At 43.2% G+C, this 576,716-nt stretch overlaps 7 protein-coding genes and 1 long non-coding RNA gene across 22 annotated transcripts; 5 read left to right on the top strand and 3 right to left on the bottom strand.

The window, feature by feature from the left end:
• The first annotated feature begins 104,782 nt into the window (after positions 1 to 104,782).
• On the top strand, positions 104,783 to 298,378 carry GRIN3A (glutamate ionotropic receptor NMDA type subunit 3A). The gene is made up of 9 exons (XM_061632874.1): positions 104,783 to 105,594; positions 195,043 to 195,647; positions 199,404 to 200,451; positions 253,832 to 253,977; positions 255,646 to 255,761; positions 268,358 to 268,509; positions 291,032 to 291,196; positions 292,898 to 292,971; positions 296,896 to 298,378. Exons 1-9 carry the CDS (start codon positions 104,848 to 104,850, stop codon positions 297,230 to 297,232), a joined length of 3,390 nt encoding a protein of 1,129 aa, XP_061488858.1. The 5' UTR covers positions 104,783 to 104,847; the 3' UTR covers positions 297,233 to 298,378.
• A 5,011-nt stretch (positions 298,379 to 303,389) lies between these two features.
• On the bottom strand, positions 303,390 to 334,017 carry RNF20 (ring finger protein 20). 5 transcript variants are annotated; one of them, XM_061632807.1, is made up of 20 exons: positions 333,915 to 334,017; positions 331,723 to 331,893; positions 330,728 to 330,895; positions 330,340 to 330,487; positions 329,427 to 329,609; positions 328,007 to 328,125; positions 324,833 to 324,979; positions 322,515 to 322,592; positions 322,280 to 322,399; positions 319,479 to 319,658; positions 317,483 to 317,618; positions 316,244 to 316,365; positions 314,680 to 315,074; positions 313,945 to 314,062; positions 313,238 to 313,387; positions 310,419 to 310,631; positions 310,150 to 310,275; positions 308,041 to 308,181; positions 305,250 to 305,351; positions 303,390 to 304,813 (listed from the first exon to the last, which is right to left on the bottom strand). In XM_061632807.1, exons 2-20 carry the CDS (start codon positions 331,849 to 331,851, stop codon positions 304,637 to 304,639), a joined length of 2,952 nt encoding a protein of 983 aa, XP_061488791.1. In that variant the 5' UTR covers positions 331,852 to 331,893; positions 333,915 to 334,017; the 3' UTR covers positions 303,390 to 304,636. The 5 variants fall into 5 exon arrangements, with proteins under 5 accessions (XP_061488791.1, XP_061488801.1, XP_061488809.1 ...); XM_061632817.1 differs by having other exon boundaries at positions 333,885 to 334,015; XM_061632825.1 differs by lacking the exon at positions 333,915 to 334,017 and adding an exon at positions 333,824 to 333,909.
• Positions 334,018 to 347,590: 13,573 nt separating this feature from the next.
• PGAP4 (post-GPI attachment to proteins GalNAc transferase 4) lies at positions 347,591 to 354,587 on the top strand. Its single transcript, XM_061632856.1, has 2 exons — positions 347,591 to 347,863; positions 351,389 to 354,587. The coding sequence occupies exon 2, from the start codon at positions 351,488 to 351,490 to the stop codon at positions 352,673 to 352,675; it is 1,188 nt and encodes a 395-aa protein (XP_061488840.1). The 5' UTR covers positions 347,591 to 347,863; positions 351,389 to 351,487; the 3' UTR covers positions 352,676 to 354,587.
• Positions 354,588 to 369,788: 15,201 nt separating this feature from the next.
• On the top strand, positions 369,789 to 386,520 carry ALDOB (aldolase, fructose-bisphosphate B). The gene is made up of 9 exons (XM_061632767.1): positions 369,789 to 369,898; positions 378,581 to 378,697; positions 379,503 to 379,714; positions 380,569 to 380,623; positions 381,385 to 381,545; positions 381,694 to 381,777; positions 383,287 to 383,461; positions 383,939 to 384,138; positions 385,966 to 386,520. Exons 2-9 carry the CDS (start codon positions 378,586 to 378,588, stop codon positions 386,059 to 386,061), a joined length of 1,095 nt encoding a protein of 364 aa, XP_061488751.1. The 5' UTR covers positions 369,789 to 369,898; positions 378,581 to 378,585; the 3' UTR covers positions 386,062 to 386,520.
• Positions 373,866 to 401,328, bottom strand: LOC133387621 (uncharacterized). Its single transcript, XR_009763523.1, has 3 exons — positions 400,994 to 401,328; positions 389,220 to 389,356; positions 373,866 to 375,213 (listed from the first exon to the last, which is right to left on the bottom strand). It is a non-coding gene; the product is annotated as an uncharacterized LOC133387621 (long non-coding RNA).
• Positions 400,977 to 404,939, top strand: MRPL50 (mitochondrial ribosomal protein L50). The gene is made up of 2 exons (XM_061632783.1): positions 400,977 to 401,144; positions 404,141 to 404,939. The coding sequence occupies exons 1-2, from the start codon at positions 401,056 to 401,058 to the stop codon at positions 404,520 to 404,522; spliced, it is 471 nt and encodes a 156-aa protein (XP_061488767.1). The 5' UTR covers positions 400,977 to 401,055; the 3' UTR covers positions 404,523 to 404,939.
• Positions 404,940 to 409,593: 4,654 nt separating this feature from the next.
• On the top strand, positions 409,594 to 421,345 carry BAAT (bile acid-CoA:amino acid N-acyltransferase). 7 transcript variants are annotated; one of them, XM_061632653.1, is made up of 4 exons: positions 409,594 to 409,683; positions 413,030 to 413,518; positions 415,774 to 415,976; positions 418,119 to 419,967. In XM_061632653.1, exons 2-4 carry the CDS (start codon positions 413,059 to 413,061, stop codon positions 418,713 to 418,715), a joined length of 1,260 nt encoding a protein of 419 aa, XP_061488637.1. In that variant the 5' UTR covers positions 409,594 to 409,683; positions 413,030 to 413,058; the 3' UTR covers positions 418,716 to 419,967. The 7 variants fall into 7 exon arrangements, with proteins under 7 accessions (XP_061488637.1, XP_061488685.1, XP_061488657.1 ...); XM_061632701.1 differs by having other exon boundaries at positions 409,669 to 409,683; positions 413,040 to 413,518; XM_061632673.1 differs by lacking the exon at positions 409,594 to 409,683 and adding an exon at positions 409,692 to 409,848.
• On the bottom strand, positions 420,016 to 575,709 carry PLPPR1 (phospholipid phosphatase related 1). 5 transcript variants are annotated; one of them, XM_061632725.1, is made up of 9 exons: positions 575,325 to 575,709; positions 521,758 to 521,857; positions 494,683 to 494,791; positions 451,137 to 451,325; positions 437,900 to 438,032; positions 431,607 to 431,857; positions 426,472 to 426,648; positions 424,772 to 424,903; positions 420,018 to 422,658 (listed from the first exon to the last, which is right to left on the bottom strand). In XM_061632725.1, the coding sequence occupies exons 3-9, from the start codon at positions 494,743 to 494,745 to the stop codon at positions 422,626 to 422,628; spliced, it is 978 nt and encodes a 325-aa protein (XP_061488709.1). In that variant the 5' UTR covers positions 494,746 to 494,791; positions 521,758 to 521,857; positions 575,325 to 575,709; the 3' UTR covers positions 420,018 to 422,625. The 5 variants fall into 5 exon arrangements, with proteins under 5 accessions (XP_061488738.1, XP_061488709.1, XP_061488699.1 ...); XM_061632715.1 differs by lacking the exon at positions 521,758 to 521,857; XM_061632736.1 differs by lacking the exons at positions 521,758 to 521,857; positions 575,325 to 575,709 and adding an exon at positions 499,783 to 499,815.
• Positions 575,710 to 576,716: the final 1,007 nt, after the last annotated feature.

Genomic DNA, 576,716 nt, shown 5'->3' with positions numbered 1-576,716 from the left:
ACATGGGCTAGCCAGCTATATTTGTGTCCAATGTGGATTTTCTAAAAGACATTATCAAAAGATCACCTCCACACACCTTTCTTGCCATGACACCAAAAATATTACCCCTATAGTAAGATCCCCTTTGGGCATCTTTTCTTTTTAGATTATAAGCCTGTGGGCAGGAGCTATCTTGTGAAAGGGAAGAGGTACCAGAGCTCATATTGCACATATACATTGGCTAATGGAATGGACCAAGGAATTTCAGAAGGAAATCACCCTGTGCATTATAAATTGCAGCAAAGCCTTTGATTCTGTAGATCATGAAAAACTATGGAATGCTTGAAAAGAAATGGGGGTGCCACAGCATCTGATTGTCCTGATGCACTACCTATACTCTGCACAAGAGGCTACTGTAAGGATAGAATATGGAGAAACCGATTGGTTCCCCTTCGGAAATGGTGTGAGACAGGGGTGTATTTTATCATCCTGTTTGTTTAATCTATATGCAGAACATATCATATGGAAAGTGGGATTGGACCAAGATGAAGGAAGTGTGAAAAGTGGAGAGAGAAATGTCAATAATTTAAGATATGCAGACGATACCATACTACTAGCAGAAACCAGTAATGAATTGAAAACAATGCCGTTGAAAGTTAAAGGGGAAAGCACAAAAGCAGGACTACAGCTGAACATCAAGACAACTAAAATAATGACAAGAGAAGATTTATGTAACTTTAAAGTTGACAATGAGGACATTGAACTTGTCAAGGATTATCAGTGCCTTGGCACAGTCATTAACCAAAATGGAGACAATAGTAAAAAAAACAGAAGAAGGCTAGGACTGGTGAGGGCAGCTATGAGAGAACTAGAAAAGGTCTTCAAATGCAAATGTATCACTGAAGACTAAAGTCAGGATCATTCAGACCATGGTATTCCCAATCTGTATGTATGGATGTGAAGGTTGGACAGTGAAAAAAGTGGGTAAGAGAAAAATCAATTCATTTGAAATGTGGTGTTGGAGAAGAGCTTTGCAGATATCATGGACCACAAAAAAGACAAATAATTGGGTGTTAGAACAAATTAAAGCAGAACTTTCACTAGAAGCTACAACAATGAAACTGAGGTTATAACGTTCCTGCATTTTTGCAAGGGGCGAGTTTGCCGCCACCCTACTTCTGGGAAGACTCGGGAAGGTTCGAGAAAAATTTGTAATTGGTCAGGTAGTGCACCTTGACCAATTGGGAAAGGGTTTGAGCAGCTATATATAGCCTGCTCCTCCCTAACAACGCGCCTTTTTTGCCTTGCGGCACGCTTGCAATTTGTCTCCCTCCTTGGCTTGCTTCTTCTCCTTGGCTTTCTCATTCCTGCTTCGCTTTCTCCATTTGGACGCAGCTCGACTGTTGCAGTGATGGTGCTGGTTTGTGGCGGTTTCCCGCCTTCCTCGCCTCGTGTTCCGCTCCCATTTGCCACCTCCGGAGTGTTAGGGAGTGTGCGTGGGGGGAGGAGGGTTCGTCTTTCTCCCCCATCCCCACGCATCTGCTCTGCAGAGGGGAATTGTCTCGCGGTATAATAGCAGGCAGGCGTTTAAAACGTGCCGTTTGCTTGTTTTCCTGTGAGTTATAGAGAGTGGGGGGGCGGTTTCCTCTCCCTTTTCAGCGGGTGGATAGTTTCATAGTATAACACGCAGGCGTTTTAAACATGCCGCTTGCTTTGTTTCTCCTTTTGCCTGCCGGCTTAGGAGAATTGTTGAGAGTTGAGGTGGTGGTTTTCTTTCCTTTTCATTCCCGCACGTCAGCTGTTTAGTGGGTGCATAGCACGCCTGTATTTACTTGCACGCAGGCGTTTGGTTTGTTCCCTGCCTTCGCCCCTGCTTTCGATGCTTTTGAAGCTATTGCCTGAAGGGAGTGTAGGTAGAGCTATGCATCTTTGAGCGGCCTCACCAGCCTGCTATAGAGCGGAAGCAGTAGCCTCCTGCCTTGCCTGAGCTTTACTTTCTAAGTACTTAATAGGATTATCTTCCTGCAGATGGGTAGGTTATGCAATTGGCTTTAGAGGGGTGCCCTCAGCCTGCTCTAGAGCGGCATCTGTAGCCTTGTGCCTTGTGTGCACTTTAATTGTATATGTAAATAATTCGATTACGTCATGCAGACTTGGCATGCATATTGCATTTAGTCGCCACAGCAGTACAATATAGGGGGTTAAGTGGTGCTGGTCCTTGGGTACCTTGTTTGTTTGTTTGTTTGTTTGTTTTTGCAGCGCGCCTGCAGCCCTATGCTCATATTTCTCTATTACCCCCCTTCCTTTTTTCTCCCAGGCTGAGTTCAAGTTAATTTTTTATGTGCAACTTCATTCATTAGGGGTTTGGGGTATTTCATTGTGGGGTACAATTAATTGATTTCTCCCCTGGGCATATTTTGCCAATATAAATAAATATATGAATATATAAATAAATAATTTATTGGTTGATTGATTTGATTGATCAATTAATTAATTAAGAGCCATTTATATGGTTTGTGTTTCATTTGGATTAGCTTGAACTCAATACAGTTATATTTGGTTGTTTTGCAATCACTTCATTGTTGTTCCTTGGTGAGTTCAAGGTTTGCCTTATAATGCTGTTTTAGATTATTTAGCTTCTTAATTCTGCTCTATGTATCATACAAAATAATAAATAAAATAACAATAAAATGATATGCCTATGCAATATCATCTTTGGAGGGCATAATAGATGTTTTAATCTGGGTAAATAAAAATCCTGCATCCTAGAATTCCTATGTGGCTTTAAGAAGGGCCATAAGATAGAGCCTGCTGGATCAGGCCGGTGGCCCATCTAGTCCAGCATCCTGTTCTCACAGTGGAAAAACTGCATAGGTTGTTTGGGTATACGCTTCTTGACCAGGCCGACACGTCTCTGGGATTGTACAGGTGCTGCTGGCCAGATGTGAGAGTAATTGAACACTGGCCCATTTGTCATATCCAATTAATTTTTTTTTTAGAGCCAGAGCTGTCCTGGCAACCGGTGACTGGTTTAAACCATTGTGCACAATGCACTCTCTCAGACAGTAATGCCTTTTTTGATGATACTTCAAGTTCACATTTAGAGGATTTTGTATTGCCATCCTAAAAAGGTGGATCCTATGCATCATGTCTTTGGTCCTATGCTTAGACTCCTTTTATTGTAGGAGTTGCTTGGTCACCTGTACTTACCTTTTAGGTCATTTCCTCTGACAGAACATTAATTCAGTGCCTTTGTGAGAACACAGAAGTGGTGTGCTCACGTTTTCTATTTCAGTGGTGTCTCAGATAGGAGGTGTGTGGATATCCCCTGTGGCCTACTTTTTGAAGGACCTCAGCAGCCGTTCTTTGTTTGGGAGAAGCGGACTTGTCCTGGAGGATGCACTGCAGGTAAGCTTTGATGCAGTTGGTGGCTGGAATTTTGGTGTTAATTTCAGGTCCTTTGGTGGGCTGAGAAATGGCTGGCTTCCATGAGGGGCATGGGGTTTTCCCTGGATTTTATTTTCTTGGGCTATTTTTCCAATAGTGCTTGTGGTACATGTGTGGCCTTCTGCCCTTCAGAACTAAATGGTACGTTTTCAGTCCAGCCTGGCTATTGGTTCTTTGGTAAATTCCCAGACCCCTAGCTCTATTTGTGCCAGGTGCCTTGTGCATCTGTTTGCTCTGCAATGTACATTCTTATATTTTGCTCATGGCTCTGCATGTTCCGGGTTTGCAGACTGATGCGACTGTGCCATCTTGGTATCCCCCACTTCGGCCGTGGCCGATATCAGTTTTACACCTTCATAGTTCATCTCCAAAAAGGGGCAGGGTGTTATCATAAGGAATATATCCGCCCACCTTTCTGCCTGGCCTTTAATTTCCATGCCAAGCGCATTCTGAAACCCACTTCATGAAATTCAAAGGTGATTATGGCACTCCACCCTAAGGCCACCTGGTTCTATGTGGCCATTTACCCCTTATGTACTCATGATGCTCCTGCCTTCCATCAGCACTTTGTGTTTCCCTCTTTACGAGGGAAAGTTATTCCTGGAAGTGGCCTTAATGGTTTGTAGGGAGCCTTTTGCCCTGGTAATATATTAGCCTTTAAGGCAAGTCACGTCATGTGGAGCCCTGCGCTTACATTTCTGTGATGTTTTCAGTGCATATACTCACTACGGACCAGGGGGGTAGTAGCTGGGTGTTGTAGCTGAGGTGCTACCCATGGCCCACCTGGTGTCTGGTTTTGCTCTAAAGGAGCTTTCTTTCTGTCAGGTCAGCGGGCCAACGCTATCTTTTTATATGCATCAATGGCTATGCATTGGCTCAATTTTAATTTTGGTATATTCCCAGGGCCATAAGGGCCCGTGGGTGTGATACCCGAGGGGAAGGGTTATATTTCTTCCATACAGGAGTGGCTGTTGCCGCTGCCCTCATAGACCTGCTTTCTGGCAGCTTTCTGGTCATACAAGCCGGCGTTACCTGTTCATACATCTGGATGGATTCGCACTAACGTATTTCTTTTCAAAGTGGACCAGCAGCGACCATCGCCCTCGTGGGCATGTGTCCAGATAGTATTCAGGCTATACGAGCCAGCGTTACCTCCTTTCCTGTGGAGCTTTTGGAATTAGAGGTGGGGGCCGCCATAGCTTCTGCTCTTGCTCCCAGCACTCAAGAGACCGTATCAGCGTGCCTTTGGAAAATTCCAGTCATTTCGAGCCCACAATGCTCTGCCTTTTGTTTGGCCAATTCATATATCTCATTTGCTGCAGTTTATGTTATATTTAAAAGGGCAAAATACTTCTTTTTCCACCATCACAGGACACCTCTCTGCGCTGGCCTTTATTTCTAAGGCATGAGGATTGCAGGATCATTCTGTAGATCTTAGGGTCAGAATGGTCCTTCAGGGTTGGTCGCGTTCCGCCCACAGGCCCGCTGACCGAAGGAGGCCAATCACGCCCGATGTTCTCCTTCAGATCCTGCCTTTATTTAGGTCTATGTGCTCATCACTGTATGAGTCGCACCTGTTCGCCGCAGTAACTCTGACGATGTTCTATGGTGTTCTTCGCCCTAGTGAAGTATTGGCTTCCTCGAAGCGTGATGTGTCCTACCGAGCCTTCTGCTTTGGCGATTGCACATTAGGTGCTGATATAGTTAGGCTTTCCCTAAGAGTCTCTAAGACTGATCAAAAGGGCCGTGGCAGTATTATTTCATTGAATGTTTGCCAGGTTCCTGAATTATGCCCAGTTGCTGCAGTGCGTCTATTTCTGTGTATCAGGCCAGCAGGCCAGCGTTACCTCTTTATACATGCGGATGGTTCTGCCCTGACTCAATTTCAATTTTGGGCCGTTGTTCAGCGGGCCTTGTTGGCCAGTGGTCGCGATGCTGGAGTCTATGAGCTGCATTCCTTTCGGATTGGGTTGGCTACGGGCGCTGCCCTCGTGGGCATGAGCATTGAGGATATTCAGGCGATAGGAAGGTGGCGTTCTTCCGCTTTTAAGTCTTATATCAGGTATTAATTCTAATGTGTTGTTCTTTCTTTTCTTAGGTGTGCTGAGCCTTCCAGTGCCTGCGAGGGTCGTCCTATGTGGCCACTCAATTTTATTTTGGGCCCATTGGAGGGCCTTCTCTACTCTTGCCGGGGACACAGCTGCAGCTTTCTGCTAGAGCAACGGTGGGCTGGGAGGCTCAGAGGGGCATGCTTTGGGATGCGCTCATGCCTTTGGTGTGTCGTATTATGTCATTAACTAACCAGCCCCATGTGCTGGTGGTTCATTTGGGTGAAAAAGACTTGGTGCAGCAGCCAGGTATGGATCTGCTGCTCAAGATCACACGGGATTTCAATGCACTCATCCAGTCATACCCGGACCTTGTTATAGTGTGGTCTGATATGCTGGTGAGGCGTGTTTGGAGGGGTGCACAGCACCCTAACAGAATCGATAGATCCAGAAAGTGGGTGAATAAGAAGGTTAGGAATTTGGTTTTGTCATTAGGTGGGGCTTACATCCCGCATGACAGGATCCGTTTTCATTCTCCGCATTTGTTTCGGGATGATGGTGTCCATCTCTCGGAGAGTGGGTGTGATTTATTATTGGAGGATTATAGGTTGGGTTTGGGGGCTCTGTTTTCTTTGGGTTGAGGGGACCAAGCTTCAGCTGATCCCCTCTTGTGGCGTCGAATTTGGGCAGGTGAGGTAATTCGGGTTAAAATTGAGGTGGATGAGGCATTTTGGTAAAGGGCACCCCCTGGTGAAACATCAAGGCGTAATGTCTGGTGTGGATCTGGGGAGTGTCCACGTGGGACCGGCTTGCGCATCATGGTGAACGTCTGTACGGCGGGGCCAGGATGCAGAGGTTGGAACCACATACCTGACTCCAATTGCAAGGAGGGATAAGTTTTCCCACATCCTTGACTGGGGAGTTGCAGTACGATGTGACTGACTTGCCTCCTGGTTTGGAGGGTCTATACCCTCATAGATAGGTTGAGCCTCACCTGCCCGAAGTATTTGATATTCATTAATTGGCTGATTTGAATTTGATTGATTATGTGTTATATTTTAATAAATATAACATTTCACCATATATGTGTCACGAGTCTTCTTTGGTGTGGTAGCAATCATACTTTGGACACATAATGAGAATACATAATTCAGGAGAAAAGACAATAATGCTGGGAAAAACAGAAGGGAGGTAGAAAAGGAGGAAGGCCAAACAAGAGATGGATTGATTCCATCAAGGAAGCCGCAGACCTGAACTTACAAGATCTGAACAGGGTGGTTCATGACAGATGCTACTGGAGGTCACTGATTCATAGGGTCACCATAAGTTGAAATCAACTTGAAGGCACATAAAACAACCATGCTGGGAGCCTTTTTAGCTGAAAAGCGGGGTATAATTGCTCTAAATAATAATAATAAACAACTACTTCTGTATCCATATGTTATTTATGAAAATATGTATATTTTATATAATTAATTTATTATCTGATTTATATCCTGCCCTTCCTCCCAGCAGGAGCCCAGGGCGGCAAACAGAAATGCTAAAAACACTTTAAAACATCGTAAAAAGACCTTAAAATACATTAAAACAAAACAACGTTAAAAACATTTTTTAAAAAAAGCTTTAAAAACATCTTTTCAAAAAAGGGTTAAAAACATATTATTAAAGTAAACATATATCATCAACCTATATAAACATCACCAACCCATATAAAATATCAAGACAGTGCATAACAATATACATAATAAAACACCATTAAAACCATACAAAAATAATAGTTAAAATGGTGGGCTAATTTAAAAAGTTTGAACAGGTGCATAGGCCGGTCAGCATAAAAAGCTCTTCAAGAGACACCTGAAAGCCAACAGCCAGGGTGCCTGCCAAATCTCTACAGAAGGGTATTCTACAACATGGGACCAGCGACATTAAATGCCCGTGTTCTAGCTGAAGCTCTGCAGGCCTCTGTAACACCGGACAACTAACAATGCTCCTGCAGATGATCTCAGTGTATGGGGAACAGAAGAGGAGTGCTGCAATGTTAGGGGAAACTCCATGCTTTATGCATTCCAGCTCACCAGAATCTTGAGCAGTTCCAGTCTAGTTTTTTACACAAAGCTTGGGAGCTCTAGAGACTAGGGGCAATTGCAAAGATAGATTTCTCATGCTTAATGTGTGTTAGAGTCTAGGCAGGAGAAAACCCCACCAGGAATCTATCTTTTCGACTGTCGCTTGGTGTTAGAGTTTGATCTCCGTAAACTGATTTGGTCGCCATCCTTCGTGTCAAGATTACATCTTTTTCTTTCAGCTCAGGCAGCAAAGTGTCTCGGGCCAGCCCCGGTCCCAAACGAAATTAATCCAGAATGCAAAAATCAATCACATAAATATGAAATAACATTACCTGTATCGATGTCAGCCATGAACATTCACACTGCCAGGCTTTTATTGTTAGGCTTAATGGCATTTAAAAAAAGGTGCTTGAATAAAAACTGACCACATTCACACCATATATTATTATTATTCCACATAAATACACATGGCTTCTTCCAGTGAATCCTAGGAATTGTAGTTTGTGAAGTGTGCTGAGAGCTGTTAGGAGACCCCTATTCCCCTCACAGAGCTAGAGCTGTCAGAGTGATTTAACAATCAGTCACTCTTCCCAGAAAAGTCTGGGAACTGTAGTTCTGCGAGAGGAAAAGGGGTCTCCTAACAACTGCGCTGTTCACAAACAACACTTCCCAGGATTTTGGGGGGAAGCCATGACTGGTTAAAGTGGAATAATAGTGGAATAAATGCATGGTGTGAATGTGGCTGAAGACTCCAGTGCTGTTTATTGGAAATGGTATTGTTTCATAGACAGATAAAGAATCCAATTTGGATTCAGTCTTTTTTTTTGCCAGGGCTACTGCAACTGCCATATCAGAGAACAAGTCTGCATGACCCACCAAGCCAAACAATGCTGTTCAGTCACATACAGGGATTCACTGGAACTTAAAATCCATATTTGCTGACTAACAGGAACTCCATACTCTATCTGGCAGGCCACAATGCACGGCTGATAGGCTGCATTTCATTAGCAGATTGGATTACAACATATGCAGGCTTGTCAGTCATAGAATTTTGAAAGAGGCAAGGAAACAAATTGCCTTCCAGTCCAACCCCTTGCAGAGAGACTGCTTTTTACACCTCATCCCCCAACAGATCACCTTAAACTTCTTAAGGTGATCCTTAAAGGGGATCCTTAAACTTCTATTGTATTGATAACCTCTCTGTTGGTTTGCTTGTTCACTGGGCTGATCCTACCATCAGGCAGAGTGAGGTACCTACCTGAGATAGTTCATTTTACCCTTTAGAAATGCCAGTGATTAAGCAGTATTATACAACCACGAGAGTGGCTGTATACAATAGCCAGTGTGGATTTTTCACATTCTGCAATGTTAAATTGAAAATACCCCCCATGCCATTCTGATGCTTCCCACAGGGGCGTCACTACCGGGGTGTGGGGGGTGCGGATCGCACCCGGGTGACACCATGAGGGGGGTGACACCCAGAGCTGCACCGCCCCACACTCCTGCTAGTGACGCCGCTGGCCCCTGGCACCTGGTCCGGTGCACACTGAAAGCAGGCGCCCGCTTGCTGGCGGTGAAGCCTGGACGGGCCTTCCACTGTCAGCCTGGAGCATGTGGTGTGCACGCGTGCACACACACGAGACCAGCCACCCCTGTCCATGCCCCTGGGAGGGCGCGTGCCAGAGGTCTGCACCCCCCCCGCACTCCCGCTAGTGACACCGCTGGCTTCCCATAAGCTCATTTCAAAATAAAACCTTACAAAACTTACAGTCCTGAACTCAGAAACACTTGCTTAACAACCCTCTCAATTTTCATGGCAATACACAAAACAGTCAGAGAGAATGGAGAGTTCAAAGTCTAAAAAGAGAGATCCTAAGCCCCAAATCGGATTCAAGAGGGGGCATGCACCACCCTAATAAAAACAGCTGGAAGAAGATTAATAAATAATTTTGGCTGTCATGAAAGGGCAGCAAATTGTTAATCATGTAACTTATTGATGTATTTTTTGCTTGCAGGGAGAGGCACTGGTGGGATTTTTCGCTCAGGTGCCATAATATCTTGGCCAGCCTTTAGTACTATGCATCTTGAGTGGCATGGAGAATTCTGTCCCAGGCAGCAAAGCATCATTTGCAGTCCACCACCATGTCATATGTTTTGGCTATCATGTTGAAAGTCCTGACTGTCAGGTCGGATGGGGGAGAAATTTGCTTCAGTTCAGCTTTGAAGCTGAAACTATCAAATTCACACTTTCTGAAATAATATGAGAACTGACACAGAGCCATCCTTTGAAATTCGCGCTTCTCAAAATTTTGTGATGCAGTTCTCCAACCAAACAATGTTCACAAAAATGCATATATTAAGGGGGAAATGTGCATACAAATAGATATATTGGTGAAAATAACATAAAATGCATTATATTAGGAGAAATTGCTTGCAAAAGATATGTACATAAGTCAAAACTACATACAAAAATGTGTTTAGGAGAAACTAAAATGCTAAAGTATGTAATCTTAAGAATTGGGACCCAAGTTTGCTTGTTTTCCTCTTCCCTCTTCATCCCTTTTTCCTTTCATGTTTTCTCTTTTAAATTATAAGCCTGTGGAGATGGACTGCCTTGTTTTTACTGGTTTTATGTAAACTACTTTGGGAGCCTTTTTGGCTGAAAAGGGGAATAAAAATGTTTCTTTTTAAAAGTATAAGATCAGGTGGACCCCTGTTGGCTCCTTGTGCCACCTGATCTTTTTTGAGCTGGAAGCTACAATTCCACCCTCCTTCAACAGGGATAATGCTACAGTCTACAGAGAGAAGCTCAGCAGTTTCCTCCTCAGCAAACTGAAGTAGATCTTGCAGCTATAATCCGTGGTTTAGACCTCCTGATGACATACAGCTACACATCTGACAGAATCCTACAGTTGTTAAGCTGATTTCTGTGAAAATCATCCGAAATAACTAAGGTAAACTCCTGATCCTGTGCATAAAAGACCCTGCTTCTGTACAAGGCCCAGTCATTATTAGAGGAGCTTGGGAAAGACAAACTCTGAGGCTCAGTTTGAAAAGTGACTTTGGTACACACACCAAAAAGTGGACTTTCAGTAAGACTTGCTACCTCTAAAATCTATCCTAATTAGCCAAAATTGGTGCTATTACTCTTATTAAGTAAGACTTGCTGTGGTATATATTTTCCAAACTGATTTATTATGTTACTCTTGGAACACATTAGTGTGGCAGTGACTTAAGGTCCACTTCCACAGAAAGCCTTTAACCTTCTGCAATAGTGACAGAAAGTTTGAAGTGCTCTCCAGGGGAGACTATAGCAGACTCAATGGATCTGTGCTCTGAGGAAACAGATGACGACGACAATGATGATGATGATTTATTAGATTTATATCCCACCCTTTCTCCCAGCAGGAGCCCAAGAGATGATGAAGGCAGATCACTTTTCACCCGTGACTGGGACCCTACTATATTGAAGCCTGGAGGAAATGCACTTAAAATGTAGAGACACCAGGGTACCTTATCAGATTCACATTATAAACGGTCCTGTTAAGATCATAAGAATCATTCTGTTGAATCAAGTCAAGTCTGTGGCCCTCTGGGCATTGTTAGACTGTAATCCCATCATTTCTGACCATTGGTAATGCTGGCCAGGGCTGATAGGAGTTGGAGCCCAACAACATTTAAAGGCCCGCAGGTTTTCCTCCCGGTCTATATAGTCTGGAACTATACTTCCAACCACAGTTTTATCAGCTAACTACAGAAGCTCAAAAGCAGGGATCAGACTCTTGTACTAAAGAAATATACTGCCTCTAACAATGGAGGTCCATCCTTCATTAAATTATCTTATCCATCTAAGCTAGGGACTGTTGCCACATCTTAAAGTATATGCATAGTATGAAGGGATGCTGTCCTGCTCCTCCTGCCTGCCAATCAACTTCATACTGAGTATCATTTATATACTTATTACCAGAGCTTGGAAAAGTTACTTTTTTGAACTACAACTCCCATCAGCCCAATCTAGTGGCCATGCTGGCTGGGGCTGATGGGAGTTGTAGTTCAAAAAAGTAATGTTTCCAAGCTCTGCTTATTACATGTATATCCCACGTTTTCTCCAAGGAGTTGAGGGTGCCATACATGGTTCTCCCCCACTTCCATTTTATTCTCACAACAACCCTGTGAGGTAGGTTAAGCAAAGAAACTTAAGCAAACAGCCTAAGGTCACACCAGCGAATTTCAGGGCTGAGTGGAGATTCAAACCCTGGCCGCCCGTATCCTAGTCTAACCATTACACCATACTGGCTATTTATTTACTTGAAGCATTTTCACCTCACTCCTCAACCACATCCACACCAAACATTTATTCCACATTAAACAGCCATGTCTGCTATTCCCCTGTTAGAGCTCTAATGGCCAGAGTGGTTTAACAGGCAGTTCCTCTTCCCAGAGAATTCTGGGAACTGGAGCTCTGTGATGGGAATAATGGTCTCAACTCTCAGCATCCCTCACAAACTACACTTCCCAGGATTCTTAGGGAGAAGCCATGGCTGTTTAATGTGGAATATATGTCTGGTGTGCATGTGCTCACAACTCCCAGAACAGCTTACAGAGAGGCTCATCCTGATGCTTGTCATAGACATTCAGATAGTAACGTTTTCCCTCTAATGCTCTATTTGATAACATCATTAATTTTTGGTATTGCTGGCAAAAGTCTACTGAAGGAAAAAGGAAAACGTCTACTGATGAAAAAAGGAAATAAGTAGGATGGGTAGAAAAGATGTTACCAGAATCTTATACTGCTGTTCCCATCCCTCCAATGGGGGTAGATTTATGTATTTTATTATTTCTTTTGTAAACCACATTGACTTTTATTTTATCAAGAAAAGCAGGGGAGGAATGACTATATTACCATGAATTTTGTTATTTAAAGTTGCAATCCTATACACACTTACCTAGGAATAAGCACTGACCTGAACGCTAGTTGCTTCTGTGTAGACACATACAGGTTTACATTGTAACACACCTAAGATATTTTGTTTTTTATTTTTCTTTCTCTGCTGTATTACTGTACCGTAGGGAACTGGAAACCTACGGCCATTCAGAAGTTGTTTCTTATTTATATTTTTAGACCACTGTTTATCCCAAAGGATCCCAGGGCACTAGATTGCAGAATCCCAGGAATTGTTGGACTACAGTTCCCATCATCCCCGACTATTGACCATGCTGGCTGGACCTGACAGGAGCTGGAATCTAATACCAGCTGGAGGGCTGCAGGTTAGCCACCCCTGCTGAACCTGCTAGAACAATTTCAAGAATCAGGTTGCAGTGCAACCAATCTTCTTCCCCTCCTCAATCCCTGACAAGTCTCTGACAATCTCATGAGAGGCAAAATGGCACCTCTTCCCAAGAACCCGGCTCTCATTTCTCTTCCATAAAGGGAGCAGCATCCTGTGCCACACTGCAGCAAGCTACATCATGTTCGTTACCATAGCAATTGAAGGCTCTCTGCTGGTGAGGGATGCAGCTGCCCGTTCCACTGTACCTATGACATGAACTTTTTATCAGCAAAGCAAAGAACTGGGAGAGAAAGAGTGGAAGAAGGTGAGCAGGGAAGTAGAGGAATCCATCCGAGCAATTATTTTGAAAGGAGGAAGGGTGGTGGTGATAAAAAGCATAAAAGGGTAGCAGAAAAATCATTTAGTCAGGGCCATCCCTGAAGTCCTGTATTCACTAATAGGCAAAAAATGCCTTGCAGTTTAAGAACATACCTATAGCCAACAGTTATTTCTATCAAACTTTAAAAAGGAGGGAAATTGGGCAGCTATAGTGAATGCACCATGGGAGCAGGAGACCTGACCTCCTCTCTGAGATATTGGACTGCCCTACAAATTTGGCAAAATGCAAACACAATTTGGGTTGGTCTTTCACAGTCCAATCCACTTCCTGTGTAGCTTGGCAGAATTTGGTAACATGTGCCTCTGAGCATATGGTGAGTGGTGGCAACACCTGCCATTTCCAAAGATGGAGAATTACATTTTTGTATGTTTGGTGGTATTGTTCTTACTTTGCTTCTTTCCTGTGTTACTACTGTTTCTACAGAGAATCTAACCTAGAAAAATTATATTTCTCTCATTATTCATTCTAGAAAACTGTGTCAAATTTATTTTTAATCATTTCAAAGCCTTTTTATTGGTCAATGTCATATGATGGTGAAGACAGCCTTTTGAGTTTCAAACTGGAGGTTATGCTCTATTTCTATTTTGAGTGCATTAACAGTTGGATCTGAAACTGCAGTTTGATGTAAAATCAGACTGATTACAATATGTTGCTACTTCAGCAATGACTCTAGCTGTTGGAAAAAAACAAACTTGGACTGCCCAAGATGCATGTTTTCAGCCTGCTTTGCTTAAACCACTCCACTTAAGGAAAGGTTGACATGGTCAATTAAAAACAGAGCACACCTAGAATTTTGCTAGAATATATTTCACCTCCCACTGTTTTTATCTTATGCAAACTGAAATACTCCTGATGTCCATTGGAAACTATTCTGCAGAATCGTCAGTGCCATTATTCCACAATTGTTTTTGGAGGGTTTTTTTTAGTGTTTCAAAGTGTTGCTGTACTTCACATATTCACAGAAACAGACACAAAACAAAATGATTTACTATGGGAACCTTCACTAGTTACAAAGTTACAAAGTAACTCAAACATATTTAAAGTGACTATCTGAACTATATCAACTGTCTTAATATTGTTGCTTCCTCCCTGCTAAAACAAGATCAGCACAGCACGTCTTCTTTCTGTTATTTGGGCTGATTGCAGGTGTTGCCACCACCATATGCTCAGAGGCATGTTACCAAATTCTTCCAAGCTACACAGGAAGTGGATTGGACTGTGAAAGACCAACCCAAATGGTGTTTGCATTTTTACAAATTTGTAGGGTAGTACAATATCCTAGAGAGGAGGTCAGGTCTCCTCCTCCCCAGGCTGATTTTTAATTAATTTCAACAAATTATGAGAACTCTGACAGAAAAAAAAGTCCAACAGGGGTCTGCTCTGTTTCTCTCTTTTTACATGTTGAACTCTCAATTCTCTCTGACTGTTTTGTATATTGCCATGAAAATTTAGAGGGTTGTTAAGCAACCGTTTCTGAGTTCAGGATTATAAGTTTTGTAAGGTTTTGTTTTCAATTGAGCTTATGGGAAGCATCAGAATGGCATGGAGGGGTATTTTCAATTGAACATTGCGGAATGTGAGAAATCCATGCTGGCTATAGTATATAGCAGCCTTTCCCAACCAGTGTGCCTCCAGATGTTGTTGGACCATATGATGGTCCTCTATTAGTATATATATGGTAAGTGCTGTTTGTATAGGAGATGCATGGTAAGTGGAGTGAAAGAGGAGGGGGAGTGAATGGGCAGTAGAATGCTAGATGATTGGCTGAATGTTTAAAATGGCTGAGGGTATAAAATGGAAGGATGACAGTGGAATCTGGGGGGGTGATGAAAGTGAGTGGGTTGTTTTGGTGGGTTTGAGAGAGTTGTTTGTCAGGAGAGCATGAAAGAAGGAGGGGGTGGAGTTCGGATTAGTATTAGATAAAACCATATGCTTATGTGCCTTATGAAGTAATCTTGTTATCTTGTTATCCTTGTTATCTGTGTTATTTAATAAATACTTAATTTGGTTTACCAAAGGCCTGATCCTTGGCTGGGGTTTCACAGACCAGAAGGGAGGGTGAGGTAAATAACCAAGGCTGAAGGGAAACAGTAGCAAATGGTGGCAGCGGGTGAAGGGAAGAATTAATACCACAAGTATTCAGAGCAAACCAGAATTATAAGCAGTCTGAGTAAATCAAAGGGATTGGGACAGCTTGAGCACTCAGTCACAGAGGTAACCTGATAGAGAGGCAGAGTCTCTGGAAATACTGGTTATAGGACGTGACTGGTGGTGCTGCCTAGCAGGGAGATCTGTTGAGATCTGTGCTAGAGAGGGGAGAGAAACCATAAAAAAGGACAGTCCGGACTGGTGGAGTCCCTGGTGGTGCCTAGAGACAGGCAGTAACCATGAGCAGGTAGGAACCTGACAGGGAGAGCCAGGGAAGGGCGTCACAGACCACAACTCCCATCTTCCTGACCATTGGCAATGCTGGCTGAGGCTGATGGGAGTTGTGGTCCAACAACATCTGGAGGCACACTGGTTGGGAAAGGCTGGTATATAGCCACTCTTGTGGCTGTATAATCAGAAGTGCACAGTGAAACAGAACAATGTGGTGGTAGGCTTAAAAGAAAGGAAGATGTAGATCAGGGATGTGAGACCTGCTGCCCTCCAGATGTTGCTTTTCCATCATCCCTGACCACTGACAATGCTGGCTGAGGCTGATGAGAGTTGGGGCCCCAACAACATATGGAGGACCACAGATTTTCCAGCCCAATGTAGAAGAAGCATCAGTACCTATGCATTACTTGGCCCTCTCTGGCCTAATCTGTCAAACAAACCAAAAAGCCGGCTTGCAGAGTTTGTGACCCAGTAAGCCAAACACTGGCCATCACTGATGCATTGTGGTTCCTAAGGCACTTGGCAACACCACTGTTCTTGTAGTTTAGGACAGAGAGCAAAGCCAGGAGGCTTATCAAGCTCCTGGTGGGCCACCATGCATACTGTGTTCAGTCTAGTGGGTCACAAGTTGTAGATGCCTGTCCAGAGGGAAAGGTCCTAGTCAGAGCTTAGAAGTAATTCATTAGAAGTAACAAATTACTTGTAATTCATTACTTTTTTGAGGAATGAGTGGATAATTCCTTTACATTTTGATTGTAATAAAACTAGGAGTAATTTTATTACTTTTGTGGAGTAATTGTAATGTTTCCAGCATTACCTTTGGGCATTATTTGGGGAGGAGCAGGGGAAGTCTTCTGCTCCTCTCTGATTTGTGGATGGAAATCATGTGCCTCAAACTGGGCTTCTGTGCAGTGTTGCTCTTCCCTCTTGCTCTGTGGGTGGGTATGAGGCAATGAGGGAGGAGGTGGAGAGTGAGACGGGGTGGGATGGAGAAAACAATTGTTTAAAAAATGGATGGTGGTGGTGAAGAATGGAGTGGAGGGCAAGAACATGGATAGAGGAGGAGAAGGAGGCAGCAGCAGAATGGAGATAAAGAACTGTGGAGGTGAAAGATAATGTGCACGTGTGTGTGTGTACACGCGTGCCCACTTGGCACACAAAGTGGCCTCCACCATCCTCTCTGGCTACTGTGTTGCATTTGCGGTATTTAACTTTTTTGCATCTCGGGAAAAAATGTTTGTTTGGGTGAGTGTCCCATAGTTGATGGCAGTGCAGGGTCCAGGAGGTGGTTTAATGAGATTATGCTTGCTCGCTGAGTGGGGGGAGGTTGCACTTGGTTTGACATGCAAAAAGCTGAGTTACTATCTTATAGATAAAAAGAATTATTCTACTACCTCTGTATGTATGTGTTTATTTTTAATGTTGTTTTAAGCTACTTAAATGTGCAGCAGCCAAGGCCAGCACCTTGTAGGCAGTTTGTTTTTTAAAAAAGTAACTGAAATGTAAGTGTAGCGATTACTTTTGAGAAAAAGTAATCAGTTATTTTCATAGCAATTGTAACAATAATTACTACTTTTATGGGTCATGTAAATGTAACTGTTATTTATTACTTTTTAAAAGTAATCTTCCAAGCTCTGGTCCTAGCAAAGAGCAGGGAGTTGCATCACTCCACTCCTTCAGATCCATCAGACCTAGGCTGAAGAGCATTTTACTAGAAACCTCTTTCCTCCACTTTTGTGAACATTTTATATAGGCATTGTGTCATGACACCAGAGTCCAGCAGCGATTTAGGCTCAGAGTCAGAGGCTGCAGAGTTTCCAGCTTTGGAGCCAGTCCAGGTTCAAAGCTCTGAGCTTGTTTCTAGAGATCAGGAGACTACCGAGCCTGAAACTGACAGAAAGGAACTAATCACACGTCAAACAGAGCAACCTCCCATATCGCATGTCCTTCACAGGCACCTTTTCTTGGGCCCGTGGACCCAAGCATCCCAGAGAAATTCACTGGTACAGCAGCCTGGGAGCACACCAGTCTATGGAACAGAGGAAGAGTGCCAGTCTGCAGGCCAGTAGGGAAGTTGTGAAAATAAAGAAACTTATATCCCACCATTCTTCCATCCTGGGACTCAAGGCTGGGTTACATAGGCCTCCCAAGTGGTCTCCCATTCAGGCCCTGACCAGCCCTGACCCTTTTTACCTAAAGCAGGCAGGGCTGTAGCACAGTGGCAGAGTGTCTGCTTTGAATGCAGAAGTTCCCAGCTTTGATCCCCAGTTTCTGCAGGTAGGGCAGAGAACACGCCCTGCCTGAATTCCTAGAGAGCTGCTGTGTAGACAATACTGTACCAGATGGACCTGACTTGTCCTATGTACCTATATCTCTTCCTACTTAGCTTTAGCAATGTGGCTATTTCACATACCCTCAGACTAGGGATGGGAGAGAAATTCGATTCAGTTCACATTTACCGCCAAATTGTCGTATTTGCATTTTCCTAAACAATATGAGAACCCTAACACACCCATCTTTTGAAATTTGCACATATCCAAATTTTGCAAGGCGGTTCTCCAACACAAAATGCTTTTTAAAAAAGGTATATTAGGGGAAAGGGTGCATAAAATTGAATATATTAGTGAAAATAAAATACAGTAATGCAAAAATGTGTAACAGTCAAAACTGCATACAAAAATGTGTTTATTAGGAGAAATTCACAGTAAAATGCTGGGAATTTTTCATAAGGATTTTTTTTATTGCAAATTGCTGCAGAAACAAATTTAAAATTGGAAAAATGAGAAATGGAAAAAAACGAAATTGACAGATCTTTCCATACCTACCTCAGACCATGCCCTGTGACTCAAAGGAGAATGGGATAATATCATGTATGAACTCCTTGTTGATAAACTGGGGGTAGAAATATGATAGAATTAATTATTAGTCAGGATGAACATATGCTTTTTTAAAAATGGTAGATGTGGGGTTTTTTTATTTTTGCAATGGTCAAACACTCTCACCTTGAAAACTGTTTTTGCTGTCAGAAAGGAAGAAAGCAAAAACAACCAGTCAAAGATGACACCAGAGAACACAAAAACACTTTTTACTGGGTGGCAAAACAGTTTCCATGTTGAGAAAAGGTGTGGGTTTTTTGTTTTGTTTTAGAAAAAGGCTTCCCTAGGAATGTTGGGTTCTGCAAGGTTCTTGCTCCCCCCTTCCCATTTTTCAAAGAATTATGTCGTTATCAGTAATGGGCCATGCATATCTCTAGTGCAGTTCCCTGATTTAGGTTAGAACAAGAAAAAAAGTAAGTTGGATTCATTGCTTTTTCTTTATCTGAAGTTGTTGACACTCATAAGAGTATTGAGGTTTAATTAATGTGATGCTCTTTGTTCAGCTTTTCACAACAAACCCTTGTATAGGGTTTTATAATTGAAGGCATATCTAAACTGCAGACCTAAAGTAGTTTAATAGTCACTTCCTGTCCACAGGGATCCCCTGGCATTGTAGCTCTGTGCAGAAGGCCAGTCAATTATCTGCATGCTCACATAAGAAGCTGCCTTATACGGAGTCAGCACCATCTAGCTCAGTATTGTCTACACAATAGACAGTGGCAGCAGCTCTCCAGGGTTTCAGGCACGGGATATTCCCAGCTCTAGCTGGAGATGTCCGGGGCTAACCCTTCTGCATGCAAGGCTGATGCTCTACCACTGAACTACATCCCTTCCCAAACCAGTTCTCTGCATTCTTTGTGGGAAGCCATGACAGTTTAACAGTTATAAATCCAATATTAACGTGTGGACAGTTACACTGTGGGGAACCTGTGGCCCTCCAGATCTTCTTGGACTCCAGTTCCCATCAGCCCCAACCACCATGGCCAAGGGCCAAAAATGATGGGAGTTGGAGTCCATTATCATCTGGAGAGCCACAGGTTCCCCATTCCTGCTATACATCATGTTTTATACATCCATGTGTATGCATGGAAATCAATTGTTTATGGCCATTTCCCTCTGCTTTTCTTACAGGAGAGCTCATTTAGAGCATGGATGCTTTATTAGTGTGCCACCATTTTGGTCCTGATTAGTTCTTAATCATATCATTTCACAAATCTCACATCAAACTCATCTCAGCAGACTATGGCTGCTGTATCCAGTGGAGAAAGACCACAAGCTGGGTGGGGATTTTGTATTCTCAGCTGCAGAACAGTTCGAGTTCTTGACATTCAATCACTGACATTGAGAACACCATTATATATAAATGCAATTCTCTGAAAGCCAGTTTATACAATCAAACTTTCCGTTACAGGCAGTCCCATTTCAAGCTAGGAAGAAAGGTAGTGCATATTTGAGCGGCCATATATATAGAAAAATAATATCTTTGAAAAGACTAGGCTGAAAACTTCTCTATGACATACTAGATTTCTATGGGTGAAATCCCACGGTGGATGTGCATGAGCAGAACAGACCTGCTTATGATGTGGGACTCAACCTTTCTTTCCTCCCCCCTGAAGCCTGTGTATTTTTTCAAAAATTCTGGTCTGTTTCTGAATCACTCTGTAGTTTCTTTGCTTTGATCTGTGTTTCAGGTTTTGAGCCGCTCTGGACAAAATGAAGCTATGTGGCTCCCATTCACTATAATAGGAAATCTAAAACTGGCTATAACCTTTCTCCTTTTTTGACCAAAGTGGAATAAATTTATAGGTGCAGGAGTCACTATAGAGTGGATTAAACTCGCCAAATTGAAGACAAATGGTTGCAGGGGCTTTTTGTGAAGTAAGTAAAAGGGATGCATTTTCCTCCACAATTTATTATGAGTGGGGGAGTGAGGGTTTGTCTCTTGCTATTTCTCACCTTAGTATAATTAAGATATAGCTGAGCAGTGTGTTTTCTTGATTGTACTTTTTTTTAAAAAAATTGCAGCTTCACACCAGCCTTTTCCATTCTAGTGGTTTATATCCTCTGATATGCCAAGGCCTTATGAGGTCTTAACCACACGAGGCTGTCTAGAACATTGCCAGTGGAGTTCTGAAGAGCTCTGCTTTTCTTTGGGGGGGGAAGGAGGGTACGGTTGGGTTTTCTGTTAAAGCAGATCAACACAGTATCTTTTAAAGGACCTAAATGACACAACTTTTTTGGAAAAAAATCTTGCATTGCTGCACTTTAACAAAAAAACAACCCAGCACTCTTCAGTGCTCTGCAGACAACATTTTGGACATACTCACTTCTTGCAAAGCCCATGGACCTAGAGAAACACAGACTTAGGGGGTAAATTGTTCCTGTATTTATTGAACTTTTATATCTTGCCCATCCTTCTGAAGGAGCCTAGGGTGGCACACACATCAATACAACAATTTTAAAAACGTTCTAAAAATAGTTACAATTAAAAGTACTTTTTCATCCAATGATCTCTGGGTTGCCAGGAACAGGCTCCTTCAGCCATCAAATGCCTCAATAAACAGGAATGTTTTCAAATTCCTCCTAAAAGTCAATAATGGGGGAGACAGACACACCTCTTCAGGGAGGGCATCCACACATGGGGAACTGTCACTGAAAAGGTCTTGTCATGGGTCAACACCAACCAGGCAGCCCCCAGTGGTGGCACCACCAATAATACCCTGCCTGCAGATCATAGGGTCCAAGATGGTTGATACTAGGGAAGGTGCTCCTTTAGGTACTTGGGTTCCCAGCTATTTAGGACCTTATATGCTAGTATTAATACCTTGAATTGGGCCTGGTACCTCACCGACAACAAGTGCAGCACTTTCAGGAGTAGTGACCAGTAGTGTAGTGGCAAATTCAGAAGTGCTGGGTCCCTTCCTGTTAGTCACAGCCACACACACACCCCATATTTTTGCTGGGTGAAGATCCTTGGTGATCCCTTCTCCCACAACAACAGACGTCTCTAGGACCCAATTAGCATGAAAAGGGAAAGTGTTAGCTACTGATAAAAGCCTTCTCAGTGGCCGACTCACCTCCTTTCACTCTGACCGGCTCCAATCGGCAGGAAAGGACAAGGAAGCATGTTAGAAAACTCTTCTCAGTGGCTAACACTCCTATTTCCTGCTAATCTGCTGGCAGGATACTGGAGACAGAGGGACCCTGCTAGGACCCTGCTCCCAAAAATGTAAGGTGTCTAAGACCCCTCATGACCCTGGATGACTACACCCCTGCTGGTGACACATGGTCCCATCAGGCTGCCCCACTTACCAATATGGAAAATCACAGAAACAGAGCAGCAGAGCCAAATAAGGCTTTATGAGAATCCTGATCCAACTGGGGGGGTATTAACATCATACTTAAACCTGGGAGGGGGAATGACTCCCAGATCACCCCAACTTGCCTCAATATTTGGCCCACACACAAGCCAATGCACACCCCAGGAGACAACAGGTTTATCTAGCACAACAGAATACTGTGGCTATAATAGCACCCCAACTGCCTTTAATGCACTGTTGGACTCAATTACACAGTGGCCACCAACAGAATGAAGGTTGTTTTCATGTTAATCAGATGCAGTTTTTTAAAGCCCAATAAAGTCTGTTTGCCATACTCTGGAATTTCTTCATTTCTACTTAATGCAAATTCATTACCCAAAGTTCAACTCATCAAAAGCAACCAAACAGGGCAGTTTATTGACCACATATACAAGCAGTTGTATCACAAATTCCAATTGGACTTCAGAAGTGTGATTGGATAGCTAGTGAATAATTTCTTAGCCTTAACATCTTACTCGTTTATAGAAGCTAGAAAGATATGAAAGGCAGAGGCATGACCCCATTTGTTGTTTTTACGATGGCTAATAAAGTTCAGGGCTCAGCAAACCTTGCTGACTCAAAATGGAGTGAATTCAGACATTGTGTCTGGCATTTGAGGACAGCTAAAATTTCAGTAATATGTATCTGCAACTTTATGGGAAAGATGCTTAATTAGACTTTGAATTAGAGCACAATAAAAGGCTTTGCCTAGAAATGACAGTGAACTTCCTCATGCAATTTACACATCATGTTCCCTTTGATATTTTGTAACATCCCACAGCAAACTTGCATGTCTCATTCCCGTCCATTACTGCTATGAAATATTACTCATGTTTTGGATTGGGGTATGGGTGGCAAACAGCTGCAGTTCCTATCCCAGTGGTGCAGCTAGGAATTTTAGATGCTGAACTTCATGATCTTACCAGGATGGGTGCCTTTACAACAACCACATGTATTACTTCTGTGATGAGGCACAGAGTTAGCATTTTTCTTCTCCCCAGCCCTCCATTTCTTCTATATTCCCGAAACCTTATTACAAACAAATGAAAAAACAATTTACCACCCTGATTTAACTCATCATTTCAGTGTGCTATTTCGTGTTTTAAACACATTATCACACCATATCTACAGGAATAAAACAGAGCTTATTTCTGATGCTCTGGTGCTAAACATATTTACTTTAGGGAAAACTTTTTTGCAAGTGGGAGGGAGGAAAAGAAAATATATTTTGAAAATAAAAATCATAAAATGAGTACTTGTGACATGCACGTTTCCAGCTGGCCACCCCCAACTATAAAAAGTTTTTTTAAAAATAAGAAAACATAGGAACATGCCTTATACCAAGTCAGGCCCAGGTGTGTTTTTGCAACAGGATGCCTCAGGACCATTACTTTTTTTTTGCAGACAGTCCTTTCCCAGAGTTCCTCTGTCTCTACAGACAATCAAGTCATGCAATTCCCCAGCATCGAGCTTTTCTGGTTGCCTTGAGAAAGACAGGGCTTGAATCCAGCAAGGTGAGCAGTCACTACAGCCAGTATGCAGTCAGCATGGATCTCCCTTGCACACTGATTGGCTCCTACTATTTGCTGTTGTGAAGAAATGAGAGTCAGGAAAACCTGAGAGATAGAGGTTTATATAGAGAGGACAGTGGACAACCAAGCCCAAGTACTTATTTTCTTATGGTCATTGCAAACTCAGGTTACTGGCCAGCAGCAAGCTTTAAGGAAGTATTGGGGCTTTCTTTTAAAAAAAAGTTGTGAAGGGTGTCAAGAATTCTTATCAGAAAGTCAACTCCCAAGCCCAGGGCAATTGATCCCAGCCAAGAACAACCTATGTCTCCCTTACCAGGGTAAAGTTAAACCAACACCAACCTTGTAAGATAGGCAGACTGCAACCACCCCTTAAACCTGCTTACCCACTCTGGACCAAGGGGGAAACCAAAGTACCAGAAATAGACCTGCCAAGAATTCCAACAGACAAGAGCCAAGAATGCACTCCTTATCTTGGAGCCTTAAGGCAGAACACCCAACTATACAGTAATCCGTGGCTAATTGACCAAGGTGCTAGAGTCAGAGCCAAATTCCTTCTGAAATGAACACACACTAGTAAATAGGATATAGCTTTATTAGAATAAAATATAAGTATAAAAGCACAGCAGCAAAATAATTCCTGAAACCAAACATCTCTAGGATTATGTAAAATACATAATGCAGACAGTTCAAGTCACAAGCAAAAATAACAAATCTGTCTAGCCTATTTCATACTTGCACAATATAGAAAGACAAGCAGAGTAACTTCATGGTTCCACATCTCCCCAGAGATGTATAGCCTGAAAAGCAGATGAAAGCTCAACATCACATAACACCAAGAAACACTGGGGAACAAAGATGCGTAGTATCTTAGTTCTACTTTTATGGGGGAAAGCCCAGCAACAGCCAGGAATTAATTAGCCAACCTGCTGCTGAAGTCCTCCAGAGCTTTTGTGCCTAACAGTCATGTGCTCCTCCAACAGTCCCAGGCCTGTGGTACCAGTCTCAGCTGACAAGCAGGTGTTCTTACTTGCTGCCTAATTAACTGAGTTCATCTGTGAGAACAGACAGTCTCATGGCCTCCCAGAGGCCCTAATTCAGGCAAGATGTTCCCCCCCACAATTCCTTGCCACAGAACCATTTTAGTTAACAGCCTTAACAAACCAGGTGTTCTTTACAAAGAGAAGTATGGAACAGTGGATGGGTCACTGCATACTGAAGATGCTGTTGTCTCTGAGCAAGTGCTTCCTTTCCTGTGACCCAGGGAGAAGTTTTCTTAAAAACAGGGGCTATTCAAGTAGTGTGTGTGAGAGTGAAAGAGATTTTGTTTAATGGGGACTTACTCCTAAGTAAATGTGCCTTGGATGGCAGGCTTACAACCCATTCCTATGCATGCTTACTCAGAAGAAAGTCCCACTGCATTCAGTGGGGCTTACTACCAGGTAAGTGTGTAACTCAATATTCATTCATTCATTCATTGGCGATCACTCGTGGCCGAGTAAGATTGTCTTCCAAGATAAAGTCTTTAACGGTGGGTCTGTAGGTGACTGCCCAAAATGGTTTCCGCCCTTCCAGGGGGACAGTGGACATGATCTTCACTGCATGACAGCTTCAAGAAAAATGCAGGGAGCAAAACCGACCTCTGTATATGGTGTTTATTGATCTGACTAAGGCCTTTGATACTGTAAATTGAACTGCTCTCTGGACCATCCTTCTGAAAATTGGATGCCCTGATAAATTTGTGAACATTTTGCGACTCCTCCATGACAACATGACAGCAACAATTTTGGATGGCTCTCAAAGTGATCCATTCAAAGTGGGATCAGGCGTCAAACAGGGATGTGTCATTGCTCCAACCTTATTTGTTATTTTTATTGCCATGATTCTACACCTTGTTGAGGGGAAATTTCCCACTGGCGTGGAAATCACATATCAAACAGATGGAAAGCTTTTTAGTCTCAGTAGGCTGAAAGCAAAAAGTAAGGTAATTACAACCTCTGTCATTGATTACAACCTCTGTCATAGAACTTCGATATGCCGATGACAATGTAGTCTCCACACATTCAGAGAAAGACCTTCAAACTATTCTAAATGGGGATGGGTGAGAATTTCGATTCAGTTAGCATTTCCAGCAGAATTTATCAAGTTTGCAATTTCCGAAACAATATGAGAACTGAAACACAGCCACCCTTCAATATTTGCATTTATTAGAATTTTGGGATGCACTTCGCCAACTAAGTAGGGGAAAGTGTGCATAAAAATGAATACGAGTGAAAATAACATCCAAAAGGCATGAAATGATGAGAAATGGCCTGCAAAAATATGTACCTTTGTCAAAACTGCCTATAAAAAATGTGTTTATTTGGAGAAATTCACACTAAAATGTGAATGAATTTTCATGAGGATTTAAAAAAAAAAAATTGCAGATCGCTGTAGAAATGTAGAGACCTGAATTTAACACTGGGAAAATGAGAAACGGTGAGAACCAAAAGAGACAGATCTTTTTTTGGGGGGGGGAGCTCCACTCCAAACCGGTAACTAGAAACTTTCTCAGATTGGTGCCTTACTCTTTTGGAGCAGAGAGAGAGAAAGTGTATTGCTAATGTAACCCCTATGGGTTATATTGGTTTGGTCCAGCGGGTGGAGAAACCTTATGGAAGGATTGTATTAAGGAGTTGAGTACAAACCGTGAGGAAGCTGAAGAGAAAAGGAGCTGTTAATGCCAGGGAGTAAGGACTAGGCCCTTGTCACCTTGAATTAGGGCTTTGAAGTTTGCAATTTGGAAATTTCCGAATTTTCTCTACTGGACTTTCTGCAAGCAACTTCTTCATTTATGTCTTGCTGAATGCATTGGACTTTGGAGATTATTATGTTAAGAAGATATATGATATATTCTGTTGGCATACATGGTGTTATGTTCCTTTCAGTTATTGTTTAAATATATATATATATATATAAAACAAACATTGTAATTGTGTTTGCAGTATTCGTTTCAACGAGCCCCATAGGACCCAAGAAAGAGGTACACTAACTTTCTCTTTTTTAAAAAAAAATAAAAAGGAGGGGATATGTGGTTTTGTTCCACCCCAAAGCCAGGAATTAAGGAGGAAAAGAGAGACAGAGAGAGAAATAAGTTGGGGTGGTGTGTGTGTGCAGTTCCATATAGCTTTGATGTGACTCTGGAAGTTCCTGTTGGGGAGGTGGAGTTATGTTACTGCAGGTCTTTCACCTGCTGATCTCAGGCTGGTAATGCTACATTCAGTGCACAATCAGGCACTGTATTTCAGATGGAGGGGATTGAAAGCAGGGGTGTAGTCATCCAGGGTCTTGGGGGGTCTTAGACCCCTTACTCTTTTGAGAGCAGGGTCCCTTTGTCTCCAGCATTCTACGAGCCAATAAACAGGAAAAGGGAGTGTATTGGTCACTGAGAAGACTCTTCTAATGTGCTTTATTGTCCTTTCCTGCTGATTGAAGCCATTCAGAGTGAAAGGAGGTGAGTCAGCCACTGAGAAGGCTCTTCTCTGTAGCTAACACTCCCCTTTGATGCTCATAGAAGGTTGTATACTCTTAGAAGGGGGTGTAGCTATGAGAGGGCATGGCTGTGACTGTCATAAAGGGACCCTGCAATTCTGAATTTGCCACTACACTACCAAAAGTTATTTAAGATTTATAGCAATTCTGTTGAGATGCTCATGCTGGGATAAATTCAAGATTTAAACAGTTATAAATCAAGCACTGATTCATTTGTTGTGGTTATTCATTAGTACTTCACAACAACTACAGCATTTTTTTCTCTTTCATTTTTGAGCAAAAAGGATATGAAATCCCCACTCAGCCATGAAGGTCATTTGATGCTCAACCTACCTCACAGGCTTGTTGTGAAGATATATAAGGAGATGTAAAATGGCTGCCAAGGGGGCCTTAGGCTGCAATCTAATACACACTTACCTGGGAGTAAGTCCCATTGAACCCAATGGAGCTTACTTCTGAGGACACATGTATTGGATTGCAGCCTTAGTGCTTTATCATAGGCATCAAACTTTGCTTCCTTTAACCAAAATGATGCACCTTTACAAAGGAAGGGACATGTTTTTGGCTCTACCTCCTACACCCACCTTAGTACACCTCCAGGCTTCAACTAATTTGGCATGATTATTGTGTGTTTTGATGCATGCATAAGTCCCAGTTGTATTCAAGTATGCTTACTCCCAGGTTGGTGTGAACCCTCCTCTGCTCCTTCCTCACAAGAAATCCTAGAATCCCTTCCCTGGGAGTGAGTCCCATTATACACAAAGAGACTTGCTTCTCTGAGTAGATATGTATACCATTGGATTTTTTAACATCCACCCACACTTACTGTATAGTAGAATCTGCAGAAAACAATTTATAAGGTGTACCTGTTCTCAAATGGAGATTACAAGGAGATAGAAGCCACTAGCTAAGTCCAGGGATGGGGGAAACAGCAGCTCTTTAGGACCACAGTGATTCCTGGTGTCCAAACAACTCAGTTGTCAATCGCAGAGACTGACAGCTTATTTTTACTTGAATAAAATACACTTTTATTGTACTGCCACCCTGGGCTTCTTCGGGAGGAAGGGCAGGATATCTATTCAGTAAATAAAATAATCTTAGAGGGGTGCACAATCTTAGAAGAAGATGTGGGTGTGAAGGGGCGGAGTGTGACTATTATGACATTTCTAAATTTGCCACTACGCTACTGGTCGGATCATTTGTCCATCTATCTCAGCAATGTCTACACTGAGTGGCAATGGCTCTCCAGGGTGACAGATGAAGGAGGGCATTCCCAGCCTTACCTAGAGATGCATTTCTGCTTGCCTGATGGAGTGATCTCCCCTCTCCTCCCCCCATGCTCCATTCTGTGGGTTCTCACAACCCTCCAGAGCTTGTGGGTCGTGTGGAGGGAGGAGGGGGGGATCTCATTGCAGTAGTAGAAATTCTAGTACAATGAGTCTTTGAATATGGCCCCATGTAATCATTTATTTACCTAAAGATAGTCATTTAACGTAGATGTAGAAAAGCTATGGACTTCGTGCCTAAGTAGTACGCTTGTATTTCTCATAGGTTTTGCAGTATAGCAGGTGGGGGGGAAATGAATGGGTGAGTGAATAAAGTACAATATTAGGTATCAATGGTTATAGTTAGAGTGGCAGGGTGAAAGAGAGGACAGGGCTTCTGTATCCTTAATAGCTGCCATGCGTAGAAGAGGGAATTTCCGCAGGTGTAGGTTGCAACTATTACAAGTTCAGAAGCCCTGTCTTCTCTTTCACCTAGCCACCCTAGATCCTCCACTTTCAACAGCTATCGTTGACTAGTGTGACAAGGCTAAAGTAGCTCATGAATATACAAGCTTACACTGTGCCAAGCTTAATTTGTCTAGTGTAGTACTGCCTACTGGCTGGCAGTTCTCCCAAGGTTTCAGATAGGGGTCTTCATCTTTCCGAGCCCTAATGCTTGAAACTGAACCTTGGCTCTAAAGTATGCAAAGCACATACTCTACCATTAACCTATAGCCTCTCTTTATCCACGGAAATGTGTGGGGTGGGCAAATATTTAACAGCTACATGGTTGTGTTATTACAAAGCAGAAATGGGGAGCCTATGGTCCTCCTGATACAGTTGGGCTACAGCTCCCATCATCCCTGACCATTACCTATGCTGGCTGGGGCTGATTGGAGTTGGAGTCCAACAACTTCTGGAGGGCCACGGGTTCCCTACTGCTGTTCTATAGGCAGCTTTGTCACCACAAAGTTAGGATCCTCTGCAGAGCTTTGCACACCTGACCAGTAACATGTGGATGGCAGGATAGGCTTGTCCTGCTCTCCTTGTCCACAAATGCCCCCAATCTCTGTTGCGCACTGCGTGTGTAGGTGAGACGTGGTATGAATCCAAGAGCCGTTTAGAACAGGAATAAGACAGGCCAGGCAAGTTTCATGTAAGAGTCTTTACTAGGCAAAGACATTAGAGACATCTTCCTCCATTGACAATTCTTCCCCCACACTCGAGTTCCTGCCAGTTCCCAGCTTATCACACACTCAGCTAGCCACACTGACCTTGATTGTCTGGAACTCTGTTCTCACAGTTTAACCCTTCTGCTTCAGGTTTCTCTCTCTCTGCTAAAAACCTTATCTGTAAGTCTCACAACCTGCGTCACTGACCAACAGCCCCCACCTGAGACTTGCAGACTTCAAAACATCATGTTACAATTATTACATTTCTACAACATTAACCTTCATTACAAATACATTTCAGTACATGGATTCTTACAGTTTCTATTTACAGTTTCAGTTCAGTTCAGTTTCTCTTTATTCTTTATTTACACAAGTTTCACAGATTCATGTTTGCTTTTATTTGATGATACAATTACATTTCATTCTTCAACACAATACTTCCACATTAGATCCATTGTTTCTTTATCTATGGGCCCCTCTTTTTCCCATTCCACTGGAATTTCATCTGTTTCATTATTCTGTTGTGTAACATTAAATGCAAATCTCTGAGGAGGTTGACCTTTCGTTGTTCTCTCTGATCTCCTGACATTATCTATTTCCATTTCTTCCTCACTTTCAACTTTAGTTGGACCAGCACTCGTACTTGGCATTTCTGTATCATGTGTTGTTATGTCTTCACCTCTCAGTCTTTTAACAGTACGCTTGCCACCATATATTAAATCTGTTAAAGCAGCTTTTAATGGAATTTGCTGCCCGAAAGGAACATCTGCAGCTTCCTGTTTGTTTTCACTCTCTAAGATCACTGTTTGGCTGTGTCTCCAAGGTTTATCTATCACCATTATGTTTCTGCTTAACACTACTTGTTGTTTCTCAGGTAACCAAACTCTGTAATATGAATTCTGAAATCCCAAAATGCGTCCTGCTTGAGCTCTTGAGTGTTTTGCAACATGTACCCAGCATTTTGCCCCAAAACGTTCTATGTGTTTCACCCTGGGTTTTCTCCCAGTCAGTTTCTCATAGGGAGACATGCCTATTGTTCTGTGCATTAGGCGGTTCTGAATATAAACAGTGTACAGTATACATTCACCCCAATAAGTGTTATTCATATCAGCATCTGCTAGCATTGCTCTCAATGAATCCTGCAATGACCGGTTCCTCCTCTCTGCCGTTCCGTTGGAGGATGGGCTGAAGGGAGCAGTGAGACTATGAATTATCCCCTTCTTTTCCAAATATGTTTGAAATGAATTACTGGTAAATTCTCCTCCTCTATCTGATCTGATATTTTTGATAACAGCCCCATGTTGTGTCTCTGTTTTCTGAATGAATGTCTTTAATTTCTCTTCTGCATCACTTTTCTTTTTCAATAAGAACACATGTGTAAATCTGGAAAAATCATCCACAATCACTAAATAAAACCTTGCTCCACCTTTGAGCACTGAAAAGGACCAGCTAAATCCACATGTATAAGCTGATAGGGTTCTGAAGTCGTGCTTTCACAGCTCTTATTTACTGGATTCACAGTCATTTTTGTTTTATAACATACCTCACACTCATCCACATGCTCACAGTGAGTTAACTTCAAATCTTGACTATATTTTGGGGTGTTTTGTATCTTTTGGAAATGTCCGTGTGCTAATTTTCTGTGCCATTCATGGACACAATTCTCATGTTTCTCTTTATTTACTGCTATCCAAGCACACATGTCTTTATCAATCTTGCATTCAACTATAAACATGTTGTTCTGTAATTTCCCTTGCATGCATATTTCACCATCTTTTCTCACAAAACATCTATCCCCTTCAAATGTAACTTTACAACCTATTTGAGCCAATTTTCTCACTGATAGAATGTTATATTTTAAACCAGAAATCAATAATACATCTGTTAAAATTCCCAAATTACCCATCTTCAGCGTTCCTCTTGCAGTCGCGTCCTGAGTCGATCCGTCAGCCAGATAAAGCTTCTCCTGCGTCGGCTTTGAAGTGTAAAATAAACTAGAGTCTGTGATTAGGCAATTAGACGCTCCACTGTCAAGAAGCCACTTAGAGTTAATCAGTTTATTGCTTTCCTTAGAAACAAAGTTCACGCTTTCAAAGTTTCTGTAATTCCTCTTCTTTAAACAATGTCTCTGTATATGCCCACGTGACCCGCAAAAATAACATGTTTTAGTCTCTTCCCTGCTTCTTTGATTCTGTTGTACAGACACAGTCTCAGCCTCTTTTAAGTCCATTTTCTTGTTTTCTTGTCTCCTACACCACTCTTGTTGAAGTTTCTGTTCCACAAAGTCCAATGATAGAGTCCCGTCAGGTTGACTTTCAAGACCAGCAACCAGCACGTCCCATTTTTGATCCAATGAAGATAACAGGAGATAAACCATCTGTAAGTCATTATGATGAACGCCTCGATCTTGCAGCTCTGCATTTAATCTACGAAATTCAGCCAAATGCTCTTCCATAGTCACATCATCTGTAAAACGCATCTGATAAAGCTTCCGTGCCAAACACAGCCTGCTTCCCGCAGTTTGTTGCACGTGTGCAGCTCTTAACTTTTCCCACATCTGATTAGCCGTCGGCTCATTACTCACCAGCAACAGTTGTGAATCTGATAGCCCCAGAGTAATAAAAGCCTTCGCTTTCTCGTCTTGCTTCAGCCACGCTGCTGAAGGAGCTGCCGGAGGGGGGTTTTCCACGACATCATTTAAATCCTCTTTAATCAGAACAGCTCTCATCCTCCACTTCCAGCTGGAGTAATTTACAGCATTCAGTCTCTCCATCGGCATCCCGGATAATAGATTTACAGCCATGTTGCTCACTCTTACTTGCCTCTCACTTGCGCTTTGTTTCTCTCTGCAACAACGCCACTTCACCAGCTCTCGAACCCGCTACAACGCCTCATAATCTGGGCCCATAACCCCTGTTGCGCACTGCGTGTGTAGGTGAGACGTGGTATGAATCCAAGAGCCGTTTAGAACAGGAATAAGACAGGCCGGGCAAGTTTCATGTAAGAGTCTTTACTAGGCAAAGACATTAGAGACATCTTCCTCCATTGACAATTCTTCCCCCACACTCGAGTTCCTGCCAGTTCCCAGCTTATCACACACTCAGCTAGCCACACTGACCTTGATTGTCTGGAACTCTGTTCTCACAGTTTAACCCTTCTGCTTCAGGTTTCTCTCTCTCTGCTAAAAACCTTATCTGTAAGTCTCACAACCTGCGTCACTGACCAACAATCTCGCCATGGCAGAATAAGCCCTCTGTATCCTATGACTACTAGAGCATACAAAGCAGAGTGGTGGTGCCAGCTGAAGCTGTGGAGACAGGAGATTATCAAAGTTGCCGGTCCCATCTAAGATATGCATGGATTGATCCAAATCTTAGAAAAAGTCTTCTGCATGGCTATGCTGAAGTTTGGCACGGTTAGTCGTAGTTCTGCTTAATATAGTTTTTTATACTATATGATCACCTGGATTCTGTTTGGAACTGGAAATAACTGGGGCCAGTTCATTCTGCTGTATTGAATTATAACTGTGAATACTACACATGGTGTTTTGTTTCTCCCTTAATCAATGGAACCCAATGAATCACAATGCTCTTAGGGGTTGCAGTTGATCTTAAACAGGTTCTTTCTGGAAATGGAGCACAACAACTTCCAATGCATATAGGACAACCTGGATGGGGCCATTGTGTCTGAGGTGTTGATGGGAGAAGAACAGTGGTGTCCAAGTCAGACTGAGTTGTGGTCGAATTGTGCTGCTCAATAAACCATTTTCATTTGGCCATCCCGTTCTTTTCCAGTGGTACTGAATGTCATGATTTGCTGCCCTGGGCTCCTGCTGTGAGGAAGGGTGGGATATAAATCCAATAATAAATAAACAAATGATGTTTCTGGCAGAAAAAGAGATGGAGACCTCTTCTCTAGACACCAGTGAGCCGGTGTGCCAGGTAAGATGTTTCATGTTGCCTGAGTGTGATCTTTAGATTTTCAACTCTTAGTGAAGTTGGTTCAGAAGCTCAAATCTTTCATGTAATGGGGAGCAGGGGAAGACGTTTGCACAAGGATGCTGTCTTCTAGCAATATCATGTGTAGGTCAGCTTGAAATGTTTGACTTCACTGTTATCTTGAATGCAATGCTTTTTGAGGAAGACCTATGGACATTCTAATGGCAGAGCAACATTGGCAAATACATCACTTAACATTGCAATAATTCCAAAGGATGTGCTTGCACATGTGAACCAGCTCTCATTTCCTAATGTGCTTGGGTTTATTTTGCCAAGACCCTGCAGTCTTATTGATGAATATTGTGTTTTAATGTCGATCTTCTGCTTCATTTATTAGAATGTGATCACATGTGTGGTAAACTTATGACTAGTAAGCTCTACCTGTGATAAGGTCTCCACTACTAATGCTGTAACCAAAGATGATCACTCTGTTGTTAAATCCATCTGTGACACAGTAGAGAAGAGTGGCAACTGTTACAGCTAATAATATGCAGCCCATTCTGACTAAAATGGAACCTCAGAGTAAGCTGATCATGAGTGCAGGTTCATTACATTGGCAGGCTATTGACATGGAATGCTGTTGTTACCCCTATATTAAGAGTTGCCTTGTTGAGATTCTGCCAAATAACATATCTATGCCAGTATAATCTATATATTGAATTGCAGAGTATACGTGTTAAGTGTATAGGGCTGGCCCTATCATTAGACAGATGAGATAGCGACCTGAGATGATAGATGCTGGGGAAGGGCAACAATGTTGGAGGTCTATGTGCCATGTGGCTTGCTCTGTGCCCACTAAGCTAGCCTACTGCCATTGGGTGCAGTGGTAGACATTGCCCCATCACAAGTATTGAAGCAAGATTCAGCTGTCAACCTGGTTAGAATGTATACACCGAGATGGGGGGGCACCATCTTTGCCTTGGGCAGCAATATGTCACAGTGTCCTGTACATGCAGATGGTCCCAGATTCTATTCCTGGTATTTCCATTTAAAGGGCTATCTTGTAGCCAGTCTGGGCAAGATCCTCACATAAAATGACATTTTGAATAAGTGAACCAATTATTGTGACTTGAAATGCATGAAAGTTGTCTTATACCAACCAACCGCTCTAACCAGCAGCAATGCCTCAGGGTCTCTGTAAGTTCACAGCCCCGGTGCATAAGATTCTCGTAACGCAAGATATTAGATCATATTCTGTTAAAACTAAACTATGATCCCCCCAAGACCTGATCAATGCATCATGGCTTTTGCTGTGCCCCGGTCCCTTCTCAGTACCTTCACTGATGATGTTGGAGAGGATCCATGTACTTCCACTCCAACATTCCTGTATCGATACATCCCATAAGAGGGGGAAAATGTCATTTAACCCACATGGCTCCTCTCTACTAACATTACCACACAGCAGAGGAAGTTAACCTGTGACCTCCAGATGTTGCTGGACTCCAGTGCTCATCAGCCCTAGCCACCATGGCCAATGATCAGGGATGATGGGAGTTGTAGTCCAACAACATTTGGAGGGCCACAGGTTCCCCACACCTGACATACAGTGTGGGTTGATATGGCTCCTAAACTGTTCCAGGGTATGAAATGGGCCCAGTGGGAGAAAATAGTTTGCTTTGATCTTTGATGACCCATGTCAATGTGTTCTGTACATTTACTGCTGTAAACCAAAAAATGAGGCAGAGGTAAACAAAACAAAAAAACTAAGCAGTTGTGGGTTCATCCCACCAGGTGAAATGTTCAGCTGTTGAGTGCACATACTGACATAATTTTTTCTTGTCTTGCCATTTTTCCCCTCTGTTAAACAAGAACAAAAAAATCACCTGCTGTTGATTAGCAAGATGAATTATTGAAACCTTTCACATCTTGAAGAGGCACAGTAAATTAATGTTTGCCCTTCATTCATTTTGCATACCCTATATATTTCTAAGCCACTAAGTAAACCTTAACAAAGGACAGTGAATGACATAAGCAAGTTTGGTGGCTGAGAAACTAAATTTAAGAAGCAGGAAACAGATGTTTCTGCCATTGCCAGCCTCTGCCAAGTCATTAGTCATCCCTACTGTTCCTTTAAATAGTTGCAGTAGTAAATGAATATGCCTGCCAAAGATTAGACAAGCTGGAAAAGAAGCTGCCAATCCTTAAGCAGCCAGTGGATAAAGCAATTTGGCATCTTTCAGAGGAACGGCAAGAGAAATAGTTTTCTTCAAATACCTAATCTGGCTGTGGTGCAGAGATGGTGGTTACCATGTCCAACTTTAAGGAATTGGTATAAGAAAGGAATGAAACATTGTAGCCACATACATTTTGTCTGTGCTGATTTTATCATTGTGTCCCACTCTAAGTCTGGAACAAAACTTCTCGAGTTTCCAATTTGAAATTAAAAATTATTTCCAAATTAAAATTTGCAGAAATTGACTAAATTTACCATAAACGTCATCACCCAGTGAAAATGGCTTAAAGACACCAGATGGGCTGCAGCTTTATTAACTCAAGGCTGATGTGCAGATTAGTAAACTGTTGTTGTTGTTTTTAATTTCAAAATTTACAAACTGCTTTATATTCAAGGAATACCCAAGCAGTGTATCAAAATAAAAGGTAAGCCATACAGCTTTATTTAAAACATTAACAATGAACAAAAACTTTAAAAACTGCAGGATAAAATAGACTGATTTGGGAAGGTTTGGGAGAAAAGGTCGTTTAACCGGCTGTTCCCATGGGATCACCATACTAATGTCCTACCTACCAGATCAGGCAAAGAGAGTCTTTACTGCTGCCTGCCTTGGTTGGGCAGCCCCATCTTGGCTCCAAGCACATAACTAGTTAAGTGATGATTCTTTGCTCTTGCTTGCCTTCAAGGTATCCTCAGGTGGTTTGCCAGTGCCCTTGTACACCCCCTGTTGGTTTTTCTGTAGGAGGGGAGGTCAACAAATTTAATCTTTCTATCAAAAGGATGCCTTCCTGTACCAGGTCCCTTTTTGAATAAATAAGCTTGTGTTTAGCAATCTTCCCTTCACCACTTTTTTAAAAGATCCCAAGCTTTTAAAAAAAATTGTTGGCGTTTCATCTTGTATTTTATCAACTTTTTTTTTGCAAAACTGCTCTGCTGAAGGACAGTGCAGACATTTTTAAGATAAGCGAATGCTTCTTACTTAGATTCCATCTGAGTGACCAGCTGGTTCTGTGTTACCAGAGAGAGCGGGGGAGAGAAGGTTGCTGCAACTGCTGCCCTGGAAGGGGCACGACTGCTCTGAAGAAGTTGCCATGATGCTTGTTGCTGTGTGTGTGTGCTACATTTAGTTTAAAGCAGCACAGCAGCAGAGTAACAGCGGATGTTGAAATGTGTGTGCGTTTACCTAAGAAAGCAGGCTTTTACCCTGCATCAGGATCACTGAGACTTGATACTTAGGGCTTATCCAAACGGAGCGGGATAATCCACGTTTTCCATATCTGGTTCATCATCTGACAGTCCTCACTTTGCCTGTTTGTTCGCTCTTTCCCAATAAAGAAACCCCGCTTTTTTTGCACCCACACACGCAGCAAGAGGACCCGTACTTCTTCTCGCTTTTTCCCAGCTCCGCCCATAACACCCCCCCTATCAGCCAATTGGTCCACAAAAATATGACGTCTGCTCCTCTCCCCCTTTGCAACAAAGCACAACAAGGCACATGCGCTTGAGCATATGAGCGCGAAAGTTTGAATTTCCTGATGGTTTGGTAGTAGTGGCTGTAATGGAGTTCCTTGTCGCTCACCACTATGGAGCAGAGCTGGCCAGGGGGGTGTCTCCAGGTGCCCCTGACCATCCAGGGGGATTGTGGGCAGTCCAAGGGATCAGCACTTGTAATCTCCGGGCGAATCCCCCCGTAACCCTTGGGCTCATTCACTGCAGGGTTCAGCCCTGGACTGTTATGCGGCTCGGCAGCAGGAATGCTGCCCCTGAGGGAAGCAAACAGTCCCCCCCACAGGTGGCCACTCTTGGCTCTGGCAGGGAATGTGGGCAAACAGCCCCGCATGCTGCTGTGTCAATCTGTGCTGAAGCAACCAGCACAGGCTTTGCGGTGTTCCCTCTGATAAAAGAAACAAGCAAACCACTTATATGCCAATAATTCCTGTGGGTTTTTTGCTTGTATTTGCCATATTTCGCACAAGACTGTATGATTTTCAGCTCAGCTGGGCTGCGGAGAACCTGCAGGCTGTGGTTGAAATTGACAAGACTCAAAGAGAGTAGCCTTGCAGGCAGGAAAGCAAAATTGACTAAGGGTGCCTGAGTGTCTGTAATCCAAGAGGAAAGCCTCTATTTCTCTTCTCTCCCCCTCTTCCTCGACTCTGGATGCCTGGAAGCAAAGACCAATACGTTCAAGAAGGGCATTTGATGTGGGGGGTGAGGGGTGGGAGGTGGAGGTTAGGCAAAGATAAATATTTTCTCCCTTGAAAAAGTTTACAAACAACCACAATTGCAGATCTCACCCTGAGCGGCTGCCCAGTTTGCAGGCTGGCTAAAAATTAACCGCTGTTGCTGCTTCTGCGCAAATGCGCTTTTTTGCATCTGCGCAGTAGAAGTTGCAGGGGCGCCATCCTCTGATAGGTTCCTTTTTCCCGGGCTTTCCTCGGACATTCGCACACATGCGCAACAGTGGAAATACGTCATTGACTGAGAATGAGGGAAGGGATATGGGGAACCGCCCAAGAACCGCCCATCAAACGCCCACAGCTGTAAAGTCCGCGGTATTGCATCCGAGCGCCTGAAGGTACAGTGGATGATTCCCGGTTTAAAAAAGCAAATCACATGATTTGCAGTATTGCAGGAGTGGATTTAACCGCGCAAAAATGCACAAAATCGTGCGGCGTCATATGGACGATTGAAAAATAATGAAAACACAAAGCGATCATGTCACACATTTTACAGTCGTCTGGATGAGCCCCAAGTAAAATAAGAAAAGCTACTTTATCTATAGGAATACATAGTAGATAGAAAGGCATACCTAGTTCTAACTAACTAAGTTGGAGGCTTAACGCCCAGGTGTGGGAATTACCCTCATGTCTAGGAGAGAGAGCAGAGACAAAGGGTGTCTCCTCTCTCCCAGCAGCAGGAGGAGGGGCAGGTAAGCTTCCCTAAAGACGTAACATTCTAGTAGCCGGAAGGAAGTCAGTCAGAGCATCACAGGTAAAGGTAATCAAGCCTATCCATCTGGAGGACCCTATCTCTCTTCTGGAACATAGACAAAAGAACAAAGCGGGAGTTGCTCTTGCCCCACTTCCAACAATACTCCTGCCCACTGGACAGGACCAATGCAAACAAGCAGGTCCCATCCCTCCCAATAGCTACCTTGTGGTCCACCCGCACACACACAAAAGAGCAAGAAAAAAGACCCCCACCCTCTGCTGCCAGGTGTAAGTGTAGCACATTTTCAGGAAGAAAGGGAAAGAACCATTGATTGCAAAGACCACAAATGGAACCTACAACAAAATTGTGCTGTACATTCTCATTCCTTAACAGGAATGGCCATATTCTAGGTTCCAGCCTGCCATACTTTTCTCTGGGTTGCTATAAGTAGAGACCTTATCCCAGTCTGCATCTGTGCTGCAGTTGCTTTTTAAGTTTTTTTTAAAAAAGATGTTTTTAAGATGTTTTGTTTTAATATGTTTTAAAGTCATTTGTTTTTGTTTTACAGTGCTTTCATTGTTTTTGTTTGCTACTCTGGGCTCCTTCTGGGAGGAAGGGTGGGTTATAAATTTAATAAATATAAGCTCAAGCTTGCCAATTCATGCTCTCTTTTCTCCCCTCCTCACCACTCCGGTTTTCTGTTTCTTTTTCCAGTTTGACACTCATCACTCTTGGTGACCAATGAGCATGGCTGTGCCTTCACTGGGCTGTTTTTTGGAGGGATTGACTCCTTTGGGATGTGTTTTTCACTGCCCCTGTTCTAGCTATACTTCTGTTAGCACAGGGGCACTGAGTTTATTAGAGGGAAACCATCATTTCAAAACTAATATTCCAGGCATATTCCCTCTATAGCTGGTGCACTATGACACAAAGCAGCAAACAAGTTTTATGCAAAATCATGCTGGAAGGGAAGAGGTGACTTTTCAAGAAGATTTTGGCCAGTGACTGCAGCCAATCAGTCCATCTCTTATCTCTCTCCCACTCCCCACCCCCATTCTATATTCATGATAAGACAACAGGGTGAGAGAGCAGCTTCCTGAGGATGTTTGTCCTAGAGTTTTATCAGTGACATCATCCATGTTTCTGTATAGAAAATTATTTTGCATGCATTTAGAAACTGTCAGTAGCTTTTGTTTATCAGACACCAGGGAGTTGGTATCTTCAACAGTGGTGGGTACTAAGGAGGCCATTTCTAGTACTGTTTCAAATGCAAAAAATGCAGTCATTGGCATGGTGGGTATGGGCAAAGGAGCTGTCCAAGGAAGTGTGGCAGCTACCACTGTTGTGATAACAAACAACATGAGTGCTGTTATGGGGTCCACTCTGGGCAAGAAAGTGGCAAGTAAAATTAGTGTCGTCTTGGGAAAATCAGAGGATTGGGTGTACCACTTTCTCCCAATAACAGTTAAAGAACTAGGGAGTACAGTAAAATGGTTCCACTTTTCTGTAGCCATGTAGTAGTTTAGATCATAGAGGAGCTTGATAATCTCTAGAGAACCCTTTCCAGGCCACATACCTTCATCCCAGGCCACACCCCTTACTGGCTCAGCTTCAAACTTTCCTTGAGTGTTTTTGCCTTGCTGGCATATATCCTTGAACTCTAATAATGCCTCTTCCTTGCTTGTGTGGATGGAGGATAGAGAGGGATGTGTGAGCATGTGTAGAAACTAGGCTACTGTTCAAAGGTAAAATTTGCATTCATTGCTTCGCCCACTTGTGCCTCTGGTCCCACCCACCACTGGCAGGTGAACCTCAGAAGGTTGCACAGAAGGAAATGTGGCTAAAAATGGTTCCACACCCCAGATCCTAGAGGCAGGCATATCAATGCAGACTTTCTGAAGCTCTTTCCTTAGATGAATGATCTCTTCTAGGCAACTGTGTTTCTCTGTAAATATGTTTCCTAACATTTGGAGTAGCATATCCAACAGATGAAAATCAATCCTCCTGAGTTTCTGCACAAATTAGACACTTATCCTGAAACAAGCTAAAAACTTGTATATAGGCCAAATTCTAGTGTTGATTTTCCCCCTCCCCCATTGGCTCTGTAAACCAAAGTAGCAGCCCAAAATATCGCTTCTTACTTGGATCAACATTATAAACAATGTCCAAAGGCATTAATCTATTGACTTGGCTATGATGGCTGTTTGCCTCAATTCACTGTGTACACCTACTATTTACAATTGCTGTACACTACCATTTCAAAAGATATCAAGTCTTGGTTTGTAATCTGGTTGGGTAAAGACTAATCCTTCTGACGTATCCTGTGTGATTTTGTGATAAATGAGATATATAGTTTGGGAACTATAGTATGTGTAGTGTTAATATGACACAGCAGAAAATGGATTAACCTGAATTAACTTAGAAGCAGAAAAGCAAAATTCCTCTGTGGATACTAAAAGTGCCTGAGAAGGCCAAAATGCTTAGTTGCTGTTTGATGCTCAAAATGCTAGCTTACCAATGTAACGGGACACCTTCCAAGAAGATAGGGACTGAGCGAAGAATATGCTGTGCCTGGGGGAGTTAAGAACACAGCGGAAGAACGCTCAAGGTTAGAAAGCCAGCTCAATACAGAGACAATGAAATTCACTGAGAAAGTGTTGCTAACAAGATGGGAGGGGCTGTGTGTAAGGAGAACTTGGGAGCCAATATATCAATGTATCTGTGTAGCTATGCCTGAGACGGGTTTTCAGACACAAGTCGGATACCTGATCTCTCTTTTGCAAAAGAAGTTAATAAAGGTGTTGTTTTATATCTGGTTTCTCATCTGGTGATTATTGGAGTTTCCTCCAGATGCAAAGGGCCTTTTGGCGTAACAATTTGACTTAGCTGTGATTGACCTGGATGCCCAAAGATGGGTGACTCAATTAATATATTTTAAAGTCTGTTTTTATGATGTTTTAGAGTGTTTTTAGTGCTTTTGTATGCTGCCCTGGGCTCCTACTGAGAGGAAGGGCAGGATATAAATCTAATAAATAAATAAAGTCTTTATTGGCCAGCTGGGTGGTGGTGTCCTTGAGGCATACAATAAAAATAGTACTCCACATTTTGCATGCCAAGTGTGTTCATCCACAAACTCCTATTAGAGCTAATAGCATGTAGAGATCACTTTGATAGCTGGAATGGAGTCCTGTACAAAGGCTATAACAATTTAGCTGCTTGGCTACCAAGCACTGGCAATAACTTGCTACCTTGAGGAGTTCAATCACCCTGTTCTTGGTTTTGGTTTGTATTGAATCCCACCCTTCAGTTTCTTGAGCTAATACTTTCCCAAACTCTCCCCTGAATTTTGATGTCAAATACTCAGTAGACGTACTGGGCTGCATCCAAAGAAGTCATTGCTGGAGTGCTACAATTTCTGCTTCTCCTCCCCCCATGCCCCTCCAAAATTGCTTGGGGGGTTCCCCCAATCCTCCAGAGCAGACATGGGGGGTTCAAGGGGCACTCAGGAGAGAGGTCTTTCCATTGCATGAACTCTTTGCATGAGCAGAATGACTTCTTTGATTAAATCCTCAGTAAAATATCACGTAAATACTTGTATATGTATATATATATATATATTAAAAACCTTGATACACATCAGTATTTGATGTCTCAAATTGTCAACTATGGGTCATCAGAGATCAAAAGATGTCAAGTTTGAATGGTCCCATATTTTGAAAGAGAAGTATGGCAGCAATTCAAAGACTGGGTTGGTTTTGTGTGTTTATGTGTGTGTTTTTGCGCAAAGGTCAAGATTTCAAACTCCAGTCAGCTCAGCCTCACAATGGCTTTGGAATATTTCTGGCCTGACATTAACAAAAAGCTTAGGGATAGGAAAGACCTCAAGTTCATCAGAGCATTGTGCTATAGCAAACAGGGATAATTACTCCTTCCCTTTCAGTTAAGCTTGCATTCTCTCTTGAGGGGTTTGACTCAAGTCGCTCCAGGGTGACGGAAAGAGCAAAGGAGCTGCTCTGTGCACCTGGGTGCCCTCTTGTCCAAAGTGCACATTCCCTGGACCAAAATGAAGAAAATGAACCAAAGTGCTCAGGAGGCACTTTCCCAGATTCAGCAAGCTATTGATCTGGTGGGTCGCCTTGCTATGAAATCTTGCCTCAAAAGCAAAATGTGTTTGTGGAGTGTGTTTAGATGAGGCAGCATGATTTCCCCAAACTCTCTGCACTATTCATGGGTGGTGGTAAACTTCAAAAGTCCATTTTGGCAAATTCCTCCAGTTTCCTAGGCACATAGGAAGCTGCCTTATACCAAGTCAGACCAATGTTGCCTATGTTGACTGGCAGTGGCTGTCCAAAATTTCAGGCAGGATTCTCTCCCAGCCCTACCTGGAGATGCTGGGGGCTGAGCCAGGTATCTCCATTGCTCCACCACTGAGCTATATCTCTTGGGGATGGGGGCTTACGACTTACCACCAGCAGCATGTAGAGCTTCTTCCTTTCTCCAGAAGGGTTTTGCTGCCACATCAAGTTGACAGCAGTGGTAGCGGCAGCTGGGTTGGCAGGCTCTCTGCCATGTTGTGTCCTCCATGATGCCCCAGAACTTATATTCTGGGACATGTGTGTGCTTGGTTGGGAGCGGGGCAGCAGGGGGAGATGGCAGCAGGGGGAGATGGCAGCAGTGATGAATATATGACAAAATTACTGTCTTATTTCTAGGGATGGGTGAGAAATTAGTCTGAGAAATCTCGGCTTGGCTCCAGTTTGCAAGCAGAACAGCTGAGGAGATGAAGCTCAAAAGATTTTCTCAAGGCAGCTCTTTAGCTCTCTTTGGATGTGTAATAATTCTTCTATATCGGCCTTCCCCAACCTGGTGCCCCCCCAGCTGTTGTTGGACTTGAACTCCTGTCAGCCCCAGCCAGCTGGAGGGCCACAGGTTGCCCACCCCTCTCCTACCTTATGTGCTTAGGAAGACTTGAGCAGCAATCCTAAAACTCAGCCTTTTGTCGTAATACTCAATTACTTGCCTGCCTTTCACCACAAAGTCCCAGGGTGGGTTATAGCAATTGAAAAATATCATATTAAAATCAGTTTAAAACAAATGTAATCAAAAGTTTAGGTGGCTCCTAATACACACACGTGCGCGCACACACACATATAAGACAAAGTTCAGGGTAAAGAGGTGTGTCTTCACCGTGTGATAGAAGCTACATAATGAAGGTGCCAGGCGCACCTCTGGGGAACAGAATGCCACAGCTGAAGGGCTGCCACCAAGAATTCCACACCCAACATTTCTGAGGGCAGTGAAGCTACCAAGAGGACCCCTCTGCTGATCTTTACACTCAGAAGGGTCTGTGGGAAAGGAAGCAGTCGTTTGAATGTTGTTATTGTTGTTATTATTGAGTGCCTGCCTCTGACTACTGTCATTGTTTTGTGACTTCTCTTTAACTTTTAAAGTGGCTCTTCATTAGCATGGCAATAGAACATTTCTGAATTACATAATATGTTTCTTTGTACATGAATCCTTGATCACCCCAGACTTGTTCTGTAGCCTGAGTATGCAAAGCAAGCTGTGGATCAAAAATGTCATGATGCCCAGGAGAAGCTAAACAATATGTGGACAAAATAGCACACACAAGAGCCAGGAAGGAGTGATGGAGAGAGCTTGGCAAAGCCAGAGGTACCTTCCTAGGGGCCAAATGCAGCTGTCCAGGCCTCTCTTTCTTTCTGGCCCTCAGTACTCTTCCCAACCAAGATCCCTTGCTGGCCCTTTAATACTCTCCTAGAGTGTTTTTGTCTGGCTGAAATGTGCCCTTCAGCTTTAATGGTGCCTCTTACTTGCCTGCATAAGGAAGAGTGCATGATTGCATGTCAAAACTGGCCTGCTGTACAAAGGTAAAATGTACATTCATTGCTCCATCCATTTTGCTGTGATGGCCCTTGGAAGCAGGGCCGGTGCTAAAGGGTGGCCAAATCAGGCCATGGCCGGGGACCTCTGGGGCCACAGGGGTCCCTGAGGGGTCCCTCGATAGAGTGGGGGTGGAGTAGCGCTCCCCTTCAGCAATTAGCAGCAAGGCTGCTGCTGCAGATCGCAGGCAGGGAGCTTGCAAGCCGCCCAAGCATTTGCTGGCTCCACCTACCTGTCTCTCGTGTCTTTTGTGGCTGCATGGGCTGTGCGCGCAGGGCTGCCATTAACCAAGATGGCGGCTGAGGTTTCCCTAAGGTGCTGATGCCCCTGACGCCATCTTGGTTGATGGCAGGGATGTGCACAAGTAGCAAAGACTTCAGCCCCTTAGGGAAACCTTGGCCGCCATCTTGGTTAATGGCAGCCCAGTGCACACAGCCGCAAAAGACAGGAGAGACAGGTAGGTGGTGCGCACATGTGTATATGTGTGTGTGTGTACATGTGTGGAGCCCAGGGCAAGCTGGTGCCTGGTGCCAGCCCTGCTTGGAAGGTTGCTCAGAAGAGAATGTGGCCCTCAAGTTGAGAAGGGTTCCCTAACTCTCTTTAACTCTCTTGGAAATTAATAACAATATTGTACAAGCAGGAAGGGAGATTAGCTAGTCATCTAATGTTCTTATGGGCGTGGAATTGTAGAACAGCTGTGTCCAAACCTTGATTTTTGTTTCTTGACAGCAAATGAAATCTCAAATACCAGATGTGTTGCACAAAGTCACTGAGCATCTGGGGGCACCTGCTCCAACCTGGTTTCTAGTATCCAGGGACTACCAGACAATATCCATTTTTCTTCATCAGCATCAAATATTGGTGCATAAGCACTTAGAATGGTTGCCTGCTGGTTTTTGGTGAGTTTTAATCGGAGAGTTGAGAGTTGTTCATTAATGCCAGTAGGAACTTCTGACAAGAGCTTCACAAGATCATTTTCAATAGCAAAGCTTACTCCATGTATTCATCGTTCTTCTTCAGGCAGTCCTTTCCAGAAGAAGCTGTAACCTCCTTTTTATTCCTTCAATTGTCCCTCTCCTGCTCTTCAAGTTTCTTGGAGTGCTGCTATGTCAATAGTAAAACGTCTCAACTCGCTCACAATGATGGCAGTCCTGCATTCAGGACGTTCACTATCTGTATTGCCCAGCAATGTCCATATATTCCATGTTCCAAAGTTCATTTGTCTTTTGTGACCACTATGTGGTGACCCCACTGGACGTGGTGATCCAGTCAGGGAGAGAGAAGAGGCAGACTATGTTTAGGGCACCTTTTCTAGCCCCCTCCCCATACGAGGTAAGCAGAGTGGATCCTGAATAGGACTGCTCAGTCATGGATACAGCTGCTGAACTACTCAACTGCCTCGGTCCTTGAGCCAGGACGACTGAGTCTGTATCCACCGCCCATTTGCCGGTCCATGACTAGGGGCTTCCGGATTTCACAGTCCTGCCCCCTTTGCCATTCGCCTATCACCATGGGACGTTTGGTTTGGTTTGGTTGGAAGACGCCTGTGCGTGAATTTGTTTTATGTGAGGAGATGGGTGCACGATCCAATGGCATGGATACCACGACAATTGGAAGTCTTTTATCTGCTGCAGCCTTCATCTGCCTTCACAGCCGTTGTAACATACACATTGTTATCCTCTGCCTGTTCTGCCGTTGAGGACTTTCTTGGATCGTTCTTTGTCTGGTTCCTCTCCCTTGACCTTACTGCCATGGGTGACCCTGCAGGGAGTACATGACTCCCGACGGCATCGCTCACAGAGTTCATTGGAACATGCAAGCCCACTCACCACTGCAAGGTGACGATCCAGTGAGGGGGTGTTTAATATGCATATAATAATGCATATAGGAGTAGGCCCAGGTGACCTCCGTGGCTAGGAGTGCCTTTTACCAGCTTTGGCTGATAAGACAGCTGCGGCCGTTTCTGGACCAGGATAGCCTGACCACTGTTGTCCATGCGCTGGTAACCTCCAGGCTGGATTACTGTAATGCGAGCATGTGGGGCTGCCCTTGAGGTTGGTCCAGAAGCTGCAGCTAGTGTAAAATGCAACTGTGAGACTGCTCACTGGGGCAGGGTATCGCCAACATGTCACCCCGCTGCTGAAAGAATTGCACTGGCTACCCATTTGCTACCGGGCCAAGTTCAAGGTTCTAGTTGTGGTGTACAAAGCCCTATACAGCTTGGGACCAGGATACCTGAAAGACAGTCTTACACCTTATATACCTGCGCTCTGCAGGTGAGGGCCTCCTGCAGATGCCATCTTATCAGGAGGTCCGTTCTGCACAACATCTAAAATGGACCTTTAGTGTGGTGGCACCTACCCTGTGGAATTCCCTTCCCTTAAATATTAGGCAGGTGCCATCTCTGTTATCTTTTCAGCACCTATTGAAGATTTTCCTCTTTCAACAAGCCTTTTAAGTTAAGACCTATCCCAGTCTACATCTGCGTTGGAATTGCTTTTAATGTGTTTTTTTAAAAACCCTTTTTCTTTTTCTGAACAATATGTTTTTAACCCTTTTATTTAAGATGTTTTTAAAGCTTTTTTAAAGAATGTTTTTAAAGTTGTTTTGTTTTAATGTATTTTAAGGTCTGTTTTTATGATGTTTTAAAGTGTTATACTGCTTTTGTTTGCCTCCCTGGACTCCTGCTGGGAGGAAGGGAGGGATATAAATTAAATAATAAATAAATAATAAAATAAACCTGGTGGCAGGGGGTTGCTCCTTGCTGAGATTAAGGAGCAAGACAGGAATTAGAAAAAAAAGCTATGCAGATAGGTTTGAAATTGAGATTTTCAGAAAATTTCTTCTCTAAACATAACGTAGCCCAGAACAACAGCCCTGAACAGCCAGGCTTTTAGGGATCAAACCAAAATCATCTCAAGCCCTTCTCAGGCATTCTTTCATCATACTAAGCAGATACACTGGGGGGGTGTTCACAGGAATTATTCCATAGGTCTACACATACATCATCATCATCATCATCATCAGTCTTGGCTTCCATGAGCTGAAGAGCCATTAACTGAAGAAGGAAGCCTCCTGTGCATGTGGAGGCTCCTCACACATTTCAGAACCATGGAAGATCAGAGTTCTAAAGCACATGGAGAGTCTCTCCAAGTACAGGCAGCGCCCTGCTTCAGATACATTGGAGGGCAATGTGAATGGTGGTATGGGTAGAGCTAGCACATTTCCCACACACACACACACACACACACACACACCCTAGTATGTTTATATAATTCAGTGAGAGAACACCTGATGAGTGCTTCAGAGACCAGATCTATCCACTCAGGTCACCTGCTGGTCATTTTTTTAATCATTAAAACTATTACTGTTTGGTAAATCTGTCCTCCACGAATTTGTCTTTTTCGTAAACCTGTCTAACCCAATGACTACTACAACATCTTGTGGTACTGAGTTTCAGATGTTCATTAGGTGTTATATGAAGAAGTCTACCTTCTCTCAGTTGTGAAATTACTTTCCAATGTCATTGGGTGACCCCTAAATCTAGTATTGTTTCATAATGCCTTTCACTTCTGTAGGGTTCGCAAACCTGAAAGCTTGAGTTATTAAAGATGAATCTTACACTCACCTACATCAGGGAAAGTCCTATTGAACTGAAAAAGGCTTACATCTTGGTAGATTTGTATAGGATTGCACTGTCAGTTATTGAAAGTAAATAGCCCAAAATTACATATTCAGGATTAAAATGACTGTTGCTGGTACAGGCTACAAGAACAGAATGCTGGATTAGATGGACTTTTGGTTTGATCAGTCAGGGTTCTTCTTATATTTTTATGCTATGTTCTCATGCACAATTAAGTGATCTGGTTAGTATTATGTCATGTCAATGATCCAATATTGTCCAATATCAAATATTGAAATCAACTATGAAAAAGCCAGTGGAGTGGAGAGAATATTAGACTGGGAGTTCCAGAGTTGAATCTCAGCCGAAGATCAAACTAGACATGATGATAGAGTTTTGTAGGGTGTGTGTGTGTGTTTAAAACTAAACAGTAGCCTCACACAGCTGCTATGAAGATCAGGAGGCAGTCACGAGTGAGGAAGCATTTTTCCCACACTGTTTTGACAATCTAAATTATCCCCTCAAAGCTGCAATTAGCTGTGCAGGAGAAAACATACATATCCTCCCTGTTTAACCTTCTGATCATTGTGAGTAACACCCAAGTCCTCTCCTGATGACCTTGTAAGAGGAAAAGCTACTTCCAGTAGCTGGAGCCTGGACTATTTAGACCTTCAAAGGTTGATGTCAGTATCTTGAACTGACCCCACAAACTGCTAGTGCAGTGATTGACGTTGAAGCACATCTCCTGGGTTTCCTAGTGGAAGTTATTTTGCATCACCCCACATGGCAAGCTTCCTCCACATGGTGAGCCATTCATGTGCAGTGTGGCTCAGGAAATTTTGTCAGCATCATCACAGAAAGGCCATTTATAGCAGTATGGACAAAAATTATCTGGGCCATGTGCAAGGTGCGATGCATGAATGGCTCACCACATTGGGCAAACGCCATGTGAAATCATTTAAAACAGCTTCTGTTGGGCAGAATATGGGCACCCACTCTGGTCCTGAACGTCTTGAGCCATTCAAACTGTGGCAGGTGTGCACATTCCAGTGGGACTTCCCTTGTTGGTAGCATTGGTCTTTATTACTTTGACACTAGAATTAAAAAGAAAAAAATTCAGCACATCTGTTGTGGCCCAGCTTTGATGTTGTAAGATTAATGGCTCTAATGTTACCCCCACAACACATGTCAAGGCAAAAATTTGGAGAGTTCAGTGTCTGCTGTAAATCCATTTACAGCTGCTTTTTTATCACGTAATGAATGCAAACATTATACAAGGCCAGGATAAAGTTATGACATCCTTGGAGGAATCTCTATCCTGTGCCTTATCACTGCAATCAATGCTTTATGACAGGTTAGTGTGATGGCTCTGCTGCTGTTTAGAAAAGTACTTTGCTCGATTAGGGGGTTGTTGCATGAAACAGAACCTTGCTTTTGGTAACCTTTCAGAAGACCACTGCTCACTGGAAACTACTAGTGGGAAATGAAGCAACTGTGTTGAGGCCCAACCAGATCCTTCTGTGTCCTTACATTAGCATAATGCTGGCCATATTTTACATGTGTGGCATTGCCTTTGTAACTCTTGCAATATGCTTTCAAAGAAGTAAACATCCTTATGAAAATTCTCCAGCATTTTTATCAAGCAATTTCTTGTCATATAATGCATTTTTGTATGTTATTTTCCCTCATATATTCATTTTTATGCACATTTTCCCCTAACATATGCATTTTTGTAAAACATTGTTTGGCTGAACCGCATTGCAAAATTCAAATAAGTGTGAATTTCAAAGGATGGCTGTCTTTCAATTCTCATATTATTGCAGAAAATGCAAATTTGATAGATTCGGCTAGAAATGCAAACTGAATCTAATTTTTTGTCCATCCCTATCTAAAGCCCCTTTCGTTGAGAGACTCAGGAACAAACACATATGAAACTGACATGGATCAAAAAGAGACTGATCAATTTGTCCCTGTTTAAGGTACTACATTTTTTTGAAATCGAAGTTCTGCTGCTGTTCACCATTCACTGTTTTGAAGCTGAGCCAGTTCCTGCTGGGTTTCAATTTTCATACTGAACATTGTTTCTTGGATGGGATAGGACTTTTTGTGGGAAAGGGAAGTGAACCAAGCCTTATTATTATTGTTATTATTGTTGTTATTAAAGTGTTTTCAAAATTGTTTCATTGTCAAGAGAATGAATCAGATGGGAAGACTTAGTTCCCAGGCCAAAGGTAAATAGGATACTGGCCTCTTTAGCAGAGTAAGCATTACTAAAATAATGTATGTAAAGCTCAGGAAAATCATTGTATAATGCTGTGATGAGGCAATGGCAATTACCTAACACCCAACAGCATGCATTACTATATTACAGGACAATCCTAGCCATGTCTATTTTATTGCCAGTATTTTATTGACTCAGAAGTGCTCTGACCTCTACAGCCCTCACTTGCTACCAGCATGAGACTTTACAGCTTTTGGCGTAGATGAGCTTTTTTATATATATGCAGTTGTTCTGTGTATGTTTTATTGTACTGTAAATTGCTTATAAATTGTAAATTAATCATCATAATAATTGCATATTTTATACGTATACACTCCAGGTTTCCTAAAGTAACCAGCTCATAAACAGATACATACAGCAACGCATTTAACGGTACAAAAAATTGTATTTATCAATATATTTATAAAATTATGCTGCAGAACTACAGTGCAGCATGGGAGTTGAGTCTGTTATACATATGATACACAATATATATTTTCTTTCATATCATTTTGCATATAGTTAGATTTAAAAAAAAAAATTAATGCACAATGGGCTCAGACAAAAGCCAGTGCTTGATACAATAGGCAAGCAAATCTCAACTGGGTCAGAACCACCAAATTCCATGTATAAATCTGTTTAAAACAGATTTCTCCTCCATCCCTAGTGCAGACTGATGTGATGTTTTCAGAGTGGCAAAGGCAGCTTTGCTGATCCTTATAGTTGATGGCTAGGTGGTACATTTTAGCAGTGAAGGCTGGTCCGCTAAGGCTACTAGGGCACAGCCCTCCCAATGTGAATGCCAGTTTCTCCATATGATTCACACTTAGCAGTCCAATTCCAAAATGCAATAAGATCAGTTCAACCATTACTAATCAACATTCCTGTGCTGCTTTGAAACATCATTTGAAAGTGGTTCCACTCACTTGACGCAAGCAGAAAGGCAAGACTGGAGTTTAAGCCAGGATTTGATCCCTTGCTTTTGTGACATTTTTGTAACACAAGTTATGACAGAAGCCCCTGAGCTCATAAAGATGATAATGAAACCGCTGTGGCTGCTGTTTAAATACTATGTCCGTTGTCAACCTGAGAAGGCACTTTTACCACTAGCTGACTGCTCCTGCACTTGTAATAAAACAACAACACAATGCTATATCCAGCAGTAGGGTTGCCAGGTCCATGGCCTGAGACTGATCCTGTATCTTTAGGAGAAGAGGTCAGCCAAGTGCAGGTGTTCTTTCAACACTGTAATGGGAAAAACCACAAGGTGAAATTCTCCCTTCACCCTGCACAACTTTTAAAGATACAGAAGACCTCTTGGAGGACGGGCCTGGCAACCAAGAGGTCTTCTGTATCTTTAAAAGTTGTGGAGAGAGGAGGGAGAATTCCACCTTGTGGTTTTTCCCATTACAGAGTTGCAAGAACACATGCACTTGGCTGACTTTCTCTTCTCCTAAAGATACAGGATCAGTCTCAGGCCAAGAACCTGGCAACCCTATCCAGCAGGTTTTCATTACTCTTTGATCTGAAATACCCTGAACAATTTATGATAATAAAATTATAGCCTGGCTTGCAAGCCATTATCTCTATGTTCAGTAAAGGAATCTATGATCTTGTATGGCTGAATCAGTCAGGTTAACATAAGTAAAAGCATTATTGGTGCTTCTTCTTCCTGCATTATTATTATTACCAGAAAAGGAATGGGGATGGAAAGGATGGAGTTGCATCATGGTCTGGCATGATATCTATTCCCTTTCCCCAAATAAGTTTTCAAGGATGACATATTGCAAAAGTATGTTGTTGAAGTGAGAGCTTTTCCCAGCAGTCTTTCCTCTTACAAGCAGCCTCCTCGTTTTTGGATCATTTACTCAATTAGATATGTAAATAAGCTGCAAAACCTGCAGTACACCTGTTCCTTCCAGCTGTCTACTAAATATGGACTCTTTTACCTGCAAAGTGCCCATTTGTTAAAAATCTGCAGAAAGAGAGATAATTTCCAATTAGTTTTTTGTAAATGCCATGTAAACAGCAGGAAATCATCCAGTGTATTTCATTATTCTTTTCCAAATGCAGGGACTGTGGATCAGAAGTTGTATTTGGAGTCATGTACAATTTAAGCTGGTCAGTTTTATATTCCTCCAGGCATTGGCTTTGATCCTGAAAACTGTGAATAGGAGAAGGCTTTTGGAAGGAGACTATCTCATCTCTCTCTCTCCCACCCCACCCCACCCCACCCCACCCCACCCCTTTGCAACCTCCTGTATCCCCAAAAACACTTATCCAGTGAATTGGGGCCAGACCAAAACACATTGTTGCCTGAGGCCTGTCAGAGATGGGGAGATTAAGATCTGGCCCACTGGTCAGAAAAGGTTCTCCACCCTTGTATAATGGCACAAAGAGGAGGTGGGGATCAAAAAGCCACCCACACCCCCCACAGATCATCTACAGGGTGACTCTGGCCCTCACCCTCAGATTTTTGTCCCCACATAAATCTTTTCTTCATATGCATAGGATGTAATGGAGTCATTAGGTGTCCTATGTGGGCAGGCTGATTTTTCCAAGAGTTTTTATGAGCGTTCTTTCCCCCACCCCATTTTATTTATTTATTTATCTAACATCAAAATGTACACTAAATAATAAGCTAAGACAAACCGATATACTTTACAATGAAGCCAATAATGTATAAAGTTGTACATTTTCTTGAGCTTTGTTCCAGTATATAACAAACTTACTCTGTTCTTCTATAAACACCTTATTTTGTTGACATATTCCTCTGACCTTACCATATTAGTTAATTTCACCATGTACACCATATCCCAAAGCTTCATTGTCCATTCAGGTAAGACTTCTTCCCATTTATTTATTTATTTTCTTAGAAGAGTTTGGGTAGTTTCATTCTTGAAGGAAGTGGCTGAAGAACTCTCAGAATAACTGTCTGTTATGTTTGCAAAATCATGGAGGATGGGTGAAGTGCCAGATGACTGGAGGAGGGCCTATCTAATGTTGTTCCTATCTTCAAAAAAGACAAAAAGGAGGAACCTGGGTATGACAGACCTGTCAGCCTGATATCAATCGCAAGGAAAATTCTGGAGCAGATTATAAAGGAGTCAATCCGTAAGCACCTTGAAAACAGTGCAGTGATTACTAGAAGCCAAGATGGAGTTATGAAGAACAAATCCTGCCAGACTAATCTTATTTCATTTTTTGATTGGGTAATCTCCCTGGTAGTCTGTGGGAATGCTGTGGACATAATATATCTCGACCTCAGCAAAGCTTTTAATAAAGTGCCCCATGATATTCTGATTAGCAAGCTAGCTAAATGTGGGCTGCATGGAACACTCAGTAGTATTTCTAAGAACTAATATAGCTGTGAAAATCAGGCCTCTGTTTAAAAGTTATGCTGTAAGTATATTTTGACTTATAATGGTGCATTTATAATCTAGAAAAAGACACACACCTTGAAAAAGTGCAGCTTAATTTGTATTGAAATTGTCCACACTGCTTCTTTCACAAGGTTAGTGTTTAGGTTGCTGTCTCTTTCCTCTTTTTGCTACTTTCTTGCCATAGAATATCCGGAGGAAGAGCTTTCTTGGCATGCTCAGCATACCTTCTGCACTGCACTACTCAGAGCAAGGCGGCAAGGAGCTCAAACTATATAATTAGGATCGTATGCTGATGGAGTTGGTCTCTAAAGCATCTCTTGTATGGCTTATCTGGGATAAGGCAGTCGAGTTGCTTGTACATGGATACAGAAAAAGATACTTGAAAAAAGGTGCCAGCTTCAGCCCTGTAGCCAGCCTTCCTTGTTAGATGGGGCAGCCAACATTTCTAGGTGGTGCATTTGGAGGAGGGAGGCACATAGTGCCAGCCAATCCCTCCCCCTGCCCCCTGCCCCCTGCCCCTCCCCCTGCCCCCTGCCCCCTGCCCCCTCCCCCAGTGGTGGAGAGGATGTGAGGACCAGGCCAGGGAAAGGGAGAGGCAGTGACCTTCTCCCTCACTCTTCCTCCACCTAGAGAGTGTGTTAACTTACATGAATGAAGTTTATTCTGTTGAATTGTCTCACCCTTTTCTGAGAGATCCCCAAGAATACCAGACTCAAAAGCTTGACTCTGCCTACAGCTACAGTCCCCTTTCACCTGTGGTCTGTCCGTGTTCTGATTTGCAAACTACCTAAATGTGGGCTGGATGGAACAGCTGTCAGGTGGATCCACAGCTGGCTAATGAATCGTACTCAAAGAGTGCTTATCAATTATTCCTTCTCAAATTGGGGGAATGTAATGAGCGGTGTACCGCAGGGTTCGGTCCTGGGCCCAGTGCTCTTCAACATTTTCATTAATGATTTGGATGAGGAGGTACAGGGAATGCTTACCAGATTTGCAGATGATATAAAATTGGGAGGGGTAGCTAATACTCTGGAAGACAAACGAAATTCAAAGTGATCTTGATAGGCTGGAGCATTGGGCTGAAGACAAAAGAATGAAATTAAACAGGGATAAGTGCAAAGTTCTTTACCTAGGAAAAAGAAACCAAATGCACAGTTATAAGATGGGGGATACTTGGCTCAGCAGTACGACATGTGAGAAGGATCTTGGAATTGTTGTTGATCACAAGCAGAATATGAGCCAACAGTGTGATATGGCTGCAAAAAGGCAAATGCTGTTTTAGGCTGCATTAACAGAAGTATAGTTTCGAAATCACATAAAGTACTAATTCCCCTCCATTGGGCACTAGTTAGGCCTCATCTTGAGTACTATGTCCAGTTCTGGATGCCGCACTTTAAGAAGGATGCAGACACACTGGAACAGGTTCAGAGGAGGGGAACAGGGATGATCAAGGGACCAGAAACAAAGCCCTTGAAGAAGAGATTAAAAGCACTGGGCATGTTTAGTTTTGAGAAGAGAAAACAAAGGAAATATGATAGCACTCTTCAAGTACTTGAAAGATCGTCACACACAAGAAGGCCAGGATCTCTTCTCAATCCTCCCAGAGTGCAGGACACAGAATAATGGGCTCAAGTTGCGGAAGCCAGATTTTGACTGCAAATCAGGAAAAGCTTTCTAACTGTTAAGCAGTACGACAATGGAACCAATTACCTAGGGAGGTAGTGGGCTCTCCACCACTGGAGGCCTTCAAGGGGTAGCTGGACAGCCACCTGTCAGGTATGCTTTAACTTGTATTCCTGCACCGAGCAGAGGATTTGATCCAATGGCATTATTGGCCTCTTCCAACTCTATGATTCTCTGCAGCAATGTTTTTGCCACTGCAGGAAGAGCAAAGACAAATGTTAAAAACACAGATTACTTTAAAGAATATGTTTGCTCTGTGTAATTGATGTTGTACCTGGATGCATCAATATCTGATTATGTTCTTTTTTGGTCATGTTTTGTTTTCAACATGCATGGCTGCAGAAGGCCCATCTGGTAGGTAGCTGCTTGTCTAGGCAGCTGGAACTAAGGATGGGAGAGAAATTCAGTTTGGTTAGGATTTTAATGCAAACCCACCTAATTTGCACTTTCTGAAACAAAACACAAACTGCAACACAGCCATCCTTCAAAGCTCGCCCTTCTCTGAATTTTTCAATGCAGTTCTGCAGCCACATAATGTGTACCAAAACATTATATTGGGAGGAAGTGTGGAAAAAATGTGTATATTACTGAAGCTAACAAATACATTGCATTATATTAGGGGAAACTGCTTGCAAACATCAGGCAACATTTCACATAAAAATGTGTATGTTAGGAGAAATTTGCACTAAATTGCTGGTAAATTTTCACATACTGATGCAGAAATGTGGAGAACTGAAGACAGTAAAAATGAGGAACTGAATTTGATAGATTTGTCCATCTGTACCTGGAATCTGGAATTACAAGTGAGGCAGCCCTTGCACCATGGTGTACATCTATAAGCAGCAACAGTTCAGACCTTGGACCACCTTGCAAGTGGTGGTGTTTGTAAAATGGCAAAATACTTTTCATGCAGGTTTCATTGGATTTGTGTGTATTTCCCTTTTTTTAAAAAAAACTGCATTGAACCAGGATGGATTTCAATCCCATCCTTTGTGGGACTGAGACAAGCCACTTTTCCCCCTGAAATTCATCCCTACCTTCCACAGGCTTTCCCCATGTTGTTTTCTTTGCAACAGCTCTTTGAGTTTAAGTTAGCCTAATAGAATGGATGGTGACTAGCCAAAGGCCAAACAGTGACTTGTATTGCCAAGTCAGGATTTGAACCCAGGTCTCTCCATCTGTGCCTGATACTCTGTCTAGCATAGCACACTATCTACCACACACTGGGTTTTAGAGCTCCTACAAGAGTCTACACACACACACACCCATACACACACATGTTAGTTTAAAAGGGTATCTGGCAGCTTTAATTCATCAGGACAGGACAGCTTCAGCCGAACAAGACTAAAGCTTTGCTTCTTCATAACTTACATTGCCTTGAGTGACACAGCATTTCCCTGCAAGTGCAGGAACTCTGCCTGAAACTGATTACCTTCAGGCTTTCTTTCCAAGACATAATTGTGTCTGTAGTAGCGATGCAAGCTTCTCTTACACGGTCCAGCCTGGATGACTCTCCAACTTACTCAAAAAAGACTGAAAGCGTACATTTCCCATTTTAGCATTTACGGTGTCAATCAATTGTTGGTGTTGGGGGAAAAAATAATCTCCGTTGTATCCATCAGGGAAGTGTGTAAAAGACCTCAGGTGGTATTCAATGCTAGTCTTACTCAGAATGGATCCATTGAAGTGAATGGGCATGCCTTGGGGTTGGGAGCCATGGATGTCATGCTAGCATACAAAGCGATATGGGCATGCGTGGGAAGCACAGCAATGCAGTGTGTGTGTTTGGGAGAAGTGTGTGCTCTGCTGTTCATTAGATGAGAGGGATTGGAGTTCAGTGGCAGAGCTCAGTAGACTGGGAAAGACTTTTCCTGGAAGCCTTGGGGAGCCACCGCCAATCAGTTGCTGTTCGTGGACTAGAAAGGCCAATGGATGACATGTGCCCAGCTGCTCTTTCTTCTTAGAGCAAAGTTCCTGTCTGTTTGGGCTGTGTAAGACCTAATCCCCTTTGTGCATCCACCTCCTTTCTTCTCCTACAAATTGGGTTGGAGCCAGACTTTGTCATGCTTAGTCTTCATGAAATCAATGGGACATGTTACTTGTAAGTTAAGCCCCATTGATTTGAATGGATCAAGCCCATAGTTTATTTGCTGTGTATCTCAGTGAGCATATTGGCCTATCCCAACCCTTGATTTTTTATTGAAGCATCTTATTACTTTATCATCATCACTACCACTATGGGTACTAAATGTTGCCCTAAAATTAATTGAAAAGGGCCCATAATAGGAAATTGGCAGCCAACATCCAGGGCTAATCTAAAGTGCAGAAATTAATGAGATCAAATCCCAGCCTTCTTTTCCAGTGTCAGGTCTTACCAGCCCTCTCATTCCTAATTGGGTCATATGGCATATGCTATCTTTCATTTTTACTTGAAAGACAAATTGATTGCTGTGTGTGTGCCTAAGCGAGCAAGCTGCCCTGCAGTCATGTCAAGCTGAATGATGAATAATCCAAGAAAGATTGTCTGCGTCTTTACATGCATATCTGATCAATATTTGAAATCATTGCTAGGAATGCCAATGTCCAGGTCACAAGCGAGTCAATCCCTAGAACCTATCTACATAGTAACTGGGATCTATAAATGGCTGCCTCATAAGCAAGAGTAGCCATGTAGAACGCAGACCTTTGTTTGACAAAGCAGACCCAAATGCACTGTAGGATTTTTCTTTTTAATCAAACCCATGTGAGGCAGTGGGGGTTCCGAATCACTGCCTGGTGCACATGGTAATGGGTGGATGAGGGCCAATAAATTGAGGTTACACCGATGCTATACAATTAAAGCACATGGCTTCCCCCAAAGAGTCCTGGGAACTGTAGTGTGTTAAAGGTGTTGGGAACTATAGCTGTATGAGGGGTAAACTACATTTCTCAGGATTCTTTGGGAGAAAGCCATGTGCTTTAAATGTATGATGTGGATGTGATCTAAGACTCTATCCTGACAAGATGGAGGTACTCTCAGTGGATGGCTTATCTCCCTAGCTGAGTGGTGGGTGTGCAAGCTGTTCTGGAGGGGCTGCACTCCCCCTACCATTGACGCTCGCAGATTCAAGGTGTTCTTTGATTCAGCATTATTGCTAGAGGCCCAACTGACCCCAGTGGCATGCTGCACCTTTTACTAGCTCAGACTGAACTGCAACCCTACTACAGTTATCCAGGTTTGGATAACCTCTTGCTTGGATGACTACAATGCCATTGTACATGCAGCTACCTTTGAAAAAAGGCCTAGAAATTTCAGTTGTCTGGAATAGGATTGAAAGATTGTTAACTGGGACGGGATGAGCTGATCATATTACACCAGTGCTTTGTTGTCTACACTGACCTCCAATCCACTCCCAGGCTCAATTCAAAGGAGGGCGGCCACTCACACATCACCAAAACAGAGGAAATGTGTCATCAAAATGGGATAAAAGAGGAAACTGAGGGCTCATCCAAACGGAGCAGGATAATCCACGTTTTCCATATCCAGTTTGTCATCTGACAGTCCTCACTTTGCCTGTTTGTTCGCTCTTTCCCAATAAAAAAAACCCCGCTTTTTTGCGCCCACACACGCAGCAAGAGGACCCGTACTTCTTCTCACGTTTACCCAGCTCCGCCCATAACACCCCCCTATCAGCCAATTGGTCCGCAAAAATATGATGTATGCTCCTCTCCCCCTTTGCAACAAAGCACAACAAGGTGCATGCGCTTGAACGTACGAGCGTGAAAATTTGGACTTCCTGATGGTTTGGTAGTAGTGGCTGTAATGGAGTTCCTTGTCGCTCACCACTCTGGAGCAGCGCAGGCCGGGGGGGTGTCTCCAGGTGCCCCTGACCATCCAGGGGGATTGTGGGCAGTCCAAGGGATCAGCGCTTGTAATCACCGGGCAAATCCCCCCGTAACCCTTGGGCTCATTCACTGCAGGGTTCAGCCCTGGACTGTTATGCGGCTCGGGGGCAGAAATCCTGCCCCTGAGGGAAGCAAACAGCCCCCCATGAGTGGCTGCTCTTGGCTCGGGCAGGGAATGTGGGCAAACAGCCCCGCGTGCTGCTGTGTCAATCTGCACTGAAGCGACCAGCACAGGCTTTGTGGTGTTCCCTCTGATAAAAGAAACATGCAAACCACTTATATGCCTATAATTCCGGTATTTTTGTTTGTTTGTATCTGTGATATTTTGCAAAACCGACTGTATGCTTTTCTACCTTTAAGCATATTAATGTTTCTGGAGATGCACATGATTGCAATTCCACTTATTTCTCCAGAACAGCAAGTAACGATGTGTCATGTCTAGGAAGGTAGACCACCAGTCTCTATGGTTGCGGGTGGCTGAGATGCTCTAGCAAACCACTTATATGCCAATAATTCCTGTGGGTTTTTTGCTTGTATTTGCCATATTTCGCACAAGACTGTATGATTTTCAGCTCAGCTGGGCTGCGGAGAACCTGCAGGCTGTGGTTGAAATTGACAAGACTCAAAGAGAGTAGCCTTGCAGGCAGGAAAGCGAAATTGACTAAGGGTGCATGAGTGTCTGTAATCCAAGAGGAAAGCCTCTATTTCTCTTCTCCCCCCCCTCTCCCTGGACTCTAGATGCCTGGAAGCAAAGACCAATACGTTCAAGAAGGGCATTTGATGTGGGGGGTGAGGGGTGGGAGGTGGAGGTTAGGCAAAGATAAATATTTTCTCCCTTGAAAAAATTTACAAACAACCACAATTGCAGATCTCACCCTGAGCGGCTGCCCAGTTTGCAGGCTGGCTAAAAATTAACCGCTGTTGCTGCTTCTGCGCAAATGCGCTTTTTTGCATCTGCGCAGTAGAAGGTGCAGGGGGGGCCATCCTCTGATAGGTTCCTTTTTCCCGGGCTTTCCCTGGACATTCACGCACATGCGCAACAGTGGAAATACGTGATTGACTGAGAATGAGGGAAGGGATATGGGGAACTGCCCAAGAACCGCCCATCAAATGCCCACAGCTGTAAAGTCCGCGGTATTGCATCCGAGCACCTGAAGGTACAGCGGATGATTCCCGGTTTTAAAAAGCAAATCACATGATTTGCGGTATTGCAGGAGCGGATTTAACCGCACAAAATCGCATGGCGTCATATGGACGACCGAAAAATAATGAAAACACAAAGCGATCATGTCACACATTTTACAGTCGTCTGGATGAGCTCTGATTAGCAGTAAGATTTGCATATTATATATGTGATGACCTGAGTGCCTGCTTAGTCTGTTATTCAAGTGCTAACTGTTATTAATAATGTCAGGACATCTCCTTCCATTCTAATGATTCTTTGTCTTTAAAATAAACTTTCCAACTGGCCACCCAAACTTAAAATTTCTAGAGGGATAGTTCTCTTAGCCTGCATACATAGGATACATCTAAAAGACACTTAATGCACATTGCTTCTCTCAAAGACTCCTGGGAAATGTAATCTACCCCTGACAGTGCTACAGTTGTGAGAACCCTTAACAAACTACAATTCCCAGGATTCTTTGAGGGAATGCCATGCGCTTTAAATGTGCTGTCAATGTGTAGTATGTATGCAGGCCTAGTTTGCTGCAGGAAAACTGACAAAAAGTCTTGTGGCATCTTAAAAACTCGCAGAGCAATCCTAACCATCTCAACTCAAATGCAAGCCCTAGGCCCCATCTGCACTATACATTTAGAGCAGAATCATATCACTTTATATGGCTTCCCCCAAAGAATCCTGGGAAGTGTAGTTTGTGAAGTGGGCTGACAGTTGTTAAGAGACTTCTATTCCCCTCAGTATCCTCAACAAACAACAGTTCTCATGATTCTTTGGGTGAAGTCATAACCATTTCAAGTGGTATGATATGGCTTTAAATGCATAGTGCAGATGGAGCTCTATGGAATTCAATGGGATTACTCCCAAGTAAATGGGTTCAGAATTGTGGCCTAAGTGTTTTTGTAAAAGATAAGTATACAAATCATATGAAAGAAATCCCCAGAATTACAAGAAAGGTACATCAAAACAAATGAGATATGAAATGAAGGTTGGTGTTAAGTATGATTATTTTGTTTCTCTTTATTGATTACTTTGTGTGCAGCATAGAGTTCCAAAGATACTGGTCACTGATCTCCAATATACATTCTTATTGCTGTTAAGAGTTCCATTAATTTGCATACCTTACTGGTATACGTGCAGCCCCTCTGCTCCCTCATTTATGTATTTAATACAATCAATCCAAGCTGAATAAAAATATATATTTTTAAACAAGCCTCTCTATGAACTGTTAGGGAACACATCAGAACTATTGATCATGCCCTGTGTTCCTGAAACAGTGGCTGCTTTCACACATGGGGCTGATTGCATTAGTTTAACGGATTAAAAAGGTAGAGCTTCTGTCCCGATTTCTAGAATCCTTTTCACACTACAGTACCTGTTGCATTAAGGAGCAGCAGCTTTTTCAGCTGATATACCGACATTTTGTGCAACTGTCTTTCACACGGCTTGTTTTCATCCCTCACCCATGCGCACTGTTCCCCACCGTGTAGGAGGTCTAAGATCTCGTCCCGTCACCATGCAAGCCCTCTCCCTTTAGGATCTGACTTTTTAAATTGTTTTAGTTGTATCAAGATGGATGTGTGGGGGAAATGCTGCTGCTATCTGTGCCAATGCTGGGATACCGGTACAGCATTCGTCAGGCAAACAAACAAACAAACCCTGCTTGACTAGGGGCGGGAACGCACTGCATGCTGGGATGCCTGTCATGTGAGTGACTGCAGCTAAGCAAAAAACTCCAGCTTTCTTCTGGGTTCTCAGCCTAGCTAACGTATTATGCCTGGTATCATTTGCACTAAACTTCTACTACATTCCACTAGAATTCTGGAGCTAGCTTGTGCGTCATGTGAAAGATCAAATATAATGCGCAAATTACCAGGTGAGAAATCGTCAGAAAAATGGAATAAAATGTAGTGTGAAAGCAGCCAGTATTTACCCCTAAACCACTTCATGTCCAGCTAAATGCACAGCTGCCTCTGCCTCTACCCATCTCATATTCCAGCTGGCACTGCCTTTCCCTGTCCTTCTGTCAAAATCTGACATGTGTCACATTGCCAAGGCTGGAGAGAGATTCCAAGGCATTAAGAACCTTTTTGGTTAAAATCTCTGGCTGCCTATTAAGTTGCTCAGTGACAAACCCATTCACAGTAATTAAGAGAGTTAAATTCACAGCACAATTAACTAGAAAAGCCACGATGGCAGATTATATTCATAATGTACCTTATTTTCATTATATCATTTATTCCAAATGTATTTTGAGAGTAATTCTTCTGCAAGGAATAACATTTTAGAAATCTAACATCCACTGTCATCATGAGATGGCATATAAGACATCTGTACAAATGTGATCTCATGTGGTGATGTCTCGCAGAATAGACTGAATAACGTCCCAGATGAATCCAAATTTAGGATCCATTAGGAGTTGTAGGTTGCCTTGGATGCCTTTCAGGCAGAATCCAATTAATCCATTTCAGAATTTATTTGGTTTTTTAAAAATATGAAAATAGGAAGAAATTCAGTAATAGGAAGGATAGCAAGTAATAAGTGAGGGTGCAAAGAAAAGTTGTTCTAACATGCTACTTCTAAATATAAATTAAATGCACATTACAACAACAACAAAACCCTAAAGGAAACTGCTTTATACCAGATTAGACTATTTGTCAATTTAGCCCAGGTGTACAGAAGCTGTGACCCTCAAGATGTGCCTGGACTACAACTCCCATTATCTCTAGCCATTGGCCATGCTGACTGGGGTGAACAGGAGTTGGAGTTAGGGATGTAAGAAGGCATCGTTTTCTGTTTCACCTGGTACTTGTTGCATGCAGCACTGTTTCTGTTGTGCTGCAATTTGTGTTCCTCTAAAAACCAAGTTATTCATCTTGCTGTCTTTCATGAAATTTCATTAACTTTCATCAGTGATGTTGTCATTACTGCAATGCGCTGCAATGCGCTCTACATGGGGCTGCCTTTGAAGACGGTTCAGAAACTGCAGCTTGTGCAAAATGCAGTGGCTAGATTGGTAACAGGGACCAGATGGTTCAAACATATAAAACTGATTCTGGCCCGCTTGCATTGGCTGCCTGTATGTTTCTGAGCTCAATTCAAGGTTCTGGTTTTAACCTATAAAGCTTTACACGGCTTAGGACCACAATATCTGATGGACCGCCTCTCACGACATGAACCCACCCGTACACTACGCTCAACATCCAAGGCCCTCTTCCAGGTGCCTCTGGGAGGCTGGCAACAAGGGAGAAGGCCTTCTCAGTGGTGGCCCCCAAATTATGGAATGATCTCGTTGATGAGGTGCACCCGGCGCCAACACTGTTATCTTTTCGGCACCAGGTCAAGACTTTCCTCTTCTCTCAGGCATTTTAGCATGTGTTTTTAAATTTTTTAAATTGTGTTTTTAAATTGGTTTTTGTGTTTTAAAATGTGTATATTTGTTTTTAATGCTTTTAATTGCTGTAAACCGCCCAAAGACTTCGGCTATGGGATGGTATATAAATGTAATAAATAAATAAATAAATTACATTATTACACCCTATTCATTTCAGTTGAAAGGAAACACAATGCAAATTCATTAGATATCATTTGCAGACTGAAAGCAACATTAACAGCAAATACCAGTCGCATCAGCTGGATGTGGGACAAATAAGCGAACAGTGGAGATTTCTGCTCCTGTTTCTATTTTCCCTGGAATTCTCTGGCATCTCTAGCTGGAGACCAGCAACATCTGAAGGTCCATGGGTTTCCTATCCCTGATCTACCCCAGCGTTACCCACTTTGATTAACCTGAGATTCCAGGGATCAAATCTGGGACTTTCTACATTCAAAACATGTGCTTTACTGCTGAGCTGCCTGCTCTCCTTTATAAAGGTATGATTTGCAGATATAATCTTGATTACTTTCCCCACTTTTCTTGTTATTTGTATGGTTCATAGTCTGTGCAATGTAGTTTTTAAGGCTGTAGTTATGAAACAATATTGAAGTGCTTAAAGCCCTGATTCTAAAATTTGGGTGGGAAGGGGAGAGGCACCCCTGTTGTTTTGCTTCCTCCAAAACATTACATCATTTTGCTGATGTGTTTTCTTGAGGTTCTGTGCAGAGGTAGTGCTTTCTCTGCAAAACAACTAATTCCTTCAGGGTGCTGCTGATATTGTTCTCTGAAAGAAAGCTAGCAAGAGACAGGGCTAAAACAAACTCCTCAGTGGTAATGAAATTGCTTCAAATGTGCCGAAAATATCAGATAAATGGTCGGCACGGCTCATGTTAATGAGCTCCACACTCTGCCTTTTCCTTTCATCTGTGACAACATTAAAGGTTTTACTAGCCATTAGGTTGCATTGTGAGAGTTGGGAAGGCAGACGAGATGAGCTACTCCAGGAGAAATTTAAAGCCGTCTAATGACTGTACAAGACATTCTAAAAGTTGCCTCTTCGGCAGCTAGGCAAATACTGACATTGGCACAATTAACAGCTCCAGGCTTTGAGGACCTAATATTTTCTCAAGGCAAGCAAATACCTAGATCTTACTGAAGGTTGTGTGTTGGGCCATGATTTCACTTGCCCTCCACCACAGTCATGGGGTTGAGTGATTGATATTGCATAAGCATGCTATCCATAAGGTGTTTAATTCTATTACTTCCTTCCATTGTCACACCGCTGTTCAGAATGTGAGGAAGGACACATTCCACAAAGTACCAATGTTGCTTGGCTTCTGCCCTCCCCCATACATATTTCCCCAAAGTTAATTCACATTATAAAATGTCAGCGAACATCCATGCATGATTGTTCATTTCTTTAAGCTATAGGGGTCTGGCTGGCCATGTTTTTAACATGTGAGCTATGTGGAGATATTTGCTCCCTGTCCTAGCATATGTGAACTGATGTGCAGTGGTGCAGGTGTGGGGAACCTTTGGCCCTCCAGATGTTGCTGAACTACAACTCTCATTAGCCCCAGTAAGCACGGCCAATGGCCTGTGAAGATGAGAGTGTGCATGGTTCCCGACACCTGCTGTAGTGGATAAAAGCATATGCTATATATTAGGAAGTCTCTGGATCAAAGCTCAGCTCAACCATGAGTGTAAAGTACCTGTGCTCTCTCACTCTGTCTAAGCCTCAACTCCTGAAATAAAGCTAATAATATTGGCTATTTTATACTGTTGTTGAAATGATGGAATGTCCACCAAGATTTAATAAGGACAGGCTTATGATACCCCTCTTCTCATATCAATGCTTACTTTCTAACGAGCACCACATTACAAATTGCTGAAGGCTCTTTGTCACATGTTGTATGCTGCAGTGGTAGGTCAGGGTAACTCAGTGAGTGGGGATACCAAAATTTAGCCTTCTCTGCTGTAGTACTCTGACTTAAGATGTCCCTTCCCAGGATCATCCAACCATCCACCTGGCACCATCCCTCATGCTCCTTGCTCATAATGCATTGGGATCCTTACCAAGTTGTGCAACTTTCTTTGTTGGATTGTTGGCATCTTTTTCCATGCCTGTAATTGCTTCTCCTTTTCCTGAGTCTGGAGGTCTCTCTACAGCCTACGCCACTTCCAACCTGGATGGAACCATCCCATCATCATCATCATCGTTCCCCGGCTTTGCATAGCTTATCTCAAGATGGGAATGGTGGAGAGAGCCCCGACCCAATATGACTCCCATGTAAGTGTTATGAGAAGCAGCGGTATCTGCTCATCACAGGTGCTGAATCTGCCTGGAAACCCAAACATTTGTACAGTGAACCGCAGGCGCAGAACAGGTCTTCAGACCATTGGTATGTTTTCCTAAGAGCAGAACCTAACAAGCTGGAGAGTTTCACAAGAGGGATGTGATACATTGCAAGAGAACATCAGAAGGACCAATCGGATTATCTGAATTTCAGCCACGTTAATTAGCTTGTAAAGGCTTCTGGATTTACAAGGTGATGTTGCTTTCATCTTTGATGTGTTGACTTTGCTCTTTGACAATTTCATTGGCTCCCTCCCTTTTCTTAGTGGGCAGAACAAGTATGGTATCCAATTAAAGGACACATCCAGCTACAATACAGGGTGGTCAGATCACCAGGCCCATGTTTTCTGGAGTGCTCATCAACTTGTGATGCCTCAACCACAGTGGGATACATTTAAGTCTGTCCTTAATTCTCCCATTAAAATCAAGGCCATGTCCTAAGTTTAGAAGACTTCAGTGTTGTGAAGATGAGGCAGCTCCAATGTACAGAAGTGCCAAACAATGCTATTTTTGAGTGAAAATATATTTTTAAATCATGCTTATGGTGCTTGATTCTGGAAATGGCATTTCCATCTCAAATTCTGAAAGTATTGCAAGAAACTAGGGATGGATATATCTGTCAGTTTGATTTCTCTCTGTTTCTCCTTTTTTCATTCATAACTTCAGTTCATCCCATTTTCACATCAGTTTGCTTTAAAAAAATTCCACATGAAAATTCATAACATTTTAACGCATATTTCTCCTAATATGCAATATTGTACATAACTTCCCTTATAAGCATTTTTGCAAGCAATTATTCCCAGTGTAATGCATTTTTGTACATGTCCATTAATAAATGCATTGTTTCACACTTTTCCCTAATGAAGGGAAATGGCTAATATTAGTCATTATCCACTGATAATGGAGAAGGGCATTGTACATTGATTTCAATGGGTCTACTCCAAGCATGCCTTACCTGTAGACACCCATACTGTCTTTATTTGCATTTTGTTGTTGAATAACTGCATCACAAAATCAATAGAAGTATGAATTTTGAAGGATAGCTGGGTTTCAGTTCATATTTATTATTATTATTTACATTTATATCCCATATTTTCTTCAAAGAGATCAAGGTGGCATACATAGCTCTTCCTCTCCTCATTTAATCCTCCAACATCCCTGTGAGGTAGATTAGGCCGAGAGGCAGTGACTGGCTCAAAGTCACCCAGTGAGCTTCATGGCTGAATGGAGATTTAAACCCTGATCTTCCAGGTCTTAGTATTGCAGAGATGGGGAATCTGTGTCCCTCCAGATGTTGCTGGACTACAACTACCATCATCCCAGATCACTGCCCATGCTGTCTGGGGCTGATGGGAGTTGGAGTCCAGTAACATCAGAAGGGCCACAGGATTTGCACATTTATCCCCATCCCTACAAGAAGCATCGGATTGGCCACTGAAAATTAAACTAGAGCTTTGACTAACTTCTTCCCTACATCTGATGTATAATTCATGGAAGGAAATGAGAGATTTACTCTGCTTAAGCATCAATTTGCCGGCAGGGAAGCTAATGCCCTGCAAGCAAAGATACTATTATTTCCAGAAATCAAAATCTGAGCAACAAGATGTATTTCTTTAGCAAGCCCTGATTGTTTGGGAGACAACTGATGTGTGCACTGTGTGATCTCATCTCCGCTGCAATATTAAGAGCTATTTTCTACCTCTTAATATTTCACGCTTGGTTTTAGTTTGTTTGTTTTCTTGCTCTCTACAACTGGAGGGGGGGGGAATACAACAAATGGAGAAGAGCAATGTCTCAATTTGTTCATCGTGACTTTCTGACCGTGAAGATAACTTTACAAAGCGAGCAAATTTTGTTTTCCTGGGGTCAGTGAGATCATTATAGATAATCTTGAGCTCATATGTTCCTTGGGGAGAGGGGGGAGCTGTTTTTCCCAGCCTGTGCCCACTCATATCATAATAACTGATCTGAATGCTGTGGAAGGAAGGAGATCACAGGGCTAATCAATACCTACAGCACAAGCCCATGGTGGTTTATTCAGAAGTAAATCCCATTAAGTTCAATGGGACTCCAAGGTATTTTTTTTGTACCTTGCTTTCCTTCCACAAATAAGGTATCAGGTGCCATTTGAACTGAGAAGCTTATTAAGGAACCATCCACTTGCCTTTCTGTTACCCTCAGTCCACATTAACTCCTCCCCTTTTGCTACCAGCCCTTCCCTGGCAGCCTTCCTCTTCAAGCTTGAGTTCCCAGGCGTTGTTGGACTACAGTTCCCATCATCCCTGGCCACTGGCTAAACTGGATGGGAATGATGGGAGTAGTAATCTAGCAATATCTGGGAACTCAAGGTTGAAGAACTCTAAAGGACAAACTTCCACACAAAGGAACTGATTAAGTGGCAGGATATAACATGCACAGAAGATTGCAGCTTTAACCATCTAAGTCTTTTGAGGTGAAAGAATTGTTCAGATCAGGCAGATACCAGATGCAGTGTGTGCATCACATGTTCTGCTATGTGTGTGGGAGAGAAGGGTGGTGTGCACCTTTACCTCCCCCACACAAATGTTGGGCAAGCATTTAAATCAGGCTGATGTTCTGCTTTCCCTTCCAAGAAAGAAAAGCTGCCCATGCTGTGTCAAGCCTAATTCCATTCCTACTCATCCCCCCCATTTTGTTTTGTTTTGAAATCAGCTAGTACTTAGATGAGCAGCCTGAACATTTTCGGCCTGCATGATTGGTCACACATTTGTACCTGGAGAAGGGGAGAAGGGTGCATCCCCTCAGATAAGCATCTGAACCAGACCTTAGCTACCTCAATCTTACCAGTCAGTGAAATGTGCCATCTCATGCGTTATGAAATGTTGTCCAATTCTCTCATTCCTTATTTCAAAACCACTCAGGATGGAATTCAGGAAAGCAATTCCTAAGAGATAATGCCTAGATGGTTTAGAAGCTCTCACTGCTTCTAGTCCATCATTAACAGAGATCTTGCTTGTTTTGAGCAAAGTCTTTTCACAGCTAAGACAAAAGTGATGAGTGAGAGAATGTAGTGGAATAGACACTGCTGTTCATAATTGGGGTGACTTGCATTTTAATGGGCTGTCTCTCACATCACAGGAGGAATGTCAGGAATGAAAGGATCGAGTCTAAGAGTTTCAAAGGAAACTGGTAGGCCTACCCTGAGAAGTTGTTCCAGTTGAACACCTTTAGCAATAGAAAATATATATAGCTGCAGGAATTGCTCTTACATAAGTCCCTGGGCCACTAAAAAAGAATTTAAGATGTTGTGTACGAGCTGGATTCAGGTATCACTTGATCCCTGCGACATAAAGTAATGACTATTATGTGTGTGTGTGAGTGTGCACACAGACACACACATATATATTCACATAATAGTTTTTATTGCTGCTGTTATTTCTTCCATACTGTAGTTTATTGTACTACAATTTGGATTCTATGGAATTCAAACTGCAATACACTAAAATATGATATACATATAAAAAAGAAGGAATAAAAATATAATTAAAAAACATAGCATCTAGCACAGCACATTGCAATTGTTACAATAGTCAGAAAAATCATCAAGGTGTTCGTCAAGACCCTCAGTGAATTTCAAGTGATCTATGAGAAAAAAAGTTGGGGAACTGCTGCTCTGGCTTTTGCTGCCTGAGATGGTCATTTCACTCTGTCTAATGGTAGGGCCAGTCCTGGAAGTACTATGAAATCTGTGGCCCTCCAGTTATGGCTGGATTACAATTTCTGTCATCCCTGACTTTCTGGCTGGAGCTGTTGGGGGTTGGAGACCAACAACATCAGGAGGACCACAGGTTCTCCAACCGTTGTTGGAACCAAGGAGAAGATTGGATCCACATGTTTCCTTTTACACATGGAGGGGGGCTTCCACTCATGGAAGACTGTCACTGGATCCATTGTTGTTCTCTTTGGATCAGTCCATGGAAACTTTCATGAAGACAACAATAATGAGCATTCTGCTGTATATCCCATAATAATCACAGCGATTACTCAGTCTGTTTCATCACCAGAGTCTGAAACTCATTTCCTTGTTAATTGAAGACCAATAAAAGTTTTGCTGAAGTAAAAATGTCAAGGTGGAGCTTCAAGAAGAGCAGGGCATTCTTGGTTGTGTTCATCCCCCTGAGGTTTTAGAAGGGACATACCTTGGCATCAGATATCTACAATCCAGAAGCAGATGGGTGAAGATTAATTTTCCATGGCAAAATAATTCATCATTAATGCATGATTATCAGGCACTTTAGAAGATGCTGCATCTCCTAACTGTGATCTCTATTTTTGCTGTTTTTAAATTCTCTTGTCGGGAACATCGCTCCTACAGAAATAATAATAATTCTTAAAGTGACCTTTCTGATTGAGTTCCAAAAGGCCTGAGTGACTCTGAGGTTGTTTCTGAAACCTAGATGACAGTTCTCAAATAATTTTTGGCAAAGGTAAGTATATTAAAGCTCATTGATTTCAATTAGAGTATTCAGCCCATTCTTGAGATGTAATTTGAGAGAATGTGCCATTGAAACAGCATGATGCACTTCAGAGTAAAGATGGACAAGATCAGGCTACACATCATATTTGTGGGAATCAATGGGATGTATTCATTTTATTTATTTATAAATTTTCGTACCCATGATATCGGCAAGGCCGGCCCCCTTGCCAGTGAATGCACAGGGTCGAGGGTTCTTGCTTTCTCCCTTCCTCCGTGTCTGCATAGAATCTTTGTATGTCAAAAGTTAGTTCACCTAAGCTCACAAATTCTCAACAGCAGTCGCCTAGTGCAGCTGAGAATAAAGGAGACCCCATTCAAGAATTCTTGAGTCTTGGGGGGTACCAGAAATTTTCTATTTGGGAGTCAGGCTTCAGACAGCAGAACATTATTTATAATATAGCCTATTTATTCATATCTTTCATGTTGTTGTTATGTGCCTTCAAGTCGATTACGAGTTATGGCGACCCTATGAATCAGTGACCTCTAAAAGAATCTGTCATGAACCACCCTGTTCAGATCTTGTAAGTTCAGGTCTGTGGCTTCCTTTATAGAATCAATCCATCTCTTGTTTGGCCTTCCTCTTTTTCTACTCCTTTCTGGTTTTCCCATCATTATTGTCTTTTCTAGTTAATCATGTCTTCTCATGATGTGTCCAAAGTATGACAACCTCAGTTTCATCATTTTGGCTTCTAGTGACAGTTCTGGTTTAATTTGTTCTAACACCCAATTATTTGTCTTTTTCGCAGTCCATGGTATGCACAAAGATCTCCTCCAACACCACATTTCAAACGCATTGGAAATCTTAAACGGTTCCGTAGCTGACCACTCTGCCGGTTCGTTCACTTACTGGTCCTCTTTCGGGGCAAGTGTAATCGATTATATAATTACATCTCAATCATTGTTACCTGATATTATCGATTTCAAAGTACTTTGTAGGTCAGAGAGCGATCATTTTCCTTTGCAATTAATCCTGCTGTATCCTCTGCCCAATGCACCCTCAATTTCCCACCAGGTGAAATTCAGACCACTAAAAAGAGTTTGCTGGTCTGAAAAAAAGAGGGATCAGCTAACGCATAGTCTTTGGAGCCATCCTATTAAATCTATTCGTCAGGGAATATTAAAAGATGCTCTAGACCCGATACTGGCTTTCCAAAATATTGCCTCTTTACTTAAACCAATACTGACACAGAAGGTGGAGGCAGTAAATAGGACCCAAATTTCTCCCAAATGGTTTGACTTGGAATGTAGATCAGCGAAAAGAAATCTTAGAGCTCAACTTCGGCTAACTCTTAAACAGGATACTGACAAAACCCAGACTTTCATATTTTGAACAATGAAGGCGGCTTATAAAAATCTGTTGAGCCAAAAGAAACTGGAATTTGCAGTTTCTTGTTGGCAGAAGTTAGCCAACGTGGTCTCTTTAAACCAAGAGCGTCTATTCTGGAATATAGCTAAGCAGGGGATGGGTTTGTTAAACCAGAAAAAACTACCCCAAATATCAATTATGACTTGGTATTCTCACTTTCACAATTTGTACTCCTCTATATCATCTTCCCAGATTAATACTCTCAATTTGGATATTGGAAATCTTCATCACTGGCCCCCAGTTTCTGCAGATGATATTACATCATTAATACAATCGTTGAAACTTGGGAAAGTGCCAGGGGAAGATTTTTTACCCCCTGAAACTTTTAAATATTTCTCAGATTGGTGGGCTCCTTTATTAGCATGGTTATTCACCAGAATTAACAACACTGGTGTTATCCCTGATGGATGGAGAACTAGCATCATCGTTCCAATTTATAAAAAAAACGATCCTGCTGACCCGTCCAATTATCGTCCCATCAGTTTAATAAATGTGATAGCCAAGATGTACGGTAAATTCCTTCTCCAGAAACTAGAACAGTGGGTGGAAAAAAACCAGCTCATATCCCCTGAACAGATTGGATTCAGGAAAGGGTCTTCAGCGATAGACCATTGTCTCACATTATATTTTCTGGCAAAAAAGAATATTATGGGCCCAGTAAAACATCTTTATGCAGCTTTCGTAGACCTGGCTGCAGCATTCGATTCAGTGGATAGAAATACCTTATGGTTCAAACTATTTAACATGGGAATTGACCGACGGCTATTATTTCTTATAAGAGCCTTATATAATGATACTAATGCTCAGGTCAGGATTGACCAACAGGGAAACATGACCCCCCCGATAGTGGCAGAGAGGGGTGTCAAGCAGGGTTGCCCATTAGCTCCCTTATTATTCAATCTGTTCATAAATAAAATAATTCTAAATCTTTCAGATCAGCAATACTTCCCTCCCTCTATTGGGCAAAGGAAGGTAGCTACATTATTCTATGCTGACAACGTGGTTTTGCTCTCTTTGGCCCCTATTGGCATGAGAAAGATGATAAAAAGCCTACATGCTCTTTGCAAAACAGAAAGATTGAATATAAATTATGGAAAAACAAAAATTATGGTTTTCGGCAAAAGACCCGTGATTCATCGCTGGTCTCTGGAAAATCACAATCTAGAACAGTGCCGAAACTTTAAGTATCTGGGGGTGACCTTCTCAGACACCCTCTCCTGGAAACACCACCTTTACTCCATAAAGCAACTAGCAATAAAAACTGTGGGGACAATCTTAAATTCTACCGATCCCCCGGGGGCAACCTGATTCTGCCAGCCTTAAAGATATTCGAGGCCAAAGTAATTTCGCATGTTATATATGGTGCACTGGTCTGGGGATGGGAAGCTGCATGTATTACAACCCTAGAGACCATCCAGACAAACTTTCTTAGGCGCCTATTATTTCTCCCTCCTGGAACTTCTGCAGCTATGCTTCGGGCAGAGATCGGTATCCCTCCGCTCAGCGCCCACATACACCTAGCTCTTCTGAGATTTGCGAGAACCTTTACCGCGATACAAGGTAAAGAATTACTAAAATGTTGTTTTTGCCACCCCTTCTCAAACAAAATTTGGGGCAGCAAAATAGAAGAATTATTGCACAGATACCACCTAACTCCTCAGCAATTTTATACTATAGGCTCAAATAAGACGCTTCGAGAAACGATTTTTAACCATTGTAAATATTTAGACAGACTTACTTTACTTAATTCTCATGCAGCCCCATGGTATTGGAGATTTAAAACGGACCCTATTTGTTCCCAATATCTTCTGCACCCGCTTCACATTAATTTAAGACATGCATTCACTGCACTTCGATTTTTCACTCTTCCTAATGCTGACAGACTGGGCTCAATAGCAAACGTTCCTAAGAATTTGAATGCGATTTAAATGTGAAGGAAGATCTCCCGCACATTTTGCTATATTGCCCAATATATTACAATCTTAGGCTTCACCTTTTGCAGGAATTGTTGGATGCAGATGGGTTGATTACGGATGAGGAAAAAATAGTCTTTTTAATGTCAGATCAAAATTTTCAAATAACATGTAAGGTAGCTCTATTTGCTTTAATAGCTCAGAAACTGAGAGTTAAATTTATCACAGAATCATCTTCCATAAATGCTACGAATATAATAAATGATAATATAAGAACATGATTATTGTTATTGTTATTTACTGACCTGCTGTTATAAACATTTTTAGCTTATTCCTTTTTTTTTTTGCACATATATATACATATACATATGTAAGTATATTCATTGTATTTTTGTATCGAATATTATATCTTTGTGTATATTGCGTTGGCCTATGGCCCTGCAATTAATAAACTATGCTATGCTATGCTACATTTCAAATGAAGTGATTTTTCTCTTAACCAGTTTTTTCACTGTCCAACTTTCACATCCATACATAGAGATCAGGAATACCATGGTCTGAATGATCCTGACTTTACTGCATTCTAGGTGGCCTTAGCCATCATTGCAGAAACAGAAAAACAGAAATATATATCAGCATGAAAGAAGATGCTGGATATCCTTTTAGCATCAAAGTAAAAGACTCTGAAGGTACATCTTAGTTAAAACAGGTTACAATAGATGAAGACCTGAGTTATTGCAGAGCCAAGTTACAAAGTACATGGAAATATATGTCATAATACATCACCCATCAGATGTCATAGATGGAATAGATGGATGGTTCTCCTGCATTTTTCAACACCCCACTCCAGCAGAGCTGAGGGGTCCTGAGTGCTATAAAACCTGGCCTTTTATATCCTTCCTTATCAAAGAGAAGACTTGTTCCCATGACCTTATCACTTACGCTGTCTACTAGAGGCAGCACTAGAGACCTTTCTGCCTTCTCCTAGAGAATGCTTAATGTAAACTACAAGTTGAATGTGGTGGTATTAACCATACCATATAAGGAACTTCCTCTTAAAAATGCCGGTTTGAGCATTGGCTGACTGCCCAGACCTCTTATCTCTATTTGTTCCAGCCGCTTTCATAGGAAAATTACAGCTTTTGTCGGGAGACAGAGGAAAAAGGTCGAAGCAGTTTTAAACTACTCATTTTCTTACTATCTGGCTCTTATGCATGAAGCAGACTTTATAGGCTATTTCAGCAAATCTTAAGCATATTCTAAGCAATATAAGCATATGTAAATGATTTCAGAATAATTTATGCATATTTTAAGCCATTACCTGGGCTAGCCCATTGCACCCGCATTTCATCATAAGGTCCCAGGGTAGGTTACAAAAATGTAATATATATTAGTCACTTTTCTACACACATGCACACTCAAAGTGACTTACAATTAATGAAAAATAAAAATAAAGTAAAAAATTAAAAATATATTAAAAGTTAAAAGCAAAAACAGTACATAAAGTGGGAAGGCTACACAACAGAAGCCCTCCAAAAGCCTTCCAAAGTTAAGAACCAAATGCCTGGGAGAATGTCATCATAAAAACAGATAAAACCATTACAGTTATAAAAAACAAGTAAAACCCTTCCAAATGGAACAAAACAGTATAAATTTAAGAAAACAGATGGGTCCCACAAAACAAAATACCTTAAATGTCAAAGGCAAGGGTAAAGAGATGCATCTTCAACATAAAGTGAAAGCTGTACAACGAAGATACAAGAGGGCATGGTGGCCACCAACTTGGATGGCTTTAAAACAGGATTAGACAAAATTCATGGAGGATAAGGCTATCAGTGTCCACTAGCCACGACTGCTATGTTCTACCTCCACTGCCAGAGGCAGTAGGATTCTGAATACCAGTTTCTAGAAACCACAAGGGTTTCTACGCAATTGCCCTCAAGTCCTGCTTGCAGGCTTCCCATAGGCATCTGGTTGGCCACTTTGAGAACAGGATGCCGGACTAGAGGAGATGCTGGATTAGAAGGGCTACTGGCCTGATCCAGGAGGCTGTTCTTATAACACCCACTGTGGGGAAGGAGTTCCACAATTTAGAGATGCTCATAGTGAACATATCCAGCTAAGTCATACTCAGAGGAGACCCACTGAAATAAATGGACGGGACTAATTTAAGTCAAGTAATGCCAGTGGGTCTACTCTGAGCATGCCATAGCTGGATACAACCAATAAACAATAAACATTAAAAGTGCTTCACTTTATGATTACAATTTTATCCTGACCTTCTGTCAAGGAGCTTGGGGTGGCATACATGATCTGTTTCCCCTTCCTCCCAAACAACAAACCTGCAAGGGAGCTTAGGCTGGGATGTTGATTTCTTATATTTATGATAGCCATCTGATCCTGCTATGTCTCTCCCTCCTTCCCATTTTTTCCTGTAGGTCAGGATAGAAGATAGTGCCTAGCCCAAGGTCACCTAGTAAACTGTGTGGCTGTGTGTGATTTGAACCCAAATCTCCCTGGTCAGAGTCATTATTGTTACATAGACTTGAAAAGGACCAGATAAATGACTCCAGAGGAGAGAAAATTGAGGGGGGTGTTGCATATCTAGAGGTTGTTTTCCAATTATGTTTATTAATGATGTTTTTATTCTTATCCTTCTCCAGCTTTTCTGATTCATGAAACAAACCTGGGTTTATACATTGTGTGGGTTAAGCTAATGAAGCCCTGCTGCATAGCTATTTCATTTCCACTTATTATCCTTAAGAGCCAAAAGTCATCATACAAAAATAAAGCAAAAGTCTTTGTCACTGAACAGCTCAAAAGTATGTGAACGTTTTGTTGGCCTGGCAACTTGCCAGTTTACAAAAAGAATGCATGGGTACAGGGTAATCCCAAATGTACACAAATGGGAAAAGGTATTCACCCTGTTTTCCGGAACCCATTTATTCCAAAGTTACTTCTGTTCATCACAGGTGGAAACCAGACCAGTTTTGCAGTGCATAAAACTCAGTGGAAATTCTTCTCTTTTCCCCCAGAACATCTAGATTTGGAAGCAAATCTCCAAACTACAGCCACGTTCACAAAAAAGATCGGTAAACTGCAATCCTAAATGGAGTGGGGTTGTGTGCAATGTGACAGATCTACCACTGTTTCGAAAGCCTTCCCAACTCACACAGTCCAGGGATCCATGTAGATCCTGTTGCTTTTGTAATCTCTCTCTCTCTCTCTCTCTCTCTCTCTCTCTCTCTCTCTCTCACACACACACACACACACACACACACACACACACCAAATGGGAGGCACTGGTTGTGCCAGCTCCAGGCTGCAGTACAGAGTGGGTTCAATCCTGTGGCCTCTTTAACAAACTAAGGCTCCTTGGATCCAGCAGTTCCAAAGCTACCTTCATCCTGCCTCCAGCCCCCCCCCCCAGAAACTCCCTGCTTTGGAGTCTGATATCAGCTACTGATAGTGAAAACAATGAAAGCAGTAGCTCTGCCCTCAGAGAGGTATTCAGGGACTTAGTGGGAACAAGATGTGCCCAGCCCACCCCCACCCCTGCTAGTAAAGCACTTCTTAGGAAGCAGAGAGGCACCTCCTTCCCTTCCTAATCCTCTTCGGAGAGCAGATCTAGGGATTAGGATTGCACTTTCTCATTTTTCCAGTCTTAAATTTGGTTCTCCGTATTTCTGCAGCAATTTGCTATTTTTTTAAAAAAATCCTCATGAAAATTATTTAGCAGTTAATGCAAATTTTTCCTAATAAAGCTATTTCTGTACACAATTTTGACTAACATACACATTTTTGCAAGCAGTTTCTCCTAATATAATACATTGTTTTCACTAATATATTCATTTTCATACACACATTCACCTAATATATTCATTTTTGTAAAAAATTGCTTGGTTGGAGAACCAATCACAAAAATTTTGAAGGATGGCTGTGTTTTGGGTCACTTATATCAGGATATGCAGATTTGATTGATTTGGCTTTAAATGCAAAGTCAGTTGAATTTCTTCCCCATTTCTAACTGCCAGGCTGCTATGCTCCTAATCCCATTTATAAGAAAGTAAATTCCCTTGAACACAGTGGGATACATGCACTGTTTGTTCACTTAGTTTTTATATTCCCCACATCTGCAATTCAAATGCAATGCCTACATTGGCAAGATAAATTCAATTTGAAATTGGTTTCTTCTTCCTCATTTGGTCACATGGGCCTTCTCAGTCAAGCAGGGATTATGTCGTGACTGGTATGACATCACAATACAATGAAGCCATTCAGATTTGGCTATGTGTTGTTGACATCACCAAGAGGCAATGAAGCTAATTCAGGAAGTACTTCCTCATTCATACTAGATGCACACTTTTTCCTGTTTTTAAACAATAACCAAAAAGTAAGAAGTAAAATTACCAAAGTGGTGAGGAGAAATGCTTGATGCAGCTGTAAAATGTTCACCAAAAGCTATCCCCTCTTTGGTCTCAACTGTACCATACTAACAACTCCCCAGGACAGGAGTAGTAATAGCCAGTCTGGTACCCTTCAGATTTGTTGGACTCCAACTCCTATCAACTCCTATCAGCCCCAGCCAATATGGCAAATGGCTGGGGATGGTGGGAGTTGTAGTCCAATAACCAGGGATGTAATTGACTGGGGTCCCAGGGGGGCTTAGGCACATTACATTTTTGGGAGCCAGGTCCCAGCAGGATCCTTATGTCTCCAGCATCCTATGTGCCAATCACATGAAAAGGGAATGTGCTAGCCACTGAGAAGAATCTCAGTGAGTGTCAATTGCAAGCAAGCCTTCTTTAGCTCCAACTTCAAAAAGCCAAGACAAGTTGCAGAGAGTGACAATTCTGTAATTGCAGAAGAAGGGACAGTGAATCCTGATGATAGCATCCTATATACATTATCAAGGGGTTTGTAACAGCAGGAGATAAACATGTGGACTGAATTCAGTAATTCATGCAATATCTCTGACAGTGAAAAAGAATAGTAATGGTGACAATGATAGAGAAGCAGAAAGCAGTATTCAAACCTGGCCAGATTATTCTATAATTTTAGAAGGCTGTATAATCTTAGAAGGGGGCATGGCTGTGAGGGTGTAGCTGTGACTATCATGAAGGGATCCTGCACTTTTGAATTTGCCGCTACACTACTGCCAATAACTTCTGGAGGGTGCCACATTGACACCCCCTGCTCTAGAAGAAATGTCAGCTTAGAGAGCTTCCTAGTGGATGCACGCTTTGCAGTCACCAGCATCTCACTACGTTTCTGCTAGCAAACCCAGACTGTGATCAAGAGAATTGGATCTGCTGTGTGTCAGGACAGCCACACAATGCAGGACTACGGTCACATTCACCCCATACATTTATTCCACTATTATTCCACTTTAAACAGTCATGGCTTCCCCCAAGAATCCTGAGAAGTGTAGTTTGTGAAGGGCGCTGAGAGTTGTTGGGAGGCCTCCATTCTCCTCAGAGAGCTACAATTCTTTAAGTGGTTTAACGATCAATTCCTCTTCCCAGGGAACTCTGGGAACTGCGAGGGAAACTGGGATCTCCTCACAGCTCTCAGCACCCTTCACAAACTACACGTCCCAGGATTCTTTGGGGAAAGCCATGACTGTTTAAAGTGGAATAATAGTGGCATAAATGTACAGTGTGATTTCAGCCTAGATGGAAAACTGTTCTGATTTAGTCTCAAGCAGCTTCTTTGTATCCATTCCAGCTCCAAATGTTGATGTGTGGTAACAACATTAAGTGGGAACCATTTTCAGTTGCCAGCCACCTTTTACCTTTCCCCCTTTGGAGTTGAGTCCCTTTGCAAATAGTTCTGCTATTTTAAACAAGGAATAAAGAAAAGGGAATGTCTTCTCTGCAAGGTGATGTGAATCATAACAAAACTAGAATTTATTTTGAGTCTTAAGGAAAATCAAGAGACCATCATCCAAATAAGGGGAAATAGTTCAACAAGCATATAATTGCCTTAGAATACTGTTAAGATTCATAAATAAAATGCATATCATACAAAGGTTTCATCGCCATTAGCAAAGCTGACAGGCTTAGGAATTTCAAGAAGCATTTTAACACACTAATATTGAGTTTTTGGTATGGCATTTTTCATATGCTATATTACTGGAAAGGGCATGATGGTTAATTCATTTAGTTGCAAAGTTAGCCTCAGACTTGATTGCTTAAGTTTACCATCTGGCATCCGAAGGACTATTCATGTAATTGAAATAAAGATCATGAATCTATCAAGCAACATGATATTCATTACCAAAAATGGCAACATTATAGTAATAAATAGCAGCATCTTTCAAATATGTTGATAGCACACAGTCCAATAACGACTGCTAAATACAGCATATTTCCACTTAAATTGGACACATTTAATGGTTCAATTGCATTTTGCTTGATGCCACGGACAGAACAATTCCCAGTTTGAAAACTAATTGTTATGGGGAACATATTTTGAATTGAGCACAGAAGATAGATCTGTCCCCATGAAATAGGCCTATCAATGGCCATTATCAATGACAAATGAGACCTGCAACGAAATGTTGCAGTGTGGAGAGCTCCTATTCAAGATTTCAGTCAGCCATGCTTCTTCCAGGACGCTCCATGCTATTTCCTCTACTCCCTTCGTTTTCTTCCACCCTCTCTGCAACAGTCAGAGGTGAGCACTAACTACACATGATGTGAACTACATAAATAGCAATCACAATGTGTGCTTTTTTAAAAATTAAATTCCAGGTACAGTGAGGATTATTGTTATCAGGATCACAGTGCATGGGAAGGGGAGATTTAAGCCTTCACTCCCCAGCTGCAATCTCCACCAAATCCTCTTCCCCCTGCCCCCACCCATGGCACAGTAATTAGCATTAAGAAAAGAAAAAACCTCTGAAAGTTGCTGCAGCCTTGATAACGATAATCCCAGTAAACACATTATGTGATTGCTAATCACATTATTTATTGTTAGGCCTTCAATCATCATTCTATGCCCAGCCCTCATTGAGTTATTCGAGGAGGGGAATCACCCACATTAGAGATTCCCCCCCAGAAAAAGATTATAATAATAAATAGCATCAGCAGTACAATTGTACACAATAATTGCTTTCAGGGAGGGACCCTAGGTACCAGAAAAAGCCTCTGTGGGCACATATGCACCTATGAGCATCAGTTGACGATCCTTGATCTACAGCAAACAAGTAGCAATTTATTTATTTATTTGTATGCCACTTAGTTACCAAAGTTTCTAAGTCATGTAGAGCCAGTGTGGTGTAGTGGCTAAGATGTTGGACTATGACCTGGGAGACCAGGGTTCGAATCCCCACACAGCCACAAAGCTCACTGGGTGACCTTGGGCCAGTCACTGCCTCTCAGCCTCAGAGGAAGGCAATGGTAAACCCCCTCTGAATACCACTTACCATGAAAACCCTATTCATAGGGTTGCTATAAATCGGGATCAACCAGGCAGTCCATTTCCATTTTTTTAAATAAAAATGATAAAAAACACATCATGGAAATTAATTAAATTTAAAATTAATCATAAACACAGAAAACTTCCTTTAAATGCCTGCATGAAAAAGAAAGGTCTTTGTCAGGCACTTGATGTTCAACAGGGAAGAGTTCCACAGAATCAGACCCACGATATCATTATTGTGGATATTCTGGTACAAGCCATGCATCTGAGCCATGGGGTACCACTAATAGAGACTCCCCTAAAGACCTCAGTGATCAGGCAGGGGTACAAAGTATCAGGTGGTCCTTAAAATATTCTGGACTCAAGTTATTAAGGACCTTGTAAGATAATACAAGGACCTTGAAATTACCCAGGTAACATACGGGCAGCCAGAGTTATGTGCTGGCAGTTGTCTGAATCATTTCCTATGAAGCATCTCAAAGCAATTTCACAACACAATAAAAACATATGACAATTGCATATTTAAAAACAATTAAAAATCATTACGTATATAAATGATGAACAGTCTGTGTCTGTGTTAGAATTGCATTTAATATGATTTCTTTAATATGTTTTTAACCCTTTTTTAAAGATGTTTTTAAAGCTTTTTTTAAAATGTTTTTAATGTCGTTTTGTTTTAATGTATTTTAAGGTCTTTTTATGATGTTTTAAAGTGTTTTTAGCATTTCTGTTTGCCGCCCTGGGCTCCTGATGGGAGGAAAGGCGGGATATAAATCAAATAATAAATAAATAATAAAAATATATAAAGGCATTCTCAATTCCAAAACAGATACCAATTTTATTCATTGTAAAAAGAAGATTCTTGGAACATTTCACATAAAGATCATAGGTCTAACTCCATTTCTAGTTAAAAACATTTTTAACCAGTAGGACAGCAGTGACCTAGAGACACTGATTGAGTTTCTGAAGAAGTCACTTTTGAAATATTGTAATTTTAGTAAGAAGTGGGTTTCTTTTTATCAGGTTTTATGAACCATAGGGTCATTATATAGTAGGAATTACATTAAGGGATACGGAACCAGTGATCATATGGTCTAGTTACTTTCAACTGACTGGAGAAAGGTCAGAGCTACATATCACTTACTTTAAAAGTATTCAATGTCTTCTGAAACATCAACAGAGTGGAAGTGAATGATTTTGTCCTTACATTAAGTCAAGGTTAAAATATAATCATTCTGGATATGCCTATCATATGCTGGGAAGGTCACCCATGGACGTAAAGTTGGACTGAAGCGGAATGAACAAATGCATGCATTCCTTAGCTGTAGGTCAGAGATGGTGAACCTGTGTGACCCTCCAGATGTTGTTGGATTCCATTTCCTATAATCCCTCATCATTGGCTGGGGCTGATGACAGCAGGAGTCTAGCAACATCTGGAGGGTACCACACTGGCTACCCCTGCCCTAGGCTTTCTGCTGCCCCCGTCTCTACTTTGCTGGGTCACCTTGCTTCTATCTGCTGTCTCATCTGCCCTCTTCCAGCACAACCTTGCCATCACCATTTCCTTTCTTTGTGTTCTACTTCATCCCCCTTTTCTAAGTGACCCAGATCATCTTCACCCAGGTTACTGCTGCTACTTCTACTCAGCACCAGCACGTGAGGGTCAGAGCAGCAGTGGCACCCTCTCCAGGGCTGGCAGCACTGCACTTGTCAGATTGGAAATAGGATAAGTTGAGGTGGCAGCAAGGCCAAGTAAGGTCCAGGTTGGCAGCAGTGGGGCTGCCACCAACCAAGAGATTCCCCAACCTTACCTTGCCCCATATCTATCTCAGCAAGCACAGCACTGCCAATGGGAGGGCACAATTGCTGCTCTGTCCTCCCCCCACAGGGCTAGGGTTGGGGGAGAAATTCTATTCAGTTTGCATTTAAAGGCGAACCTATGTCATTCATCCATTCATCATTTTATTAGTATGCTGCCTTTCCACAAATTGTGCTCAAGGCAGCCTGCAAGGTGAACAGAAATACATCTCTAATCAACAATTGCAAAAACAATTTCATAATAACAAAAATAATAAGCAATAACATAACAGCAAATATAACAGCAAACAAAAACAACTTTTCAATACTATGAATATTTGTACATTCAGAATCTATATGTAAACCGAAATATAGCCACCCTTTGAAAGTCACACTTCTCTGAATTTTTGCAACTTCGCCAGCCAAGTAATGCGTACATAAATCCGTATATTAGGGTAGTGTATTAGTGGAAAAATGCATTATATACTGTAAAATTGCTTTCAAAAATTTCACTAAAATGCTGATGAATTTTCATGAGGCCTTTTTCTAAAAAAATCACAAACTGATGTAGAACTAGTGGAGGAGGAGGAGGAGGTGCTGAGCATGTGTTAAGTTCTTTCCTTGAGTACTGATTCTGATTAAATTTGAATAAGAAATTACCTAATTCATGCTTCTCAAACCAATTTGCAAACCCAAACACAGCATTTCTCCAACATTTTGCTATGCAGTTCTCCAACTGATATGTACAAAAATGTATGTATTAGGGGAAAGTATACCTAAAATGCAGGTACTGAGAGAAATAACATTAAAATGTATTATATTAGGGGAAATTGCTTGCAAAAGTGGGTAAATTAGTCAAAACTGCACAAAAATGTGTTTGCTGGGAGAATTTAGCACTAAAATACTGACAAATTGTAATGAGGATTTTTTTTAAAAAAATCACAAACTGATGCAGAAATGTGGAGAACTGAATTTAAAATTAGAAAAATGAGAAACTGAGAGAACCGAAATGGACATATTTGCCCATTCATTAGAGGTGGAACTGCTGGACAAGAGTTAGCTCTGGTACGTCCCTCTTTAGAATTTTACCCCTGTATATATTTGAAATAAGCGTGTCTCCTGGGCTACAACCCTCTCCAAAACATTATAGAAATAGACAGAAGACTGTGCTGTGGATCTCCAGTTTAGATCAAAAATAATATGTAAACCTATTCTTCAGACCTCCACTGCACCCCCCCCCGAAAAAACAGTACTGCTATTTTGTTTTGACTGTTGGCTCCTTCGTTACGCCCTTTTGTGTTGTTTGTTTTATTGCTCACCATGGGCCTGTTATTACATTAATTTTTCTCCATGACATTTTGCAAAGCATTTGTTTTATCGTCCCACACCACAGCAACTTTGTTGCTTAACACTTCTCTCTGTGTGAGTGTTGTCAGCAGAGCTCAATGTCTGCTACTCCAGCAAAGCCATTATTATTTGAAAAACGTAGAGCAGCTTCACATGTTCCAGAAAAGCAGCACCAAAAAGTGGGGGGAGGGAAATCAGAGGAACTGAAAAGTGTGTTTCCTCTTACCCCACCTCTAGGGGTGCTTCCAGATGACCTGTTCATTGAGCTTTCACCCTGATATGTTTGCAGGGAGATTAGACAACGTTGGCGATTGAATGAGCATTCATTCTGGTTTGTTTTCAGGGAGGTCTGATGATGTTGCATCAGGGTAAGTGTCATCCCACACTTCCCCGTGCATTTTCCCATCACTTTCCCTCTCGCAAGTCCGATCTTTTCGAGAAACAGTTCTGTTGCACAAAATCTCCCAGTGAACTACAACTGCACAACCTTTATTTGCCAGGATGTGATTGAATCCCACCTGAAAATTGTGACAGTCGGGAAGCACTCCACATGGAGAAAGGAGACAGGCATTCTGACCAGGGCTGGCTCCAGGTTTGAATGGGACCTAGGCAACATGTGTGGGGAGCTTCCTATGACAGTGGGCCCCAGCAGACTTCCCTGGCAGCAGGGCTGGTCAACAGAAGGATCCTGCTTAAGGCCAGGGAACAAATCTGCTTTTAAAAACAAATGGACTTTTGCAGGTGAGAAAGTGATGGGGAAATGCGTTGAGAAGTTTGGTGTGAACAGTGACTAACAGGAAGAAAACTAACCCCTGCACAAGCAAATCAGGATGAACACTCATTGTCATATGACCTTCATGAAAACAAATCAGAACAAATGCTCGATAAAGAGGGGACATAGTCTAATCTCCATGTAAAGTTTGTGCCAGCAAATCAGGATGAATGTTCAATGAACAGCTCAGTTGGAGGAGCCCTAACCCTGGAGATACAAATGCATGGAGGAGTGAGAAACAGGGAAAGAGAAGGCAGGCCCTCTCCAGGTCTTGATGGAAGGCTATTTCCTTATGGGAATTGGGAGTACTTCCTAGGCTTTCTCCCTGGAATGAATTTCATATTATATAGCATTAGCTTCCTGCAAGGAATTCTGGGACTGAGTCCCTGGTTGGAAAAAGGCACTCTGCTGGGAGTGGGATGTGATGTTCCTATATTAATGTATATATGGTAAGTGTTGTTGTTTTAGAAGATACATGGTAAGTGGAGTGAAAGAGGGGGAGTGAATGGGCAGTAGAATGCGAGATGATTGGCTGAGTGTTTAAAATGGCTGAATGTATAAAAGGAAGAGTGAGAGTGGAATCTGGGGGGGAGAAGAGAAAGAGTGGATTGCTTGGTGGGGTTTAGAGAGTTGTTTACCAGGAGGGAGGTGGAGTTCGGATTAGTATTGAGTAAAACCATATGCTTATGTGCCTTAAGAAGAAATCTTGTTAATCTTGTTAGCTTTGTTATCTTTAATAAATACTTAATTTGGTTTACCAAAGGCCTGATCCTTGGCTGGAGTTTCACAGACCAGAAGGGAGGGTAAGGTAATGACCAAGGCTGAAGGGGAACTGTAACAAATGGTGGCAGCGTTGAAGAGAGTAACAATACCAGTATTCAGAGTCTCTGGGAATACTAGTATTGGGACGTTACTGGTGGTTGCCTAGCAGGGGGATCTGTTGAGATCTGTGCTAGAGCGGATAGGTAAACCATAAGAGAGTGTGGTCCAGACTGGTGGAGTCCCTGGTGGTGCCTAGAGACAGGCAGTAACCACGAGCAGGTAGGAACCTGACAGGGAGAGCCAGGGAAGGACGCATCACATGTGGTGGCAGGGGTGGGATACGAACAACAGAGAATCCAGATACGAATACTAGAGAATCCAGAACAGTGGTGTGGCAAACAGAAATAACAAAACAAGATTTCTTGTGAGAGTGACTGGCAAAGAGTGTGTGGCAAAGAGTGAGTGAACTCAAACACCATGGCTGAATACATAAAAATGAAAAGAGAGGAGCTGGTGGAGAAGTGCATAACATTCAATTTACCTCACGAGGGTAAAGGGGTAGATGAATTGAGGGTAGCACTTATAGGATTTGCTACTGCCCAGCAAAACCAACCTGTCAGGGAAGAGACCCCAGAAGGATATTTAAGCAATCCCGCTTATATAGAGTACTTGAGAGAGAAGTTAAGATGGGAGGCTGAGGAAAAAGACAAGCAGAGGGAGTTGGAAGCTGAGAGATTGAAGATGGAAGCTGAGAGATTGAAGATGGAAGCTGAGAGATTGAGAATGGAAGGTGCAGAGAAGGAAAAACAGAGGGAGTTGGAAATTGAGAGAATGAGATTGGGGTTTGAGGAGAGGGAGAAGCAATGAGCATTGGATGCTGAATTACAAGTAGAAAAGTAAATTTGATAGAGAGAAATTTCACTCTGAGGAGACAAGGAAAGACAGAGATGGAGCAAAAATAAAAATTACTCCAAAGGACTTTGCTGTCTATGAGCCTGGTCAAGATCCTCAAATTTACCTCAGCACCTTTGAAAAAGCAGCTCAGTTGTGGGGGCTACCTGAAGATAAATACATGCAGTATTTATCAAACCTGATTAAAGGGGAATTGGCTGAGGTATACCAATATTTCCCCTCAGACAGGCCCGTCACCTATGCTGAATTCAAAGAAGCAGTGTTTAAAAGATTCAGACTGGGGCCTGATTATTTTAGAAAGCTTTTCAGAAACTGCCAGATACAGACAGGGAGGTCTTTTGTGGAACTGGGAGCAAAGTTGATGGATATATTTGGAAAGTGGATGAGTAGTGCCAAAGCTCAGTCAGTGGAAGAGGTGAAAAGCCTCATGATACTGGATCAATTATACCATCAGTTACCACCAGAAATAAGGCTCCTGGTCAAAGACCGTTCCCCTACATCTGTGCAGGAGGCCGCAGAGATGGCGGATCACTTCACCTCCAATAGAACTGGCTGGGTGGGGAAAACATCAAGAGAGTTTAAACCCAGACCATATAGTGCTGGCAGAAGGGATGTGGTACCACAGCGAGTGAGTCCTCCATTAAAATCTGAAGGGCACAGGACACCCCAGAGTGGATCTGTGTACCCTAAAAGTGAGGAGAAATTATGCTACAAATGTGGTAGACCGGGGCACCTACGTTTTCAATGTGAGGTTGTCAACCCCATTAGTAATCCTGCTCAGACAAGGGCAGTGAAAACAGAGCCCAAGGCTTTAGAAGCAGCAAAAAAGGTTCAGTTTTGCCAGATAAACTGGACAGAAGTAACAGACCTTGATTCAAGTCTGAGAGAGGAAGTGAGTGTACAAGGGGCAACTTATTGGGCATTGCTTGACACTGGTGCCGCTCAGACGTTACTGAGGCCAGATTTAATAAAATCTGAAGAAATATTACCTCAGGAAACAGTGACTATCCAAGGAGTGAGGGGTCAACCAGAGAGTTTGCCTGTGGCCCTAGTGAAAATGGAATGGAGAGGCCGAAAGGGCCAATATAAAGTTGGTATTAATGCCCAGCAACAAGAACCAGTAATACTGGGAAGAGATGTTATGGGGGCACAGGGAAAAATATATGTAGTGACCAGACAGCAAATTGGCAGAGAAAAAGAAGCCATATTAAGGGGGGCTGAAACAAACAGGGTGGAATCTGTTAACCAGCCTCAGGTCACCATAGCAACCACTAGCAGGCCTGCTGAAGAAGACAAACTGTATCAAGTGGTCTCTGGGGAAGAAGCAGATCAATTCAGGGAACAGCTGCATAAAGATATAAGTCTGAAGCAGATAAAGGAACAAGCCCTGACCCAACAGATTCCTTTCACTGACAAACTGAGGAATCAAGTTGTGTGTGAGAATGGGATTTTATATAGACTGTGGATGCCTGCTGAGAGAAAGGATGAATGTGAACCAGTGAAGCAATTGATAGTACCTAGCAAATACAGAACCAGATTGCTAGAGGTAGCCCACGATGTCCCATGTGCAGGACATCTGGGAATAAAAAAGACCAAGAGGAGATTGGCTGCACATTATTATTGGCCAAATATCTCCAAGGATGTAAAACAACATTGTCTATCTTGTGGAATATGCCAAAAGGTGGGAAAGAGTGGAGTGAAGACCAAGGCACCCTTAAAGCCCCTTCCTATAATTGGACAACCCTTTTATAGAGTGGGAATAGATTTGGTGGGCCCTTTTTCCAAACCCACAAGGCATGGCAAGAAATATCTAGTGGTGGTGGTGGATTTTGCCACCAGGTACCCAGACGCAGAAGCACTGAGATCTGTAGAAGCCCCTGTAGTGGCAGAGGCTTTATTAAAAATCTTTATGAGGCTGGGTTTCCCTCATGAAGTGCTGACAGATCAAGGCAGTGTATTCATGGGAGAAGTGATGCAATGTATGTGGAAATGTTGTGGTCTAAAACATCTAAAGACCACTACTTACCATCCCGCCACTAATGGGCTAACTGAGAGATTCAATGGAGTTTTGAAGGGCATGATAAGAAGCTATGTTCAAGATCACCCACAAGACTGGGATGAACGTTTGGGATGCTTCTTATTTGCATACAGAGAAGTCCCTCAGGAGTCAACAGGCTTCTCACCCTTTGAACTAATGTTTACTAGAAAAGTGAGGGGACCTTTGGAACTGCTAAAAAATTCATGGGAAGGAACTCTGGGAGAGTACAAAACTTCTGTAGTAGATTTTGTATTGGAATTCCGCAATAAATTAACATCAATGATGGAAGTAGTGAAAGAGAATTTGAGTCATGCACAGGAGAAGCAAAGTTACTGGTATGACAGAACAGCCAGAGAACGTGTGTATGATGTGGGAGATATGGTTATGGCGTTCATACCCAGGAAACATGACAAATTACAGGCTAACTGGGAAGGACCATATACCATCAGAGAAAGGCTTGACACAGTGACATATGTAATCACCACAGACCAATTAAACAAAACCAAAGTGGTTCATGTAAATATGTTAAAGCCTTACCATACCAGGGATGCAACGGTGTTGCAAGTTACCTTATTCCCTGAGGGAAGTGGGCCTGAACTTCCAGATTTGGTACAGGAAAGCAAAGACAAAGGAGGGGTAGATCAAGTGGAATGGTCAGATGAGGTGAAGGAGGAAGTAAAAGAGGAGATTCTGAGAGTTTTGAAAACCTATAGGAATCTCTTTAGCAACAAACCTGGCCGAACCAGTATAGTTATACATTCCATTGATACTGGAGATCATGCCCCAATCAGATCTGTTCCGTACCGTGTGAATGGGAAAGTTTTGAATGAGATCAAAAAGGAGGTGGAAGAGATGCTGGAATTAGGAGTGATCAGGGAATCCATCAGTCCCTGGGCCTCAAGTATTGTCCTGGTTCCGAAAAAAGATGGAACGACAAGGTTTTGCATTGATTATCGGCTAATCAATAAAATTACTGTCCCAGATGCGTATCCTATGCCTAGGGTAGACGCAATGTTAGAGTTATTGGGGGCAGCAACCATTATCTCTACACTAGATCTCTGTAAAGGATTTTGGCAAATGGAACTAGACGAGCCATCCAGAGCCAAAACTGCCTTCAGTACACCAGATGGGTTATATGAGTTTGTGACCTTACCCATGGGACTAAGGAACTCACCAAGTTCATTTCAGAGGCTAATCAATACTGTGTTGCGAGGCATGTCAGATTTTGCAGTGGCCTATATCGATGACGTGGCCATTTTTAGCAAGTCGGTGCCTGAGCATGTCCAACACCTGACAACAGTATTGGAGGCCTTAAGAAAAGCAGGCCTCACAATAAAAGCTAAGAAATGCCAGTTTGGACTAAAGGAAGTAATCTATTTAGGACATAAGGTGGGGAGTGGGAAAATCACCCCCTTATGGAGCAAGGTGGAGGCAATACAAGCGTGGCCTATCCCCGTAACAAAAAAACAAGGGCATTTCTGGGTGTGGCTGGATTTTATAGGAAGTTTGTGAGAAATTTTGGGGAAATAGCAACCCCCTTGCATGAATTAACAAAGAAGAAGTGTTCTGAGCATGTGGTATGGATGGATGAATGTCAGAAGGCTTTTGATCTACTGAAGCAAGCCTTGTGCCAAGGACCCATATTAATAGCACCAGACTATGAGAAACCATTCATCGTGGCTACAGATGTGTCGGACCTCACGCTGGGAGTCGTCTTGCTGCAGGAGAGAGAAGGCACCAGACATCCAGTGGCGTACCTGAGTCGCAAGCTGACGCCGAGGGAGAAAAACTATTCGTCGGTCCAGAAAGAGTGCCTAGCGGTCGTGTGGGGACTGAACAAGTTGCACCCATACATGTGGGGACAAAGATTCACAGTGACTACGGATCATCGGGCCTTGTTATGGTTGCAGACTATGAAAAACCATAACACTATGCTGCAGAGGTGGTCCTGTGCCCTACAGGACTATCAAGTGGACTTCCAGTGCATAAAAGGCAAGGACAATGTACTGGCCGATGGACTTTCCAGGCAAGTGGCTGGGACTGCAGTGACGTGACCAGACAGAGGAACAAAGAAAGACATTTTCCCCATAGAGACTTTTATTTGTTAACGCGGCGTATAAATCCTGGAACAGGAATAATACTCTGCTGTTGTTTAAGGGGGGGGAAATGTGATGTTCCTATATTAATGTATATATGGTAAGTGTTGTTGTTTTAGAAGATACATGGTAAGTGGAGTGAAAGAGGGGGAGTGAATGGGCAGTAGAATGCGAGATGATTGGCTGAGTGTTTAAAATGGCTGAATGTATAAAAGGAAGAGTGAGAGTGGAATCTGGGGGGGAGAAGAGAAAGAGTGGATTGCTTGGTGGGGTTTGAGAGAGTTGTTTGCCAGGAGAGAGTGAAGAAGGAGGGGGTGGAGTTCAGATTAGTATTGAGTAAAACCATATGCTTATGTGCCTTAAGAAGAAATCTTGTTAATCTTGTTAGCTTTGCTATCTTTAATAAATACTTAATTTGGTTTACCAAAGGCCTGATCCTTGGCTGGAGTTTCACAGACCAGAAGGGAGGGTAAGGTAATGACCAAGGCTGAAGGGGAACTGTAACAAATGGTGGCAGCGGTGAAGAGAATAACAATACCAGTATTCAGAGTCTCTGGGAATACTAGTATTGGGACGTTACTGGTGGTTGCCTAGCAGGGGGATCTGTTGAGATCTGTGCTAGAGCGGATAGGTAAACCATAAGAGAGTGCGGTCCGGACTGGTGGAGTCCCTGGTGGTGCCTAGAGACAGGCAGTAACCACGAGCAGGTAGGAACCTGACAGGGAGAGCCAGGGAAGGACGCATCACATGGGACTTCAAGAGCACCTGTCATTGCTGCCTTTCCTTGCGCTGCCCTGAGATAAGTTCAGGGCCTTGGATCAGGGAATGTGGGAGGCAGAAGGGCTGGAGGGTGCTTTGTGAAAGCCTGATATGCTTATGGAGAGAAGTTGCACACAACAGTGCGAGAAGCAAGTGTACAGTTCACAGTGCAGAAGAGCATATAAGCATGTAGAGTACAGTGCCAGGGGATATGATCCCACTCCTCTATTCCATGCATTGATATCTCCATGTTCTAGAATTGTCATCTGCACTGGACTGTTGCTAGAAACTGAGAGGGAATTCAGTAGATTGATTTATTCCCCTTCTCCCTTTACGGTTTGTAGATCGTAGTCCTAATATGCTGATGATCTCTTACAAAGCCAGGATATTCTTCTTTTAATTAACTTGCAAAGGAGCTAAGTTCTTGCAAGGGGTGCTGGTCTGAGCTAACAGCTTAGCTCAGATTTACATTATTTATAGGAGTGTCAACATGCTAAGAATTTTTAATGAAGTTGTCATCTACCTTTTGATATGCAGCTCAATCCTGCACATAATGTTGCAGATACGGTATGGTGTGGTAAAAAAATGTTGCTTTTCCTTTTGGGTTCTGTCATATTCAGAATAGTTCCACTGAAATCAATGGACATTACTAACTTATTCATTGATTTCAATGGGTCTGCTTTATCCAACTTGAGTTTGATTCTATAAGTATAAATGTCAAAATATATAATATTTACTTGGAAGTAACTCTCACTGTGTCCAGTAGAGCAGACAAAATCAAATGTACATATCACCAAACATATAATAGGTGCCTTTTTGAAATAGGTAGTGAGGGACTAGGGTTGCCAGGTTCATGGCCTCAGACTGATCCTGTATCTTTAGGAGAAGAGAAAGTCAGCCAAGTGAGTGTGTTCTTGTAACACTGTAATGAGAAAAACCACAAGGTGGAATTCTCCCTTCCCCCTGCACAACTTTTAAAGATACAGAAGACCTCTTGGTTGTCAGGCCCGGTCTTCTGTATCTTTAAAAGTTGTGCAGGGGGAAAGGAGAATTCCACCTTGTGGTTTTTCTCATTACAGTGTTGCAAGAACACCTGCACTTGGCTGACTTTCTCTTCTCCTAAAGATACAGGATCAGTCTCAGGCCCTGAACCGGCGACCTTATGTGGGACAGAAATTTATATGATGAACAGAAACTGTTGCTTGCTGTTAGAAGGAAAGGCACGATTTATATTGTCTTTTTCATTCCCTAGTGCCATAACACTTTAAAAATAAAGTAGCTTCAAAGTATGAACAATGGTCTCAGCTGCACCAATTAAAATTAGCCTTTGCTCATCAAAATTGACCCTGAGCAACTAATCAAATTACAGCTTTATCAGATTAATATAGTGATTAAAGCCTGAAGGCTTGTTTGCTTCCCTTAGGCTGTGTGTATACAAAAATAGCTTCTTTAGTTTAGCCAACTTGAAAGGTGCTTTAACTCCCTTTCTAGTCTGGGATGATCATCCATTTCCAGCACACCTTCCTCAGAGAGCTCCACCTGGAGCCAACTCTGCTGAACTTCAGGTGGAGGGTGGGTTTGATTTTTGCTGTGCCAGCTCCAGGATTCTGGATCCAAAGCCTTCATCATTACCACCCCAAAACATCACGTCTGGGGTCTTGGCACAACCTACTCCTGGTAGTAACATCGTATATGGCTGCTTCTAGGATCAGACTATTTGTCCATCTAGCTCAGTATTGTCTACATAGACTGGCAGCAGCTCTCTGGGGTTTCAGGCAGGGGTCTCTCCCAGCCTGACCTGGAGATGCCAAGGATTGAACCTGGGACCTTTGTGTACATTGCAGATGCTGTGCCCACTGAGCTATGGTCCTTCCTTTTCCATCTGCTGGAGCGTAGCTGAAGCCATCACGACAGCACAGCACCCACACCAGTGGCACTCTACCAGTGAAGGCCAGCAAAAAGATGGATATGCACCATCCAGCAACACCAAGGGGATAGTATTGCTGCTTTAAAATCAAAACATCATAAATAAATATTAACTGCCATTCAGAATTAAGCATGTTCCTGTTGGCATAGTCTTCATTTCTTTTGCCTCAGTAACACTAAAGGGCGTCAAAGTAATCATTCCTGACTACTGGCCATGCGTGCTCAGGCTGATGGAAGTTTTCGTCCAACACATCTGGAGGGCACAATTTCTCTACTCTAGATTAAAATCTAATCTGCCTTCCAGCTTTCATCCCATTTTCAAGGACTCTAATAGTCCACCTCATTATCCCAAATTAGTTACGTAGTTAATTTTGGCTTTATGCACTTTCACTGCATGCACGTTTGCTCCAATAATCACCACCAAGTATGGAGAATCTGTCTTTTCTGAGCATTTGTGGGGATGCCTTTTAAGGCTGTTGCTAATGTGAGTTGCTAGAATGGCCATATCTCAAGGAATTCTCATCCCTCTCTAGGTCGGGGTGGATGTGAATGAAGTATAGTGTACTGTACATGCATATACATGTGACTATATGAAGCTACCTGATACTGAGTCAGTTTATTTATTTACAAACAAACAAAAATTAGAACACCCTCATCTATAAAATATCACGGCAATATACAACAAAGTATGCAAATAGAAAAAACAAGCAAACATTAAACAACATATTGGTTCATTTAAAATGTTGCCTTATATCAAGTCAGATTATTTTCCATCTAGCCCAGTATTGTCCATTCTAGTTGTTGGTGACAACTCTCTAAGGTCTGCTACCTGATCTTTTTAACTGGAGATGGTAAGGATTGAACCTGGGGCTTTCTGCACGCAATCCAAGGCATTGTACTACCTGTGGTAGACAGTATTTGCTGTGGACAACATTTGCTGCCTGAATGAATATTCAGGATTCTAAATTGAACAGGCAACCTTTTATGAGCAGAAAAAGCTCCCTACTCCAGAACGCTGTCCACCAAGTTGTGGAGGGATATAAGGAAGTGTGAAGTGACACCCCCCCGGGGGGGCAGGGCTTGCTATAGAAGGCGGTTCACATGAGTAAACAGAACACATGAACAAGGCTTAAATGTCATGGCATCTCACAAAGAACCATGGGAATTGTAGGTCAGTGGTAGTGCTAAGAACTCACTCTTAGCAATCCCTACCCATCACACAGAATTATTTGTTTGTTTTTCACTTATATATTACTTCCTATAAAACATCCCAAAGCAGTTTAGCAATGAAAACATCAACAAGAACACATATAAAAACTATTTCAAGTCCCACACAGACTGGGATAAAACAAAATTATTCTCTACTTTAAAGGCTTGTTGGGATAGGAAGATTTTCAATAGGCACTGAAAACATAATAGATACAGTACCTGTGTGATGTGTAATGGAAGGACGTTCCGAAAGGTAGGTGCCACTACACTAAAGGCCCAGTCCCTACATTATATGGACAAATCTTCCTGATGAGATGGTATTTGCAGGAGTCACTCTCCTCCAGAGCGCAGTGATCTATTTGGTATATAAACAGAGGTGTAGTCATCTGAGAGGTAGGAGAGGGGAGAACTTGAGCTGAAGAGGTGGCTCTCTCTCTCTCTCTCTCTATTGTGCAGTCTCCAGTTTTGTTTGGGCGAAAGGAGGGGTATAAATAAAATTTAATTAATAATAATTATAACAACAACAAAAACAACAAAGATCTTATTCTCAACCCACCAGCCAAAAGATGGGGGAAGGCGGAAGATGTGTAGTTTTGTTCCAGCCCAAAGCCAGGAGTAGTAAGAGAGGAGGAGGGAAAGAGAAAAAAATACATTCAGGAGTGTGTGTGTTTGTGTGTGTGTGTGTGTGAGTGAGTGTGTGCATGTGTGTGTGAGTGAGTGAGTGAGTGATGTTTTATCTTTAATGATGTTCTATTTAAATGTGTGTGTCATGCATGGTAAGGTGAAATGCAAATGATTATGAGACAGAGAGAGAGAGAGAGATGTTCAGCCAACACCAGAGGTTAGGATCAGGAATTCCCAAGCTTAAGTTTCCATGCTTAACTTTCCTCCTAAAATTTATAAGCTCTGCACAAATGCTGTTACTCTGAGTTTTACTATGACAACCAAGAAGGGAAACTCAGCAAAGGAAGTTCCTTCCTTAGTGCACTTGCCCATGTATGTGCACAAAAAATAGTAGATCTAGCTGAAAAGCAACACATGGAGATCTGCATTGATCGTTGCAATCCATCACCAAGGGAAAGTACTCCAAACAAAGTAAGAGACTGAAACTCATTTCATTGTATAATCTGAGAAGGTTGTATAATCTTAGACGGAGGTGTGGCTGTGCATTGGCATGGCTGTGAGTTGGCCTGGTGTGACTATCATGAAGGGACCCTGTACTTCTGAATTTGCCACTACACTACTGTATATAAGGTAGTGAGACAACCTTTTAAATATGCTTACATTGTATTTCCAGGGTTCCCATGGGAGAAAGAACGATAAATCCATGATATGGGTATGTCCTGAAACTATAGAAATATTCACTGGGCTTCTCTTAAGGCAGAACATCAAGCCCATCTGAAAACAGAAGTGCAAAGGAGAGTTGCAGAATTTGATCCTGTGACATACCTGATATATGGACAGAGGAGTATGAGTTAGTATGTGAGGCACTGTAACAATTTGTTTCGGATGGCTGCATTATATATGTCTTTCCAAACAAATGGCAATAAAAGCTTGAAAGGACCCCATGCAATCGTATATTTTGATTGTGCCACATATGTTCAGTCTAATGATTTGTTTTAGTTTCTCTTGTTCTCTTCCCTTATTACACAAACCCTGTTTTTCTCCTCCTTTGTAATACGTTAATTGGCATGGAAACAATGACGTTTCTTGCACAGCATAACCCAACTGATGCCCACGTGGGCAATTTGGGGATGATGAATATAATGGTTTGTACACTTTACTGGTGGTACTAAAGTGCCTTTGTGGTTACCTTTGCCAGGTTTCTCTCTGCCACCCAGCTTCATTTGTCCTAATGAGCGTAGCACATCAACAACAGAAAGGAACAATTGCTCTGTCGATGGATACAGGCCTAAGCGTTCTCAGTCAGGTCAAGTCAGAGTTCCCAGGCTAGCCTGTGAAATCCAGATCTAATCTGTTTGCTGGTTCAGATATGTACTGGCCTTTTCATGATTGCATCAGCAGTGTTGCTGGTCTCATAGGCAGACCTGGCTCAAACGGAAGCACTGTGGCACCTCTGTGTGATTCATCTACCACACACCAGCCATTTTCCTACTGGTGCTCCCCTGTGGCTGGTATTTTAGAGGCACTGCCATCTCAGTACAATTGTTTTACATCAAAGGTCACCAATATGGTGCCCATGAGCACACTAGTACCCTTGAGATCTTCCCCTGGTACTCGTGAAACCTCTGAGCCTACCCCTCATTACCTCCTTCGTCATGAAGTGGTGAGATTAGTTACCTTTTTCTCCTTTGAAAAGTACATAGAGCTGAAAGAGGAAGTTAGAAGGATTACACTGTTTCCCACTTCCTCTTTTAATTCTATGTGGTTTTCAAGGCCCAGATTAATTCTGCTGGATCCAACTTTTGCCCAGATGCCTTGGAAAAGCAAAGTGTGGCTATGTGCGTGCTTTCTTTCTGTCTCTTGGGTTGGGAGGTAGGCGGGGGACTGATCCGGAGAACAGTGCAGAAAAGTGGCCAAGGGAAGTGGCACCCACAAATCCAAATGCACTCGCAGGCCAATAAAGTTTGGCAATCCCTGCTTTACATCTTATTTATACTATTTTAATTGTGTTCTCTTTTTTTTTTTTGTCCTGGACAGGTAGGAAGGTATTTACTCATGTGTGCAGTATATTTCTGGTTGTGTGTGATAATAAAACTTTGAATTTGCACTCTGAGTCTGTGCTCCTCTGAGTAATCAGGGAAACTCCTGTCTTCAGGCTAGTAAAAGAATCTTGTGGGTGGCTGAAAGCAAGAAAGTCCCTGGGTGAGTCACCCTGCCTGTAAGAACAGGTAAGCTGTCCTGGGCAACAGATTGGTGCTATGACTCAGACACCTAAAATCATGCTACATTGTAAGCCACTTCGTAAAGGGGTTTGGCCTTGAAACGTGGGCTACATAGAGTGTATCTGAGTAAATTTGTGAAAAAAATAAACCTGGAGGTTGCATGCAGCCATAATAACTAGTAGGGTTTGAAACACTTCTCTTTCATGAATTAATCTAATCACCTTTCAAAGCAATCCAAGCTAGTGATCAACACCATATCATGTGGCAATAAATTTCATAAATTAATTGTATGTTGCATTTGTTTTACGTACATTTATTATTATTTTTACTGTTCATTTACATTTTGTAACTTCAGTATGGTATACCACCTTAAAAGGGCTTTTTCAGTAGTGCCCACCAAGGTTATGGAATGCCGACCTCAGACAAGCCCATTTGGTACCTACCTTAATGTCATTCGAGTGCTAGGAAAAGACCTTTTTTATTTTCCCAAAGCTTTTACAATCGTGTAATCTTTTTTAAAAACAAAACTGCATTATTGTGGTTTTGTCATTGTTGTTTTAGCTCTGCGGAATGTATCTCTTTCATTTTCTGTATTAATTGATGGTTGGTGTGATGTCTGACTCTCAAGATCCATGTTTTGGAAAGCTGGTTCTGTCATTATGTGTTTTATTTGCTTCTTTATTGAGTCTTGCTTTAATGGGAATGTGATTTTTAATCTGTTTTATTGTGTATGCTGCCCAGAGAACAGTTCTTATTGCCTGATTGATAAATGGAATGAATGAGTGAATGGATGAAAGATATATTGTAGAAAGGCATGGAGTAATATCAATAACAATAATCAGCACCCTCTATATATCAATGCCATGGATCATATTCAACATCACATAAGCAGACGGCAATCTCATGTTTCCCTTCTTTTCATGTTTCCTCCTGTATCCCCCCCCCCAAAAAAGCCTGTCCACTGTGGGCTGTTTCTGATGGAACTGCAGTGTGTGTGTGGGGGGGGCAAACAGCCCAAAATCAAGGGGAGGAACGTGGTGCCAGTCTATCCATTGCACAAAATACGATGGCGGGCTGAGGTTGCATCACTACAAGTGGAGAGTCATATTTTGAATACTCAGTGGAGGGAGCTCTGATGAGCTTCCAGGCACAATTAATAGTCATGCTTTTGGCCTTCTAAGTCCTAATCAGCTTCAACCCATGATATGTCAGGGAATGCCTTCTGTATGAAACAACCAGTGTGCTTAGATCATGGTAAAGGGCACTGCTCCAAGTTGTTATTACAGCATTGGTAGATCTTATTGGCCTGCAAATGGGTGGGGCCTTTTGCTGGTGGTGGCAGCTGGATTATGGAACTTCTTCCAAGAGCAATTCAGCAGACCTCCTTGGTTTATATATATTCGCCACATATTATGAATTGCAACATCCACCGAGCCTCCATTCTGTCCAGAGAAAACCTCCTCCACCATACTGAGGTGTCAAAGAGCAGAGAGCAATGGATTCCATTTGTGGTAGATTTCCATCCAGCATCTCCTAACTATCACCGATCAATCAAGGAGAGCTACCCATTGCTGGCAAACTCTGAACATCTTACCACAGCCATCAGCAGGCCTCCTGTTATAGCATTTCGCCAACCTCCTAATTTGCGCAGACTGTTGGTGAGAGCTGTGCTTAAGCCACCACCTATCACCAATCCAGGGTCTCATCCTTGTCACTCCAAACGCTGTATCACCTGTGTGTACCTCAAGGAGACAGCCACTTTTACAAGCACTAGGACAGGCAGGACATATTACATCAAACAGAACATCACCTTCAGGTCCTGCAATATAGTTTACATCATCAAGTGCAAAAGACCAGGATGTCATATCCAATACGTAGGAAAGACCACAACTGACCTACGCATGTGCTTCAGGAACCACAAGTCAGCAATTTTGACAAAAAAAGTGGAGCAACCAGTTGCAAAGCATTTTAACATCGAGGGTCACAGCCTGTTGGATTTTTCCATTACAGCGATAGAGATGCCAGCAGATCCAGCAGCACTGACCAAAAGGGAGGACTTTTGGATATACTCTCTGGACACATTGGCACCACATGGCCTGAACCTGGAGGACAGTACCACCACTACTTAGCTTCTGCAAATGAAGCCCCTCTGAGCATTCCATCCTCAAAGCTCTATAACTGCCACCTTGGTAACAGCGTTTGTATGTTAGCAGCTGATGAAGGCGGAAGCTGAAACATTTTGTTAATATAATAAAAACCTGTTTGGTTAATCACAATTACGTTCATATATATATATATATATATATATATATATATATATTCCATTAAGACCATATTGTTCCTGTGAGCATCATAGGAAAGGTGAATTTTATTCCAGATGTAAGGTATTTTATTGGAGCCTGCTGTTATTGTGGGATTTATAATTGTTACTGATGGTGTTTATGGTGTAAATTGATTTTATTACATTATATAGATTCAATTTTATGTTTTTTAATTGGGGTTCTGCTGCCCTGGGAGGTTTCTAAGCATATGGCAGGAATGCTTATATACTGAAATGAATAAATTTATGAATGAATGAATATGTCAAGAGTTTGTTCTGTATTCAGGGATCAGTTCCAATGTATAAGATGTAAAATATGAAGCAGGATTGGAAACAACAAGTGAGATCAAGCCAACTGCAAAAGTAATCAGGAAAACAATAACAGCAGCTGTGTAGGAGAATTCAATATATTCTGTTCCAAGGATTGTTTTCACAAACCTCAAACTAACAAATAAAACCAATATATCAACACCCCTATAACACACACATATTTACATAGAAGCAAACATAAATATATACTTACCTAAAAAATCATCCATGCTATTATGCCATTAGAAAACCTATGACCAAACAGCACACACACATCCACATTTACTAATATCTAAGATCTTCAAAAATGAGATGTGATATGCAAATGATTCTTTCAAAATAACTCTTAATATGGCAGATTTTCAAGATAACCTATAAGCATAAATCTTTTTTCCAAATAGTAATAACCATAATAGGAAGGCACATAATAGCAAGGCACATTTAAAGAGGAGTTACATTGCTTAATTTAAATTGGAGATATCCCTGCACCCTGGCCTTTTGTGGTGCCTCTCTTAGGCTAAAGGGGACTGCGATTTTATTAAAATTGGGGGAGAATCAGAGGGTTAGAGTTTGTACACTTCATTAGGTGGTCCATCTATATTTCCTCAAATAATTGGAGTACTGGAGTTAAGGCATATCCCACACAACCAGATCTCTGATCCAGTAAAGGAAATCCACATGTGGAAGCAGGCTTCTGTGCACTTATGAGGAACTAGAAGCATAAAATGCATCCAACTGTGCATATGAAAGTTGCAATTGTATGTCTGCACTGTAACGTTTACTGGGATGTGCATCCATATACTGATGGGAATGTGGATCAATGTGCATAAGAATTCAGAAATCAACTATCTGTATCACCATGTTGCTTTCACTGGGACATGCATCCAAATACCTGCCCAAATGTTGATGTGAACCCAGATCTGAATGCACATCTTGTTGAAAGCTATGCAATATGAATAAATATCTTCCATATTCAGATTAACGTCTGATTTGCATGGTTGTTCCTGATATGCACACAAGAGCCTTATTCTGTGCATGGATCTCTCTTTTTTGTCTAAATTGGGGTGCAAGTGTTTTACTTTAAACTTATACTATGCAGTGTCAAATAGCACATGATCACAAATGCATAAGTTAGGAACACTTTTAAAATTGAATAATAGGTGTGGATATGATTTTCATCAGGACTGCAGCACACAGGGAGAGGAGGTTTAACCCTTCTCTCCCCAGCCATGATACTAATGAAAATATCTCCTCCCCGCTCCCTCCCCATTTCTACGAGCTCACAAAAGAAAAGGTCTCATTGGCAGCAAGAGGCTTTCTTTTCCTAACAAGTGGGAAAGATCCACCAGGATCGTGACAGGGAGGAATGCATTCTGATTAAAATTGCCCCCCATGCCTACTATTATTTAAAAAAAAAAAAATCCTGGGATGCTTCTAAGTGACATGTTTACTTATCACATGTAGTTTGATCTACAGTCTTCAAGTTTTTGTTTTTTTAAAAAGGGGAATAGAATGTCATGGTACGATGTGTTTTAACTCCTTTTTAAAGTGACTTGCCTTTTTTAAAATAACGAACAAACAAAAAAGCAGGTCTCAATATATCTTATATTGAAATCTGTTTGTTTGTTTGTTTGTTTTTGACATCTCATCCTTCCAAAGGAGCCCAGGGCAGCCAGGGTCTGATATTAAGATAGATTTTTTAAGGAAAGGAAAGGGAAAAAATAGATGTGTGATATTATTGGCCTGCCATAAGACAATTTCTCTCTTTTTAAAGTCATTTTAGAATCTTAAATATTAGTGAGCATCCATCAGTCCGGATCGACTTGAAGGCAGTTCATTTCCATTTTTCTCCCTTTATTTCAGTTGACTATATTTTCAGTGGGGGGGACACACACATTTCTCACCTCCTGATTCCTCACAAGCTGACTGTGTAAAGTGACACTGCTGTTCAAAATCACGCTGCAAAGGTCCAGCTGTGGCATTAGGTTTACAGTGGCTTGTTCACACATGCAAATGTTCACTGCCAAGCAATTTGCCAGTAATGAGCATGCATGTGTGAACAGCCTCCTGCCGGTTTCCTCTGAATGCCAGTTGGTGGGAGAGGCAAAGATCAGAGGAAGGCCTGTTTGTGAGCTTCCCAACAGCATCTGTCTGGCCACTGATGGGAAAAGGATGGCTGGGTATGGTAGATTAGACCCCTGAACTGATCCAGCAGGCTCTTCTTATATTCTCATTTTCTCTCCCTCACGTAATACCAGAACCCAGGGCCATCCTACGAAGCAAAATGTTGGGAGATTCAAGAAAGACAGAGGAAGAATTTCTTCACACAGCTCATAGCTAAACTATGGAATTCACTAGCACGAAAGGGACAGCCACCACCTTGGGCAGTGTTAAAGGGGATATTCGACAAATATGGAGGACTAGGGGCTCTGGCCCTCCTCACTTCACTCGCCAACCCCACCTACCGTTGCCAACCCCCCTCCCCCCCTGTGGTTTGCCATAGCTCTTCCCTTTCCCCTCAGGTGTCACCAGAGTCTAGCGGTTTGTGCTCGTCTGCCTCATCTGTAAGCATCATGCTACGCATGAACACTTACAAAACTATAATATAGATAGACAGGGCTATCAGGGGCTGCTCATCTTGATACCTCCAGTATCAGACGCATACTGCCAAATACAATACTAACTATTGAGGATCATGAGGGAGAGAACTATTGGGCGCCTGTGCTTGCCATGGGCATTCGGCTGGCTGTTTGAGAACCAAACGCTGGACTAGATAAGCTTTTAGTCTGAACCAGTGGGGTTATTCTGACAGGGACTGTGACAGGTGCCGCATAATACTTATTCTGCCCTTGTAAGAAATTGTTCTCCTAGCGTGGCGGCACCTACTCTTTGGTGACATCAGGCAGGTGCCTTCACTGTATTCCTTTTGGTGCCTGCTTAAACAAAAAAAATTTCTTTACACAAGCCTTTCCAGACACATAGTGTAGATCGGTTTTAATTTTTTTTAGTTAGTGGCTGTTTTAATTGTTTTAAATATGTCTATAGTTGCTTATTTTTAACTGTTTTATTGATCATTTTAATGTTTAAACCGCTTAGAGAGCTTCACATTTAAGCAGTATATAAATTTTGTTTCAATAAAATAAAGAAAGAAATGTGTTGGGTAGGTGATTTTTTTCCCCCCAGCACTGCTTTTTCTTGGGGGAAACGGTTCACCTGTTGATTTTCTGTCTGCCACGCATGTAGACATTAAAGGTGAAGGGCCGGGGGAGGGGAGCCTGGGACCACCAGCTGGAGGGTACAATGTCTGTAGCCCAGTGGTCCCAGGTTCACTCCTCTGTTGAAATCCTGGACAGTCACTGCCAGTCCGTGTGGGAGATCCCCGGTGAGGTGGCCCAATGGTCTGACTCCGATTAAGACAGCTGCTTATGTCCCACTGCGTGAAATATTTCGAAAATGTGTGTCCCGCCCTCCCCCCGTCCTTCCTATATCATAAGATGAGACGGAATTTGTGGAGTGCCTTCTCTCTTCTCCTCATGGGAGACTAGCAGGCTGTGCGGATGGGGGCTGAAAGGGGAGAAAGAAAAGGCTTGTGACCTATGGCTCCCCTTACTGCAGAGAGGCGCCAAGGCGTTTGTAGCCAGCGCTGGAACTGCGGGTGCTTCCCAGCCGCCTGGTTGGCTGGACTACATCTCCCAGCATTCCTAGAGGGGAGTTTGTCCCGCTCAGGGCGCTACCTGCTCGCCTTCCTTAGCGAGTCCGTCCCTCCGTTCGGCGGGCTGTTAGCGCAGCCAAGCGACCGACTGGAGCCACTTCAGACGAGTGGAGCGAGCGGCAGGAGCGGCTGCTGCGTGCTTCAGCCTCCCGGCTTGGCAACTTTGGGCTCCTCTTCGCGAGCGCCTCCAAAGCGCCTTGGACGGGGGGAAAGCGAACGTAGGAAGGCGGGGAGGAAATCAGCCGCCGCAGCAGAGGAAAGTGGCCGGCGGGAGATGAGGCAGAGCGGGAGGCTGGGCTCTCACTGCCTGCTGTCCTTCGGGGCCATCCGGATTCCCCAGGAGGGCCCTCCTCGCAGCTGCAAGCCATGGGGCCAGAAGGGATCGCCCCCAAGGGCTGTGGCGATCCGCCTGGGATTGAATGGAGCTTAAGGCACCGCTTCTAAGCCCGGGGCCAGTTGGAGGGGGCGAGGAGTGCGATGGTGGCGAGCGGAGGGTCTTCTTCTCCTTGAGGCGGGGATCGGAAGCCTTTGCCTAGGGGAGACGGCTGCCGTCGGTGCTCTCCCCGCCCCGGCTGATGTCGACTTCGGGAGCCCCCAAGGCGCGCGGCGTGGCTGGCGAGCTCTCCCCCTTGTATGGCTGGCGGAGGGAGAGGGGCTGGGAGCGGACCGCCTAGCGTTGGAGGCGGCGGCGGAGGTGCCAAGCCGGCGGGGGAGAAGGGGCTTCTCCTCAGGCGCCGGGCATCGGGCTCTCCAGTGATGTGGAGACTCCTGAGCAGGGTCTGTCTCTTGCTCCTGCCGCCCTGCGCCCTGGTCCTGGCCAGGGCGCCCCTTTCCTCTTGCCACCCGCAGCCCTGCCAAATCCTTAAGCGGATCGGGCACGCGGTGAGGATCGGGGCGGCGCACCTGCAGCCCTGGGCTGCGACTGCCCCAGCCGGCGCTGCGGGCTGGGGGCCGCGCCATGCCGTCCCGCTCGGAGGGCTCCCTGCCCGAGAGGAGGTGGGGGCCGAACCCGACGCCACCCCGCCGACGCCGAGGACGGCGGAGTGGAAGGGCCCCGGGTCGCCCTGGCAGGGGCGGTGGAGGACGGGGACCGGCTTGAGGAGCAGGGCGCGCTCGGGCCCCGGGAGCCTGATCGGCGGCGAGAGTGGAGAGCGGGGAGACCCGCCGCTGCTGCCCAGGGAGGCGCTCCTGCTGGCGGTGGAGAACCTCAAGCGCGCCCAGGGGCTTCTGCCTTACAACCTTTCCCTGGAGGTCGTGATGGCCATCGAGGCGGGGCTGGGCGATCTACCTCTCTTCCCCCTCTCTTCGCCCAGCGCCTCCTGGAGCAACGACCCGGTGTCCTTCCTGCAGAGCATCTGCCACACCGTCGTGGTGCAAGGGGTCTCGGCCATCCTCGCCTTCCCGCAGAGCCGAAGCGAGCTGTTGGAGATGGACTTGGTCGCCACCGCGCTGCGTATCCCGGTGATCAGCATCGTGCTCAACGAGTTCCCGAGAAACAGCCCGGTAGGTGCGGGTGGAGGGGGGAGGAGGGAGGGATGCCTGGGGTCTCGCCTCTGTCAGTGTGCCGGGGAAAGTGGGGGAGGGGACTCGCCCGGAGCCACAGTACATACTGAAGAGCTTCAGGGAGGAAAAAGGAAAGGGGGGCGGTTCCAACGCAGGACGGGAGTTCAAGCGAGTTCTGCTTCGGGTTGCGTTCCTGGGTTGAGAAATCAGCACCGCAGACAGCGCGCCTCGTAACCGGAGTGCGGCCGTCGAAGAGCAAAGACGATCCCACTGCTTCCGCGGGCAAAAATAAATACATAATCAGAAAACCCTCTCCGGGCAAAGAGCTCCGGCTTGTGAGTGATCGTTTGCTATTCTGGGTTTCTTCTCTTCCTTCCCGGTTTTCTTCCCATTGAGAGAGTAGCTCCACTTGGCAAATCCGCTTGAGGCAGATGTTCCCCAACTGGTTCCGTAGAATGAGAGGCTGCCAAGGCATTTTCCATTTAATGCTCAGTGAACTTTTAATTCACTCATACTGTCGTGCCGAGAAACTTCACTTGTTCTCAGAAAATCCAGATGGATAGCCACCAAATCTAAACCTCTAAAATGCAGGGGCACAGAGATATCTGTTTTGTTTTAATTTTATGCTGAACATCTGGGCATGATAGACATCCTTCTGTGGTTCTGAAGCTCATGAAGCTGTTAAACAACTCAAGTTGGCTTCCCTGCCTATTCCACATCTTTCAGATCATTTAATGTGTTGGTAGATGAGAAGCAGTTTTGTTCCATCTTGTTCATGCAACCATATGCATCCTGTGGATAAGCAAACACCCACCTATGTAAAAAAAAACCCAGCTCACACACACACAAAGGTGGCTGAGGCAAACTTGTCATGTTTCAGATACTTAGCTATTACTTTTGTTTACTTTCATGCACTTTTTAATATTCAAGTTCAACAACTTCATGTTTTGTTTTTCCTTGCCCCCCCCATCCCTCCCCCTACTTTGTGTAACATCATGCTGGATGAAGAGTTCTGGAGAACTCAAAAGCTTGCCATATTATTATTATTATCATTGTCATTATTACATTTATATCTCACCTTTCCTCCAAGGAGCTCAAAGTGGCATACATGCTTATAACTTTCCCCATTTTATCTTCACAACAACCCTGTGAGGAAGGTAGCCAAAGGTCACCCAGTGAGCTTCATGCCTCAATGGGGATTTGAACTCTGGTCTCCAAGGTCCTGGGCCAGCACTTTAGCCACTATGCTCCAATGGGTGTTGTGGCATTTTGGTTGGTCCCAATAAGGGTATTGCCCAACCATGGATTTTGCAGAAATTCCCATTTCTTTGCTTCACATTTAGGGTCCAGACCAGAGATCAGTGACTTGTCCAATATATCTTGAGTCCATGGAAAAGAAGGGGATGCTGGCACCTTTTTATACTTTGTCAAAAAGCATTTTCATTTAGCTCACTACGTGTCATATTCTTACATCTAAAAAGGCAATTCAAAGTATGATGCCTATTTAAGTAAGCTCCATTTAATTCAGTCAGACACATTTCCAAAGTAAACATGTGTAAGATTTGGCTGCAAGTGCTTTACCTGGCCTAGGGCATAGTGTGAGAGAGGGGGGGGGAGGGTGTTCACTACAGCTTATGTTTGATTTAGAAAAGCTCTGCCCACCCATATGTTGATGTTTGTCTTTACTGTTCTTGAACAGTTCACACCTATTTTAATTTTATCATCAGTCTGAAAAATCTATAGCCATGGACCTAGGTGGTAGATGGTTTTAAATAAAGACATTATAAAATAAAAAATGCACTAAAGTGGGATTTGTACTGTTAACAAACCTGTAAAATGTGAGATCTACCAAGAGAAATGCAGCCCACTACTCATGTGGCATGGGCTGCCAGTTACTGACCCATCCCATTTGCAGACCCAGGTAGGCAGCTAAGCCCGGGATGACTTTACTGAGCCCCTACTAGGTTGCCATACATAGCTAGTGGCCTGCATCTGGCTTGATAGGTTATAAGTTAGGAAGGCCTGTTGCTCCTTGTGTACATGTCTTATCAGTATATCACTAATAAATATACTTTTGAACTGAACTGAATGGATTGTCAGACTGGATGTTGGATGGGGTGTCCTTTGACTAAGACTGGGCATGGGGATAAAGGATGTTCCCTCTAGGTTAGATTGGATAATGTCTCAGGATCTGGGGAGGATCTTGCACTCTAGAACAGGGGTGGAGAGCCTGTGGCTCTCCAGATGTTGCTACACTTCAGCTTCTGTCATCCCTGAATATTGTCCATGCTGGCTGGGATTGATGAGGGCTGGACTCCAACAACATTTGGAGGGCCACAGATTCCCCGTCCCTGCATTATACAAACAATGATCTGAGTTGCCCATTGACAGCTGGACCAGTGGAAAATGTTTGTTTATTTGTTAGGAATAGGGATGGAAGAATCTGTCGATTTCAGTTCTCTCCATTTCTTCCAGTCTGAAATGCAGTTCTCCAGGTTTCGGCAGCACTGAAAATTCATCCACATTTTAGTGCAAATCTCTCCTAATAAGCATATTTTTGTCTGCAGTTTTGACTAATGTGCAAACTTTTGCAAGCAATTTATGTTATTTTCACTCATGTATTCATATTTATACAAATTTTCCTGAAATACATGCATTTTTGTAAACATTGTTTGGTTGAAGAACTGCATTGCAAAATTTGAAAAAACACAAATTTTGAAGGATAGTTGCATTGTTTCAAAATGTGCAAATTTTATAAATTTAGCTTCAAATACAAACGGAATCAAATTTCTCCCCCACTCCCAGCTTCGGGTAGTTTTATTTCCGACTTTTCAACCATCAGATCATCAACATAGTTTAAAAATCAATTTTAATTTCCTCTTACACTTGCACCAATACCTACGGGGGCATAGTTCTAATGTAACCAGTCCCTTCCCAACATCTTAGAATTTTACACTTCTTTGCCACTTTGTAACCCATTAAAGAAAACCCACACAATTATCCTTTCAGCTCCAAAGGATGATTTCCAAACATAGTTGCTTTACTCCAAGATGATCAACAACGTTGAGCAGCTTCCTGGGAGTTGTTTTCTTTTATGACTGTAAAGCAATTTAATGTCCCAGAAGAGGAGTCAGTGGGATTGCTAACAATATAGCTGTGAAAATCAGGCCTCTGTTTAAAAGTTGTTAAGCTGTAAGTATATTTCGACTTATAACGGTGCATTTATAATCTAGAAAAAGACACACCTTGAAAAAGTGCAGCTTAATTTGCATTGAAATTGTCCACACTGCTTCTTTCACAAGGTTAGTGTTTAGGTTGCTGTCTCTTTCCTCTTTTTGCTACTTTCTTGCCATAGAACATCCGGAGGAAGAGCTTTCTTGGCATGCTCAGCATACCTTCTGCACTGCACTACTCAGAGCAAGGCGGCAAGGAGCTCAAACTATATAATTAGGATCATATGCTGATGGAGTTGGTCTCTAAAGCATCTCTTGTATGGCTTATCTGGGATAAGGCAGTCGAGTTGCTTCTTAATGGATACAAAAAAAGGTACTGAAAAATAGCTGCCAGCTTCAGCCCTGTAGCCAGCCTTCCTTGTTAGATGGGGCAGCTAACATTTCTAGGTGGGGCATTTGGAGGAGGGAGGCACAGTGTCAGCCAATTCCCCCCCCCATGGTGGAGAGGATGTGAGGGCTAGGCCAGGGGCAGGGAGAGGCAGTGACCTTCCCCCTCATCTTCCTCCGCTTAGCGAGTGTGTTAACTTACATGAATGAAGTTTAATCTGCTGAATTCTCTCACCCTTTTCTGAGAGATCCTCAGGAATACCAGACTCAAAAGCTTGACTTTGCCTACAGCTACAGTCCCCTTTCACCTGTGGTCTGTCCATGTTCTGATTTGCAAACTACCTAAATGTGGGCTGGATGGAACAACTATCAGTTGAATCCACAGCTGGCTAATGAATCGTACTCAAAGAGTGCTTATCAATGGTTCCTTCTCAAACTGGGGGAAGGTAATGAGTGGGGTACCACAGGGCTCAGTCTTGGGCCCAGTACCCCTCAACATTTTTATTAATGACTTGGATGGGGAGGTGCAGGGAATGCATATCAGATTTGCAGATGATATAAAATTGGGAGGGTTAGCTAATACACTGGAAGACAGAAACAAAATTCAAAATGATATTGATAAGACTGGAGCATTGGGCTAAAAAGAACAGAATGAAATTTAACAGGGATAAGTGCAAAGTTCTATACCTAGGAAAAAGAAACCAAATGCATAGTTATAAGATGGGGGATACTTGGCTCAACAATATTACATTGAAGAAGCATCCTGGAATTGTTGTTGATCACCAGCTGTATATGAGCCAACAGTGCGATGTGGCTGCAAAAAAAGGCAAATGCTATTTTAGGTTGCATTAACAGAAGCATACTTTCCAAATTGCATGCAATATTGGTTCCCATTTATTGGGCACTGGTTAGGCCTCATTTGAGTACTGTGTCCAGTTCTGGACATTGCACTTTAAGAAGGATGCAGACAAATTGGAACAGGTTCAAAGGAGGGGAACAAGGATGATCAGGGGACTGGAAACAAAGCCCTTGAAGAAGAGACTAAAAGAACTCGATGTGTTTAGCCTTGAAAAGAGAAGACTGAGGGGAAATATGATAGCACTCTTCAAGTACTTGAAAGGTTGTCCCACAGAGGAGGGTCGGGATCTCTTCTCGATCATCCCAGATGCAGGACATGGAATAATGGACTCAAGTTACAGACCCGGATTTCAGCTAAACATCAGGAAAACCTTCCTAACTGTCAGGGTGGTACAACAATGGAACCAGTTACATAGGGGGGTGGTAGGCTCTCCAACACTGGAGGCCTTCAAGAGGCAGCTAGATAGTCATCTGTTGGTATGCTTTAATTTGGATTCCTGCATTGAAGAGAGGGTGGACTTGATAGGCCCCTTCCAAGTCTACTATTCTATGGTTCTTCATTAATTGAACTTCTTTGGTAAAGACAGTGAGCTCCTGAGTTTGGCTGTGATGCTGCATCTCAGTTTTAGATTCCACCTGAAAAACAAACTTGTCCATACTACAAGTTTAGGGAAGGGCAAAGAGAAAATAAATACTATAGGGTGTGTTTGTTAACTTCTCCTTGAGAGTCCCTCCTTCTAGTCTTGTTCCTGGCCTTTAGATTTTCCTTCGTGTTGGACAATCAAGGGTGACTGTTTAATTGGCTGCTATATAAAGGGCAAACTAAGCAAGTGCAAATTAACTGTGGAGAGCAATTGGAATTTTTTAAACTGATTGTTGGGTTGATTTTTCTGTCCAGAAACACTGAAAAGGCCTCATGCAGAGCTGCACATATTGGGAAAATCAGAAATTAGGCCTGAGCTACAGTCTAGGTGGCCAGCCAGCCAGCTAGCTAACTGCAGTATACTCAGCAATATTTCTATTCCTTTAGGGCTGTTTTCATCCTTTGGTGTCAAGTAATCAAGAAAAAGAAGGGGAAAATAGCTACTATGATTGTGAGTATAGTGAGTGCCTTAAAAGAGTAAAGGGTAGCCATTTTTTCAGATCACTTTAAGTTATCTCTCTATTTCAACCTTTAGCAAGAAGCATCTAATCCTGTTCTACGCATTATAATAACTGCAGAATAAACTTTCTTCTTACTGCAGGCAAACAAATATGCTTCTTTATTGCTGGCTGGGTAGAGAACACAATTGAAACTGAAAAGCAGAAGGTCCAAGTGGTGGAGTCTAACTCTAGCCCATAACACACAGTTTTAATATTTAACCTTTCGCGAGTCATGTTGCTATACAGGCTGCTTGTTTCAGGATCACTTAAGTAATTTTAGGGTGATTGATAATGAAAAATCCACCCTCAGTCAGGGAAAGTCCTGATTGAGCAGACTGTGGGGGGCTCTTCCAGATGAGGCTTTTGTTGTGCACTTGCCCTGCCTTGTTCACTGAATTTTTCAGAGGTCCTATTCTTAAATTGCTCCTGCTCTTAAAACAAGCTATCACTCTTTAAATGGAGGTTTCACAAATTAAAAAAGATAATTTTCCCTGAAAAATCCTGGGGGGGGGCAAAGCACAGCTCTAGGGGGCAGCGACCCCATTCCCACCCCAGGCTACAGGTCTGGCCAGCTTCCTGGGCAAATGGGCTGATCCGAGGACACAAGCCAAACTGCTGAGCTAGGCCAGTGCCAGGGAAAGGAAGCAAGAACAGAACCATAATGTAAGTGGGTACCTTATTCAGCTGAGCCAGTGACCCTTTTTGCTGAGCACTGCCTACCCTGACTTGCTCCTGCTCTTTATGGCAGGGGCAGGAAACCTTTTTCAGCCTAAGGGCTACATTCCTTTCTGTGAAAACTTGCAAAGGCCACATGCAAGTGGTGGGTAGGGCCAGATCAAAAGTGGGTGGAGCAACAGACAGAAAGTAGGCTATTTCCATGCACGCTCACATACCCCTCCTCTATACTCCTCCAGACAAGCAAGAGGCATTGTCAGAGTTCAAGGACACATTCCAACTAGGAAAATATACTCATTGTGCAAATTTATTATTATTATTATTATTCCACCCTCCTTCCTCCCTAAAGAGCCCAGGATAGCAAACAACAAGTGATAAAACAAAAACAACACCTTAAAAACAATTCCAATATGGATACAGACTGCAATAAAGTTCTCTATCTAAAAGGCTTGGAGAAAGAGGAAGGTCTTCAGCAGGCACCAATAACATGGTGCCTGTCTAATATTTAAGGGAATTCCAAAGTGCAGGTTCCACAACAGTAAAGATCCTCTTCCAATGCTGTGTGGAATGGACCTCCTGATGAGATGACATCTGCAGGAGGCCCTCACCTGCAGAGCACATTGATCACCTGGGAATATAAGGAGTAAGGTCATCTTCCAGGTATCCTGGCCCCAACATGCATAGGGCTTTATACACCAAAACCAGCAACTAGAAGTAGGCCTAGTAAGGATGTAGCCTGGAGGGAGTTCTGAGGCTTGGTGGAGGCACATTTGACCTCCCAACTTTGTGGTTCCCCACTCCTGTTTTATGGTGTTGAGAAGAGATCTTTCCCAGCCTTACTATCAGAGGTGCTTTTCAACTACATGTATCAGGGAATAAGCCTAGGATAGGAATAGGAAATCTGCTGCTCTCCAGATGTTGTTGAATACAGCTCCCATCATCGCTGGCTGGAGCCAGGAACACATGAAGGGCCACAGGTTAGTCATCCCTGATTTAAGATTTATGCTGACTATTCTTGATGTTAGTAGAAATTAAAAGTTTGCGGGCACAATTCTGCCCAAGTTGACCTTTCATTCATTCTGCTCCTTAGTCATGGGCATAACACTGTGCAAGTTACAGTTTGGTACATATGAAAAAAGTTGATTTAGGGGGCAAAATACACCTCACTTGGAAATACATATAATGAAACTTTGATACATTAGAATGAAAAGCAGGCTGGAGAGGGTACTATTTTGCAGCAGCATGAAATGGGGGACCTTTTCCACCAGCTTCTCACAGCCACAATCTCACTAGTCCCCTTTTCATTCATTTTTTTAAAAAAACACTCTGGGGTCTTTGTTATACTCATTTACATGTAGTGTGTACTTTGCCCTTTAAAACATTTGAGTTCTGGCCCAGCCGAGCAAATCTGGAGCTGCTGAGATTGTATGGGTGTGCAGCCTTCTTGCTGAATCCATTCCCTAGTCCTGCTCCCACTTAATAATTTGAGAACATTTAAGGTTTAAATGATACACCATTTAAAAGAAGGCTAGGGGAACCCAGTCCCTACTGTTAGACTGGACTGGGAAATTTCCCATTCAATGCCCATATATGCATGGGATTCTTCACCAAGCTGGGGATGCGTGTGCAGAAACTTGTTTCCATGCCCTTATAGTCCCTGCTTGGAACATTGCATTATACTTCCCCTCCCCAGCCAATTTGTGGCTTACAAATTAGCTTTTTAAAAAATGTCAATAAAATAACAAAAATGTTGAAGGAGGTCACTGCATCATATTAAAAGGCCACCTGACCAGCACAAATAAATTGTAGCTCCCAAGAGTTCCACCTCAGCAGGTGACATTTCCAGATCTCTGCAGTCACTGGGGAGCCTTGCATCTCTTTCAGAAAGTTAACAATGGGATGCATTGCCCCACCTCTTCCAGAAGCTCATTTAGAAATGTCAGGACTGCTATAGGCCTTGCTCGTGCATGCTCTGGATCATCTGGTTTTGAGCAGGGCCCAGCTGAAGATATCAATAGACCAGAATGGCTCATATGCAAAAAGGGTTGCCCATGCAATGCAAGTACAATGCCACTACTGCCCTTTAGCAGGAGTGAATTTGCCACATCCCCCCCTTTTCTGGGAGAAGACACGAATTAGCTTCTCCCAGGGGGAGAGGATCTTGGGAATCTCATGGGCTAGAATGCCCAAAAGGAAAGGGGCAATCAGTCTGCTTGAAGCCTGTTTTGACCCCATCAACCTCTTTTCTTCTCTTTTGCAGCATCCCCCACCCACCCTCTGCAGTTGCATTTTCTGGGTGCTGAATAGGAATTTGAGGGGGAGACCCTGATTGGCTCTTGGGACTCCTCTTTTTCACCTACTCCACACTGTAGGGTTCTTTGATTTGTTCTTGATGAATGTACTAATCTGGTCTGTTTGGCATTTAGTGCGGGCAGGCAAGGGAATTTAAGAACTTAATTTGCCAGGCACCCTAAGGCATCATTGGAATAAGGGCACTCTTATTGATTGATTGATTGATTCCATTTATTCATTCATAAACATATTTGTATACCGCTATTTCTTTCAAAAAATATCCAAGTGGTACAAATAAAAACCATAAAATAAAAATCACTAAGAATCCAGTGAAAACAAAGGTCAACTACAGCAATGAGACATCTTCTTAACTCCCTGCATAAGCCTGGTGGAAAGTTTTCAGCAGGTGTTTAAAGGTTAAAACAGAAGGTGCCTGCTAAATCTCTGTTGGCAGAGCATTCCAGAGAACTGGGCCAAAAACAGTGAAGGCTTGATTTTGTGTCAATGTTAAATGAGCCTTGCCAGCTCAGGGAACAACCAGCGCTCTTGAGCCACCTTCCACAGCCTTCAACTTGAGGAACTCTTTCAGAATGCCCTTTAGACCTGGCATGTGCACCTTGGTAAACACTGGACAGCGGGGCCCAGGTGTGCATGTTGGGTTCATGTACCCAAGGCTCACTTAGCAGGGAGGGAGAACTTTCTCTCAGTCCTTGGCTGGTGAGCCACGGAATGCAGCTGTTCAATTACATAATTCGATTATTGTTTGGCAGATCTTCTATCGTTATATTTGAATAAATGTGACCTTTCCAACATTATCTCACAAGTCTTTTTCCAGGGTGTGTTGGCAAGCCCTGAAATGCTTCTTGCATTGGTAGAGTCCAGCCTTTCCCCAACCTGATGCCTTTCAGAATTTTTTTTGGGGGGTGGGGAACTACAATTCCCATTAGCCCCAGCCAGCACAGCCAAGGGTCAAGAATGATGGGACTTGTAGTCCAACAACATCTAGTGGGTATCAGGTTCAGGAAGGCTCAGTCAGCCAGGAGAAAGGAAGCTGAAAGTGGTGCAGCAAAGTTTGAACTTTAGCCCCACTCACCAGCTCTCTTGGCAGCACACTGATTTGAGCTGACATCCTCTTTCTTTGAGGCTGGCAGCTCCTGACAAGAACTTCGTAAGGTTGCTTGAAGGTGACAGGAGCAAAAGCCATCTTTGAAATATCATTGCTGAGAACAATGTAGATCCAGGGCTAGGCAGACTGGTAATGTAGACCTGTTACAGGTTATGCAGTGGGATAACATCTTTGTGACGTCCCCACCCTCCTATCTCTGCCTTCCTGCAGCATATGAGGGGGATGTCTGCCTTTGTACAATGTAAAAGCTACCCTTCAGCATGTACAGAGGTTATGCAACACCTCCCAACCTTTATGTGCAATGTTTTCACTCACAGCCTGGGCACTCCAAAGTATTCCATCCTTATCTCTGGGTGATCCTGGATACCCCAAACCCACTGTGATTATATTTATTGCTAGGTTATATGGGAGGCAAATCTTTCCTTCAAAGGATATCCTTATGGTATAAAGTGGCCACCAGTTTCAGAATGAAACATTGTTAATGTATTCACCAAGAGACTGGAGATTGTGTGTATTAGTTTCAGTACAATTTCTTATTACAGAGCTTGGAAGATTATTTTTAAAAAGAAATAAATTAGAGTTACTGCTACATGGCCCCAAAAAGGAATAAATTACCATAACAATGGTTCTGAAAGGAATCAATTACTTTACCATTACTCAAAAGTAATCACTACAATTACAATTAAGTTACTTTAATTTAAAAAAAACTAGAGTGGCTACAAGGTGCTGGCCTTGGCTGCTGCACATCTAAGTAGCCTAAGACAACATAAAAAATAAACACACACATACAGAGGTAGCGGAATCATTCTTTTTATCCATAAGATATCAGTGGTGATCTCTCCACTGGTAAGGGAGGCGGAGAGGGAGGCAAAGGCTACTGCTCAGATCTTTGCATGTCAAACCAAGTGTAACCTCCCCACACACACTCAGCCAGCAAGCATCATCTCTCTTGCTCAACCATCTCATGGACCCTGCCCTGCCACCAACTAAGGTACACCCACCCAAGAAAACATTTTTCCCTGAGATGCAAAAAAGTTAAAACGCTGCAAAAGTAGCCAGGAAGGGCGGTGGAGGCTGTTTCGTGCGCCAAGTGCAAACACTGTATTAACACACACACACATGTTGTCGTCTCTCACCTCCACAGTTCTTTATCTCCATTCTGCTGCTGCGTCCTTCTCTTCCTTCATCCACTTCCTTGCCCTCCAGCTCCTTTCTCCCTCCACTCTATTCTTCTCCACCGCTGTCCATTTTTTAAACAACTGTTTTCTCCATTCCACCCTCCATCTCACTCTCCACCTTTTCCCTCATCACCTCCTAAACACCTGCAGAGCATGAGGGAAGAGCGACACTGTGCAGAAGATCAGTTGAGGCATACAATTTTCATCCACAAATCAGAAGAGCAGGAGACTTCCCCTGCTCTCCCCCCCCCCCCAGTAATGCTCAAAAGTAATGCTTTGCTTTTGCTTTTGCTTTATTACGGTCAAAGACCAGCAGAAACCAATATACAATATAAAAATAATAACCACAAATAACAGTACAATATACATGTGCTACATAATCTCTGATTAAAACCAAATCTCATTGTTAAAATTAGTGTGTTAATTTTACAGACAATGACCAGTCAAGGAAAATACATAAAAACAGGGAAACAGTGTTGACAAATATATACAGATACAACATAAGGCTTATAAAAGGGGGGATGTCTTTACCAACTGCTTCCTTATGTCACATACTCTTGCACAAAATTTTGCAACTGCTAGCGTAATTTCCCTCCTACAGTCTGATAAGAGGAAGCAAGCAAGTTGCAGATCAGAATTAAAGGGTAAGGATTGCATCATGGGGAGGATATATAGCATACGAATATCTTTGTAAAATGGACAATGGAGAAGTACATGAGCGGAAGTTTCAATCCCCCCCAGCACACATGGACAGCAACGTTGAGGGTATGGTATTTTCAAATGTCTACCCTCCAAAATGGTTGAGGGTAGAGCATTTAGGCGTGCCAAAGTAAAAGCTCTTCGTAATCTATGGATGTCCAAATCATAAAGGTAGGTTTCTGGGGCAATGTTGTTGTTGTGATTTATAAAGAATCTGTAGTTTGCCATCCGAGCTCTATTGTTTTGTAAGGCGACATCTTTTACCCTATTTTGAATTACTTCTTTGGCTTTAATAGGGCCCAGCTCTATCAAAATTGTAGGGGAAAACCCATAATAATGTAGTTTTTCTTCAACTTGGGTCACCCACACGTGAGTCTGAGGATCTAAAAGAATTAACGAAGTTATTCCCGATGGATTGGCATTTAGTTTGATCCAGTAATTGAATACATTTATCCACATTCGGGCTTCAAGGGAGATAAGCCTGACTTCTAATCTAAGGATAGCATTGGGAATGCCACGAGGGGCGCCAAGGATAGAATGTACAAATTTTGATTGTATTGCCTCAAGAGGGCATATATCTTTATAGATACAGACTTGGGAGCCATATAACAGTTGGGCGACCACTTTGCCTTGGAGGACTTTAATAGCCGATGGTATGTAGGCACCTCCCTTCGTATAGAAGAATCTAAGTATAGCTGTAACCACTTTACGAGAGTTATCTACTAAATGGATAAAAGTAATCTGCGGTCCAGAGAGGAGGCTTGCAGCTTTTGCCATAGTTTGTTCTGTGGGATACTATCAAAAGCAGATTTGAAATCCACAAATGCTGCATATAGTGCTCCTCTTGGTCTACGGGTGTATTTCCTAATCAGGTAGTGCAAGATTAAACATTGATCAATCGTAGAGCGTCCCAATCTAAATCCCGCTTGTTCCTCAACAAGTATGTGTTCCCTATCTGCCCAGTCCCAAAGTTTCTATAAGAGATGCCTTGCATAAAGTTTACTTACTATACTCAGTAAGCTAATTGGGCGGTAGCTGGAAGGTACATCTTTTCGGCCCTTTTTGTAAATTGGGACAATGACTGCTAGTCCCCAATCTTTTGGGATCTGAGCTGTCTTATCGATGTATGTGAAAAGTGAAGCCAGTAAGGGGGCCCACCAATCTATATTTTCTTTAATTAATTCTGGGGGAATACCATCAAACCCAGGTGCTTTTCCTATTTTAAGGGATGTTATTAGTTTTTTAACTTCTGCTACCGAGACTGGTGGCCAAGTAGGAGTATCCGTTAAGGAGATGCCTATAGTTGCTGGAGGATCTAAATCCTTAGCATATGTTAGGTCCAAACCCAACACGCAAGCCGCCCTGTCAACCCCAACTCACTTACACCCGGGAAAAGTGCGGAGCTGAGTGCAAATGAACCCACTATCAGAGATCAAATAAAGACAAGACAATTCCTTTGCAAAGGGGACCCAATACAAGCCGAAGCAGGCCAGCATGGGAACCTCGTTTAATGGTGTCTTAGGGTTTATATAGGCTCACCCCGAAGTTTACAATATCGGGCTCACGTCATAAAATACAAAGGAAGCAATTGCTAGATATTATAGCCTCAAGGCATATAAAAGGAGGTAAAGGGGTACCGGGTAAAGGACAAAGATGGAAACACTGAGACTATCTTTCAGACTCTATGTCTGCATACTTCGCATGTCCTTGAGATAAGCACTATGCAGCAAACAGACAAAGGCAACTATTGAGGGGAGGCCCAGCTGCAACCGGGCGCCCCATAAACAGAGACAGACATGAAATCACTACGCTTGCATATCAAAAGGGTTTTACAAGTCAAGGTTTGTGGGGCAGCGGAACAACTTTTAACATTTCTATGCAAGGCACATTTGTAACAATAAGCAAGGTTATAGGCATAGATGTGATACAAGAAATGCATAGTAGGGAAGTTTCCAGCTTAAACCGGCTTTTATTATTCGAGCCGCTGGAATGTAGGTAAGGGTCAGGTCACCAGGAAATAAACCGACATTTTATATCAAAAGTCAAATAAAGGCCACTTTGGTTCTGTTTCCCATAGTGCTCAAGCTGGTTCAGGTAAAGCAAGTGAATTATAGTTCTACAGGTAACTGGGCTTTAAATCCAATCCTAACACATATAATGCACAGAAGTAAGATTCCCATAACTTAGATGGAACCATGCACGTCAGCCTTGAAGGCTCGTGGTGGAGACCGCTTTGTACCATTTGCCAGAATAGAATGGAATCATTGGTTTTAATTGCCTGTCTCAGCTGTTCCCAGGCTTTAGCTACCGACTCTTTTTTTTTCCTTTTAAGTAATTCCTTATATTGCTTTTTTCGAAAGCGTAAATAATTTGGGATTAGAATTGCTTCACTTTGCTTATAATGTCGATAGGATGCTGCCAGCAATTTCTTGGCTTTCACACACTCTAAGTCAAACCAAGATTTTGAGTTGATTGTTACACTACGGACAGTCAGGGGACAAGGTTTTCTTGATATAACCTGTGATAGTTCATGGGCCAAATTTTGCTAAGTCATTATTGCCTTAGTTGGTGATTCTGCGGTAATAATTTCCCTAGAAAGTTCAAGGACCTTTCCGGATCTGAGAAAGAGTGAAGTACATTCTGCTAATTTAACTGACCATCTCACTCTCCTATAATTAGTCTCAGGGGTAAGGTCAGTTTCAAACTTATCTGTTAGCTGTATAGAAGACGCCTTAGCATTAAGTTCCAGCACAATAGGGAAGTGATCACTTTCTTGGCGGGTTTCGACTTTTAAAGAGGTCAGGCTCTGCTGGAGATTCCGCAAGACCAGCACATAATCAACTGTGCTGGAACCACGTTCGGACCAGAAGGTGTGCTCTCCTGGGATGCCACCCTGTAGTGCTCCATTTAAAATAGAAAAATCAAGCTAGTTGAACTAAATGGAGGTCTCATCGATTTAACTTATTATCTTTGGAGTGCCAGGGAAAAGATTGAAGCCCAATTTCCTGTGATGGAGGAATCATATCATAATGGGCGTATAGAATGTCATCCAATGGTCCAATTCTAGCGTTAAAGTCTCCCGCCTTTACCACATGTGCCTTAGGGAACATATCATGAAGTTTAGTCAGATATTCTTCGAAAGAGGGCCACAAGCTGTTCATTTTAAAATGTGATTCCAAGGAGGGGGGGAAATAAACATTTATAATTAAAATACAATAAGAATTAAAATTAATAATAACAGCCAAGGCCCATTGATCAAACGGCTCTAGTTCTGTAATTGTAACTTTACATTTTGTAGTCACTAACAGGGCGAGACCCCCTTTAGGTCTCCCCTTGTGTTCCCCAATGGAGGCTTCAAGATTAGCTGAGGTATAACCATCCAGTTCGACTGGTTTCCGCGCCAAAGTCTCTTGTAAAAGAATTAGATCAAAAAGGGATAGATATTCTATAAATTCAGGATCTACTTTTTTTGATGCCCATCCCGCAACATTCCATGAAAGCAGTTTTACACAAGGATGTTGCATAGGTTCTCGGGCAAGGAGAGTCTTTGAAGTCTTTTCATGGTGGCGAGAGTTGAGCTGTACTGTCTCTTCTAATATGTCAAATGAATCTAGTCAGTCCAGTTCCTCTATTGCGTGTATGCCCTCTTGGTCCGAGGATAAGACACAACCATTAGATGTAATTCTGGGAAGATTATTTTGATCTTCCGCGCTCTGAGCTTGGATGTTGATTGGTTGGGCTCCAAGTTCATAAGGCTCTAAATATTGGAAGGCAAGCCACTCACTTGGGCTGTAATTATTATTTACAGCTCTAAAATTTGTTAAATTATCACCATTTGTTGGTTCAGGAAGATCAGGATATTTAGAGAGATTTGGTATCAGCATTTCTGCCCTTGAGGTGTTGTCCTTATTCTCCTTAAGAAGAGATGTATTGCCAGTTAAATTTTTGGAATCATTCAGATATTGTTGGCGATGGTTTTTCCTTAATACCGAACCCAGGGTATCAAGTTGTGTCATAATTTCGTTTCGTTCTTGGAAGGGTAAAGATCCAAAGCTGTCAATGAGTAACAGTTCCTCCGGCGTAAATGTCACCGGGCCAGTCCATGATTCAAATGTTATTGCCTTCTTGTCTAGGTCTGTGATCTTCCTCATAGTTTGAGGGTAAGTAGATTCCGGTATCTGTCAGGATGATGCTGGGGAGGAGTTCTCCGGAGACTCCAGATCTATCAAGTTTCCAAGAAAGAGAGGTTTAATCAGAGGAGTAAAAATTGGAGTCTTCTTAATCCACGGGAGACCTAGAGTTGACATAGGGGATATATCCTGGAAGTGCCTCCAGACTTTCATACCCCTTGTTTGAAAAATATGTTTTAATTGGTATACTCTGGCTGCTGTTTCCAAGGAGGCAAATGTTATGATGGCACGGGCTGAATGGTAATTGTAATAAAGGTATTCAATTTTCTGTATCGCTTTTGTTTTGAGAAAGGTAATGCCATAATCTCTTGCCAATTGTACAAAGTGCTCTATGCGATCAGGTTGTGATTGAAGGCCCTTGGGTTTGGGGTATCCAGAAAAAACAAGATTTAACCTTTGCAGCTGTAACTTCCGGTAAGAGAATATCTCTGGCCGGTGGTGAGATTCCGTCCATTTCAAATCCCTTTTAAGGGGAGTCGTAAGTCTGTTGTTGTTGTTAGGTTATCTTCTCATCCGAAGGTCCTGTGTGGTCTTTTGACTTTCAGGATGTAAGTAGATGGTAGACTGGGCCAACTTCAGTAGGGAATCTTTTGGAGGCAATAGGCCATCCTGTCGGACTTTGTTACATTTTACAGTGCGGGAACTCGAATGTTGTTTCTTTTCTTTTCATTTTAGAATTTTGAACAGTCTGTTAAAGTTCATCCCAATTGAATTTTTTTTCTTTACTAGATTTTTTATGTTTTGGGGTTTTTTTGTTGGTTTCTTTTCCACCTTAACACTGTTTTTATTTGTTCTTGTTTGTACCTTGCCCTCCAATGTTGTTGCTGATCGTTTGGACTGAGTTTTCTGGGTGACTTGAGACTCGCCCCTGAAGTTTGGAGGTGAACTTATGGGCGAGGGGGCTGATTCGGTGTCATTACAGGTGATTGGTAGAGACCTGGCTTGCCATGCTTGATGGACTTGGTGAGCAGAATTCTCATTAGGGTAGTTAACTGTTTGTTTTGATTGACGTACTACCAGGTCTACTATAATTTGGAGGATTGCCTTGGATTCTGAAAGGAATGTTTTAATATGAGTAATGACATCTGTCCAGCTAGAAAATAGCCTCTGAATCGTCTCATGTTGGTAGCAGAGCAATTTGACTGTATGGTGAAAATCAGTATCTTTATTGTTGTCATTGGCCTTACCCTTGTCCGTGTCAGTTTGCATAGCATAATCTAAAGGAGGAGTATCTGTTTCGACCTTCTTGCCGTTGAAGGAATAGCAAGGTTCCCCCCCCCATAAGGTTGTTGGGACCTATGATTTGGAATCTCTCTTTCACCTTCTCCTTCTGCGAATGCGATTTCTTCTGCTATACTACGCCTGCTCTCCTCGTATAGTAGCCGATTAAAGTTTTTAGGTTTACTCGGTAGACCAAGTGACCAGTCTAAAATGGAAGCAGTATCTTCAGCTGTAGTAGTAAGGTTCTGAGGGGTTTGTTGTTTAGGAGTCATAAATTCCGTGATTTTCTGCTGTCGTGAAGCCTTAACGGCAATGAAAACATCTTCAGTCGAAGGAATTAATCCCAAGCTCTTGTAGGTCTCCCTGGTATAAACCATTATTTAGTAGTTTTACTACTGTCCTAGCTGCTTCTCTCTTGTGGTTATTTTAGGAGGGGCAATTATGTTGTTAGTCTTTGGGTTGTTTAATTCTTCCCTGGCTTTAAGTTCAAATCAACATCGGTGTCGAGCCTTCTGTTGGAGATTTATTGTTTTGCTATCTCTTAGCTCAGCAACGACGTTTTAGGGCATAGTAGAACAGATAAGCAAGTAAAGCCTTCTTATTGTTGACAGCGAGGGTGGAACAGATAATTCCATACGGAACACGGGCAATATATGAATTTGTTCTAGGTTCTTTAAAACCATACCATAACAAAGGTAAGTAAAATAAAACTGTTAAAAGGTCACAGGCCAGGAGCTCAGAAAAAACAAACCTCCTCCTTCGCCATCTTGGATCCTCAAACTCTATATAATATATCACTAGCTAAACCTTTGTCCTCCTTAGACCAGCTTCCACCCTCTGCCCCAATTCCTCATCTAACTATCCAATCCCCAGAATAAAATCAATCTGACTTAACTGACACAACCTGTCCTATATTTAAAAAGAAATCCTTACTCAATCCCTCCTCCCAACCAGAGAATCCAACACCCAATCAGAAACATTCAAGCTAAACACTCACTCCCTAACAGTCCATTTACCCCTCCTCTCTCTACTTACCAAATAAGGATGTATATTAACAAATAAAGCTCAGCCAAATCTGGATAACATATTTACATTTGTGATGTCACAAACTTCCATGGAGATGCACTGAGAATGATTTTACTTAATTGGCTTCCTTGTGTCTATGGAGTGTGCAGAGCAGAGCAGAGGTGTCAATTGAACAAGGGCTAATGTGCTTGACTATTGGTGAGGATTCCTCAATAAGAAATCTATATGCCACAGGAAGAGGAAAAGAGGCATACATCACAATATTTCTAAAACTGTACTTGCACAAATTACTTCAGCAAAGTGGGGCACAATTCAAAAAAGTGTGTGTGTGTATTTGAAAGACTGCAGCCTGAACTGAATATTCCTCTTCTACTACTTAGAGCCAAACTTTTTAAATAGCAGGTTTATAGATGTAGCTCTTGTTGAGTGTACTAATTTTATTTTTGTTTGGAGAATTTATACACCACTTATATTTAAACAGATGTCTAAGTGGTTTACAACATAGGAGAAAACAACATAAATAAAAACAAAATTACCAGAGAATGTCCACATTCTAAAAAACATATTTAATAACTTGATTAGAGCATTCTCTTTAGCAGGAGTGGGGAACCTTTCTGGATCTATGGACCAAATTTGACAGGTGGGCAGGAGCAGCCACCTATCAATCACATGACATCATTATGATGTCACATGATTGCCAGGCAGGCAGGGGCTCTCATCTGCCAAAATCTCTTAAGCTTCCCTTAAATCTCCTCGATCGGGGACTTAAAGGGGGATCAGGAAGATTTGGAAAAGCCTCTTCCAAGTCTCCCCCCTGATCAAAGAAAATGAAAAAGGAAACATGGGGAGACTTGGAAAGGGCTTTAAGACAGCCCCTGCTCTTCTGTTTGAGCAAACAGGAGCTCAGGGGCTGTCTTAAAGCATTTGCAAAAGTGTTTTTGAAGTTGCTCACAGAACTTCACATGCACAAGCTCCTTCAAAGGGTGCTTTTAAACAGGGCTTCAATCCCTGCTCAACTAGTGAACGAACATTAAATCCTGCTGTTTTGGCTGTGCAATCTTGTTCCCAGCTGGGAACAGGATTGCATAGCCAAGTCAGGATTAAACTTTGTCTTCCTGCCCATCAGCTAACTCACGAGTGACATCAGCGGGTGGGCATGGCTTGAGAAAAATGGCCCTGAGGGCCAAATGGGACCCCGGGGAGCTATAATTGGCCCAGAGGCTGGAAGTTCCCCACCCCATTACATGTAAAACTCAACTACAAAAATACAAGGAAAATTCCACATTTTAAAACAGTAAACAGCTAAACACATTGTTCCAGAAGTATTGGGACATGAAATAATACAAATGAAAATCAACTAAAAAAGCATGAATTCCACATTTTTAAATTAGATGCCTGACAATTAGGCAAACTAAAATTAACTCAGTCTTCCCAACCACCATACGCCGATCGATCAAGCAAATAAAGCAATCCAATTAAATCTCCAGCCCCCTATACAACAATAAACATAACTTAATCTAACTACATCTAAAAATGCATTCAATTCAGTTCCACTCAAGCACACCTTTATATGATCAACAATCTCACATGAATCAAACACATCAACACTCTAAACTGATATACTCAAACTTACTATTCTAGCACAAATCATGCTCTCCACACTCTGCAAACATTCCCATAATTCAATCTCACATCTTCAATAACACAAGACTCAGACAAATGCTGGACAAAATCTAGACAAGTACTGACATACAAGCAACAACACCCTCCTAAATAAGACATTTATCTGAGATCCGTGAGCATCATCTGTGGAATCTCAAGCTCAAAAAATATGATGCAGGAACAAGATCTTCTATGTTAAAAAAAAGTTAAAGACAGACTTTCAAGGGGCCCAATTCAGATCAGGGCCATGGTGCTGTGTGAGGCTAGGATGGTTTTGTTGTTGCTACTGCTTTTCCCTTTTCCCCTGAACTGTTTTCCCCATTTAAGGTCACATAGACCTTAAATTTCAAGCACTGTTATACCACTTTATGGCTTCCCCAAAAAACATCCTGGGAACTATACTTTGTTAACAGTGCTGATTGTTGTTAGGAGACCTCTATTGCCCTCATAGAGCTACAATTCCCAGAGTTACTTGGGAAGAGAGATTGACTGTTACACTACTCGGGGAACTGTAGGTCTGTGAATGGGAATCAGGGTCTCCTAACAACTCTTGACACCCTTTACAAACTACAGTCTCCAGGATTCTTTTGAAGAAGACATGCCTGTTAAAGTAGCATCAGAGTGCTTTAAATGAGGGGTGGATGTGGCCTAAATCACCTTCCTTCAAAGCTGCTATTTGTCCCATGGATAACATAAAGGTACCCCTGAAGGTGAATAGCAACAGAGCAAACAGCAGTTCCAAGAGGGAGTATATGCAATTTAAACTGGGAAAATGTCATGAGGGAAAGGGTTAGCTTTGTCAATGCTATATTTAATTGTCTTGTCAATGCTACTAGCTCGTATTCTTATTATTTTATTATTAATCCATATCATCATTAACCATTAATTAGCTTATGCAATATATCACATTGCTTTAAGCTACTTTCTAAGTTAAGTTGCTTCAGTTTCAAATATTATTTTTATTTTATTTCCTTTCAGTTCTATACTGCCATTAAGATTTGCACATCAGTAAACCAATGTATTTGTTTCAGTTACAAGTCTGGCTTTTCATTGGTTATGCTATACTCCTTATTCCACTGGATGCTGTTGAGCAGATTGAACCATGATTGAAGGATCCAATGAAAGTTAATGCATTAGCCCAGATGTGACATGATGTAAATGGGCTTGGATTGGATCTCCTAATTAACGCTCCTAGCACTGCAGCCACAATCTTCCGTTCACTACAGCTGCTTTTAAATTAAAAAAAAATGCAGAGGATTCTAATCTTAGATCTTCCACATCAGATCTAATGCCAAAAGAGTAGCTGCAGTAGTTTGAGCAAAGAGATCTTCTTTAGATGGAGCTTTGGCCATCCCCACTAGGAAAAGCAGTATAAATTATACACAAGAGTATGTAGGTATGTTTAGCTTGCATCATTTTATACAGGTTGTAGAATTCAGTGCACAGCCATGGTGTTCATGTTTTATAACTGACCATCAAGCAATTATGGGAAATGACAGCCAAGTATTGTAACCCAATATAAATTCTTTCTAACTTTTGGCAATGAGAGAGAGAGAGAGAGAGAGAGAGAACATAATCACAAAGGTAAGAAAGCAGGTGTTGAGCCAGGCAGAGTGATGTAGATCTTAAAAAAAAAAAACATTCCAAACCCATGTAAACACACAAGGCATCAGGGTGATGCCAGAAGGGAACAATCTGATATAACTGCCTGATTTTCTTCTCGATGCACTCTCCATAAGATTTATTTGGTAATGCCTGCTGACAATAAATCCAAACATTGTTATTACCAAGGAAGGCTGCTTACTTCCTGATGTCCATTTGGAAAGAAAGAAATCATAACTCTGAACAAATGCTGCAATTTGAAGCAATCATTTCGTAAAGCCAGTCAGGAATTTCCTTGATAATAGTGCTCGTTGCTTTATAGATCTGACAGGTAATTACTCTGGGGAGAGAGGAGTTTGCAGCCAACGGCAAAGCAACAACCGAAGTCTCTTTAACTATACACAAACACACACATGCACAGTATTCCGTTTAATCTTTTTGATTGCCAAACCTCTGTTTCCCATGCACAGCAATTGTAGGCACAAGAGAGAAAAGCTACTTCAAATATGAAATGGAGAACAAAATGAAAGGCTGAGACCCAATTTGCAGATACTTGGCTTTAAACCACACTGAATGGAATAGGACTTGCATCTGAGAAAGAAGATAATCCAGGAAATCTGAAGCATAGAATTGGGCTGCACTTCCTAGGCTATCCTACCATCTATATCCAAGATGGGCAACCTGTGGCCCTCAGATATTGTTGGATTACAGTTCCCATCATCCCTCACCATTATATTTACACCAGCTTGTGACATGGGTTAGGCTGAGAGTGTTACAAATGGACCTTGTGCATCAGGATAATCAGATGCTGTGGCACCCCCATTTCTTTTCAAGCATTCCATAGTTTTTCATGATCTACACAATCAAAGGTTTTGCTGTAATCTATAAAGCACAGGGTGATTTTCTTCTGAAATCCCTTGGTCCATTCCGTTATCCAACATATGTTTGTGTTATGATCTTTAGTACCTCCTCCCTTTCCAAATCCAGCTTGGACATCTGGCACTTCTTGCTCCACATATGGTGAGGGCCTTTGTTGTAGAATCTTGAGCATTACTTTACTTGCATGGGATATTAAGGCAATAGTTTGATAATTACTGCAGTCCCTGGGATCCCCTTTCTTTGGAATTGGGATGTACATTGAATGCTTCCAGTCTGTAGGCCATTCTTTTCTTTTCCATATTTGTTGACAAATCTTTGTCAAAATTTGGACAGATACAGTCTCAGCAGCTTGTAGCAACTCTATTGGTATGCCATCTATTCCTGGTGATTTGTTTATTCCAAGTATTTTAAGAGCAGCTTTCACCTCACATTCTAAAATTTCTGGTTCTTCATCATATGGTTCCTCCATGAATGAATCTTTCATCCTTGCATCTTTTTTATAGAGTTCTTCAGTGTATTGCTTCCATCTTCCTTTTATTTTATCTCAGTCAGTCAGTGCATTTCCCTGTTGATTATTCAACATCACTACTCTTGGTTTAAATTTCCCTTTAATTTCTCTACTCTTTTGGAACAGGGCTCTTGTTCTACCTTTTTTGTTGTCCTCTTCTATTTCTATACAGTAATTGTTGTAATAGTTCTCTTTGTACCTACGGACTAGTCTCTGCATTTAGGGTTCTAATTGTGTTTCTATCTCCTTTTGCTTTTGCTTTCCTTCTCTCTTTAACCATTTGAAGAGTTTCTTCAGTCATCCATTGGGGTATTTCTCTCTTTTTAACTAGAGGTATTGTCTCTTTGCATTCTTCCCTGATAATGTCTCTGACTACAGACCTAGATGCCAAGCTCTCTGTTCTCTTGTATGCTGACAACATAGCTATGATTTCCATCACATTAATTGGAATGTGAAGGTTATTAAGAAGTTTAAGTAATTACTGTTCAAATGACCACCTATTTATCAATCATGCCGAAACAAAAGTGGTAGTTTTGGGGAGGAAGAAAAAAACCCATGTACGAACATTGGATGACAAACCCATTGAACAACAATGTAATTTCAGATACTTGGGACTGGGGTTTAACGCCCAACTTTCATGGAAGCCACATTTGTATTCAGTCAAGTGAAATCTTCCCATTCCATACAATCATTGATGTATTTTTTCTAAGTTCCAATGGGGGAACTTGGTTGTACCAGCAGCTAAGGTATTTCGGAAGAAGATAGTCCCACAACTGCTGTACAGCGCAGTGCTCTGGGGGTATACAGATGTCTCTTCTCTTCAAGGTAGTGCAGAATTCCTTCATGAGATCCCTGTTAGCTGCCCCTCAAAGCACACCTGCATTTCTATTAAGGGCAGAAACAGGGCTATATTCTACAGAATCCTGTGCTCATGCTGCACTTGCCTTGTATTGGCTGAAGTTGGCTTGTATGAATGATTTGCACCTACCAAAGAAATGCTTTCTAGAACAACTGCAAACTCCAACCCAAAGCTGCTGGGTAAATTCTGTTAAATCTACTGTGTCTGCTTATGGGATCAACACAGAAGTTTTACCTTCCTTCTCTTCCATTAGAGTTAAACAGCTGTTCAAAGAAGAATCCATCTTTATTCTAAATGGTGGGACCTCTACTCAGTAACCCAAATGTCATTTTCTATTTGGTACCCACTATATAAAACAACATTTGGCATGGAGCAATACTTCGCATTTCTGACAGTGGCACCTTTGAGAAAATCATTCACAGCTTTACGACTTCAGACTATGCCCTCTGCTGTTTTGGATGGGAAATTTTGTAACATTCCAACTCATCAACAAGTTTGTATCTGTGAATCTGGTGAAGTTGAGGACATTGTACATTATTTACTATGCTGCCCCCTATACAAGTCCCCAAGGCTTAAATTTCTTTCCTACATCCTTCGCTCCTTGTCAGATAGATCTTTCCTAGAGCAGATATGTATTCTGGTAGCAGGCAACAATACATTTATAACTACCCAGGTGGTAAAATTTGCTCTAGCTGCGGGGAAACTAAGAGCAAGACACCAAAAAAAAACCTTGTGGGTTGAGTAGGTTGTGCCCTGGCACCATTATGGCTATAATACGTATTGTTTAAGTTATGGGGTGGGTCAGTGTATTTTTCACTTGGGAGAGGAAATTTTCTTTGACATTTAGTGCTGTTGTCCCTTTACTGTATGCCGTTGAACTGTGTTAGTTGAAATATGACTTTTATTTTAATATGTTTTTTCCTTTTACATGTGATGAATTGTGGTAGCCTATGGCTTTGAGCAATAAAGATACGTTTCATTTCATTTCATCTCTGACTTCACTCCATAGTTCTTCTGGTTCTCTGTCAACTAAGTTCAAAGCCTCAAATCGGTTCCTTATTTGATCTTTTTATTCTTCGGGAATGTTATTTAAATTGTATTTTGGCATTATGATTGCTTTGTTGTTCTTCTGTAGCTTTACTCGGATTTTCAATACGACCAGTTCATGATCTGTACCACAGTTTGCTCCTGGTCTTGTTTTTGCAGAAAGTATGGAACTTCTCTGTCTTCTGCTACCAATTATATAATCAATTTGATTCCTATATTGACCATTTGGTGATGTCCACATGTACAGTCATCTTTTTGGTTGCTCAAAAAATGTGTTCACAAGAAAAAAATGACTGGCTTCACAGAATTCGATAAGTCTTTCTCCTGCTTCATTTCTATTTCCTAAGCTCCATTTCCCCACAATTCCTAGTTCTTCTCTGTTCCCTACTTTTGCATTCCAGTCCCCCATGATTAGGAGCCACATTTTCTGCTTCAAATACTGGTTCTTCAGTAAGATGGTCTTGATACACCAGGGGCTGCCAAAGGGGTGCCCGTGCCTGCAGAGGCCTTCCCTGGCATCCAAAAGGTCCCCTCCCCCCTGTAGAAATGAGACTTGAAAGAAACATTCTTTTGTAGACAATAGAATAGGCTGTAGTGTTTGCTTGGTTGTGGGGTGGTGGTGGTGGTGAGATGCTCATGACAGTTTCTCTGGTTTGCAAATGTGCCCACCAGCACCTGGAGAAGCAGTTGATTCAGTTTCCAGGCAACTGGAACCTCTAGACCCCATCTCAATATTTAGCTTTACCACTGGTGGTAAAGGGGAAGGATGGTGGTGCAAGTTCTGTAATCTTGCAAACTAGACTGTATCATGGCCCACTGTTACAGGCCCAACCCCTCCATGCAGTTCTCATACCACCATTGACAACTGGGGAGGAGCGTTTTGTCTGCATGAGGGGTGAGGGTTAAGTGTCACCAGCTTTCTTCTGGGAAATGGGTATTTTGTGGTGTCAGCAACAGTTTCTTCAGTTTCCAAATGTGCCTCAAGACCAAAAAGGTTAGAGACTCCTGCAGTAAGGCATTTTATTTGTTTAACACTATAGCATCTCTCCTCACCCCTACGCAAACACAAACTCTTGAGTCAAGCCCAACAATATTGGCAAATCAAGCAATTCCAATTTTTTATATATACATAAAAATTGTTTGCTGGAATGCAATCTTCCTAAAAAGAAACTAATTTGAAGACTTCTCTTCCCCTTTGGGGGGGCTGCAAAATTTTAGTTTGAAGCAACTTGGTAAAAATATTGGCAACAAAAAAGAACAAGTTGACTAATTCAGAGAAAATGAGAGCTCATGAACGACAGCCCTTTGGGTATCATCAGTGGGTGGCCAGTGTGACAGCTGGTAAAACAGCGTGTAGAGAAGCTCAGTAACTCTTGAGACAATTTGGGTGTATAAGGCTGCAATCTTGGCTGCACCTTGGGCTACCTTCAAGGTGCTGGTTCTGCTGTATAAATCCCTGGGGAGCTTGAAGCCAGCATACCTCTTTGATCACTGTGCTCTGCAGGCAAAGGCCTCCTGCAGATACCATCTTATCAGGAGGGTCCATTCTGCACAATATAGAAATCTAGCCTTTAGTGTTGTGGCACCAACTCTCTGGAATCCCCCCTGTTAAATATTAGACAGTCACCATCTCTGTTGTCTTTTCAGTGCCTGCTGAAGACGTCTCTCTTTCAACAAGTCTTTTAAGTAGAGATCTTTCCCATTCTGCATCTGTATTGGAATTATTTTTAAGATGGTTTCAGATGTTTTAATTGTTTTCTCACTTGTGTGTTTGCTGTCCGGGCTCCTTTGGGAGAAAGGGCAGGATATAAATTTAATAAAAATAAGCCTCAGAGAAAGTCCCATGGAACTCAGTAGGTTTTATTTCTGAATTGACATATATAGGATTACTCTGTTAGTTATATAACTGAACCGTGGGAAAAATATACATATGTGTCTTGTGTTTGAATTGTGGTGAGTAGCTTGAAGGGCTTCCACACAGGAGATCTATGGAAACTGGTAACGTGTTATTTTTAAGAAACTGGAATTCCTTGCTTGCCGCACTTGCTGATTAAATTTGTATATAAACATAGTGGACTAAATTTTATTAATCCACTGCTGTTTAGAATGTTGCTTGGGAAACGTCCAGTTATGCACTAGACATGTTTGGTTGCTATACATAATTGCTTAAGAATGTCTTGATGCAGAAATCTAGAGTCATTAGGGAATTTTGCTCATCTTCTGCTTTTGGAGCCTCCAATTTAGGGAGAATGTAGACATGCACAAAAACAAGAGCAATTTCATTCCACTGAATTAATGTTTTGCATCTACACCGAGAGTGGATGGGGACAAAGAAAAAATAATAATCCGGCAAGATGAATGTATTGCTCATTAAAGGTTCTGAAGATCTTAGAATAGGTTTATAGCTTTTTCCAGAGCTTGGAAAAGTTACTTTTTTGAACTACAACTCCCATCAGCCCAATCCAGTGGCCATGCTGGCTGGGGCTGATGGGAGTTGTAGTTTTAAAAAGTAACTTTTCCAAGCTCTGGCTTTTTCTGGATGTGGTTGCACTCTCTGCTGAGGGATCAAGTTCAAGTTCTGGGGAAGTGCTCCCAGATCCAGCATTGACCATAGATGGGAATGCCTTTCACCAGCTTTGGCTGCCAGGGCTGGTGCTAGGTATGACTGGGCCCTTGGGCACCAGCTTGTCCCAGGCCCGCAGCACTGAATGGCCAAACACCTCCGCCTGGTGTTTGGCCACTACTGAGCAATAGTGGCTGGCAGGGAGGGGCAGCACCACCCACCTAACCTCCCTGCAGCAGAGTCGCTGCTGCTCACTAGGTGGGTAAGGGGTATGATAGCAGGGAAGTCGGCATTCTGTGGGTGCACTGGCAATCTAGTACCAATCTGGTACTCCCATCAGTGCGTCCACACAGTGCCAATGTCTCTACTGCCTCACCCCTCCGCCTCCTGGTAAGTGGCAGTGACTTTGCTGCTGGAAGGTTAGATGTACAGCACCACTCCACCCCACCAGCCACTACTGCCATTGAGGCTTTCCTAGAGAAGACATTCTTGCTGTTAGTCGTTCATGCCCTCATCATTTCCACATCAGATAACCATAATGTACTCTACAACAGCCTGTCCTCAAGACAGCTTCAATTGGCTGAAACTGTAGCTGACAGGTTGTTAAGCAGAATATCGACAGATCACATAACCCACATTTTGATCCATCTTCATTGGTTGCTAATGTATGAAATATTTCAAACTCTGGACTATCAGTGTTCTATCTAATGTAATTGTTTTGTTGTTTTTGGAGTTTGCATGGATGGCTTTATTGCTTTTAGAGCTTGCGTCCGTGTGTTTTATTCTGTTTTTTTTATCTTATACACCACTTTGATGGCCATATGCTGTGAAGCGGCCCATAAATTTGTATCATCATTATCATAATTTGTTTCCAGACTCACGATCAAGGCAGGGGAAGTGGGGAACAGCAACACTGGGCAGGGCTCCTGCATGATAAAGAGCTGGCAGAGGCAGCAGCACTGTTGGCAGAGACCCAGGAGCTGCCCCATGTCAAGGGCCCACAAAACTCTGGTGTCAGCCCCGAGGAGGAAAAGGGGGGATAGTTGGGGAAAAGGTAAAGAAATGGGATAACAAGAGGAGAAGGGGATTACCAATCCTTTTACATAGGCTAGGGGTGGGGAAATTTTCAGTCCATGAGCTGCATTCCCTTCTGGGCAACCTTCCAAGGGCCACATGCCAGTGGTGGGCAGGGCCACAGCAAAGTGGGTGGAGAAACAAATACACATTTTACTTGTGTCCAGTAGGCTAGTTTCTGCACACACCCCTCGGTGCCCTCCATCCAGATGAGCAAGAGCCATGACACATTCCACCCATGCAAAAACACTCAGGGTGTGAAGCAGGACCAGTGAGGGGTATGGCTTGGGGAGAGTTCCAAGGGCCAGATAGAGAAACTTGGAGGGCCACAGTTAGCAGGTCGACAGCTCCCTACCTCTGACTTATGCTTTGTCTGAACAAGGCATGGAAGGATCTGTCAATTTTGATTCTCTCAGTTTCTCATTTTTCTAATCTTATATTCAGTTCTCTGCATTTCTGCAGCAATTTGCGATTTTTATTTAAATCCTCATGTAAATTCTTCAACATTTTAGGGTAAATTTCTCCTAATGATCCTTCTGATGCAGTTTTGACTCATGTACACTTTTTGCAAGCAATTCATCCTAACATGATGCATTTCTGTACATTATTTTCACCAATACATTCATTTTGTGCACACTTTCGCCTGCTGTATGCATTTTTGTAAACATGGACTGGTCGGCAAACTGCATTGCAAAATTCAGAGAAGTGAGAATTTCAAAGGATGGCTGTGTTTTGGTTCTCATATTGTTTTGGAAAGTGCAAATTTGGTCAATTTGGCTTTAAATGCAAACTGAATCAAGTTTCTCCCCCATCCCTAGTCTGAACGTAGGAGAAGGGGTGATGGTCCCAGACTGTAAAGGCAGACACCAGCCATGAGGTCATGAGCTTGTTGAAGGGGAGGGGAAGACTCATAGGAATAGAGATTGGAGGGGAGAAAGAGAAAGAGCACAACTCAGGGATGGGGGGGAGAGAGAGTACTTTGGTGTGCCAGCACACTTACAGATGAGTGTTGAAACGGGTGGTCCAGAGAGGGTGCAGGCACAAATAAGACGGATCAAAACTTAATAACAAAGCGAGTAGGTTGGTAGGTAAGTGGCTTTTCCTTTTCAGAAGGATCTATTACTATCTTTGTACAATGTTTTTCTTCTTTATGGCTCTAGGAAACCAAACAATAGTTGTACTGAGAAGCTTTGAATGAATTGGAACCCGGTGGAGGAGTATGGCATGTACACAACCCACATGCCTACTGAATAGAGGGTGAGAGCCACTCCCCTTGTCCATGTTAATAGGAAAGAGCCAGTGTTTTTGTGCTTTTGTGGCCTTTGTGACCAGTCCAGTTCACTTAGGGTGTAAGGGAAAGCAGAATGGCAGAAGAACCTGATTCCTTGGAAGCACCATATAAACCTGCCTAAATGCTCAGGTTATCATCAGTGGACCTGTTTTGTGGACCTCCACATCCGAGGTCTGGCTGATGGTTTCAAGAGGCAGGGCCTTTTCTGCTGTAGCACTGAACATGTTCCTTTCCAAAGTAGATAACACCTGGCTCCATTGCTGCTCCCCTCCTGGCAAGCAATAAGAACACACACTTATTTCAGTGTGCTTTCAGGTGGTGGTAATCTTAAATAAATTGATTGATTCTGTTGCTACCTGTTTTAATTCATGCTGCTGGGGTAAGCCAGTTTGTGCATATGTGTGTGTGCATTAAACAGCTGTCCTTTAGGTATGTATTAAACAGCTGTCTATATGTTACCCAGTTTGAGCTCAGAGGACACTCAGCAGGGAAAGCTTGTAAAGGCTTGTAAAATATTTTGCACAAAACCAAAATCATTCAGAAGAGTATACAAAGGGCTTCGAAGCTTCCATTTCAGAGACTACTTTGTATCTATGTAAACTTCATCTTCTGAGAACCAACACATATCATTGTAAACCCAAATATCTTTAAATCTGGAAAAACTAATATAGTGAGAATGAATTTTTCCATTTCCATCTTTTTAGAACTCCTGTTCCGACATATACAATGTGAACTCATTTTGCCACGTGCATGGTCTGGAAGGAGTCATCAGTGCCACTTACAGCATGTGGTTCTTTTTGGTGCAATATAAACATATCTGGAATATAATCATACTGCACTCTATTAGCATATGCCCTTTAACAAATCGTATGCACAACCGATCTGGACAAATGCAAATTCAGAAGCCACAGAGGAATTGATTTTACTTTACTAACGCTGTCAAAATGTGCACTTCAACTGGACACATTCTGAAGAAAATGTAGCACCAGGGCCCCAGTCCAGAATGTGTTTTAATTTGGATTGGGGGGGGGTGCATGCCAGCTTCCTGCCAAATCGTCATCATCATCACACACACCCCTACACCTGCTATTTGCCCCCAAAGGGCAAGAAACATTTTTGGGGGGCATGTTCTAGATCAAGGCCCCAAAGCTGCTTTTTCTTCAAAACAAAAGTGGCTCATCTAAGCATGCTTTTCAAACACTGTGACAAGTTTGGCTGATATTTGATAGTGGTCTACAGAAACATGCCTGTCTGTTTTGAATTCTGCTTTTCAGATTTTCCAGCACTAAGATAAGCCAATTTACATTTGAGATCCACGGGGGTGGGGGTGGAGAGAGCATTAAGACAACAGAGGGATACTAATTCCCATGGGTATATCCTGTTTTCATGGTCAAATTGCATACTCTAAAATACAACCAATTAACACTTGTCTTTTTTAAAAGAACAGATACTTAATTAAAGCTTTGCTGAAAGCTACCTTGTCAAAAATATTCTCTCTTTTCCCAGCAACTCGTTAATTATCTACATTTTGCATGAGAGCGTAGGCTTTCTCCCCTCTAAGTGTCATGCCTATCCTACTAAATATTTATGTCACACTTTTCCTAATTGCTCTATACTCTCAATAATTCTTGTTATAAAATTATAATTGTAATTATAAAAGTGATACCAATAACATTATTCCCATATTAGGATACAAGGATGAGGAACTGGCAAGGCCATGGCTGAGATGAGATTCAAAACTAAGGACATCCTAAATCACAGCCTAGAGAGCCAGTGCGGTGTAGCGGTGAAGGTGTTGGACTATGACCCAGGAGACCAGGGTTCGGATCCCCACATAGCCATGAAGCTCACTGGGTGACCTTGGGCCAGTCACTGCCTCTCAGCCTCATGAAAATCCTATTCATAGGGTCACCATAAGTCGGAATCAACTTGAAGGCAGTACATTTACATTTTTTAAATCACAGCCTGCTCTTTTACTTGTAGTTACGATGCTACTAAGGATGGGGGGAAATTGGTTCAGTTCTCATTTTAATGAGAACCTACCTAATTTCAATTTCCCAAAACAAATACATAAATTGGAAAGCAGCTATCCTCTGAAATTTGCACATCTCCAAATGTTTTGATGCAGTTCTCCAACCAAAGAAGTTGCACAAACGTGTCTACTATGAGAAAGTATGCATAAACAAGCATATTTTAGTGAAAATAACATTGAAAATGCATTATATTAAGAGAAAGTGCTTGCAAAAAAATTATATATTGGGCAAGATTACATACAAAAATATGTCTACTAAGACAAATGTGAACTAAAATGGTGACAAAAATTTGAAAGCCTCTTTTTTACAAAAAATGCAAATTGATGCAGAAATGTGGCATCAGTGTGGAAAAATGAGAACTGAAAGAAACTGAAACTGACACATTCCTATTTGCTGCACAGCATTTAAGACTCAATAGTATCGACAACAATCCTGTGATATTTATGAGGTGAGAGTCTGGGAATTAAGTGCTTTGTCTCAAACGCTGGTTCTAAAGAAGCGCAGCTGCTAGGAGGAAGGAAGCTACTTCTAAATGAACAGTAATTACACCTGACCTCTTTGAAAGGCCCATCAAGGAATGTTGTAAGGCACCTCTTAATTTGCGGGAATTCTAATGTTTTTAACAACTGAACAAAAAGGGGCAAAAAGGCACAATGTATTATGTCTCCAGGATAAGAGGCAGCACACCTCAGAGTACGAGTAACAGTGGAAGTAACTAGTACTAGTAACAATGTAAGAGGGCCTGTTGGCCACGGTAGGAGACAGGACGCTGCAACTATGCAGTGGTGGCTGGTGACGCCATGTCAGTGGGGCATTGGCTCTGGGTTTTAGTCCAAACTTTGGATAGCTCCTTGAAAGTTTGGACTAAAACCCGAAGTGGATTCCACTTCCCCACTGACTTGTAGCCTACAGCTGCCACTGGCCCTATAGTTTCATCTAGAAGACCTCTTCTTATGGTCTAATGACAAGATCTGGCTTATTGTGCCCTGTGTCTTGTAGTTCAGAACAGGCAGAAAAGAAACATTGCGTTGTTGTAGGCCAGGGGGTGGGCAAGATCCAGAAGAGGCCAACAATCCATGGGCAACACACCTCTCAGTTACCTGACATCATGTGACATCAGGTGCCGGAAATGTCAAAGAAAGAATCAGGAGCACACTTAGCTCCCAGTTCTTCTTTTGCAGCCATGGCTTGGATTCAAAAACAATTTAAGCTGCAACTGCAAATATTATTCTTTCACCACCTCGGCTTGAATTGAAGCCACAGCTCTAAAGATTCTTCCCTTGTACTCAAGCTGCAGCTGCAAAGGAAGACTCAAGAGCATAATCAGAGTGTGCTCCAGATTTTTCCTTTTCAAATTTGCACCTTTCCCTGCGGTGCTGCTTACAGAAGTAAGCTGGAAACACTCAAGAGCAACAGAGACATGATATGACATCAGATGATGGACAGTTGGGCACAGCTTGGACCAAATTGCCTTGTGGGGCTCAAGGGCTGGTGGTTCCCTACCGCTATTATAGACCTAAAATTTTCCAATGTGCCTCATACAAGCCTATAAAAAAAACAAAAATACAGACCAACAATAAGAAATGGCTTCCTTCTTCTATTGGAGCAAGGTAACAAAGAAACAAGTAACTGTCCCACACCACAAATTTCCACACCTCTTAACCAGAAATCCAGCAAACTGCTAATGGTTATGAGTCACGATGCCAGAAACCTAAGAAGGGAGTGTGTATGTAATTTTCTTGACCAGGGGTGTCACTTCCATGTACTGTTGATATTTTTGCCCCATCATTCCACAGTCTCATTTAGCATTACCTCTTGCCATCTTCGGGAATACCCTTAATGGGGGGGGGGACTAAAACAGGTGAAAATGACTAAACTACATTGGTTATAGCAATTAATGAAGAGAGACAGCCTCATGAGCCAGTGCCTTCGGTTTATAGCCATTTAAGTACGCACAGGACTGCACAGTAAGTTGCCTTTATTCTCTGTGTGACTGTCCTTGAAAACAGTCCTGACACTTCAGCTGGTACAGAATGCAGTTGCCCATGGACTGATGGATATGAGCAGGCAAAAATACAATATGTGCACCTGTACTGAACACCTGATTTATTTTTGGATGCAATTCAAGATGCTAGTTTTGACCATTAAGGCCCTACACTAGGGAACTTGTGCCCCCCCCGGATGTTATTGGACCAGCCAGGATAGCCAATGGTCAGGGATGGTGGGATTTGTAGCCCAACAACATCTGAAGACCCATAGATTCCCTACCCCTAACATATCCCTGGATCTGAGTATCTCAGGGGGCACCTTCTCTTGTATGATACTCTCCTTGCCATGCTTTTAAGTTCTGCCAAAAAGACCCACTGCAGGTTCGATCCTTTTGTGAGATAAGAATGTTTTCTACCAGGAGCAGAGCTTTTTCTATAATTTATTACTATTACTATTACTATTACATCCCACCCTTCCTCCCAGGTAGGGGCCCAGGGCGGCAAACCAAAACACTATAAAACATCATAAAAAACAGATTAAAATATATTAAAACAAAACATCTTTAAAAACATATTCAAACAGAACATCTTTAAAAACGTATTAAAACAAACCATCTTTAAAAACATCTTTTTAAAAAAAGACTTAAAAACATCTTAAAAAACAATTCCAACACAGAAGCAGACTGCGATAAGGTCTCTACTTAAAAGGCTTGTTGAAAGAGGGTCTTCAGCAGGAACTGAAAATATAAGAGATGGTGCCTGTCTAAGATTTAACAGGAGAGAATTTCAAAGGGTAGGTGCCATGACACTAAAGTTCCCCTTCCTATGTTGTGCGGAATGGAGTTCCCAATAAGATGGTATCTGCAGGAGGCCCTCACCTGCAGAGTGTAGTGATTGTCTGGATATATAAGGGGTAAGACAATCTTTCAGGTATCCTGGTCCCAAGCTGTATAGGCTTTGTACACCAAAAACAAAACCTTGAACTTAGCCCAGTACCTAATGGGCTGCCACTGCAATTCTTTCAGCAGTGAGGTGACATGTTGGTGACACCCTGCCTCAATGAGCAGTTGCACCACTGCATTTTGCACCAGCTGCAGCTTCCGGACCAACTTAAAGAGCAGCCCCACATACAGCACATTACAGTAATCCAGCCTGGAGTGCTCAGGCTATCCGGGTCCAGTGCTCAGGCTATCCGGGTCCAGAAACGGCTGCAGCTGTCTTACCAGCTGAAGCTGGTAAAAGGCACTCCTAGCCACGGAGGTCATCTGGGCCTCTAGTGACAAAAATGGATCCAGGACCACCCCCAGACTCTTTCAGAGGGAGTACGACCCCATCCAAAGCAGGCACCTGTCCAATTATCTGAACTCAGGAACCACCAACCCACAGTGCCTCCATATTGCTAGGATTCAGAGTCAGTTTGTTGGCCCTCATCCAGCCTACCACCAAGTCCAGGTACCGGTCCAGGACTTGCATGACCTCTCCTGATTCACATGTTACAGAGAAATAGAGCTGGGTATCATCAGCTTACTGCTGATTCCTTGCCACAAATCTCCTGATGACCTCTCCCAAGGGCTTCAAATAGATGCTAAACAGCATGGGGGACAAGATGATACCCTGTGGCACCCCACAGCACAACTGCCAGGGGGTCAAAAGACAATCATCCAATGCTATTCTCTGAAAATGACCCTGGACGTAGGATTGAAACTATTATAAAACAGTGCCTCCAATACCCATCTCACCAAGTCAGCTCAGAAGGATACCATAGTATCAAAAGCCACCAAGAGATTAAATAAGGGTGGCACTCCCCCTGTCCTTCTCCTGGTAAAGGTCATCGATCACGGTGACCAAGGCCGATTCAGTCCCACAACCAGGCCTGAACCCAGATTGGAATGGGTCAAGATAATCTGTTTCATTCAAGAGTACTTGCAATTGCTGCACCACAGCCCTCTCAATCACCTTCCCTAAAATGGTCCAGGACCTAGAATATGCCTCCTGGAAAAGCAAATTTGCTTTAGAATCATATAATGTTAGAATTGGGAATGACATTGAAGGTCATCTAGCCCAACCCTTTTGCTCAATGCAGGAATCCATTGAGAGCATCCTTGACAGATGGCTGTACAGTAGAGAAGCTGCACCTGCTGTAATCTCCTCTTCTACACAACTGTTGAAGGTGCCAGTGCCCTGTCCTCCTTTGCATCTCTGGCCACTCTACCATTCGCCCTCTGCTTTAATACCTCCAGGGATGGAGAGTCCACTACCACCTTCTGAGGCAGTCTGTTCTATGGGTGAACAGCTCTTGCCATTAGGCAGTTTCTACCAGTGTTTACCCAGTGTTTGCAATTTCCACCCATTCATTCTAGCCCTGGGTCACATCCACATCATACACTTAACAGCACATGTAGAGGACTTTAACAGTCCCAGTCAATCCTGGGAACTGTAGTTTACCCATTACAGAACTGCAATTCCCAGCACCCTTAACAAATTACAATTCCCAGGATTCTTTGGGAGAAAGCATGTGCTTTAAATGTGCAACAGATGTATGGTATGGATGCAACTCTGACCTCTTTTTGGAAATATATTAATAAATTTATTCCACCAACTTTCAAAACGCAGCTGAGATTGTTTTGCTACTGGTCTTATTCTATCCACTTTTTAATTAATTTTATAGTTTGACATAATGTTAAATGAATTTATTGTACATTTTTTGTATTTTTATCTCATACCCTGCCTCACAGGTATATACTGAAAGGCAAGATATAAACCAATGGTACTATGACTAACACTCAGAGGTTTACTAGTTAGTATGAAATTTGATCCAAGATATTATAAAATCATTATCTGGGGAAAGAGAAAGATAATTTGTTTTAGAGAATATTGTGCAATGCTAGGCTGGACATGGTATAATATACACAGATCTAATTATCACCTGGATTTCCAAGTGATAAAATGACTAATCAAAGTTGAATGAATGAAAATTGAATGAATGGAGCATACAGGGTTATGACTGAGACTCACCCAGCATTCAATAATCTAACAGAGATTCAGCAAAAACATTCCTAAAACAACTGAGAAAGCACACATCCAGATCCTATAAAAATCTGTACTTCAGAATAATTAAAAATATTTTCAAACTGTCTTATCACATCTTTGTTAAAAAGGACTTCTATTTGCTTTTATGCAATCATTATAAATATGACTTCAAAAGCATAGAATCAGAGAATAGTAGAGTTGGAAGGGCCATCGAATCCAACCCCTGCTCAGTGCAGGAATCCAATTTAAAGCATACCCGCAAGGTGGCTGTCCAGCTACCTCTTTAATATTTCTAGTGTTGGAGAGCCCAGACTCCCCTCAGGTAATTGGGTCCATGGTCGTATAGAAGGCCTTAACAGATTTTCCCAGGTTTCCTTCTGGACTGCTAAGGCACAGAGCTACACATAATTCCAGGTAATCTGCTGAAAACTCAGTTTCCAATCTTGTCAGACAGCAGCTACCTCTGGCTCAGGGAAGCTGTTTCAGTAACTGATACCATTTTTTAAGGCAAAAAAGCCAAGATGTCCTCATACAATCAGTATTGCATGATCTAGCTTGTCTACACCAGGCCTTGTTCACAAGCATAGCAGCAGCAATCTGGGATCCTGGCTAGCTACGGCAAGCCTCTGTTCTGGCACCCAAGTACTGAAAGTACGGCACAAAATATAACATGCTTATCTAGCAACATATGTCTCCCACAAGCCCCAATCCCTCAAGACTTCCATATCTGTACTTGACTCAAGTAAATTAAATCACATCCAGTGCTGAAAAGGTCCAAGAATTTCAATTTCACTGGCAGTATGTGGGAAAGGAGCGATGGTTGCTCTACCACCACTGATTAAGAGGCGAGTCACAAATGAGAATAAGGGGATAATGTTGGCTAGCTGTGCTGTCTGTCTCTGGAAAAAGGGAAATGCACAGAGCTTGCTATTCTTGGATCTCAATGGGCACCTTCTGCAGGCCCTGCTTTAAGCATGTGATAAAAACTCTGAAGTCACCCAGAGAAGGAAAGATATCATGGCACAGTGGAAAGTGCATTCGGGAGACCTGGGTTTAAATTCCTCTTCTCAGCTATGAGCTCTCAAAAACTCCTAGGCAGCCTTACTCAAATGTAAGACCCACTGAAAGACACCCAACTAAGTCATATACAGAGCAAACGCATTGAAATCAATGGACTTATACTTAATTCCATTGTTTCAATGGGTCTGCTCTGAGTATGACTAAAGTTGGATATCACCCACTGAGCTCAATGCAGCTTATCTTCAAATTCACAGCAAGCATGCATAGGATTTCGGCTTACAAGACATACAATCAGTCACACTTATTCTGTCAGCCATACCTACCTCACAGGGTTGTTGTGAGGATGGAAGTCAGCGCTGATGCCAGGCATGACTGGGCCTTTGGGCACCAGTCTGCCCCTGGCATGCAACTCCTGCCTGTTCCGCCTACCTCTCTCCTGTCTTCTGCCGCTGTGCGCATTGTGCGTGCAGGGCTGCCATCAACTAAGAAGGCGGTGGAGTCTTCTCTAAGGGACTGATGCCCCCACTGCCATCTTGATTGATGGCACACATGCACAGTACGCTACATGCGTGCACATGTCTGCCATCAACCAAGATGGCAGTAGGGGCATCAGCCCCTTAAAGAAACCTGCTGCAATCTTGGTTGATGGTAGCACTGCATGCACAGTGCATGGAGCAGCAAAACACAGGAGAGAAGTAGGTGGAGCGAGCGAATGGGTGGACGGCCTGGAAGCTCCCTCCCTATGATCCGTGGCAGGGACCCTTCCACGGATCACAACAGGGGAGTGCTACTCTCCCACCCTAACTAGGGGCCCTTCAGGGCCCCTCTGGGCCGCTGGGGCCCTCAGCCAGGGCCCAACCTGGCCGCCCTTTGGTGCTAGCCCTGATAGAAGTGTTGGAGAATCACATATGCCATCCTAAGATGTCTGGGAGGAAAGGCAGCACAAAATGAAATTAATAAATAAATACTTGCAGTTAAGATACAGTAATACAGAACTGGTAGTGATTCCCTGAGAAAATTCAATTACCCCTTATCCCATTTTTTTATTTCTTTGTTTTTCTGAATGTTAGGGGAAGGGCTGTGGCTCAGTGGCAGAGCACATGCTTTGCAAGCAGAATGTCCTGGGTTCAGTCCACAGCATCTCCAAGCACGGCTAGGGAAAACTCACAGTTGAAACTGTGGAGAGCTGCTGTCAGCCATTGTAAACAATTCTGAGCTAGATGGGCCAGCATAACTCAGTATAAGGTGCCTTCCTATGTTCCTGATTGGAAATACAGATAACGCTGGAACTGCCCACTGTCAAAACTAGGTAGAATAAACATAGCAGCATTATCTTCATTCTCTCTCTCTAGCTTTGAAATGGTTTGCCAGCTTCTGAAAGAAACTACACAACTCTATGTACGCTTGCTTGGGACCAAATACCTCTGATGTCAGTGAGGCTTCATTCCAAGTTGATGAGGCTGAAAATGTTATATTTGTTGCATTCCCACAAACTCTTCCAAGCAATCGCTGATAGATTGTTCACCTAATGGAAGATACACTTGACTTGGTTTTTATAGAGTTTCCATAATACCCTTCTTCAGGGTTTATGGAACTTTGTTGGAATAATATACACTCTGCAGGGTTCTGATGAAAATAACAACACCCAATGCTCACTGAAATTCCTTGGCTCTTTCCAAATGTGATCATTCAGAAGAAAACAGTGCGTTCCAAAGTCTGAATTTTAACGATAATTGTTTACTGTAAAGATGTATATTTGTTTGCTGGTCTATGACTGTAATAAAAGTTATCTATCTAGTGCGTTCCAATGGCAATTCGCTTTAAAATGCCCCCATTTCTGATCCAGATTTTGCAGCCAGAGGAGAAATATTACCAAGGATGGTTTGGAAGGCACAAGACATGTCCCTATTCCAGGTTTAGGGAACTTTTTTTATCCTGAGAGACACATTCCATTCTAGGCAACCTTCCAGGGGCCACATGCTAGTGGTGGGTGGGGCCTAGGGATGAGTGAGAATTTCAATTCAGTTTGCATTTCAAGCTGAATCTATCAAATTTGCACTTTCTGAAACCACATGAGCACCCAAACACAGCCATACTTCCAAATTCCAAATGTTTATAAAAATGCATATATTAGGGGAAGGTGTGCATAAAAATGAATATATGAGAGAAAATAACCTTCAAAATGCATTACATGACAAGAAAGAGCCCGAAAATGTTTACATTTGACAAAACTGTCTACAAAAATGTATTTATTAGGAGAAATTCTGGAGAATTTTCATGAGGATTTTTTTTAAAAATCACAAAGTGCTGCCGAAATGTGGAGAACTAAATTTGAGATGGGAAAAAAGAGTAACGGAGAGAACCAAAACTGACAGCTCTTTCCATTTCTAGTGGGGCCAGAAGCAAGATTTTGGGATAGTATCAAAGGGCAAAAACTGCCACTGAATTAGTTAATCCCTGGATTTTTACCACCGTGGGGACTTTTTGCCTTGGGCACTAAAGTAGCCACTTTGTCTTTTTGAATACCCCTGTCTCACACAACTGATGTTAACCAATCTTCCATTGCTTTGTCTTTGGAGTGAAAAACAACAACTGAAATGTAATATTTTTTATTAGGAACAATCACACCGTCACAAAGCAATGAGCAAGATTTCAAACTCTCAAAGGACCCATCTGTTCTGTTTAGTGCTAAAAGCAGGTCTGAATTACTGTTAGCATTGATACTTGCCGAGAAAGAAAGAGATGACACAGCTTCTCTGTAACCAAAGGGATGGGGGAACTTGTGGCCCTCCAGATGTTGTTGAGCTACAGCTCCCATCATTCCTGACCACTGAGTCTGTTAGCTTGCACTGATGCGAGATGGAATCAGATAAGACTGAAGCACCACAGGTCCCCCACCTCTGCTGTAACCCCCCCCCGTACCAGCTAAAATCAGTCTTTTGCCTAGCACGATGTAATCTAATGAAGGCTGCAGTCCTATGCACACTTGCCTGGCAGTAAGTACTGATGACCACTACTTCTGAGTAAATATGAATAGAATTGTGCTATTAGTCTACGTAACATCACCTTTTTACTTCTTTGCATAACACCCCCTGTACTCCATCTTAGGATTCTTAACCAACTGCAGATTTATTTATTTGTTCTATCTTTATCTCACTTATGAATCACTTCCCATAAAACATCCCAAAGCAATTTAAGAATAAAGAACATGAACAATAAAAGCAATTTCCAGTCCAGTACAGATGCAGACTAGGGATGGTAGTCAATAGGGTTGCCAGATTCAATCCGAGACTGATCCTGTATCTTTAGGAGAAGAGAAAGTCAGCCAAGTGCAGGTGTTCTTGCAAGACTGTAATGGGAAAAACCACCAGGTGGAATTCTCCCTCCCCCCTGCACAACTTTTAAAGATACAAAAGACCTCTTGGTTGCCAGGCCCGGCCTTCAAGAGATCTGTATCTTTAAAAGTTGTGCAGGGGGAAGGGAGAATTCCACCTTGTGGTTTTTCCCATTACAGGGTTGCAAGAACACCTGCACTTGACTGACTTTCTTTCCTCCTAAAGATATAGGATCAGTCTCAGGGATTGAACCTGGCAACCCTACTAGTCAATGTTAGTCCTACTCAAAGTAGACCCATAGAAGTTAATAGACATGCCTCACTTTCGTTCATCAATTTCAACTGGTCTGCTATAAGTAGGACTTAGGCTGCAATCCAATACACACTTACCTGGAAGTAAGTCCCATTGAACCCAGTGGAGCTTACTTCTGAGTAGACATGTATTGGATTGCAGCCTTAGCTGAATACAACCCTGGGATAAAAAAATCCACTTAGTAGGCTTTTTGGAAAAGGGCATTCTTTAACAGGTGCATAAAAAGATAATAATATATTGCCTGTCTGATATGTGAAGGGAGGGTGTTGCAAAGGGGTAGGTGCCACCACACTACAGGCCCAATTCCTAAACGGTATGGAATGGACCTTCTGATGACACGATATCTACAGGTGGTGGTAGATCAATTCAGATGGTCTGCCCCCCCCACACACACACACCAGAACTAATTGAATCCAATGAATTCGTGAATGCTTTTGAGGGTCTTCCACTGGATAGAGCAGGTGACCCTCTTGAAGTCCTTGTCATAGGAGCCCAGGAAACTGCCTCATATTGAGTCAGACCATTGGTCCACCTATCTCCGTACCACCTACACTGATTGGCAGTGGCTCTCCAGAGTTTCAAAATGGGGTTTCCTCCTAGTCCTACCTGGAGATGCTGGGAACTGAGCCTGTGAACCTTCTGCATGCAAAGAAGATGCTCTATCACTGAGCTATGGTCCTTCCCTGTCCCTCTGTTGAAGCATAGTTGAAGCCTTCACTGCAGCAGAGCACCCACACCAGTGGCACTCCTCTCTACCAGTGGAGGCCAGCAGAGAGGTGCCTGGGCTTGATCCTTGAACCTTCCTGCATGCAAAGCAAATGCCCTCCCACAGACCGACAATTCTCTCACTGTGGAACAGTGAGATGCATTCGGGCTTTTGATGTGATTGTTCTTGAGCACTCTCTCTAAAGCTAGCAAAATTTGGGCCTTTTTTTTTTTATCATGCCCTGAAATATGTTTTTATCTCTTGCCTCCCTGAATATCTCAGTCTTTTCTTCCCTAGCCTGAAGAAAAGTTCTAGGGAATACAAAAGCTTGCTGCTCAGCATGTGATCTGTTGGTCTAATAAAAAGTATTATGCTACTGTTGCTTTGGGGTTTTTTTCCACCTCTAAAGCTCCAAAATGTCCAGCTGAAGAAGCACTTTGTTTTATTCTGCACATAGCCCCTATAAAGCTTCCTCTGTGAACCTTTGACCTATCCAATCACCATTTCACAAATCACATCTCTCAAGTCTCAGCAACTAGCTGTTGGGTGCAGCCCTTTCGATTTTTCGAGGCTAGCAAGGTTGGCGAAGTTGTAGCAATTCCTTAAAACAGCAAGTGGGTGAGATGCCAAAATTAATTACTTTTTTTTTTAAGTTGTCGAAGAGAAGGCATCCACTCTGATGCTTGGCTTGTTTCATTTATCTGACATCGCATGACAAAACACCTCTGCAGCCAACTTGTATGAAATCATTACCTCTATTGATTCAGTAATGTGATGAAAAGGCCAAGCCAAACCACTGATGGGAGAGTATTCCTCCCAACCCCAGCCGTCTGATGCATTTTTCAAGCAAAGCTGTAGAAAGGATGGAGTGCGCTAATGTAGTATAATGTTGCAGTTGTGTGCAGAAATGACAGCACTTGCAAGGCTTTTTGTATGTCAGAGAGTGTAAGGGAATTGGATGTTTTAGACTATGCAAATCAAATGCTAGTATTTATTTATTTATTTAATTAATTAATTTTTATCCGCCCCACTAGCATAGCTCTCTGGGCGGTGTACAACAATATAATAAATACAATAGAATCACATGGAACAATACAAAAAATATAAATGCAAATCCATAATCTAAAACCAGTTAAAAATATTTAAGAAAAGCTAAAATGCCTGATAAAATAGGAAGGTTTTAACTTGGCGCCGAAAGGATAGCAATGTCGGCGCCAAGCACACTTCTTCGGGAAGACTATTCCACAATTTGGGGGCCACCACTGAGAAGGCCCTAGTTCTTGTTACCATCCTCCGAGCTTCTCTATGAGTCGGAACTCGGAGGAGGGCCTTCGATGTTGAACGTAGTGTACGAGCAGGTTCATATCGGTATTCATTCACTTGCAGCAAGCAAAAATAACTGAAATGGAATAGATTGTCCTCAGGAAGCTGATTTCTTCTATCCTGACAGTTGAATCCTATACTGTACATGTGTACTGAGAAGTACCTCCTGATGACAGGAATGCAGCCTCAGAGCATATTTATCTGAGACTTTTGTCTGTGGCTACTGCCCAGAGTGGGGAACCTTTTTCAAGTCGAGGGCCACATTCCTTTCTGGGCAACCTTCTGGGGGCCAAAGAACAGTGCTGGGCAGAGCCAGAGGCAAAAATGGACAGAGCAACGAATGCCCATTTTACCTTTGTAAAATAGACTAGCTTCTACAGACTCACAAGGGAAGCAAGAGGCATGATTACAGTTGGAAGACAATCCAGCCAGACAAAAACACTCAAGCAGGGCCAACAAGGGGTGTGGCCTGGAGAGAGTTCAAAGTAGGGTTGCCAGGTCAGAAGCATCCCAAACCCTGAGATTTCAGGGATGGGCCCTAATGATGCCATATGGGGCGTGCCCTAGTGATATCATTAAGGATGATACATTAAGCATCAATCACAGTTGCTTGGAGCATACCACTCAAACAAACAAAAAATTCTCTGATTGGAAATTAAGATAGAAATCTTAGCTAAAAGATGGAGCCAGGGTAGGGAACATTTAATCTAGCCTACTTGCTTCTGGCAAGAAGGGTTTAAATTCCCTCAGGCCAGGCCAGGCACCAGAAGGCCATTGTAGGAAGAAAGGAGCCTAGTGTTGTGGAGATGTTAGATGAGAGCACTCAGGAGTCAAGATGGATGCCCCTGAAGGCTGCAATTCTAAACACACTTACTAAGGGACAAAGCCCCATAGAACTCAACAGGACTTACTTCTGAGCAGATATTGCTGGTAAGGCTTGACAAGGGATTAGGGTTGCCAGGTTCAGGGCCTGAGAGTGATCCTGTATGTTTAAGAGAAGAGAAAGTCAACCAAGTGCAGGTGTTCTTGCAACCCTGTAATATGAAAAACCACAAGGTGGAATTCTCCTTTCCCCCTACCCAACCTCTAAGAGGTCTTCTGTATCTTTAAAAGTTGTGCAGGGGGAAGGGAGAATTTCATCTTGTGGTTTTTCCCATTACAGTGTTGCAAGAACACCTGCACTTGGCTGACTTTTTCTTCTCCTAAAGTTACAGGATCACTCTCAGGCCCTGAACCTGGCAACCCTACAAGGGATCCTCTGCAAAGGTATCGATATTCAAGCATGATTGGCAACCCCCTGCCTGGAATGCCCTGCCCCTATCTTTTAACATGGCTGCTTTACAGGGCCAGTTCTAAAGGGTGGCCAGGTTGGGCACTGGCCCAATGGCCCCTGGAGCTACAGGGAGCCCCTCAGCTGCCCCTCCGCTCCCCTTCTGTGATCTGTGGGCCCCCCATGTTCCCCCACATCTCCCCACTTACCTGTCTGCTGTCTTTTACCGTTGCCCTTAACAAAGATGGTGGCCGCGGTTTCCCTAAGGTACTGAAGCCCCTGCCGCCATCTTAGTTGATGGAAGATATGTACATGCATAGCATGCATGCATGCCATCAACAAAGATGGTGGCAGTGGCTTCATCCCCTTAGAGAAACTGTGGCCGCCATCTTGGTTAATGGCAATAGTAAAAGACAGGAGACAGCTAGGTGGGGGTGGGGTGAGCTGCGCACACACAAATGTGCACGCACACACATGCCAGTTCCCAGGGCAAGCTAATGCCCAATAGCCCCGGCATTCCTGGAGCCGGCCCTGCTGCTTTAACATGGCTCATGAAACCAACAAGGTGCATCATCAGTGGATTTAAGGGGGTTGAGCTGACCACATGGAACTACTGTTGTTGCGTCTATGGATGTAAGGATGTAATATCAGAGGTAAATGAAATGCAAACAGAAAAAGAAAAACAAAAGACAGTGATGATTTCCTAAATGCAATACCATACCAACCACAACAAGATTCCTATGAGTAAGGCAGAAAACTCAACATCCCACAACCAGTCAGGATTCCTAACCAAAACTAAAAAAATCCTGGCAGCCAGTCAGCCAAGGTCACAGAAATCCCCATATAGCACAACCTGACCCGAGTGCTGCAGTTAGTGCAGAATGCTGCAGCACGATTGCTAACAAGAGTGAGACCCTATCAGCACATAATACCTCTGCTCTGAAATCTGCACTGGTTGTCGATTTGCTACCAAGCCAAGTTCAAGGTGTGCTTTCCATATTACGGGTTCCACATAGTACTTGTTCTGCTCTTATCAGAAGTCGATCCTTTGGTGTGGCAGTACCTACACTTTGGAACTCCCTGCCTATTCACATTAGGCAAGCGCCTTCATTGTACTCATTTTGGGACCTGCTAAAATCATTTTTGTTAAGGCATGCGTACCCAAACACGTAGAAGCTATTATGTTTTAACTCATTGTTGGTTTTATTATTTTGAATGTTTTTAAATACTTCCTTTAACTGTTTTTGCCAATAATTTTATAGTTTTAATTCCTTCTATAAACCATTTTGAGGTTTTTTACAATAAAGCAGTATATAGGTGTTGTAAATAAAATACATAAATAAATTTCGGAGTCACTGGGGCCCTTGGGTCTCTTTCCTCTTTTCTACTGAATCAGGCCATTTGGTACCATCTAGCTCAGTACTGATGACATGGACTAGCATTGGCTCTCCAGGATTCCAGGCAATAGTCTCTTCCAGAGATTGCATTTTGGACCTTTGCATGCAAGGCATGTACCCTACCACTGAGCTACAGCCCTGTTTCAAACATTATATTTTAAAATTGTTCTTTTCAATTCACTAATGAATGCAAAGGGCAGATCCACACCATACATTTAATGCACATTTAACATACATTTGAAGCACATGAATCACACTACAGAATCATGGGAACTGTAGTTTGTTAAGGGTCATGGGACCTATAACTCTGATGGGGAAACTACACTTCCCAGGATTCTTTGGAGGAAGACATGTGTTTTAAATGTGAGTTGGATGTGTTTTAAATCTATTATGTGGATTTGCATTACTTCATAATCTTTGCCTGCTTATAAATCATTTTAATTAAATTTTAAAATGGAAACAAGCTACAAAGTTTACTGGGTGACCATGGACTATGCACCATCTCTCAGCCTAATCTGCCTCTCAGGATGAAAACAACAGAGGGGGACCATGACAACCCCAAGGAAGAAGGGCACACTTAAAATGTAGAGGAAATAATAATTTGTAAATAATAATTTACAACTATGGTGTGAAATCAGATACATATTAATACATAGCATGGAGAAATACTTATATAAACATGACTATCGAAGATGTTTATTATTTACACAACCTGTAAAGATATTTGTAGTGCAATCCTATGCATGTTTACTCAGAAGCAAGTCCCAGTGTATTCAATGGGGCTAACCAGGGCCAGCTCCAGGAATGCCGGGGCCCTGGGGCATCAGCCTGCCCCAGGCCCCTCTGCTCCCCTCCGCTCCCCTTCTGCGATCCGTGGCAGGAGCCGCACCATGGATTGCTGGACAGGAGCTTCCGAGCCACCCGCCATCCCCCCACTTCACCTACCTTTCTCTGCTGCTTTTTGCAGCTGCGCACTGTGCGCACAGGGTTGCCATCAATCAAGATGGCGGCCAAGGTTTCCGTAAGGTGCTGAAGCCTCTGCCGCCATCTTGGCTGATGGCAGCAAGCGTGCACATTGCTGCCATCAACCAAGATGGTGGCAGAGGCTTTAGCCCCTTATGGAATCCTCGGCCACCATCTTGATTGATGGCAACCCTGCGCGCACTGCAAAAAACAACAGAGAGAAAGGTAGGTGAAGCAGGGGGATGGTGGGCAGCTCGGGTGGATTGTGGAGGGGGACCAGAGGGCGCCTTAGGGACATTTGTAGCTCCGGGGTCCTCGGGTCAGTGCCTCACCTGGCCGCCCTTTGGAACCGGCCCTGGGGCTAACTCAGACAGGGAAGCATGCACAGGACTGGTATGCACAGGACTGGTATGCAGACCTGGTATGTATTACGGAGACCTGGCTGGATGAGGCCTCAGCTCCCACTCTTGAGGCCATGTGTCCGCCAGGTTTCCGCTATGCGCAGCAACCGAGGGTGGGAAGGCGGGGAGGGGGAGTGGCAGTCATCTATCGGGAGTCCTTGATGTTCACCAGGCCTCCACTCCCAAGGACCAAATTTGTTGATTGCATGTACTGGAGGTTGGGCCCGAAGGGCAGTCTGGGGATCCTGCTTGTGTACCGCCCGCCCCGCTGCAAGGCAGATTCCCTGACCGAGGTGCTGGAGGTGGTCTCGGATGTGCGAACGTTGACCCCAGAACTGTTAGTACTGGGGGATTTTAACGTACACGCTGAGACCACTCTCATTGGAGCCCCTCGGGATTTCCTGGAAACCATGGCTTCCTGGGAACTGCACCTTAGTAACACTGAGCCCACCCATGTAGCCGGTCATGCTCTCGACCTTGTATTTGTCCTGGGAGTGGCGGGGAGTGTTCTGAAGTTGGGGGCCATTTCTTTTACCCCCGTGTCATGGTCAGATCACTATCTGGTGAATTTTGACTTCTCGATGCCACACACCCTCCGCAGGGGTAAAGGACCTATTAGAATGGTCTGCCCCAGGCGCCTGATGGATCCGGATGGATTCCTGACTGCGCTGGGGGATTTGGAACCTGCTGAAGGTCGTCCAGTCGAAACCCTGGTGACAGAGTGGAACGAGGGAATCACCAGGGCATTAGACCGGGTGGCTCCGAAACGTCCTCTCCCCCTGAACAGAACTCAGACAGCACCGTGGTATACACCTCGGTTGCGAAGTCTGAGACAGGAGGTGAGACGACTAGAACGCCGGTGGCGGAAATCCCGCTCTGAAGATGCTCGAACACAGGTTAGAGCAGCAATAGCTGCCTACCATGTGGCAATAAAGGCAACAAAGAAAGATTTCTTTGCTGCCTCTATTGCATCAGCAGAGTGCTGTCCCAGGAAGCTGCTCCAAGTGGTCCGAAGCCTGGTCGGTCCAGTCGCTCAGGAACCCTTGGAGCATTCAAAGGCTTCCTGTGACAAATTGGCAAGGCACTTTGCCGATAAAGTCGAACACCTGAAGAACTCGATTCCGTACGCTGTGGATGCAGTAGAGGATCCAGAGTTAACCAGTTGCAATCCGGTTCAGTGGGATCGGTTCCGGCCTCTTCCTTCTGAGGATGTGGACAAGGTACTTTCAACGGTGAAGCCTACCACCTGTCTGACTGATCCTTGCCCATCATGGTTCCTTATGAACTGCAAGGAGAAATTGGGCGAAGGGATCAGGGCGGTGGTAAATGCATCCTTGAAGGAGGGTGTAATGCCACCGGCCCTCAAGGAGGCAATTATAAAACCCATTCTAAAAAAGTCCTCCTTGGATCCCCAAGTTTTGAACAACTTTCGCCCCATTTCAAATTTGCCATTTTTGGGCAAGATCATTGAGCGAGTGGTGGCTAACCAGTTGTCAGCACACTTGGATGAAACGGATTATTTAGATCCATACCAATCGGGTTTCAGGACTGGACATGGTACTGAAACAGCCTTGGTCGTTCTGGTAGATGATATGAGGAGGGCATTAGACAGGGAAGAATTCACCTTTCTTGTCCTCCTGGATCTCTCAGCGGCTTTTGATACCATCGACCACGGTATCCTGTTAGATCGGCTGGGGGGATTAGGAATAGGAGGCACTATTTTACAGTGGTTCCGTTCCTTTCTCTCTGACAGGCATCAACAGGTAGCATTGGGAGATGAGGTTTCAGACCCTTGGCCCCTCACTTGTGGAGTACCACAGGGTTCTATCCTCTCTCCCATGCCATTTAACATCTATGTAAAACCGCTGGGAGCTATCATCAGGGGTTTGGGGCTGCGGTGTCATCAATATGCTGATGACACGCAGCTCTATCTCTCCTTTAAATCTTCACCGGAGTTGGCTGTAGAGACCTTGTCCAAGTGCCTGGAATCCGTGAGTGGGTGGATGGGAAGAAACAGGCTGAAGCTCAATCCTGATAAGACCGAGGTGCTACTTGTGGGTGACAGGGGAAGGTTGGGTGTTGCTGACCTGAATCTTAATGGGGTAAAATTGCCCCTGAAGGATCAGGTCCGCAGCCTCGGGGTTGTTCTTGATTCCAAGCTGTCCATGGAGGCTCAGATTTCGGCAGTGAGCCAGGCAGCTTGGTATCAACTACACCTCATATGGAGGTTGCAACCCTACCTTCCTATTCATCAGCTCCCACTGGTGGTACATGCCCTGGTCACCTCTCGATTAGACTACTGCAATGCGCTCTACGTGGGGTTACCCTTGAAAATGGTCCGGAAACTACAACTGGTGCAGAATGCGGCGGCACGCCTGCTTACAAACAGCCGCCGCCATGATCACATCACGCCGGTGTTATTTCATCTACATTGGCTTCCAGTTGTTTTCCGGGCCCAATTCAAGGTGTTGGTCTTAACCTTTAAATCCCTATATGGTCTCGGCCCAGTTTACCTGAAGGAGCACCTCCAGTACCACCAACTAAGCCGCCCGACCAGATCAGCCACACAGGGCCTTCTCTCCGTCCCACCAACGAAAACAGCTAGGTTGCTGGGGACTAGAGAGAGGGCATTCTCAGTGGCGGCCCCCACTCTCTGGAACTCCCTCCCGTTCGATCTTCGCCATGTCCCTTCCCTAGATACATTTTGCCGAGCCTTAAAAACATGGCTCTTTGGACAGGCCTTTGGGGTCCCCGGGGTGGGCTAATTTCTTTATATTGTTTTAAAATTGTCTATTGATGGCCCTGTACTGCCACTTTTTAAAATGGTTATTGTTGACTGCATTGTATTTTATTATGTATTGTATTATTATGTATTGTTGAATTTAATGTTGTACGTCGCCTAGAGTGGTTTCGGCCAGATAGGCGACACAAAAATTAAATTTATTATTTATTATTATTATTAATTCAGTGATAAGGAACTTCACTCACCCAATACAAAATTCAGAATCTTGCCACTTGAAGTTGTTTTGAAACTGTTTTATACTTCTTTTATGGTTATTGGATTTTAAATGGATTTATTTCTTGTTGTAAGCTGCCTTAGTTTCCAATCCCACCTCACAGGGTTGTTGGAAATATTCCATATACACACACACTGGAGATGTAAAAATACATATACACCATGCAGTAGTTCATTGTCAAAATGAGTTGGCTATTGCAGAACATTTTTTAAAAAAATTAAGTATTAGTTTTTTGCCGAATAAAAGCAATGACACTTAAGTAAAAAAGGGGGGGATTGGAGAGGAAGATTTACAACACAATCCTTTTTTATGTTCACTCAAAAGTCCCATTGATTTTTAGCACAATCCTAACCATGTCTACTCAAAGATAAGTCCTGCTGAATTCAATGCGGTTAACTCCCAGGTATGTGGAATTAGCATTGCAGCTTTACTTCCAGAAAAGCTTCATATTGGGAAGGTTTTCAAAACATGTTATGAATAAGACAACTACCCTCTTCCACAGGCCAGTAAGATTTAAACTTGTTTGATTGCTTAATTAGAAAAGTATAACACTTCTTTTCAAAAATTATTTGAAAGATAAAAAGTTCCCCTGGTGTTGCTGCCAGTGGAGGCTAGTACATTAGGACGAATGGCGCACTGCCCCGCCAACCTCAGTATGCCTTCAGCCAGCTGCCGCACTCTTCTTAGCCCACATCCAGACCAAACATTTATTCCACTTTAAACAGTCATGGCTTCACCCAAAGAATCTTGGGAAGTGTAGTTTGTGAAGGGTGCTGAGAATTTCTAGGAGACTATTATTTCCCTCACAGAGCTCCAATTCCCAGAATTCTCTGGGAAGAGGGGCTGACTGTTAAACTACCCTGGCCACTGGAGCTGTGTTAGGGGAATAGGAGTCTTCTAATAACACTCAGCACTCTTCACAAATTATACTTCCCAGGATTCTTTGTGGGAAGCCATGCCTGTTTAATGTGGAATAAATGTCTGGTGCCGGGAGATGACTCTGCCTGTTACTGGCTCTGGTTCCACCTACCGTTGGTCTCCCTGCTTTCTGCCTTACCGGTCCCGATGAGGCCACCAGCCAGCTCTGGTTGCTGCCTGGACTCTCCATTGAAATGAGAATCTCACAAGTTTGAGGAATGACAATGACGGGTATAGAGTGTCAGGGATTGAGACAACCACTCTGCAGCAGCTGACAAGAAGGCATTCATCTGGCGACAGACTGGAAAGATTTGATCTGCAGCATGATGGCTAATTAACTTTCCTCTGAAAAGGTTTCTACCGCCAAAATCTGAATCGCTGCAGACAGCAGATGGAGGGGTGGGGATTACTGGTGGACCATTAGCCGCTGCTAGTGAGAAATGAATGGGGAAATGATGGTCTTCATTTGACTTCTGGAATCATATCGCAAGATTTAAAATGACAGGAAATCCAGAGCCGAACACCCTTTTATTGTCAGCCATAGCATCTTTACTGCTGATTCATCGTCAGCTTTCAGCCATATCCCCAATGTTTCTTTTTCAAATTGAGGAATGAAATGGGAAAGACATAACAGAAAGTGGAAAATATGCTGCCAGGGCATTTTTGTCAAGATTTCAGTATTTCCCTAATGGCAGTCTAAGTGACTCTCCAATTCCTTTTAGAAATACGATGGTTATATGATCGCACATAAACTCTGTGTTAATGAAGTTTTATAAAGGACTCTTATGGGGGACTAAAAAAAAACTAAAAAAAAAAAATCCCAGATTGCTCAGGTAGCATTTTAAAAGCTCAGCACAAAGGAAAGAAAACTACTACCAGATGTGGCACTTTCTGCCCAAAGATCACCAGAGAATACTTTAGCCATGTTGTTGATAACATCTATGGCACCACATTGTTGTAGTAAACAACAAAAACTGTGACCAATTTGCAACAAAGCATGACCCGTAGGATTGTTGTTATTAACATTAACATTATCATTACCATTATCATTATCATCATTACTACTACTACTATTACTAATACATTTATATCCCACCTTTCCTCCAAGGAGATTGTGGTGTACCTGACTCTCTTCCTCCCCACATTATCCTCACAACAACCCTGTGAGGTAGGTTAGGATGATAGTGACTGACTTAAAGCCACCCAGTGAGCTTCAAGCTGAGTGGGGATTTGAACTCTGGTCTCCCAGGCCCTCTACTACACCACACTGGTGATCAGAGACAAAAGAGGAAAAGGTGCTGGACTTTTTATACTTCCAGCAGGGGTAGTTTTGGTAAACATTGCTTTTCTCTCCTCTGCATGACAAGCTGCATGTAGGGTTATAAGCACCTGTTTTTTGTTTTTGCTTTCTGGTACTGTTCCCAAGTTGTTAACAGCAGCCTGACTTCAGAAATGCTGTGAATAGTATTGACACTGCCAGTCACAATGTAGTCAAGCTTAAGTTAGACGGACCAATTGTCTGATTCAGTTTAAGACAGCTTCCTCTGTTACTAACTGTAATAACATGGTTCCCATACAGTTAGCAGGTCTTACTTTAAATTATTGTAACATGTTTATGCAATAGTGTCTCTGCCAGCTTTCTTCCTGATCTGCCTTGTCCACTCATCTTCCAACCTCTCTTCCCTTATCTTTTGGAGAAGCTGGCTTTGGTGTTTTGTACCATGGGTGGAGAATCTTGTTCGGCCCAAGGGCCACATCCCTTTAGGGGAACCCGCCAGAGCCTGCATGTCAGTGATGGGCAAGACCAAAGGCAAAAGTGGGCAGGGCAACAAATGTGGCTCTTACCTTTGCACAGTGGGCTGCATTCTATCCATACAAAAACCAGATGTTTACACACACACACACATTCCATCCAGGCAAGCAAGCAAATTCAAGGACAAATTCTAGTTAGGCAAAAGCACTTGAGGAAGGCGCAGAGCAGGGCTGGTGAGGGAGTGTGGCCTGGGAAAAGTCCCAAAGGCCAGATAGGGAGGCCATGTTTGGCCCCTGGTACTGATGTTCCCTGCTCCTGTTTTATTACTTCAACAGCTCTTTTGATGGTTTGGGGTGGGCGGGTGGAATGAAGCCTCTAAAAGAGCATCTAATTGCTTTTAATTGACCAAAAACAGTCTGAATATGTGGTTGCTTGAGCAACAGACAAGGAGCTTTTTTTAATTCATTCATTCATTCCTCCCTCCAGATCAGCAAACCTTCCAACAAGTCTTTTAAGTAGAGACCTTATCCCAGTTTGCATCTTTATTGTAATTGTTTTTTAAGATGTTTTTAAGTTGTTTTGTTTTTAAGATGTTTTTAGTGCTCTATCGTGTGTTTGCTGGCCTGGGCTCCCTTTGGGAGGAACAGTGGCATATTATTATTATTGTTGTTGTTGTTGTTGTTGTTGTTATCATTATTATCATTATTATTATCATCATTATCATTATCATCATCATCATCATCAATTATTGTTGTTGTTGATGATGATGATGATGATAATAATAATAATGGCTGCAGAGAGAGAAACCTAAAAATAGCCCTCACCATTGTTTTAGACATATACTGAAACCTTATTTTTCTCCAGCAAGCCTACCCCGGGCCTATAATTCAGTGATCTTTGTTTGTTTTAAAAGTGTTGGTCTTATCTGTGTTTTATCAGTAATTACCTTACGTATATTTATTTTTCAGATAGTTTTGTGGATTTCAGTTGCGTTTTATCAATAATTTTATTATGTGCCCCACTTAGATAATTTTGTAATTTAGGCTGCAATCCTAACCCCACTTACCTGGGAGTAAGCCCAATTGGCTTCAGTGGGACTTACTTCTGAGTAGACATGGTTAGATTGTGCTCTTAGTCTTGATCCACATATTAATCCAGGATGACATCCATTTGTTATGGAATTGACAATGATTGAATTCCTCAATCATCCTTAGCCTAGACCAGCCTTTCCCAACCTTTGGGTCCCCAGATGTTGCTGGACTACAATTCCCATCATTCCTGACCATTGGCCTTGCTGGCTGGGGCTGATGGGAGTTGTAGTCCAACAACATCTGGGAACCCAAAGGTTGGGAAAGGCTGGCCTAGACCCTCTAATTCTGCAATGGCTAGAGACTCACAGTGCAATCTCAAACATGTCTACTCAGAAAAAAGTCCTATTGAATTCACTGGGGCTTACTCCAAGATAAGTAGGACTAGGATTGCAGCCTTAGTTTTTAGACATGGGAATCTGAGTGGCATGCCCAAAATCTGGGGGAAACTTGGAAATTCTAGCCATGTGGCAACCCTAACAGAGGTCAATTAGAGAGAAGGTCTTTCTTATCAAAGAGTGGAGGCTCTAGACTAGATGCATTTGAGTTTCAGCATCTCTGCCTGCTGCTAAAAAAAGGAGGGGTTGTGACATGATTAGCATTATCAACCCACCACAAAAAAAAAAGAAAAATAAAAACTGAACATTTTTTTTAACCCCTGGGTAAAAGCCAGAATTTAGCAATGTTTATTGTCACCGCACCAAGATTTACGGAACAAAACTCTTCTTCTGAAAATGAGCAGGTTCCTTGAGTGTGTCGGCACAGAGCACAGGAAAGCATCATTGCATTTCCATAATGCTCTCTTGTGAACTCTGATTAAAAATCTTGCTGTGGCTGTAAGTGTTGGAGCCAAAGCTGTCATTTATCCAATCATCTCCAGGGCCACTTTTTAAATCGGTATGAATTATTCACTTTGTGTTAGGGATTTACATGCTGGCTAAAGGAATTAATGTTGTGTTTGCATCCAATTACACCCAGAAGATCACCTTAGCGAGTGTAATCTCTCTCACAATATTTTTTACATCCTCACTCAGCTGTACCTTTTTTTTCAGGGTGCTAGTTTTGATGGTGGAGATATTAAGCCAGTCTAAATGAAGCCATAGCGAAAGATTTTCTTTTGTACTATAATACTTTGAAATAAATTACACTGATGGGCCATGATATATCACAGAAGGCTTGTTCACACGTTACACTGAACATAGGTACAAGCTATCTCTACACATGTGCAAGTGTTTGTGAAAAAGAGTGTACATTTGTTGATATGTAGAGCTCAACTACTTTGCACAAGGGACACACATGTAATTAATTGTATGAATGTACAGCTCAACAATTTAAGTACACATATACATGATGGTACACTCATGGAATGTAACTGATGAACACAGCTAGAGTAAAACATGCTTAAGCCTACTAGAATCAGTGAACTTACGATGTGGCTGAATCAATTTACAGTAAGTCCTAAACTGTTGTCCAGGACACACAAGTGGGCCATGCGAGAACTGCTAGTTGTACCAAAAGAAATAAATCAACCAATTAAAGACTTCGGTGCATTTAAAGTAACAGAGGAAGCTGATTTATACCAACACAGATCAATAGTCTATTTCATTCAGGATTGTCTACACTGATTGGCAGCATCACGCCAGGGTTTCAGGCAGGGTCTCTCCCAATCCTATCTGAAGCTGCTGGAGACTGAAACTGGGACCTCCTGCATGCAAGACAGATGCGCTACCACTAGGGTTGCCAGGTCCATGGCCTGAGACTGATCCTGTACCTTTAGGAGAAGAGAAAGTCAGTCAAGTGCAGGTGTTCATGCAACTCTGTAATGGGAAAAACCACAAGGTGGAATTCTCCCTTCCCCTGAACAACTTTTAAAGATACAGAAGACCTCTTGAGGCCGGGCCTGGCAACCAAGAAATCTTCTGTATCTTTAAAAGTTGGGCAGGGGGAAGGGAGAATTCCACCTTGTGGTTTTTCCCATTACAGTGTTGCAAGAACACCTGCACTTGGTTGACTTTCTCTTCTCCTAAAGATACAGGATCAGTCTCAGGTCAAGAACCTGGCAACCCTAACTACCACTGAGTTACAGTCCTTCCCCAAACTTCTTGCTTTGTCTCTGTGTGAGTCACAGCTCTGGCCTTGTCTCTTTACATTCAGTCTTGGCATCAGCAACTGGGTCAAAACCACAAAAGGAGGCATTGCTGTGGGCAGGAGGTTGCCCCTTTAGGGAACAGGGACACCCTCCTTTTTGTCCATACTTGTTCTCTGTGTGAGGAAAAGAAAGTTATCCTCTGTGAGAGACACAGAGGATCATTTTGTCTCCAACCTAGGGTGAGATCCTGGGGAGGAGGTAGGACAATCAAGCCCCTACAGAGCAGTGTGCGTGTATGTTTGTGGCTTGGTGAAGGTGCCTAGTGTGACAGACTAAGCACAGATGGAAGAGCCACCCAGTGAACCATTTTTGGGGGAGGGGTTGAATGATGTTTGCTGGGTATATTAAAAAAAATAGTAGCAAAATCTTAATGTACTGTATAGATATAATTTGACACTACAACACCATATGTTAACAGGGCTTTTCTTATGTTCTAATAAGATATTGCAATATGTATTTTCACTTTATTAATAACTCACATGGGGGCCACAGTCCAGCAGTGGGTGGGACCAGAACCCAAAGTGGGCACAATCATACATCTTTAATACACCGAGAGAGATGCACAATCACACAGAGACATACTTAACATATACACATTGAGAGGCACACATTACACATACATAAGAGCAAGGCTAGGAGCTGGGAGTGGAGGAAAGAAAGAGCATGGTTAAGTGGTTAGGGAAAGAAAGAGCATTTCTGTGCTGCATGATGGGAAATGAGGCCCCTTTCTCACTGTTCAGTGCCGCAACTCAGTAATGTGCTCATGGAAAAAGAGACCGCTCTCTTTCTCTATGGTCAGATCGCTAAGAAGGAAGGGAAGAGGACAAGAAGAAGCCAAGAGGCTGGTGGGCCAGTTGGGAATGCTTTGCAGTCCAGGTCAGGATGGCAGACCACCAGTTCCACTCCACTGCCTAAGAAGGTACCCATGTATGTAAGTAAGTAAGTAAAATTTAATTTTTGTGTCGCCTATCTGGCCGAAGCCACTCTAGGCGACGTACACCTTGAAGTTCGATAAAATACAATATAAATACAGAATAAAATATAATGCAGTCAACAATAGCAGCAATATAGAACAATGTAGGGCAATCAATAAACAATTTTAAATGATGGAAAAATTAGCCCACCCCGGAGATCCCGAAGGCCTGTCCAAAGAGCCAGGTTTTTAATGCTCGGCGGAATGTATCCAGGAAAGGGGCATGGCAAAGATCAAACGGGAGGGAGTTCCAGAGAGTGGGGGCCGCCACTGAGAATGCCCTCTCTCTAGTCCCCACCAACCTAGCTGTTTTCGTTGGTGGGACTGAGAGAAGGCCCTGCGTGGCTGATCTAGTCGGGCGGCTTAATTGGTGGTACTGGAGGTGCTCCTTCAGGTAAACAGGTATGCAGTGTCAAGGCCTGTTTCAGACAGAGACAAAAACTAAACTAAATTTGAAATTATGACCCAGGTGACAAGGCACTCTCAGAGAATGGACTGAAGTCTGAAAAACCACAATGATGTTTGACTTTCTTACCGGGCTGGCAGCAATCATTTTTATTTTGATCTTTGCAGTCTGGAAGCATTTTTGCAAAGGGAGCCAGCTTCTTAACCAAGTCCCTGTTTTCACAAATAGTTTATAAGAAGATCTAATGCTTAATGCAGTGTCCTTAACATCCTGAAAAATAAATACCATCATGTTGACAGTTATGGCTGACAATCATTTTTAGCACTCCAAATGCTTCATGTCTATAACCTCCGTGTGAGGAAGAACAAATTTCCAGAGGGCGATACAGACACCAGAGAGACAGTAAGTTCACCCAAGGGGTCATTTGTATGAAGTTACTAGCATAGAATCTCTCTATTTTATGTATTTAAAATATTTCTAGCCCACTCTTCATTGCCAAAGCAATCACAGAGTGGGATACCCCTCATCTTTGAGAACAAGGAGCACAAGTCTCCAATGTGGAAGGATGACATCATGGCTGGAGACAATGGCCTGGTTAGACATAACAATGTCTGGCTGCTAAACCATGGTTTGTGGTGTATCAGACTATGTGCCTGCATACACTCCCTCTCACTTCTCCTCTTCTCTCTTCAGGCACATGATTTCAGCATTTTTATCCTGTTTCCTTTAATCTTCCATTTCTTGCTGAATAATTCGGAATCTTCAGAATCTCAGCTTTCTTTTTAAATGTAGGTTTCTAGGCCTTATGGTGCAAACTATAAAATTAGTTCACTTGTCAACCCTGAACACAAGCTGTCTGTATAAATATACAACAGAAGAAGGTAGCAAGCATCCAAAAGCAAAAGAAAGAAAAAAAGGAGGGGGGAACCCCAAAATACTTGAAAAAATATTATTTATTATAACAAAAGCCCAACGCATTTCGGCCACTCAGTAGTTTGGCCTTCATCAGAGGATAAACAGGTCTAAAATATTCTTCTCTAGCAAATCTGCTCAAAATATACAAAATACACAGGTTGTACACTCATTGAATGTAACGTGCAAACACCCAGAAAGGGTTAAACATTTGTGGGTAATGCCTGGTGAAATGTTTTTTAAAAAAGAGAAGTCACTGGATAAGCCTTGCATAGCTCATTGCCCCTATCCATGATTAGTAGTGGAATAAATTATGCAAATGAAATATATGCAAATAGACTGATTTGCATCATTGATGCAGGGCATAGAATTTAGCTTCCAATGATACAGAATTTTTATTCCCTTTTGGGGGGGGGGAGTATATTTAGCCATGCCTGTGGGTGAACATAGCCTTTGCAGGAAAAGACATGAAAGGTTATACATTCCAGACAGAATTATTACCTTATAGTTAAACATTGCACTTTAAGAAGGATGCAGACAAAGTGGAACAGGTTCAGAGGAGGGCAACAAGGATCATCAGGGGACTGGAAACAAAGCCCTATGAGGAGAGACTGAAAGAAATGGGCATGTTTAGCCTTGAGAAAACTGACAGGTGATATGATAGCCCTTTTCAAGTTCTTAAAAGGTTGACACACAGAGGAGGGCCAGGATCTCTTCTTGATCACCTCAGAATGCAGGACACGGAAAAATGAGCTCAAGTTACAGAAAGCCAAATTTCAGCTGAACATCAGGAAAAACTTCCTAACTGGTACAACAATGGAACCAATGACCTAGAGCGGTGGTTGGTTCTCCAGCACTGGAGGCATTCAAAAGGCAGCTGGACAACCACCTGTTGGGCATGCCTTAAGTTGGATTCCTGCATTGAGCAGGGGTTGGACTCGATGGCCTTACAGGCTCCTTCCCACTCTACTATTCTATGATTCTATGACTTAGCAATAAATTTTATTTATTTATTTATTTATTTATTGCACTTGTATACCACCCCATAGCCAAAGCTCTCTGGGCGGTTTACAGCAATCAAAAACATTAAAACAAATATACAATTTAAAACACATATTTTAAAAAAACAATTTAAAACACAATTTTAAAATTTAAAACAATATAAAAACAATTTAAAACACATGCTAAAATGCCTGGGAGAAGAGGAAAGTCTTTAACTGATTTTATTGACAAAGTGAAACAATCCTTTCTGCCGCTGACCTATTCATTTATCATTGAAGCTGTCTTGTGGCTGAAGGTCAGAAACCTCAGGCCCATGGGCCAAAACCAGCCCTCCAGGCCACTCCAGCTGGCCCTTGGGACTCTCCCAAGCCATACCTCCTCCTCAGGCAAGAACCCCAGGCCACATCTGTCACTGGCCTTGCCCCACACCCTCCTTAAGTTATGCTGCCTGGCTGGAATGTGGCCCTGAACTGTGATGATGCCTCTTGCTTGCTTGGATGAAGGCTGGAGAGAGTGTAAGGGAGGGATGTTGAAACATTTGACTTTTGCATGGTTGGAATCAGTGCTTTTGTGGTTAAAAAAAGGAGAAAGAATGAGGTGCCGGTGCAGGTGTTGATAAAAGTGCTGTGGATGCCAGCACACAATGGTTGCCATGTGCAGAAGGAAGAAAACAGGTGCTAGTACTGTGTACCAGTGAGTACCATCACAAAAAAAGCACTGGCTGAAATGTAGCCGACTGTACAAAGGAAAGGGTCACATCCATTCTTTATTTCCCTTTTTTTTTTTTTTTTTGCTTCAGGCCCTGACACTTTCCCCTGCCCCCCCCCAGCATGTGCCCCCTAAAGGCTGCCCTTTCTGGAACATGGTCCTCAAGCTGAAAAAGGTCTTTCACTCTGATACAGAAGACACAAGTAACAAATGAGCCTCTACTAAAGTGCTATATTCATCACAGACCCTGAGACAAGAGCCCAGTTCATCCACACTGTGTAGTGCAATCCCCAGTGTGATGTCACAGCCCAATACCGTATATGGATGTGCATTGTAATGTGAGCAGGAATTAAAGGGATTCAGAAATGGTTGTATGGTGGAATCAGTTCTGGGGGAGACCAGCAGAGAAAGGAAGCTAAGGAGTATCTGACTAGTTTTAGTTTCATATATAGCACTTTGCTAAGTAAAGTTTGTTCTTTCTAATCCAGTCTCGGTTAGGGATGGGGAAGAAATTATATTCAGTGTGCATTCAAAGCCAAATCTATCAGACGCACACTTTCCAAAACAATATGAGAACCGAAACACAGCCGTTCTTCCAAATTCACTTTGAGCTAAGTAGGCGCAGGATTGCATCCTAAGAGTAGGATTAGAGAGACTAGGATTCAAATCCCCACTCAGCCCTACACATCACAAGGAGGCCATTTCACACATCCCTCACAGCCAACCCTACCTCACAGGGTTGTTGTGAAGATAAAATGACAAGGGGAGCTTTCTCAGCTCAAGAATCATGGGTACTGTCTTGACTCCCTTGGAGGAGAGATGGGCTAAATATAGCTAAACAGATTCATTAATTCAGCAGAAGAGTGGGTGGCACTGAACCTTCAGATGGAGAATCACATAGTCATGATACCTCCCTTTCATGCGGTCTTCCCCATCCCCCTTCCCATTTTTAAAGGGGGAAAGTTTGTTCTATGTCACATGTTCACATAGCTGAACGATGGAAAAGAGCTCTTCCAGCATCCCAAATTGGGCTGTGGCTCTGTGTCTTTGAAACAGGACAAGGATTGCTAGATTTGATCCAAGCTGGGGCTCCATTGCCTTCATATGTAATACATGAAGGCAGAATTTCAGCAGGTGCAGCTTCTTCTAACACTTGGAACCACACAAAGAACATCAGCCTGCTAACACAGCTTGCCATTCGTACAAAATGGGATTCAAGTGATGCCGCTAAACAAGCAAAATAATTGTGAGGTTTTGTTTATTTGTGTACACATCACGTTCTGCTTCTGAGAACATCTGTTTATACTGAGTCAGACCACTGGCCCATCTAGCTCAGGACTGGCTACACTGATTGGCAGGGTTCTCTCCAGGGGTTCAGGCAGGGACCTCTCCCAGTCCTACCTGGAGATGCCAGGGATTGAACTCGGGACTTTCTGCATGCAAGGCAGATGCACTGCCACTGAGCTACCGCCCTTCCCCTGTTGGAGCATCCCTGTTACAAACTAGTCTGTTCAGAAGAAAGATTTGCTTTTCTCCTAGCAAAATGTAAAGCTCTTTATAACTTGCAACAGCAAGCAGATGTTCAACAGCGTGTGCGTGTGTGTGAAACCGTTTCAGATTAAGCTTTCTTTGAGAAATGGGAGTACACCTGGTCCTGTGGCAACGTGTATCATCAGCAAGAAATAAAATATCGCCTCACTTTTGATGACAGCTTCCCACAGCAAGTCCTCCCATTAATTAAAAATTTCCTATCTCCCTCCTGATCTTTTCTAGTAAATGGAAAATCAAGACTTCTACGCTGTTAACATGCTTTTCTATCAGCCGTGCTATTCTGCTAGGAGTTTTCCTAGGGCTCCTCCAGACTGGTGGGGTTTTGGGGGGGAGGGTGTATTCTGTAGCATGTAATTGATGCCATAATAATGCATTAGTGGTGGATTTATACTGGACCATCACCACATCATTCCACTTTACTAGTTCTGTAATGCTACCCCCATGTTATTGGAAATTTAGAGTGAGGTGTCACCAATATGCAGATGACACCCAACTCTGACCGCATTCACACCATACATTTATTCCACTATTATTCCACTTTAAACAGTTATGGCTTCCCTCAAAGAATCCTGGGAAGTGTAGATTGTGAAGGGTGCTGAATGCTGCTAGGAGACCCCTATTTCTGTCACACAGCTACAATTTCCAGAGTTCTCTGGGAAGAGGGGACTGGCTATTAAACCACTCTGAAAATTGTGAGAATAGGAGTCTCCTAACAGCTCTCAGATGCCTTCACAAACTATACTTCCCAGGATTCTTTGGGGGAAGCCATGACTGTCTAAAGTGGAATAATAGCGGAATAAATATGTAGTGTGAATGTGACCTCTATCTCATTGTTCCATCTGAATCGGGAGAGGCGGTTGAAGTGTTAGACAGGTGCTTGCCGTTGGTGATGGGCTGGATGTAGACCAATAAAATGATGCTGAATCCTGAAAAGACAGAGGGATTACATGTCTTGAGTCCAGGAGGTGGGGAGATGGCTTGTCCTAGTCAGGGTTGTACTCCCCTCAGCAGGTCCGTAGCTTGGGAGGAGGCTTTAGTGGGTAGGAGTGCCTTTTTCTAGTTTGAGATGTTTCACCAACTATGATCCCTTTGAGAGAAAGATGACGTGGTCATGACAGTCCATGCCTTGGCAACTTCCAGACTGGATTACTGCAATGCACTCTTCATAGGACTGTCCTTGAAGACGACTTGGATACTTCATTTGGTCCAAAATGCAGCAGCCAGATTACTGGCTGCCATTTACAACTCATGTAACATTCAAGAGGCATTCAAGAGACAGCTGGACAGCCACCTGTTGAATATGCTTTAAGGTGGATTCCTGCAAGGAGCAGGGGGTTGGACTCAATGACCTTAAAAGCTCCTTCCAATTCTACTGTTCTGTGATCCTAGTATTGTATGAAGCCCTGTTTTAAAGCAGGTGCATTGGTTGACAGTTCGTTTCCAGGCCCAGTTCAAGGTGTTCACATTAGTGTTTAAAGCCCTCAACAATTTAGGCCCCATATCACTTCCGGGAAGGGTGATTCGCCTGTGCTGCCTCTGAGACAAGCTCTTGTCTTAGATGAAGTTTTTTCAGCTTTAATCAGTCAGAATGTTTTTTTTTTGACTGGTTAAGATTTTCTCCCGGTCAGGGAGAAACGTGAGATTAACCACAAAGCCTGTTTTTGTTGGGAGGACTGGATTTCATTAATTTATGAGAGAAAGTTCAGCCAGCGAATGCCGGACGGACTTCCATCAAAGCTCTTGCTGATTAAGCAACACGTTTATCTTTTCTTCAAAGAAAAACGAACAGGCAAGCATCCTTCTTTCCATTTTTTTTTTACTTGGTTTAAATTGTTGCACCAAAAAGAGATTTGTCAATGAATCAGCTATAAAGAACTGGGTGAGTTAAAAAATTTCTCTTTCACTCACCAAACTAAGGAGGAAAGAAATCGAAAAAAGCTTATCTTTGTTTTTATTGCAAAAAGCGGGCCTGGAAGTGCATTCTAAAGATATTAACGGAAGAGGGATTTTTATTTCGAGGAGGGAAAAAAAATAAACAAATTTGATTTATGAACTTTGGAGTATCATGTCTGGAACTATTTTTTTTTTTTTGGTCTATTTCATTTTGACGAATCTGCTTACTCACGACGCCACTAACTGTTTGAAGCTGGGAACTAAACTTGTTTTGTTTTCCTGAATATATAAGAGATAAGACAGGCTGTATTGATGTCTGCAAGCCTGAAACATTAACCCAATTGTGGCTGAAATAATTTTTTGTTTTTGTGGTTTTAAGAATGACAACCAGGAAAGTGACTGAGACCATGGAAGAAATTATGTTTCAGAAAATAATGAGTGAGATTGAGATAATGAAACAAACCCTGAGACAGGGCAGACAGGAGATGAAAATTGAACTTAGCAAAATGATGCAGGAGTTTAAAAAAATAGGGGATTCTGTGAAAGAGGATTTTGATGGGATTAGAGATGAGAAAAGAAAAATTAAAGGGAAGATACAAGCCATGGAGACTGGAACAAATGAGGAATTGGAAAAAGATCTGGAGTTTACGGATGTTAGAAATAAAGTTTACTGTTTGGAATTCAACGTTGTCTCTGAAGAAACTAATGAAGATATTAGTGATAAAGTTATCAACGTCTTGGATAATTTTCTTGACTGGAATGATGTGATGGAGCTTGACATAGAAAAAATCTATGGAATTAATTACAAATATGTGACAATGGAAAAACTCTTAAGAGATGAGCCAGTGCATTTTGTAAAAAAGAAGAGCAGAGAAGTGACTTTACAACAATATTTCAGCAACATATTTAGAATTGATGGCAAGGACATATTTGTGAAGGGGGAAATTCCCATCAGACTCTTGTTATATGACTATGGCTATGACAGCAAGATCATCATGAGATACTGATAATGGATGAGTGGATACTGAAACCACTGGATTTAACAGGACTATTGAAGATGGAAGATGGAATTAATATTGATAATGGAAGAATGGTTATGGAAATTATTGGACCTAATAGATTCGACGAGATGGATTAATCGATATGTTTATTTGGATTATGGCTATGACAACAAGATTATTATGGGATACTGATAATGGAAGAATGGCTACTGAAATTACTGGATTTAACAGGATTATTGAAGATGGAAGATGGAATTAATATAGATAATGGAAGAATGGCTATTGAAATTACTGGACCTAACAGATTTGAATCAAGATGGATTAAGCGACATGTTTATTTGGAGAAAAATTGAAAGGTATATCTCTCAAGGAATTGAAATCTCTTTTGGACTTTTTGTGGAAAGAATAAAGTAATGTTTATGAGATTTGATGATTAATTAAGATAACTACTGGAGGAAAGTGATTTTGTAATATAATTTTAGAGACAGGATTGTTATATATTGTAGACCTATGGTTGATCTGCGACAAATCGGAAGTCAACATTTTATTTTTTTTGTATAATTGTTTTTGGTTTGTGTTGTTTTTTTGTTTTTGAAAATTTGAATAAAAATTAATAAAAAAAAAAAAAATTTAGGCCCCATATATCTGAAAACTCCTTCTTTCCTACTGACATTCTAAGATCAGCAGAGGGGGCCCTCTTGATCATTCCTCCACCCTCAGAACCACAGGGGGTGACCTGGGAGATGACATTCTCTGTGGCAGCCCCTAAGTTGAATATGCTCCCCACAGAGGTGCATGTGGTGGCTTCATTACACAGCTTTTGTTGTGTACTGAAGATGCACCTCTTTACCCTGTCCTTTGACACTTGAGAGAGCTTTTAGGACCCATTCTAGTTGTGACTGTAATTTGTTTTAAACTGTTTTTAATTCTGTATTTTACATTGTTGTGACCCTCCCTGGGACCTTGTGGTGAAGGGCAGGTAATCAATATTCTTATTCTTATTGCTGCTACTACTACATTATTGCCACCTGGCAATAATTTGTAGTATAACAAGTTGCAAGATTTCATCAGGACTTTATGGGACATGCACTGATTAGAAATGAAGCCATATGACTGTCTCAAAACCTTTGCAGCCGCAAACAGTGATGAAAGCAGGATCACATATAACTTCCCCCAAACTATCAGGAGCACAAATCATCATGAATGCACAATTTAAAAGGCGTGTCTGGAGGGACCCTTAGAGAAAGAACTGTGTCTTCAGTCTGTCTCATCCAACTTTTTGCTAGATACAAAAGAATTTTTTTTATTCATTGATTGATTTATAGCCTGCCCTTTTGATAACACATCCCCGGGCAGCTCATGATGGAAATGATAAAATGTAACATCAAAACATCATATTCAAATCAATAGGTAAGAATGACAAAAACTGCAGTAAATGGCTAAGGGCTAATATATTTAACTACCAGATTCTAATGGTGCAATCCTATGCATTATTAAAAGGAAAAAAATACATTATAGTTCATGATATAGACCCAATGATATGACAAACATTGCACCAATTTTAAAAGAATGTCATTGCTTACCAGTTCATTTCTGGACTAAGGGTCTTCTGGGCAGGTATTTATTGGAAGGTCATCCATGTAAATTTTTGTAGTGTCCACCCAACCTCGTTGGCATCAGAATGGCAGCCTATATCCTCCCTTCCCATTTAATCTGGATTTACCCTTTCTGGAGGAATTCTGATATCAAAAAAGCCCCTTCCTGTTACCAATTACCCATTTGCAATATCTCAGTACAGTAGGGCCCCGCTTTATGGTGTTCCGCTTTAAGGCGTCCCACTGATGCGGCGCCTTTCATTTTCAATTTTAAAGAGTTTTTCTCCCCTTTTGCAACGTTTTGCACCATGTTCGCGTCATTTTCACACGACGCGGCCCATTAAAGTCAATGGGGTTCCACTTTACAGCGGAGGTCCGGAACGGAACCCGCCTTATAAGTGGGGCCCTACTGTAACCTATTTTCAAATTAAACTTCCATCTGGAAGAACCCTCAATTCAAGATGCTAGAATGGAAAACATTTCAGCCTAAGGGCCACATTCCCTCCTGTCAACCTTCTGAGGGCCACATGCCAATGGTGGCTGGGGCCAGCAACAAAAAGTGGGTGGAGCAATGGGCATCACTTTCTACAATAGGCTACAGTCCAACCACACAAAAGTCAGAGGTTTCTACACATGTCCACAGCTTTCCATCCTTCATCCAGGCAAACAAGAGGCATAATTATAGTTCAATAATATATTTCAGCCAGGGAAAATCACTCAAGGAGAGTGAAGAGGAGGGCTGATGCGGGGTGTGGCGTGGGAAGAAGGGAGATGGCCTGGGGTGAGTCCAAGGGTATGGACAAGCAGCCTAGTGCATCCATCTTAAATGAAATGTGCAAGTCAATCTGAGCTATCTAGGTGTCATAATAGGTATCCACTCAAAATGGCCATTTATAGGAAATATGTTCAAATGTGGCAAAGGCAGTGAGGTCCTCAGACCATTGCATAATAGACTGTGGGAATTTATCCTTCCAGGCTCAAAGTGTAAGCCTGTGAGCACACTAGTCCCTACAGCATCGTGTTTCCATTGGCCACACCTGGAAGGGCAACAGGTTGATCTGTCAATCAGTTGCAAAATCTCTTTGAAGCTGATTTTATTTTTTTAAAAAGGGCACTGGAGCTACTCCCTCCAGGTTTTATAGTAAAAAGGGGCAAGGTTTGACTAGTGTTGTGTGCCCCTGTTTTCAGAAGAGGGAGATGGAGATGCATTGGAACTGGCTGAACTTCTGAGGAACAGAACAACTGCTGTTTTGGAAATCACCCTGTGGCCACAGTAATATTGGCTCCTTCCCTTAGTGCTGAGATAACTAATGTGGTGACCTCCAGTTGTTGTACAACTCTCATCAGCCCTAGCCAGCATGATCAATGGTTGGGGATGATCGGAGCTGTAGTCCAGCAACATCTGGAGGGCACCACATTGGCTATCCCTGTCTTAGTGCCAATGTGGATAGTTCAGCTCAGCTCTCTCTTTGGCGGAAGACATAGTAGAGCTCCCAGAGATTAGAACTGACATAAATTCACAACAAGTTTTCATGAGCATTTTTTTTCTGCAAAGATGTATACTTCTCAGTCATCCATCAGTCATTGCAGACGATATGGAGCTAGATGGAGCAAGAGCCTGAATGGACCAAATCAGCTTTTTATGTTCCTAAGTAATGCTTCCCTTGATGTTCCTTAACTAATTTTAAAATGACCCAACTCTTGTCTCAATGAACAATAGTTCTCTCTGTATATATTTCATTTTCAAAGTCACCTTCAAGGAAATCATAATAATGCTTCGCTCTTATTAAAAGCTCCAGCTGTTTTTTTAAAAAAATACACGCTTTCATATACATTTTAGAAACAGCATTAGAAGTGGCCTGGGAGCAGGCTCTTCCACAAGCCTTGAGACAAAATCCATGCTGATTGATATGCTCTGCAATCCAACTTAATTCCACTGCTGAATATTTTACAGTCAGCAAGACTGATGGAAGAAATCCCTGTGTTTCAATGACTGGAAGCACACCAGATGTTCCTTAAGCAAATGCTGCACAAGAGGGTTAGGCCTCATAAGCATTCATGAAAAAGGGGCTCCTTTAATGCCGGCTGAACATAAAATATCTCATCCACTGACAGTGTTTATAGCTTACTTTATTGAGTAGTAAGTTCCCCTCCACCTCTCAACAGTGGCTGAAGCTAGTGTGAAAGTTGAACTTCAAACTCCCACACAGATGCAACTTTGCTGATCTTATCTAGTGAGCTCCCACATGAGGGGCCAGTAGAAGCCATTGCCCCTATCATATGAAACAGAAAAAGGATTACTGTGGGAATTACTGTTTTCATCCATACTGTAGGTTGGCACTTGATTTTATTACTGCCGGATCTAAATCCCAACCACTAAGTGTATGACTTCTGTTTTAGGACCTTCAGAAGAGTATTTGAATTGTATCATTGCATTATTGATCATTGTGACTATCTATCAACACAAATACATTTATATATATACATTTATATATATATGGATCTAATGAAAGAGAGAGAGAGAAAGCCGTCAGTCACTGTGATGAGAGACAGCTTCTTTTAAAATTAGTCAAGAAATATTCTACTAATGCAAAATGGTTGCCTGGATATCTTAATCAGAGAATTTCTCATCCCAGCCCCTCAAGTCTGTTGATTCAAGGAGATTTTCACAGTTTTGTTGCAGTCTGTGTGGGTATGGATTTTTAAAAAAATGCTCCTTAAGGGTGCAGTGCATCTAAGCATGTGAAAAATAGTCTCCCAGTCTGGTGGAAAAGAACTTTTATAAAGAAATCAATATGATATATTCAAGGCTCAAACTGCTGCTGGGAATTGCAAGATGCCCTCATTTTTAAAAGAAAATAAAAGAAACACAATTTAAAGAAAGAATGACTGGGTTGTACTCAGCTAAGTTAGTGAACCAAAGTTAGTCAGGTCTTTTCACTTCAGCGGGTCTACTCTTACAAGGACTAGCAATGAATATCTCCCAGTGCATGAAGTATAGAGTGTGCCCATTGGGAAGGTAGGGTGGAAGGCAGGGAGCCCAACAGTAGGTGGAGCTAGAGCCAATGATAGGCAGAGGCAACTACTTATAGTTTGTCCCCTTCCTCCTGCCTGCTGAGTTTTATAAGGACAACACTTAGTCTAAGGAGGAGAAACCTGATAGTCTGTGCCAGTATGAGTCAACAGTGTGACGTGGCTGCAAATGCTATTTTAGTGTCCATTAACAGAAGCATAGTTTCCAAATCACATGAAGGTTCCCCTCTATTGGGCACTGGTTAGGCCTCATCTTGAGTACTGTGTCCAGTTCTGGACACCACACATTAAGAAGGATGCAGACAAATGAACAGGTTCAGAGGAGGACCACGAGGATGATCAGGGGACTGGAAACAAAGACCTATGAGGAGAGACTGAAAGAACTGGGCATGTTTAGCTTTGAAAATAGAAGACTGAGGGGAGATATGATAACACTCTTCAAGTACATGAAAGTTTGTCACACAGAGGAGGGCCGGGATCTCTTCTTGATCATCCCAGAGTGCAGGACACCGAATAATGGGCTCAAGTTGCAGGAAGCCAGATTTCGACTGAACATCAGGAAAAACTTCCTAACTGTTAGAGCCATATGCCAATGGAACCAACTACCTAGAGAGGTAGTGGGCTCTCCAACACTGGAGACATTCAAGAGGCAGCTGGACAGCCATCTGTCAGGTATGCTTTAATTTGGATTCCTGCATTGGACTTGATGGCCTTATAGGCCCCTTCCAACTAGTATTGAGAGGTGTCCGGTTTTCACCCAGAGACTCTAGATTTTGGGGGTTCTCTCTGAGTCTCTAGGTGAGTCACCTTAATCTCCAGACTCTGAGCTTTAATTTTTTAAAAAAAGTTTCTAGGTGGTCCGGTTCATGAGATATACACCCCCCCAACTTCTATTAAATTAGCTTGTAGCTGGCTGCACTAACCCCACCTTTTCATGTTTGTAGCCAATAAGTGAAGTCAGGGTTGTGATTTGTTGACCTCCAGGCAGTGCCTAGACCCCATTACAATACCAGAAAATGGTTGTTTTTTCCTGTTTATCTGAAAATCTCATAAATTAAGTAAGTATATAACTTTTTGTTTTTTTCTCTCTTGTGTGCAGGAGTCAAACAAGTTTACATTTTCCTGGGCTGTTGAAGAGGGCACTGTTTTGAAAACCTTCTCAGTATGAAGCTTTAATCCAGTACTTGCTTTTCTGGGAGTAAAGCTGAAATGCTAATCTCAAATACCCAGAGTAAACCCCATTGAATTCAATAGGACTTACTTTTGAATAGACATGGTTAGGATTGTGCTGTAAATTAATGTTCTGCAATGACCAACTGGTTTTGACAATAAACTATTATATGGGGTGTATGGTGTATGTATTTTTACATCTGCAGTGTGTGTGTGTGTGTGTGTGTGTGTGTGTGTGTGTGTGTGTGTGTGTGTGTGTGTGTGTGTGTGTGTGTGTGTGTGTGTGTGTGAAGTCTTTCCAAAAACCCTGTAAAGTAGGGTTGGTGACTGGAAACCAAGGCAGCTCACAATAGGAAATAAATCCCTTTAAAATCCAATAACCATAAAAACAAGTATAAACAATTGCAAAGCAGCTTAAAGTGGCATGATTCTGAATATTGGGTTGGATGAATGAAGTTCCTTATCTCTTGATGTTGCAGTTCTCTGCATGCCTCCCTGTTTGAGTAAGCCCCATTGAATACACTGGGACTTGCTTCTGAGTAAACATGCATAGGATTGTACTATAAATATCTTTACAGGTTGTGTAAATAATAAACGTCTTTGATAGTCATGCTTATATAAATATTGCTTCATACTGTGTCCCAATAAGTATTTGATTTCACACTATGGTTGTACAGTATTATTTCCTCTACATTTTAAGTGTGCCCTTCTTCCTTGGGGTGGTCATGGTTCCCTTCTGTTGTTTTCATCCTGAGGGGCAGATAGGCTGAGAGATGGTGAGTAGCCCATGGGCACCCACTAAATTTTTCCATTTTGAAAAATTAATTAAAATGATTTACATGCAGGCAAAGTTTATTAAGTAGATCCACACAATACATTTAAAGCACATCCAACTCACATTTAAAGCATGTGACTTCCCCTAAAGAATCCTGGAAAGTGTAGTTTCCCCCTCACAGTTATAGTTCTCACCACCCTTAACAAACTACAGTTCCCATGATTCTGTGGTGGGATTCATGTGCTTCAAATGTGTGTTGAATGTGCATTAAATGAATGGTGTGGATCTGTGCTAGGTATGATGTGCATTCATTAGTGAATTGAAAAGAACAATTTTAAAAGATACTCTTTTAAACAGGGGCAGGGCTGCAGCTCAGTGGTAGGGCATATGCTTTGCATGCAAAGGTCCAAAATTCCATTTCTGGAAAAGACTATTGCCTGGAATCCTGGAGAGCCAATGCTAGTCCATGTCATCACTACTGAGCTAGATGGTACCAAATGGCCTGAATCAGTATAAGGCAGATTCCTTTGTTCCTAAAAGTGGGAAATTTGGATGCTAAAAGGTAGGGGCAGGGCATTCCAGGCATTGGGTTGCCAACCCTACTTGGATCTGGATATCTTTGCAGAGGATCCCTAGTCAAGCTTTATCAACAGCACAATCCAAACTATATCTCCTGAGAAGTAAATCCTGTTGAGTTCTATGCATCTTAGTCCCTTAGTAAGTGTGTTTAGAATTGCAGCCTTCAGGGGCATCCATCTTTACTCCTGAGTACTCCTATCTAACATCTCCACAACACTAGGGTCCTTTCTTGCTACAATGGCCTTCCGGTGACTGGCCTGGTGACTGAGGGCACTTAAACCCTTCTTGCCAAAAGCAAGTAGGCTAGATTAAATGTTCCCTACCCAGGCTCCATCTTTTAGCTAAGATTTCTATCTTAATTAATGTTTTTGTTTGAATTATATGCTCCAAGCAACTGTGGTTGATGCTTAATGTATCATGCTTAATGACATCACTTGGTCCTGCCCTATGACATAACTTGGGCCTGCCCCATGATATAATTAGGGGTTGCCCCTGAAATCTCAGGGTTTGAGATTCTTCTGACCTGGCAATGCTACTTCCAACGATTCTATGATTCTATGATCCCCTGGGATGGTTGTAAATAAGAGGGCAGGCAGGTTGGGGCTGGCTGGTAGCAGATTGAGGTTGGTGGAGCAGTGCTCCATTTGCCCAAATGGAGCAGCCTCCACTGCAAACATACTGTTATTATTTTTTCTGACCTAATATTTTGGCTAGATGCAGTGCAGAAGGATGCACTCACTAATATGCCTGGCCAGCTCCTTTGCGGTAGAAAAGGAGACAACAGAAGATCCCTTTGATGGTCCAAACCTTCTCATTTATATCTCATGAAACAACCTCCAGAAGAGAAATCTGTGGGGGAGGGGGAGGATGAGGCTCCTGCCAACCAACCATGTTCCATTGATGAGCAACAAGCAGCACTTCTCCAAGTTTATCCAGGACTGATCACACGTTATACGGCAGCAAATCCAGATTTGCGATAGAGTGTACGGTCAACTTGAAGCCTTGGCCAATGCTGGATCCCTGAGAATTGTGATTTAAACATGTTTGCAGACACTTATTAGTTGCAAATGTTGTTGGACTCCCAACTCCCATCAGCCCCGGCCAGCATGGCCAGTGGTTGGAGTCCAACAACATCTGGAGGGCCATCACTGTGTTCAGTGAAAACATCTTTAGCATACCTTTAAAATCCAGCAATGTGTGAAAGAGCTCTTTGCAGAACAAAAGTTTCCCATATTTACTGTATGTGAAGCAGCCCTGAGGTAGAGAAACAAGAGCACAAAAAGGGATAGGCAGGGCATAACATTTTGGGTGTTAATCTACTGCCTTTGCTATATGTTCCCGGTGCTCTTTTGTTCCAGCCCTCCTAAAGGGCTGGTCATTCAACTTTTCCTCCCATCAGCAATCTGTAGTGAATAAAGCCCTGTGCTCCTGCTGGGCGGGATATAAATCAAATAATGGATGGATGGATGGATAAAGGAGTATCACAATGCAATTCAGAAAGCCCTAGGGAATAAGAATTCCAGGTTTCAAAACTGTGATGAGATTATTCTCTTTCTACAGAGATTTCAGTGGCATTGAAAGTTTGTGGGCTGCTAAGATGCCAAACAGAATGCCTCAAGGTGTGGGAGACCTGAGTGCCCAGCAAGGTGTGTCCTAGCAATTAGCAGAGGGATGCAGTGCTGAATGATGCTTCTTTGCAAAGTGAATATGGATTGCCATCTGATGGTCCAGAGAAAGAGAATGCTAAAGCTATTTATGCACCCAGGGATATTGCACCCATTGTTTGCAAAGTATTACACAGGTAGAACTACTCAGCTGCTTATTGTTACAATCACAGAAAATAATTACATTTGTTGCAGGAAAAGGAAACTTGGTGCTGCCTGCATCACATCATGTGACTTAACACTCTCTCTACCTTGTAGACCCCAGCCAAGCCCCAGCAAACCCCAGACAGACTGTTAGGGCTGTTGGGGCCTGCTGGCAGCATCTAGTTTAATGATCAGGCAGCTCTGGGACAGTAGCAATCTATCAACACTGCATGTTACTATTCAGAGCAGTCATATCAGTTCATTGTAGGGTTGCCAGGTCCATGGCCGGAGACTGATCCTGTATCTTTAGGAGAAGAGGAGGTCGGCCAAGTGCAGGTGTTTTGCAACTCTGTAATGGGAAAAACCACAAGGTGGAATTCTCCCTCCCCCCTGCACAACATTTAAAGATATAGAAGAAGTCTTGGTTGCCAGGACCAGCCTCCAAGAGGTCCTCTGTATCTTTAAAAGTTGTGGATGGGGGAGGGAGTATTCCACCTTGTGGTTTTTTCCCATTACAGAGTTGCAAGACCACCTGCTCTTGGCTGACCTCTTCTCTTAAAGATACAGGATCAGTCTCAGGCCATGGACCTGGCAACTGTAGTTCATTGGTCATGGCTATCTTTTTTTTCTCTTGTTGTTGTTGAGAAACGATTACTATGTCCGATGCATCACAGGAACATACTGAGTCAGCTCATTGGTCCATAGCGTTCAGTATTGTCAACACCGAGTAGCAGCAGCTCTCCTGGGCTTCAGATGGGGGACACTCCCACCTGGGGATGCCAGGGATTGAAGCCGGGACCTTTAGCTTGCCAAGCAAATGCTCTACCACTGAGCTATGGCCCATCCATATTACTTTGCTGGTTCTTTAGGTATGACTGCTGTTTTGTTATTGTTGTATGGCATTATTGTTGTGCTGCGTCTTTTTATATTTGGAAACCACTGAGAAATCTGGGGTGAACAGCAGTATAGGGATGTTTTGGAAAGAAAAAAATGGAAAATGGACTGCCTTCAATCCCAACTTATGGTGATGCTATGAATAGGGTTTCCATGGTAAGCGGTATTCAGAGGGGGTTTTCCATTGCCTTCCTTTGAGGCTGAGAGGCAGTGACTGGCCCAAGGTCACCCAGTGAGCTTCATGGCTGTGTGGGGATTTGGACCCTGGTCTGCCAGGTCGTAGTCCAACACTCTAACCACTACAAGGACATTTTAAAAGAATCTTCAGCTGTCAGCAATCTGACTGTGTAGCACCATATCAAGAATTGTTGCAAGTGCTCTGACTCATTGGGAGAGCACCTGCTTTGCATGCAGAAGGCCCCCATATTCAATACCTGGCATCTACCTCCAGGTAGGGCTGATAACGTCCCTAGTCTGAACCCCTGGAGAGCCCCTGCCCATCAATCTTAGCCATATGGAAACAGATGGACCACTGGTCTGACACAGTGTAAGGCAGCTTCCCATGGTCCTATGTAGATGCATAGCGAATGGCCAATAGGTTGGGCTGTGTCCCAATGTCCAGGTATGCCTGAGACTTGTTAAGGCTTGGCAACGTGTGCAGGAGGAATCCTCAGAGCATGTTTGCAAAATGTCAGTCTTATTCAACTTGAAAATGATAAGACACAGATAGGTCATTATTAATCACATTTTACAGATGAAGCTTTTAGGAATATTGAATTACGATGGGCCTCCTAGTTATCAGCCGGTATCGTTCTGAACTGCTTTTGATTTGCTCATTCCAAATTATCAGGTTTTCACTCATAGTTCTGTAGGGGGGTTGCAGCAAGTTGCTCTCGCTCTCTGTTCTTAAACACTTGGGACTGCTCATTTCCTCCTCTTTGCAGTGGGTGAATACAGGCAGGCATTAACCAAATGCAATGAGGTAAGCCTGGCCATCTGTCAACAAAAGGGGGGGTGCCTAAGAAAATGGTTCCTTTCTAAAGACTTCTGGGTAAAATCTTGTCTCTGGGATGAGGTCTGTTCCCACCAAAAGGAATGATGTCATGCGAGTGAAGCACCTGTGTTATTACTAGTCAGTGAATGAGGCCTGCTAATTTGGAATCTCATTTCAGCTGTGGGAATGCAGGACCAACTTTGAAAGTTCCAGCTCTGAAGCCTTCTTATTGGCTTTTGGGATTCGCCATAGCTGCGATACTTTTTATTATTATTAAACTAACCTCATGCTTTGTTCTGGTGCCCCACACCTTTCCTGATACTTTGCAACACCTTGTGTGCTGTTGTGTTTGTTCCTTGTAGGGTCAACGCTTCAGTGCTCTATAGGGTATAGGGCTCAAGGGTTGCCAGGTCAGTAGCATCCCAAAGCCTGAGATTTTGGGGGAGGGCCCGAGTGATGTCACGGGACAGGTCCAAGTGACATCACAGGGTGGGTCCAAGTGATGTCATGGGGTGGGTCCAAGTGATGTCATTAAGCATGATACATTAAGCATCAATCACAGTTGCTTGGTGCATACAATTCATACAAAAAGATTTATCTGATTGGAAATTAAGATAGAAATCTTAGCTAAAAGATGGAGCCTGGGTAGGGAACATTTAGCCAATTCGCTTCTGGCAAAAAGAGTTTAAGTGCCCTCAGGCCAGGCCAGTCACCAGAAGGCCATTGTAGGAAGAAAGGAGCAGAGTGTTGTGGAGATGTTAGATGGGGGCACTCAAGAGTAAAGATGGATGCCCCCGAAGAACTGCAATTCTAAACACACTTACTAAGGGACTAGGCCCCATAGAACTCAATAAGACTTACTTCTCAGTAGATATGGTTTGGATTATGTTGTTGGTAAAGTTTGACTAGGGATCCTCTGCAAAGATATCCAGATCCAAGTAGGGTTGGCAACCCAATGCCTGGAATGCCCTGCTCCTGCCTTTTAGCATCCAAATTTCTTTACAGATTTCACCCTTCACTTCAGAAAGAGGTCTGAGTAATGAGTAAGAAGATTCTTACCCTTTTCTGTCTACCCTGTGGGCTGCTATAAACTCACTTCATCAGCCACCCCAATTCCAATGAATATAATTGACAGAAAGAAAGCACACATGATTTGATCTACCTTCATATGCAGCAGCTTGGGAACAACAACAGTTGCAGCCACACTGCCCAGTATGTGAACTGTCTTTTACCACTGTTGGACAAGAAACAAACAAGGTGCATCATCAGTGGGTTTAAGATGGTTGAACTGAGCCCATGGAACCACTGTTGTTGCTCCTATGGATGAAAGGGAGTAAGGATAAAGGTAAATGAAATGCAAATAGGAAAAACAAAGACAGTGATGATTTCTTAAATGCAATACCATACCAACCACAACAAGATTCCTACGTGTAAGGCAGAAAACTAAACATCCCACAACCAGTCAGGATTCCTAACCAAAAACCAAAAATATGAAAAAGGAAGAAATATTTGTATAAGCATGACTATCAAATATGTTTATTATTTATGCAACCTGTAAATGTATTTATAGTGCAATCCTATGTTTATTTATTCAGAAGCAAGTCCCAATGTATTCAGTGGGGCCTACTCAAACAGGAGCAGAACTGCAACCTCAAGTGATAAGCAACTTCATTCACCCAAGCCAAAATTCAGAATCATGCCACTTTATGCTGTTTTGCAACTGTTTATACTTGTTTTTATGGTTATTGGTTAAAAGGATTTATTTCTTATTGTGAGCTGCCTTGGTTTCCAGACTGCAACCCTACCTCACAGCGTTGTTGGAAAGATTCCCATACACACACACACACACACACACACACACACACACACACACACACACACTGGAGATGTAAATATATATACACACCATATAATAGTTTGTCAAAACCAGTTGATCATTGCAGAACATTAAAAAAAAATCGGTATTAGTTTCCTACATAATTAAAACAGTGATACCTAAGTAAGCCCTGCCTAATTGTTTTAAAGATAGGATTGAAGGGAGACAGAAAGATATACCACACAAACACAATTCTTTCCTATGTTCTCTCAAAAGTCCGATCAATTTACAACACAATCATAACCATGTCTACTCAAAAAGAAGTCCTATTGAATTCAGTGGGATTTACTCTAGGTATGTTTACTCTGGAAAAGCAAGTACTGGATTAAAGCTTCATATTGGGAAGTTTGCAAAACACTGCCCTCTTCAAAATTTAAACCTGTCTGACTCCTACACACAAGACAGAAAAAGACTGAAAGCTTACTTATTCAATCTGTGAGATGTTCAGAAAAGCAGGAAAAACTCAGGGGAAGCTGGTGGAAGGGGTGTCAGTGAAGGAGGAACCAGCAGGAAGCTCTGCATCCATTTGCCATTTAGGAGCTGCCAGGCTGGTGGAACGTCGGCTCAGCTGGGCATGAATGGGGGGGTGGGAAGCCAGCTCTCACAAATACCCCTACCAGAAAGCAAGTGTTCCCCATTGACTTCCATTATAATTATTTTCTTTGACCGACCTTTTTCTCAGTGTAACTTTGGCCTGGATTGGGATCAGCAGGAGTGCTCTGAATGGGAGTTGGATGTTGCATAAGTCCCCCCTCACCCCCTCCTCCAACATGCCCCAGAATGCCCCTTTTTCTGACCTTATGCCAGCTTCTGCTGGCACTTCTTCCACCTGGCTGGACTTTCCCAGCAGACCCCTGGCTCTGCCACAGCTGAGCTGGGGCAAGGGGCTTCTAGCAGAGCCTGGTGGAGCCAAGACCCTGCTGGCTCAGCCAGGGGTCTGCCACATCCAACTACCCTCAGCCCAGCATAAATATGAGTTGGATTGCACCATAAGACCCTAAGCATCCAGTAAACCCATTTGTTCTGTTTGCCAAGTCCTGTCCCTGAAAGAATGTGTAACTGGACACAAGTGAGACCTGACTGACAGTTTATTCATTGACTACAATATTGATTTATTGCAATATTTGATAATCCATACTTTCAGTCCCATGGGTCATCCAACTTCCAAGCAGAAAGATGGGAAGACTGCCTTGATTGTGGTTTGTTTGGCAGAGTTGTACAGTTTAACCATAATTAACAGAAACCATTTCATACCATGGTTTTGCCTCTTGTTTTGTGGTCAGTCATTAATTATGATTTAGGTACTCAGATACTAAGCCTAATGATGGTTAGTGAGGAAAACAAACCTTGTCAAACAAACTTAATGTCTGCTGAGAATCTGTACTCTGTAGTGTGGGTTCAGTAACACAGACAGTAGAAAATAGGCTGCAGTATATATAATTTTGAAGCCCCTTTGTATAGTATTCCCATTTCCCTTTGACATCATGCCATGCTTCAATGGAACCACCACTGTTCTAATTTTTATGACTTAAAATAGCCTGGACTAGATTCCATTTTTTCTGCTCCCTTTAAATGCCCTTTAACTGAGAACACTTGCACGTTTCCGAAGCCACATTATTTACCCTCATTTGTAACAAGAAATGGGAATAAATAATAGACTATTCTTTCCTAAAATGGCTGACTGTTCATATTATTTTTTACAGCCTCTCTGACCTTGTACAAACGCTTAAAATATTCATACGTATTAGGCTGGGGTGCTCGTATGTAGCTTTTCAAAATGCTCAGCAACCCTGCAGGGCATGATCACAATCTGCTCCAAAGAGAATCATTTTCAAGACATATCCAGACAAACCTTAAATTAATAAAAAGAGAGGGTGATTAACATTTTATTTATTTTATTAATCAACAGTGGATATCTGTTTATTTGTGGTGCCTGGCCGGTTGCCAAGATGCTTTTGCTGCAAGGATCTTATTAAGACTATCTAAATTGGCTTCTCTTCCAAAAGCTCCTGTCATGAATATTTCAGATGTTAACTCTGAAATCTAGCTTCCTTAAACGCGCACACACACAATCTCATATTCAGCTGCCATACAGGTGTATGTGTGGAACAGCTCCAAAAATAAGCAGATGCGAATGCTGCTATTCATCCATACACTTGTCTACACTGGGCCACGATCCCTTAGGCAAAGCCTTTGTGAAACCTCTTTCTTGTCTTAGAAATTGAGATGCACTGGCATGCCAACTGGAGCAAACAAGGAAAACACTGCAACTTCAAAAAGAGGTTTTTACAATGTGCGTGAAGTGGAAAGTTATGCTTTGAATGAATCTGGGACAAGACCCTACATCTGATGAGAACTCCTGCAGCACAGTCCATCAAATATCAAAGCATCCCAGCAGCCAAACAAATCCTTGGACTGAGAGAATATATCCATGCTTACATCTGTCACTTCAGAGACTCCACATAGTACAAAGGTTTGGTCTGTCATAAATGATTCCTTATAAATGTTTGCACTATGTTTCCATTATTTATTTCCACTTTCCTGTGGCACCTTCATGATGTTATATTATGGTTCCACTAGATGACCTGTTTATTTGAGCATTCATCCTAATTTGTTTGTACAAAATTTGCATGGAGGCTATACTATGTTAGTGTTAGGCTGAAGTTATATGACGTTGACTTATGTCACTACTATCCCACACTTTCCAGGGCATTTTCCGGGCTCATCCAGATGACTGCAAAATGTGTGACACGCCCGCTATGTGTGTTCATTATTTATTGGTCGTCCAAATGACGTCTCGCGCTGTTATGCATTTTCGCTGGTTAAATCTGCTCCTTGCAATACCGGCAAAAATGCGATTTGCTGTTTAAAATTGGGAATCATCTGCTGTGCCTTCAGGAGTTAGGATGCAATACCGCTGACTTTACAGCTGATGGGTGGTTCTTGGGCGTTTCCCCTTGCCCCTTCTCCTCATTCCAGCCAATCACGTATCTGCACTTTTGCACATGTGTGAGAATAAGCCCGGGAAAATTGAACTAATCATCGCAATGGTGGGGTGTTGGGGGAGTCTGCAACTACTGTGCAGATGCATGTAATTTTTTGCCAGCCTGCAAACTGGGCGGCCGCTCTGGGTGAGATCTGCAATGCACAGCAGGCGAGAAAGGGAGGATGGTTGGTTTCAGCCTGCCTCCAAAAGCTTTGTCAATTTCATTCTACTTGCTGGGGGTTTTGCTTCAAATCAGAAAAGCATACATTGGTTTAAGTGTAATATCGCAAATACAAACAAGAAAAGGGCTTCTGGTCAGTTTCAAGCCTGCTCCTGAAAGCTTTGTCAATTTCATTCTCAGTGGGAAGGAAAGGGAGGAGGGGGGTGACACGTTTCTTGCTTTTTTGGAGAAATAAGTGCAATTGCCAGCGTGCGTATCTCCTTAAATATCAATAAAGGCAGAAAAGCATACATTCATTTAAGCGTAATATCACAAATACAAACAAGGCAGGTGTGAAACCGACTAGCAGCCTTTCCTTCCGAGGCGAGAACTCCTTTACAGCCATATTGTGCTTCGTTGCAAAGGGGGAGAGGAGCATACGTCATTTTTTTGCTGACCAATTGGTTGATGGGGGAGGTTTTAGAGGTGGAGCTTGGAAAAAGCGAAAAGAATGTAGGGGTCTTACCGCTGCGGGTGCGGGTGCAAAAAAGTATTTTTTTTTAATTGGGAAAGAGTGAACTAAAAGGCAAAGTGGGGACTATCAGATGACAAACCAAATATGGAAACCGTGGATTATCCCGCTCCGTTTGGATAAGCCCTCCTTTTCTTACTACACAAAGGGAGGGGAGTAGGTTTGTTGCACAAAAACACCAACTGCACATCCTAAATTTGTCAGTATACAATTAAATTATACCTGCAAAATAGTGACAGTCTGGAACTGGCAATCACTCACTCCCTGAGTGGAGAGATGTTCCAGGGACTGTGCTCTGCCCTTATCTTTACATTTTACAGTTCCTTTTCCTATGTTCTCTATTTTAAAGAGAGTCATGATTTTATAATGGCCTTGTTTGATTGTAACCATCTTCTTGTTTGATTGTAAACGTGCTTCTGTAAGGCTGCACTCTAACCCCACTTACCGTGGAACAAGGCCCACTGAATTCAACAGGACTTAAACTTCTGAGTAGACATGGTTAGGACTGCACTGTTAATCGCTATATACCACACAGAGAATTTGGCTTATCAGGTGGCCCATAAATTGCATAAAGGAATAAATAAAATGAAGTGGAGGGATTCCATACATCACAGTATTATTATGGGATTTGGGGGCTGAGATAGAGGATTTCTATGAAACTCCTTTCCAGCGTCTGATTTGGGATCTGCAAAGGAAGAAACCTGCTCTAGTCAGACTAGTTCCATTCATAAGTTAATGGATTCAGCCAAGTCTGTCCAGTGCCCCTGTTAAAGTGTGTAAGGATCTGCCAGGAGAGCAATATGGGCCATAAGAACCCTTTCTGGAGAAAGGCTTCCCCGCCAACAAGGAAGAAGTTTGTGAGTCTGTGCCAGAGTTAGTATGAGGAAAGGCTGGGAGCCAAAAGCAGACAGAGAGGCTTTGCTTATTCTCTGTGCCTGAACCCCCAAATCTATAGGCTTTGGGGAGCAAGACCTGATGGACTGGTTAATGCTGTGAACCCCTCCATATTATGCTCAGGTTGTACATATGTATAAATAAAAACCATATATGCTAAAAGACACCACAGTCTCTGCTGACCTTCATTCCAAGGAAATCAAAGCCTGGGTAAGAACCGGCACCCCGGAAGACTTGCACTGCTCAGAGATTGGGATGTGCGCAATAGTACTTTCCATCTGGATCTTGGCCATCATATTGCAAGTCTCTATGTCCTTTCTACTGTTGCAAAGACTATAGAGAGGGGGTGAAGAAACTCCAAAATAGCCCAGTGGAGCCTGGCCTATTAGGGCAAAAGGAGCACTGCCCACCAACCTCAGTCCGCTCTCAACCAGCCTCCACTGGCCTGCCAGTCTAAGGGGTAGCAGTGTCAGCTTCCTCCTCCTTAGTTCAGGTTGCCGTTGTAGAATTCTGCAGGGATGAGGATGGGGCAAAACTGGCATTCGTTGGCTCTGCCTGTCATTGATTCTGGCTATACCCGCTGTTGGCCTCTCTGTCTTCGGCTGTACCAGTCCCAATGGGCATCAGCCACCATTGCAACATGTGCTTCCCAACTGACATGAGACTTCCACATCTTGCTGCCCTGGGATCCTGCTGGGAAGGGTGGGATATAAATAAGAAAGAAAGAAAGAAAGAAAGAAAGAAAGAAAGAAAGAAAGAAAGAAAGAAAGAAAGAAAGAAAGAAAGAAAGAAAGAAAGAAAGAAAGAAAGAAAGAAAGAATCTTATGGTGAAGAAGAGAGGACAGACTATATGGAAGTCTTGAGGGGACAAGCTTGAGGGGGAGAAGCCCTTCATTGATGAAACTGACAAGAAATGTCAAACTCTGTCAATTTCACCTTGTCAATTTCACCTGCAGAGGTAGACACTATTTCTCCTTGCAGTCTTTACGCTGTCAGTAGGCGGGGCAAAATTGGCACTGAACTTTACAAGGCTGGATGCACAAACTATTGGGGGCACAAGGAGTGTAGAGAGAAACATAGCTTTTGGTTGAAAGTTTACAGATATCTGAGCCTCACCGCATGAATATCCAATACTATGTGGGGGATGGGACAACACTGTTTCTCCTTGCAGCCTTTACACTGTTGCTAAAGAAAGCCAAAAATTCCACGCATCTTAGGAAGAGCCCCTTCTGAAAGAGAACGGTAATATGTGGGTGGTTTTGAATGAATGGTTTGGGCAATTTTAATATATCTGTGGCTTCTTCTGAATTAAAAAGTGGGATAGAAAATAAAAGTGTTTTGTTGTTCATACCTGTCCTTCACCATATAGTCCCAAGGCAGGTCTTGGCAATTTAAAAACACAAATATGGTTAAGTAGTTAAGTTCTGTAACTGAAGATGACTCATGCCGCATCACATGGAGGCAACAAATTGTGTTAATTTCTCCAGCATGGTAAGGTAGCTGACCAAGGTAAAAATATAAGCCCTTGCTTGTTAACTGGAATAAAAGTTGTTACTACAATGATGTGACTACCGTCTGAGAAACCCGAAGCCATTAGACAAGAAGGAGCAAACATGCTCTAGAAGTATTCCCATCTAAGAAACTAAATGGCGCTATACATCATGCAGGCTTAACATTATCAGTAAATCAGAATAATGAGTTTGATCCTATGCCTATTAATATGGAAGCACTCCAGTGGCTTGTGGGTTAAATTACAGTTAAAGGAGGCGTATGCTTTCTGAGCCAGATCCCCAAGCGCTGAAATGGAACTATGCTTCAATTTTCGTTTTGTAAAGTGACTAATAGAACTAAATCCTCTTCATATTATCCAGCTGTCAGGAAAATAAATAACATTATAAAAGAGAGATAAGAAATAATTAGACTTTGTTTAGATGGTGTTTAATGTGTTTATGCAATCGAGTGCAGTATGTTGAGATGCAAGAGAATGTGTTCAAAGCAGCTCACAATATGGGAACAGCAACAAATAACAGCAACATCAATCAGCGTTTCAATAGGAATTTATTAGTAGCATTTCAGTACCTATTAATTTCACTTCAGTATGGGTGTAGGCCTGGTTTTGGAAATGAATCAGCCTTGGCTGCCCTGTATCAGGAGAGGAAGAGGGTGAGTGTGACCCTATTACCAAATCTCTCAGCAGCTCTTGATACCATTGATCATGGTTTTGCTGACCATATGGTCGTAATAATCTATCTATCTATCTATCTATCTATCTATCTATCTATCTATCTATCTATCTATCTATCTATCTATCTATCTATCTATCTATCTATCTATCTATCTATCTATCTATCTATCTATCTATCTATCTATCTATCTATTGATCATGGTATCCTCCTAGATTAACTGAGTGGGGTGGGTATCAAAGGCCTTGTACTACATTGGTTCCATTCCTACCTGTGAGGTTGAGTCCACAGAGTAGCATTGGGGGAGTGCTCTTTGACTCCCTGGCATCTGCACTATGGGGTTCTGTGAAGCACTATTTCATCTCCAATGCTACTTAACATCTATATGACGCTATTGGGAGTGGACATTAGGAGCAGGCCTAGCATCAGCGGGCAGCCAGACAGGCATGGGACTGAAGGTCCTTGGGGCACAGAAGGGACCCTGCCTAAATCTACAGGCTGGGGATGGGAGGGTGGAGCCCCATGATCCACTCCAGTATTGGGCCATGGGGTGTGATTTGCCACCTGGGGTAAGGGGTTGCTGTGTGCTGCAAATCACACCCTGCGACCCGATGCTGGCGCAGAGCGGGAGCTCCGCCCTCCCGGACAAACATACACATACCTGATGCAGTCGGCACGGGTTTAAATAGGCCCAGCCCCCCCACCTCCCATGTTGCCATGTCAGTAAGTAAGAAAATGTGCACACACAGCATACTAGCATGCTGATGTGACAACATGGGAGGTGGGGCCGTTGGGCCTATTTAAGCCCGCGCCGGCTGTATGGGGGACTGTTAGTGCCTGAGGGCCCCCTCGTACCTGCTGCCCAGGGCCAGTGCTATCATTAGGCCAACTAGGCAGCCGCCTAGGGCACAGACCTCAAAGGGGCGCAGTGCTGATCTTTGAGGGGCACAGTTTGATACAGATTAGTTTTTTTAACCCTTGGAAAAAATGCAACTAAAATAAATTTAGCATTTTCAAGTTTTGTGCTTTTCATTTTTTCTACAAGACATCTGTTTTTGAACATTGAAGTTAGCAATTTTTTTGGGGGGGTGCAAGTAGTTAGCCTTGCCTAGGGCGCAAAATAGCCTGGCACCGGCACTGCTGGTGCCGGCTTTGATTAGGAGTTTTGGAGCACAGTGCAATCAGTATGCTGATGACCCGCAACTCTACTTCTCCGTAGCAGCTGGATCTGGGTCAGGATAAACTTGGCCACTGCAGTCCATGCACTGGTAACCTCAAGACTGGATTATTGTAATGCATTCTAGCTGGGGCTGCCCTTGGGCCTGGTCTGGATGCTCCAGCTGGTGCAGAATGCAATGGCTAAACCACTGGTCGGGGCAGACAGCCAAAAGCATGTGACATCTCTGCTAAAACATTTGCAGTGGCTTTCAATATCCTTCCAGGTCAGGTTCAAGGCTCTTGTGTTGATACATAAAGACTTGAACAGCTTGGGTCCAGGATAGCTTAAGGACTACCTGAGCTATTCTATCCCAGTCTAGAACAATGAGATCATCCAGAGGAGTTCTGTTAGTTGTCCCCCATGTTACAGAGGCCCAACTGGCCACAACCAAACGTCAGTCATGTAGTGTTGCATGTCCCATGCTGTGGAAGACTCTTCCAGCAGAGATCTGGTAGACAACATTGCTTATGACTTTCAGGCATCTCTTAAAGAATTTTCTTTATACCAATAGGCCTATGCAGTTGTTTAAAATGTCTCTTGAGTAGCTAGTACGGAGAGAAGGATCTGTCAATTTTGGTTATTTCAAGTTTCTCATTTTTCCAAACTTAAAATCATGAAAATTCTTCATTTTAGTGTGAATTTCTGCAAATAAACACATTTTAATATGCAGTTTTGACAAATGTACACATTTTTGCAAATAATTTCTCCTAATAAAATGCATTTTATATGTTATTCTCACAAATATATTTTTATGCACACTTCCCCTAATATATGCATTTTTGTGAACATTCTTTGGATGGAGAACTGCATTGCAAAATTTGTATAAGTGCAAATTTTGAAGGATAGCTGTGTTTCGGTTCTCATATTGTTTTAGAAAGTGCATTCAGCATTAAATGTAAACTGAATTTAATTTCTCCCCCATCTCTAGTAGCCAATCATTTTAATGATTGTTTTGTATTGCTTTTAAATGTTTTTAATGTTGCTGTACACCACCCTACTGTTTTGCAAGAGGGCAGTATATATAAATAAATGCATTCAAACATAATCCATTTCAGTAATAAATTGAAATTCATTTCCTTTTGAGGGTCCTGCTTTCTTACAAGTGTAGCTACCACCACAGAAGCAGCATAAATACCTTTGCTAACTGATTTAGCTTTAGTCTCCCAATTCTAGATTTACATGTTTATTTATCTTCAAGGGGTCGATCAGCAAATTCAATGCTTGTCATTTGTGCTTCAGTTTATTTCCATGGAATGCACAAAATCTAACATTGCAGTCAATGTAATGTTGATCTTCAACGCTATATGTTGTGTGCCTTGATCTCTTTATCAGTGTTAACTGACTGAGTCGAAGTATAGTACTAACTTACTGCCTCTCCACCCCACCCCCAAAACCCCCAGATATATTTATTTCAGACTCAGTATTTTGGGACAAAAATAATTTCTGAGGCTTTTCAGGGATGTTTGGAAGCCATCTTCCATCTCCTGTATCTGGACATGTGTCAAATATATCACAAGTAAGAGTGTTACTTACTGTTGAATAGACTTGCATAAGATTGTTTTAAATGTTGCTTCAAATAAATACCATGGACCGTGTTGAACAAGCATACACAGTCATCTATACTAGTTGCAACTTCCTGTTCCTTTCTCTTCTGATCCTCATTTCCTGCCTGTGACAGCTCCTTTTCTTATGGTGACATACTTACATCCTTTGTAGACTATGTAAGACAGAGGCCTGGCATCACAGCACACAGCATGGTCAGGCAGATTTAGGACCCGGAGCTGAGAAAAGACATGCTGGGTTAGGCAGATGCAATATACCCAATTGAGGCTGCCCTCTGCCCCCAGTGTACTACCCCTCTGAGAATCTAGGTCAGAATGCAGAGACATTCTGGGGAAATGAAGATGTGGGGGCTGCAGCCACCTAACCCAATGTTTGTCTTCTCAGCACCAGTCTACAAGAATATTGGATGGCTGGACCTGCTGCTTCTTCAGAGCTAGCCCAACTATTAGGCAGAGTGAGGAAACCACCACCCTCCACTGCCTGCTGTTCCCCCACCACCTGGAAAACCCATATGGAGGGATCACCAGGGTGGTAAATGGGGATGGGGGGGCTCAGAGGACATTTTTCCCAGAGCACCATCCCTAACAGGACACTGTCAGATTCTTTTTTAAAATATGTTTCCCTAACACCCAGAAGGCACATGTTTACATTAAGACATTTATCAACGTACATTTTTAGCTCTTTCAAAATATATTAAATTATCTGAAGTTGGGGGGGTTTTTTAAGCAGCATAGGTATATGATCTAAGCAAACCAAACTGATCATAATTGCGCCAATATATTCTAGATTATTAAGGGCTCTTCCACACAGTGTCTTATTGTGGATTTGGTGCTGCTCATACACATGAGATTTTTGCAGTATCCACGTGATGCTGCCGTCTTCAAAATAACATTCCATATTTCTCCCCTACCCTTTAATCCAGATATACTGCTGGTGCATTTTTATTTACTTACCAGATTTTTTATGCTAAATATGAATAACATTTTTAAATAATATAAAAAGCAACACTTTGATGAGGACAACATTGTATGGACTCCGCAAAGCTTGTATGCATGGACAACATCAGCTCCACAATAACCACTGTGTGGAAGGGTCCTAAGTAGGGATGGAAAGATTTGTCAATTTGAGTCCTCACAGTTTCTCATTTTCCAGTCTTAAATTTGGTTTCTGCAGCAATTCGTGATTTTTTAAAAAAAAATCCTCACGAAAATTCTTCAGCATTTTAGTGCGAATTTCTCTTAATAAATACATTTTGTAGGCAGTTTTAACTAATGCACACATTTCTGCAAGCAATTTCTTGTAACAGAATGCACATTTGGATGTTATTTTCTCTAATATATTTATTTTTATGCACACTTTCCCGTAATATCAGCATTTTTGTAAACATTGCTTGGTTGGAGAACTGATTTGCAACATTCAGATAAATGCAAATTTCAAAGGATGGCTGTGTTTCAATTCTCATATTGTTCCAGAAAGTGCACATTTGATAGATTCGGCTTGAAATGTGAATTGAATTGAATTTCTCACCCATCCCTAGTCCTACGGAGAAAAAATCACTGTACAAACACTACCAGCTTTATACATAGTGAGGAAACAGTACTGAGCCAATTATTAAATAGTACAATTAGAAAGTGTGCCGTGGCCTCTTCTGTGGTTGCTGGACTTGGACAATTCATGGTCATCAGCACATTTTATTCATTCTATAGCTCAAGTAAAAATATTGATATTATAAGGTGTGCATTGATTGTGTTGCTCTTATCCATTTAATTAACTTGTCTTTGTGCTTAGATAAAGATGGTTTGGATACTTAAAGAAGTGTTGGGAGGGGGTGAGGGAGAGAGAATGAACATCCTGAATTGCAGCTTTTCTTATCGCACTCTAGAGAATTACATCATTGGCTCATTACAAATCTGTTGTGTCGGTATTGCAATTTCATGTCACTGTGGATTAACAGGCTGCAAGCCTTCTCCTTGTTAATAAGCTTTCTGATGTCACTTTATGCTGCAAATGTAAATGTTTCTGGTTGTTCACAAGCATTGAACAAAATAAAATGTATGGAGTATGTCTTCCTTCTGTGTACTTGCTCTGACTTGTAAACCTCTGTAGCCTAGGTGGCATACCTTGACATTTGGGGTTTAGTATGTTTGTGTAGTCTTGCCTTGAAGCATAGGCATAGCCTGTGAGATATCCTAATAACTAGGAATGTCTGGACATGGGATGTTTTGGTAACTAACAGTCAAACCATAGGAAATCAGATTTACCTCATATTGGAAGTTAGCAACCAGAGCCAAGCAAGCGAGCCATATGTAGAATGGAAGTTTTGTTAGGGGACAAGCCATTTCAAATAGTAGCCAGGAACATGACTCTTGCTTGCAAATGTAAACTGAAACATACTCAAATATCAGTGAAAATTAAAACTCCAAGATGAATTAGATACGTTTTTTGGATGCTGTCATTTATGGCTTTATGCAAGCGATAGAGTTTTACAGATCAGATTAAAAGTGCGTTCCCCCCAAAAAAGACCCTGAAGCGTATTATCTTTGTGGTCAAGCCTCCCGCTAACCAACATTTTTCTTATCTTACAGAATCCCCTTCACCTACAATTGAGCTTAGAGCGCTCATTAAGCTTTGACGCTGATGTTACTTTCTCAATCTTGGCCTTGAACAACTGGTATAATTTTAGCTTGATGGTATGCCAGGAAGAATGGAATATCACAGATTTTCTCCTCCTCACACAACAGAGCTCTAAGTTTCATTTGGGATCCATTATCAATATCACAGGGAACCTCACATCAACCAGCGACCTGTTGGCTTACTTGCAAGTTCATCTGGAGAACATTAAGGACACAACATCAACGGTGGTGATGTTTGGCTGTGACATGGAAAGCACAAGGAGGATTTTTGAAATCACCAACCAGTTTGGGGTGATGCCTCCTGATCTTCATTGGATTCTTGGAGATTCACACAATGTGGAAGAGCTGAGGACAGAAGGTTTGCCATTAGGTCTCATCGCTCATGGGAAAACAACACAGTCTTTTTTTGAAGACTATGTACAGGATGCAATGGAGCTGATTGCTAGAGCTGTTGCTTCTGCTACAATGATCCAACCAGAACTGGCACTTATTCCAAGTACCACCAATTGCTTAAACACAGAGGGGAAAAACCTCACTTCAGGCCAGTATTTATCAAAGTAAGATTCTTTCTCAGTTCATTTCCTTGCGAGCACTATGAATGTGTGACGTTGAAACTCCTTGTTTGAGGGCCAAATCAGAACTGGCTTGGAGAGCAAAGTGGCACTGAGAAAGGTGTGATTTAGAGGACAGAACCAATGGACAAGGATGAGGGGCTTAACCCTTCCCCTGCCTACTGTTTCTCCCCTGGGGTCCACTTCCCAAGCTAGTTTTCTCCCAGCTGCAGCATACCTGGATCTGAGAACCTCAGCTGGGGATGGGAGTGCAGGGAAGAAGTGGCAGGAAGGGAGTTTAAGCACTGTTCACCCAACCACCACTTCTCAGCTATAACTCATGTCCTCAACCCATCTCTTGGCTGACATCTGGATCACCTGCCAAACATCCAGTTTGGCCCTTATTTCCAGTGAAAATGCCTCTCTCTCTCTCTCTCTCTCTCTCTCTCTCTCTCTTTCTTTCTTCCTTCATGTGCTTTGTAGGCTATTATTTTTTATAATTAACAGTATAATAATTTCACTCAGATTTTCAGATTGGCCTCGGTGGAGTGCTAGACAGAAGACACAATAATGACCTCACACAGAGTCTGCTAGAAAAGGCCAGAGATCATGTATTTAGTATTTATCATCAGTCACCTTCCAGAAATGCCAGTGCTGATGTGGGAGCTCTCCATGCCAGGCACCAAAACAAGGCAATAACTGACATTATCCAATTATGATGGTGGCAAGGGAAAGTCAACACATGAATGGCCATTTCCAATGGTCTCTATGTGATGTTAGTATCACAGGGCTCATGGCCAAACAGAACCAATAGCCAGCCCATTCTCACATACCATACGGAAACTTTCCAAATGATTCTGTAATGTAACAAAACATCTCTGCTCTTGCAAGCCTGGTTTTATCAAATACACAGGAGACTTTTAGACCAAGACATTGCTGGGATATTTATAGATATAATTTATATATACACACAGGCTTTTTTCTGCAAGAATCCAAAAGGCTGCATGCTACAACGTTCTATAGAATTGTTTAGTGTTTACTGTTGTCGGCAAGTGAGCCGCAATGATTGGTATATTTAATATCTATCAAAAGTTATCTTCATTTTGTATGATTAGGGTTTCCCAGTGGCAATGCTGTAAACATCTTTCTTTCTTTCTTTCTTTCTTTCTTTCTTTCTTTCTTTCTTTCTTTCTTTCTAATGCGAGGCCCCTCGTAATATGAGGCCCTAAGCTGTAGCTTGTTTAGCTTGTATGTATATCCGGCCCTGCACTGCTCCTTACAGGGCAGCATGGGCTGTTTGCAAAAGAGATTTCGAACAGCCCCACACTGCACTTGGAAGTCCGGACAGTCGGGGAGTCAAAGTGCAGCATCACCTGATGTCATTATGACATCAGGGGATTGACAGGTAAATTGGCTTTCCAGGGGTGAGGAGATACGGATCTGGCCCACTAGCCAGAAAAGGTTTCCAACCCCCAGTTTACAAGATCAGAGATGCGACAGGGAGTCTTCACCCTTTACAAGAAGAGGAGAACAATCTCTGAGGTTTAAAACTGGGGTCATACAGTATTGTAACAGCTAACAGAATCCAGTTCCCTTCACAGCAAGGTATGTTAGGCTCTCTTCTAGATTTGGTGCTGTGTTTTTGCGATGGATCACATACATTAGAGGCTTTGCAATGAGTGCATTTCTGCTGAGTTAATTTCTAATCTCGTGATCGCCCTTGTAACAGGGTAAAAAGCATTAGGACTTGAAAGGCCCATCTTGTCTGTAAATTATGGTGTTTTAACTATGCTATTTAAGTAATTAAAGCACTGTGTGATTTGACTTGCTGCCCATTCTCATTTTCTCATTCTGTACTAAATTTAGAGAGATAAAGACGGAATGATCAAGCCATCAGCCTAATGAATGCAGAATAATTGAATTAACCCACCAATGAAACTTGACTACTGTCACTCTTTGGGACAGAAGCACCAGTGTTTTAATACCTACATGAAAAAGACCAGAATCTGTATATACAACGGATAATGATTTTGTGTTGATGGGCACACATTATATTTTTAGGCATATAATTAAGTTGTTTTAAGTGTCCACCTAAAATGCAAAGTGCGAATGTGAGAAGTGTGTTGCATAGTGGCAAACACTTTAGGGAGATGTAATTGGCCAAAGCTCTAGTCCTTTTCACACATTTCAGTAAATGAATAGAGAAGGGGGATTGTGCTCTGTCGCCACTCTTGACCTCCACCTGTTCATCTGAAGGTCTGAGTAGAGTCTGTGCCTGAGCAGGGATACTGAAAAGTCAGGCTGTAAACCCAACCCCCCTTACTTGGGATTAAGGACTTACTCCTGGGTAGACATGGTTAGGATTGCGCCAGCAGTGGAAAATGATGGCCACCAGCAGGGAACATCTGTCTGGGGGGGGAGATTCCCCCTCCCTGGAAGGATGCTGCACTGTGGTATTTGTGGGGGATTGCAACAGCAAGGAGTGGTCACCGATATCTGTTCCACTGTTTCTGGAAATAGGTAACAGCCCCACTATTTCCGAATGGAAGAAATTGGCATGAATGACACCATTTGCTTCAGTTTTCTATTCATCCTGAAATGAATGCACCACCCTACTAGTGGGGAATTGCTAGGGACAGGGATGGCTGGAGAGGGACATGTTCACATACTGTATGGAGGAAGGAAACAGTCTGCTAGCTGCAGTGGGTTGGCTCCAACATCACTTCTAGTCAGAGTAGACTCATTGATATTAATAGACATTACAGATGTTAGGCCCAGATCATCACATCTTAAAACATTTGCAAGCACAACAATGGTTAGTTCCCAGTGTTTACAGATCAAATTGCAAGGCATTTTGATAAAATTTGAATCGGCATGCACAGCAGGAAGATACAGAAGCATTTCCCCTTGTGCATCCATGTGGATTTCTCCACTTTAATGATATGTTCTTGAGAGGGGGCCATCGCTTCACTTAGTTGCCCATTCCAGAGAAGATGGGTGACTGGGGGGGGGGAGAATACTATGCACGTGTTGCAGTGTGCATTTATGTACAGAGCTCATTGTTGTAATGATTTCTATTGTTATATATTTATTAATTGCATTTATAATTCCCATTGCCCCAGTGAGACCTTATTCATTGTCTCAGACACACTTCATATATTTTTGCCCAGAATACTTACTCTGGCCAAAGATCCTGTTCTCCTGTTCTATCAGATACATAATCCCTACTCAGACCACAAAATTCACTGGGTGAAGTTGGGCCCATCACTGTCTCTCGGCCTAATCTACCTTGCAGGGTTGTTATCGCAGGGTATAATGACTGGAAAACCATGTACACCATCTTGAGTTCCTTGAAGCAAAGGTGGGATATAAATGTAATAAATAATACAATGTATGGTGCAAGTGCTCCACACAGATGCTTATATGATTACATACCCATGCCATGTCTCTCTCTTTTTCTTTTCTTGAGGCTGAAAGATTACACATACAGGCATCCCCACTCTTCCACCATGGGTAAAGAATCATCCCAGAGAAGAATCTGAATTTGGTCTTAGGCTGCAATTCTAACCCCACTTCCTGGGAGTAAGCCCCATTGAATTCAAAGGGACTTACTTCTAAGAAGACATGGTTTTGACTGCAGCCTTTGTCTCTTTTGAAGAAAACGCATGGGAATGATGGGGCTCAGCAATCTCTGCACCAATCTGTGTTGGAGAGAACCATTGTCTCAGTATCTCTTTGTAACATCTTGCCTTTGCCCTATAGGTTTTTAGCCAATACCACTTTTCATGGGCTCAGTGGCCACATTAAAGTAAAAGGCTCCTCCATCATCAGTTCAGAAAACAACTTCTTCATTTGGAATCTGCAGCACGATCCTGTAGGGAACCCAATGTGGACTCGCTTGGGGAGTTGGCAAGAAGGAAAGATCACAATGGATTATGGGATCTGGCCAGAGCAGGCCCAGAGGCACAAGAATCACAACCAGCATCCCACACGTCTACACCTGAAGGTGGTGACCCTAATTGAGCATCCCTTTGTGTTCACAAGGGCTGTGGATGATGAAGGATTGTGCCCAGCGGGACAGCTCTGCCTGGACCCCTTGACCAATGATTCAGCTGTGCTGGATACTCTCTTTGAAAGCCTCCAAGAAGGCAACGACACAGTGCCCACCGAGTTTAAAAAGTGCTGCTATGGCTACTGTATCGATTTGTTGGAAAAGCTGGCCGAAGACATGAACTTTGATTTTGACCTGTACATTGTTGGCGATGGAAAATATGGGGCTTTGAAAAACAGTCGGTGGACAGGGCTTGTAGGCGATCTCCTGGCTGGGACCGCCCACATGGCTGTGACTTCATTCAGCATTAACACAGCCCGTAGCCAAGTGATTGATTTCACCAGCCCATTTTTTTCCACCAGTTTGGGCATCCTGGTGAGAACCAAAGACACGGCGGCTCCTATTGGAGCTTTTATGTGGCCACTCCACTGGACCATGTGGCTGGGGATATTTGTGGCTCTCCACATCACTGCAATCTTTCTCACCCTGTATGAATGGAAAAGCCCTTTTGGGATGACCCCAAAGGGGAGAAACAGGGATAAAGTTTTCTCCTTCTCCTCTGCCTTGAATGTCTGTTATGCCATCTTGTTTGGTAGAACAGCTGCCATCAAACCCCCCAAGTGCTGGACTGGAAGGTTTCTAATGAATCTCTGGGCCATTTTCTGTTTATTTTGTTTGTCAACATACACAGCTAATCTGGCTGCTGTCATGGTGGGAGAGAAAATCTATGAAGAACTGTCTGGAATACATGATCCAAAGGTAAGAAATGGTCTTTCATTTATATATTCAGCTTTTGGTTCTTTCCACAATAACATCAGAGTTATTTACCGCAATTTTTGCAAATTAATACGTTCATTTGTTATGCACCAGCATCAAATTTAGAATTGCAATTCATGTCTCAATTTTGTAAGGACTTTTGGGGGCTGGCTCATACATACCATTCATCACTTGATGACTGCTGCCAGAAGCAGTAGTTTCATGTGTGAATGAGCCATCACAGACCAATCATCACAGACAAGACTTTTAGGTCACTCATCAACCTGCTTTTCAACTGAGTGCTCTGTGCACATTCAGCTGTGAGTCTTTGAATGTGGAGTGATCAAGTGATGAAAAACTCTGTGATATGTATGTGTGTATGTGACATAGCTTTTCAAGAAAGCCATCTTGATTCAACAAGTTCATGAGCAGCAATTGACATGAAACCCAAGACACGATGCACATTCCAGTTCATACCACATAGGGCAGGAGTGAGGAACCTTAGACCATCCAGGTGTTGCTGGACTACAACTCCCATCATCTCTGTCCATTGGTCCTGCTGGCTCCTGGAGCTGATGGGAATTGGGAATCCAAATATATCTGGTGGGTCACATGTTTCTCAAACCTAATATAGTGACTATAGAGCATAAGAGTCATTATAAAGTTCCCTCCTCCCCTTTACTTAACATCTGGCCTGATTAAGAGTTCTGGAGAACTAAAAAGCTTGTTCACTATTTTGTGATATTTTGAATGGTCCTAACAAAGGTATCGACTGGGCATTTTAGATTGTTTTTCTTCTTATGGACGAACGTGGTTTCATTTGCTAGCAAGCAGAGATTTGACTTCTTTTCTTTTTTTGCATTAGCAGCTCTTAACATGAGAAGCAAGTTGTTGTTTTTCATCCAATGGTGTGGATTGTATTAGCAATTCTTAATTTACAATATTTTACTCTCTTTTATATTCCTTATTTTGAGGGGGTTATTTTTATTGTTTTATTGTTTATATCTTCTCTGTCCTGTGTGTTGGCATGACCACGCAGCTTCTGATCCAGACAGGAAATCTAGAATAGAAGTTGATTCCATATGTGTAGTTCCATTGCTGGATCAAGTGACGCTGATCAGAGATCATATGCATGCTAAAGAATCCTGTTTCTGACAAAAGAAAGTACCTCTTCACACAGAGAAGTTAAACTATGGAATTAACTCTGTTGTCCTATAAAAACAGCTTTATTTCCCCTTCTCGGCTGATGTTCCTAAGAAGAGATCGCTGGGTTTCCTTCTTTTTTCTCCTTTTCCCTCTCTCTCCCACCTCTCTGTCAACGGTCTTTGTTTATACAGCTGTCTAGGACAGCTGCTAGAAAGTCTGGGAAGACAGCCAAGAGGAAATATAAGCATTTGTGGGGTGCTTTCAGGGAACGACGGTATGGGACAGCATTGAGCCTCTGAGAGTGCACAGCCTGTGATATAGTCACATTCTAGAGCAGCCTTTCCCAACCAGTGTGCCTCCAGATGTTGTTGGACCACAATTCCCATCCTTCCTGACCATTGGCAATGCTGGCTTAGGCTGATGGGAGTTGTGGTCCAACATCTGGAGGCACACTGGTTGGGAAAGGCTGCTCTAGAGGTTGACGAGAACCAACTTTGTCATGCCTTGAGGAAGCTCCCATCCTGGGTGCAGCCTTGAGCGTTATCTATAAAAGAGACAGAATGGAGCCGTTTGAGACCAGTCCTTGAGATCTGGTCCGATGCTGCCACTTGACTGATTAATGGAGACAGAAAGGCATAATATATTGTAAGTAAACATTCCTTGTATTTCTGGATACCTAAGATAGTGGACGCTGTATATCGTTTAAGGCTGTTATAAGTAAGAGGTTTATGTATGTGAATGCACTGTTATGTGCCTTACCATTTAACACTGTTTAGTGAGCACTACATGCTTATTTAAACATTATGTCCCGGCTGCGGCCAGCTTTACAGATCTGTCTATGTATTATGCACTGACTCAGGCCACATATATTCTATAAGTCTGTATGCATACTTTAGGCACTGGCTGAGGCCAGTTACTTGGATTTCTAGTCTGAACCAGACTTTAGTAAAAAATAAAGAAATATATATTTAAATTTCCTATGTGGAATCCTGCTTTTATTTCCTGATACATCCTCAGTCCCAAGTGGAACTTGGGTAGGATTTCTCTTTCTAGGATTACCTTCTCCAATCGTCTGCTGTCAACAACAGGACTCACTTAGGTGAGGACAATGTTTGATATATAAGACTCTGGGCAGACATAAGCCTAGGAAGAATGTGTAGAACCCTCATCTCTGTGCATCCACGAGATAAGGGTCTGGGCAGTAACAACTCCCACAAGAGGTAGTGATGGCCAACCACTTGGATAGCTTTAAAAGAGGATTTGTCAAATTAGAGGAGGATAAGGCTATCAACAGTTACTAGCCATGATGGCTATGTACCACCTCCACTGTCAGAGGCAGCATGCATCTAAATTCAAGTTACTGGGTGTCACAGATGGGAAAAGTATTCAGGTCCTGCTTGCGGGCCCCCCATAGGCATCTGGTTGGTTACTGTGAGAAAAGGATGCTGAATTAGATAGGCCTGATCCAGCAGGGCTCTTCTTACATGGAAAAAGAATATTAACTTGAAGGTCTTAGGATGTGAGAGATGGAATTAAGGAAAGTAATGCAGGGTTCCTTTTAAAATTAAGTAGAAGTGAATGTTAGCGTAAGATATAACATAAACTGAGACTATTGCTGGGAAGTGTTTCAACAAAATGTATCAGTTTTGTTCTTTAAAAGTGGGCATCCCTTGAAATAACTGACTCACATCCAGTGAAATCCTATGAATGTTTACTTGGACGTATGTCTCACTATGGTCTTTGGGGCATAGTCTCAAGCAAGCCTGCATATGATTGTAGTTTAATTTAAGATCCATTGGTAACATTTTAATTCATGGATAGATTTCAAGCATCCTCAGGTTTTTGGGACACTGGGATTAACAGAAATTGGCTCTGATTTCATCTTATCCCCTTCCAATATAAATTGGAAATATGTATACATTTATTTTTAGAGGGGAGAAAGCAATCTCAGTTCTTATGTCAGATATTGTAAATACCATTTGAAATTATTTCTGTGTATTTCATTGCAGAATGTCTACTGGTCGTTTCTTCATTGTATTTCTACCCCAGATGAGAATCTAGAACAGTGTTTCTTTGTTCTAGCCGAAGGAAACAGGAGTGTGATTGCTTATGATATTAATAATAGAGACTTGACAAATGTAGTGATAAAACAGTAACTACTTGCAAAGGAAGTCCAGACCAGTTCCTATCAAATTAATGGGCTTTTTTCCCAGATGTGTTTAATTAACTGGAAAGCCTCTGGGTGACTACCGTCCTCTCCTTAATTAGCTATGACAAATCCTTCATCTCCTCTTTGTGCATGGTTAGCTCCTGCCTTGATGAATTCATTGCTGAATCAATTCATTAGGTGAAGGAAAAACATGGAAGTAATGCATTCCATACATTTTTTTCTGGGAGATACCATACAAGAGTAATGATGCATTTCATTGTGCTGTGATTTAGCAGTTCATTCAGTGGGTCTTTCATGGTTGTGCTAGTGGTCCTGTCAATGCAGCACTGGGGAACTAGAGAAGACCTGCCCTGGGAGTGAGTACCTGAGCATCTGGGTGCTTGCTTGCTCACTCCTTTGGGTTGCTGTCTCTTGAGATAGCTGAGGTCCCAAGTAAGTGCTGCAAAGATAGGGACCTCCTGTTTGACCCTGACTCCAGAGAGATGCTGCAGTCAATCTTGCAGCCTCTTGCATCAGCTCCTGGCTGGGTCAGGGGGCATAAAAGCCCAGCTGCATTTGGGCACTGGGTCTGAGCCAACAGGGTCGACATCAAGGGGTGACACCAAAGGGGGTTGTCCCTTGAGAATCTCATTAGGGAGTCCTGAGGGTGAAGGTGCTACTGTGATGTCCCTGTATTTTAATATCTGTAAATATGGTAAGTGCGGGTTTATTAAGTGATATATGGTAAGTGACTAAGAGGGGGGAGTACATGGGCTAGAATGCTGGAGAATATTGGGTGATGATTGGCTGAGTGTTTGAATGGCTGAAGGTATAAATGAAAGGATGACAGTTGAGTCAGGAGGGTTGGTTGTGGAGTGTAGGTTGGTTGGTTGATGAGAGGGATTTTGGAAGAGTGGGTTGGCAGAGTTCTGAGGAAGGCTTGGATTGTATTTGGCTGATATTTAGGCAATATATATATGACCAGAAACATAAAGAGTGACACTATGTGAAACCATACGCTTGTTAAACATACCTTACATAATCTTGTTATTTCCTGGTGTTTATAAATAAATATTTTATTGGTTTACCAAAAGCCTGATCCTTGGCTGGGGCTTTCACAGACCAGAAGGGTGGGCAGGGTAATTACCAAGGCTGGGAAACAGTATCAATGGTGGCAGCGGTGAAGAGATAGTGTAGCATCAAGTATCTAGGGCAACCCAGGGCTGTATTCTTTATTGGCACAAAGATACAGGGGGGTTGTGGCTTGCAAGTGCACCCAGACACAAAGTAACAATAAGCCAGAAGGGAGACTAAGGCAAAGTCTCTAGCAGTATTGTTTACAGGGAGTGACTGGTGGTGCTGCCTAGCAGTGGGATCTTGTGAGATCTGTGCTGGGTGAGCTAAAGAAAAAATAAAAACTACGTTTCTCCCGGGTGCTAGCCATGGGTGGGAGCCTGACAGGTGGTGCTAGTGGGAGGAACATTACAGCTACCCCTTCTATATATTTTTTTAAAAAAAACAAATCTAGAGATTGGTAGTGGGGAGGGCATATGGTGCATGTGTAGTGCTTGCACAGGGTAACAGCCTGTGCAGTGAACTGAATAGGAGAAAGTCACCAGATGCCTTCAGAGTGAGGGTTTACAACTGACACAAGGCTGGCCCTCCCTGGGTGTGAGACGGGGGGAGTAGATGTGCCCTGTGTGAAAGTTATTGAGTGGGTCTGACTGTTCCCAATTCTCTCAGAGGCCGACTGGGATAACTGGTTCAGGTAGGTTTTGTTGGTGAGTTCTTGTTGTGTCCATAGCAGGTGTTTAAGAGGAGTCTTAGTAAGGGGGAACATGGATGATGCCACCCCAATTTCAGTGATCATGGGTAGAGGGATGTATGGCCATGGGGAACTGATAAACTACCATAGAAGATGAGGGCAGGGCTATCTATGCCTTGTTCCTCACTCCCATGGACAGGTTCCTCATTGCTCATCTGCTGTGCGCACTGGCCTATGCGTGCTGTCGTTTAATGCTAGATCAGTACACAATAACACCACACTCATCCATGATCTGATCATGGTTGAAGGTGCCAATTTGGTGTGCATTACCAAGACCTGAGTGGGTGAGCTGGGAGGAGTTGATCTGACCCAGCTTTGCCCACCTGGATCCTTGGTGCAATACCAGCACAGGCTGTAGGGACAGGGGGGAGGAGTACCTGTTAGAGTGCTGCGATATGCACGTATTCCAAAAAGACATGGACAGGGTTAAAAAGCACACTCTGGGGCTCAAGGACAGAGAGCAGACCGAAGGCTGCAGGTGGCTGGGCAGGAAAGCTGCCAAGGCTATAAAACTACCATGGAAACAGCTCAGGGTGTGGGGGGTGCATTTGATGTATGTGAAGGAGAGAGAAGCTCGTGTATCTGTGTATCTGCAAACGACTATTGAATCAGTAAAACATTCATCTTCACCACTTCTAGTGTACTGTCTCTATTCATTCCTGTTATACGCAGTGGCATTGCCCTGACAGGCAAGCCGCAATTCCAACAAAGGGTTATGGGCCCAGAACAGGAAAGGAATAGAGCATAAGCAGAGAGCAGTGAAGAAAGAAAGGCAGCAGAACTGAGCCGACTAACGACGGCAGCACGGACGGTGACAGGAGCCAGTGGAAGCCTGTGCAGGACGTAAAAGAGGCCTGGAGCAGATACGGTAAAGCTGTAAAAAGAGGATTCGTTTCTCCAAAGTGACGCAAGGAAACTGTGCCTGTGAAAAATGGCAGTTTCACTTTCGCAAGGGATGCCATTGGAGCGTCTGAACGAAACTAATTACTTGAATTGGAGAATGAGGATGCAGGCGTTTCTAACAAAGGAAGACTTATGGACTGTTGTAACAGAGGATCCCCCGTCTGATCCCCCACCGGCACCGTGGATAAGGCTGGATGAGCGTGCGAGATCGTATATTATCCTGGCAGTAAGTGACTCTCAATTGCTATACGTGCAGGATAAAGAAACAGCTAAATTAACCTGGCAAGCTCTGAATGAGGCCCACGTTCGTAAAACAGCGAGCAATAAAATAAGTTTAACAAGAAGATTGTACCAGCTCAAGTACACGGACGACATCACAATGTCTGAACATTTATTTAAAGTTTCAAAGCTGTTTGCTGAGTTGCAGGAAAGGAATGTAACGTATCCGGACACACAGAAAATATATATAATCCTGGCAACATTAAATTCATCATGGGACAATCTTATTAGTTCACTCGAAGCGCTCCCTGAAGAAGATTTATCGCTCCCTTACGTGACAGGCAAGTTGATACAGCAGTGGGAGAGACGTCAGGAGGCTACTGAACAGGAGAAGGAAAGAAAGTCGGAAGGAAAAAGTGAAAAGACTGAGATTAATGGCAGGTCGTTTGGCAGGTCGTTTGGAACAAAGGCATGCTATCGTTGTGGGTCATTAACTCATCTTCAAAGAGACTGTGAGTTGCGGCAGAGAAGGCAGAGAGGAAAGCCGTCGCAAGTGCAGCTAGTGAAAGCTGAAGCTGAAAACAGAGACAGAGACTATAAAATTAAAGGAACCTGGATTATTGATTCAGGGGCTACACACAGCCTAATCAATGACAAATCTATGTTCAGGACTATGGTTCCAGCGACTTCACACGTGGTGCTGGCTGATGGGACACAAAAACAGGTACAAGCTACGGGTACTGTGACTTTAAGTGCTTTAAATACAATAATTACTGACGTTTTGTACGTGCCAGACATTCAATGTCACATATTGTCTGTACCTAAATTATGTGCGATGGGATTTACAGTTACATTTAGAAACAGAACGTGTGAGGTGAAAGCAGGAGAAAAAGTATGCGTGAGAGGGTTTCTCAGGGATTCCATGTATTATGTGAAACTGAACCCTAATGACGAAGAAAACGTAATGATGTTTTCTAACCAAAGGCCACATGATAACTGCATACACTCCTGGCATAAAAGATTAGGGCACGCAAATCATGAAATGATTAAGAAAATGCCCACTTTGAGCAGAGATGTTACATTAAAACCATGTGATGCTTATATCGATTGTGAAATATGTAAGCAGACAAAAGCAACCACAGCTCCCAAACACAAGGAAGCTGAAAGTCACACGAATAAGCCATACCAAACAATACATGTAGATGTGGCAGGACCTTTTCAGGGGTCACAAGGTGGAGCCCGCTATTTCTTGGTGATAGTAGATGATTTCTCAAGATATAGTACAGTACATCTGTTACGTTCCAAGAATCAAGCGGAAGGGAAACTAAAGATGTTCATACAAAAGGTGAAAGTACAGCATGGCATGTGCATACAGCAAATGTCCTTGGCACAGTATCTGGAAAAGAAAGGCATTAAACATGCGCTCACTGCTCCATTTAGCCCACATCAGAACGGTCTGGTGGAGAGAAAAAACAGATCCTTGCAAGATGCCACGAGAGCCATGATTAGAGATGCTAATCTGCGCTCTACAGAACTTCCATCTCTGTCACCAGGAAACCACTCTATCCTGGAGCTGGCTGTGAGGGCCTACACCTAGTGTCGGGCCAAGGAGACAGTAAACTAGGATTGCTGCTGGTATACCATGAATCCTGCTGCCTGGCAGCTTTTCTGACTGAGCTGGTGGAGGCTGTCTCGGCTCCAGTACTGGAGAAGCCCAGAACGATAGTCCTGGGTAATTTCAATATCCATGCTGAGGCTGCCTTTAGTGATTCGGCTCAGGAGTGGGGCTGTCTCAAGTTGTCACCGGCCTGACACATAGGGAAGGACATACCCTCGACTTGGGTTTTGCTCCAGATGGAGGGAGAGTTGGTCTGGAGATAGGGAGGTGGATGTCGCCCCATTGTCATGGTTAGACCACTTTCTGGTGAAGTTTAGACTTATGGCTCCAATCCTCCCCTGCAGGGGTGGTGGACAGATTAAAATGGTCCACCCCTGGAGACTAATGGAATTCCTGAATGCCCTGGGGAGTTCCCAGTAGATAGATGACCCTGTTGAAGCCCTTGTCATGCTGTGGAACAGCAAGGCACATCGGGCTTTTGACACAGTTGCCCCTGAGCACCCTCTCCAGCATTGTGGAGTCCAGTTTGCACCTTGGTACATCAGTGAACTAAGGGCAATGAAACAGGCTGTACAACGGCTAGAGTGTACGTGGCAAAAGACGTGATGTGAGGCTAATCGGGCATGAATAAAACATCATAACCGTGCCAACTGTGTAGCAGTGAAGGCGGCGAAGAAGGCCCACTTCTCTGCCACCATCACATCCTCAAGTAGCTGTCCAGTGAAGCTTTACTGTATTGTCAGGGGTCTGTTGACATCAACTCCAGGAAATCGAGTTTTAGACCCTTCAGAGGCCCACTGTGAATTGTTTACAAGGCACTTTGAGTGTAAAGTTGCTCACTTCCATAGCAATCTTGATGCCCCATCCACATCTACTGTAGTCCCCAGTGAAGTGTCCAGTGCAATGTCTGCTGCAACTTCTTGGGATCGGGTTCAGTTGATGCGGCCTGGTGATGTGAACCAGGTGCTTACAACAATGTGGCCAGCAATGTGTTCTCTTGACCCTTGCCCTTCTTGGCTTATTAAAGCTTGCCGAGGGGGTTTGACCGAGTGGATCCAGGGTATGGTCAACGCATCATTGTGGGAGGGAGTGGTTCCAGCCGCCCTGAAAGACGCAATGATCCGATCACTCCTGAAAAAGCTCACCCTGGATCCATTGGTTTGTGACAACTACTGCCCAGTTGCAAATATCCCCTTTTTAGGGAAAGTGATTGAGAGGTGGTGCAGCAATTACAAGTACTCTTGGATGAAGCACATCATCTTTACCCATTCCAATCTGGCTTCAGGCCTGGTTATGGGACTACATGAGCCTTAGTCACCCTGATGGATGACCCCTATTGGGAGAAGGACAGGGGGAGTGTGACCCTGTTATTCTTACTTGATCTCTTGGCAGCTTTTAATACCATTGACCATGGTATCCTTCTGGAATGACTTGGTGAAATGGGTATTGGAGGCACTGTTTTAGAGTGGTTCCGATCCTATCTCCAGGGTCGTTTTAAGAGAATAGCATTAGATTTCAGCACCCTGGCAGTTGTGCTGTGGGGTGCTGCAGGGTACCATCTTGTCCCCCATGCTGTGTAACATCTATATGAAACCCTTGGGAGCGGTCATCTGGAGATTTGGGGTGAGGTTTCAGCAGTATGCTGATAATACCCAGTTCTATTTCTCTGTAACATGTGAATAGGGAGAGGCCGTGCAAGCCCTGGACCGCTGCCTGGACTTGGTATTCAGCTGGATGAGGGCCAATAAACTGTCTCTGAATCCTAGCAAGACAGAGGCACTGTGGGTTGGTGTTTCCCGAGTTCAGATAATTGGTCAGTTGCCTGCTTTGGATGGGGTTGTACTCCCTCTGAAAGAGCAGGTCCATAGTCTGGGGTGCTCTTGGATCCATTTTTGTCACTAGAGGCCCATTTGACCTCAGTGGCTAGGAGTGTCTTTTACCAGCTTCGGCTGGAAAGACAGCTGTGGCAGTTTCTGGACCGGGATAGCCTGACCACTGTTGTCCATGCACTGGTAACCTCCAGGCTGGATCTCTGTAATGCACTCTATGCGGGCTACCCTTGAGGCTGGTCTTGAAGCTGCAGCTGGTGCAAAATGCGGTGGCGAGACTGCTCACTGGGGCAGAGTATTGCCAAAATGTCACCCTGCTGCTGAATGAATTGCACTGGCTACCTATTAGCTACTGGGCTAAGTTCAAGGTTCTTGTTTTTTGTAGAAAGCCCTGTACAGCTTGGGACCAGGATACCTGAAAGACTGTTACCCCTTATATACCCAGTCGATCACTGCACTGTGCAGGTAAGGGCCTCCTGCAGATACCATCTTATCAGGAGGTCAGTTCCGCACAACATAGGAAACAGACCTGTAGTGTAGTGGCACCTACCCTGTGGAATTCCCTCCCCTTAAATATTAGACAGGCGCCATCTCATCTTTTCGGTGCCTACTGAAGATCTTCCTCTTTCAACAAGCCTTTTAAGTAGAGACCTTATCCCAGTCTGTGTCTGTGTTGGAATTGCTTTAATATGTTGTTTAAGCTTTTTTAAAATATTGTTTTTAAAGCTTTTTTTAAAAAAATATTTATTTAAATATGTTTTGTTTTAATATGTTTTTAAGGATGTTTTGTTGTAATGTATTTTAAAGTTTGTTTTTATTATGTTTTAGAGTGATTTTAGTGATTTCGTTTGCCACCCTGGCCTCCTGCTGGGAGAAATGGTGGGATATAAATCTAATAAATAAATAAATAAAGTTTTTGGGGGGCATACTGCTTCATTTCCTATCAATGTATATCCTGTAACTTGCTGCTGAAATCCTGTAAAGTTTTCAAACCAAAAATGTTTGGGGGGAAAGGGGTGCAAAGTGCCCCTCCAGATGACAATAATGTGGTAACATTGGGAGAGCCTCACAGAAAACTAATCAAGTCAAATGATGTTTGGACAGCCCAATATATATCTACCACTAATGCACTATGATTGCATCAATGACATGTTGCAGAATATACCTGCAAAAAAAAACAAACCCCAGTCTGAAGGGGCCCTAAAACTAAAATAGTGTCACAGAACAACTCAAACCCAGAGCAGCAATTCATAAAGACATGATATAAAATAATCAGCAGTGGCCGTTTAAAACTCCAGCCCAACAACATGAATTATAAGCAAACTGGAACAAAAAAGTATTTGAGAGCCCATTAAATCTAGCTAATTTGGGGGGGATTCTTACCTTTGTACCACCCCAAGTGACCATGTAGGCTTCCATGAAGAAATGCAGCAGATTGCCCAGGCAGAGAAGATAAAATGAAGTTAACATACAATGCTAACATCTGCAGGGAGGGATCTTTTGCATGTATAGCTGCAGGTGCAAAGGCATCAGCACAATCAGGAACCCCAGTTGCGCAGAGTTCCTGATAGTGTGATGCCTTCAGGTATACACCTGTTACTGTGGAGAGTCCCTCCCTGTAGACATTCACATTGGTCACCCAAATGCCAGGGGGCAAGGCTAGTAGGCACAGCCCCACTCTCACCTTGACTGAACCGTGGGTGTTTCCTATTTTTGCCTTTTGGTGATGCCTTATTCATGTGAGTTGATGCCATGGTCGTCCTTCAGGGTTTAGCTCTCTGCCCTAAATATTTGAAAGTAAAATCTTTGAGCAAGGGTGGGTAGAGGAGAGAATGGATCTTCTTTGCAGCTTTTCTCAACCTTTGGGTCCTTAGATGTTGCTAGACTACAACTCCCATCAGCCCCAGCCACCATAGCCAATGGTCAGGAATCATGGGAACTGTAGTCCTGCAACATCTGGGGACCCAAAGATTGGGAAAGGGTGTACATCTAGTGAACGTGAATGCAAATAAATGCACATGAATACATCCTGTAATTTCACATACTCCAGAGGCTTGACAGATTAAGGACGATTAAGGTGTTGGGGTTTTTTCTGTAACTCTTAAATATATCAGAAACAAACATCCTCTTTCTCAGCTTTGTAAAATAAATGAAAACAGCAGAAAATAGATGGAGAAAAAATGTCCCCATTGGGTAGTGGTGGAGGAATGCCTTTGGCACTGATCCTTGCCAAAAGAAAAGGGATATTCACAAGTGTGTCCCTATTTTCATCTGTGAAATATAGAGGGTATGTGACTGTATAGGCACTTAAGTTTATAGCAATAAAGTTGGATTATGCCTCCATCTGCAAATATTTTAGTATAATGGAAGGCCTGATTCATGTTGATATGTACTGTACTGCCTACGTTCCCAAGTGATGAGAAATCCAATACTATAAAGTTTAATTTCCCTTGGGAAGAAAGATCACTAGAGATGAATGGTGCCTTTTGTAGCAGCTGTGTATTTACTAATATACAAGCACCCATTGTTTTCTTCTCATAATCCAAAGGTTTTTTTTTAATTAAACATATAGTGGTATTCAACTAACATGTCCCGTTAGCGCAAGGATTTCTGCTTGTGCAATGGGACTCCCATCCTGTCCAAGCGCACCCTACACCTGCCCAAATCTGTTCCAGAGGTTTGGGGAAACCCCTAGAACATCCCTTAGGGGTTGCACAGAGGGAGGAGAGTGGGGGGAAATCCTGTTGCGCAAGAGAAATCCTTGCAGTGATGGGACCATGACTTGGCGCTACATTGGATACAACCCCAAAAGATTAGGGAGAGGGTCATCTCATCATTATGTCATGTAATCTTTGTGCCATGGCAGCTCCCACATTGCACTGGTAATGCGAAGGAACATAGGAAGCTGTTTTATACTGAGTCAGACCCATTGGCCCATCTAGCTCAGTATTGTCTACATTGACTGGCAGCTGCTCACCAGAGTTTCAGGCAGGGGACGTTCCCAGCCTTGAGATGCCAGGGATTGAACCTGGGACCTTCTGCATACAAAGCAGATGCTCTGCCACCTAGCTATGGACCTTCCCCTTTTGGCCCTTTTGATCAAGTGGATATCATGGGTGCACAGGTGCCTCCTACTCCAGCGTCAGTGACCATCAGCACCTTGGAGGAAGGGCAAGATTTACAGGCATGCATGTTGAAGGGGGAAAGAACTTGATGCAGGATCCAATTGCATCTCCATGTCATTTCTTACAAGCGGTTCCATTTTTAGAATGGTTTATCTTTCATAGGGATGGGATCCATTGGCGTGTGCTGATTCAAAAGCATTCCGTCAACCTAATAGGCCAGTATCTATTTGAGTTTGTTCTTTTTCCATTATCTGTTGCTTTTACTGATCCATTTTTTCCCTCAGAAAAAAATATTATTATTGATATTAATATCAATAATTTTAAAGGAAATATCAGTATTTTGAAAGGAAATATTGATAAAATTATCGTTCTTAATCTTGATGTGTCAGAGGTGGATTTTTTTAAAAAAATTAAAATAGCCACAGAAAATTGCTACATAAAAATCTGGTCCGCAACAATAAAGAATAAGTAAATTAATGGAAAATTCCACACCAATTCCAGATTGGGTGGAATTCAAGCACATCCCTAATCTCTGAAGAATGGTTCTTACCGGAATACCTGTCCCCACCAAGCCTGTGCCTCGGTATACATACTACATGTGACACTCAAGCATGTGTACTGGCAACTCAGTGACTTTTATGTAAAATTAGATTAGCTGATTTGTATTGTTTTACACAAGGTTGTATGGATTTGTTTATTTATTTATTTGTACGTATGGATATTTGGATTTTTTTTGTTTCTAATATGTTTTGAGTGGTTATTTTTATTGTTCATTTGATATGCTATGAGCCACTTTGGGCAGAATTTTGTGGGAAAGTGGCATACAAATAAACGGATTAGATGATTATGTAAGAATGACTTCTGGAAAGGGTGACTGAGAGCCAAGAAAGGAAGCACATTAGATGGTACTCAGTGCTAGTCCTACTCAGAGTAGACCCACTGAAGTTAATAAATATGACTAACTTAATTTCATTAATTTCAATGGATCTGTTCTCAGTAAAAGGTGAATACAACTCATAACCACTTCCTGCCCAGTGTTTCTTCACTCCAGATCAGCTCCTTGACTTTTCTTCTGTGGGTTGCAGATGCTTGTTTCAAGTTTCTGTTACTAAGTAGTGTAGAAGTACCTTAACAATTTGGATACCCTTGTCAATCCATCTCTCTCTCTTTCTCTCTCTCTCTCTCTCTCTCTCTCTCACACACACACACACACACACACACACTCACTCACTCATTCACTCACACACACACACACAATACAATAGTCCTTGCACTACAAGAAGTTTATTTCTCAATGTTGTGCAAAACAGGAATTCAAATCAACACATCTGCAGGCCAAACCATTGTACCACACAAGCGGAAATGCTGTGACGTGACCTCTACTAAGGGCACATACAAATCCATGCTCTCCACTTGCACAAGACAACCCATCAGCAGAGCAAGTTCTATGCTAACTCTCTTTAACTCTGCATGTCTCCAGATTTTGCAGTGCAGTTCTCCTGCAAAGCAATGTTTACAAAGGTACTAGGGTACAGCATGCATAAAAAATGCATGGGTTTGTGAAAATAACATACAAAACTACATTATACAAGTGGAAATTGCTTTGCAAAAATGTGTATACTAGGAGAAGTTTACTCTAAAATACTGATGAATTTTCATGAGGATTTTTTTCACAAACTGATGTGGAAATGTGGAGAACTAACCTTAAAATTGGAAAAATTAGAAACTGAGAGAAACCAGCACTGACAGATTCCCCCATCCCTAACCACCACTTCTATGAAACACAGGTGGCTAAATGACAAAAAGGGTATAATCCCTCTTTCATGAAACGCTCCCCAAATTCATTAGTTCAACTTCCCTCATCTGTATGCCCCTTTCAGTGTGAAAATTACGTCCAAAACATTCTGAAAAAGAGCAATCAAAATTACCAAGGGCAATTCCCCTATGAGGAAAGATGGAGCTTTTTAGTTTAGAAAATTGGCGCGTAAGCTGGGACAGGGTGGGCAGGATGATAGAGATCTATAAAATGATGCACGATGTGGAGAAAGGGAGAAAAACCTCTATCTCATAATACTGAACTCTAGGGACATCCAATGAAGGTGCATGTTGGAAAATTCAGGACAGACAAAAGAAAGTACCTCTTGACATAGCACATAGTGAAATTGTGGAATTCGCACCACAGTGATGGCCACCAACTTGGATGGGGTTAAAAGAGGCTTGGACAAATTTATGGAGAAGAATATCAGTGGCCTCCACTATCTATGTCCACTGTCGCAGGCAGCATGTCTCCAAATATTGGTTGCTGGGAATCCCAAGGGGGGGGAGTGCTGTTGTGCGCAAGTCCTGTTTGCAGGCTTCCCATAGGCATCAGGTTGGACACTATGAGAACAGGATGCTGGACTAGATGGACCTTTGGCTTGCTCCAGCAAGGCTCTTCTTATGTCCTTAGCACACCCTACTTTACACATGATTGGGACAGATATATGTAGAAACATACATGACTCCCCGCATCATATCTAGCTTGCCCCTTGTTCACACCATAAGTAGACCTTTTACATTGGGATCTAAGAATAGCAGTCAGACACATTATCGTAAAAATTCTAACCGTGCCCTCCCTTTGCAACAGGTACAGCAAATGAGGGCAAAACAACAAACATTGAATAATTACTTACTGCATTCATCAGCACCTTCTTCATTGTCTCCTCCCAAGCAAAGTGCCTCTTGGATACTTTGCTTTTGGGATTTAAGTATTTTTTTTAAAAAAAAAAATCTTTTAATGAATGCTAACCTTTTCAAGGTGGCAGTATGATTTGGAGCTGGCAGATGGCAGGTCTGACCCAGAAATAAAATCCCTCACGAGCTCCAAGCAAGTCAGCAGTCTGCGCTGAAATATTAAACGGACTTTCTGCTCTGAAAAAGATTAAAAACTTTCCCATCGAAAGTCATTCTTGCCAGAGTACATCGGTGCCCCCGAGAAATAAGTGGGATCAGATGGAAACGTAAATGCCTGTCTCCCTATCAAAATGCGCAATCAGGAGGCATGCGATGGTAGCTGAAGAGCTCATCAGTCACACCACCAGAGGAGCGAAGAATGTTCACCGATGTTGGAAGGGCATCACCAAAGGGATTGCCAACCTTTTCTCTGGTCAGAGGCCTCTGTCCCTTTAACAGCTGCCAAACAGGCAGATCTCAGCATGTGGAGTTTCCCCGCCACTACTTCTCCTAGCAGGAAAAGCTTCTCCTGTTCATTTCTGCCTGACATATATTTACAGTACTTTTTTTAAAAAAAATCTCTCACTACCTCCAATGAGCTCAGAGCAATGCACAACTTCCTTTCCTTGCTATTTTTTTCTCACAATAACCCTATGAAGCAGCTTCAGGTGAGATTATCCAGTCTGCTTCATGGCCAAGTGGGGATTTGAACCCAGGTCTCCCCAGTCCTCGTCTGACACTCTAACCACAGATGGTTTGATATTTTTTTTAATGGAAAGTGGTTCATTAAATGTGGCAGTTTGGTGGTTCATGACTGAAATATGGCTTATTTCCTGCTGATATGAATCTTCATCCATATGTGTAACCATTTATGTATTCCTCTGGCTTTCAGAAAAGGCTTTAAGTATTGACTAAGCTGACATTGTAACGCTTGTTCCTCCCATCTAGCAACAGCCCTGGAATATGGCACCAATAGGTATATTCAGGGCTGAGGGGCTGTAAGAACGGTTTACTCCCTGTGCTGGACTCAAAGAACATCCAAAATAAATAAATAAAAATGTTTATCTTTCTAAAGAAAGATTCAAACAATCAAAGTGCATGAAATTCAGCACATTTGGCAATGCTGTTCCCACCAAGGTGGGGGCGTGTTTGCCGCCACCCCACCTTGCTAGAAGGCTCGGGAACATTCCCGAAGAGTTCAAAATTGTGCCACATGGGCCCCTTGGGCCAATCAGAGTAAGGAAGGAGTAGGGCATATAAGCCAGCTCCTCCCTTGAATCTTGCCTCTTTTGCCTTGTGGCACCCACCCACCCGTCCCTAGTCAGTAAGGGCTTTGCTAGTTGCCAGTTGGGGCTGAGTAGGAATTTTTGGGGGGGGGATGCTGATTTCAGCATCCCTTTGGTTTTGCCTACTCCATACTGCTGGGATTTGATTCAATTGGCCATAATGGGTGGATTTGGGTTGTTTTGCTTCGGCTGGCATGGAATTCGGGCAGGTGAGGAAGGTGGGGTACAAAATAGGTGACTGAGGCATTGTATTAAAGGGCATTCACTAGAGAACCACCATTCAGGCGTGGCTGGTGGGGATCTTGTGGGTGTCCTTGTGCAACCAACTTGCGCATCAGGGTGAACGCCTGGACGGCGGGGCCGGGATGTGGAGGTTGGAAACATGTGATTGACTCCGCTGGCAAGGAGGGATAAGTTTACCCACATACTTTGCTAGGGAGTCATGGTCTGAAGAGACTGACATGCCCAGTAAACAGGAGGGATAAATCCCTCTCAGATAGGTATCCTCACCTGCCCGAAGTTGCTTTAATTTGGTAATTGGCAGCAATTGGATTTAATATAATTGTTATATTTTAAATAAGTATAACATTATCCCATAACTGTGTCATGAGTCTTCTTTGGTGTGGTGGCAAATCCTGGCCATTTTCTACTGCTAGGTCAGGGATGAGGAGCCTGTGACCTTCTAAATGTTACTGGACTGCAACCTCCACCAGCATCAGCCAGCATGACCAATGGTCAGGGATGATGGGACCTGGAGTACCTCAACATCTACAGGGCCACACATCCCCTACCCCATCCCCACCCAGTAAGTTACCATAGCATAACATATGGCCTTCTATGGAAACAAGAGAGGACCTGGAAGCGTCCAGGAATTCAAGGTGGCAACTGATTTACTTTTAGTCACTTACGTTTCAGCTGAATAATCAACTAATTCTTTGGGTTCATGATGTTCATATTCCCATGACTTCCATGTAGTGCCTTTTTGAGATATTGAAGGAAGTGTGAGATCATAACAAAGGCTATGGGGATTCACTGTTAGGAGGAAAGGCTATTTTTCCCCCATTCCCTATCAAAGTGACCCAGGGGTAGGAAACCTCAGGCCTGAGGGCCAAAGGTTGCCCTGAAGGCCCCTCTGCCAGTGGCCGCACCCTACCCCAGCCACATCCTCTCTTCCCAAGCCACTCCACTCACAGTCCCTGCTTCAAACCCTCCTTGAGTGTCTTTGCCTGGCTAGAACCTGCCCTTGAACTCTGATAATGGCTCTTCCTTCCCTGGATGGAGCATAGAGAAGGGTGTGAGAGTGTGTGTACTGTATAAGCTAGCCTGTTGTACAAAGGTAAAATTTACATTCATTGCTCTGCCTGCTTTTGCTTCTGGCTGTGCCCACCAGAGACATGCAGCCCCTGGGAGGTTAACCAGAAGGGAATGGAGTCCCTGGAATGAAAAAAGGGGTGCCCTCCCCCTGCACTAACACAAGAGAACCAAAACAGTCTAAAAACAAACCAACCAGTATGTCCTTAATATGATGCCACAATAGATAAAAATTGTGTGAATCTCAACGTAAGGATCCCGGACTGCAGCTGCAGACTGCATACACTCTCTATTTAGTACCTTCTTCTCAGGCTTCTCTGAAGCACTTTGGAGGGGATTAACCACCATCAGAACTATTTGATGCAAGAAGGTAATAGAAACGGAGACGATAGAAATGTGTGGGTAATAGAACAAGGATGAAGGTCTTGCCATTGTGAAAGCAGCTACCTAGCTCTCCCTCCCACCTATCTTCCTGCTTTGTTTGAGTAATACGGTATCCTGTGACCTGAAGAACGTAGGGCAATGAAGATGTACAGTTGTAAGCTTCTCTTTGTCAGTGCTGAAATGCAGCATGGCACTCCCCTCTGTTTTAATTACTTGATCTTGGAATACATTCAACCCTCCCTTATGAGCAGCCAAAAAAGAAATGATAGCACTACTGAAGAATGCTGTATCTGCCACCTGAGCAGCAGCCTTTATAAAAACCAACCTTGTTGATCCACAAGAGAACCATTTAATAAAATGGAAAATGATCAGCAACTCCAGTCGGGAATTAGGATTCATTGAGGCCTGGTGGAGCTTTTAAGATTAGATGGATTTGGAGCAAGGATCGATGAGAATTAAATGCCAGTCCTCCGTTGTAAAATTCATGAAACATGCTTTATGGGAAATGGAGCCTGTCAAATTCTGGAAGATGTCCAGTTGTTCTTAGAAGTCTCCAGTTCCAATCTTACTTCAGCTAGGAATTGACTAGGTAGCTTTACGTAAATTATCATCTCGCAACCTCAGCCCTCCCCAAATACAATATGGGAGTCATACCAGCCTGACCTTGCTGGGTTGTTGTAAGGAGTTAGGGATAGAGGAGAAAGTTGATTCAGTTCACATTTAAAGATAAAATAATAAATAATAAATAATAAATAAATAAATAAAATTTGCACTTTTTGAAACAACACGTGAACCAAACCACAGCAATCCTTCAGTATTCACACTTTCCCAAATTTTGCAGTGCAGTTCTCCAACCAAGTAATGTGTGCAAAAATGCATATATAGTACTAGGGTAAAGTGTACATATAAATGCTTATATTGGTGAAGATAGCATACATAAGATACATTCACTTAGGGAAGACGGCATAGGACAATGTGTATATTAGAAAGAATTCATATCCGGCCATCCAGGTTTTTCAAGCCAAAATTGTTTCTCAAATTCTCTATGGGGCACCGATTTGGTTTCCTTACTCCAAGAGCTCTCCTGAAGGAACTCAATCCTGTTTTCCTAGGTTAACAGTCTGTGTGCCCGGGTGTGTCACCCTGATCTGAATTGTTTAAAATGTCTGGCATGGATTTATTCTATTCACTTCTGGCTCCTCTGTTGCTTTGCTCTTACTCCCACTTCCCTTGTTTCCCAGGCAATGTTAGATTCTTTTGAATCTCCGTGGATGAAGGCTGTGGTAAAACAAAGTCTTCCCCCCTTTTATCTGCTAACTTTAGACCTAGAAAGTGCCAAACCAATTGTTAAACAGAGGCTACTAGACATAGGCTACCTAGAGCTCCAAGGAGCTGCTTGAGGACCATGATCCCTTCAGTCACTGGGTCTGTTAGGCCTTCCCTGAAAAGACAGAATGCCCTATCTAAGTTGGCTAGCCATTCCCAAATATAGGAAGGTGTTTTCTTTGGCAACATTTAATGTTTTCCCTTCCAAACTCTTAGATGGCAGATATAACATTCCAGTAAACAACAAATGCTGTCCCTGCCATATGGACACAGCTGGCACCAGCCCACCGCGGGGCCTCAGGCAGCAGCCCACTGCAGGCCCCCACCTCCCCGTGTGTATGTGCATGCACCTGCACACGCACACATGCACTTAAATGTGCACGGTTGTGCCACCTTGTGCATCAGCATGCCTGCCTGCCAGCACCCTTGGGTTAATGCCTGCTGCACATGTGTGCAGGAGTGATATCAACTGGGAGAGCAGAGTTTCTGCTCTGCAGTCTATGCCACTATCTGGTCACGGCCCACAACCTCATGCTGGCAGGAATCGCAGAGCGGGAGCGACACCCTCCCAGCTGCAGGGGCCTTCAGCTGGCAGGGCCCCCAGCCAGTGCCTGAACTGGTCACCTACTGGCGCCAGGCCTGAATATGGAGTCCATCTTGTTTGTTCTCTTCAATTGCATCTATTATCAAGGGGCTAGAAAAGACCTAATACATCCCATTACATAGTCCTTTGCAGGCCATTTTATTGAGTCCTTTATGATCCAGGGTTCTAATAAGTTAATCACCATGCAGGTGGCAAAAATTCTGAATCTGGCTATTCTGACCAGACCACTTATGATTGTTTGACCATTTTATACTAAATGACTATGTTTTATAATTTCTGTACTTTTCCCAGTTTGTATTAAAATGCATTTTTATTACTACGTATTTTATTTTATGTATTAATAATCAGGTGGCTGCAAATAAAGTTTGCTTTTGAGGATTTTAAAAAACTGTAAATGTAAGAATTTGAGATTGAAAAAATGAGAAACTGAAATTGACATATTCGACCATCCTTACAAGGAGCACTGAACTAACATGCAGAACATGTAGGGATGGTGTGATCCTTCAGAATGGAAATGCTTGACAGGCAAATTCTCCCTGCTCAAAAGGTCTGGGCTTTTTTAGAGTCAGGTCCAGCTCTCAGGCCAGGCCTACCACCCCATGCCCTTCCCAAGTAAAATAATAATATTAATAACTTGGGGAAGGGGTCACAGCAGGCTGCATGTTCACTTTGCACCAAGAGGGGACCCACAAGACCTCTACTTAGTGACAAGTAGCCTGTTGGTTTGTTGCTTGGGGAAGGCGGGGGAGGGAACTGATAAGGAAGGAGGAGAGAGATGGCCGCATCAACTAGGCTTTCAAGCAAAAAGCCCAACTGATTTTGGGGGGGGGGTGATCCACAGGAGGCCCACACATCGCCAGCACCATTCCAAAAGCACCCTGCTACTGTTAGGCATTTTTAAACAATGGTGTACATCTGCTCCAATGGGGCCAAGGAACAATATGCAAAACTTAGAGAGAAATGTAACCTGCACATTGTGTGCCATACCATTTATTTATTGTTTTACAACAGCAATGGGGCATTAGGCCTGCCAAGCCTCTCAATTTTGCCCATGAGACTGTTTTGGCCAGGCTGTGCCCATCTTTCACTCACCTGTCCTATGACACCAGGCATATGAAAGGTAAAGCCACAACTGCAAAGGAACCATCAGGAGTGCATGGCTAAGAGTGTGCTTCTGATTGTTCCTCTTTCCGCTGCAGCTTGCATTCGGCTCCAAAGTGAGTCTGATGTCTGCCAAACTCAGCGCAGCTTGCATTCAGTCCCAAATTTAAAGCCACAGCTGAAAAGGAACCATCGTGAGCACACTCTAAGCCGCACACTCCCAGTTGTGAGTGCTGCTCAAATTTGGTGCCAAATGCTAGCAGTGCTACTTGTGGCATTAGATCCGCACCCCGATGTCATATGAGCCCCGTTCACCTCTGAATGTGGCCCTCAGAGGGTTGGCCACTTTAGGACCCAGCCTTCTGCCCCAAAGTGGATCCCTATCCCTATTTTACAACACTTGAAAATAGTTGTCTTTTCCTGAAGGGAAGAAACCGATGGGCAGTTTTCTCACTGTGCTTGAATTCGACTTCGGTAAAGTCAGCTTCATGGGAAAGATCCTATAACACACTCCGTAAATCTCTGATGTTTTTCCTCCAAAGGGAAGTGAGATCCTGTCAAGCTGTAATACTCCAACCTACCTGCCGCAAGAGAGCTGCTTGTGTGGCCTGAGAAATAAATAATTAAAGGCTCATATAAGCTCAAAGTGCTCCCCCACACCTCTCCCCAAGTAGAAACAGCCTGCTGCTTACTTCTCTGTTCTTGACTGTGTCTTTATCTCCTTTCAGCCTGTCTGTTTGATGATAGATAATACTGCTGAATCTAGTGCTGCAGTAACATAATTTTCGACTCTAGAGGCTTAATGGTCTTATGGAGGTGCCTCTTTGGTAATGTACTTTACTTTGCGTACTTCAAAATGTGGTTAGCTGCTCTTGGTGCACTGAGGGACCCTCCTGCTCAATCTGCTGAAGGAATCCTGGATAGCTGCCCCAAAGTCCTACCCTGGTGACACCACTGGCTGCATTGATACATTGGATGTGTTTGGAATCATTCAGTCAAACCCAGTTTGGATGGGCAGTGCAATCACCTGCCTTCAGAGAAAGATTCCGACCAATCAAGAAGCATGCCCAGAACAATGCATGGGCAGAAGCATAGTGGGTGGGCTCCACTGAGTGTGGATGATTTCTTTCTCTACACATTCTAAACATCAAAAGCTGTAAGACTTGCACGTAAATCTGAGCCAAATGTTCTCTGCCCAGAACCTGAATTTGAGGGGGGAGAAGAATTTGCAAGGCAGAGTGAAAAATTTTGCGGGTTTCATGAGGATCTTGCTATTGGTAGCATTGGTGGTGCCTTTCCCCCCCTTTATTTTAACACAGGTGATGGCAATGGAGACCCTCTCCGCATCCCCAAATGCACCTGGGATGTAACATCATTCCAAGGGGGATTCCAGGGAAATGGCATCTACTGAACACCCACTGCCAGCATTAAAGGAAAAACTAAAGAAAAAGAAAGGGGAGATTTGCCACTATTGCCACCCAAAGCTGGCTCCAGGTTTGAGGGACCCCTGGCAAAGTATCATCTGGTGGACTTATCTAGCTGCTGCAGCCAGGCAATTTGAAGTCACCGTTTTAAATTTCGCACAATGCCCCTGATGTAGCATTATTCCAGGATAAAATGGTGCTCTTGGCATGGAAGACTCAGACCAGATGTGAGGGCAGTGGTGGGACCTGCAAGGCTGCCTCCCTGAAAAGTTACAGAAATCCCCCCTCCCTTTTGTCAGCTCTAAATTGAGGAAGGGCTGTGGCAAAACAGGAGTTAGAGTTGGAGGCTTATTACTGGGGCAGTTGGGATGAAGTGTGTCACAATTAACAGAAGGCCGGAAACACTGGTGTAAAGTGAAAACATCACAAAAGCCTATTGTGATGTCTCCTACCCATTCAGGAAGGAGGGGATGAATTTCCCCTACCTAAGAGCTTTGTGGATTTGTCTTAAGGATAGCAGTATCAGGTCAGTAGTTTTGTCATACAGGGACCTGCTTATTTTTGTTTGGAAGCATCAAAACTAAATAGGATACCTTATACACTATAGGGCAAGCATCTACTTTCATAGTTTGCATAGCCACTGCTACGTAAGTCATAGTGGGTTGCTATGAGCAACAGGCCTGACCCAATGAGTCATCTGAAAAAGACTTTTTATTGGAGGGAATGTTGGACCACCAGCCATCCTTACACTGACACTAGGGATAAAAAGTTCCGCCTATTTCGGTTCTCTCAGTTTCTATTTTTTTCTAAAATTAAATTTAGTTCTCCATATTTCTACAGCAATTTGCTATTTTTTAAAAAAAATCCTCATGACAATACTTCAGTATTTTAATGCAAATTTCTTCTAATAAACACATTTTGTATGTAGTTTTGACTAATGTACACATTTTGCAAGCAATTTCTCATAATGCATTTTTGTATATTATTTTCCCTAATATATTCATTTTTATGTACATTTCCCCATAATATATGCAATTGTGCAAACAGTGTTTGGCTGGAGAACTGCATTGCAAAATTCAAATAAGTGCAAATTTCCAAGGAGGGCTGTGTTTCCGTTCTCATGTTGTTTGTGAATGTGTGAATTGGATAGATTCAGCTTTAAATGCAAACTGAATCTAATTTCTCCCCCATTTCTAGCTGACACTCTCCATTTTTCACAGAAGCAATAGATTGTTTCCTAATGTTCATTTGTGGAGTCTCTGCTGAAGCCAGGGGTGGCTAGATGGCAAAAAATGGCATATCCATTTAATTAGTTTAAGGTCCCATCTGAATGCTGATAATTTAATAATACAGAGCTGCGCTCATAAGGAGTTGGTATCTTGTTGGGTGAATGTAAAAGTGATCGTTAAAGAATTAAATACCGCTGTAGAGTATAGAACATAGTGCTGTGCTAGGCTATCTCAAGCAGCTAGGAAAAGCGCAATGTTGAGTCACACAGAGCTTTTCTTACATTCTAGAAATGCTGGGATGTTGTCCACCAGAAAGGCTTTTCTAATTCCTGTCAATCAAGAGGGGATTACTTATCCTGTTGCATCCAAATCTCACCAGGGATGGGGGACAACTGGCAGCAATCCAGAATATAAAATAAATCTGAACAAGACAAACAGCAGCAGCAATGGAGAAGGTAAAAAGCAAGAAAGCACTCCAGATTAAAATTTCTAGTCCCAGGCACAGTTCCCTGGTCTGAAGGCACGTGAGGCCACCACTTTGCTGAAGCTAAACAGGCCAGAGTCTGGTCAGTGCCTGGATGGCAGACCGCCTGGGAACCACATGTATGCCACCTTGGGTTCTGTGATGAAAGAAATGTGGAGCATAAATGTAAGAAATAATAAACAAATAAATTTCAATGGCACATCTAAAGCTAAGCACGGAAGTGACCTGATAGATGTCCTCAAGGAGGCTGTTCTGTAACAGCAGTTCAGACTCAGAGAGAGCCTTGCTCTGCTGGCCACCACTAGATCTTACATTTCATATGAAGCTGCTTTGTGTGAAGGCAGTGGCACTCCACCATGTCAGTCACTGGGATCCTCATGGACATGCAAGGGATTGAGCCTGGGACCTTCTGTATGCAAGGCATGCACTCTACAACTGTGCTGTGATCCTTCTCCCAAGATGCATTGACCAAAGAAAGGCTTCCCTGGAAGATCAGAGGAGTTCATGTGGAAGATGTGCCTGCAGATACTTTGACCCCAAGCTGTTTATGGGAGGTTTTTAGTGATGGGCAACTCCCCCTGGCTTGCATCAAATTAGCTTTAAACCAACCTAATCTCATCTCATCTCGGAAGCTAAGCAGGGTCAGGCCTAGTTAGAACTTGGATGGGAGACTGCCTGGGAATACCGGGTGCTGTAGGCTTGTTGTTGTTGTTATCTGCCTTCAAGTCTAAGTCAAGTATGAGTCAGCGGCCTCCCATAGCATCTGCCGTGAACCACCCTGTTCAGATCTTGTAAATTCAGCTCTGTGGCTTCCTTGATGGAATCAATCCATCTCTTGTTTGGCCTTCCTCTTTTTCTACTCCCTTCTGTTTTTCCCAGCATTATTGTCTTTTCTAGTGAATCATGTCTTCTCATGATGTGTCCAAAGTATGATAGCCTCAGTTTCATCATTTTAGCTTCTAGTGATAGTTCTGGTTTAATTTGTTCTAACACCCAATTATTTGTTTTTTTCACAGTCCATGGTATGCACAAAGCTCTCCTCCAACACCACATTTCAAATGAGTTGATTTTTCTCTTATCCACTTTTTTCACTGTCCCACTTTCACATCCATACATAGAGATCAGGAATACCATGGTCTGAATGATCCTGACTTTAGTGTTCAGAGATACATTTTGCATTTGAGAACCTTTTCTAGTTCTCTCATAGCTGCCTTCACCAGTCCTAGCCTTCTTCTGATTTCTTGACTAGTGTTTCCATTTTGGTTAATGACTGTGCCAAGGTATTTATAATCCTTGACATGTTCAATGTCCTCATTGTCAACTTTAAAGGTACATAAATCTTCTGTTGTCATTACTTTAGTCTTCTTGGCGTTCAGCTGTAGTTCTGCTTTTGTGCTTTCCTCTTTAACTTTCATCAGCACTCATTTCAAATTGTTACTGGTTTCTGCTAGTACTACGGTATCATCTGCATATCTTAAATTACTGATATTTCTCCTTCCAATTTTCACACCTCCTTCATCTTGGTCCAATCCCTCTTTCTGTATGGTATGTTCTGAGTATAGATTAAACAAGTAGTGTGATAAAATACACCCCATCTCACACCCTTTTAGATTGGGAACCAATCAGTTTCTCCATATTCTGTCCTTACAGTAGCCTATTGTCCAGAGAAGCCATTTTCAACCAGTGTGCCTCCAGATGTTGTTGGACCACAACTCCCATCAGCCTCAGCCAGCATTGCCAATGGTCAGGAAAGATGGGAGTTGTGGTCCAACAACATCTGGAGGCACACTGGTTGGGAAAGGCTGGTCCAGAGTATAGGTTGCGCATCAGGACAATCAGATGCTGTGGCACCCCCATTTCTTTTAAAGTATTCCACAGTTTTTCATTATCTACACAGTCAAAGGCTTTGCTGTAATCTATAAACACAGGGTGATTTTCTTCTGAAATTCCTTGGTCCATTGCATTATCCAACACATGTTTGCGATATGATCTCTGGTGCCTCTTCCCTTTCTAAATCCAGCTTAGACGTCTGGCATTTCTCGCTCCATATATGGTAAGAGCCTTTGTTGTAGAATCTTGAGCATTACTTGACTTGCATGGGATATTAAGGCAGTAGTTCAATAATTACTGCATTCTGTGGGATCCCCTTTCTTTGGAATTCGGATTTTTATTGAATGCTTCCAGTCTCTGGGCCATTGGTTAGTTTTCCATATTTGTTGACAAACGTTTGTCAAAATTTGGACAGATTCAGTCTCAGTAGCTTGTAGCAACTCAATTGGTATGCCATCTGTTCCTGGTGATTTGTTTCTTCCAAGTATTTTAAGAGCAGCTTTCACCTCACATTGTAAAATTTCTGGTCCTTCTTCATACGGTTCCTCTGTGAATGAATCTGTCATCTTTGCATCTCTTTTATAGAAGTTTCACTGTATTGCTTCCATCTTCCTTTTTTACTTTGTCTCAGTCAGTCAGTGTGTTGATTATTCAACATCCCTACTCTTGGTTTAAATTTCCCTTTAATTTCTCTAATCTTTTGGAACAGGGCTCTTGTTCTACCCTTTTTGTTGTCCTCTTCTATTTCTATACAATAACTATTGTAATCGTTCTCTTGGTCCCTGAGTACTAGTCACTGTATTGTTGCATTTAAGTTTCTAATTGTTGCAGAGTAGCAAAATTAGATATTTGAGCGTCTGAGTGAGCTTTATGTATTTGAAACTTTGTTAAAGATTACCCCTTCCCTGGAATTAGTCAGATAGAGACTTTAAGCTTTAAAATAAGAAATAGCTACTTTTTTCTGGAAGTACATACTTGATAGGAAAGAGTTCTACATCTAGCTAACTAGCTAAATTGGAGATGCAAACACTAAACCTAGTGTTTGCCCTCATGCTTGGAGGAGAGGGAGAGACAAAGAAAAAATGTCTGCTCTCCCTCTCAAGAGAAAGGAGAAGGGAGGAACTTTATTTTTACCCCGCCCTTTTTCCAAACTGGAACTCAGGGCGGCTTACAAATAAAACAACATGTAGTTAAAAACATAGAAAAACATACAATTAAAATACAATTAAACTATGCACAACCTTAAAACCATAAAAGGCACTTAAAAATCTAAAAACAATTTAAAATAATACAGATAATAATATAAAACAATAAAACAAGCCTTGTAAAGCCCAATCCTAAACACCTTCTATCCCAAAAGCCTGTCGGAATAAAAAAGTCTTTACTTGCCGACAGAAGGATGGCAAGGAGGGGGCCATTCATGCCTCCCTAGGAAGGGAGTTCCAGAACCTAGGAGCAGCCACCGAGAAGGCCCTATCTCGCGTCCCCACCAATCGCACTTGCGAGGGTGTTGGGACTGAGAGAAGGGCCTCTCCTGAAGATCTCAGGGCCCGGGCATGCTCGTATAGGGAGATACAGTCTGACAGATAGCCTGGACCTGGGCTGTATAGGGCTTTAAAGGTCAAAACCAGCACTTTGAATTGTGACCGGAAACAAACTGGCAGAACAGTGGAGCTGTTGTAACAAGGGAGTTGTATGGTCCCTGTAACCAGCCCCTGTTAATACTCTGGCTGCAGCTCTTTGTACCAGTTTAAGTTTCCGAACAGTCTTCAAAGGCAGCCCCACATAGAGCATGTTATAGTAGTCTAAACGGGATGTAACTAAGGCATGCATCACTGTAGTCAAATCAGTCATCTCCAGGAATGGGCACAGCTGGCGCACTAGTCTTAAATGGACAAAGGCACTCCTAGCCACAGCCAAGACCTGGGCCTCCAAGTTCAGAGCAGAGTCCAGGAGCACACCCAAACTGCAAACCTGTGTCTTCAGGGGGAGTGTAACCCCATCCAGCACAGGCTGAATCCCTATTCCCTGATCTGCCCTTCGACTGACCAGGAGCACCTCTGTCTTGTCTGGATTTAGTTTCAATTTGTTCGCCCTCATCCAGTCCATCACTGATGCCAGGCACTGGTTCAGGACCAGGACAGCTTCCTTGGCTTTAGGTGGAAAGGAGAAATAAAGTTGGGTGTCATCCGCATACTGATGGCACTGAACCCCAAACCCCCAGACAACCTCTCCCAGCAGTTTCATATAGATGTTAAATAACATGGGGGACAAAACTGAACCCTGAGGTACCCCATAGGTCAACGACCAAGGAGTCGAACAGAAGTCCCCCAGCACCACCTTCTGAGTTCGTCCCTCCAGAAAGAAATGGAGCCATCGTAACATGGTGCCCCCAAGTCCCATCCCAGCAAGGCGGTCCAGAAGGATACCATGGTCGATGGTATCAAACGCTGCTGAGAGGTCCAATAGAACTAACAGGGACACACTCCCCCTGTCCAGCTCTCTGTGAAGGTCATCCACCAAGGCGACCAAAGCTGTCTCTGTCCTGTAACCAGGCCTGAAACCAGACTGAAACGGATCCATCCGTTTCATCCAAGAATCTCTGGAGCTGGGCGGCCACCACATGCTCTATTACCTCTTATGCATATCAGTCTAGCAGGAAGGGAGAGTCAGCAGGAGATCAAAGGATAGGTATTAGCCTAGCAATCAGGAGGTCTCCTCTCTAGCTACCCTTTTTAACCCCATGCAGCCTCAACCCACCAGTTCGAGTTGACCCACATATTCCAACACCCCTTCTCAATGAGACCTTAATTCATTCTACAAGGTTCATCTTGCCTTGTAGCTTCTGGTGTTAGACTTTGCCCAACAGCTTGGTCAATGCATCAGCTGTCATCTCTTTTGTTGGACAGTAGGTCATCTCTAGAACTCCTTTCTCCCTTATGTCCTTTAGGTAGTGGAACTTCACATCGATGTGCTTCATGCGAGAACTTTGTCCTTCTGATTCTGCGAGTCTTATGCAAGCTTGATTGTCCTCAAGTATTCTTATAGACTCTGGTTCAGATATGCCTAAGTCTCGTAGAAGCTTGTGTAGCCACATCATTTCCTTGCATGCTTCATCAGCTGATACATACTCTGCCTCTGTAGATGAATGTGCTACAGTCTCTTGCTTTCAACTCACCCAGCATATAAGTGACTGCCCATAGTAGAACAGGTTTCCACTGGCTGACTTGCGATCTTTGGTGTCACCAGCAACATCTGGAGGGGCAAAGGTTCCCCATACCTTGTCTAGCATAAGCCATGGGTATGGGCTTCAGCTGAAAACTACCCAGATCTAGAATGGAATCAAGCAGTCCCCAGTCTGGCCTTTGATATTCCTCCCACTCTTCTCTATGTGTTTCTATAAACTGACAATTAAACTGTGTGTGAACCAGAACAAGTAATGGCAAAAAGCAATCTAAATTCAGATAAAGATCTAAAGCACCAAAGCATGGCAAATGGGCTGTATGTTTGTATACTGAACAACGAAAAAAGAAGAGACCAAGTAAGACCCATTAGCCATCACTGTTGTTTTGAAAGTGAGTGTTTGTTTATTTTCGGAAGATTAGTAGCTCAGTTTCCAGAATCAAAAATCTTATTATATTAGCAGCAAATTGCCAGCATTGCAAAATGGCAATAACAGAGTCCTACAGGGCCCAGTGTTCTTCAACATTTTTATTAATGACTTGGATGAGGAGGTACAGAGCATGCTTATCAAATTTGCAGATGATACAAAATTGGGGGGCACAGCTAATACCGTGGAAGACAGAAAGAAAATTCAAAGGGACCTTGATAGGCTGGAGCATTGGGCTGAAAACAGCAGAATGAAATTCAACAGAGATAAATGCAAAGTTCTACACTTAGGAAAAAGAAACCAAATGCACAGTTATAAGATGGGGGATACTTGGCTCAGCCATGCGACATGTGAGAAGGATCTTGGAATTGTCGTTGATCACAAGCTGAATATGAGTCAACAGTGTGATGTGGCTGCAAACGCTATATTAGGCTGCATTAACAGAAGAATAGTTTCCAAATCGCATGAAGTATTAGTTCCCCTCTATTCAGCACTGGTTAGGCCTCATCCTGAATACTGTGTCTAGTTCTGGTCTCCGCACTTCAAGAAAGATGCAGACAAACTGGAACAGGTTCAGAGGAGGGCAACAAGGATGATCAGGGGACTAGAAACCACGCCCTATGAGGAGAGACTGAAAGAACTAGGCATGTTTAGCCTGGAGAAGAGAAGGGGAGATATGATAGCACTCTTCAAGTACATGAAAGGTTGTCACACAGAGGAGAGCCGGGATCTCTTCTCAATCATCCCAGAGTGCAGGACACAGAATAATGGGCTCAAGTTGCAGGAAGCCAGATTTCGACTGGACATCAGGAAAAACTTCCTAACCGTTAGAGCCATATGACAATGGAACCAATTACATAGAGAGGTAGTGGGCTCTCCGACACTGGAGGCATTCAAGAGGCAGCTGGACAGCCATCTGTCGGGAATGCTTTGATTTGGATTCCTGCATTGCGCAGGGGGTTGGACTTGATGGCCTTATAGGCCCCTTCCAACTCTACTATTATATGATTCTATGATTCTACTTTAATCAGGTTAAATCTTTTGCATAAGAGGACCCGAGTGCATATTCCATTGTTGCAAGACCAGTAAGTCAAGCATACAACTTCCACTGTCAATCATGATGCAGTCTAAGATCACTGCAGTAAGGTCACTGATGGCTACAGGTAGATCACTTAATTTTCAGAGAGGAAATCACTGGTATATAACTCGTGAGAAACACAGTGTATTCTTGGTATGATGGAGCATCGTCCAGAATCAGCTTTTTTCTAACGGTTAAACCATGTACAGGGTTGTTGTTTTTTAAATGCAAATAGCATCACTTGGGGTGGTATGATAATGATGGAGATCCCAGGAAAAAGGATGTAACCCTTTCTTCCCTTGCTTTGCTCCTAAGGAAACTTTCACTTCTGAAGCTGGAATTTGCTTTGGGGGAAATCTGCCATTAGCACCAGTGAGGGATTTCCTCCCTATACAAACAGAAGCTTCAGAGAAAGATCTTTTTTGTCAGGAACTCATCGAGAGAGGATTATACATTATAAATTAGACTCAACTAAATTATAAATTATAATGCACATTGTAAGTTAGCCTCGCCTACAACAGCACTCTTGTTCCTTTATCATTCTCAGTCCCCCCCGGCCAATCTTGTGGGAGGGGATCTAGCCCCCTCTTCCCTCTGTCTTTCAGGGTTGCTGTCCATCGTTCCCATTTTCAGCTGCTCCCATACACAAGAGCCGGTTTCCAGACACACAGCGCTATTGAAGCACCATGGTAAATCACGAGCCGCCTCTGCGGCTGCAGCACTTTTCCATCTTGCCAGTACAACCATCATTTAAGAGAAGGAAGGAAAAAGAGGTAGTAATGAAATGATGAAAATCACCATGTCTGCTATGAGTGTCTTGCTACGTGACGTTCCCAGCAGCAATCTATACTATCCCGCAAAGCAGAAACCAGAATTTTTATTGCATCAGGTGCAGAGGTGCGGCAAAACTGTCACCTTTATCTTCCTCATGCAGTTACATTTCAGGTGGCAATAGCAACAGCTATTAAGACCTTAGAAGTCTCCTGAGGCAAAACAAGCACATTCTGAAATAAGGAGTGGGGAGGGTTAATGGCATCCATATCTGGTTTACTGCCTGGAAGGACCTGGCGTGTCTGCTACAGATGCTATGAAAAGTGATCGCTGGACTAGCACAGACCTTCATTCCATCTGATCTCTTACAGCAGCACGTGCTAATCCGTCTGACTTTTACAGCAGCCTTGGGCACCCTCTCTGCATTTTCGCCAGACCAGCTGTGTCACAAAGCTGGATATGGATCTGCAGCATTTTAATGCATTTAGGTTTAATCAGAGTGAATCAGGGAGCACATGACTGCAATGAAAGCATCCTTTGCCAAGCTTATTTATTTTATTTATTATTTAATTTGTATCCCGCCCTTTCTCCCAGCAGAAGCCCAGGGCGGCAAACAAAGAGCTAAAAACACTTTAAAACATCATAAAAACAGATCTTAAAATACATTAAAACAAAACAGCGTTAAAAACATTAAAAAAAAAACTTTAAAAAAGGGTTAAAAACATTATTAAAAAAAATATTAAACAATTCTAACACAGATGCAGACTGGGATAGGTCTCAACCTAAAAGGCTTGTTGAAGGCTTGAGCTTCTGAGATAGTGTGCTGTACGTCCCCAATAAACCACTGATACCAGCCAGCACCCCTGCTCTGTTATGGGGCAATTATTCAACATTCTGTTTGGCTCGACTTCAACTTAAATGTGAAAATAGCTAATTCCTGGGATGCATTTCCATCATCGGAAGCTGCAGAGATGTCTTTAGATGAATCCACTGCAGTGCACTATTTTCTATAGAGAAATTTCCTGAACTGTACAACATTTACCTAAGGTCAAAATAATAAAATAATAAAATTTTATTTAATTAGTCGCCCATCTGTCCGCCTAAGCGGACACTCTGGGTGACGTACACGATATAAATACAATGTAAAAACATATACATACAACAAATTACAATATTAACAGCAATTCATCTAACCATTCTTCAGTAATACAATATAAAGACCTAACCCACCCCAGAAATCCCATAGGCCTGCCTGAACAGCCAGGTCTTTAAAGCTTGGTGAAAAGCCATCAGGGAGGAGGCGTGATGAAGGTCAAAAGGAAGCAAGTTCCAGAGGGTGGGGGCCACGATCGAAAAGGCCCTCTCTCTGGTCCGCACCAGTCTAGCTGTTTTCACCGGTGGGACCGAGAGAAGGTCTTGTGAGGCTGATCTTGTTTGGCGGCATATTTGGTGATACTGGAGGCGTTCCTTCAGATAGACTGGGCCGGAACCGTATAGGGTTTTAAAGGTTAGTACCAACACCTTGAATTGGGCGCAGTACACAAGTGGCAGACAGTGTAACTCCATCAATACTGGGGTAACATGATCTCAGCGACGGCTCTGCTTTATTAAGCGTGCCGCCGCATTCTGTACCAGTTGTAATTTCCGGACCGTCTTCAGGGGTAACCCCACGTAGAGCGCATTACAATAGTCTAATCGAGAGGAGACCAGGGCATGTATCACTCGTGGGAGCAGATGTAAAGGAAGGTAGGGACGCAGCCTTTGTACCAGATGAAGTTGGTACCAAGCTGCCGGCTCACTTCAGAACCTGAGCCTCCATAGACAGCTGGGAGTCCAAAATGACCCCTAGGCTGCGGACCTGGTCTTTTAGGGGTAATTTCACCCCATTAAGTACCAGGTCAAAATTTCCCAGCTTTCTCTTATCCCCCACTAGTAACACCTCAGTCTTGTCGGGGTTTAGCTTCAGCCTGTTCTCTCCCATCCATCCACTTATGGACTCCAGGCAATTGGACAAGGTATCCACAGCCAACTCTGGTGAGGATTTGAATGAGAGATAGAGCTGCGTGTCATCCGCATATTGGTGACACTGCAGCCCAAAACTCCTGATGATGGCACCCAGTGGTTTCATATAAATGTTGAATAGCATGGGGGAGAGGATAGAGCCCTGTGGCACGCCATAGTTGAGGGGCCAAGGGTCTGAAACCTCATCCCCTACGCTACTCGTTGGTATCTGCTGGAGAGATAGGAATGCAACCACCGTAAAACAGTGCCTCCTATTCCCAGCCCCTCCAGCCAACTTAACAGGATACCGTGGTCAACGGTATCGAAGGCCACTGAGAGATCCAGGAGGACGAGGAAAGTGTGTTCTCCCCTATCCAACGCCCTCCTCATATCATCCACCAGAGCGACCAAGGCTGTTTCAGTTCCGTGTCCAGTCCTGAAGCCCGACTGGAAAGGATCTAAATAATCTGCTTCCTCCAAGTGTGTCTGTAACTGTGTAGCCACCACACGCTCAATCACCTTGCCCAAAAACGGTAAATTGGAAACTGGGCGAAAGTTGTTCAAATCTTGGGGATCCAAGGAGGACTTTTTCAGAATAGGTCTTATTATTGCCTCCTTGAGGGCTAATGGCATTGCACCCTCCCCAAGGACGCATTTACCATTGCCTTAATCCCATTGCCCAGTTCCGCTTTACAGCTCATAATGAGCCATGACGGGCAAGGGTCAAGCAAGCAAGTGGTTGGTTTAACAGTAGAGAGCACCTTGTCCACGTCATCAGAGAGAAGAGGCTGAAACCGATCCCAGCAGACCGGACTGCAACTGACCGCCTCTGGACCCCTACTTGTAACCACGACATACGGAATCTTGTCCTTCAGGCGCTCAATTTTATCGGCAAAGTGTTTTACAAATGTGTCACAGGAGGCTTTTGAGTGTTCCATAGGTTCCTGAGCAACTGGACCGACCAGGCTTCGGACCACTTGGAACAACCTCCTGGGACAGCACTCTGCAGACGCAATAGAGGCAGCAAAAAAATGCCTCTTTGCTGCCTTTGTTGCCTGCTGGTAGGCCACAATTGCCGCTCTAACCAGTGTCCGAACGCCTTCAGTGCGCGACTTCCGCCATCGGCGTTCTAGTCATCTCACTTCCTGTCTCAGACCGCGCAACCATGGTGTATACCAGGGTGCAGTCTGAGTTCTATTCAGGGGGAGAGGACGTTTCGGTGCCACCCGGTCTATTGCCCTAGTGATCTCCCTATTCCACTCCGTCACCAGGGTTTCGACCGGGCGTCCTTCAGTAAGCTCCAAATCACCCAGCGCATTCAGGAATCCTTTGGATTCCATCAGGCGTCTGGGGCGGACCATCCTAATAGGTCCTTGTCCCCTGCGGAGGGTATGTGGCAGTGAGAGATCCATATTCATCAGATAGTGATCTGACCATGACACAGGGCTAGAAGAAACAGTCCCCATTTTCAGATCACTTCCCTTCTCACCCGAGACAAACACAAGGTCAATAGTATGGCCAGCTACATGGGTGGGACCCATATTACTTAGGTGCAGTTCCCATGAAGTCATGGTTTCAATGAAATCCCGAGGGGCTCCAATGAGAGCGGCCTCAGCATGCAGGTTGAAATCCCCCAAAACCAATAGATTCGGAGTAAACAACCGCACAGCCGAGACCACCTCAAGCACCTCGGTCAGGGAGTCTACTGTGCAGCGGGGTGGGCGGTACACAAGCAGAATTCCTAAACTGCCCTTTGGTCCCAACCTCCAGTACATACAAGGTTTCTCACTTAGAAGTGGTTCACGCAGGGGTGTGTAGCAATGGGGGGGATGATAATTCTGCCCCCCCAGTGAAATTTTCTTCCAGTCCCCACATTTCTAGCACCACAGTAACTCATAGGCATCCAAAGAGAGGAGCAAGGGAATGCAAACACTGTTATATTCTGTTAATGCTGTAGTAAGTTTGAATAGTAAGTTTGTCTTGAGCAGGGCCCAGTTGTTGAGGGGAGGAGCTAGGAGGAGAGGAAACAGGGGCAGGTGGGATTAGGCCAAGAATGTGACTGGATGTGATCAATAAAGTTCTGCTTGAGAATCCACAGTATCTTTGGCTCATGGATAAAAGGGGATAGATACTAAATACAACTAATATAAAGGCTCATCCAAACAGAGCGGGATAATCCACGTTTTCCATATCCGGTTCGTCATCTGACAGTCCTCACTTTGCCTGTTTGTTCGCTTTTTCCCAATAAAAAAACCCATTTTTTGTACCCACACACGCAGTCAGAGGACCCGTACTTCTCGCTTTTTCCCTGCTCCGCCCATAACACTTCCCCCTATCAGCCAATTGGTCTGCAAAAATATGATGTATGTGTGATTGGAGCAAAAATAAAAATTACTCCAAAGGACTTTGCTGTCTATGAGCCTGGTCAAGATCCTCAAATTTACCTCAGCATCTTTGAAAAAGCAGCTCAGTTGTGGGGGCTACCTGAAGATAAATACATGCAGTATTTATCAAACCTGATTAAAGGGGAATTGGCTGAGGTATACCAATATTTCCCCTCAGACAGGCCCGTCACCTATGCTGAATTCAAAGAAGCAGTGTTTAAAAGATTCAGACTGGGGCCTGATTATTTTAGAAAGCTTTTCAGAAACTGCCAGATACAGACAGGGAGGTCTTTTGTGGAACTGGGAGCAAAGTTGATGGATATATTTGGAAAGTGGATGAGTAGTGCCAAAGCTCAGTCAGTGGAAGAGGTGAAAAGCCTCATGATACTGGATCAATTATACCATCAGTTACCACCAGAAATAAGGCTCCTGGTCAAAGACCGTTCCCCTACATCTGTGCAGGAGGCCGCAGAGATGGCGGATCACTTCAGCTCCAATAGAACTGGCTGGGTGGGGAAAACATCAAGAGAGTTTAAACCCAGACCATATAGTGCTGGCAGAAGGGATGTGGTACCACAGAGAGTGAGTCCTCCATTAAAATCTGAAGGGCACAGGACACCCCAGAGTGGATCTGTGTACCCTAAAAGTGAGGAGAAATTATGCTACAAATGTGGTAGACCGGGGCACCTACGTTTTCAATGTGAGGTTGCCAATCCCATTAGTAATCCTGCTCAGACAAGGGCAGTGAAAACAGAGCCCAAGGCTTTAGAAACAGCGAAAAAGGTTCAGTTCTGCCAGATAAACTGGACAGAAGTAACAGACCTTGATTCAAGTCTGAGAGAGGAAGTGAGTGTACAAGGGGCAAATTATTGGGCATTGCTTGATACTGGTGCCGCTCAGACATTACTGAGGCCAGATTTAATAAAATCTGAGGTAATATTACCTCAGGAAACTGTGACTATCCAAGGAGTGAGAGGTCAACCAGAAAGTTTGTCTGTGGCCCTGGTGGATATGACTTGGAGAGGCCGAGAGGGCCGATATAAAGTAGGCATTAATGCCCAGCAACAAGAACCAGTAATACTAGGAAGGGATGTAATGGGCGCCCAAGGAAAGATCTATGTAGTGACCAAACAGCAAATTGGCAGAGAAAAAGAAGCCATATTAAGGGGGGCTGAAACAAACAGGGTGGAATCTGTTAACCATAGCAACCACTAGCAGGCCTGCTGAAGAAGACAAACTGTATCAAGTGGTCTCTGGGGAAGAATCAGATCAATTCAGGGAAGAGCTGCATAAAGATATAAGTTTGAAGCAGATAAAGGAACAAGCCCTGACCCAACAGATTCCTTTCACTGACAAACTGAGGAATCAAGTTGTGTGTGAGAATGGGATTTTATATAGACTGTGGATGCCTGCTGAGAGAAAGGATGAATGTGAACCAGTGAAGCAATTGATAGTACCTAGCAAATACAGAACCAGATTGCTAGAGGTAGCCCACGATGTCCCATGTGCAGGACATCTGGGAATAAAAAAGACCAAGAGGAGATTGGCTGCACATTATTATTGGCCAAATATCTCCAAGGATGTAAAACAACATTGTCTATCTTGTGGAATATGCCAAAAGGTGGGAAAGAGTGGAGTAAAGACCAAGGCACCCTTAAAGCCCCTTCCTATAAATGGACAACCCTTTTATAGAGTGGGAATAGATTTGGTGGGCCCTTTTTCCAAACCCACAAGGCATGGCAAGAAATATCTAGTGGTGGTGGTGGATTTTGCCACCAGGTACCCAGACGCAGAAGCACTGAGATCTGTAGAAGCCCCTGTAGTGGCAGAGGCTTTATTAAAAATCTTTATGAGGCTGGGTTTCCCTCATGAAGTGCTGACGGATCAAGGCAGTGTATTCATGGGAGAAGTGATGCAATGTATGTGGAAATGTTGTGGTCTAAAACATCTAAAGACCACTACTTACCATCCTGCCACTAATGGGCTAACTGAGAGATTCAATGGAGTTTTTTTATTATTATTAATAATTTTTATTCAAATTTTTCAAAAAACAAACAAAACAAAGTCAAAAAAACATAACAATACCACAACAAAAAATAAAAAATAAAATAGTTAACTTCCGATTTGTCGCAGATCAGCTATAAGTATACAATATACGTCAAACCTGTCCCTTAATATATACATACAGAATCCCTTTTCTCCATAGGCTGTCTTAATTAATCGTCAAATCCCAATATCATCATTTTATTTTGATCTTTCAACAAAAAGTCTAAGAGTGGCTTCCATTCCTTAAGAAATGTATCTGTCGATTTTTCTCTAAGTAAACATGTCAATTTATCCATTTCTACTAAGTCCATTAATTTCAATAGCCATTCTTCCATTGTTGGTGTTGATTCCATTTTCCACTTTTGTGCATATAATAATCTTGCTGCTGTAATCATATATAATATTATTCTTCCATATTTCTTTTCTATTTGTTTATCCATAAAACCCAATAAAAAAAATTCTGGTTTTGATTGAATATTTATCTTTAGAATTTTTTGCATCTTCCTACCTATCTGTGCCCAAAATGATTTTGCCTTTTTACACAGCCACCACATATGATAAAATGATCCTTCTTGTTGTTTACATTTCCAACAAACATTAGAAACATTACTATACATTTTTGACAACTTTTCTGGAGTCATATACCAACGGTACATCATTTTATAAAAATTTTCTTTAAGATTATAGCATAGTGTAAATTTCAAGCCTTTTTTCCACATATTTTCCCATTGATCCATTTGTATGTTATAACCAAAAAATTTTGCCCACTTTACCATACACTCTTTTACTTGTTCTTCCTCCATATCCATTTTCAATAAGAGTTTATACATTTTCGCAATTATATTTTCATCATTTGTACACAATCCTATTTCAAAATCAGATTTACTTATTTCAAACCCATACATTTTCTTATCTATTTTATATCTTTCTAACAATTGTAAATAGGCAAACCATTGAAAACTATATCCTTCCTTTGTCAGTTGTTCTCTCTCTTTCATTATATATTCTCCATGTACATTTTCTAATAGTTCTTGATAAGTTAACCATTTCTCTTTTCCAGCCATTTCTCTTCTGTAAAACGCTTCTTGACTTGAGACACATAATGGTATTTTCGAATAAAACCTTGGTTTATATCTATTCCATATTTTCAACAGAGGACGTCTTATAAAATGATTGTTAAAGTCTACATTTACTTTTGCTTTGTCATACCATAGATATCCATGCCATCCCCACTTCAAATTATGGCCCTCCAAATCCAATAGTCTTTTATTCCTCAATAAGATCCATTCCTTTATCCAGACTAGACAGCAGGCAGCAAAATAAAGTCTCAGATTTGGTAATCCCAGTCCTCCTCTTTCTTTGGCATCTTGTAGTAGTTTAAATTTAACTCTTGGTTTTTTTCCTTGCCATACAAATTTAGAGATATCTTTTTGCCATTGTTTAAAAGGTAAATCAGAGGATATTACAGGTATTGTTTGAAACAGAAACATCATTCTCAGTAATACATTCATTTTTATCACAGATATTCTACCCATTAATGACAGTTGTAGTTTATCCCATCTTAGCAAGTCTTTCTTAATCTCTGTCCATAATTTTTCATAATTATTATGAAACAACTTTGAATTTTTGTTTGTCATAATGATACCTAAATATTTCAACTTTTTCTCTATTGTAAAATCTGTCTTGTCCATTAACTCTTTCTGTTCCCTTAAAGTTAAATTTTTCACCAACATCTTTGTTTTTTGATTGTTGATCTTAAATCCTGCTAACGATCCAAATTCTTTTAATTTGTCCATCAATACATTAATTCCTTCCAAAGGGTTTTCTAGTACAATTATCAAATCATCAGCAAATGCTCTCAATTTATATTCTTCTTTTTTTATCTTTAATCCCGAAATTCTTTTATCTTGCCTTATATCTCTAAGCAGCACTTCTAAGACCAGAATAAATAAAAGGGGAGATAAAGGACATCCCTGTCTTGTACCCTTTTGTATTTCACATGAATCCGTTAAATCTCCATTAACAATTATCTGAGCCTTCTGAGATGTATAAATCGATCTAATCCATTTTATAAAATTATCTCCAAAATCCATTTGCTCCAAAACCTGAAACATAAATTTCCAATTCAAATTATCAAATGCTTTTTCAGCATCTAAAAAAATCAAAGCTGCTTGTTTATCATTTCGTTGTTCTAAATATTCCAAGACATTCAAGACATTCCTGACGTTGTCACGTAATTGTCTTTTAGGTAAAAACCCTGATTGATCTTCCTGAATAAATTGTTGCAATATTATTTTCAATCTTTCTGCCAAGATCGTTGTAAAAATTTTATAGCCATTATTCAATAGAGATATTGGTCGATAATTTTTTGTTTTAGTTAAATCTTGCTCCTCTTTAGGTATTAATGTTATATTAGCATTTTTCCAACTATCCGGTATCTTTCCCTCTTGCAGAATAAGATTCATTGTAGACTGTAAAGGTAGTAAGAGTTCTTCCTCCAAACATTTATAATACATTGCAGATAACCCATCTGGTCCTGGTGCCTTTCCTAATTTAATTTTGTTTATAGCTTCAGATATCTCTCTTGACGTAATAGGGCCATTAATAGCTTGTCTCTGAAAATCTGTAATTTTAGGCAAATTCTGTTTAGATATATACTCTTCTATTTTTTCAGATGGAATTTCCTGACATTTGTACAATGTTGAGTAATATTGATGAAAAATCTTTTTGATTTTTACATTATCTGTCAACGTCTCTTCTCCTTCTTGTATCTTTAAAATAATATTTTTTGACGTTCTTTTCTTAATTTATATGCTAACCATTTCCCAGGTTTATTTGCAAATTCAAAAGTCCTTTGTTTAGCAAAATTTAGTTTTCTTTCAATTTCTCTAACTGTCAGCATTGATACTTGCTTCTGTAACATTTTAATTTGATTTACAATAGAAACTTTAGTTGGATTCTTTTTCAATGGAGTTTTGAAGGGCATGATAAGAAGCTATGTTCAAGATCACCCACAAGACTGGGATGAACGTTTGGGATGCTTCTTATTTGCATACAGAGAAGTCCCTCAGGAGTCAACAGGCTTCTCACCCTTTGAACTAATGTTTACTAGAAAAGTGAGGGGACCTTTGGAACTGCTAAAAAATTCATGGGAAGGAACTCTGGGAGAGTACAAAACTTCTGTAGTAGATTTTGTATTGGAATTCCGCAATAAATTAACATCAATGATGGAAGTAGTGAAAGAGAATGTGAGTCATGCACAGGAGAAGCAAAGTTACTGGTATGACAGAACAGCCAGAGAACGTGTGTATGATGTGGGAGATATGGTTATGGCGTTCATACCCAGGAAACATGACAAATTACAGGCTAACTGGGAAGGACCATATACCATCAGAGAAAGGCTTGACACAGTGACATATGTAATCACCACAGACCAATTAAACAAAACCAAAGTGGTTCATGTAAATATGTTAAAGCCTTACCATACCAGGGATGCAACGGTGTTGCAAGTTACCTTATTCCCTGAGGGAAGTGGGCCTGAACTTCCAGATTTGGTACAGGAAAGCAAAGACAAAGGAGGGGTAGATCAAGTGGAATGGTCAGAGGAGGTGAAGGAGGAAGTAAAAGAGGAGATTCTGAGAGTTTTGAAAACCTATAGGAATCTCTTTAGCAACAAACCTGGCCGAACCAGTATAGTTATACATTCCATTGATACTGGAGATCATGCCCCAATCAGATCTGTTCCGTACCGTGTGAATGGGAAAGTTTTGAATGAGATCAAAAAGGAGGTGGAAGAGATGCTGGAATTAGGAGTGATCAGGGAATCCATCAGTCCCTGGGCCTCAAGTATTGTCCTGGTTCCGAAAAAAGATGGAACGACAAGGTTTTGCATTGATTATCGGCTAATCAATAAAATTACTGTCCCAGATGCGTATCCTATGCCTAGGGTAGACGCAATGTTAGAGTTATTGGGGGTAGCAACCATTATCTCTACACTAGATCTCTGTAAAGGATTTTGGCAAATGGAACTAGATGAGCCATCCAGAGCCAAAACTGCCTTCAGTACACCAGATGGGTTATATGAGTTTGTGACCTTACCCATGGGACTAAGGAACTCACCAAGTTCATTTCAGAGGCTAATCAATACTGTGTTGCGAGGCATGTCAGATTTTGCAGTGGCCTATATCAATGACGTGGCCATTTTTAGCAAGTCGGTGCCTGAGCATGTCCAACACCTGACAACAGTATTGGAGGCCTTAAGAAAAGCAGGCCTCACAATAAAAGCTAAGAAATGCCAGTTTGGACTAAAGGAAGTAATCTATTTAGGACATAAGGTGGGGAGTGGGAAAATCACCCCCTTATGGAGCAAGGTGGAGGCAATACAAGCGTGGCCTATCCCCGTAACAAAAAAACAAGTAAGGGCATTTCTGGGTGTGGCTGGATTTTATAGGAAGTTTGTGAGAAATTTTGGGGAAATAGCAACCCCCTTGCATGAATTAACAAAGAAGAAGTGTTCTGAGCGGGTGGTATGGACGGATGAATGTCAGAAGGCTTTTGATCTACTGAAGCAAGCCTTGTGCCAAGGACCCATATTAATAGCACCAGACTATGAGAAACCATTCATCGTGGCTACAGATGCGTCGGACCTTGCGCTGGGAGTCGTCTTGCTACAGGAGAGAGAAGGCACCAGACATCCAGTGGCGTACCTGAGTCGCAAGCTGACGCCGAGGGAGAAAAACTATTCGTCGGTCCAGAAAGAGTGCCTAGCGGTCGTGTGGGGACTGAACAAGTTGCGCCCATACGTGTGGGGACGAAGATTCACAGTGACTACGGATCATCGGGCCTTGTTATGGTTGCAGACTATGAAAAACCATAACACTATGCTGCAGAGGTGGTCCTGGGCCCTACAGGACTATCAAGTGGACTTCCAGTTCATAAAAGGCAAGGACAATGTACTGGCCGATGGACTTTCCAGGCAAGTGGCTGGGACTGCAGTGACGTGACCAGACAGAGGAACAAAGAAAGACATTTTCCCCATAGAGACTTTTATTTGTTAACGCGACGTATAAATCCTGGAACAGGAATAATACTCTGCTGTTGTTTAAGGGGGGGGAAATGTGATGTTCCTATATTAATGTATATATGGTAAGTGTTGTTGTTTTAGAAGATACATGGTAAGTGGAGTGAAAGAGGGGGAGTGAATGGGCAGTAGAATGCGAGGTGATTGGCTGAGTGTTTAAAATGGCTGAATGTATAAAAGGAAGAGTGAGAGTGGAATCTGGGGGGAGAAGAGAAAGAGGTGGATGTTGATAGGTGGATGTGGTGTGAATTTGAGAGAGTTGTTTGCCAGGAGAGCGTGAAGAAGGAGGGAGGTGGAGTTCGGATTAGTATTGAGTAAAACCATATGCTTATGTGCCTTAAGAAGAAATCTTGTTAATCTTGTTAGCTTTGTTATCTGTAATAAATACTTAATTTGGTTTACCAAAGGCCTGATCCTTGGCTGGGGTTTCACAGACCAGAAGGGAGGGTAAGGTAATGACCAAGGCTGAAGGGGAACTGTAACAAATGGTGGCAGCGGTGAAGAGAATAGCAATACCAGTATTCAGAGTCTCTGGGAATACTAGTATTGGGACGTTACTGGTGGTTGCCTAGCAGGGGGATCTGTTGAGATCTGTGCTAGAACGGGGAGAGAAAAAATAAAAGAGGACAGTCCAGACTGGTGGAGTCCCTGGTGGTGCCTAGAGACAGGCAGTAACCACGAGCAGGTAGGAACCTGACAGGGGGAGCCAGGGAAGGACGCCTCACAGTATGCTCCTCCCCCTTTTGCAACAAAGCACAACAAGGCGCATGCGCTTGAACGTACGAGCGCAAAAGTTTGAATTTCCTGACAGTTTGGTAGTAGTGGCTGTAATGGAGTTCCTTGTCGCTCACCACTCTGGAGCAGCGCCGGCTGGGGGGGTGTCTCCAGGTGCCCCTGACCATCCAGGGGGATTGTGGGCAGTGCAAGGGATCAGCGCTTACAATCGCTGGGCAAATCCCTCCGTAACCCTTGGGTTCATTCACTGCAGGGTTCAGCCCCGGACCGTTATGTGGCTCGGCGGCAGGAATGCTGCCCCTGAGGGAAGCAAACAGCCCCCCCACGGGTGGCCGCTCTTGGCTCAGGCAGGGAATGCGGGCAAACAGCCCCATGTGCTGCTGTGTCAATCTGCACTGAAGTGACCAGCACAGGCTTTGTGGTGTTCCCTCTGATAAAAGAAACATGCAAACCACTTATATGCCTATAATTCCGGTATTTTTGTTTGTTTGTATTTGTGATATTTCGCAAAAACAACTGTATGCTTTTCTACCTTTACGCATATTAACATTTCTGGAGATACACATGATTGCAATTCCACTTATTTCTCCAAAACAGCAAGTAACGATGTGTCATGTCTAGGAAGGTAGACCACCAGTCTCTATGGTTGCGGGTGGCTGAGACTCTCTAGCAAACCACTTATATGCCAATAACTCCTGTGGGCTTTTTGCTTGTATTTGCGATATTTCGCAAAAGCGACTGTATGGTTTTCAGCTCAGCTGGGCTGCAGAGAACCTGCAGGCTGTGGTTGAAATTGACAAGACTCAAAGAGAGTAGCCTTGCAGGCAGGAAAGCAAAATTGACTAAGGGTGCCTGAGTGTCTGTAATCCAAGAGGAAAGCCTCTATTTCTCTTCTCCCCCCCCTCTCCCTCGACTCTGGATGCCTGGAAGCAAAGACCAATACGTTCAAGAAGGGCATTTGATGCGGGGGGTGAGGGGTGGGAGGTGGAGGTTAGGCAAAGATAAATATTTTCTCCCTTGAAAAAGTTTACAAACAACCACAATTGCAGATCTCACCCTGAGCGGCTGCTCAGTTTGCAGGCTGGCTAAAAATTAACCGCTGTTGCTGCTTCTTCGCAAATGCTTTTTTTGCATCTGCGCAGTAGAAGTTGCAGGGGGGGGCAACACCACACCATTGCTCTGATAGGTTCCTTTGTCCCTGGCTTTTCCCGGATATTCACGCACATGCGCAACAGTGGAAATATGTGATTGGCTGAGAATGAGGGAAGGGATGTGGGGAACCGCCCAAGAACCACCCATCGAACGCCCACAGCTGTAAAGTCCACGGTATTGCATCCAAGCGCCTGAAGGTACAGCAGATGATTCCCGGTTTAAAAAAGCAAATCACATGATTTGCGGTATTGCAGAAGCGGATTTAACCATGCGAAAATGCGCAAAAGTGTGCGGCGTCATATGGACGACCGAAAAATAATGAAAACACAAAGCGATCATGTCACACATTTTACAGTCGTCTGGATGAGCCCTAAGAGTGTGAATGAAGTGAACAGAGATCTTAATGGATGGGGGAGGGAGTTGGCATACCTAAGGGTTTGCAGTTGGAGGAAGGCAAGGCGGGAAGGATCATATTGTTATGCATTGCAGAGCATCTTCCCAGTGGTTACCAATTTAATGATTTCCCCACTAAAATCGAGTGTTTTTAGGTGCATTTCTGGTGGCAAATTTTCCTGCTTAGTGGCTAGTGGGAAATCTATTATTATTATTTATTTATTAAATTTATATCCCACCAGTGGATGTAAAACATTTTATGTCAGAATCTGGCTTTTTTTTTACAAATAATTTAATTTCATTCTCTCCCCCCTCCCCACTATTATGTATTTCATGAAACTGTCTAGCCAAAATCTAGCCTTTAAAAAAAATAAAAATCTACTTTTGGAGATTTTCTTGTATTTTTCGTTGTATGCATTTCTGTTTCTATGTACAGTCTCTACAGTGCTCTTGTTTCATTTCTGCTGTAAGCCATGGCTAGTTGTCTACCCCTTTGATTGAAAGGATACTAGAGTAATTTCCCAGCACAATACAATAAGCCAGTGACAGAGAGAAGATTTTAACTCAAGTCTCCAGATCCTGTGGTGGGCTTGTTTTTCAAAGGTATAAAACTCTTGCCAATTGGCTGACTGAGAAGGAAATTGTGCAGGCAATATTCTACCCAATCAAAGTGAAATGCAGCCTAAGCACCATCAAAGGAGACATGATGATTAGTAAATACAAGCCTCAGAAATAAATGGCCTGAGCATGCACAGAGTGCACTTGCCTCACCAATGAGGAATCTCTGTTTGTATTTAATAAGGTGGTTCCACAATGTGTATCCTTTGTATAAACAGTACAACTTATAATCATCACAGGAAGAGCTGTCTGGGTCAGGCAAAGGCCACCTCCACCGTCATAAATTGTGCCGCCCTACGAGATCTGCCACACAGGACCTGCTCTCAGTCCCGCCAACTAAAGTGGCTAGGTTGGTGAAGACTCGGGAGAGAGCTTTCTCTGTGGCGGCCCCCTCGATCTGGAACTCCCTCCCAATAGATCTTCGACATGCCCCTTCCCTAGAAATATTGCGCCGAGGCCTGAAGACTTGGCTCTTTAACCAGGCCTTTACAACCTCTGGGACTTCTAGGGTAAATTAGCCTTGTATTGAAATGCTGATAATTTATTATACTGAACTTGTATGTAATGTATTGACTATATCTTATTTATTGTATTTTATCATATTTTACTGTAAGCCGCCTAGAGTGGCCATTGGCCAGATAGGCGGCCTATAAATTAAAGTTTATTATTATTATTATTATCTAGTCCATCATTCTGTTCTCAGAGTAGCCAACCACACACAGCATTTTTTAAACCTAAAAAAACAGGAATGGAAAACCTCCATACTTCTCTCAGTTTTAAAGACACCCACATTTATATCTGCAGTTCCAAACTTAAAAACAACAAACCAATGGTTGCTAATACGTTTAAATTCTATTATCCTCCTTGTGCCTAGGCTTTTGTGCCTAGACAGTGCAGCAGCCTAGCCTAGTCCAGGGAAGGACCTGAGAAAAAGCAGAGAGGTGAGTGTGCCGGCTCTTCAAGGCCCTGGAAGCCGAGTGAGACCTTACCAACAGCCCAGGCAATGAGGAGCTGGAATATTGTGTGTGCGTTCATATCTGGGGGGCATTTCTTCCCTCTGTTGTTAAAAAAGTTGAAAAATATATCCTTTCAATCCGGTTCCATTTCAGAATAGTTTTGAAGTGTATGAAGTGGCTAGAGCCTTAGCTGCAACAGTTTTAGATCTCTACCTAACTGTGCAAATGATCATTATAAACAATTCACATTGGAGGTTTGGCCATGGGTCAATGAGGCTCTCAGTCCAAAAAGGTTAGCCACTCCTGCTTTAATGAGTGATGAACATGTATGCATGAGTCCAGAGGTGTAACCACACAATTTTCATTGGGGGGAAGACAAAAACTGAGGGGGGCAGAAGGGCTGGGGCATTGGTCACTATAAAAGAGGTTTCTGGGGAGGAAGTTTTCATAGGTAATGGCATCCCCCCCAATTTATGCATTTTAATTAGGAACTATGACTTGTCAAGCTTACCAAAAGAGCAAATCAATTTCAATACAATATTTTCCACATGCAAAACAGTTGTGTAAACTAAATAACAGTGACTAGGAAGTAACTGTATATCATGCAAGTTATCCTGCCATAACGATCTGAACTGTTGATAAAGTTTCATCTGCCATGATTTCACTGCAAACTTGCAGAGGAACTGTTCACTTGAAATCCCTTCAAATATGTTACTGTCAAAAGCCAAGACTACTAAGTTTGTTTTTCTGTGATGAAGCATTGAACAGCTGTAAGGCATCAGTACGTGTGTCAAAGATGCGTATGAATTTTCACACACAGCTGTAGATGCACCAGAGGCGAGTCCTGCAGCATACAAAGTGTATATGTATGGAAAGGCTTCCTTGTATAGGTACAATGTATTAGGAAGCTCATGAACTACGAGTTCAGTTCTCCTGAGGCAGCTGCTTCCCAGAACTAACTACCATGGCCATGGCAAAAGTAGGAAAGGCCAAAGCGGAAATTTAATACCTTTTATTTTCATTCAATTCCATGTCTTTCCATGCCCTTCCTTAATTTCCCCCAAAATTCATTTTAGTTGCCTGAACTAAGTTTCATAGGAAGGGAGTCTGAGGAACTGATGTAAATAGTGATGACAAGAGACGAAGTGCCAGGCATAGTTGAAAAAATAGAAAAAGACAAATTGCTGGTCCTGATAGCATCCACTCAAGCGTTCTTAAAGAATTCAGGTGTGAAACTGCTGATCTTCTAAAAAGAAAATCTAGCTTGTTCCTAAAATCAGCATCTGCACCTGAGGCCTGGAAAGTGACCAATATAACACCAATTTTTAAAAAGGAATCCAGGGGGGATCCTGGAAATTACAGACCGATCAGCTAAACATCAGTTCCAGGAAAACTGGTGGAAAGTAGTTTTAAAGATAAAATCACCGAGCATATAGAAGAACAAGTCTTGCTGAAGCAGAACCAGCATGGCTTCTGCAAGAGAAAGTCTTGCCTCACTAACCTTTTACATTTCTTTGAGAGTGTTAAGAAGCATACAGATCAAGGTGACCCAGCTGACACTGTATACATAAGACTTTTTTTAAATAAAAGCTACTGATAAAGTACCTCACCAAATATTTCTGAGAAATAAGAGTAGAGGGCCTCTTATGGATCAAGAACTGGTTAATAGGAAGCAGAGAATTGGAATAAATGGACAGTTCTCCCAATGGAAGGATTTAGAAAGTGGAGTCACCCAAGGATTAATATTGGGACATGAGCTTTTCAACTTGTTCATAAATGATCTAGAATTAGAAGTGAGCAGTGTGGTAGCCAAATTTGCTGATGATACCAAATTGTTCAAGGTGGTTAAATCTAAAAGGATTAGGAGGTGCTCCAAACAGATCTCTCCAAGCTGGGTGAACAGGCAGCAAAATGGCAAATGCAATTCAATGTAGGCAAGTGTAAGCAAGTGATACACGTTAGGGCAAAACATCCCAATTTCACATACACATTCATGGAGTCTGAACTGGCAGTGACTGATCAGGAACAAGGTCTTGGGGTGCAGCATCTGTGAAAAATATGGATTCCATTATAGGGAACATTAGGAAAGGGATTGAAAATAAAACTGCCAATATCATAATGCCATTATACAGAACTATGGTGTGACCACATTTAGAATACTGTATACAGTTCTGATTGCCTCACCTCAAAAAAGGTTTTGTAGAGTTGGAAAAGGTTCAGAAAAAGGCAACCAAAGTGATCAAGAGGTTGAAGAAACTCCCCTATGATGAAAAGGTTAGAACATTTGGGGCTTTTTAGTTTAGAGAAAAAGAAAGTAAGAGGTGACACCATAGAAGTGTATAAAACGATGCATGGTGTAGAGACAGCGGATAGGGATACATTCCCCCTCCTCCCGCATTCATAATACTAGAAGTTGGTGACAGCCAATGGAGCTGAATGTTGGAAGAATCAGGAGAAAAGAGGAGGTACTTCTTCACACAGTGCATAGCTAATCTATGGAAATGTGCTTCCACTAAATGTAGAGATGGCCACCAACTTGGATGGCTTTAAAAGAGGATGAGACAAATTCCGGAAGAATCAGGCTATCAGGGACTACTAGCCATGATGGCAATGCTCTACATTCACTGTTGGTAGCAATATGCCACTGAATACCAGTTGCTGTGAATCACTGGGGAGAGAGCTAATGCACTCTGGTCCTGCTTCTGGGGTTCCCATAGGCATCTGGGTGGCTGCTATGAGATCAGGATGTTGGACTAGGTGGGTCATTGGCCTGATCTAGCAGGGCTCCTTTATGTTCTTATGTACAGGGTTGTTATATGGATAAATGTGATTAAGAATGTAAAGTGCATGGTAGACTTAAAAGATTAAAGGAGAAATTATGATTTGTGCCTGTGTGTATGGAGGAAATATTCTTTGAGTCTCTTTGGGTTTGCAGGGCAATCCTGTTACCTTGATTTGATAACTGATAAAGAGGAGAATTAATTGTGCTAGGGACATTATAAATATTCAGTTCTCAGATACTCTTATTCTCAGTACAATTGTGAGTTCTTTGACCACTGAGCGGTTATCTGGGGTATTCTGAAATGTTCTTCAAAGACTTTATATATCTGAAACAGAGGAGTCATCTCACTCGATTGAGGAGTAGCAGAGGAGTTTTAATGTAATAATGACTGCAACCATAATGAGAGGACTGAAGTAGGCCCAAGACTAGCCTGATAATGGCACAGGTCCATTTTCCAAATGGCACTAAAGTGAATAAATGACATTGAACATTAAAGAGAAGGAGACCTAAGCATTATTTTTCTCCTTAAAAGCTATTTCGTAAGTCTTGCCCTCAAGAAACGTTGAGAAAAAATGACATGGAGTTACATCGTAGTGAAGTCTGCTTGGTCTCCAGAATCAGTCACATCTCCTCTGAGGCACTTTGGCCAGAGAACCAAATTCTCACTACAGCTGAAATGAATTTGCTCCTGAAACAACTTCTCTGAATTCTCCTCTGCAAATTTTGATATTGGAAATTCGCCATATTCTCTGAGTAGTCAAAGGTTTGCTGAATATTTACTGAACAACTGGTATTTGTCGTTGACATAGAATAACATGGAATTTCCCATTTTGATAATTTATTACAATAATTGATAGTAGTTGGCATGCAATCGTTTGATGCAAAAGTCAGTAATATTTCATGATTTGTAACGGATGCATTCAATAGATGGCATGCAACAATATTTCACACCTGACTGATGTGGTCCAAAATTATCATGCCCTATACTGGCAAAGTGAGTGCTGAGCATGTGGACATGCTTGGAGCCAAGATTTGGGGGGGGCAGGGAAGAAGGCCTCTACCAAAGGTTTCTCTTCTTTTGCTGAAAAACATTGGGGAATCACTAGGACTTCCCATCTCCCTTGTTCACACACTGTCATCCTTGGCTGGATGTTCAGCTTCAGGGCATCGTGGTCCATGCTGCTTGCCCCTCTTCAGCTTGGGCTTAAAAGGAGGAGCAAATTGGCTCAGAGGAAGGTGTGGCTTCTGTGAGCCTGATTCTCATCCCCAATATGAGTTTTAAGCCAGGGGTAGGGGACCTGTGGCCCTCCAGATGTTGCTGGACTCCATCATCCTTAACTATTTTAGAGGTGTAGTCATCTAGGGTCTCAGGGGGTATTAGACCCCTTATGTTTTTGGGAGCAGGATCCCTATGTCTCCAGCATCCTACAAGTCAATCAGCATGAAAGGGGGGTGTTAGCCATTGAGAAGAGTCTTCTAACATGTTTCCTTTCCTGCTGATTGGAGCCAATCAGAGTTAAAAGAGGTGAGTCAGCCTCTGAGAAGACTCTTTGCAGTAGCTCACTATCTTCTTTAATGCTTATTGGCTTATAGGGATATATGTTGTTGTGGGAGAAGGCATTAACAAGGATCTCATTCTCAACCCTGCAGCAAAAAGGGGAGGGCATGGCTGTGACTAACATGAAGGGACCCTGCTCTTCTGAATTTGCCACTAGACTACTGCTATTGGTCATGCTAGCTACAGCTGATGAGGGTTGAAGCCCAAAACTATCTAGAGGGCCACAGGTTTCCCATCCCTGCTTTAACCTATTAGGCGGGATGCCACTTCACAGTTAAATGCTTGTAAGGGGTGGCACTGTCCTTGAAGAAAATGTTTCTTCTGGGTTCCCTTTGTTATGACTTCTTTAAACTCTCAGATATTGATATCTTTGTATCTAAAATATGGACATGTATTGAAGTGTATGAGAAAATAGAGGGCATGTTGAACAAAATATATACTATATACTGTTGGTATATAAAGCCCTTAACAGCTTGGGACCATTTTCCTTGTGGGACCACTGTACCCCCCTGTGTGCCCACTCAAGCACTTTAATCTGTGGAACAGGCACTGTTACAGATGCCACATAATAGCTGTTCTATATCTGTAAGAAATGGTTATTTTAATGTGGCAGCACCAACTCGGAATTCTCTGCCTGTTGACATCAGGCTGGCGCCTTCGCTGTGTCCTTTTCGGCACCTGCTTGAAACATTTTTGTTCAGGCAAGCCTATCCAAATTCATAGATGCAGATGTGTTTTAATTTTTTTGTTTGTTGCTGTTTTTAAATTGTTTTTTAAATTTTTTAATTCATTGTTTTTAACGGTTTTATCAATACGTTTAATGTTTTTTGTAAAGCAGTTACACTTTTTACAATCAAGCCATATATAAATTTTAATAAAATAAAAAAATAAATAAACTGTAGGGAAATTATGCACAATATTGATTTAAATGTATACATTGTACTTTGAAACTGGATGTTGCCGATGGTGTTGCTTTGGCATGCAATTTGATGCAGGGTTTTGGATAGTTATCTGTGGGGGTTTGAATTGGGAATTCTGGCAGTAGGGACTCCAGATACCTTATTTTCTGTGCCACCATAGAAGCTTCCCTGGTTTCTGTTGCACTTTAGCACCACCAAAGCAGATGGACAGAGAATGGTTTGCAACTATCAGATGAGAAGACAGCAGGCGACACAAAAGGGTCGGTAACCTGCTCCTTTAAAAGAAGTGGACTCTGATCTGGCTCCTTGTGTTGATTGGATATCAGAAACTCTCAGAATGCTTGCCTGCTTCTAGGCTGCAAACCCTGTACAAAGTAGAAGAGAGATAACTGAATGCAAAGTGTAAACATTCAAATCCTATCAAGTGGGAGAATGCTGGAGTCACTGATCAGCAGAGTGCTCCACTGTGGCTGCAACTACATCATGTGTCTCAGACAGTATTGCACATCTGAAGGCTCTAATCATGTGATTCCGCAACCACAGAAGTTGTGATTCTTGGCTGGGATGAGGAAAGATCAGAGAAGCAAAAGGAACTGACTGAGGGGGGAAGAATCTGTGGTCCTCCAGATGTTGCTGGACTACAGTTCCCACCATCACTGACTGTTGTACATGCTAGCTAAGGCTGATGGGAGCTGGAGGCCAGTATGTGAAAGGCCACAAGTTCCCCACTTCTGAACTAAATAATACAAATCTTTTGTCTTTTTTTAAAAAAATGTGTTGATGTTTTTCCTCAGCTGCACCACCCTTCACAAGGGTTTCGCTTTGGAACTGTGAGAGAAAGCAGCGCTGAAGATTATTTCAAGCAAAGCTTCCCAGATATGCATGAGTACATGAAAAGATTCAATGTGCCTGCAACTCCAGATGGAGTTGAATACCTGAAGTAAGTGTGCACCATGTGCTAAATGAGCCAACTAATGTGTGACAGTAACCTTTGGGTACTATTGAAGTTGGAGCTCACTGGTCAATATATTCCAGCTGATGTCAGAGGACAGTAGATCAGACTCCTCGTATTTTATATTATTGAAAACAGCTGGTGCACAAAACATAGGAACACAGGAAACTGCCTTTACCAAGTCAGACCATTGGTCCATCTAGCTCAGTATTGTCTACACCACTGTTCTTCAACCTTGGGTATCCCAGATGTTGTTGGACTACAAATCCTGTCATCCTTGGCCGTTGGCTGAGCTGGCTGGAGTTCTGGGAAACTCCACTGAACTACAGCCACTAAACTACAGCCCTTTCCTATAAGAACACACATTGTACATTCCACACACATGCAAATGCCTGTCAGTAGGTACTGAGGCATCATTATATATCTCCATACTTGTTTTTAACTGCTACCAAGGAGCATGACACTTTATAGACCAACAAAAAAGAAAAACAGATCCCTGGCCCAATCCTTCCCCAGCCTGGAGCCCTCCAGATTTTATTGGACTCCAACTCCCATCACTTTCAGTCAGCATGGTCCTCGAGTCCAGCTACATCTGGAGAGCACCAGATTGAGGTAGGCTCAATGTAGTCAAGGGAGACCGACAGAGGGAGGAATGGGAGAGGCAAGAATAGTGTGGGATGGATATCAACCAATGCCGTTCTGTGTACTAAGTCCTCTTCCATCACTGAAATGAAGCATAAGGTGGCAATCCTATGTGCACTTCATCAATTGAGTTTACTTCTAAATAGACGTGCATTGGATTGTGCAACAAGGGGTTATACAGAAGAGATTGATTTTACGTTGTGGTTTGAGATTACACCATGACTGCCAACATTTTGATCAGGCATTTTTGGAAAGCTTATGTAATTTCAGATAAGGATATCATACCTGGGTGGAGATCTTTTGAATCAGGTAGGTTTGCTGTAGATGGACTTCAACATGACTGGTTGGATCAGTTCCCCACAGATGCTTAGCCTGCATAAATTGGCAAAGATTAATAAAAGCCATCAAAGCTAAGCCACCAGAGAAGTCTGCACAATGTACTATGAGCTCAAAGGCAAAGTTAAGTACTTTGAAGCTCCATCCATTGTAATGAGTTATACCTGTGTTTAAATATTTCTCACTGAAATTCTTAACTAAGGGTGTACTGTGGCCAATATATTTTTAGGCTTCTGGACAGTTGAAATAATTCCTTTTTAGAGAGGCCCTCCAGACAACTTTTAATTAAAAAAAATACTACCCATTTTCTTTTTTATTATTAATCTGAGAGTGCTTTTTTATTGTATTCTTAGGTAAATGCATTTTTAGCATTTAAAAGCCATCTTGGTTTAAATTCGTAGAGAATTGGTATTTTCTAAAATAATATAAATATATCAGTGGACTATTATGTGTTCCAACATGAGCATCAAGCACTTGTGTCTATTGACTTATAAATTAGATTTCTGTTTGATTTTGTACTGTGTTTATATTAAAGGCTCCCTGAGGATTAGGCAAAATAGATCCAGAATTTCCATCCGGAAGCAATAAGCCCTCTACAAATGAGTACAGCTGAATAGCTTCTTGTTCACTATCAAGTGATCTTTGCTGTTGCTGTTGGTTTTTAACTTTGACTTACAGACATGATCCAGAGAAATTAGATGCCTTCATCATGGACAAAGCACTCCTGGATTATGAAGTGTCAATAGATGCCGACTGCAAACTTTTAACTGTGGGGAAACCATTTGCTATTGAAGGTAAGAAGTGCTTTTCTATAAATACATATAGGCACTGAAATTATTAATGATGACCTGTACATCTCCTTTTATACCCATCAGGCCCACAAGACAATTTACAACAATAAAATACAGAATATTTCAGCATTAAAAACAGTACAAGCATATAATTTATTTTTAATGTTTTAAATATAAGTAAGTCAATCAACTACAGTCTAGGACATAAGCTTAAGGCTGTAATTTGTCATCAGTTCAAGCTTTGGAATCAAAGGCAGTAGTGTAGTGGCAAATTCAGAAGTGCAGGGTCCCTTCATGATAGTCACACCATGCCCTCACAGCCACGCCCCCTTCTGAGATTATACTAAGATTGTACAAAAAATACGCTTTCAGTCTCTTATTTTGTTTGGAGTACTTTCCCTTACTGATGCATTGCAAGGATCAATGCAGATCTCCATGTGTTGCTTTTCAGCTAGAACTACTATTTTCTGTGCACATACATGGGCAAATGAACTAAGATGCTGTAAGGTAAGGAACTTTCTTTGCTGAGATTCCCTTCTTGTTTGTCATACAAAGACTCAGAATAACTGCATTTGGGCTAGGGTTGCCAGGTTCCTGGCCTGAGACTGATCCTGTATCTTTAGGAGAAGAGAAAATCAGCCAAGTGCAGATGTTCTTGCAACCCTGTAATGAGAAAAACCACAAGGTGGAATTCTCCCTTCCCCGTGCACAACTTTTAAAGATACAGCAGACCTCTTGGAGGCTGGGCCTGGCAACCAAGAGGTCTTCTGTATCTTTAAAAGTTATGCACGGGGAAGGGAGAATTCCACCTTGTGGTTTTTCCCATTACAGAGTTGGAAGAACACCTGCACTTCGCTGACTTTCTCTTCTCCTAAAGATACAGGATCATTCTCCGGCCATGGACCTGGCAACCCTAATTTGGGCAGAGCTTATATGTTTTAGGGAAAAACTTAAGCATGGAAATTCCTGACACTAACCTCTGGTGTTGGCTACACACACACACACACACACATTTAATTCATTTGCATTTCACCTTACCATGCATGACAAACATATACAGAATATCACTAAAAGCTGAAACACCATCACACACACACACACTTTCTCCCCCCCTCCTCCTTGAATGTATTTTTCTTTCTTTCCTTCCTCCTCCCCTACTGCTCCTGGCTAGGGTTGCCAGGCTCAGGGCCTGAGACTGATCCTGTATCTTTAGGAGAAGAGAAAGTCAGCCAAGTGCAGGTGTTCTTGCAACCCTGTAATGGGAAAAACCACAAGGTGGAATTCTCCCTCCCCCCTGTATTTATCCCTCAAAGACCAGTCCCTTACACCTATTAGATCATTATATTCCCATCATTCAGGTAGCTGGTTCCCCCTCAGGTGATGTGTCCTGATCCTGTCCTTGTGACATCTTGAGCTTGAGAATGCAGCTGCATTCTCAAGGTTGACTGCTTGTTTTGATTATCAGGCTACTTGTTTACATCAGCCAAGTGAGAACATTTGTAAGCCAATTAGCTCATCATCCCTTCAAAGTCTGAGAAAGTCATAAACACTCCCACTTGACAGAGCAGAAGTGTGGGACAAGCTCCATTGTTTGGGTTACTTTAACAAAACTCCTCAGACTCTTGTGTTGTTTTGAACACAGAGGCATAACTTCCCAAATGCTATAACTGTGTCAGGAAGCCTCCATTTTGAACTTTCCAGACTCTAATTCTAAACAGTAACAGTGTGCAGAAGCATTCAGCACCTTCATAAATCAGGGGTTTGGGGCATTAAATTAGGGGGACAGAGGCCATTCACATGCCATTTCTACGCCTTCTTGATATACATCTAGATTCTTCTGGTGATTGGTAGTACAGAGATGTCCTTCAATTTCAGTGGATCTACTCTGAGTATTACTAAAGTTGGATCCAAGCCAAAGTCTTTTAGGCTGGGAGTAAATCCCATTGAATTTATCGGGTTCAAAGAGCACAGGATGACACTGCTGTTGTATGTTTTCCTCTCTGGAGTTCTTTTAGGCTGCTGGCCATCTGTAATCATCACCAATACTTGTGATAGCATAAATCACGTCCATCATTTCCAGTATATCTCACTTTTTTTATAATCAGGTTATTGGTTTTTATCTGTGCGGGCATTAAATAATAACCGCTCAATCCTATATGTGTCTACTCAGTGTGAAGACTCAGTGAGTTCAATGACATTTACTCCAAGTAAGCATACATAGTAAAGAATTACAGCCAAAATTGTTCTCTAACTTCCAATAGTTCAATACTTTTACATTCAGCCCTCATTCCTGTGCAATCTGGTCTCACTTGATACATTTTATGCTGTCAGTGCACATTTGCACCCTGTGTTGGGCTCCCCTGATACCTCTTCCAAACAGCCATCTTGATTTTTCAACCAGATTGGCGGTTTGAATTAAGAAGCTGATTTTCTGCCTCTACCTCTCTCATCACTGGAAGCTGTGCTGTACTGAGGCTGACATCAAGGTAACACAAAGCATGACTTGGAAGGCAAGCCTGCAAGCAGCACTTATGTATCACTGTGGTGCACATTAAGGGCCATTAAACTGTGGGATTCCCACTCCTGGGAAGGATGATCAGAGCTGGAAGTGACTGTTGTTCTTTTCCCACTTTCCATTCTCCACTTATTGCAGCAATCTATCAAAGCTCCACGCCCACTGACCTCTGCGCCAGACCAGGCATACTTTCAGCCACAGACACTCAGCGTGTTAAATGAAGCTGAAAGGAGTCAATCAGCTCTATCTGTTATTCAAGCACTCCCATTTTAAAGACTTCAGTAGTATTGTGATCCAACCTGACAGTTAGAAAGTCCTGTAAAACCCTCAATTCCTCTGGATGTATAATGACCCAGTGGCTGCTGTCTCAGATTACTGAAGTCCTTGAAAGCTCATATTGCAAGGCCTATGTCAGGGCAGGTGAACTCTGTCAGTTCCAGCCAGTATGGCCAGTGGTTAGGGATGATGGAGGTTATAGACCAGTGACATCTGAAGGGCTACAGATTCCTCAGCCCCAGGCTCCATCTGCATGATACATTTAAAGCAGTCTCATACCATTTCAAAACAGTCATGGCTTCCTCCAAAGAATCCTGGGAGCTGTTCAGGGTGCTGAAAGCTGTGAAGTGATCTTTCGCTCACAGATCTACAGTTCTCAGAGTGGTTTAACAGTCAGTCTTTCCAGGGAACTCTGGGAATAAGGGTCTCCTTATTCCAATGACAGTTTAAAGTGATATGATACTGCTTTAAATGTATAGTGCAGATGGAGCCCCGGTCTCTGCCTTTACTAACTTGACTAGCTTTAAGCTATGCTACGGAGGTTTCCTGCACTGTATTTAAAGAAGGCTTTAATATCTATATCTATCTATCTATCTATCTATCTATCTATCTATCTATCTATCTATCTATCTATCTATCTATCTATCTATCTATCTATCTATCTATCTATCTATCTATCGATATCGATCTCTCTCTCTCTCTCTCTCTCTCTCTCTCTCTCTCTCTCTCTCTCTCTCTCTCTCTCTCTCTCTCTCTCTCTCTCTCTCTCTTAAAACCTTCTTTAAATACAGTGCAGGAAACCTGCAAGTTTGTGAAACCTGCAAGTTTCAGGCCAGTTTCAAACAGAAGACACTATCCTTCCAGCAACTGCATAGCAACAGATGTGATATCAAGGGTGTCTGTTGTGAACCAACTCAAAATGTGGGCCTTCCTGAGCTGCTACTGTTGTATGCTTGTTACAATCTAAGTGTCTCCTAGAGGACCCCAATTGTTATGCAGTGTCTTTTCTTATTCCACCTCTCCTCTCTGTGATTGGTCACTGTCCTTGCCTGTCAATATATAAACCTCCCGTTCCTGTTAGCAGACTTAGGCACACCCTACTCATAAAGCAGAAGAGAGGGATAGGAATGAAGTATTTAGAACAGGGATGGCTAATCTGCCCCCCCCTATATTGTTGGACTCCTACTCCCATCACACCCAGCCAGCATGACCAAAAGTCAGGGAGGATGGAGGTTGTAGCCCAGGAACATCCAGCAGGCCAAAGGCAGGCCACCCCTGATTTAGTCTTGAGGTGATAAAATAGACTGTACCACTTTGGGCTACACATGGTAGATAACATTTTTAATGTTCTCTGTGTGGAAAACTCCCTGCCAGTAGCAAGCTAGCACAGGAGGGAGAGGACTTAACTACAACCTTTCTCCTCAGATGTGCAAGTTTTTATTTTCTTTTTTTAATTTGCAGAGGAGGGATTCTCTCCTATAGGGGAGGCATTCAAAATGGCTTCCCCTTCTGCAGCTAGACTGGGGCAGTCTACTCTACCATCTCAAGATTCTCCTATCCCATTACACTGCATGTATACACCAAGCCAAACCCATTTGTGCAACCAAGCACCTGTTGCTGCCCCTGTCTGTCACTGCTGTGCTCACCGGCCCTGCAAGTTGGTCCCAGTTTACTCATGCAGCTGCTACCTGCTTCTGCACACAAATACTAAGTCACAGAAGAAGAAGAAGAAACAGAGATGCTGTTATGTACTTGAACCATACAGTTTTCTGTGGCCACGAACATGCTCAGACTTGATTGAGCTGTTTTAGAATTTCTCCCCTCCGTTTTTTCCCCTAAACTGTTTCTTTGTTTCATTTTTTACACTTCTGCCAACCTTGCCTCCCCACCCAACCCCAACCCCAACCTCAACCTCACCCAGCTGATACCTCCCTCTTCTGCATGGATAGCCTGTTTTGGCGAAATAAGGATCCACACTCAAGGAACAAGGGCATCATTAATATACAGTGTAGCCAGTTGAGTGGCTCCTGAATTGACCATAGGCCTGGCCTGGATTCAATTTCTTGGTCATGCTAAAGTGTGACAAAGAAATGCAATTGAGGAACTGGCTTTTAGACAGACAGACAGACAGACAGACAGACAGACAGATAGACAGATAGATAGATAGACAGACAGATAGATAGATAGATAGATAGATAGATAGATAGATAGATAGATAGATAGATAGATAGATAGATAGATAGATAGATAGATAGATAGATAGATAGATAGATAGATAGATAGATAGATAGATAGATAGATAGATAGATATTTTTGTTTCACCGCTTTGTGGATTGTTTGACTCACCCAGGGCTGGATTAAGCTGAGGAGGGCCCCTAGGCTGATTGGTGTTTGGGGGCCCCTATCCCCACGCTTCACCTACCTTTCCGTTGTTTTTTGCGGCACACACAGGTTTGCCATCAATCAAGATGGCGGCCGAGGTTTCCCTAAGGAGCTGAAGCCCCTGCCGCCATCTTTGTTGATGGCAGCAACACACGTGTGTAGCACGCATGTGTGCCATCAGCCAAGATGGTGGCAGAGGCTTCAGCCCCTCAAGGAAACCTTGGCCATCATCTTTATTGATGGCAAATCTGAGCGCTGCAAAAAACAACGGAAAGGTAAGTAATGTGGGGGATGGTGGTCCATGGATGCTTCCGCGTATCATGGAAGGAGAACGGAGGGCCCCCTGTAGCTCCAGGGGCCCTCAGGCCAGTGGCCCACGGGCCCCCAAGAGCTCCGGGCCCCTAGGCTTCAGCCTACTAAGCCTAATGGATAATGCGGCCCTGGACTCACCTAGTACTTATGTCCTTGCCAAATCCAAGCCCGCAAGTCCTCAGCATGCTCTTCTCTTTCCATGAGCTTGTATCCAGTTTCCTGCCTCTCTCTAGAATTGGGCTTTTAACTTTCAGTAGCCTGGCTTTTTCCATTTCTGTATGTGCACTTAGCTGATTAGAATGGGCAAGACCCTAGAATGGGCTGGCTCAGGTAGCGAAATAAAATTTCATGTGTATATACAATTACATATACATACGTATACAAACAGAGACTACAACACTGCCTAATTTCCTAGTTGTACAACATGGCACTGGGGCTCCTGACTTTTGTTTTGTGCATATGTCTTAGTGGGCTACTCTTCTGCTGCAAATAGTCATGAATTTGCATGTGCTAAAAAGGATGATTATACAAGCAATTTGCAATCTCCCTCTGGCAGCTTGCAGAGTTGTTTGTGAATTTGCCCACTTAATAGGCATAAAAGCTTTTTTTTTAACTAGTGTGAACCTAATGCGTTTTATCTCAGTTCCGTTAGAGGTATTGCAGCAGATCACTAAATGTGGCATGCAAAAGGCATGTAAATCTCTCTCTCTCTCTATGTCGATATATTTGTGTGAGCATACATGCATGTGTGCACACACACACATCTATATCTATATACATCAGTCTTCAACAACCTGATGCCTGAACTATGATTCCCATCATCCCTGCATTGCCCATGCTTGCTGGGGCTGATGGGAGTTTTAGTTCAGCAACATCTGGAGGGCCCAAGTTTCCTCACACCTGCTCTAAGTGCTGCACTTGGGGACAGTGTTGTTGTGGTGAACACCCCCAGCCCTCAGTGACAAGGATTCTGCAAAGATGTTGAATATGTCTCTATGTGAAGGAGCCCTGAGGTCTTACATACATTATACCAATCCTCTGCAAACACCCCCACCAATCACAGTGATCCCATTTTCCCTACGTTAAAAATGAATGTCTTACCAAAACTTACTTTCCTCTTCCATGCATTGTCTGTACATGTGTCAGACAAACAACTCAAGATATGGCAAAATGAATTGAACCAGATCATTTTTAATTAAAAAAAAACCCTCCCAGAACCAGATCATCACTATCAACCATCTAAAAGAAGGGGATGGGGGATTCCTCATTTGAAGGTTTATTTTGAGGCTAGCCAACTGTTCCATCTAATATACTTGATCTTAGATAGCAAGTTTAAATGGTGGACTCAGCTGGAGAATATAGTTATTCAAGGAGTCCCATTGGCAGCTTGGCTTCTCAGAACAAAAGTGAAGTGAATTCTGCAACAGGTTGGACAGAACCCATTCACCACAGTTCTTCACAAAATCTGGAGGTTGTGGGCACAGCACATTTTGTCTAACCCTTCACCCTTGACCCCCTTATTTTTCCACCAGAACTTTTTTAGCAGGAATAGGCACCTGCCCTAGCAACACTGGAGGGATCAAGGGGGGGGAAGGTTGCCTTCATGATTCTTATCCAAATAAGGTCAATATCCAAAGTGAATTTTTGTCAAGCCAAAGGCCAACCAGGTATTCAATGGCTTCATTGGAGACAAATGTATGATTTCCTTTCTCACCCCAAAATCAAAACTCAAGCAGTGTTGAATTTATCCGTTTTTGAAAATATAATTATAGCAGTCCATGATGGAGAAAGAGGAATCAACTTGAGGTTATATGTTATGCTTTTGGATTTGGAGGTGGAACATCTAACAGGACTTAAATACCAATGGGAGAGAGACCGGTCAATTCAGCTTGATGGGGGAGACTGAAAGCAACTATGGAATAAAGAGATAGTACCCACTTCCTCTTATTAAGAGAGAGAGAGAGGATTGTGTTCTGAGTTGAGTCAGAGGAAAGGCTGGGAACTGGAGGCAGGCAGAGAGGCTGGCTCCCTGCACCATGGCTTTAGGGTGCCTCCTGTAAGCCTGATGGCAAAGGAAGATCTATTGGACTGCTGATGCTTTGAGCTCCTCCATCTTAAAATCAGGGTGGAATGTGTGTAAATAAATAAACCATATTTCATAAAGACACCACAGACTCCACTGACCTTCTTTCCAAAGAAACCAAGCCCTGGGCAAGTGCAGGGACCCCTGGAGATCTCTCACCACTCAGAGATTGTGGTGGCGTGCAATGCTGGTGGGAGCAGTGGGATTGAGTTACCTAGAAGAATCATTAGGAGAAAGGTGTGCCTGAGTCAAAATGGAGGGGAAAACAGCAACCTTCCTGGAACAGATGGAATTGATGCTCCAGCAGCAAGCAGAACGGACTGAGAAAGATCCCCAGGAGGACCATCAGCAAAGGCAATAAGAGTGCCAGGAGCACTGGCACTGAATGGGGGAGATATTTGAAAGCACTTTTGGAGAGAAAAAGGAGATCCTATGTGAGGAGGTGAGAGCCCTGCTTGATCAGCCACTACAAGGGGTTGGGAGTGATCTGGGAGTCCAGCTGCAGACTGGGTTGGCTAAAGAAATCCAGAAAGTTGATGGGCAGCTGGAGGGCTTGGACTGTGAGGAGTTGCAGTCAGTAGCGGAGGAGGAAGCAGCCTTGATTGTCCAGGAACCTGCTGGGGAAAAGACACCAGAAAGCTGGAAGTAAAGGACAGGCTGGCAAATGAAGAGGAAGATGCCTTGGAAGAAAATGGAATACAGGGTGGAGAAGAGATGCTGCTGATAGATTTATCTGCTCCATATGTGCCTGCTGTTGAAGAAGTAATGCAGGAGGAAGAAAAGGCCTTGGAGCCAGGTGAACTACAAGCTGGAAAAGAGCAACTGTTGATAGATTTCTTCACCCCGTGTGTGCCTGCTGTGGAAGAGAAAGTGCAGGGGGAAAAGTTGGAGGCATGTGTGCGAGAGGAGCTGCCAGTGCCTGAATAAATGGCTGTGCAAGAAAAAGTGCAGCAAGAGAAGCCTGAGGTGGGAATGCAAGTACAAGAGGAGCTCCTAGCACCAGGAGAGATGGAGGAGATAAAATCCTCAAGTGACTTTGTCCCTTGGGTGCCCCATAATGGTCTCATAGAGTAGGATGCAGCTCCTATGATGGGTGTAGTCCCTGAGCAAGCTCCAAATGGGAGGCACACAACACCCTGTGAGTTTGGAGGGCAAGAGAGACTGGGAGGGATACCTGCCTCTGTTTGGGCCCATGATTCACACTGGAGATGGTGAGGGAGAACACAGAAGATGTCTTTCTACCAACCTGGGTGGGCTAGGCCAGCTAGTCCTGAAGAAGATGCCCCCAGACAAAGACTTGTGGCAGGACTTTGATTTGGAGTTTGGGGCAGGAGATGAAGTGGACTGGCTTAAAGACTTTTTCCAGGGCAGAGAGTGGGAGGAAGACGGCTACAGTCTACTGTGTGCTGATGAGAAAACAGATGTGTCCCTGGAGATGTATCCTAAGACTCTGCAGGCAGCAGCACGGATTAGCTTGGACTGGGACTTTCATGAAGCCCCAAGACAAAGCCATGTGGGCAACTGCATGGTTTGGGGGTGGGGATTGTGCTTATGGGACTGTGCATTGATTTGCGGTAGGAATTCTTCCTGATGGTTTTAGTATTGCCATTTGAAATGTTTTTGATTTGTGCTTTTTGCATGCTTGTGGGTATATGAGCTGTTTAATGGTTTTTTAGGAATTATGCTGACAGGTTTTTGCATTGCTATACTGTGCCTGTTAGATTATGTGTGTGTGCAACTCTTTGCGGGGGCAAGGGGGAAATGCGTGTGTGGTTGAGTGCTGCTGAGCTATAGTGGCACAAGGCAGAACAAAGGAGCTCCAGTACTGAGGCTGTAATCTGGCTAAACATGTTGGGAACTCACTATCTTGGGCACTGGCCAGTATGAGGACTGGGTAAGTGGTTTGGATATAGAACTGTGACTGGGGGCTCCAAGAAAGAAGAGGAAGCCTAAAGAGAGCATTTAACTGAAAACTTGGCATAAAAGAGTGGACAATTTTTGTACTTGTGTTGTGTGGAAATGCAACTGTGCTATGATGACTATGCTTTTGATGATGTATGTTTTTCAATGTCTTTATTAACCTGTAATTTCTTTACAGGAAAAGCTGTTATTCTGTTCTTTGTTTGCAGTTCTGAGACAGACCTTTGTCAGTGAAGGGGGTAGTGTTGTGGGTCTGGGGGTTGAGATAGATGATTTCAATGAGTCCCCTTCCAGCCTCTGATTTGGAACCCTGCGCCTGGAGTTGAGAAACTTGCTCCGCTGGTCAGATGAGTCTCTTTTGTTAATCTAATAGAGTGACCAGATGGGCTAATGGGTCTGCCAAGTGCCCAGCAATTGGTGAATGGACCAGGGAGATCCTATTCTTATTAAAACTCTTCAGGAGAGCCCCGCTCTCCTGGGGCCTAAGAGAGGCTTGTGTTTTGAGTTGAGTCTGAGGAAAGACTGGGAACTGGAGACATGCTGAGAGGCTGGCTCCCTTCACTGTGGCTTTAGAATGCCTCCTGTAAGCCTGATGGAAAAGCAAGGTCTATTGGACTGCTGATGCTTTGAACCCCTCCATCTTAAGCTCAGGCTGGAATGTGTGTAAATAAACAAACAAACCATATTTCATAAAGACCCCACAGACCCCACTGACCTTCTTTCCAGGGAAACCAAGCCCTGGGCAAGCACAGGGACCCCTAGAGATCTCTCACTGCTCGGAGATTGGGGTGGCGCGCAACGGTATGATACATAGCTTTCCTGGAAAAGTTTACCTCTACATTGAAGTTAATGAGGGGATCCTCAAAGAAAGATTGTTGACTCTTGGTGCCCATTTATAAAGTTTACGTTAGTCAGGTAGATCGTGGCTGGGCCCCACTGACCCATTATGCTGCCATCCGGAACGCTAGACGTATAATGATTTTTCTTCCAGGGGAGCAATACCCCCAACATCAGGCCCAGATCCTTATTTTATTTCATATCTGTTTTTCTTTTTTGAAGATTATTTTTTCCATATTATACCTTTGCTGGTTCACACACCATTGCGGTGGAGTGGAGGGAGGTTAGGAGATAGACGTTCTGGGTAAGGGGTTGTTATTAGGATTATATCAGTATGATATAATAATACAGGTGTTCAGTGCCTGGATTCATTTATACTAATCTTTGCTCTTGATACAGTGATGTATTATTTTGCTTATTATAATCCCTGTATAAGTACAAATTTTATTTGCCAAAAAGTTCAATCAAAATACTTTAAAAAAAAAAAAAACAGTGATAGCATTTTCCTAGTCTATATCAAACATGTCAGTAGACAAAGAAACAAATGAACGGATGTTTATACACAGAAAAAAATAAAGGAATCCAGATGGTGTGTGGGTGTAAACAGGTGCTGCAAATCACAACACTTACTCTGGAGTAGTACTATTGAGGAAAATAAGACTGCTGTGGTGGAACTAGCTTGAAGATTGTAGCTCTGTGAGGTCCCCATTTGAATTATTTCATTACTACTTATTTGACCAAAGGGGTGTCCTCATTTGTGTTCAGTCTTGCCAACAGCTATCATTTATTTCTGTGGCTTGTGGAGAGCTCCTTAGCTTTGGTTGGTTGACAAGGAATAACAAAATAAACCAACCAAATTTGTTTGAAAAAGAAACCTGTATGCTACTAGATGATGTAGACAGATCATCTTCAAGTGATTTATTCCTCACTACAGTATTATAGAGTGTTTAGAGCTGGGGGTGGAGGACAAAGAGAGAGCCAGAAAGAAATTGTTTTTTCTTGATGCCTCACATTTCACAAAGTGGTGTCCTAAGCACGATAAAATATTCTAGGGAACTTGAGTATGTACATATGCATAAATTTGTTAAGATGTTTCTTTTAACCTTTCCTCCGTGGTGGTACAGGGTGGTATAACATGCTTCCATGTGCTTTCCTGCTGACTGGAGCAGATAAAAATGAAAGGGGATGAGTCAGCCACTGAGAAGACTCTCTTCAGTAGCTAACTTTTTCCCCTTTCATGCTGATTAGCTCCTAGAGATGTCTGTTGTTGTGGGAGAAGGCATTAGCAAGGATCTCATTCTCAACCCAAGAACAAAAAGGGTGTGTATGGCTGTGACTATCATGAAGGGACAATGCACTTCTGAACTTGCCACTACACTACTACCTGAAGACTTCTCTTCATTCCATACACACATGCCAACAATGTGTGATCTTATACCACCCTTCCCCAACCTGAGACTTTGTAGACGGTTTGGACTCCACCTCCTATCATCCCTGACCATTTGGCCATGCTGGCTGGGGTGGATGAGAATTGTAGTCCAAAACATCTGGAAGACGCAAGGTTGGGAGAGGCTGTCTTATACCATCTGAGCACTTGTGCTGTGTAACTGGGAAATCAGTATATCTAGCTGATGCTAGGTGAGATGTCGGGTTGGATACTTCTGGCTTCTGGACCAGTCTCTGGAGATTAGCTTGGTGCCTGAGAATACAGAAGTTGGCTACTCCTGCAGTAGCCCATTGAGCGATGCTTGTGAGGAAGCAACTCTGATTGAGGTGCTTACTCATGGCTGCTGCTGCTTCTGTTCTTTTCCCAGGCACAAACTGTACATCTGCCAATAGTAGCCCCAGCAGCAGAAAAGCTTCGGCTATGGGGCAGTATACAAATGCAATAAATAAATAAATAGATAAACTTTCCAGGAGGAGGAGGAGGAGACAAGAATGGCTCACTTAAATCTCTTCCTCCCAGAAAAGGAGGAACATTTAAACACGGAATGGGAGTCTAACGATCAGTGTGTCAAAGGATCAGGTATTGAGAGAGGCTTAGATTTAAATCAGGGCCCTCTGGATGAGAGCTTCCATCCTCCCTGATTATTGGGCATGCTGGCTGGAGCTGATGGGAGCTGGAGTCCAGCAACATCTGGAGGACCACAGCTGCACCACCCCTGAGTTTGATATTATTAGTCATAACTGCAAAACGATGACCAAGAGTGACCTCATGAGCCGCCTTCCAGCCTTGCACTTCTCTAATTGCTCTGACTTTTTATCTTTCCCTAGGGTATGGCATTGGCCTTCCTCCAAACTCTCCACTAACCTCAAATATTTCTGAACTGATAAGCCAGTATAAGTCCCACGGCTTCATGGATGTGTTGCATGACAAATGGTACAAGGTCGTACCGTGTGGGAAAAGAAGCTTTGCTGTGACTGAGGTAAGAGACATTCCACAGTTACCCATCTGACAGCGTCGTCATGTTTCTCTGAGTGCAGATAGTTGCTTACACACACAGCACACCCAGAAGTACATGGCATGTAGTAAGGAAAAAATAAAAGATGATTACCTTGAATATAAAGATCACTGTTGTGAAGAGTGTGAGAATAGAATATAAAGACAGCAGCAGTGTGATCTTGTGTATTCCTTTCTGTTTTTGAAATTGGATGTTTATTTTAGTTAGACATTAGTAGCGCCCCAACAGCTGAGGGGCCAGAAATCCTGTATAATATCAAGCAAAACAGAGAGGGGAACCCAAGAACAATAACAATTATATATTTTTTCTGGTCGTTCCATTGAGTCAAGGGCCTTTTGTTACAGATGCTCTATTAATCTGTCAATGCATCCTCCACAGCAACAATACATGTCAGTTGCCCGTTCTATAAAAATGCATACTGCAAATGAATTTTTCTGAACTCCTCTTGTTCCGTTGAAAATGTAATAAAAGTAAACCATGTAGCGTAAAATATGTCCTGTTGAATTTGCCCCTTAAGCGATCGGATCCTCTGAGTCAGCTTTTCCAATATTGCTACGTGCCAAACCTTGCTGTACCAAGATTCAGTGCTGCCCCCCTCTACATACTTCCAGCAACGAGCCATGCTCTGTCTCACTGCTCAGAGTCAAAAGCAAACAATGTGCCATGTTTCTTGAGAAAAAGATAAATTACAGGGTCTGCTAAAAGCTATTGAGGGCAGCAAAACAGAGTGAAGAGACAGATGTAGCTGTACACACGGGTGGGCCCCAGTCCTTAATATTATTTTGGATGTCTGGATAACAAAGCCAAATAGAAATGGTGGACACAAAAATAATACTATGAGCCTCTGAGCAGCATTGTACAATGCTGTGCAATGTTTGTTTAATTGACACGTGGACCATTTTGGAAGCCACAGCAGGCTGAGTAGATCAAACCATCGGCTGCAGTGTGCCCAAAATGACTTAGTAAGCCAGTTCGGCCAAGTGTTGAAGATTTACTCTACTGATTCCTTTTTACATGAAACCACAGAGGCCTGGTGTCGCTTCTTTGTGGCTGTGATCCCATGCTGCTGTGGGTATGTGTACAGAAAAAGCAACCACATGGTTTAAAACCATAAAACCATTAAAATTTAAGCATCAATAACTGAAATACACAATACAACAGTACCAGTAAGACAATACAGCAATTAAAAACGAGATATTCAGGATGAGAAATTATATGAAAGCTTGACTAAATAGGTGCATCTTTAAAAGCCAGGGCAATGCCAATACAGATGGGGCCTCTTATATTTCAGCTGATAGCACATTCCATAAAACCAATGTTACTGGTAAAAAAGCCTGCCACCACATTACCACAAGCTGATAATCATCAAGCCATGGCAAGGCTAACCGGGTTCCATGTAATATCACTTCTAGTTAAACAGGAACATAGGAAGCTGCCTTGTACAGAGTCAGACCATTGGTTCATCTAGCTCAGTATCGTCAACACTGACTGGCAGTGGCTCTCTACGGTTTCTGGAAGGAGTCTTTTCCAGCCCTACCTGGAGATGCTGTGAGTTACAGGCCTAAGTAGTTGTACAGCATACTAGATATCATGGTAAAATATAGCGTAATGCATAGGCATATGCTAAAATGAATGCACTCTGGATAATTGCACTTCAGCCTAGTGAAAAGGAGGGCAAATCTCTGTAACTGGTATTGTTGACACAAAAGACAGTGGAGTGAAAGAGAAGCAATGAAAAATGCTGGTAAACTCTCCGACGCCCTCCTCTAATGCAAACAGACCTAGCGTTTTACAATGTTAGGATTATGGAGATATGCTGTGAGAACAGAACAATAAGAGCAAATACTGCTCCTTTTTGATGAATAGCACCTTAATGGGAGGGGACTTTAGGATGCAACTCTTAGGCTGATAGATATGCCAGATGTGAACCTGCAAAAGTGGATTGTATATGGCAGAGATGGGAGACCTGTGACCCTCCAGAAGTTGTTAGATTCCAAATTCCATCATCCCTGACTATTGGCTATGCTGGCTGGGGCTGATGGGAACAATATCTGGAGGGTCGCAAGTTCCCCAACCCTGGATCGTGTAGATTTCGTAGAAAGGTAAACAGACAAAATCCCATCAAAATTAGTAGGTTTTAAGCAGAGCAGGTGAGTGGTGGCAACCTACTGCTTTCAAAATGTTTCCTGAAAGCCAGATACACTCCTGGTTCTCCAGCAACAACAGCATCATCCAAAGTACAGTATTCTTGGGGAAATGCCAGCTTTTAATGCAGCACACCTGTGCCCAGCAAACTCTATAATCTGTGACCTTTTAGTATACATATATTGGAACATTTTCCTTTCGGATGAAATTTTGATAGAAGGGACAACAGGCAATTATTGTCAATTCCCATAAGCATAGTTACAGGGGAAACCCACCTTCGCCAGGTAAAAGCTGGCCTGTAAAGTGCAATTGGGATGTAACTTTATTCTTGTTCTAGACTAGAAAGAGAGAGCCTGGAAAGTTGGTTTAAAAAAAAAAACACTTTTTGGCAACTTCTGGAATGAAAATGTGTAATGACGTTTGTTTAGACGCCTGCTATTGAATTGAGCTAAACCAGTGGAGCAAATATGTGATGACACTTGAGAGCCAAACTTAATCAATACTGGAAGAGAGACATCTAGTTGAGCCTTTGAGGCATTACACAAAATTCCTATTAGGAAGACTGAAAAATAATCCTTGTGTTCCTATATTTAAATACAGGATTGCAAGTATTGTTTGTTTAAGAACCATGTCATGCAAGCCTTTGTATGATAACTGCATGAACTGTGGTCTCTGATTCAGATTCCTGAGAATGTGAGCGTTCACATAATGGCAAATTTATGTTCTTTTGGTCTGTAGTGTAGGGGTGGCTCTCCAGTAGTTGGTGGATTACAACTCCCCTGAGCCCCAGGATGAAAGGAGTTATAATGCAACAACATCTGGAGGGCCACAGGCTAGCTCCCCCTGCCATAGACGGTCAAAGTACATGTGATGCCAAATGTTTTGTTAACAACTACTTCAGGGTTTTTTTAAAAACTTGATATCAATTTTCATTGCAACACTCGGGCAAAGGGAGGTTTGACCCTTCCTTACCCAGCCATGATTCCCCCAAAAGATTGCCTTCCCCCTGAGTCCTGCAATTGGAAAAGTGCCCATTGGTGTCACATGCAGCCCAAATACAAAACTATTTAAGCTATTTCTGATGGAATCTGGAAAGGTAAAACTTTGTAAAGCGCCTTGTCCTTCCTCGTGGGCAGCCAAAAGAGAATCCACTGAATTAGCAAGATTTTTTCTTCTGTTTATAAACTACAAAGAAATATACAAAGAAACCGGTGCCTGGCTGCGACAATGGACTGGATGAGGGCTAATAAACTGAGGCTCAATCCAGACAAGACTGAGATGCTGCTAGTGGGTGGTTCTTCTGACTGGATGGTGGAACTTCAACCTGTCCTGGATGGAGTTGCACTCCCCCTGAAGGAGCAGGTTCGTAGCTTAGGGGTTCCCCTAGAACCATCTCTGTCACTTGAGGCTCAGGTAGCCTCGGCGGGACGGAGTGCCTTCTACCAACTTCAGCTGGTGGCCCAGCTACGCCCCTATCTGGACAGGGATAACCTGCTTCAGTTGTCCATGCTCTGGTAACCTCCAAATTAAATTACTGCAATGCACTCTACGTGGGGCTGCCTTTGAAGATGGTTCGGCAACTGCAGCTTGTGCAAAATGCAGCATCCAGATTGGTAACAGGGACCAGACGGTCCAAACATATAAAACCAATTCTGGCCCGCTTGCATTGGCTGCCTGTATGTTTCCGAGCTTGATTCAAGGTGCTGGTTTTAACCTATAAAGCTTTACACGGCTTGGGAGCACAATACCTGATGGAACGCCTCTCCTGATGCGAACCCACCCATACACTACGCTCAACATCTAAGGCCCTCCTCCGGGTGCCTACTCCAAGGGAAACTCGGATGGTGACAACAAGGGAGAGGGCCTTCTCAGTGGTGGCCCCCAAATTATGGAATTATCTCCCTGATGAGGCGCGCCTGGCGCCATCACGGTTATCTTTTCGGCACCAGGTCAAGACTTTCCTCTTCTCCCAGGCATTTTAGCATATGTTTTTAATTGTTTTAAAAAATTTAAATTGTGTTTTAAATTGTTTTTAAAAGATGTGTTTTAAATTTGTATATTTGTTTTTAATGTTTTTAGTTACTGTAAACCGCCCAGAGAGCTTTGGCTATGGGGCGGCATACAAATACAATAAATAAATAAATAAATAAATTGTTGCACGCCACCCCAGTCTCTAAGTAGTGCGAGACTTCCAGAGGTTCCAACACTTACTCAGGGTTTGGTTTCCTTGGTGAAGGCCAGTGGTGTGGTGTCTACATGATATATGGTTTATTTACACATATTCACAGCCTGAGCATAAGATGGAGGGGTTCACAGCATTAACAGTCCATCAGATCTTGTTTTTCCATCAGGTTTGCAGGGAGGCACCCCAAATCATGGGGCAGAGAGTAGGCCTGTCTGTATATCTTCCTAGTTTCTAGCTTCTCCCAGACTAGACTAAATACACAAGCATCTCTTTGGCTCCAGGATGGGGGGATGGGGAAGAGGGCCTCTCTCCAAAAAAAGTTCCAATAGCAATAGGATCTCTCTGTGCTATATTCTTAACTTGATAAACCCATTAGCTCACAGACTAGCTTAACAAAGGAAACTAGACTGGAGTGGGTTTCTTCCGCTGCAGATGCTACTTCCAGATTCAAGGTGACAGGCTTGAAGGGGGTCCAGAGAAATCATCCATCTCAACCTTCAATCTCATGACAATATTAATTCATAAAAATGTAACTGGAGAGTTTGAACAAAAGATGCTTCCTACTGAGTCAGGGCATCGATCCATCTAGCTCTGGGTTATCTGCTGGCAGCAGCTTGCCACTGTTTCAGCCACAGGTTTTCCCCAGGCCTGCTACTAAAGAGCCTTTTAAAACAGGCAGTTCTGGCCAAAACATGTGCTCTACCACTGAGCTTTGAGTCCTCCCCTTTGGGATACACTGTAGAAGTTAAAATTCATTCACTAATTGAAGCTTCGCTAGAAAACATGCAAGCTTATGTCCATCAGCCTCTGCATCAGTTGCCCTCGAAGGAAAGAATTAAAGAAAATTGAGAAGATAACTAAAGAATGTTAGGTTTATAGTAGGGGAGATAATGCACTGTTATAGCTGAAGATAACCCTGTCTTTAAAAAAAATCCTTCTGCAGATCTGATAATCATCACTTATATTTGAGATCTCTACACACAGGCTTGGTGCCAGGAAAAGGGGGACTTTACAAACAACCACAATTGCAGATCTCACCCGGAGCAGCCACCCAGTTCGCAGGCTGGCTAAAAATAAACAGCTGTAGCTGCGCAGTAGAAGTTGCAGAGTCCCCCCAACACAACACCATCGCTCTGATTGGTTCAGTTTTCCCGGGCTTTCCCCGGACATTCGCGCACATGCGCAAAAGTGGAAATACATTATTGGCTGGGAATGAGGGAAGGGGTATGGGGAAATGCCCATGGACTACCCACAGCTCTAAAGTCCGTGGTATTGCATCCGAGCTCCTTAAGGTACAGCAGATGATTCCCGATTTTAAAAAGCATAATGCATTTTTTGCGGTACTGCAAAAGCGGATTTAACCGCACAAAAATGCACAAAAATGGATGATGTCATATGGATCACCAAAAATTAATGAATACACAAAGCGATCATATCGCACATTATACAGTCGTCTGGATGAGCCCCAAGTCAAGCTCTGAGGCTCTTCCCAGCCCAGTTCAAGACAAGATTAGCCCCAGGTTTATTGTTCTCTTAAACTGATCAATTATATCACCTCTAGCCAGCAAAGGATGATGGGGGGAGGCTTTCATCCATCTTCTGGAAGCATCGCCAACTAGTACTTTCTGTGGTAACCAATCACCTGTACTCTCTTTTCATGCAAAGAGATGCTTAAAAGACTTGGCTTAGAGCCATTAACGTTAGTCTCTTTTTCTACAAAATCCCATCATACAGGTTTGGATAGGATCCCAAAGATGACATCTTGACTAACCTCCAATCCTATAACACCTTGGACAGTAGTTTCTACATGGAATAGTACTCTACAAGCTACAGCAGGGTTTCCTGAAGAGGTCGATATTGACTGCCTAGGATCAATTTTTTTATTTATTAGATCAATAAATAGATATTAGATATTAGATCAATGGGGCTCTGGAGGGGGTGAATAAAGACCTAGGGATCAAAAGGGGGTTAACAAAGGTCCTAGGGGTGAAAAAGAAGTTTATATGGCATGGTGCGAAAAATTTAATTCGTAACTTTGAGCCTCAGAAATAAAAAGCATGGGTATACCTCCAGTCCCTTGCCAGTGAGGAACCTCTGCATTTAATAAGGTGATTCCGCAATGCAACCGTATTCTCAGACCATGCTGTGTTATTGCTTTGCTTCCTTATTTTTTACATGCCATGATTCCTAGTAATGGTGATTGATGATTAATGTACGTTGACTTTATATTGATATTTCTTGACTTTATTTCATTCATATTCCAAAGAATGTGGGTTGGGGTCAATGACAGCTTTATAAGCTCCTCAGGGGAGCAATGAAAGATGTTTTGGAAACCCTGAGCTACAGGTAAAGAATAACAATTCATTATCAATTAAAAGAAGGGCATTTTCACATAAGATGCTCCTATACCCACTTGTGAATGAGTAAGTCCCATTGAACTTAGTGGGGCTTATTTCTAAGTAGTCATGTACAGGATTGCACTGTTAAAGCAGCATATGGTCATTCAGTGAGTAATGCAAACGTTAAAATTCAGCATTGGCCAGAATGCTCATTTGCATGACAAATGCCTCTCTTCCCCTTTCTCTCCTGCTTTAACACCTATCAGACATTCATGTGAAGAGGCACAAGAGGCTCAAGCCCCTCATATGAAAGCTAACAGCACAATCCTGTATATGTCTACTCAGAAAAAAGCTCCACTGATTTCACTGAGGCATACTCCCAGGTAAGTGGGCTCAGGATTACATCCTAAACCTCATAACAATCCCCTCTGCCTATTCTGTGAATTTGTGCTGCAATTTCACTGCAATCTCACTGGGCTGAGAGGAAGATGAAGAGGATGTTCTTCACTGTGTACTTTCTACAGTGGGAACGTGGATACTAGTAATAACCAGTGCAAGGTTTCATAGAGTTTGCCTCCCCCCACCCCGGTATCATGTCAGCAAAGAGTAGTGGCACAACCTCGCTCATATTTGTAAGTGAAATATTGATTGCGATGACCCTTTTAAAGGGTGAAATATCCACCTACATGTTTTTGTTGCTTCCTCTGTAGCTTCACACCCATTTTTAGGCACACCATACATGAGCACTTTATTCCCAGATTAAATATTCTGCAAATTGATTTCTAGATTCTTCTTTCCAAGGCTTTTTAAAAACATAAAATAAAAATAAGCTGGCTATGGGACGAAAAGGTGCTGTTTTCTTTTGGCTTACTTATTTCATAGAATCATAGAATAGTAGAGGGGAAGGGGCCTACAAGGCCATCAAGTCCAACCCCCTGCGCAATGCAGGAATCCAAATCAAAGCATTACCGACAGATGGATGTCCAGCTGCCTCTTGAATGCCTCCAGTGTCGGAGAGCTCACTACCTCTCTAGGTAATTGGTTCCATTGTCGTATGGCTCTAACAGTTAGGAAGTTTTTCCTGATGTTCAGTCGAAATCTGGCTTCCGACAACTTGAGCCCATTATTCTGTGTCCTGCACTCTGGGACAATCGAGAAGAGATCCCGGCTCTCCTCTGTGTGACAACCTTTCATGTACTTGAAGAGTGCTATCATATCTCCCCTCAGTCTTCTCTTCTCCAGGCTAAACATACCCAGTTCTTTCAGTCTCTCCTCATAGGGCATGGTTTCTAGTCCCCTGATCATCCTTGTTGCCCTCCTCTGAACCTGTTCCAGTTTGTCTGCATCCTTCTTGAAGTGCAGAGACCAGAACTGGACACAGTACCCAAGATGAGGCCTAACCAATGCTGAATAGAGGGGAACTAATACTTCACACGATTTGGAAACTGTGCTTCTCTTAATGCAGCCTAATATAGCATTTGCCTTTTTTGCAGCCACATCACACTGTTGGCTCATATTCAGCTTGTGATCAACGACAATTCCAAGATCCTTCTCACATGTCGTACTGCTGAGCCAAGTATCCCCCATCTTATAACTGTGCATTTGGTTTCTTTTTCCTAAGTGTAGAACTTTGCATTTATCCCTGTTGAATTTCATTCTGTTGTTTTCAGCCTAATGCTCCAACCTATCAAGGTCCCTTTGAATTTTCTTTCTGTCTTCCACGGTATTAGCTGTGTCCCCCAATTTATTTATTATTATTTATTTATTATTTGATTTATATCCCGCCCTTCCTCCTGGCAGGAGCCCAAACTTATTGTTTGTCTGCTTCTGATCATGTGTCAGTGTCAGTTGCTTGATTGTTTTAAGTTCTGATAGGAAATCAGCATCATCTGGGAGAAGCACAAGCCAAGGTGTGTTTAAGAAAATTTGGATGCCTCAGGCCACCCTGGAGTTGTTGCCAGATGGTTTGTTTATTGAGCATTCATCCTGATTCATTTGCACAAAGTATGTGGTACAAATGGGAGAATCTGTTAATTCCTGCCCAAGGTTAAAGATGAGGAAGGTGGCAAGGGTGTGTGTGTGCTAAGATGCTTTAGCATGATCAAAGTCATTTCCATCGATAATCCACTAGCGAAAGAGTAATGCAATAAGTTTACAATATCATTATAAAACTACACTGAAAAACCTTGGATTACAAGAGAGTTAGGGAATCTTTTGGCTCTGGGGACCCAGATCTTTATATGGCCCTAGCCCATGGGCCAACCTTGACAAGTGGGAGGGGCAATATGCCTATGAATCACATGACAGCACTGTGACATCACATGATTGACAGGTGGGTTGCCCTGCTCACCCATCAAAATCCCTTGCACTTGCATAGTCTGCCCCATGCTTCAAACATGCCCTTGCTTGGATCACTCTCTTGGATCACTTTCTCTTTACATCAGCTGATGGGCGGGGATCCTGCTTAGCACTGAGTTTAGATGTGCAAGAGAGAGATCTGTAAGGAGCTCTCCGGCACGCCTGGACAGGACTTTAATCCCTCTCTGGTGAGCAGGGCTGGTGAATGGGGTTAAATCCTGCTGCCTTGGCTGCAAAAGTGAGCAAACCTACCTTATATTAAATAAGAACTTAACACCTGTAGTTGAAACCAGTACTATCAACTATCACCTGTCTGTTTTCTACTGCAAATCTAATACAACAAAAACACCACACTGTTTTCTTTTGTTCCAGATGTGATCGGAAAAGAGAAGAGATAATCCAAAATGTATAAACATTTTGCAAAGGTCCATATTACAGGGAATGCTTTCACAGTGGAATACTTGTAAGGAAAGAAAAGGCACAGGTGTCTGGTTTACCCAGATATTGTCCACTTGCACTTTGATTTGGCCTTAGCTCATTCAAACTAAATAGGCCCTTTCCCCCTCTGTTAAGTAAATGGAAACATTAAGCTCATTCCTTAATTAATCAAGCACAGCTGCCATACTTTACTTATCAATTCCGAAAATGAAGGGGAATCAGAAACCCTGTCTCCACTGATGCATTTTCATTATAAAGCTTGCTTCAGCCAGTGAAAGAGATTAAGTTACACAAATGCAGTTTATAGAAAGGAAAGGAAAGGAAAGGGGGGGGAAGCGTTCTTGAAATTGTCATACTCTGGAGCTGGATCAGTTCAGTTATTTCAGCTCAGCGAAGCTTGGCTGTACCATCGAAAGAACTGATCATTTCAGTCTTGGGGCCAGACTAGACAGGGTATTAGTAACAGTCTTTGGCCTTATGTAGTTGTTGTTCCTGGTATTGTTTTGTTGCTTTTACCTCCCTCCCAGTTAGGGATGTGCTAGAATTCCATCCAATTTTAATTTGGTACCAAATTTTCCATTAATTTGCTTATTCACTATTGCTGCAGATAATAATAATAATATAATAAATTTTATTTTTCAGCCGCCTATCTGTCCGGGTTAGGGACACTCTAGGCGACGAACAACAAGAATAAAAACAATACATATACATCAACATAATCAAATTTTAAGCTAAAAAACCATCCGTTAATTCAGTTATAACATAAAATTAATCTGTCCCAATCTTGTAGGCCTGCCTGAACAGCCAGGTCTTCAAGGCTCAGCGATAGCTTGACAGGGAGGGAGCATGTCTGAGATCGAGAGGGAGGGAGTTCCAGAGGATGGGGGCCACAACAGAGAATGCCCTCTCTCTGGTCCGCACCAGCCTAGCTGTTCTCACCGGTGGGACCGAGAGAAGGTCTTGCGAGGCTGATCTCGTCAGGCGGCACAGTCGGTGATTCTGGAGGCGTTCCTTCAGATATACTGGGCCGAAACCGTATAGGGTTTTAAAGGTCAACACCAACACCTTGAATTGGGCCCGGTAGACAACTGGTAGCCAGTGAAGATCTAATAAAACTGGGGTGATATGATCCCAGTGACGGCTATGTGTAATCAAGCGTGCCGCCGCGTTCTGTACCAGCTGTAATTTCCGGACCGTTTTCAAGGGTAACCCCACGTAGAGCGCATTGCAGTAGTCTAAGCGAGAGGAGACCAGGGCATGTATCACCTGAGGGAGCAGGTGAACAGGAAGATAGGGACGTAGACTCCGTATCAGATGTAATTGATACCAAGCTGCCCGGCTCACTGCTGTAATCTGAGCCTCCATGGACAGCTGGGAGTCAAGTATGACCCCAAGACTGCGGACCTGGTCCTTCAGGGGTAAACTTACCCCATCAAGCATCAGGTCAGTAATTCCTAACTTCCTTTTATCTCCCACAAGTAATACCTCAGTCTTGTCGGGGTTCAGCTTCAGCCTATTCTCTCCCATCCATCCACTTACGGATTCTAGGCACTTGGACATGGTATTCACAGCCAACTCCGGTGAGGACTTAAAGGAGAGATACAGCTGAGTGTCATCTGCGTACTGATGGCACTGCAACCCAAAACTCCTGATGATTGCTCCCAGCGGTTTCACATAGATGTTGAATAGCATGGGAGAGAGGATAGAACCCTGTGGCACTCCACAATGAAGAGGCCAAGGGTCTGAAACCTCATCTCCCAATGCCACCCGTTGCTGCCTATCCAAGAGATAGGAATGGAATCACTGCAAGACAGTGCCTCCTATTCCTAATCCCTCTAGGTGGTTTAAAAGGATACCGTGGTCAACGGTATCGAAAGCCACTGAGAGGTCCAGGAGGACAAGGAAGGTGTAATCACCCCTATCCAATGCCCTCCGCATATCATCTACCAGAGCGACCAAGGCTGTTTCCGTACCATGACCAGTCCTAAAACCCGATTGGTATGGATCTAAATAATCCGTTTCCTCCAAGTGTGTCTGTAATTGCGCAGTCACCACCCTCTCAATCACCTTGCCCAAAAATGGTAAATTAGAGACTGGGCGAAAGTTGTTTAACTCTTGGGGATCCAAGGACGTTTTTTTTAAGATGGGCTTTATTACCGCTTCCTTGAGGGCTGATGGCATTGCACCCTCTTGCAAGGATGCGTTCACCACCGCCTTGATCCCTTCGCCCAGTCTCTCTTTACAGCTCATGATGAGCCATGATGGGCAAGGATCAACCAGACAGGTGGTCGGCTTCACAGTACCGAGCACCTTGTCCACTTCCTCAGAGAGAAGAGGCTGAAACCGATCCCAACAGACCGGAATGCAACTGGCCGACTCTGGCCCACTTCCTGTCTCCACGGCGAGCGGAAGCGTGCTCTTCAGACGTTCGATTTTATCGGCAAAGTATCACAGGAGATTTTAGAATGTTCCATGGGTTCCTGAGCAACTGGACCGACCAGGCTTCGGACCACATAGAACAATCTCCTGGGACAACACTCTGCCGACGCAATAGAGGCAGCAAAGAAATTTTTCTTTGCTGCCTTTGTTGCCACCTGGTAGGCAGCTATTGCTGCTCTAACCCGTGTCCAATCGTCTTCAGTGCAAGATTAGATTTTTATGCAGTAATTTTCAATGGCTATTTTCAGAAATGGATTTTTTTAAAATAAAATCAGTGTCTAAAATACTGATATTAATATGTATGTACGTATGTACTTATTATTACGGTCAAAGACCCAACAGATATAAAATTTAACCAGTAATACAAGAAGTATAAAAACAGTACATATTAATACCAATATGTTCTTAATAAAAAGTTTTAAAACGGGGAAGGCTTTCTTAACATCTGGGCTAGATTAAGAAATTTAGCAATGGATTGTGTCATCAGCTTATCAACATCTGATGTGAGGTAGTGCAAATACCAATTAGTGGATCTACCAGGATAACAATTGATTATAGGAAAAATAAGTCTAGGTCGTTCTGGATTATACAAATTACAATGGAACAGGATATGAGCCAGGGATTCAGTCTCAGTAAAAGTGCCGGGGCAAAGGCGCTGCTCTAGAGGAATACCTTGAAAGCGGCCTTCAAGGATTGCGGAAGGAAGACAATTAAATCTTGCTCTAGAGAAAACCAGGTGGTATTTCGAGATGGACAGATTTGACAAATAGCATGATTAGGAAACACAAAGTTCAAGCATAGCGACATAGGGGAGCAAATGGAGTTGGCTCTCGATCTTGAATACTGGAGATCAATGTCTTTGATACGTTGTTCTATAATGTGATTTGCTGAGACTGGATCGATAACAGATAAAAGCTCTAGTGAAAGGCCAAGCATCTTTAATTTGTTTTGAAAGTTCTTTGACCAGGAGCTGGTAAAGGGGTCTTTTCATAAAAGATGTAAATAGTCCTTAGAGGGGTCAGCATAGATCACTTTGATCCAATATCTAAAGGCCATGAGCCATGCTGTGCATTCAGTGGAATAAAGCCCAGCCTCAAGACGGAGACCAGCAGCAGATGCACAGCGGGGCATACCAAAAATAGTTCTCAAAAAGTGAGATTAAACTGATTTGACCTTGGCATTAAAACCGGGGGCCCAAATCGGGACCCTGTATAGAAGTTGAGAAAGCATTTTATATTTGAAGACTTGAATCGCTGCTGGAATATATTGCCCTCCTGTGGTGAAAAAGAAACGAAGTATGGCCTTAGTGGTGTTCAAGGCAGATTGAACCGTGGAAGAGATATGGGCAGTCCAAGAGAGTGTAGCCTGGAAAGTGACCCCCCAGGTATTTGAACTGCCTGACTTGATCTATTGAGTGTCCCTTAATGATCCAGGGGTGGGTAGATATCTGGCGAGAGAATACCATAATCTTGGATTTAGAAAAATTAATGGTTAACGAATTTTTAGTGCAATATCCTATGAAGGCACGTGGAAGCCGTTTTAAGCCGATATTCGATAAGGACATTAAAACGGCATCATTGGCATATAAAAGCAAAGGGCATTTAATCCCAGATAATTTGGGGGGGTGAAAATTATCGGACAGGCAACAGTTGCTCAAATCATTGAGAAAGAGGTTAAATAGTGTTGGAGCCAGAGTACAGCCCTGGCGCACCCCACTAGAGGCCGGAATGGGATTGGTCAGGCTCCCATCAGCACCACAGCGAAAGTGAACAGAACTACGATGGTAGAGAGGGCTGATAAGAAAGAGAAATCTCTTGTCTATAGTAGATTGATACAGCTTGGACCAAAATTTTGTTCTCGAGACAGAGTCGAAAGCCGCTTTAAGGTCCATAAAGGCGACTGATAAACCGTTGCCAAAAGAGGAGGAATACTTCTCGGCTAGATGTGTTAATACTAGACAGTGATCAATCAGAGATTTACACTTTCTAAACCCGGCTTGCTCTCTGCCCAACATATTTTCCTCCTCAATCCATGCTAGCAGCCTGAGATTAAGAAAACTGGTATATAATTTGCCCACAATAGATAAAAGGCTAATAGGCCTATAATTAGCGGGATCACTCCTGTCACCTTTCTCAAAGATGGGGATAATTACAGCCTCAAGCCACGTAGAGGGGATTCGACCAGAGTGGTTAATATGAGAAAATACGTTGGCTAATAGAGGAGCCCACCAGTCAATATGCATCTTTAGCATTTCAAAAGGGAAGGCATCAATGCCCGGAGCTTTTCCAGTCTTAAGATTGTTAATCAAGGAGATGATCTCCAACAACGTTACAGGGGGCCAAGCAGGAAGGGGAAAAGAATCCACGGAGATCAAGGGACGCATTGGCGAACCATCGTTATCTGAGAACAGAGCGGAAAAATAGCGTTCCCAGATAGGAAGAGGAATATTGCACTGAGAAGGGGTAGAGAAACCAAGAGCATCGGTCACTAGAGACCAAAATAGTTAGGAATTGTTATTAAGGGAAGCACTGATTAAGGCTTTCCATCTATTATGGAGTGCTAATTTTTTTTTTAGAGGAAAGTAGTTGCTTATATTTCCTTTTAATAATAAAATATTCAGGGGGTAATACGGAGAGATTTTGTAACCTATAAGACTTATAGATCGATCTCAATTGGTTCTTAGCCTCAAGGCAGTCATTATCAAACCAACGGGAAATAACGGGACGCACATCGGCATTAAAAGCATTAAAATTAGACGTTAAAACCACATATAAAGCCTTGATGCAGTCTAGACTCCTCCTTGACTCCTCCCTAATTTGCTATAGAGGGGTTGAGCTGCAAGATGGCGATTTAGGAGGATGCTAAATTTGGAACTCCTCATTGTAATCCCAATCGATTTGATTTTAGAGCTTTTAGAGCTTTTACTTCAAGCCTAAACAACCTGCGTCACCTCTGCCGGGATTTTTATGTCAATTATACCTCTGGTGCCTCTAAGGGCTGTTCTTTCTGTGTTTTCTTTTTGATAATGCTTTTTCGCTTTTGTTCTCGGATGACGGTCAGAGCCTTCCAGTGCACTAGTATAAACAAGGTAATCAACCTGGTCGTGGTTTGTGAATCATGCTTCAGTCGACGTGCTGGGCTTGGACATTGTTTGCTTTATTTTGCACTCAACATTGTTTGCAGCTGGAAGATAAAGATCCTTCAATGATCCCTCAGGCCAGCCAACATTTAGATTGGTCAGTGGATTATAACAAGGGAGGTTTGTCCTCCCTCGAAAGGCTCTCTAGGGGACCTAATCTGGCATCTGAAATTGAGGCAGTAATGTCCGCAAGCTGCCCTTTTGAGCGAATGCCTAATCCTTACTTATTTCCTCCTGTTTTGTCCTCTTTGAGCACAAGATGTGATTCTACCAACTCAGAAGGTCGGCCTTTATCTTCTGCATCAATTCATTTAAGCCCTACAGATGTGGCTCCCTCTTCTCCTCTTTGACTCAATACGTCTCAACAGGCTTATGCCGAGTTAGCAGCGGAGTCGAGCCCTATCTCCCTTGGGACCTCTAATCTGGAGACTTCCCTTTTCCTCTTGGCTAGATAGATAGATACTTTTATTTGCGGTCAAAGACCCGTCCTGATTACAGGCATATAAAACAACTTACATAAGAAAAATAAAAACATAAAATGAAGAACAACTTTAACATTCTGTGACAATTTTACTTGCAATAAGGAACAAATTAACTAGAAGAGACTTCAGCTTTTAGCAATTGCACAGCATATAGAAATTTAGCTACCCTCATTGTAATTTCTTTGTTTAATCCTGATATAAGGTAACATAACATATTTTCTGGGGCCAACATGGAATTCCTTCTCATTATGCTATTTAAAAATTTACAGCGTACAAGTTTATATATAGGACAATTGAACATAACATGCGATAGTGTTTCACTGTTGCCCTTCCCACAAGGAACGTTGTTCATAAGGAATTCCTTGGAACCTCCCTGTCAACAGTGCAGATTGAAGGGAGTTAAATCTGGCCTTGGTAAAAACCTGATGGAATTTCGGTACCGTAAGAAAGTCCAGGTAAGGAGCATGATGGAGAAACTCAGGCTTTGCTTTGAAGTAAATAGGGGAACACGTTTTTGTAGCCATAGTTGTGGCAGTTTGGAAATCTATATCCTTTAATCGAGTCAGGATTGAAAATTTGGCCAGACAGGGGTTTGTGTTATTAAATACTCTAATGAAAAGCTTATCGAGGAAAATTTAATCTTAAACTTATTATTCCAACTTGATGTAAAGGAATCAGACCATAGGTATGTTAGATAGCCCTGATGTTGTGCATAAGATAATCTGGTCCAGTAATTAGAGGCCATCATCCACGCTTGACATTCAGTAGAGGGGAGACCACATTCCAATCTAAGGGCTGCCGCTGGAACGCACCTTGGAACACCCAATATTTGATGTAGGAACATTGTAAGAACAGATTCAACTACGGAATTAAATGTGTGCATCCATAGTGGCATGCCAAACAATAGCTGTGGTACAATTTTTATTTGAAAAACCTTGATGGCTGCAGGCACATACCTTCCCCCTTTCTGAAAGAAATAGCGAAGAACGTTTTTTGCAGTGTTTCGTGCCTTCAGAACTGCAGCTCGTATATGAGTAGCCCAATTTAATGTCGAATGAAAAATGATTCCAAGATATTTATAATGTGGAACCAAAGCAATTTGCTGGGCATTTACTGTCCACGAACCTGAAAATTTACGCCTTGAGAATATTAAGATTTTTGTTTTAGAGTAATTTATTGTTAACTGATTCTGAACACAGTAGGACATAAAAGCCCATAATAACCTCTTGAGTCCCACCTTAGAGAGTGAAAGGAGGGCAGCATCATCGGCATACAAAAGCAACGGGCAGGATTGTACACCGATTTTGGGATGATAATCTCTCATTAGGCAACTCATATTTAGGTCATTGAGATATAAATTAAACAGCAGGGGAGCCAAAATGCATCCCTGTCTTACTCCCTTACCGGTGATAATAGGATTTGTTAGGCCGCCCTCACGTCCACATTGGACCCATTCCTCTTGGCTAAAGAAATGGACTCAGTTAAAAAAAATTATCGAAATGTTATGATCTCCTGGTGGTGTTGGCTGAACTCCATAAATCTTATCCCTATGCAATTATCCTGGGCCAAACATCCGAAGTTAATGATCTGCAAATTCCTCCAGAACCGCAGCAATATTCTCCTAGACCCTCTAAGAAGCCGGCAAATTGCCTCAGCCGTAAGGTAAAGCATAAATCCTTAGCCCACCCTAAACCTAAAAACATCAAGGCTCGGAGTGGCAGGCTTAATAATGTAAAACGACATAAAGGTCTGAACTTCCAAAGGCTTTTCAACCTCCTTAATTCTTCCCAACCATCCATCGCTCCGATAAGAAAAGAAAGCCTCCACGCAGTCTTATAAGTCTAATCTTCCTATTCATAACTCACACTCTGTATCTGATCTATCCTGCCTCGCGGACCTGCCAAGAGAGTCACCACGAGAGACACTGAGGTCACCTCTAAATGACATTCTTGAATCCGAATTTCCATCGGTCGGAATTCAAGATCCTTGGCAACATATCCTCGAGACTGCTCCCTCTTCGCGAGAGACCCTTTGATACCTACCCCTTCCTTTTGCAAAACAAAAGTGGAATCTGACTTTGAACAATCAAAAATTAGTTTTTTCAAATTTCCCCAAACCAAAGAGACGGCTTTCTTTCCTCCAACGTAAAACTCATTTCTTAAATTTGATGCGAAAAATAGCCCCCTGTTGTAAGCAGTTCGATGATATTGTAGATATTGCCTATTTGTTTTATAATTACCGAAATGCGTGTGCCATAGTTACATTTTCATCCTCGGCTTCGGTGCTTTCTCTATATAAGCAGAAACCTCTATTCTTTAAAGCAAATATGCCAATATCTAGACTGTTCATTAATCAAATCCTTCTCCCTCTGTTTTCTAAAGAAACCAACCCCTCTAATAAGGGGAAAATTTCTAATTCTCTTATTCTGTTAAATATTCCTAACTCTACCTTGCACCTTGAGCCTAGTGGTCCTCCTTTGGAATCTTCTCCTTCTGATCACTCTACCTTGCTCTTGCCTGCTTTGGTTCCTGAAGAAATAGAAATTAAAATCTTTCCAGCTTTTGCCTAACCAATCCCAACAGGAGATTATTGCTAGACTTATTTCTTTATCTGATACTCTCACTCAAGTCCTCCCTCACAATAAGACTATTCCACTTCAGCCACTGATATTGGTTAACGATCAGATGATAACCAGTTCCAAGCCTGGTATGCCTGAAGTGAAGACTTACCTCACTAATCAAGAATATCCCCTTGGATAAGCCTCTTTCTCCTACTCATAATCAGATTCCCTCATCCTCCCCCTTGTTCCATCAGAATTCAGCTAATAGCTCCAGTGATCATTTGACTTCTTCTAAGCACCCTAGGCCCCATCCGCTGGCCCTAACCTCAGGCCTTGAATGGCTTTGTGTCAGATACCTTGACCCTGGGGAATTGGGACAACCCCCGCTAAGGTCCCCCCTACTGAGACTCCCCAGCTGTTGGAGGATAGATTGGTGAGGGGAGCGGGCTCCGTGTTTGTGGACAGAGCGGGAGACCCAACCAGATTACTGTCTTGGAGTGACAATCCCCGTCTTGTACAGTCCCTCCTGCTGATCCGCCTTCCTGGCCATGCGCTGATGCCTTTTGGGCTCCCCAAGATAGAGTAGCTACCTTCCAGGACTCGATTAAAATCCTTTCGTGGAATATCGCTGGTTGGGCCTCAAAAAAAGCATCTTCGGATTTCTTGGATTTCCTTAAAATGCATGAGGTGATTTGCCTCCAGGAAACTTGGTCCACCAATTCCATCTATTTGAATGGATATGCCACATTTGAGCTATTTGCTCTGTCTGCTAACGGTAGGGGCAGTCCCAGGGCTGGTCTGGCGATTCTCATATCCACCTCCCTTCGGGCTAATTTCACGGTGCTGGGTGCTTGTGATAATTTTGCCCTCGCAGGCTTATTGAAATTTAAATTTGCAACCTTTTTACTGTTTACTGTTTATATTCCTCCTGCTGCCTCTAAGAAGGATGTTGAGTTGTCCTGGGATACTCTGGAGAGATTTATTTTAGACCTTATCTCTTCATATCCCAGGGCAAACCTTATTATTCTTGGGGATCTTAATGCGAGAATCGGCCCTAATAACAGCGCCCTCCTAAATTCGCCCTTATGGGGCGTCCTTGACTCTTGCAATTATATGCCCAGATACCAAAGATCATCTAAAGATCTCAGAGTAAATTTTGCCAGAATTTGTATGACTCAGCTCATTGCTAGACTTAATCTGCTGATTTTAAACGGTCATGTAAAACTAGGAAATAGTCCAGAATTTACGTTCACCTTTTTCCATGGCAGCAGTGTGATTGATTATGTTTTAATTTCTCATCCTTTGCTTCCTTGGACCTCTAATTTTATGATAGCGGACAAATTTGATAGCGATCATTTCCCTTTAAATTTTACACTGTCACTGGCTGAACCCAGTCATTTTGCTGCTCATCCGCATTTTGCAGTTAAGGACTCATGTCCCAGCTATAAGAGGATCTGTCGGTCTGTCGCTTCCTCTAATAAGGTAACTTCCTTTCTCACTTCCCCTAGGGCCATTGCTCTTAGATCTTGAATTATGGATGCTGGCCTTGCTGCTCCCTCTGTTGCCTCCGTTGTTTTATATGATATTAATACTGATATTTTATTGATATTTCCTTCCATTTATTGATATTTCCTTTAAAAATACAGATATTAAAATCAGTATTTTTTCCAAGGGAAAAAATCAGATTGGTAAAAGCAGCAGCTTTTGGGCAGAGAACGAACTCGAATCGATACCAACCTGTTAGGTCAAGAGAATGCTTTCAAACCAGCACCAGCCAACATATCCCATCCCTAATTGCAGTCCTGCTCTGAATTGCATTTGGGAGCTTATATCTTTAACATGTGTCCTATGAAACAATTAAATCCAAAGAACTGAGTTCTACATTTATTTGCATGTATCAGTTGACCTGTAGTCCTGGAGGTGGACGTTTTGTACTTTGTGCTATAAAAAGCCAGTTCACACAACCATCTTTTTAATCATCATGGCAAGTTGCTTTGGGAAGCAGGGAGAATTTTTCTGAGGGAAAGTGACCTTTTGAACGATCCAACAGTGAGATCATGACTCACTGCAGCTTGCTCAGCCCACTGCTCCAAAGGTTCTCTGGAATACAGTGGGTTACCTGGGTATAATGTTGGGGATGTGTTCAACACAGAGCAACCTCGGCACCCCGGGGTTACTCGGACATAAATGGTGCCCCAGCTGGAGGATGAGCAAGGAAAGAGGTGAGTCTTGTGGATCAGAAAATAAGGACCGGGAAAACTCAGGGAGGGCAGGCTGGCAGGGCACAGGAAATCAAGCAACACCAGCCACGTTTCAAGGCAATCGTTCCCCTCTCCATGCCCACTGCCTCCTCCTCCCTTCTTTCATTTCATTTCCTTGTGTTATTTTAATATGTTTTAAAGTCTTTTGTTTTCAAGATGTTTTAAAGTGTTTGTAGTGTTTTTGTTTGCCACCCTGGGCTCCATCTAGGAGGAAGGGCAGGATATAAATTTAATAAATAAATAAATAAATAAATATTTCCCTCTATTAACTGCCAAAAATGTTTGTTTGTGTGTGTGTGTTAATGATATAGCTAAGAAAATTGCCAGTGTATACATCTGCTGCTGCTGTAATTATATTCTCCTTCTATTCCTTAAATGTGTACCTGGAATTTATCTCTGAAGTGTAGGCTTTAATGGGGGCCTGTTACAACATGCTTATCTTCTGTTTTGCTCGTGGTTTGTTTCGGCATCTTGTACGTGAACAGAGAAGATACTTAGTTCAGCACAGACCTAATAACAGAAAGTATCAGTACATTGAAATGCTTGGGTTAAGAATCCATCTATCCATTTCTTGGTCTTGGTTTGTCCAAGATGTTTTGATGCTTTTATTCAGCTGCACCTTTTGCCTACTAATTAACCTGAAGCACCATTCCGTACTAGACACATTTAAATTTCATTTCAAGGGGGCTTATTCGAAAGAAAGTCCTGATGGACAAAAGGGTTTCCCGCAGGTACTAATTATACATCATACCTCCAGAGATAGTTATGAACTGGCCAGATGTAGAGCCTGGTTTACTAAATGGCAAGCAATTGAAAATATCTTTTTTGTGATTAAGGTTGTGATCTTAAAAGGCTTCCATGCCACATGTGTGTTCTAGATTGCAAATGAGAGCCACAGCTAACAAATAAATGGTGTGCGTCTGTTTGCAACATGGTCCCTTAGGTCAGCTTTCTCAACATCTCAGATTTCTTGAAATACTTAACTGGGATCCAAACAGGGTTGGTTCTGTGTTTAAGCCCCACCCACCCCCACCCCACACACAACAAAATGTTCTTTGGTACCCCCCCCGACAGCAGTGTCTCCCTTACATCATTAACTATTGCCTGCCATTGCACTTATCTGGTATACCCCAAAGGAGCATTTCTCCAGGCATTGTGGGAATTTTAAAATGGCAGGCAGCTCCAGTCACCCACTGCTTGTAGGTAAGCTCATACATAGAGGGGTGGGCAGATTGTGGCCCCAGCAGCTGACGAAGGATGGCGGATGCTGCCTGCCGCTGGGTTTGCATCCAAATCCCCCACTATGAATATACCTAAAGCTCTTGTATGCAAATAGGAATTCTTTCCATTTTTCACTTCTAGATAGTACCGTGGCAAAAACCAGATCTCCTGTTTTCACCCCCTACCTGACCATTCTCCATTAATTAGTGAAAAAAGATGTTGCATTCAAAAATGATCAAAGGGAGGGTTTTTGTTAGCAAAATTCTCATGGATGGGGTGCAGAGCTTGTCATGTTTACTTTACTTTTGAGGTGGCCAAGGGGTGTTGGTGAGTGTCCTCGCCTTCATTCTACTTACCATCTCAGCGGTGGCCTGCACTCTGCAGCCTTCCCAGGTGCCTGCGCTTCAATTAAAACCCAGAAGAAGACATCAAAAGGTAACTCCTTCCATGCAGCTTTTCCAGGTCAAGAAGTGTAGGCAGCTGGGGAGGTTCCCGAGCGTCAGATAAATGTTTACTGGAAACATACACACACACCACTCTTGGCCATTTCACAACAACATTACAAGCTCAAAACTCCGCACCCTTGGAAATCGTAAAGAAATCTGAAAGTGTCCTGAGAATGAGCCAGTAAAATTGAAGCCTCTTTCACAGGAGAAGAAAACTTTTGAGAAATTGGAGGATGGTTTTTGGTCCAGCATTACTTCAGGCTAAAGCCCTTTGCGCCCCTTTTGCAGGTAGAGGTTGCAGGTGGGTCTTGAGTTTGATAAAGTAACTGGGCTATAATGCCTAAAGAGCATTAGAAGCGCCAACAGCCGGGGGGGGGAGGGGGACTCAACCAGAAAAAAATGAACCAGATTATATTCTTATTCCAATGTTGCTAATGTCACTCACATGTTGATATCCTTTGTTTTCGTAACAGACACTGCAGATGGGCATCAAGCATTTTTCTGGTCTGTTTGTGATGTTATGCGTTGGATTTGGCTTGTCTATTCTCACCACTATCGGAGAGCACATAGTATACAGACTGGTGATCCCACGAATCAAAAAGAAATCTAGGCTGAAATACTGGCTCCATACAAGTCAGGTATATATTTCTGGTATTAAGTCACTCAAAGGGGATGGTTTTCTTCTGAATGGATTAGATCCAAACTAACCCTACTTTTGTGGACAGAGTGGAGTTCAAAAACCAGTGCCTAAGATCCTATCATTCTCTTCGCATGACCAGAAATGAGGACTGGCTATGAAGATCACAGTGGACCTATGTAGCTGGAGAACAGACTCAGCTCTAAATAATTTCAACAAAGTCTTGTAGGACAGAAATAATGAATTACAACCTGAAACTCCCTCATTGTTGTCTCCATGTGCATCCCTTTATATTCTCCCAATTAGCAGCCAGCAGTCCTTCTAGAGGGCAAAGTAAATCTATGCAGCTAGAGTATATCAAAGCAAACACGCCAGCTGCACCCCTAGAGTTGATATAACTGTGCCCATCTTACTTGGAAATAGGATTCCACAATCCCTTTATTGGGCAATCTAAACATGTTAGTGGCTTATGAATGATGTGCATGATAGGGGGGAAATGCACTTACTTATAACTCTTAAATATGAAAAAAAAAGTCAGAAATTGTGTATCTTCTGGTTAACACTTCATAAATTCTGAGCTGGTCCGTAGGTTTTCTCACCGTAATGATCAACATCACTATAGAGAATTTCCCACTTTGCTGGCATGCCTCACCACATGAGTCTGGGCCATCGCACAGTGCAAGAGTGGGGAACCTGTGTTGCTGGACTCCAACTCCCATCAGACCTAGCCAGCATGGTAAGGAATTATGGGAGTTGTAGTCAGCAATATCTGGAGAGCCACACATTCCTCACCCCAATGTAGTTCTTCTGTACCCCCACCAGCAAATGCCACTGACATTGCATTTACTACATGATGACCTGAGCAAATGGAGTTGGTAGACTGAGCCAGACCTTTAGTCCAACTAACCATTATACAGTGTTTCCCAACCTTGAGCCCCCAGATGTTGTTGGGCTGCAACTCCCATCAGACCCAGACAGCATGGCCAATGGTCAGGAATTATGGGAACTGTAGTCCAGCAACATCTGGGGACCCAAGGTTGGGAAAGGCTGCATTATTGACTCTGACTGACACCTTTCCAGGGTCTTAGGTAGAAGTCTTTGCCAGCCCAGCTAGCTGAGAACCCAGGACTGAACCAGGAATGTTCTGCATGTAACCATCTAATCTGTTGGTGGGGCACCTTTTTCAGCCAGAGGGCCACACTCCCTTATATCCAACCTTCTGAGGGCCACATAACAGTGGTGGGCATGGCCAAAGGAAAAAGAGGGTGGAGAAACAAATGTCAATGTTACATTTATACAGCAGGCTAGTTTCTATACACGTACCTCTCTATTCTCCATCCAGACAAGTAAGAGTCATTATCAGAGCATAAAGACACATTCCAGCCAGGCAAAACCACTTGGGAGTCAAAGCAGGCTCAGTGAGGGGCATGGCCTGAGGAGAGTTCCAAGGGCCAGAGGGGCTGCAGGGCCACATTCCTGATCTAATCTATGGTATCTTCTCAAACAATACAGTGAAAATGGGGTGAATGGGTGGGATTGCCCTGAGACTCACAACAGTGGGCATCGCATATAAACAGCTTTGCCTTTCACCTCATACAAAATGGCAGTGAATTACATGCAGAGTCCATACTTCATATCCACTCCACCCTAAAATGCAAGGCTGATTATCCTCCTGATTAATTTGTTCCCTGCTTTTCTCTAGAGATTGCACCGAGCTCTAAATAGTTCATTTCTTGAAGACAAACACCAGCCTAAAGCAAAGCGAATTGAAAAGAGGTAAGAAAAATGACTTTTTAAACTGCTTGTTTGCAGATGAATCTGTAGATATTGGTTCCCAAGACACAAAACATATTTTTGAAGGAAAGGAAAAGAGAAACACTTGGGAAAACAGTATTGTATAATGTAAGTCACACACGGAGGAGAAACTGGAAATCATTATGATTGTGCCAAGAGAATCATAAATCGTAAAAAACAACTTTTGGCTATATGACTTTATCAAAAGTGCAATTCTATTCATATCATTTTATTGTATATACACTATACCTGTCTGACCTTACAGTGACATGAGAGCCAGACAAGTAATCATTTTATTTATTTATTTATTTAAGTGTGCTTAGCACAACATACTTAGGAGATCAGAAGGGATGGACAAATCTGTCCATTTCAGTTCCTCATTTAAGTTCAATTCTCCACATTTCTGTAATAGTTTGTGATTATCATTTTTTACATCCTCGTGAAAATTCATTCCATTTTGTGCACTTTCTTCCCATTACACACATATTGGAACCAATTTTCCCTAATGCAATGTCCTCTTGTACCTTCTTTTCACTTTTATATGTGTTTTATGCACAGTTTGTCCTCGTATACACGTTTGTGTACACATTTTTTGGTTGACAAACTGCATCACATTTGGAGATTGGCGAATTTTGAAGGATAGTTATATTTCAGTTTGTGTACAATTCAATGACGCTCGAAGTAGGTAGGATTGCATTAAAATGCGAACCAGAACTAATTCTCTCCCATACCTTGAGACCTTCTTTTTACCTCATGGCCTAAGTAAGTAGCTGTTAGATTCCTAGGGATAGTCTGAAGTCACATGAGCAGATGCAGCAACCTTGCTGAAACTAAGTAGGTCTAGGTCTGATCTGGGCATGGATGGGAGACCATCTTGGAACCCTGGGTACACCGTCTGGAATTCCACTGAGGAAGAAAAAGACAGGCTATAAGTGTAATGAGTTTTTAAAATAACCCTGGTCTCCCAGATCTTAGTCCGACACTCTAACCACTGCCCACACTGTTGAGAAACAGTTTCTCTCCTACTGATTTCAGTGGGAGGGTTCAAGGGCGGCCATAGTTTGTCCTCTGTTCCATGTCCTTGTAGCCACCACCAGCACCTAGAATGCCAACATTTTACCATTGATTGAGCTCCACCACTGGAGAGGTGAACCCTTCTCTCTCATCCAGGAGGGAATGCCTCTTCTAAAATGGAGCTTGTGTTTCTATTTTTTATACACTTGTAATTTTTTCCTAAAATAAATAAAATTAAGTATGCTTCCTGATTAATTTGGGGGCACCTATTCTGTCCAAGTATTTTAATCTAACTGATTAATCAACTACTAGTTGTGGTCCATATTATTATACCACTATTATTATAATAACTGCTGTGCATTATAGAAGCCCTGTGGTTTAGGGAAGGTGCCGGACCAGGGATGGGAAACTTGTGGCTGTCCAGATGTTGCTGGATTCCAACTCCCATCATCCTCAGCCAGCACGGCCAATGGTTGCCAGCATGGCCAACCTCCAGCCTGTTCAAATCAGTTGCGTTTCCATTGCACATTCATGTAGAATGTCCACAGGGCCATATTGCCAAGCCAGAGCCCAGAATTAATGCGGTCAAAGAGTGTTGTGAAGCTCCCCCTCCATTCCAGTCATTTATTCCTTTCAATAGCTGAAAATGGGAAGATTTCCTTGTTACTGTGACGTGACACAGTAAGAGGTATGGATTAACAATGAACCATTAAACAAACAAACACACACACAGAGAGAGAGAGTGAGAGAACGATCACAAAAAAACAAATATCCACCCCATCCTTTGTATCACTATTTAAACATTGGCCTCTTATACTCTGAAACAGTTGAGGTAAGTCTGCTGAAATGATCACAGATATAATACATTGTATATAATGGGGATAATGAACAAAGTGCCCATCAGAGATTGTTGAATTACCACCCCCATCAGCTCCAGCCAGCAGGGCCAATGATCAAGAATGATGGGAGTTGTAGTCCAGCAACATCTGGAGGGCACCTTGTTGGCCATCCCAGGTATATAACTTGCAGGCAATACCGTATCTGACATTGTCATGAACAAACAGTAACCATCACATGTGTAAAGTATGCAATGCCAGCTAAAAGAAACAGCCAAAGCACCTTGCTAATGCAATACACTGATATGAAAGTGCTGTGATAAGGGAGCAGAGTTGCTTTGGGGGTTTGTTGGTTTCTGATAAGTGGCATGAGGTTCAGTAGCAGTAAAGCATATGCCCAGAGCCACTTCTGTTTATCACTCAGCCCTTATCTCTTAAAAAGAAACTCTCAAATAAAAACCTGATGCCCCTGGGCTGGATTAAGGCCTGGACAACACCCTGGTTGTCACTGTAGTTCTGGCTGTGAACGCTCTGTCCTGGAAAAGCAAACAGCAAGGGAGGTCTTGTTGCCTTCATGCCCTGCTGGAGGGCTTCTCAGAAGCATCAAGCTCACTACTGTTGGGAAGAGGATGCTACGCTTGATAGATCTTTGGGCTGCATTCAGACATGGGGTTTATGCATTCGTTTTAATGATGATAATGATAGCACTTCTGTCCCGATTTCTAACATTCCTTTCACACTGCAGTACTTCTTGCCAGGGCTGGTGCCAGGGATGCCTGGGCTCTTGGGCACCAGCCTGCCCTGGGCCCGCAGCACTATAGCCCAACCCCTCCATACAGGCGGCGTGGAGCTAATAAGCCTACCCACCCATCCCACCTACCTCTATTGTCCCTGCAAATGATGTGCATGCTGTGCACATATGCCTGCCCTCAACCAAAGTGGTGGCAGGGGCATCAGCCCCTTAGGGAAGCCTTCGCCGCCATCTTGGTTGATGGCAGACATGTATGCACAGCACGCACGCCATTCACAGAGATGGGAAAGGTAGGTAGGGCATGCGTGCTGGCTTACTGAAGCCTGCATTGACTACGGGGGGTGCCTGGGACCCCTCTGTCCGCAATCCACAGCAGGGTCAAGAGTTGATACTGCTGCAGATCGCAGAACGGGAGCGGTACACTCAGGGCCACAGGGTCCCTTGGCCAGGGCCTGACCTGGCCGCCCTCTGATGCCAGCCCTGCTTCTTGCATTGTGGAACTATGGCTTTTTTTTACCAATATACTGCCATGTTGCACTAAATTTAATTCGCAACAATGGGCATGATGTGACAAAAGAATGAAGTCACTGGACATGTTGCTATTTCCCCACTCTTTCCACATATGGGCATTTCTATTCCTCCATGATTACCCCTTGAAAACAGTGGGAAAGAACTATATGCCAGTATACTGCCCCAATTTTTGTCACTTCTGTGATTTTCTGGGCTAATGGGGTTGTAAACAGATTTTTTTCTGGAAGCAATTAACATGAAATGAGTGCGAAATCTTTGTGTGAAAGATCAAATAAAATGTGTAAATTATCAGGTAAGGAAATGCTGGGAAAACGGGAGAAACTGCTCTCTGAATGCACCCTTGGTCTGATCTAGCAGGGCTATTCTTATGGTCACATAGTAGCAGGCATGACTTTATTGTCTGGGTCAGAATCATCAAATATTTTATATTGGAGTTAAATTGCCTACTTCTTTAAAAGGAGGCGCATGGGTGGAGTGGTGGTAAATGCGTATGGCTAAAGGAGAGGTAGGGTTATATGCCCAAGAACAATAATTCCCGCAGGAGGAGTTGGATTTCCTCCCTACTTTACATTAATGGAACAGTGTAAGTCAGGGGTTGGGACCCTGTTGTCTTCCAGATGTTGCTGGACTCCAAGTTCCATCATCCCTGACCACTGACCATGCTGGTGGGGCTTGGGAGCCCAGCAAATCTGGAGGGCCACCGTTTCTCCACTCCTGGTGCAAGTAAACAGAGATGGCCATCTCTTACCTAGTAATGTGACGTTCTTTGTGCAGGTCCACCACAGGGAACAGCCAGCATTCGGTATGGAACATGGCCAGTCCAGGTAATTGCCCTCGGAAGAAATACATCTGCAGCGAGGAGAGAGAGCATGAAGTGGCGCTCAAACAGCAGCAGGACATACCTCTCTCCCTCCTGAAGAGAGATTCCCCAGCAACACTGACCACAAACGGGAAAGCGGACTCCCTCAACGTGGGTAGGACCTCAGTGATCCAAGAACTCTCTGAGCTGGAGAAGCAGATTCAGGTGATCAAGCAAGAACTGCAGATAGCCATGAGCAGAAAACTGGAGCTGGAAGAGTTTCAGAGGACAAACAGGACTGCGGACCCCTAAGCGGCTGAACTCCAGCCCTCGTGACCCCTTCCCTGTAACAGTTAATGCACCTTTTTTTTCTGTAAAGTCAGAAGGCGGGGCCAAAATCAACAAGCAATACTTACCTTCAACCAATGGCTGCTTCCTGCAAAATCAAATTTGTTTGCAGAAGGCAGAAACACCCTTGGTTCCCTCTTAACTGGAGCAAAGAAAGATCAGCTCCATCTCCATAGGAAGTTTCGTCTATCAGAAAGGTTGACCTCAGGCTACAGGGAAGTCTTTAAGCTGCCAGGCCACACAGCTGCCCAGTTTTCTTCTCGCCACGCTCTCAAATGGAAATCCCACTTTGTAGCCCTTTCTGTGCATTTTTTTTTTTTTAAAAGACTTAAACTGATGATTCAGAATTGTGAGTCCTGGTTGTGCTTCGTTTGGCGTTTGCTAATTGAAGTTGTTACGGCCTGCTTGGGGGAATACGCCATCACACACTGCAGAACCCCGGGGCCCTGTGGGTGCTATTCTACTCCATATCCCAGTCTCAATACTGGTGTAGATATCTCTCAAAACAAGGCACAAGGATCAGTGTCAACAACAAGAACTTTCTCTTGCAGGAGCTTAGTGCTGATCTACACATCATAATCTTCTATTGATTATTACAGTATAATATATTATTAATTATACCCCCTTTTAATAGACATTCCAAAGATAGTTTACCTATGTGGAAGATTAGAGGTAGCAGCATTCTGGACTCTACCGCTTCAGATTGCAAGGAAGGTACGCAAACGTTTGAACGATCCATCATCCCAAGTGAAAACAAAACAGATCTCCTTGGGTTGCTAAACCTTTCATTCAGATGTGTTAGGTTACTACATGCACAGAGGTTTTTTCCCCCCTGTGGGGAAACATTCAAAATGTGGCTGCCTACCCACCATCTTAAACGGTCCAGTCCAGAACTCTACCACCTCATTCTGGCTCTTGTGTGTAGATCAGCTTTCGGTGATTAGGTGTAATATGCCAAATTCTGCTCTTCTCCCCTTCTCAAAATTGGCCGCCAGGGCAGGGCCCAGCCTCCCTCAGAATCTTTCAAGGAATCCCACATTTGCCCTCAGCAGGCTTTGTACTCTAGTTTTCCACAAAAGAATACTCTTTTTAAAAAAACATTTTTTAAAAGCTGCAGCTATATTATCTGTTGTATGGTTTTTAAGTGTTTCCAGTTACCAGAGTCGTCTTACAGTTTTTTAGCCAAAGCTCCCCGGTCATAATCTAGGGACCTGTGGTTTTAGGCTGGCAATGGGGAACTTCCGTCTTACTTGATTGGCCCAAAGCCAACAGTGTGGCTTACATGTTTTTGAAGCACGATGGTATCCTTCCGCGAAATGTGTTGTGTATATTTTCAGTGGTGGCTTGCTCTCCAGTTGTAAATGTTTGCTCTTCGTGCAGGTGCTATGCAAGCCGTGGGTGGAAACAATATATGGAATACAATCTACTGGCCAGTCATCCAACCTCCACTTCCCCACAACCCACCCGCGCATACATACATACATAAAGAGTCAAGGCATTTTGCCATAATGGGCCCCGTTTCCATGTTACTTTGAACCACCATCTCCCTGTCTCCAGAGACCAAAAGTGGGGAATCTGTTTCAGCCCATGGGCCACATTCCTTCACAGGCAACCTTTTTTTGGGGGGGGGGCTGCATGACAATAGTGGGTGGGGCCAGAGGCAAACCTGGTGGAGCAACAGGTGTGACTCTTACTTTTGTACAGTAAAAAAATTAATTCGGAGGCTTCTGAATACACTCACATCCCACACACTTCTCTTCCTCCAGGCAAGCGAGAGGCATCGCCGCATTTCAAGGACACATCTGAGCCAGAGAAAAGTACTCAATGTGCAGAGCAGGGCCACTGAGAGACATAGCTTGGGGGGGCGTGGCCTGGGAAGAGTCCCAAGGTTTATCTAGAATGGCCTGGAGGGCTGCATTTGGCCCCCGGCCTGAGGTTCCCCACCCCTGCCAGAGGTGCTGTCACCACTCTGGGTAACACACATTTCTTCCCCCATGTAATTAGGCCATGCTTCTGCACCAAGGTGTTGACACTTACCTTGTTAGGGGGCATACTGCCAAGGTGGAGCCGAACCATGGAATCCATCCTTCCCAGAGGGCCAGGTTGCACGTTCTGTGGAAAGGCATAGGAGCAGTGAGAGAGGAGCCAGGGATCATCCCAAAGTAACATGAGCACCAGGCCTAGACTAGTACAACTCGACCATGGATTTATGATACCAGGTCTTATGCCAACAGAGGAGCAATAATAGGCTACACATCCGCCACATGGGCTTACCTACGCACCTCATGCCTGCATGAGAACCTGCATGCAACCACTGGCTCTTGGCCCATCGCGCTCTCTCCTGTCATACAGTGCAGGCATCCCAAGGCTTGGGGACCCAAAGAATGTGTGCTCGCCAATGCTGAGAAAAGGCCATACCTCAGTGGCATTGCACACAGAAGGTCCCAGGTTCAATCAGGGGTGTCTCCAGGTAGGCCTGGGAAAAGCCCTGCCTGTCTGAAATCCTAGAGAGCCACTGCCAGTCAGAATAGACCATGGGGACCAATGGTCTGACTCAGTGTAAGGCAGCTTCCTATATCCATAGAGAACATCTCCTCCCACTAGAGTCACCAGGCAATTTTACCCTGTCAAAAGACAGCCCTTCTCTTTTCCTCTTCCTATTGGCACTTTTTTTCTTTCAAATAGCCAACAGAAAACCAGCACATTTAGCATCTTTGGTGTAAATTAATAATGACTTCCCCCCCTCAACTTCTACAAATCACCCCGGACTGTCATCTCCCTTTTCTGGATTAAAACTCTGGTTATTGGGGGGGGGGGGTAAGGTTGTATTTTTTTGTTTTAAAATAAATTGTAATACTATTTTTTAGGCTGGTTGATTTGCATGATGGGTTGGTGTTGCTGTTGTAAAAGCAAATCCATTTGTATTGAGGGAAAAACTCTCCCCCCCCAAAAAAGATTATCCAACCCAGGATCCTAGGATTTTCTTGCCTATAATATGGGTTTATTATAAGCAAGGGTAGGCTTTCAGCAGACCTAAAACCATCTAGCTCAGACTCTTACACTTTAAAGAGCCAAGATGTGAAATTTTCACACATTGAACACAGTCAAGTTAAAAGCACACCTATATCCTGCTGAATTACATTAACATATGAATATTTACTGCAGGGTCAATTGATGTGGTGCTTTCTGGATATTTGTTGGACTACAGTTCCCATCGGCCCCAGCCAGCATGGCCAATGGACAATGACGATGGGAACTATGGCCCAGCAATGTCTGGAAGACACTGCATTGGATACCTTTGATGTACTATATGCTTCAAATACACACTCAATTGGCAGAAAGCACAATACAAAACAAAAGAAAGCACTTTATCATGCAATGCACAATTGAGTTACAACATTCACTTAACTCACTTATCAAAAGATGGGTCGATAGCCACTAACTTAAATGGCTTAAAATGATTCTACAAAATTCATGATGGACAAATTTATCAATTGCTATTAGGCAGTCCTGCTAAATAGAGTATCCATGGTAAAAAGCATTTGCTCTCTAATTACTAGATGCTAAGAGCAACCAACAACGGCTATCACTTTTATTGTGTTCTGGACTTCCCAAGAGCATTTGGTTGACCAAAATGCTGGACTACACAGACCCCTGATCTAATCCAGCAAGGCAGCTCATTTATCAAAGGAAGAAACCAAATGCATAACTCAGCGTCAAAACCTCCCAACAACCCAGGTTAGTAGAGACACAGCATGGTGTTTTAAGAGAATGAAGGATGAGCTGGGATAAGCCTGGTTTAAATTCCCTACATGTCCTGAAGCAAAATCTCTTTCTCAGTTTTCCTGTCCCTCAATAGAATTCCATCTGTATTGAATACAATAATATACACATATTAGCCTACCTTACAGGGCTGTTAAAAGGATTACTAAGGTAATGGATGTGAAGCACTTTGGAGAAATGATCGAATGGGCACAATTCAACCTATGTTAAGCACTTTTAAGGGGAGATTTAAATACAGGCTGAATTGTCTCTTATCAAAATCAATGCAAATTTTAAATTGCTTAACTTTGGCTGGACCTTACTTTAGGTATCATCAGTAAAAGAGCTGCAAGACACACAAAATCCAGCCTAAATACTACAAACCCACCTGCCAGTCTCTCTTACTTTTTTTAATCACTCCTTTCTCTGTCGTTCAGTGGTAGTGCATCTGCCTTGCATGCCGAAGGTCCCCGGTTCAATTTCTGGCACCTCCAGGCAGGGCTGGGAATATCCCCCTTTTGAAACCGTGAAGACTTGCTGCCAGACACTGGATACAATGCTGAGTCAGACAGCGCAAGGGTCTAATTTCTGAGTCAGCTTCCTATGTGCCTCACGGTTTAAATTTGGACTTGTGATTGTGATCCCCATCAGGTAGTCCCCATCAATGTACACAGCTCTTTACAATGCCATAGAAAAAACAATAACGACAAAAGACGTCGTCCCTTCCGAGAAGAGTTTATCATCTAAACAGAAAATAGACAGAGATAGGGATGGTGCGAGCGTACATCTAACAAAAATAGGCAGGTGCAAGTCGACACTTTTGAGTTTACAAGGTGTCACACAAACACACAAAAGCTCTCCGGCATTAAACATCCTGCACTTATGTAGCCCGTCTACACATGATGAACAGCCCGGCTGAAAATAGCTCTCTGGTTTTATCTTAATGTGGGTGCCTGATATAACCAAGCAACAAAGGAGTCAGCAAGTTCTTTTGAGCTCCAGAGTCATTTATGTAAGCAGTACATTCTAGGATGCCACGAAACATAGCTAAATGTAAAATGGTTGAAAAGCTTCTAACGCCTATTTCCGGGCCCAGAGATACAGCGGGCTATGACCTGAAATAGAATCACTATCACACACTATGCAAAGGTTTTATGTGGCATATAGATATATGAAGCTGCCGCATCGGCATCAGTTTATCTCGGCCAGCACTGTCTTGACTCTTCTGGCAGGCCGAGAGAGCACACACCCTTTTGATACATCGCTAACAAAGCCCTCAGCCCAGGCTGCCTCCTGATGCTTCGTATTGAAGGAAACAGCCCATCTGCCAGACGAGGCTCAAGGCTGCTCTGCTGGATGCACTGTATGTAAAAGCTTCTGTTGAACTGTGACTAACAGACCCGATATGGAAACTGCAGAAGCAAGTTTAAACATAGCAAGCACTGGTTGCTCTACAGTAAAGGAGGTGGGATCTAGATCTATTGGTCGATCTCTGGGTGATTTGCAGTAGACCAGCAAGGATTTCTGGCTTCCCAATTATTCAACAATAGCAGCAACAAAATGACTTGCCCTGCTCTTAATTATACTACTGAAATGGAAGAAAGCTCAGGGTAACCAGGATTGGGTTTTTTTGTGTAGGAAGTCTGTGAGCTCCTTTCAGTTCTGGTACTCTAAACAAATCCCTAGGGTCAAAATTCTTTCATTCTAAGTACTTTTTGCCCCAGGCTCTGGTTGATGGATCTTGGGATTATAGTAAAAGCAGATAGTCTAAGCCTGAAGTCTGTCCACCCAATTGTGCAATACCGCTTTCCCCCACAGGTGATTCTGCACTTTTGGCTGCACTTTAACACTCTCCAGCAAGAAGCTCAACTCCTTGCATGACCTTCAGAAGCTACATTGGAAAAGCATTTAACTCCCCAACCACCACCACCACCCAAGCAAGAGCTCTTAAGCCTTAATGTAGCGTAATACCCTCCAGATGCTGTTAACTCCAACTCCAATCAGCCTGGGTCAGAATGGCCAATGGACAGGAACGATGGGAGATGTAGCTCAGCAACATCTGGACAATGCCAGGTTGCTTGCCTTAAGGCAGCCTTTCCCAACCAGTGTGCCTCCAGATGTTGTTGGACCACAATTCCCATCTTTCCTGACCATTGGCAATGCAAGCTGAGGCTGATGGGAGTTGTGGTCCAACAACATCTGGAGGCACACTGGTTGGGAAAGGCTGCCTTAAGGTGTCTCAGCAAAACAAAACAAATTTGCCCCCATCCCCCAAACCAACCCTGGGGCTATTTTTGTTGGCCAAAACAGTATGAATGAACCCCAAAAGGAAAACAAAAATGAGTACAAAGTCAGCATATAGAAGCACACATTTTATTGAAGCAGATGTACGTCCCATCAATTATTTTCATAGCAAAAAAAGAAGTCTTTTCTGGAAGAGTTAGAGCAGGCTGATAGAAGTAACCAACTAAAGACTGGCCGCTCTCTTCCCATCCACCCTGATTCAGCCCCAAAGGACTACTCCACGGAGAGATGGTCCCAAAGGCCTGGTTCAAACTCCAGCCCTATGAATTGGTCCCATACAAAACAGGGCATGGCAGAAGGCTCCACACTCCTGGTATGGGAAAGCACACCCTCGATCAAGGACGCACCGCGCCTTACATAGGGCCTGCATCAAGGCATATGGACCACGGAGAGGAGGCCCCATTGTCTTCAGCATCTCAACCCCGATTATGTGTAAAATGTAAATGTACTGCCTTCAAGTCGATTCGGACTTATGGCGACCCTTTCATGAGGCTGAGAGGCAGTGACTGGCCCAAGGTCACGCAGTGAGCTTCATGGCTGTGTGGGGATTTGAACCCTGGTCTCCCAGGTCGTAGTCCAACACCTTAACCACTACACCACAATGTACTTCACTGGAAATTCTTGCCCTGCTTCAAAAGGTTGTTTTCGGTTCCGCCTTAAGCACACTGGTGGCTCCATTCTTCTTCCCACTCGAGTGCCTGCCTGCCATAAGCTCTTTAATGGCTACAACAGGTCACCCTGAACCACCCCTAGAAGGAAGCAATTATGCTCACCATCATTATGGTACAAGAGTCTCGATGCATGCACCTGCAAGCACGGACATACACAACACAGGAAGACATTTTGACTGGGAAGAAGAGTTTTCTCTTTTATTAGAAAGCAACAAGGGGGTAAAAATTAACTTAAAAGCAGCAAGAAACCTTGATGAAACTCATTCCAAGCCAATTTCCCAGTCTTAAGGTTGCTGTTTGGTTTAAGCCACTGGCCAAGTCACATCAGGGCCAAAACTGAACCCCATTTCTTCACAACAACCATCCCTAAAAGGCACAGGCTGAGGACCGGGTTTGGGGTTGGCAGTGCTAACAAAGCAAAAAGAGCCAGAAGAAAACCCGGAGAAAGAGAAGCAAAAAAACTAGTACAAAAAGTAACCCTGTTGTACCCTCTAAACAAAGCGGATTTGCCTTTAAAAAAATAAGGGAGAACGTAGGTGACAGAGCAGGGCAGTATCCAGCCTGTGATGAGCAACAAGTATGGTGACAGGCAGCAAGAGAGGACTCTCTGGCCTCGCGCAGCTCAGAAGACTCAACCAATGTAGATGCGATGGAAGTCATTGGCCCCAAAAGCAGCGTTGCACTTTGGACATTTGCGCTGCCGGGTGTCATAGCGGGTTTTCACGCACTCAAAGCAGAAGACGTGGAAGCACTTGGTGAGCACAGCGTCCTTCTTGCGCATGTTGCAGCAGGGACAGGTCAGACGGGCCTTTGGAAAGGAAGTGGTACAGTTAAGCAGAGGCGGTGCTGATGAACGTGGCTACCACTGAGGGTGGGCTCATGCCCCACGTAAGGAAGGTACGCTAATCATTTACGCCAGAGGTGAGGAGCCTGTGGCCCTCCAGAGGTTGCTGGACTACAACTCCCATCGTCCCTGATGATGGGCCATGCTAGCTGGAACTGATGGGAGCTGGGGTCCAACCACTTCTGGAGGGTCCAAGGGTCCTCACATTTGACTGACACAAAGAGTCAGAGGGCTCTTTCCTGTTACGAAATCAGAACTCCTGCTTGCACATGTTCCAGCCCCACTCCTTGCTGACTGACCCCCTTGGGCATTGCTAACAAAGATCCCCTCCTTTTTCAACCTCCATCCATCTAGGCCCAAATCCATCTCCTAAAGGGGACTTCAGCATCAAGTTGCCTACCTTGTAATCTTTGATCTCCTCCATAAGGATCTCATCACAGTTGGGAACCATGTCAGGTTTCTTGGTGGTCTCCAGTTTCCTTCGTAGCCTCGAGATATCTTCCTGCAGAGGAACATGAGCCAAACAGGCATGTCTTTAGGATCAGCAGCTTTCTCTCCTCAGAGATAGAAGAGTGCAAGGCTCCCAGATGCAAAGGGGTGAGAGCCACCCTGTTTGCTACTACAACTTTTCTTTTTAAAAACCAGCTTCTTCTCAAGAGAGGAGGCGGCACTCACAGCATGCTGACAGCATGTGTGCTGTCAGGCCACTAGCTTAAGATGATTTAAAAATGGATTAGACAAATTAACGCAGGGCAGGCATGGGGAACCTCAGGCCTGAGGGCCGAAAGTGGCCCTTGGAACTCTCCTCAATGTTCCCCATCTATTAATGGTAATTAAAAAATATTTAAAAATTTGCCACAGGAGATCAGGAATTCCATGCAGATGAGTGAGTGGGCTGATAGAGGAGCAATGGATCCTCCACCCCTTCCTCCGCAAACAGCACAGAAACCGCACACATTGGTGGAGGAGGTACAGATCAACCTTTCCCTCCCCTGACAGTGCGTTAGGTAGCAAGCCGTTGTGTTTTTTTTACTAGCCTGCTTACATTCTAGTAGCCTGTTTCTCCATCCTGGTCACAGAGAACAGAGCTTCCGCTCCCTGCAGCCAGCATGAAAATGCATGCTACTGGCCTCGCAGTAGGCAAGTAAAATTGTCTGCAGGCTAGCAACTTTTGTGGGCGTCTGTGGAATTCCAGGAGTCCTACACCAGACCCTAGGCTGTAGAGGTCACTGGTATATGTCCCAAGTATGTATCCAAACGTGACAGAAGAAACTCCTGCCACCATGCCATGAGCTATAGGGAACAAAAGGACTCTCTTTTTATAGGCTCCATTGTGCAAATCAAGGCCAGTATGTGACGACAGAATCCTAGAATCCACCAAGACCTGAACGCACTTCAGGAATGTAAATCAGTGAATCTCTCTTTCTGTACTGCCTTCAAGTCGATTCCGACTTATGGCGACCCTATGAATAGGGTTTTCATGAGGCTGAGAGGCAGTGACTGGCAGAAGGTCACCCAGTGAGCTTCATGGCTATGTGGGGTTTCGAACCCTGGTCTTCCAGGTCATAGTCCAACACCTTAACCACTACACCACACTGCACACTGGGTGACCTTGGGCCAGTCACTGTCTCTCAGCCTCATGAAAACCCTATTCATAGGGTCGCCATAAGTCGGAATCGATTTGAAGGCAGTACATACACTTACATACATTTCTCTCTTTCTAGGATATGACAACCAGAACAAATAATAATTTGATAAAAGAAAAAAGCTATGTTTTGTTTGTTTGTATTTATTAATTAACATTATTTATTTATAAACATTCTTGTATATGGCATTTTCATAAAAAATATCAAAGCGGTTTACTATACAGACACACATATATACATACACAGACACCCCCCAACGCAACATAATTGACTCCCCCTTTCAACGGCTGTCATGGGCTCCTTCTGGGAGGAAGGGCGGGCTTTAAATATAATAAAGAAATAATAAAATAAAAATACCCACCAAACTTTTACCTATCCCTCTTCCCTCTCTTCCCAATTTATAAATAACTGTGCTAAACAGTCTAACTGTCCTTCCCAACAGAAACAATCAAAGAGCTTTGTCACACCTTAAAAGGCTAACAAATTTAGTCTTTAAGGTGCCACAAAACTCTTCTGACTATTTTTACTGCAAGAGATGAACACGGCCCCCCAACTGGAAATCTTCTCAATGGACATTCTCCGCCTCTCGCTCACTCTGAACTTCACCCATCATTCCAACTTTCCTGCTGTTTTTCACATTGTATTTTAGGCCCCTGCCATGGAACCTATTGGTGAAGGGCAGGTAATTAACAACAGCAACAATAATAAGAGTTGGAGTTCAACATCTGGAGGGCCAAAGATTCCCCACTCATGCCCTAATGCTCATTTACAAGGCTCGGCTAACAGCTAAATGTAATCTCCAGAGAGAGGCAATGTTCCTCTGATTACCAGATGTTGGGGGTAAATGAGTTAGGGTTGTCTGTGTGTTTATTAATCAAATTATTTATTTATAAAAATTCTTGTATATGGCAATTTCATAAAAAATATCAAAGCGGTTTACAATACACACACACACATCATAAAAACCATGCAAAAATGTAAAGTCACAGATCAGCTGACTATTACAGAAGATGTGTTCTTAATTGTCTGCATAAGCCTGGTGGCACTGTCGCCTTTAGGCCTGGCCTCATGAGCTTCCCAGAGGCATCTGGCTGGCCAGTTGGGAACAGAATGCTGGACTAAGAGAGATGTGTGGTCTGCAGGGTCATAACTCAGCGGCAGAGCATCTGCTTTGCGTGGGGAAGGTCCCAAGTTCAATCCCCAGCATCTCCGAGTAGGATTGGGAATGTCCCCTGTCTGAAATCCTGGAGAGCCACTGTCAGTCAGTGTGGACAATACTGAGTAGATGGACCAATGGCCTGGCTCAGTATAAAAGCAGCTCCTTGTGCTCCTTGGGTAGGGATTCACAGCCAGCAATAACCAGTGAGAAAAGCAACGAATGAAAACGGCTGAAGGCGAGCCATGAAATGGAGACAACTATACAGACAAATTGGAAACCAAAGCATTGGCAGAGGACAAGAGACAGCCCGGAAATGCCAGTTAATGTGACTAGAAGCAAAGACAGATTGCCCAAGGAAGCCAAGCCAACGGCCGCGTGCCAGGTACCTGGGCTCGCTTGAAGTTGAACACGTCCTTCTCTTTCGTCACACTGTTCTCCACAATCTCGTCCTGGAAGTCGTGCAACTTCTTCTGGGCCAGCTCTAACTGTGCCCGAAGGTCATCAGCCAGCTGAGCTGCATCCATAGCCTGCAAAGCAAAACAATCAAAGCTTTTTTTTCCCGCCCCCTCCCCCCAGCTGTGGAACTTGCTGGAGATGGACAAAAGCAGCCAAGAGTTTGGTGGTGAAGGTTCATTTCCCACTTTAAAATGACGTCTGCTGACCTTTCGTCTAGTGCTCCCTCCTTGAAAGCGGTGGAGCTTTCACCCTTACTTTGGAAAAATCTTCAAAGAGGAGATTTAGAGTAAAAATGAAAAACCGCCTGGCAGGAGACAGAAGGGTAAAACTGAACAGGCTATTCTAGGTGTATTAATGTGCAGCACAGAAACAGCCCTGGGATGGCGAACCTTTGGCCCTCCAGATACTGTTGGATTCCAACCCCCCCCCCAGCTAAAGCCAACATGGCCAATGGTCAGGGATGCAGCCCAGCAACATCTGGAGGGCCACAGGTTCCCTCTCCCTGGTCTAAACAGATGGTTGTGTGTTCCAGCCAGGTCATTCTCTCTGCACTGTGCCTTCGTGTACTGAACAAGGATATCACTGGTGCAGTAGCCACAGCCAAACCACTCGCTGCAACATGGTGATGTTGTTCAGCTGCTATAGTTGTGCCTACCCACACCAGTGCCATTTCCTGAAGAGGTAGTAGCCCTTCCACATCATCAACCCTCTTCCTTTCCTGACCATCCCCTTCACTTGCTCTGCTTTCCAGTTACTCTCGTCATTTATCCTGCCCAGGAGCCTCAACCAACCTAATTATTTTCATCTGGATGCCCTGCTTGTTATTCCTTTGCAGTTCGGCTCTTCCTTTCATCCCCTGCCCTTTTTTGTCTTCATCAAATCTCTTTGTGGCCACTGCCTTAAAAAAAAAAAGAAACGAAAACTCGAGAGGGATCTATAATCTGCTTTTATGTCCTAATTACAGAATTGTTTGGGATTTTTCAGTGGTTTCCCCCGGAGGGAGATCAAATAAAATAACCGTCCCTTCGTATTAATGATGGGGCACGCATTCAAAGGACTCACGAAGAAAAAGATGCCTCCCAGAGTATCTTCATAACTATCTTTCAGGCACCAGGCAAACTCTGTCCTTTGCTCCCTCGGGCTTTTCATGGTTTCATGTTTGATCTAGCTGTCAAGATTGCTACTCCCCCTTCCCCCCCCCAAGTTCTGCATCCTGCTCCTAATTTGCTTTATTGATTTTGTTTGCCTGTTGCTATTTTTATTATGTTGTGTTGCAACTATGACTTATTGCTTTATCTTACTTTATCGCTATCCTCCTCAAAACATGCAATAAGGGAGAGATACACATTCTAATAAACGAACAAATAAAAGCGACTTTTCATTTCAGTTGTACTTATTACACTGATATTCTGTCTTTCCTCCAAGAAACTCAAGGCACTTTACATTCCCACCCACCACCTCCCCAATGACCCTGTGGAGGGAGGGAGGGAGGGAGGGAGAGAGAGAGGGGGAGAGACAGAGAGAGACTCTGGCCCAAGTTCACCAACTGAGCTTCGTGGCTGGTCCAATAGATTGCGGTACAATAACTGTCACCTTTACAACCTTATGGCTATATAATAATTAATTTGAAAGGATTTCTTAACCACTTAACATTTTAACATCTCTAAGCGGTATGCAAAAATACAACAGTGCCACAAAAAGGGAGACTACAACATAAAAAACAGTAAAAAAAAGTTATTACAGAAACAAATAAAGGCAGGAATTCAGTAATAACAGGGTCCAATCTTATGGGACAGAGAACGACAGTGCAAAAAAGATGCATCTTTGTAAGACATCTGTGAAACCACATCTTCTTGGATGAGGCTTCACAGATGGCAGTGGGAAGGGCATGCCACAGTGCAGGGGCAATAGTGGAAAATGCCCATTTCTGGGTCACTGCCCTATGCCAGTCTCCAAGGAGTGGTGCTGCGAGTAACGTGCCCAGATGATCTAAGTGACCTTACAGGACGATACCAGGAAAGGTGGTCTTTCAAGCTTACCTTCCGTTTGTTCATCTCCAGGGCCTGGGTTCGCAGACCCAGCTCCTTTTCTCCTGTGCCAATGTTGCTCTGCAGTAGATGCTCTTTCTCCTCTAGCTTACGTACAACTTGTAATTGGGCATCCACCTTCAAGAGGCAAAAATAAATAAAAAAATAAAGAGGCGATGCCTGAGGTTCCCCATCCCTGCTTAAAGGTGAGGTTTTCAGAACCCCCATGTAACACACACTGTACTTTGGCTGTCGGCCCCACATGCCCTTTCCCCACTTGCCTGTGTCTTCAGGGTAAGAACCTGGTCTGCCAGCTCTTCCTTCTCTTCCTTTAGCAGCTTGTGGATCTGGTTGGATTTGATGCGTTCTGACATGAGTTTGAAGTTGGCGTCATCCTTCTCCCTCAGCTGCTGCATCAGGCGAATGTTTTGCTCTTGCATGTCCTCGAAGGCCTGGCCTGTCACGTCCATTTCGCAGAGCAGCGCCTCCTCTTCCTGTAATGATTGCAGGGTAATCAATTGGGAAATACTGTGATCTCAACCTTTCCTCTATTGTCCCACGGAGCCCCTTGCGTTTGCACTGCCTATTTTTTAAAGACAATGAATTCAAGGCTGCCTGAGAAGTGTCCATGGGGGATTAAACCTGTGAAAGGGATGCCACAGTAGTAGCACAGAAGACATTCAGATACAAGTCAAATATTCATGCTCAGGAATTAACTAATTCTACTATAATATATTTGCCTAAGGATGTCATCACACAACAATTTGCTTGGCTGCCAACAGATGGAGCTGCAAACTACAATGTGATCACAGACTTCTGAGAGCTACTGGAGCAGTAGGGGAGGCAGAAATGGAAGGAGGCAGGTGTAAGGGAAGGGGCCACCTGCAAAGGGAGGGGGCAAGTGGCAAGGGGATGTTGGTGGGGATAGATGGGGTTGGTAAGCAAAGCGAGCAGGGGTGGAGCCCCTTTTACTAAAATTATATATTTTCCCCAGGCGGTACCTCTTGGTTTTTTTCCTACAGCAAGGCTGGGGAAATTGCAGCCCTCCCATCATTCCTGACCATTGGCCACACTGACTGGGGCTGATGGCAGCATCAATATCATCTGGAGGGTCGCAATTTCCCCATCCTTGCCCTACAGCATATGTGTAATGTTTTTCTTGGGGTATCTAGGTAATGATTTGCCAAACCAATTAAGTGAATTACACACACACATACATCCCAACCTGGTGCACCTTGGACTCTTCAGTTTGTGGCAGATTATATACAATTTAGATTATAGGACTACATCCTAGCCACATGGTATGTCAATGACATCTGACTGGCTGTTCAGAAACAAGGCAGACACCACCTGATGGGGCTTGTGTTAAGACATTAGGACAGAAAAATATCACCAACCTAAGATCTCATCCTCTCATTTATTCAGTTAAAAGAAACTAGATTTTGGGAATACTCATTGTACGGTAGTAATACCATCCAATGCTACTCTGTGAAATTTATGAAAAGAAAGAAAACATTTTAAAAATGGGAGAAAGATCTGGTGATTAATATACAAGACAGAATTTGGAGCCGCATCAGCAATAAAATCAGGAAAACATTAACAGTAATAAATCTAAAAGAGAATTACTAGAAAACATGACACCAATGGCCCCTCATAAACTGAAACATATATAGCTCATTATCACTGTTGGAAATGTGGTATAGAAAGATAAAAAAATTACCAGAATCATATTTTCGATTATATAAAAAAATCACAGGGCATGAAATCCCACAAAATCCATTCATGTAGTTAAATTATCTATAAGGTGTGTAGAGAGGACAGATGTAGAAATGGTAACTATACTCCTGACTCCAGCTAAAATGTCAATTTCAACATATTTGTCTGAATGGTTTTGTAGAGTCTGGGTTATGGTGTTTGTAGTGAAGGCCCAACATTTCTTGTTCTTCATTCTGCCTTAGCAGAGAGATCACATCTCCCCCTGAATGCAAAAGGACAGGATAGGCTGTCTCTGGCAGAGAGATGAGACATCTGGGGGTAATTAACACCTCAACAGCCATCTCCCAACTTCCAAAAGGTGTCAAACTCTCTACCTGACAGCTGTGACTGACCTGTGATTGGCTGGATGCAGCCAACTGTCAGTCAAAACCTGACCATCTATGCTTCAGGAGACTGTTAGTAGCAATATTAGGATAGCTAGACTTGAACTAAAAGATTAGTTTTGTTGTTTTCTTGAAGCATCATTCTGCCTCTTCCATTTCTCCTCTTCCTTTCTTTTTTATTCTTAATAAACATCTTAATATTTGGCTGCTGGGGTCTTGAGAGCATTTGTGCCAAACTCTCAGGGTACTCCAACCTCGCACGCACCTAGTCACTTGGTTCATGCTAAATGCGTGAATGAGTGGGGTTTGACAGACAAAAGCAAGCTACTTCGGGTCTCTGGGCAGGGGCATGTGAGCAAGATGCTCTTTCTCCTTCCCTCATAAATATTTGCCTTGGATCCCTGGAAAGCAGTCCTGTCTGGAGCTAGAAGGATCCTAAGAGGAGCGTAGGACAGCCTATGTTGGCACAAGTGGCCTACCCAGATTGGCAACTGTGGAAGGAAGGGAATAAAAGGTTCTTTACCAATCGCTGTAACAGGAGTATGTACAAACCCACTTTTTTTAAAAAAAATGACAAACATAACGTGGATGTAAGACCATATTCACTATTTTCTTTGGCTTGAAATGCGATTTGGGGGAAAATACTGCTTTGTTTTTCCCTTTTTGTATAGAATTTATTTAGTTACATACTTATAAGCCGCACTTTTCATAGTACATCATGGCAGCTTACAACATACAAAGACGCAACAACATTTAAAAACCAATAAAAAACACAATTAAAAGCAATAACAAAAACATCAATAAAAACTGCGTTTGTTAGGGAGAAATTCATGTTGGAAAGGCCTGTCCAAAAAGTCCAGTTTTTCAAGAGATGCCTGAAAGAAAGGAGGGATGCTTCCTGCTATATACAAGGACAATGATGATGGTTTTAAAAACAACAACTGGAAGCTCAGTTCCCACCACCACCTCGGCCAGGAAACCTTTGCCCAAACACTCCTTACCTGCTTAGCCATGGCGAGTTTCTTCTGCAAGTATTCTATCTGTTCCTCCACTGCCCGGATCTTCCGGAGGGCATCCTCGTCCGCCATCTTTTTGCTCTCTTTTTTCTCCTTGTCCTCCAGTTCCTTCACTCTTTGCCTCAGCTCCTCCAACTGCAGCAAGCAGAATTGTCAAGAAACAGGGACGGGGTTTTCAAATAAGAAATTCTGAAAAAAGCAGAGGCTCAAAAAGCTACTAAACTTTGCTCACAACCTCCTGGAGGAAACTTTCTAAACTAAACTTTTCTAAACACATGGTTTTCAAGGAATGAAAATTTGATAGAAAACTATGTTTTCTCCAGTTTTGTAATATAGAGTTAAGGCAGAGTGCCATCCTCCACAGGAAAAAAAAAAAAAAGAGGGTTTTGCAGCAGTGGACCTTAAAGCAGGAGGTGACGAACTTGTGGCCCTCCAGATGCTGCCAGACTGCAACTCCCATCAGCCCCAGCCTATGTGGCCAATGGGCAGGGGTGATGGGAACTGTAGTCCAACCACATCAGGAGGGCACTCAGTTCCTCAGGCCTGCTTTTAAGAGAGCCTATGGAGGGTATTTCTACATTCTCCCAAGCCGCTATGTTGCTTTACAAGGCATTGAGGGCCATACATGTGGAATAGAAGGGCAGAATAGAAACACTGTCATAAACACACCGTGCAACGGCAGACATGATTACCTCCGCTTTGGCCTTCTTCTCAGCAGCCATCAGTTGAACTTTGTCTCTCTGCTCCTTTGGGGCAGAGCGGTACATATCTAACAACAACTTCATTTCCTTCTGGCTTTCCTGGGCCTTCCTGAACACATTGAAAGATAAACTAGTGAATGTGGCCAAACAGAATACGGTCTGCTTCAAATCAAGAATTGTGCCCACCTCCAACCATGTTAGGGCTAAAGCAGCCAGGGTCTTATCATGGGACCCTGTGTATGTGTGCGTGGTGGTCACAAAATAGGGAAACTTCAAATATATTCTGTACCACGGAATTGGAACAGATCACTGGTTGATCTGGGCTCCTGCCACAGTCACAACTGAATCCTCCAGAGGAAGTGCACAAGAATCGTGTCTCAGTCACTGAGGTTTTCAAGAAATCAGAGGCTCACTGTCCAAGGGAAGAGAGGCTGCCACCACCGAGGCTGGCACAGCCAACAGTGGGATGTACCTTTCTGCCAACCCTAAGGTGGATATGATCACTCAGTAATTGATGGTTCTTGTCCCTGAACTGGAAAAGTAATCTCGCTTGGCCCCATGCGACACTCCCTCCCACTCTACCCAAGCACTAATGCTGGCATTTAGCCCAACTTTAATCCTTCTGTGTTTCTCCCTCTCTCTTTGCAACCCCAAAATAAAGACCAGCTCGTCCAACCATCAAAGGACAAATCCCCAGAAAGAAAAAGAAATGGTGTCCCATCTTACTTAAGATCAGCCTTCAACTGCTTCACCAGCTCAGCTTCCTTTTTCCTGCCATCGTCATGCTTTCCTTTGTCCTTCTCCTTGGTGGATTCCCTCTCCTTCTCCGATTCCTTCTGCTTCTGCTTCTCCCGTTCCCTTTCTTTTTCCTTCTCCCGTTCTCTCTCCTTCTCTTTCTCCTTCTCTTTCTCCCGCTCCCTCTCCTTCTCCCGCCGCTCTCGCTCCCTCTCCTCTTCGTCCCGCTTTGCCTTGCTGTCAGAAGCATCCTCGGGGGGACCCTTGGAGGGGGCAGCCTGAGAAGTAGGATCGTCGGGTTCCTGTTTCATCTCCGGCGGCTCCTCCTTGGTCTCCTCCATGCTGGACTGGGAGTGCAGGAGGGCACTCCCACTGCGGGAACGGGTCTGGAGCAGAACACACACAGAGAGAGACACATGGAAAGCTGCCTTCTCCATCCTCAGAACCAGGGCTGTGGAGTCGTTATGCCAGACCTTCGACTCCGACTCCTCTATTTTTCTACTGTCCGACTCCGACTCCTTCATAAATGGCAAATGTATATTAACTAGTAATAACAAATTTACTGTAGTAAAATGGTAGCACAAGGCATTTCATCACCACCAAGTTACTTTTTTGAACTACAGTTCCCATGAGCCCAATCCCTGGGGCTGATGGGAGTTGTAGTTCAAAAAAGTAACTTTTCCAAGCTCTGGATTCACGTGGTGGTGATGAAATGCCTTGTGCTACCATTTTACTACAGTAAATTTGTTATTACTAGTTAATATACATTTGCCATTTATGAAGGAGTCGGAGTCGGTACATTTCTACTGACTCCAACTCCACCCAAAATTGCTCCACGACTCCAACTCCACAGCCCTGCTCAGAACATTGGTCGACTTAGCTCAGTACTGCCCACATGGTCCATACTTGGAGCAACTTTCCAAGTTCCAAGACAGGGGGCCTTCCCAACTCAACCTGGAGATGCCAGGGTTCAAATCTGAGACCTTCTAAATGCAAGGCAGTCGCTTCACCACTGAGTTACACCCTTTTCTACAAGGATTCTTTATGGTCTTCCCTTGCCCTTTTGACTTGACAGGACAGCCACCGACACCACTGCTCTAGCACTCCCAGCTTTGAAAATGTGTGTGTGTGGGGGTGCCCTTCTGCAATGACTGAGTGCAGATCACAAATGTATTTTTAGAAGGGTCCATGTGGATGAGTTTTTGGCTGGTGCTGTTTTGATTCTCTCATGCTATTGAGAGCGTTATCAATACGTTCACTCTATCCCACTATCTAGGGTGCAATTATTTTTTCAAGATTTTATCTCGCCTCTGTATTAAAAAAGTATTCAGGATTGATGAATCAATTAAAAAACCTTTTTAGCTATTCAAAAAGATGCCCCAATTACCCATGTTACAGATTTATATAATTTTTTAATGTGTGCTTATCAAAACTGAAACTGGCAAACTCCATCTTAAAAGTGGTATTAACCCCCTCTCTCACACACACACACAAAGATTTTTGAACCCAACCTAAAGCACACCTTCTTCCTTGAAACTTTCTCCACCTCTCTCACCTTGCTCAAGTCAGACTGAGCCTCCCGCAGCTTCCGCTTATATCGCAACACTTCCCCTTTCAGCTGGTGGTTGTGATTCTGGAGGCTGCTGATGAGGTGACGCATCTCCCGATTGATGGGGCCTATAGGAAAACGGTCACATGGGAACAGACAAGATATAGTAAGACTTCTTCAGTTTTCTCAGAAGGCCCTAAGAAGTGCCTTCCTTGACTGGACCAAATGGAGCATCTAATCCAGAGATGGGGACCCTCAAGCCCGGGAGTCAATTATAGTCCTCCTGGCCCCTCTATTTGGCTGCTGCCACCTCTCTCCCTAGGCCATATCCTTCACCAGCCCTGGATGGAGAATAGAGAGGGGATGTGGGTATGCATAGAAACTATCATAATGTACAAAGGTAAAAAATAACATTCATTCCTCCACCCAGTGTGCCTATGGCTCCGGCCACTTCTGGCACATAGCCCCTGGATGGTTGCCCATAAGCAATTGTGGCCCTCAGGGTGAAAGGTTCCCCCATCACTGATCTAGTTTGTCTCCAACACCCAAAGGGCAATAACCGTATAGCAGCGATGAGGAACCTGTAGGACTCCAGATGTTGTTGGACTCCAACTCCCATTAGCCCCGGCCGGTGTCAAGGATGACAGAACCTACAGTCCAAAAACATCCCTGTCCATGACGTGTACCACCAGAGTGATTGAGAACTGGACCTTGCAGAAGACACCAAAACACATGAAATCTCACCTCCCGGTTATGAGGCCCACTCACGCTACTTATAGTATTTTGGCATTTTAACATAGAAATGATTTCAGGACTTCTCATCACAAACCTGCTTATATTATAAAGATGAAACTCAGATGATCAGGGATTCACAACAGCCACATTTCAAAACCTTCAACCACACTGGGTTTTAGATCTTGTGATCACACAGTAGGGCAAACTAGGGATAAACCTGCAAGAACAGACCTCTCAAGTTGGCCCCTTGCTGAAAAAAAGTGGACCCCTGATTAACCACATGCTCAAGGGTTACCTGACAGATCGTGCAGGTTTTAAGAAGTCTGGACTTAATCCCAAATGGCTGATCAGTGCTGTCACTGGTTAAATTCTTTAGCACTGTGCAGCTTTATCTCCCAGGCGAGGCGATATGGATATAACCGCAGCTCAGCTGATGTGGACACCTCACAAAAGGAAGTACCCAATAATGAAAACATCAGCATCTCAATGCAAGACCCAGCGTGAAGTCACCTGCTTGTTCATTGGCCGCAAGTGTCTGTTCAAACTCAATCCGCAGCATCTCGTACTCCTTGCGAACCTGAGCAAGGGTGTCTTCCAGCTGAATGACCTCCGTCCGCAGTTTCTTGTGGAGGCTGACTTCGTCCCGCTGGTAAAAGAAACAGAAATTACTGCCTTGAGGATGATGTTTCTGACTTCAGCAACCCCCTCTCACTGTGGGACAAGAGGATGCTGAAGATAAAATAGAGGCCCACTTGCACCACACATGAGCAAAGAGGAGAGTTAGAGACCAACTAGTCCAGCTTTCCTCCTCTAAATCTCTTCTGAATGTTGACCGATCCTTGCTTTGAGTGAGAATGGGTACCCGCCGTTAGCAATGTGTTTGTTTCCACTGGTAGTGGCTGTCATGGTCTCTCCCAGATGTGGAGGTATGGGCTTGAGGGACTCAGCTGCCCAATCAGCAAAACCCACCTCCAAACTGAGAGGGTCCAGTCCAGCAAAAAACACACCTGGTGATTCTGCTGATCATGCAGTTTGGCTCCAAGTATGGGAAAAAGGAACAGGCTGCACGTGTGGCTCTCTCTATAAACACGACCTATGGAGACACCGCCCTGGGCTGTCTCCCACTCCCACAAATACTCACTGAGCTCCCGACAGCACAAAGATAGTAGAGTTTGTATCTGGTGTTTGTTTGCTCTCAAAGAGAAAGAGCTGTGCACATGCACCATCATGTGTGCACATTTAGGCTTACTAGACTTGCATATCTATGTGAACCTATGAAGCTGTCTTAAGAATCAAACCATTGGTTCATCACACCCAGTACAGCTCACTTTGATTGGTAGTGGCTCCCCAAGTCTCTGTCCCACTACCTGAATTCCTGTTTGCTGGAGAAGCCAGGGATGAACTCTTCTGAACACAAAGCAGGAGATCTACAATGAGGGGGGGGGAAGGAACTGGATCCAGACAGCAGGTCAGATCTTTACCTCCCCCAACCCCCACACGCCAACCTTGACAGGTGAGCAGGACTACCCATCTGTCAATCACCGGATGTCATTATGACATCAGTGATGACTTCAAAAGGGCGCACTCTCAAACCCTTCTCTCAGCACCCATCAGTTGATGGGAACCTCTGCAGTGCAACCAATCCCAGCCATGTCTGTACCTGCCCCACACACAACATCAGGTGTGGAGAAGGTGGGCGTGGTTTTAAAAAAACATACCCTTGCAGGGCTAACGAGGTTCCCCACTACTGCCTATATTCCCCATCCTCTCTGGAAGGAAGAGCCCATCAGGGACTCAGGCTCGCCCTCCTCCAGCTGCCTCCAACAGTCTTCACATTCACCTGGAGACTATCCTCACTCATCACAAGCAACCAGGCAGATGGCTTTCAACAAGCCTCAGTTAACCCGAGCCCATTTTCATTACTCCATCAGCAACTGTTGCACTGCTCATTTATGCTGTGCGTCCTTCAAAATGCACCCATTCTGGATGGGAGCTTTGCCACTTTGGTTTCCCACAGAGTGCCCTTAAGGCTGCCTTTGCCAAGATGATGCCCTCCTGAAGGACAACTCTTATCAGCCCCAGCCAGCACAAGATGGGAGCTGTCCTCCAAACCATCTGGAGGGCACCTGGTTGGCAAAGGCTGCTTTAAGCACAGCTGGTGCAACTGTCTCCATCGCTACGGACTTTCAGGAGGAATCTGAAACCATTCCAGTTTGCCCAGGCATTTGATGGCCACAGGGGACTGTTCCTGGCAACCTGAAGGGCACTGATGAAAAAACGTTTTCCATTGTGACTGTGTTTCAAAATGTTATCAACTGTGGCTGTTTCTCAAAATGTTTTCCAAATGAGTTTTATACTTTTGTTCAATTGTTTTTGTTGCTATGTTTGCTACTTCAAGCTCCTTCAGGAGGAAAACGGGATGTAACTTCAACAAATGAATAGTAATTATTATCCTTATCCTCCCAAAGCAAGCCGCAAGAAAGGGACGAAGGGAGGAAGCAGTTACCTCAATGAGTTCCACCTGGCGCTGGTGGGTACTTCGGGTGCCGTGCAGCAGCGTGCGGGCCTCATCCAGTTGAGACTTCAGCTGGAGGCTCTCATTATACAAAACAGAAAACTGGGACTGCATGCACCGGTATTCTGGGGTTTCCTTCACCACCTCCTCCACTGCCCGCCTCAGATCCACCTGGTTGGGGGGAGGGCGGGCAAAAGAGAGAAACAGTGACACACGGCAGAACCAAAGACAGCAAAGACCCTAACCCAAATAGGCACTGACGAAGCACAATTACATGTGGCCTTGGGGCATAAACTCTCGCTGCTGGGTTTTGTTTTTTTTTCCTGCTAGGTTGGTTTGTGGGTTATTGAAATGGTTTTTCTGAAATGCATTGTTTTATATGTTGTGCCCTTTTGGCCTTTTAACCTTTTTGTAAGATGCTTAGAGATTTATTAATTTTTTTTAGTAATAGGCAACTAATAAGTCAAATCAGCAAATCGTTAATTATAAAATAAAGAAATGATGATGATGATGATTGCGTCCTTCCTATTGTGCAAGATGAGCCACGTTCTCACAGGTCACCTCCACCCCCACCACAGATATAGGACACTCCATGCAAAATTGAGGCCTACATCTCAATTCTGATCAAAACAACTGTACACTTTTGGCCTCGGTTCACACTAAATATTCTATTATTGGAGCAGGCAAATTTAAGATTTGTTCTTGCAGCCCACCACACACACAAAGCATATGTGCTAGTTTGGGTGGCATTTAGGCACCCAAGATTCAAGGAAAGACCATATCAAGGATATGCCAATACACTTACTCAGAGGGAGAAATCTAAATGGGACTTCCAAAAGTTCCAAGAGTACCGAAGTCATTTTCAATAAATCCAATGGATAACAACTCGTCTGTTGTTTTGGTTTTAGTTACATCTTAAAACAGAATGTATCATAACAATGTTCCATGGCAATATTCTGTCCCTCTAATAAAATGCAACCATCAATTTCAAGAGACATTTATTATAATCTTGTAGAAATCAACTAAAGGTAGCCAAAAGATTTTTAATGTGCTGCATTTTGTATTCAGAATCTGATTCCTCAAGCAGGAAACAAAAACATACCATAATTTAAAAGGATGCTGACGTGTGCAAATCATGAGATTTGCCTGTAAAACAGGTACAAATGGCAACAAGGAACTGACCGGGCTCTCTACTCACATGAATTTGGGCACCCTTTATAAAAACAACACTATGGGCATGGACATAGTCTGAAGGACATGATGCAGCCTCTTTGCTCAAGCTAAGGAGATCTGGTTGGATCTGGTTGGATCTGGTCAGGGCATGGATGGGTGGCCACCTAGGAGCTCTTCCATTCAATGCAGGAAAGGCAAGATGTACATTAAACGAATAATGAACACATTTATTTTGTAAATAAAAATTAGAGCTCCGTTGGGAGGAAGGGCATGACATAAATTTAATAAATAAAGTCCAGCAATTGGTTCTCATTTACAAAACATAATCAAACTGCCCTTAGAGACAAGGGAGACAGAGGAAATTCCACATGTTCTCAGTATGCTTAGCTGGCCAAAAGGTGGCAGCATTGCATCAAAAATAGCTACATGGCTGCAAGTGACACTTGCAATAAAGATATCATGAGAGCAAAATTAAGAATTTGGGTACACACATACAGCAATACTGTTTTCAAACAAGCTACTAGGGGCCTTATGGAGAGTTAAGAGAATAAACCAAAGGGAACTACGTTTCTATGGCCCCTACCCAAGTCCCGCTCCAGTTACTCACAAAAATGTGTCTCTTGAGAAATAAATTTATGAAAGGATCTGGCAAACTAAACCTGTAGAGGAGAATGCTTGCTGCATATCTGCTCTGACCTTGCCTCCTTCCAATGAGGGAAAGCAGGGATGTAGAGCCTGTGGCCCTCCAGATGCTGTTGGACCCCACATCCCATCAGCCCCAGCCAGATTGGCCAATGGTCAGAGATGCTGGTAATTGTAGTCCAACAACATCTGGCGGTCCACTAGAACATCAGCTTGGAGCATCTTCCTGGACAGTGAAGTGTTCGAAGGCTCTGGGACTAGCCCAGCCCATGCAGGCTGCCCATTATGCACTCCTGAACAGGAAGTGCTATGAAGGGCTTCCTGTTTGAGCTAGAACTTTGCCTGGCTCCAATTCCTGGCATTGTCCCTCAGCTCCTGGGTCCCCTTCTGACAGCTGCCGACAGTTGAGCCCTGACAGCTCTCGAAAGGAGGCTGCCTATTATACCTCTGCATGAGACCCTTATCTGGATTTGTCTCATCCAATCGGCACACCCAGAATAGTAACTTTCACAGAAATGCTGGCAGAGGGGAACCTGAGCAACTCTCAGGGCTGTTAATTTTTATGGACTCCTAGATGCTGGGAAAAACAGGAGGGAGTAGAAAAAGAGGAAGGCCAAACAAGAGATGGATTGATTCCATAAAGGAAGCCACAGACCTGAACTTACAAGATCAGAGCAGAGTGGTTTGTAACAGATGCTATAGAAGGTTGCTGATTCATAGGGTCGCCATAAGTCGTAATTGACTTGAAGGCACATAACAAAAGAGATGTGACGGCCTTGGGGGGAGGGAATGGAAAAATTTGGGGAAATGTTTCCCCCCCGCAATTTTTCTGTTTTTTTCCCCCCAGGCCTTCAAATCCCTACGGACTCTAGAATTAAGTATTTTAAGATGCAAGTAAAGTGGGCCTCAATGTTAATTAAGGGCAGGGGGGAAGTACTGTTGAGTTATCGATTAGCACGGGAAATGCTGATTCACACCTTCAACTTGTCATTCTGTGTGGTCACCTCCTCAAGATCCTGGCGCAGCTTCTCCAGTTCACTCAAGCGGTTCTCAGCAAGCTCCTTGTTTTCCTCCAGTTCGGCATTCATTTCCTCAAACTATCCAAGAAAGAGGAAGAAGAGGAGCCCATTGGTGAAACCTGCCTTCGCACCTCTCTCTCCCCCAGCTGTCCCTGCTTCTGTCTGCGTGCTCCCATTCAGTCTCAAGGTTTACCTTGCGAGAGTTGATAGTGATTGTACCCCCATACAGGCTGCTTCCTGCTCCGTACACCTTGTACCCTTTGGAGTTTACCTGCAAAGAGGATACATTTTTTAAAAAATAAAATTGAGAAGCTTTATCTTCACATACAGGAAACAGCTGCTATATTTATTTATTCAATTTCTATCCCGCCCTTCCTCCCAGCAGGAGCCCAGGGCGGCAAACAAAGCACTAAAACACCCTAAAACATCATAAAAACAGGTCTTAAAATACATTAAGACAAAACAGCGTTAAAGACATTTTAAAAAAACAACTTTTAAAAAGGGTTAAAAACATTATTAAAAAAACATATTAAACAATTCTGACACAGATGCAGACTGGGATAGGTCTCAACTTAAAAGGCTTGTTGAAAGAGGAAAGTCTTCAAAAGGCGCCGAAAACATAGCAGAGATGGCGACACAATTAAAACCTGTGCTCACAAACATGTGTATTGTACAGGAAAGTTCTTTTCAGTGTATTGGACAAAGCTTTACTCAGAGTAGACTCATTGGCAGTAATGAGCCTAAGTTAGTAAGATCTATTCATTTCAGCGGGTCGACTCTGAGCAGGCCAAGCACTGGATACCACCCACTGTTATTCTTATCCATAGAAGGTAATCTAGATTCTAAACAACTGCTATGGGACTGATCAGCACTGTCAATGCTAAACAGCCAATCAGCATGAGGATCTAAATGGTCTCCTCTCCCTCCTTCAAAGCATCACATTTCCAAGATTTTTGTCTACAGCCATGAGGGATAGAAAGTTTTTACTTGTTTAAAAAAGAGAGAGGAGAAATATCCAGGAATGTCAAAATGTTAAAAAGCATTCTATCCAAGTCCCTGGGATCTTGCATGCTGCCAAAAGATTACTCTTCTCAATTTCTTTACAAGCAGAGTCGTACAAGCAGAGTCAGGCATACTAGGTGCTAAAAAAAAAAAGCACCCGTGTGAAGGCAAGCAAAATTCTGAAACTTGTATAAAATTGACCATATATGCATACTTTCTTATACAGAGGCCACATTCAGACAACACGGTATGCATGACCCCAAGTTATCATAAACAAGTTCAAGCTGCCAAATTGCTCTTGCAGCATTGTAACCACAAGCCTCAGCTTACCGTAACATCTGAACAAGAAACAAACCACAACTGGTAAGCAAAGAACCGACCTTGGCTTCAGATCATGATTTGTTCGGAGAGAAACAAACCACAGGTGCTGGTTCAGACACCACAGCCAGCCAAGGCTTGTGGCTTGTTAGTTCCGGTACAAGAGGAGCACAGCTGGAGCAATTCAGCAGCAGCACTAGCCTGATACTTCTTCATGGAAAACCATGGTTTAAAGCTTATTGTGTGGTCTGAACACAGTCATAATTTATCCTGCCCTTTTTAGTATTGAGGATGAAGCAGTTCCACTGGCCTCAGGGAAAGGCAGAGACCTAGTCAAAGCACTGAAGTCCTACCCCTCCCTCAACCACTGGCCTTTGAAATCTCAGTAAGGATTACACATACACTCATTTTAAAACATATATTTTCAATCACAAGGACCGGCAACTTAAAGAAAAACAGAAACTGAGCTGATTTCTTTACCAAGTCCCCCGTTCTAGAGTTCACCTGCACTCCTGTGAAATCCTAGCAGGCACACATACTGACTTGGTTATAATTGGTTCTTTCAAGGAAGGGAGGCAGGCAGATGTATATATCAACCCCTAAATACCCACGGCACAAAATTTGCAACTTTCCAAATGCAGAAAATAATTCAAAACTGATGCTGGTCCTGGTTGAGCTGGGCTGACCCTTCTCTTCAATCAGAGGCAGTTTTGATTTGCTTTCTCTTTACTTTCATTTTTTTTTAAATCAACCTATCCTACTCCTAACCAAGACTCTCCCCATGCATCCATTTCTTTTAAGGTTTTTTTTAAAAAAAAACTGTAGGATTTTATAATGACAATGGTGTGATTCTCTGAGTCACTTTGGGGACACCCATGTTGAAAACCAGGATATGCATCTAAAAATAAAATAAGGACTACCCTTTTCCTCCTTCCAACAAAAATGTTCCACAGGAACATAGGAAGCCGCTTTATGCTGGGTCAGACCATGGGTCCTTTTAGTTTAGTACTGTCAACACTGACTGGCAGCGGCTCTCCAGGGTTTCAGGCAGGACTCTCTCCTAGCCCTACCTGGAGGTGCTCAGGATTGAAGCATGCAAGGCAGATGCTCTACCGCTGAGCTATGGTTCCTTCCAACATTCTCCGGTGCTGTTCCAACCCCGGAGCCACTACCAAGGGCGCCAATACTTACCCGTTCCAGGACATCCGCCAGGTGCCTGTTGAGTCTCTGCTCCCGCTTGCGGATTTTGTCAATGTCCCACTGCAGGTCATCAATCATGGTCTCCAGCACGGATACGCGAGACTCTGCCATCTCCACTTTCCTTTGCAATTTAGAAAACTGCAGCAAAGGGACGGGGGCAAGAAGGAAATTGAGAAAGGGGTCCAATGCAAGAAATGGCATTCTTCACACTTTGTTGAAATGTCTTGCTCAGACACCTTGACCATTATCTACTGCTTACAACAAGCCTTTTAAGTAGAGACCTTATCCCAGTCTGCACCTACATTGGAACTGCTTTTTAAGATGTTTTAAAATATTTTTTGAAAAGATGTTTTTACAGATGTTTTGTTTTAATATATTTTAAAGTTTGCTTTTATGATGTTTTAGAGTGTTTTTAGTGTTTTTGTTTGCCGCCCTGGGCTCCTACTAGGAGGAAAGGCGGGATATAAATTTAATAAATAAATCAATAGTAACTCTAGTTTGTACTCTGCAAGCAAGGGAATGTTTGCTAGCTGTTCCTAATGAAATTCCCCCCGTCTTCTCTATTGCACCTGTGGCATTACCCATTTTCAGCCTTTCAAATTCTCTCCCCGATCCAATCCCTGGGTAATCCAAGTGCAAAGAGGGAACAGTGGTCCACAGCACAAATGCCCATTCCACCTATGGCTCCATTTGCTCTGTGCCAGAGTGCTGAACTTTGCTATGAGAATAACTCTATGCCCTGAGTTACCACCATTCAATATTAAAATGACACTGTTGCAGACTTTTTTCTTTTAGACTAGTTATCTACCAAATTTCAGCTTTCTACCTAGTATGGAAGTGCCCTCACTACCTGAATCTCCACAAGTACACTCAGAAACCTCACTCAGGAACATGTCTTCTGAAACATCACAGCCCTGTGCCTTTCAATCAAGGCATGAGAGCAAAACCCCATAGCTCTTAACTCCATGTGGTGTACCATGAACTCCACTTGAAACTGAGCCAGTCGTTACACCAGTTGCTGATATAATGTTTAGCACAGTCAGCCAAAGTTTCTCATAGGCATCCCTTTAACTAGACATGTGAAGGCCCAGAAAAAAAAACAGAAAAATTCAGAAAAAAAACTGTTTTTTTCCAAAGCCTTTTTTGGTTTTTTTCCAAACCCCCCCCTTTCTCATTTCTTTTTATTGGAATGGATGCTTTATGTCTGCTTGACACTGTGGACAACTAGCGAAGACATACATAATTTTCTTTGTTATTAATGTTGATGGTTTCTTCTCTTTTTTAAAAAAATGTTTTTTGCCTGCTCCTCATAAACTGGCAAAACGAAAGAGGTTCCTTACAGTTCAGGATCTTGTAGATCCATTTGTTACCAAAAAAAGTAAAAAATTTAAAAAGTAAATTCAGTTTGTAATAATTGTTTGAATAAAATGTACTTTTAATACACCAAATGTGATAATTTTATGCCAAACCAACTTGTACATAATTACATTTGATGTTCCTGAAGTAACAAAGTGACTTTCAATCTGTAAAAAGTGCTAATATTGCATTTTTTTCAATTTTTCCCAAAATTTCCATTTTTTTCCAAAAATGGGGAAAAAAGTTTTTTTCCATGGCTTCAAAATTTCCAGAAATTTTACATCTCTACCTTCCTTCTTTTCGCTGCTTCAAGTGGCCAGGCTGAAAAAGAGAAAACTACGGGTCTACAGCAGTGATGGGGAACCTCTGGCCCATGGGCCAAATGAGGCCAACCAGGCCTCGCAATTTGGCCCACGAGGTTGTTCTGACCAAGTCATGATGTCAGGCATGGGGCAGGTAAAGATGCAGCTGGGCCAAAAGGAAGCTTGAAGGGACCCCCGATCCTGCAAGGCCCCATTCACAGCTCTTTGCAAGTGCAGACAATCAGCTGATTGTTGGGGCTTGTAGAGCGGCGTGCATGGCGCTTTGCAAGCTCGGATGGTCAGCTGATCATCAAGGCTTCCATGCACAGAGCTATGCAGGGAGCTGAAGTCCAACATCACCTTGAGGGGGGCAAACACAGGTTCCCGACCCCAGGTTAGACTGATGTAGCTTTCAAGTAGTAGCTTTCAAGTAGTCGGGCCAAAGGAGATTTCAGAGAATGCCAGGCCACCATACGAAACAGGGCTTGACTTTTGTGCAACATACTGTTATTTTCTTGTTGTTTTTCATTATTAGCTATTTTTTCTTCATCCCCTGTTCTAGAGTGCTTCCGCCATTTCCCCCTTACTTTCTTATGTGGTCACCAAGTCACATTCTACAGTATTGAGCATTGTCTTTCAATCAACCATTTCCATTCATTTCAGTTACAGCCTGGAGTTTGTGATCAACGTTCCCGGTTCAGTTTCCCTCACCAGGATGCCATTTCGAAGCGAGACCAACATTCTTCACACCATTCCATGTAACAGTCGACTGCCACTGTGATGGTGCTGCTTCCCTTCCTCCCAACATCCCCATCTCTTCCTGGGCTCCTCCAATTACAGCCTGCCCCTATCGCTATACAGCAGGTTGCAAATCCTGGCCTCTGTCAGATTCCATCAAACAGGACTTCTGCCCTAAGAAGGAAAGCTGCTAAAATCCGGTCTATTCATCCTATTTACAGCGTGCTCCACAGGTGATCATCCAAAGCTTTTATTAGCTTCCAAACATCCCTCTTGTCTTTCCAGAAGCCTCCGATTTTTTTTTGACTCCACACATTTTAAAAAAAGCCCACAGCAAACACACTAGGAAGCTGCCTTATACTGAGACAGACTATTGGTCCATCTAGCTCAGTATTGTCTAGACCAACTGGCAGAGGCTATCCAGAGTTTCAGATGGGGCACACTCCCAGCCCTACTTGGAGATGCTGGGGATTGAACCTGGGATCTTTTGCATGCAAAGCAGATGCGCTGCTACTGAGTTTCGGCCCTCCTCCAAATATAGAGTGGCTGTGGTACAGTGGATGGAGAGCTCCGCACTGGGTAGACTTGGGCAAGTTACACTCTCTCAGCCTAAAATGCCTCAGGGTCCTGCATGTATACATGCAGCTATGGCAGCTCCAATTAACCCACACCCATCCAACCCACAGCAAAATATATTGCAAGCCCACAACTTTGTTGACTACCTCATTTTTGCTACAGTTTTCAGCATCGCAGACTCTTCACTTCTTACCTCCTGAGACATGATGCGATGCTTTTCCTGAAGCAAATCGGCCAGTTCTTGCAGCCGCTTGTTCTCATTTACCAGGTAGGAATTCAGTTCTTGGAGAGCCTCTTCCATCAGTGAGACATCTGAAAGAAGAAAGGTATTTGGAGCACTACTGTAACATAATCTTTAAAGCTAGCACGCATATGCATATCCTGTGCAAATTCAGTCTGATTATGCAGTTTCAGCATCCTTTGAAAAACAAAACCCACTGGGATTCTAAGCAAGTTTCTGGCCCTTAAGGGTTTAAATTCAGCCTTCAAAAAGTGTGGGAGCAACGCCCAGTAATCTCTCATGGGATTTCTGATGTGCAAGGCTTCAGTATCCAGCCTCGTTCTTTTGCGCTCAGATTTAGAGGCATGGTAATGGCTGTGATGGTGGCTCAAACCTGACTAAATGTTCTGGCCCTGATCAAGATCAGACATAGAACTGTCAACGGGAAGATCACACTGTGATGAGGAGGCCAAGAGCAGCAAAACACCCACTAAGAATAGGGTTAGGCCTCAATGGCATCCAACACTCTCAACAAACACTACAGCAAAACAAATGGCTCATCATGAGGAAAGAGGGACAGTTGGGAGCCTAATTCCTGGCCAAACCACCAGTTGGATGAGCCACCCCTGATGTCCATGGTGTTTTAGGGCAGGTTTGGGAACCATTGGCCCTCCAAATGTTGCTGAACTTCATCTCCCATAATCCTGGCCATTAGCCATGCTTGCTGCAGCGGATGGGAGATGTAGTTCAGCAACATCGGGAGGGTCAAACGTTCCCTGCACCTGTTTTACAGAACAGCAACTGAATGGTAGGTCCCTGCCCTGAGGAGAATACAAACTACATTTTGACACAGGGAGAGTCAAGATGGTGGCTCTGTCAGCTGCTTGGAGACCCATCATCATCTGCGAGATTTGTTTATTCCAGTTATTTTTAGCCACTTTTCAGGGTAAAGCTCTCACAAAATGAAATATGGAGATAAACCAAACAAAAGAACCACCGAGTATGAAGCACCGTGTCAGTCCGGACAATGAGAGGTACTGTATTAGATCACCAAAATTATTTTAAGAAAAGGTCACAGAAAAATTAATTATTTTACAATCTAGTCAAATGCCAGAACCGATGAAGGGGCAGGTGTCTGGTGCACAGGTGAACAAATACCTTCAGATTCATGGGTATAAGGTAACAGGAAAACCAAAATTAATTTGATGATTTCTGTTAACTGCAGAAGTACAGATCACCATTTATTTGTTAGGTCAACGTCAAAGTTACAGGATTAGTCTGGAGGGGACTTCCACCATATATCTGGGAAAGCTCTTAACATATGAATTCCCGATATGGGACATCCCTTACTGAGTTTACCCCAAACTGGATAAAATGTTGGTGCGTTCCATACCTCCGCTGTTCAGTTTCTGGGACAGCACGTCCACTCGCTCCTGGAGTTTATCATACATGGTCACGATCTGGGTGACTGCCCGGCGCGAAGACTCCACACGCTCCTGTAACTGAGATTCCATTTCCTCACTTGTGCTGCTGGCCAGCGTAGCCAGAAAAGAAAAAGCAGGCTCAAATATTTCTCCTAGGAAACAACAACAGTGGAAAAAAAAGGGGAGGAAAAAATACAGCCCTGACAGGGTGCAGTCTGGAGCTCCTTCCTGGAATGGGCAGTCCTCATCCTCACCTCCCTGAGCTAAAACCATCAGATTTGTGAAGAGGTACGTTACAGGAAAAAGCAGAGATGTGGGGCGAAAAGTTTCCCGGTGCTTTCCAATAACAATGAATGGATGCCAGTTGCAAATCCAACGCTGGGCAAGCTTGGCGGTTGCAAAGTTTTTTAGCTGGGCTAACAAAATACAACTAAAACCAGCATGCTAAATTAGTTCACTCTCTAATGAACTAATGCGGCCCTCCAGGCCTTTCTCTTTGACCCCCAGGACTCCCCCCAGGACATCCTCCCCCTCAGGCCACATCCTCCTTAGGAGTGCTTTCACCCAGCAGCGTCCTCAAACTGCGATAATGCCTCTTGCTCACCTGGAAGGAGAATGGGGAGATGTAGGAACCTCTGCCCCCTTTTGCATCTGGCCCCACACACACGACCACAGACAAAAGGAAAAAAAAATCCCCACTCCTGCTATAGGGCATCCAATTTTTTTCCAATGCAAACTGAACATTTCCCAATGCAAATTTCCCTAAGCAGATTGACCTAGTTTGCATCGGAATGTTTTCCAGTTCACAATTTCCCGGGAAACCCACATTGCTGCACAACAGCATCAACACATCCCCAAAGCCATGAGAGTCACAAGCCTCACCTCGCTCCCTCTCCTCTTTGCGCTCCTGGTTGCTGTCCGAATCAGGTTCCGGTTCTGGCACCACCAGGGCTTTACGCTCCGACAAGAGGTCTCCGAGGCCTTGGTCCAAGTCATAGCGTTTCAAAATGATGTTGATGTTCTCGTCAAACTGAAGGAAAGGAAGGGAGAGGGGAACACCCAGCACTTAATTTTTAAGAGGGCAGGGGCAAACCAGTGGCAACTAGTGGCTCCGTGTCAGTGGGGCAGTGGAATCCGCTCCAGGTTTTAGTCCAAACTTTCAAGGAGCTGTCCAAGGTACTCACTTCGGCAGCTCCTTGAAAAGTTCAGACTAAAACTGGGTCAAACAAAATGAAGGGAATGAGAATGTAACAGGGATCACTTTGCAGACCTGGCTCCAGTAGCGATTGACGATCAGCAGCGAAGCATCATCCGTGGCCTGCCGCCGTTCCAGTTTCTCTATGTGCTCCCGCAGCTCATCCTCAATAGCCTGCCGCTGGTCCAGCATCTCTGCCAGCTTCCGGTTCTTGGTCTGGAGGGTGCGAATGTCCAGTTCTTCCTGAAATCATGCCAACAGCGGTTATTACAATACAGGCTCATCTCAGGCCTCGTCCTCTCTGAGATGGTAAACCTGGATCTGGGCTGTGCCACTTCAGACTGTGGGAGGTGGTTCACTTAGTGGAACGCCCCTCTGGGGGGAAAAAACTGAACCCGAACCCACCAAACTTGGACACAGAAAATTAGCATGACAGGGAGAAAGGTTCCAGCCTAGGCACGCTCGTTGTTTTTGATTGTTTGTTTTTTTAATGTGCAGGGATTTTTAAAAAAAATTGGATGGAGACTTAGGGCAGATCAACACCATACATTTAAAGCACATCCAACAAACGTTTAAAAGCACATGATGTCCCCAAAAGATTAATGGGAACTGTAGTTTGTTGAGGTTGGGAATTTGTAGCTCTGTGAGGGGGAAACCACAGTGCTCCAGATTCCTTGGGGGATGTCATGCGATTTAAATGTGTGTTAGATGTGTTTAAATGTATGGTGTGGATCTGCCCGTGATCAGCCAAGTAAAACAGGGATGGGGAACCTGCGGCCCACTTGATGTTGTTGGACTCCAACTCCCATCAGCCTCAACCAGCAAGGTTAGTGGTCACGGATGGTGGGAGTTGTAGTCCATCAACACCTGGAGGGCTACAAGATCCCCAGCCCTCATTTTGCAGCCCAGTCACCGATTTGTGGCCTCAAGAAGAACTAGGCCTCAGACCTCCCAGCTGGTCATGGGAATTAACATAAGAACTAAACTGAAATGATGTGATATTTAGGAGCTGGAATTCATTCAGCAGATTTATTACGGTATAGAGAAAACCATCACGAAGATATACAAACCGTTGAGGAGACACCACCAAGCTTAATGGTCTCCACTGTAGTCCCTGAGTCCTCAACACCTGCCTTCTTCTCTGGAGGTCCAGAAGGACTAGTCTCCGAAGCTGCCCGTTTGTTCCCAATCCCAGACATAGTGGGATTGGACTGGAGATGCCCACCTCTCCAAAGGTTTTCCTGAAGAAAAGGGAAGGTTTAAAAAACAAAATGGGTTTTTCCCTATTTTTCCCCCCAGTAAGGATTTCTAACCATCTGCAAAAGTCCTATTTGAAAAAACCTTTGAATAATTCTGCTGTATCAGAATTTATGCACTGAGGTCACTTTGGCCACATTCACATTGTACATTTATTCCATTATTATTCCACTTTAAACAGTCATGTTTTCCCCCAAAGAATTCTGTGAAGTGTAGCTTGTAAAGGATACTGAGAGTTGTTAGGAAAGCCATAGTCCCCTTTGTTGTTGTTATGTGCCTCCAAGTCGACTGCGACTTATGGCGACCCTATGAATCAGTGACCTCCAAGAGCATCTGTCATGAACCACCCTGCTCAGATCTTGTAAGTTCTGTGGCTTCCTTTATGGAATCAATCCATCTCTTGTTTGGCCTTCCTCTTTTTCTACTCCCTTCTGTTTTTCCAAGCATTATTATCTTTTCTAATGAATCATATCTTCTTATGATGTGTCCAAAGTATGATAACCTCAGTTTCATCATTTTAGCTTCTAGTGATAGTTCTGGTTCAATTTGTTCTAACACTCAATTATTTGTCTTTTTTGCAGTCCATGGTATCTGCAAATCTCTTCTCCAACACCTGGCAATTCCCAGAATTCTCTGGGGAAAAGGACTGACTATTAAACTACTCAGGGAATTGTAACTGTGTGAGGAGAATAGGGGTCTCTTAGCAACTCTCAGCACCCTTCACAAACTACACTTCCCAGGATTCTTTGGGGGAAACCATGACTGTTTAAAGTGGAATAATAGTGGAATAAATGTACAGTGTGAATGTGGCCTTAGTTTTCAAAATGAAAACAAACATTCATAGTTCAGTTTTGAAGTCTGCAAAATGAACCTGTAGATACTTGTTCACTTATGTCAAGGATGTGGAACCTGTGGCCCTTCAGATGTTGTTGGATTCTTAACTCTCTTCGGCCCCAATGGTCAGAGGTGAGGAGAGCTGTAGTCTGACAGCAACCAGAGGGCCACAGATCACATCCAGAGGGCCACAGATCCCCCAACTTGACATACTTAATTTTTTTGCAGTTGTTTCTTAGTGGATGTTAAAACTTCCAACCTCCTGGAATCAGAGCCAATTTTTTTAAAAAGCATATTGGAATTTAGAAGAGCCTTAATCAAATCTTTAGACACACATCCTGTGCAAGCTGAATAAAGCTGGATGGGTTAGGGGCAATGGTACTTCCCAGACTTACTCAAATGACATCCAGCCTGCTTGAAAAGACAAAAACCCGGAACGGAATAGAAATTGGGAGAAAGAGAAAGAGAGCAAGGGACCAAAACAGATCCTGACTGATCAAACAAAACCGCAGGATAGGGAACACAGTTTCTGTTCCCTTGACAGAAGGATGCTCACAAATATAGAGGCCTGCACATGAGGAGCAAAACCTTCTCGGAGCGAGCCTCAGAAGAAAACATCTAGCAAAAGGGAAAAACTCAGACCATGTCCATTAAAATCTAGAAGAGCTTCTTTGATCTTTTTTCTTTCTGGAGACTGAACTAGTGACAGCCTCCACTCTCTTTCTATATTCACTCTCCTTCTCTCCCTTCTTTCTCTCCTGTACATCCAAAGTTTGGCCTGTGGAATAAGAAGGGTGTGAGGTGTTTCTCGAAATTAAACTGCACTCCCAGTAGTGGGAGAGCACTCTGCACGTGGTTAGAGGCACTCTTCCCAAGGTACTAGAAACTTCTGAAATCTCGAGATAGCAAACACACCCACACGGAGACCACTCATTGGGCCTACAGTCTAAACACAAACTACTGTCACCCCTTCTGCTGCCTCCCAGCCCCACATCCGCCCCTTTGATGCCCCCTCCCCGTCAGCACTAGAGCTGAAACGAACCCCCTTGATTCATTCCAGCACTGAGCGGCCTCCGCCACCTTCTGTCCTAGGACTGATCCCCAAGGCGACCATAACCCAGGAACGAAGGACTCTCCCTACATCACAGATTCTCCCCTCCTCTGTGCATACTTAGCAGCGGACCCAACCAAGCCTCCGGCCTCCGACAGTTGTTCTAAGCAGGAAACAGCCCTTCGTCGACACGACGGCTTAACCAATCCCGTCTTGAGTTTTTTCCTCCCCCTTTCAGATACCGGCATATGCCCTTAGTTAAAATGGCTGTCGTTCGTGCACTATAGCTTTATAAATTTAGACAGCGATACACTGTCGCTAGATTCCGGGACTTTCTACTTGACGCTTTGCTAGGGAAAACGAGCAAATGCGGATGCAACAGAGCCTGCGGCTTTCGCGTTGGGCTGCGAGCGAGTGTGAAAGGGCAAATGTAATTATCTTGACCTTTACTGCAACCTGAGGTATGTTTTTGTGAGCGGGAATTCTGGCTGGAAATCCAAATTAGCCACGGCAAAAGTAAACACACACCCCCCAACGACAATCGGGGAAAGGCTGAACAACTTTCCGTGCAACATTTTAAACCATAATGTGATCACTTGGTTTCCGGATTTTACTCTTTGTTGTTGTTTTTTAAAAAACCAAAGGTATCTTTGCGAGGGACGGGCTGAAAAATCGTTGATTTTTGTTTTCAATTAGTTTTTAATTCCTATTGGGAGGGGAGAAAAACTTCAAAAGAAACCAGGAAGTTTCATATCCAGGCAATAGACACATGTTATTCTAAATTTTCCTGTTTCTACGTCATGCATTCCTTCCAGCTAAACATGTCCTCATCCTTCCGTTGCGATCTGAACTTCTCAGAACGTTTGCCCTTAGTACATATGGCCGCCAAAATATATTAATTCCTGCCTAAAGTTAGAAGACCTTAAGAAACATGTCTGCCACTTCCACGTCTGAACCGAAGCCTTTTTTTTTTTTTTTGCCCTTATCATTCCAGTCTTATTTTCCCTCTTTATTCCTGGCAGCATGAAGTTTTCCTGCCCACATGTAATGACGACCCACATCCGTTATTCGAAGGCTAGAACAATCTACGTGGGTACAGGTACTCCCGTTTGCTCAAATGGAAGGGCAGGGACTGTCTTAAAGTCCTTTCCATGTCTCCCCAGGCTGTCCTTTTAAGTCTCCCAACTTGGAAGAGGCTTTTGCAAGTCTCTCCCCCCATCCCCCTTTAAGATGGGGAACTTAAAAGGAAAATGTGGGGAGACTTGGAAAAAGCTTTTGCAAGTCTCCCCCCTTTCCCTTTAAGTCCTTGATCTCTGAGACTTAAAAGCGAAGCACAAGGTATTTTGGTAGGTGAGTGGGACTGAGGAACCCATCACAAAAATGTGCCACGGTGAGCATTGGACTATTTTTTAAAAAATTAAATGTGTATACTGATTAATGCCAAAATAGGGTTCTAATATAAAACTGATTACAAAAGTATTAAAATACAAACATTCATAATTAAAACACACAATAAAATAATTCCATTATGTAATTTAAAGAGAAGTCTTGGGTCAGGAGATCAAGAAAATCTGCATGGCGGTGGTTCCGCTCCTACTTAGCGGGTCAGCTCCAGAAGGTGGTGCTTGGGGAACATTGCTCAGCACCCTGGAGTCTCCAGTATGGGGTTCCGCAGGGGTCAGTTCTGTCCCCTATGCTGTTCAACTTCTACATGAAACTGATGGGTGCGGCCATCCAGAGTTTTGGAGTGTGTTGCCATCGGTATGCTGATGACATGCAGCTCTATTTCTCCTTTTCATCTTCAGGTGAGGCTGTTAAACGTGCTGAACCAATGCCTTGCTGCGACAAGACTAGATGAGGGCTAATAAACTGAGGCTCAATCCAGACAAGACAGATGCTGTTAGTGGGTGGTTCTTCTGATCAGATGGTGGATGTCCAACCTGTCCTGGATGGGGTTGCACTCCCCCTGACGGAGCAGGTTTATAGCTTGGGGGTTCTTCTAGAACCATCTCTGTCACTTGAGGTTCAGGTAGCCTCGGTGGCGCGGAGTGCCTTCTACCAACTTTGGTTGGTGGCCCAGCTATGCCCCTATCTGGAAAGGGATAACCTGGCTTCAGTTGTCCATGCTCTGGTAACCTCCAAGTTAGAGTGCTGCAATGCACTCTACGTGGGGCTGCCTTTGTGCAAAATGCAGCGGCCAGAGTGGTAACGGGGACCAGACGTTTCAAACATATAAAACCGATTCTGGCCTGCTTGCATTGGCTGCCTGTATGTTTCCGAGCTCAATTCAAGGTGCTGGTTTTAACCTATAAAGCCTTACACAGCTTGGAACCACAATATCTGATGGAACGCTTCTTCCAACACAAACCCACCCGTACACTACATTCAACATCCAAGGCCCTCCTCCGGGTGCCTACTCGGAGGGAAGCTGGGAGTCTGTCAACAAGGGAGAGGGCCTTCTCAGTGGTGGCCCCCAAATTTTGGAATGATGTCTCTGACAAGGTGTGCCTGGCGCCAATACTGTTATCTTTTTGGCACCAGGTCAAGACTTTCCTCTTCTCCCAGACATTTTTAATGTGTTTTTAAATTGTTTTTTAAAAAATGTGTTTTTAAATTTGTGTATTTGTTTTTTAATGTTTTTAATTGTTGTAAACCGCCCAGAGAGCTTTGGCTATGGGGTGGTATATAAATGTAATAAATAAATAAATAAAATCCACATTGTTCCTTCTCTGAACTGGAGAGGAGGAATTTTTTTCAAGCTTCCCTTCCCACTTAGAACAAACCACAGTTCAGGAAACTGCTTTCTTCAAGCCACAGTTAAACCAGGACCTGAAACAATTTTATCCTAGTTTGTTGTCAATCTGGTTTGTGCAAACTACAGTTTCCCAGATTCAGATGTAAATATGAAACTTTGATTTGTATGAAACTTCAAACTAGCTGAAAATCATGTGCAAGAGAAAGGGATTGCATAGTGCATTCCCATAAATAGTGATGCAGCCAGCTAGGGCTGTGAACTTGCAGCGCCTTGCAAAAGTACTCAGATCCATGACCAATGCTCTCATATTACTGAATTACAAATGGTACATTGTAATTTCATTCTGTATGATATTTTGAAACATTGAAACTCAAAATCAATTATTGTAAGGTGATGTTGGTTTTACAATGGGAAATGTTTGTTTTGTTGTTATGTGCCTTCAAGTCAGTTATGACTTATGGCGATCCTATGAATCAGTGACCTCCAATAGCATTTGTTATGAACCACCCTGTTCAGATCTTGTAAGTTCAGGTCTGTGGCTTCCTTTATAGAATCAGTCCATCTCTTTTTTGGTCTTCCTCTTTTTCTACTCCCTTCTGTTTTTCCCAGCATTATTGTCTTTTCTAGTGAATCATGTCTTCAAATCGAAATGGAAACATTTCAAAGGGAAATGTTTGTATGAAACATAAAAAACGGAAACATGTTGCTTGCATAAATATTCAACCCCTGTGTTGTGGAAGCTCCCAGTTTACCCAGATGAAAGAAATTGCCCTGTTGAGGACACAATTACCTTACCATTGGCCTCCACTGGTGAACCATTAAAACTGCTGTCACGTTGTCAGGATAAAACCCCCACTGTTAAAGGATCATTAGTCAGGCTGTGGATTGGAAGGAAAATGAAGACCAAAAAGTATTCTACAGAAGTGAGAGATAATGTAATACAAGTGCATAGATTAGGAAAGGGCATAAAATGATATCCCAGTGAGCACAGTTGGATCAATAATTAGGAAGTAGAAGCTGCATCACACCACCCAAGCACTGCCAAGAAAAGGCTGTCCCTCAAAACTCAGCACTCAAACAAGGAGACTTATGAGTGAAGCCACAGAGAGGCCAACAATCACTTTGAAGGAGCTACAGAGTTCAGTAGCTGGGAGTGGAGTAATGGTGCATCAGTCAACCGTATCAAGAGCTCTGCATAACACTGCCCTGTATGGGCGGGTGGCAGGAAAGTAGCCCTTACTTAAAAAGTACCATCTGAAAGCACGTCTGGAGTTTGTCAGAAAGCATGAGAATGCCCCAGCTACGATGTGGGAAAATGTTTTTTGATTAGATGAGACCAAGATAGAACTTTTTGGCCAAAACTCAAAGCGCTATGTGTGGCACAAACCTAACACTGCCCATGCCTCAAGACATACCATCCCTACAGTGAAGTGGCAGCATCATGCTGTGGGGATGCTTCTCATCAGCAGGGACTGGGCATCTTGTTAAAATCGAAGGACAAGTGGGTGGAGCAAAATGCAGGGAAATACTGCAAGAGAACCTGCTTCAGTCCACTAAAAAACTGAAGCTTGGGAGGAAATTCACTTTTCAGCAGGACAGTGATCCCAGGCACAAGGCCAAAGCAACATTAGAATGGCTCAAGAACAAAAAGGTGAACTACAGTGGCCCAGTCTCAATCTCATTGAGACTCTGTGGCACTCTTTGGAAATTGTGGTCCACAAGCAACGTCCAACCAACCTGAACGTGCTGGAGCGAATCTGCCAAGAAGAATGGACCAAAATCCCTGACACTGTGTGCACAGCTGGTATATACCTACCTCAAAAGACTTAAAACTGTTATTGCAGCGAAAGATGGTTCTACCAAATATTAATTTGTGGGGATATGCAAGTAACATGTTTCAGTTTTTAATGTTTCTTATAAACATTTCCCAACATAAAGCCAATGCCTCCTTACAATAATTGATTTTGAGTTTGTGTTTCAAAATAAAATATACAGAACAAAATTACAATGTACCATTTGTAATTCAGTAATATAGGAGCATTGGTCAGGGGTCTGATTACTTTTGCAAGGCACGGTATTTAGCCTTAGGGGCCCTTTTGATGACCAAATGAATGTCTGCTGCAGATGTGCAACTTTCAGATTTCATCAGCAGTGTGCTACAACTAATTCCTGTGGCTTTATTTCAATATTTCTTGTGGCTTTATTTTAATATTTTCTTAGCTGATTTTTAAAAATTCCCCCTTCTGTTTCCTCCTCTATTCCACACGCCCCCCTCTCTGTGTACTGATGGATCTTAATGAAACAAGGAAGAAAAGGCTTGGGAGGGTTAAGTGAAACAGGAGAGGCAGGGGTGGGGGAGAGGAGGAGTTTGACGCTATTTCCTTTCCAAGTGAAAGTCCAGAATTACTAATTGAAAATGCAGATGTGGAGGGTTGACAAAATGGTGGTGGGGAATCCAAGATGTTGTAATTAAGATGAGTCCAATGCAGAGAGGGTCTTGTTAAAATATCTGTGAAATTTAAACCAGATCTACTTGGTGAAGGCTCATCTAAAGGAATTTTTGCAGGTTCTGGAGTAATTCGTCCATCAGTCTCAAGGGTATCGTCAGCAGCAGCATCTGCAAAGGCAGGATGATAGTTTACGCTTTCTAAGCTTTGTTCACTTGGGGTTGCTTCATTTTGTCTGAAATACCTCTGAAGCCAAGTTGGAATCATACTCTTAACAGATTCCTTCATGATATTTATAATCCCCTGCTGCTTGTTCCTTGGGTAAAGCTTAGCCACGTAGTATCGCCGCGTCCGGGTCTTCCCGCCGCCGCCGTTTCCATAGCTGTCACTGCTGTCTTCTCCCGCAGCTCCGCGGCGTTCCCCTGAAACCATATTGGGACCTTTCCAGACCTCCCACCCACCCCACTGGTGCGCGGCTCAAACAGACGCCTGGCCTAGCCCTGCCCCCCCCTCACAATCCTCACAATCCTCCTGCCCAACCCGTTCTGTGCTGTCACTGTCTCTATGGCGATGCCCCACCCCGCGCGGCTCCTGCTGAGGCTGACAGGCCCCGTGGGCCCCGTCTCCTAGCAACCGCTGCCGAGACGGGGCCTATCATGCAGCCTGTCAGCCTCAGCAGGAGCCGTAGAAGGCAGGCCGGGCCGGCTCCTTCTTAGCCCCGGAGCCGGTTCTCCTGCTCCGGAAAGGACGGCCGGCCGCTTCACCCCTCCTGCTGTGGGTGCCGCTGGCGGCAGCGGCCGCGATGGGGCTCAGGTGTCTGTGGCCTACATGGCACAGGGCGGGCATTTTCCTGCGTTTGAGGAACCAGAGCTCTTAGCTCAAGACTTCAGGCAGTTTGTGAAGAAGGTGGAATGTTTGTAAGTTAACATTCAATGGCACAAGCTTTGCAGAGAGCGCTATGAACCAAGAGCTAGAAGTTTTTGGACAACTTAAAGTATTTAAAGCATTTATTACTGCTTAAGCTTTGGACAGACAAGGGTTTTCTATGAGAAGCTGGCTGCTGCAGCCATACAAAATAGTCTAAAAAAGGGGGAAAGAAGAATCCTATTCACATTAAAGCATTTTTTAAAAAAGCAAGACCGTAGCGTTGTTGTCTGTTTAATGTCATTTTACAAGATTTGTTACAAGATAGATTCCTTTTACATTTCATTGAAGCACCACTTTCACAAAATCACAAATATTAAATATTCTCACCCACACCAATTATGCTTTAGAAAATCATTTTCATTGAAACTGTTTAAGCCTAACTGCCATGCAACAAGGGCAATTTTTGGTAGATGGTCACAGCTGGGGAGTGATCCCCCTGCACTGCCCTAAGACCCCCTCAAGCAGTTAGTTTTTTAAAAAACAAAACACTTTGCATTTTGTGCCAATCTAAGCCCAAATGCTGTGCAAGAGGAAAAGGGAGGGAGAAGAGAACTAAACAAATGAGGGTATGTGCTGGTGGCTCTAGGCCCCCCACACTGCTGGGTTGTGGTCCTGACAGATTTTTCCTAAGGAAAAGCGGCCCATGGAGGAAAAGATTCATCACCTTTTTTTACTGTGCTCTGGATTGTAAAAGGATACTGGATTGTAACTGGATTTGCACACAAGGCTTAAAAAGTTAGAACTGGGAGCACTGTCAAGGGCTAAAGGCCGCTAAATTATAGGCACTCTTTCAGAAGCAAAGGCTGCAATTCAATACATGTCTACTCAGAAGTAAGCTCCATTGGGTTCAATGGGACTTACTCCCAAGTAAGTGTGTACTGGACTGCAGTCTAAATCAGTTTTCTCCCTAGCCATGCTATTTTATCTGAGGAAGGCAATATTTTAAATAAATCCAATAGCTATAATATTTTGTACTACAGCCTGTGTTCAAGGAACTGATACAGTATCTTTTGTGCTTTATTAGCTAACAACAGGCATGTTATTTTAGAACAGCTTCTTTCTTTAGCCTCTTCCAGAACAATTAGGATACAATACAAAATGACACAAGGGTCACGTAATCTATAATGCTGCAGAAGGTTAGAGATACTTTTAATTAAAGGGTTTACAGTGAGATTATAGATACTGCCCTTTAAAGAGTTTACAGCTGTTCTGTCACAGAGCAGACAAACACCACTGTGAACAGTATTAGTTCAAATGCCCTATGTTTAAGATGTGGTTGCATCCCATTACGTAATAGATACTCTTAGACTTCCCATAGGTTTCTAACCTGGAAACTTTCAAGCAATACAAAATCCAGTTTGCAGTTCCTTATTACTGTTTGTTTCCCATCCCAAAATCTTGCCTGAGTGAATGTAGGAAAATATGAAGCTATCTATACATCTATCTTGAATGTGTCTGGATAATTTCCCCCCTGCCAAAACATAGTCTGGGATCTGCCACCATCTCTCAACTCACAGACCTGTTCCTAGATTAGTGGACCCTAAAGCAATACTTTTTGCCCTTTAAATTAGTTCTCCAAAGGCATTTCCTATAATCAGAGGTGGATCCACTTCAAGTTCCATCAGTTGAAAGGAAGTAGCTCTGGAGAATACAGCAGTGCTCAATACACATTTTAGAAGGAGAAAACATGGCAGTATTTAACCTTTAATACCGTTCGTTTAGAGTGCTTCACATACGTAATCTGAAAGCCTAGGAATGCACGTGATAAGATGTAATACAATCCGGGGGGGGGGGGGAAGTGTCATAGTCATAACTGGAGAGATGCCCGCACACCAAGATCACTACTTAAATAATAATACAAAATAAGCCAGTTACTAAAAAGGCAATTTGTTATCAGTGACCTTCTCTTAACTGTGGGAGTTTCATAGTACCTGTTAAGACTTGTCTGAAAATTCATACCCCAACTAGATATGAAGATTTAATATTTCTATAGTGCAATTTCACCCAAAGTTTATTTCTCGCCATGCAATCTGCACATGAAGATCACTAGGCTTGGGAACAGTATGTCTGCTCTTTGGAAGGAGGCAAAAGAAGTCTGAAAACAGATGTTCCACATTTACCCCTAAACCAACAAACATACAAGTAAATTCTGAAAAATGAAGCCTCAGATGGTAAGGTCTGATGCAGCAGTTCAAAAAGCTCCATTAGAAAATCAGGAGCCGTGAGCTTCTACCCAGTTAGTATATTTCACACAATGCATCCATAATAATGCAAGTGCCATTGCAGGTTCAATTGCCATGTTAAAGGAGCTCTTGCAGGGGGGTGAAGGTTACCTCGTTCTGCAGTCCTGGAGAACTGTTGTCAATCAGGATAACTGGACAATCAGTACGATACAGTTCTCAGAGCTTGGAAAAGTTACTTTTTTGAACTACAACTCCCATCAGCCCAATCCAGTGGCCATGCTGGCTGGGGCTGATGGGAGTTGTAGTTCAAAAAAGTAACTTTTCCAAGCTCTGACAGTTCTGTATGGAACCTTTATGAATCTGGCTAAAATTCTTGTTCATCTGAACTCTAGATGGCCTTAGTCATGTCACTTGTTCATTATGTCCATGAGTAAATTCCACAAAAGTCAATAGAATGTACTCTGAAGTAGCCATGTTGTTACATGCCTTCAAGTCAATTACGACTTATTTATTTATTATTAGATTTATATCCCACCCTTCCTCCCAGCACGAACCCTTATGGCGACCCTATGAATCAGCGACCTTATGGCGACCCTATGAATCAGCGACCTCCAAGAGCATCTGTCATGAGCCACCCTGTTCAGATCTTGTAAGTTCAGGTCTGTGGCTTCCTTTATGGAATCAATCTTGTTTGGCCTTCCTCTTTTTCTACTTCCTTCTGTTTTTCCCAGCGTTATTGTATTTTCTAGTGAATCATGTCTTCTCATGATGTGTCCAAAGTGTGATAACCTCAGTATCATCATTTTAGCTTCTAGTGATAGTTCTGGTTTAATTTGTTCTGAGACCCAATTATTTGTCTGTTTTGCCTAGAAAGCCCTCCCTTGTCCTTAACATGGCTGCAACCATATCTACTCAAAAGTAAGTCCTATTGAGTTCTATGGGGCTTAGTTCCTTAATAAGCATGTTTACGGTTGCTGCCTTCGGGGGCATCCATCTGTGCTCCCATCTAACATCTCTGCAACACTAAGCTCCTTTCTTCCTACAATGGCCTGGCCTGAGGGCACGTAAACCCTTCTTGCCAGAAGCAAGTAAGCTAGATTAAATGTTCCCTAAAGGTGTTGAACTGTGACCTGGGAGACCAGGGTTTGAATCCCCACACAGCCATGAAGCTCACTGGGTGACCTTGGGCCAGTCACTGCCTCTCAGACTCAGAGGAAGGCAATAGTAAACCACCTCTGTCTGAATACTGCTTACCATGAAGACCCTATCTGGAATCAACTTGAAGGCAGTCCATTTCCAGTTTGCATCACCCTAAGCTTGTGAGAAAGAATGACCTTGTCACTTCAGATGGACCTAGGAACACCCTATTTTAGGTAAGATTTCTATTTTAATCTCCAATCAGAGAATTATTTTTTGAATGGTATGGTGCAAGCAACTGTGGTTGATACAATGTATCATGTTTAATGACATCACTAGGGCCCACCCCATGATGTCACTAGGGCCCGCCCCCATTTTCTCAGGTTTTTGAATGGTTCCGACCTGGCAACCCTAGTACAAACACAATTTGCCACAAATTTGTTTCTCCTCAAGTTGAAGGGAGTGAGCTTAGGAGAAAAAAGTAAGCAATAAAAAAAGGAAAGGGGAGAAACTCACTCACTCTTTTGGCAGAGTTTTCATAACTCTGCAGTTGTGCCTGTCTGTCCATCTCGATACTTATCTGTTTGCTGTAGAACTACTGTGCAACTTTCTAGGATATAGTTTTGACATTCTAAAAATACATGTTTGGGAGGTAATAATGAAACTGCACACTTCTGATAATATTTATGTATGAAAACAAGGAAATGAAATGGACTGCCTTCAAGTCGATTCCAACTTACGGCGACCCTACGAATAGGGTTTTCATGGTAAGTGGTATTCAGAGGTGGTTTACCATTGCCTCCCTCTAAGGCTGAGTGGCAGTGACTGGCCCAAGGTCACCCAGTGAGCTTCATGGCTGCGTGGGAATTCGAACCCTGCTCTCCCAACTGCCAAAATCTCATGATACTTAAGTCAGTAGTTTTTAAACATTAAGAAATCCTAGATCATGTATTATATTTATTTATTAATTACATGTATACCCTACCTTTTTTTGTCATAGAAACCCAAGGCAGCTTACATATGGTTCCCCGGCAGTCTCTCATCCAGGCATTGACCAGACCTGAGCCTGCTTAGCTTCAACAGGGAGCTGGCCTCATGTACCTTCAGATCATAGCCTGGGACTATTTGTGCTTGCATTCTCCAGGACTGATTGTGAATCATAGACATGGATAATTTAACAGTTTAGAGCATGAAGCTTCCTGGATTGCATTGTATAAGTGGAGCAGGGAGGATAAAATTATATAAACATCTTGCTGATTTCTCCTGACACACTCTGGAATAGCACTGAAATCATAATACCTTTAAATACATGGCTAGGCCAGAAAATATGTTTGAGCTAAAGATGGAAATTGTTACAACGTGGTAAACGTGGTCAGGAAGTGTAGACTGGCATAAAGTCTAGTGGTGGTATGGGATTTTATTATCATTGTTTCTAGATTTTTAATGTCTAATGTATTTGTATGTCTATTTTGTACATCGCCCACAGTGGCTGGATAACCAGCCAGATGGGCGACTAATACATTCAATAAATAAAATAAATAAATTATCCTGCCTCTTGCCAGAATAAACTCTGCTCTGCTAGTTGCCCTGAGACTGGAGGTGTGTGGCATATTTATTTATTTTTTATTTTATTTTATTTTATTTATATACCGCCCTAAGCCAAAAAGGCTCTCTGGGCGGTGTACATAGAGGATAAAACAAGAAAAATATATGAATAGAACAAATATAAGAAAATCAAAAAGCAAAACAAACAAAGAACAAAAAACCAAGCAACATCAGAATATACCAGTAATGAAATACTGTTTTAAAATACACTATAAAACAATTTTTTAAAAAATACAATTTTAAAATTTTAAAATGCCTGGGAGTATAAAAAGGTTTTCACCTGGTGCCGAAAAGATAGCAGCGTCGGCGCCAGGCGTACCTCATCGGGGAGACTATTCCACAATTCGGGGGCCACCACCGAAAAGGCCCTGGTTCTAGTCACCACCCTCCGAGCTTCTCAATGTGATGGCACTCGGAGGAGGGCCTTAGATGTCGAGCACAGTGTACGGGTAGTTTCGTATTGGGAGAGGCGTTCCACCAGGTATTGCGGTCCCATGCCATGTAGGGCTTTATAGGTCAAAACCAGCACTTTGAATTTAGCCCAGAAACAAATAGGAAGCCAGTGCAGACGGGCCAGAACAGGTGTTATATGTTAGGCATAGTCACTCCTGCTATCTGGCAGAGATCATCACATAGTTGTAACACTTTTTTCCAAGCAGCAATGGCAGGAACAAAGATCAGCTTGGCCCTTGTGAATATAGTGCCCTTTTGAAACTCCTCACTTCTTTTTGGCAGAGTCAAAATGATTTCCTCCACTCCCTTTTCCTACTGTGCTTTGTGTTTAAGTTAGTAACTGACGGCAGGGCCTAGATGGATGTGAAACTGGGTTAGGAGTCTTATCAAAAAAGTAAGAGAAAGATAAAGTAAAAGTTTCAAAAGTGTTTGGGACTGTATTCTTGGCAGGCTCTCCAGAAAGGTGGGGTTGCTGCTTCTCTTGTTGAGAGGAACCAGGGCTCTGGCTGCTAGGAAGCCCACATTCAGAGGCAGACTGTAAGGACCTCGCGGCAGGGGACTATTTCATGCTTATATTGCTCTGACTGTTTCAGACACATTTTGAGATGATGATTTTATCAAAACACACTAAATGAGTTAGGTTAGGATTTTTTAAAAAAATTGGTCCCCCACCCTTTATAATTTGTTCTGCCTTGCACCCACCATATCTCAAGGACTGTCGGCAGACACACACAGGATTAATAAATCCTTTATATGTTATGTGTTAAATCATTCATATGTTAAAAATAGCAAATGGTGCAATTTTACACTCTTAAAAGCAGTAAAATAATTGTTTTTATTTGTATTCATGAATTACTTCCTACAAAACACCTCAAAGCAATTTAACAATAGATATTGTTGTGAGTTTGGGGGTTGGAATGGATGATCCCTGTGGGTCCTCTTCCAGCCTCTGATTTGGAATCCTGTGCCTTGGGGTGAGGGGCAGGCTCTGCTGGAGTTTCTTTTGTTAAGCTAATAGAGTGGCCAGGTTCTTAATGGGCCTATTAGGTGCCCAGCAAGTGGTGAATGGGCGAGGCAGATCCTTTTGTCATTGAACCTCTTCAGGAGAGCCTCCCCGCCTCCTGGTGGTTAGCAGAGGTTTGTGCTTTGAGTGTTTTTAGAGTGTGTCTGGAGAAAGGCAGGGGACTGGAGGCAGGCAGAGAGGCTATCCCTCTGCACCATGGCTTTAGGATGCCTCCTGCAACCCAGATGGAAAAGCTGGATATTGGACTGCTGATGCCTTGAACCCCTCCATCCTAAGCTCAGGTTGGAATGCGTGTAAATAAATAAACCATATTTCATAAAGACACCACAGTCTCTGCTGACCTTCTTCCCAAAGGAAACCAAACCCTGGATGAGCGCAGGGACCCCTGAAATCTCACCGCTCGGAGATTGGGGAGGCGCGCAACAATATATATAAAACAATTTCATCTATAAGAACAACTTTAAATCCCGTACAGAAGCAGACTAAGTTAAAAATATCAAATTAAAAGGTTTGTTGAAAAAGGAAAGTCCAAGCACCAAAAAGACAATAGATATATAAGGGGACTTGGGGAGGGAGTTCCAAACGGTTGGTTTTAGAACTGGTAAGAAAACAAGAATTGCATATGTCACCCACTCCCCCCCCCCAAAAAAAATTCACTTATTTTTAAAGTTAAAAATCCTGTGCTTTTATGTGCTGGTTCTCCCTTCCCATGACTTCACAGTTTCTGGGGATTCTACATCTCTGCATCCATATGTAATATTCAGATTGCAAACTGATAAAGAGAGATGTTCCAGTTGATTCTCGAACGGGGTTATCCAAATCCAAAGCTGATGGCATGGAGGAGCACTTGCAAGATGTTTCTTTCTGGACTGGTCTTTCAAGGCTCAGGGTAAAATCCAGAAAAAGAAAAGGATTTTTTGCCTGAGGAAATTGTATAACGTTCTTAGCTTTCGTTCGCTAGCATAAAATTGTTTGCATCGGGCAGCATATAAATCAAAATAAATAGTGAATCAAAAGTTAAAATGTGTGTTTTTTCTAAAAAAAAAGACTAGCTTGATAACCAAATCACAAAGCAAATCAATAAGAAATCCGTCGCCATGCCGCTAGTCCTCAAAGACGCTGCTAACCAGCATGAGCACCGACGGTTGTGGCGTTCAATTTTAGCGTAGCAAGCGAGCAGGGTGGTTTGAGTTGGAGCCCCACTCCACTCGGCGTCTTTTTTTCTCTCGCGCTGGCTGCGACGTCACATAAGCAGCCCTCCCGCCTTTAATCCCGCCCCCGTTGCCTGCGGAGAAAGAAAAAGAGGAAGCAAAACGGGCCTGCGCCACCAGGTTGAGAGCAACAAGCCGGAAATGCAGAACGCTGATTCTGAGCTCTCGCCCGGGCTCGGCACGGGGCAAACCGCCTTCAGCAGGGAAAGAACAAGCGCCTGCTGTCCCAACTGCTCGAGCTCTTCCAGGATGGGCTCAGCCTGGCGCTCTCCCTGCTGATGGTGTACTTTCTTCACATCGAATCTGGATCGGTGGTGGGTTTTCCAGGTATGTGAAGGGGGGGAAAGAGCACTTCTCTGGCTGTGATAAGACGGGGAGCTTTCCTGGAGCATTTAGAAAGGCTCTGCGTTTCTAAGGATGGGCGCGGCGGGGCGGGGCGGCCAAGGTGCTCCCAAGTTCTTTGCAGGGCTCCCAGCGTGGGTCGTCATGACTTCCTGCCGAACGTTAGCGTACCCTTCTCTAGTCTAACGCGTCTCCGTGGCGGTTTGTGATGGTGGGGAGAGCTGCTGCTGCTTCCTTAGGCCAGCAACCAATCTCGGGTTGTGGGAAGGGGAGAGACCCGAGGCTTCTTAAAGAGCCGGGCTTTTACCTAAAACGGGTGAAGGCCGATCTCAAAAGGGGCTGCAGTTCGAGGAAGGGAACGGTAGAGGGTCTCACTCCCTAAGAGCCGAACGGTGGTTTGAAAAACCTCCAGCACCTTAGCCCAGCCTTTCCCAACCAGTGTGCCTCCAGATGTTGTTGGACCACAGTTCCCATCTTTCCTGACCATTGGCAATGCTGGCAGAGGCTGATGGAAGTTGTAGTCCAACAACATCTGGAGGCTACAGCACACTGGCTCTCGTAGGAAAAACAGGATACAACTTAATGGTGTCTGCTCGAAGTGTGTGCCTCGCCTTTCAAATGTGATTTTTTTTTACTGCCGTGCATACATCTCGGGTGTATATAGGAATCTTTAAATCAGACCTAGGAAGCCATAGAATTTCTGTAAGACTCTACCAGTTGAACTCTGTCAGATCAAAATGAATACACACTTAAGGAATTTTTCTCTCTTCCAGTTAATTCTATGGGGCAGGCGTGTTCTCTCCTGCCCGCCGCTCTAATAAAGCAGAGCACATTCTCTTCTATGAGTGCTGTCCTCGTATAAAAAGCACTTCTTTAAATGAGACCTCTGGCAACCAGAACTCCTGCCTGTGGATGTTTCTGACTGTTCTTTAAGTTCCTTCCAGAGTTGGAGGGGAGGCCCATAGAGGAAGAGACCCATGCGTATTTCTTTGATTCCCCCCACCCCTGGGTCCTTTGCCTAACTTCACCTATGTAAATGCCATTAATCCCATACAATCTCTGTTTTGCTAGGTTACAAAGTGTTGCCTGCCATTTTTCCCACAAGAAGGAAGAAAAAAGATTTCAAGCCTCTCAGAGGGGTACAACAATATTGCCTATGTATATTTACATAGAAGTAAGCCCCTCTGTGTTCAGTGGGGCTTCCTGCCAGGTTCTTGTGTGAAGGATTATAACACTTAACTAGAAAACTAACAGGCAAAAACCATGCGGTTTAAGAACATACCTATAGCCAACAGATATTTCTATCAAACTTTAAAAAGCTGGTCTTGTCCCATTAGAACTGTTCACTGTGAGCACACTGATGCCTTTAGACTCCGCATTGAGGACCCTAGGGCGTAAGTGTAAGTGGGGTCAGTGTGATGTAGTGGTTAGAGTGTTGGACTGGGGAAATCCAGGTTCTAGTCCCTGCTGGGCCATGAAGCTTTGGGCCAGTCACTGACTCAGCCTAACCTACCTCAGAGGTTGTTGTGAAGATAAAATGGAGAGGAGGAGGACCGTGCAAGCTGCCTTGGGTTCCTTAGAGGAAAAAAGGCAAGATATAAATATAATCATTTTAAAAAGTCTGACTATGGTTGTGCTGGGTTGCTGCTACTAGCCCTGCCTCTGGCTGCAACCATCTTGCTCATGCTGTCATGACAAAAGGACACTACCACCAATAGAGTTTGTTTAGTGATTTTTTTCCCATTGGGTTTATGATGCCCAAGTTAGTGGGATTCTGAAAGAAAAGAGTTGGCAACAATGCAGCATTCCTGTGGCCCCCTCTATGTGTGAGGGCCCCCTCATATGTGAGGCCTGTTGCAATTCCCCTCTGTTCCCCCCCCCCAAAAAACCACCCTGGTTAACACTTTTTTTTTATGGGCTACCTTGTTTATTATAATTGTAATTCGTATTCCCTCTGTACGTGCACAGGAATTGAAATAATGACAGATTCAACAAACTATCCCGCTAGCAGGAGCCACTGCAAGGATTCCCGCTAGTGGAACATTGCTTCCCCCCTCTCCTCCCCTTGCACCCCCCCTTCAGCCACACAGCACTTGGGGTTGGGAGAAGAGGGGAGATTGTACCATTGGGCAAGCAGAAATGTTTGCTCTGACAGAGCAATCTCATCAATGCTACACAGGATTAAAATAATGACATCGTTGTTTTATTTGTATTTTCCCCATAGATTTCATGCCCCCATTAACTTGGCACCCTAGGACAGCCTTTCCCAACCAGTGTGCCTCCAGATGTTGCTCGACTACAATTCCCATCTTTCCTGACCATTGGCAATGCTGGCTGAGGCTGATGGAAGTTGTGGTCCAACAACATCTGGAGGCACACTGGTTGGGAAAGGCTGCCCTAGGCAATCAGCTAGTTCACCTCTATGGACGGGCCACTCCTGCTTGAGGATAAACCAGGAGTTTGACTTGAGAGAATAAACCAGGGATAAGGATGCTGGACTACAACTCCCATCATCCTGACCATTGGCCATACTAGCAGGCTCCTCACCCTTTAATTTTTTTAAATTTGTGTTTTGTTTTATTACATTTGTATCCCACCTTTCCTTCAAGGAGCTCAAGGTGGCATACAGACATGGTTCTTCCCCTCCCCAATTTTTTCTTCTCAACGCACTTGTGAGGTAGGTTAGGCTGAGAGTTAGTGACTGGCCTAAGGTCACCCAGTGAGCTTCATGCCTGAGTGGGGATTTGAACCCTGGTCTCCCAAGTCCTAGCCTGACACCCTAACCACTGCACCATGCTGGCTTATAAAGAAATCAAGATAATACCTTTGCCCTTGTACCCCTGAAGGGGCAATCCCTTTTGATAGCCACCACTTGTAGCAGAGCCAATATATATCCCCCTCCCCTCAGTAGCACATGGATGGGGACCCTCTGGCCCTCCAGATGTTGTTGGACTCCCATCATTCTCAGCCAGCACAGCCAATAGTCGAGGGTGATGGAAGTTGTCGTCCAGCAACTCCTGAGGGGGCCACAGGTTTCCCACCCCTGCAGCAGCAGATAACAAATGTCACTTACTTATATTTGTTTTACATTTATGTGTTCCTTTTCCATGATGAAGACCCTCAAAAGTAGTCCAGGCATGTGATAATTTATTTATTTAAATAATTTTTAGCCCATTCTTCCACCCGCCCCCCCCCAAAAAAAAAAGAGATTCCCGGAGCAGCTTATAAAGCATTACAACCGAGATGGTCCCTGCCCTCAAGCTTACAATCTTAGAAGTGATGATACAAAAGGAAAACGTACTTGGAAGGAGGAGAACATAAACTCGGATTCAGGTTCTTCTAACGGGCAGCTGAGGTGGAAAAGTTCAAAAATTGCTGGGGTCTCAGCTGGGCCAGTGGAGTGGCCCTGCATCTCTTCGCTCTTCTGAATCGGCCTGCTATGATGTAATATGACCGTACAGATATCCATCATCGTTGTTTAGTCCCGTCCCACCCCTCCTTTCTTTGCAGATATAGCCTAGTGACTTAGCTCCGTTATCCAGCCAGATGAACCACTGGCTCGAACAAATGGCATGAGCCCAGGACTGCCAACCCCTGAAGGTGGCCGCCATGCTGCTACCAGGACCATTGCCTTGGGGGAGGCTGTGCCGTTGGTCCAGCCCATTTCTGCGATTCCTTGCCTTGACGGTGGTGACGTTTGGCGTGCTGGCTCCCCTGGCTTGCCAGCAGCTCCTTCACTCTTATTTCTACATGCGCCGCTGGTACCTGAGTCCAATGAGCCAAGACTTCCTCAGACAGAACCAGGAGGATGGCTTGAGCGCCCTCCGTTACTTTGAGAGACTGCCTGCTCCAAACTCCTCGGAACAGTTGGCCAGTGGGGTCTCCCGGCCATGGCTGTTGATTACAATCATCACGGTGAAGAGGCGTCCTGAGTTCCACTATGTCCTTCAGGTGGCGTCTCGCTTCCACCTCCTCCTCCAGGAATGCGGCCCTCCTTGCCGGCACCACCAGCTCTTGCTCTGCAACGTGGAAGCCGATCCCAGCAGGCACTGGGATGCCAAGCAGCTTGCTGGCTTCTTTGCCGTGGTGAATCGCTATGGCAGCGGCGAGAAGCTGGAGCTGTCGCTGAACCAGTTTGAAAAGGAGAAGCAGGATTATGTCTACTGCCTTGAGAAGTCGCTCCAGGCTTATGACCCGGAATATGTGCTGCTGGTCGAAGATGATGCTGTCCCCGAGGAGGAGATCTTCTCAGTGCTGCATCACCTGTTGCAGGTGCGGTTCACCAAGCCCCATCTCCGCAATGCCCTCTATGTGAAACTCTACCATCCAGAGAGACTGCAGCATTATATCAACCCAGAACCTATGAGGATCCTAGAGTGGCTTGGAATAGGCATGTTTTGGGGTTCGCTTTTGGGTTTTGTGTATGCCTGGGTGTCCAGCCGCTCCAGCCTCACTTGGCCCATTGTGCTGTTTTTTGCCCTGTATAGCATGCTGTTGGTAGAATTGGTGGGGCGCCATTACCTCCTGGAGCTTCGCCGCTTGGCACCTCCACTCTATAATATCGTGCCTGTGACAGAGTGCTGCACCCCAGCCATGCTATTCTCTGCCCCTTCTGCCCGCCGCACATTGGGTTACCTGAAGGAGCTCCGCTGTCGGCCTGGCTTTGCCAAAGACATCGCCCTTTACTCGCTACTGCGTGCCAAGGGCGAGCAGGCCTTTGTGGTGGAGCCCAATCTAGTCAGGCATGTGGGGATGTTTTCTAGTGTCAGGACAAATGACAATCCAAAGCTACTTTGACTCCTCATGGTTTTTTAAGAGCTGAACTGGAGGAACCAGTAGCCCCAGTGTGACATCCATTGCTGGGCTGTGACCACTGCAGATTGCCCTGTTGAGGGTTGAATGCTTCACCTTTTTCCCCCCTGAGATGCTTATTTTCTGTGGGTTGGGATTGCGTACGGTATGTGTAGGGCAGCAGTGGGCAACCTCCGGCCTGTGCTCCTAATTAAGCCTCCGTGTCTCCTCATTTGGCCCACATGTGACTTGCCTCATATATGAGGTGTGGGGCAAGTAAAGACATGTCTGGGCCAGCAAGGGGTTTGTGCTGATAAGCTACTGATAAGTAGCACATGTAAACCTTGTGCATAGCACCAATCAGCTGATTGGTGATGCTTGCAGAGACCTGTTCAGGGCACTTTGAAGCCCCAACGATCAGCAGATTGTCAGGGCTTCAAAGCACCACCCACCAAATGAGGTCATTGTGACATCAGGTGGGTAGCCCTACCCACCTAACAACTTGGCCTGTGGGGGGAGATAAGGATCCGACTCACCAGCTGGATCCAATTCCCTATCCCTGGTATGTGTGTGCGTGGAAGATGTTCAGTACCACAAGGGGAATCTGAAATAGTGTAATCCAGCAATAGCGGTATCACATGGAGCCTCCGCTCATTACTTGTTGGTCTTATGGATAAAGAATAAGGGTTCACAAGGCTCTGCATTCAGATAGAGATATCAGAGGTGCTTTTTTTAAAAAAATATTTAAAATAGTTTTATATATAAAATAAACTATTTTTAAGAGCCACTCTCCTTTCATTGTGAGGGGCTAGTTGTCTTTTTAGAAGATAAAACTATTTTATAACTGCCTTAGCCTACGTCAGAAACGAGGTAGTCAAGAGGGTGGGGTTATCATTGCCCTGACATCTGCTTTTTGTTTGTTTCCTCAAATGTCTCACCCAGCAGCAGTATCTACATTGCTTTCACTTGGAGCCAGTTTGTGTGCTTTTGCCAGTGTGGCATGGTCCTCTCACAGGAATGCACTTGAGAGAAATGCTGTATTCAGATGGTACGGTCTCCTTATACAAGGAAAGCCTTCACTTTGGCAAGAAGGCTAGGTTGGCCCAATGGCCTGAGATGGATAGGCCAGCTGATGTTTGTCCCCTTTCTCTCCAATCTTTGTCTGAGTGCACGCCATAACTTAAAAGCACATTCCTTACAAGAAGCACAAGTGCCTTATCTAGACAACATGCACAGTTTCTGAGAAGCATTTGCAAGCTTCCTTTGCACTCTGACAATCTGTAGAACGACAAGCTTTTTTCCCTGCCTGTGCTTTTCTTTTTCTGACAGAATAACCACAAACATAAAATGCACATTGTTTTTCTTAAAGGAGAGCTCATCTGCAACTCAACATGTTTATTTTTTTATTTTTTAAAAAAATAAAATAAAAGCAAAAATAAACAGGGATGGATGGTGACAGAAAGTAACATGGCAAACAGTCCAAAAGCAGATTATGAGTCTCAGATTTCTCTTAACGTTTGATGACAGGCGATGCTCCCTTTCATGTTCAGAGGTATACAAATACAAAAAGTCCCACCAAACATGAAATGCCAGCTGGTTTAGCTGTACCTTGAATTCATTGTAAAGAAAGCATACTTTTTTCCAAAGTGACAGTGTTCTAGGTATTCTTATACCAAAGGGAAATGTTCAAATTGTCCAGAGTTTTCCATGTTTGGGCAATTGAAAGATGAGCAGCAAACAAAAGACGTGTTAGAAGATCTTGCAGTCATCAGAAATTGAAAGAAGGAACAACTGTGGAAATATGAAGGCCCAGGAAAAAAACAGAAAAATTTAGGGGGGAAATTGATTTTTTCCATTTTTGTCCAAAGCCGTTTTTGTTTTCTGAAAAATTGGAAAAAAATAAAAAAATGAAGAAAAATGGATTATGGAATGCTTTATTTTAGCATGATGAATAAAATGTTTCATTGAATCTTGCCCCCCCCCTTTTTCTCAATTTTTTAATGGGAATGGATGCTTTATGTCTGCTTGACACTGGAGGACTAGCAGTGACATAAATAATTTTCTTTGTTATTAATGTTGATGGTTTCTTCTGGTTTTTTTTAATTATTTTTTGCCTGCTGCTCATAAACTGGTAAAATGAAAGAGGTTCCTCACAGTTCAAGTGTTCCTTACAGTTCAGGAACTTGTAGATCCATTTCTTACCAAAAAAAGGAAAAAAATTAAAAAGTAAATTCAATTTGTAATAATTGTGTGAATAAAATGTACTTTTAATATACCAAACATGATAATTTTATCCCAGACCAACTTGTACATAATTACATTTGATGTTCCTGAAGTAATGACTTTCAATCTGTAAAACGTGCTAATGCATTTTTTCAATTTTTCTGAAAATTTCTTTTTTTTCTGAAAATAACCCGGGGGGAACTGTTTTTTTCCCATGGCTTCAAACTTTCCAGAAATTTTACATCCCTATATCTGATTAGGAACACGGATAAAAATTTTTTTTAAAAAAAGCATCTAAACGTGTTCATTAAAAATAAATCCCCCATTCCTGTTCAGGGTTGGATTATCTTGTGGAATGTGCTGCTGAATAGCCCTTACTTTTGAAAAAGGGAATGGCAGAGTGCAAGAATATATGCTGCATTACAGTATCTTCCTTGGAAATGTGAGGGAGCTTCCTTGGGGAGTCTTTGAACCAGTGGGTGGGGAGCCTGTGGCCCTCCAATTGTTATTGGACTCCCAACTTCCCTCAGCCAACATAGCCATTAGCCAGGAATGATGGGAGTTTTCATCCAGCAACTTCCTGATTTAAATGACAGAAGAGAAATGGGTTGGGGTGAAGTCCAACTCCTCAGACTCTTAATTCTGCTGGTGTTCTTCCGATCCTTAGGAATGGAGTAGACCACAAGTGAGCAGAGGTGTGGCCACAGTCCAAACGGAAACCCACTACCCAATTTTTCAGTCACCAGTAGCCTTCACTGTGGGGAAGGGATTCATGCTGCCACCAACCCACCTCTTAACCATGTTTCTCGTATACCCTACAGCAGGGGTGGGAATCTCTGGCCCATAGGCCAGTCTTGGTCCACCAGGGGGTTCAGTTTGGCCCACAAGTCCATTTTCCCCAAACCATACCCACCTGTCATTAGCTGTTGTCATGCTGATGGACAGGATTCCGTTCTGCATTGGCTACACCCACCAGTTCCCCCACTGGGAACTGGCACCCCCAGCCAAACCAGCAGGCTATACCGTAATTGTGAAGGAGCTTTGGGCATTGTTTAAACCAGTGGGCCTCCATTTGTTGGACTCCAACTCACATCAGCCTCAGCCCAGATAGTCATTAGCCAGGGATGATGGGAATTGTCGTCCAGCAACATCTAGATTTAAATGATCAGCTGATGAGCAGAGACTTTGGTCCTGCTGAGTGCTTGCAGGGAACGTGTCGGCAAAGCAGACCCCTGCAGAGTGCAGGGCTGGAGGGCCTACATAGTGGCAGTGGAACAGGGCATTCTGTCCTTGGGGCCTAAGGAGGAAGGTACCTTCCCTTCCACTGCCAGTGTGTATGGTGCTCAAGCAGCACAGAGGAGAAGGTGGTAGTGAGCCATGGGCTTCTAACAAATAAAAAGTAGTAGTACTATGCCTGCTGGAAACTTCCCTGCCCTGAGTAGGCTGTAGTTGCCATATGAGGTGAAGTGAGGACAAGGGAGAGACCCAGGAAAGCTACAAGGAAGTTGGGGACACACACACACACAGAATTAGGAAACGCCTGTGAAAATCCCAAAGGCAAGGCTGAAGAGGAAACAGCTGCTGTGCTTGTGGAAAGCTGCCTTAAAGGAAGATCATCCTTGGTAATAGCAGGTTTTAAAGCACTACCTATATATCTCTGTAATAATTTAAAAGGTACTTGGTAAGCTCTTTGTTTGACATCTTTTGCCTGCACTCTCCTGTAAAACACCATGTCAACCTTTCATGGTTTCTGGTGCCCCAACTTTTAGCATAAATCTGTGGAATCATTTGAATTGGTGTGAAAAGCTAGGGAGAAAATTAAACTCTTCTTGAAAGAGTGATAACTGTTTTACAGCACATCTCTTGATGTGTGGTGAAATTTTCCTTGCCACTCAGCAGGATGATACAGGTTTCTAATTTAAGCATTCAGGGTAGTTTTAGCTGTCCTTACAGACTAGTAATGAAACTGAACTCAGCAAAAATAATAGACCCAATAATGTATCTAACTAGAGCCACTGACGGCTGATTTAAACGCAATCGCATGCAGAAGCTGTCTAAAACCATGTCCATGTTGCAGTCCTGTTTATTTTTGTAAGTTACATGCATCAGCCCACATACCACATGCACCAACCTGGTGCCAGTTTTTTGATGTGGTACAGTCCTCTCATGGGAATGCACATGAAGATTCTCCCTGCCAGCATCTAGAAGTGGTGCTGAAGCAAAAATTCTCCATGGTCTCAAGAGCTCTCGTGGTGTCCTAGCTAACAGTGTGAACCAGGAGGTTCCCACTTTCAAATCTTATTTCTCATCACAAACTTACTAATTTGCAATAGGCAAAATGGGAACCTGTTGTACAGTGGGGTACAAATCAAATACAAAGATTGATAGGGGCAAACTGCTATTCTCTGAGTATGACTGCCCCATTAATGGCGTACCTTACAGGGCTTTTGCAAGGATGGCTAGATAATGGAATATGAAGTGTTCTGAATGCTTGAAAGGAGCTACATAAATTCTAAGTTATTATCCAGCTGACCCTTGTATTAAGAGGCTTTAGAATACTATGCCCTCCCTTCCCCAAGCTCACAAGAAACACTCATGTGAATTTGGGTTTTGGCAGTATGTCTACAGGGGATGTAATTAGAGATGCCAGTCTGCAACCCACACAAGCGAAGTTGATCTTCAAAAACACCAATCATCTATGAGAGGAGGTAGGTATGGCTGCTCTGCCTATTCTTGCCTTGGTCCTTTTGGTCTGTGGCCTTTCCTCTGCCCTGCAGTAGCCAGTAATTGCTCTGCAACAAGTGGAGGAAGGGGTGGGCAATGGGACTTGGAGGAGAAGGATGGATGCAGCTGCAGATGCCATATCTCTTGCTTGCTGGTGTGTGATGAAGCAGATTTGCAGCTGGCAATCCTGGCTGCGTGGTGAGCAACCGACCCTTTGTAGGAACAGATAGACTGAAACTAAAGGGGAAATTGGTTTTCAAATTTGCTTTTGAACTAGGCCATTTGCAAACCTCACTGTTTGTTTGGGGTGATAGATATATATACATTAAAATACATAAAATACATTAAAACAAAACAACGTTAAAACATTTTTTAAAAAAGCTTTATATACATATATATAAATATTATATACATATATATAATCTTCTCAATCCAAATCACAAAATGAAATTACTAGTGAATGCAACCGAAGATACTGTTTTGCAATCAGTATGTTTTGTTCCATACGGCTAGTCTATTCCTATCTGGGAAACACACCACTGGCCACATGGGGTTGCTGTAGTACCAAAGAGTGTCGAGTAAACGGCTGCTTGAAAAGCTAAGCAGAATGAGCTTGTTTCACATTATCAACAAAGGTAGATGATACCTACAGGGAGAATGTAGTCTTGAACACTGACTCTTAATAATAATAAGCCTGATGATGATTTCAAATGTTCCGTGGGATGCTTGATAAAGCCATTTTGAAGTCTTACAGAACTGATAGTGATTAACTGTCCACCAGGATGATCAAGATGCAACAAAGAGGGGAACATAATTTTTTTAATAGCTGAGAGTTTTAAAGATGGAATTTCATGATTTTTCAAATAAAATGACTTGAGAACAAACTATGTCAGTATTCTTATTCATAGAATATTGTAAATTTCCTGTAGCCTACCTCCTTCACTTCTTGTTGAACTTGTTATAAAACTCATACTGTTATCTGTTAGAGTTGACCAGAAGATGGGATTTGATGCAAGTGATTAGGAAGTCAGAAACCAATATGAACAAGTTGGTTAAGATGACATTTTCAAGGGCTGGTTGTACACCTGCAGTTAAACTAATTTTAAAAGTCCAGCCTAAGTTCTTGTTCATATTCTTAACATCATTAATGGTCTTGGTGAAAACCTTAAACAAAATCTATGCCCTGATGAATAAATGGAACTATAAATGTCACAGGGTAAAAGCTAAAATGTAACAGCTGCTAGTGGCTGATGGTGGAATAATTGTGCCATACGCTCAGAAATATAACTAGGCACCCCTATTAAGCGGTGGGTGGGTTTTTTTTAGAAGATACAAGAATTTTAGAGATGGTCCACTCCCTTTGGGATGCCAAACCACTGAGCCCATGCCAGGGCAGGAGAAACTTCGACCTTGCAGGACTTAGGGTTTTTTTTACTAAAATGCAGAGGTCCAAAAGACACACATTCAGCAGTTGCTGATCTACTAGTAAATACAGAGTTATCTTATGCCCGCTCCTGGCCTGTCCCTTATAGTTTGGTTATATTACCCTGAACGGCAGGGCTGGTCCAAGACCTTTTGCTGCCTGAGGCAAAGGGCAACAAGGCAACCCCTTCCATTCCATGTACAGAAGCTAACTGGGCTGGCTATTGAATCTTACTGTACTACTGATGATCATCCTCTACTGCAGCTGAGGTCAGCAGTTTAGCAAAGGGCAGGCCACATGACGTTACCACTTTGAAGTATGAGAAGGAGATTTTATTATATATATATATATATAAAGTAAATCAATTTTATTTATTTGGACAATATTCCTTGGGGGCCCTCTACATGCATCACATCCATCATCATGACATTTCTTTTACTATTTAGATTAATATTTGATTGATCTCCACTTTTTTGAATAACTTGCAATTTCTCTCAAGTTGCCGCTTCTCAGTTTTTGACTATATGGCCCTAGTTCTCTGGTGAGAGTATGTCATTCTTCCATCAGTATGAAAGTCTCAAGCTATTAATTGCAGAGTTGGTTGTGAATTCTCCAAAGTACAGTGTGTGGGCTACGTAGAGAGGAAGCATTTTGCTCCCAGCATCCTCTCTATGAGAAACAAATCTGAACTTTCATCTAGCAAATTGCTGGAATCTGCTGCTTTGCAAATTTGTACTTCTAATAGCTTCTATCAAAGGTCTGAGATGGAAGTGTAGTTTGAGACGAGGAAGGAAGGACACATTAACAAAGGACCATCATAATTATTAATTAATAGTGATAAAGGCTGATGGACTTTGAATCAGCTTTGCAAGGGACAACAGGGCACAGCAAGATGACAGAAAAGAGCCATGGTATGAGAAGACGGGAAAACTCAAGACAGGTTCATATTAATAATAAACTAGATCAGAGTAGTACTTTAACACTAAGCGCGCCAGGTGCACTCTATCTGTGCTCAGCTGACACACTATTTTCACATGCACACCACAAACAGGCATGCACGATACTGTTTCCCCCTACAAAACCTTATGGTGGACCTTTCTGTGATTCACAGACTGTTGCTCAGTGACGTGTGAGCCCTCTCTAGCATGGCTGAGGTTTTGCTCACGGCTGGAGTTCGATTCCAACAGAAGGAGGAAGTCGAATCTCCGGTAAAAGGGGTCAAGGTCCACTCAGCCTTCCATCCATCCGTGGTCAGTAAAATGAGTACCCGGCATACGCTGGGGGGTAAAGAAAGGCCGGGGAAGAAACTGGCAATCCCACCCCATATATACGGTCTGCCTAGTAAACGTCGCAAGATGTCACCCTAAGAGTCGGAAACGACTCGCACGGCAAGTGCGGGGACACCTTTACCTTTTTTAGAGGAGAGTTATGACCAGAAGGAGGCATGCCAGACAATAAGAAGGGCCATAGCTCAATTGTAGAGCATCAGAAGGTCCCAGGTCCAACCCCCAGCATCTGCAGGTAGGGCTGGAAATGTCTCTGCGTGAAATGCTGGAGAGCCACTGCCAATCAGTGTAGACATTACTGAGCTCAATGGACTGATGGTTCAGCTTGGTATAAGGCAGCTTCCTGTGTTCCTATGAGATACCAAAGGCCAAACTGAAGCAAATTTTATTGTGAAACAAGTTTGGGGTCGCAAGTAAGCAAATTTACTTACTGATATTCCAGTTTGCCATTTCAAGCAGCAATCATGAAGAGGGAATATCTTGTCTGTTTGCAGGGGGACAGTGCAATGCACTGAGATACAGGCTTGCTTAGAGGGGAAACACAAAAGTAAATTTCTAACTTTGTGGGGTGAAGTGCAGATTGCACCATTTTCTCCCAGAGGTCCTGGAATATATCTTGGAAACCTTGCAAGGCAACTGCTTTGTTTCTTTTTTTTTTCAGTTCATCTTCCTTAGATCAACTTCCCGAGTCAGTTCATAATGGTTATATATCCTGCTCAGTGATAAGATCAAGTGCTCATCATGGCTGCTCTTGCAGCTCAGATTCTAGCAGTAGTGTGAAGGCATCAATTTGTCCCTTATCACTGAGATCCTAGGAAGCTGCCTTCTTTTTTTTTTTTTTTTACAATAATTTTTATTCAAATTTTCATAAAACATACAAAACAAAATCATAAAACATTCAAAGACAAAAAACAAAACAAAAATGATTAAACAAAAAAATAAAATGTTGACTTCCCATTTGTCGCAGATCAAATCAGTTATAGGTCTACAATATATAACAATCCTGTCTCTTAAATTATATTATAAAATCACTTTCCTCCAGTAGTTATCTTAATTAATCATCAAATCTCATAAACATTACTTTATTCTTTCCACAAAAAGTCAAAGAGAGGTTTCAATTCTTTAAGAAATATATCTATCAATTTTTCTCCTAATAAACATGTTGATTAATCCATCTCGTTAATAATATTAATAATCTTATTGTCATAACCATAGTCCAAATAAACATATCGATTAATCCATCTCATCAAAATCTGTTAGGTCCAATAATTTCAATAGCCATTATTCCATTATCCATATTAATTCCATCTTCCATCTTCAATAGTCCTGTTAAGTCCAGTAATTTCAGTGTCCAATCTTCCATTATCAGTATTCCATAATAATCTTGCTGTCATAACCATAGTCATATAATAAGAGTCTGATGGGAATTTCCTCTATCCCGAATATTTTCTTCCCATCAATTCTGAATAAGTTGCTGAAATATTGTTGTAAAGTCATATCTCTGTTCTTCTTTTTTACAAAATCCACTGGCTCATCTCTTGAGAGTTTTTCCATTGTCACATGGCTGCAGTTAATTCCATAGATTTTCTCTATATCAAGCTCCATCACGTCATTCCAGTCCAGAAGATTATCCAAGCCATTGATAACTTTATCTCTAATATCTTCATTAATTTCTTCAGAGATAACGTTAAATTCCAAACAGTAGATTTTATTTCTAATATCCATAAACTCCAGATCTTTTTCCAATTCCACATTTGTTCCAATCTCTAGGGCTTGTATCTTCCCTTTATTTTTTCTTTTCTCATCTCTGATCTCATTCTCCTCTCTCACAGGATCCCCTATTTCTTTAAGCTCCTGCGTCATTTTGCTCAGTTCAATTTTCAGCTCCTTACTGCCCTGTCGCAGGGTTTGTTTCGTTATCTCAATCTCATCCATTATTTTCTGAAACATAATTACTTCCAGATTCTCAGCCACTTTCTTGATTGCCATTTTTAAAACCACGAAAACAAAACAAAACAAAAATAAAGAAGAACCACTTCTTATTTCAGCAACAATTGGGTTAATATTCCAGGCTTGATGACATCACAGTATAAACAGAGCAGCCTGCCTTACCTCTCTATGTTCAAAAATACAAAACAAATTTAGTTCCCAGCATCAAAACAGTTAGTGGCGTCGTGAAGAAGCAGATTCGTCAAAATAAAATAGACCAAAAAGAGAATAGTCCCAGACAATATAATGTTCCTCGGAATAGAAATCCCTCTTCTGTTTATATCTTTAGAATGCACTTCCAGGACAGCTTTTTGCAATAGAAACAGAGATAAGCTGTTAATTTCGTGAATAACAGAGAAGAGTTATAGCTCATCCAGAAGTTCTTTAAAGCTGATTAATTTGACAAATCTCTTTTTGCTGCAACAATTTAAACCAAGTAAAAAAAATAATAGAAAGAAGGGTGCTTGCCTGTTAGTCTGTTTTCTCTTTGAAGAAAAGATAAACGTATCGCATTAAACAGATAGAGCTTGTTCGGAAATCCATCCGGCATTGCTGGCTGGACCTTTTCTCATAAATTAATGAAATCCAGTCCTCCCAACAAAAACAGGCTTTTGAGGTTGATCTCTACGTTTCTCCCTGCCCGGGAGAAATTTCATCAGTCAAAAAAAAAATGTTCTGACTTATTTATATCTGAATAAGCTTCTTTTGAGGCGGGAGCCCGTCTCAAAAGCAGGCACAAGCGAAGTCACCCTTCCCGGAAGTCGGAAGCTGCCTTCTGTAGAACCAGGCCATTGGTTCTTTTTGCTCAGTATTGTCTATATCTGGGATCCCCAACTTTTTTGCGCCTAGTTGGGGCACATATAGAATTCTATCGCAGGCACCACAAGATGCTATTTCATACAAGAAAAAAATAGTGATGTTCAGAAGGCTTCCCACAAAAGACAAAATGTCTACACTAGCCAAAACAAAGCAGTTTTTAAAAAGCAGACAATCCCCCCCCCAAATAACCACAGTCTCATCCAAGCAACCAAACCAAAACCTAGGAAGAGCAGGTGATCTTCATTGGCTCCATGGGGAGTGCCTGGGAGGAACATATGAACAGGCCTCATATGGAGTCAGTGAGCTTGGAAAAGTTACTTTTTTGAACTACAACTCCCATCAGCCCAATCCAGTGGCCATGCTGGCTGGGGCTGATGGGAGTTGTAGTTCAAAAAAGTAACTTTTCCAAGCTTGGTCCATCTAGCTCAGTATTGTCTACGTTGACTGACAACAGCTCTCCAGGGTTTCAGGCAGGGAGTCTCTCCCTGCACTACCTGGAGATGTCGGGGATTGAACCTGGGACCTTCTGCCCGCAAGACAGATGCTCTGCCACTGAGCTATGGCCCCACCCCTGGGGTCTCATGTTGTGGGCCCCAGGTCTATATTGCCTAGCAGCAGCTCCCCAGGGTTTCAGATGGGGTCCTTCTCAGCTCTACTTAGTGTGGCCATGCATCCTACTTGACGGGATAAGGCCTCTCTTTTGAACATCTGTTAGAGGGACAGTCCTCTCTTTGAAGGTGTCCTCTGCCTACAGAGCTGCCTGGTCCAAATCCATGTTAAAGATAAAGAACCATAACAAGGGACAGCAACAGCCTTTGAAGTGAGCCAGGAACAGTATCTGGATTAGTAGGCTGAGAAGGCGCACATGTCACCTGGTCACACAGTCTTCTCCATTATGAAGCGATGTACTTCTTATTTAAATTACAGCAATGATTTCGAAATTTGCAGTTACACGTCTAAATTAGCATGTGCAATGTTTTGGTAAATATGTGTTCCCTTTTTTGGTGATGTGTAAATGGCCACCTGAACTCTATCTGAAGGTGCCAGGGATTGAACCTGGGACCTTTTGCATGCACAGCATGTGTTCTACTGCTTTTTCCAAAGTGGTTCTTAGCAGCTCTTGATCCTATGAGCAGCAAGCTCACTGCAGCAGCTCATTGAACTGAATGGCAAGTCGTTATTTAGCGAGAAATTGTCAATCCTTTATGACACTCATTTGCAACAGGACCTTGAGACAATTTAACACTAAACACAACCTTTTCAGAAATGTCTTGTTCTACCACTTAGGACATCACATTTCCACCCTGAATTTGATGATTTATATTATAGTCTGTGCATTTAGATATTAACACGTGTAATAACTTTGTCCTGGCATGCTGCTCTCCTTTGGGATGGCAATTAAAGTCTTCAGAAGTGTTCGCTCGAGGAGATTGAAATACTGTTGATGTTCTTTTCCTCCACCTGTTCAAAACCCCTGCTGTGTCTTGTCATTCCTGCAGGGCTATGGTGCTTCTTCAAAGCAGAAGCATAAGGAAAGTCAAAATTCTCTGGGAGACATTACACACCAACAGGGAAGCCTTTGAAAATGCTAAGAGAGACTGTATGAAAGGAATTTTCCTTATGCCATGGATTCCTCACAAAACTGATCTCTCCTCTATATTCTATAGCTCCTCTTTAATATCAGATCAAACCAAGGACTCTTGTGTGAATAGTACATCTCTACACATTCCAGACACTGCAGGCCTCTGAAAGAGCAAGGCAGAAATGCTCAGGTAACACGGTAAGAATCTTCTTAGAAGCAACAGGTAGATTTCTTAAACCGTGCAGTTTAAAGCAGGGGGTCTCCAACCTTTTGAGGCCTGTGGGCACATTTGCAAACCAGAAGAACTTGCGAGCACCATGCACAGAACACAGCCACATGCACACACCACAATTAGCTTTTATTGTAGCCAACAGAAGGCTTCTTTGACATCTACTTGTGGTATGGGGGCATTTTTGATGGAGGGGCACAAGCTCAGGAAACAAATGGGTCCCAGGAAAGGCCTTTGCAGGCTCATATGCACCCAAAGGTCATATGTTGGTGGCCCATGGTTTAAAGCAATAATTGCAATGTGTACCTGATAGGCAGGACTGTGTGCATTCTGCAATAAAATGTTGAAAATTCTGTGCCCAAGCAAGCCAAATTCTCCAGAGAAAAACTGAACTCTGCAACCTATATACATAATGCAAATTAGCAAATATGCATAATTTAGTATTTTGCATAATTGATTCTGGTTGCACTAGTCACAGAAAAGGGCATGGTACTATGCAGTACATTTAAGTCCAAACCCCAGCTGTTGGGAATTGTATTCTGCCATCCCTCCAGCGTCTGAGATTTCAGCAGGCATTGCATACCCACTTGTATACATATCAAAACATCCAGGACTGTTGCTGTTTTTTATTTTTTCTTTAAATAGACCCTGAGATTTTATACCCAAATGCCACGTTTTGCCGATTTTCTGCAGTCTGCAGATTTGCAGCAAACACACTATCTTACCTTAAGGCTTAAGTGCACAGAAGCATATTTGAAGATCAAAACATTTTTTCAGTTGCAGTTTCAAGTCACTTTTATGTATTGGGGTTTTGATTTTCAAATGGTAACTTACACCTGAGCTGAAACAGACATGCCTAACTTGCTTCAAGAATTTGCTATTGGAATTGCATAACTATAAAACTGTATAAGGACAACAGGCCAGAGCTAAGCATGTTCACATTGCATTAATTTCAAGGGGAGGATGAAACACATGCCTGTTAGCAATAATATGTGGGGAGGGGAGGAAGCCCTGTGGCAATGGTTTGATTTAATGAAAGTCTGCATAGACTAAAATGGATAAACAATGCTGTTTCTTTTGTCTCTCAAAGCCAGCTGTTCACGTGATGGCTGAAGATGCTGCATCTTGACTAGGGTAGAGTGAGAACGTCAGCGTTCTAGCAAACATTGCATCTTTCAATGAAAACCAGGTCTAATGTTCAAGGCCGCTGAGCACTTACCCTGTGTTTGAGAGCATGCTGGCTGAACAATCCCCGGGCTCCCAAATGTCCAGTCAATTGTGAAACAATCACTGGGAGATACTTGGGCTGCAGAGAAGCTTTGCAGGAAAAGGGGTTTTTTTCCTCTTGTAATAAATGCAGTGCTTACGCAACTGTTGTGAGCGATCCAAATGTCTTTTCTGCATCTGTTGTGAGGAAATTGCCTTTTCCCTACACATGCATGTATTTCACTACAGGAGCATGCACCAATTAAATATGCAATTTTACACATTAGTGATCATCACAAGTCACAACAGGGTCATTTATTTGACTTCTTCCTTGCCCTTCACCATAAGGTCCCAGGGTTGGCAATGTTTGTTTAAAAAATAGTTTAAATGCCTCTGAGCATTGGCAAAGTGTCTTTCCCTAATGAAGTGAACCAACTTTGGAGGCATTAAGACAGACACAAATATCAAGTGCTTGAGAGAATAGGTAGAATGCATGCTGTAACTTGAGAATCTACATTTGAAAATTAGAAGCCATTTAAGAACAGCATTGTCTTTAACGTTTTTAGCATGTGTTTTTAAATTGCTTTTTTAAAATGTGTTTTTAAATTTGTATATTTGTTTGTAATGTTTTTAATTGTTGTAAACCACCCAGAGAGCATCGGCTATGAGGCGGTATACAAATGCAATAAATAAATAAATAAACAAACATAGCCCTAAGAGTACACACTGGAGACATATTTGAATGATGGAAGCCCTCTAAACTGGCTCCATGTATATAGTTCAGCTAGGGTCTACGACATTGCAAACAGCACAGCATACCTTGGGAGACATTGCCCACCTTTCATATTGACTTCCCAGAACTTTTATTTATTTATTTATTTATTTTATTCAGCTTATATCCCGCCCGACTAGCAAACAGCTCTCTGGGCGGCAAACATAGAAACATATACAATAATAAAATTACAAGATCAATATAACAAATATAAAAGTACATCATCTAAAATACCAATTACAACATTTACACAAATAACTTAGATTAAAATGCCTCAGAGAAGAGAAAGGTTTTAACCTGGCGCCGAAAAGATAATAGTGTCGGCGCCAGGTGTACCTCCTCGGGGAGACTATTCCACAATTTGGGGGCCACCACTGAGAAGGCCCTAGATCTTGTTACTACCCTCCGGGCCTCCCTATGGGTCGGGACCCGGAGAAGGGCCTTCGTAGTAGACCGTAGTGTACGAGCCAGTTCATAATGGGAGAGGCGTTCCTGCAGGTATCGTGGTCCCGCGCCGTATAAGGCTTTATAGGTTAATACCAACACTTTGAATCTGGCCCGGTAGCATATTGGAAGCCAGTGCAGGCAAGCCAGAACAGGTGTTATATGCTCAGACCGCTTAGTTCTTGTTAGCAGTCTGGCTGCCGTATTTTGCACTAGCTGTAGCTTCCGAACCGTCTTCAGAGGTAGCCCTACATAGAGCGCGTTGCAGTAGTCCAAACGTGAGGTTACCAGAACATGAACCACTGATGTAAGGTCCTCCTTACTCAGATAGGGACGTAGCTGGGCTACCAACCGAAGTTGGTAGAACGCATTCCGTGCCACCGAGGCTACATGGGCCGCAAGTGATAGGGAAGAGTCTAAAACGACTCCCAAACTACGAACCTGATCCTTTAGGGGGAGTGTAACCCCGTCCAGGACAGGGTATGTATCCACCATCTGACCAGAGAAACCATCCACCAGCAGCATCTCAGTCTTATCAGGATTGAGTCTCAGTTTGTTAGTTCTCATCCAGTCCATTGTCGCGTCCAGACAACGGTTCAGCACATCGACCGCCTCACCTGAAGAAGATGAAAAGGAGAAGTAGAGCTGCGTGTCATCAGCGTACTGATGACAACGCACTCCAAAACTCCGGATGACTGCACCCAGCAGCTTCATATAGATATTAAAAAGCATGGGAGACAAGACCGAACCCTGCGGGACCCCATATTGGAGAACCCACGGGGTCGAGCTATGTTCCCCAAGTATTATCTTCTGGAGACGGCCCGCCAAGTAGGAGCGGAACCACTGCCAAGCAGTGCCTCCAACACCCAACTCCGCAAGTCTCTCCAGAAGGATACCATGGTCGATGGTATCAAAAGCCGCTGAGAGATCAAGGGGAATCAACAGAGTTACACTCCCTCAGTCTCTCTCCCGATATAGGTCATCACACAGGGCGACCAAGGCCATCTCAGTGCCAAAACCAGGTCTGAAACCCAACTGAAATGGATCTAGATAATCGGTTTCATCCAATAGCGCCTGGAGCTGGTCAGCAACCACTCGTTCCAAGACCTTGCCCAAGAATGGAACATTTGCCACTGGTCTATAGTTGTTAAAGTCCTCTGGGTCCAAGGAAGGTTTTTTCAGGAGTGGTCTCACCGCCGCTTCTTTCAGACAGCCAGGGACCACTCCCTCTCGTAAAGAGGCATTTATCACTTCCTTGGCCCAGCCAGCTGTTCCATCCTTGCTAGTTTTTATAAGCCAAGAGGGGCAAGGATCAAGTACCGAAGTGGTTGCACGTACCTGTCCAAGCACCTTGTCCACGTCCTCGAACTGAACCGACTGAAACTCATCCAACAAAACATGACTAGACTGTGTTCCAGACACCTCATTAGGACTAACTGTCATAAAATGGGAATCTAGGTCCCGACGAATGCATAAGATCTTATGCTGGAAGTGCATAACTTTTGCCTTAATTTAGTTACTTATTTTATTATATACCACCTTTTCCCGAAGGCACCGAAGGTGGTTTACCATGTTAAAATACTAAAATCAATAAATTCTATAAAAGGATGAGCGACTGACAGAGTCCACTCAGGCCAACTTGGGAATTGATGGCACAAGCTCTCTTGGCCGAGGCTCCCTCACATCTCCAGGAAAGAGGAAGGAACTGTCTGAAGTTCCTCTTAGGCCGTTTATGGTTCTCTCAGGAGCAGATGGTATATGCGCTCCCTGGCCTGGGCTCACTCACTTTTGCCGTGAAGAAGAGGCCAGATGACAGACACTCTCTAGCCAATAGTAAACTAATATATACAGTTCTGTAAAACTAAGCCTTCTCCTGAAATCTGAGTGCACCATGAGAGTACATGTGGCAAAAACAGCTTCGCTGGAAATGCTTCTTTCCTTTGCATCTTTTCATTCTGGCAACCAGCTGGAGAGGGTAAAAGATCTGTCCAGGCCCATCCATAAAATTAGCAACTCTACATGACAATCTACAGACGTGCTCATTCCTTGCTAATTCATAGAAGAGTTTTTTTTGTAATGATCTCTATATAAGCGTGTAGGTAAGCAGAGTTTTATTTAAACAGCAACCCTGTACTAGGAATAAGCACTAGTGAACTCAGGAGGCCTTCTGAGTAGACATATATAGCTAGGACTGTGCTGTTAGCCTCGCTGCCGAAGAAATCCGACTGTCTCCCGCCTACTCTGCACATTTGTTGCATCATATAGTTAGTGTTTGTGCATGAGAGAGAGTGGCCCACATCTTACTGGCCGAGCCCTGTCACTTTTCAGTAGCCAATCAGAGCTGCCCAACGTTTTCACCTCTCCAACCAGCTTGGAGGGGGGGGAAGAGAGGAAAAAACTAGGGGAAAAGTTAACTAGTAACATTGCACGGAAAGGTATAAAATGTTTCAGAGCTGCGGAATTTGACCTGTTTGGCTGCAACCACCTCACCAGCAGGGATTTCTAGCAGAGGCAGAGACAATCACCCAAACGGTGCGTGTCAATGAATGTACGCATGTTCTGAAGAAAGCGAGAACGGGGCGGGCGGGGGGACGCCTGTGTGAGAAGAGACTTGTGTATGATTATTACTGAACGATTGCATGTTTATGCTTCTCCTTTACCCTCAATAAGGACTGCATTTTGTTGCCATAAAGGCAGAGCAAAGAAGGCTTGGCGCCTTTGTTGTGGCTATCCAGCTGTTAGTCTTTTAACTTGCAGAGTATCTCTCAGAAGTATTCGTGCAGCCTCGATACTGACTTTTAATTTTTTAGGAAAATAATAATTTCAAACAGGCGATTTCCCCTGTTAGCATGAATCTGTGCCCAGTCCAGAATCAGCGAAATATTCTTAGGATGAGTTGTAATGTTCAGGGATAAATTCCTCCAACAGAGCTCTGGTCATCCTGCTTTGTATGAGCAAAGTGATGCGTCCATGTCATGTGCAGATGTGCGTACTCCAGTGCAGGTGGGTTGGCTAAAAGAGGATCTGTACTTTCTGTAGAGACCCTTTCTCTTCCCTCTCCCATCTTTTATTTATTTATTACATGTCTCTATGCCACTTATCCTTCAAGGAGTTCAACGTGGTGTACATGGTTCTCCCCTGCATTAGGCATAAACCTTACACAAAAATAGAGGAGACAGCCTCTCGCAGCTGGAACGATGGCAAAAGTGGGGAATTGGGCTCTGCGGGTACGCGCTTCCTCACGTCCACCCTCCCCCTTTGGCTTGTTTACATTTCAAAATGTCCAGCTTGTGATCTTTAACAGTGACTGTAGAAAGCTGTTTCCACAATCTAGGGATCCGTCGGTGAGAACCAAATGATTTCGCAAGCTCTTTTTATTAATTACAAACAACATGAATAGGTTTTAGCCTTGATGCCTTAACCAATCGTCTTTGCTGTGACTTGGACACACCCACCCATCCGTTCTTCTTTGAGCTAAACCCTGGCGTCTGAAATGCTTTGCTTTCGCAAAAGTATCCATCTTCCACAAACAGGAACTTCGTTGTCACCTGAATTTGCTCACGGGGTTTTTGCTCACCTGGACAGACTGGAGTGGCTGTGTCCCCCTCACACACACCCCGAAACTGAGGCTGCAGCTGAGACTCCCATAACGGATGATGATCTTGGGTCACACTCCTCATTCATGCAAGGAACTGACCACACTAGAAGCAGCACATTAGCCTATATCCTTTGCTGCTTCTGAAATGGCTGCCTTTTTTCCTGTCAGTAACAAAACTTGATGTGATGTGGAAGATCCACGGTAGGACCTTCTAGTGTCTTTTTCTTTGGTGGAAGAGAGGGGGCTTATTTGGATTAGGGCCTTATAGTGGGCTCTTCCCCCTACAGGAACAGGAAGGGACAGAGGGGTAAATCCCCTTTCCCCATTGCTATGGGAAACAAACAGCCCCTCCTCCCCAGGGTAGTTACTTTTTAAACAAAGAGGAGGAAGTCAGGAGATCCAGTCATGCATGGCATACCTTGTTTGGTCCTGAAGAAGCATATCCCCAAAGCTAGCCTTATTAGAATCAAGGGTTGCCACGCCTATTTGGAATGCAGGTTTTGCTGTCAGATGGGTTGGGGGGGGGATCCTACCTGTCAGATCTATATATGCAGAAGGTTCTCCGTTCTTACTGTAAATATACATATACTAAACCTGCACAATTCATTCGTTGCCCCACTAAGCCAAACACAGGCCGCCATATATCGTAGCCTGTCTTTTGGAGTCCCAGTAAGGCTGTATAAAAAGGAGCCCCTAGTAGTCCCACTCTACACTGCTGTCTTGGACATGGAAAGCCAAAGGTTTTGCAGGCCTGACATACTACACTTAAACACTCCGTCCCAGCCGTTCAACACAGTTGCTTCTAAAATGTGCTACACTTCTCCAGCTACTGAAGCAGAACCCCATCCAAGTCAAATTTATTTACTTCAGTACAAACTGGTCTTAAAAGTATTTCATATGTTCCTCTCCAGCCATCTCTGTGACATGCAGCGTATAGCTGACTACTCTTATTTTTGAAGCTTAGCAGGACAACTGACAGGAGTGCTGTTTAGATAGGGCAGAGGTTTCTCACATCCCTCACTCTGATTCAAACCACACATGATTATTCTTGAGGAACACCTGAGAGATGTGTATGCTTATATTTCAAAGGCTTTGTCTGGGGTGGGGACCCTGTGGCCCTCCAGATACTGCTGTGGACTACAACTCCCATTGTGCCTGATAACTGCTCATGCTGGCTGCGGCTGATGGTAGCTGGAGCCCAAGAGCAGCAAGTTCCTCTCCACTTCACCCCACCGGCCTATGTACTAGCTATGCACGGCAAAGGTGCAAATCCCTTTGTCTGTTTAAAAATGGTGTTGATAACTTGCTTGATTTATGTTAATAACGTCACTATATATATATATATATGCAATGCTTTTTTTAAAAAAAATTCTGCAATTAAAACTCTTAAATATATTGATGTGACATTTGGTGGACCTTTGTGTTGTTTTGTTTTTGGCAATTTAATGTTGAATATCCAGGAGCAGGGGCTGTAGAAGCTGCCAAGAATCTTAACACACATCCCCAATGAAATCTGAAATTATGTCTTTGGTGTTGTAGCATGCGTGCATTTTTAGAGATCTCTGAATACTGTATATCTATATAACACAGAGAAGCAGCAAAGGAAGAGGGGTATGAAAAAAGAAGTAAGGAAATATAACCATGTATGATGGGCCAGTTCATTATAAAGTGGTAAAGCAGTTCCTAGACTGTACTACCTCAAGGTGTGGTTCCATGAAATATATCCATCATGTGAAGAAGGAGGGGGTGAGAGACACTAGGGCATTGAGGAAGAAGGCTAGGCTGAGCCCTTTCTCTCTGGCATGCTAGCTTTCTATGTGCAGAGACTTTAAAAACAATTATCTGTAGCGGAACACATAATTGAACCTGACCTATGCACTCCATTTCTACAATCTACAGCCCACCCCTCGGCAAGCAGCAGCTCTCCAGTCCTGGGAGAACTTTACAGCTTGATTCTACTAATTGTATAAACTGATCCCAAATGACCATGATGGAGAATCAAATGCCTGTGTTTAGCATCTCATTTGAACTAATAGTCTTGATCTGTTTTGGCACAAAATTGCCACTAACTCTGCTTTCACCACTCTTGAAATGCAACACACTTTGTTCCCCGAACACTGGCTAGTTGTTACAAATGCAGGGATTATGTTGTGATGAAGGCAGCTAGGAAAAAGCTTCTAGTTTACCACTTATGTTGCTGTTTGTTGCAAAGGCAACAGTTTGAACATCCTTTTGTGCATCAAAAATCGGAAACAAACCAAGCCAACTCATCCTAGGGTCAGCTTCATAATACTGAACACATAGCACAACTGGGCAATGAATCACATGACTGCATGTGCTCCAGAAACATCAGGAAAGGATGGAGGCATCTGTGATAATCCTTTTACACCCTGCATATTGACTTTAAATGTCAAGAAACTAGCTTTGAGAGCTCAAGGTTATGCATTTAATTATTCTTTCTTCATTTTGCCTTCTTATTTTCCCAGTATAGCTCATACATGTATTATTTTGCTGTGGCGGCAGTAAGAAATAATGCAAACCCTTAGGCAAGGCAAATAAGGCAGCAGGACCATGTAATGCTGAGCATCATGCCCTTTGACAGCCCCTTGCTACAGGGTTTATCCAGAACAAAGTTACGCTGGCATTAGAGGGATGAAGGCGCTGCAGCAGCCCATAGATTCTGAAAGAAGAGACACATGGGTCACCACCTGCTTCCACACAGCAGTTTATTGTGAACTCTGTGATGCACATGAATGCATGCTTTCCGAGCATCCACATGACATTGTCCTCATCAAATTACAGCCCCATACCCCCTCCCCAATTTAACCCAGATTTATCATTTCCATCATTTTTAATTACTTATCAGTTTTTCTGTGAAAACAGTAAATCCAGATTCACTGGGGAAATAATATGGATGACATTTTGATGAGGATGCTATTACGTAGATGCTGCACATAGCTTGCATGCATGAGCAACGCCCACAATAAACTGCTGTGTGGAAATGTCCCTGGTAGTTTCCCTTCAGGCTTTTGCAACCTCCTCGCCACCAACCACAACAACCACTTTGGAACTGTTGTGCTGGGTAGGAAGAGGAGGCACACCAAGGTTGTCATACCAGGTGGCTGAGGTAAAAGATGTTGCTATATTTGAAGTGCAAGGGAGCGTGGGATTGAAACAGATGTAACATATTAATGTAAAAATGAAAGTGCAGGTTTCAGACAGCATTAATTCCTTCATACTCTCACCCCCCAATAATGCAGTGTCGTGGGGTTTTTTTTAGGAGGGGCAGGTAGCTGAAGGGGTTGGCAAAAGTGTTTCAAATATTTCTTTGTGTTTTTCCCCCTTTCAAGGCCAGATAGATTTGTTATCGCCCTACCTTTTTGTGTGCACTTTAGTTTGTTAAGGGTACTTGGAGTTATTAAGGGTACTGGGAGCTCTGAGGGGTAAACTACAATTTGCAGGACTCTTGGCGGGGGTGCTTTACATGTATGGTGTGTCCGCCAAGTCTCTGTAATACCAGAGAGAATCTAATTGCCAAGTGACAGATGGAAGGGGCCTCTCTGCTCCCATTGACAGCTCACTGCCGGTAAGCATAAAAAAGGAATTCCCCTAACCATGCATTCAACACTCTGCCTCCTTTTCCTTAAAGCTGTCTCTGTCTCTCAGCCGCTCCCTTCCTCCATTTGCCTGTGCTCACTTTCCCTATTAACTCTGAGGAGTTACAGTCCAATATTAATTCTAAACATTTTCCTTCCACAGCCACTTGACATTTTTTGGTGTACCATTCACATATGTAAAATGTGAATGTAACAGATGTTTGCAAGTGCTCAGGCATACACATCAGGGAACTGTGAATGGCACCAAAAAAGTGGGAGCGGGGGGAGAGAGAATACACTCTGGCAACATCGACACCATAAAGAAGGGTTATACAACTTCAACAAATCATGGTTTAACAATCAATCCCTCTTCCTAGGGAGTTTGGGACATTATAACTCTGTAAGGGGAACTCGGGGTCTCATAACAACTCTCAGCACCCCTAACAAGTTATAATTCTCAGGATTCTTTGGGGGAACCCATGACTATTTAAAGTGGTAAAATAGTGCTTTAAATGTATAGTCCAAATGTGGCCAACCTGGGTTTTTCTTTGTGTAATGTCTGAAATGGTCCTCAGTTCCTTTTGGAAGAAGATCTTGTCCAGCCTGGTTTAGTAGGAAAGCATCCTCCTTCTCCTCCTTCAGAATAAATACATCTGAAGATTAAAAAGAGGTCCATTGGTCAGTTATTTGTTATATTATGAGTTGCATTCTTTTAATCAGTTGCCACAGGGCAGCTTGTAATCTACAGGCCTCATGGTTTTGGCTGTTGCAGGAGATGGAGGAGGAAAAAACTGCAGATGGTTCCTTAAATGAAACCCATGTATGAGGAAGCCCTTACATTCAGTTAGGAATATTCAGAAATTAAGCAAGGTCAGATGATCCTGCCCTTATTACCCTTGGCCCTCTCAAACTCCTTAAATTTGGACGGTAAGGTGTGACTTTGCCAAATGTGAGTTATCTCCCCTAAACAGAGTTCTAGGGGCATATACTTTCTCACCAACTTCTGCAGGGCCGGCTCAAAGGCAGCGACAGGCAGCATCTTGGGTGCTAACATGGTGATGTGGGAAATGGCACTGCGGCTACATGGGAAGTGGTTCGGCAAGCCAGCACTGGTGATGGTGTGTTTCCTGGGAGGTGGCTCCTGCTCTGTGATCTGCACGAGCAGCAGGTTGTATGGCATACGCTCTGCGACCCAATGCTAGTGCAGATCACAGAGTGGGAGCTACACCTAGCCCCAGCAGCAGGGGCCCTTCTTAGCCACAGGGGCCCTCAGCCAGTGCCCAACCTGGCCGCCCTCTGGTGCTGGGCCTGACCTTCTCTATATTGCCACATTTTTGTGCTCACAATCAGATACATTAAGGGCTGAGAGTGCTCACATCAGCATTGTCTATCGATGAGATGGGTTGAGGATTCTCATCTGCACAATGCTGTACATACAGAATCTGTGGGTAATAGTTTTTCCAAATTAACAGATATGGACATGGAAAGTCTGGGCTCTTTACTATTCACTACACCATGTAACTGAGGTTTATAACAATCAAATCTTATTTGTTACTTAGGAAAAGATGGCAAATGTGTCAGTTGTGTACAAGAGCTACAAAAATCCAGGGAAGACTGTAGAACTGCACCTCCACACAAATCACAATACTGCCATCGTGTCACCTCCTTTAAAGGTGACCAGGAAAATGTCAGTATGCCAAGAATTTTGAAATCTTCCTTTTCTTATTCTCCCACACTTCTATACTTTGGTCCTCAATCTGTTGTAACATTAACAGAAGACAACCTTTGTGCTGATATTAATGCAGATTTGGTTTGACTCTGTTTTGTTCTGCTGCTGCCCTTAGCAAAGTGAGGCGGGGGGAATGGCCAAATTCCAGCACTATTGACAATTCATATCAATGTCCTGTTGTATCTCTGCCAAGGCCCTGAATTAGGCAAACAGCCTTGTTTGTTTAAAATGCCACTGACATCGCTGAAAGACAGAAATCTCTGTGGAACTACACTGCCCTTTCTAGTTGTAAGCCTTTTGTGTTTGGGAAATATTATTGATTTTAAAATGCATATAATCAACAGTTATTATTGGACTCCAGCCCTAAGGGGAAAATACATTTTGGAAATGAATGACTTTTCACTGGAGCAGAAGCCTGTTGAATTGTGAATGGTAATTTTAGAAATGTGGGGAGACACTCTTTGATAGGTGGGCCATGTCCAGGACAAAAGCCATGGTTCTTGCTTAATCTCATCCGGGTTTCCATTTTAACTGAAAAGTAAACAAGATCTAGTCTTCATGATTGTAAAAGATCAACTACTTTGAAAGCTGAAAGGAAGTTGTGAAACAAAAGAGTAAAAGGCCTTACAACAGATTGCAAAGACAAGGCATGGTCATATTATCATTTATATTCAGATCTGGGGATACTTCTCATTCGTTCAATACACATTTTCACCTGGAGTCACACTCAGAAATAGACGCGTATGTTCTATACATGTCACACTTTCATAGGAACCTAGGAAGCTGCCTTACACTAAGATCATTTCTCTATCCAGGTCAATATTGTCTACACTGACTGGCAGAGGTTCTTCAGGATTTCAGACAGGGCTCTTTCTCAGCCCTATCTGGAGATGCGGCGATTGAACCTGGGACCTTCTGCACTGAGCTATGCCCCTTCCCCTTTCACAAATCTTCAGACAGAGGTGCACCTGCGCGTCACTTGTTTTAACATAAGAAGTGGATTTAAGCTACTTCAATAAACTGAATAAAAATGCTGGTTTCATTTTAGCTTTATAATAAATCAGGCCCAGGAGTTTGGTCTAGAACCCTAGTAATGTATAATAATCCATGAAATAAATGGTTAAAACCCGTGGTTGGAAAACAGACAGTGTATCCCGCTGTTCTTCAACCTTATGTCCCCAGATGTTGTTGGACTACAATTCCCATCATCCCTGGCCATTGGCTAATCTGGGTGGGGATGATGGGAGTTGTAGTCTAACAACATCTGGGGACCCAAGGCTGAAGAACACTGGAGTATTCATCCCAAGTGTGAGATAATGTAAGTTTGCTGCTAACGATCTGTGCTTTGAGTGCAGATGTTTTCAATGGAACACCCTGATGGTTGTGTTAGTTATTGTAGTGAAATGGAACCTCCATATTCAGAGGCAAAATATCTTTGAATACCAGATACTAGGGATAAACTGGAGGGCACACTAGCGGGGGCATGCTGAACAAACCTGGACTGAGGTCCACCATTCTGCCTGTTATAAACTAGATTTCTTTTGCATTCCAATGCAGCTGTACTGAATGGATAACATGAAGAAAACAGGCAGTTTTGTGAGGCAGCAGTTAGGCCTTGCTAGGTTTGTGCATGCTGCAAGTCCCAGAAACTCTTGTCAGTGAAGGCATTATTATTCAGTCCTGTAACAGTAAAAAAAAAGCTGGAGGTCCACAAAACAAACATGCAAAGTAATCCAAGACAGAATGCTGGACTAGGCTGAGTTCAGACCAGTCCTGTAAGGCACTACTGATATTAACATAAGAGCACGATCACAGATTAGTTCTGCCTTAATTGCTAAGAAATCCTGAATATGCATTTACATTCTATAAATTTAGAATACACGGTTGGTTGTGTGGGTTCTAGTAAAGAAACGACATGACACAAAACTGAAGTCTGCCATCTGTAGTTTATATGGTACCTAATATGCACATCATTTTATTTTTTGGCTAGGTGGAAATATTTTCAATCCCACGTTTGTTTGTTTGTTTAGTTAACTGGCCATATGTCTCGTGGGGAAACCACACCTTTGGGCACAATGTTCCTTCTTATTCCGTTACTTTAAATATATCATTGTCTTATTCTATTCTATTATTTATTTATTTATTTATTTGAGTCATATCCCGCCCTTCCTCCCAGCAGGAGCCCAGGGCGGCTATTACATGTGTAACTATCTAGGAGGTAAAACAAAACATCCAATGGTTAAAAATACTGGATGGAATGTATCAAATTTGAAATTGTGATTTGTTTTCAGCCATCATGACCCATCAGTTTCCAGCGCTCTCTCCTGAGCAGAAGAAGGCCCTCTCTGACATTGCTCAGAGGATAGTGGTTGCAGGCAAAGGGATCCTGGCTGCAGATGAATCTGTGGGTGAGTTTTATTGAAAAAAACCACCAATATTTTATTGTCCCTTTTGAACCTTCCCCTACCCTCTCTGAGATAATGAGACAAGTAAACCTTTATTTCACTGAGTAATTATTCCAAAGATGCTCCATTCTCAGTAGGAATGAGGCCTATATTCATATGAAGGAACATAGGAAACTGCCTTATACTGAGTCATGCCATTGTTCCATCTAGCTCAGTATTGTCTACACTGACTGGCAGTGGCTCTCCAGCATTTCAAGCAGGGTTCTCTCCCAGCCCTACCTGGAGATGTTGGGGACTGAGACCTTCTGCATGCAAAACAGATGCTCTACCACTAAGCTACAGCCCTTCCCCTAAGGGCAGAGAATGAAATCCAGAGCAACTCTGATCACGTGGTACAGCCCTTCCTGAGTGGTACAGCTTCAGACTGTGGGCAAGGGGTAGCAAATATGAGTGCTTGACATCCAAAAGTATTCATGCATAGAAAACTACCGTTTGCGGGAAGGTTGGAGAGTTTCTATAACCAGGAAGGAATTTTATGTGACAAAGCTTTTCAATGTGAAATCCTGCAGTTTGAAGTGGTGCATTCCAAGAACGACTGTTCCACAGGATAATTCTGTGCGTGAACTTCAACTGTTGAAACTGGACAAATAACAGCATGATTATTGGATACATGCCCACAATGCTGTCACACTGAACACATTTAACTTCTCATAAACTGGGGGTAGAGGTGGTTAAATTGGGTATACAGTGGGTGTGTGTTGAAGTAGGTTCAACACCGTTTCTGATTTTGTGTGGCTTTTCTCCATAGGTACTATGGGCAACCGGCTGCAGCGCATCAAAGTGGAGAACACTGAAGAGAATCGCCGGGCCTTTCGAGATATCCTCTTCTCTTCAGACGCCTCCATCAGTCAGCAGATTGGAGGAGTTATTTTTTTCCATGAGACCCTCTATCAGAAGGATAACACTGGAAAACCCTTCCCTGCCGTCATCAAGGATAAGGGCATCGTGGTTGGAATCAAGGTGAATATTGTCAAGATGCTTGTCCAGAGTTAACTGTAGAAAAGCTCCAATGCCCAACCTGTTTCTGCACCTCAAGGACCACTTTTTCCCAAAGGAACCAACCTGACACTGCATTCATCATCTGAGGCCCTTCTCCATATGACCTTTCCAAGGGAGGTGCCAACACAAAACAGGCCTTTTCATTGGTGTCTCTCTGCTTGTGGAATGCTCTCCCCAAGGAAGCATGCTGGGAGCCATCATTGTCTGTTTTTAGGTGTAAAAACATTTTTATTTACCTAGTCCTTTAGTCCTTTATTAGGAGAGTAACAAGTTATGTCTGTGGCCTCTTTTTTGTGTTTATCCTTTTTAAGTGGGGTGCATAGGATTGCTCCTTTTCTATATATTTTTGGATAAGCACATTGAGTCTTTATATTTATATTACATGCTGGTTTTCTGTTTGGTTTTAATGCTTCTTGTTTCTGTTTTTATGTTGTAAGTTGCTCTGAGACACTTGGATGTAAAAAGTGACATAATAATAGTAGTACTAGTAGTAGTAATAATAAATAATATAAATAATAATAATAAATTATAAGGAAGAGGGGCTGCAGGCACATGGTAGCTCTGAAAGCAGGGATGGTGCAGTATAGGAGGGCCATTTGTTGTTAACCCCTTAAAGGCCATGTGTTGGTGCCATTTGCGCAGCAGAACTTAGGCAATGTTCAGCCAACCTGCAGAGTGATGCAGATCACATAGGTCAAACATGCATTAGTGCAATCAATGATCAACCAGTCCACAGCTTATATGCAATGACCCTGCACCACCCAATGCAGTCCTTCTGGCAGTGTTTTGTTAACACTTGTGTTAAACTTTCACAGCTGGACAAAGGCACAGCTCCATTGGCAGGAACTAACGGAGAAACCACCGTTCAAGGTGCGATATTTCTTTCCTCTGAGCCCTGAAATAAGAGATGGTATATTAGTTCCAAAGGAATTTGAAAGGTCAGGTGGTATCACTTCTGGGCCATCTTCTGTCAGACTAGGAGAAGGCAATACTTTTCAGTCACTTTTCAGTAGACATGTTGATGTTTATGGCACAGCAGCCGCAAGACCATATTGTGCTACACACTAATCTTATTGCAAATACTTTCATGTATAGAGAGTGCTTCATCAGCAGGCAGAAATACTTCTGGGTTTCTTGGAAACTGAATGTATTCCGCTGTAACAACAGGCTAAAACAGCTCACAGACAGATTGCAATAATTGCTGTTTATCAGTTACCTGAGCTACTATGACAGCTCTACAGAATGTCCATGAGCATGCTAACTACTGAAGTGGAAGCAGCACAGCTGCTGTGGAAGTCTTTTAGACTGGGGAGAGAACTTCACACGGGAACTAGAAAAACAGAGGTATTTTGGACTTGGGGAATGCAACACTGGGGCTTTGGAGGCAATGTGATTTTTAGTCAGAAAACTCAAGAAGTAATGAAACCACAGAAAGAAGACTTATGATGGAGAGGGGGGACAGTTCACCTGGGATAGCAAGTATGGTGGCTATCGCCAGCCCCAGAAGCTGGGATGCAGGACAGGGACATTTTAGTGCAAAAATCTGCTAGACTACTTCCAAATCCAGTCATCTGCTCTTGAAATGCCAACTCTTCTAGAAGGCCTCTTCTTTCTTCTGTGTTTGCCTTCAGGTTTGGATGGCCTTGCTGAACGCTGTGCCCAGTATAAGAAAGATGGAGCTGACTTTGGCAAGTGGCGTGCTGTCCTGAAAATCTCAGATACAACTCCCTCTGCTCTTGCCATCCAGGAGAATGCCAACACGTTGGCACGTTATGCCAGTATCTGCCAACAGGTATAAACTCTCCAGGACCATCAGTGTGTTTTTGACATCTTGGTGATGTGGGTGGTACCTATAAGTTCCTTTCCTTGTGGTCTGTAGTTTCAGTAGTTATAACCATAGTTGATGCAGATTTCCATTCAACTCTTCTTTTAATATTCAGCATGGGCTAGTGCCCATCGTGGAGCCTGAGATCCTACCTGATGGAGACCATGACCTCCAGCGGTGCCAGTATGTGACAGAAAAGGTAAGGGTGCTACCAGAAGTACACCATGTCCCTGCGCCACAGTGATAATAAGCTTTAAATAGAATTTTGTTTCTAAACTTCAAGGCTCTCTTACCAAAAATATATCCCAAGTAATCCAGAAGGAGCAACATTCAAGCTCAGAAAGTTTAATCTAATGTTAGTTGTTAAGACTGCAATCTTATATACCAGGGATTGCTAATCTGTTTTGGCCCAAGGCCACATTCACTGTTGACCAGCCTTCCAAGGCCCACATGCAATGGTGATCATGGCCAAAACCAAAGTGGGCATTGCCAAAGTTGGCATGGCCACCCCATATCCACTGTCTCCTGCATCCACTGCACACACCGGCAGACATGCATACACACATACAAAACATACAGCACACACCCTCACTATCCATGGGGATGCACAGCATACACATATGCAGGTACGCAGCTCTCTCGCTCTTTCCTCTCTCACACACACTCACCACAGAATCCCCTTAACATTGGTGGCCTTGAGGATGGAGAGATTTCTCTATTGCAGCAATGGGCTCGCTGGAGGCATTTAAAGGTAGAAACACACTCACTGTTCTGCCAGTTCCAGGACATCTCCACCTCTCTCTTCTGAAAATGGGGGCACGTAGTGCTAGTCAAACCCTGCCCCTTTTTACTGTAAAACCTGGTGGGGGAAGCTCGAGTGAGGTTTTTTTAAAAAATATTCAGCTTCACAGATATTTCACAACTGATTGGCAGAGCAACCCATTCCCCCTCCAGGTGTGGCTAATGGAAACATTTTGCTATGGTGACTAGTGTGTTTACAGCCTAAGTCTCTCCACCAAGCCCAGTTCTCTGATGTGAAGGACAATAGCTGGTTCTGCTTTTACCTGGGAGTAAGCCGCATTGAATTCAATGGGGCTTAGACACACAGGATTTCACTATTGATTTATTTACATGGTGCCCTGCCTCTCCGTAGCTCAACACAACTTTTAGTAATTGTTTTTTTCTTGCTATGAAATGGTGTTCAGAACTCCTGACTCCCAGAGGTCAATGCTCGCTCTGACAGACGGTGTTTAAGATGGTTTTGTTCAGGATGAAATGGCATCATGCACTTTCAGTACAAGACGATAGGACTCAAGTGATGAATCCAAGGAAGGTGGAGTTTAAAACTACCTTTCAGTTTCAAAAGGCTACATTTTGTTCTTTGGAGGTCTACAAATAACACTGAGGACTGTGTCCAATAGCAGTGTTTTACACACAAACGTCACTTCCATGTAGAAAAGCACATGCACACTCTGGTAGGTATGTTAATGAACAGCATCATCCACTACCATGTATGGTACATGCACATATTTTCTACTTCACCATGTGTACACCCAGCAGTAAGCCCCGTCCCCGCAGTAGAGCAATCCTACCTAGAGGCAGCAATCTAGTGCTCACTGGCCTTGGAGTAAACCCCTTTGAACAAAGTAGGACGAAGAGCAAGATCCATTGCATATTTACTCAAATGTGTTTTGCCTCAACTTCCCAGGTGCTGGCTGCTGTGTATAAGGCCCTGAATGACCACCATGTCTACCTGGAAGGAACACTGCTGAAGCCCAACATGGTGACTGCTGGGCATTCTTGTCCCAAAAAGTACACCCCTGAAGAGGTGGCCATGGCAACAGTCACAGCTCTCCGTCGCACTGTCCCAGCAGCTGTTCCAGGCAATTCTCCAGCCCTTTCAATCTCATCAGTTTTTATTTAAGGCTGCGTTTTGGCACCCTGATTTATTCTGTACTTGATTTACAAATGCATGTCCACTACATTTGGTTTGTGCAAACAGGTTTGTCACATTACTGTAATTGCTGCCAATCAACCAGATGTGCAAAACATCTCCAGTGGAAAATACTATACTTCAGGAGAGACTGAATAATGTGAAAATTATGTGTATGGGTGAAGGTGTAATTCTCAACCATATATACAAGCCATAACTTGATCCTACCGTCAACAAGTGCAATAACTTGATCCTACCATCAGCATGTGCAAAACCAGCCTTGGAGGGGCTCTAGTGTGACTGAGCCCTATTATGTGATATACTTAGCATCTTGATTCATCCAGCTCTATCCCTCCCGTCTATCCCTCTTCTTTCTGACACATTCGTCTTTAACCTTTGATATCTTGCATTTCGTTTCAAACTGCAGGAATCTGTTTCCTTTCTGGGGGCCAAAGTGAAGAGGAGGCTTCAGTCAACCTCAATGCCATCAATCTCTGCCCTCTGCCTAAACTTTGGAAGCTGACTTTCTCATACGGACGGGCCCTACAAGCATCGGCTCTGGCTGCCTGGTCCGGCAAACCTGAGAACAAAAAGGCCGCACAGGAGGCGTTCTGCAAACGGGCCCAGGTAAGCGAAAAATAGCTGTAGCTCAGTGGCAGATAATCTGCTTTGCGTGCAAAAAGTCCCCGATTCAATCCCTGGCATCTCGAGGTAGGGCCAGAGGTGCTGGCCAGTCAATGTAGATAATTAGATGGTTTGACTTGTTACAAGGCAGCTGTCTTTTTATGTTTTCAGTGAGCATCTTTAAAGGAACCAGAATCCCAATGCAGAGAAGTACTGAAAGTAACATTAGAGGGAAATAATCAGCACATGATTAGAACTCCTTTTCCTGTGGTACTTGGGCCTCTTAAAATATGTCAAGTTTTTAAGTGTATGCTAATAAAAACCAACCTGTGGATGCAGCAAACAGGTAGATCACTGAAAGGACTGGGATTGGCTGGAGCTATCTGTATACTTGTGGCAAATGTGGTTTTCTTGCTGAGTAATGTGTGAGATTGCCTTGAGATTCCCCTTGCTTTAATCCTCTCATATTTTGTTGTGTTTGCATGCATTGCTGTTATTGTTTTAATCAGTTTATCTCAGTCTTTGCCGACCTGGCACCCTCCAGATGCTGTACTGGCTGGGGTTGATGAGAGTTGTAGGCCAGAACATCTGGAGGGTGCCAGGTTGGCACTTGTTTGACTCTCTAGACTTCTAAAATGCACAGGACAAATAAACTACAGGGATAAGGTCAGAAGCCCTTGCCTGTACCTTGAACTCATTTCCTATAATCCTTAGAACCTATGTTTGTAAAGTAAGTAAATAAATAAATCCTGAGTTCTGGCCCCGCTAGCTCATTTTTCCCCACAAAAAAGGAGTGAAATAGCAAGCTGGATCCCTTCCTCATTAGCTAATCTGCTCTAATTAAGGGGGAAGGGGCTTCATCCTGCCACCACTTCAGTGCCTTAAATGTAGATCTACATGTAGGAAATGTTTGTTCTTGTGGTGGCTATCTTGTATATTGCAACTGACACTTGTAAGGAAAGTGAGGTTCCTCTTAATGAGTTAATCACTTTATTCACATACGACCCCCTCTCTGTAGTTCTACTGAATGGCACTACAGGGATGAATTACAGAGATTAGGGTTGCCAGGCTCAGGGCCTGAGACTGATCCTGTATCTTTAAGAGAAGAGAAAGTCAGCCAAGTGCAGGTTTTCTTGCAAAACTGTAATGGGAAAAACCACAAGGTGGAATTCTCCCTTCCCCCTGCACAACTTTTAAAGATACAGAAGACCTCTTGGATGCCTGGCCTGGAAACCAAGAGGTCTTCTGTATCTTTAAAAGTTGTGCAGGAGGAAGGCAGAATTCCACCTTGTGGTTTTTCCCATTACAGGGTTGCAAGAACACCTGCACTTGGCTGACTTTCTCTTCTCCTAAAGATACAGGATCAGTCTCAGGCCCTGAACCTGGCAACCCTAACAGAGATCCAGCTATTCCTGGGACATAATCTGGGGGGAAACCACCAAGACTCAAATTTGCTTCCCATAGGTGATTGCTCTAAATCACTTACCCTGATGCAGCGATGAGAATCGCAGCACTAAATAATTCTTGATGGCTTTCTATTTAAACACTCACCTAACATGCCTAAGAGTGAGAGTTAAACCTTAGAACTAAACAGGCTCCATTCTCTTCTGTAGTCTGCCAGTACACTTTGTTCAGGATTCACACTGCATTCTTTGGGTGCGTTCACATTCACCAGCTCAGTCATTTCCTCCAATACATAAAAGGACGTACTTTGCCATTGTAGCAAACTACTGCTGTTTTGAGACCATATGTGAACACAGACATATTGTGTTTGGTTGTCTGTTCCTAATTCCCAGTCTATAACTGACAAGCTGTTCCTTTTATTTTCAGATAAATGGCTTAGCTTGCAAAGGCCAATACATCACCACTGGAAAGAGCAGTGCCGCAGCCACTCAGTCGCTTTTTACTGCCAGTTACACCTACTAGTTCATAAAACAGTGCAAATATCCTGCCTCTCCTTGCAGCTGGCAGGAGCTCCAGAAGGAAAACAACTTGTGCTACACCCTAATCGGCAGTTGCAAACAAATGGATTGGAATAATAGGCCCCATTGCACACTTGTAATTGCATCTACACCTTCCAAAGAAATTGGACAGGTTTTATGAATCCATCTTTCACTGACTTCAATTCAATCCTCTCTTTGGATAGCTGGTTTCTTGGGGTTTTTTTAGATGGCTTCCATAGCCAGCTAGAGAGCTGGATACCTTCAGCCCTTATATTTTTACTCTTCCCTCTCCCCGTCCCCTGACATCATTGCCAGCTGACATAGAACACCAGGCATGACACACAAAACATGAAATGCATTTTTAATCCATAATGTTTTCAGTGCATAAGCTGTGAATAAAATTCCTGCCAAAGTGAAAAGATTAAACAACTAAGAAACTCTAGCCATGTGTACCATTTCCATTCATTTCCTGTCTCATTATATTTTTGTTTTTGATTGTCAACTATTCATTGATTAAACTTTTCTTAGGGAGCATATAGCCGACCAGTTTGCTGAGCATTCATGCTGACTTGTTTGTAGGGAGATTAGACAATGTTAGCTATTTAATGAGCATTCACTCTGGTTTGTTTACAGGGAGATTAGATGATGTTGCATCAAAACAACTGTTACCCACACTTTCCAGTGCATTTCCTCATCACTGTCCTTATACACCTATAATTGCGCAACCTGAATTTGCCAGTACGTGATGGACTTCCACCCCAAAATAGCAACAGTCTGGAAGTGCCCTTAGAGGTATGGCTGTTGGGCTGCATTCAGTTTGGAAAGGTCACAAGTTGTGCAGGGCCAGATTCACACCATACATTTATTCCACAATTATTCCACTTTAAATAGTCATGGTTTCCCCCCACAGAATCCTGGGAAGGGTAGTTTGTGAAGGGTGCTGACAGCTGTTAGGTAACCCCTGCCTGTTACCCTCACAGAGCTACAGTTCTCAGAGTGGTTTAACAATCAGTCCCTCTTCCCAGAGAATTCTGAAAACTGCAGCTCTATAAGGGGAATAGAGGTCTCCTAACAACTCTCAGCACCCTTCACAAACTACACTTCCCGGGATTCTTTGGGGGAAGCCATAACTGTTTAAAGTGTAATAATAGTAGAATAAATGCATGGTGTGAATGTAATCCAGGTCTGAAAGTCATAGGGCTTCCCTAACCAATATTTTATTCAATATTCATCCTAATTTGTTTAACCAAAGCTTGTGTGGTGTTTAAACTATATCTAGACTTTACTCAGCATTCATTCTGATTTGTTTACAGGGCAGTTATATAACAGTGAGTGTTCGTCCTGCATTCATTCTGATTTGTCTTCCCATTAATCATTTGTTCATCCTACACTTTTCAATAATTTTCCCACCACTGTTCAAATAATAATAAAAAGTCTGCTGTTTTTTCTAAAGTAGATTTGTTGTGCTAAGGTGACAGAACCATGCATCCACTTTAATTGCTTGAAACTGCAGTTCCAGAATGTGTTTGAATTCCTCTCACAGAATAATGACAGTCAGGAAGCATACATAGGCACACAAGCACATGAAAAGCAGAACTTTCAAGGGAGACTGGAATTTTTAGAAGTAATGTAAATATAAATGTACTGCCTTCAAGTCGATTCTGACTTATGGCGACCCTATGAATAGGGTTTTCATGGTAAGTGGTATTCCGAGGGGGTTTACCATTGCCTCCCTCTGAGGCTGAGAGGCAATGACTGGCCCAAGGTCACCCAGGGAGCTTCATGGTTGTGTGGGGATTCGAACCCTGGTCTCCCAGGTCATAGTCCAACACCTTAACCACTACACCACAATGGGGCATATCTTGGCTAACTAAACAAGATTAATATAATCAGGCTGCGCATATTCTTCCAAGGTTTTGCAGCGAATCATGTGAGGTAGGCTAATAAGAGCAAAGTGAACTATTCTGTTTGAATGAATGCTCATTGGTGCATACACAGATCTCACCATGGCCCATATCTGTGGATAGTTACATATCATATGAAGGCTTACATCTGTTCTGTAATTAGCATAACAGTGAATGCATTTGTATTCTAAGATATGGTCACTCACATGGGAGGGAACAAGAATGAGAAGTATGAGCTACTGGCCTTAAATTAAAATAACCTGTCCCTGATTTTGTACCTGTTCTGTTATCCTGAGGAGAGAGAACAATATGCTTCCAAACACAACCATATGCACATATTGTGTCTGAAATAGGGTTGCCAGGTCGGAACCATTCAAAAACCTGAGAAAATGGGGGTGGGCCCTAGTGACATCATGGGGCGGGCCCTAGTGATGTCATTAAACATGATACATTGTATCAACCACAGTTGCTTGGAGCATACCATTCAAAAAAAATTCTCTGGAGATTAAAATAGAAATCTTACCTAAAATAGGGTGTTCCTAGGTCCATCTGAAGTGACAAGGTCATTCTTTCTCACAAGCTTAGGGTGATGCAAACTGGAAATGGACTGCCTTCTAGTTGATCCCAGATAGGGTCTTCATGGTAAGCAGTATTCAGACAGAGGTGGTTTACTATTGCCTTCCTCTGAGTCTGAGAGGCAGTGACTGGCCCAAGGTCACCCAGTGAGCTTCATGGCTGTGTGGAGATTCGAACCCTGGTCTGCCAGGTCACAGTTCAACACCTTTAGGGAACATTTAATCTAGCTTACTTGCTTCTGGCAAGAAGGGTTTACGTGCCCTCAGGCCAGGCCATTGTAGAAAGAAAGGAGCTTAGTGTTGCAGAGATGTTAGATGGGAGCACAGATGGATGCCCCCGAAGGCAGCAACCGTAAACATGCTTATTAAGGAACTAAGCCCCATAGAACTCAATAGGACTTACTTTTGAGTAGATATGGTTGCAGCCATGTTAAGGACAAGGGAGGGCATTCTAGGCAAAACAGACAAATAATTGGGTCTCAGAACAAATTAAACCAGAACTATTACTAGAAGCTAAAATGATGATACTGAGGTTATCACACTTTGGACACATCATGAGAAGACATGATTCACTAGAAAATACAATAACGCTGGGAAAAACAGAAGGAAGTAGAAAAAGAGGAAGGCCAAACAAGATTGATTCCATAAAGGAAGCCACACACCTGAACTTGAAAGATCTGAACAGGGTGGCTCATGACAGATGCTCTTGGAGGTCGCTGATTCATAGGGTCGCCAGAAGGTCGCTGATTCATAGGGTCGCCATAAGGGTTCGTGCTGGGAGGAAGGGTGGGATATAAATCTAATAATAAATAAATAAATAAGTTGTAATTGACTTGAAGGCATGTAACAACATGGCTACTTCAGAGTACATTCTATTGACTTTTGTGGAATTTACTCATGGACATAATGAACAAGTGACATGACTAAGGCCATCTAGAGTTCAGATGAACAAGAATTTTAGCCAGATTCATAAAGGTTCCATACAGAACTGTATCGTACTGATTGTCCAGTTATCCTGATTGCCAACAGTTCTCCAGGACTGCAGAACGAGGTAACCTTCACCCCCCTGCAAGAGCTCCTTTAACATGGCAATTGAACCTGCAATGGCACTTGCATTATTATGGATACATTGTGTGAAATATACTAACTGGGTAGAAGCTCACGGCTCCTGATTTTCTAATGGAGCTTTTTGAACTGCTGCATCAGACCTTACCATCTAAGGCTTCATCTTTCAGAATTTACTTGTATGTTTGTTGGTTTAGGGGTAAACGTGGAACATCTGTTTTCAGACTTCTTTTGCCTCCTTCCAAAGAGCAGACATACTGTTCCCAAGCCTAGTGATCTTCATGTGCAGATTGCATGGCGAGAAATAAACTTTGGGTGAAATTGCACTATAGAAATATTAAATCTTCATATCTAGTTGGGGTATGAATTTTCAGACAAGTCTTAACAGGTACTATGAAACTCCCACAGTTAAGAGAAGGTCACTGATAACAAATTGCCTTTTTAGTAACTGGCTTATTTTGTATTATTATTTAAGTAGTGATCTTGGTGTGCGGGCATCTCTCCAGTTATGACTATGACACTTCCCCCCCCCGGATTGTATTACATCTTATCACGTGCATTCCTAGGCTTTCAGATTACGTATGTGAAGCACTCTAAAAGAACGGTATTAAAGGTTAAATACTGCCATGTTTTCTCCTTCTAAAATGTGTATTGAGCACTGCTGTATTCTCCAGAGCTACTTCCTTCCAACTGATGGAACTTGAAGTGGATCCACCTCTGATTATAGGAAATGCCTTTGGAGAACTAATTTAAAGGGCAAAAAGTATTGCTTTAGGGTCCACTAATCTAGGAACAGGTCTGTGAGTTGAGAGATGGTGGCAGATCCCAGACTATGTTTTGGCAGGGGGGAAATTATCCAGACACATTCAAGATAGATGTATAGATAGCTTCATATTTTCCTACATTCACTCAGGCAAGATTTTGGGATGGGAAACAAACAGTAATAAGGAACTGCAAACTGGATTTTGTATTGCTTGAAAGTTTCCAGGTTAGAAACCTATGGGAAGTCTAAGAGTATCTATTACGTAATGGGATGCAACCACATCTTAAACATAGGGCATTTGAACTAATACTGTTCACAGTGGTGTTTGTCTGCTCTGTGACAGAACAGCTGTAAACTCTTTAAAGGGCAGTATCTATAATCTCACTGTAAACCCTTTAATTAAAAGTATCTCTAACCTTCTGCAGCATTATAGATTACGTGACCCTTGTGTCATTTTGTATTGTATCCTAATTGTTCTGGAAGAGGCTAAAGAAAGAAGCTGTTCTAAAATAACATGCCTGTTGTTAGCTAATAAAGCACAAAAGATACTGTATCAGTTCCTTGAACACAGGCTGTAGTACAAAATATTATAGCTATTGGATTTATTTAAAATACTGCTTTCTTCAGATAAAATAGCATGGCTAGGGAGAAAACTGATTTAGACTGCAGTCCAGTACACACTTACTTGGGAGTAAGTCCCATTGAACCCAATGGAGCTTACTTCTGAGTAGACATGTATTGAATTGCAGCCTTTGCTTCTGAAAGAGTGCCTATAATTTAGCGGCCTTTAGCCCTTGACAGTGCTCCCAGTTCTAACTTTTTAAGCCTTGTGTGCAAATCCAGTTACAATCCAGTATCCTTTTACAATCCAGAGCACTGTAAAAAAAGGTGATGAATCTTTTCCTCCATGGGCCGCTTTTCCTTAGGAAAAATCTGTCAGGACCACAACCCAGCAGTGTGGGGGGCCTAGAGCCACCAGCACATACCCTCATTTGTTTAGTTCTCTTCTCCCTCCCTTTTCCTCTTGCACAGCATTTGGGCTTAGATTGGCACAAAATGCAAAGTGTTTTGTTTTTTAAAAAACTAACTGCTTGAGGGGGTCTTAGGGCAGTGCAGGGGGATCACTCCCCAGCTGTGACCATCTACCAAAAATTGCCCTTGTTGCATGGCAGTTAGGCTTAAACAGTTTCAATGAAAATGATTTTCTAAAGCATAATTGGTGTGGGTGAGAATATTTAATATTTGTGATTTTGTGAAAGTGGTGCTTCAATGAAATGTAAAAGGAATCTATCTTGTAACAAATCTTGTAAAATGACATTAAACAGACAACAACGCTACGGTCTTGCTTTTTAAAAAAATGCTTTAATGTGAATAGGATTCTTCTTTCCCCCTTTTTTAAACTATTTTGTATGGCTGCAGCAGCCAGCTTCTCATAGAAAACCCTTGTCTGTCCAAAGCTTAAGCAGTAATAAATGCTTTAAATACTTTAAGTTGTCCGAAAACTTCTAACTCTTGGTTCATAGCGCTCTCTGCAAAGCTTGTGCCATTGAATGTTAACTTACAAACGTTCCACCTTCTTCACAAACTGCCTGAAGTCTTGAGCTAAGAGCTCTGGTTCCTCAAACGCAGGAAAATGTCCGCCCTGTGCCATGTAGGCCACAGACACCTGAGCCCCATCGCGGCCGCTGCCGCCAGCGGCACCCACAGCAGGAGGGGTGAAGCGGCCGGCCGTCCTTTCCGGAGCAGGAGAACAGGCTCCGGGGCTAAGGAGCCGGCCCGGCCAGCCTTCTACGGCTCCTGCTGAGGCTGACAGGCCGCATGATAGGCCCCGTCTCGGCAGCGGTTGCTAGGAGATGGGGCCCACGTGGCCTGTCAGCCTCAGCAGGAGCCGCGCGGGGTGGGGCATCGCCATAGAGACAGTGACAGCACAGAACGGGTTGGGCAGGAGGATTGTGAGGATTGTGGGGGGGGCAGGGCTAGGCCAGGCGTCTGTTTGAGGCGCACCAGTAGGGTTGCCAGGTCTCCGGCATTCTGCTGGAGACTCAGGGAAAAGAGGGCCGTCTCCGGCCTCCGGCTATACTTAATTTAAAAAGGTGGAACTCTGGCTTTTTATTGGCCCCCTCAGCCACGCATGCGTGATTGACCACACATACGTTGGGCTGTGGCTGGCCGACTTCCGCTCTTTATCATTCAGGCAGGCAGGTAGGACTTGAGCAGCCGCCACAGTGAGGGATCCCTCCAGCAGCAGTCCCTGTCCACTCCCGCCACACTGGCACCCACAGAACATACAGGTGAGGCGCGTGAGGGTGATCTGATGGCCCATGGGTGGGTGGAGGCGAGCGGTTGCAGTGGAGGCTAGGCTGGGCCAGCCTGGCTCAGCCTGGCTCAGCCTGGCTCCCTCAGTCCCTCTTAGCCCTGGAGCCAGTTCCCCTGGGGCTCAGGCTGCGTGCTGCAGTCTCTGGTTGGGGGGGGGCCATCGCTGCCGCTGCCGTGGGTGGAGGCGAGTGGTGGCAGTGGAGCCCAGGCTGGGCCAGCTCCCTCTTAGCCCCGGCCCGGTCCAGAACCAGAGCCAGTTCCCCTGGGGCTCAGGCTGCAGTCTCTGGTTGGGGGGCATCACGGCTGCTGCCACGCCCAACATCTCAAGACGGGGCCCACGCGGCCTGCCTGGCAGCCTCAGCAGGAGCCGTGGAGGGCAGGCTGGGCTGGCTCCTCCTTAGTCCAGCCGGTTCTCCTGCTCCGGAAAGGACGGCCGGCCGCTTCACCCCTCCTGTTGTTGGCGCCGCTGGGGGGGGGCATCGCGGCCGCTGCCGCCCAGCAGCGCCCACAGCAGGAGGGGTGAAGCCGGCGGCCGTCCTTTCCGGAGCAGGGGAACCGGCTCTGGGGCTAAAAAGAAGCCGGCCCGGCCTGCCCTCCACGGCTCCTGCTGAGGCTGACAAGCCGCGTCGGACCCATCTCCTAGCAACCGCTGCCGAGACGGGGCTGATGTGGCCTGCAGGCTCAGCAGGAGGCTCCGGAAAGGACGGCCGCAGGCTTCACTCCTCCTGCTGTGGGTGCCGCTGGGCGACAGCGGCCGCGATGGGGCTCTGGGGGAGTTTTGTGATGCTTTAATTATGAAAGCTAATTCTAGTTAATTTTTGACAATCCATCCTTCTCCCTCAGGCCACAGTCCATCCCATTCAGGGTGGTCCCTGGACCCCTGACCATCAGTAAAGGCTTTTCAGGAGTTCTAAGCCAATCAGAGAGGAGGAGTTGGAAAAAATTGTCCACACTTTCCCTCAGAGTATCTATGGAACCAAGCCACAATTGCTAAGGAGGAAACATATAGGAATATACACCTTAGAGGAAGGCAGACTCCACTTAGTGGTTGCACCTGTCTGTCTGTCTTCCTATCTATCTGTATTGCTATCAACATACTTGTGGAACTTTGAACACATTTAGAATATTTGCCATCTGGATGGAATGTTGGCCACACTAAATGCTGAACTACTAGAAAATTGGATAGTCCTGTACAATTTCCATTTTCAAAACGTTCATGTGGTTTATGTAATGTAGAAACATCTATAATCAGTCAAGGAAAATTATCTTCTTTGGTGGCACTGATGTAAATAAAAATAAGAGGTGGTTGAGAAAAGTGAGTATCTATTTTCTTTACTTGCCTTTACTTGCCTGGTTAAAAAGTTTGTGCCTGAGGTCAGAACATCTGATCTTCCTCTGGATGAGAAATGGGTACAGTTGCTAAAGAGCATCAGATCAAGAATTCTGGTGAAGGTTGTCAGTGCAGTGTTTGCCATCCCAGTAAGCCATGCTTTCGTGGAGAGAGCGTTTTCACTAATGGGCAACGTATGGACTGACAACAGGAACCGTATGTTACCTTCCCTTGTTAAAGCAGAGCTTTGTGTCAAATTAAACTCTGGCATGAACTGTGCTGATTTTTTTAAATATGTGAAGGAAGAACAAAGGTTGCTTAAAGCTTGTGTTTCAAATGAGAAGTACAAATTCTAAACTCATCCTGTTTAGTTATTTAACACCAGTTCCTACAGTGAAAGCACCTTGTTCATTCATTCTGTTTTTCTTTTATAAAGAGTAATACTGTTTATAATGTTTATAATGGTTGAAAACATCCCTTGGATGTCATCCACTTCTCTTTTGTAAGAGAGATAAATGTCTAAAACCAGCTGCAATTTCATTGCTTCAGTGGGTCTCTACTCTAGTTGGGACTAGCAATTGGATTATGATTAGCAGATTGATTGGTGATGTAACCTGCCTTTGTTCTCTTAAAGATAGTGTTTGTTAATAAAAAAATTGTTTGTAACCTGGTGCTATTGGTTTTATTTCTGTCATATTTTTACCTTTACCTTAATACTAGAGGTAATTGTATAATTGTGATTGCCAACTGCTTGCCTAGAATGCCCTCCCTTATCCTTAACATGGCTGCAACTGTATCTACTCAGAAGTAAGTCCTATTTAGTTCAGATCTTGTAAGTTCAGGTCTGTGGCTTCCTTTATGGAATCAATCCATCTCTTGTTTGGCCTTCCTCTTTTTCTACTCCCTTCTGTTTTTCCCAGCATTCTTGTCTTTTCTAGTGAATCATGTCTTCTCGTGATGTGTCCAAAGTATGATAACCTCAGTTTCATCATTTTAGCTTATAGTGATAGTTCTGGTTTAATTTGTTCTGAGACCCAATTATTTGTCTGTTTTGCCTAGAATGCCCTCCCTTGTCCTTAACATGGCTGCAACCATATCTACTCAGAAGTAAGTCCTATTGAGTTCTATGGGGCTTAGTTCCTTAATAAGCATGTTTACAGTTGCTGCCTTCAGGGGCATCTATCTGTGCTCCCATCTAACATCTCTGCAACACTAAACTCCTTTCTTCCAATAATGGCCAAGTCTGAGGGCACGTAAACCCTTCTTGCCAGAAGCAAGTAAACTAGAAGGCATCAGAACTGCACCTCCCAAGAAATGTCCCTAATGTCCTAGTAAGAGTTCTACCCAGAAGTTGAAGGGTTACACTGACCCTTTGGTATGTGTTGCTGTGGTTGGTATGGTATTGCATTTAGAGAAGCATCACTGTCTTTTTTCATTTTCTGTTTGCATTTCATGTACCTCTGACCCTCCTCCCTTACATCCATAGAAGCAACAACAGTGGTTCCATGTGGTCAACTAAACCCCTAAAACCCATTGACGATGTGCCTTGTTGGTTGCATGATGGTTTGTTTTTTGCCCACTAATGGTAAAAGAGAATTCACATATTTGAAAGTGTGGCTGCAGTTGTTGTTCCCAAGCTGCTGCCTGTGAAGGTAGACCAAACCATGGGTGTTTTCTCTCTGTCAATTATTACTCGCTGGAATTGGATTGGCTGTCCAAGTGAGTTTATAGTACCCCACAGAGTAGACAGAAAGGGTAGAGAATCTTTTTTCTCTTACACATTTCTCAGACCTCTTTCTGAAGTGAAGGGTCAAATCTGTAAAGAAGTTTGGAGCAGCCACATTAAAAGATAAGGCCAGGGCATTCCATGCAGGGGGTTGTCAACCCTGCTTGGATATGGATGTCTTTGCAGAGGATCCCTAGTCAAGCATTACTAACAGCACAATCCAAACTATATCTACTCAGAAGTAAGTCCTGTTGAGTTCTATGGGGCTTAGTTCCTTAATAAGCATGTTTATAGTTGCTGCCTTCAGGAGCATCCATCTGTGCTCCCATCTAACATCTCTGCAACACTAAGCTCCTTTCTTCCTACAATGGCCTGGCCTGAGGGCACGTAAACCCTTCTTGCCAGAAGCAAGTAAACTAGATTAAATGTTCCCTAAAGGTGTTGAACTGTGACCTGGCAGACCAGGGTTCGAATCTCCACACAGCCATGAAGCTCACTGGGTGACCTTGGGCCAGTCACTGCCTCTCAGACTCAGAGGAAGGCAATAGTAAACCACCTCTGTCTGAATACTGCTTACCATGAAGATCCTATCTGGGATCAACTTGAAGGCAGTCCATTTCCAGTTTGCATCACCCTAAGCTTGTGAGAAAGAATGACCTTGTCACTTCAGATGGACCTAGGAACACCCTATTTTAGGTAAGATTTCTATTTTAATCTCCAGAGAATTTTTTTTGAATGGCATGCTCCAAGCAACTGTGGTTGATACAATGTATCGTGCTTAATGACGTCACTAGGGCCCGCCCCGTGACATCACTAGGGCCCACCCCGTGACATCACTAGGGCCCGCCAGGTTGCCAGGTCGGAGCCATCCAAAAACCTGAGAAAATGGGGATGGGCCCTGGTGACGTCACGGGGCGGGCCCTGGTGACATCATTAAACATGATACATTGTATCAACCACAGTTGCTTGGAGCATACCATTCAAAAAATAATTCTCTGATTGGAGATTAAAATAGAAATCTTACCTAAAATAGGGTGTTCCTAGGTCCATCTGAAGTGACAAGGTCATTCTTTCTCACAAGCTTAGGGTGGTGCAAAATGGAAATGGACTGCCTTCAAGTTGATCCCAGATAAGGTCTTCATGGTAAGCAGTATTCAGACAGAGGTGGTTTACTATTGCCTTCCTCTGAGTCTGAGAGGCAGTGACTCTGGCCCAAGGTCACCCAGTGAGCTTCATGGCTGTGTGGGGACTCAAACCCTGGTCTGCCAGGTCACAGTTCAACACCTTTAGGGAACATTTAATCTAGCTTACTTGCTTCTGGCAAGAAGGGTTTACGTGCTCTCAGGCCAGGCCATTATTGGAAGAAAGGAGCTTAGTGTTGCAGAGATGTTAGATGGGAGCACAGATGGATGCCCCTGAAGGCAGCAACTGTAAACATGCTTATTAAGGAACTAAGCCCCATAGAACTAGAATGCCCTCCCTTGTCCTTAACATGGCTGCAACCATATCTACTCAGAAGTAAGTCCTATTGACTTACTTCTGAGTAGATATGGTTGCAGCCATGTTAAGGACAAGGGAGGGCATTCTAGGCAAGCAGTTGGCAACTGCCTGTCAGCATTGTGCTGTTGCTAAGACTTGACTGGGGATCATCCACAAAGTTATCCATAAGGCACTGCAACTTTATGTGTCGGCTGGCTACTGCAGTGGGTGTCCCCTAATATTATGGCCATACAAGCAGGGTGAGTGTAGGCAGCAATTGCCTTTCTACTTTATGAGGCCTTATATAGGACCGACAGGCAGCAGGAGAGAGGGGAGGACTAGAAAAAGAAAAAGAACAAAAATAAAAATAAAGGAAGAGAGCGCCTCCTCCTAAGCAATAAGCATGTGCACTGTGCAGTGCGCCTGCCTCCGTTTCCCCCCGAAGCCGCCCCACCCAGCCTCGACGCCAGGGCCTTCTGGGCCAGGCAACCTTGGTGATCTCTGGGCCGCTTCAGCCCCGGCACCTCTCTGCCCTCCCCCCCCCTGAGAAAAATCAACTCATTTGAAATGTGGTGTTGGAGGAGAGCTTTGCGGATACCATGGTCTGCAAAACAGACAAATAATTGGGTGTCAGAACAAATTAAACCAGAACTATCACTAGAAGCTAAAATGATGAAACTGAGGTTATCATACTTTGGACACATAATGAGAAGACAGGATTCACTAGAAAAGATAATAATGCTGGGAAAAACAGAAGGAAGTAGAAAAAGAGAAAGGCCAAAGAAGAGATGGATTGATTCCATAAAGGAAGCCACAGACCTGGACTTACAAGATCTGAACAGGGTGGTTCATGACAGATGCTACTGGAGGTCACTGATTCGTAGGGTCGCCATAAGTCGCAGTCGACTTGGAGGCACCTAACAACAACAAATATCTCCCAAATATATCCCAAATATGTCCCTTGCTTCTGATTGCATGGGACAAGAGAGTATGTGACCTATAGCTGTTCATTCACACAATATGCCACCATGGTTTAGCATTACATCTGAACATAACTACTCTGTCTTCAACAGCAGCCAAACAAATTACTTCAAACGCCCATAAGCAAATCAGGATGTGCCAACCAGAAGTATACAGCCTCTGAATGTAGATTCCATTTAGCTATCATGTGCTTGATACACATGATCCTTCATAGATGCATCTTTTTTAAAAAAACCATCCAAATTAGTGGCCATCCAGCCCTGAATTCCTTAACTTGATTGTATGTTGTACAAAAAGACACTTTATTTTCTTTCTACTTCTAACCAGAGATGTAGTCATCCAGGGTTGGGGTGGTGGTGTCATAGACCCCTTACTTTTTTGGGACCAGGGTCCCAGCCAGATTCCTATATATGTGTCAATCAGCATGAAAGGGGGGCACATTACCCACTGAGTCGAGTCATTGTCCTTTTATGATGATTGGAGCCAACAGAGTGAAAGAAAGTGAGCCAGGCCCTGAGAAGACTCTTCTCAATGGCTAACATGCAGCCCCCCTTATTAGCTCCAAGTGACATCTATTGTAGTGAAGTGCGGACTTGGAGATGACAAGGAGAACAAGGAAGATGAGAGAAGGTGGAAAGTGGGCATAGCTGTGAGAGGGCATGGAGTCACTATTATGAAGAGACCCTGCACTATTTGCGGTTGCTAGGAGTCCTTCCTTGTACTTATGTAAATGAGTATTTACATACTGCAGTTGGGAATAAACTACACAGTATATTCTGACTTGTTTCAAATTTTAGAGGCCTAGGTTTAAATTCCATTCTCAATTGTCTGGTTTAATCACTACTCAATTTTACTTTTTAAGCAATGCAGTGCAGTGTAAGCTCATCTTTTTCACTTTTAACTATGAGTACCCGAAACTCAAAAAAAGCCAAGATTCTTCTACTTTTGACCAGCAATCTTCCCACAGTGTGTGCCCTTGTGTGTGTAGAGGGAGCATGTGTGCAGCTAGAGGAGTTCCCCCCTTAGTTTTACTGTAGCTGATCACCCAGCATAACAAGCAAAGTAATTTTAAATAGAAAAGTGGCATGTCCTACTAGGTAATCAATCAGTTGGAAGTAATCATCCAACATACCTTTGGTTGTACATGTTTCTCCTCTACCTGCACTTCATCTGGTTGAGATGGCAGTCCTGGCAATTTTAAAGTTTGTAAGACCCATAGCATTTGAAGCGGGAATTCCACACTTTGCATTGTTTATACTCACTCCCCCATTAAAAGATGCATGCTGAGGCAGAGAGATTAGGGCTTTTCTATGGATACCCAGTGAATTTAAGGCTCAGTGGAGATTTATACTAGGGCATGGATTACAGCCTGGGCTCAGGTGAGTCACAGCAGCAGTACTACCACCATCTATATACATGGTATATGGTGTAGAACCCAGGTTTTCCAGAGATACATCACGTGTTGATTTAACACAGAAGGTAAATGTCTGAAGAGGGCTAACATCAGGCAGGTATCCACTAGGGAATCTAAGGAATCAAAAAGCAGCTACTCATCAATCAAGAGGACTGAGAACCTTGACTTTAATCAAATAGCTTTTCAACATTTTCTGACCATCTGGAAGAGATTAACTACTTAAAGAAAAAAGCTGAAACTCAAACATAGCTGAGCAGTATCATGCTCACCCTCTTGAGTTTGCCTGGTTCAAATAAGCATCTCCTGCAGAAATGAAGCTGCTTCACACATAATTATAAGTATGAAAGAGACCATCTCACAAATTAAAATTAGACTGAAAGACATCAGTTAACAGAATCTAGTTGCAGTCTAGCCTAGTCTGTTTTTTTCATGGTATTCCTTTCAAATTCCTTTTAGCTCCTCCTGGTAGCATGGTGGCAGCAGGGCTGCAAAAAGGAATGAAGCAGCCAAATTGTCTAAATGTGCATCAGCACTCTTGCTGATTCATTGTAAGCCATAAGCTGACTTAGCATTATGTGCAGACAGAGCCTAGGTCTATAGCAGTTATTTGTGTGGTCACCTCTTCTCTTGATATGTTATTGTTCCAATAAATACGGGTATTTATTCATACTCTACACATTCTCCTGGATGCACTACAGGAAGGAAACTTAATAGGAATACACACTGCAGCAGCTGGTGTTGTGCTGCACCATACCTTGATGGGACTGGAATGTGACAGGGTGCAGTGAGGTCAGGGTTGCATGGCCACACCATCAGAGCCACTCAGAAACTCCTGCCAGTGCACCCACACAGCTGCCCTGCAAGTAAGGTGGGTGTCTCTGCCGCACCACAAACTCCACTGACTCTCTCTCTCTCTCTCTCTCTCTCGCTCTCGCTCTCGCTGCCCGAGCCAGCAGCCTACCTGCCTCTAGCCCCAACTGCCGTCTCCTTCAGAATGACAACCTCCTGCCTCCCAACGGCCGCCTCATTCAAAACTATGACGTGCCCTAGCGGCCGCGCTGAACACTGCAGGCACAGACTGCCTGTGGGTGGGAGGAGCGGCCGCCGTCAATCACACATACATTGCTCAGGCAGAGGGTAGGAGGAACGGCTGTCGTCAATCACGCATCCGTGGCTCAGGCAGACACTCCAAAGCCGGAGATCAAGGTCTTCAAGGCAACTGTTGGACTCCTTTCCCCTATCGACTACAAATCCCAGAAGCCTAAGCGAGGCAGCTCTTGGGCGACTCGTAGGTTCAATCTTCTTTCTATCTCTATGGCAGAACAGGGTATCTTAAGTCCCATGATGCAGCGGGTTCCTTACCCTTAGCAGTGGTTGGGCTTCATTGCCTTCAGAAGGGCGGAGTCTTGGGTGCGTGCCGGAAGATGGCGGCTTCCACGGGGCTTCTCCGGGTCTGTAGGCAGCGCCTGAGTTTGGGGGTCCCTCCTCATAGGGCGTTCTGGGGAGGACAAAGGTAAGATGGTTGTTGAAGGACCTGAAAGAGGATCTCGTTCGGAGGAATGGCGATGGTGCTCAGGAAAAAGAGCCCTGAGACCTTGGGCCTTTCACCTTCAATTCTGCGGCTGTTTTATTCATTTTAGCTCAGGTTCAGTGCATGCGATTAGGCAGTTTTCAGATTTCTTGTCTTCAGAGTTTTTCTTCCGTAGTCCTAAAGTCTTAAAAGAGTTTAAAAAACAAAAACAAATGGCAGGCTTGAGCTGTTTGGAACCCTGAGGACATGGCATGTTCAAAGAAAAAGTATCACCCTTATCAGAAGGAGGGTGACCAATGTGAGAATGACCCCCAACTCTTTGTCTCTGCTCCATCTGAATCGGGAGAGTTGGTTGAACTGCTAGATAGGTGTCTGGTTCAGTGATGGTCTGGATGTGGGCCACAAAACTGAAGCTGAATCCTGAAAAGACAGAAGTGATATGTGTTCCAAGTTCTCGAGTCCAGGGGATGGGAAGAGGGCCTATTCTAGATTGGGGGAGGGTGCACTCTCCTGGAAGGAGCAGGTTCCTAGCTTCATTTTAAATATATTTAATATATTTAATATATTTTTAAGTATTTTGATGTGTTAACTGCTTAGTTGTTTTTGATATTGTTTAGCGTATTTGTATTTTATATTGTACTTTTGTATGTTGTACACCGCCCAGGGAACCATTGGTTATGGGCGGTTTATAAATGTAACTAAATAAATAAATAAATAAATAGCTTGGGGCTATTCCTCGATCCAGCATTATCGCTGGAGGCTCACATGGCCTTGGTGGCTTAGGAGTGCCTCTTTTCAGCTCTGGTTGGTTTGCCACCTATGGTCCCTTTTGGACATAGATGACTTAGCAACAGGACTCCATGCTCTGGTAACTTCCGGATTGGATTATTGCAATGTGCTCTACGTGGGGCTGCCCTTGAAGACAACGATCTAGAGTTAGGGGGTGAGCAGTGAGGTGGCCAAGTTTGCTGACAGGGCTGTGGAGTTGGAGTCGGAAGCAATTTTGGGTGGAGTCGGAGTCGGTAAAAATGTACTGTCTCTGACTTCAAAATAAAATTAATATATTAATTTAATATTAATTTATTAATATTAATACATTAATATACATTTGCCATTTATGAAAGTCAGAGTCAGACAGCAGAAAAATTAATATACATTTGCCATTTATGAAGGAATCGGAGTCGGACAGTAGAAAAATAGAGGAGTCAGAGTCGAAGGTTTGACATACCAACTCCACAGCCCAATGATACTAAATTGTTCAGGGTTGTTAAAACAAAAGGGATTGCGAAGAGCTCCAAAAGGACCTCTCCAAACTTAGTGAATGGGTGGTAAAATGGCAAATGCAATTCAACGTAAACGTCAAGTTATGCGTACTGGAGCAAAAAAATCTTAATTTCACATATACTCTCATGGGGTCTGAACTGGTGGCGGCGGATCAGGAATGAGACCTTGGGGTCATACTGAATAGCTCAATAAAGATGTCGACCTAGTATCTGGCAGGTGTGAAAAAGACAAATTCCATGTTAGGGATCATTAGGAAAGGTATTGAAAATAAAACTGCAGATATCATAATGCTGTTGTATAATTTATGGTGCAGCCACACTTGGAATACTGTATATTGTTCTGGTTGCCTCACCTGAAAAAGGATATTGTAGAGTTGGAAAAGGTTCAGAAAAGGGCAACCAAAATGATCAAGGGGATGAAGCGACTCTATATGAGGACAGCTTGCAGCATTTGAGGAGAAAGTGGACAGAGATTTTTTTTTCCTCCATCATAACACTAGAACTCATGGACATTCAATGAAGCTGAATGTTGGACGATTCAGGACAAAGGAAGGTACTTCAGCACAGTGCATAATTAAAACTATGGAATTCACTCCCACAAGAGGCAGTGATGGCCACCAACTTGAATGGCTTTAAAAGAAGATTAGACAAATTCATGGAGGATAAAGGCTATCAATGGCTACTAGCCATGATGGCTGTGATCTGCCAGCATAGTCAGTTGTAGTATGCTTCTGAAAACCAATTGCCGGTAGCCGCAGGAGGGTAGAGTGCTTTTGCACTCAGGTGCTGCCTATGGGCTTCTCATGGGCATCTGCTTGGCCACTGTGATAACAGGATGCTGGACTAGATGGGCCACTGGCCTGATCTAGCAGGCGCTTATGTTCTTACAACTCAGAAACTTCAATTGTTCCAAAATGCAGCGGCCAGATTTCTGGCAGGGGTTCCTTTTAGAACTCATACAACCCCTGTTCTTAAACAGTTGCATTGTTTGCCACTTTGTTTCTGGGCCCAGTTCAAGGTGCTCACGTTAAAGCCTTAAATGACTTAGACCCCAAATATCTCAGAGACCGTCTCCTTCCCTATAGACCCTCTCAGTTGTTAAGATCAGCAGAGGGGGTCTTCTTGGTCGTTCCACCACAAAAGTAGTTTGGGGGATGGTGGTCTGGAAGAGAGATTTCTCTATGGCAGCCCCTGAGTTGTGGAATTTCCTCCCTACAGAGGTGTGTCTGGCCCCTTCACTATACAGTTTTTGGCAAATGCTAAAGACACACCTCTTTACCCTGGCCTTTGGCTCCTGTGATGTATGTTTTCAAAACCCACCCTATTTGTGTGATTCTTGATAATACTGTATTTTAGATTTTGTAATCCACCCTGGGACATATTGGTGAAAGGAAGGGCAATAATAATAATAATAATTTAAAAAAATCATCATCATCTAAAAATTGGTGTTTGTTAGTGTAATGCAGAGGCCTGAAGAACTGGATATGGGACTCCTGGGTTAAAATACATGCTAAGCTAAGGGCTTAGTTGTTGTTAGGCTCAGAAGGGTTCAATGTTCTTGTTGAGGGTAGGTTCTAGTGTTCTTGATGAGGCTAGAGTGAGGATCCAGGCTATATTATAAACCTTTGTTCATACAGGACAGGATAGAAATGTTTAACGCTATCTAAAAAGGACTCTTCTAACTTCTTTCAATAGGAAGAAGGAAGGTGACCTAGAAGCAGCTGTTCCAGTGAAAGAGGAGCCAGTTCTGGTTTGTCCTCCTCTACGAAGCAAAAAATACCTTCCTCCTGAGGATCTCCAGAGTCGCCTAGAGTCTCGCATCAGAGAGATCTTTGGCTCCTCGGTGTCCAAGGACTGGCAAAAGGCATCACTGGGAGAGAGCAGTTTAAAGTTCCGCCTTTTGGCACAGCTGGCGGCAGATCTAGGCCACACAGTTCCTAATTCCCAGCTCCACCAAATGAAGAGTGCCAGAGATGTCTTCGCTTTCTACAGCACACCTGTGAAAGATGTCTCAAAGTTTGATGAGTTAAGCACACAGCAGCTGCCCCCAAACCTGAAAATCAACTGGCGATACTGAGCCACAGAGAACAAGGATGAAAGTATCATTCTGAACTTTTATCCATATAACAGCATCAACATAGATTCATATAGGACTTGGATTTTTCTAGATTTCCAGAGTAGTTACTGCCTCCTTATGAATGCTCAATAGTGAAGGGAATGTTCAAGCATATTATTTTTTCAAACTGGTCACTTTTGAAGTAAATGTTGGCTACTGAAACAAAAGACGGGAAATGAGGGAGCTTTGATTTCTCTCCCCCTTTCCACTTTCTACCTTTGTCTACACTGCTACCTCTGCTTTTATTTAAAGGAGTCTCTTGCGTTTAAATACCAGTCACATGTAATGTAATGTTAAGGTAACATTTGGTCTAGTCAAAACCACATAGTGTGCATTAGTGCTATTAAACACTGGACTCCTGTCTCTTTCAGTTGGCAACCATGTCTTATTTGAAAGTGAAGGGAAGAAATCAACATCAACACCTGTTTCAAGCAGTTGTGCATGCAAAGAAATTTGATTTTTAAATCATTGGGAAATGTAGGTGGTTCTTGTATAGCAGGTCTGGGCAACTTATTTTGCTCCAAGGAGATCCTTATCAGGATCCGCCTCACAGGCCAAATTTGGCGGGCGGGTGGGAACGCTCACCTGTTAATTACATGTTGTAATCTGAGCTGGGCTTCTCTCTTTGCTGCTGCAGCAGAACACAAATGTTCTTATTTAATCATTCCTATTGGAATTTTAGTTTTGGAGTAATTCTGCATTAGTACTTAGAGCACTTTTATACCTCACTTTCCTACCAGCAGGAGTACACCCTCCCCAAAGCCCTGTACCTATACAACAAGGCTGGGGCTGAAGTGGTCCCATTTGGCCACTGGGGCCATTTTCTCAAAACTGTGCCCACATCTAGTGATGTCAGCTGATGGGAGGGAGTTCAGGGTTTAACCCTGAATTGGCTGTGCGATCCTGTTCCTAGGAGGGAACAAGATTGCGCAGCTAAGGGAGCAGGATTTAATCTTGCTTATCAGCTGAGTGGAGAGTAAAGCCCTGTGCAAAAGGATCTTTGAAGCCGCGCGTACATGAGCTACTTTAAAGGGGGGGTTGCAAAGGCTTTAAGACAGTTCAGGTACTCCCGTTTGCTCAAATGGAAGGGCAGGGACTGTCTTAAAGTCCTTTCTATGTCTCCCCAGGCTGTCCTTTTAAGTCTCCCAACTTGGAAGAGGCTTTTGCAAGTCTCCCCCCTTTCCCTTTAAGTCCTTGATCTCTGAGACTTAAAAGCGAAGCACAAGGTATTTTGATAGGTGAGTGGGACTGAGGAACCCATCACAAAAATGTGCCACGGTGAGCATTGGACTATTTTTTAAAAAATTAAATGTGTATACTGATTAATGCCAAAATAGGGTTCTAATATAAAACTGATTACAAAAGTATTAAAATACAAACATTCATAATTAAAACACACAATAAAATAATTCCATTATGTAATTTAAAGAGAAGTCTTGGGTCAGGAGATCAAGAAAATCTGCATGGCGGTGGTTCCGCTCCTACTTAGCGGGTCAGCTCCAGAAGGTGGTGCTTGGGGAACATTGCTCAGCACCCAGGAGTCTCCAGTATGGGGTTCCGCAGGGGTCAGTTCTGTCCCCTATGCTGTTCAACTTCTACATGAAACTGATGGGTGCGGCCATCCAGAGTTTTGGAGTGTGTTGCCATCGGTATGCTGATGACATGCAGCTCTATTTCTCCTTTTCATCTTCAGGTGAGGCTGTTAACGTGCTGAACCAATGCCTTGCTGTGACAATGGACTAGATGAGGGCTAATAAACTGAGACTCAATCCAGACAAGACAGATGCTGTTAGTGGGTGGTTCTTCTGATCAGATGATGGATGTCCAACCTGTCCTGGATGGGGTTGCACTCCCCCTGACGGAGCAGGTTTATAGCTTGGGGGTTCTTCTAGAACCATCTCTGTCACTTGAGGCTCAGGTAGCCTCAGTGGCGCGGAGTGCCTTCTACCAACTTCGGTTGGTGGCCCAGCTATGCCCCTATCTGGAAAGGGATAACCTGGCTTCAGTTGTCCATGCTCTGGTAACCTCCAAGTTAGATTACTGCAATGCACTCTACGTGGGGCTGCCTTTGTGCAAAATGCAGCGGCCAGAGTGGTATCAGGGACCAGACGTTTCAAACATATAAAACCGATTCTGACCTGCTTGCATTGGCTGCCTGTATGTTTCCGAGCTCAATTCAAGGTGCTGGTTTTAACCTATAAAGCCTTACACAGCTTGGAACCACAATATCTGATGGAACGCTTCTTCCAACACAAACCCACCCGTACACTACATTCAACATCCAAGGCCCTCCTCCAGGTGCCTACTCGGAGGGAAGCTGGGAGTCTGTCAACAAGGGAGAGGGCCTTCTCAGTGGTGGCCCCCAAATTATGGAATGATGTCTCTGACAAGGTGTGCCTGGCGCCAATACTGTTATCTTTTTGGCGCCAGGTCAAGACTTTCCTCTTCTCCCAGACATTTTTAATGTGTTTTTAAATTGTTTTTTAAAAAATGTGTTTTTAAATTTGTATATTTGTTTTTTAATGTTTTTAATTGTTGTAAACCGCCCAGAGAGCTTTGGCTATGGGGTGGTATATAAATGTAATAAATAAATAAATAAAATCCACATTGTTCCTCCTCTGAACTGGAGAGGAGGAATTTTTTTCAAGCTTCCCTTCCCACTTAGAACAAACCACAGTTCAGGAAACTGCTTTCTTCAAGCCACAGTTAAACCAGGACCTGAAACAATTTTATCCTAGTTTGTTGTCAATCTGGTTTGTGCAAACTACAGTTTCCCAGATTCAGATGTAAATATGAAACTTTGATTTGTATGAAACTTCAAACTAGCTGAAAATCATGTGCAAGAGAAAGGGATTGCATAGTGCATTCCCATAAATAGTGATGCAGCCAGCTAGGGCTGTGAACTTGCAGCGCCTTGCAAAAGTACTCAGATCCATAACCAATGCTCTCATATTACTGAATTACAAATGGTACATTGTAATTTCATTCTGTATGATATTTTGAAACATTGAAACTCAAAATCAATTATTGTAAGGTGATGTTGGTTTTACAATGGGAAATGTTTGTTTTGTTGTTATGTGCCTTCAAGTCAGTTATGACTTATGGCGATCCTATGAATCAGTGACCTCCAATAGCATTTGTTATGAACCACCCTGTTCAGATCTTGTAAGTTCAGGTCTGTGGCTTCCTTTATAGAATCAGTCCATCTCTTTTTTGGTCTTCCTCTTTTTCTACTCCCTTCTGTTTTTCCCAACATTATTGTCTTTTCTAGTGAATCATGTCTTCAAATCGAAATGGAAACATTTCAAAGGGAAATGTTTGTATGAAACATAAAAAACGGAAACATGTTGCTTGCATAAATATTCAACCCCTGTGTTGTGGAAGCTCCCAGTTTACCCAGATGAAAGAAATTGCCCTGTTGAGGACACAATTACCTTACCATTGGCCTCCACTGGTGAACCATTAAAACTGCTGTCACGTTGTCAGGATAAAACCCCCACTGTTAAAGGATCATTAGTCAGGCTGTGGATTGGAAGGAAAATGAAGACCAAAAAGTATTCTACAGAAGTGAGAGATAATGTAATACAAGTGCATAGATTAGGAAAGGGCACAAAATGATATCCCAGTGAGCACAGTTGGATCAATAATTAGGAAGTAGAAGCTGCATCACACCACCCAAGCACTGCCAAGAAAAGGCTGTCCCTCAAAACTCAGCACTCAAACAAGGAGACTTATGAGTGAAGCCACAGAGAGGCCAACAATCACTTTGAAGGAGCTACAGAGTTCAGTAGCTGGGAGTGGAGTAATGGTGCATCAGTCAACCGTATCAAGAGCTCTGCATAACACTGCCCTGTATGGGCGGGTGGCAGGAAAGTAGCCCTTACTTAAAAAGTACCATCTGAAAGCACGTCTGGAGTTTGTCAGAAAGCATGAGAATGCCCCAGCTACAATGTGGGAAAATGTTTTTTGATTAGATGAGACCAAGATAGAACTTTTTGGCCAAAACTCAAAGCGCTATGTGTGGCACAAACCTAACACTGCCCATGCCTCAAGACATACCATCCCTACAGTGAAGTAGCAGCATCATGCTGTGGGGATGCTTCTCATCAGCAGGGACTGGGCATCTTGTTAAAATCGAAGGACAAGTGGGTGGAGCAAAATGCAGGGAAATACTGCAAGAGAACCTGCTTCAGTCCACTAAAAAACTGAAGCTTGGGAGGAAATTCACTTTTCAGCAGGACAGTGATCCCAGGCACGCCAAAGCAACATTAGAATGGCTCAAGAACAAAAAGGTGAATGTCCTACAGTGGCCCAGTCTCAATCTCATTGAGACTCTGTGGCACTCTTTGGAAATTGTGGTCCACAAGCAACGTCCAACCAACCTGAACGCGCTGGAGCGAATCTGCCAAGAAGAATGGACCAAAATCCCTGACCCTGTGTGCACCGCTGGTATATACCTACCTCAAAAGACTTAAAACTGTTATTGCAGCGAAAGATGGTTCTACCAAATATTAATCTGTGGGGATATGCAAGTAACATGTTTCAGTTTTTAATGTTTCTTATAAACATTTCCCAACATAAAGCCAATGCCTCCTTACAATAATTGATTTTGAGTTTGTGTTTCAAAATAAAATATACAGAACAAAATTACAATGTACCATTTGTAATTCAGTAATATGGGAGCATTGGTCAGGGGTCTGATTACTTTTGCAAGGCACAGTAATAGCCTTAGGGGCCCTTTTGATGACCAAATGAATGTCTGCTGCAGATGTGCAACTTTCAGATTTCATCAGCAGTGTGCTACAACTAATTCCTGTGGCTTTATTTCAATATTTCTTGTGGCTTTATTTTAATATTTTCTTAGCTGATTTTTAAAAATTCCCCTTCTGTTTCCTCCTCTATTCCACACGCCCCCCTCTCTGTGTACTGATGGATCTTAATGAAACAAGGAAGAAAAGGCTTGGGAGGGTTAAGTGAAACAGGAGAGGCAGGGGTGGGGGAGAGGAGGAGTTTGACGCTATTGGTTCAGGTTGCCCGCCCCCCTTTTCACCAATCACAGCGTCGGTGAGCTTGAGTTTTCTTTTCGTGGTTACATCTAGTTTGTATAAGCAGCAGAGCAAAGGTAAGAACCGGCCGCTGAAACCCTGGAAGTGGAACGCGGGAATTGGCGATCTGTCGTCCGAGGGGGTAAACCGATCTGCTTAACGAGAGAGAGCCGTAGCTGAGCGGTAGAGCATCTGCTTTGCATGCAGAAAAAAGCCCAGGTCCAAATTCCCGGCAACTCCAGGTAGGGCTGGGAGTGCCCCGTGTCTGGACGCGCCGGGGAACTGCTGCCAGTCCGTGTGGGCAATGCTGAGCTAGATGGGCTGAAGGGCAGAGCGTAAGACTGATTTGGCTGTTTGTATGCAGAATACGATCAGATGTGAAAAACGGAGGGAAGACCAGACGAAAGTCACGTAACAAGGACTAGAGGAACCCTGTCTAGATAGGGGCTAAGGAATTCGAAGATGCCCGTTCGCAAGAGATTGGAAGGAAACGAGATGGGCGGATGGGCTGGTCCCTTCGCTCTTTTGCTGCCGCCGCTTTTGCCAAGGGTCAGATCGCTGTTGTCCGGTGGTGCAGGCGGAGAAGGCCTTTGGGGGAGACGTTCAGGGGGCTCCACTCAGCAGAATGAGCAGGAAGATGGGCCCCCGCCCGCCCGCCAGTCCGCCAGTGGCGGCTGGTCCGTTGGGATAAATGGGCCACTGCCCCACCAAGCTCAGCCTGCCCTCGGCCAGCCCCAGAACTGCCTGCCCTCTTACAACCAGCCCGCGGGGTGGCAGGGCCTGTCCGCTTCGTCGCCTTCGTGGAACTCGGCAGGGAGGCGGGTGGGCAACGGAGCCAGCGTGAGTCTGCTCTGCCTCTCACTGGCTCGGCTGCCCCCACTTTCCGGGCTGCCTGCCTTCCGCCCTACCAGCAACGACGGGCGCCACCCGCCACTCCGCCCCCAGAGCTGCAGGGCTCCTGGCCAGAGCGCATGCTGAGGTGAAGCCAGGTCATCGAAAAGGATGGCTGGGTGCCCCCCACCCATGCATTGGGGCAGCTTACCACATTTTGGACTCTGTGAAGGGCTGTATTCACTGCCACCGAAAGAGCTCTCCCCCAGAACTCTGGAAGCAACGGAAGGGATGCGCATTCTCCTCAGAGGAGCCCCCGCCCCACCCTCGCCCCCGTAAGAGCATTAAGTCTAAAGTCTAACATTGCCAACGGCACCCGTCGCAGCTGTTTGTGTGAGACGATGCAGAGGGGAGTCGAGGAGTCAAGGTTTCTCAGAGTCAGCCTTCCTTCACAATTGGGTAACAGTTCTCTTTAGGGGTGATAAAGATTGAGGTTGACTTTAGGGGTGCGGAGGGAGGAATGTCACAAAGCCGGAAGCGGACAGATAGTCAGTCCAGTCTTGCTGCTGCTCTGAGGCTGGAGTCTCTGAACAACACCTTTCCCGCCCCATCCCCAATAACATTATTATCGATACCGCTGTGCGCCTTATCCATTAAGAAGACTGTTTCCAATGTCAGAAGGGAATAGGTTTTCTGGGTATCCCGTGGTCTGAATTCACAGAATGAATTCTGAGCCAGAAGTCTGTGTAGGAGGCTAGGCTCAATGTCCTGTAGGACCCTGCAGAGTTGCGTAGCGGAACGGAGAGTTTTGAGCGAGCTTGTGTGTGTGTGTGTTTGAATCTTTGCTAAGATTCTACCTTCCCTGCAAATTAGGCAGACAGGCTTTAAGCTTTAAAATAAGAAATAACTACTTTATTCTGGAAGTACATAGTTGATAGGAAAGAGTTCTATATCTAGCTAACTAGCTAAGTTGGAGCAGCCAGCACTGGTCCCAGTGCTAGCCCTCATGCTGGTTGAGAGGGAAAGACAAAGGAAAGATGTCTGCTCCCCTCTCGAGAAAGAAGAAAGCAGGAAGGAACAGGGATCAACATTCTTTGCATATCAGTCTAGCAGGAAGGAAGAGACAGCAGGAGATCAAAGGACAGGTATAGCCTAGCAACCAAGAGGTCTCCTCTCTAGCTACGCCTTTAGCCCCATGCAGCCTCAACCCACAAGTTGGAGTTGAACCCCATATATTCCAACAGTCTGTTCAAGCTCCCTTCAGCGTGGAACTTGTTTGATAATCTTGGATACATTGTTGCTTCTCTGGCTTGGTGCCTTGTCTGCAGCATGTGGATAATACCAGCCTACCTCACAGGTGTTTTTTTTAGGGTGCTGCAATTAGATTGTGCACATGAAGTGCTGTGACCATTTTAGAAAAATGCTATATATATATATATATATATATTCTGAAGTTTTTGGTCACTATTATGTATACCCCATCATGTGGCTAGCGCTCTCTCTTTATCCTATATAGACATATGAGAGAAAGCAATATCAACAAAATTCACGCCATGGTCATTTATTATTGATGTAGGGATATACAAGTTCTACACACACAAAAATTCTTCTCCATGTTACAGGGGCAGGCAAAGTGGTGCTGTCCAGAAGTTGCTGGACTACAACTCCCATCATCCCTGACCATTGGCAACACTGGCTGGGACTGATGGGAGTTGAAGTCCAACAATATGTGGACAGCACTACACTGGCTATCCCTGAAAAGGGCCTCTTCACAAGCTATGAGCACCTTTGCCTTCTTATACACAAACTTCTGAATGCACACAGGCACCTGTTACATCACCAAAGGATGAGATATCCAGTGATGCATATGCATGGGTGAACTGGGAAGGCAGGGGTGAACAACCAGCAGGGGTGAACAACCAGCATGAAGTGGCCATGCGATTTCTTGCATCCTCTATGAAATATTGCAACATGCGCACAAGTGGTGAAATTGTCCTCCCACCCTTTGAAACAGGAGAGGTGAACCAGGACACTGTAAGGCAGGAGTGAGGAACCTTTAACCCTCCAGATGTTGCTGAACTACAGTTCCCCTGAGTCCCAGCAAGCATGGCCAATGGCTAGTGATGATGGGAGTTGTAGTTCAGCAACATCTGAAGGGCCAACGCTTCCCCTCACCTGCTGTAAAATATACTCTATTGCTCGACTATCATGTGCCTGTTTAATTCATGTGCATGACTGGCATTTTTACCCTGTGCTGACTAAATAGATGTAGATATAATTAGTTTATAGTTATTATTATTATTTATATTTATTAATCACTTGTTACCTGAAGGTCTCCAAGCAATTTACAACATTGTTAAAAATCAAAATAAATATATTATACCAAAAAACAAAATAATAAACAGCCACCCCCCATACAGCCACAGACAACTTTGGCAGTCACAGAGCTGCAAGGACTCAATGGTCATCTCATCAGACTCTCTTGCTCATTCCCTGCAAAGCAGGACCATTTCTTCACTTTTATGTCCCTTTCTGTGCATTGGGAAAAAAATCATTAACGTCAATTCCTTCCTTCTTTCCTGAACATTTCAGACTACTGAAGACGCCTTCCTGGTTTCCTAATGGTAAAACTTACCGCCACTCCCAAATCCTCCCTTGTTGATGAACCAGTGAAGATCTGCATCACTGACTTGGAGCCCTCCCATCTGGTGACTGTCCAGGCCTCTTTGACTGATGAAAAAGGAGTGCTTTTCCAGGCCAGAGCTTTTTACTGGGCAGACCAAAATGGTGAAGTGGATTTGGAGCGCGATGCTGCCACAGGAGGCGATTATTCCGGCGTGCATCCGATGGGGCTCTTCTGGTTCTTAAAGCCAGAGAAGCCGTTTGCAAGGCTGATGAAACGAGATGTGATGAATACCCCCTACGTGGTCTGCCTGGATGTGTTTGGACACCAGATGCTTCTCCCAAGTCAGGAACAGCCCATAGCCAGCCAAACTGTGGAGAGGTGGTATGCATCACCTGGTGTGCAAAGGGTCCCTATCCGGCATGGCAGAATCCGTGGGGCTCTTTTTCTTCCTGCAGGTGAAAGGACCCATACAGAGTTTGAATTTCCTTTTTAGGAGCAGCGTGAAGCAAGGAGATCCTTTCCCCCGGGGAAATTAATTTGATTAGAAGCAGTCACTACTTCACAAAATGGATAATTAAATGGATCAGATTCACCATCAGTTCATTATGCACCATGAGATACAGTTATAGTGCTAACTAAGAGAACCTCCAGCTCCAGTGACAGTATGCCTTTGAATACCAGAGGAGGGCCGTTGCCCTTGTGTTCTCTTTGTAAGCTTCCCAGAAGTAGCTGACTAGGTACTGTTGGAAACAGAATGCTGGATTAGAGGACCTATTGTAGAAATTAGGCTAGATAGATTTATTTCTTTTGATCATAGTCCAGTGGATCTAGAATACAGAAAGCCAAAACTATATAAAATACAGTACAATACATATAAAAGTACTGTATAAAAACTCTCAGGCCCCGCGTGGAACCTGATAAGATATGAAAATAACCTTATTTTATCAACATTCTACTACAGGCAATGGCGGCTGTGCAAATGCTAGCCACTGAAAAAAGATATGAGAAATAAAATTTGTCTGATCTGCCAGGGATTTGGAGTAAAATTTGGGTAATTCAGATGAGTTGGATGTCACAATAAAAGGAACAGTGTAATAAACAAGTCCAACTGCTTCCACTCCCGTCTCTGCGCCGCCTCACAGAGGCATAATTGCTCTTGACAGAGAACCCTCCTGAATCTTCCCTCTAGAAGCACAAATGGCAAGACATTGAATCTAGATCATGTAAATGCTTTTCTGAATTTGGGGATAGTCGAGTTTGCCAAGTAATGTGCGGGCATATAGGCCCTCCCATTGTCCCTGAAATCAGGGTATATTACGGCCATACTGAAAATATTTTGCAATTCCGTATCCCAAATTCACTGAGGAATAATAGCTTTAGCTCTGATATATCCAAGAGCTAAAAGAGTGCTAAAAATGAACCCGAGATTTCATAATTATTTTAGAAATTTGGCTGTTTTTTGGGTGGGAGAGGGTTAGAAAACCTTGGTAAGAAACATGCCCATGTGGGGATTACGTGGTCTGGGATCACCAGTTCCAGGCTTGCTACTACTGTGCTGATAGGAAATGATGAGATGCAGTTTAAATGAGATGCGGGCCACATGTACCAGATGTTTCTTTTACATGTCCCATGTTGCAGCATGACTGTGAATACCAGTTGCTTAGGAACAACAGCGGGAGAGAGCTGTGGTCCTCATGACCTGCCTGTGAGCTTCTCATAGACCACATTCACACCATACATTGATTCCACTATTTTTTCACTTTGAATAGTTATGGCTTCCCTCAAAGCATACTGGGAAGTATAGTTTGTGAAGCGTGCTGAGAGTTGTTAGGAGACTCCTATTCTCCTCACCAAGATACAATCTTTAGAGTTCTCTGGGAAGAGAGATTGACTGTTAAACCACTCTGAAAACTGTAGCTCGGTGAAGAGAATAGGAGTCTACTAACAACTCTCAGCACCCTTCGTAAACTACCCAGGATTCTTTGGGGGAAGACATGACTGTTTAAAGTGGAATAATAGTGGAATAAATATCTAGTGTGAATGCGGCCATAGGCATTTGTGGGAAACAGGAAGCACAACCAGATGGTCTTTTGGTCAGATGCAACAGGGCTTATGTTCTAATCCAGAGCTAGGTGGTCGTTATAAAGGCTTTCTTGTCATATATTCGTCTGTTTTTGAGAAGAGTCCATAAATACCTCGTGTATTATTTATTCTGCAATGTGCTTTGGTTGTTATTATTCTATTTTATTTATTTCTTTTGGTGTTACAGATGATGATGATGATGATTTACGTTTATATCTTGCCCTTCCAGCTGGGGAAATATAAATTTGAACAACATAGTGTACTGAAAACATGTGGGTGATGCCTGTCATTATATCTCCTCAATCAGAAAAAAAAATACAAGTTGGGTAGTGATTGTTTAAAAGTTGCATTCAACCAGCTATAGAGGGGGACAAAATTGGGGTTTTTCCTTGGTATCAACTGTCTAACCACAGTTTGCCAGCTATTCCCTGTATATATTTGTAACTAAAGATGTAGTACCACTAAGATGCCATCAGTATTTTTTCCTCACAAGGTCGGTAATGGCTAACCCAGAACTGGGGAAGTTGAGAGTGATATTTTAACTCGAATCCTAAACTTACGTGCATAGAACATGCCTTTTCTCTCACTCCTTGATTCTCACCACAGCCTTTCTTATTGCTGTCCCCAGGGCAAGGTCCTTTCCCAGCCGTTATTGACCTTTTTGGTGGCCTCGGTGGACTGACAGAATTTCGGGCCAGTCTTCTTGCCAGCCGTGGATTTGCAGCGCTGGCTCTGGCATATTTCGCTTATGAAGATCTGCCCAATTTTCTCGGTGTAGTGGATCTGGAATATTTTGAGGAAGCTGTCAAGTTTCTTTTGAAACATCCAAAGGTATATTTCTACTCACAAAGTATTGTACTGGTTTGAATATAAGCTGCCCCTGTTTACAGGGTTGCTCTGAGGATGGTGCACCACAGGAGGATCCTTCTGCCAATTTTAACCCCCCAAGAGTCCATAGGGAAGGAGGCATCTTTCAGATATTTGGGGCCTAAGTTGTTTAAGATATACACTTCTGCTGCTGCACTGACTTAGGATATTTCTATATGCAAAATAATAAAAATATGGAGTGTATATTTGCCATCAATAAAATATGACTTGGTCCAAATATGCAGAAATGGCACATGGTAATGTCCTTCCTAGTCTATTTCAGATTTCAGAATGCCCTCCCAGGTTAAAACAAACTCCTTGCAGATGAAAAGCTATCATGTCAGTCTCATAGACTCATACCAACTCATGTTTCTTTCCTATGTCTCCCCAGTTATATTTTAGTGATGTGCATCACATAGTTTAGGGCTCAGGCAGAAGGACCTGTAACTTAGCTGTGTGCCTGGTGTTCAAGCTTTCCATGGTCAGGGGAGTATTGGTGGGGGAGAATATTCCAATATGCATATAACCCCAATTGTGCTTGGAAATGGTGTCATCCAGAAAGGACTGTAGCAAGTGTGTTTTGAATGTCTGAGCCTCAAGCTCCTGGGACTACCCATCCAGAATATTATATTGGCGAAAATGAGTCATCTCTGACCATTGCCCATGTTGGCTGGGCCTGATGGGAGTTGTCTGAAACATCTGTAGGGCATCTGGTTGAGGAAGGGTGAGGAAGAGTATCCTTTTCTCAAAATATTCTTGCTTTCATGGTCTACCAGTAAACTGCAATGTTGGCAATGGGGTCTGAGGCAATGTCATGGGAGGCTCGTATCCAATAGACTTAAGGAACTAAGGCAGGGTAGGGGAACCCTTGGTTCTCCAGATGTTGTTGGACTCCAGCTCCCACCAACCCCATCAATCATGCCAATAAGCAGGGACGATGGGAACTAGTTCAGCAACATCTCAGGGGCCAAAGGTTCCCCAGCTTTGAACGAAGGTCTCAAACTCTTAATCAGTGAAGTAGATCAGAACATAATTGATTTTTCTGAGGTCATCTTCTATAACTGCAGCTATGTTAAAGGAAAATATGCCTATTGAATATAGTTGGTTTGATAAAAAGCCCATAGCTAAGTGGTAGAGCATTTACTTGGCATGCAGAAGACCCAAAGTTTGATCCCTCAGTTTGAGTTGGATGGACCAATAGTCTGACTCGGTATAAGGCAGCTTCCTATGTTCCTATGCAGCTCTCCACAGCTTTGAGGAAGTCTGAGACCTCTTGGACAAATCACGCAACTCTTGAACTTTTATTGGGGAAAGAAAGAAAATAATCTGATCAGGCAAAAAAAAACGGGCCAAAAATTGGAAAGAAGTTGAGTTTGGGACTTACTAGGAAACAAGCAAGCAAACAAATAAAAACCAAAGCCTTCATTCTGGAGGCTGCAACAGTGGTATAACACTGGGGTGATTTTTCATGGGGCTTCAATAACGGCTGACGAAATGGGTCTCCCACTGTAAAAAGTGGAAGCAGGGAAGGGGGGCAAAAGGTGATGCAGAGGGTGAAGCGAAAATGGCACCCAGAGGCCTTTGTATCAACACTAAGGCCTCTGGAGTGCCTATCTTTGAATGTCAACCCCCCTCAGCTTCTCAACCCATACCTTTCATTGCCTTGTTCCCCTCCCCCCATGTCAACAGTATACTTGCAGTAGGTCACAGTGTGTTTGTGTCTATGGCAGGGGGGAGAGACTTGACCCTTTTGCCCTCTTCCCTCTCTCATTCAAAGTAGCCCTCCAAGCAAATAGCGATCGACCTCCTGCTTGCTGGTGTATCCACCAGCTTGCCTATGCAGGCTCTCACTGTTACACCATTTAAAACAGATGGGGAACCTGTGGCCCTCCAGACACTGCTGGGCTCCAACTCCTGTCAGCCCCAGCCAACATGGCCAATGGTCAGGGATGATGGGAGCTGTAGTCCAACAACATCTGGAGGGCCACAAGTTCTCCATCCCTGATTTAAGAGATGACATGTAAGACTCAATTAACCTCTTACTATCTTCATTCCTTTAACATAATTTTTGTGATTGTTTTTTTAATTTCCCCCTCCACCTTTCAGATTTGTGGGCCAGGAATTGGTATAGTGGCAACATGCAAAGGGGCAGAAATCGCACTGGCCATGTCGATATTCCTGCCACAGATCCGAGCCACTGTTTGCATTAATGGGACCAATGCCATCCATGGATCCATGCTCTGCTACCGAGATATCTGCATCCCGCATATCCCTTACAAGCTCGAGTGTATGAAGCTATCCGATCAGGGCCTCCTCGATATCTATAATGCCTTCGGAGACACTCGAGCAGAGAAATACCAGGGCAGCATCCTGCCTGTGGAAAAAGCCCAAGGGAAGATCCTCTTCATTGTAGGAGAAAGCGACAGGAATTACAACAGCAAGGCTTACGCCCTGGAAGCCATGGAGAGGATGAGGAAGTACAAGAAGACCCACTGTGCCCTGCTCTCTTATCCAGGTGCAGGACACTTGATAGAGCCTCCAGGCTCACTATTCTGTTACCATTCCTGGTCCCCCTTTTTCCCTCGTCCTCTGTTATGGGGCGGGGAAGCCCAGGCCCATGCCGCAGCCCAAGCACATTCTTGGAGAGAGATCCAAAATTTTCTTCAGCTTCACCTCAACCCAACAACGAGTAGCAAACTCTAAAAACATGCCCAGATGTATATACTGAACTAACCCTTGATCCTAAGGAAAAGGAAATCAGCACACTGCAAATTCAGATGTCACAGTGAATGCCCCCCAATGTCCAGTGGAGACTATTGATAATTACAAAGCTATTGAGGACTGGAGCTAAACCAGGGCTGGGGAACCCTGTAGAAGTTGTTGGACTACATCCCTGACTGTTGCCCATGGCTGTTGGGACTGATGGGAGTTGGAGTCCAACAACAGCTAGAGGGCACGAGGTTCCCTACTCTGGAGCTAAATGGAACCTTTGTGAAGAAATTCATCTAGATACCGGATGCGGAGGTTTAAGCTCTAATAGACTGCCTTTGCTTTTTTGCCCCACTTTCGAGAACATTGTATGGATGTGTAGCACATTACACCAACAGCAAAAAGCTGCTCCAGGAGGGGTAATTTTTGAATGGAAACATGGCACAGGGGAATAGGATTAAGAACCCACTTTCCCCATTGTTTCTTTGCTCCCAGTTGCCTCTTCAAATGATCAAAAACAATGTTACATGTGCCTGCATGTACTGTCTAGTTTGGCCCTTACTTCCAGGGGCATTTGCTTGGCCATATTGGGAAACAGAATATCGAACTGATTGACCACATATGCCTGGTACAGCTCCTTTTTTTCAGACAAACAGGCAATAAAGCAGACTCAGAAGTTGGAAGCAGCCCCCGATGATGCTAGTTCCTAACCTTTGGGTCTCTAGATGTTGGACTACAATTCCCATCATCCCCAGCCAGCATGGCCAATGGTCAGGGATAATGGGGGTTGTAGTCCAGTGATATCTGGGGACCCAAGGTTTGGGAAGGCAGATCTAGACTGAGGTTTCCACACAGGTTTAGATTCTCTTAGAAGGCATTAGCAACTGAAATCAGCTCTGTAGGAAAACCAAGTGGGTGTACTTGACTAGATTGGAGCTGAAGCCTAATCATTCTCCTACTAGAATGTTGGTTCATACCTTCATGGATGACCAATGAGCTAGGAGACCTGCAATGTCAGCATCTTTGTGTCTTTTACCAGTGGGACAATCTGTTCCATTTCCTTAAAGGAGCGAGTTAGTGACCTCAACTGATATAGGTGTATGTAGCCATGTGAGAAACATCATGACTTGCAATGCTTTTGTTTCACACCAAGGGATTAGAAGACCCAACATCATTGGTGATCCAAATGAAGCAAGGACTGGAGGCTGGCTGTTGCCTGGGTCCTGGAAAGCCAAGCAATGTGGTGGTGGAAGAAGACAGCAGCTACAGAATATATTTTCCAGCTCCTAGAACAAATGACAAAGCCCTAATACAAACAAATGACAAAGCCCTAATACAAACAGTTTTTTGATAAGATTTTTTTTCATCTCTTTTGGAAAAAGAAATTATACAAAAAAACCCAAGAACTAACATGGTAGACATTTCAGCAAAAGTACAGAGAGAGGCTCCATTCCTGAAAGGAAACACGCGATTGGTTATCACCATGCTAGAAAAAAATGAGATGCATCAGGAAAGCCCTAGGACAAAAAAGACTGACCAGCAAACTGGCCCTTTGTTTTCTTTTAATCTGTTAACAATAATACTGTGCAAAGTGAAAACCAGTTTTAGAGACAAATGCATTACGGCATGACCCACAAAAGGTAGACGTTGCCTGTTCTTATGATGACTAGGCAGGCACTTACTTCTATGGGAAAGGCATGCCCAAATGTATTAGGATTTAAGAGCTGGGCCACACATTATTACAATTATATAAAAAAGCAGCCAAGTCCTGCCTCCTGAGGATTCTGAAGGCTCCCTCCCTACAAAGAAGGAAAGCACCAGTGCCTGTGTAGCCATACTCACAGCAAAGGAGAAGCCAATGGCTGCGTTTTCCCCCTTCTATTGCTATCTCCATTGATCTCTCTGGCGGCACATATTCCTGGACAGTTGGGAGGGGGAGGAGCAGGGAAGATTGGCTTCAAGAGATAACCAGAGGATAACAACAGGAAAAAGCATGATCTCCAACTCTACTCCTTATGGTTTAAAGCCCTCTAGCTTTCCTTATTGGCAGGGAGGAAGCTTTCAGAGGTCTGAACAGGCATAGCCAGGCTGCTTCCCACATAGTGAAGTGCAACACACAGCAAGGATCCAATTTTCCATTCATGTCAACGTGATTGGCGTTACTTTATATTAGCACCAGTGGAACTGAGTCACAAATTTATTAGCCCAAGGCTCCTTTCTAGGTGGTTATATGATGCTGTAATGCAATGATGAAACATTTACACGCCTCCTATTACAAAACACTAGGTGGAACCACAATGACGGCTTCAAACCTTCGAGACCAATTTGTGGGGCCCTTTGCAATGCAGTGGACAGAATTTCTCGTGTCCCTAAGGGTCAGCTATATTTGGTTCAAGGGTCAGTGCCACTTCCAGAGTTACCCATATCTTTAAAATGCATGCATATGCCACAAAGGAAGGATTACACACATGTCTATTTCACAGCGAAGATGCACATTTGGTAGAACTCTGTGGTTGGATGAACATGTCTGTGAAGTTTCCTACATGAAGTTGTATGCCTCTTAGGAGACAGATCTTAAGAAGCACATCTTTATATAAAATAGTATGCTCTAAGGTGGACTTAAACATATTGTGTAGACCATTGTTCTTTGGCCTGCGACTGCAATAATACTTTAGTATTCGTCTAAATTTCCAGTTTGTTGGTCTATAACAAAAATCTGTATAAAAATGCTAACAATATTGCACTAGTTATATCACTAGCATGATGGCCCTCTCAAACCAATTTTCTAGGCTCTTGGTTCTGCAACATTCTGGTTAAACACTGGAAGTCTAACATTAACTGTGGGCCATAAGCTGCAGTCACTTATTCTTGCAATCCATGGCAGTGACCTTAAAGACAATGCACAAGACAAGCACATGTGCATCCAGCCTTTCTCTAGAATTTTCATGGTAATAGTGCCAAAGGATGTCTCTGAATAAAAAAGGGGGGCTTGCCTGTGGGCTCCTGTGGGTATGCCCTTATTGGGAGCAGCTGCTGGGAAGACTACAGAAAAAAAGCCACAAGGCGGTGTGTGGATTGCACATACAGAGGACTCCGGGCCCAGTGAAAGTAGCTTGGAGGAAGCAACCTGAAGATTGCCCACTTAGGCACAATCTGCCAGGACGAGTTCCTGAGCGAGCTCCATGGAGATGCATGGGAATCCTGGAAGACAGTTCAGAGTTGTCATGCCCAGCTCCCACTCACATCCATGGGGCTTGTACAGGAAGAGTAGAAGTTTGCAGCAGACTAGTCCTCAGTCATGTTCTTACCAAGCTGAATCATGACTCAAAAATACATATTTCTTATCATCAATAGCCTAAAGGTCCAGATCCTGGTCATGCTGTCACAAATCTATAGTAACATTATTAAAGTGAACAGGGAGTCCTGCAGAGTTGCATCAGCAATACCGAATCTGGCCCTTTCACCTACTGGAAGCATTTTCCCTGGTAACAAAAAGGTAAAAGTGAATTAGTATTATAATTCTCATTTAATTTATTGTATATAAAACAAAACCAAAAAAAATCTGTGTACAAATATCACAAAACATCAACAATTCCCAAAGATGTAGTGCCGTAGAACACATTTTAAAACAAGAAACGGTCTTTCATTTTTTAATTTTTTTTGCTGTTTCTTTTTTCTCTTAAATTCTGGCATAAATATATTAAAGCTGACCAAAAAAAGGGGGGGTGAAATTCCAGGGCAAGCTACATCACTTCCTCATACAAAAATGTACAAAACATTAGCTTCTAACTAGACATAACATAATACTGGTCATCACAGTTTTGACAATTAGTATAACTGTGTGTCGTGGGAGTATTGTGTACCGGAGGGTGATAAAAAATAGCTTCTCTTGCCATCTTTCAGATCAGGTGACTTCAGTCATAGAGGCAGAATGATTCTACGGAAAAAGAGGGGACACAAAGCACAAAATATTTTTTTTAGTATGAAATGATGTGGTCAGGACTGTCAAGACTCAGGTGAGGTAACCAAAATAAATCAAACCCAATCCAAAAAATAATCCAGGATATATAGTGAGGTTATTACAGACCAGGGGCGCAGGACCTTTATTCAGCCTGAAGGCTGCATTCCCTTCTGGGCAGCCTACTGGGGGGGCACATACTACCAGTGGTGAGCTGGGCCAGAGGCAAAAGTGGACAGATCAATGAATGTACTGTTGTACAGTTGGCTGCTTTCTACACACACTCACACACCCCTCTGTCCTCCATCAGACAAGCAAGAGGCATTATCAGAGTTCAAGGACATGCTCCACTTTGGAAAAAACACTCAGAATGGGAAGCAGGGTGAGTGGAGAGAGTGTGGCCTGGGAAGAGCCCTCAGGGTCAAATAAGAGAGGCCTAGTGTGGCTGCAGTACATACCTTTAGGGCCCTATGGGGATGCAAAGCACTCCCGTCCTGGGAACTAGAATTATCATTGCATGAATGTAGATGGGGCACCAACCCCTCCTTTCTCAGTTGATTTGCATGGATCAACTAATCTGCATGGAACCGTTGAAGACAGAGAGCTGTCTGCCTGAGTGTGAGTGCAAGGGAGAGTGGGATGACCAGATCTGGCATGCAGCCCCAGAAGGCTGGCCAAGGGTGAAAGCAATCCTTGGTCCCCCCAAAAAGGTAGCCACCCCTGGTTTAGATAATACTGAGTCAGACAGACGACTGGTCTGATGTGGTATGAGGCAGCTTCCTATGTAAATCCTAACCCTGGTTGCTGCCCACTGAGGCTGCACGAAGTGGCAAGGCCACTGCTGCATCTGCAGCCCTGCTGTGCATGGCATCTGGGGTGGAAGGAGCAGGGAGGGGAGGAGATTGTTATGCCAGTCTGGAGCCGGTGCAGCAGTCAGGCCCGGCTGGGATCTGATGCCACTGCCTGATGGCAGTGGGGCAGCTTGGGATCCAACAGATTCTGGATCAACTCGGGCCCTTCCCTCCCTTGGAACACACTGCTTTTCCACTGGCTGCTGCCCGACAGCACTCCAACCCACCCACCCTTTTGGCAGGTGGAAAGGGGAGGTTCGCACTGACAGTGCAACCAACATCACTCTGCAGGCAGAGGCCAGCAGGGCCAGGTGGAGGTAGACCTCCACTCAATACCCAGTCACACTTGACCAGCGCAATGGGGGCTTGGATTGTTCTACCCAAGGAATAGGAGCAGTAAAAAAAAGAAACAAATGAAAAATGGCAACTTTGTATGCAATTTCAGATAAAGTTAGGGGTGGCTGAGGATAAAGATGTGGCTTCTGTTCCTTTCTAGAAAGATGAAGTAAACCTGTACCTAGGTACTGGCAGAAGGGAGCCTGCCCCATTCTCCAGAATTTCAAAACAGACAGAACTGGTTTGAAAGATACTTGTTCCCAGTGGGACAGTGAATCACTCTGGATTTTAGTCCGAACGTTCAAGGAGCTGCTCCTTGAAAGGTCAGACTAAAACTCAGAGCGGATTCACTGCCCTGCTGACATCAAAGCCACCAGTTTCCACTGCTTGTTCCTTTATTAGGGAGAGAATGTGTGAACTTGCTCAGAGGCTGCATTAATGAGAAAATTCTGAACTCTGCAAGGTTTGATCAGTTATCACAGATCAATTAGTTACCTTTGACAGGACAAGTGGGGTGGGAAGAATTTGCAAATAAAATAAAATAAAATGGAATAAATGAAAAACAAAATGGATAGGAAAGATTGCCCTAACGAAGATGAAGGTATTGCCAGAATTGTTGTTACCTTTTGAAATCTTAGTAACATTTGTACCAGCAAAGATGTTTAAGAACATGAAAAAAACCTACCTAACAAGTTCAAAGAGTAGTTTCATTGGCAGTGGTGATGCTGGGGGTGGGTGGGACAACCTTTAATATTACCAAGGAGCAAGTGAAAAGAGGAACTGATTTTCCCTGACATTATACTATGCGAAACTATACTATTTTGGAAATGATAGGAGGCTGGCTTGGCTAATGAACCAGGATTCCCAGAATGAATAAAAGTTCAAGAGGGCAGGATAGATGGCACCTGTGCACTCAGTGTCTCCAAAGGGCTTTCCACTCTGGGAAACGCCATCAGGGGCATCCCTCGTTGCTCATCAGGTTTTGATTTAGAAGGAGCTCCATGTGTTCCTTTGAAATTATGAACCACACATATTCCCTGTGGGATGGAGAAGAAGAAGAAGAAAAACAAACAAATCTGGATAACTAGAGCAGTCAATGAAGACTCTCAAACAGCAGGACACAGGAGCTAAGCCTCTTGTCTGGAGCTATACTTAGAAGCGACTTTGCTAACACTTGTAATTTAAATAGCAAAGAGTTCTGTGGCACTGTGGTGTATGCACCTGTGGATTACAGGGCACTTCCAGACTCTATATTTTGAAGGTGGGATTCAATCACATATCAGAAAATTGAGGTTGCACAATTAACATTGATTTGGAGCTCTTACGCAACAGATCTGCTTCCCCCAAAATTGGACGTTTTACAGTAAGAAAGTAGCAGGGAAATGCACTGGTAGGTATGGGATAACGCTTGATGAAAAGTCATCTAACTTCCTTGCAAACAAACCAAAACAAATATTATCTAGATCACACTCATGCCACACATTTATTCTACTGTTATTCCACTTTAAATGTGCATGTCTTCCCCCAAAGAATCCTTGGAAGTGTAGTTTGTGAAGGATGCTGAGAGTTGTTAGGAGACCCCTATTCCTCTCACAGAGCTACAATTCTCAGAGTTCTCTGGGAAGAGAAACTGACTATTAAACCACTCTGCATAAAACCACTATTAAACCACATGCATAAGGCCAGTGACAGTTCCTTCTGCTCACTGGGGTAGAGGTGGGAACTGGAAGAGGCAAACGCTGGTTTGCATCAGGGCCACCCCATGGGTCATTCCACATGATGGCTGTTACCATGCACTGTATTATCCATATGGCATGCCACAGTGAGACAGATCTGTGTGGTAGTATAATGTTCTTGAAAATACATCTTTTGTTGCCTCCAAGCCCTTGTAAAAGGCAGTGTTTCTGGATATGCACTATTATTATTTACTAGTTTTCTTACCCACCCTTCATTATGACATACGACTCAGGACCCCAATACTTCAAGGGCTGTCTCTCCCCATATGGACCAACCCAGACCCTGTGTGCAGCATCTGAGGCCTTTCTTCTTGTGCCGTCTCTGGGGGAGGTGGGGATGGTAGCAACACAAGAGCAGGCCTTCTCAGTGGTGGCCCTCGTTTATGGAATGCTTTCTCCAGGGAGGCATGTCTGGTGCCATCATTGTCTACTTCTAGGTGCCAGACAAAAACATTTCTCTTCTCCCAGGCATTTGGCTCCTAATTTCAGAGGGCTTTTGGAGGGCTCTTGATACTGTAGCCGCTTTTAGGGGGTGGGTTGTTCCACCGCTGCTATATTTATGTGTTTTTAACTTTTTATTTTGCTTTAGTTTCTATACCGGTTTAAACATTTTTATTGATTGTTAAGTCGCTTTGGGTTCACTTTTGTGAAAAAATGTGGCTACCAAATTTAATAAATAAATAAAATTAAAAATTAAATGAGGCCCCAGAGAAGGTTATAACAATTTAAAAACACAACATTATAATCTGTTAAAACAAATTACAAGAGACTAGGGTGGGTATAGCCAAAAAACAGGGCAAAGAGGTGTTTCTAAAAGAGGGTGATTTTTCAGTGTGGAAAAGGATAGTAAAAAAAAGTCATTCCCTTACCAGGAAAAGAGCTACTGCACTTCCCAAGATGAAGCCTGCAATAACATCCGAACAGTGATTTCGATACTCAGAAACTCGGTTGAGCCCAGTAAGAAATGCGGCACAAAGAGTCCCCAGGCACAAGACTGGCTTGGCAAGCCTACTGCTTTTCGTCTTGATTGTGCTGGTGATGTACATCTGAAACATAGTCCAAACAGATTGGCCTTAAGAGACTCAAGATGAAGCTGCTTCCTTCCTCCCCATGACCCATCTTGTATCAGCTTAGAAAGGGATGGGGGAGAAATGTGGTTCTGTTTGCACGTTGATGAGAATCTACCTAGTTTGCACTTCCCCAAAGCAATATGCAAATCAAGACGCAGCTTTTCTTTGAAATGTGCATCTCTCTGAATTTTGCAATGCAGTTCTCCAACCCCAAAATGTATATATTGGGGGAAAGAGTGCATAAAAATGCATATATTAGTGAAAAGAATATAAAAATGCATTATACCTGGGAAAATTGCTTGCAAAAATGTGTATGTTAGGAGAAATGTGCACCAAAATGCTGACCACTTTTTGTCGGCTTGAAACGCAAAACAGCACACAGATGCAGAAATGGGGAGAACTGAATTAAAGATTCGAACAAATGAGCAACTGGAAGAAACCAACATTGACAGACAGGTTCATCCTTAAACTCAGAGAACCTTCTTGTTATTGTATCTGTACGTGAAGTTTGAAATGGTAAGCATTGCCCCCACTCACAAAAAGCAACGGGAAGCAGCCACTGAATTCAACCTTGTAGCAGGAAATTGGCCTAGAGACCTTTTTAATCCTTTCCTACTGAACGATCTGAAACTCGGTGATGGTTCTTTTTGCCAGGTAAATTAACTGTCACAGACATAATCTATGATAGTCACTGAATAGACACTTTGAATTGCAAGGTTCACATGACAACTGCCTGAAAAGCACCCCAGACGTTCCTGGGACCACTCTTCCGGTGAAAGAATGTCACGTGTGAATTGGTTTACCTGCAGAAAGTCACAGTGGCCTGCAAACAATTTCAAATGACTAAAAAAAGCATTACATGATTGCAAACAAGGTTTCTGGGTTTCAAAGGCTGTATCTGGGGTAATCATATGGGCATGTCTGTCTATTTATATACTAAATAAAATGTGGTTGCAAATATGCATCAACTAATAAGCACATTGTAACAGGTCACCAGTCTTCCTAGAAGCTAGTTACATGCTCCCAATCTATCACTCCCGTCTTGTAAGAGCCACCATCTTAATTTTGTGCAATTCAATAAATAACAGAAATATGAGTGCATGCAGCAGTATACTCTCTTTTTCAAACACTGGAGACAATGGAAGAATAATTACTGGGTGAGAGATTTCTTTGTGCTTCAGTAAAGCCTATAAAGCAACAGCAGATCACTTTCAACAGAATCGGTGACAAAGAAAATAAATAAAGGAAAAAAGCAATTAAGAGACATACACTAATTTGCAAGCCAGTAATTACAAGGGTGATAGAAGCAGGAAGATACAGCAGCACTAAAATAAAAGTGATGGGCTAAATCAGCAAACACAATGGAAACTTCTCCAGTGATTTATGCTTTCCAAAACACAGCTTGACTTTGTTAAGACTCCTCCTCCCAGAATAGCATCAGGTCACTAGCTACAGATGCTTCCAAAGTGTCATACATATAAAGCATAATAAGACCCTAACAGAGGGTAGGTCCGATTCATTGCCCGAAGACACAAATTGAGAGAGGCAAAAGAGGAGAGGTGATGGGATATCTTAAAGCAGACCATCTCTTGTTGGTAAGCAAGAGAAGGTGTGGGTTTTTTTAGTTGACTGAACCAAGCAGAACAAAAAGTCAGCTATCCTAAGACCTATGGGCAAAAGTGTGTGCTTAATAACAACAACAATGTAAATTCTGAGCCGATTTAGCAAATCTCCATATTTTGCATAATTCTAGTCACAGGATGATATTCAGTTGTGGCATCCCACTTGTGCAATGGACTTTCACTTGCACAAATGGGGCTTCCCCTTCTTTTCCTTACCCTGCAGCCCACCCCCCAAATCTGATCGAGAAGGGCATTGACTGCATCTGCAGGGAGCAGATGGGGGACAGGCAAGGGGGGTCTTTTTTTTTAAAGAAAATGGGCAGATTACTAATTTGTGTGTAAATGTAAGCAAACATTTTCGCCATCTACGAGGTAGTAGGTAACTCTGTGGGGATAGTGGTTTCATTTGCCGTACATTAGGCTTGGGGGATAATAATAGCTACTCAAATGCTCTTCGTTTAATTACGTGCCTCTGAAATTCCAAGTGAGTGACCCTGCCAGTCGTCCTGTTTTATATATGCATGCAAAATCTACATGTAATATCCCAAGCAGCAAAATTGAATCACAGATGGCCTCTAGGTCTCACTTAAAGACAGCTGGCACCATCACTAAGCCACATATCAAAGGCTACTTATCAAATGGGAATGTTGTCAAGAGTTTAAAAATATTGTGGCCTATGTGGGTTTACATGGAAAATGAGTTTGAGACAGACAATAAAGGCTTATCTGTGTTTATACGAGTGCATTCCCACTCTCCCTGCAAATCTGGCTACAGAAACATATTTAAATGGACTCAACAGTGAAGTCAGAAGAGAAGGAAGAGAGATTTTACTCTCCAACTCTGCCGGAGCAATTTTATTTTCTAACCGTCCAATGAAACTGATCTGTTTGTCACATGCAGGACTGCCGTTCCTGGTGCAGTAAGTACTCTTTCTGCATCATGGCGTACATCTGTTCTTCTAGGGAAGAAGGTGGACGAAGGACAATCTATTACAGTACTATGAAGATGGGGGAAAGGAGGGTGGGCTGCGAGGGTCCCATGTCTGACACCTGGGAGAGCCACTGCCAGTCAGTGTAGACAACACTGAGCTAGATGGGCCAATGATCTGACCCAGTATAAGGCAGCTGAGTTCCTAAAATGGATCACACACAGCTGAGCAGCAACTGGTGCAGATCTCCAAGGCCAGCAGAGCCAAGAATTTTGAAGACCTTCAGGCGAGAAGTGCTTTTTAATAATTCTGCACTACTGATGGGCAAAGCAATCCCCTGATAGTGTGTGTGTGTGGGGGGGTGGAGTCCAGGGCCAAGCAACTGCAAAACACAGAGCTCTGCTGGGTTCTTGTCAGCAGGGCCAGAGAATGGAAGGGGGCATTTCCCCTCCCATTTACTACATATTTAAATTTAACCAGACTGTGATGAGGGGATTTCCATCACAACATCCTCACATGGAAGCCTGAGAGCATGGGGAAAGGCATAATGGGGAAAGGGTAGGTGGAACTGTAAGCCACTAGAAACACTGGCTGGATTCCAGCTTCCAGTGCAGCAGTAACAAGTGAATGAGAGGGACTGGAAGCTGGGCAGCACAGAGGCAAAATAATAATAATGAATATTTAAGGAAGCAGACAACCATGGAAAAGAGGCCAAGACTGATGATGACTGGGATCCCCTCCTAGATCTGCGCTATACATACTGAGGCTCCATCTCTTTCTCTGCCTATGGAAGGGGTGGGTGTCTGGAACTTCACACAGGCATATGGAAACAAAGTAGGAGGGTAACTCAGGTTGAATGTAACGTGGGTGACACATCATCACCTGTTAGAATATGATCTTCAGATGAGGCCCTCATCAGTCAACTGGTGAAATGCCCTATGTATGTACCAAGGAAAGCGTTGGTTTTTTTTCCAGCACTGGACCAAGACATTTTTATTTGCTCAGGCTTTTTAAACTGGCTTTATGACCTGTGTATGCTTTACAGTTTTATCATTTGTTGACTCTCAGTTTTATTGTTGCATGAAGGATGTCTTGTAGTTGTTTTTATTACATCATATTCAACTGTATTGTACTATTATGATTATATTCTGCCCTGGAATCAGTCAGGATGAAGGGCGGTTCCTAGATTTTCTGTCAGAAAAGGAAATTTCTAGCTCTCTCTGTTGTAGGGGGAAACTGTTATTAATTAATTAATTAATTAATTGTTACATTTATATCCCACCTTTCCTCCAAGGAGCTCAAGGCAGTGTACATGGTTCTCTCCCCTCTCCATTTTAGCATCACGACCCTGTGAGGTAGGTTAAGCTGAGAGCCTGTGACTGGCCCAAGGTCACTCAGCAAGCTTCATGGCTGAGTGGGGATTTGAACCCTGGTCTCCCAGGTGCTAGTCCAACACTCGAACCACTATACCACATCGGCTCTCATGTTGAAAATATGGCAGCTATTTAAGTTCAGTCCACGTGGGACTAGGTATACTTGTATAATTTCTTCTGCCTTTAACTCTTCATATGTTTAGGAGGTTTCCCCTTTTCTTCATCTTGCAAAGCTGAATGGCATCTAATGCCCCTTGGTGCTCTGATCTAATTCCAAAGGTCATTTAAACATCAAGTCTCTGGGGTCACAATCTTCATAAACGCTAAATGTCAGAGGGCATACCTGCAATTAAAAGCACATCACCACTAACAGGCCCAATGACAGTATAATACAGTGTATAGCCTAATTATAGCGACACCACACAATTGTGGAACTCACTGCAACAAGATGTGGTGATAGCCAATGGCTTAGATGGCTTTTTAAAAATATTGGATAAACTCATGAAGGATAGGTTTATCAATACTATTAGCAATAATGGCCAAACAGAACATCCGTGTTGCAAGTCAGTATGCCACTGAATACCAAGTGTTGTGGATCAACCATGGGGTGAGGGTGAGCTATTGCCTTCACGTCTTGAAGGGTTTCTATGGATACCTAGACGGTGAGGTAGGACATGGAGTGGGTGGACCTAAGTCTGATTCAGCAGGATCCCTTTGTATGTGTTTATAAGCCGCAGACTCACCTGCTGCAGCTCTTTCTTGCTAGACTATACCACTTCAGACTGCAGGTCATGTATTGTATGCTTGAATATTCCCCACAGTAAAAAACCTCCCAGTTTACAAAAAGCTAGCACATCAGAATGAAGTATGTGCACATATGGTTTTTAAGTGGCACAAGTCCAGCAAAAGCATTACAGTACATGATTCAGTCTTAAGCGAAGTAACAAGCCCCGAAATAATAGACAAAGGGGAACATAAAAGGTAAAAGGCAGACACTCTTTATGTACTTACTGTAGCATATAAGGCTGAATAAATGCTTAAAGCAGCATGCTTGGATGGGAAGGATCTCCTTGCCTTCTCGATCACATCTTGGTCGCCAGTGCAGATATTCCCATTGTTTACAAACTGGTGGTGAGTCCGGCAGTCACTCCCAGTGTAGTTGGGTTTACACACAGTCAGGAAATAGGGTGCCAAGTTCCCTGTCACAACCTGGCCAGCATTTACAAATATGTCAGTGGCAAAAAGGCCAAATGCAAACACTCCTGTGAGAAGAGGGGGGGATTAGACAATAAAGAAAACTGGGGTTACTTAGGATGCTTGGAATGTGGCTAAAATGATAGAAAGAAGAAATGTAAGCCAAATGGCTTCTCATTTTTAAAAAAGGGAAAAGGAGTATTTACCATTGGACTGGGGCTGTGTACACACCGTACATTTAAAACCCATTTGAAGCACATGACTTCCCCCAAGAATCCTGGGAACTGTAGTTTATCCCTCAGAGGACTACCATTCCCAGCACCCTTAACAAATGACAGTTCCCAGGATTCCTTGGGGAAGCTATGTGCTTTAAATGTATGGTGTGCCTACACACAGGCTATGAAGGGAAGATGGAGCTTAGGGTCAACCCACATACATGGGAGATCTGTGATTTTCTGGCATTTAAAAATAAACCTTAAAACAGGTGCAGAAGCTCCAGATACAGTAGGGGTAGAGAACCTCAGGCTTGGGAGGACCACATGCAGGCTTCCATGCCGCTCTCTATTGCCCTTGAGGCTCTCCCCCTGCCATACCTTCCCTCAAGGCCACATCCCTTCCCAGCCCTCCTCCACACTGTCCTCGTGTGCTTATGCCTGGCTGAACTGTCGGTGAACTGTGATGATGGCTCTTGCTTACTTTTTCTTATGTAGCCAAATATGCACCATCTATACACAAGAGGGAAGTATCTATAGGCTCAAGGGTACCCAAGGTTTGCAGCTGTACAAAAAAAAATTAGGGGGAAAAACTGCTAAGGATAGGTCTAAGAAGAGCCCAATGAGAATTGAGAATGCTCATTGGCATGGAATGATGACTGACTGTGGGAGTGTGGACAGAAATTTGAGGGAGGCATGTGTAATAGGAGTATCCTGCAAAATCCTGTCTGGAATCCTGACTAGGAGCGCTCCATGTTGCAACATTTTGTTGCAAGCCCCACATGTTATGAACTAGCATACAAAAACAAAACAAGGAAGCACCATGTATTTTACCATGATGGAAAGCATGACAGAATAAGACTATAGCAACTATGATGCAATCAGCATGGAAGTAGTTGGTGCCTGTTGATCTTCAGGTAATCTCAAGGCTCATTGCAATGTGCTCTGTTGTATTACAAGTTGAGGAAAGAGGAAGCTTGGAGAATTTTGTAGTGAACATCAGAAGAGCCCTTCTGGGTTAGACCCCTTCAGACCACCATCCTGTTCTCACCAAGGTCATCCAAAGTGCAACACACTCTCCCGCTCATGATCTCCTGCAACTGACATTTAGAGGCATATGGTGAACCAACGCTGGTATAGCATGTGAAAGGAATGACTTGGAGATACATGGAATGTGCTGATGCCTGGAGCTCATTCACTACACCTGGGGTCACCAACCTGTTGCCTGCAGGTGCCATGGCACCCACAAAGTCCCTCAATGGCACCCCCAGCAGGTAGCGCAGAATCTGATCTTTCATGTTTTAAAAGTATTTAGTCTGCCTAGAAGGAAAGTTATGGCGCAAGACACGCAGGTACCCTTCTAAGTAATTTATGTGAAATGAGTCAGCCTGGCTGCTCCTGCTTGTCAGTGTTATTAGCCAATAAGGGAAGTCAGAGCTGTGTTTGATAAGTGAGTTGCTGGATACCAGGCAATAGGAATCCCGGGGGTCCTAAATAGCTGTTGTTTTGCCCTTCCTTTTAGTGCACTTTTCCTGCTTCTGTCTTCTTCTTCAGTTCTTGGAACCTCCATAGTTTGCACTTCTTTTTTCCCTAGCAACCAGGATGCATCTTTCCTGAGCTGGTTCACCTGAGATCTGGTAGTACCTGGAAGTTCTTTTCTGCAAATACTACTACACAATAAGTGTGGGTGAGTGTTAAAGAATCCCCCTGCCCCCAAAAGGCAAATAAGAAAAATTTGCAAAGAGGCTTAGGCATGTCTTCTGCTTTGCAGGAGGTAAAACCAAGGCCTCATTACGAATACATTGTATAGTTAATTTACAGTACGATGGTATACATGTCTAATCAGAAGTAAGTCTGTGTTTAATGGGGCTTACTTCCAGGTAAGTGGGTACAGGATGGCAGCCTAGGCTTTGGTTTAGGGCTTGCAATGGGGAAAAACAGGGTTCTTGTGCCTTTAACAGCTATATGGCAGGCAGAAATTCAACAAGTGATGCCTTTTCTTATATGGAAATACAATTATAGGAAAAGCTTCACCATGACTACTTCCTAAGTTTGTTATGTCATGCCCCCATGGCCCCCATTTTGTGACTGGTGCCCCCAGCATTCTCTCAAATTGTGAAATGTGCCCTTTGGTCCCAAAAGGTTGGCAACACTTACCCTACACTCACAAGGCCACAAGAAAGCAACAATTAGAATGATCCATTGTCTTCACACTTCTGCTTTGCTGGGTTAGACACTAAGTTGTTCACTGCCAAATTTGTGCACAAACGTGTGTAGGAAATATAGGATTGCTTTGCCTCTTTAATATTACCATCTTGTTTCACATGCAGAACTTGTTTCTGTTTGGTAGCGTCAACTAGGAATGGGCAAATCTCTCAATTCTGTTTTCCTTAGTTTCTCATTTTTTTCCAGGCTTAAGCAGTTCTCTACATTTCTGCACCACTTTGCAAATTTTGTTTACAGTCCTCATGAAAATTTGTTGGCATTTTAGTGCAAATTTCTCCTAATATACACATTTTTGCAAGCAATTTTCCCGACTATAATGCATTTTAAAGTTATTTAAATGAAATTGTTCATGTTGAAATTTCAGTTCACATACTGTTTTGGAAAGTGTGTATTTGGTATGTTTGCATTAAATTCCTAACCAAATCAAATTTGTACTCCATCCCTAGCATCAACTTATTTGCCATCCAGAACACAGTTCTGCTTGTCTCTCTAGCAGAGAATCTTAGCGACAATTCACACGTTGCAGCATGATGGTAATAGAAGCAGAGCAAGCATAATATTCTGTGCTGACTGGTTGAGGCTCTCCAGAGCTGGAGACAAGATTCTTCCCCAGCAAAGCCTTCCCTTATTGTTCTGCTGCTCAGTCCTGTGATGCTCTAGTAACAAAGGAATATAAAAAGCAAGCGAGAACAACTGGCTCACATAGGAATAACCATGGCAATGCATATGGCAAAATGTGTTTCTGACTACCCATGTTCCCAGAGTGGTAAGGTCTAGGACCAAGGGGAGGCAGCCGCCACATCTCCCACTAACGTGGAATCAGTCCTTTCAGGCAGTTCTGCATTCCAAAGGAGTCCGATCCATGCCTGTCCATGTCTTTGAACAAGTGGCATCCACGATCCATACAAAGGAAATGGTTTTAGACATACGCATCTACAGAATCATTCCAGAAGCAGGTAGATGTATGCAAATGGTAAAATGCTACCACTGAAGTCACCATAGGGATTCAGTAACTCCAACCAATCCCGTGTTCTAGCAGGAGGGGGAAAAAAGAGGGGAAATGCTTAGGAATAAGTGCTAATTAAAACAAAGGCTGCTAAGAAGCATCTCCACATGATAGCCAAGAGCAAGCATTTAGCTGCGTAAATGCTGCCGAGAAGGCCTGAATATCTGATTGGTTTATTGTAGTGTGCAGAATGTGCTGGAGTAGCACAATGGCGCTGAGTGCTTGCTCTTTGTTAATGGCACTTTATTACCCCATCAATATAACCCAGTGGTTGCCTAAGGTTGAAGGGTATTTTTTAAAAAACTGACAAAGATGCCTGGTCTTTCATTTTCCCCAAGTATTCTCCTGGATTGAGCTTTAATTACTAAATAGGGGACTAAGAACTGGTGAAAGCCGTAGTGACTACAAGTGTGAACTGAGAAGCAGGGAGGCCTGGTTCAAATCACCCTGAACCATAGAGGAGGCCTTACATAAGCTGCCACCTGCCCTTCTGCAATATGGAATAAAACTGGCCCACCCTACTGGGCTGCTGTAAGGATGCCTGATGTAATGTATGTGAAGCCTGAAAGGTCTTAATATAAATGCTAAGTAGTGTTCTTTAGCTTGGTGACCCAGTTCTTATACAGCTCTTATAAAGCAGGACTGGAAACCCTTTTTCAGCCCAAGGGTTGCATTCCTTTGAGGACAACCTTCCGAGGATCACATACCACCAGTGGTGGGTGGGGCCAGAGGGAAAAGTGGGTGGAGCAACAAATGTAAAATTTACCTTTAAAGTAGGCACACATTCACACTCTTTATCCACCATCCAGGGAAGCAAGAGACATTATCAGAATTCAAGGACATATTCTAGTCAGGCAAAAACACTTAGGGCACAAAGCAGGGCCAGAGAGAGAGATGTGGCCTGGGGAGAGTTCCAAGGACCAGATAGGCCTGTACCCTACTTGTACTCTTCCCCTTAGAGAAGTAATCAAAGGGATCTAAATACCCATTGACCCAGTTCAGATATAACAGTCCAGTAAGTCATGGTTTATCGAATTGGGAATGAGCCATATAGCTGTGTGCTCTCTCCCCATCTTTTGCACCCACATCCAGTATACTTTTCCTGGGTTGTTCTGCTACAGTTTCCTGTGATGTCTGAACTGGGAAATGGTGGCTAAGTGCTCCTACAAACCAAGATATCAAACCAGTTGTTTTAAGAGAGGTCAGATGTGCTAATTGAACATGACACAGAAAGAAAGAAAGAAAGAAAGAAAGAAAGAAAGAAAGAAAGAAAGAAAGAAAGAAAGAAAGAAAGAAAGAAAGAAAGAAAGAAAGAAAGAAAGAAAGAAAGAAAGCTTATTCAAACACAATAGAAGTTGGGATACTCTTTTTAATATCAGTTTCTTAGCAATTAATTTTATAAAGTCTCTAGTGAACAAATAAAAGGGGATGAATATTCACATCGGAATTCCTCGTCTTATTTAGATTCGGGGCTAAGTATTGCAAAGTTGTGGCACTGATATTAAATTAAACTTGGAATGGGAGGGCAAAATGCCAAAGATGCAAATTACTCAATAAAATATCAGTAATACTATTTGGGGAGAAATTTGATGGATGTTAATATTGATTCCTGGGAAATGTGCACAGCAGACTGGGATACACACACAGGGAATTGTATTATGCAATGCAGAAAAGCTGAGGAACGTGATGCTAGCTTCAGAATTGAACTGCCTATAGAATTTCGGCTTTTGAGGGAGAAAAGCAACTTTCTAGCCCTATGGCTGCAAAGGGTGGTAGCTAATGTTTGCTAAAATCTTAGAAGCCAGAGGAGATCTCCAGGGAAAGGGTTTCAATACACTGTACATCTCTCAACCTGTTGCTATGGTTAGCATAAGTGATGTATGCAAATTTGGTAAACACTACAGAACTAATAAGGAAATGACACAAATCAAGTACATTTTCATAATTTGTACAACTTTTAGATTTCACATCTCCTTGTTGCAAGATTTGTGTCACCAGGCCTTGGAATTTCACCTACCTATTTGACCTATCTATTTTAGGGCTGAGGAAAAAAATCACCACCTCATCTTCCTGACCACTTTCGTCACCTGCTGCCAGTGAGGCTGCCACATCCCCAGAACACCACCTGGAATGATCCTATGTCACAACATCATTTCAAGGCATTATTGGAAAATAAAAATGGTGGCTGCCCGCCGAAGGGAGGCCTCTGGAGGATGGCACTCCCTGAAACCTGAAATTTGCCCCATCCCCAAAAGACAAAGCAGTCCCCCCCTTTTATCACTGGACACTCCTTTCAACCAAAACTAACTAACTAACTCTCTCATCATAGAGTACACAGAGCCCAACTTTATACAGTGTGATGTACACGCGAAATATTGCCTTATGAAAATCCAGGTGGAGACTTTATCCCTATGGCAGGTGTGGGGAACCATCAGCCCCAACAAGCATGGCCAATGGCCAGGGAAGGTGAAAGTTGTAGTTCAGCAACATCTAGAGGGCCACAGGTTCCCCACACTTCTCATTCTCTAAGGAGAGAGCCTTGAAAGACAGTGTCGGGTAGCTACTAAAACCACATTTTTTAATTACATGCCACAGGGATTTGAATTTCTACCTCTTTTTAAAAAGTGGTTTATTTTATTTTTTACATGGCATTTATCATGGCTTACCGATAAATCGAATAATTCTACGAAGTAATGGATTCAGGTAACAGCATTCTCCCGTCAAAATGGTTTTCTCCTCGACAATCAAACTCTCTCTGGTTGTCTTGATGAAATACATAGATATCTCTCCAATAAAAATCTGCAGAAGGGAGGGATAGGGAAAGACGAAAATCACAAAAGGCAAATATGGCAGTCATGGAACCCGAGCCTGTTTACTTTAAACTTTTTGATATATATCTAACCTACCAGGTTATTTGTGTGGTGCTGGATCCCAGGGTGGCATGTAGAATTTGGAACGGATAGAAACTCCCAGAGGGGTCACCACAGAATGTTAAAGACTAACCTGTTTATTATGGCAGAAATGGAGAATGGATATTTCAGAAAGCTTATTTTCAGCGCTACTCCTCTCTCTGACAACAGCCCTGTTCAGGCGAACCGCTCACCATTCTCTCAAAGCATGACTTGTGCCAAGCAGCTCTGTCTCCTGACATTGTACATCCTGACTTGCCCCACCCCTTGGTGCCGTCGCACACTGTGAGAATGACTGCCGGAACAAAGCCTTGACATGTAACTTCCCCACAATGGGGAACTAAATCATTCCAACTAAATCATTGTGTGTGTCAAGCAACTTCCATGAGAGCAATGGCATTTCTCTTTCCTCTCCTCCTCCCCCTGTGCTACCCCAAAACTACTCTGGAAGGTTGGGGTAAAACCCATAGTAGATTTACAGGGGGCACATGGAGAGAGGAGAGGGAGGGGAAGGTCTGCTGTGCTCATGGACCATGCAATGATTTAGGTCACATCCACACCAGGCATTAAAGCACATTTATACCACCTTAACAGTTACGGCTTCCCCCAAAGAGTCCTGGGATGTAGTTTTCCCCCCGCTCAGAGCTACAATCCCCAACACCCTTAACAAACTACAGTTTGTTTGTTTGTTTGTTTGTTTTATTACTTATTAATCTTATTTATTTATTAGGTTTATATCCTGCCCTTCCTCCCAGTAGGAGCCCAGAGCAGCAAAAGAAAACACTAAAAACACTCCCAGGATGCTTTGAGGGTGGTCCTGTGCTTTAAATAAACGGTGGGGATGTGACCCTCATTTGCTACAACCTATGGAAACTTGTACTGCAGCACCAAAGGGAAGCACACTCTGGCCTCTGCCACCGGCCAGGGCACCAGGGGCCCCTGCCTCCTGGGACAAAGGGGGGACCAACCTGAACACATCCACTGGCCAATGAAGGAGCAACTGCTCCCAGTGCTAGCTTTCCTCTTCCCTTCCCATTCCTTTTGTACCATGTTGGTTAGATCATGAGACTGTGGGCAGGGAGTTTGAGTAAAGGTACACCACTGAGAAAATGTTAATGCACGTTATATGTAGTAGATCATCACTGCTCAGCACTATCTCAGTGTTAATGCAGGAAAGAGATTGCCTTCATCTCCCTGCATCTCTGCTCCTCAAGGACTCTCTCATTACTCACTTAAGAAAAGAGGCTCCCCCTTGGTTTTTCCCATTTTCTTTAGGATTCTTTCCCTTAGCGCAACTCAGTTATTCAGCAGCGCTGAAGCGTACTGGAAGGTGGTTTCTCTGGGAAACGCTGTCGAAAGTGTAGTAATATCACTGGCTTTCCCTGCATGGGAGGGAAGTAACATCAACTGAAACAACCTATTATGCACACTTGAAAACACAAGTGTACCCCCACTGTCGGAGGTCTCGGGAGCACATGATGTGTTGTTTTATGTGATCTGCCAGGCAGCAATGATGCTGCCTGCTAATTCCCTGCCAAAACTACAAGCTTATGCATGTGTGCCTGAAAGCAATGAGATGCACATTTATTCCATCTTCTTTATTCTGTCTTCTGTCATAGCAAGTACTCTTTGCCTCCTCTGTCTGTAGTAGCCTAACAGAGATGGAGGACAAACTTGATTCAGGGGAACCTACCAAATTTGCACTTTCCGAAACAATATATGAACCGATACACAGTTAAGCTTCAAAACTCACACTTTTCTGAATTTTGCAGTGCAGATCACCAGCTTTAAAAAAAGAAAATGTTTAAAAAAAGAAAATGCAAATACTAGGGTAAAGTGTGCATTAACACACATGTATTAGTGAAAAGAACATACAAAATGCATTATATTAGGCAAAATTGCATACGAAAATATTTTTATTAGGAGAAATTTGCTGTAAAATGCTGATGAATTTTCAAAAGGCCTTTAAAAAAATTGTGAACAGATGTGGAAATGTGGAGAACTGAACTTGAGATTGGAAAAATGAGAAACTGACAGATTCACCCATCCCTGTAGCCAACAAAGAGCCCCCCAGATGTTGTGGACTACAACTCCCACCATCCTTGACAATTGGCCAGGCTGGCTAGGGCTAATGGGAGTTATAGTCCATAGCATTTGGAGGGCACCACACTGGCTACCCCTGCTCTACTGCATTTAGTCTAGCCCCCAATCAACTCCTGTCTGCTCACAGCCTTTGCAGCCTGCAGCGTGTTATGAACTGACAAGCTGGGTAGACTCCTCACACTTGGGTCTCACTATACCATTTATGTCAAGGCCAGGGGTTCTCATGGCGAGGCAAGGTTGGATGATCTGCAGGTTTTGTGTATTTTGGAGCACCCCTTCCCCTCCTTGGCAGTAAAAATATAATAATAATAAATGTAAATAACCATCAATTTGCAGCCCTTTCACGATACCTGTAACCGACTGCCTGAGGCAGCTGAGTCACTCTATCTAACAGTAGGGCCCTCCGCACCCATTGTAAAGTGAGACTTGTCGCTCCCCTCAGAATTCTCAGAACCCTTAGCAAGCTGCAGTTCCCAGAATTCTTTGTGTGAGGGCATAAGCCTGGCCAGCTGCATCTGATAATACAGTGCCATGATAGGGAGGATCATTATTGAAGGAGGAGATGCAGCCAGTTCAGCGGCCAGCATGGAGCGGGACAAGTTCTCTCCCCACTTTTTCTTCACTGTCAGCCGTGGCTGATGCTGCTTACTTACCAATCACATAGTAGTACACGGGAAGCCGCCTTATATTGAGTCAGTCCATTGGTCCACCTAGGTTCCTAGTGTCTCTGCCACCAGTCGTAAACCTTGGGTCCCCAGATGTTTATGGACCACAACTCCCATCATCCCCAGACAGCATGATCAATGGTCAGGGGTGATGGGAACTGTAGTCCATAAACATCTGGGGACCCACGGTCAAGGACCTGTGGCCTATGCTGACTGGTAGCAACTCTCCAGGGCTTCAGACATTCCCAGCTTAACAATGGCATTTTGCATGCAAAGCATATGCTCTACCACTGAGCTATGGTCCTCATAGTGCTATTATTATTATTATTATTATTATTAATAATAATAATAATAATAATAATAAGCAGGTCTTCCCAAAATAAATAATCCACTTTTCACAGTGCAATGTTTTCATAAGCAGTTTATATCACACACAAACACATAAACCATAAGAATCTATGCAGGAATGCCCTCACCTGATAATGCTCCTCAAACATTTTGAACATGGGCTCACCCTTCAAAACTCATTCTGCCTTCCACAACTCTGTTGTCACTCTGAACACATGTAGAAGGGGGAGCAGGATCACACCCACTCATGTAGGTCTGAAAGAACCTATGTGTGTACAAAACTGTTTTGCAGGATTGAGGAACCTGTCTGTTCAAGGGCACCTGACTGCACTATCACAGCCTATGCGCATCGACTCTTTCAGACATGATTATGGTGAATATGCAAAGGGGGTAGGGTGCACAGGAGGGACCCTTCTGCTCCCACCTCTTTGTACATTCAGAGTCTGAACATCTGAACAGTGTTTCTATTTGCCAGATGTGCATCTGGAAATTGTTCAACATAGCAGTGCATATCTCACTGGAATGTGAAAGAATCTGCGGATTGGAGCAAAGAGGTATTTAACGGACATTGATTTGTCCATCTTAGGGGGAGGGAAGGAGGGAGAGAGAGAGAGAGAGAGAGAGAGCAGAGAAAAGGGATGGAAGGATCTCTCAATTTCAGTTCTTAGTTTCTCATCTTTCTGATCTTAAATTCAGTCCTCCACATTTCTGCACTAATTTTCATTTTTTTTAAAATCCTCATAAAAATTCTTTAGCATTTTAATGCAAATTTCTCCTGATAAACACATTTTTATATGCAGCTCTAATGAATGTACATTGACATTTACAAGCCATTTCTCCTAATATAATGCATTTTTAATGTTATTTTCACTTACATATTTATTTTTATGCACACATTCCCCTAATATATGCCTATACATTGGTTGTAGAACTGCATTGCAAAATTCAGGTAAGTGTGAATTTCAAAGGATGGTTGTGGTTTGGTTCTCATGTTGTTTCAGAAAGTGCAAATTTGATAGATTTGGCTTTAAAGGTGAACTGAATCAAGCTTCTCCTTCATGCCTAGTATAGGCAGAACTTATCTTCCAACAACAGTGTCTCACTCCTAGAGTCCCAGCGTCTGTGACCTCTCCATCCCATTCCAGAGATCTATTCTATAGCTTTAAACATGGGCAGTAAGGAACAAATATTCCCTTCCATGGTACAGACCTAATCCTTACAGATCTGGATAGGAACGATTTGTCTTTGATCTTACCCATTGTTTCTTCCAGAAGGCCAGAGGTAAATGTGTGTGATAAATTCCTGTAGTTTTTTTTTTAAAATGGCACCTGATGGTTCTTGCAGCTTTAGGTTTTTTTAGAGCACACTTCCAGGGACAAGGCAGATGCACTGCAATACTCTGCTGTATCTCCCTATTACTATCTCTCCTTACTACAGGGAACTGGGCAAGATGCTGTTAAATTTGTTAAATTTGCAAGTAAAAATGAATTTAAAAAGATGCTGATGTTAAATTTGCTTTGTTACCCTATATGTTGATTGCTGCAGAGGCCTGCACAATTCTAGATGCTGAGACTGAATTTAGCGTAAGTGAGAATTTACGTAGCTACATATTAATGTCTGAGAATGTGAGCATAATGAACTAAATTAATCAGGAGCAAGAGAACTGCTTGGCAGTGAAAGGGAACAGCCACATACAAAAAGGCCAAAAACTTATGAGCCACACTTATCCACAAGAAATTCTGAAAAGAAGGTTAAGGGCAGCTGAAAGGTACGACCTTTGCTATCTTAAGCAACCTATTTTAAAGCTGCTATGCCATGACCTTCAAGACCAAAAAAAATGACAACTCTGATCTGCAACAAAATGTTGTAGTGTAGAATACTGTTCAGGATTCCAGCTAGTTAGCTACGCCCATTTCTAGGATATTTCATTCAATTCCATTCCCCCTTTTGTCCCAATTTGAACCCCCCCCCAACATTCAGCCTGCATTTTGTGGCCACTGAGCATGCTCAGTCCTTATGGGTTTGTTTTGGGGTTACCCTGCCTTAAAAATATTTGCCCTAATTTTTTTTGTTCTTCTGCAAAACCTGGAGTTCCCCAAGCTTGCTGATACCTCCCTCTTGTGCATGGATGGCGCTGTTTGGGCAACATAAGGATCCACACACAGAGAATGAGTTTACTATTAGTATACAGCAGGGATGCAGAACTGTTGGTCATACTGACTGTTGCCCACGCTGGCTGGGGCTGATGGTAGTTGGAATCTGACAACATCTGGAGGGCCACAGGTTCCCCACCCCTGGTATATAAGATATGTCTTTTCCTGGAAATAAGTATTCCTGTTCAGTGGAGTTAACATCACAATGTGATCTACTGCATGTTTAATTTGGAGGAAGGATGATTAAAAACCAAGTAATATTCACTGTTCATTGAATGCTGTATATTGTAGTAGAGATAATATTAAAAGAGGAAGTTGTACGATAAGGAAAGGTGTGTGAATTGGTGAGGTGGGTTGTCTCTGTTGCTATGTGATCGCTCATATTTTTATTATATCAGTAAGCATCTTAACAAGAAAGAAAAGAGATTGAAGATTTATGTCAACCTACTAAGATGACCCCATTTTTGTAAACATTGGATCTAAACTCTGTGTCACATTTCTGCTGGCTAAACTGGAGAGCTGGGCAGTCCAAAACAATAAGTTCCCTGAAAAGCAGGCTGGATTCAGAGGGAGTCAGCCTCCAGCAGACCATTACGTTGTGCTAAAAATGCTACCTCAATTTTGCAGGCCTGTTCTCAGGTCGCAGGAAATAGAGTAGCATTTTGGCCATGTTGGCAAAGTTTTGTGGGGCCATGAGAAATTCTTAAAATTTTCAGTCATGAGAATGGGCCTACCTTAACAAGTTGTGGAGTGGCTTATGTGTGTGTGCTTTTGGTAACAAAGCAGTACTTGCTTCAAATCAGCATCTCTGTTGCCCATCTCAATAGCTCAAGATGACTTTTATAAGACATAGCAACATTTCAGAGGCATTGTGGGTAAAAGAAATGGCACCCATTAAGAAAGATGGTGGCTCCCACTGGCCAGTGGAAGCTTTTATTTTGCCCTTTGTAATGCCCTTGAAATGATGCTAGATCCTAACAAAGCATATTTCCTGAAACATTGGGAGGGGACATGGCGGCTCACAGGGATGCCGATTTGAAGCTCCATTACCACAAGCAGTGTTGGACCAATTTGTTACAGAAACAATGCACGCACAAGCTGCTTTACAACCTATTAAGATTAAGTCCCCTCCAGGGGCCAACATGTTAAGGGGCCAACATTTTTCAGAATCTGTCAGCCCCCACCCTCAATATAGGTTTTTGGGTTTGATTTATCATCAGGTTTTTCCTTTTTCTTTTCTTTGCATGTAATATACAATTGGTGATAAGAGATTCCTATATGCTGCCTTTGTGGATCTCTTATTCGCATCTGACATAATTACTACAAAGACCCTGACAAGGTATTTCAAGCAAATACTGACAAATGTATCTTGACTACAGCATCATACTCTAATACTCACCTAAAGGTGCAACCATACTTGGGAAGTAAATCAATGAACAGATGATATCCTCTCTCTCTCTCTCTCTCTCTCTCTCTCTCTCTCTCTGTGTGTGTGTGTGTGTGTGTGTGTGTGCTCTCTCGCTCTGTGTGTGTGTGTGTGTGTGTAGAATTGTCAAGGGCGCATTCTTTTCCTCTTTCCATTTAATTTTTTTAAATCAGTAACATTGTAACGGAGTTAGGAACCACCACTACCTTTCACCTGTGGTGCTCAGTATACTTCTTACTATAAGCAGAGGGCATGGCCCTACTAAGGAGGGCAGATATAGAAGAGGACGGGGCTCCTGCACCTTTACTATCTGTGTAGGGCATTTTAGCAGGTGTAATTGTCCATGAACACTGCACCTGCTGAAATCCCCTCTTTTACAAGCTATTAAAAGTGCAGAAGCCTTGTCTTCTTTTGTATCTGGCCACTCCAGGTCCTGCTTACAATCAGACCCACGTTTGACTCGAGATTTCTGCTTAAAGATTTTGGGTGGTTCTTTCGTAAGGAGCTGCTTGAAATTAAGCCAAACAAGATCAAGATGGTAGCATTTGGTCTGAAGCCTCCTAAACATGAATGCAATCTAGACCAGCCTTTCCCAACCTTTGGGTCCCCAGATGTTGCTGGACTACAAATCCCATCAGCCCCAGCCGGCATGGCCAATGGACAGAAATTATGAAAACTGTAGTCCAGCAACGTCTGGGGACCCAAAGGTCGGGAAAGGCTGATCTAGACATATTGAAACAAGTCACAAGCTTTTGAATAACTAGGAATTTGATTTTGGCTGACAAACCTTGGCAGCTACATGTAAAAATGACCAAGGTTCAAGGTGACTAGGATTTCTCAAACCTTTTTCCATTTCTTCAGAATAGCCAGGGAGATTTTGCCATCCTTAAACATTTTTTCTCCAATGTCTGTGTGCAAATATCGTATGGTATTTAAATATGGGGGCTGGAGGCAATAGAATGTCATGGAAATAATTTAGAAGATTTTTGTGTATGTAATATATCATATCTGCCCTCCTGAGACCTCACTCTCCTACAAAAGCATGCAAACTGCATTCCATTGGTAGCTCACAGTGCAATCATATACACGCCTTTTCAGAAGTAAGTTCATCTGAGTTCAGTGGGGCTTACTCCCAGGTGGATGGGTTTGGACTGCAGCCTCAAACAGGAAATCTTCATGTATGCTCCTCATTAGCTCCTTGGAGGAAGGTTTGTGGGGGTATAAAAATGATAGATCAATGTCATTTCGAATGCTGACCATTCACTTATCTTGGGGAGTCCAAGAGCCACCATTGCGATGTGACAGAATAAGGGCAGATTGAATTCCCAACAACAAATCCTCTTAGGCAAACAGAGCCATTAGTCTTTGATTTGGATACACAAAAAGCCAGCAGTTTTGCTGGGAAAAGCCTGAAAAAGTGTGGTGATCATGGCTTGTGGGTTAATCTGAAGGTAGAGAGTGTCTACTGACCCCTTTCTTTATATGCGGGGGTGGGGGAATCTGCTTCAGAATTAGAGGGGGGGGGAAGGAAAGAGAAGGGAGCCAAGCCTCAGAATGGCAAAAATATCTGACTTGCCTGAGCAACATCGCTCCTCCACAGTCCTGGTTTTAATGCACATTCTATACTCCCGCTGAGTAGACAGTGATTAGTCCTGATAGTGAAAGCACAGTGAGCAAAGCCTCATGTAACCCCTGCGGTAACAGGCAAAATCTCCAAGCATATCTGTGAACTATGGAACAGCACCATAGAAATAAATGGAGGCCCCATCTGCATGATACATTTAAAGCAGTATTATACCACTTTAAACAGTTATGGCTTCCCCCCCAAAAGAATTCTGGGAACTGTAGTTTGTTAAGGGTATTGAGAGTTGTTAGGAGACCCCTATTCCCTTCACAGAGCTACAATTTCCTGGGAAGAGGGATTGACTCTTGATTCAATCCCTACAATTCACTCTGAGAATTATAACTCTGTGATGGGAATAGGGGCCTCCTAACAACTCTCAGCACCTTTCACAAACTACACTTCCCAGGATTCTTTGGGGGAAGCCATGACTGTTTTAAGTGAAATAATAGTGGAATAAATGTCTAGTGTGAATGTGGCCTAGATAGCTATTGGTATTCAGCATGTAAGTTTGCTGTTAGAGGGGGTGATTCTGCAAAGACTGGATAGATCAGTTGTAAGCTACATCCTGGGTCACAGTCAAAGAACCAAGATAAATTAAGGATCACCCAAAGTCATTGCTAAGGTATTTTTAATCAGGGAATTTAAATATGCATGGACTATCTGATTTGCCAATTGTATTGTGTGCAAATGCATTTTGTGATGAAAGACCTGCAGTGGAGAAGATTTCATGTCTTGGAGGTCTAATCCAATTCACACTTCTTATAATGAATGGTCCAGCTAGTTGTGGTGGATCTCCTTATATGAATGAAAGATGGAAGGCTAAACCAATGTGGCATCGGAGACAAGTAAAGGGTTTCCTGGTGTGTGTGATTTTTTTTACTTCAATGCAGCCATGTCACAGGACAGGGGTTGGGGAACTTCATGCCTGGAAAACACATGCGGCCCTCCAGGCATCTCTCTATGACCCTTGAAACTCTCGCATGTCACAGCCCTTCTCCCCATGCCCCTCTTTTCATTGTCTCTGCCTTGCTCCCTCCTTGAGTGCTTTTGTCTGGCTGAAGGGTAAAGAAGGGTATGGGTGTGTGTGTAGAACAGCCTTTCCCAACCAGTGTGCCTCCAGATGTTGTTGACCACAACTCCCATCAGCCTCAGCCATTGGCAATGCTGTCTGAGGCTGATGGGAGTTGTGGTCCAGCAACATCTGGAGGCACACTGGTTGGGAAAGGCTGGTGTAGAAACTAGCCTACAGTGGGCTTATTCACAAGGAAGCCTAACTGTGTACTAAAGAAGCTGCGTTTACCATCGCAATAGCTTTTCAAGGTCCACACTTCTTGCTCAATGGTAGCTTCCAATCCACTGTTTTCCTTTCACACAAGTAGGCATTCCTCTGGAAAGGTTTAGTATTGCTGTTTCCTTGTGGCCCCGCCCCAATGTTACTTGTTTACTCCCTCTGGAGTATTGATATTGCTAATGGAGAAGGGGAAGGTTTTTTTGTCAGTTTCATTATTTCTTGTCAATTGCATGCCTCTCCCTGCTTCATTTGGGGTGCAATTGACACAAAACTATGTGAAACTGAGTAGAGGAGAGAGTGAGTGAAAGGAAAAGTAGGCACTGGCTGCAGCAGCTTTTGTGGGCTGTAGAGAGAGAGGGAGTGGGTGATGGGGCATAAGAGAGTTCACCCAATAAAAAAAAATCGAAGCAAAGCGCCTACACGGAGGAGCACAGCGAAGCTGAGATGGTTTTTCCTTTCCTTTTCTCATTATAATTGGATTGGGTGGGTACAGATTTAAAGGGGAAAACTGCGTTATACCTTCTGCTTGCCTGCAACATCATGTGAACCATGAGAATTACAAAGGGATACAAGTAGCACCAGACACACACTAAATCACCGTGTGGTTGAGCCCAGTAAAAAGGTAAACTTTACATCCAATGGCCCACCCCCTTTTGTCTCAGGCCCTGCCCACCGCTGGCATGAGGTCCCCAGAAGGTTGCGCAGAAGGTAATGCAGCCCTCAGGCTGAAAAGGCTTCCACACCCCACTCAGGCAGTAAGGAAAGGGGTTTCCTGGTGGTTCAATTTTACTGGAGCAGCAGGAAGGGAAGGGGTGAAGATACAAAACCCTTTCCATACTTTCCATTTTACAGATGAAATTCACCCCCCCCCCGACGGCTGCTTTCCCACCTAAATAAAGGAATGTGGGTTGGATGACTTATTTTTTCTTAGCAGACAAAATGCCTGCATGGGAAAGATAAGGTATCCCCTCTCTGCTGCCTGCCACAGCTTCACTCAAGAGATGGTGGCTGCCATTTGTGGTTGTGGGATTTGCAGGCAATCGTCCTAACCCAGAACTTAACATGTGCTCTGAGTTCCTGCTTGCATGAACAGCCCCATTCACTTACAGCAGAGACACACTTACTGTTCTGCTGGTTCCAGTGCGTCTCCACCTCTCTTTTCTAAAAATGGGGGCACATGACAATAGTCAAACACTGCCCCTTTTTACTGCAAAAGCTGGTGGAAGCAGCTTGAGTGTGTTTTTTTAAAAAATTACTTCAAAGAGAATTCACAACTGATTGGCAGATCAACCCCCCTCCAGGTTTGGCCAACGGGAACACTTTGCTATAGGTGACTAGTGTGCTCACAGCCCTGGATGGAGGGAGTAGATCCTTGTGCAGAAAGGCATGTGTACACAGTTCTACATCTTCTTGGAAAAACAAACAAACCAGGGAAGCCCTTGCAGACTGAGGCATTGCATATGTGCATCAGAGTTCCACCCCACATATAAGAACCCATGTGTGGTATAGCAGACCAAGTGTTGATCCTGAACTTGGACTGGGAGATCTTTTTCATGACTGCTCAGCTGTGAACCTCACTGCACAGCCAGAGGTAACTCCCTCCCTCCCATCTGTGGTGCCCTACACTCATTAGAAGAAATGTGAGATGCAAATATGAAGTCCATGGACCGCCATGAATGTGCTTACACTTTAAAGTGTCCTGTTTTAGCAAAACAGCACTTCCACACTACATGCCAATTGCTTTATTTACAAACTCTCCCCCACAATGGGAGTGCAAAATGAATTTGACCAAAGGAGGGTTCACCCAAGACCTTCCACACATTGGACGCACCTCCCAAATCTGCCCTCAGAGTCATACCCCATGATAGTTCCCCAAGCCACCCCACCCACTGATTGCCATTGATTAGTGTGTAAGACTCCTACACTTGCACATGAGTGGGAATCCTGACTAGTCCCTACATGTATGCATCTGTGTTCACTCAGAGGAGGCGTGGGGAACTGGAACCAGCTGACAGGCCAGATCCTGAGCAATCTCTCCCCCCACCCCCACAGGGCACTTTGACATCAGATGACCCTACTTTCTCCTGCTCCCACCCTCCTTCACAATGCATCCTACAGACATACTTATTGTCTGAATAATCTGAATGATGTCTCTGTATTTCTCTCCTCTGCAATCTTTAGGTGGGTTCTCCACGTTTTAACATTTTTAAGTACAGAATTAATTATTATTACTTCAAACATTTATTCATTGCTTTACAATTTATGTATTAAATGAAAACCCTATTAAACACTGTCGCAGGATGGAATAAGGTGGGTTTGCAACTCCACAAGCATAAACCAGTGCTATATATCCGGCTTCTTCTGTCAACTTGTCAGAACTAGTTTCCCCTGAGCTTGATGCTGGACCAGAAGTTGTATATGTGTATACAATGTGGTGAGTGTATTGCCGCAGCAGCTTGACCACCCATACACACTCTAAATAGAGTAGTTTGAGTATTTGGGTGTTTTTAATATACATCATCTATTTTTTGTGAAGACCTCTCTGTTAGTTCTGCTATGGAACCACATTTGGAATGAGCTAACAGGAAAGAAACAAAATGTTTGAAGAGGCACTGATAATCACCCTGGTGGGAAGGGGGGTGGGGGGAAGTTGGGAAAAAGGAAAACCAGACAAGTCTGTCTGTGGTAGCTCAGATTGACCTGATTTTTAATTAAGCTAGCAGCTGATTCTGTTTGTTTTGGAGCACAAAAGAGCCAATTTCTGCAGCTAAAGAGGTGTAATAAGAGCACTTTGTGTTTTGCTCACTGAGAATGGCTTTCCCAGGCTAGTGGAAGTTGTTACTTGTTTTCTGAGTCATACTGAGAAGAACAGGTAAAACAAATCTGATCTGTGAAAGAGCAAAACTCACTGAGTAGTTGGAAATTCTTATTAAAACAGCCTGTTTTGCATCTAGCAATCTATTTAGAATCTCATATACTCTTCAGGCTCTCTATGCAGTTTCATTCAAACCTGAGGTTCTGTGAGTGACTTCATTGTCAATAATTTACATTCTGGTGTTGTGCTTGAGCCATACATTTGCACCATCTGTCAGATGAGATGTACACAGCTATTGCCCCTTCCTCAGGCAATATAGAATATTGAGCTTTGTCTTAGCTATGCAACTGTATGAGGGTAATGAATGGGGTAATGAATGGCCAGCATGGATTGTATTAATCTGCCAAACTTTAGTCTCTTCCCAATCAAATCCCCATTAATAAGAACAGAAAAAGAAGGGCTGAGATAGGAGTAGAGAGTTATCCCTCCAACCTTTCTCCCCTGTCCCCCCCCAATCAGCTGTGAAGAATTAAAAAGTCAAGGTTTCTGATTTTATCTGATCTACTTACAATTGCCGTTGGGGTCGCAGCCAGTACACAGTAGAGAACAAGGGGGGGTATGAAGCTTTCGTCCTCCATCCCTGGATAAGGTTTCATCAAGTCTCCATCCTGGCAAAAGAAGCCTTGGACGTGCACCTGGAAAGTGTCTGTGCACTCAAAGTAGTAGGCAAGCAGGACGGTCCCGGCCATAATGACGAGCTGAAAATACAGCATGGCTGTTACACAGAGACATTAGTGGTTGCTTAGCAGTTGTGTCTCCAATAGCCCCCCTCCAGCATTGCCACAATCCTGGTGGGCAATTCCAATATCAGTGAGGGAATCCTTTAAAGAGTGTCTCCACTCTAGATAATGTCTGTTACATAAACCCCTGGGTAACTCCCCCAACTCCAGTGCGAGCCTCTGATCAAATTGGGGACCAGATGGCATGCCTCACAAGAAGACGGGAGCTTCAGCGCCCAATTTTGTCAAAAAGGCATGCGGTTGTTGTCACCGGCAGCATGGATCAATGCAAACGGAAAGGGACAGCCAGCCAGCAGCTAGGCAGACTCTACACTAGCTAAAAATGCCAGACTGGAGTTTCTCTTCCCTCCCCTGGGTACAGCGACATGCAGGCAGACCCACCCCTCCCCCATGATGGGGGGGAAAAAAAGGCCAGGCAAGATTTACTCTGGTTGATGCAGCCAAGGAAGGAGTTTCACAAAGAGGGAAGGCAGATGGTGTGACACTGAAACAGCCTCTCCTATGCTCTCTCCACCTTCTTTCTCTCGTTTTCTCTCCACCTTCCAGCTAACCTCACTATAGTTCATCTGTGTCCTTCTGCAGGTGATACCCTCTAGTCTCATGTGTGATATATCGTATCCTTATACAAATGCACGTGCAAATTGTAAAAATGCTAGTGGCAGGATTAGGATAGATACTTGTTGTTCGCGTCGCCTTTGGCTCGGAAATAAGCTGAGTGACTTCCTCCATAACTGGGAAGTAGTTTTGCATGTAAAAGGTCCCCGGTTCAATCCTTGACAGCCCCAAGCAAGACTGGGGAAAAGCTCCCATCTGAAACCCGGAAGAGATGCTGCCAGTCAGTGTAGACAATACTGAGCTAGATGGACCAATGTTCCTATGGTGGCTTACGTTTGAGCCAAAGCTGCACTCACCTACCCAAAATCTCCTCCCTCCCTCAGCAGCTTTGGGAAAATCGTATTTCCCAAGGGCTACATATGTCTTCCATCTTGGTGTACTGCTATGGCATGTGCAAGGTACGGGAGAAAGGAGGGGAGGAAAGATCTCTCTGTTTCTCTCCCCACAGCTGAGTGCTGCTGCTGATACTGTCAGCCCAGACAGTAATTGGGATGTAAAGTACAGGAGGTGGGATTCCAGGGACTGGAAGTCTAGGTGAATGGGAGGTGGGTAAGCTCTAAATTCTTCTCTTGCTCAGATTTTAACCCAGAATGGAGAAGAACGTAGAGACAAAACGACACGTCATACCCTCTTCAAGCATGTCCTCTGCGTACAGAGGTAACACAGGTTAGCTCTTTCAGACCAAGGGCCATATTCACTTCTGGGCAATCTTCCGGGGGCCGTGTGCCAGCAGTGGGTGGGGCCAGAGGTAGAAGTGGATGGAGCAATCAATGTGAAATTTACCTTTGTGCAGTAGGTGACTTTCAACACACACTCACACATCCCTCTCCAGCCTCCATCCAGGCAAGGAAGAAACATTATCAGAATTTATGTATGCATTTCAGATGGACAAAAGCATTCTTGAAGGTGCGAAGCAGGGCTGGTGAGGTGTGTGGCTTGGGAGGGTGTGTGGCCTGTGGAGAATCCTGAGGGACACACAGAGAGAGGCCGGGAAGGCTGCATTCGGCCCCTAAGGCCTAAGGTCCCCCATCCATGGACTAACATGGAAAAAGGCAGGGGGATGGTGTCTTGTGGGCCCATCACCAATGCCTGCCCCCGGCCCCATGCCAAACATCTATGTGATGGGCTCAAATGTCTGCATCCCTTCTGCAGAACGAGCTGCTTTTGAAGGCAATGGAGCAAGTGGGGCTGTTGATTTTCTGGTCAGCTGGCCACTGAAATGCCTATCCAGAGCCTTTTGAGTTAAGATGGGCTACAAATCAAGGCAAACAGTCAAATAACACAACTCTCCAGGAGGTCTCCACTCTCAGCAGCCTCAGGGTTCCACAAATTTCATAATAGGAGGTGAGTGGCAGGGCAAGGCCTTCAATCTGTGACAGAGATCATTGGCCAGCTATGTGTCCATTTCAGAAAAGACTCTAATCAGCTCAGGAGTGCAGGAAACCAGAGACCAAATTAAGGCATTTTTCGTTTGTTTCACTGTCTCAGTTGGTATTTTTGCATTGCATTTTCTTGCCATAAGAACTAGAAACAGACACAATACATTTGTTGTTTCCTCAAGTGTAGACTCGTTTGTACAAACAGCTCCCCGCATTAATGGGGGTGATAAAGTCTCCCAGCTATCCCCAAATAAGGATTGTGTTTTATGAAAACTGAACAGAAGCCCCAATACTTAAAAATACAGTAAAACAAAAATGAAGAACCACACTGCCCTCTTGTGGAAGAAAATTAGAACAATCTCACTCAAATGTTAAAGTTGCAGATATCCCCACCCTATTACAATAAATCATGGGAAAAGTTAATAAAAATAGCTAGTTAAAGGTAGAAGTTAGCAGCCTTTAAAATAACTTAAGTTAAAAGTTAAATATTTCCATTTTCAGAGAGTTAGAAGGCAAGGTAAAAAGCAATTAACTGGCTAAAAGCTTGGTTTGTGAGAAATGCATGACAAGGTGAAAGGCCTGTTAGAATTATTTTTCATTTTCAAATGCAATGAGTGAATTAAGTAAATTAAGTAAATCAGGTCACTATTGGTTAACATTATCATCTTTTTTTTTAAAACATTCTGAGGTAACCAGAAGGAAAGAGTGATTCCAAGCATATGCAGAGATCTATGGTGCTCTGCTGTATGGAGTGGGGTGGGGGGCTTTGAGGGCTGCCTGAACCAGGAGGAGACACAGGACATTTTTTAAAGGCACTTTAAACAAACATTTTAAAAAATGCATATTTATTTCAGTAAAGACATATTGTGATGATGTATTTTAGTATGAAAGGATGATGTTCAAAATGTATTATTTATTATTTATTTATTTATTAAGTTTCTATACCGCCCCATAGCCGAAGCTCTCTGGGTATCAGAAGCATCAATCTCTGATAGACTTATGAACTTGCAAATTAAGGATAGCTTATTTATTCACATATCTTCTGGGGCCTGTAAATGCAGCAGCAGCAGCAGCAGCTCCCACTCTTCCTGGGATCAATGTCTCTGCTTGCTTGTGCTTATTCCTCTCCTGCAGCCAAATAGATGCCCTATTGACTTTTGCAAATGCATAGGAAATAACAGCATGGTGACCTAAGGAACTCTGGGAATGTAGTCCTTCAGAGACCATACCAAATAGAAAAGGCACACTACTTTCTGACAGTGCATGTAATGCTAAACCAAACTATGGCTTAGTACAAATAAGACACATACAGGATCCTGGAGAGGAGATTGTGGCCACAGCACTCTTCCTCTAGTTCTGGGGTGCTATCTAGGGCTAAGCCATGGTTTGGTTTAACGTTACATCTAAGCATGGGGTTTGCCTCGCTCCAGACAAACCATGATCTGTGACTGAGGTTTTGTTTTGTTTTAGCACTTGTGGTTTGTCTGGGAGCCCAAGTTCGGACAAAATGTTAAGCTAAATCCACACATTTGCTCACTCACAGTAAGTCACGGTTTGGCTTAGTGTTACATGAAACTTGGGCCTATGTGTCTCCCGGAAGTTATAGGATTTCAATAAGCAAATATTCTTATTTCATATAGGTCAGGATTGCACAACATGTTAAGTCAAACCTCGTCTTAGCGAGACCACACAAACATGTGGGCTCCTAAAGAGGAGGCCGCACCTCCTTTGCCCCTCCTTGATTTTTAAGGTTTGGCTTAGCACGGGGGTCACCATCATGGTGCCTGTGAAGGCCTTCAGTGGCACCCCCACCAGGTAGCCCAGAATCTGAGCTTTCACTTTTTAAAAAGTAAGCATCTTGCCCTCCTAGAAGGAAAGTTATGGAGCAAGACATGCAGGTCCCCTTCCAAGCAATTTCTGTGAAATGAGCCAGCCTGGCTGCTCCTGGCTGTCAGTGTTATTAGCTAATAAGTGAAGTCACAGCAGTGGTTATAAGTGATTTGTTTGGGCACCAGGCAACAGAAATCCCCGGGGTCCTAAAGAGCTGCTGTTTTGCCCTCCCTTTTAGTGAACTTTTCCTGCTTATGTCTTTACTAGTTCTTGGAATCTCCATAGTTTGCCCTTCCTTTTTCCCTAGCAACCAGGATGCATCTTTCCTGTGCTGGGTTTGCCCAAAATCTGGTAGTACCTAGTAGTTGTTTTCTGCAAATACTACTACACAATAAGTGTGGGTGAATGTTAAAGAATCCCCCTGCCCCAAAGGCAAATGTGAAAACTTTGCAAAGAGGCATAGGCATGTCTCCTGTTTTGCAGAAGGTAAAGACCAGGGACTCATAAGGAATTCACTGTATAGTTAACTTACAGTGCAAAGGTATACATGTCTACTCAGAAGTAAGTCTCTTTGCATTTTATGGGCTTACTTTCAGGTAAGTAGGTACAGATGGCAGTCAAGGCTATGGTTTAGGGTTAGCACTGGGGAAAAACAGGGTTCTTGTGCCTTTAACAGCTGTATGTCAGGCAGAAATTCAGGAGGTCAACCCTTTTCTAGTACGGAAATACAATTATGGGAAAAGCTTCACCCTGACTACTCTCTAATTTTGTGTTATGCCATGCCTCTATGGCAGCCTTTCTGTGATTGGTGCCCCCAGCACTCTCTCTTAATGTGAAATGTACCCTCTGGTCCAAAAAGGTTGGTGAACCCTGCTTAGCGTTATCATCCAAATTAGGGCTTGTAGTTAAACTCTCTTCTCACTAACCACAAGCTGTAGCCAAGGACAAACTATCTATATATATGTGGCCAAAAACATAGAGCAGCAACATTCCTACATTAAATCACAACATCCAGAAGGGTGTTAATTGATCTTTTCCATGTGTTGGTGGGGATCTGACCAAGAACCACTCAGACAAATTTCCCTTTGTCTATAGTAGACATTTCCCCAACCCCCTGGAGTAAGTACCACTGGATTTGAATGCATGATGAATTTGGGCTGGAGTGGTTAACCACCATGCAAGGGGCTTTGCTTAGAATGGAAAATCTGCAACCAGTTGCTTGAGTGGGAGATGATACAATAATGCACTTCAGCTTTTCAGGTTCAAAGAATTCAGGGCTTAATTTGAAAGAGGGATGGAGTTTGTTGTCTAAGCAGAAACAGCTAGAAAAAGGACTCTCACCCCTCCAGTAAGGACCCTGTTACTCCAAGGGTCCTTTCTAGGGTGATGCCACCCCTCCAGCTGTTTCTGGGGATCTACCCTCTTCATACTTACTGTCTAAACTGAGTGTATTAACTGTCTGCACAAGTGTGCAGATTAGAGGGAAGGAGAAGGAAGAGGCGGGGTCCTCAAAAATCCAGGGGGGGGGAAAGAAGCTTATCTCTTGCCAAGGACCTTTGAGATTAAAGGGTCATTTCTGGGGAGGGGTGAGATTTCCCACCCAGATGCTTTTGGGGACCCATACTACCACCGCAATCACATTCCTCCCAGAATCAAACATAACTTAGCTCCCTCGTGAAGAGTGAAGTTCTAGGGGGAAAGGGCTTTCAAATGAAGCACAGCTAATTGCTGGGTTTAACATAGCTCCATGCGTGGCATTATGCAACTCCAACAGTCAGCTGATCATGTGCACAGGCAAAAAAGGCCACCTGACATCACTGTGATGTCAGGTGACTGACAGGTGGGCAGCCCCACCCCGTCAAACTTGGCTGGCCTGGGATGGGGGAGAGAAGGATCAGGCCTGCTGGTCAGATTCATTCCCCTCGCCCTCCCTCTAAAATGTAAAGTTGTTATGCTATGGCCACATTGCAGCATTTGCATCTCCCACCACCCCATTTTTAAATGTGAAAACAGCCTTGAAGCGCAGCACATTAGCTAGCCCTTGAGCTCCATATATCCATTTTTCTACTTAATCCTAAAGCAGATCTGCTGAGGCTCAAGCAGCAGGGAGCACTGATGCTTTGTTAGATTTTGGTTTTCCATAGAGAAACAATACTGTTGCATACAGCAAACAGAATGAGATTTTTCATTTGTTTCCTCCCCCAAGACCATTTAATTTCCCAAAGAAGGGCTGGAATTTCATATAATCTTCTCACCACAGTTGCCTTTATTATTCTGCATGGCAACCAAATAGTTCCCTGGACTCTGCCCTCTTTTTGTTTTGAAAAGGGAAGGTGAAATGTGACACTGGATATTATTACTGAGCTAAAGGTGTTCCAGAAATGTACACCTCTGGATGTCCACTCAGAAGAAAGTTCCATTGAGTTCAGTGGGATTTAGGGCCGGTTCACATGAGAGCTGGACATCGGATTAAAGACACAGCTTTTGCCATCACGATAGACTCACATTCCTACTTTCCAATCCATTATTTTCCATTCACACTGAAGGGAAAGGATCAATCACACAGCTTCCTAATGACCACACCCTCTTAAGGTCAAAATTTCATTTCCTTTGGTTACCTAGGCAACCAAGCATGCTGTTTGTTCCAGAGTAAGCTTCATTAAAAAAGAGAAAAAACCCTGAAGTGCAATTATTTGTATTTTCATAATCCAGCTGAAATATAAATATTTGTTTAAACAGCGTTATGCTTTTTTGCACAAGTTACGGGGAAAGAAAAATCACAGTTCGCAGCAAACTTGCAGAACGGGAGCCAGCAGGAAATGACATGCGCAAAGGGAGGAGGAGGGAGTGGGCGTGGAGAGGGGAACGATTGACACATCCACCTAAAAGCATTGGAGAAAAGCGTCTGCAAGCCCTAGAGATACAAAGCGGAGACGGTTTTTCCTTTACTTTTTGCATTTTCAGCGGGTTGGTTTAATTCAGATTTAAAGGGAAAAGCAGCAACACAGCTTCCCTTTGCCTGCAACATCATGTAAACCCTGCAAATTAAATGGGGATGCACATAGCCCCTATCTCACTGTAAGTCGCCGTGTGAATGGGGGCCCTTATTTCCACACAAAGTGTGGACAGAATGGCAGTCAAGGTATTGCAACACAAGGACGCAAAGAAAGGACATGAGAAGTACAGAGCTACTTTCTTAAGGAAGGGGATAAATGTGGAGCCCAAAAGTTCACACAAGCAAGCTAACAGAATGCTCAAATCATTTTCTGCAAGTTTTTGTGAGCCTCATCTCGTTCAGACCTGTGTCACAATTGCCACTGATGCACTGAAAAATAAACATGTGAGGAAGGGGCAGTGGGGATGAACATGCTAGCTCCCCACCCAATTGCCATTCTAGTCACCTTCCACTAGATGAGCCTTCCCCAAGCTGGTGCCCTCCTGTTGTTGGACTACAGTTACTGTAAACCACCCAGGCAGCTTCGGCTATGGGACGGTATATAAGCACAATCCATCCATCCATCCATCCATCCATCCATCCATCCATACATACATACATACATACATACAGTTCTGACCATCCCTGGCAACTGGCCATGCTGGCTGGAGGTGACGGGAGTTGAAGACCAAAACATCTGGAGAGCACCAGGTTGGGGAAGGTTGCACTATGTTTTCTGAAGCAGAAAGCCTGTCGTACCACTGGAGATTCCCTGCATGTGTTAGAAGTGCACCCTAGAAAGATCAGACTTCTAAAAAGCGAGGACAACCTCCATGGATACAAAAGACTCTCTGCTTCAGACAGTTGCCTCACAGGATTTGATGGGCAATGGGGGATGGGAAGCAACAAAGGGCAGGGGATGGAGCTAGTGCACTTTCCTCCATCAACCCCTTCACATATTTACATTTTGCCATTTATAATGCCAGCACAGGGCTTCAGCTGAGCCTGTAGAAAAATGGATTTGTGGAGAACAACTACGACGGTGACCGCTTTTGGAAGACCCTGGCCAGGAACAAGGAAAGAGCTGTCTTGTTTTTGCAGCAACATCTTATCAGAACAATTCAGTCCAATCTGCCTCACTTCTGACCATGCTTCTGAAAATGTAGAGCATACAAGGTTTGTCAGCAGGGGGCATTCATGCTCTATCTGGGCCAAACCCAGCATTGACACAGAAATAGTCTGCAATGATCAACAAGCAGTGGGAACAGCAAACTATTCCCCCCCTCCACCCTCATAAAATCTACATGAATATAGCACAGTTGAATTGCTTTACAATGAACATCAGAGCTGGGGGTGCATCTCAGTTGCTTTAGGTTAAAACTACACTGGCACGAGGTTTATTAATTGTTTCTTTCTCTGATGAAGAGTTCAAGGCTCCTCGGAACACGTATGCCTGGTTTAATGGTCATGGTTTCCTACAAAAACTCTAGAGAGAGTGCTGAGAATTATCTGTTAGGTTCCTGTCCCTCCATGCCATCCCTGGGTAAAGGCAAAGATTATCAACAGTGCAATCCTATATAAATCAGAAGTTAGTCCCATAGAGTTCAATAGAACTTCTGTGTAGGATTGCAACCTCAATCAGTTTACATTTGAAAGTGCAGGATAGGGTGGGGTGGGAAGCCTGTAGTTGTCTGGAAGTTGTTGGACTCCCAACTCCAATCAGTCCCAGTCAGGAATGATGGGGGTTGGAGTCTCTGATGTTCCTGTATGTAAATGTAATGTAAATATGGTAAGTGCAGGTTTATTATAGGGAATATGGTAAGTGGAGTGAATGAGAAGGGGGAGTACATGGGCTGTAGAATGCTGGATGATGATTGGCTGTGTGTTTGAATGGCTGAAGGTATAAATGAGAGGATGACAGTTGAGTCAGTGTGGGGGTTGGACAGGGTGGTTGTGGACAGGGAGGTTGATGTGGAGAGTAAGAGGTGGCTGTTGAGATATAGGATTGGGAGTTCTGAGGCAAATAGCAGGAATTAGGAACATAAGAGAAACATATATGAAACCATATGCTTGTCAATGAAATCTATAAGTAATCTTGTTATTCTTAGTGTTATCAATAAATATTTTCTTGGTTTACTTAAAGCCTGATTCCTCAGCTGGGGAGGCACAGACCAGGGGGAGGCAGAGTAACCAAGGCTGAAGAAGAAATAGTATCAAATGGTGGCAGCGGTGAAGGAAGAGATATTGTATCAACATCCAGTACCATAGAGCAACCCAGAGCTGTGAGCTTCATAGGCAAGAGGCTTCAGGGGGGTTGGGAATTACCTATACACACAGACACAAGGTATCAAAATAACCAGGAAGAGACTAAGGCACAGTCTAGAGGTTATATTGGATACACAGAGTGTTGGGTAGTGTGGCCTAGCAGGGGGATCTTTTGAGATCTGTGTTAGAGCGGAGAGGTAAAAATAAACACGACTGCTGGTAGCCATGAGTGAGAGTGACACAGGTGGTGCCAGGGAAGGACGTCACAGAGTCTAATGACATCTGGAGAGCCATAGGTTCCCCGCTCCCTGATTTATGGCCTCTCATCTTGCACTAGCATCTCTCCTCAGACTTTGTATAATTCATCCAGAGAAGAAAGAGATGCGGCTGGCTGGCATGATTGTGTCAGTCTTTACAGCAGGGACTGGTAACATGTGGACCTCCAGATGTTGTTGAATTACACCTCCCATAATCCCCGATGGTTGGCCCTGCTGTCTGGAGCTGATGGGAGACTCGTACAGTGAACTTCATGACTGTGTGGGGACTTGAACCCAGGTCCTAGTCCAACATCCTAGTCACTACACCACACTGGCTTGTAGAAAGGACTGGCTTATGTCCATTTTATACTTGGCAATCAGTTCACAGATGCCAAATAACGTACAAAGTAGCGAGCCAGAATATATTTAAAAGCCATTTCAGTCTTATTTGAACTCACTGATTCCCAATTGCTGCCCCTAGCAGACGTTGATTCAGTTAAAAACCCCAATCCTCCATGAAATGAAAAAAGAGTGCTGTCCTTTCCTAATAATTCTCTGATTTGAATACCGCACGTACCTTTCAACAAAATGAAACCCCCAACATAGCGCATGATCTCACAGTCTTTGGGGTTTCATGGGATCATAAACCTGTAAAGCTGGGGGGAAAGCCTCAAAGGCCAAGCAGCCCAAAATGACTCCTGCAGCGTGGCAGAGTAAGCCATGGAGATTATCCTCCAGAGGCCACTGCATTCTCTTGGCTAGCTTTCAAGACTCTATTGACTGAAAACCATAGTAAGGAGCATTCCCCAGCAACCCTGTCCTCAATTATAGTGATTACTTCTTTCCTTTTAGCAGTGAGTGGTTGTCATTCATGTATATGGGGAAAAAATTCAAGCAACAAGACTGTTGGAAGAAGAGAAAAATGTGCCCCTCATAAACTTTTTCCTTTTCCTCCAATTGTCTTGTTGATTCCACAGAAATTAATGCGAGTCTTTGAGAATTGATTCCACTCCTATCCGTACAGCCCCGCCTACTCATTTGCACGGCACCACTTTCAGTTCACTTTATCAGTCACAGTACTCAGGGCTTGCCAATGTGGCATCAGCAGGTGCCAATGTGTCCACTGGTACCTTCTATGACGCCTGTGAAAAGTCTCAGTAAATAGCCCCTCAAAAGTCCACAATGCACAAGAGACTGCTCTTTCTGCTCAGTTCCTGTTGGCACTGTCTTGGCCTCTCCAACACGTCCCCACAGGAGCCATTTTGTGTTATGCCACACCCCACGGCAGCCATTTTGTGACTGGCACCACAGACTTTTAAAATTCCAAATGTGCTCACTGGCCCCCAAAGTGACTCTTACAGGTTAGTGTGTCAAAGAAAGCTGGGGCTGCTCTGATTACATTCAAGCCTGCTACATATTGGCAAAACTATATTTTATTCCCAGTCTTCTAGTAACATTCTGCTCATTTCATAACTTAATTTACAGTTCAATAATTTGGCAGCATGTAATAATTTTGAGCTGTTCCTGGCAAACCATGAGGAGTTTCCATTTAATTGGCTGTACTTTTTTGTTTGTGTTTTATTTTGCATAGCAGAATCACCATTAGCAGCTTTGACACTGGAGACTAAAAATTAAAGCACTGCCCTTTTCCAAAACAATTTAAAAAAAATGTCCTAACAGTGTCCCTGAGAGCCATGGTGTGCAGACTGATGACATTTCACTGTACAAATGGCCCATAAAAACTATTAAATCTGTCTTTTGCTCTAAAGGCATTTTAACTTAATGGCCATTTTCACTTTACTTGGAATTGGGGGAGAGGGGAATCCATTCCTCACACGATGCCAACTGACACAAGCTTCTGGTTTAGTGAGGCAATATATTTTCTCAAGATTTCTCAGTAGCATTTCAAGACGTCTGACACAAGACCGGTTGCCAGAATTTGTGGCTGTTGCTTCCCTTCCCCCCCCCCGACTGCCATTTTTGAGAACCCTCCACTCAGTGGTGGAGTTTTAAGTAGTTTTAAGAACATAAGAACATAAGAAGAGCCTGCTGGATCAGGCCAGTGACCTATCTAGTCCAGCATCCTGTTCTCACAGTGGCCAACCAGGTGCCTGGGGGATGTAATAGATTCTGGATGTAATGGTCTAATAACGTGCATTACTTCACTTACTTCAAAATGCGGTAAGCCACAAGGGAGGGGTCTCCAGCAGAGCTTGGAAAAGTTACTTTTTTGAACTACAACTCCCATCAGCCCCAGCCAGCATGGCCAGCGGACTGGGCTGATGGAAGTTGTAGTTCAAAAAAGTAATTTTTCCAAGCTCACTCTCCAGGTCATATAATTCCAACTGTCAGATTTTAATTTGAAGTTAGGGTGATTTTTAAGATGCTCAACTCATCCCCACCCCCGGATGGAGTTTTACTGTGGTTCTACTGATAATATAAACAGGTCTTGAGACTCAGAATGGTAACTGGATCAATTTAGTATTTTGGAACGTGTACCCACGAATGTGGCCTCAAGGCGCAACCATTTATGCATTAAAATAGGAAGACATTAGAAAACACGTATCTGCATATAATTTGCATATGTTAATTTATATGTGTAGATGCAAATTTAGAAATTTAAATAGAAATACATCTTCCCAGAGTGGGGAAGGCTGTATTGAGGTGATCTGTGTGCCTGCTCAGTCTGCAGTCGATGGTCAAACTGTTGATGGGCAACTCCAAGGCCCCTCCTGCTCTCCCTTCTTAGGGCTCTTTATGTTTAAACTGGACTTGGACCAGACAGCCCTTCAGGCAGAGAACTGTCCTCTGTAAAGCATGGCACATGGCCACCCTACTTTTTCTATGACCCTAGTACAGTTGTGTAATTTTAGCCTCCTAACAATGAAGAAAAAAAAGTTATCCACCACTAAGTTATAAAGAAAATTGTTCCCCCTGATAAGCAGGGAAGTAAAGATAAAATATCTGCTCCTCGAAATGCTTTGTGCTATATGATTTCTCCTCCTCTCATAAAATATTTTAATATTATCAATTTGTAGTCATTGATACTTTCATATCTCTCCTCTCCCTGCTACTGCTGAGTTCTTATATATTTTCACAACAGTAGGTCTCATTTCCTCCCTTTTTATTTCCTGCTGTGTTAAGAAAACAGCTGTTTTTCATATTCCAAAATGGTTGGTCCCCCACTCTATGTCTGAGACAGAATTTTCATCTACTTTTTAAAATGACCAACAATCCAGTCTTTCTACTTCATTATATACTGATGGGTAAGACTGTGTTTTCAAGACAGCTGTTTCATAGGTTTAGCTATTTCATTTGTTTAAAAGTTGCAAATAATTTTTCAGTGTTCCAGGCACAAATCTTGGGGATGTCAACTCTAACCTCTCCCCCCCCCAACCTTTAGAGCAGGGCTGGGGGACATTTTTCAGTCTGAGAGCCAAGGCTTCCAAACTTCTGGGGGCCACATGACAGTGGTGGGTGTGAGCCAGACGTAAAAGCGGGCCAAACAATGGATATGACTCTTACCTTTGTACATTACACTACATTCCAGCCATGCAAAAAATAGAGTTTTTTTTACAGAGAGAGATGTACACTCCACACACATTTCTTCCAGCCAGTAAAAGGACTCGAAGAGGGCACAGAGCACAGCCAGGAGTGTGGTCTGGAGAGAGGGGGTGTGCCCTTGGGAGAGGGTGTGACTCTGGAAGAGTTCTGAGGGCCATAGAGACAGGTCTGAAGTGCCCCAGCCCTGATCTAGAGCAATGCCAAATTCAACGTCTGTTTCATGTTCAGAAAGTGGTTTCAGTTATGCCACCTGAAAGATCGTCTTACCCCTTATATACCCACAATGAGTAAACTATACTCATCTGCAAGTGAGGGCCTCCTGCAGATATTATCTCTTATCAGGAGGTCCGTTAAGCACAACATAGGAAGCGGACCTTTAGTGTTGTGACACTTACCTTTTGGAATTCTCTCCCCTTAAATAATAGATGGAGCCAGTGTGGTGTAGTGGTTAAGGTGCTGGACTACGACCTGGGAGACCAGGGTTTGAATCCCCACACAGCCATGAAGCTCACTGGGTGACCTTGGGCCAGTCACTGCCTCTCAGCCTCAGAGGAAGGCAATGGTAAACCGCCTCTGGATACCGCCTACCATGAAAACCCTATTCGTAGGGTCGCCATAAGTCGGGATCGTCTTGAAGGCAGTCCATTTCCATTTCAAATATTAGATAGGCACCATCTCTGTTATTTTTTCAGCACCTACTGAAGACTTTTCTCTTTCAACAAAGTCTGCATCTGTGTTGGAATTGCTTTTTAAGGTGTTTGTAAGGATTTTTTTATTTAAAGATTTAGACTGTTTTTAGTGTTTTTGTTTGCCACCCTGGGCTCCTTCTGGAAGAAAGGGCAGGGTATTATAACAACAACAATCCATTTTCATGCATGACTTGCATGCAGGGCACTGTGGATATAAGGGCATGCTGATACACTGGTTGCCTCAACCCCAATATCACACAGCCCACAAGCCCTGCCCCCTGCCATCCACAGATTTAGCGTGGCCATCTGCAAAGTGGCTTCTACACATGAGCAGTTGTGAACTGTATTGTATCTGTGCGTTATGTGAGTAATGTGTGAAAAGGGTTATTGATGCTTGGGGGGAACAGAAAATACAAGTAAGTGCCTGATGCTTCCTGTTCCCTTGCATTTCTATCTCATACGCTATAGAATGGTTGCATCTCCTCCCCGATTTGCACATTCTGCTAATCTGAGATCTATTTGGATGTCTCTTGGTTTGTGTGTGAGGTGTGCATGTATGGGTGTTGAGGGACAGGGACATGAGAAAATGGAAATGTAGGCAAAGTGTGAGGTACCTTCAGTCCCTGCCTCTTTCCCTCCACCAATACCGTGTGTAACAGTTGCGTTATCTACTGCTAAATCCTTAATCTGCACCCTATCATCTTGACTATGAAAACCTCCACCTTGTCAGTCTTCTTTCCCATCAGCAGTGCACCATAATGTCTCTGCTAACATAATCTCTTCCTCTTCTATGATCACACCACCCCTTTCACACCCACTGCAAACATCTAGTGCTGTATTTTTAGGGCTCTCTGCCTCATAGGAGCACAGGAACAAGAATGGCTTTGTTGCATCAGACCAAAGTTCCATCTAGTCACAAGTCTTTTCTATCTCCAACAATCAGCTAAATGCATCTAGATCAGGACTCAGGAACCTATAGCCCTCCAGATGTTGTGGAACTACATTTTCCATTAGCTCCAGCCAGCATGGCCAATGGTCAGGGATATAGGAGCAGGAGGGCCACAGACTCCCTATTCCTGCTGTAGGTGCTCACAAGCTGTGGACATGAAGGCAGTGCCTTCCCTTCTTGTGTGTCCCCAGCATCTGGTATTACTAGGGATGCCATCTCTGTACATGGAAGCTTCTTTCACTATCATGACTAACACCTAGTGATAGACTTATTCTTCATGACGTAGCCATTTCTGCTTTGGAATCAAAGGAAGGTGTAATGGGTGGAAGTGCATTGCTACTCACCAGTATGGGCATGAGTCTCACCTGACATTTGTGCAACCACAGTCCAGCCAATATTCACCACTGCTGCAAACAAGCTATCTGAAGATTCCTCTAGGAATACTAAGATAAAAATTGCCCTCCCTGATCAGACCATCCTGTATAGCAGTCTTCCCTCTCCCCAAACAGAAGCTAGCTAGATTCCTGTAGGAAGCTCACAAGCAGGACATAAAGGCAATGGTCATCATCCATTACTGAGATATACTGTCTCAGAACATGGAGGTCCCATTTAACTATCCCGACTAATATCAATTGACAGATGAATCCTCCACGGACTTGATCCTCTGCTTAACTAGCCCCACACAGCAAAGGGATGTGTCGTTCCCAAATAACATCCCACCTCCATGCTCCAAGCTCTTTTGAAATTCAGGGCTTTCAAAAGCAGTTTCCAGTATGACAGGAGAGTCTGTCATTCAAAGGGGAATTTATATGTGTGTGTGTGTGTGTGTGTGGGATTTGTCATGTCTGCTCCTACAGGTCTTCAAACATGAGTTGTACAAAGGTGAGGGCTACATAATGGTGTGAAAGGAAAGTGAAATGTCCGTTTAAGACAACTTTTGTGTATTAGAAGATATAAGGCTGTCTTACAATCTTTTGATTCTGAATATCAATGCCATTTTATGGTATTTTATTGTATACTTTGTTGTTTTAATATGGTGTTCAGTGTTTGTGGGGGTGGAGCTGAAAGCTTTATATAAATCAACCGTAATAATAAAAATTAAAAAGGGTTTTGAGGGCAAAGGCTGCAAGAAGAAGAATTCTCAGAGAAGGGATGGGGGAAAGCAGCAGAATGAAGAAGCTGAAGAGAAAGACCTAAGAAAGAAGGGATGGAAAAGAAGGGGAGAAAGCAGATAGAGGAGAGGAAGCAGGGAAGTGAGCTCTGACGGATTGTAGCAACACAGAATCTGTTGAATGAATAACATCAATTAACAGTAACTAGTTAAGTAGCAATTTCTGTCAGGTCCTTCTCTCACATGCTGCGTACACACCATACATTCAAAGTACATGATTTGTAAAGGGTGCTGGGAACTGTAGCTATGTTCCCAGGTATTCTTGGGGGGGGGAATCACATGCTTTAAATGTATAGTGTTTACATAGCCTGTGAGAAAAGGACCTGTGACAGAAACTGCTACTTAACTAGCCACTCTAACAGACATTACTCATTCAACAAATTCTGTTGCCAAGTAACCAGCAAGTGGCAGGGCTTGTTTTTTGCATGTAGAATGTTTGTTTTGTGCATTTGTTGCCAAAATTGTTCATTAATTGGTGACATTAATAGTTCTGAAGCTTAAGAGCTAAGGAAATATATTTATATTCATTAGACTCCAGAATGATCGCCACTCCGTCTCTCCTTGCCCTGATCTCAGACCCCTCAGGCATTACAGATTGAGTAGGCCGAAAGCAGCTCTTTTGACTCCTGACCTGTAAATTTGTCTCACCCCTTTTGTCTAACCAAAACTAGTGGTCATTTCCATGTCTTGGGACACTGAATTCTGAAAGTTGATTATGCTTTGAATTGTCCCTGCATCAGAAGCACTACCAATAAGAAAGAGGCATAGATCTCCCTGCAACAGTTGACTTTCAGCAGTGACATTACTGTGAAATGAAATGACAGAGTGGAAAAGCCATTCATTCCCTTTATCCCAGAACTTGGTCAAAGGTAACTTTAAAGGTATACACTGGATGGGTCTCAGTACTGAATAGTAAATTGGCATTTCCTAAACTTTTATACTGAATTATATTTGTCTTGATGTCCAGATCACCACATAGAACCTCCTTTGACTTCTAATGTTAAATGGCGCAGAGTCAAAATTAGTTATATCCCTAGGACAATAAAAGTGTAATCCTTTATCCAATCTATTTGAAAGATTACTCCACTCCATTGTAATTGGATTCATAAATTAGCTAGAGACTAGCAAAAGCTACATTCTATTTCCAGGATACAATTACATCTGTCTTTAATATGATTCTATTAAAAATGCAGCATCGGCAAATGTAAATCAAAAACAAATAAAGGAAAATCAGCAACTTCTTTTGCGATTAATCAATCATATGCTAGAAGGCCTTAATCCTTTTCTTATTTTTTCCCCAGTGTTAAATGACAGGAAAATTTCATTAATTTAAATAGAACACATTAGTGTATCATGTTCTGGATTAATTGATCTAAAGACAGGGAGGTGTGAATTTTTCTCTTAGCACTACAAGCAGACCAATATCATATTGTAGTATTAAACCCCTAAGACAGAGATCATCAGACTGGCATCATGCCAAAGTGGTATTTGTCTATCAGTATAAAAATAACATCTTAATGTGTAGATGCACATGTGGCTGATAAAGGAATTGGGTTTCTCAATGGATCCCACACCTTTCCCCCTGCTTTTCTTATCTACCATTAGTTGAAGTGTAGCCACTGGCAATTTATTCATCACAATTAAAAGTATTATCCATATCCGGGAAGGGTGACTTAGCCTGTGCCTGCTTTTGAGACGGGCTCCTGCCTCAAAAGAAGCTTATTCAGATATATCAGTCAGTTTTTTCTTTTTTTTTGACTGATTAAACTTCTCCCGGGTAGGGAGAAACGAAGAGATTAACCTCAAAGCCTATTTTTGTTGGGACGACCAGATCTCATTAATTTATGGGACGAGGTCCAGCCGACGAAGGTGGGACGGATTTTCAACAGCAAGCTCTATCTGATAAAGCGAACGTTCATCTTATCTTCTAAGAGAGAACGCACTAACAGGCAAGCACCCTTCTTTCTATATTTTTCTTTTACTTGACTTAAATTGTTGCTGTTTAAAAGAGATTTGCCAGATTGATCGGTTTTTGACATCTCACTGGGGAGCCATAACTTCTCTCTGCTACGCACTAATTAATAGCTTATCTCTGTTTTTGTTGCAAAAAGCTGTCCTGGATTTGCATTCTAAAGATATACACAGAAGAGGGATTTCTATTCCAGATTTTTATTTTGAAGAATATTATATTGTCTGAGACTACTCTCTTTTTGGTCTATTTTGTTTTGACGAATCTGTTTCCTGACGACTGCCATTAATTGTTTTGATCCTGGGAACTGCATTTTGTTTACTTAACTATGGAGAGATAAGGCTGTCTGCTCTGTTTATACTGTGATGTCACCAAGTTTGGAGTATTAACCCAATTGTTGCTGAAATAAGAAGTGGTTTTCCTATATTTTTCTTTTAAAATGGCAATTAAGAAAGTGGCTGAGAATCTGGAAATAACTATGTTTCAGAAAATAATGGATGAGATTGAGATAACGAAACAAAACCTGCGACAGGGTTGTAAGGAGCTGAAAATTGAATTGAGTAAAATGACGCAGGAGATTAAAGATATAGGGGTCCCTGTGAGAGAGGTGACCCTGGAAGGGGTCCCTGTGAGAGAGGAGACCCCGGAGATTGGAACAAACGTGGAACAGGAAAAAGATTTGGAGTCTATGGACTTTAGAAATAAAATCTATTGTTTGGAGACACAGGAGATTAAAGACATAGGGGTCCTTGTGAGAGAGGAGACCCTGGAGACTGGAACAGGGGTCCCTGTGAGAGAGGAGACCCTGGAGACTGGAACAGGGGTCCCTGTGAGAGAGGAGACCCCGGAGATTGGAACAAACGTGGAACAGGAAAAAGATTTGGAGTCTATGGACTTTAGAAATAAAATCTATTGTTTGGAACTCAATGTTATCTCTGAAGAAATTAATGAAGATTCTAGAGATAAAGTTATCAATGGCATGGATAATCTTCTGGACTGGAATGATGTGATGGAGCCCAATATAGAGAAAATCTATGGAATTAACTGCAGCCATGTGACAATGGAAAAACTTTCAAGAGATGACCCAGTGTATTTTGAAAAAAAGAACAGAGATATGATTTTACAGCAGTATTTCAGCAACCTATTCAGAATGGATGGCAAGAAAATATTTGGGATAGAGGTAATTCCCATCAGACTCTTACTATATGACTATGGCTTTGACAGCAAGATTATTATGGAATACTGATAATGGAAGATTGGATATTGAAATTACTGGACTTAACAAGACTACTGAAGATGGAAGATGGAAAATGAAACTAATAGGGATAATAGAACAATGGCTACTGAAATTACTGAACCTAACAGATTCTGATGTGATGGATTAATTGAAATGTTTATTTTGACTATGGTTATGACAATAAGATTATCATAATTAGTAATGAGATGGATTAATCGATATGCTTATCTGGAAAAAAAAAATTGATAGATATATTTCTTAAAGAATTGAAACCTCTCTTTGACTTTTTGTGGAAAGAATAAAGTAATGTTTATGAGATTTGATGATTAAGTAAGATAACTATTGGAGGAAAGTGATTTTATAATATGACTTAAGAGACAGGATTGTTATATATTATAGACTTATAACTGATCTGATCTTTGACAAATGGGAAGTCAATATTTTACTCTTTATTTTTTATTTTTATTTTTATTTTTATTTTTATTTTTTTGTTGTTGTTTAACTATTTTTGATTTTGTTTTTTGTCTTTGAATGTTTTATGAATTCGTCTTGTATGTTTTATGAAAATTTGAATAAAAATTATTGAAAAAAAAAAAAAAAAAAGTATTATCCATAAGTCTTTGTTTTCCCTGCAAGGTTAGGAGCACTTCTCACATAATGACTTTTCTACACAGGCATCACTTCCAGGTGGGGAAACCCACATGTGCATACATCGACAGAGGGATGTACCTGTTTTGTCATATGCACATATGTGAAAACATGGTCAAATGTGCGTTCCTGCTGCCTGTACATGCAGTGAAATAAGACACATACCTGTTCACCATATGTGATGGTGGACGCTAAAGGGTTGATAAGTGGCATCCCTTGGGCCAAACAAAGCCTCCTGTGAAAAGCTGGATGGCAACTAGGGATGAGGGAGAAATTCAATTCAGTTTGCATTTAAAGATGAATCTACCTAATTCACACTTTCTGAAACACTATGTGAATCTAAACGCAACTATCCTCCAAAATTTGCATGTCTCAGAATTTTGCAATCTTGTTTTCCAGTCAAGTAATATGTACGAAAATGCATATATTGGGATAAAGTGTGCATAAAAATCACACATTAGTGAAAATAATAGACAAAATGCATTGCATTAAGAGAAATATAAATATTAGGAAAAATATGTTCTGCAAAAATATGTGTATTAGGTGAAAGTACATACACAAATGTGTAATTATGAGTAATTCACGCTAAAATACTGGTGAATTTTCATGAGGATTTAAAAAAATAAATATATCACAAACTGATGTGAAAATGTAGAGACCTGAACTTAAGACTGGGAAAATGAGAAACTGGAATTGACAGATTCACCCATTGCTAATGGTAACTCAGTTACCAGAGTAGAGGCAAGAAGGTAAAAGAAAATCGCACCCGTGACAACAGAACTTGCTAGCCAGGCAGCTTTAGGTGGTGATTAGGAAGACAGTCCACCACTGGCATTTGGAGAAGTAAGTAAGGGACAGTGAGCCGCTGCTGAATCTCCACAACCTCAACCTCATATTGCAAAATGGCCCTTGAGGAAAAAGAGTTGCCATATAGATTTATTCTAGATGTCTAAGGAGTGTATAAGAGCATCCCTACACAAAGGTGACATCAGTACAGCATTAGCTTCTGTGTAGATGCAGCTCTCGCTTACAAGATGTTGATGATTTCAGATGCAAAGCTCTCTTCACTTCAGCCTGTTATGTAACAAATGCCTTCTTGAATTATTATCTTCCAAAATGAGGGGGCTTCTTTTTTTGTCAGGTAATTTTAAAGCTATCCAGTGGCTCAGTAAACACACTGCATGATTAGATGCTTATTTGTCAAGCAAATAATCCAGTTTTATGCTTTATCTGGTGAACTGGAACAAAATGAAGAATGAGCCTCAGCACACAGAAACAAAAACAGAGACATGATTGGCATGGGCAGGAAAAATGCTTGAAGAGATATTACAAAAGCGAGCAATTTAAAGAGGTACAATGAAAAGGGAAATGAATAGGTATACACACACACACGTACGTGGATGAGACACAATGGCAGCAAGATGTCATGGAACACTAATGGTGGCTTTAGGCATTGCTAAAAATAGGAAGAACGTTTGCCCTGTGCTTTTCCTTGCACATGGCTGAATGCGAGTTTCCAGTTCACATGTTATACAGGAAACATGAAAAGAGGTGCAGGAGTCACTGGCACTTTCCCTGATGCCAATCCTTTGTAAAGTCCAAAGCCACTTTAGGATAGTAAATGGTTGGAGCATCTCCTGCCAAATCAGGGGGATGGAGGGAGGTAAGCACTTGGAAGCAAGGAAAAGTAGAAGCAAAACTGAGGAAAATAATAAGTAAGCTGACGTGGAGACAAGCAGGTGCAATGGCAACCATCTCCTTAATTCCAAACTGGGAATAAAGTGAACTAGGAATTATTTATGGAGGTCAGTCCTTGTAGCATGTCCTGGTGTGGCCTATGGCTATAAAAGATGCTTCTTTCTTGGTCTCGGGACCAGGAATGTCATGGGCATTGTAGTCAAGACACTTCAGCAGTGATACTTGCACAAGAACATTGTATTTGTGCTGATCCCAAGATTAAAATGCCTTAAGGAGTTTTAAAATATTTTGCTGCCACTATCAAATCATCAATCTGATAAAACCTTTAGCATCCGCCAGGACTTAGACTTCAGTGTTATAGCAGGGAATCAAGTGGGGTATCCAGAGCACAGCCTTGTCCCGATTTCTTGGATGAGTTTCAGTTGGTACAGCTTGAGGACGTTGACAAGGTGCTTGGACAGATTCATGCAACCACTTCTGTGCTGGATCCTTGCCCTTCTTGGCTAATAAAAGCTAGCAGGGATGGAACAGCCGGCTGGACCAGGGAAGTGATGAATGCCTCTCTGCGAGAGGGAGTGGTCCCTGGCTGCCTGAAAGAGGCGATAGTGAGACCACTCCTGAAGAGACCCTCCCTGGACCCAGAAAATCTTAATAATTATAGGCCAGTGGCAAATGTTCCATTCCTGGGCAAGGTCCTTGAACGAGTGGTGGCAGGACAGCTCCAGACACTCTTGGATGCGACCGATTATCTGGATCCATTTCAGTCGGTTTTCAGGCCTGGTTTTGGCATGGAAACAGCCTTGGTCACCCTGTACGATGACCTCTGTCGGGAAAGAGACAGGGGGAATGTGACTCTGTTGATTCTCCTTGATCTCTCAGCGGCTTTCAATACCATTGACCATGGTATCCTGGGACGACTGGCTGAGTTGGGAGTAGGAGGGACTGCATGGTGGTGGTTCTGCTCCTACTTGGCGGGTCGGCTCCAGAAGGTGGTGCTTGGGGAACATTGCTCGGCACCCTGGACTCTTCAGTATGGGGTTCTGCAGAGGTAAGTTATGTCTCCTATCCTGTTCAACATCTACATGAAACCACTGGGTGTGGTCATCCGGAGCGTTGGAGTGTGTTGTCATCAGTATGCTGATGACACACAGCTCTATTTCTCCTTCTCATCCTCCTCAGGTGAGGCTGTTAACGTGCTGAACCAGTGCCTTGCTGCGACAATGGACTGAATGAAGGCTAATAAACTGAGGCTCAATCCAGACAAGACTGAGGTGCTGCTAGTGGGTGGTTCTTCTGACAGGATGGTGGATCTCCAACCTGACCTGGATGGGGTTGCACTCCCCCTGAAGGACCAGGTTTGTAGCTTGGGGGTTCTCCTAGAACCATCTCTGTCACTTGAGGCTCAGGTAGCCTCAGTGGCACGGAGTGCCTTCTACCAACTTCGATTGGTGGCCCAACTACGCTCCTATCTGGACAGGGATAACCTGGCTTCAGTTGTCCATGTTCTGGTAACGTTCAAGTTAGATTACTGCAATGCACTCTACGTGGGGCTGCCTTTGAAAACGGTTCGGAAACTGCAGCTTGTGCAAAATGCAGCGGCCAGATTGGTAACAGGGACCAGACGGTTCGAACATATAAAACTGATTCTGGCCCGCTTGCATTGGCTGCCTGTATGTTTCTGAGCAGGTGCTGGTTTTAACCTATAAAGCCTTACACGGTTTAGGACCACAATACCTGATGGAACACCTCTCCCGACACAAACCCACTCGTACACTATGCTCAGCATCCAAGGCCCTCCTCCAGGTGCCTACTCGGAGGGAAGCTGGGAGTCTGGCAATAAGGGTGAGGGCCTTCTCAGTGGTGGCCCCCAGATTATAGAATGATTCTTTTGACGAGGTGCGCCTGGCGCCAACACTGTTATCTTTTTGGCACCTGGTCAAGACTTTCCTCTTCTTCCAGGCATTTTAGCATGTGTTTTTAAATTGCTTTTTAAAAATGTGTTTTCAAATTTGTGTATTTGTTTTTAATGTTTTTAATTGTTGTAAACCGCCCAGAGAGCTTTGGCTATGGATTGGTATACAAATGCAATAAATAAATAAATAAAGGATGAAGGTGGCTTGGCATAAAATGGTTAAAGTAGTGTGAGAGTACAGATTGTGTGCCTTTTGGGTTGCCATTTCAGTCAAAGTGCATCATGTTTTTCATCATCTAATGCTATTTTGTTAATCTCGTCTCACACATATTTGTTTGTTTGTTTAAGATATTAGAAAATACAGCACAACCACTGTCATGGCACTAAAAACAATAGAACACTTCCTGTATGAATATGCAGCAGATGTAATGATGGAACCTCAAATTATTACCCGAATTCTGTTTGGAATTCAGTGGCAAATCTTTCTGGACATACCTTGAGATAGCAAACATAGACATGTATAACAGATGGAAGAAACCCAACTGCAGCATCACTCTATTTTCCCCCCCTAAATGAGAATCCATTTATCACATATCCACAGCAGCAACATTCTGGGAAAGAGAAATACGTATTTCTCTGTCTAGCATCTCAAAATGAAAGCTATATATTTTTGCAGTACGTTTGCAAGGAGGCCTGCATGGCTGACCTATGTTCTTTTAGATATGTTGTTGGACTCCAACCTCCCATCAGTCCCAGCCAGCATGGCTTATGGTCAGTGATTATAGGAGTTGGAGACCAACAACATCTGGAGGGCCACAAGTCCACCAACCCTGAGTTAAAGGGTTTGGGGCTTCTCAGTTAACAAAAAAGGGGGGAGTAGATAGAGTGCCCCCCCATAATATCAAAACATAAGGGTCCCTCTGTGAAAAACAAAAGAACATACTTCATCAGACAGCACTAGAGATGGGATCTGTTGGCCAGTGCCAGGTTGAAAGCATTCTGTCGAACTAACAGGTTGGTATTGATTCAAGGTTGTTCTCTGTCCACTAACCACTGCTTTTACTGATATGTTATTTTCATCGTGAAAATATCAATATTGTTGTCAATATTTTGAAAGGAAATATTGATAAATGAAAGAAAATATCAGTAAAATTATTGTTCTTAATAATGATATTTTTGAAGTGGTTCTTTTAAAAAAAAATCCATTTTAGAAAATAACTGCAGTAAATTGCTACATAAATATCCAATCCGCAATAAGAAAGAAGCGCAATTGGTGGGGACGCGAGATAGGGCCTTCTCGGTGGCTGCCCCCAGGTTCTGGAACTCTCTTCCTAGGGAAGCACGAATGGTCCCTTCCTTGCTATCCTTCTGTCGGCAGGCAAAGACTTTTTTATTCTGACAGGCTTTTGGCCTAGAAGATGTTTAAGATAGGGCCTCATAAGGTCTGTTGTATTATTCTATGGTCCTATTCTTAATGTTTTAAATTGTCTTAGTATCTTAAGTGTATGTTTTATGGTTTTAATGTTACGAATAGTTTAATTCTATTTTAATTGTATATTTTTTTACCTATGTGTAGTTTTTATTTGTAAGCTGCCCTGAGTTCCAGTTTTGGAAAAAGGGCAGGGTAAAAATAAAGCTTCATTAATTCATTCAAAGAATAAGCGAATTAATGGAAAATTCGGTACCAAATCCGAATTGGGTGAAATTCTAGCACATCCCTAAATAACACATAATTAACTTATGGAATTCACTGCCATAAGATTTGGCAAGAGTTTAGACGGCTTGAAAAAGTGATTAGACATACACACACAACTGCTGGGAGATGAACAATTGGGGTAGGTTGTTGTATTTTTGCTCTGCTTCTGGGCTTTCCTGATGCATCTGGCTGGCTGCTGTTGGAAACAAGACGCTGGACAAGCAGGAAGCTCAGTCTGATCTTGCAGGGTTCTCCTTATGGTTTTAAATAAAGGTAGAAAACAACCAAAGGATGATTGATAGACAGGCAGCTTAATTGCCTGCATCCCCAGCACCCAGTTTTGCTCCAGATGACAGCTATCTCATATCAGAGTAACATACCTAAAACATTCATGTCTTCATCTTCAGGCATTAAAATGCAGTGTTAAGTCAATGTGCAAGGTGGCGCTGCAGAGATGAATGTGCAAGCTCTGCTCCATGTCACTGTCCACACATCCACAAGTCAGAGGGCAAGTGAGGAGTCTTCTGTATCCTGGTTCTCTACATGTTTTAGAACCTTGGAAAACAAGGACTCTAAAATGTATGGGGAGCTCTATGAGTGGAGGAGGGTGACAGAATTCGAGGAGGGTGACAGAAATGGAAATAGGGAGGAGGGGCAAATCATGGCTGAGAGGGGATCTGAATCCATGTCTCCATAGCTGAACACAACAAAAAGCCACAATGGTTCTTAGGGAAGGAATTCCCCTACTCTATTTTGCTGCTGTTCCATGAGTTCTCTCTGCCTCACATTCCACTCTACACCCGCCTTCTAGTTGAGCTTGCAGAATGTAAAGAAATAGTTCTGAAAATGATGCACATATAATTTTCAGCTAATATCTTCCCCCTTCTTCCTTAAAGGTTATTGACATGCATCAGTGACACCTACACAAGTCAATGCATGGGCATAATGGTTAAATCAAAAAGGAATCTTGATTTATTATTATTATTATTACAATTAACATTAAATCATAACACAAAAGGGGATCTGAGTCAGCCATATAATAACAGCAAGATTCCCTTTTTTACTATGTTTTTATCAATGGGCCTATACACTGGTACATATTGGTAACCTACAAGGCAGGAATGGGCAACCATCTATCCAAGGGCCATATGCAGTCCTCAACCTAATTTCACGTGTGTGGGGGTATCCAAACAGATGGAGCAAAGGAATGGGGGGAGCTCTCCGCAAGCAATCAGATCAGGCATCTAAGAAAAGCAATATGCCTCTCCCAACAGCCTGCTAGGTGGGTATGAATAAGGAGATGGATGGATGGACGGACGGATAGACAGACAGACAGGTGTCAGAGAGAGAGACAGACAGACAGAGAAACTGCCAGCATGTGGTCTCCCAATAGATTAGTCTTGAGGGTTGGTGGCCCAAGTTAGGAAAAAAGGTTCTCCAACCTTGCTACAGGAGGGGAGGGGAGATGCTAATTAAAAACTGCAGCAAACAGTGATTTGTTAAAAGTGGAAAGATGATGTATTGCTAATATATCAGTGCTGTTCCAGAAACAAGATAACGTAATTTGGAACCCCACAAACCAGGGAGAGATTCAGATGGAAAGGATTTTCTAAATATCTATTTCTTAAACATCAGTATTCAGTACTGCAGCCTACTGTATTTAGATTGCCATGAACCTGCAGTGCTCATCTTATTTATGGTGCACAGGACAGCCTGGCTGGGAGTACAGAGTCTGTGAGTTCAAATCCCTGCTCGTGTCTCCTGGGTGTCCAGGGCCACCTAAAGATCACCCCCACAGTGAGTGGCTCACGGGTTACGTGCCCTGCCACCTGTGTAGCTGTGGGCAAGCTGCATAGTCCCAAGGAGCCCAGTTGCCCCCCCCAGCTGGCAGTTGCGGACAAGAAAGGGACTGGCTTGTGCAGCTGTGGCAAGCTGAGCAGGCCCTAGACATCTGGGGAGGACTAGCCGCAGAGGGAGGCAATGGTAAACCCCCTCTGAATACCGCTTACCATGAAATCTCTATTCATAGGGTCGCCATAAATCGGGATTGACTTGAAGGCAGTCCATTTCCATTTTCATTAGTACAAATGACCAATTTGCACCAATCACTTGGGCCTTCATTATGCTCTGAAGGCACTGCAAGAACAAAAGCCACAGAAAACATTTGCTGAGACATCTTTGCTCACCAGTCCAGATAACTGGCGGGGGGGGGGGGCTTTGCCAATGACCTTTTCAAAAATGCACCTGTGGAATCCCATTGTGTCTGTCGTGATTCAACAGAACACATCAGAGAATGTATTTGTCTCTTACTGCTGTCATAAAACTCCAAAAAGCGTTGACTGAGTTGAAATGCAATTCTAATTCCATCGCTCCTGCTAATGCTGAAACCAATTCCACAGTGCTGACAGCTTGGCAGCCAAACTGGAGCCACTGAAGAACAAGGGGGAGGTACCGGCATGCTCAGATAAATCCCGAGATTTGCCAAAGTAGAAAAAATCATTTGAGAACTCGCTGTCAAAAAACCATCCCAATGAGGACTGTGCATCTTCTACTTGTGAAATGCTGGCAGTCATTTATAAAATTTATTTATTTATTTATTTGATTTATTAGAAAATGGGAATGAAATAGAGTAATTTGGAGGAGAGCATGGCTGGCTGGAAGTGTAACGGTGAAGCATTAACCTGCAGGGGTTAACCTGCAGATTGGCAACACCAAGACTTTTCCTTTCCCCCCTTCCTTCTCCTGAGGTGAATGGGGAATAGAAAAGAAAGAAGAAAATGTCTCTGATCTTGTGAGAGGTGGATAAGAAAGGTTAGCTGAGAGAGCAGAGAAGATGTGCAGGGGATGGGACAAGGAAGAGGGTGGAAATATTTCTCCTTCTAATAGCTCTCAGTTCCCTTAACAAACTACAGTTCCCAGGATTCTTTGGGGGAAGCCATGACTGTTTAAAGGGGCGTAAGAGTGCTTTGTGACCAGTGTCTCTTCCACTGTTGCTCTCTGCCTCATTGCACTCCTTCTCTTTCATCCTTCAAGAGAAATGGAGCAGAAAGAAGGCATAGGAACCAACATAGGTATAAACAGGACAGAGATAGCCGTCTTATTGCTGGATAGATAATTTCAGCCTTTCCCAACCTGGTGCCCTTCAGATGTTGTAGCTGTTGCTACAGCTCCCATCACTGCTAACTATTGGCCATGCTGCCTGGAGCTGATGAAGCCCAACAACATCTGGAAGGCAGCAGGTTGGGGACAGCTGGCTCATTTCCCCATTCATAGGGAGACACTATTTTTAAATATCCTCAGGGAGAGAAGTGAGAGCTGCCCATAGAAATGGAGGTCTGTTAGTTTAACTGGGATTGTGTCCACATAAACATCCCCAAATCCTCAAAAGATAGTAGGAACAAGAAGTGTTCTTGCTCTGTCTAACTCAAGTCTTGTATGAAACATTAAAAAGATAGACTTGGTAATACTAATTCCAAGACAAATGCCGTTCATTGTCCCCATACTGCAGGTTGGAAGGGGCTGTGGAAGAATGGTTTGTGATCGTTTTGCAGCGCAGTTCATGCAGAAAATTGCAGGCTGTGCTCTGAGTGGTTTACAGGAATCCTTCAATGTTGTCCAAAACACTGTTGCAGGTTAGGTTGAACTAACAGCAACTCAACAGTGTTTCTAATACTGTTATCCCCATGTTGTAGGTTGGGCTGAGAGAGTCGTATGCAACAACACTGTAGTGTAGTTCACTGTTATACCTGTATGCAGGTTGAGGGGTGTAGAGTGTCACTCATGGCAGCCCTGCAATATAAAAAAGTAAAGGTGTCCCCACACTTGTAGTGCGAGTCGTTTCCGACTCTTAGGGTGACATCTTGCGACATTTACTAGGCAGACTGTATATATGGGGTGGGATTGCCAGTTCCTTCCCCGGCCTTTCTCTAACCCCCAGCATATGCCGGGTACTCATTTTACCGACCACGGATGGATGGAAGGCTGAGTGGACCTCAACCCCTTTTACTGGAGATTCGACTTCCTCCTTCTGTTGGAATCGAACTCCGGCCGTGAGCAGAGCTTTGGCTGTGTTACCGTTGTTTACCACTCTGCGCCACTGAGGATCTGCAATATAGACAGTTGTTAATACTGTAGGTCTCAGGTTATACTGTAGGTCTCAGGTGGGAGTGAGATATGCAATCCCCCATACCTCTTAGGTTGCAGCAAAGGCCAATTTACTTAATATGCTCCCTCAGACATTCTCCCAGTTCAAATCCAGCACTTAAATGCATGCAGAAGCCTCATGCTTCAGTGACTTGCATTTGAGTGAATGGGATCTCCCCCTTCCCCAGGCAAACTGCAGGTGCTGGGTCCCCAATCCAGACCAGGACCACAGCAATGGTCAAGAGGCTAAACTCTATGCAAGGATCCCAGTCCAGATAGACATCTTCCCCAGATGCTATTTCCGAACAAAAAAATCATCCACTCAAAGGCAAACAACATATCACATGTAGCTTAGTCTTCAGCCACAGCACCAGGTCTCTCTCTCTCTCTCTCCAACATTTTGTTGTAGGTCCCCTCTTCTATATTAGGTGAGGAGGAACTCCCAAGAGGAATTTTCATAAGGACGCTGGTGACACATTCTGGTCACCATTTAAGGAGCTTTTCATTTTTCAGTGATACAGTCTGACTTTACATTTGTGATCTAATGAACACTGTGAATGTCTTTTCCATTTGGCTCTAAAATCAGGTCAGGCAGGTCAAGCCTGAATTCTTTTACTGTGTATGCTAATTCAAGCCCCGTGGCCAACATTCTTCTCTGGAAGCCACCTTTTCGAAATAATTAGAACAATCTCATCTTTAGCATGAAATCCTCATAGAGCTTATGCTGGAACAGTGCCATTAAAAATCAATGGAATGACTCAAAAGTAAGTGGATCAAGGCAGCCTAAGGCTTCACATACACAAACATCTATTGAAACAGTCATCATAACAGTGATGATGTTATGCTACCACAACACCAATACAAGCATAAATATTATATACTTTGGATTTTACATACTTTTGTGCCGCTTTTCCTCCGAAAGAGGTCAGACATTGTGGCCTCAGGCAATCTTGCGCCCATACAATTCATAGGGCCCAACATGCTTCACTTCAGCAACAGGAGTGTTTCATGTGCCTTGATGCCATTCTCTGGGCTATTCAACTGTTACCAGTTATTATAACTAGGGCTGCTTTGAATGTTGGCCTACAAATATTTTTGGTGTGAAAATAGTGCTTTGGGGAAGCCAGAATGTGTCCTGACACCCACCTCAGCTTTTTGACTCAGTCTTCAAGGGCTGATAAACTCAGCAGCTGTTTTACCACCTTAAAAACACAAACTAAGAAAAACAAAAACTGCATCTTCCTCCTGGAAATGAGATTCCAGCCAACTGGGGATCATGTCGTAAATAGGATGATGTCATGAAGTCACACAGTCAATCAGATTATTTATTTATTATTTCATTTATATTAACCCTTCCTCCAAAAGAGCCCATGGGTGGCAATTTCTCTATGTCATGAACCAACTTCAGAGTGAAGATAGTGTTTCTTGTCCTCCCTCTGAACAGGCAAACACTTCCATCCCATTTTACTGACCCCTCAAAAAATCAGGATGGTTTTATGTAAGCCACCAGCAGTTGCAGCAGTTATCTGCAACACGGAGATGATAAAAATACATATTTCCCTTCAGTTATTACAAGTGCTTTCAACACTCAAAGTATACAGCAAATCAGGTGTGGGGAACCTTTGGCCTTCAGATGAGGCTGAACTACAACTCCCATCAGCTCCAGCAAGCCTGGCCTGATGGAAGTTGTAGTTCAGCAATATTGGGAGGGCCAAAGGTTCCCCACACCTGTAGTAAGGTACAAGTGCCATTACTATCATTATCATCTGGTTACTTAGGTAGTGCCTGAGATCTGGGCAAGCCAAACACTTCATCATGTGATGGAAAACAGTTCCCAGATTTCTCCACATCAAATTACAAGTTTGATGTTTGTTTGAATGGTCTTCCTAAGGGAGAAAAAAAATAGTGCTGTTTTGGAACCTGTCCTCATAAGAAGAGCCTGCTGGATCAGGCCAGTGGCCCATCTAGTCCAGCATCCTGTTCTCAGAGTGGCCAACCAGGTACCTGGGGGAAGCCCGCAAGCAGGACCTGAGTGCCAGAACACTCTCCCCTCCTGAGGCTTCAGGCAACTGGTTTTCAAAATCAAAAATCAAAAAAGTCCTCCAGTTTCTTGAAAACTTTCCTTCTCCACAAAATAAGGTTTCATATGCAAGGTGCTTCAGAATTTCTTTAGAATGTTGGTGGGTGTCATTGAGTGGTGTGCATGTGTTTTGTTTCCATTCAACATTTTTCCAGTGGTCTGCAGCCTCACAAGCTGCCTGCACTCCCTGATATGGAAAAAAAAAGCCTTGTTGGAGGAGTTACCTTATGATGATGTCTTCCCCTGGGCTTTTATTTAAGGGTGGAAAGGCGGGGAGGTTGGCTCCCAAGAGCCTGAGATTAGTGTTTGCTGATTTTGTTTTTATAGGAAGTCTTTCCTTTTTCCTTTTCAGAAAATATCTTTCTGCACTAATTTCTTTAAAAGTAAAAAACAAAAACAAAATATATTTATCAATAGCTATTAGGAGCACAAGTAGACTGCTTCCCCCAATTCCCATGATTATAGGAAAGTCCAGAAAAAAAATTAATCCAAGCCATTTAAGGCAGGTTTCCTCCAATGAAATAGCATGGAAAACACCCCAGAAGGACCAATCCAAATACAGCATATCCTGAGTGACTGCTTGCTTCAGACACACCATGGGGCTTCTAGGATGCTCAGGCACCCAGGAATAGGGTTGTAAAAAGGGATTGTTTTTCATTCCGCCCTGTATTTGTCACATGCAATATCGGACTCCTTTGTGTCGCTGGATGTGCGAGATGGAGAAGATAACTAAAATTATAGGCTTAAGAAGGCCCAGATTTCTGTTGTCCAAAGACTAATAGACCTAGATTTGCAGCATTTAAGAACTGCTGCTAATAAATCTTGCTCTCCACTACTCTATAGTAACAATTACGGAATCATTGCAGCTTCATATTTGTATTCACTGACTATTCCAAAGTCCAGGAGAGCATTTACTCTTGTCCGCTTTAATGTGTTGCCATCGGCATTGTTGAAAGGACGATTTAATAAGATCCCAGTCAGTGAATGGACATGTCTTTGCGGAGCTGGTGTAACGGAATCTGTTGAACATGTTCTACTGTCTTGTAATTTGTACAGTGAATGCAGAAAGAAACTAATTTCCCCTCTATTATCTCCTTTGCCTTCTGTTACAAAAAGTGTCACAAAGTTTTTTGTCACAATGCAAATTAGGAAAAAATGCTGCCAGCCTTCTGACTAAGGAGCCACTTAATTTGTATTTATTTGGTTTGTAACAATTATCAGCAGTTGTGTTTTATATGTATTTTTATTTTTGTGGCTTTTTATACTGATTTTAATCTTTTGGTTTGTGACCGTAATAAATGATTCATTCATTCATTCACATGCAGTTTGTCTTCTGCCCAAAATTACATTCTTCATCTCACTGTCTGCTGTGGCAAAATTAAATAACTTATGTAGTTATTTACCTATATGACATTGTTTTATGGTTTTCCACCCTTTCATTTCAATGCAAAGGAATGCAAATGGGGGGATCAATAATTTATTGTTTGTGGACTGAAAGCAACAACAGTGAATACCAATTATATTATCTGGATTGATTTCTGTTTCAGATATTGGACACATAAGCAAACACCGGCAATTTCTGTTCTTGTTTCTGTTGGAATTCTCTGGCATGCAGACCCAGTAAGGCTGCAGAATGCAGATCACAGGAGAGATTATTTGTACAATGAAAGTAAGAGAACTGAGAAAACCACTCAGACATCTCAAAAGGCAAGCACAACAAAAAGCTGACACCCCACCCAAGAAAATGTTGCCAATATTGTCAAATACAGTTTCTTTTCTCATGAATGGAGGATGGTCAAGGGGAACCAACACCTCACCCCCCCAAAAAAATAATCCTTATACACAGACCACTAGCATAGCAGTGAGAAGGCTAGACCACAAGTCTTTGCCCAGAATATAGTTTTCCTTTTGAATGCATTTTTTTAATATATGGGAGGCCATTCAGTCTTGCAATTCCCTACATGCACGCTAAAGCAGGTCAATCCAGAGAATGATTTTACCCCAGGGAAGCTCTGTTGATTGAGCAGACACTTAAGGACATTGTCCAATCGGTCCAAATAAAAACAAACCCAAGTCATTTCAGACAGGTTTCCACCAATGAGGCAGCATGATAAACATCCCAGAAGGACCAATGCAAATCCAGCCTATTCTGAGCGACTGTTTGCTCCTGACATCCTGCTTGACAATGTCACTCCAGTTTTAATTATCCTGCAAAATCTTCTAGTTTCTCTCAAGTGTGTTATAAATTGAGCTGTCAAGAACTGATTCCTTCCAGGCTTGCAAAACTCTTCTTCACGCAATATATATCTCTCAATCAGAGCCAGCATGATGAGGGAAGTTATTTTGAACTGCAGTTGTAAGAGGGCTAAGATTCTAAGCCTTGGCAATCTTTTCTCTCTCTCTTTCTCTCCCTTCTCATTTCTTCCATCTACAGTTCATTATTACTATCACAAATCACATGCCTTTGTGATTTGTCTGATCATGCAGACTCATTTGTAGTATATTAATGCTGGAACATTTCTATGGTAAAAATCAAATCTACTGAAAGGCAAGGACCAAGTAATTTCAGATCTGCTTTGGCTTATGCGCATGCAACTATTGACACTGATAGGTCACTGCACAGGATTTCACCTGGAAATGTAAATGGATTCACAAATCTTTTGCATCAGTCTTTGGAACAGATGGTCTTGGGTGTGAACCACTGCAGTATATCTAAAGAACTATGTCAAACAGAGATACAAAAATTGGAATGTTTCCAGACTAATAGACACATGAAAATGAAATGATTCACGAGGACCAGATGACATTTCACATAAGAGCTCTTTAAGAACCAAATGTGAAATTATTTATCCACTAACAAACATGTTTTTATTGTTTTGATTGACTGATTACATTTAACTGTATTTTACTGTGTATTTTGTTTTAATGAGAGCCAGTGTAGCGTAGTGGTTAGAGTGTTGGGCTACAACCTGGGAGACCAGGATTTGAATCCCCACACAGCCATGAAGCTCACTGGGTGACCTTGGGCCAGTCATTGCCTCTCAGCCTGAGAGGAAGGCAATGGTAAATCACCTCTGAATACTGCTTACCATGAAAACCCTATTCATAGGGTCGCCATAAGTCAGAATCGACTTGAAGGCAGTCCATTTCATGTTCTTTTTGTTTTTTGTTTTAATATAGTGTTCACTGCTTTGGGGGCCTTTGGGACAAAAAGTGGCAAAAATTTAAATATTTAACATCAGCCAAGTCAGCCTCTGACTTGAAGAGTGAAAGATGATTGACATAACACCAATAAACAAAGGGAAGAGATCCAGATCTGTCAGACTAATGTCTGTACCAGCTAATTTGATGGAAAACACCATTTATGAAGCATATAGAAGAACAAGCCTCAGTGAGGGAAGAATCAGCATGGCTTCTCCCAACATTTCAGAATTTTTGAGGGCTATAAGAATATGTATCATATTGCTGTTCTATAAATCAATGACATATTTAGAATATAATTGCAGTGTTAGTTCACCCCATCTCAAACATAAAATTATAAAGTTGGAAGTAGTACAGAAAAAGGGCAAATAAAATGGTCAGAAGTATGCATCTTACCTGCAAAAAAAGGCTTGTTGGGACGGGGGTAGTTTAGGGGAATATATCCCCTAAATACCCCTAAAACAGCAGGGAGGGAAAATGATAAGAGGTGTATAACATTTCTAAGTGATGTAGAGCATTGGCTTTTTGGCTTCAGGGACCAGATCTCTACCTGACTCCACCCCACAGCCCAATTTTGGCAGGTGGATGAGGCAAATCACCTGTCAATCACATGTCATCATTATAATATCACATAATTGAATGATGGATTGTCCCACTGAAATCTCAAAATCCTTTGTCCTTTCCAAGCCTCCCCACATTTCTTCTCTCCAAGCTTCTAACTGAAACCCTGGCCTTACCCACCCCACACCTGACATCATGTATGATGTATTCCCCAAAATGCGCTCTCAGGTCAAAAGGGGAGACCTGATGGGTGAAGACTGGTTTGCAGGCCAGAGGAGTGTAGAGAGAGTGGATAGAAATAATTATGCAGTCTCTTCTGAAACACTAGAACTTGAGTTTGTGCAACAGAATTCATTAATAGTGGTTTCCAGATACTCAAAATTTTTTTATCATGCAAGGCATAACTGCTATATTGCTGCAAAATATAGAGACAGAAACATGCTTAAATGGCTTTTTAAAAACATTATGGAGGGCCTTTCTATGGTAGACTTGTAAATATGCCTGTAAGAGTAACTAGCCTGGGAAATGTAAAACATTTCTCCTGGAAGCTGGCAGAGGAGGGACAGAGAGCTGCACTACTATGTTATGCATGGAGGAGGGGACCTCCGTCCTCTAGCAGCCAGCTTGTTTTCTATGCTGAGCAGAGAGGAGGACAAAGTGCTCCACCAGCCCCCTCCACTTGCCTGTATACAATTCCTGGTCACCTTGTGACCACCAGGGTAGTGCTTAAATACAAGGCTGATCTATGGGTATTAATCATTACCATGTGTGTTAACTGGCTGGTTAAACAAGTCAGCTTCATAAACCATGGTTTGAAGTTGCCTTGCCCTGAAACTGACAACAGTTCATTTTAAACCACAACCTCTGGTTTGTATGCAACAAGAAGGAAGGATTCTGTGAATGTGAAACTGAAGGTTGCAGAAGTCCTTCTCATAACTGTATGGGAAGCGCCATACCTCATGCCAGTATTACTAAACCATGGGATGGGGAACCTGTGACACTCCCGATGTTGCTGAACTATAACTCCCACCATTCCTGACTATTGGCCATGCAAGCTGGGGCTGATGGGAGTTGGAGTCCAAGAACTTATTTAATTTATATCATGCTCTTTCTCCCAAAGGAACCACAGATTCTCCACCACTGCTTGAATATGGCCATTAGTTTGCCAGTGGTCATTAACCACTATAGTGTAAAATGGAATTTCCATGTTCAGAGGTAACATACCTCTGATTAACAGATTCTGAGAACCAACAGTGAACAGTGATTACACCCAGGTTCTGTTTGTGAACTTTCCAGAGATATCTGACTGGCCACTGTTTGAAACAGAAGACTGGACTACTGTGAACCTTTAGTATGATCCCACAAGGTGATTTGTAGTTGAATAAAATTCTTTGATCGCAGTTTCCTCAAAAAGCTTGGTTTTCTGAGCTTTTTGGTTACTCGTTTGATAAATGCCTGGGAACTATTTTAATGAGCCCTTACTTCACCTTTTTGTTCAGTTCTAACAGGAAGCAGCTCTTCCAATTAAGGACTGAAACATTGATTTAACCTTTCTGCTGTTATAGATTATATGTCTCATGCATCCTCTCTATTACTGAAAAGTTCAAATTCCAGACAGAAAAAAGGAATGTGTTAAAGCTAGTAGGAAAGTGCAAATTCTTACAGGAAATAACTAATCTCCAGGTCAGAATATATAATAGTATGTACACTGGAAACTGAAACGTGAATGATCCTGCATGTTAAATTTGTCAGATTAAGTACAAAGGGAAACAGAATGATGTTTTTCTAACTCTTAACAATACTGTCCTATTTTAATCATGCATACACTCATGACGCTGCATATTTATTTGATCAAGACTACCTTCATTTTCAGATTGGACAGCATCTTATATAATCTAGGTGTCAGAGAGCGCTTCTGGCCACCTCTTTCTCCGGAACCACTTACTGGGCCACATCCAAGCCATACTTTTAAAGCACTGCTATACCAGTTTAAGAGTCACGGTTTCCCACAAAGAATCCTGGAAAATGTACTTTGTGAAGAGTGGAGAGTCATTAGGAGCCCCCCATTCCCCTCACAGAGCTACAATTCCCAGAGTTCCTGGGGAAAAGGATTGATTGTTAAACCACTTGGGAACTGTAGCTCTGTGGGGGGAAACAGGAGTCTCCTAACAACTCTCACCACCCTTAACAAACTACTGTTCCCAGGATTCGTTAGGGGAAGCCATGGTGGTTAAAGTGGTATAACAGTGCTGTAATTGCATGGTGCAGATATGGGCATGAAGAGGTACTGCCAGAGAGCAGGTGTAGAGGAAAAGATAATGTGTTGGCCTTTCACCTGGGAAGGAGCCCCCAAAATATCCCCATTCCTCTAGACACAGCATTAAGGAAAAGGCCCACACAAAGTTGAGTTAAGGGCCATTGTGACAGCATCAGTGAGTATAACAAGCCAACCCCCTCCTCTCATATCTCCTATTTGCATGTTTTAAAACCCCAGGGTCCAGATGGCAAGCTGGCCAGAAGCAGGTGCCAAAGGAAACAAAAGTATGAACAAAAGGGCTCAAAGTCAGCTGCAAAGAGGGAAAGGAAGTTGGGGCTGACTCTCAACAACAGCTCATCTTTCTGGCCATGTTTCCATTATATCTTTCCACCATTTGGTGGGCAACTACTCTTTTCTTAAACCAACCCCCTGCAGCTTAGAATAGCCTTTATTAAATTAAATAACAATCCCACAAAGCATAAAAGGAAAACACTGACTCAATTTGTATTAGCAATGAAATTGACCATCAAGGTCACAGCTATACAGAAAGTGACCAGCAAGGGGACATTTATAAAACTGAAAAGCATGGATGCAGTTTATGACACCTTTCAATCACAGCAAAAGGCCTCACTCACATTAACATTCTCTTCAGACTAATACCACTCAGGAAACGCAATGGAAATAGTTAATACTACAATGAGAAAATCACCATTCAGCAAAAAGAACATCTTTTATGATGTAAGGACATTTTATAAGCAAAGCTAACATGCATTTCTGTCTAGAATGTGTGATTTGTGAAAACCATTAACAGGCAGCAGAACAGAGGACAGAAGCATTTTGAAGTCAAATACGCATTCTAGTGCAAGTCACAATAATCTGGATTCATTTTTTGCATACCTTGGGTCCCATTTCTAATACATGTGGACCATAATCAATGGCTACTAGTCACCATGGCTATGTCCTACCTCCACTGTCAGAGGCAGCATGCCTTTGAATACCATGTGAGGAATTGCAGATGAGGAGAGCATTGCTGCGCTCATGTCCTGCTTACGTGCTTCTCATGGACATCTGGTTGGCCACTGAGAGAACAGGATGCTGGACCAGATGGGCCACTGATCTGATCCAGCAGGGCTCTTCCTACATTCTTATGTTAACATGTATGCTGACAAATGGTGGTTTGCAAAATGCATTCCATGGCACCCTGGGGTTCTTCAAAACTGTCTGCCAGTGGCTCTTCAGTGAGAAGATCAGTTACAACAAGCAGGCTGTTCTTGTTCATCTTCCCCAACAGTGCCCAGTCACAGAGCGCTGGAAATGTATTAGGTTGGGTTCTCTGTACATGGGGCAATAGTGAGACTTAACATGCTGTGGCTCCTCAGCAGATTAGTCTATTGGAAAGGGTTCACTAAAGATCACAGGGTTACTGGACGAGATGAAGGGACACCTGGGTTTGAGAGTACCATCAGTTTGCAAAACGGAAGCCACAGCTTTGCAAAAAATACTGTTAAAAAGGTGTAAAATCAGCGTATGGAAGAAGAATCCAAGATTATGAACCTTGTGTTAGTTATTGGATTGTGGCAGTTATATTAAGAGCTGTAGCTCAGGGATACAACACATGCTTTGCAAGCAAAAGGTCCCAGGTTCAACTCTGGCATCTCCAGCTAGGGCTGGGAAAAGACTCCTCCCTGAAACCCTGGAGAGCCGCTGACAGTCAATGTATGTATACAGTACTGAGCTAGATGGGCCAATGGTCTCAGTGCCCCTCCGCATGACCTATTTGGCGAGCATTCGTCCTTATTTGCTCACACAAAGCTTACATGGAGGTTAGATTATATCCAGTCTTGCTGAGCATTTGTTCTGGTTTGTTTGTAGGGTGGTTATACAACAGTGAGCATTCGTCCTGCATTCATCTTTATTTGCTTGTAGAGTGTTTATACATCTTCCCATTAATCATTCATTCATCCCACACTTTCCAATGCATTTCCCCATCACTTTCCAAACCACAAAGTCTGATTCGTTTAAAAAGTAGATTTGTTGTGCTAGGCAACACAGGGTTTTAACTCACTTCAACTGTGCAAACCTAAAGTTCTGGTGTGGGCTTGAACCCGTCCCACAAAATAGCAATAGTCGAGGCACCCTGGCTTGTGGCAGATCCACCCTACACATTTAAAGGAAATCCAATGTGCATTTCAATCACATGATCTTTCCAAAGCATCCTGGGAACTGTGGTTTCTTGCTCACAGAGCTACAAATTCCCAGCAACCTTAACAAACTACAGTCCCCATGATTCTTTGGGGGAAGGCATGTAATTTAAATGGGCATTGGATGTGCTTTAAAGGCAGCTTCCTACGTTATGGATGTAACCCTCACTAAATTGTAGAAATGTATTTTAAAAAGAATCTATAAATGAGACTACTAGTAGACATCGATGTGTGTGTGACTGTGTGTGTTTAAAGAAGCCACACACTTTCACTCTGCTTCTGAAATTAACCATGAATGCTGGCTTTATTTGTAGCAAGCAGAAGGATATTTGGGACAGCAAACCACGCTCACCTTTTCCCCAATGCTCTTACTTGATTTATTTTTATGTTCATGTCAGCCTTGACTACAGAAAAGCCAATTTATAATTCTCTCACTTGCACTTTCAGACAGACTCATCATTCACACATTAGAGGGCTATAAATTAAAAGATCTTACTTCTGAGACATGGTGTCTCTCTTTCGCTCCTTAAAGAAAAAATAATTATTGACTGGGTGAAGGAATGATAGATTGATTTCTCCCCTCGCCTGTTGCCTTGATTTGCAGAAAGGAAGAAAGAAAAAATACAGCTCAGGGTTTCCTTGGAGACTGAGGCACAGTTCACACAAACAGCAGATAAAGAAATAAATCCATTCCTAGACTGTGCCACTTCAGTTTCTAAATTGGGGGTGGGAAATGGTGCTGAGTGTCAAATGCTTCTGCATGAAAAGAAGTTCCTTACACACAGAAAAATCACGTGTCAGGAAAAAGGCAAGGTTAGGAAGGTTCTTTTTCTCTGACATGCTGGATTTCCATGTGGAGGATTTTTTTTTTTTTTTTTTAAAGCCTTCCATACCAATCCATATCATGAACAACTTGGGATCAAGTTACCTGAAAGATGTGCCTGCCCCTATGTAAGATCACTTAGATCTTCTGGGGAAATTTTACTTGTGGCACTGCAACCCACAGAATATCACATGGTGGTGACGCAAAAGAGGGTGTTCTCTGCCATTGCCCCTGCACTGTGGAATGCCATTCCCTCTGTCATCCAAGAAGAAGAAAAAACCCTCATCAGACAATTACGCATACATGAACCAGGAACCATCAGTTGCTTCAGGTATCTTGTAAATACATATCTTTTTGCTCAGGCTTTCCCTGACCTATAAAATTGGACTTACTATTACTGAATTTCTGATTTCATCTTTTTAAATAATACTTTTACTGGGTTTTTATGCTGTATCTCTGTTTTATGATACTGTTTTATTGTTTTTATGTTGCATTTTTGTATACCGCTTAGAGATTTTTAAACATTAAGCAGTTTAGAAATGCTTTAAAATACATTTTAAAAGAAAAGCTCATCAGCAGTAGGAAATGGCAGAGCCCAGACACAAAATGACTGCCTCATTTGTGGTTCGCATGAATCAGGAACGATAGACATATCCTGAAAATCCTGAAAAATATCTAGGCCTGGAAATAAATACTTTAGCCCTGGCTTTCCAGGACCAGCACCTGGTGTGGAGAATGCAGCAGAAGCTAAGCCAGGAAGAGCTGGAGGTTAATGAGCTCAAAAGGAAGCTATTAACTCAGAAAAAAAGTCCAGAGGAAATCGAGAGGCTTATATAATATCACAATCAGCTCCTCCTTGACCTGGTTCTCTGGCAGGTCATAGCTTGCAGCTGGGTCTTCTCTGCCCATCCCCCACTTCCCCGAGTAGATCCTTCCATCCAAGAAAGCCTTTGGTGAGAAAGTCAAATGGGTACTCTGTCAGGAGCACTGCTGCCTTCATTCCGGAGCCCTGGGGAAGAATCGGGGATTGAGGCAGGGCATGGGATTGGGTCAAACAGGTTCCTGGGAGGCCCAGGTAAAGCATCCTTGCAACAAGGCTCTTCAGGCTGCTTTTGGACTACTGCGGGTTCCTCCAAGTTTTCAGTTGGGGCAGAGTTCTCCATGGGTCCCCAAGCCACTTTTTCCAAAGATGTCTCTCTGGGTTTAGACAGGAACACCTGAGGCTAGTGAAACACATAAATTACAGGGCAATCCTGTAAGATTTACCCAGAAGTAATCCCCACTGAGTTCAGTGGGACTTACTCCCAGGTAACCATGTTTAGGATTGCAGCCTCAGCGGTCCTTCTGTGTGTATGCTGGATATCTGTATATTCACTCCTTATAATAAATGAGGAAGCTGTGACCTGGGACAGCAACTTCATCCAAACACTTAGGGAAAAGAAACAATGGCAGTTGTGAGATTAGGAAAAAAAGGCTCCCTCCAAATCCAGCTTTGGAGATACTGGAGAGAGACTGGTGGGGATGTTTTTAGAGCTGTCTTCTCCTGTGAGAAAGAGAATTCATGAATCACTGTGGCAGAAGAACAAAAAAAGGGGGGGCTTGTAAGTTGACTTCACCTACTATCCAAAGAGCTCTGTTGTTTGCCTGGCGCATCGCAGAAAATGTAAGCGAAGTTGAAATTAATTAAGTCCACTGGGAATGTCTTTGGATGCGCCAAGTGAGTTGACATTTTTCTTTCACATGCTTGCTGAGGGTGAAAGAGACAAATGTAACTTTTATAGGTGGCTTCACTGTCTTGATTTCAAATGTAACCTTTCCTCTCCTGCAGGAAACACTGCGCCTTGGCTTTTTCAGTGATGGAGGAAAGCTGCTGATTTTCTAATGCAGCTTTCCCCAACCTGGCAGCCATGATGGTTGAAGCTGAGGGGAACCTCTGGAGGGCACCAGGCTGGGGACTATTGTTGATGCTTGAAATCACACACACACAGAGAGAGAGAGAGAGAGAGAGAGAGAGAGAGTGCCTCCAGACTCTCAGTATTTTGTGGGAGAGATTCAAGTGCTTACCAGTTTGCATCACTGAAGTGGATTATAGCACTCTGGCGCCGCTGTGCAACAAATCCACTTTAAAGAAAATGGGAAATTGATGGGGAAATGCATTGAAAAGTGTGGGATGAAAGAATAATTAACATGAAGACTTGTGAACACCCCACAAGCAAATCAGGATGAATTCAGAATGAATGCACATTTTCAGATAACTGTCCTGTAAACAAATCAGAACAAATGCTCAGTAAAGACTAGACATAGTCTAACCACCATGTTAGCTTTGTGCAAGTAAATTAGGATGAATGATCAATCAATAAATAGTTCACGTGGAAGAACACAAACACACAATAGGATAACAAATGAATAGATAAACATATGAGTAGTGCTTTAAACTATTTTAAAATGTGGCTGACTTGTATAAAGCATAAGCAGTGAGCCGGTTATTTGATATGCAGCTATGCACATCTGTACATAGGGGCAGGCCAGGAGAATCACACTGGGTGACAAAGAACCCACTTAGTCTGAAGCTCAGCCTGTGCACCTTACCCCCACAGGGAGGGGTGTGTGTGTGTGTGTGTGTGTATGCATGCGCACGCGTGCGTGTGTGTTGAATATACACCTATAAGGATTTGAGGAGATGTGCAGGCTCAGCTTTGAACATCATAAATAAGTGTGGGTGATGGAAGCACCATGTGCTTATTCAGCAAAGGCCATTATTCTGTTCTTATGCACAGATATGAAATCAACTGTACGACCTCTTCCAGATGATCAAAGCACTGTCTAGGTGAGAGGAGAGCCACCTTCTATGTCATGCAACCTCCTCTGTTTTAGTAGTTTCAGACCAAGCGATAAAATCAAATCTGAACCATTTTTAAAATTAAAAACACACATATATGCAAACAAGGACTTACAACTTATAAAACCCACACATCACCAGAATAGAAAGAGACCATGATTTTGCTTTCATTGCCTTGGAAATCTTCTCTTAGCCTCATCAAAGTAAGTACACCTCACAATGCCTGCATGATCAATACACCCCTTGCAGGCTGACTCTAAACACTTAGAAGTCAATATGCTCAGGATTGCAGCCCCAGCATGAAATCTACCATATTTTCCCTCCAGTTCTAACCCAGTGTGATGAAATTAATATTTATTGTTCCACAAAACCCAGAAGTCCGAAAGCTGTACTCACCTCGACAAAGATGAAGCATGGGATGATGGAGTAACTTCGCTGCATGTTGCTTCCCAAAGCCATTTCTCATCACACCCCTCAAGGTTAGAGTGTCCAAAGTTATTCAAGGCTGACAAAAAGAAAAACCAGGATCATTTAAGTGACAAGGGGCCAGAGCCTGGTCATTGATTGTTGTCAGAAGATTTATACGTGCATTACAGTGGGGTTTCACAGCAGGTCGGAAAACAGACATAAAGAGCCAAGGGTTTCCAATATGTGCACATGGACATATGAAGCTGCCTTACACTGTGTAGACCAGTGTTCTTCAATGTTGGGTCTCCAAATGTTGCCAAGCGACAACTCGCATCATTCCCAAATGGCACAGTCAATGGTTCAGGGATGATGGGAGCTATAGTCCAACAACATCTGGGGACCCAAGGTTGAAGAACACTGGAGTAGGCCATTGGCCATCTTCCAAAACCTGTATGTTCTGCCTAAGGGCAGCTCAGCCCTACCATCCAAGCTCTTTTTAACTGGAGATGCAAGGGAGCGAACCTGAAACATACACAGCACATCCTCTACTGTTGAGCTGTGACCACATCCCCTTCATGCTTCTAGGTCCTACTGGGTTACCCCAGATAACGTGTGTTGAGAAAGCAGATCAGAGCATAAGTAACCTTTAGCTATTTAGCAGCAAATGAGGATGTAATGGTGGTTTAGGATGGCCAACCTCTGCCTTTGAAAGAAACTATAAACTTCAACCTTATGAAAGAGGGAATTATGATGCAATGAAGGGGGAACTCTCCAGTCCCATTTCCTTATGCTGTGTTTACCACCTCTCCTGGGCCAGTAGACACCTCAAGACATGCAGCAAGAGGGAGAGGATGGGGAGAAGGGGCTCAAGAGCTTTATTTTCTGCTCAGCAGCACATGGAAGGGGACAGGCAGTGCAGTATTTCTGCCCTCGGCCACCTCCCCTGCCCAAACCCATCTTCACCCTCTCCCCAAGAAAGAAAATCATACCAGCCATATATGCATCCAGTCCAGGGCATTTATACTGGCAGTTTGCAACCCACTGAATGGATATGATCCTTAGATAACTTCCTGCTGAGCTTTGCCTAAACCATTAGAGGGATGCCATTGTAACAGGTACCTCCTCTTGTGTGGTGTGTTGCTCCATTTTATTAACTTTGGCTCCCTGTTGCGCTTCCTCCACTTTAAGGCTACATTTGCACCAGATATTTAAAGCACTATTATACCAATTTTAACGTTCCTGGGTTCCCCCAAAGAATCTTGGGATCTGCAGTTTGTTAATGGTACTGGGAGTTGTTAGGAGATCCCTATTCCCTTCACATACCTAAATTCCCAGAGTTCTCTTGGAAAAAGGATTGAATGTTACTCCACTTTGAGAATTATAGCTGTCTGAGGGGAATTGGGGTTTCTTAACAACTCTCAGCATCCTTTAACAAACTACAGTTCCCAGGATTATTTGGGGGAAGCCATGATTGTGAAAAGTGGTATAATACTGCTTAAGTATATTGATTGATTGATTGATTGATTGATTGATTGCACTTCTTTACCGCCCCATAGCCGAAGCTCTCTGGGCGGTTTACAGCAATCAAAAACATTAAAACAAATATACAATTTAAAACACATATTTTAAAAACAGTTTAAAACACAATTTTAAAATTTAAAACAATATAAAAACAATTTAAAACACATACTAAAATGTGTATGGTAAGGATATGACCTAAAGATGGATACCAAACCATAGTTATTCTATAAAATCAGGGCTTGCTAACTTTGGTGGTGGTGATGGGCTTGTGGGCACATTTGTGAACCAGAGAAACTGTCATGGGTACACACACACTCCAAAACCCATTCTATTGGCTACAACAGAATGCTTCTTTCAAGGCTAATTTCAGCAGGACAAGAGGTAAAGGACAGGGACCCTTTGGACACCATCAAAAGCCTCTGCAGATACATGTGCATCTGTGGGTGCCATGTTGGCAACCCCTGTACTAAGTGCAGATATATATATATATTTAGGTGGGGGAGACTTGGACAAGATGTTCCAGATGAATTTCTCCCCATCGAGAAGGTCCACCTCCTCCTTGCTGCAAAAAAAAGACACCTATTTGCGTAGAACTTACACATTCTAACGGGTATGTACACATGCAAATTTACAAGTGCTACAATTTCAGGAGAAAGACAATACGACTCACCATACTGAGGAACATTGTCTAACCAGGTGACCTGTGTGCTGCAGTGCTCAGTCTGCTGTCCAGGTGCTAACCTGTTGGTGGACCACTTCAAGGCCCCTTGCTCTCCTATAGTTCTTTATCTTTAAACTGGACTTGGGCTGGAAAGCCCTTCGAATACAAGACACCATCAAATAAAAGACTGTCCCTCTGACCGCTCTTCAAAGAATCTTCTGTGAATGAATGGCCGCTTTCATTTGCTTGTCTTCTGCCTTTGGGCCTGTGCCACACAGTCACCAAGAGGGGAAGAGGGGAAGGTGAGGGGAAGTTGCTATGCCTTCCAAGGCTGGCCCAAGACATGTTGCTGGCTGAGGTGGAGCAACAAATGGCATCCCACTCATCAAAATGCTTAGCAAAAGCCAGTCAAGTTATTTGGGCAACTGAGGGAATAAAATAAAATAAAATATAAAAATCCCACATCCTTACTTCCTGGCAGTAAGAATACAACAAACAATTTGTTGTTATGTGCCTACTTCATTAAATAATGGTTGTGTATATACCATACATATAGAGCACTCTGTGTGCTCTATGTGGGGCTGCCCCTGAGGTTGGTCCGGATGCTGATGCAAAATGAGGCAGCGCGACCGCTCATGTTGGGTATTGCCGACATGCCACACCGCTGCTGAAAGAATTGCACTAGCTGCCCATTAGCTACTGGGCCAAGTTCAAGGTTCTGGTTTTGGTGTATAAAACAGATATTCCAGTCCTATGCAGCTTGGGACCAGGATATCTGAAAGTTATCTTACCCTTTATATACCCAGTCAATCACTGCACTCTGCAGGTGAAGGCCTCCTGCAGATACCATCTCATCAGGAGGTCCATTCAGCACAACATAGGAAGTGGACTTTTAGTGTTGTGGCGCTGACCCTTTGGAATTCCCTCCCCTTAAATATTAGACAGGCACTATCTCAGTTACCTTTTTGGTGCCTACTGAAGGCCTTCCTCTTCCAACAAGCCTTTTAAGTAGATATCTTATCCCAGTCTGCACCTGTGTTGGAATTGCTTTTTAATATGTTTTAAAAGCTTTTTTAAAAAGATGTTTTGTTTTAATATGTTTTTAAAGTTGTTTTAATATATTTTAAAGTCTGTTTTTAAGATGTTTTAGAGTGTTTTTAGTGTTTGCTTGCTACCTTGGGCTCCTTCTGGGAGGAAAGGTGGGATATAAATTTAATAAATAAGATAATAAATACATAAATAAATTTCTTCCCCCAAAGAATCCTAGGAACTGTAGTTTATTCCTCACAGAGCTACAGTTCCCAGGATTCTTTGGGGGAAGTCATGTGCTTTAAGTGTATGGTGTGCAACCTTCAGCACATCACTGCTTATTAGAAGATCCTTTTCTTTGATCTTTCACTTTGTAGCTGCTCTCCTTCCTCCTCCTACTCCCCAGGGTACTAAAAGCTTTTCAGGGTGAGAGGTTTGCTTCACAGCTCTCCTTTCTTACTGCCTTTGTAGTTAATTTCCAATTCACAACATAATATAAATTCAACATCTCTGTATCTTTTTCCCAGGAGAATGTGGATGGTAACCTCCACCTCCTGCTCCGTGCTTCAAGGGCTTCCAGGAGGCATACACAGAGTAAATTAAGCTAGATGGGAGCTAGCTCACGCTAATGAATTCACTGCTGTTACATTATCAATCTGCATTCTCTTATTTAAGGAGCCAATACACCTCGTCACACTAAGATCTTCTAATACTATTAGTCTAAGAGTAGTGCTAGCTATGCCTAGCAACATAGCAGTGCTTGCATTCCAGAGAGACACAGAACTGAGCGTCTGCACAGATTCTCTGATTTTATTATCATGAACCTCTGAGAGAGCAGAGCAAAACAATTGAAGGTACTACAAGTTTAATTAAGAAAGAAGCTATATTGGCTGTGCTTCCCCCTTGTACTTTTAATAGCTGGCTGACAAAGAGAAATGTAGGGCTCATGCACCTTTAACAGCTGACTGACCAAACAAACGTAGCAGGTGAAGTTTTCCCCCCAGAAATGGAAACGAACTGGATGGGTAAAGATTCACCTGCTAAATTTCTGCATGCTAGGCAACTATTAAAGGCAGAAAAGCGCTGCCAGGAAAAAAGCTGGCAACCTTATCTATATGTCAATATGAGATACAGATATCTCAGCCTGTATGAATGGGTAGATGTATTTTGTGAGGAAGTTAAGTGTTTGCAAGACAAGCATGGCAGCGTTGTCTGAAATGATAATGTTCCAAAGCATCTTAACAGATAAAGAAGTGCATGGGAAAAATCATTACCTTGTAACTGGCTGTCAAAGGTAATAAAGGTTGCTTTTTAGGTGAAAACCAAATTGCTGGGATTCACCAGGGAAATATTTTCCAAAAATATGTCAGATATAAAGGAGACAAAAAAAGACAAATTAGTTTTTAGTTATTGTCCAATGAAAATACTTGTACTGGAAGGGGGACTCTGCTCTTAGCTTCCATCCATGCACCTTCAATTAGCAATGCCTGCAGGTCTCCTTCCAACAAAAGGAGACTGGAAGTAGTAAACTGGCTACTTTTAATTAGCCAAAGGAATATTTTTGCATCAAAGGCAATTTGCAGTATCTGAGTGACAGCCACGCTTCTCAATAAAGGGCTGATTTGTAGGGGAAGAGAGCCTCAAGATACACAATTGGCAGGATGGATCCCAACTAAAATACAGGTGCAAGAATATCTTGACAGTAGGATCCCCACTTCATTTATTCACCCTCCTCCCACTCTTCAACAGCAGCCTGATGCAAAGAAATTGTGCCAGTGAGGTTTTCCCCCATTGCTTATTTTCATGCCAGGAAAAGCTTTATCTGCTAAATTTCAGAGCCAGTAAAAAAGGTGTCAATTCTAGCTGAAAATGCTTACTCAAACTCTAGGGTGGGATAGGGGAGTGCCTGGAGGACTCTCTGAAGGCTGAGAAAGAGGGTCTGTAGGATTTGCAGACCTCCAAGGGACAGGCTTCTCCACAACAAGGCGACCACTTATACCGACTGGCAATGGCTCTCCAGTGTTTCAGAGCCTCGCTGGATCGAGCTCTCACCTACACCCCCACCCCATCTGCTTTTGTTTGCTGCTTAGAACAGGGATGGCAAACCTGTGGTGTTTCAGATTTTGTTGGACTGTATAAAGCGATACCTTTAAAATGACAGTGGCTGAAAAATTGTGGGATACTTTTATGGGAAAAACTGACTGCATACCATAAAGCCCCAAATGTGTTTGATTGCATTCATGAACTATGAAGGTGTGTGTATAACAACTCTTTGCCACTTGGGCGGCAAATACACACTTACTTGGGCGTAAGCCTCATTGAACCCAATTGAGCTTACTTCTGAGTAAACATGTATTGGATTGCAGCCTTGGTCATGAAAGGCTGAAGAAATTTGAGTAAAGAAATTTGCCTTCAAAAATGTCAAAGGGGAGAGAAAATGTCAGTGAAATTCTTACTGGTGGTGTGCAAGGTTTTTTGTTTCACACACTTTGGGTTTGAGGTTATCAAAGTTTTGTTTTTTAGTGAGTGTCTTTCATTTTACAGATCTCTCCAGTGGTCTGCATTCTGCACTCTTCCCACTATCTGCACTTCCTGAAAAGCCCATGACATCCTCAGCTGGACTTCCCTGTAAGCGTGGGAGGTTGCCTACCTCGCACCGTACAGCTGTTGTGCGTTTTTAAACCTGAAGTATTTTAACTTTTAAATAAATCAGTGGAGAAGGATTTCCTTAAAAGTCAAAGGAGCACTTCCTCCAAACAAAATCAGTGAGTTGACTTATCTCAGACACTTAGTAGCCAGCCTCCCCCACTTCAGTTTAAAACCAAGGGAAAGCATCATGAGGTAACCCCTCCTATGGGAGCTTTTTCAGATATGGTAGTGCAGGGAGTCAGAGAGGCTGTAATGTGCCGGAGAAATGTTTAATGGAAAGAAAACACAAACACACCCACCCTTCACCCACCTTGCAATGATGAGATCAGCTTAGCCCCACACCCACCAAAACTATAATTACTTTCTAGAGTGCCCTGCAAATGAGGCAGAAAAACAGATGCCTCGTCCATAGCAGAAGAAAACATTTGAGAAAATGAAGGATAGGTTTTGGCACAGCGCTAAACATAAACCCACACTGTCTTGGCCACAGTGTGTCCTGTTCTGTGAGGTCAAGGCACACAGCAGAAACCCAGCAGGAGTTCAAGACACCCAGAGTACCTGCAGGACCTTGGAGAGCTCTTGCCTCAATGGCAGAACAGGTGGAGGATAACAACGTGTATGTTACTATGGTTGTGAAGGCGGATGAAGGCTGCAGCAGATAAAAGACTTCCAATCATCGTGGTATCCATGCCATTGGATCAAAGCCTTTTTCTGTCAAGATTGTGTGTTGAACGTGGTGCGCCGATTTCCTCACATAAAGCAAATTCACGCACAGGCATCTTCCATAACAAAGGTCCCATGGCAATTGGCAAATGGCAACGGGGGCAGGACTGTGAAATCCAGAAGCTCCTAGTCATGGACTGGTACATCAGCAGTGGATACAGATTCAGATGGATCCATTGTTAAAGACTTTATTTTGGAAGACAATCTTACTCAGTCACAAGTGATTGCCAAGAATTTCCCAGCCATACTTAAAGCTGCCAGGAATTGAATCTGGGATCTTTTGTATGCAAAACATGTGCTTTATGGCTGAGCTCCCTAGGGCTACAAAAGGTAGAAATCATTAAGCACAATAAGCAAATATGCTTACTTTATGTAATTGATCTATATGTTGCAGCATCTGAGTTTTTCTGGGGCAAAATTTGGTTTACTTTAGGAAAGAACTTCAGCTCTTTAAAAGGCAAAGAATATACCCGTTCCTGAAATTGACAAGCTACCACTGGCCAGTTCTCAAAAGCTTTTACGAAAGGGCAGTCAACTCATTAAAGAAATTTAAATTGATTGGGGTTTTTTTAACAAATTAATCATTTGAATTTAAATAGCTTGTCATCAAAATATTACTGAGGTATTCATTTTCTTAGCAATGAAGCTTACAATTTAATAAACAAAAGCTACCACATATTCTTTGAAAGAAAGAAAAAAACTATGCATTTCTTTTTCAGCTTTCTATTATAGTAACACAGTGAATCAAACTATCTTCAAAACCAAGAAACTATTTCTGTCCTTAACTTTCATCCCATTCAATTAATCTTGCCTTCCTCCTTCGGGAGAAAGGGCAGGATATAAATTTAATAAATAAATTAATCAATAAATTGAATCAGCTAAAACTTTAATTAAACTAATTAGAACTTGCTACCCACAGCAACTGATATCTGGGCCCACAGTAAAGGAGCCACATCCACACATGTTCAACCTGTCTGAGAACACTTCTGGAGTCATCTGCATTTGTCCCTGGACATATCAGCAAAACACCAGGTGTCTGTACATATACCTGTCCAAATCTGGGATTTGTTTGTCCCCTAGAAGAACAATTTATACAAAATAAATGTCCCATAATATCTTTTCACCCAGCATAAAGGAATCCATTTTGGGGTCCCAACTCCTTAATAACCTATCACCTACAACATGGATAGTCAACATGGTGCCCTCCAGATATTGTGGATCAGATCCCATCATCCCTAACCAATAGCCATGTTTGCAGGGCCTGATCTGAGTTGTAGTCCAAAATATCTGAAGGGTACCACTTTGGTTAACTCAGCCACACATCATATATCACAAACAAAAGACATACACAAAGCAGAGATAGAGATTAAAGTAAAGAGGTCATTGATAAAATGGATTTTGTTCAGTAATCCTAGGCCCAGCAAATTATAGCTAATTGTGAACACTCCAACAGCAGCTAAGTGATGAGTGAGCTTGAAGAATACAAGAGCCAAATCCAAGCCACATGCCTCAGTGATGACTAAACAGGGAAAATGCCAAGTCTGCAATTAGCAAGGCTAATTTTGTAAGCACTACTGGCTGGCCCCTGCAGCACCTCCTCTCTTGAAACATCCCCCCCCCACTGGAATGAAGAGGAGAGCAATGATCCCTCTAAGCTTGTGTCTGGAATGAGTCCCACAGCTGGATGACAACCCTCTTGGCTAGACAACTATACTTGCAGAACAGGAGGTTAGACAAAAGTGACAATGTTGCACCAGATCAGCCCACCCACTCTCAACTATTTTTTGCTTTTGAAAAAGGGCTTGGGCAAAAGTTGTAAAGTTTAGCCAGTTGGAGGACTAGATGGGACAAAAAGCACAGGGCCAGGGTACACAGGGACCCCTTGGGAGTCGCACACTAGTTTCTACCTAGTGGAAAGCCATTCTACAAGTTATGTAGAATGAAGTTATATAGCGCATGTGGGGAATGTCAGGCTGAGGGATTGAATGTGGCTCTCCAGGCCTCTCTATGTGGCCCTTAGGATTCTCCCTAGGCAGTGACCCTTGCCTTTCTTCAGCTCTGCTCTGTGCCCCACTCAACTGCTTTTGCCTGGATAGAGTATGGTCTTGAACTGTGATAATGCCTCTTGCTTGCCAAATGGAGTATGGACAGAGTGGTGTATGCATGTGTGTTGGTGTGTATATAGAATCATATGACTTTTGCATAGCTGGAACATAGCTTACTTTACAAAGGTGAAGATTTATATCCATTGCCCCACCCTCTTTAGCCTCTGACCCCTCTTCACCACTAGCATGTGGCCCCTGGAAGATTGCCCACAAGGGAATGTGCCCTCTGGCTACAAAAGGTTCCTCACTCCTGTTGCCCAGCAAAGTTTAAAAGTTCTTGGGTTGTATCATTTCAAACTGAAAGTGGAGAGTTGCTGAAAGTGGAGGAATTAATTTTTAAATTCTGCCACATGTTAAAGAAAAGCTCTGCAAACGTAGAAAAGGTACGCATCCGAGGGGGAGGGAGACCGAGATCATCATCATAATTTATTACCCGCCCTTCACTCAAAGGTCCCAGGACAGGTTACAACAATTTAAAAACATATAATTAAAAACAGTTAGAAACAATCCAAACAACATCACAGAAAAAAGGGTGGGTCCCAAAAATATACATTTCAGGTGTCAAAGACCAGGAAAAAGAGGTGTGTCTTCAGCATTCACTGAAAGTTGTACAATGAAGTTGCCAGATGCACCTTGGTGGGGAGGGAGTTCCACAGCTTGACCCTGGGTTGGCCTAGAATCATGGGATAGAGTACCGTTCTAAACCGTAATAATGTACAAGATTTTGCCTGGGATATTTTCACAGTTTCTTATCAAACTTAAGATCATATATGAATGGGGAAGTATGCATCTATTTCCCCTTTGTGCACACCCTCCTGTCTCTCATCAGGATCCAAAGAACAGTGCACTTCTGAAACTCCACTCAGTCTCAACATTTATTTATGGTGGCTTGGTTCAGATGGAATGGGAAGCCAATGCTTCCCATTACGAGAAAGAGCTGTGTTGAACCTCATGCTCACATGCCCATTTCCCTGCCTTTTTCATGCCCACAGGAAGCATCCATTCTGACTTTAAACTAATAACAGTTTTCTGTGATGACTGAAGTCAGGGAATGACGGTTTGTTTAAACTACTGCTACTGAGAACAAGCAAACAATCAAACTACGGTCTCAAACCATATGTTAGACAAATCAAGGTTTCCTAAGTTAAAATGTGATCAGAACTATGATTACTTAAAATCAAAATCCTTCTTATGGGTGGGGAAAAAAAGAGAGGGGGAAAAGGAACATGTCAGTCCAAGACTCCTCACAGTCTGTTCTTGTACTGTAGTGGGAAACCATGGCTTCCTGAAATGACTGCATCAAGCAATGGTGAGCAACTTTTGACACCCAAGTGGGGTTTCAAAAGCAAATTTATATGTGGTGTGAGGGTCTATTGTTCAAAGATTTTTTTTTTCAAAAAACCTACCAAGTATATGCAAGCCCCTGAGCATGCCTGACAGGGCTGGCTCCAGGCATGCTGGCGCCCTTGGGCACCAGCCTGCTCTGGGTCCTGGCACCCGCATGCATGCCCCACCTACCTACCAGGTGGGTGGAGAAGCAGGAGGTCGGGCAGGCAGGTGAGCGAGAGGGGACGGTGGGTGAGCGAGAGAGAGAGGGGAGGGTGAGCGAACAGGGGAGGGCAAGTGTGTGGGGGCCAGGGGGGAGGGTGAGAGAGCGAGGAGAGGGCAAGCAAGCAAGTGGGGGAGGGCGAGTGAGCGGGCAGGGCAGAGGGAGAGTGAATGAGTGGGCAGGTGGGAGAGCGAGTGAGTGGGCAGGCAGCTCCCTCCCTGCTATCTACGGCAGGGAGCCTGCCACGGAAGGGGAGCGCTACTCCCCCACCATAAGAGAAAAATGTAAGAGATATTTTCAACACATCACTAGTTTTTACTAGTCAGATCTATAAAATGCTGGCTAGCAATCCTGATGTGGTGGCATGTACGATAAATGCAGACACTGAAGCATTTGTTCTTCCCAGCCCTGTATGAAGAGACTCGTCAATAAATACAGCATGTTTATCCATCTGTCTGTCACATTCCCTGACCCAAAGGCAGTCACTCATTAGCTTGTCATGATTTCACACTGCCTTCAAGAGCCACTGCAGGTAGCCTGGTGACCCATGCACAAAGAGCCCCTGACCATCTGCTCCGCCATTTGGAAAATTATGGATTTGACTCCCAGCTCAAGCATAAATGCTACTGAGGAGTGGCTTCCACTCAAGAAACTAACAGCTAATATAAACACTGTCTTAATCCTGTAAGTACTCCAAATACTGTCTCCCTTTCAGACACTTGCAAAACCTAAGGAAACATAAAATTTGCTCTGTCTTTCCACTCAGATCACACAAGATTCCCTTGAAGCCGAGAATACTGATTATTGCTTCTCTCTTTCAAGTGCTCTTACATCTATTGGCTGCTCATTGCTGCTGTATTCTCTTACTTGTACCAATACAAATGAACAATCTGGACAGAGCAACAGTACTTTAGATTTACAGCAGTGTCACTTGAGAACAAGAGTCTTGCTCCATGTGACTCACTCATTACACCAATAATACAAGGTGGCTTCCAAAATGATTACATATTATCCTGGATAAAGGAAGGACTTTATTTACCCTACAGCATATTAATGGAAGAGTCAAAACTCAGCTCCTGAACTACTGTTTGATCACGGAGCTGCCATTACTGCAGCCTGGAATAAGACAGCCCTATTATTAGAAATACAAGTTAATGTTAAGCAGCACCACTAAGTCAGGAATTTTGTGTCCAAACATAATATGTCTCCTCCTCAAAGCGGCATTGCTGATTTCTGAAAAGTGTGTTAAAATTTTGTCCAGCTCTGAGCCTGGTTATGCAAAAAGTCCCTTCGCTTGAGCAAACTTTGCCTTGGAACCAGGCCAAGGATATGGGTGGCCATATATACACTAAGACCTAGAACAGGATCCCTGAACTGAAGCTGGAGCCAGATCTGGCAGAAAGCACTACCCATGACCAGGAAAAGACACAAGAAGTCATGAATAGGAAAGCTGTTCCAGATTAGGAGTGTGCACTGACCACAAGATTCAGTTCGGATCCTGATTTGGCACTTCAGAAAAACAGTCCAATTCTGTCTGAAGCACTTTAAAGGCTGCCTGATTCAGTTCAAGTTCAAATCCCAATTTAGAAAATGATGTTTTGTGCCTTCCCCATTCAATTTTATGGAGAGCATTTAAAAAGACTGTACCTTTCCTTCTTCTTTTAACCAAATTAAATGAAATATGCAGCCCCTCCTGACAGGATAGAACCTTTCAAATTATAGATTAATAGGTTCAGAGGTTTTTGTGCTGAGCACCTTAATTGTTTTTTAAAGAGGCTGTCTATAACTTTTTTATTTTTTTGGCAGAAATGGCTGAAATCTGCAGGCAGGCCCATCCTTTCTCAGGATATGAATCCTGTTGTTAGCTGCACTGTATTTCCAACAAGCGTAGCTTTTACAGTTTGGGGGTGGTCAGAAAGGATTCGTTTAATCGTTGCTATTGTTTTGTGGACAATTTGTATCAAAATAGCAGGAATGAGGCATCCCTCATGCCAAATTACAGACAAATAATTTCAGGCTTTTTTAATGATAGGTATCTTTAAATTTGATTTGTTTGGGGGGGGTGTAGAAATAAAAGAGAGGCAAAGGGACTTGAATATTCAGCATTTTCCATGCAAGCACCATTATAAGAGCCAACAAAAAGCACAGAACTGACAAGAACATTACTTCAGCATCCCTTCTCTAAAGTACTGTGATTGGACAGCCCTGGAAAAATCATTTCTCCTGATTAGAAACTAGATCTGTTGATATGAAAAGAGCTCTCCCTCCTTTTTCCACTCTGGCATTTTTCTTATATGGAAAGTTGGGGGGGAAATGTTTCAATTTTTGCAGACACACTGTACAGTGTTTCTGAAACATCAAAATCTCCCAGTCACCCTGAAATCACCTAGGAGATCCCCAGTTTGGATCAGGGTGCTTCAGAGAGATCCCACTTTGGGTCGAAGAAGCCCCAAATCTGTCCAAAGCATCCCACTTTGGTTCAATATTTGTGCAAATCCATTGCACACCCCTGCTTTAGATATTGTTGGACCGGGGAGCCAATGGTTAGGGGTAATGGGAGTGCTAGTTCAACAGCATCTGGAATGCCACAGGTTCACCATCACTGACATAATGCCACCTAGCTTCTCCTGTTTCATACTCTGTTGGCCCACCAAGGTCACCAGATCTCAGGATTTGATTTAAAGTTTTATAGCCTCCTCCTCAGATTCTCCCAGGTTTCCCCGCACAATTAGTTACATAGAACAGGAGGATCCTGTCTCTTCCTCCATTGATTCTGTATTATAATCTACAATATATCCTACAGTGAACAGTTAAAAGTTTGCATTTCAATTTGCTGACGGAGTGAGAAAATGAACATTTTTCTCTAAAAGTAAAATAATTCAGAGAACAATGTACTCTTCCAGCTGTGGCAGATTGCAAAACAGTTCAGTCTAAATACGTGGACTGGAAGCTAAAAAAGATGATCAGAATAAGTTTATGGTGTTAGAATTAAAAAATAAAGAGCTGTTAGCCATAGCAAAATAAAAAAAATGAAACTATTTGAGCGGGAAAATACTCTTGGTAAATTATATGCAATGCAAAGAAGGGACGTGAAAGTAAAAGATGCATTCACAGGCAATGGTTGCATGAATTCAGTGACTATTGCTGGAAATTCTATATCTAGCAATGGCCTTTAAAAAGGGTTCTTCACTCATTACAGCAGGGGCAACTAGGGTAGCCAACTGTCCACGTTTGGCCTGGAATGACCAGGAACTGAGCTCCATCTCCAGGAGAATTGCCAACTCTCCAGGTCTGGCCTGGAGGAATTGACCCCGATCTCCAAGAACCTCTTGAGGCCAATACTGGAGATGGGACATGCCAACACTGGGGTCTCACTCCGGCCTGTCATCTCAAGAGGCTGAAACAGGAGGGTGCAGGAGATACAAAGGGGAAGTTAAATAGTCAGTAAAGAGAGGAAAAAACGTGGAAACTAGTCCTATGTAAAAGTTACAAAATGGAGTTAGGAGGCTGGTAGAGGTGCAGAGACAGCCGGAAGTGGCAGAGAGGAAGAGTTGAGTATTCAAGAACAGTTCCCTGTTTCTCTCTGTGGCTAAGAGTGTTGCAGCTGCCTGCTGACTGAGCCAGGAGAAGGCCTCACTGCATTATACTGGTCAGTCATACGGTTTTTCTTTCTTAAATTTAAACAAAAAAATTCAAATCACAACAGACAGGTGGTGGTGGTGAAGGACCTTCAGACAGTGGCACAGTAAAAAAAAGGAAATGTTGTGTACTTTTAACAATGAACGGTGCAAGGAAGATGCATTCAAAAATTGGCTTCACAAAGTCAACACAGTTACAACAGAATGCATTCTATACTGTGAAGGGTTTTCAGTTAAGTATGAGGGAAGAAAAGCAGTGAGAAGCCACGCTGAAAGCATAAAACACAAGGAATTAGAAAACAACAGAAAAGAATGCCACAAATTTCTTCATTTTTGTACCAAAAGAGACTCATCCCTAGAAAATTAGGTTATAGTAGCTGACGTAGGACAGGTTTACCACAGTATTTCCCACTATTTAAGTTACACAAGACAAGACTGTGCATTGTGAAAGCCAAGCTGAAGGTGAAACTGAACATTAACATGACCTGTGCAGAGTTTCTGGACTTCTTAAAAAAGAACCCAGATCTGCTAAAATAGCAAGAGGTCAGCTCAAATATAAATTTAAAAAGCAGGAAGCTGAGGACAAGCCAACCCAGTTTTATGGTAAAAACATCACATTACATTTCAAGCACTTTAGTATTTTAGTACCCTAGCGGCAGAGAGGGAGGATAGAACAAGCTTAAGTGTGACAGAAATGGCCTACAGTAGTGGTTGTCTTTGGAGACTCTCCCTGGGGTTTACTATTTTTATTTTTTTTAAATGCTCTTTATTTTAAAGGTTTTTTTATTTTTTTACAGAATGACAACAAAATGACATGCGGAAAACAGAGTACACAGAGAAGAAAACACAAAGAAGAACAAAAATATAAGATAAATAAACAAAAATAAATAAAAAGGAAATGTGCTCTCTTGGCCTCTAAAGGTCTGGTTTTCCAAGTTTGGCTTTAAACAGTAAAGGTGAATTAAAGAGGTGAAATTGGGTCCTTGAATTGAGACTGGTAAAGTAACATGTAGAAATTCGATCTCAATTTGAAAAAAAGTCTCCAGGAATTTCCTCAGCCATGGTTGGTGACCCTAGGGGCAACCAATGTGGTGCCCTCCATATGTTTCTGGATTACAGCTCCCATCAGCTTAGGCCAGCATGGCCAATTGGTCAGGGATGATGGGAACTGTGGTCCAGTAACATCTGGAGGGCACCATGTTGGCTGCCATGGCATTACATGGTTGCAAACCAGCATTGCATGTGCTAAAAGAGTGTGTGCTCATCAGGGAACTATTGCTAATCCCAGCTCTGCACCCTTCCAGGCATACCGTTCACAGCAGTATAGCTACTATTTGTTACAAAGTATTCTGGAGTGAAATTATAGCAGACCGTCCACACCACCGGTTCCATGTCACTGTTTTCTGGAGGGTGATTGTGCTTTTTCCCATCCACACCAGTGACAAGATTCAGGACTGAGAAACGTTCTGTGGCTGTAGTCATATCATTTCTGTTCCCTTGCTCCTTCAGCCAATAATGGTTGGAGTTATGAGAATGTGCACAGGACACTTACAGCTCTTCCATGTTTTTGATGGTGGTACGTAATAGCTGGTATTCTATAATTCTGTTTGTCAGTGAGATTAGGAGACCTGACAGCAGGAACTTCTTAAATTCACTCTTTCTGGTCTGAGCTACAGATAACCTCTTGTCATAAAAGGCCAGTGAGGGGGGAAAGGCACAAAATAGAAGTTGTTCAAACCACATACCCCACACACAAGATGCAGGAAATTGTGCAAAACACCTTCCACACAATGAAAATATTACAGAACCATTCTGGATCTTTCACAAATGTTGGATTTTTTAAATTTTATTTTTAAATTTTATTTTATTTTTGCAGTGGAAGGCAGTTTGATGACTGCAATATTCCAGAATAGCGATGGAATAGTAACATAATGTAGAAGCATGCCGAAAAATCCAGTTATAGCAGTTACAAATGATATATCTGGATGGACCCTTGGTGATGAGTGCACCAATATAGTAAAACAAATTTGTAAATGTGTTGTTGCTGGAGTCCCATCAGCCCCTCCACACCCCTTGCTGGGGATGGCAACCGGATGGCCAAATCATCACTGAAAAGGCCAGATTTGGAGCTGTTAGTTGCTAATCCCAGGTACCTCCATAAAACAAGAACAATGACGGTCTCATCCTTTTGCAATTCCAAATTCCAGAAATAACCAGATGCTGCCAGTGTCCGTGTGTGTGTATGTTACTCTCTACATGCTGAGTAACAAAACTGCTTCCTCAGCACACATGCTCTCTTGGGAAAGAATGAAGGGAACTCCATGAACACCATCAAATGTAGGCCCTGATTACCCTTTGTAACCTAGCAATAATGAGCAGGATCTACAGTGGGTTTTACCTAAAAGAGAGATGATTATTTACGAATAAGCGCACCAGGCAATCTCCATAATAAGTTAACATAATGATAGCAAAGCTCCTTCTATGTTGTATTGGAGGGCTTGGGATAGAGGGGTCCTCAGGAAATCAAAAAATTAAATGGAAACCTCAGGGACCAGAAAAGCTACTTGCCTTTTATATTTAGTCAATATGAATATTTTCTTTTAAAATGAAAGAGGCAATATAAGAAAATGAAAGGGGAAAATTCTGATCTTTCTTTTTTTAAATGCAGCTGTTACTTTGTTTAAATTATCGGGGGGGATACTTAATGGTGGATTTACCATATCAAAAACAAATATGAAACTAAAGTGATATGGGCAGTCATGGAGTTGTTGTCAATTAAGTCCTACTCAGAGCAGACTCATTAAAATTATTGAACCTAGTTAGTCATGTCCATTAATTTTCAATAGGTCTACCCTGAGTAGGACTGCTATTGAACACCACCTATGATATGCAAGAACTACATTCTTTTGACAGGTATGAATTCCCCCATGGGTATAAAACATCCAACTGGCAGTCCTTGGGAAAAATGGTACATTTGTACCCAGAACTGACAACAGAATTTCCACCCTCACTCTTATATGCTGCTCTGTCCACCTTTTTGAAGTTACTCTCCTATACATTTGCCAAAAGTGTTGTACCCCATGAGGTAACAGCATAATGAAAGCTGTAACTTTTACCCCTAGAGTGTCTGGTTTTACAGAGCTACGTAGCTAGACATGAAAGAGATGAATAATAATCAGTATCACATCAAAGTTGGTTAAATCAAAATTGATCATAGTTAATACATTAACAGTGAATGTTCAAAATGTAGCAAGTTTTCATGAACGTCTGAAAATGCAGAGCTATAGGTGTTGACAACCACTTCAATGTGATTATCAGCACTCCTATATGAATGTGTTTCATCAATTTTCAGACATAACTGCGCATAATTCCCCCCTTGCTCATTTGCTGATTCGTCTGTCTTTGTTAGAACAAGACTGGCACAAAGGTTTCCTTCAACCTTCTGTGTTAATGTTGAAACTGACCGCCAGCTATGCAGAGTCAAAACTGAAGTTAACTTGTTTAAGAAGGCAAGGAAGGGAGGAGGGATGAAAGGGGCAGGACACAGATGGTTGCTTTGCCATCTACTTCCTCAACACTTTTACAGGTATACATAAGGACAGCCCTGCTGGATCAGGCCAAAAGTCCACCTGTTCCAGCATCCTGTTCTCATAGTGGCCAACAGTGGTCCATAAGCAGGTAGCTGGCAACCAAGATGGCTGGCTTACCATTCCCAGCAACTAGTTCATAATGGCACACTGCCTCTGACAGTGGAGGTAGAACATACCCCTCATAGCTAATAGCCATAAATGGCCTTATCCTCCATGTAGCATTTCTGGATTGCAATCTGTGACAATCCGATATTTTCTTCAAGAATCTTTTAATCTATAGCACTGTGCTTGATCAGTTTTGCGGATGAAGTTATCCCAGCTGCAGGGAACCTTTGGCCCTCCGGATGTCGCTAAACTACAACTCCCATCAGCCTCAGAAAGAATGACAAATGGTCAGGGAGGATAAGAGTTGTGGTTCAGCAACATCTGGAGGGCCAAAAGTACCCCATACCTAAGTTATCCCCATCACAGAGGCAGAGTTATACACTATCTCAGCAAGCTAGCACTGTTCTGAACATTCCCTTCATGTTTTTATTTTTTCATTTACCATCAATTAATGAGAAAAGAAACCTCATTTGAATATTATCAAAGGGGACAGAACATTTTGATAATATTCTTATGAGTGAGGTTTTGCTTTTTGATCATGCTTAAACTTACCTTTCAGGTGGCCAAGGGGTGTTTGTGAGTGTGCTTTCTTTCATGTCATCTGTGGTCTGAACTCTGCAGCCTCCCTGGATGTCCATGCTTAAAGTCCAGGAGAAAACATCATGAGGTGACTCCTATAGGGATTCATCAGACCAGGAAGCACGGACAGCCAGGGAGGCTGCAGAATGCTGGAGAAATGATTAATGGAAAGAAACACACACCGAGAGACACACATCATCCTCAGCCTCAATAACAATAATAAAGTAAGCTCAAAACCGCATATCCACTGCAGTGGTGGCTGGTGCCCTTTGGGACTGGTAGGGTGGAAGGTGCAGAGACCAACAGTTGGTGGAGCCAGAGCCAACAGCAAAGCAAAGGCAGAGCCACGTAATTCTAGTATTGCCCCATCCTCCTTCCTACTGAGTTCTACAAAGGCAACACTGAGACTAAGAACAGGGAAGCTGGAATAGACGTAAGAGGGGGCCAGGAGGGACTGATTAAAGACAGACTAAGGTTGATGGGCCAGTGCCTCATTCACACTAATGGAGCAGCCTCCACCGGTCCACTGAAATAAATTCTCAAGTGCCCTGAACATGAGGCACATACATAGAAGTCTTTTTTGCAAAGGAAGAAAAATGTTGAGGATTTGGAGGACAGATTTTGACACAGCACTGCAGCAAACACATATTAACCACTCTACGTTTACAGTGTAGCATAGAGGCAGGGACAGGGGGCATTTGAGCATTGGTGAATAAGTGCCTTCATGTGACCACTGAATCACTCCTGCAGACTACCTCCAAGGCATCCCTTCCACCTGGAGAAGATACACTTTTAAATTGCCTAGTTATGTTATTTTATTAATTCATGAGCCACTTTCCACATGATCCTCAAGGCTGTTTACATAAAAACAACTAAAAGTAGATTTAAAAACAGTACAAAAACATCAGCTAAAGATGGGTTTAAGAACAATACAGAATAAACACCTAAGGCAGAGACCTTTTCATCCAGCTGAATTTGTAAGGAAGAATTTGTAGGCAGAGGGGTTAAGCAGTCCCCCCCACCAAATCTACTGATTCTCTCCTGCAAATGCTCCCCTACCTACACATTAGGAAACAATGGCAAGCCTTGCCCATCAAGATAATGGGAATTGGCTAATTGGTACAAAAGAACCAGAATGGCTCGTAAGGGCAGAAATCATCATAGTCTGACAATGGGGAATATAATCCTCCAAATAGGAAGTAGACCAGATACTTTAGTTACAGGACTGGGATGGATAAAACCACTGAAATGGAAATTAAACACAGGAGCATTGTGTTTTGTACAAGACCTTAGCAAAGCACACTTCCTTCTTTCTGCCACTATTTTCAAAGTCAAACAAAGAGGACAACATCATCCCCATTCTTTACTGAGCATATTTAGATTTCGAATGTGGCATGTGCTGGACAGCACTGCTTATTGTTTTTAATTTTTAGTGGGTTTTATTAAGATTATGAGCTGTTCTGGAGGCCTCATTTTAGGGACAGTAAGGAGGGGTATAATAAATAAATATTACTTTCCTAGTTGCATGTTATTTGATACACTAGAGTAGTCATAAGTCTCAGGTGCTACAGATTCCGTCTTCCTTATGATCATTACTCACTACCTCTGCCCTACTTTCTTCTTCCAATCCTTTCCCCCCGAAGTAGATCGGGGATAGGGAGCCTGTGGCCCTCCAAATGCCACACTACATCTCCCATCATCCCTGACCATTAGCCTCGGCGGCTGGAGCTGATGGCAGTTAAAGGCCCACACAATCTGCAACGCCAAGGGTTCCCTATCCCCACAAAAGATAGCCCATCACTCCCTTCACTTCCCTGTCTAGTCTATTTGCTCCTTCAATAGGATCAGTTCTACCATCTGGCAAAGTGAGGCAGCTGCTTGAAGAAAAAAGGCCATTAAAATGGCAGCAAATGTTATTTTTAATGAATTCATTCGTATTCATTCATATTATACTTTTACTGTGGCAGAGGTGACAACTGGGAAATACCTCAGGATGGCAGGCCACCAGGACTCCAGTGGCACAACAGGTGAGTGCACAGTACTTACATGGCAGTCCACAGCGGGCTGATTATGTGGTAATGAGTTTGAGCCTCACCCAGAGCACATGTCTTTGGGAAAGGGCCATACCTCAGTGGTAGAGCACATACTTTGTGAACAGAAGGTTCCTGGTTCAATTCCTGCCATCTAAATGGAACAGGTAGCAGGTTATGCGGAAGACCTCTGTCTGAAACTGTGGATTGGGAAACTATGGCCATCTAGGTGGACTACAACTCCCATAATTCCTGTCCATTGCCATGCTTGCTAGGGATGATGGGAGATGGAATCTAAAAACATCTGCAGGTCCACACTCTCCATCCCTGGACCAAACAATACTGGGCTAGATGGATAAACAGTATGACCCAGTAATACAGCCTCTGTTGTTTCAGTACTTTGCTGGCTACCCACAGCACAGATTTCTCCCAGGTACAGCTGAAGATCCACCAGATCTAAGGTTTAACTTTCTTAAAAGAGCAGCCCTGAAAACTAAAGCCTGCCTCAGAGCCATATGATCTGCCTTAAAAGCCCGGCTCTTTAATCCTTAGGACTCATTCACACATGCACATAGACTGGCGGAACTGAACAAGGGCAAAGGTCATACAGAAGAGCAGCCAGCAATAATAAGTCCCAAGTTATTAGAAAACATAAGGAATACAATCAAAATGTCCTGTAGCTCAATATAACTCAGATGTATGTCCCATTGAGGTCAATGGGACTTCTAAGTATGCTCAGGATTTTGGCTTTAGGCTGCATGGTTAGACCTTAATCTTCTTCTACCCTCTTAGGACTTTTTTTTTGCTTCTTCTTGTCTCTCTGGGTCTTTCAACAGTATGAACCAAACAAATCAAGCGGATGGCTTTCTAGAGAACAGAAAAGCTCGTTGTGTGGGTTTCCATCATGTTAAATTAAAACACACACAGACACACTTCAGTTTGACATGTTACCAGTTTTGTTTGTTTTTAAAATCCTTATCACTCTAATGGTTATTCTGCCATTAGCTAAAACTGCCCAACTCAACCTCATGAATTGGCTGCTGTATTTAAGCAAGACAACCTTGGTTAAAATAGACTGTATCAGGATTGCATTGCTTTTAGAATGACTTTTAATGAGAATAAATGTATTGCATTTAAATAATCTAATAACAAAGGGATCCCATTACAAGGAGTTAATTAAGAATGTGTTTAAGGACACTGCAGGATCACAGCTAATGTGTTCACTTGTCTCGCACGATCAAGCTCTTTGAAATTCAATCCCCTGTCTATTAAATGTGGCAAAATAACCTCTTACTGCTTTTGCTGGGGCATTGAAATAGATACATAGATCAGCCACTTGTCGGCACATGTTAACCTTAAAAATCACTGAAATAAATACACCAATAAATAAATCTCTGTTGGAAACATGAAAGAGATGCACGAAATTAATTAGTCAAAGTTGCCAGTGTGCAACCAGGATATTGGCACTGATCTTTTAAAGCCCCCCACGAAGCCAGAAATAAGATACCCACAGCTATTCCTTCCTGTTACTTTTACAGTCCTCTCATCTGCCCCTTTTCCCTAGAGTTGCTGGCTTTCAACTGGGCCTGTAGTGACACCTTTAGCAGCAATTTGATCTGAAGGAATTAGTTATGTGATCATGCTCATCTATATGCCATTAAAAGCACCTGCCGATTAAACCACTGTTAATAGCCAAAGAGCAAGATGGACTCTTTTCCCCCCCCCCAATACATGGTCAGTTAGCAACCCAGCATCCCCCTTGCTCTGAGGCACAAGTGCATCCCTGCTTACAGCAAGCAGGAAAGAAAGGCGGGCAACAGCATCAGGGGACAGATGTCAGAGAAGACATTTTGCATCTGGCTGGGGGCGTTAAATCAGGAGATTTAAAGGTTGCAATTTGGCAACCCTACTCAAAGTGTCTGTGGCAAATCACCCTTCTAGCCCAAGGGCTGCAAGGCAGAACAAATGCAAAGCACAACGCTTTTTTAAAAAGTGTTTTTAAAGATGTTTTAATATATTTTAGGGTCTGTTCTTATGATGTTTTAAAGTGTTTCTAGTGTTTTCTTTGCCACCCTGTGCTACTGGAAGGAAGGGCGGGATATAAATCTAATAAATAAATAAGTAAATAAAAATATTTGTGTCTGTGTGATGATCCTCTACGTCACCACATTGTATATACCATTTTATTCTTAAATACTGTAAACCCAAACTAGGGATGGATACTTCTCTCAGTTTCCTTTCTCTGTTTCTCATTTTTTGAACCTTGTTCCATTCTGCACATTTCCAAATCAGTTTGTGGGTTTTTTTTGGTAAGCATTTTAGTGTGAATTTCTTCTACTTGATGCAATTTTGCCCAATATACACATTTTTGCAGGCAATTTGCCCTAATATAATGTGTTTTATGTTTCATTTTTACTAATACAGTATATACATTTTTATTCTCAATTTAGCCTAATATACATACTATCTGCTTGGAGAGACGCATCACAAAATTCAGAGAAGTGCAAACCTTCAAAGATAGCTGTTTGTTTGCATATAGTTTCAGAAAGAGCAAATTAGGCAGGTTTAGCATTAAAATCCTAAAGAAATCTATTTTCTACCCCATCCTTAGCCCAGAGAAAAGTTATTCTGGATACTGGACAAGTCTATCACGATGCATGTAGATCCCATCATGTCACAAGAAAGTGTGATTATTGCTGCTCCTCTGACAGATCCATGTTCTCCTTGTCATCAGTGCTCAAATCAATAAAGGATCCTTCCTCCATATTTAGTTTTAATACACTCAGCTAATAGACAACGACACTTAAAGGAGCTCTGCCTGGTTAAAAGCTGAATGATGAAGAGGGCTGACACTCACTATGAAGAGGCTGGCCAGAGGCTCATCTTTGATTCTTTAGGGGAGGCATCTGAACTGCCTCTTTGCTCAAGAGTGCAGACCCTCTTATGATTGCGTGTCATAAATTACATGAAGCTTTCTAAGTGAGCAGCTGAATCACTTGAAAATATTCTAGCAGAGACCAGTTTGGACTAGTCTATAGCTGGGGCTGAACCCATTTGTCTGTTTATCTCTCTCATGAATCGATCAATCTGGTGATAGTAGGTTTAAAGTATGGGGCATCAATTGGGAGAGGCTCCAGTGTGTGTAGGTTTAATTCTGATGCTCTGGTTAATTCAGTTTCTAAATGCTAACAACATTACTTGTTCAAAGAGAGAGAGAAAAATTTAATTCTCTCTTCAGATTGTCAGATATTCAGAGACATTTCCCACTGACTGATAAGCCTGATTGATCCTTTGTCAAAGAAGAACTACACAAATGCACATAATGTGCTCTAGATGTTAATTGAAATGTTGCAGTGTTAATTTGCATCAGATATGTCCATTTCTTTGTGATGATGGCCTCTGGTTATTATTTAAATTGTTAGATTGCTTATGGGAAATGTTTATCAATCTTGGCCTGTAAAATTATTCAGAGAAATACATATTGGACAAGGTTCAAAGAGCCTCATTTAGCCTTAGGTGAGTTGAATGTTTTGGAGGTTTTTTTTAATAACTAGAATTAGTGCCAAACTTCAGGGGGCCCTTGGCGTCATCCTGCTGATGCCCCCCACTGCCAGTGCCCCTCATCCCCATTGCAGTGGGAGCACCACCATCCTCCTGCCCCAGGCTCTGGGAGTCCCTTCAGAGCAGATTTTGAGGTGGCAAAGGAGAGGAAACAGATGCCCCATTGCACCAGCAGAATCCCATTGGGAGAGCATTGGAGACAACCCTGAGAATTAAGTGCATGCCTGTTTCCATGGGAAATAACTCTGTCTATGTGTCTATGGCACGAATGTGTATGGATCTGGCCCCACCCACTACTGGATGTGGCCCCTGACAGCTTGGCAGCAAGGTAATGTGGCTCTTGGTCCAAAAAAGGTGCCTCATCCCTGATTTAGAACATAAGAATATTAAAACTAATATTTTCCCTGTGAAATATCTTTTGAGGATATACTCATTTTAGGGTAGCATGCAAGCTTTCAAGTTCTCTAGAACTCTTCATCAGGCTAGGTAGTAAAGAGAGCAATGGGTGAGGGGAAGGTAGAACAGAGAGTGAACATGGAAGGAAGGGGCTGTGTTGAATCCATGAAGTCTACATCTGATCAGAGTCTTAAGATGGAATGGGGCAGGAGAAAGCAAGGATCCAAATGAGGTTCGTTTAGATGCCATGCATGTATTAGTTTGCACCAAAGCTTGCTGGGTACAAGAAGCATCACTGGCGACTGATTCCACAGCCCTGAAAACACAAGCCTGTCTCTATCCTAAGGCATTCTCTAATACAGTGATTCTCAAACAGTGCGCCCAGGCACACTGGTGCGCCCTAAGAGGTGGCTAGGTGTGCCTCAAATATTATGAAAGTATATTTTAAAAATGAGAAGAAACCCATTTGTATAGGGTAATAGTTTTCTATAGTTTGTTATTTTTATTCATAGTTTAAAATATATTAATATATTTTTAATTTTGTACACGAAGTGCGCCAGAATTTTTTTTAAGGTTTTACAGTGCGCCGCGAACCAAAAAAGTTTGAGAACCACTGCTCTAATAGGTGGGAAATGGGTGGGAAATTCCATGATAGGTGGAAAATCTTTTCTGTACAAGGAGAAAAGGTTAAAGTACTTTATAGACTTGAACTTAGGTACACAGAAACAAATTGGCGGTCTGGGATGTCTGCTTGCCTTAATTCCACATCTTCTGAACGGCTGAAGTTCTACAGACATGAGGGATCTTAAACAAAGCTTTGCCCAAATATATATATATATCTTCAGTAACCTCTTATATGTATCTATATATCTATATCTATATCTATATATCTATATATCTCTCTCTCTCTCTATATCTATCTATCTATCTATCTATCTATCTATCTATCTATCTATCTATCTATCTATCTATCTATCTATCTATCTATCTATCTATCTATCTATCTATCTATCTATCTATATCTATATCTATATCTATATCTATATCTATATCTATATCTATATCTATATCTATCTATCTATCTATCTATCTATCTATCTATATCTCTTCAGTAACCTCTTAAATGTTCTAATTATCATGCCAGATCTTTCCATCTAGAAGCAGGTTCATAAAACCTTATTGAAATAGGCTTTTGGTTACAACCTTGAAGAATGCCAGGCTGAAGGAAGAAACCTAGCTTTTATTTTCTTGCAAGCACTCTCAAGGTATCTTCTCAAACGCTGCAAAGCTTATCCATGATCCCCTTGATAATAGAATTTAACACTGGCACGAGAAGGAGATATTAACTTGTCTCCCAATCAATGGAGAGCTCACCCCTTTATCAATAAGAATAAGAAGGATCCAGGCAGTCAGCCATAAGAAATGATACAGGTCTAAGTCAGATTATTCCTCTTATCTTTCTCTCCATGTAGAGGATAGTGGCAAACATGAAATGGGGGCCAGCAGCAAAAGGGGATGCTATCATTATCCAGCTTGGTAAATCCGCTGATGAATGTCCCATAATAATAAATTAAGCAAAAATTCTGCACCACCGTTACTTAGTAACGCTTCCTTAGCAGGGCAATGTGGCTTTGTTCTGACACAACCAACTCAAAAATCTACACGATTAATACAATAAAACTGGACATCCAAAACAACAGCTACCTGTATTCCTCTCCCATCATCTGAAAACACAAAAGGTTGCGATGCTGGGGGGAAAACCCATATGGCACACACAAAAAAAAGTGAAAATAAAATTAGGTTTCAAGGTTAATTCCCCAACCCCAATGGCCAAGAGCTCCCTTCTAAATTCAGAGGTTTGTTTTTAAGGTGGGGGGAGAAAACTGATCATGGGGATGTCCTTTGCTAAAACTTTATTTCAACCCAGGCATATAATTTAGTTATGTATACTTGTTTTTCTTAAGTTCCACTTATTTTGTCTGTGTATTGTTGATAGTTATTGTCCTGACTGATCCTGTTGGGCTTCAGACTCGGATTCACTGGGGTATTTTTCTCCATTATGTTTACTGTGGAATCTCTGCTTAGAGCATTTCTTAGATCACCTTACAGATTACACAGCACTCTGCGTCTCTACACAAGCATAACTACTCAAGCTAAGATGTTGTTGCAGCAGTTAGACGTGCCCCTTGAGATCCTTTAAGTAGGCTCGGGGTGGAGTCTCTCCATTTATGTGGGGAAGGTTTCTCTGAATGGGACTGTGTGCGCAAGTAAGCAACAGGTTGAAAAGCTGGTGCTGTCTGTGAGTGCCTATGCACCTGCCAGCATGTCTTTGGTGACAGCAGAGGAGGCACTTCATCCAGATCCTCCTCTGACACCACCTCTGGTTGAGCTTCCAATTCCTCCTTCTTGAGAGGAGGCAGGAGCATCAGGTTAAGCAACAAGAGAGAGCTATCTTGTCAGAGAGCATTTCCTTAGTTGTAACTAGAACTAAGGGAGAGGAACTGTCACTATCTGAAGTGCTGAAGCCTTTTTCTGCTTCAGGCCCCTTCCACTGCAGCCCACAGGGTCCTTCGCCAAGATCCCAGTCTACCCTCTTCCTTCTGGTCACTCCAGGAACTCTTCACGGGGCCTATGACAGTTATTATATATTATCTTATATACACTGTTTAAAGGTATTTTTAATTAAGCAGCTTATACATTTTTCTCAGTAAAATACACAAATGCTCAGGAGGGGAAAAGCTGTGACCCTCCAGATATTGCTGGACTACAACTCCCAGCATCCCTTGTCATGCTGGCTGGGGCTGATAGGAGTTGAGAGTCCAACACCATCTGGGAGGGCCACAGGTTCCTTATTCCTACGATATGGGGTTGCTGCTTTCAGTTCTGCGAGGAAACATACAGTATAAATATTTTAAATAAATAAATACTTGCTGTCATCCCTGGAACATGGAGGAAAGATGCAGGGCCCCTCCATTGTCTCTGCGGAGACACCAGCACCATCAGGCTCCTCCCTCAACTGTCATCAGGCTGTAGGAGAGGGAAAGAAATGGGACTGCTTGGCTGAGATACCAGCAATGTTTAGCCCTTCCTCTCCTTGGGCTCTTTCCATGGCAGCTGGCCGCTACAAGAACTGTAACTAAGAACAAGTGCCTGAGTTTGCTTTCCTCATCCTCCCCCTCCCAATCCCTTTTCCTTGTGTGTTGTGTCTTTTAGATTGATATTTAATATTGATCTGCTGGGAGACCTTTTTTGGCTGAAGAGTGGGGTAAAAATTCGTTCAAGAACTAAAAGTAATACACATGCCAGCTCTTACTGTTTCCTCAAGCATGTGAGCTTTGGGCACCTTTATCCAATGGTTAGGTGGGGAACCTCCGGCCTCCAGGCCAATCATGGCCCTTCAGGGGATCCCATCTGGCCCTGGAGCCAAAAAGGTTTCCCACCCTTGGTGTACACAAACAAGCTGAGGTTTAATCACTTTCAATAAGTTCACCCTTAAACTTTGGCTTCCATAAAACTCACGTCCCTGTGCTATATTAGTATTCATTATCATCTGCCTGCAGCCGTTAGTGTCTGTTTTGTTTCTCAGACAAAACCTAAGAATTCTGTTCCAAAAGGGATTATCTGAGAACCTACTGAAAAGAGATTCAAAGAGGGAACAGTGAGTCTCTATACTATTATCAGTTTATCATCATTTTTCTGAGGTAGGCCTAGAATTCATTAATCTCCTTGATGTTTTGCAATCTCATAACTGAAAACATGAACATCAAATTTAACAGAATGAATCCAGCTCTGAGAGCCCACAAAGATGCAGGTGAGAAATGAATAAAAATCCTAAAGACATGAAAGGGCTGCGGAATCAGTCTGATCATATTCCATGGAGCTGTGATGGCCGATATTAAAAAGATGGAATGCCCATATTTCACTAATATAAAAAATCTCAAAGCAGTTATGAAGAATACCATAACATTCCAATATTTTTATTATTAATGATTCTAATAATTAGTATTTGACCCCAAAAGGCACCTACGAATATTTCAAATTTTAAAAAGGAGTACAAAAGGTTTCTAGTATATAAATAAAAGTAATGTTTCATGCCTTATTGCAGGGAAAAAGACACACACTCCTTCCAAATAAGGGTTACCAAGCAAACCAAGATGCGTGGTCTATACGCAGGATCAGAGAAAAGGATGGTTCCCATGTGACACCAACTTTTAGACTATCTGATGAGGTTGGATGCCTTGGGCTTAGAGCCACACACAATACCTTTTGTATGAACAGGAGCTAACACACATAAGTGCTTATGTGAGTAAGCCTCATTTACACAATCCATCATGCAAACAATGGACAAATATCATATGAATAGGGCCCTCCTTCACACTAAAGGTTCTACATGTGGTATGGGAGGATGTGTGCAAGGAGTGCTGCTGTAAGGTCTAACTAGGCTATATGAAATACAAGGCTTGTAGCATCAATGGTTGTTGTTTTCCTTTAAGTATAAAAAGTATTCTGAAGGAAAAGGCCACACAGAGAATATACAACAAGAAGAACTTTACTATCTGAAGATATGAAGAGAACAAGGCCCACAGCATGGTGCTGCTTGTAGACCAAACTGCAACTCAGAACTGAAACAAAACTTCCACAGCCCTGGGCAGACTCAGCAGTTCCTTGTATGGCAAGCCTGGAGGGCCAATACACAACACCCCTCCCCACTAGGTATCATAGTCCTGAAGATACTTGGAACGAGCCCTAATGCAGGTTGATCGGCGACAGTTTTGCATCAAAGCTAATAGTGCATCACCTAGTTCCCCATTTTGCTCTGTTTCATGCTGGTCCACTTCAGAGTCCACGTACAACTGCTCTTGTCCGGCATTGGGAGCAGCCTCTGGCTCATTTTCTCTTCTCACTTGAGTATTTCCAACACCCTCAGAGAGAATTGATGGAGCTGGTCTTCATCCTCTCATCTGGTCCACATGTCAACATAACACATGGCCATCTGGTGTTTGAGCCCTGTAGGACGATGGGCCCGTGGCTTGGGTCACAGTGGCAGGAATCCACATTTCACCAGCACCGTAGTTCCTGACATACACAGGGTCACCTGGGGTGAACACCCGTGCAGGTTCTTGAACTGCAACGGACTCCCTTGGTCAGTCCTTGGTCAAGTCAGGATGAAACCAATCAAGCAGAGTCATTAGTCATCTGTTCATTAATAGCTCAGCTGGGCTCCTTCCCATTGTGGCACAAGGTGTGATGTGTTGTGTCAGGAAAAAACATGCAAGGCGTCGGTCCCAGTCACCTTCTACAATCTGTTTCAATGCATCCTTTGTTGTTCTGACCATCATCTCAGCCTGGCCATTGGTTGCTGGATGAAAAGGGGCTGAACTGACATACCAAATTAGTTCATTATCCAGGAATGTGAGAAATGCCAAAGATGTGAACTGGGCCCCATTGCTTGACAATGGTGTTGGGCAACCCATGTGTTGTGAAAAGCCTGCATAAGGTCTTGATAACAACACGGGATGTCACTGACAATACAGGAACCATTTCTAACCATTTGGAGTATGAATCAACAACAATCAAGAAAGTTTGTCCCTGGAAGGGGCCTGCAAAGTCAATATGAAGGCATGACTATGGCGTTTCTGTCGATTCCCATTGGTGCACTAGGGCATGTGGTGGAGCTGGTCTTGAAACTTGACGCTTTTCACATCTCTTGACGCATTCTTCAACCTCGCTGTCCATCCTGGGCCACCATACATAGCTGTGCCCCGAGCCTTCATTCCCACTATACCAGGGTATCCGACATGTAGGGCCTCTAACACCCAATGTCTCAACACAGTAGGAATGACAACTCTATTTCCCCACAGGAGGCATCCCTTGTGCACTGATAGCTCATGTTGTTTGGATACAAATGGTCTGAATTTCTCCTCAAGCTGTGCTAATGGCCATCCCCTCCACACACAGTTGAGAACGCAGACAAGAACTGGGTCCTTGCACAACGCACTGGCAATATTCCCAGCATGGAGGGGTGGTTTCGGTAATGACTCCAATAACAGCAGCGGAGGGGTTTCATGAACCCGAGCAGAAGGGAGAGGGAGGCGGCTCAAAGCATCAGCATGGGCAGTGCTCCTGCCATGCCAATGTTGCAAGGTGTAATCATACATGTTCAAGAAAATCGCCCACTGCAACATGCGTGGAGATAATATTTGAGGTGTCTGCTGGTTAGGGGCAAACAATCCCAATAATGGCTTGTGGTCAGTAGCAATAGTGAATGGTCGACTGTAGACATAGTCTTGGAATTTTTTTACACTAGCTACAATAGTCAGGGCTTCCTTATCAATTTGGGCATAATTCCATTCTGTTGAAGACATTGTTCTGGAGTAAAAAGCAATAGGCACCTCACGTGAGTCCTCAAGGCGGTGGCTCAGGACAGCTCCAATACCGTATGGAGTTGCATCACACATGAGAATCAAGGGCTTCCGTTCACCATAGTGCACCAAGACGCTGTCAGACGCTAACAGGTGTTTTACAGCATAGAAAACCTCATCATGCTGGGCTGTCCACTGCCATGCAGCATGCCTGTCAAGAAGGCGATGCCTTATATTTCAGGAATGCGTGATAGAAATTCAAGAGGCCCAAGAAAGCTTGGAGTTCCTGTTTATTACAGGGCACTGAAGCTTCATGAATCGCTTTAAATTTCGCCGGGGTAGGTCGAATGCCAGCGGCACCAATACTGTAGCCAAGGAATTCAATTTGGGGAACACCAAGTACATGTTTCTCATGCTTGACCCGGAGACCAGCAACAGCAAAACGGTGCAGTACCTCCCGCACCCATGAGGCAAGTTCAGCAGTGGAGTTGCCAGCAACCAAGACATCATCCAAATACGGTATGGCACCTGGTACTCCTTTAAGCATGTCCTCCATTAAACTCTGAAAAATTCCAGGGGCCACAGAAACACCAAACTGGAGGCTTTTTACTCTGAATGCTCCATGATGAGTGGTAATAGTCTGAGCATCAGCAGTAGCATAATCTACAGACAGTTGCTGATAGGCCTGGGCCTGGTCAAACTTCACAAAAAAAATTCCTTGTGAAAGTGATGCCAAAAGATGACTCATCACTGGGATTCGATATGGATGCTGATTCATAATAATAATAATAATAATAATAATAAATTTTATTTCTAAGTCGCCTATCTGGCCGTATGAACGGCCACTCTAGGCGACGTACAAAAGAATAAAATAACATATAAATACAAATGAACAGCAACTCTACATAATCAAAACCCACCCACATCTTTACAGAATAAAACGAGATTACCCAAAAGTCCCATAGGCCCGCCGAAACAGCCAGGTTTTCAGGGCTTTATTGATAAGTACACTTGTAATCACCACAAATGCAGATTTCGCCATTGGCCTTCAATGGAGTCACAATGGGTGTCTCCCATGTAGGGTGTGTCACTGGCTCCAAGATGCCTTGCTCTATGAGGTGATCAAGTTCAGCATCAATCTTTGCTCGCAGTGCAAATGGAACACAAAGGGGTTTCATATGGATGGGGACCACAGTAGGATCCAAGAACAACAAAACAGGAGGCCCCTTATATTTCCCAAGACCTTTATCAAAAACAGCTTTGAAATAATTTAGGATGCTATCTCATAATGAGTCACCAATCTGGTGGACCCCCATGAGAGCAATGCCCAATGGCTCAAACCAGTCTAAGCCAAGGGGACTGGTGCAATGCCCTTGAGCAACCAATAACTGTAAAGTTCCACGGAAAGTTTGGTAATGCACCCCAAATTCACAGATGCCCTTTACTGGAACCCAATTTTCCTGGTAATCAGTAAGTTTGGAGTGGAAAGGAGTCATGTCCTTTTATACTGTACATTTTATCATGATCTACGAAGAACTCTAATTGAACCACTCCTATTGGAAACCTTAGGACGATCAAATGCATATTACGTCCTTCTACTCCTCTCTGATCAAAATACTGACACTACTCGCAGTGTTGCCAAATTTTGTGCTGCAGCGATTAAAATTCGCCACAAACTGACTCTAGCCATCTCGTAACTCCTGTCCTTTGCTGGGATCTCATAATTATGTCTTTGACAATTCTATTTTATAATATCATTTAATATCATAACATAATTTTATTCTATAATGTTTGTTTTTAACAACCTTATTTGATTTTATTCTATCCCTTTTATTGTATTCTACCTTTGTATATATTGGTATAATTTTTTTCCCCTCCGATAGTTTTATGTTTTATATGTTTTCCTTCCCTTTACCTTTTCCCTTATGCTGGTCACCGACCGTAACAATAAAGATATATATAGGAGTGGAAAGGGATAATCTGTGGGCCCGCACAAGGAAATATTTGCTGGTAGGTTTCCAAGGAGATGATAGTATAACCTGAGCCCGAATCAACTTCCATGGTGCATGGAGTGCCCTGGATGGTGACTGTCATCTTCACCTTCCTCACATTGGCAGAGTACTGCAACCCTGGCTTGATGTGGTTAATTATCTCCTCTGTGTTGTCATATGTGGAAAACTTCTGTACAGTGTGTGTGGTACTGCTTTGTGTCCTTGATGGTGTTTACCCTTCCACCACACTCCTGGGGGCAGCTGCTTCTGCTTTGGCTTGGCATACTCACTCAATATGCCTAACTTTTTGACAATACTGACACTGTGCACCTCTGAAACAGCGGGCACGACGTTCATGGGATCCGCCACAGCACTTACATTTCACTGAAGAAACTTGCCTGGATCTTGAAGGTCCTGCAGCACCTATTCTGGTTGATCAGCATTTGTACTGCAGCCTGTGGATCTCTAGAAGTTGTTGATTTGAGTCTTTAGCCAGTTGGGTTTCTAAACAGGGTGAGTTTCTGTCCAAGTGCACTTCTTGAGTGCTTGCTGTTTCTGCTTCTGTAGCCAGAGCTTCTTCAAATCAATCTTGAATGTGAACTGTCCTTTTGCAAACAGACTTTTTGCAGGTCCTCATCATGCAACCCACAGACCAGGCGATCACGCAGCATCTCAAGGTTTGGGAAACTGCAGTGTTTTGCCATGCATCTAAGTTCAGCAACATACAGTGACACACTCTCTGTTGGGCCCTGATTTTGTTTGTAGAAAGAATTAAGTTGTGCTATTTCAGACAGTTTTGGAGAGAAATGCCCTTGTAAAACATTCAGGATATCCTCATAAGATGTATTAGCAAGTTTTGCTGGTGCTACAAGCGCCTGGGTTAGGTCAACCGTGTCCAACCCACAGACAGTGAGTAACACAGCATGCTTCTTCTCTGACAAATGCCATTTGCTGCCAAGTAAAACTCCAGCCTGGCTGCATAACTTTCCCTCTTGCTTGGACATGCAGGGTTAAATTCTTCAAGATGCCCTTGGGTGGCCATATTCCACAAATATACACACTGACTTGGACTACTTTGCAGTGATTTCCACAAGGCCCAAACTGATGTCTTAATCCAGTCTAAAGAGAAATGTTCTCTCCCTTTCAGCCTCTAATGCATGAAGAAAACACTGTATGTATCATGGTACCCCATCCTCTTTGCCAATAAAAAGTATACTGAAGGGAAAGGCCACACAGAGGATATACAACAACAAGAACTTTACTATCACTGAAGATATGAAGAGAACAAGGCCCACAGCATGGTGCTGCTTATACTCCAAACTGCAACTCAGAACTGAAGCAAAACTGCCACAGCCCTGGGCAGACTCAGCAGTTCCTTGTATGGCAAGCCTGGAGGGCCACTACACAACAAAGTAGATCGGCAATTTTTGTTGCAATTGCAGCAAGGGAACAGAGGCTTAAACTTCCTCTCACTGCATGCTGAGTTGCCAATGAAAATCCCCTCTGTGTAGGATTAACAAATAAAAACATTTCTGACGTTTCTGGAAGTGATACATTTAACACAGAACTTGCCAGCCTTTGGTAGGGAGGTTTTGGGCACATTTGCAAACAGAGGAAACTGTCATTGGGCGTCACAAGCACACACTGGAACCAATCACTGGAACCTATTCAATTGGCTACAACCAAAAGGTTTTTCCAAGCTTAATTTCGGTAGAGGGAGGGGCAGTAGAAGGAAACTTATGGCCACCAGGGAAGGCCTCTGTGGGTGCATGTGCACCTGCAGGCACCATGTTGGCAACCTGACTTCATATTAGGCCTCATGTTTTCAGTGGGTGAGTGGGGAAGACTCACAGCAAGGAACAAAGCTCTGTTCTTGTATATATTCAAGAGTAACATTACAAAAAAAGGAGCCCATTGACATTTGTGATTATTTTATGCCTGGTAATACTCCAGAGCCAGTGTGGTGTAGTGGTTAGAATGTTGGACTACGACCTGGGAGACCAGGGTTCGAATCCCCACACAGCCATGAAGCTCACTGGGTGACTTTGGGCCAGTCACTGCCTCTCAGACTCAGAGGAAGGCAATGGTAACCCACCTGTGAATAGCGCTTACCATGAAAACTCTATTCATAGGGTCGCCATAAGTCAGGATTGACTTGAAGGCAGTCCATTTCCATTTTCAATAGTCCAAAATATAGGTGTCCCAGAGCAAAAAAATCACACACTGTCTGAAACACAGGGTGGTAGGGAGAGAAGAGAGTCCCTCCTCGTGCCCTCCCAAAATGGTGCCCCTGATGTGATTCTGGCTCTTGCTGCTGAACCTACAACCTACATGCCAACATTTGTGAACCAGGCGAAAGATACAAAACTGGTTGGCAGTTTGGGAAATGGGGAGGAAAAGGGGGGGGAAAGATATGAGCAATAGGAAGAGAACAAGGGCGAGAACTGATCAGCAAGCTAAAGACATTTTTCTGAAAAACACAGTGGTCAAGAGAAAATCAGCACTATGTGCAATGAAGCATATTTGGCTCCTTGATGTGATATTTGTGATGTGTAGGCGCTAGTGAGCTGGGGGAGGGGGGGTAATGCTCTTCACTGCTTCTCTGAATGCATTTCCCCTTGTAGAAGGTTGAACCTGGCTGTCAGCACAAAATAACATTCATAAGGCTAAACCTCATGAGGCTTTCGACAGAAGAAAGGTCAAAGTGCAGGCATTCAGAGATAAAGGGAAATATGACACGGAAAGAGATGAACAGGGGTGAAAAAACTGCTGAGATTGTTCCTTCCAACCTTCATCAGAAGTGCACAGATCTCAGAAGGAAGAAGCAATTCAGCTGCCGTTGGTTAATATGCTCACTTGCAGTATTTGTCCATGCTAGGATGGACACAACATCTAGTGACTGTGGACAGCTACACAGAAAGTGATACACCAAGAGTTTTTTTCTTCTGGTCCACAGCCAAATGTGCAAAATGCGGCTGGCATGTTCTGTAAGGAAGAGCTTACATCGGTAATGTGGCATGAGAATTAGGGCCAGTTCAATCAAGTGACAAAACCTTTTCTGGATTATTATTGCTTATGGGGGGGGTGTGCGTGCGTGTGTGCGCGTGTGTATTAAACATTTTGAATACTCTTCTATTGGGCAGTAGCCTCATCACATGCAGACTTTGAGACCCAAGTTTGGGGACTGCCAGTCAACCCCCAGAGACAGTGGCACAATGAGAAAGGGATGTGGCATCTGCACTTGGCCTGGGCACATATCAAGGTTGATGACAGTTGCAACATCCTAAAAAAAGAAAAGTCTTACCATCTTAATTTACTAGCGTACAAAGCCCTATTAGGAACATAGGAAGCTGCCTTATACTGAGTCAGACCATTGGTTCATCTACTCAGTACTGTCCATGCTGACTGATGGCGGCCCTCCATTGTTTCCGGCAGAGAACATTCCCAATCCTACCTAGAGATGCTGGGAATAGAACCGGGGACCTTCTGCATGCAAAGCAGATGGTCTGCCACTGAGCTATGGGCCTTCCCCAAACCAAGATACCAAAATATTATCTCACCCCATATACAGAGCCTTGAGAAAGTACTCAGACCTCTGACCAATGCTCTCATATTACTGAATTACAAATGGTACATTGTAATTTCGTTCTGTATGATATTTTATTTTAAAACACTGAAACTCAAAATCAATTATTGTAAGGTGACATTGGTTTTGTTGGGGAAATGTTAGTTAATGCACTAGGAGAGCAGAAGACCTGACTTCCTCTCTGAGATATTTACTGCCTTACAAATTTGTAAAAATGCAAACACAATTGGGGTTGGTCTTTCACAGTCCAATCTACTTCCTGTGTAGCTTGGAAGAATCTGGTAACATGTGCGTTTCAGCATTTGGCATGCTCAGTAAGAAGTGTTCTAAAAGCCAGACTCACAGCTGTTTGGCTGTGAACACTGTTTTAGAACACTGATGGTTCATACTGAGCATGCCCGACACTATACTAGACTTTAATGTTAATTTTTTTAAATGAATTAAAAATCAGCCATGCATTTTTTTTACTTTTAAACTGCAGAAGATGAAGGTCAGAGTATGGGGCAAGGTCAGTAATAGGATTACAGGTACTCTGTGAACATGGATGATTTTTAATTTATTTTTAATTAATTTCAACAGATTATGAGATCACTGACAGAAAAAAAGTCAGGGGTCTGGATTTCCCCCCTCTTGTTTTACACTTTGAACTCTCGATTCTGAGTGTTTTGTGTATTGTCATGGAAACTTAAGAGGGTTGTTAAGCAAGTGTTTCTTAGTTCAGGACTGTAAGTTTTGCAAGGTTTTGTTTTGAAATGTTCTTATGGGAAGCAGCAGAATGGCATGGTGATATTTTCAATTTAACATTGCAGAATGTGAAAAACTCATGTTAGCTATAGCAGTGGTTCCCAACCTTTATGAGCATGGGACCCCCTTTATAAGCTGACCCCCACCCCCTGTCAGGCTTAGGTGGGCAACACAGCCAGTTCCAGACAAGACTGTTAGGAGTTAAAGACACAGTGAAGCCGGTAATTGACAGCACTTGGCAGAAACGCCCAAGGTCAGGCTGCAGCTGTAACTGATAAGTGAAGCAGCAATAAAAAGGCTTCCAAGAGCACACAGAGGTGTGGGGGTAATAGGAAAGCATTATAGAGTTGGTTGGTAAGCAAGAGATGGAGCACGGTGTGAAAACAGTAAAGTTTTGTTTTCTTAAAGACTTGGCTGATGGTCTATTATTTCGGTCGGCGACTGGCACTGATACAGAAGCTAAAATGCTACTGGACTCTACTGGTTATACTGGTAAATTGGTGCTGCACTCTACACCCCCCAGGGAGGGAGGCTGGCTGCCAGGAAGGAAGGGGGAAAGCAGCCTTTATTTGCAGCCTTGCTTCTTTTTGCTTCACAAAAAGCCCTCTCCTCTCATTCTAAGTAAGGGTGTTGTCAGTAGCAGCAGTGCAAGGAGACAGGAATCAGTGATAGTAATCCCCTCTTCTTTCTGGTAGCCTCACCCTCAGCCTCCTTTGGCATCTGCCATGTATTTTATAGGCAGATGCCTGCCCTTAGTGCGCCCTTAGTGTACTTCAGCAAAAGGCCTCTCCTCTCGTTTGGAGCAAGGGGGAGGTGTCATCTGCAGCGGCAGTGGAAAGCAGACAGTGTTGAGGGAGTGAAGACTTTTTTAAAAACATTAATAAATAATTCGTTGCTTTACTGTTCACGGCCCCCTCTGGATTACTTCGCGGGCCCCCTAGAGGTCCAGTCCCCCAGGTTGGGAACCACTGAGCTATAGTATACAGCCACTCTTGTGGCTGTATAATAAATAACATCCCCAGAGTCTAAGGAAGCTTTCTTTATTCCTGGTACACAATCCTAGAGGACCTCCACATTCAGAAACCTAGTTAACCAGTGATTCATTTCTGCAGGGGGAGAGAGAGATTTGATGGGGTTCACAACTTATGGAAAGACATACCCTCAAGCTTGGTTGGTAACCTGCCTATAATCCCAGAACAATGGGGGCAATCTGAAATCACTCGGTCTGAGGAGTGGGGAACATTCTGCTTAAAATACACTGTAACACTGTTACGATGACTTTATATGTCCCAGCCCTATAATTGATAAATTATAAAAAAAAATCCTGTTGGTGTAGAATGCCGGTCTTCCACCTTTCCAGATATGAAACCCACTTTTATGCAACCTGTAACACAAGATCCATTTATATACCCATCTTTTCCCGTCTTTTGGCCTTATCTTAAAAAATAAACATTTAACCCAGTGATAATGACCGGTGATATAGAATGAAAAACGGGCACCCCTAGACTAAATCCACCCCCCTGAAGGGCAGTATCCTGCTTCACAGTAGCCACTCTGGATGGAAGAGAGCAGAGTGGCAGATGCCATGGAACTTACTGTGATGAATTTGGTAAAAAAAAAAAAAAGGTAGAGGAGGGGAAGGGGTTGTTGTAGGCCCACCATGTGCTAATTTCTATTCACTGCGAGCCACCAGTAAAACCAGTTTCTGACCAGGGCTCTAGACCACCCTTCCTCAACCTGGTGTCCTCTGGATGATTTGGACCCCAACTCCCTGGAGCCTGAGACAGGATGGTCAGGGATTATGGAAGCTGGAAGCCAAACATCTGGAGGGCATCAAGTTGGAGAAGTCTGCAGCAGAGGAACCTTTTTTAGGGCATTCCTTCCATTTATTTATTTATATCCTGCCCTTCCTCCCAGCAGGAGCAGGAATTTTTAAAATCATGTTTCTACAATCACCTCAAGAATAAAAATTAGGTTGGACCCCCCAATTGGGTCAACTCGGAACACTGACACATTATTCTCTTAGACATCTGGCAAAGATATATCTGTTTCAGAAAGCTTTTCATAGTACCAGCCTATGCCTATCTACTTAAAAACACATCCCACTGAGTCTGCTTACTCCCAGGTACTGTAACTGTGTATAAAATTACAGCCTGAGTGTTCCCTTGGCTTTGTTATTTTAATGATGTTCACTTCCATGATTTGATGTTGCTTGATTTTCTTCTGAGTTTATGTTATCTACTATATGATGGGCTTTCATGTAAGCCACCTTGAATTCATGTGGTAAAAAAGGCGAAATATAAGTATGTGAAATAAATAAATGCAATCCTTTATGCGCCCAAATATCCCTACGTTCCAATGAAAACTGGGCCCACTGTACAAAGGTTACACAGAAATTTAAAAAGAGATTTTAAATGCCATTCTCCTGGGGGGAGGGGGAATGAGATGCCAGGGACTAGCTTGCATTCTAAAGTAAGGGGAGTTAAATCTCTGTCCTTGCTGTCAACTTAATATATTTCATGAGCATGGGAGCTTACTTGAACACATTTGAGTTGTAGCTAGCTACAAAAAAAAGAAAAGAGCTTTCTGGTTAAATTTCTGACAAAACAAACAAACCTCAGGGATTTCTCTCAGCATCAGAGGCTGCCCAATGCACCACAGATGCAATTGGAAAAGCGCTTAATATGCTTTTTTTCCTTTTTTGTCAAGGAAAATCTTATTTGCTTTCATCAGTTTCCAATTTTTGGATAAGACTAGGTAGGATGTGAATGGCCGACAGAAAGCAAGATGAATAAATTATGTGGGTTAGAATGAAAAGACCATAAAGATGTGAAAATTGACCTCAAAGAAAAAATGCTTTTCTTGCCCATTGAAAAAAAGAACAGGTTCTGTTTTTATGAAAACTGCAAAGGGAATATGACAGATTCTTTGTGGCAGGGCCTGGAAAAAAATCATAACATTTATACATACAGAAGAAAGACAATTATTTCAAATTCCAAAAGACTATCTTATTTGTTATTGCCTGTCTTTCCTCCAAGGAATTCAGAGCAGCATTTCAGTCTCACAACAAGAAGGAGGTAAGGCAAGCTGCTGAGCCTCCACAAACTGTGTGAGCATCTAACCATCTACACACATTAGTGTCTGATGGTAACATTTATGGAAGTCACAGCAGCTGCTTTTGTGAGTGGGTATCTCTGCACCCCCAAAAGGCAGTGTGAGTAGACTGCTTGCATTAACCGTTCTCTGTTGTTGCATCAACTCTGACTTGCTAGAGGCCCTGCAGGCCAGACCCCAATTCCCAGTCATCAATATGTAGCAACAAGATCTCCAGACTGCCTTGTAAAAGTCACTTGAGTATTTTACAGGAATACCCCGCTATATGGACCTTCACTTTATGGACACTCGAGAGTACGGACATATTTACAGTAGCACCATTCCCCTGTTTATGTACGCTTGCTTCACAAGAACGGATACTTAACGGCATGATGCCACCGCCCGATCAGTTTCCAACTACAAACTTGTGTACAGTACGTACTGTTTTCACTGCCATCAGTTATTTACATCAGTTATTTACATCAGTTATGCCCGTATATGACGATTGCAGTGCAGTACATGCATCGATAAGTGAAAAAAGGTAGTGCTTCACTTTAAGTACATTTTCGGTTTACATACTCACTCTGGACCCATTGCGTACGTTAATGCGGGGTACTCCTGTAATATATGGATGGGTGCAGCCAAACCAGAAAAAGCAAAGGCAACTGTTAGGCACACAACTGCCTTGTCTCAAGAGTTTCTCATGAAGCATGTAAAAAAACTAAGCACAAGGGGTGTTGATGGTTAGGTTAGGAGAGGTTCAAAGGCAATTTTAGCATTCTGTGGTAGGGAGTAACAAATCTCCCAAATACGGCATGTTCCCATCTGAATCAGAGCTGACAGAAATACAATACACCTCCTAACTGATGGCTGCTGGAGTACAAATTCAAGGCATCTCCTGAATATTTTCTAGGTTAATAAATATGACCCAGATCTAATACTAACATAGCGTAGTGGCCAAGAGACTACACTGGGAACTCCTGGTAAGTCCCTGATTCAAATCTCTGCCATTTACTCACAGGATGGCCTTGGCCTTCCATCTGAAATGGCAGGATAAGAATAGTTATTTACCTTATAAGGCTTGTTCTAGACTCTGGAGTTTACCATAATGCTTATGAAACCCCTTGAAAATGCCAGAGGCAATAGAAATGCTAAGTATTATTATCCAATCAGGTACAACATCATGTACGTAGCCCAAAACACTAGTGGAGTATTCATGTCCCTAACTGTATTACTGGATACAAACACAAACTGAATAGAAACACATGCCCTTACACCTTAAGAATTCACATGAGGGCTGTGCATTAGATGCCTCACATCCAAGTGAACCCTGCAAAGCGGAGACATAACTGCTTCATATACAGGGAGGGGACACAGTTCTGATGAAGCAAAGAATCCACAAGCAGAAGATGCTTTTGTTCATGGACCTCCCTTACAGGATGAAGCCAGAACACTAAACAACTCCTGGAGAACTGAAACTAAACACAGTCCATTTTTTCAGCCACTGGAATGGTTACTTCCATGTAAATCAATTATGAAGCTGTTCATTTTCAGTTGACCAAGGACAGTTCCTTTGGCAGGGAATAATACATTCTACACTGTATGAGCAAAAATGATGACAACTGATGACCTTTTCTCCCCTGCCCCTAACCCCGAAATATATTCTCAGAAACACACAATGGGTCAAATTTTCACCTTCCTGAAGTGGCTGACAATTTTACTTGCAAAGGGGCGTGAGCTTCACAAATACAGTGCAATGGTAAAACAGACAACATTATGTTAAAGGGGGGGAAGCTATCATGAAGGACAGCTGCATTCACAGCATGAAAGGGAAGACATCAAAAGGAAAAATGCATCCTTTGAAATTCAACAAGGAATCAGGATGGACACATCTCTTTGTCTTGTTATTTATTTGCAGAGTTTCTTTTAATCTTTTAGGCAGGCTGTAAAGCCAAGGGCCTCTCTCAGTATGGTGTGTTCCTCATTAAGTTAAAAGAAGTCTTTAATAAAAGCTACTTTTTAACCAAATAGAGACATTATTGTAGAGTTTAAAGAGAATTGTACTAAATATTCTCTAATTTTGCTATTCACTTTGAAATCAGCATATTCAGCATGACTTAACCAAATAAATTATACATTTCACCAAATATTCATGTTGTTTCAATGCTGTTCTATCAATTCTCTGGCAGCTGCTGTTCTTCTAGGACAGGGTTGAGAAATCTTTGGCCCTTCACGAGTTGCTGAACTACAACTCCCATCAGCCATAGCAAGCACGGTCAATAGCCAGGGATGATGGGAGTTGTAGTTCAGCAACATCTGGAGGACAAAAGGTTCCCCACACCTGCTCTGGGACATTTTTCTTCTCCACAGTGCCCTCACTCTCCCCTTCCACATTTGTCCTCACTGCCACTGAATCTGATTGGCTGTGGTCACCCACATGATGTTACTACATTAGGCACAGCATCCTGATGTGATCAACAAAATCTCATGGTTTACCACAGCCAATCAGATTACATGACACTGGGTCAGAGGACAGGGATGACAAAGAGGAAAACATAAAACAGATATAAGGAGGAGCAGCAACAGAAAGGGGAACAAATGGGCACCGAACAGCATCAAAGCAAGGCAAACACGTTCATGACAAGTGTCAAAAATAATAATAAAAAACTGAGTGCTTTTTGAGACTCACAATAACAAACACAAATCATTTTAAACAGCTGCATAGGCCTGCTGGCACTAAAGTCTTCTAGAGGTGCCTGAAAGTCAAAAGCAAGGATGCCTGTGAATTTTTTGTTGGAAGAGTGTTCCACAGCATGGGACCAGCAACACTAAATGCGCAACTTCTGGTTGAGGCGGGTTGGGACTCTGTAACACAGGGGATCCTCTAAATTATTTATATGCACCTCTTTTGGGTCCTGATGAAAGCTGATATGGTGGAGTGGCTAAGACTATAAGCTATGATTTGGGAAATCCTCAGTTCAAATGTCACCTTAGCCAAGAATCTCTTAGTTGGCCAGAAATAACATCTCAGCCTCATTGTAATAATACTAATTTATCTTACAATGTCATTGAAAGATTAAATGAGATAAGTATACAAAGGAATCTGAATTCTCTAAAGCTCTATGCCAGTGCTAATCATTATAAGTCCAGATAATAATATTATTATTAATAATAAAAATAATAATTTTGCTTTAAATCAGCCTTGCAAATAAGCCCTCAAAGGTTGCTAGCCGACAAAAAAGACTGCCTGCACACATATTTTTTTTAAGTCATGTGTGGCATGTAAACTGGGGGGGGGGAGGGAAGAGTCTTCCAACTGAGCAGCCAGGGACATGCTTTGCATGCACAAGGTACCACATTCAATCATTTTGAGTAAAAAGGATCTCAGTACAGTCCGTGCAGACAGCTTTGGGTTACATGTATCAATAGTCTGTCCAGTTTACAGAAGGTGGCCTGCAAGATAAGTACTTATTACAAGCCTGCTGCTGGGTGACTAATAGTTTCCCCTGTAACATCAAAAAACACAAAATGAATTATGTATAGAAGTTAATGCTTGGATCTTTGTGAGTTTATGCTTGCCCTACTCTGTCATAAGAGAATGCAGGAGGCTCTTTAAGTACTGAAACATTTTGCTGTTTAACCACATGCCTGTCCATATGTTATTTGTGGATCGCACATAGAGATGGACCAATCTGTTGATTTCACTTAATCTTAAATTTCTCATTTTTCCAATCTCAAATGCAGTTCTCCGTAGTTCCTCAGAAACTTGATTTTTTTTTAAAAAAAGAAATCCTCATGAAGATTCCTCAGTATTTTAGTGCAAATTTCTCCTAATAAAACATTTTTGAGGCAGTTTTTACTAATGTACACACTTTTGCAATCAATTTCCCCTAAGAAAATGCATTTGTATGTTATTTTCACTAATATATGCATTTTCCAACCAGTTGTGAATTCCCTGACAGTATTTCCATGTAGTCCGCATTTGATGAGTTTGCTAATCAAAAGGTCTTTCTGGACTACTCAGGACAGAATGAGACTGTATTTCTTCAGAGACAGCTAGATCAGTATCAATATAAATATTTTGGAAACAACTGAAGATGAATCTGTATACTAAACGATTCCCTGCTCTCCCCTCTCACACACATTATTTTTATCCAACATGCCACAGTCCTTTCAAGCCAGCAGTACTTAGGAGAATAAGCTTTCCTGGTACTTGAGGAATAAAGAGTCTAGACTGGATTGATTTCTGTTGCAAGCTTCCTGGTGATGTTATGAAAAGAACTGGAACAACAGCACAAGATTAATGGGATCAGCATGTGCTTTGAAAATTTAAAACAAGTATGTCAATGTTAAAGATGATTATGATGATTAATTCGGCCAGTGATGTTCAAATTGGCCTACGGAGTGCAAACTCCTTTAATTTCTCACTTTATTATTTATTTATTACATCTCTATTTCACCAAAGGGTTCAGGATGGTATACGGGGGGGGGGGGGGCTATCCTATAATATCTTCCCCCAAAACCAGTTGGAATAGACTTAGGCTCAGTTGCCTAAGGCAGGGATGTGGCCCTCCAAGCCTCTCTATCTAGCCCTCAGAAATCACCCCAGGACGCATCCTCTCCCCAGCCATAGCCACTGTTCCTTCCCTCAGTGGAGATCAGCATTCGCCTCACAATTCAGAGGACTGCAAGTTCCCCAGCCGTGCCATAAAGCAAGCTGGTCTGTCTAACTAGAGAGAGCGACAGAAATCAGTATCAAAAGCCAAGCCAGGGCTAAGGCGGCAACAGACCAGAAAACACAGCAGCATTGCCCTGAAATAGAGCTTGAAAGGCAGGCTGCCTGTAAGCAAGCCAGGCGGGGTGCAGCTGTGCCTGGTTGCTATGACAATCCCTCCCAAGTCAGGTGTAGCAAAGCAAGGCTTGGAGCAGCACGGACAGGGAGGGAGATGACCAACCTGCAAAGACCTGAAGGGCATTTCAGCCACCAAACTCAACAACAGAAACCTTTACAAAGGACCCAGAATGGAAACATTGCACAGCGAGACTTTGCCTAGGACAGGATGTGGACACACCACTCTGGCTGTGTACACACCATCCATTTAAAGCAAATGGCCTCCCCCAAAGAATTCTGGGAACTGTACTTCCCCCCCTACAGAGTTACAGTTCCCAGCACCCGTTACAAACTAGTTTCCAGGATTCTTTGGGGGAAGTCATGTGCTTTAAAGGTATGGTGCGTACATAGCCTCCACTTGTACACTAAACACAGAGGGCAGGACTGTGCCTCACTGTTCCTGCCCCCAATGTTCCTGCACACCAACAGTCAACATTCATGTGCTGAATAGGACATTTGAAAAGGGTGTGCATCTCCCAATTAGGCATCCCTTTTCAGACTTCCCACTCAATATGTGGACATTGGTAGGGCAGGGCCAATGAGGGGTGGGGATATCAGAGGCAGGACCAGTGATGTACAATCCTGCCTCCTCTGCAGAAGTGCTCAGGCCAAGTGGGGTATGCTATTGCATGTGTGCGGTCACTGCCACTCATACCTACAGGATCAAATGCAATGATCTTAAACCTAGTTGCACTTTTCCTGTCATGCCATCAGCGGACAGCTGTACTGCAAATTCTTCATGGCAGCATTTGAAGTTCTCCTCTTTGAATCTCATCCTCTCCAGGGCAAATACCTCTCAGTTCTTCTTCATCACCTCAGACATCCTGCATTGATGCTAAACTAGTTGCCATCTCTCTTATTCTTTCATGAGCCTTCTCTAATTAGTCTAGATCAGGAACCCAGACTTTCCACCACCAGAGCCTATTTGAGATGTCTGAAAATTACAGAGGGCCACAAGTCACAAAATGGTGGTGCAGGAGCAAAACCCATCACAAAATGATAGCAGATGGAGGCAGAGCTTGACATAATCAACTGGCAACTGCTGACATCTTTTTCTACTGATATCTAATCTTTGGAAATTGCAAAATTCTTTGCCACGCCATTTTCCTTTTGGCAAGGAGTTCCCTAGCTCAGTTTTCCTCAAGTCAAGTACAGACATTTGCTCTGGAGGTATTGTGACTCAATCTCCCCATTTTAGGCACAATTTGCTGATCCAGAGGATTTAAGTAAAGAAGGCTTTTTCTTTTTTCTTTTCCCCTTCCCATCCACCCCATGCCTCTCCACGTATTTTTTACCCATCTCCTGTAATTTCTTCTTCCATTCTCCTTTTATACTCAGCTTGTACTTTATTCCCACCCACCCCCATACCCACTTCGCCAGTTTCTTTTATCCCTCCTCCCTGGTCCTTTATCATTCACTTCTTCCTATAATAACTTTCCTCTCTTATTCCCTTCCTTTCTTTTCCCAGTTTATGATCATTTATTATATAATAATAATAAATATTAACCTTTTAATCTCTCTAATTTCCTTCAACACCTCCTCTAGCCTTTCGTCTCAAAGGAGAGAGGCCCTCCTTCTCCCGCCCTGAAGTTCTCTGTCTCCCCAGACACATTTCCTCAGCATGCAAAGACTGGCTGGTGCTGGCATCAGTCCAACCAAAAGGCTATGCAGGGCCGGCTCCAGGAATGCCGGGGCCCTTGGTCATCAGCTTGCCCTGGGTGTGGGCATGTGCGCATGAGTGTGCACAGCTCGTGCACAGCCCCCCCCGCGCCCCCACCTACCTGTCTCCTGTCTTTTACCATTGCCCTTAATGAAGATGGTGGCCGCAGTTTCCCTAAGGGGATGAAGCCTCCGCCACCATCTTTGTTGATGGCACGTGTGCGTGCTACGGGTGCGCATCTCTGCCATCAACTAAGATGGGGGCTGCGGCTTCAGTACCTTAGGGAAACCGCGGCTGCCATCTTCATTAAGGGCAATGGTAAAAGACAGGAGACAGGTAGGTGAAGCAAAGGAATGGCGGGCAGGCGGATGGTGCCACGGATCGCGGAGCTCAGGGGCTCCTGTAGCTCCAGGGCCCTCGGGCCAGTGCCCCACCTGGGTGCCCTGTAGAACCGGCCCTGAGGCTATGGCATGGCTAGGGGGTCAGTCAGGCAAATGAGAAGGCACTGGGCAGGCTGTGGTACTGAGGCCCAAATGAATCAGGTCAAGTACCCTGTTTGAGAAACACTGTTCTAGATAATCCTAGTAGTAGTAGTAGTAGTAGTAGTAGTAGTAGTCGTGTTAGTATTATTAGCATTAGTAGTAGTAGTAGCAGTAGTAGTAGTAACTGCCTCTCAGCCTCATGAAAACCCTATTCATAGGGAATCGACTTGAAGGCAGTAGTAGTAGTAGTAGTCAAAATAGTTCATTGATTACAGAAATAAATTCCTTTCAAGCTTTACATTCCCACAATTTACATCCCAATAATTATAATAAAGCATTTCCATCTTTCTGCAAACATAATATTTGGAAACCTGCCATTTCTCCTATGAACTAAATCCATCAATTTGTCTATTTCTGACAACTCCATACCCATATAGACAGAACTTATGGCCTTCCCCGCACAATTTTTTGCTGTGAACAGGATCAGTGTTAAATATTTCAGTTTTTTAGGGATATCCTTGAATCAAGTAAACAATATCAAGAATGGAGTGAGTCTCTAAATTGAGGACAGCACAATGCATGTAGGATGGCCCACCAGGGATTAATTTCACACACACACACACATGAAAAAGCCTCCTGATTTTGCCTTGTGCATGGGGTTGCAAAAATGTGGAAGGGATAGGGGGTGAGAGAGACTGCCAAACACCAGTTAGGCTATCATATAAAGCTAATGGGCAATGTTTAGTTTGGTGCCTGCCCAATACAGTCCATGTTAGGATTTTCATTAAGGAAGTGATTAGAGGGTACATTTTCATCAACAATAATTGTAACAGGGGGCAGTGGTCCTTAGATGAGATTAAGTCATCTCTTAGGACCTCAGTGGCAGCGACTACTTGACAGAAGTCAATTATACATAAGGAGGGAAGGTGAAGTATGAAAATGAAGCTTCACTACTATATGGCAGAGAGCATTAATATTGCAAGCAAATATTATGAAAGCATCTATTATCCAATACAAAGTTACTGAAACCAGTATGTGTGTGTACAACATGGTGACATCTAAGAAAGGGATAGCTACTTACATCAGAGACACCAGCCAACAAAACCCCCTCCAGATTTGTCAACTAGAAATGTCAGAACATCCAAGATGATGTGTTATTAAATATTCGTAACTCACATCTGGCAAAGCTTGGCTTGCTCAACTGACTATGAATCAGGATGAAGACACACGTAACATTTTAAAAGCGACAAGGATTGCTTTAAATGAACCCTCACCATGTTCAGTGCAAAGCAACTATTTGTCTATCTAGGTAAAATGTAAATTATTATTATTATTTTATTATTTATTAGATTTGTTAGACGCCCATCTGGCAGAGATTAGTCTGCCACTCTGGGCGACGTACAACAAAAACACAAATACAATCCATATAAAAACATAGACAGAAAACATTAAAAGATTAAAAAGTTTAAAACCCCTAAAATTGCAGTCTGACAGCCTAACCCCCCTCCCATACCTGGTTAAAGAGCCAGGTCTTCAAGGCCTGTCAAAAACACAGCAGGGAGTGGGCCTGGCGGAGGTCAGTTGGCAAGGAGTTCCAAAGTGAGGGGGCTACGACTGAGAAAGCTCTTGACCTGGTCCTCACCAATCTAGCTGCTTTTATGGGGGGAATGAGGAGTAGACCATTCGTGGACGACCTTGTTAGCCAGCGCCCTTGGTGAGAGCGTCCCTTTAGGTAGAGTGGGCCAGCTTCAAATAGGGCCTTAAAGGTTAAAGCCAGGACCTTAAATTTCGCCTGAGCAGCCACCGGTAACGAGTGCAGCTCCTTGAGGACTGGGGTAATATGCGCTCGGCGGCAGCTGCCTTTAATCAGGCGAGCCACCGCATTCTGCACCAGCTGCAGCTTACAGACCATTTTCCAGGGAAGACCCACATATAAAGCATTACAATAATCCAACCGAGACAGAACCAAGGCATGAACTACAGAAAGGAGTAGGCGGCTCGGAAGGTAAGGGCGTATCCTACGTATGAGGTGAAGTTGATAAAGCGCCGCCCGAGTAACGGCCACCACCTGCGCTTCCATAGATAACATAGATGACCCCCAAACTCTGGACCTGGTCTCTCAGGGGCAGTTGTACCCCATTGAGCACCAGATCAGTGATCCCCAACCTGTCTTTATCACCCACCAGCAGTAGCTCGGTTTTATCAGGATTCAGCCTAAGCTTATTCCTGCTCATCCAGTCCCTCACTGACTCCAGACATTTAGATAACATTTCTATTGCCTCCAGTGGGGAAGACTTAAATGAGAGGAAAATCTGCATGTCGTCTGCATATTGGTGGAATTGCATACCAGATCTCCTAATAATGTCTCCCAGCAGCCTTATATAGACGTTGAATAACATCGGGGAGAGGATGGAGCCCTGTGGCACCCCACAAGCGAGAGGCCAGGGCTCAGAGAACTCCTCTCCCAGCACCACCCTCTGGCATCTCCCCGAGAGAAAGGAACGGAACCACCGTAAAACAGTGCCTCCAATACCTAAACTCTCTAGGCGATCTAACAAGATACCGTGGTCAACAGCGTCAAAGGCTGCTCAGAGATCCAAGAGAACAAGGAGGGTAAATTCCCCTCTATCCAGTGCCCTTCTCATGTACTGCCTTCAAGTCAATTCCGACTTATGGTGACCCAATGAATAGGGTTTTCAGGAGGCTGAGATGCAGTGACTGGCCCAAGGTCACCCAGTGAGCTTCATAGCTATATGGGGATTTGAACCCTGGTCTCCCAGGTCGTAGTTCAACACCTTAACCACTACACCACACTGGCTCTCCCATTAATCTAGGGCAAGCTCTAAAAAACTAGTTCAGGGTGATTTGGTTTGAAGAACGAGTAATAATAATGCTGTGGAGCCTACATATTGGCTAGCACACACAACATCACCGACACATCGTGTCCCCAAATCCCAGAAACGTTCGGATGAACATATGCATATATAAATGTACATATGCCAGTTTACTTTTTTCTTCTTTTTTAATGGTACAACCTGCCTGGAGCATAAGGGACTGACAGCTGAACCAGTACTCACTTTCCTGGTACATACAAGTGTAAGGCAAGCTGTGAACCCTATATCACACCATGGATGAAGAACCCACTGTAAACACTATTAAATGTTATGTCTGTCTTCATCTTTGATCTCAGTGTTATCATTCACATTGTCTCCAACTTGCTTGGCCAGGAATTAAGCTCTGTGTACACCCCCCCCCAAGATATTAGAGCACATCGACAACAAAGCTGAGTAAATATACAGAGAAATCTCTCTCTATGGAAGTAGCATTGCAGGAACATTAACATTCAGACAGTGCCAGGATGTTAAAAGAAGTCATCCTTCTATTCAACACAAACAGCTTCCAATAAAAACATATGGCTTGTCAGTTCATGCCCTCTGCTTTCTCTAACTAGAGGGAATACCCTTTGATACATCCCGTTGACGAGGTGTTGGATGCAGATCAATAATCTAAAATCCAAAGTCTCATGCAAGGTCAGAGAATATGTTCCCCCTCCAAAGCAATTAAACTGACTTGCGCCTTTGACAAGAGATGTATGTGTAAAGGGGCCTCTGTACAGTCATTTGAAATAAGCTGAAGTAAAATACAAAGAGCTGGCTATTTGATAAATAGCAAAGCAGGCAGTTTAATTAATTTCCCTGAAAGTTGTTTAAGTGCCTTCAGGACTTCTGGATGGAAAGCAATTACTGAGAAGGATCTTGCGAGAAATAGATTACCCAGTCCAACTGCTTTGTTGTGTTCCTTTGAGGACACTGTCTGTACTGCTTTTGAAAAGAGATGCTATAGATTTGGATTAGATCTATAGTCCTATGTGCATTGTGAGAAAAGCATTTTGATCACACCATGAATGGGTAGGAAGGAAACTCATCCTTAGCATGCCTTCAAAACTCAAGACCCCCATCCTTGCAGAAGGGGCAGAGTCAGTAGGTAGCAGAAATTTCAGCGGGCTACCAAGACCAGATATAATTGGGGATCTCCTGCCATGAAAGAGTCGCATCCACGCGTATAACAATTAAATACAGAGAACTAAACTATTCTGCAGAAAACAGGAACAACAGCCCCACCGGTGGAGGTAGATACGCCATTCAGGAAATGCTTTTGTTTATCAAATTATGAAAAAAGATATACTAAGCAAGGCTACATCTTGACATGCATCCTCCAGTGAAACCGAATGCACACTCTTGACGTGGAAGGGCTAACATTGCAAGTGTGATGCAAGCTTGTGAAATTTCAGCAGCTTGCATCTGAAAGGTTTGCCTAAGTGTAGCCTGCATTCTCCAGAGGAAATGTATGCCCGAATTCTACCACTGGTACTGTCAGCCAGCACCTTATATAATACGTGAACAATTCACATTTGGATGAATGTGACCTCAAAGAGATTAGACCAGTTCCCATTATTATTGTGTGTACATGACAGCTATAGGAAAAGTGCTTGGAATGCCTGTCTTGGGCTGGCTCCTGGCCCATGGCAAGCTGATCACGCATATTTGTTGTGAAGTGTGGGATTCAGCTTTTGGCACACTACCATAAACACTCAAAAAGAGATGCCTGTGGCAGTGTGCCCAAAGCTGGCAGAACCACATGACCAACTCATCAAGGCCTGGAAACCAACAAAGGCAGGCTTTGTCTATGGCAACCACACGCTCAGATTTATGTGTTACCAGACCTTTGCATATGGCTGTGTGTATGCTGCAGTTCTGTACAAGTGCAGAACATTTGCAAAGGGAAGCGCTAGATGCAGAATCCTGACCATTTCAACTTTCCTTTCTTTTCTTATGGATAGAAAGATATGCTTGAAATTGTGTGGGCAATGCCTGCTGAAATTTCAGGAGTCAGAGGGAGTAGCTAGTGGCCAGAGTAGGGCTTTTGTGTACTATATAGCTCCTTTCTCCTCCCTATGATTAGCAAAACCCAGAATAAATTCTGCAAAATAGTATAAAAATACAGTGCAGGTTAAATTATATAAAATAAGAAACATTGTGCAAATTTGCTTAATTTTCATAAGTAAGACAGGCCTTAAAGTATGGCTACTCATGGCATAGGGTTTCTTTTGCAGATTACACACAATTCTGCCCTAGTCTCATTTCCAAATTTTGCAGTGCAATTCTCCAGCTAAGTAATGTGTACAAACAGGCATATATTAGTGAAAACAACATACAAAAATGTATTGAATTATAAAAAATCGCCTTGCAAAAATGTGTATATTAGGCAACATTACATGCAAAAACATGTATATTAGGAGAAATTCACACTAAAGAGTGAAGAACTTTTGCAAGGACTTTTAAAAAAAACAATTTGCAAACTGATGTGGAAATTTAAGATTGGAAAAATAAGTAACTAAAAACTGACAGATTCAGGGCTGGCTCTAGGTTTCTGGGAGGCCTGGAGCACAGGCCATTGGTGGGCTCTTGGCCCTGTCCTTTCCTCCTCAAACTACACTCCTCCCTCTTGGCCCCATCCCTTTCAACTAAAACACATTTTGATCAACATGGCAACTCCCGATCATCAAAGAAAAATGCAAATGTTAGTACTTCACTAGTTACCTTTGTAATTTTTTTGTCAACAGTATAACTTAGAGGTAACTTAATTCTGTAATTACCTGGGAGTAAGTCCCATTGAACTCATTGGGGCTTACTTCTGAGTAGACACATATGCATGATTGAACTGTCAGAGGTAGAACGTAAGAGACATAACACAGGTAAACAGAAAAATGCACATATCCAACGGAATCCACCAAAATCAAAATTTATCCCTTCTCCTTCTGCTTCCACAAGAAGTAGTGAGGCACCAACTTGAATGGCTTTAAAAAAGAATTAGACAAATTCATGGGAGATAAAGCTATCAAAGACAGCTAGCCACAACGGTTATGTTCTACCTCCACTGTCAGAGATAGGGCAGCCTCCAAGAAGTATTTTGTATCTTTAAAAGTTGTGCAGGGGGAAGGGAGAATTCCACCTTGCGGTTTTTCCCGTTACAGGGCTGCAAGAACACCTGCACTTGGCTGACTTTCTCTTCTCCTAAAGATACAGGATCAGTCTCAGGGATTGAACCTGGCAATCCTAGTCAGAGACAGTATGCTTCTGAATATCAGTTGCTAGGAATCACAAGTGAGGAGAATGCTGTTACACTCAGGTCCTACTTGCGGGCTTCCCATGGGCATCTTGCAAGCTACACAGCAAGTGGATTGGACTGTGAAAGACCAACCCAAACTGTGTTTGCATTTTGACCAATTTGTAGGGCAATAAATATCTCAGAGAGGAGGTCAGGTCTCTTGCTCCCCTGGTGCATTCACTATAGCTGCCCAATTTCCCTGCTTTTTAAAGTTTGATAGAAATATCTGTGGGCTATAGGTAATCCGCAAGGTTTTTTGCCTATTAGTGAATTTCCCTGCTTTTTAATCCAGGAGGTAAGAAATGGGATCCTGTGCAAGTTTGCTGAGAATGGATGATCATTTGTATGCTTATTGAGTTCAGTGGGATTTACTCCCCTGCAATCATGTTAATTTTATAGAGTGGCTGAGTCAGCCAAGTGAGCTAATGGGTCTGTCAACTGCCCCCATTAACAAGTGTAAGAATCTGCCAGAGAAGCAATGTGGGCCATTTAGAATTCTTTCAGGAAAGAGGTCTCCCCGCACCCAACAAGGAAGTAGTTTGTGTGTCTGTGTGAAAGCAGTCTGAGGAAAAGCTAGGAGCTGAAAAGAGATAGAGCTCTCTTGTTGGCTCTCTGTGTCTGAAGGAACCCCAAAGCTATAGGCAATGAGGAGCAAGAACTGATGGACTATTAATACTGTGAACCCCTCCATCTTATACTCAGATGTTGTGAATATGTGTAAATAAAAACCAAATCCTATAAGACACCACAGTCCCAGCTCACCTTCATTCCAAAGAAGCCAAATACTGGGTAAGCGCAGAAATCCCTGGAATTCTTACACCATTTGCAGGCTGGGGTGGTGCATAGAGATACACAGATAGAGGTCTATTTAGGCAGGGTCTCAGGCAGAGGTCTTCCCTGTTATGTGACCCTTTTGACTGGAGACGCTTGCAAAGTGTGGGTTCTACCATGGAGTTAAAGTCCCACCCCTGTAGGTCAGAAAGCAGAACTACAGAGAAGGCATGTCAAATTTGGAAACATGGAGATGACAGCCTCCCCTCTGTCATATGTCCTTGTGGATCAGTAAACAGAGGAGTAGCTATGATATTCTTCAGTGAACAGAAACTGACTTAAAATACAGTCAGCAAGAATAGCAGAATATTTCAGGGTTGGGAAGGGTGTGGAAAGGCTATACATGAGTTTAAGAACATAAGAACAGCCCTGCTGGATGAAGCCAAAGGCTCACCTAATCCAGCATCCTGTTCTCACAGTGGCCAAGCAGATGCCCATGGGAAGCCCGCAAGCAGAACCTGAGCGCAACAGCACACACACACACTTGATTCCTAGCCACTGGTATTCAGAGGCATATTCCTCCAACAATTTCCAACAGCTTCTGTGGCTGAATGTTTTGGGTCCAACTTTCTACATGTATGTTGGCAGCTAAGAAAACATAGCTTCTGGGTCACTGTGGGATGTTCAAATTATGGTCTCCATGTCTTCCATTGACTGCTACAGAGATATCAGTGATATCCATCAGGAAGTCATAAGTGAGATCTGCAACAAAATGTTGCAGTATGATATGTTCTTATTGAGGATTCCAGCCAGCCAAACATACAAGAATACTTTATTCTACTTCCTCCCCCACCACCACCCACCAGTTTCCCTCCAACAGTTAGTCAGCATTCTATGTCCAATGAACTATTCTGGGAGATTTTCATCCTTAAGGTTTCCCTGCCCCCTAAAGATTATATTTTGTACTTCTGCAAACTTCTTGGTTTCCCCAAGCCCAGCGATACCTTCCGCTTGTGTGTGGATGGTGCTGTTCAGTTACATTAGGATCCACACTCAGAGGATGTGCTTTTGGTGTATTGGATGAAAATATCTTCCATGGATATGAATGTCAGACATGTTCTACGCTACAACCTGATTAGTAGTTTATAGGCAGCAAAAGGCACATGGAGAGATAGCTCACTATGTTTTACACGTAGATATTTGTGATAGATATGCTGTCAAATATCTTCCTTTTTAAGAAGACAGGCAAGCTTTCTTCAGTCAGCTACAGATGAGAGAGCGAGCTATTATTCCTGAGGCAATCATTGCTTGCATGGAAGAGTGGAAAGAATTCAGATGTGCATGCTCTCTATTCAACCTGCGCAGCACTTATATGCTTACCACGCAGCTCTTTTGCTAATGAGCATTTACCAAATGTGCGCAGTGTTTAATAGCTGACTGCCCCCCATTTGACAGACACTGATGTCTCCTGTGCCCGGGATTTAAGGGCCAAGATTTGACCCTATTTTAACAATGTTCTTGATGGCAGCCCCTTTACTTGCTCCTCTAGATGTGATTTTTTTGTATGGGAGATACCATAGACACTGCCCCTGGGGACATAGTGAGACAGTTACCTCACAATGCCACAGAAGGAAGGGGAAGTTTTGCTCTCATCTCAAACGTCTTCTCAATGGCAGGGTTAGTACTTCCTCAAAAAAAAAAAAAAACAGTGAGAACCCCTGCTTTTATTTATGTGTATATCCCAGTTTCCTCCAAAGAGCTCAAGATGGTGTATATGGTTTGCCACCCTCCCTATTTAATTGTCACAACAATTCTGTGAGGAAGGTAAGGCTGAGAAGCTATTTTTTAAATGTTCCCAGTGATGGAAACAACAGCTGCCCACAGATATCAATGGAGAAATTAAATAATTCAATGTAGCTTGGATTGGAGCAAACCCCCCTCCAAAAAAAGAGAGGGCAAATGGAGGGGGGGAAACCAAATTGAATGGGGACCACGAAAAAACACCCTAATGAGCCAAACTGATTGTAAGAGACCCCAAAACATACTCAGTTGAGATGGAATGTTGACACTGTTGGGAACGGGAAGGAAGGAAGGATGGAACAAGTGAAGGATGAGCAGAAGCACTCGAGACATCACGGACACCCAAGAACATTTGTCCTCTGCATGACATACAAACATCATGAAAACAGTTTATAATCACAATTCCGCATACTGCAGCATTAGGCAACATTCTTGCCTTGAACCTTGAATATGCTTGTGTGTGTGTGTGTGTGTGTGTGTGTGTGTGTGAACCCCTTAGAAGCAGCTTGCTCCTGCCACTTGCTTCCCAGTTAACCATAATGAGCTTCTCTACCACTTAATGTCACATAAGTATGCCAGCTTTAATTCTGTTGGAGATTACAGAAAAGGACTCAGCAAAAGTTTTAAGAAGAGCATAAAAGCACTTGCTTAAGTGGGAGAGAGGGGGGGGGAACTCAGTTGTAATGTATAATACACAAGGAAATAAAAAGTTCATCTGCAAATATTTTATAAGTGGCGGTGACAGAATGTATGATAGAATCTAAAAGCAGTGTCACTTTTGCATACACATTTGAACATCAGTCTTCACTTTCCTCTGTTTTGTATTTATCTACAATGATTGATGATGCCTCAGGAGCCAGATCACAGCCATGAGCAGCCACACGCAAATCCAGACCTAGAGGATACACAGCGTTCTTGAGGACAGCAGCCTGTGCTGGAGTTGCAGGATGCAGTGCTCTATGGACCCAGTTGCTACTATTTATACTATTCTTGGCCAGTCCAGAAGCTTCATGTTTGTTGCCAATCACAGAGAATATTGCACATTCATATTGATCTATATTCCTTCTCAGGTTTGGGTGTACACAGTCCACTGTGTCTCACTAGGCTTGGTCCTAATTACAAGATCCACAGTTTAAGTTTCAGAAACACAGGCCCCTTCCAGAGGTACTCTTTGCAGTGCTATGGCTGCTGGGTTTCCCTCCATATTTTTCTGCATGCTTCCACATAATGTCATTATCACTCTATCTCTATTGCATTCATCAAACCTCTTTTTCCTCTATCACAAAAAAAACTGACATTTGTGAACAATCCGGAATGGTACTGCAACATTTTCATTGTGTGGAAGGTGTTTTGTAAAGTTCCCCACATTTTACATGGCATTCACAGTGTGTGGTCTGAGCAACTTCCACTTCACGCCTTTCTGCCCCTCACTGGCCTTTTCTTGATAAGTCACCCATAGTTCAGATCAAACAACAAACTCAAGATGCTCCTGCTGTCTAATCTCCCACACAAACAGCATTCCAGAATACCAGGTGTTAAATACAAAAACACAGACACAGCAAAAGGGCCATAAGTTTCCTGTGTGCATGCTTGTAACTCTGCCTTTTACTGGTTGAAGGAACATGGAATGGGTGTGGCTACAGCCATAGAACTTTTCTTGAGCGGTACACATCTTGTTATTGGTGTGCACAAGAAAAAGCACAATGGCCCTTCAAAAACAGTGACATGTGACTGGAGGTGTGGGCGGTCTGCTACAATTTCACTCCAAAAAACACTGTAACAAGCAGCAACTATAGGTGCTATAAATGGTTCATCTAGACGAGGGCCCATAGGGCAATAAGTGCTCTCAGCCAGAAGTACAGACAGCAGCTGGCAAAGACTGTATACAGAGATAGGAGATTTTCAGACACTTGAAGACAGTATGAGCGAGCCATTGTGGAGGCATGCCTTCATTTGTTTCTCTGCCCTGCTACTACAGTTTCTGATCAAAAGGGGTTTTTTGGGGGGGGGGAGTGTTGTAGCGTTTTAAAAATCTGCAAAACCTGTTTGACCAGAGAACACAGTGAGAATGAAAAACAAAATAAAAGTGTGATCTCAAGGGCAGCAACAGTCTAACCACACAACTCTGAAATCCATGAAAATCCTATGTCTGCAACAGAGCTTCAGTGGTTCCTTTCTAAAAAGTGTTCTCCGTGGTGGTGTTTTGCTACAATATGAGTCTATCTTACCCATGTTTTTATGTACCATTATTGTAATTCATTTTATTTAGTGCTGGTACTATAAACTGTAGTCCTATTTCCATTAGTGACACCCACTATTTCTTTTTTGTTCACAGCTCCCATTGACTTTGTATTTTTGTGTATTTGGGGGCCTCTCCTTTGCATTTGTTCATTTCTAAAAAGGACAGGTAGCAGATATCAAAAGGCTCTTTGTTTCCTTGGCTCTGATTTTCTTCCTACATCCTAGCCAGCCCCACTTCCTAACCTTTAACAACCCTGGAATCTTTCACAGGCCAGAATTCAGAATTCTACAAGGAGAACAGTCACTATAAGGTAGAGGGGAGAATGGAGGCAATTTGGAGCGGAGAAAGGTGTGCACACTCCTCCCTCTCCTCCACCACACCCTCAATCTGGAAATCTTTCCTATCAAAGTGGCTTTTCAGTTTATAAAGGACCATCAAGGTATTTTTTCCGCATCTCCACATGTAACATCTTCTTTGACCCTGAAAAGTCTATCTTTTTTATTTTATCATTGTGTTTTATTCATTTATGAATTGCCATTCTTATACATTTCAAGGCAATTGACAATCATAAAACAAAAACAGCTAAAAATAGGCTTTAAAACAATACAAAAAACCCCACAAATAACTAAAGATAGGTTGATAGTAAATACCTAATGCAGAGACTGATGATTATTCATTCATTCATCCATCCAGCTGCAAAGCTTGTCAAAACCAAAAATGTCTTCAATTGTTTCTGTAAAGTACAAATGGTGAGTGCCTGTCACATCTCAACAGAGATGCTATTCCACAAAACAGGGGCAGCCACATAGAAAGCCCTGCTCCAAGTTGCTATGAAGTAGGTTTCTCATATTTTAGGGACTCTTCTGCAGAATGCAGTAATCTACTAGGTATATATAATGTGAGGCGTAAGGCAGTTTCACAAGTAACTTCGTCTTGAGTTGTATGGGGCCTTTATATGTTAGCACCAAAACCCTGAACTTGGTCCTGTAGCAGATTGGCAACCGGCACAGATGGTAGTTGCCTTCCCCAAACAGCCTAGCCACCACATTCTGCACTAGCTGCAGCCGCCTCTGAACCAACCTCACAGTAACTTCCAATAACTGAAGATCTGTGCCTCTGTCTAAGCTACCCTTCTCTCATGAGAAAAACAGGACTTTCTAGAAAACCAATATGACAGCCTTCAGCTTCACCCCCAAGAAATCATGATTAATTTTACATTAAAAAAATTAAAAAGAAAGCACCCACTTTCCAAGTACATTTTTCATTCAGCGTGGAAGATGGTTTTTAGCATTTTTGTTTCCATCCACGGCAGTGAGGGTTCTTTAGATAGATTACTAGTACATCATCTGCACATATGGGCATGCCCAGAAGCAACTTCTTGGGTTAGTTAGGCAATAAGAATAACGATGGAGCTATATGCTTATGTGAGAGCTGATCAAAACTCTGCCAGCCTACATTTCCCCCATCCTTCCCCAGTAATTATAATCTTCAGTCTTTTACCACATATTCTTTTTAACCAAACATGCAAGATCTCAGCTGCACACAGGGCAAATCAGAAACTGTAATGAGATAGCGCATCAGACTTTTCAATATAAATGCGTCAGCTCTCGCCATACAGCACCACTGGAATGAAGAAAATTACCTTGTTTCTCCAGGGAGAAACCCAGAAGACAGAATAAATATATGATGTGCATTTGTGAAAAGTCATATACACATTTAAGAATATCACATGAACCTGAATAGTTTTCTTCCCCAGGGGAAATGCGTCTGTGAGCTTCATTATTATTGTTGACAGGAGGCATCATGAACAAGCTGTCCAATCCCACACTCGTTAGAGAAACTACTGAAAGAGCAACATCAGGCATACGTATAATATTTTTTGTTGCTGTTCTTACACTGGGCACACAAAGAGAGCAGGTATAAAACAGCATAAAACTAGTGAGTGTGTGTAGAGTAGCCATTAAGCAAAGAAACACACACTTTGGATCAGATCAGAACTTTACATTACATTGTATGTCAGGGGCCGCATTCCGTTCTGGGCAACTTTCTGAGGACCACATGCCAGTGGTTAGCAGGGCTAGAGGCAAAAGGGGTGGAGAAATAAATGTAATTTTTGCCTTTGTACCATAGGCTAGTTTCTACAAAGGCTTGCACTCCTCTCTGTCCTCTATTCTGGCAAGAAAGAGGCATGATGAGAGCTCAAGGGAACATTCCCCATTCGAGACAGATAAGAATACTCGAGGAAGATGTAGATCCAGGCTGGTGCCGCCTGAAGAGAGAGGGAGTGGCTGGGATGGGGTGTGGTCTGGGGAGAGTCCTGAGGACAAGATAGAGAGGTCTGGAGGGCCACATTCAGCGCCCGGGCCTGAGGTTCCCCGTCCCTGCTGTATGTGCAGCTCCACCCAAAATGGCAGCTATATGTCTCCTTCCACGTTCCACTCTGTATTATCTATCACAGAGGTGGCTAACATTTTTTATGGCCTGAGATGGTCAGCCACACTCCAAGGGCCATATGCCTTTGTGCAGTGTGGCATGGCCAATATATACACACATGTACACGCATGCGCTACGCATACAGCATGCATACACAGACAAGCAGATACAGCCCTCTCTCTCTGTTTCTCCTCTCACACACATACATGTTCATACATGCTCATACATACACACTCACACACAAACACACCATACAAACACAGACACACATACAGTCAGCATTTCCAGCCCTCCCCACTTCCGCGCTAGGGTGGGGGTGTCGGGCAACACTGACTTTTACATTGCACAGATCATACGGGACAAAGTAAATGGCAGGACCTCTCCCCACCTCCAGGCAGAGGAATTTTATCACCTACCTGCTCTTTAAAAATAAAAATGCAGCATTTTTTCCCAACCCACCTTCAACACTGGTGTAGTAGGGAATGGTGTTGGTATTAAAGAGCAGGCACGCTTTATCTCTGATCGTAGTGCTGTGGTGCTTAGCATTAAAATTGGAGACAAACGATCCATCTGTCTGCTCATTGCAGAGGATCTCTAAAGAGCAGGTAGAGGGGCTTTATTTTCCCATCAGGCCATTAAGCTTTCTGTCTGCTTTTGAGATTGTTCTCTAAAGAGCAGTAAGAGGGCTTTATCTCCTAATCAGATTGAGAGATAAAGCTGAGGGGGCAGGCTGGCAGGCATCCCATGACTCAGTGGCCCACAAGTTGTGGGTTAGGCACCTCTGGTCTATCACAATTTATGCATGTTCTGACATCACAACATTGTGTTCCTCCATGACATCAGTTGCCACTTGTGGGATTCAGAGAAATCCACCAAAGTTGTGAAATCACAATATGAATAAGTTGTACCAAACATTTCAAAGTGGGAGGGGAAAAACACACCCTGCCACCATTTGGGTGGCAGCCATGTGAATATCATAACATCTGTTTCTCGCCTAAAGGTGAGGATAGACATTATAGATTCATATAGATACACAGCTTTTTTCAAGCCTAACTGCAGCAGGGACAGTCAGGACCCTGAAGGTATCATAGGAGGTATCTGTGGGGGTGCTGTGTTGGCAACCCAACATGCAATTGTTTGGTAAGCTGGGCCATTTTTTTAAATTCTGCAAAGCAGTGAAGAAAATCTTAGCATTGCCCTCTGTACTTGATCAGAAAACCAGGGAACTAGTATGGCAAAAACCATCTCACCACTTGGCACAATATTACAAATCACTGGCTTATCATCATATATACACTATGGGCAGCTACTACTTGATAAATAGTTGTCTATATCCACCCTTGGTAAGCCAGATATCTGTATCGTCTTGCCAAGTTTTGAGGAGGATTGTACCATGTATATGCATACGGTCATAACTCTGGGGAACCAGTGGAGTGATACCATTTTCATCATCATGTGACAGGATGTTTCAGGCAATCTGCCAAGTGAGCAAGTGTTTACATATCCACTACGATGCCAGCTGCCTGGGCATCGAGTGTTTACATGTCCACTATGATGCCAAGTTGCCTGGGCATCGAGATCTCTGTAAGAGGTGAGTTGGGTGGTAACCTGAGATAGGACCTTTTTGTAGTGCACCTCATTTATAGGAACACCCCCCTTTAGAGATTTTTAACCTTTCTTAAGATGGTGCCAGGTTAAATCAAATCCTAAATCAACTCTTCTGTAATACAAAAGGAAGAATGAAAGGTTGATATCCAACTTGTTATTAGTCTCTTAATTGGTGCAAGACTATGTATGGTGGTGGGGAATCTTCCAAGTATAACTGAACGGATAAGAATGGCTAAGAAAAAAATGGAAAATCTCATGGTTCACGAAAAAGATCTATCAATCAAGAGCCAAAAATAATTCTTAAACAGACAAATTTATAGAAAGAGAGGCTTTGTTTTGGTAACTTTACTTTGGCAACATGAGTTTTGCTGTGAACACGCAAATCTAACACACTTGTACCATTTTAAAAAAATGTAATTCAAACAATTATTTCATAGAGAAGATTCTTTTACAGAGTAGATAATCAAATGGGGCTACTTTTTTCCAACGCTTTTTTTCAAAAGAGAAAATCAGCATACTGCTGGTGAGAACAAGGGTCGCAAGCATCATGCATGACTGCAGTGATCAGGAACCTGTGGACCTCCAGATATGGTTGGACTACAACTCCCATCATCCCTGAGCACTGGCCATGTTGGCTAGGGATGATGGAATTTAGAGTCCAACAACATCTAGAGGGCCACAGGTTCTGCATCTCTCCTCTAGAGGCTACCTGAATTATCATCCTCTTAAAATGAAAGATTCACAAGGATTACAGTGAGAATTCCAGCAATGCTGCAAAAAACAACATATGGAAAGGAGGCACTGGAAAATAAAAACCACTCTCCCTGTTGGCGAGGGAGCTAACCTAAATACTCAAGAACTAAATGCAACCAGATGCAACAGGGCAAGTGCTATGTATTTCAATTATTCAGATCTTTATCAAGATAAACTCAAATCTATATGTAGTAAATCAAGTTGAATGCATGAAGCACCTTACATTTACAAGCTTTTTCTTTTGTTTTAGGGGGGCACATGGCTTGGTGGCAGAATGCATGCATTGCACACCAATCCCTGCCATTTCCAGTTGAAAGGATCAGGTAGCAGGTGATGGGGAACATCTCTGCCTGAGATCCTGAAGAGCCACTGCCAGTCAGCGTACACAGCACTGGACTAGATGGGCCAAAGGTCTGACTCGGTATAAGGTAGTTTCCTATGTTCCTAGACAATAATGGACTAAATCAGGTGTGGGGGGACCTCTGGCCCACAGGTCAAATTTGGCCCACCAGACCATTCCTAGCAAACAATGCCTTGCTGCTCCACATTTGATGTCATATGTGATATCAGGTGTGGGGCAGGTATCGATGTGGCTTCAAAATAAACCATCAGGAGCTTAATGGGAGCTCCCAGTTGTTCCTTTGCTGGAACAAGGTGCCCATGAGTTGATCAGTCGATCCTGGAATATGAAGGAGTATGCACTGAAACCCCTCCAGACTGGGACCTGGGAGACCAGGGTTCAAATACCCACTCAGCCATGAAGCTCACTGGGTGACCTTGGGGCAGTCACTGTCTCTCAGCCTAACCTACCTAGCAGGGTTGTTGTAAGGCTAAAATCAGGAGAGGGAGAACCTATTTGTATGCCACCTTTAACTCCTTGGAGGAAAGGTGGGATATGCAGCAGTTTCAACCCCCTTCATGATCACAATTGGGTTTGCATTGAACCTGCTGCTAAAATGGAGGGGGAAAAGGCAAGTTTGGCAGGGATTTCAGTGTAAACCCCTTTGTGATCTGGAGCAGTCTCTTTGAAGATGTACTGGGAGTGCACCTTCACAAAGGCTCATCACCTGACATCAGGTGATTGACAGGTGGGTCGTCCCAGCCACCTGTTAAATTTGGCCCATGAGGGACAGGGCAGATACAGATCTGGCCCACTGGGGATAAAAGTTTCCCCACCCCGGACTAGATCGACAAATATTCTGACTTGGCATAAGGCAGCTTCCCATGCCCCTTGCACCTGCTTCATGTTCCACTCCACTTAACATGTGTTCTGTGCGCTACACAAACTTCCGTCAAAACCGACTGTCATGTTTGCAGCCTCCTGCCATCTCCCATTTAGGCTGCATGCTAATCATGCAGAAGTATTAGCATGCTGAATTTTCAGCATTCAGCACAAATATTCTGGCCATAACGATTCTGCACCGATCTTAGAAAAGCCAGCAAAGCAACGCCTGCTATCACCTGAAACTTGTAGGATGAATGTGTTTTCAATATTACTGCCTGCACATTTGTTTGTTCACGGCCAACGTACATGATTGCTTTGTATGATAGAACTAAATTTCACCACCTGATAAACAGCAACTATCAACTGATTGCTTCATTTTGTAAAACCATTATGCTAGACGCATTAGCATGGATTGCTCTTCCTTATCACATCCCAGCCTGCCTCCTTTTATTTGGTGGCAAGCTGGCACAATAAATGAGAATAATCTATGATAGCAGATCCACCATGATAACAATTTGACACAATCAAGCAATAAAACACTAATGGCAGTTTATCATGCAGAAAAAGGGAAATGCCATCACATAAAACAAATTGGGAAAATGAGCACTCCATTCCCTGCTAACAAAGACAAAATTCCACTTCCAAATCGTACCTTTCCAGGGTCATGTCCAAACTATACATGTTGTTGTTGTTATGTGCCTTCAAGTCGATTACGACTTATGGCAACCCTGTGAATCAGCGACCTCCAACAGCATCTGTTATAAACCACCCTGTTCAGATCTTGTAAGTTCAGGTCTGTGGCTTCCTTTATGGAATCAATCCATCTTTTGTTTGGCCTTCCTCTTTTTCTGTTCCCTTCTGTTTTTCCTAGCATTATTGTCTTTTCTAGCGAATCATGTCTTCTCATTATGTGTCCAAAGTATGATAACTTCAGTTTCATCATTTTAGCTTCTAGTGAGAGTTCTGGTTTAATTTGTTCTAACACCCAATTATTTGTCTTTTTCGCAGTCTATGGTATCCACAAAACTCTCCTCCAACTAGGGGCGTCACTAGGGTGGTGCGGCAGGTGCGGGCCGCACCGGGTGACACCACGAGAGGGGGGTGACACCCAGAGCCCCAGGCACCGCCTAGGCACCAATGAGAGCCTTCACGTGCCGCGCCAGCTGCCTTCCTCAGCTGTTAGAAGGTGGAGGCAGCAGCAGCAAGGCGGCGGCGTATTCCCAGGCCCTGTTGTTCAGCCGCGCGCATGCTCGATTGCCCACAGTCTCAGAAAGAAGGCGCTGCGGGCCGCACCGGGTGACACCAACCCTAGTGACACCACTGCCTCCAACACCACATTTCAAAGGAGTTGATTTTTCTCTTATCCGCTTTTTTCACTGTCCGACTTTCACATCCATACATAGAGATCGGGAATACCATGGTCTGAATGATCCTGACTTTAGTCCATACATACATCCATACATGTAAGCATATATTATACTACTTTAAAAGACACGGGCAATCCTGGAAACTATAGTTTGTTAAGGGTGCTGGGAACTGTGAGGTCAGCATCATTAACAAACTACAGTGCCCAGGATTCTCCATGACTGTTAAAGTGTATAATAATGCTTTAAATATCATGGTGTGGCTGTGGCCTAAGCATCTGCTTTCTTTGCCCCTTACCCTCTAGCCATGGCAGTATATATGCATCCTACTCATGTTCACACCTTTAGTAATAGAACAGGTCCCTGAGCAATGTAATTAGGTTGGGGTGATGAGGGGCATCTCCCTTGGCTCAACCTCTTTCAGGTGGTAAAAACTAGCATCGTAGATAGATCATGCTAAATATTGATAGTATATTAAATTTCATTCATTCAGAATGAAATTATTAAGCATGGTAAAAGCAGGCAGCCACTTGCTCAAAGGTTTTGTGAGGGCAGCTGGTGAGAAGCAGTGGCGCTGTTGCACCTTCTGTGTATCTGCAGCCGAGCTCAGTAAGCACATTCAACCATTATATGTTGCTAGGAAGAGGAAAAATAAGTCACAGGCACATTATACTGAATGGGAGGAGCCAGCAGGCTTTTGCATAGCAGCATCCAAGCATTAGCATTGTATCTGAGCAGAGAGAACTTGAGAAATCTAAACATGGGGTGAAGAATCGATGCTCCTGGCAAAAAATCATCTCCTAAGCCCACCCCACAACCACTGAATAGTTTGGCATTTCCCACCAAAGGTGAAAAAGGTCCCAAACTGGCCACATCAGGGTAGACTAATTTAAATCAAGGCACTTTAAATCTACAACTGACATTATAGTTTTAATGAGGAAGAAAAAGACTTAATTCATCATTTTATTCATCACATTTTCCATTGGTACTTCTTCATATATTTCCTAAACAATGGTGCAATTCTGATCACTAATGCTGTGAACCTATGGCTTCCTGAAGCCCATCTGAAGTCAGAGAGAGAGAGAGAGAGAGTAAGAAGAAGAAGAAGAAGAAGAAGAAGAAGAAGAAGTGGTCCATCCTCAGAGAGGGGAATCTGACATCAGATGTCTCCTCCTTCCCAGCCAGTTCCACTCCAAAGTCAGTGATGGCAAACAATAGGGACAGATCCATAGTTCTTCCATTCCCCCAGCACACACACACACACACACTCTCTCTCTCTCTCTCTCTCTCGCCATGAACAGGAAACATTATAGTTTATTTCCCTTCCATTGATTCCAAAGGAAGAGAAACACTATGTGGGTGGGTGGGAGTTCTAGAATGGGAAAAGAAGAACACCCACCACCTCCACCTTCCACCCTGAAGGTGTGAGACCGACATGGAAAAGATGGTTTGTCCATCTTTGGTTCTCCCCCTAGCCTTTTGGATTTCTCTGTTAACCATGTTAATGTAGAGTTAAGTAGAGCATTACTTATGTTGTTTCATCTCCTTCTTCTAAACAGATCCAGTTTGCACATAATGCTAAACCATAGGTAACTTTTAACTAGGGTTTAGCAAAGATGCACAGCGCTAGAGTAGGGTAGTGAGAGATGCTGCTTTTTACTCTTAAAGAGCAGGCAGAAGGCTTTATCACTGATCTTGGTACTCTGGTGGGGTGCTTAGCACTAAGACTGGAGAGAAAAGATTCATCTGCTTGCTCTTTGAAGAGGGTCTCTAAAGAGCTAGCAGAGAAATTTTATTTTCTTATAAGGAAAGAAGGTGCACTGTCTGCTCTTTAGAAATCAGATCAGGAGATAAGATGCAGGGGTTTAGCAGTCTGGATCCGGCCTACAGGCCATAGGTTAGCCCCCCTGCTTTAAACCATAGCTTAATTTAAACTATGGTTTAAAGTGATGGGTGAATTAGGCCTATGTCATAGCACATAGCTTTTGCATTATTTCTTTTTTTACCATAGAAGGAAAGTTGTTAAAATCCCATATAGGATCTTTCTTATGAGTATGACCAGCAGCTGTAACAGTTTGTGAGATTAAGTATAAGAAGATAGGAATCTGTTCACTGCACAATTTTGTATACTCTTCTTTTTAGTGTCTCATCTTTCTTCTCCTCTCATGCTTTGGGCTACCTCACAATAACAACCAAAACAAACAAAATTAAATGCCCGTGACTAGAGCAGGTTATTTTCATCAGGTGAAATGCGTTTGGTAGGTAAAGTGTAAAGTGGTTTTTCATATTTGAGAGAAATGATCAAACTGGTTTGCCATTTACATAGAAAAACTTCCTTTAACTTAATGTATTCCAGTATGTTTAGAGACCAACCGTAGGGCTGGGCTATCATGTTTACATTCAGATATAACATTAACTTAGGTATTCTTTAAAAGAAAATTAGTATTTTACAATTTAAAACAAAAATAAAAAGCCAATTTAAATTTTAAAAATCAGATTTAAATAAAGAAAATCCAACTTAGCTTTTTTTTAAAAAAAAAACTGTGCAATGATTTCTGGCCTGCTTTAGTGTTTACCTTTTCATTGGGTGGGGTAGGCTTCATCATTTTTACCATATTGCTGGATGCACACTTTTTAGAGGACCTATTCTATCCTATTTTTTTATTTAAACGTTTGTAAGCTTTGTGTATTTTATCGATCTGTAAGTCACTTTGAGACCTTTTTTCTGGAAAGCAACAAATAAATACAATTTATCATCATCATCTTGATTTATTTTTTAAATTGCTGTTTATTCATCATGAACCACATCTCTTCCAGTACAGCGGGCTGTAGTTTGAATGGATTAGGTGGAGGTTTTCCTGGAGTTAGTCGTATACCTACTGAGGACTGAGCTGCTTTATGTCTTTTCTGATATATTTCCCTTCAAGGTGCCCCCTTAACAACTTCGCAAAACCTGATCTTTTTTCTAATGCAATGAGTGGGAGGCTAGTTGATTAAAAAAATGATTACATGAAAAGGGTGACTGCTAATTTATTGAATTTCCCTTCCCCAATGCCTTTGTGCTGTATGCAGATAGCCAGCAGTTTTGCCATCTGGTCGCATGCTCTCTCTGCCCACTGCTTCTCTAAGCAGGGAAATAGGTAGGTGGAAAATGTGTCTTGGGCATTCTTAAAAATATAGGAGCACATGATGAAACAATTTGATTTTTTTTTTTACTTTAAAGGGGTGGGGGGAGATATATCATCAGTCTTATGGCAGCTGGCCTCAGGAGAAATGCTAAAGAACCTATTAGGGAGGGAGGGAAAATTCAAGACCCAATAATACTTCTGAAGCTTTATCAAATTCTGCTAAGAAATCTCCTATGATTCTCTGGTCAGCCAGGGCAAGACACCTGGGAGTAAAGGAAGTGAAACTTCCAAGATAGCATGGCTTTTTTCCCATTCAATTTAAAGAAGGGTAGTTAAGTCTTCAGAGAAAACGAAGAGGGGATTCTTCTGTATTTTACAGCTGATCGGTACATGCAGCAACAGCAATATTAGAGGAGTGCAGTCAATAACGGCAAAGCAAAAGCTTTCACAGCATAACACAGTCTTTTTCAACCAGTGTGCCTTCAGATGCTATTGGACCACAACTCCCATCAGCCTCAGCCAGCATTGCCAATGGTCAGAAAAGATGGGAGTTGTGGTCCAACAACATCTGGAGGCACACTGGTTGGTAAAGGATGGCATAACACAAAGCATATAGAGATATGCATCAGATTCATTAATGACCAAGAGCAATAAAGAAGAAAGAAGGGGATGAATGGGGAAACAGGGCCTAAATCAGGTGTGGCTAACCTGTGGTCCTCCAGATACTGTTGGACTCAACTCCCATCAGCACCAGCCAGCATGGTCGATGGGGGCGAGAGGGCAGGGCCAGCACCAGAGGACGGCCAGGTTGGGCCCTGGCCAAGGGCCCCTGTCACCTGGAGGAGCCCCTAGAGGACCCCTCCTTAGGATGGGAGGGTGGCACTCCTGTCCCATGGTCCGCTGCAGTGGCAGGTCCTGCAACCTGACCCTGCTACGGATAACAGAGAGGGAGTTCCCAGGCATCCCCCCAATACAGATAGCACAGCTTCAATAATCTACTTCTGCCATCAGTGTGAATGCCATGTGTGGTGTGCACACATGCCTGCCATCACCCAAAGTGGTGACGGGGGCTTCCCTAAGAGGCTGACTCCCCCACTGCCATCTTGGTTGATGGCAGGCAAGCATGCTATGCGCACATGTCATCCTTTGGGGAAAGCCATGACTGTTTAAAGTGATATACAGGGCCGGTGCCAGAGGGTGGTCAGGTCGGGCCCTGGAAAGGGGTCCTCGAGAGGCCCCTCCTCAGGATGGGAGGGTAGCGCTTCTGTTCTGCAATCCACTGCAGTAGCAGCTCCCGATCCTGCCACAGATTGCAGAGAGGGAGCTCCCAGGCACCCCCCCAATATAGTCAGTGTGGGCTTCAATAAGCTCACATGCACACCCCACCTACCTCTCCCATCCCTGTGAATGATGTGCATGCTGCGTGTGCATGCCTGCCATAAACCAAGATGATGTTGAAGGCTTCCCTAAGGGGCTGATGCCCCAGCTGCCATCTTGGTTGATGACAGGCATGCACGCGCAGCACACACATGCCTGCCATCTACTAAGATAGTGTCAAAGGCTTCTCTAAGGGGCTGAAGCCCCCACCACCACCTTGGTTGATGGCAAGCATGTACACACAATGCGCATGTCATTTACAGGGATGATAGAGGTAGGTGGGCCACACGGGTGGGTTTATTAGCCTTGCACCTCTTGTATGAAGAGGGTGGGCTATAGCACCACAGGCCCTGGGCAATCTGATGCCCAAGGGCCCAGGCATGTCTGGTGCCTGCCCTGGTAGTATAATACTGTTTTAAATATAAGGTACAGATGTGGCTCTTCCTGCTCTATGCGGGAAGGCTGGGGAGTGGAGCCAGCAGAGAAGGGGCTGTACACATGGCCTTGCATCTCCCACACACTTTATCTGAATGCATACATAGGGCTTATCTTTTTCAGAAAATTATCTCTAACAACGTAATGAAAAATCACTGAATGTCATTTTTCTGCATTGTACCACTTAGTCTGCAGAGGATTAATTGTATACACATTCATGCACATCCTTCATGCAGCATAAAACAGCCCATTAGGAAGAAGGCTTTGTCCAGTGAGTTTTCACCCCTAATACGCAACAGAAGAAATATGCATGTTATTCAAATGTGCAGTCCCTACACCTCCACTCTCCATAGCAGAGCGTAGAGAAATTCTCATCGTGATTCTACCTCATGTGTGGAGTGCCATGAACGCTTTTAACATACTGGCTTCTCTATAACTTTTGTATCCATCTGTTTGAAAGTGGTATCTTCCAGAGGCCATGCAAGAGCTGAAATCCCAGCACTCTTCCAGCCATTGGCACGGAACCATCCATTCAAGGCATGGCCTCACTGAAATCTCCCACAGCCAAGTGAGGAAACAAAAAGCAGTATAAAAATGCAGCCTTTCCCAAACTTCAAGTCCCTAGATGTTGCTGGACTACCCATCATTCCTGACCATTGGCCATGCTGGCTGGGGCTGATGGGAATTGTAACCCAACCACACATCTAGGGACCCATCAGCTGGGAAAGGCTGAACAGTGCAAACTTTCTTTCATCAACGTCTGTTTTTTTATAGTGAACTCATTCTCCAAGTATGGATTCTTACATAGTCAAAATGGCAGCATCCAAGCAAAAGAGGGAGGTATCCACAGGGTTGGGGAAACCAAACATTTGCAGAAGTGCATTTAAAAAACTAAGAAAAAATATAGAGGGGGAGAACCCCCCCCCCAAAAAAACAGATCAATGAGGACTGAGCATCCTCAGTCGCCACAGAATAGTGACTGGCTGTTAAGGGAGGGGGAGGAATGGGGGAAAGGGAAAATGGACTAACCTGGAAAAGGGCATGGCTGGCTAGCTAACTCCCCATTAGGTTTTTTATCCTCAATATTGTATTTCTACTTCTGCAAACCTTGAGGTTTCCCCAAGCATGCTGATAACTCCCTCTTATTTTGTAGTAGTCTCATTTTGGCTCCACAGCCATCATTGCTCAACACCTGGAGACTTCCCTCCCCAACCCCCCTAAAAAAGAGTTTGCAACTGCCAGATCAAGAAACAAGATTGATAATGGGAACACATGTAGTCGCTTGTCAAACTGTGAAGAGTGACTACTGGGTTTAGCAAACAGTACGTGCAGGTTCTGAAATGCATCCAGTCCCAAGAAGTTCACAACTAGAACCCAGATTCCATTGTGTTATAGGATGTTCGTGCTATGTTCTGTTTCAGAACTTCAGGGAGAGGTTTGGCCATAATATAGCCAAACCAGCAGCACCCACACATAAGAGGGGGGTACCAGGAGATTCGGGAGGAATCTCAAGACGAAGAAGTACAAAAAAAGCTTCCCAATGGTTAGTTTCTCGTCTTTACTCAGGTCTCATTGTGTGTGAAAATTTTAAAAAATAACCCTGCTAAAGCAAATTCCAATGTAAAAGCAGTTCATTGTTCCCATATTGTAGGTTGGAAGGGGCTGTGGCTGGGAATGACAAACCTGCAGTGAGCCCTGCAGTGCAGTTCACAACTAACTGCAGGTCAAGCTCTAAGTAGTATACAATCCCCCTGCAGTGTGGTCTTGTGGTATTTAACCTCTGTTGCACATTGGTCAAGGGACTACAACAGCCCTGCAAATTCACCCAGTGCTTTTATTCCCAAATTGCAGGTTGGGCTGAAAGAGTGATATACAACAGCAATGCAGTGTAGTCCCGTGATACCCCATTGCAGGTTGGAGGGCTGTGCTGAGAGAGCGTAGCTTTCAACAGCCTTCCAGTGTAGTCCATTGTTAAAGCTTGCTGCTGGCTGGCAGCCTGAGCTTGCAGCGATCATAAAACAAGGCTAATCCCGGTTACCTTTTCACAGTTCAATATACCTAACTGCAGAATCCATCTGGATTAGTTTCCATCTCATCTTTCCAGTCTCAGTGATATTTTCTTGTCGAGGAGGCATGGACAAATCAGCATAGCAGTGCAAGCATGCATTACTATACCTTATGAGACATGAAGGTGGTCTCATTGGAATTGGCCACCCCCATCAAACAGAATAATGTCCGTGAAAAGGTCCAGGCCCCTGAAGTTGAGCTGCCACCGCCCAACGTGAACCACCAGCAGCAGCAGCAGCAGAAGCCTGGCGAGCAGCAGCTGAGCGAGGAGGACGAGGTGGAGATGGAAGCAAGCCTATCTGGACATATTGGATTTGCCTTGCCCACCACTGGCGCCACTGGAGCCCTGCCCGAAGCCCAGCCGCCCCAAGCCACGGAGTCTCTGTGCCACCACCAGCAGCAACAGCAGCAGCAGCATCTCCTGCTCCTCCTCCAGTTCTCCTCGCCGCTGCCACCTAGCACAGGGCCTCCTGCTCAACAACAACAGCCACTGTCACTACCACATCTGCCTGCTCCTCTGAGCTGCTGCAGCCACTGCCCAACGTAAACCACCAGCAGCAGCAGCAGAAGAAGCTCAGGGAGCAGCAGATGAGCGAGCCCAAGGACGTGGAGGTGGAAGCAAGCCTATCTGGACACTGAGGGAAGACACTGCTACCAAGGGATCTGTTACAGCCTTCTTTGAGGGATATGGACTGTTATACAATGATGGGACTCAATTGTATATTTGTTTTCTCTCTCTCTCCATATATATATATATATATATATATATATCTAGATATTGCAGACTAGATTGATTTGAGATTTCAGCCTGTTTTATGGCATTTTGTGGTATCATTTATTGATACTGTTGTAGTTTTTTATTATTATTATGTTCTGAATTGTTTTTATCATATCATTTTGTTCTTGCTATGGAAGCTGCTTTGGGGTCACCTGGTGATGAAAAGCGGCATACAAACAAACAAACAAACAAATAAATAAATAACACTGCAGGTTAGAGATTGTTATTTTATTATTATTTGTACAGATTTATATAGTGCATACCCATAAAGAGAATATCAAAGTGGTGGAATAGCAATATAAATGCATCAAATGAACATGAGGACAACATTTCACAGAGTGATAAAACAATACCTAATACTTGGCAGGCTCACATATCAAGGAAAGCCTATCTGAACAAAAAGGTTTTTGGCCAGTGTCAAAAACATACTATTGCCATAGGGAGGGAATTCCAGAGAGTGGGTGCTGGTACACTAGAAGTGACAGTGAAGAGGACCTCAGGGCCATGAGGAATCACTAACAATGCCCCCCTAATTATCACAGCAGAAACATAACGTGTAAGGCTGTCCATGAGATACCCTGACCCCAAGTTGTCTAGGGCTTGAAAGTGGTATCTTCCAGAGGCCATGCAAGAGCTGAAAGAGTGGCTGTATACTATAGTCAGCATGGATTTTTCACATTCCACAATATTAAATTGAAAATATCCCCCATGCCATTCTGATGCTTCCCATAAGCTCATTTCAAAACAAAACCTTACAAAACTTATAGTCCTGAACTCAGAAACACTTGCTTAACAACCTCTTCTCCCAGGCATTTTAACATGTGTTTTTAAATTGCTTTTTAAAAATGTGTTTTTAAATTTGTATATTTGTTTTTAATGTTTTAATTGTTGTAAACCGCCCAGAGAGCTTTGGCTATGGGGCGGTATACAAATGCAATAATAAATAAATAAATAAATAAATAAATAACAACCCTCTAAATCTTCAAGTGTTACACAAAACAGTCAGAGAGACTCAAGAGTTCAAAGTGTAAAAAGAGAGAGGAAAAAATTCCTGGCTGATTTTTAATTAATTTAAGAAATTTAGCATTGAACTCAGTGATAAGGCCGGGCATGATCAGTAGGAACCAACCTGTCAGTGTTCTAAAAGCCAGACTCACAGCTGATGGGCTTGCCTAATCAGGGGGCCGCACCCACACCAGACCTTTATTTCACTTTAGACAGTCATGGCTTCCCCCAAAGAATCCTGGGAAGGTAGTTTGTGAAGGGTGCTGAGAGAAAACTCTTATTCCCCTGACAGAGCTCCAGCAGCCAGAGTGGTTTAACAGTCAGCTGCTCTGATTGAAGCTCTGTGAGGGGAACAAGGCATCTCCTAGCAACTCTCAGCACGCTTCACTAACTACACTACCCAGCATTCTGTCCAAAGTGAAATAAAGGTCTGATGTGGATGTGGCCATGAACAGTTTTTGTTTAAATTTGGGTGGGAGGCTACATGTGCCTGCTGTAGAATAAAAAGGTAGGGGAAACCCTGAAAAAAATGATACTGTTCACAAAGTTTTCCTTTTGGAAAGGCTTCCCCTCTGCCCAGTGCCCACCCATCCAATCTCTTCCCCTCCTATTCCTGCCCTCCTGCTCCCCTTCCTCCCCCTCCCCTAGGTCAGTTTCACCTATCCTAAGCATAATTGCACAGGAGTAAATCCCACTGAACTCAAAAAGCATGCAAATGATCAAACCTGTCTTCCCCTTCTCCTCCCTCCCATCCCCTCCCTCTTGCCCCTTCCTTCACCCCTCACCCCTCCCTTCCAATCCCCTCCTTCCCCTTCATCCTCCCTCCCCTCCTCTCCCCCCGTCCCCGATGGTCAGTTTTACCTATCCTAAGCATGATTGCATGGGAGTAAATTCCACTGAACTCAATAAGCATGCAAATGATCAAACCTGCCCTCCCCTCCCTCCCATCACCTCCCTTTTGCCCACCCCTTCCCTTCACCCTTTCTCCCTCCCATTCCAATCCCCTCCCCCTCCTTCTGCTCTCCTCTTCCTTCCCCCTTCCCTCTACTCTCCCCTCCCCCATGGTCAGTTTTATCTATGCTAGCCATAATTATACAGGAGTAAATCCCACTGAACTCAATAAGCATACAAATGATCAGCCTGCCTTTCCCCTCCCTTCCTCCTCTCTCTTCTTCCTCCCCTTCTCTCTTCCTTTTTCCTTCTCCCCTGGCCACTTCAGGCCTCCCTCCCCATGGTCCATTTTACCTATCCTAAGCATGATTGCACAAGAGTAAATCCCACTGAACTCAATAAACATGTAAATGATCAAACCTGCCATCGTCCTCCCCCTCCGGCCTGCTCGCCTCCCCCTCCCCCTCCTCCCCTCCCCATCCCCCTGTGGTCAGTTTCACCTAAATCCCACTGAAATCATTATGCATGCAAATGATTAATCCATTCTCAGCAAATTTGCGCAGGATCCCATTTCTTACCTCCCAGATTAAAAAGCAGAGAAATTCACTGACAGGCAAAAAACATTGCGGTTTACGAATGTACCTATAGCCAACAGATATTTCTATCAAACTTTAAAAAGCAGGGAAATTGGGCAGCTATAGTGAATGCACCAGGGGAGCAGGAGACCTGACCTCCTCTCTGAGATATTGGACTGCCCTATGAATTTGTCAAAATGCAAACACAAATTGGGTTGGTCTTTCACAGTCCAATCCACTTCCTATGTAGCTTTTCTCCTTGATAATGTATTCTCCACATCTTGATCACTTTTCTGAGGCTTCTGAGATTGTCACATCCACACCATACATTTAAAAAACATTTAAACCATGTATAAAGCACATGGCTTCCCCCAAAGAATCCTGGGAATTGTAGTTCACCCCTCACAGAGCTGCAAATTCCTACCACCCTTAACAAACTGCAATTCCCAGGATTCTTTGGAGGAAACCAGATGCTTCAAATGTAGGGTGTGAATGTGATATCCATTTTAAGATAAGTGCAAATTAAGAATACTAAAGTGGTCTTTGAGGGAGGAAATTTCCCAAGACAGATTGACCAGCTCTGCCTCTGGATTTAGACTACACGAATGCTGTGTTCTATGATCCAAAAGATACTCCAGTACTCCACTGCAAGACTTACACATTTTTAGGCACACTACTGATTACATATGTGAGGTCCGTAGCACTGCGGACTGTGCTACTTTCCTTTCTGTTTCCCACTCATTTGCTCTGAGACACAAATGGGCACAAGGCAGGAGGGTGTTTTCCTATCTTCCCTCTCACTGTGAGATTCTGTTTGTTGCTAAGAAAGTGGGTCATGTTTATTATTTGGAATGAGACACATCAAATTATTTTACATCAGCTCCTTTTGAAACAAGAAAAACCTACCTCTCTATGAAAATGGTAGTCTTGCCAAGCCTCTAGTCAAGCGTTCCAAGCGGAGATTTGTAAGCAAGAGAGGAACCTGTCCTTTTGGCCATATCAATGTTGTGATACCTTTTAATTAAAGATGCATTTCAGATCTTGGAAGTTCTTTTTCTATTAGTGGAACACAGTCTACTCCAGTGTTCTTCAACCTTGGATCCTCATATGCTGATGAACTACAACTCCCATCATCCTTGACCATTGGCTAAGCTGGCTGTGGATAATGAGAGTTGCATTCGACAACATCTGGAGGCCCAAGGTTGAATTCAGAGCACAAGTCTATCCTGCAAATCTCAAAGCATTGAGACAAGACAGAGATAAAGAAACCAGCTATGGCCAGAACCTGTGGCTCTCCAGATATTGTTGGGAGTCCAGCTCCATTCTCCCTGACAAGTGGCAATGCTGGCTGGGATTGACGAGAGCTAGAGTCCAACCACGCCTGGTAGGCCACAGGTTCCCCATTCCTGGGCAAAGTATTGACTCCCATGAGCTCAACATTCCAAGACACTCCTCCACACAGCTCTGTCATCTGAACTCTTTTGTTTTGATCCACATCCCAAGCCACCCCACATTTTTCCTGAAATTATACAGCGTTCTTACTTGACAGGAGTAGCAAGAGGCTACTAGTTCCTATTAGCCCAGTCACTACTCAGCTCTTATGTTAGATAAGTCAGCTCCCAAGGACACTGGAGATATATGCATATGTATCTCATAGGCCACATTCACACCATATATTTATTCCACTATTGTTACACTTTAAACAGTCATGGCTTCCCCCAAACAATCCTGGGAAGTGTAGTTTGTGAAGGGTGCTGAGAGTTCTATTCCTCTCCAACACTACAATTCCCAGAGTGGTTTAACAGTCAGTCCCTCTTCTATAATAATAATAATAATAATAATAATAATAATAATAATAATAATAATAATTTAATTTTTTAGGCCGCCTATCTGGCCGAAGCCACTCTTCTCAAAGAACTCTAAGAATTGTAGCTGTGTGAGGGGAATAGGGGTCTCCTAACAAATCTCAGCACCCTTAACCCTTAAATCTATGGGGAAAGCCATGCCCTTTTAAAGTGGAATAATGGTGGGATAAATGAATGTGGCCATACATTAAAATTGGTGCTATTAACCAAGAACAAACTTTGTGTTACGACAGAGGTAGGGAACCTTTTTTAGCCCAAGGGTCACATTCCATTCTGGGCAACCTTCCAGGGGCCAAATTTCAGTGATTGGCGGGGCTACAGGCAAGAGTGTACAGAGGAATAAGTGTAAATTTTACCTTTGTACAGTAGGCTAGTTTCTACACACACTCGCACACCCCTGTACCCTCCATCCAGACTCTCTACACAAGAGGCATTATCAGAGGTCCAAGACATATTCCAGCCAAGCAAAAACATATGAGGTGCAAGGCAGGGCCAATGAGGAGTATAGCCTGGAGAGAGTTCTGAGGGCCCGACAGGGAGGCCTGGGGGGCTACATTCAGTCACCGGGCCAGAGGCCCCCTACCCTGGTGTAACACATAGAATAATGTGATGTAATAATCTCTCCTACTACAAGACTGGAAGGGTGCAAGAAGTTTTATAGCTTTTTTCATATCCACCTTTTTTCTCCTCTTGTAGCAACTTTAGCATTAACCATTTCACTTCTATACCAAGGGTTCTTAACTTGTGGTCCATGGACCCCTAGGGGAGTCCATGAACCAGGCGCAAAAAAAAAAATCAATTTCCAGTGTGATAAAATTAATTATATTTATTTATTCTTTTAAGGGAGTCCATAGTTTTCATCAGATTCTCAAAAGGGTCCGTGACCCCCAAAAAAGTTAAGAACCACTGTCCTATACCATCCACAAAGTCACATTTCAACTGAAGGACAACTGATTCACTCTCACTTGCCCCTCCTAATAATCACATTGAGCGCGGAAATGGCTCAATTTCACATGCTTTGCCAGCTAGGAAAGGAATACAGCAAATGCTCTACCAACCCCACTATTTCTATTTGAAACAACAGAAGTATTTACTTCCCAGCTAGAAAACTATTCACACTTAGTAGTTAGTAGTTTCTCCAGTATTCCTTGGTTCATCCTGTGGTAACCATATCCGGAGACTGATTTACATCTCACTTTTTTCTTTTTTGGATGTACACCTAAGATATTTCACTTCAAAAGGTAAAGTGTAAACAGCAAGTGGGGTCAAATTTTGGGTTTGCAAACACTTATGCAAGATGCATACACTCATGAGGGAGATAAGATTAGTTGTCCATCAAGTGCACTTTCAACAGCAAACCCAGGTTTGCTATTATACAATGTGAGAGCAAGCCCTGATTCATTCAGCATTGGTAAAATGAAAACTTCCAAAATAAAATGTTTTCCAGGGCTTAATCCAGGGGTAGTCAATGTGGTGCCCTCCAGATGTTACAAACTACAACTCCCATCAGCCCTGATCATTGGTCATGATGGCTAGGCTAATGGGAACTGTAGGTTACAAAACCTGGAGGGCATCACATTGGCTAAACCTGCTTTAACTTGAGCCGAGGTTTAGCCTCCAAGCCTGTTTTCAGTGACCATGGAGAAATAAAGGGGCACTTTTCTTTTACCGCTAAGAAACCATAATCAGCCCTCCATCCAAAATGAAGAGAAGATTCCAGGACAGAGGGCACAGCTTCGAGGCTAGCTTGGGCTATGATAGTTCTCATTGTAGGAACGATGCCCCAATGCCTGGGCAACCACAGCTCAATTTTTTACAGGATGCTGTTCTCCATGGGTATATTATAGAGAGAAAATATTTAGCAACAGTTTTTCTATTGTTGTGCATCAGAAGGAAAAAGAGAGATCATTTTAAAAATCCTTAGGAAATCAACTGGATTTATCCCATAAAATATACCAGGACATCACACCTAGGTGGAAGGAACACACACACTATCTTCTATCTAAACCTTCTTTCTTATTTAAGGCCAGATTTTCCAGCCACATCTCAACAACTCCTTTCCAATGTCCATCGAATGCCACAAACTTCACCTTGGCTGCCTGTAACGCACAGCTAGTGAGGAACCTCCAAAAAGAGCAACAAGGACAGCAAACCTCCGTGCTTTTCACAGGCAGTACCTGACACACAGATCACTTTTTCATCTGCTGATGGCACAGGGCGGAGTCTCTCAGGCAACAGCAGCTGAACACAAAAACGGGCTCTCTCCTTGCAGCTGAGCGCCAGAGGCTCCCAAGGAGAAACCTGCTGAATGTCAAGGCAAGGGAGCAACACCACATGCCCCACTCCCAAGGGCAGAGATGCAAAACTGGGCTCATCAGCACCCAGTTGCAGACACAGCCAACTCCAGGAATAGATCTGCATGCAGCAAAACTTTCCTTAGATGGATTTCTTCAGTCCAAACGCTTATAGACACACTTTTTCAGGTTGCTCATTCTCCGGTCTCTTTCCATCAAAAGCAACCTCTACAAAGGTGTTCTGCATCTCCCCTGGAATGATTCAACATGGGGAAGTCCAACTCTACACACAAAGAAATCATAAGCGAGCCCCAGAAGCATCCAGGTATACACGCTCACATCGCCCCCCTCCTCGGTATGTTATGTATGACCCTTTCCTCCAAGCCACACAGATGCGGGTTGTGGAACGCACACATTGCGAGCGGCACCCTGCAATCCAGACAGACCCACAAGCACACTCAGCGCATGGCAAACATGTCCATGCGTCCCGAGTGCCATGCATACACCACCACCCCACACCCCCACAACCCCACGCTGTTCCCTCCTCCTACTTCGGAAAATAATAACAATTTTTAAAAAATCCTATAATTGTTTTGGAGATCCCAACAAGTGCTCTTTGTGTCTCCCTCCTTGCTTCATTCGGAAACTAGAGGGGGGGGGCAAAACTTTCCTGGAGGGACTAAAAAAAAAGAAATAAACACACACACACAAACCCGACGCCAGCTCCTGCGTTTAACAGCCAGCCTTGCAATCGTTGCCCTTCCCAGCAATCTGCCACCGTAAGCCACCGCACCACCTCCTCCTCTCATTTCAGAGTCAACAGTCTAACGTTCCCGGAGTTGCCTCCCATCCCCGCTCCCCCTCCAAATTACCCTCCCGCAAGCCCCACAATGTCCTTTGCCTCACCTCCCGGCTCTTCTCCGGCTTCCTTCGCCTGCCTTTCTGTAGCCCCGCTGTCCAAGCTAGGAGTAGCAATATCCACTCAAGCTGCCGCCAGGAGCCACCATCGCCATCCAATGCATTATGATCTCGGGGTGCATATATCTATATATATCGCGCGTGTGTGCGAGAGACAGACTCGAATCCTTGAGAAAGCTATTATGATTCTGTTCCTTCTGATCCTGATCCACCCCATCCACAAGGTCTAGGATCTTCTATTTGTTTAACAGAAGGACATATAACACGGGGGAGGGGGGTGGAAGGGGTTTGACGGTGATGATGGGAGGTGGGGGAGGGCGAGCGCGCAGGCGCAGGGCAAGGGACGCTAAGCGCTCGTTCGGGCGTCCACAGAAGCTCCCTTGCGCTTCCCACCTCATGTCCTGGCAGCAGGAACGGAGCTGCCTTATAGGGGAAGGGGGCGGGGCGTCGTGCGCCAAGGCTGGAGGGTCTTTTCTGTGTGCCTCGACGCTCTCGCTCGCTTCCTCTGCTTAGAATTGCCTTGTGCTTGGGGAGCAATAACCTCCGGCGCCTTCCCCCCCTTCTGTGCCAAGCAGTGGCCTCTCCCCTCACCTGCCTCAGGACTTCCCTCCCTAGCCCCCTTTGAAAACGATGTATCTCTTTTTCCTCCACAGATGTAGCCCGCGCTGGGGCTTGTAGCTTTAGCTAAGAGAAATTCCCTCTTGCCTTAGCTTTTTCTTCAGAGAGAGGATGAAGGAGGCCCGTGTTTCCTTGGGCGCGCGGCACTCTTCAGTGTACGATGCCGGTTCCGGCTATAGAATGTTTTCCTATAGATGTAAAAAAGGGGGACGGGAGGAATTACGGTCAAAATTAGGGATGGATGGAGGCGTGTGTGTGTGTGTGTGTGTGTGTGTGTGTGTGTGGAACTGTAAGGTTGCTTCCAGTTGATCTTTGGGAACCTTGAAGGCAAAATCGGAGAAGCCTACAAAGCACCATGCTGTAATGTATCGTGAAGAAGATGTAATGCCAGGATTTTTGCCTTGGGAAAAAGTGGAGTGGGCATTGTACAGATGGCACTTCTCCAGGAAAATGCACGTGTGGGAGAGTGGGTTATGGTGTGAGCACTTGTTCCGTGGACTGCTAACCTGGGCTGAGTCGAAGTGCCCCATTATACTGGGGTTGGCATAGGATCAGAATAGTAGAGTTGGAAGGGGCCTACAAGGCCATCGAGTCCAACCCCCTGCTCAATACAGGAATCCAAATCAAAGCATTCCCGACAGATGGCTGTGCAGCTGACTCTTGAATGCCTCCAGTATAGGTTTTTAATCTATCACATTGCTAAAGACTCCTCTAATACAATAGAGGTTGGTGAATGCACATCTTTTGGACAGTATAACTCTC

This window comes from Rhineura floridana, chromosome 1 (genome assembly GCF_030035675.1).
Source record: "Rhineura floridana isolate rRhiFlo1 chromosome 1, rRhiFlo1.hap2, whole genome shotgun sequence".
NCBI classification, from domain to species: domain Eukaryota; kingdom Metazoa; phylum Chordata; class Lepidosauria; order Squamata; family Rhineuridae; genus Rhineura; species Rhineura floridana.
The sequence above is the reverse complement of the archived record's forward strand: the minus strand, read 5'-3'. Positions and strand labels throughout refer to the sequence as shown.

Bases quoted from the DNA above. Each gene is read 5' to 3' on its own strand.
- GRIN3A (XM_061632874.1), top strand. From the start codon at position 104,848: ATGTGGAGACTCCTGAGCAGGGTCTGTCTCTTGCTCCTGCCGCCCTGC. The intron at 195,648-199,403 runs GTAAGATTCTTT...TTTGCCCTATAG, and splicing joins TCAGGCCAGTATTTATCAAA to GTTTTTAGCCAATACCACTT. The intron at 200,452-253,831 runs GTAAGAAATGGT...GTTTTTCCTCAG, and splicing joins CTGGAATACATGATCCAAAG to CTGCACCACCCTTCACAAGG.
- RNF20 (XM_061632807.1), bottom strand. From the start codon at position 331,851: ATGTCTGGGATTGGGAACAAACGGGCAGCTTCGGAGACTAGTCCTTCT. The intron at 317,619-319,478 runs GTAACTGCTTCC...TTCTTTTACCAG, and splicing joins GCCAGGTGGAACTCATTGAG to CGGGACGAAGTCAGCCTCCA. The intron at 305,352-308,040 runs GTACCTGGCACG...GTTCCTCTGCAG, and splicing joins TCAACTTCAAGCGAGCCCAG to GAAGATATCTCGAGGCTACG.
- PGAP4 (XM_061632856.1), top strand. From the start codon at position 351,488: ATGCTGCTACCAGGACCATTGCCTTGGGGGAGGCTGTGCCGTTGGTCC.
- ALDOB (XM_061632767.1), top strand. From the start codon at position 378,586: ATGACCCATCAGTTTCCAGCGCTCTCTCCTGAGCAGAAGAAGGCCCTC. The intron at 379,715-380,568 runs GTGAATATTGTC...AAACTTTCACAG, and splicing joins GCATCGTGGTTGGAATCAAG to CTGGACAAAGGCACAGCTCC. The intron at 383,462-383,938 runs GCAATTCTCCAG...TTCAAACTGCAG, and splicing joins TGTCCCAGCAGCTGTTCCAG to GAATCTGTTTCCTTTCTGGG.
- MRPL50 (XM_061632783.1), top strand. From the start codon at position 401,056: ATGGCGGCTTCCACGGGGCTTCTCCGGGTCTGTAGGCAGCGCCTGAGT. The intron at 401,145-404,140 runs GTAAGATGGTTG...TTCTTTCAATAG, and splicing joins GCGTTCTGGGGAGGACAAAG to GAAGAAGGAAGGTGACCTAG.
- BAAT (XM_061632653.1), top strand. From the start codon at position 413,059: ATGGTAAAACTTACCGCCACTCCCAAATCCTCCCTTGTTGATGAACCA. The intron at 413,519-415,773 runs GTGAAAGGACCC...TGCTGTCCCCAG, and splicing joins GGCTCTTTTTCTTCCTGCAG to GGCAAGGTCCTTTCCCAGCC. The intron at 415,977-418,118 runs GTATATTTCTAC...TCCACCTTTCAG, and splicing joins TTCTTTTGAAACATCCAAAG to ATTTGTGGGCCAGGAATTGG.
- PLPPR1 (XM_061632725.1), bottom strand. From the start codon at position 494,745: ATGGCTTTGGGAAGCAACATGCAGCGAAGTTACTCCATCATCCCATGC. The intron at 431,858-437,899 runs GTAAGCCATGAT...CTCTTCTCACAG, and splicing joins TAGAATTATTCGATTTATCG to GAGTGTTTGCATTTGGCCTT. The intron at 424,904-426,471 runs GTAAGGGAATGA...TCCATCCCACAG, and splicing joins GTGCAGTAGCTCTTTTCCTG to GGAATATGTGTGGTTCATAA.